Here is a 513,125-nt window from a genome sequence, read left to right on the forward strand (position 1 = left end):
CGGAACATCCCTTGTTGGGAGTTCCCATTCCCCAAAGGTTTAGCTTTAGGTTGAAATTCAAGGAATCCAGCACAATCTTATCTTTCAACTTTTAAAATTAACTTAAATCCTGGAAGTAGAACAGACTAATAGGTTGAATGAACTTTTTCCAGTTCCATTTATTTAAGATTTTTAGAAAGGCCCCATAAACCTCAAGTTGAGGTTTTAGTACTATCAAAAATTCTTTGTTTATTTTTTTAGATTTCATAATTGTTGCTTTTCAAAAGATACTTTTTTTTATGTATCTTCTTTAAATTTTTATTTATTTATTTAAATTGGAGGCTAATTACTTTACAATATTGTAGTGGCTTTTGCCATACATTGACATGAATCAGCCATGGGTGTACATGTGACCCCCATCCTGAACCCCCCTTCCACCTCCCTCCCCATCCCATCCCTCAGGGTCATCCCAGGGCACCAGCCCTGAGCACCCTGTCTCATACATTGAACCAGGACTGGTGATCCATTTCACATATGGTAATATACATGTTTCAGTGCTATTCTCTCAAATCATCCCACCCTCACCTTCTCCCAGAGTCCAAAAGTCTTTTCTTTACATTTGTGTCTATTTTGCTGTCTCTCATATAGGGTCATCGTTACCATCTTTCTAAATTCCATATATATGTGTTAATATACTGTATTGGTGTTTTTATTTCTGACTCACTTCACTCTGTATAATAGGCTTCAGTTTTATCCACCTCATTAGAACTGATTCAAATGCATTCTTTTTAATAGCTGAGTAATATTCCATTGTGTATATGTACCACAGCTTTCTTATCCTTTCATCTGCCAACAGACATCTAGGTTCCTTCCATGTCCTGGATATTGTAAACAGTGCTGTGATGAACATTGGGGTACACGTGTCTCTTTCAATTCTGATTTCCTCAGTGTGTATGCCCAGCAGTGGGATTGCTGGGTCATATGGGAGTTCTATTTCCAGTTTTTTTAAGAAATCTCCACACTGTTCTCCATAGTGGCTGTACTAGCTTGCATTCCCACCAACAGTGTAAGAGGGTTCCCTTTTCCTCCACACCCTCTCCAGCATTTATTGTTTGTAGACTTTTTGATAGCAGCCATTCTGACTGGCGTGAGATGGTACCTCATTGTGGTTTTGATTTGCATTTTCTGATAATGAGTGATGTTGAGCATCTTATGTGTTTGTTAGCCATATGTATGTCTTCTTTGGAGAAATGTCTGTTTAGTTCTTTGGCCCATTTTTTTTTAATTGGGTCGTTTATTTTTCTGGAATTGAGCTGCAGGAGCTGCTTGTATATTTTTGAGATTAATTCTTTGTCAGTTGCTTCGTTTGCTATTATTTTTCTCCTATTCTGAAGGCTGCCTTTTCACCTTACTTATAGTTTCCTTCGTTGTGCAAAAGCTTTTAAGTTTAATTAGGTCCCATTTGTTTATTTTTGCTTTTATTTCCATTACTCTGGGAGGTGAGTCATAGAGGATCCTGCTGTGATTTATGTCAGGGAGTGTTTTGCCTACGTTTTCCTCTAGGAGTTTTATAGTTTCTGGTCTTACGTTTAAATCTTTAACCCATTTTGATTTTATTTTTGTGTATGGTGTTAAAAAATGTTCTCATGAAGTTGTGAAGTCACTCAGTCATGTCCGACTCTTTGTGACCCCATGGACTGTAGCCCACCAGGCTCCTCCATCCATGGAATTTTCTAGGCAAGAGTACTGGAGTGGGTTGCCATTTCCTTCTAGTTTCATTCTTTTACAAGTGGTTGACCAGCCCCACTTATTAAAGAGATTGTCTCTTCTCCATTGTATATTCTTGCCTCCTTTGTCAAAGATAAAGTGTCCATAAGTGCATGGATTTATCTCTGGGCTTCCTATTTTGTTCCATTGCCTCTATATTTCTGTCTTTGTGCCAGTACCATACTGTCTCAATGACTGTAGTTTTGTAGTATAGTCTGAAGTCAGGAGGGTTGATTCCCCCAGTTCCATTCTTCTTTCTCAAGATTGCTTTGGCTATTCGAGGTTTTTCGTATTTCCATGCAAATTGTGAAATTATTTGTTCTAGTTCTCTGAAAAATACCGTTGGTAGCTTGATAAGGATTGCGTTGAATCTATAGATAGCTTTGGGTAGTATACTCATTTTCACTATATTGATTCTTCTGATCCATGAGTATGATATATTTCTCCATCTATTTGTGTCATCTTTCATCAGTGTTTTATAGTTTTCTATATACAGGTCGTTTCTTTAGGTAGATTTATTCCTAAGTATTTTGTTCTTTTTGTCACAATGGTGAATGGAATTGTTTCCTTAATTTCTCTTTCTGTTTTCTCATTGCTAGTGTAGGAATGTAAGGGAATTCTGTATGTTAATTTTATATTCTGTAACTTTACTATATTCATTGATTAGCTCTAATAATTTTCTGGTGGTGTTTTAGGGTTTTCTATGTAGAAGATCATGTCATCTGCAAAACAATGAATTTCACCTTTTTCTCAAGTGCACACAGAACAGTCTCCAGGATAAATCACATTCTGGGCCATAAATCTAGCCTTGGAAAATTCAAAAAAATTGAAATCATTTCAAGCATCTTTTCTGATCACAATACAGTAAGATTAGATGTCAACTACAGGAAAAAAAAAACTATTAAAAATACAAACATATTGAGGCTAAACAACACACTTCTGAATAACCAACAAATCATAAAAGGATGGTATGGGGAGGGAGGAGGGTTCAGGATGGGGAACACATGTATACCTGTGGCGGATTCATTTTGATATTTGGCAAAACTAATACAATTTTGTAAAGTATAAAAATAAAATAAAAAAAAGAAATCAAGAAAGAAATCAAAATATGCATAGAAACAAATAAAGATGAAAACATTACAACTCAAAACCTATGGGATTCAGGAAAAGCAGTGCTAAGGGGAAGGTTCATAGCAATACAAGCTTACCTCAAGAAACAAGAGAAAAAATCAAATAAATAACCTAACTTTACATCTAAAGCAACTAGAAAAAGAAGAAATGAAGAACCCCAGGGTTGGCAGAAGGAAAGAAATCATAAAAATTAGGGCAGAAATAAATGAAAAAGAAACAAAGGAGACTACAGCAAAAATCAGCAAAACTAAAAGCTGGTTCTTTGAGAAGATAAATAAAATAGACAAGCCATTAGCCAGACTCATCAAGAAAAAAAGGAGAAGAATCAAATCAACAAAATTAGAAATGAAAATGGAGAAATCACAACAGACAACAGAGAAATACAAAGGATCATAAGAGATTACTATCAGCAACTATATGCCAATAAAATGGACAACTTGGAAGAAATCAACGAATTCTTAGAAAAGTATAAACTTCTGAAACTGAAGCAGGAAGAAATAGAAAATCTTAACAGACCCATCACAAGCACAGAAATCGAAACTGTAATCAAAAATCTTCCAACAAACAAAAGCCCAGGACCAGATGGCTTCACAGGTGAATTCTACCAAAAATTTAGAGAAGAGCTAACACCTATCCTACTCAAACTCTTCCAGAAAATTGCAGAGGAAGGTAAACTGCCAAACTCATTCTATGAGGCCACCATCACCCTAATACCAAAACCAGACAAAGATGCCACAAAAGAAGAAAACTACAGGCCAATATCACTGATGAACATAGATGCTAAAGTCCTTAACAAAATTCTAGCAAGCGGAATCCAACAACATATTAAAAAGATCATACATCATGACCAAGTGGGCTTTATCCGAGGTATGCAAGGATTCAATATTCATAAATCAATCAATGTGATGCACCACACTAACACATTGAAAGATAAAAAGCATATGATTATCTCAATGATGCAGAGAAAGCCTTTGACAAAATTCAACATCCATTTATGATAAAAACCCTCCAGAAAGCAGGCATAGAAGGAACATACCTCAACATAATAAAAGCCATATATGATACACCCACAGCAAACATTATCCTCAGTGGTGAAAAGAAAGCATTTCCCATAAAGTCAGGAACAAGACAAGGGTGCCCATTCTCACCACTACTATTCAACATAGTTTTGGAAGTTTTAGTCACAGCAATCAGGGAAGAAAAAGAAATAAAAGAAATCCAGATTGGAAAAGAAGAAGTAAAACTCTGTTTGCAGATGACATGAACCTCTACATAGAAAATCCTAAAGACACCATGGAAAATTCTTGTTTGCTCAGTCATGTCTGACTCTTCATAACCCCATGGACTGTAGCCCATCAGGCTTCTCTGCCAGTGAAATTCTCCAGGAAAGAATACTGGTGTGGGTTACCATTTCATTCTCCAGGGGATCTTCCCAGCCCAGGGATCCAACCCAGGTCTCCTGCATTGCAGGCAGATTCTTTACTGTCTGAGCTACCAGGGAAGCCCCAGTACTACCAGAGATCTGCAAAAATCATCAACTTTCTAAGTCGACCTCTCTCCAGAGCTCCCCTTGTTCACCCGACCTCCTCTGTGCTCATTTGGTTCAATTTCTCATCCCATATGAGCGCATTTTATAATCTTGTGGGCATCAGGGCAGGAGGAAGCACAGTGAAGAATGGCTCTCAACCCTGGCTGCACATTGGAATCACCTGGACAGCCCCAGGCAGCTCCAATACTGGTTAATTTGTTGGGGGCATGGCCTGGAACTCCGGCTTTTAAGCCCCGCCCCCACATGATTTTCTCGAACAACCAGACCCAGCACCCACGAGAGAGGAGCCTCCCTCTGCGCAGAAGTAACAGTGGCTCAGGTATGTTTTTCATGACTAACTTGGACAAATTAGTGGCAAATTGTGCTCCTGACTGCTTTTCCGTAACAATTAACATGGTCTCATTTTCATGGGAGATGATTTCATGATGAACCCATTCACTGTGTCCCTGCTTTGCTTTGCTTTCTTAGTTTGTTGTGCCTTCAAGGAGCTTAGTGGTTGGAGTTTTGGTGCCGACAGAGCTTGCTAATTATTTCTTTTCTTTCCTACATTTTTGAGAATTGGGTCCTTTCTCAGTCTCTGGGTGTGTGTGAATAGTTCTCATAAGTTGTGTTAAGTGAAACTAAGTATAGAAGCTCACTGAAACTGGGCCACATAAAAACGTTGTTCAGTGGAATGGATTTTAATGTTTACTTGGAGAGAAAAAAAAATGGTCACATGTAGATAAACAGCCCATTCTTTCACAGGCAGGAAAAAACCACCAGCAAACTTAACTCTGTTCATATTCCTAGTCAGGCCAAAGAGCCAGGAATTTGGATATATTACTATACACCATATATATTTCTGTACAATATTTGTCTACTCTTGGTATTGTCATTTCCCAAAGGGATATGCATTTTTCTCAAGCTTTATTGCTTTTTGTGGGACTCAAAACTGCAACCAAACTCAAAACCAAAACCAGTCTTTAGCTATGCTCACTCACAGAGCAGAACTTTCCAGTGTATGAGCTACATGTGGTGATAACAAGGTGATTTTAGAAACAGCCCCTGAGGTGGTGTTAAATAACTTCAGCTCACTAGGAGAGGTAGACAAACTTTCTCTTTAAAAAGCCAGATAGTAAATATCATAGGCTTTGGAAGCACTACAGTTTCTATAGCAACAGGTCAGCCCAGCCATTTTAGAAAAAGAAAAAAAAAAAAAAACACCTGTAGACAATTCAGAAGAGGTGGCAAGAATACACAAAAAAACTATACAAAAAAAGATCTTCATGACCCAGATAATCACGATGGTGTAATCACTCACCTAGAACCAGACATCCTGGAATGTGAAGTCAAGTAGGCCTTAGGAAGCATCACTACAAACAAAGCTAGTGGAGGTGATGAAATTCCAGTTGAGCTATTTCAAATCCTAAAAGATGATGCTGTGAAAGTGCTGCAATCAATATACCAGCAAATTTGGAAAACTTTGCAGTGGCCACAGGACAGGAAAAGGTCAGTTTTCATTCCAATCCCAAAGAAAGGTAATGCCAAAGAATGCTCAAACTACCACATAATTGCACTCATCTCACATGCTAGTAAAGTAATGCTCAAAATTCTCCAAGCCAGGCTTCAACAGCACGTGAACTGTGAAATTCCAGATGGCCAAGCTGGATTTAGAAAAGGCAGAGGAACCAGAGATCAAATTGCCAACATCTGTTGGATCATCAAAAAAACAAGAGAATTCCAGAAAAACATCTACTTCTGCTTTATTGACTGTGCCAAAGCCTTTGATTGTTTGGAACACAACAAACTGTGGAAAATTCAAGAAATGGGAATATCAGACCACCTGACCTGCCTTTTGAGAAACCTATATGCAAGTCAAGAAGCAACAGTTAGAACTGGACATGGAACAACAGACTGGTTCCAAATAGGGAAACAAGTATGTCAAGGCTGTATATTGTCACCCTGTGTATTTAACTTCTATGCAGAGTACATCATCAGAAACGCTGTACTGGATGAAGCACAAGCTGGAATCAAGATTGCCAGGAGAAATATCAATAACCTCAGATACTCAGATGACACCAGCCTTATGGCAGAAAGTGAAGAAGAACTAAAGAACCTCTTGATGAAAGTGAAAGAGGAGAGTGAAGAAGTTGGCTTAAAACTCAACATTCAGAAAACTAAGATCATGGCATCTGGTCCCATCACTTCATGGCAAGTAGATGGGAAAACAGTGGAAAGAGTGACAGGCTGTTTTTTGGGCTCCAAAATCACTGCAGATGGTGACTGCAGCCATGAAATTAAAAGATACTTTGCTCCTTGGAAGGAAAGTTATGACCAACCTAGATAGCATATTCAAAAGCAGAGACATTACTTTGCCAACAAAGGTCCATCTTGTCAAAGCTATGGTTTTTCCAGTAGTCATATATGGATGTGAGAGTTGGACTATAAAGAAAGATGAGCACCAAAGAATTGATGGTTTTGAGCTGTGGTGTTGGAGAAGACTCTTGAGAGTCCTTTGGACTTCAAGGAGATCCAAGCAGTCCATCCTAAAAGAAATCAGTCCTAAATATTCATTGGAAGGACTGATGCTGAAGGTGAAACTCCAGTACTTTGGCCACCTGATGCAAAGAACTGATTCATTGGAAAAGACCCTGATTCTGGGAAAGATTGAAGGCGGGAGGAGAAGGGGACGACATAGGATGAAATGGTTGGATGGCATCACTGACTCAGTGGACATGAGTTTGAGTAAACTCCAGGAGTTGGTGGTGATGGACAGGGAGGCCTGGCACGCTGCAGTCCATGGGGTCACAAAGAGTTGGACACGACTGAGCAACTGAACTGTACTGAAACATTCAGATGTGATAGGTGTGGCTCTAAATAAGCCTTTTTTTATGGATGCTGAGAGTTCAGTCTCAGATAATCTTTACATGTCATAAAATAGTATTCTTTGTATTTTCTTCTGCCATTTAAAACTGTAAAAATCACTCTTACCTTGCTGTTAGTTCAAAACTAATCACCAGGCAAATTTATTGATTTCTGCCATTAAGGGAAGCCTCTGTGTAACTGATGTTAATGTTTCTCTAAAGCCTGTGAATTTAACTGTTTAACAGACTTCAAAGTTGTGTGTTTTATCTCTTTATTAGACAAGACTATTTAGCTCGAATTGAAGCAGACTGTCTTGAATCCCTTAAATTTTATTTCTAAAACTACCTTATATTCGTGTCTAGTTACGTGATTTTTCCATTTAGAGCAGGATTGTTAAAATGACTTCTGGAAGCCTGCTCAGTAGAGAAGACTCTGGGCGATCCATGGATTCGCAGTGCTCATGGGACATATGTGGAAGGGTTAGTATTTGGTAAAATGCTACCTAGGTTTAATTGTCTGTCACTGTTTTCTTAACACAAACTTTACCATGTTTCCCCATAGCTGACAACAGTTTTTAAAAAACCCTGACTAAACACAAATCCCCCATCCACCTACTCGTACCAGAGCCAGCTGAGGTATGAAAACCAAAGTAGAACAAGGTTAAAACTTTAGGTGACCCTTGAAATACACAGAGCAAGAGTAATGGAATTACCTCCCGGGAATCGTCTATGGGAGAGTACGATCTAATCTCACATGGTTCCCTACCGCATCTTTTATCCTAACACTTACCATGTTTTTACTGCCATGTCAGGAGCCACCTGATTCATCTTTATTCAGAATGGCGGCTCTCCCTTTCCTTTGTATGACAGTACTCGGTAAACTTTCCCATTAATGCAAAGACCCTGCTTTTTGCCATACCACATTCTTTTAGTACTTTCGATGCAGAAGGCTGTAAACTATCTCCAGTCTTCTCCTGCCACTTCCTTGAGCTCTTTGCTCATGTTCCACCTCCTCGCCTTCCCTTCCTTTACACTCAACAGCCAGTGAAGACCTCCAGGAAACCAGCCTGTGGCTGTCCTGCTTAAAGTACTCTGGAGCCTCCTCACTGCCCTGGGGACTTGCATGCATGCTTCGTCACTAAGTCATATCCGACTCTGTGACACCACGTGCAGTAGCCCGCCAGGCCCCTCTCTCCATACGTTTTCCAGAATACTGGAATGGGTTGCCATTTCCTACTCGAGGGGATCTTCCAGACCCAGCAGTGGAATCCAGATCTCTTGAGTCTCCTGCATATCAGGCGGGTTCTTTACCATTGCACTGCCTGAGAAGCACTGGGAACACGCACACCCAAACTCTGTAAAGCTGCCAGCCCAGCAGACCCTGCACAGTCTCATCCCTGCCATCTTGTGCCTCAGCTCATGCTCCCCACTCAACCCACCCATGACTTTTCTTCAGTGCTCACCCTTGCCCAGTTCTTAACTGTCTCTGGGTCTGAAGCCCAGATACCATTCCCTGCATCTCAGAGTTTCTCATCCTTGGCACCATGGACCTTCAGGACAGGTAGTTCTTGGTAGTGGCAGGCTGACCTCTGCACAGCAGGGTATTTAGCAGTGTTCTGGGCTGTCCCACATAGAGCCAGGAGCACCACCTCTCCATAGTTAAAGCCAACAAAAATGTCTCCAGCTGGTGCCAGATGCCTTGCCACTTGAGAAGCACTGCTTTGCTGGAGACACTGTCTGCTTATTCCTCCTGTTCACTTATTAGAGCTCAGCTGCAGTTTACTTCTATAGCCTCTTTGAGCCCCACTTTTGAAAATGATTCCTCTGATGCAAGCTTTTTATTCTGTGCTTCAGTTTTCCTTACTAATGCTTGTCATGATTTGTAGTCACGAATCTGTGATGTGTCTACTTTTTAATGTCTTTTCATTCACTAGAACATAAGTTTCTTTGTTGGGGTGGGGGACGGTATACATTTTTTTTATTAGTTTTTTTAGTAGTATTATTGGAGTATAGTTGCTTTGAAGTTTTCCTTTCTGCTGTACAGCAAAGTGAATCAGCTATGCATATATCCCCTCTTTTTTGGATTTTCTTCCCTGTTTGGTCACCACAGGGCACTGAGGAGAGTTCCCTGTGTTATACAGTAAGTTCTCATTAACTATCTGTTTTATACATAGTATCTGTCAATAGTGTATATGTGTCCATCCTAATCTCCCAGTTCATCTCACCCCCATTTCCCCCTTAGTATCCATATGTTTGTTCTCTGCCTCTGTGTCTCTCTTTCTGCTTTATAAATAAGATTGTCCCCACTCGTTTTTTTCAAATTCCACATGCATGTGTTGAATACGATATTCTTTCTCAGACTGTAAACTTGTTGAAGGCATGCTCATTTGTTCACTGCCTTCTTCGCAGCACTTATCATAGTGCCTGGCATGTTTCCATGTATCAAGAAACAAATATGACTGAACAAAGTCAGATTCCTTCCATAACCCCAGGTGCCTAGGACTGTGCTCACTTATGCACCATCCCTAACTGCTCCAATTTACGTTATTTAAGACAGAAAAATAAAGAATCAGAAACTCTAAATATAATTGGAGAAGGAAATGGCAGCCCACTCCTGTATTCTTGCCTGGAAAATCCCAAGGACAAGAGTGTGGCAGGCTACAGTCCATGGGGTCCCAAAGAGTCGGACACAACTGAGCAACTTTACGCACTCACTCTAAACATAATAACCCAACAAATTATCCCTTGAAATGATTCAGCTGCTCTCATATTAGGGTACAAATAAGTGCCTTTATTGTTGACTAGAAAGTACACTTAAGTCCATAGAAGGAAATTTCTCCTCCTCCCGTTTTCTCATTGTATCAGCTGATCTGTGTCCAGATCTGATTAACCTTAATAGGCAGCCCCTGCATGCAATCATTTGAGCTGCGTTAAAAGCCTCTGTCTGTAATATTCCTTTTCCCAGATCCACTGGGTTTTTGTTATTGTTGTTTTGGGTTTTGTTTTGTTTTGACCTCTGGTGTTACCTCTCAAGTGAAAGTATTGCATTTCTTTCTACAAGATGATGGCTTCTGCTCACCTCCTTGTTTTTTTTGTCTCCCAGGAACCCAACTCATTATACACATGCTTTATTGCCCTGAGTGACTTGACAGTTCCCAACCAGACCATCATATCTGTCTCTTCATCAGGCTTTGCCACACTGTTCCATGTGTTAGAACATTATTGCCCAGAACCTTCAAGAAGCAATGCCTTAATTTCTAGGCTGTATCTAGCATCTTTCCTACCCACTTACCTGGCCCCTGATCTTAATGCCATTGTGCTTGATACACTGCATTTCCTATTCACTGTCTGCCTGACCCCTAACATTGCTTGGAAATGTGTAGTGGGAAAAACAGAGAAGGGCTCCCTTAAGTATTTTCTATAGGAATTAATGAAGTACTTTTAAAATGTAAACTCCCTGAAATTAAAAGCTGATTCTATTGTTAGCTAGTTATAAAAGTCAGACTGTGTTTGGGTTGGGGGTAGCAAAAAGAAATATACATGATTATTATCAGAAACAGTCCTAAGTACTTAAGAAGATGTTTCAAAACAGATAGCAAATACGTCAGATCCTTCCAACTAAGACTTAGAAGGTTTGAGAGGCTCAGTGCTCTGACATACTGTGCTGAGCAGGATTCTGAGGCCTCATTCAAACTTAATAAAAATAATTGGATCCATCAGCAAATCTTTATGAGCATCAGGCAGGGATGTGTAGCATCCAAACTCTGGAGAGGTAACGAAAAAAGTAAAAGAAGGATCCTAACAAAAATTCTACCTCTTTTACCTAATGTTGAAATCAGAGGATCTGGTACTTGAAGAGACCTCTTGAGACATCCCTGAATCTAATCACCTTTCTTTATGGATGAAGCAGCTAAGGTTTGCAGAATCAGTGTGATAAGCAAGCCCCACAATAGCAAAAATAGAACTAGAACAATGCCCTGCTGATTGTCTTTCTAAGAATTTTGAACCATGCTGAGTTCATGGGACAACATTCCCATGACACGGCTTGCAGTTGAAGAGGTTTCTGGATCTAATACTCCTCTGCAAGTGACTACGAGACACAGACTAGCAGCTATAATGTAGCAGTGGTTTGTTTAGTATCAGCTCTGAGCCAGGCTTTTGTTAAACACTTTGCACTGCAGTATCTTCCTCATCCTTCCTAACAATGCTATAGGATAGAAATTATCATCATCTCCAGTATGCAAATGAGAAAGCTGAGGCTTGAATGATAAACTTGGGGAAAATGGAGAGATCTGGACTTTCACTCAGTGTGACTCCAAAGTCACTCTGCCCTTTGAGGACATCTTGAGTTCTTCAGACTTCTTCACAGACATGATACAGCATGGAAATAGAATGAAATTTGCCAAGGCAATTGCTCTGAAAACATATAGAGAATACTTAGAAAATTTATAAAATCCCATTGCTCCCTTGATAGGAAAATCACATGGAACGTGGATTACAGTATTTTCTCAAACCTTTTCAAAACTGGGATGTGAAACTAGAAGTCGTAGATGATCTATGTTAAAACTAATAAAAAGATCGAGCATTCCCTGGGGCTTTCCTACATGGTAGGGGCTGTGCTAAATATTTTATAAACAGAATGACCTGAATCGCCACAACCCTTGAGCAGGCTGGCATGTTCAGGTTGTGCACTGCACCATTCATATGAACGACGACAAGCACAGTGGCTTTCGGTGTAGGGCAGTGTAATGGCTCTGACCCTGGGGTGGTTGATGTTATCCCACTTGTTGAGAAGGCAGAGTTTCAGTGATTGGTTCCGGCCTCATGGAACTAGGAAGGGGCTGAGCTGGGATTTGAACCAGGAGCATCCTTCAGAGTTATTCCCCACTGCTCTTGATACACCAGTAGGCCTGTGATCATCCTCTCACAAGGCCGAGAAGCAGGCTGATTAAATCGGCATGGCCAGGCTTGCCTGGGTTCTGTGAAATCGGTCTTGGTAGGAAGCACAAAGCCAGCCATTAATGGTTTGATACTATTAACAGTAGATTGTGGATATCACAGTTCAGCCCATGTTTTCAAAGCAAAATAAACAGATTCCATTTGAATATGTATTGATTCTATATTCAGTACCATTATCCTGCTTTTTAGCATAGCATGCACTGGAAAAATAAAATCGCTGTTCAGAAATAATACTTGGTTCAGCATCAGTACACACAGTCTCTACCTTAAAGGAAAAAAAAAAAGTAGGTTTTTGGGCTACTCCAGGGAAAACAATATGTGAATTAATTTCAGTTTCAAAGGAACAGCAGGGATTATTCAGGTAAAAATATTTATGTCACTATGATGGAATTGCCACATTTTATCAGTGTGACCAGTAGCACTTTCTAAACAACTGCTAGAGAATTGTACACAAGAAATGTGGCAGTTTTGTGGAAAATGGAATTTTTGTATTCTAGCTACTAGATTTTTTTTTCCCAATTATTACATCTCCCTCCCTCTTGCAGGATGTGAGATTTTTGCATAAGTTGCAAATTCATAGTTAAGTGAGTTGCTTTTTTGACTTGGTGAAAGCTGTGTAAACATGCAGTTACAAATACTCTGAACTGGTATGAAAGGTGGAACCATAACTACCTGCATTATTATTATGATGGATTTTTTTTTTAATATTGGTTTCAAATGCCTGCATGAAATTAGCATAAGGTAGCAATTACTCATTCTCACTCTGTGTAGCTTCTGAGATTTCAGTAAGAAGGAAAAATAACATGAATTCCTGGCATGTAATGTCTGAGACAATGGCTTTAGAACCAGGCTTACCCTGCTTTGCTCCTCACTAGCTGCATGCAAGATCCTGAGTGAGTCATTTAAACTCCGGTTCTGTGCCCTCCTTCAGAAAGAGAAAAGCTAAGAGTCCGTGTTACTGACTGACTGTCATATGGGTTTGCTGCATCAATACATGTATAAAGTGGCAAAATGCCTGATTCCTAGTTAGTGGGCCTCTACATTGTTGCTTTTATATTGATAATTACTGTATTGTGGTATTCCCTGCTCTGCACTGGGAAAGGATCTACCTGCATCACTATATCAATATTTTCTTATTTTAATGATAGTTACCAACTTTTTATTTGACCTTTCCTTAATTTTATATTGTGTTGTAATAACTTGAACTACACTAAAAGTAAATATATTTCTTTCAATGTCATTATCTACCAGTCTCTTTTAGAGAATATTTGCTTTGGCAAGTAGAGGTATTTCCTGCTCTAATCAAACCACCAGGCTCATTCGATTTAAGGCATTTTCACAACATTTTGAATATTGCAACAGTTACAGAAAACTCTAAAGTACGTTCTCTCCCTTTGAAGCAGTCCGGGGGAGGACTATTCATATCTTTTATGCAGAAGAAGAATCATCTGAAATACCAAAGAAAGGTTTAATATGCATGTAAAAACCGAGATGACATGCTGATTTAACTATTTAATGAGCAAACCCTGTGAACTCTGCCCACCCGCTCATTCAGCTACACAATGAAATCACTGACATCTGAACCTCCATGCATAGACGACAAATTTCATAAACAAGGTAACCAAGGATAGAACCACTTAGGTATCAGTATCATACCTTTCCTTGAGAAAGTTCTGTCTCACAGGTCCTTCGAGGACATCTCTTGAGTGTCCGAGTCCATGTCCACCTCACCATCATACATGTTTATACGCTGATGTTCTGGTTTGGATCTTGTTTCTTTCCATGGTGCCATATCCCTCACTGAATCTCAGTTTGCTTTAATGAAAGGGCTGGGTTTTGCCACAGTGTGAATCCTTTTAATAGTAAAGGTTTTTCTGAGAACTGTTCTTTTTATTTTCTTCAAGAGTCCTAATCTGTGCCCTCTCTCCCCATCTTGTTCTTGCTTTCTCTCTTACATACTCCACAAGCACAGCCAGACACACCAGCATTCACAGACCTCTAGCCTTCCTTCTCATAGTGTCATCTCATGCCCCATAATTGCCTTGGCTAAAACTGGTCCAGAGACTCCCAGTCCAAAGCCATATATAATACATGCTAGGGGATCCCTGCGGTGAATGGAATACAGCATTAAAAAGGACACAGTAAGTCTTGATTTAAACAGTAAGAAAATTGGGTGTGATTCTTACTTGTTCAATAACAGGAGTCGTCATAGGATTACTTTATTTCATTTAGGCAAAAAGTTGTTGTTTTTTTTCTGAGAAAAATACAGTAGAAGCCAACAAGTGGTACATTGACATTGAATTGGCACTAATCCTCAAGCTCATAGTCTAATTGATGTGTTTGTTTTAGGAAAGTTGTATCAACAAATTAGGGCTTTGGGTGTGATGTAGCAAGCGGTTTTCTCCTAGGCTAATAGGGGAGAGAAGCAGGTGGTAAGGATTTGTCTCTCTCCAGTGAGAGTCTGTGTTTTATTGTGTCTGTTGCTGTCCACACCTGCTCTCTGGCCCTTTCTAAGCCAGAGGAGCAGATGAAAGGGATGGGAGAAAGAAGGAATCAACTGTTAGCAGAGTAAGAAGGAATTCCTTAAAGGTACAAAAGTGACTTCCAGGAAAATCTGAACTTGGTCCCATTGGAGAACTTTGTGATGGGAATTGGCTGTGGAGCTCTCCTATCTGGGATTACTACGATTGAGGCTTTTATTCCTCAATTCAGTATGGTCATGATATGGGATTTGGGGAACTAGCTGGAAGCAGGCTGTGTCTTTTCCACTTACCTTCATGGAGGCACCCTCTCATCCTTGTTTGCACTCTGAGTTCCTTTCTTGACAAGTGATACCAATGTGTCACTACCCATCATTTCTCTGGGTACAACCTTAGCCCCAGCTTCTATTGTCTCTTTAATAATTTTATTTTTCCAAGAGCTATAAGCTAAGCACACCTCATCCAATAGGAGCCATCCTTACTTACTCATTCATTTAATACAAAGCCCATAATGCAAAGACTAATACTGTAGGTGGAGACTTTCTTTGTATGGAAGAGTAAGTGCCTCTGATAAAAAGAATGCTCTACCCTCACCACGACTAAGAATGTAAAATGTATTCAAACAGAAAAGTTAAATGCCAATATTTTATGCTACATGATTGAGTCTAGAAACAACAATAATAGGAAGAGAGAGGCAGGGAAGACCCGGAAACTCAAGGAAAAAGAAGACCTTGAATAAAAAGTGTAAAACTTTGTGTGAGTTAACTGGTTTTGCTTCTTGCTGCTGTGTTGTTAGAGTTGCAAGAATCACTCCTTTTCACTGGAATCGAGTTTCTGTGTGTTAATCTATCACCAGGCTCTGATTCTTGGCGTTGAAATTAGCATGCTGTCTCTTTTCTAGGATGCCAGGGAATAGTGCCTCGGGTAAAAGCACAGGGCATGTGTCAGGTCAGGTGGAGAGGAATGAAGGTAGATGGAGCTGGCATGTATTGATTCTTTATCTCCAGTCAGTTCTGTGGAGTACCTTATTGACAGTGGAGTTTGAATAGTTTGAATGCTCTGTGGAGAAACCATGTGTTGCTTTGAGTCTGCAGAAACACTTGAGGAAGACAGTCCCTTGCTGTCCTGACAGTCCTGTGCTTTTTGTGCATCCAGAGGTAAAAGTGATTGAAGACTTTAACTAACTTTTTTTTTTTAATTGAGGTATAGTTGATTACAATGTTGTGTTTTCAGGCTAACAGAAAAGTGATTCTGTTGTACATACATATGTAGCTGTTTTTTCAGATTCTTTACCCTTATAGGCTTTTAAACAATGTCAAGTATAGTTCCCTGTGCTATGCAGTAGGACCTTATTTATCTATTTTATATGCAGTAGTTTGTATTTGCTAATCACAAACCCCCAGTTTATCTCTCCCATACCTTTCCCCTTTGGTAACCATAAGTTGGTTTTCTGTGTCTATGGGTCTCCTGTTTTGTATATAAATTCATTTGTATATTTTTTTTAAATTCCACATATAAGTGATATCATATGATATTTGTCTTTCTCTGGCTTACTTCACTTAGCATGTTAATCTTGAGGTCCTTCCATTTTGCTACAAATGGCATTGTTTCATTTTTTATGGGTTGAGTAATATTTCATTGTTTAAATATGCCACATCTGCTTTATCCATTTCCTAAACAGTAAATATTTAAAGGGAAAACTTTGTTCTGCCGCTTTTAGCAAGTATGGTTATTATGTTCCTGTTCTATGTGAGTGGAACTCTGCTGAGTTCATACTAAGTGATCATTTAATGCCAATACAAAACCAGCTAATGGACAAACAGATACTACAGTTCTTAGAACTGTGGAATAACTGGTAGATATCTGGGTACTCTTGTTTTTGTTTTTTTTCCATTATTCCCCCATTGGTAGCTCTGGATAGAACTTTAGAATATTTATGACTGCCTTTGGCTCTCTCATTGGCATCCTCCCTACAGTTTGTCTATTTCTGTAGTAATTTGCTTTGAATGTGAAGCTTGAAAGGATGAATGGCAAGGCTTAGTATTTACTGGCTGTGGTGGAGAGGGAAAGGGTGGATTTTTCTTAACATTCCGTTGGAACTAATTCATCCAGTTCAAGATAGTTCACCAAGTGCATTCTCTGCTCTAACACTTAGCAATGATTTAGATTCATAATGCATAGAGGTGTTATTAAAAATACATCAAAATTGACAGCATGAATTGTCCATGATGAACTTCTCGAAATCCTGGAACACAGTCCCTGTATCCTGCATAAAGCCTTGGACAGTCACACTCTGTATTCCATTAGGCTTTGGTGTGGAGTCCAAGCCAGACTGAATGTGTGTATGAGCATCCGAAAACTGTTTCTTTTCAGAAGCCTCCAAGCTTTCTTTTTTTTTATTTTTTAATATAAATTTATTTATTTTAATGCCTCCAAGCTTTAATACAGGTGTTTAAGTAGCTCTCATGAGTAGAGACTCCCCATCAATTCAAGAAATAGTATTCAGGGACACATTGAAAGTCAAAATATTAGCTACGATTTACAAAAGTGAACAGGAGTGGATGATGCTCAGTTTTCTGGTCCAGCCATTTCTCTGCTCAATAAATATGATTAAGACTTTCTCGCTATCTTCATGTATTTTAACTCACTGATGTTGAGATACAGTCTAGGGTTGGAAAGGCAAATAGATTTTATCTAAAATTCTGATTCCCGTTGATTGATAGTAGCTACCTAAGGTGTTAATTTGAGAAGATTGTGATATCTGGGTTCCGTTAAAAAAAGGAAGAGCTGCCACAATTGAAGAGTACTTTCTGTCACAAGATGAGGAAGGAGAGGAGGAAGAAAGTTGCATTATATAGACATTTATGTACATACCAAGTTATCTAAAATAATAGTATGTGCACCTCTAAGGGTGAAAATGCACAATAGAGGTGACAGATACTGGCTGTTGTTTATCAACCTATTGCTCCTTCCCCTTTTGGACAAACAATGAAAATGCACTTTCAGCTTTGCTTGAAGTTAGGTATGTCCCTGTTCATGAGTTCAGAGAGTGGAATATGTGTAAGGAAATGGCATCATTTCCCAAAAAGAAAATAAATCCACATCGAACTCTCCATCCTATTTCTCTGTGCATCAGCAGAAGGAACATAGAGGACCTGGGTGAGAAAACGTAGAAGGGAGCCCAAACTCGGGAAGGAGTCTGAGTCCCTGAATGACTGCATGGAGCAGAGGCCTCCCCCGGCCCTCCCACCTTTGCCTGCCAACCTGCTTTGTGCTGCCATGAGCAAGAAGTACACTTTTTCTGTGTGGCACCACACAATCAGTGCTGGCCACCTTCATTGACTCATACTGTATATGTCAAGCTTTTTAGAAAGTGTAAGTGTGTTCGTCGCTCAGTCCTGTCCGACTCTCATGGACTGTAGCCCACCAGTCCCCTCTGTCCATGGGATTTCCCAGGTGAGAATACTGGAGTGGGTTGCCATTGCCTTCCCCAGGGGATCTTCCCAACCCAAAGACTGAACTAGGGTGTCCTACATTGCAGGCAGATTAAGTGTAAAACATACCAGAAGTCTGAATTAAAAATTCAAGAAAGCAAAGTATACGGTTTCCCTTTCCATACAAATTCTCTATTTTCACGTCGGCTAAGAAGCCTCCCCCACAGCATTCTTTCTCTTTCATTAAATGGGAATATTGAGCACACTTCTCGTCTTCCTAAATCGGGCTTATGCTTCGAACTGTCTGTCAGCACAGCGCTTTCTGAAGGTGACAGTGTCAACGTTAGAGACCAGACGCAGGCATCAAAACCACGCGAGAGCTCAGGGGGAACCTCAGGGGCAAACGGAAGGGGATACATCACCTTTCCCTCCCTCCCTGGCACGTACATCCCTGACTGAGTCACTTTCCTGCTTTGTAGCTACTGTTTCTGCCCACTTGGGTTCACTGTGTGGCCTCCTCTAATCCCCAAGTTATTTGGACTTCTTCTCTCATTTTCTCCCCAGCACTTTTCTATTTAGGTTTCATAGAATTTATTTTTCCTTTCCTAAGTGTAATTTTTTTGTATCTGTCTTATTTGAATTTCATTTCATGTAATCCCTCCAGTGCATCCAGGCCATTTTGGATTCTAAGCGTGTTGTCTCATTCCTGACAGCTGGGTATTCATTGTAGAGTACAAATATATACTTAACTGTGATGGCCACACACTTATAAATAGAGCAGTGAAACTAGAGTGAAAGTTAGAAGAGATGGGAGCCGTCCACGAGGCCGGTCCAATGGGCACTTACTTGTCCTTGCAATAAGGCAGCTAAAACAAATGGAAAACTGATTGTGTGTGTGTGTGTGTGTCTGTGTGTGTGTGTCTGTGTCTGTGTCTGTGCTTTCTCTCATTCTCTTTAACTCTTTAAGAATATCTTTGTCTCTGCATATCTTTCTCACACTCCTTTCTCTGCAGACCCACTTTCCTTGCTCCAAAGTTCACATGGCAGGACGTGGCTGCCAACACCCCAAAGGTTTATACCTACCCTGTTGGAGAAATTGGCTTTGACTTTACTAGTTCAAAATATTAGAAAGAATAAAAGAGAGAGACTAGGGAGACAGGAGGGTAGAGAGGGAGAGAGGCTGCTCTTGGTCCAACTCATTCAAGCATCCACATCTGACCCAATAAACTCTAACAAAGAGAGCAAAGTTATAGAATAAAAATAAGGCCCTGGGGTCCCAAATCTGTGGATAAATTAAGAAGAATCATTCTGTATCAGACACAATCTGGAAAAGATCTAACTACAGTGAGAAAATGAATGGTAGATGAATATAAAGATATGTGAGATGAGAGACTAAGCCTGAAATCCAAAAGAGCCTGTGTATATATAATATGCATGCACACACACATATTTAATATATGTATGAGTACATATTTATGCACATCCATGTACAACACATTTGGTGAATACATACTGTACCAGGTACTGGAAGGGTCCTTGTTCTCAGGTAGCTTTTCAGTCTCGTGGAAACACAGACACACAAACCAAGAAAAATTAAACTCTTTTGCACAGTGGTCATGGAGCCCAAGCAACACTTACTAACCCAGAAAAGGGGATGACCAGAAGTCTTCCCAAAGGCGTAGATGCCTGAGATGGCTCTGAAAGGCAGAATAGGAGGTGGCCTGAGGAAGAGTAGGTGAGCATCCATTCACAGTAGGAGGGATAACATGGATGGAGGCAAGATGATGAGAAATGCTATGGTATGTTCTGCCAAGGGCAGCTAGATGTGCTCAAGTATAAGGAGGTAAAGAGGGGGAAGCAGTGGGGAGGGAGCACAGGACTGACTTTAAAGAGTGTTGTTGGCCAGGTTAATCCATTTAGATATTACTCTAAGCACATTGGGAAACCATGGAAAGATTTTAAGCTAAGGAGTGACACCCTCAAACTTGTGTTTTAGAACCTCTGGTTGTCTGTACACACTGCTATGTTTAAAATGGATCACCAACAAGGACCTACTGTACAGCACATGGATCTCTGCTCAGTGTTCTGTGGCAGCCTGGATGGGAGGGGGGTTTGGGAGACAATGGATACAGGTATATGTATGGCTGAGTCCCTTTGCTGTCCACCTGAAACTATCACCATATTGTTAATCAGCTATATCCCAATACAAAATAAAAAGTTTAAAAAAAAGCCGATGTTTTATGTTGATCACCCAGCAGATAAATGGAAAACAGACATGAGAGGAAGAAAATTGGGATACAGGGAGAATTGCTAACTATTGCAATAATCTAGGGGAAAGATGGAGATCTAAACTGAAGCAGAATAACAAGAATATTCATGAATTCAACAAATAGCTATGAACATTTCTTACGTGCCCTGTACTCTCCTAGATACCTCCCAGGGGCCGTCTTACTCAAATCTTAGTCAATCTCCAGAAAAGACTTAGGGTGTCAAGTCCTGTCGTTGCAGGTGATAAAACTGAGTTTCAGAGATTACCTGGCCACAAGTCTCTAAGCCATTAAGTGGCAAAGGCAATATTTAAATCCAGGTCACTCTGACAACAAACTTCAGTAATTAACCACTATCCCAATGGTCATAGCAATGAAAAGGAGGGAGACAGGTCAGATATATTTTGGAGGTATAATTATCCAGACTAGGTGATTGACCAGGTTCAGGGAATAAGGGAGAAGACCACACCCAGCATAACTGCCATGTTCTGAGCTTGAATGTCTAGGAGAGCGAGTGCAGAAGGACTCAACTTGGTTCATTTGGGTTTTGTGTGTGTGTGTGTGTGTGTGTGTGTGTTTGCTTTGTTTTTTGTTTTGTTTTAAATTTAAAAAAAAATTTTGTTGAAGTATAGTTGATTTTCAGTATTGTGTTAGTTTCAGGTATACAGCAAAGTGAATCAGTTATTTGACTATATATACATACATCTACGCTTTTTTAGATTCTTTCCCCATATAGGCCATTATCGAGTACTGAGTAAATTTCCCTATGCTACAACAGTAGGTCCTTATTAGTTATCTGTTACATATATAGCAATGTGTATATGTCAATCCTAGTCTCCCAATGTATCCAGTCCTAACCACTGGACTGCCAGGGAATTCCCTGTTCATTTCTGAAAAGGGCTTTGACATTCATTCCAATTGAAACGTGTCATCTAGAAACCAGTCGTTAGCCAACATCAGCCTCTCCAGACCCTTGGCCCTGCCATATTCTGTAACTAGTCAGTCTCTCCAGCCCTGCTGGGCCCCTTGGCCAGTATTTCCAGCTATCTGTTTTACACTTCCTGCAGTCCTTTGTCCGCTGAGCTTGCCACCATACTCAACTCACCAGTTGCTTTCCTTGGATCTAAGCAACTGTCTCTTTACCCTGTGCCAGCTCCTGAAAACCCGTGCAGTGACCCCTGCAAAACCAGCAGACTTAGGTCATTCCTCCCCCTTATCCTCTTCTTCTATCAACTTCTTCATCCTGTTCTACACCGAGCCCCTCTCCTTAGACCCTAGCCAGACATCTGCTCTTTGCAGGGTGAAATGATATTGCCACTGATTTAGGAATCAAGGTCATGCGTGTTGTGGTCACTCAGCTAAGCTGCCCTCCACCTCCACATTCTGTTCAGGCCTCCTGTCCTCTCTCCACTCTTATTTCAGGGAAAGAGGTTGTTTCTCTTCTCGCTGTCCACTGAAACTTGATCAATTGTGCACAAACAGTTTGTAATACATTGTTTAAAATGTATGTACCTTGCAAACTCAGGTAAAGATATTTATCCTCTCCCTTAAAAAGTAGTATTGTCCTTATTAGCAGAACTTTCATTATCCCACAGTGAGCTATGAAAAGGGCTCAACTTTCTTCATCCTTACCTCAGGTCAGGATGAAGTAGGTTAAGCTCCAATCAACTAGATTTTAATTAGCCCCCAAATGATGTTTCACTTCCGTTTCTAAGCCCCAGCCACTGAATAACCAGATAAAAAATAAGTTTAACAAGTGAAGAAAGGCAAAAGTCATTAATGTCTCAAAAATTAGGTCTTTTACTATATATTATATTAACAAGTTTTAAGATGCCACCAACTGAGAGTCTTTTAAGGGATTTGGGGGAAATTGAATGCATAAATGCAAATTTAATCTGCTGCTAGTGGTAAAGAACCCGCTTGCCAATGCAGGAAACATAAAGAGACTTGGGCTTGATACCTTGATCGGGAAGATCCCCTGGAGGAGGGTGTGGCAACCCACTCCAGTATTCTTGCCTGGGAAATCCCATGGATGGAGGAGCCTGGTGGGCTGCAGTCCATAGGGTTGCAAGGAGTCAGACACGACTGAAGTGACTTAGCATGCACACATGCAACCCTAATATCAGAAATGTGAATGGGAAAATGTGAAGAAAAATTGGATCTTACAATTAAGATGATACAATAAGTTTTATTCCTAGAATTATGCTTCTTTTTATCTAGTATTTGTAGCTGAGTCTAACAGTCAGTTAGAAAATTTTGAGGCCATATTGCCCTCTCTCAAAAATTTTGCTTTATTTTTTGTTTTACATAGAAGTAGTATCTGAGACTCATGACAGCCATTTCTCTCAGGTTAGGAATTGGTTTTTGATGCCTTTGCTCAATGATCTTTTTTAAAAACATAAACATACCTTCAGTAAAGATTGAAGCACCACAAGGAAAGAAAAGCCTGTAACTTCAGAGGCTTTTCTGAATATGGGATAAAATATGAATCTGGACATAAGCAAATGAGAACACATATTTCAGTGTTCTACCCCAGTAGGAGTTTCATGGAGAAAACAATTTGTTTGCTCTAAAATGACAGAATATTTCTCAGCAAACACCCATATGTGTTTGTGTGTGCATGTTTCCCTTATTAAATGATAATTTCACTCTAGATTTTAGTGTCTTCCTGCTGGAAGCATTTGATTGCACAAATTAAGCCCATGACTCAGGCTGGGTAAAAGTATTTTGGGGTCTCATAGGCTCACAGTTAGAGATGCTACATGGATGGTACATACTTTTGTATACACCTATGTGTATGTTTATATATTTTAATAGCACTTTGATAAGGACATACTGTTTGTAATGTTCAGTGAATGTAATGTTCGGTGAGTGTTTATTAGAATGCTTTGAATTCCCTGAGCCTCTGCCATGATTTCTATCTTCCTATGGAGATTTTGGGGGTTTTTTCTGTCTTTTAAAATACAACGCTGATGAGAGATGCCAAATCGACAGCCCAGAGAGAAGTCAGGAAGCTGCTTGTTACCGCCATCCTGTAGTACTCCCTTTGGGTTTCTGTGCCAAAGCTGGCTGCGAGAGCTCGAGTTTCAGCTTCCTATTTAATTTGGCTGGTCCTTTCTTCCTGGTGAATCATTTTACTAGGTTGCGTATAAGGTACTGATCTCATGGACCGAGCACATGTACACACAGATATAGGTGTATGCACACAGACATGAGCACACACGTGTGCACTCCCATGCAGACATACATGTATACACACACACACACACACGAATATCACGTATCCCCTGCACGTGCAGGCATGCATGCACGTGTCACAGACAACACATGCCTGTGTATGCATGCACACATACACACATGTATGTGTAGTACACATGCATGCAGATGCATTCATCTGCATGTGCGTGAACACACATGCATACACAGATCTGAGCCCTTTTCCTTTACCTCTCCAGCCCAAACTCTCTTTGTTCCCTGTTTAAATTGTGTTTATATTGAAGTATACTTAACTTATTGCAATCTTGTGTTAGTTTCAGGTGTACATATATTCATTATTTTTCAGATATTTTTTCCCATTTAGGTTACTACAGAATATTGAGTCGAGTTTCCCATGCTATACAGAAGGTCCTTGTTTATTTTTTATATATAGTAATAGGTATATGTTAATCCCAAACTCCACATTTATCCAGGGCCTCCGCCTTTCCCCTTTGTAACCGTAAGTTTGTTTTCAAAGTCTGTGAGTTTGTTTGTTTTATAAATAAGTTCATTTCTGTTATTTTTTAGACTCCACAGGTAAGTGATACCATATGAGATTTGCCTCACTCTATCTGACTTACATCACTTAGTATAATAACGTCTGGGTTCATCCATGTTGTTACAAATGGCATTATTGTTTTTAATGGCCAAGTAATATTCCCCTGTATATACCACATCTTCTTTATCCGTTTCTATGTTGGTGGACATTTAGATTGCTGGCTGTTGTAAAGAGTGCTGCAGTGAGCTTGAGGTGCCAGTATCTTTTTGAATTAGGGCTTTTCCCACCAACAGTGTGGGAGGGTTCCCTTTTCTACAAACCCCCTGTAGCATGTATTGTTTGTGGACTCTTTGATGGCCATTCTGACCTGTATGATATGATACATTACCCTTCAACATGCCCAATACTGAGACTTTTGAGGTTATTGATAACCCATAGCTGTTAAGAATATGATATTTCTACAGATGAAGTCTGGATATCTCATTTTATAAGATCACTGGAACAGTCCTATGCAGCAGGTATGGAAGTTTTCATAACCCACCTGAGCAGAAGAAACAGATCACTGAAGCCTAGCCCTGATGAAGCGAGGGCCACCTTGGCCTTGCCTTCTGACTTGGGCTGTCTGTGTTGTATTGAGTGAGGGACATGACACTGAGGATATCCCACAGCCTCCTTCCCTAGAACCAAGGTGTTAACACACACAAGGATTTGTATGTGTTTTCTACCGTTTCCCACATTACTTCTTTTGGGGGATGGGTTTTCACGTCCCAGTTCTTCCCTGGTACTCCAGGGTTCTTTGTGTTGGGTTGAGGAGAGAGGCCTTTAAAGCTGATGAGGCAAGAAGTGGCAGGAGTTGGGGATGGCTTCATCACACTCTGTAGATCTATCTCTGCTCTTTTCTTCTTCTTTTGTTTCATGCACTGAGAAAGGGCACCTCTGGTTCTGACCTCTGCTGAGTCACTGTGAAAAAGATTAGAAACAAGAGGAGGAGGAGGGTTGCATCTTTCAGTTGAATGACCTAAGTTCATTGACTCCTACTTTTCTTGTTGTGGGTAGACTTGGGCCTCCTAGGCCTCTCAGCTCAGGATTCTGTGATCTGTCAGCTCTCAGGCCCACAAGCCCAGCCAGGGAGGCTCCTAAACAACAGACAAGTGAGAGGAACTGGCTTTTGTAACTAAATTGGATAAACAAAGCAAACTGATTAGGGGGATTGACAAGCCAAATCGAGGAAGCATCTCCCAGCTGAAATCCCATGAGATTCTTGCAGTATTTTTCCCAGTCTTTCTTTTAAATTTCTGTGTATTCATTTTTGACTATACTGGGTCTTTGTTGCTGTGCATGGGCTTTCTCTAGTTGCAGTGAGTGGGGGATGTTCTTGGTTGCAGAGCATGAGCTTCTCATTTTGGTGGCTTCTCTTGTGTGGAGCCCAGGCTCTAGGTGGGTGGGCTTCAGTGGTTGTGGCTCAGGGGCTCAGTAGTTGTGGTACACAGGCTTAGTTATCGCGAAGCATGTGAGATCTTTCCAGACCAGGGATCAAACCCATGTCCCCTGCACTGGCAGGGAGACTCTCAACCCCTGGACCACCAGGGAAGACTCAGTATTTTCCCAGTGTTTAGCCTACCACTCTTAACCCAGACACTGCCCCCAAATTCATGTCACTGAGGCTCTCTCCACAGCCTCTACACTGTCATTTGTCCCCGAGGTTGGTGAATGCAGTGTAGGTGGAAATCCAGTGTTGGCTCAAATAGTCCTGACCTATATAATTACATAAACACTTTCTACCCTTGTTCATGATTTCTAAGCAGCATACTCTTTACTGTTAATAGAACAATGAGTACCTCCTTCGCATTATTCTTAAGTGTTAGGCTCTAAGGATGCCGGGAGAACAGAACGTAGCCCCTGACCTCAACCCTCTCATGGTCTTGGAAGGAAGAGACAGGACAGTTCATATTATAAAGAATTCATAGTACAAAATAGATGGACACATGATGGTGAGGCTGAAAAAAGGATACCAGAAAGAAAGGAGGCTGGCTTGACAGAGTGGACACAAGAAGGTACATTTTAAACTAAATCTTAGGGGAAAGCAAAGGGTTAGTCAAATCTATTTAGCTGGGATAACAGGTCCCCGCAGAGGGATATATATTAGTGACCACCTGTTTCTTTGGGGATTTTTCAAGAAATCTGTATCTGGGGGTGGGTAGTGTGTGCTACTTACAGAGGCCCAGATGGAGAGGGGGCTAGAGAAGCCATTTGATCCAAAATGAGCCATTAAAAGATTTAAAACAGTAGAATGCTGGTGGGAAGCTGCAGTGTAGCGCAGGGAGCTCAGCTTGGTGCTCTGTGAGGATCCAGAGGGGTGAGATGTAGGGGAGGGGAGGGGAGGAGGCTCCCGAGGGAGAGGATATATTTATACATACAGCTGATTCACATTGTTGTATAGCAGAAACTAACACAGCATTGTAAAGCAATTATACTCCAATTAAAAGAATAAAGCAGTAGAATTAAAATATCATTTTCATGGTTTTGACTTTGGGGTGTTTTTGACTTTATGGGATACACACACAGATATTTTCAACAGAATTTCCCCAAGATTGATGTTTTTATTGAGAAAATATTTCCTAGAAATGATAAACTTTAGACAGTTTAATTTCTCAATTTCATATGCATTTCCATAGAGTAGAACCCATTCATCCAGAGTGAATTGACGGGGTCAGATCTTTGGAATCAGAGTGACAAAGAAAAAAATTCAAAGTAGCGAAGGAAAAAACACCAGTAGTGAGTTCAAGGCTTCCTTGCGTGGGTTCTCGTTTTATAGAGGTCGTGTGAGCCACTGAATGGAAAATACATTTCCTGCCACATTCTTGTATTTGTCTGGGATGCATGAGGGGTCCACCTCAGTTCAGTGAATCTGTTATTTTATAATGCATCTCTCCTTGGGGAACTTTTAAATTTTCTAATTCCCTCTGTACATGTTTCACCTGAAGCTTTTTACAGAGAGGGACAGTGGAGGTCAAACCCTTAGGCACACTTTGTTTGCTGCCATCGCAAACAAAAGAGGCGGAGCTTGGAGGGGAGGTGGCACTGTCCCCACCGTTGCTCACCCCAGCGACAGCTGCTGGTGTGTGCTTGCAGAATGAGGTTCTTCAAGGTCACTGAGGAACATGGTCCCCCATCCATCCCTCATCAGCCCAGGAGCAGAGGGACCTGGTGAGGTCCTTTGTTGTAGAAACAGTGGCTGCTGTCAAGAAGGCTTGAAAACAAGTCACCTGAGGGTTGACGATGACTGGTAAACTGCATTGTGAAGGATCCCAAGGTGTCTCTTTAACATTCATGCCTCCTCCAGCAATCTGCTAGTCTGTCGACTTCAGCTTTCATCTCCTTGAACGCCACCCAGCTCCTGTTATTGTGTCATGTCTGTGAAATGTGCAGCATCCCCGTGCTTTCATCTGAGAGTTGATGACCAAAATTCACGTGTTCATCAGCAATGGGGTAACGTCAGCTGGAATTAACAGCAGTTTCACTCGTGGACTTTTATTGTTAATATTTACATAACTTCCAGATTGTGGCCTTTGGGTAGGGAGACCAATGGAATGTGTAATGAGCTAAGGTCTAGGAGCTCAGAAAGTCACTTCTTTCTTTAAAAAAAAAAAAAAAAACTGTTTTATTTATGCTTTTAATAAATGAAATGAGTTGAATGGCTTCCAGTAAAACTGACAAATGTAAAATATAAGGTTCAGCTTTATGCAAGTCTGAGCAATCCAGATGGATACTAAGCAGTAGTATTTGAAAGCTGGGTAAACTTGACTTTCTGAGGCAAGTCATTGCTGTGCTTAGAATTCAGAAATATAAAGGGAAGAAATCAATTTTAAGTCTTTTGTTACCTGTATTTTCAAGTGGTAAAATTTGCATATAGCCATCTTTACTCAGCCTTTGTACATTTTCCAACATGACTAAGTCTACACTAACTTGCTTTCTTCAACTTGACTTTCAACTCAGTATTTTGAGTGTTTCATGCTTGCTGTAAAGTGACCCCTTCTACATCCTCAGTTTTAGAGTCTCAAAGCAATATGGCTTAGAACTAGGTGAACATATTCTCAAATAACCCAAGAGTTGTGTTTAAATTATTTCATCAGCACACACCTCATGCTCTGAATTCTTTGCCTCCTTGAATGCTTTTTAATTTTTGCTAGAATGTTATAGTTTTTATACCATCTCTCTCTTTTGAGATTTTATTGGTGCTTAAAATATAAAGATATTTTTCTGCTTCTTGAGGAAGCAGTATTTTCCCCTTCTGGTTGAAAGGACTTATAACAAAAAAGCACGATCACTGGAATTGGCTATAAGTAGTAATCAAAGCTGCGTCACTGACAGATGTGCCCTTCGGTTCACTTTGCTGAACCTCCATTTGTAAATCTGCAAAATGGGGATTAAAGTAAACAAAACCTGAAATCACTATGGAACAGAAACTGCATCAGTTTGCTCACAGAGTGAAAGTGTTAGTCACTCAGTCGGGTCTGTCTCTTTGCAGTCCCATGGACTGTAGCCCGCCAGGCTCCTCTGTCCGTGGAATTCTCCAAGCAAGAATACTGGAGTGGGTAGCCATTCCCTTCTGCAGGGGATCTTCCTGACTCAGGGATCAAGCTTGTGTCTCCTGCATTACAGGCAGATTCTTCACTGTCTGAGCTACTAGGGAAGCTTTCAGGGACTGCCCCAAAGTGGACTTCTGGGGAAAGCAGACCAAACTTTTGCTCTGAAAGACCAGTGGCCTTTGAGTTGGAATTACAATGAGCTGTTCTACATTTGTCAAACACCTTGACTGTTGAGATTTTTAGTTCTGCTCGTTTGCACGGGAGTTTTAATTTTAAATAGGTGGTCTTGAAAGATTTTGCTGTTGTGAAATTCTGAATCTATCATTCAAATATGAATTGGATTTTAGATGTACTTTATTTCCTGAATCCAAGAGACACAGCTTCCCTCTACGTAATGTGGGGAATTTTAACTCTCTTAGCAGAGTTAAGCACAGGAAACTCTCATCCACTTTGTGCTAGTGTGTGCGTGTATGTGCGTGTAAGTGTGTGTGTGTGTATATATATATATATTTTTTTTATATGGCCTCATAATTGCCTCCATCATTCTCTCTGCTGCTGTGGAACTGATACAGCTCTGAGGGCCTCACTTGAAGTTGTGTTGTGTGAAGGCGGTAGTGCCGGGCTAACTGTCTGACAAATTGAGCCCTATTCCTGGAGCACTCACAGAAGAGCCGGTGACCTGGGTAAGTCACAGCTTCTTTGTGGCTCAGTGTCTGCGTGTCTGAAACAGGGTAATCACCCTTGTCCTTTGTGCCTTGCAGAGACAATGTATGTTAAAGAGCTTTGAAAAACCTCCTGGGATGAACAAATTTCAGAGGAACATTGGTAGTGTGGGAGAGTGCGGAGCCTGTGTAACCCTCTGGGACTCAAAGGAGCCTAAGTCAAATTGTAATTCAAGAATAGGTTGAGTGGGATTTGATACTGGAGTTATTTTATCCATTGTGTGGTTGAAAGAATCAAGGTTTTGGGGTCATACCATAGATCAGGATTCACACAAATTGAGAGGAACCAATTTTCAAGCACCACAAGGTGGGTTCCGGTTAAGACAGTCTAGTTTGAATCAGTGGTTTAGCTTTATATTTTGTTCTGCTTCAAAAGGTACCAATTAAAAGCCTTTGGCTTTTCATTTCACCTGAGCTTCAGTTTCCTCATCTGCCTGAAGGTAATACTAACAGCAGTTTTTCAGCTTTTCTGTGTGTGTATGAACTAGAGAGACGTAAAGTATGTGAAGCACCAGGCACAACCCCAGAGATACGCACATGCCCCAGAGAAACACTGATGGCTGTTTCTAGTTTTCACACCTTTCAAGTGTACAACTAAATCAGTTGTTGAACTCAGCCCATGTGTTATAGATGCTTTTTTAGGTATTCAAGTCTATATAAATAAAAGAAGGATGAATAGAATTCTACCCAGAAAAGCAAGTATGGGTTGGAAATGTAATTAAAACTGAACAGATGAAAGAAATTGTTTGTCAAGAGAGGAGATCCCATTCCTAATAAAATATGCGTCACCTATCAAGGTAGATTTTTAAACTAGAAACAACTTTTTTGAAATGGATTGGCCTACACGCTTGTGAAGGTCCCTGTGAACCAAGTTTCGTCTTGGGTCAATACCCTTGGTCTCAGTGACTGATCACAAAGGGTTCGATAGAGAAGACAGCACTTTGGTGATTTTGCGTGTGTGTGTGTGTGTGTGTGTGTGTGTGTGTGTGCTCAGTCGTGTCTGACTCTTCGCAACCCCATGGACTGTAGCCCAGCAGGCTTTTAGAGCAACACTAAGGGGTAAGGAAAATTCCTGAGGGTTTGAGCTGAGAGGGTCCTGGAGAGCCGGAGGAGTACTTAAACAGATTGAATTGGGCTTCCATAGAGAAAAGATGTGTTTCTGAGGAGGCGAAAGGTAAAATGAATGTTTGATGAACTGAAGATGAGAGCAGACTGATAGGTAATAAGCATCCTAAGCCCTGGATGATGGCTGGGCAGAGGGCTAGTGGCGAGACGGAAGGAAAATCGAAATAAACAGCATGTGTGCAATGACATACACAAAAGGTCGTCTTCCCAGGGACTGAGCAGATCCTCTCGAACAGTGATTCTCAACCAGACGCCCCCCCAACCCCCTCCCGCAAAGGGTTTTGGTATTGTCTACAGACATTCGTGTTTCACGCAACAGGGGTAGGCGTGCTGCCTGCGTCTAGTGAGGAGGATCCAGAGATGCCGCCACACCCCACACAATGCACAGGACAGCCCTCGCCTCCTCATCAAAGAGTTACATGGCCCAAGACATCAGGAGGGCCCAGGGTGAGAAACGCTGCTCTAGAAAGGCATTTTCCAAACTCCATTCCACCTGCATGCCACAAGATAATCACACTTCGTGGGGCAGTGGTGGGGAGATGTGGCTTGGGAAGAGGAGGTTCCATGTCCCCCTAAATTTGGGAGGTTCTGTGACCCTAAAATGTAAATAGGTTTCTTTACTACAGAGTGTTTCTGAGTATTTAATTAAAATGGGAAGCACTGCCAAAGCCAATTTTCCTAAAAATAACTTCGTAAGTTCTAAATGTTCTACAAAATGTAGTATGGGAAATACTATTAACCTAGTATTTCATGTTAATTACTCCACAGTATCTACTTGGGGAAAAAAAAAAGTAGACAAAGTTGATCTTAAACTGTTTAAACACACACAACCAAACACAAAACCTAGCCGTGCATTTGAACAAAAGATTGCTTCCTGACAGAATACATCATCTTGATGGCTCGGGCCGAGAAGAAACTAAGAATATTCTAGTCCATAGTTCCCTCATACTATCTCTAGCAGTTAAGAATGACAAAAGCCTAATGTCTCGTCAGTGTGCCAAGATGCTAATACAGCCGTTTCCCTGATAGGCACTCAGTGTGTTTGTTGAACTGAATTTATTGTTGATACTTAAGTGATTCTCCCCACCCCCGTTATAAGTGAGTAGTTACAGCAGATGCTCACATCTGATTGCTTTGTCTGTAAAACAGATTCCATCCCCTTGCATTTTTTCCCTCTGAAATATTGCATTTATTTATTTCAGTGCATCTTCTTAGAAGATATATTCAGGAGAGAGCCCGAATAATGTAAACTCCCTGGTTGAGTGCGAGGACATAATTTAAATGGAGGTGTTGGGCTGACATCAGAGCTTTTGAGTGAAATAGAAGCCCAGAGGAAGAAGGGAGGAATTGATTATTGTTTACGTGTTATACGGAATCTTTAAGTTCCCTTAGTTACATGAATGTAATATGCATCCCTGCAAGGAGCTTTGCAGGAGAGGAAGTTGGGTGTGTGTTGTGCTGTAGTGAAATCTACAGTAATCTGTTACAAATGGCAGTTTATTAGGAAATAGGCATGTGTATTTAGCATAATAAATCCCTGCCTTCTAGTAGCCCAATTACTTAATTTTCTAGGAGAAAACTTATATCTCATCTCTCCTTTGATCCTACTTACTATAGTATTAAAGGATTAAAAGCCTTAGGACCTTTTGTCCTTCAATCATTCATTAGCTTGATGTTATACCTAATCCCCATTTCCATTTGCAGAAAAGTCAGTTAATATAATCAGCTATCATCATTTCTCAGGTTTAAAAAAGAGAAGGTAACACATCACTTGAATGTTGGAAATTTTTTCAGTGGTTTGAATGGTTTAATTTTTTATCTAATGCCACTAAAAAACTTATGAATTCATTTTCCTATCACTACTGTAGCAGAGTACTACAAAAATAATTTAAAACACTACATATTTATTATCTGATGGTTCTGTAGGTCAGAAGTCTGACATGGGTTTCACTGGGATAAAACAAGGGTTGTATTTCTTTCTGGAATTTCCAAGGGAGAGTCTGTCTCTTGCTTTTTCTAGCCTCTTGAGGCTGCCCACATTCCTTCGTTCATGCCCCTTCTTCCATCATCAGAGATTACCAGCACTATGTCTCTCTGACCCTGCTCTTAGGTGCATTTCGCTCTCAACACAGCCAAGAAAGTTCCTCCATTTATAGGGATTCATGGATTGGGCTTCACAGGTAGCTCAGTGAGGGCTGGGGGGGGGTGGGGGGCGGCGGAATTCACCTACAGTGTAGGAGACACAAGAGATGTGAGTTCAATCCCTGGTTTGGGAAGTACCCCCTGGAGAAGGAAATGGCAACCTGAGAAATTCCATGGACAGAGGAGCCTGGTGGGCTGCAGTCAGTGGGCTCGCAAAAGAGTTGGACACGACTGAGCAACTGAGTACACACACACACACATGGGTTAGATGGAGCCCACCTAGCTAACCCAGGATCATGTCTCCCCACCTCAAGGTCCTTAATTTCATCTGCAAAATCCTTTTTGCCATGTAGGGTAACATATTCACAAATTATGGGGATTCAGATCTGAACATCTATGGGAATTCGTTTTCTACCTAGCATGCTTTGTTTCCAGTATGATTTGAGAGAAGTTCTGAAAAGTGCTCAAAAATCAGAAAAGCATATTTCAAAGTGTTTTTAAAAAACAAACAAACAAACATGGAGCCATTACTTCTTCAGCTTTGAAATGAAATGAAATGAAATTAACATGGACATGGACTCATTGGCTCCATTTCTTCCCCATTCATGCTGTAGAAATACAACTCCTGAACACGCTGAGTAGGGCTTGTCCCAGGACACGCGGTAAGTGGTAGATGTTGGTGGAGCATCTCGCCTGTCAGTGTCTGGCTGTGAATACCCGCGTCACCTCCTGGCCTGAGTGTCTGGCTCCGCAAAGCTCAGCTGGGTCACTGCTGCCTTGCCTCAGGCACGATTCCTACACGCAGACGATTTCTGGTGTCAGCAAGCATGTGGCTCAGGCTGGCTGCATGATTCGCTGTTAATATTTGGTAAAAGGAATCATTTGAACTCTACCCATGTACCCATCCCAGATAAACTGCTCTTTGAGCAAATAAAACCAGGCTTTCTAATGGGAAGCAGGCTGTGGCCAGAATAAAGTATTACTCGTTTTCCATGAAAGCTGTGGGAAGAAAGTATCTTTATTTACTCATGAGTCCTGGTTATAAATTAAAAAGGAGGAGAAGGGGTTTATTAGGAAGAGTTGAAAAACTCCTCAACTCTTTTATTCAAGTTCTTAGAAATGTTTCTGCATTTACCTTAGCTCTTTCTCCTAAATTTCAGAAAAGAGATGTTTCCAATATGACAAGTCATGGAGAAATGAGGCATTTTGTTGGGAGGGAGAGTATGATGAGGCAGCCAACTACAAAACCCTCTTTGGAACCAGAATGATGGTATTAGATTTCTTTATCCCTGAAGGACTTTAACACTGTAATCACTACATCTGTCATTTAAATACACATGAGGTTGTGTGTTCAGTAATTATAACTCTATTGGCACGCTTTTTAAAAAATTAAGGCATTTTTTTTAGTCAGTGCTTAGAAACCACACTCTTCTGTTCCACTGTTGGCTGATGCCAACTAAGCAAAGAAAAGCATTAAAAGGTGAGCTTTTCCCAAAGGTACATGGCTGCTATTGTAAAAAGATTCTTGTACCTGCAGCTTTCTTTATGTTTAGCATGAGATCCACATGCCCTGGCTGATTTGGCCCCTGTTTCAATTGATCACTATTCTGTGGTCATGTTGGGCTTCTGTTTCTGGAAAGGGTCAGGTCCTCCCATCTCGAGATCTTTGCACCTGCCGTTCCTTCTGCCCCCAGTGCACCTCCTTCCAGGCCTTTTCTCTGTACCTGTGTTCTCAGCACAGCCACCAGAGGGCGCTTGATACAGTTTGATCTGTCACTGCTCTGCGCCCAGCCTTCCAAGGGCCTCTGATTTCACAGGGGTCTTTACAGTGACCTCAAAAGCCCTCCACAATTCGGCCTCAGTTACTTCTTTGACACCTTCTGTAGCTCACCCCTCCTCATTGTCACATCCAAATTTTTCCACGTCCCCCATATGTGCTATGTGTTCTCCCACCTCTAGACCTCTACCTTTGCTGTCTGGCTCGATGGTCATCCCCTAGATGTATGCAGGACGTCTCCCCACTTCACGCATTACCACTATACTTTCTAGAACAAGCGCTTAGTAGGTGCTCAGTAAATGTCTCTGAGTACATGAATGAACAAAAGCAAGTGTTACTTGTTCACGGAGCCTCCTGACACTGCGTTTTATGGTCCTCCCTGTATGCTGCCACGCATCACCCTCTTTATTTCTTTTCTAGAACTTGCCTGCGTATTTTCTGTTTTCTATTGGCTCTGCTAAGAAGTTAGCTCCTAGAGCAGGGACCATGACTAACTGCTTCATGACTGTGTCCCTCGCACTTAACTGCAAAACTGCTACATAGTTGGGGCTCCATAAATATTTGATGAATGTGTAAATCGGAAAGAAAACAAGCCCTCATTGATGAAAATTAGATCTACACCCCACTAGGCAGGAACTTGAATATAATGTAAAAGGTGGTGTCCAAACAGGTTGTAAATGTCAGTGTTCACACTCGCTGAGGTATAAATACACAGATTCTACTGCCTTTTCGGCTCTGTGCCATTGATCAGAAGTGAGTTTCCTGAGTACTTCATAATTTAGCCAGGATAACTGTTGCAGTGAAACCAGAGATTGGTTCCTTTGTTTTTGTCCATATTTGTTTTACACATCTTACTGCATCTCATATCAGGGAATATTGTACAAATAACACTTTTTATATAGTACGCCTGTTAGGCTCCAGTGTTACTTGCCTTCCTCTCCAGCAGCTCCCTTGTCAGTAGCTTTGGAAAAGACCTTATTAGGGCAAAATACTATTATACTTTTTCCTTTTACTTGCTGTGTGACTTTGGGCAAATTTCTTAACCTCTCTGAATCTCTTCATGTATAAAATGATATTTTTAAAAGATCTGCTTTGTAAGGGTCACATTTATTTAGCATTTTACTGAGTACCTGCTATGATCCAGGCATCACTTAGGGGCTACGGAAAGAGTGATATGCTAGATAAATAAGATGCCTGTCTTCTGTAGCTTTCAGTCTTTTGGCATTGGGGGTGGGGACGGTGATAGTCAAGTAGGAAGAAGATAAATAATTTAGTAAGGTATTTTCAATGAGTGATGTGTAAAACAAATAAACTCAGGGTGATGGAATAGAGAGAGGAGGTAGATGTGGGGGTGGGGGAGAGACTACTTAAGGTGGAGCTTTCAGGGAAGACTTTTCTCTGGCCTGAGATTCAAATGCTGAGAAGAATCAAACAAAAATGTTTAATGAAATAATGTTCCATGTGGGAATAACAGTAGGTTCAAAGTGCCTGCGATGGCTGGGAGCTAGATGATTCAGGGACCAGAAAGATGGTTCTTGTGGCTGAAGCAGAAGTGAGCGTGGCACCAAATCTCTGGGCTCCAAGATGTTAGCAAAGTGGCTCGTATTGGGAGCACCATGACAAAGTGTTCCTGGGAGAATAATCTTACCCCTGCTTCTGGCACCTAGTAATTGTCCAATAAATTGAAATTTTCTCTTTCTTTCAGATTTAACTTCTCCAAGTAGAAAGAGTATATTTGTTCTCCAGTAAAATAAAGGGCATAAACAAGGGCATATTCTAGTAATTTGGTGTGTTTGTGCTACACTGCATTTATTATCAATCACGGTTTTAATTAAAGGCACAGAAAATTGATCCTTATTAAAATATGTTAACTTTTAAAAAATTGTTTCATTTATTTACTTTTGTCTGCACTGGGTCTTCCTTGCTGCATACAGGCTTTCTCTAGTTCTGGGGAGCAGAGGCTACCCTCTAGTTGAGGTGCTCAGACTTCTCATTGCGGTGGCTTCTCTTGTCGTAGAGTGTGGGCTCAGCAATGAGGGTGCATGAGCTCAGTTGCCCAGCAGCATGTGAAATCATCCTGGACCAGCGATCAGGCCCATCTCCCCTGCGTTAGCAGGTAGATACTTAACCACTGAACCACCAGGGGAGTCCCAAAATTTGTTAACTTTCTAATCCAAAATGTGTTCAAGCATTTCCCCCTCACTTAAGACAATCGTGTCACCCATGATATGGTGCAAAATGAATCATGCTATTAAAAAAAATTTTTTTGATTTGGATATCTTCAAGAAAAATATGCAATGAGAAAATTCCTGGTATATGTATTTCTTGATAGCCTATGTGAACCAAAAACATATCTGAAGGTCTTTGGAAATCTTTAAATAAAAAGTGTTTTCATTAATTGGCATATTTGTTTGTTCTTCCAACAAATACTTAATGCTAGTGACTATATTATGCTGCATTCTAAATGCTTATTAATTAGGCCCAAGTTGTGTGGATTTTACAGGCTAAATACCTCTAATGTACATTTAATTGTTTTATCCCAACAAATACACTATCAGACTCTACCCTCCCTGCCTGTATTTCTGCAGCAGCTCCCTAATGAGGTCTTCTCAAATGCAAATATGCCCCTTTGCTCTCTGCTTTCACATCTTTGCTTGGCTTCTCAGTACCCTGAGTGGTTCAGGGGTGTCTTTAGTTTTTTGCCCCTTATTTCTTTTTCTAAGTGTATCTCCTGCCGCCTCCTACCATCACCCTGAAATTCTTTCCTTTCCTTCAGAGAATCCTTGCTCTCTTTTATTCATGCTGTCACATTTTAAAACGCCCTTCCTCCACCTAAATTCTTCTCCTCTGCTTTTTTGTTGTTGTTCAGTTGCCAAGATGTGTCCAACTCTTTGCAAGCCCACGGACTGCAGCATGCCTGGCTTCTGTGTCCCTCACCATCTCCGAGAGTTTGCCCAAGTTCATGTCCACTGAATCAGTGATGCCTCTGCTTTTACTGACCTAATTTGTACTCATCCTTTAAGTCCCCGCTTAAGTCATCTCCCAAGGACTACATTTCATGTCCTTCCTAGTTCTGTGTCTAGTTAGCTGTCCTCTTAGGACATGTGGGCTCAGTGTGTGTGCTCAGTTATGTCCGCCTCCTTGTAGCCCACCAGGCTCTTTCATCCATGGAATTTCCCAGGCAAGAACACCGGAACCAGTTGCCGTTTCCTCCTGCAGGGCATCTTCCCGACCCAGGGATTGAACGTGCATGCTCTGCATTGGCAAGAGGATTCTTTTACCACTGAGCCACCTGGGAAGCCAGTCTCAGAAACACTGTGGTTGGTTGTCATTGCTGCCTGTCTAGCCCCAATACTGGACCATTAGCTGATGGCTGCAGGCATTAGGACTAAGAGGTTCTTCTTTAAATCCCCAATGCTGGGCATACCACATGGGGTAGAGAAAGTACCCAGGAAGCATTTCTTGAATTTATTTATTTATTTTTTAAGATCCAACAATTCCATTTCTGGATATTTATTCAAAGGCAATGAAAACACTAACTTGAAAAGATACATGTTTCCTCATGTTCACTGTAGCATTATTTACAGTATCCCAGGTGTGGAAACAACATGAGTGTTCATCAATGGATAAAGAATATATGATGTACATTTTACATCATATGTATGTTTTACATGTAAAACTGTAAATTTAATACTACTTTGTATTTTTTTCCTTTTTTTTAAATTTATTTTATTTTTTATCTTTACAATATTGTATTGGTTTTGCCATATAAAAGTGAAGTAAAGTGAAAGTCGTTCAGTCGTGTCCGACTCTTTGTGACCCCATGGAGGTGGTGGTAGTAGTCTGCCAGGCTGCTCTGTCCATGGAATTCTCCAGGCAAGAATACTGGAGTGGGTTGCCGTTTCCTTCTCCAGGGAATCTTCCCCACCCAGGGATTGAACCCAGATCTCCCACATTGCAAGCAAATTCTTTACCATCTGAGCTACCAGGAAAGCCTGGAATTTAAAAGGCGCCTTTAAATCAAACGCCTCTGAAAAAAGCAATGTTAATAGATAAACTCTTTACTATTTGAAGTCTAGGAACTTCCCTATAGCTCATAGAGTAAAGAATCTGCTTGCAATGCAGGAGACCTGGGTTCAATCTCTGGGTCGGGAAGATCCTCTGGAGAGGAAATGGCAACTCATTCCAGTATTCTTGCCTGGAGAATCCCATGGACAGAGGAGCCTGGTAGGCTATAGTCCATGGGCTTGCAAAGAGCTGGACATAGCTGAGCTAATACGCATACAGCACACAGTAGATAAACTCTTTACTACTTGAAGTCTAGTTTCATGATCTACAGTCTAAAAATCCGATTTGATCATAACAGTATTCATAAATAATAGCAGAACTTCTTCTTCTTTTTTTTTTTTTTCTTCCTTTTTAAAATAGAACCATTGCAAACTCTGGCAATATATGTCAGGAGCCTGCCTTTCATTCTGAGGGCTTGCTAATAACCGTGGATGCCTCTAATGGTCCTAAACTCCCCTAGCTTTCAATTTTGTCCTGTAGAATTGATTGCTTTGAATTTCTATTGTTAGTAATTAATTGAAAGAATAAGTCTTCATGAGAGGTTAATAAATATGTTTTATTGAAGAAAATCCCAGCAGTGCAAATGCAAAACTTGTGTGTTTTAAATGGTTACCGAAATGAAGCCTCCAAGTCTATCCAGAGTAAAGCTTGCTGAATCAGTAATGAGTCCATTAATTTCTGACATGGTTTTTTGCAGATCTTGTTACGGCTCCCACCAGCATCTGTTGAGTCCCAACTAAATCAAAAATTACTTCATAGATCTGCAGTTTATCTATGGCTGGACAGGGCAGAGACTCTCAACTCATTTTAAGTTCCAGGTGCACAGCATGATGATTTGATGCCTGTATACACTACAAGTGAACACCACCACAAGTCTAGCGATCCTCTATCACCAAAAATTGACCATTTCACATATACCCCAACTCCCTTCCTCTCTGGTACCACTAGTTTGCTCTCTGTATCAGTCTGTTTGTTTTTATTTTGTTTGCTCATTTGTTTAGTTTTGTTCAGATTCCACATATAAGTGAGGCCATACAATAATTATATTTTTATATTTCTGACTTATTTAGCCTAATAACCTCAAGGTCTATCCTTGTTGTCACAGAATTTCATTTTTCATGGCTGAGTAGTATTCCGTTGAGTCTACATTCCACATCTTCTTTATACATTCATCCATTGATGGACACTTAAGTTGTTTCCGTATCTTGTCTATTGTAAATATTGGTGCAATGAACGTAAGCGTTCATGTATCTTTTCTAATTAGTGTTTTCATGTTCCTTGGATATATACCAGGAGGCGGAATAGTGTGTCATATGGTGGCGCTAGTGGTAAAGAACCCACCTGCCTATGGAGGAAGCATGAGACGTGGATTCGATCCCTGGACTGGGAAGATTGGCTGGAGAATGGCATGGCAACCCTTTCTAGTACTCTTTCCTAGAGAACCCCTTGGATGGAGGGATCTGGTGGGCTGCAGTCCATAGCGTCACACAGAGTTGGACATGACTGGAGTGGCTTATCACGCACGCGTGGCAATTCTGTTGTCATTTTTTGAAGAAGCTCCATATTGTTGTTCATAGTGACTACACCAATTTATATTCCCACCACAGGGCACAAGGGCTCCCTGTCTCCACATCCTCTCCAGCGTTTGTTATTCCTTGTCTTTTGTACACTGGCCATTCTAACACGTGTAAAATGATGCCACATTATGGTTTCGGTTTGCATTTCCTTGATATTTAGTGACACTGTTCATTTCTTCATGTGCCTGTTGGCCATGTTTATATTGTCCTGGGAAAAATGATACTCTGCCTATCAAGTTGTTTCTTTTTTGTTGTTCATTGTGTGAGTTCTTTATATATTTTGGATATCAACCCCTTTTTGGAGATAAGATTTGAAAATATCTTCTCTCCTTAAGTAGGCTGCCTTTTTGTTTTGATGATGGTTTCCTTCACTGTGCAAAAACTTTTTAGTTTGATGTAATCCCATTTGTTTATTTTTGCTTTTGTTTCCCTTGCTTTTAGAGTCAGATCCACAAAGCCACTGCTAAAATGGAAATCAGTGAGGTTTCTACCTATGTTTTGTTTTAGGAATTGTATGATTTAAGGTCTTATAGTCAAATCTTATCCATTTTTGAGTTACTTTTTATATGACACAGGGTAGTGGTCTAGTTTCATTCTTTTGCATGTTGCTGATCACTCTTTCCAGCAGCATTTATTGAAGAGATTATCCTTTCTCTGTGGTAGATTCTTTGTGCCCTAGTCATTCATTGTTTATAAACAAGTGGATTTATTTCTGGGCTCTCAGTTCTGTTCCATTGACCACTGTGTCTTTTTCTGTGCCAATACTCTACTGTTTCAATTAGTATACATTTATACTATACTTTGCAATCAGGAAGCGTGATACCTCCAGTTTTGTTCTTTCTCAAGATTGTTTCGGCTATTCAGGGTGTTCCGTGGTTCCATGCCAATTTTAGAATTATTTGTTCTAATTCTGTGAATATGTCATTGAAATGTTGACAGGTATTGCTTTGAGTCTATAGATTGCTTTAAGTACTCTGGATATTTTAACAATATTAATTATTCCTATCTGTGAACATGGAACATTTTTCCTATTTGTGTCTTCTCTAATTTCTTTCATAAGTATCTTTATAATTTTCAGTGTATAGTTTTCACTTCTTTCGTTAAATTTATTCCTAGATATTTTATTCTTTTTGATGCAATTGTAAATGGAATTGTTTTCTTAATTTATATTTCTGATAGTTTGCTGTTAGTGTATAGAAGCACCAGGTATCTTTATTTTTGTATTCTGTGGCCTTACAAAATTTATTAGTTCTAGCAGTTTTTGGATGAAGTCTTTTGGATTTTCTATGTATAGTATCATGTCCTCTGCAAATAGTGACAATTTCACGTCTCCCTTTCCAATCTGGATGCCTTTTCTTTCTTTTTCTTGCCTAATTTCTGTGGCTAGGATTTCCAATACTATTCTGAATAAAAGTAACAGAGGAGGCATATTTGACTTGTTACTGATCTTAAAGGAAAAACTTTCAGCTTTCACAATTGAGTATGATATTAACTGTGGGTTTTTCGTGTATGTCCTTTATTGTGTTGATGTATGTACCCTCTATACCCACTTTATTGAGAGTTTTATCATGTGGATTTGAATTTTGTCAAATGCTTTTTATATTTTTTATCCTTAATTTTGTTAATGTGATATATTACACTGATTTGCATTCATTGAATCATCCTTGCATCCTGGTATAGTCAGGATGTATGATCACATTAATATGTTGTTAGATTCAGTTTGTTAATAGTATGTTGAAGAATTTTGCATCTATATTCATCAAGGATACTGGCCTCTCTTTCTCTTATTTTGTGATGTCCTTTTCTGGTTTTGTTATCAGGGAGGGTAATGCTAGTTACACAAGGTTTGTATCAAAGATTTCCCTCCTCTTCTAATTTCTGGAAATGCTTGAAAATGATGAGCATTAAATCTTTGAATATTTGGTAGAAATCTCTACTGAAGCTGTCTGGTCTTGGACTTTGCTTGTTGGGAAATTTTTTATTACTGACCCAATCTCCTTTGTAATAATCCTTCCATTTAGGTTTTTAATTTCTTTAGGTTTCTTAGAAGATGAATTAGCCATAGGAATTTATATGTTTCTTCTAGCTTGTCCAGTTTTTTGGTTTGTACTAGTAGCTTCTCAGAATCCTTTGTATTTCTGTTTTATCAGTTGTAACTTCTCTTTTATTTCAGATTTAATTTGTATCCTCTCTTTATTCTTGGTTAGTCTAGCTAATACATATATATATATAGATATGTGATACATTACACACATATATATAAAGTTTATCTAATAAAGGAACCAGTTCTTAGTTTCATTGAACTTTCTATTGTCTTTTAGACTATTTTAGACTTTTTCTGCAGTGGTTTTAAAATTTCTTTTCTCTACTAATTTTGGGCTTCATTTATTCTTTTTCTAGTAAGTGTAAAGTAGATTTGGGGTGTAGGAAATGGCAACCCATTCCAGTATTTTTGCCTGGAAAATTCCAAGGACAGAGAAGCCTGGCAGGCAGGATGACAAAGAGTCAGACAGCTGACCTGAGCAACTGAGCATGCATGCACAGACTTGGAGTGGGGAAATGTTTTTGTTTGAGGTGGACCTGTACTGCTGTGAGCTTCCCTCTTAGAATTACCTTTGCTGAATCTCATAAGTTGGGTGTTCATTTATCTCTAGGTATTTTTTTAATTTCTCCTTTTATTTTTTCCATGACCCATTTGTTGTTCAGCAGCATGTGATATTTATGTTTTTTGTGGGTTTTCACATTTTTTCTTGCAAGTTTTAGTTTCATATCATTGGGGTCAAATAAGATATTTGATATGATTTCAGTCTTCTTAAATTTGAGACTTTTTTGTGACCTAACATTTGATGTATCCTGGAAAATGTTCCGTGTTTACTTGAGGAAAGAATGTGTATCCTGCTGCCTGAGATGGAATATTCTGCACGTAGCTACTAATCTAGTCTAATATGTCTTTTAAGTCTGATGTTTCCTTATTGATTTTCTGTCTGGATGGTCTATCCATTGATGTAAGTGTGGTGTTAATGTCTCCTATTATTGTATCTCTTTCAATTTTTCCCTTTAAGTATATTAATATTTGCTTTATATACCCATTTACATTTAAATTAATTATTGATAGGTAGGTGCATATTGCCATTTTATTCATTGTTTTCTGCCTGTTTTTGTAATTCCTCTGTTCTTCTTTCTCTCTTCCCTTCTGTTTTGGTGGTTGTCTTTATTATTGTTCAGATTGCTTTCGATTTCTCTTTTGTTTTTATTGTCTTTATTTGTGGTGACCCTGAGGTTCACATATGTAATTAGTAGCTTGTTTTAAGTTGGTAGCAACTTAAAACACCCTGATGTTTTATCTTTTTACCACCCCCCCCCATGTTTTATGCTTTTACATATTTTACATCTTATTTTATGCATCTGTTAACTGATTATTGTAATGTTAATTATTTTTACTGCTGTTGTTTCAACCTCATGATTGCCTTGTAAGTGACTGATGCACTACTTTTATATATTTATCTTTTCCAGTGAGATTTTTGCTTTTGTATGTTTTATTACTACTTAGTGCCATTTCTTTCAGCTTAAAGAAATCCCTTTAATATTTCTTGTAGGGCTGATCTAATGGTGATGAACTCTTTTAGCTTTTGCTTATCTGGAAACTCTTTCTCCTTCAATTCTGAATGATAAACTTGCTGGGTAGAGAATTTTTGGTTGAATGTTTTTCTTCCTTTTAGCACTTTTAATATGCCATGTCACTCCTTTCTGGCCTGTAGAGTTTCTGCTGAAAAAAATCTATTGATTGTCTTCCAGGGTTACCCTTGTATGTAACAAGTTGTTCTCTTTATTCTTAACTTTCACTTTAATTATATGTGTCTTAATGTGCATCTCTTTGGGTTCATCATATTTGGAACTCTCTGGACTTATGAGACCTAGATGTTTGTTTTCTTCCCCAGCTTAGGCAAGTGTTTAGCCCCTATTTCTTGAAAATAGTTTTTCTGGCTCATCCTCTCTCTCTTTTCATTCTGGGAACCCTATCGTGTGATTGCTGTCCTGCTTGATGTCCCCACTGTGCCTTAAGAGTATCTTTAATCTTTTTTAAAGAATTTTTCCCTTGATGATCTGAGTCCCCCTTTTTTTTTAATCTTTCAGCTCATCCAGTCTGCTGCTGAACCCTTCTAGCGTATTTTTCAATTTAGTTATAACTTCTGTTCTATATAGTCTCTTTCTTGGTTGAAGTTTCACTGGCTTCATCCATTACTCTCCCAAGTTCAGAGAGCAACTTTATGACCATTATTTTGAATACTATCAGGTAGATTGCTTATCTCATTTCTTTTGGTTCTCTTTTGGAGGTCTTGTCTTATTCTTTTGATTGAAACATACTCCGTTTTCTTTATTTTTGCCTAATTCTGTGTTTGTTTCTATGTATTAGGCAAATCAGCTCTTTCTCCTAGACTTGAAGGAGTGGCCATATTTAGGAAATGTTTTGTGGGGCTCAGAAGAGCAATCCCACCTGGCTACCAGAGCCAAGTGCTCAAGGGGTGCCCTCTTTCTGGGCAGGGTCATGGCTGATGTGCAACAGTAGATTTGATTGGGCTTGGTCTTTTGGACTGGCTGTGGGGCCCAACTGTAACTTCTATAGCATACTCACGGTGGGACTATCATTTCACCAGCTGTGAAGCCCAGTTGAGGTGCAAAGATGGGCAGAGCTTTCTGCAGGGCACTAATGCCTTAGAGGGAGAACGCCAAAACGATAGCTGCCAGCAGCAGCAGTAGACTACCAGTGTCCACGGAGTCGCTCCAGCCCGTGTCTCAGTCCTTGGGGCACATCCCAACTGGTTCCTGCCTTCCCGGTAGATGCTTCAAGATTAGTAAACAGGTCCCTTCACCTATGGTCTTTGTGCTTCTCAGTCAGGTGTTTCTGCACATTTTCAGGTCAGGTAAGTATGCACACAAGCCCTTTAACAGCAGCTTTTCTGTTCCCTGTAGTTCTGTTTTCCTGGAAATATTCCTCATTAGTTTTCAAGGCGAGCTGTTTGGGGGGCCTATTTCTCCTGTGCAGGCTTTAAGGCTTCAGGTGCCTGGTGTGGAACTCGAATACTCCAGAGGGAAAAATCCATTCCTTTGTGACACCTACTGGATGTGAATCACCATGACGGGTCTGGTTTTTTTTTCCTTGGCAGGACTGTATCTCTGCCTCTTCTACCTGTCTCAATGCTGTCCTTTTTCCATTTGTTGTAGAAGCTCTGTTTATCCAGTTTTCAGGCCCCGTTCCATAGGAGTTATTCCTTGTGTAGATGTAGATTCATTGTGCTTATGGGAGAAAGTTCAGGATCTTCCTGTGTCACCATCCTGAACCCTTGAGACTCTCAACGCTTGTAGTGTAGATATGTGCTTGTTCATATCCACCCTGATTTCTAGAGTTTTCAGCATCACCAGACAAGGTTCAAATCAGGATTCATTGAACACTGCATGAACACATTTTGTGCTAAAAATGCTGCTGTATATTCACTTCTCATCGGGAACCTTCTTTGAGGCCTCGGGCCTGTCACTGAGCTTACCTGGGCTTTAGTTTTCGTCTGTTAACATCATGTCTCTAGGTAACACACAAGATAACAATTTCAAACCTACTTTACTTCCCTGGTGGCTCAGATAGTAAAGAATCTGCCTGCAGTGCGGGAGACCTAGGTTTGATCCCTGGGTGGGGAAGATCTCCTGGAGAAGGGAATAGCAACCCACTCCAGTATTCTTGCCTGGAGAAGCCCATGGACAGAGGAGCCTGGCAAATTACAGTCTGTGGAGTCGCAAAGAGTCAGACATGACTGAGCGTCTGACACTATCACTTTCTTTACTTAAAAAGGAGGCTGAGTTGACTAGAGGAAACCAGAGCCATTTCTATGATGGAGGCTCCTTGCACATGCTGTGTATATTTCTAAAACTCTTTTTCTCCACCCCAGTTTATTTTGTACTCCTTGTTTTTGGCAAGAGTTATCTCAGAGAAGCTGAGAAAGATTAGCTACCTCCCCTCCTTTCCTCCCTTGCTTTAGTCAAGGATTCTCAGCCTTGCCTGCACACAAGCATTAGGTGAGTTTTCCTAATATTAAATGGAGTGTCTGAGAGAGAATGTGGTTCATTGTGAGTTTAATCTACAGCCTTATTTGTCTTCCAACCACCCACCACTTCCTCCAACAACAGTGAGCTCCTGGACCAATGTGGGTGGGAACCACAAGGACTCCTGGAAATGCCCAGGCCTTGACACTGAGAAAGAGGTCCAAACAAAATCTGTGCAGTCCAGGCTAATCTGACCTTGTGATACTGCAGGTCATTGTCAGAAAGAGACACTTCTCATGTTCAAATGTGGGCATGCTTATCAAGAAGGCAGACACTTGCCATTTCAACAGATACCCAAAGTTGGTAGCATCTTTACCGTGACACTCCTGCTTTGTTTTCTTTACTTTTTGTTGCCTTGCCCTAGTACTCTAATGGAGAAGGCAGTGGCACCCACTCCAGCACTCTTGCCTGGAGAGTCCCATGGATGGAGGAGCCTGGAGGGCTGCAGTCCATGGGGTCCCTGAGGGTCAGACACGACTGACCGACTTCACTTTCACTTTTCACTTTCATACATTGGAGAAGGAAATGGCAACCCACTCCATTGTTCTTGCCTGGAGAATCCAGGGGACGGGGGAGCCTGGTGGGCTGCCGTCTATGGGATCGCAGAGTCAGACACAACTTAGCAGCAGTACTCTAACTGAACATCCTTCTCGGTACTTGACATTCACCAAAATGCTCCCTCACAAAAGCATCACTGAAAACTCAGGCATGATTCCACCTCTTAAGTAGCCATTTACATTCCTAAAAGAGATTTATTTCTCTCCCTTTCCTCTCTCCTGTTAGCTCCTTGTCTAGATGTTAGGCTTCCAAGCCCTTAACTCTCTAATTTCACTTACTTCTAAAATATAAGGAGCTATTCTTATTAACTTTTAATCAGGGAGCTAAAGTTTAGTTTTTGCATGTGAATAGGCCACTGTTCTTCCTGTATTAGAAACTGCTTTTTAAAGCTCTTGTGTTCCATTAAAATAACAATATCAAATTATGTAAATGTGTTAATTGCTTTATTGAAATTAATACCCTTATTTAGCAAGTTAAACCTTGCAAAATGGCCATTTTTATTAAAAATTATGGAAGTGTGCTGGCTGTTTAAAGGCTAATGTAATTGGGTGAACCCAACAACTGGGAAATGTCAATTAACAGGAGATTGTTAAATAATATTGTTTAAACAATCAATTTTCTCTTGTAGCTTAGAAAATGGTCCTGGTAAAGTCATAATGACTGTCTAAGGCCTAAGGGAAGGTTTATGACTATTTTGTTCTGCCCTGTTTTTGAATGTGTTGGATTTTCTTTTCCATTTGTCAGAAGTAGGTTCCGTTTAGTAACAGAATTTTAAATTTAGCAGGTTGTAGGAAATTACACTCAGAGCATTTTTCCTATGTGAAGGTCATTTTCTGGCTGGCCATAAAAGGGCCACATGGTATGTCCGCCACCATGCTGTGGGTACATAGAGAAATATTTGGAGATTTCATTTTATTCTTTTTTGAGATAGTTTTCCTTTTAGAAAAGGATTTTGAGATTATAAAGACATCTTTCTGCTTTTGACAGCACGCATTGCATTCCCTTAATTCCTTAAAATGTATACTGTTTACAATAACCCTTGCCATACAGCAGTCCTAAAACCTGTCGTCTTCACAACAGCCCTCAACTGGAACTGCTAGTAACTCTAGTCATGCAGTGTGAATGTTCTCATTGGAGCATACTACAGAAACCTATTTATGAAAATATCTTGTGGTTTCCAAATAGTTGTAGGGAAGGGAATTTTTGGTCACTTATGCAATTTACAGAATCGAGGTCAGCCGAGGATGTTGGGATCTTTTCGACTGAGGCTGTGAAGACAAAGGTATGAATAATACTCTAGAGCTCCAAGCTCATTTCTTACTGCATATTGTTTGTGAGTCATTAGCTTTGCAAACCAGAAAAGAGCCCCACATTCGAGTTTCTCTGTCAACACCTGTTCTGGGCGTCATCCGGCCTTTGAAGGTAATCATTGTAGGTGGTGGGTCCTGTAGAATTTCTTGTGATGACTAAGTGATAGTGTTTCTTCATTTTATGAAAGGACACAGTTCTCTTCTCCCCTTCCCACCCCACTCCCCCATGGTTCTGGAACCAAACCATCAGAGAGTTTCATCTCTTCAAGTTTTCTTTGTTCACCTTGGGGGCTTCCGAGGTGACTCAGTGATAAAGAATCTGCCTGTCAATATAGGAGACACAAGAGTCATGGGAAGAGATGGCTACCCGCTGCAGTATTCTTGCCTGGAAGATTCAGTGGACAGAGGACCCTGGCGAGCTACAGTCCCTGGGGTCGCAACGAGTCGGGCACAGCTTACGGAGCACACACACATTGTTCACGCAGAGACAGAGACGTGTGGGGTTTGTTCGGTGGACTCTTGTAATTAATACTCACAGTATTGATTTTGTCAATCCAGTCACTTGTGAAGCTGATCACTTTATTGCTAGAACCAAAAATTATTGAAATAAACTCTCTTAATAGTCTAAACTTTTATGTTTCCCCAGAGGGATTTACCCAACTGGCTGTTATGTTTATCCTCCCCTCCACTAAATTTCTGCAACATGGACAGCAGAGTAAGACGTATACATATATATCTAGATTCCTAACAGTTTCAACATAATATTTCTCACAGAAAATTACTCAGTTAAAAGACAGTCCCTACAGTGTTTGAACATAGGCAGTCTGATTTCTTTGTGGAGGCAGGGATTCTTTTGAGAGAAATACCCTTATGTTCCAATACAGAAGGGGAGTAGGCAGCTGCTGCTTTACCTTTGGAAGATGCAAATAACCTTTTAATATCAAAGCATTGGTGAAAACCCCATACTGGTTGACTAAAATGGGTTTTTACTTTCTAGTTTTTGGGGGTTTTTTGGCCAGTTCTAAGGGGGAAAGTTCAGTTTTTAACTGTATCAGTACTTTTGTACAACATGGAAGATGTTTGCCTCTGTTAGAGTTTCTTGCATTCCATGGAATTAAAATTAGCTGGCATCTGCTGAGGGAGATTTTTCTGGTCTGTGTGCTGAAGATGCCTTTTCTTACAGGTGCGTGATCGTTTCCAGCTTTCTGAGGTCTCGACTAGGTTATTCTTTGATCTTTATCTTACTCTGAACTTACCAATGGTCAGATCAGAATAGGGTATATCTCAACCCTCCAGACATTCAGGAAAAAATGTCATTTTGTTGGTAGTTTAATTTTCTTTATAACAAAATATTTTTATTGACCTATTTCATCATTTGAAAATATGTATATTATGTTGTTTCTGACTTCTGCCTTCCTAGAATATGTTTGGTATAATTAAATCTCTTTTCATGGACTCTAGGTGGTTGCTAAAACATCTAATTTCTCAGAAATTTTTTTGAGATATTTGAGACTCTTTGCTGGTCTCCTAAACGTGCCTGGACTATTGCATTTTGATGAGGTTTTTTGTCTTTTTGTTTTCTTTTTATAATGTTGCTCTCTCGTGTGTTGCCTTAATGCTGTTAGCTTGTCACAGTGCCTGGTGAATAGTAGGTGCTCGTTAAGTTATTTGTTAAATGAATAAATGTCATTTTTCACTTTTGCTCCTGCATTTCTGGCTTCAGTGTCTCCCCTTCCCTTTTCAAAGTGCCTGTGTCTAGTTTGTTCAGGTTTGGAAATTTGATAGCATACATAATAGTAATATGTGCAAATCAAGATTAAGCAGAATATGAATGAGGACTTGACTTGCCTGAGGAATGACAACCCAGCAAAGACATGGATTTTGTGACACCTATTTTGACTGCAAAGAGGTCACTTTTAAAATTTGCTTCTTCTTTTGAAACTGAGCTCTGGATCCACAATATTGTATGACAGCCAAATTCCAGACAGATGAGCTATTTTTGTATTTAGTTTTCCTCCGATGGTCACTATCAGCACCTAGGAGAACTGCCAGAAGCAGGATGTGTAAAAAAATTGCTAAGCCATTACTGTGTTTGTGCTTATTTTCATTAGATTTCTCTTAATTTTTTTAAAAACTGTCCAGAGAGTAATGTGTCCCGTGTGAATGTAATGTCCATTATATAAAACTTAAGTGCATCAGAGGCTTTGGAAAGTGTAAAATGTACACTCAGGGTCTTGTTTCGTCAATTTGATGTGATTTAAGATCAATTATGGAGGGAGAAAAGAACTGAATACATTATTGTTTTCAAGAAAACTTCAAAGATAAGAAATTTTTTTTTTTCTTGCTGCCAAATGGCTGACAGTTTGCTCTTTTGAATTTCAGTTGAGCTTTTGGAGTTTGTTGGTCAGACCCTCTTCTGCCACTTTCTTATTATGTCCTGGCTGGAAGGGTGAGGAGGACAAGAGAATTTCTCATTAGTGACATGTAGTGACACTTCACTTTATTGTGTGTGGACGATTTTCTGACAGAGATAGATGACATGGTTTGCGTTTCCAAGAAAATGTTATTCCATCATTGAGTGGAGAAGCTCTGAACCAATCTTTCTGATTCACAAACAGGCTGTAGAAGTGCCAAATGTGACAAAGTGAAACTGAAATCTGCAGCCTTGAAATGGAAGATGCTTCCTTGTTCATTTCGGGCTGTATAAGGTTGCAGGTAACTGAACACATTAACAATGTCAACTTTTCACTTTTCATTAAGGAGTGACGTGTATGGTACTCAGCCTGTAGTGAAGACTCTGCATTGGTTTGAATTTTTTGACACTGGAGTCTTATTTTCCCATCAGGAAATATTTCTCGGGAGTAGAAAGGGAAAATGACAAATTCTTCTGTTTTCTTTAACCCCCGCATCTCCTCAATTTGATTCTCCAAACTGGCTTGGTAGTGTCAAAGAGAAAGGCATGTTCCCACACAGAGGTGGACATCTGTGTATTACTCCCCTAACCCTCAGCAACAAACAGATTTTGTCACCCCCTTGCCAGCTTTACCCAGTGTCTCCTTTGGGGTACCGGGGAGGAAGCCAAGATATAGACTGAGCCTGCCAGTTGAGTCTATCCTTCTAGCCACGTGGTCATTGACCTAAGCTGGCCTGACCAGAGAGCCTCTCAGGACTCTTAATGATAACCAGGACATGAAACAGCTCAGAGTGAATCAGTAGGGTGTAAAGATGTGAGGACAGAAATGGCTGCCACCAGTTTTAGCTGCTAAGGGAGAAGCCAGCCTGAAGATAAAGTGGGTCCTCCAAAAAAGGGAAGAGCTAAAAGAATCTCAAAGAAATGTGAGCCAAGTTCCGAACCTTTGAATTAAGCCCTCTCTGAAGCCTGTCCTATTTCTAGACTCTTTTCTAAATTCTTTTCCTTTATTATTCAAGATCATTGAGTTTTCCATGGCTCTCAGTCAAAAGATACTCACTGGTGAAGCTACTCAATCTGCCATTTTTGGTTTTGATCACCTGCTATGAAAGTGGAAGCCATACAAATGTAGTATAAGATCAAGGAGCTAAATGTGGATCTTTCTGATAGAATGTCTCATCAATGCTGTGCTGGTAAATGGTTAACAACAGGCTCTGGGTGCATGAGTTGAGGTTGGTCTGTAGCATTTGCCAATTTGATTTCCATGGTGTGAACATTCTCACCATGGCCAAATTTCAAGTTGCCAGTGTGATACTGAATGTGGGATTAGAAAGAGATACTAGTAATTGGATCCCGTGAGTCCATAATAGTCAGCACCAGCATACCACCACCTGTATTCCAAGTTTCTGTTTTACATATGAGAAAACCATGATACAGAGGAGTTAAGAGGCTCTCCTGAAATCGCACAAAGAGAAGAAAGGCTTGAACCGGAATGTCTGTCTCCTAACTTCTGAAGTCTAGTTTTTAACAACCAGATAATCTGACTTACATATGTTTACACACACAGCTGCTAACATTAGCACATTTTTTAAAAAACAGAACATCCTATGGTTCTCTGCTGAAGACCAGAATACTATCCAAATTTTCAAAGTCACTACCTCACTTTTCACTGCCCAGGTGATCAACAAGAACCCCAGCAAATCCTCACAAAAGAGGCCACCACATTCTGACAGTATCTGTGCCTGTTACTCCATATACATGAGGTCCTCAGAATGTAGCAAAGGAATCATCCTTCCATTTTATATGTGAGGAAGTTAAGGTTCAGAGAGGCAGAAGTCCAGGGTCACATCTCACACCTAGCAAGGCGGGGAGTGATGACTCGATAGCTCTAGGTTTGTTTCACTTCAAACAGCAGTTAGACTGCCCCACCCTTGATATCCTGTCTGGAGAGATGTTTCTGCTGTGTCCTAGCGGGCTTTGCAGGTTTTCCATAACTTAGGAAACACTTGTGGGGAACAAATTACAACTGTTTTCCAGTCACTAAGTTGCATCTGTGGAGAAGGCAATGGCACCCCACTCCAGTACTCTTGCCTGGAAAATCCCATGGATGGAGGAGCCTGGTAGGCTGCAGTCCATGGGGTCGCTAAGAGTCGGACACGACTGAGCGACTTCACTTTCACTTTTCATTTTCATGCATTGGAGAAGGAAATGGCACCCAACTCCAGTGTTCTTGCTTGGAGAATCCCAGGGACGGGGGAGCCTGGTGGGCTTCCGTTTATGGGGTCGCACAGAGTCGGATACGACTGAAGCGACTTAGCAGCAGCAGCAAGTTGCATCTGACTCTTTGTGACCCCATGGACTATAACATGCCAGACTCTCTGGTCCTTCACTGTCTCCCGGAGTTTGCTGTTGCCATCCAACTATCTTGCCCTCTGCCACCGCTTCTCCCCCTGCCATAAACCTTTTCCCGCATCAGGGTCTTTCTCAGTGAGTCAGCTCTTTGTATCAGGTGGCAAAAGTATTGGAGCTTCAGCTTCAGCATCAGTACTTCTAGTGAATATTCAGGCTTGATTTCTTTTAGGATTGACAAATTACAATACCAAACAAAAATGCAGCTGGCCCCTTTGCTGGAAAGGGCATGAACAGTATTCATGGCCCTTTGGCGTTCTGCTCAGGGTTCTTATTTATCATATCTAATTTGACATGTCATCTTTGAGACTTGGTAGGACTAACTTGTGAGGACTCACACAAGAAGATCTGTGTTCTGTCTTGAACACCCTGTATAAAATGGCATGAGAAACAGTCCTTCCAGTAATAAATGTGAGCAAGCAGTAAAATCTAAAATGAAAGCCAAAGGATCACATGCTATAAATATCAATAATAGTGGTTCATAAATGTCAGTCAATAATATCAATAATTATGGTTCCTCAAAACTTGACTGGTTAAAGAAAAGAATGCCCTGTTCCTTCATTTCATCCTTCTGCCAAACAGGTACCACTCATAGGATTTCCAGTTTCTCAGTGTGTTCTGTCTGCATTATTCAGAGTGACTCTGCAGCTTTCAATGATGTGGTCTGAATTATTTAAGTGGAATGATTAGCATAATCTGTACTGCACCCTTAAGAATACAGGGGCAATTAAACACCGAGCTTGACCTACTGCCCTCTTTTGTAGGGCAGAGAAGATCCACACAGCAGAGGTGATTACAAAAATCAATTCTGTTCGTTCTCCCTCCCTCCCTCTTTCCTACCCTCCTTCTGTTTTAACTGCCGTTCTCCACAGTGCACACACCCAACCTTTATCCTTCAAAACTGGTAGGAAACGCACTTGCTTTGTTTTAGTCTAAATGGCATTAGCCTATCTCAGTGAAAATTGAATATTCTGGTCAAACAGGGTCTCCAAATGATCCAAGCCTCTGGATGTTTAGTGTCGTATAGACAAACTAACCAGCTATATCCATGGTGCATCTGGCTCTCTTTGGAGTCTTATGGAGACAACAAACATTAATGTATAAAGAGAAGGAATAATAACAAGATACTGTTGCTTTGAAGGTCCCCTGCACTCATACTGTGGCAGGTCAGGCAGCCACGTCCAATGTGTCTGAAAATTATGGTTAACTTGTAATAATAATCTCACCCACCAATTCCCATTTTGGAGTCTCACAATTTACATGTGAACAAAACTACCTCGGGGTACCCAAGGTCACGCTGTTATCTCACAAAGCCAAACAGAAAGAGCACCCTTCTTGATTCAGGCTGCTAAAATGTCAAGTTGCTTTTGGTTAAAAAATCAGTGAGTTTTCTTTCAGTTAGAAAATCAATACTAAATAAGTGCAACTTGGTAAACAAAACCTTTTTATTGAAATACTTAGCAGATTGTTTAGAAAGGAGAGTTAGGCACGATATGAGAACTGTTGACCAAGAAAGTTCAGAGAGCCGTCCTTATCAATTCATCAGTTATTCACTGGACACCTAAATAAGTGCCATGCAGGGATTAAGATTGAGACCCTATGCATGATACTTACCATCTAGTGGGGAAAGAGAAAAAAAAGGAAGTTTTATAAATTTGATGTTACTGAAGGAACTTAGAAATGTCTATTCCTGCTTCTAACCAAAATGAATCTGAACACAGAAGAGCCATCTGCCTCTAGTCCATGATTTTAAAGGAGACAGAAATGCAATATAGACTGGTAGTTAGGTAGGTGAGCAGGTAGGAGGGTGGGTTGGTGGGTAGGTAGATAGATGAGTGGGTGGGTAGATAGTTGGGTGGATAGATGGGTGGTTAGGTAAATAGATATCCAGATGCCTATTTTGTCCAGCCAGTATCTATATCTCTCATTTCTTCGGGTTAAGGTGTTTAATGTCTCAGTAAAAGATTGTCTTCTCTAAGAAAATGTAAAGCTGTTAGAAAACCTTAAAAATTCTACTCCAGTAAATGTGTTGGATTAGCAGCCAGTCACCTAGGACCTCTGCAGCATCAGGCCAGGACAGAAACGCTGGGGGTGCTGCAGGGAGGCATTAGAGGAAAGGAAGTGCTTCTTGACTTGCATACTTCCAGGAGAAGTTGCCCCAGAGAGAACTTGAGGAAGCAGGGAGCCCTAAGGAGGGGCTGGAGCAGCCCCACTGTGGAATGGCAGCAAGGAAGCCTGCCTTCCCCAGCCACCGGGACCAGGCTGGTTAAGCCTTGCGTCGACCTGGCTGCAGAGAAGCACTGGCCTCCCTGCTGAATGGTATGGAAAATGAAACTGAGTTGATGAGAGTTGCCCAAGGCCATAGAAACCGTCCCTGTCACACCTGGGATTCTAATTCAGCTCTTTCTGCCTTCCAGAAAGACAACTCCTGTCGCTCCCCATCATGTCCTATTTTTAAGTTCATTAGTTCACCTCTGGGTACTTAGCCAGTTGCAAGAGCCCGTATGTCAAAGCATTTTAAATGGACACGTCTAAAATGATGGTCCTCTGGACGCCAGGCTCATCCGATAAGCCCCTGCAAAGGTTCCATGGTTCCTACAGGGGCGGACTGCTCATCAACAAGTTTCGCTGGGAGGTGGGAACGTCTCTCCTCTGATCAGAACATGCCTGTCACCGAGTGCCACCGGCTACGGAGCCAGTGCCCCAGCCCAGGAGTCCAAAATCCTTCTTCTGGCAGAGGCTTAACTGTTTGGCTGCCACATCGGAAGGTCCATGCTGATACCTCCCAGGAAGAGAGAACTCAGCTGGGAAGCTGCCAGTTGCAGGCAATCTCCTTCATTTCAACTCTACAAGTATTTAATGTGTTTCTGCTGAGGGTCTGGTCCTGTGGGGTGTGCAGCCCTCGGGTGGTCTACAGTCCTGGCAGGGAGTCCAGACGCGTGGGCAAGAGGCAGCCAGATGATCCACGGAGCCTCCATGTAATTAAGAGCTTGGCAGTCATGGCTGCAGGAATTCAGGAATTGTTCTGGGCTCCTGATGTAGTGCTGCCCCAGCAAAAGGACCACTGGCAGCATTTAGTAGACACCCGATGCGATTGCCCCTGCCCTATCCTGGTTCTGCCTATCACTTTAGGGCACACGATGTAAGACAAAGTGGGGCCTCTGCTGAGGTGAGACCTCACAAGAATGAATAGGGCTGCCTCTGATCCGTGGGGTGCTTTGCCAGACAGTCTCTTGGGGGCACTCAACTGATCCATATCCCTCTGAGGTCAAAGGGAAGCCAGGCCAGGCCCTAGCAGTCATGGCTGATGTGGTTGATCCACCCTTGCATTCTGAACGCCTAGCTCCTGTTTGCTTTTCTTTCCTGTTGTGTTACTTGCTTGATTTTATTCTTGATTTTGTTTGTAACTCAGAACTCAGGTTGCTGTGCGTGAGCACTTAGTGTCTGGCAATGCAATAACATTTGTGTTGGTGGACATTTCAGGCCAGGGGACGTTCTAATTGTTTTATCAAATAAGAAAGTAGCATTAGAGGCTGTTAGAACACAAACTGATACATAGGACTTGAGCTTACGTTAGTTAGGTGGTGCCTGCTTTTTCCTACTTTTGACACCCTCTTACTTCCTAGGAGAGTGACTTCTTATGCTAGGCAATTTTCTTTTAGACTTACTGCCACTCTAGCTAAGTAATTATTAGTAACCTAATTTATTTGATGTCTTTCACTCTTGCAAGACTGTAATTCCCACGAAGGCATAACAAAACATGGATTCCTCACTATTATAACCCTGATGCCTTGAACAGATTTGGCAGGAAGTACTCAGTATCTAGTGAAGGGATTGTGTTAGTTCAGTAGGGCTGACATAATAAAATATCACAGTCAGAGTGGCTTAGACGATGGAGATTTATTTCTCACAGTTCTGGAGGCTGGAGGTAGAAGGTCAAGGTGTTGGCAGGTTCGGTTTCTCCGGACACCTCTCTCCTTGGCTTGCAGGTGCTGCTCCCTCCCTGTGTCTTTACTTCTGTGTGTGCACCTGTGTGTGTGTGCAAATTTCCTCTTCCTATAAAGACACCTGTAAGATTGGATTAGGGCCCATCCTGGTGGCTTCATTTTAACTTAATCACCTCGGAAATGGCCCATTTCCAATTATAGTCACATTCTGTAGTACTGGGGGATTAGAACTTCAACATGGGAACTTGTGCAGGGCGGGGGTGGGGGGCAGCACACTTCAGATTACAAGGATGAATGAGATAAACAGAATTATGTATTACACAGGAAACTGGTTCATAGTAAATTGGAGAAATCTGAGAATAATGGACATAAATATTACATTAAAATGAGTTAAGGTTATTCCTCGTGATGGTCACAGGCTCCCTCCTAGGTTCCCTTGGGCAGAAAAAGAAGGGTGGTATTACAGCCAGCAGACCAGATGTGGTGTCCTAGCTGGGGCTGGGGAGCACAGGTGAGCTCTGTCATTTGGGGCTCGTCTATTTCTAGGCCTCAGTTCTTTAACCTACAAAATGAAGGGCTTGGAATCACTGAGTCACTGTGATTCTGTGAAAAGCAGACCAGAATGGAAATTTTCCTTCTGACTAGTCTGTTTGACTAACAGCAGTGACCTTCAGTAATTCTTTCTCAAACGCTTGGGAAGAGAAAGCAGGAATCCAAAGTCTCCCCTGTCGTTTCCTTAGTGGGATTCCAGTTCTGTGCTGCAAGTCGGAGACCTGGGGAGGCAAAGTCTCTACCCCAGGATGCTTCCCAAATAACCTGTTTTAAGCAATTTTAAATAACTTCCTGAATAGGAAAAAGCTGGCCAATGCTCCGGATTCCCATCTCGTTGACTGGGAGCCACTCTTGGCTTCCATCCATCTCTACCTACTTGGTCATGATGAGTTTGGGGGTTATGGTGGTTGAGACAGTAAGAAAGACCATATTTCCGCAAATGTAACAGTCAAAACTTAGCCCTTTTCCCCACTCTGCCCCAAAGCTCAGAATAGATAACTGAAGAAACCCCATAAAGGACTACTTTCCACTCTGTCTCACTGATGTTTTCTATTCTTTCCTCTGAGGGCTTAATTGAGACATTTTCTTGAGCAGTAAAATGACAGAGTTGAAACATGGAAATTTTTTTTTTTGCTCCCTCCAGTGTAATATTAAAGGGCAATAGATAACTTTTGGTAACCCTCTTCTACCTTTCTGTCTCTTAAAAATGGTCATTGTTTCGCTATGTGAAAACTTGCTATGATGCTGCTAGAATAAAATCTTGCTCTTGCTGCTGCTGCTAAGTCGCTTCAGTCGTGTCCGACTCTGTGTGACCCCATAGACGGTAGCCCTCTAGGCTTCCCCGTCCCTGGGATTCTCCAGGCAAGAACACTGGAGTGGGTTGCCATTTCCTTCTGCAATGCATGAAAGTGAAAAGTGAAAATGAAGTCGCTCAGTCATGTCCGACTCTAGCGACCCCATGGACTGCAGCCCACCCAGGCTCCTCCGTCCATGGGATTTTCTAGGCAAAAGTACTGGAGTGGGGTTCCATTGCCTTCTCCGAGAATAAGATCTTAGGATTGTTAACAGATGCAGGGGTTTCTGCCTTATTTCACTAGTGAGGTGTTCTGGTCTAGACATCTGTCCTCTTGCTCATTGCATTTCAAACACAGGATGGTAGCTGCATTTGCTTGGACATGCATATGTTTCTCCCATTTTCATTCACTGCCCCATTGCCCAAAAAATCCCCTTTCTGAGTCGACAGTGACTCAAATATGTATCTTTGCTCTCTGGGTTTAGTTCTGTCTCTTCGTTTATTCCATCACATAGGGTTACAGGGACCAAAAAGGAGAAACTTGCACAAATCATTGTGATCTCAGAAGTTCAAGGTCATTTGCATTTCAGCTTCTGAAATACACTGAATGGAACTTGGAAAACTGTAATCACACCCACAGAATCCTTCTCTTGTCTGCTTTGAATTGTGCAGTCAATTGACATTTTGTTGACTCTACTTCCCTTCAATCTCCCTTTCTATATAACTTCAATTCTCCTTCTGCTTGGATTTCCCGTTTCTATTGCCAGTGGCTTTATACCTCAGCTCAGCCAATCTTTGAGAAACAATGCCATGCATTGCTCTTACTTCTTTTCTATTCCATGTCCTACTTGATCCCCTGTCTTACCTCTGCAAACACAATTGGGATAATGCCAAGATAAAAACTACCCTTTAGCCTCAGTAACTGGGGCTAGGGACTCATGAATGGCACCGGATAGAGGTCAACCAGACGTTTGTACCCTGGGCTTTATTCTGAAAGATTAAGGATTAAGACAATCTTGATTTTCTCTTACTGAGAAAAAACATCCCTGACCTGATTCTTAATTCCTTCTTGGTGGTCCCACCACCTTTGACCTCATCAGCCCCCACTACCCCTTTCACTGCAGGGTTCCAGCCACACCAGTCTCCTTTGGACCCTGCATATATGCCAAGCTCATGCTCACCCTGCTTATCTGAAAACCCTGGACTTTGTTTCCTCTTTCTGGTATATCCCTACACTATAGCTGCACTGTGTCTTTCTCGTGAATCTGAGAAGTTCAGTCAGAGCTCATATGTTATCTCCTTCAAGAAATCTCCCCTGATGACGCTGGTTGAAGTGCTCTCTCCATCTCCACTGGTCACTCTCCTTTCCACTTACTTATTTACTCCTTAACCTTCTTACTATCACAAGTAATCACTATGAGGGTTAGAACTTTGTGCTGTGGCCCCTATTTTCTCCAGAATCTTTAACTGTGCTCATTACAGATGAGATACTCAGTAGATCTTTGTTGAATGAATAAATTTTGAAGAATAGGGTTAAGGGAGGAAGAATCAGAATAAAATACAGCGAATGATCTTCAAAAGGGAATCAGTGGGAAAACTGTCTTGTTGGTTCAGGTTCTAGCACTCAAGTTTGTAGTTCTTCAGGAGTTTCCAGCCATGGACCATCTCCGAGACTTGGCTGTGGTGCAGCCATCTTGCTTCAGACATCTGCTGCTGCTCCTGCTGTTCAGTCACTGTTTTGACTGACACTTTTCGACTCCAAGGACTGTAGCCCCCAGCCTCCTCTGTCCATAGGATTCTCCAGGCAAGAATACTGGAGTGGGTTGTCATTTCCTTCTCCAGCGGATCCTTCCCCACTCACGGTTCAAACCCACATATTCTGCTTGGCAGGCAGATTCTTTACCACTGAGCCACCTGGGAAGCCACATTAGACATCACTTCTACACAAAATGTTCTCAGGGATGTATGCCATCTTCCCTCATTCCTAGATTCTACCATCACCTCTGAGTCAACATATTGAAAATATTATCATGACTTCTGGCTCAGCAACTACATCTACCTTCTGAACTCTCCTGTCAGTTTCACTGCCTGTCTTCTCTTTTCTCAAGAAGGAAAAAAACAGCCCTCCCTGGCTCTTCACCATCTGTAGTCCCTTGTTCTCAATATCTTAAAAAAGAGTTATGTTACTTTCTATAAACTTAAGCAATCATGCATTCATTCAGCACCTGTTGTTACTTCTAGAAACTGTGCTAAGCCTATAAACAAACCAGACTCTGGCCCCCTGGGGAACTAAGAGTCACCCTGTTTCTGTTTTAATTGGATGAAAGAACAATGAATGAGCATCCCTCCCAGGACCCAGGCCCTCACCACCTTTCTTTTTTTGTTTTGGCCACACTGTGCAGCATGTGGGATCTTAGTTCCCAGACCAGGGATCAAACCTACACCCTCTGCTTTGAAAGTGTGGAATCTTAACCACTGCACCACCAGGGAAGTCCCTCAAGCCCCCCTTTCTTGAATAACAATCTTCTAACCATATCTTGCACACTGTTGCCAAACTAATCATCCTCATCAGCAGTGAATTATTCTACCTCTTCTTTAAGAATCTAAGATAACTCCAGTTTGGGTCTAGAGTTTTCTTATACTGAACTTTGGAAAAGTTTTTATCATTTGACCATCACTCTAAATTCCTCCCACATTTCTCCAATAATTTCCTCTTTCCCAGCCATACCAGTTGCTTCCCTGTCCTTTAACCCCTATTTTTATTTCTATATTTCCTATCATAGATTTCAGATGTGGATGGAACGTTAAACATTATTCAGCCCAACCCTTGCATGGTATCAAAAAGAAAACTACAGTTCATAGGCTTCAAGTCAGAAAGCTAGCCCTAAAAATATTTGCTGAGTTTTAAGGCTCTTTAGCTAATATATTTTCACTTAGGCTTTGTAGGTGTGTGTCCACATGGCTAGTATTTAGCAGCTACTATCAGAGCCCATTTAGAGTTCTCAAATCAAGTGGAGAATTAACAGAGAAGTTTTCTCCAGTAAACTTGGGAAGAACAGTTGAATAAGGAAAAGAAGAAAGACATAGGCTAAAAGGAAGCACGTTTGCAGATTTGACTACAGTCGGCCTTCAGTATCCATGGGTTTTGCATCTGTGGATTCACCAAACCACGGGTTGTCTATTTTGTTTGCCATCAGAAGTTGATTGCATCTGCAGATTCAGAACCCACAGAAGGCCAGCTATGGAACTTGAGCATCCGTGGAGTTTGGGATCCACAGTGGGTCATGGAGCCAGTACCTGATGGGTACAGAGGGGTGACTGTGTTCTCCATTCATTCTCTTTTGTCATCTGGGTCAATAGAATAGAATACCAATCCTTAGTTGCCCAAATCTTTAGCAGTCCAGATCCTTGAATTCACCTCAATGCTGAAGAAACACACACACACACACACACACACACACACACACAGGCACACAGGCACACATAGTTGCTTTTTGTCTTTTAGTATAAAACTTGGGAGTCCGCTAACTAGGGGATAGCTGAAGCAAGAGTTTAAAAGACCAATAATTGTTGACTAATGGTGCCACAGTGGTAGCTCCAATATGCCAGTTAATGCACATTGTCTCCCTGCATGAAACCTGATCAAAAAGCTTTAAAGCTGCCAGGCCCCTACCGTTTGTGAAAGAAAACACGGGGAACCCAAGACCTCAGAAGGAGGGGTGATTTGGACATATTGAGTCTCTGGGCAAGACCTCATTTATAAAAAGATTAAAAAAGAAAAAAAAAAAGAGGCACCATCTTCGAAATGCACTGCATTGCAAACAGCCCATGATTTGTAAATGATCTGTAAGGTAACTATTTGAAGTGACAAAAAGGCTAGCAAAAAATGAGGAAAACAAAGCCAGCTTTTCTTTCTCCTCTCTGTATTTGAAAACCTCCCCATTAAAAGAACACAATACGCAACTGCAAACATGGATCAGGCTCATTAGGAAGAAAGAAAATTGTTTGAAATAAACCTCAAAGAAAAAGAAAAAAGCTGTCATTTTCTTTAAGGACACCATTATGTTCTTATTGACAAGACAAAAGAGCAATAAAGTTAAATTAGAGCAACTAGGAGCTTGATAGTTTGGTTGGAGGGAAATAGAACAACCTTTGCTATTGAAAAAGAAGAAAGAAAGAAAAGATCTTTTAATCAGCCTCTACGGAAGCGATGACTACTGACCTTATCTTCATTGAGAGCTTTCTTGAGTCTGTTCCAGAGGCAAAATTATTAGCTCATTGATACAGTCCAGGAATTTTAAAATTCATAGGAAACTTGAATCCTCACTATGTAAGAGTATCTTATTTTGTAATTGGAGGAATTGGTGTCTAAAGCAGTTAAGTGACTTGCCCATGCCCACCCAGCTTTTGAATTTCAAGGTTAAATTCTAGAAATCGGCAGGAATGGAAACTTATTTTCCCCAGATATAGACTCTGTTTGTTCTGTCTTACTGGGAAGGCATCCCACTAAAAACAAATTCATGGTGATTATTCTGAAATCAATCCAGAGGCATGGTCAGGGATTTTGAGCATATCTATTAAAGACCTGGAGTTCTCTTCCCGATCTGGACTAGGCATCGAACAATAGAAGACAGGACCCCAGTCTTCCTCCCCACGGCACGTGGTGACAAGTGCCTTGAACCCATGTGCTCTCCTTGTTGGAACAGAAACAGTGCCTTTTCTGGCCCCTGTTGTGAGTAGAATGTAGCACAAAGACCCCGCCAGCCATGAGTGACTTATGGAACTCTCCAGAACAGCAGTGAGAGGGTCTGGACACCTTGGAAGTGACAAGCTTTCCCTGGTAATATATAGTAGGAGTTCAGAAAAAGGAAAATGCAATCATTTCTTAAATACTTTGGGCCATTTTCCCCTCTCCCGCCCCTCCCCAAGAAGTCTGGACACGTTTTTATTTGGAAAGGTGCATTGTGACATTTTATATCTTTCCCTCCACCTATTAATAGCTCTGGCTGCCCCAGGTGTTCATTTTCAAGACGCCTTCAGAGAAGCAGGACTTCTGGCAGCCACTCTGCAGCTGACAGCTTCGGGGAAATGGCAGGTTTTAATTGATGTGTTGTGGGCACTGTACTTTCTCTATCTCTCTCTTTGGAAAAAAAAAAAATGTGTGATAGGTTTCATATCCTCCTAGGACCTATAGATTTTAATGTCAGTTATTCCTCTTTTATTGGAACTTGTATGTTTGTGGGTAACTGATGGTATTCCAGGCACCTTTTTGTCTCTGTGTGACACCAGACACCCATATCTCTTTGAACACCTTTCTGGACAGGTAACAGCCAACAGCCCCCATATAGATTCTCATCAGATCAGCAAGTCATACAGAGGACTTCTTAAATTAGCTGCCTGCCGTTAGTAATTACAATGAGATGAAATTGGAAGGGGTGGCTGGAAGGCAGGGATAGGAAGTACCAGAATTCCTCATTTCAAAACCCAGTCCTGGCGGCAGCTCTCTGAATACCCCTGAGGGAGCCCACGTTCCCCAGGCCGACAGGTGCGTGGACATTGGCTCCAGGAGCCAGGCTGGCTGCCTACTTTGTGATGGAATGAGGGTATTTCCCAAGAGTTGCAAAGAATGCCAGCACCACCATCCCTTTGCCCAGCAAAGCCACTGCCTTTATATCAGCTTCTGCCTAGAGCTCCATCTGAGACCCTTCCCCACATAGTGAGTACAAGGGGATTTCTTACTTCCTCAATTTCCCTCAGCATTCTTATGGATCTTTAAAAAAGTAAAAGAAAAAAAAACTTCATTCCTATATAAATTATATACCATAAAATTTACCCATGAGTATGCAATTTATGATTTTTTGTCAAATTCATAGAGTTGTACAGCCATCAACATGCTCTAGTTTTAGAACATTTCTACCATTCAGAAATTCCCTACTGCTGATTTCCTGGCAATCTACACTTCCACTCTCAGCCCTCAGTCAGCTAACCTACTTTTTGTCTCAATGAGTGTCCCTTTCCTGGGCATTTCTTACCAATGGAATTGTATAACATGTAGCATGATGTTTTTGAGGTCCGTCCATGTGGTAGCATGTACCAGTAGTTCAGTCCTTTCTGTGACTGAATAGTATTCCATGGACACAAATGTATCACCTTACCTGCATCCACCCACCGGTTGATGGATATTTGGATTATTTCTAGTTGTGCGCTAGTATGCTTGTATGAACATCTGTATACATTTCTTTGCATGGACCTCTTAACTGCCACTTACTAAATTCTCATGTGCTCCAAGCTATGCTCATCAGTTTCAGTCCATCATTTTGAGACTTCACAACTGATAATACAAGAATTTTAATCAGGAAACCGAGGCTTATAAAAGCATGCTCACTTGGAAAAAATGTTTCTGGGGCCAAAATTCAAGTTATGCTCCTTCCACCACACCTGGCAGCCTCTCTACCTCTCTAACAGAAAAGCAGGCATTCGCACTGCACTTTCCACCACAAACCCCATTGCCCGCCCTCTAGCCACATCAAAAGTCCCCAGTGTAGCCACTTTAAATGGATTTGAGGTTTGCAAATCTGCCCTAGGATTCTCTCACCTAAAAGTATAATCATCTAAATTTTAGCAGGTCACTTCCAACTCAGTTTTAACATTGATACATAGACCAGTGCAAATGTATCAATTTTCTGTCTTATGCTTAGCACAGGATAGGCAGTGTGAGAATTCAAAAGATGAACGACAAACACATAGCCCCTGGAGAGCTGCATGATGGAAGCACAGACTCATAACCGCTCATCTAGATAATGTAGAATCAACTACATGTGTACTGAGAGCTTTGATTAGTTAAAAACCTTTGCTAATATTCAGACCACTTACAACTCACATGGCACCTGCCTATTTCCTTCTTGAGTTATGTGGCCACTGTGGAGGTGAATTACTAATATATAATATAAAGAGGGCTGGACTCTATGCAATTAGTGAGCTGCTCAAAAGATATTCTGTGGAAACATAGAGACATTAACATCATCTATGTTATTGATGAGGCAGTTTATTTTTTCATGTTTCCCAGTTGGATAATTAGGTAATCTACAGCTTCCCCTAGAGATTGTAGTCATATATACACATTTGCACACGTGTGCATGTGTGCACACATACACGGAGTGGAGGTGGAAGAGGATTATATTTTTTTCTCTTTCATACATCCCATAAATCTTTATGAAACACCCATAATGTTCCAGGTCAAGTGTAAGGCATGCGGGTTTTAGCAGGGAGCAAAACTAGAGTTCCCTGACCTCTGAGAGCTTACAGTATTACAAGGAAGATGAAGGTTATAGATTAAATATTTGTGCCTTCCCCCCAGCCAAAAAAAATCCATGTGTTGAATCCCTAATCCTCAATGTGATGGCAATTGGAGGTAAGGCCTTTGGGAGGTAATTAGGTTTAGATGAGCTCATGAGGGTGGAGCTTCCATAATGGGGTTAGTGCCCTTATAAGGGGATGAAGAGACTAGAACGCAGCTGTTTCTCTCTTCACGATGTGAGGCCAAAGTGGGAAGGCACTTTACAAAGCAGGTGCTGAGTTTACCGGAGTTGAACGGAGTTCACCTGAGTTCACTGTGGCACCCTGTCCCACACTTCCAGTCTCCAGAACTGTGAGAAGTGAGAGTCAGGGGTTTGAGCTACCCAGTTCTGGGTATCTGTTATAGCAGCCTGAGCTGCCAAAAACCATGGGTATTCAATAAATAGATAAATCAGTGAAATAATGGGAAAAGCCATGAAGACACAGAGTGTCTCAAGAGGACATGTCTGTCAGGGGCAGAAGACAGTGGGCTTAGGCTCAAATTTGCATTAAAATAAAATGAATAACCAAGCAAAACAAAAAATCAGAACATCACCTCTCTAGGCAATGTATGAAGAATTAGCAGGGCGCAAGTGATACATCCCAGTGGCTTTGAATATGGGCCTGGCAGGATAAATGGAGAGAAATAGTCACATTTAAAAATGTAAAACCTTTCCTTCTGTGTCTTTTTTAATAAATATTCTGCAAACCTTCCATAAAGATTGGCAATTTCTCTATCAAGCCTGGGTAACCTAATATATCAATTCTCCATTTTCCCTGCCCACGTTAGTGATAACATATCTTCCATTAACCTATGCTGAAAGAGCCATTTCTATTTTAAAAATCTATTTATGTTCCCCTATAACTTTCTCAAAGATATGCCTCTGGGCTGTAAAACCTCAAGCTTATAATTCAGCTGAAATGTGAATACTTTTGCTAAATTTCAGTAACATCAGTTGGGCCTTTTCTGACTCATTTCATCATGAGGATGTCTTCCCTTTGGGGAGAAAATATCGTCTTTTATTTGAAGGGTTTAAAAACTGAATTTGCTTCTTGGTTCCTTGCTCTAGATTTGGTCTTCAATGTCAACCGTATCCTGTGACTTTTATTTTCAACTATTTCATGAATTAGAAAAACAACAGGTGGTTCTAGCTCTGAAGTTTCTTTTAATGAGTGTAGGTTCCTGCTCTTTGTTTTTACAATCTTAAGTGGCACACTGCATTTCATTTCAGATGTTCTTCTCTTTACATTCTCAGTCTTTTCTCACAGTTCTTACAAAGCTTCTCTGGCTAATTCTTGTTATTTTCTAGTTGTCAGAAACCTTTAGTTACGTGATCATTTTTTCCTTAAAGATTTCTAGGATAAAAGTATAGTTTCACCTTTTATCATCTCCCCATTCCAGAGAATTCCTTTTTGAAAATTTACTACCCTATATTACTTCCTACCGTAGAATTACTTTTCTGTATTTCTTCCAGTTGCCTGTGGTCATTAACAGAATTTTTATCTATTAGGAAAAATCTGTAGCATTCTTCCCACTGCACACTTATTTTATGGTATATATTGAGAAGCTTTTGTAATTCCATTATGTTTCATTGATCCCTGTTTAAGGTGTTGATGTGTAAAGACATTTCAGTCTATGAAAAGCTGCTGGTTTTTCATTAAGAACAATTCATGTTTTTATGTGTGTGTATATATATATATTTCCATTTTTTAAGAGGAATCAAACATAATGATTTCATTACATGTCTATTGAAATTGAGTGTTACCTTGACTGTAACAATAGAGAAACTGAGGCAAAAGTGAAAAAAATTGTAATTTAGAACAAGAAGTATGCAAGGTGTTTAGTAAGAATTGACAGGAATAGGGTGATAAATAAGACCATGATTCCTGTCTTTAAAAACTTATACTTGAGTAGGTTAGGGCAAAAAAAAATTTTTTTTCAGATATTCATAATTAGAAGAATTGAAGGAAATAAAATATGAAGGGAAAGGGAGAGATCTGTTTATTTGGCTTAGCTGTGGTACATGGAATCTTCTATCTTTGTTATGGCATGCAGGATCTTTAATCGTGGCATGTGGGTTCTTTTTGCAGGATCTTTAGTTTTTGCATGCAAACACCTAATCATGGCAGGGGGATCTTGTTCCTTGATCAGGAGTTGAGCTGGACCTCCTACATTGGGAGTGCAGAGTCTTCGCCACTGGACCACCAGGGACGTCCCCTAAGTGAGATTTATGAAGGCTGAGTGGCTCTACAAATGCAACACTGAGTCTTTATGACCCATATCTTCCAGTCAGCATGAGAGGAGGGGACAGCTTAGTAAGAGGAGCTGGTGACTTGCGTTAGCATTTGATATCTTTCTTTTCTGAGCAGGTATTTTTGTTTTTTACCCTGAATCTCTTAGACCATCCAATAAGGATATCAGTCCCCACCCCTTTTATGAAGAAGGAAATTCGGGGACAAAATTGGGATCCAGAACTGGCTTGATCACTTGCTATGTTGCCCATTCTGGTAAAATCATTGTCATCTGAATAATCTCCCTTTTCCTTTGATCAGGTATAGCAGACTTTAGTCAAAAGGAATGAGATGATTTTTTTAAGTAAAAAGACATAAGGGGGTTCTTTGCAGGATTGGCTCATTATTCAAGGGGAAAGTTATCAGTCTTCCTGGGGAACTCTAAAGAAGGAAGGATCCAGCCAGGGGACAAGTTTATTTACATGCTAAACTGACCTTAAAACCCCTGACAGAGGACTGGCACAGAACAGGTGCTCAGTCAGTTCAGTCGCTCAGTCGTGTCCGACTCCTTGTGACCCCATGAATCGCAGCACGCCAGGCTTCCCTATCTATCACCAACTCCCGGAGTTCACTCAGACTCATGTCCATCGAGTCGGTGATGCCATCCAGCCATCTCATCCTCTGTCGTCCCCTTCTCCTCCTGCCCCCAATCCCTCCCAGCATCAGAGTCTTTTCCAGTGAGTCAGCTTATCACATCAGGTGGCCAAAGTATTAGAGTTTCAGCTTCAGCATCAGTCCTTCCAATGAACACCCAGGACTGATCTCCTTTAGGATGGACTGGTTGGATCTCCTTGCAGTCCAAGGGACTCTCAAGAGTCTTCTCCAACACCACAGTTCAAAAGCATCAATTCTTCAGCACTTCAGCTTTCTTTATAATCCAACTCTCACATCCATACATGACCACTGGAAAAACCATAGCTTTGACTAGATGGACCTTTGTTGGCAAAGTAATGTCTCTGCTTTTTAATATACTGTCTAGGTTTGTCATAGCTTTTCTTCCAAGGAGTGAGCATCTTTTAATTTCATGGCTGCAGTCACCATCTGTGGTGATTTTGGATAGGTGCTCAGTGAATGTAATTTCTCCATCCCTCTCCCCCTGCTCCGGCCCCAGGATGGCTTTGCCCCGTGTATTCCAGTTGGTGTTCCCATAAACATGCTTAGAGCCTCAAGGGCTTTAGTAACATCTTGGGGTTGGGGGTTTGATTATCAGAACAACATCTTTCTCTGTGACTCCTGATGCACTGAGTAATTCTTGATGGTCGCTTTGCCCTTGGCATCCAGCAGTGGTCCTCTTCTTTTCATCTCCGGCATTCTCTGAAGTTGTGAGTCTGATTATAAAAGAGATAAGTGTATGTGGTGACCTAACATCTTCTGCTGGGGTGGTTGACATACCATAGAGGCAGCTAATCACAGATGGGCAACTGGGACCTTGAAACCACGTGATATTAAAGTAATATACCTACATTTCAATCTTTTCTCTAGACCTTGGGGAGTCTTTTTTTAATATTAAGCTCATTACCCAGCCTAGGTTTGTTTGTTTGTTTTTTAGTAAAAATTATGTGGGTGGCTGATTCAACGTTATAGTAGATTCTAACTTCCACTCCCCTCCAGAAATATGTCTGGACTGATATTTTATTTCCAGGAGAGAGATAGAAGTCCTCCTTCTGTGGTATGTCTCTTCAGAAGGTTTCTGAGAACTTAGGACTTAACATTTTCTGATGCAATTATATCATATTCCACCAGTGTTTCAAAAATTATGCTTTAGGATGGTCTTAGAGAAGATTTATAGGATAGGACAGCAGTATGTAACATGGAGGGAGCCTGACTCGAATATGATATCAAAGAAAGGCTTCCCTAAAGAAGTAAACTGATTAATAGCAAGTAACCAGAGGAGGGGATGGGGGTGGGAGGGAGAGGAGGAATATATGTGGAGCGGGAGTAACAGAGTGAGTTCCAGGAGTGAAAGGATAAGGTTACTGGGGCAGAGAGAGGGAGCAGGAGAGAGGCGTGAAACAGATGGGAAGAAGTGGGAAAGGTCCAGATCCAGCAAGGATTCCTGGGTCATCTTAAAGGGGTATGGACTCCATATGGAACAGTATGGAACACTGGAAGCCAGTGAAGGATTTTGAAGGAGGGGTTATAATGATGAGATTTGTCTTTAAAAGATCATTTTGCCTACCATGTGGATAGAGGATTAGAGGGAGGAGCAAGAGTGACATGGAGAGAACCAACAGGAGGTGGTCATACTGTGAAAGATGCAGTCGTGGCAGAGAACAGCATGATAACTTGTCCCTTTGCGGCAAAAGTTCACAGAAGAGTAAGGAAGTGAACATGCGTGCCCATGTCATCATGCAGTATGTAATGTGCCATAGGAATTAAGGAAAATAAAATGAGAAAAGGGAAAAGCCCCTTTTAGCAGAGAAAAATAAGGGAAATATCTTATGTGTTGAACAGCACATCCTATGACCTGAGGTTTGTTTGTTTTGTTTTTTGCTTTTTTGCTCTTGTTTTGATTTTAGTTACAACAGCCTCCAGGATAAGAAATTACTTTAAAAGTAGCATTCCCACTGTTTCCATTGTTTTTAAAGCTGCAACACACACACATTTTATATTCAGTTTCACATTATCTTTGGCAGGCAGTGGAAAGCAGGTTTTGGTTAATTTCCTTTTAGAAAGGAGTAAGTGAGTTTCCCATTCCTTGTCCAGGTCGTCTGTCTGTCAGTACAGTTGGGTAGGTTTAGAGACAGATCTTCTCTTTGTAGAACAGGGGTCTCAGTACCAGTCCATGGCCTGTTAGGAACCGGGCTGTAAGTGGGAGGTAAGTAGTGAGCGAGCCAGCTAGGCTTTCTCTGTGTTTACAGCCATTCCTATTATTACCTGAGCTCTGCCTCCTGTCAGATCAGCGGTGGCATTAGATTCCCATAGGAAAATAGCACATTTCAGGTGTCACTGTCTCCCATCACCCCCAGATGGGGCCATCTAGTTGCAGGAAAACAAGCTCAGGGCTCCCACTGATTCCACATTATGGTGAGTTGTAGAATTGTTTCGTTATGTATCACAGTGTGATAATAATAGAAATAAAGTGGACAGTAAATATAATGCACTTGACTCATCCTGAAACCATCCCCTCTCCTCAGTCTGTGAAAAAATTGTCTCACGAAACCGGTCCCTGGTGGCAGAAAGGTTGGGGACCACTGCTGTAGAGGGCATACTGCTGCCAAGTCAACAATGTGGGCACACGGGCAAATGGAAGGAACATTATGCTTTTGCCCTGAGAAATCTGAAAGATAGTGCAGGTAAAAAGACCTGTACAATGTTCTGCTATAGCTCTTGGGGTCCCTTCTTGAAACAACCCTCTGAAACCCCATTCTGCTTTTCATTCCTCAATTCCCAACATCTTCATCTAGATCTCTTGCACTGGGGATGGCCAATCAAGTGCGCTGATTTGCTGTAATGGAAAAGCTACCAAACTCCACCGGTGAATCTCTTTGGAAAAGAAATAGGCTAGGTTTTCCTGAGCTCATGAGAAAGAAAACTTCCATTTGGCCATATAGAAAGGCATTGAGAAAGTTCTCGCTCATGATTTCGTATTGGCTGAACTTTCAGCTCCATCTGAATGTGAGCTTGGGTAAGTCATTTAAGCTCCCTGAGTTTCTTTGGAAAAATAAGATGGTTAGGCTGATTGATCATCCAGGTGTTTTTCACTCTTTAGTTCCAGATATATTTCCATCCAGGAGAGCTGTGAACTGATTTTTCAGAAGGCTCTTTAGCCTCCGGATAATTGCAAATGTTTAGTTATATGGGTCTATACACCAGAGAGCACTTGTCTCTATGTATGCTTCATACTTATGTCAGAGGAAAAAAGGAGAGAATTCTTTTAGTCCTCTAAGTATCTGAAAAATGCATTTGGGCCAAGAAGGTGGGTGGCTCTTTGAATATGAATTTTGACTGTGCCTGGTGGTTTGTAAGATTGAAGACATGGCATATCTGGGCTAAGGAAGATTAAAAAGTCTCCCATGGTTTGCACTCTGAGACCACACCCAGAAAATTCTGTTCTCTATGATATGATGCAATTTAAAGATGCTGACAAATCTGAATCAAACACGATAAAGATGAAGAAAAATCTGGGAAAATTGCCATATAAGGAGAAGTTGTTAAAAATGGGAAAGGCTTGTTCTTGAAGACTTAGGGATACATTACAGCTGTCTCAAATATTGTGTAGAACTGTCAGGGGAAGAGAAATGAGACTTACTCTGCTCTGTCTTTCCTATTAGGCTTGGGGTAAATCAATGGAAATTTCAGGGAGCTTAATCTGGGCTTGGTGTGGAGAAGAAATTTCTGACAACAGCATCTAACCAAGAATGGAAGGGGAACTAGTTTGTCTTGCATGGGGGAGTAGTAAGCAAGAGACTGGATATTAACAATACCGATCATAAGAGACAGTGATTCAAGTATTTTTGCATGTATTAACTCACTCTTTATAACACTGCTTTGACGTAAGTTGTTGTTTGTTTGTTTGTTTGTTTTATCATTCCCATAGTACGGATGGAAAAACTGAGGCACAGCATGGCCAAGCCACTTGTCTAAGGTCACACAATTAGTAGGTGACAAAACTGGGATTTGACCTGTCAGTCTGATGGTAGAATCCACAGGCTTAACTGTGCTGCTATATCGCTTATAGGTGGGCATCACTTAGAGAATCTGTGGCTATATTTCTGCCCTGAGTTTCCAAGGTGTTTAAAGCGTCCACAAGCGGCAGTGCATTCTGTGGTGGTACGTCACACAGTCAGAGGGGCCTTTCTGCGTGTGCACCCAGAGCCCTTGGGCTTGAACCTCCATGCCCGGTTGATCATTCTTCCGTAGGTACACGTAGCCATTCACCTGCCTTCCCAATGCCATCTGGAATGGGGCTTCATTGTTTCTTGGTAGAATTTTCTTTGTCTGCCATATCAATGTCATCCACTTCAGCAGCCATGCCATGCCATTCCTTTACAAAAGCAAAAAAATATCCCAAAATATCACAAAGAAAAACAGCCCTGCTCTCTGGGTACACAAGCTACAACTCAACCTTTCTTCCAGACGTGATGGAGAGCTGTGTGTCGTCTTCTCTCCCAGAGACTGTGCCTGATAGGAATGTTTGCAAGAGGTCTTGCCTTAATCAGCCTATTGACAGGAACCACAAGACATGGGAGGTACTTTCTAGTACAGAAAGGAGAGCAAGAGAATCCCTTTTGGACCTGGTAAGATCTAGCTAAAGGTAACTGACCAAGAAGGAGAACCAACCCCACTTCACATACAGGTGCTTTAAAATAAGTTGACAACAGGTAGTTACCGTCGAAGTATGCCATGCTGTCAATCACATTTCCTCCTTCTGGATTTGAACGCTTGTTTTACTTGAGGGAAGATGATACGTGAACATTTTATGGCATCCATCAACAGGAATGTGCACATGGTCTCAAATAAGGGTTTCCAGCCTTCTGAAACCAATTACTTCTGCCTAAGTAGAAATGCCAAAGCAGAGAGATGTCAGCAAGTAAGAGAATAATTGTTTGAAATAATAATAAATACACCCAACGATGCCTTGCAACAACCGCAGTTATACATGCACGCGCACACACACACACACACGGACCGTTTTAAGAGATATTTTTAAAAGTCTGTGTCAAACAATGTTAACCCAGAGAGATGCAGAAATGTCAGACACATTACATGGGCAGGACTTGCAGTTGGCATTTGGCTGCCAGCGGGGGAGGCATCTCCCGCTACTAATTCCTCAGGAACCTCATGCTGTGTCTGTCTACAGGGAAGGGAGAGAAAAGGGAAGGGGGGAGAGCAGACAGTGGGATGATGTTTTTCCCTCGCAGCTGGAGAAGACCTCAGCTGTGGCAGGCTGGGACTGCTGGCAATTTTCTGTAGTTAGAGGGGACCGCCGAAGGACTGGCAGCCCGTTCCCAGCTTATGCCAATGGTGAGCCAGTCTCTGCTGATCATCAGCGTGGCTGGCACAACTGAGTGCAGGCCGGACCACCTCTCATGGAGACACGACCATGCCTCACCCCTGCCCGCGAGCCCTCTCCGTGGGAAGGTGGTGATGGAGTCTTTGGGTAAGGATATCGGATGTGATGTGCATGCAGATGGGGCTTCACAAGGACCTTTCCGAATGGACAGAGGAGCGGGACCATTTCCTTGAACCCTTCAGTGGGTGTGGCGGGAAGGACGGATGACGGTGAAACTGCTTCTGCCCACAGCTCTCTCAGAGTAGCCATGGCCTCTTGCCACCAAGTGTAATGTCTAATTCCTATCGGCCTGTGGGTCTGCGGGGGTTTTTTCTGTGACCTCCATGATGGCTGCCAGGTACGGCATCAGAAAAATATGCTGTGAACGTAGATAGGGATCGACTAACTGCAAACATCTGTTGAGTCAAGCATCTGAGGTCTGTTGCCGAAATAGACTTTCGAGGGACTCTGTCTACATCTGTCGCGTTCTTTCACCCTTCGGAGACCTCTCTGTGGGAGTTCTCTTTGCACTGATTGTCTTCACCCTTGATTGTGGCTCTGCATCCAGGGGTTTTTAAAAAACAGGCAAAAAGGGAGAGAGGGGAACTGATTGATTCTAGTAACCAAACTTTTCTTCGAAACATGGATGATTCTTGCGACCTGGATCTGGTATTTAGTATGCCAAACAGATTTTTAAGAAACTCCGGGTGTCTTCCGCAGCGGGTGCTGAGTCTGTTGATGCGTCTCGGGTGTACCATTTGCCTTCAAAGAGCACACTGTTGTCACAGCAGTTTAAATAAAGTCAGAATAATCCCTTGCTTTTCAGGGCAATCTATGTTTTACAGAGTTCTCTCACTTCTTTTATCGAAGTGATCTGATTTTATCAGTACATCAACCCTGTGTGGTAGGCATTACGATTTTTATCAGCTCCATTTTGCAAAGGAGGAAATTAAGCACAAAGGACTCTTCCAAGGTTATACAGCTACTAAGCTGATGTGTTGGTATTCCAGCCCACTCCATGCCTCAGGCTTTGAGTTGTAGGTGGTAGAGACACAAACACAAGCGTGGATTCCTGCTCCCTTGGTGTCTAACATATTTGCCGTTTTCCTTGTTTGACCTGCTTCCTGCTCTTCAGGTCACAGTAAGGACAGGGGTGGAGAAAACAAGTTCAGTTTGAGCGTGTGCTGCCTCCCTGGCCTCAGGCTTGCACACACGTATTCACGTGTGTACACACACATGCCCACATATGCACACACTTTGCTCCCTGGATCTAGGGGCCCTGAGATACTGTGAATTTCCTCTCATTAAAGAAGCAAATCATTAGTAAATCTGATAGGAGGTTAATATCCCCTATCATGAGTCTAGAGAAAACAAAAGGCTGATTCTGTAATAGTGTGATCTCACTGAGATTTGTTTGAGTAGAAGGAATTAGGGAAAGCTGAGGGGGATGCCAGAGAAGGTGATGGCACCCCACTCCAGTACTCTTGCCTGGAAAATCCCATGGACGGAGGAGCCTGGTAGGCTGCAGTCCATGGGGTTGCGAAGAGTCGGACACGACTGAAGGGACTTCAGCAGCAGCAGCAGAGGGGAATCCAGTATCCTTCAGATCATCGCACATAGGGTCCCGCAGCCTTTGAGAACAAGCAGGTGTGTTCCCAGCAGCTGGGGAGGGCAGATGCCCTCATGGAGTCTAGTGCTCTGTCAAGAACTGGCCAGCCGGAGTCCTTGAGAGCTAAGACCCACTCATGAAGTACATTCTAGGAGCCCTTTCTTTGTGTGTGTGGTTTTTCTCTTTTTCGGACTGCATTTTGTGGCATGTGGAATCTTAGTTCCCCCACCAGAGATCTAACCTGTGCCCCTGCAGTGGAAGCATGGTATCCTAACCACTGACCACCAGGTAATTCCCTAGAAGCACTTCTTTCCCCCTAATTTATTTATTTTTTATTGGAGGATGATTACTTTATAATATTGTGTTGGTTTCTGCCATACAACAACATGAATCAACCATAGGTATACATAATGTCCCCTCCCTCTTGAACTCCCTCCCACCCCATCCCACCCCTCTAGGTTGTCACAGAGCACCAGGTTTGAGCTCCCTGAATCATTACAGCAAATTCCCACTGGCTACCTATTTTACATATATGGTCATGTATGCGTTTCCATGCTTCTCTGTCAATTCATCCCACCCTCTCCTTCCCCCACTGTGTCTACAAGTCTCTTCTCTATGTTTGTGTCTCCGTTGCTGCCTTGCAAATAGGTTTATCAGTACCATCTTCCTAGGTTCCATATATTTGCATTAATATACTATATGTTAATGGTATTTGGATGAGCTGCATAGGATTCAAGCAGATATGATCCCCTCCTCCCAACCGCTCCCTTCATCTGCTGCCTCCCAGCATCCTCATTCAGGCCCAACAGTGTGTGTCTACTGGTTCTTTGTGAGAACCCAGGGATGGAGCTTGACACAGGCTCCCACAAAAGGGGGCAGGATCTCTCTCCAGGTTACCAAGTATGTAGTACCCTTAGGTACCTTTGCTTCCGCTGCGGGAGGAGAATGAGGGATTTCGCATTACGCTTCCGCCTTTGTCATGACAATTCGTATTCTCAAACCACCTTCTTAGATCACTGAACAATGCCCCGGTTACTTTCTGGAGCAGACAGATGCCCTCCCAGCTCAGCCACTGTCTGCCTTCATGCTTCCATCCACTTGCACATGTAGAAATGATGCGAAATATCACCCGAGTTGGTGGGGGCTGTCTTTTCAACTTTCTTTTTTGAAGTTATTCTTTAAAAAAATCTCTTGAGACATAGGTGGAGGGTGGATTCATCAAATCTTAAAATGTCAGAGCTGGAAGGCAGCATAAATTGCATGTGGTCCAATTGTCTCATTATAATGATGAAGAAATCAAGTCCCAGGGAGGTTGAGGTTTGTCCCAGTTTATCACGATAATGACTGTGTTCCATATTTTCCATTTGTCCTTCACATGCCCCTCCATCTCTCAGGACCTTGCTCTCCATCCTGAGAGCTGACCCCATGGGCTGCATCAGTGGGTGCCCTCGTCCTCTGGCTGCCAACTGTTTACTCAGTGGGAACAGATCAGAGGATGGAGGAAAGGGAAGCACGTACTTATTACCAGCTTCCTCTGTGTCATGGGGCCACAGGGGCTGGCCATTTCTCTCCCCAAGATGCCAGTCCTCTCAAGTGGCCCAATCCATATAGTGTTGTCTTTCCGATTCTCCTCTTCATTCCCTCCCCTTGCTCCTTGACGATGCTGGCAACTCCCCTCTTTGGCCAGCCTGGGAACACTGCACCAACCCTCCTGTTTTCCCTGAGCCCCAACCACGACTTCTAAAATAGTCTACTTGATAAACTCCCCTCCCGTGACTCGGTGTGTATGTCATCTGCTTTCAGGTGGTGACCTTGACTGGCACAGCAGCACCTAGAACTAACATCACAGCGCAGCTGGTTCTCCTTCTCCTGACCCCTGCTTTCTAAGTCCTTGAACCATACTGCTTTTGTGATGGATAGCTTCATACTTGGCACACATACATCACCTCTTATAAATACATATTGCTAGTTGCTGTGAAAAGTATTAGCATTCAGGGGTTAAAATCATGGGTTCAGAGTCTGGAGTTCAGATCCCAGTTCTGCCACTTGCTAGTTGCTTCTTAACTAGTGCGTTACTTGACCTCTCTGTGTCTCAGTATCCTCGTGCATAACTAAAAGGCTATGGTGACAGTTAAATGATATCAGTGTGTTCAGAGGGCTTAGTGTACTTATGTGTTTCGAATTAAATGTTCGTAAGTGCCCAGCACATGGTAAATGTTCCGTAAATGTTAGCTTTTACTAGTGTTGGCTCTTCATTAGGACTCGCATTCCGCACATGGAGACATTGATTAGGACTCCATTTCTGAAAATGGAACATGTGCAGATTTTCCTGAGCCTTGCACAGTGTCATAAAATTTCATGAGGATATAAGTCCTCAGTTCCCAGGAATGCTGAAGAGTAGTGGGGAGGTTCTGGGGAGGGCGGGGGATGTGAGTCTTGGGGTTGCGAGGACAGATGGAACAGGAATGCAGACAGCACCCTGACGGACACGTCTGGATGTGCCTGGAAGCTATGCTCTGCCTGGGAGGAGCAAGAATCACTCCCTTCCAGCAGGGTGGGCGTCACTTCCCAGCTGGCGGACCTGAGAGGAGACCGTGGGCTCTGTTGCTTGAGGGAGACAGTCATGAACCTGGGGGTTCCTGCAACACTAACAACACAATAGCTAGTTTCCAGAGATGCTGACACGCCCCCATTTGGAGACAGGATTTCTTTAGTTCTAGAGGTGAAACAAAGCATCGGTTTCTTTTCTTTTTAAAAAAAGAGATTTTGTTTTTCAGATATTTATTCTTCCTTTGGAATTTTTGATGAATATCCAGAGATGTGAAATTGGCTATCTGTTAGTGTGACCATCCTGGAGAATAGTTGTGGGGTGTTTGGAGAGAGAGACTGGACCGTCCTAAACAACTTAAGTAGAATGTGAAGCTGGCTCCTACCCGATTAAAACTCCGAGTGGTACGTTTCATCCTCCCAGCTTTACTCCCGGTCTCCCCGGAGGTGTGCTCAGTCCTGGCTTCCCTGACTTACATCCAGTGGCTTCTCTCCTGTCGTTAAATAGGAGACTGGGACAGCCTCTGGAAGGAAAGGAAATAAAGTCATCTCATCTCCTGTTGCCCAGTGACAGCTCTCTGTTATTACTTTATGTCAGACAAGGAGAGAATTTAATACCCTGTCAGAGGCCGTGAGATCCTAGGAGGAAGCTCACGCTGTCCCATCTCTGCAGCTCAGGCTCTGGTCCTAACATATCCCCTTCTCCCCTTTGACCAGGGTTTTGATTTCTGATCCAGAAGGTTGTAAACCCTGGAGCCGACAATCAGGTGTGTTGAGGTTGCCCAAAACACCCTTGATGGAGTGACTTGTAAATAAACCTCAGTCCCTGGTCAGTGTGTGCCCCACCGCCAGAGCTGGCCTCTTGCCACTCTGTCCACAGTGGGCGTCCCCACTCCTGCCCAGCCAGGGACCCGCTGAGCACCTCTGTGGTGCAGTGTCCAGGACTGCCTGTGGCTAAGATCCTGAGTGAACATACCCTCCTTCCTCAACTTGCTGCTGCACCTCTTTTCAGTCTCTCTCTGTCTGTCTCTTTTTTTTAATTTGGCCACAGGGCTTGTGGGATCTTAGTTCCCTGACTGGGGATCAATCCTGTGCCCCCTGAATTGGAAGCTTGGAGTCTTAACCACTGGGCCGCCAGGGAAATCCCTCTTTTCAGTCATTTTTTAAAGGAACCTTCTCAGTGAGTCCTCTCCTGAACATGCTGTTTAAAAGTAAATTATTCTTTTCTCCCACGCAGCCCCCTCACTTTCAATCCCCTTTACCTTGTTTTGTGTGTATTTTTTTCTTTCCTTTCCCTTTTTTTTTTTTTCCTGTTCATGACACTGAATTTTGGACATGCTATAAAATTACTTATTATGTTATGGTTTCTTCGCCTCTACCCAGTGATACATAAGCCCCAGTAGGGCAGGAAACTCTGGCTAGATTGTTCAGAAATATGTCCTTTGGTACATGGTAGGCTCTCTGTGAATATTTTGCAGAATGAATGACTAAACAAGCATCCTGAGGAGGCCATGCCAAGAAATTCCTTAACTCTAGGCCCAGTGCTGTGTTTCTCTGCGTTGGGGATGATGAAATGCTATTAAGAAAAATCGTTCAAAAATCAGATTCTATGAACATTTCAGTATCAGTGCAAAAGAAAAACTTTGTCTTTATAATGGATACATGTTTTAGCTTTTGATTATTAAATTGAAAACATGTGATTAAAATCCCCAAGTATCACATGACTCCTACAAAATGCCCTGGAGGCTTCTGATCGATGGCAGCAGTGGCCTGATGTGAAGAGTCAGGACCCACCCCGGGGGCCCTCGGAGGATACTGGCGTCTCCACTTGGCTTCCTGAGTTTCCCAGCAGCTGTTCCAAGCTCAGGCCCTTGACAACCCCCACTTCCACCACAGAGGCATTCAGCGATGACCATGAATCCTCTGGGCCAGAGTCTGCAAGTGCCAGCCGGGCCACATCTAGCAACTTCACCGATTGGAAGTTTCCACTTTGAATCTTCAGCATGCTTGCACCAATGAGCTGAGGGCTGCAGGAACCAGCTCTGCAGCTGGAAAGAATTAAACAGATGTGCAAGTATGCCTGACTTGGGGCTAGCCTGAGGAACATGAAGTTCTTGATTCTCAGATGGTTTTTTGGAAGGAAATCAAAGTGACTTATTTTCCATCTTTCTCACACACAGAGTATGTGCATGCATACATAGATCTAAGGTTGTCTACAAATGAACTAAGAATCTGAGCAGCTTTTTAGGAAGAAAAAAAGCCTCCTCCTGCCACATCCACAAACATCCTTATTCTGCTCGTAGGTGTGGGGGAAGCTAGTCACATCTATGATCTGGTTTTTGTCTGCACAACGCCATTAGCACTTCTTTATCAAGTAGAAGAAATTTCATTAAAGAGCAACAAGAATGTACGATGCTTGCGATGGCCAATCATTTTCTCTGGGTTACCTCCCTTCCCTTATCTTTGTGCGTTCCTTTCTTCAGGCGATGCAAGACCCTCTTGGATTTAAGTGGGTGCCCCAGTCTGCAGAGTTCTGGTTGTCAGCAGGCAGCGGTAAGGTTAGGGATGAAAAGTCAATTTTAGATGCTCTACTAGTATTGATCTCCGTTTATCAGAAAAGGTGTTGCTGTGCTGGTTTGCTTCTTTGCTTAGGCAAAGGCTTTGGCAGATATACGACCCCAGCGTATTCAATCTGTTATAAAGTAGCATCGACATTCAGGGTGCCATTCCCCTTACTTTAACCCAGTTTTAGAAACATCCAACTCAAGAGGCTTCCTCAAGTTTACATAGAGGTTGCAGAGCAATCAGAATTCCTCCTACAGTTGTTACCAGAAGAATCGCCATAAGACCTCTCTATCTTAGCCTCCAAAAGCTGCTGTCTTTGGGGATAAAGAATGACTGCCACACAGGAAATACTCTGCCAAAATCCAATTGAACTGTCAGAGTTTTGTTTTGTTTTTCCCCTTCCTGCCTTGATTCCTTTTCCATTATTACTGATTATCTAGCTTGTAAAATCCACGTTCACACTTTCTCTTTGGCCTGCCTTCTCCCTCCAGAGCAATTCTAGTAATCAGTTCTCTGGCCCTAATGCACATGTTATTAAATATCGCCACTCCAAGTCCCAAAGAGTTTACTCCAACTCTCTCATTGAAGGCCGCCCATGCAAGACTTGCTGCTTAGAGAAAAATGGGGTTTAAGCAAGTGCATGCTTTAGAAGATGTTTTTAAAAAGTGCTTCTTGAGGTAGATTGGTTTGTGTTCCATCCTGCCTGCTGTGATCGTTTTATCTCTCACCTACACAGGCCACAGAAAGCACAGCTTTTACCAAGGGCTTTTCCCAGCTCCCAAGTCAATGTCATTCTGTTCTTTGCATTAGATTCTTTATGCTGAGAGTTTGAAATGGCAGCCTAGAGCTCCCAAGCGATCAGCAAATGTCAAGTGTCCCCAAGCACAGAAACCAGCTGAGATATGGAGGCACTGCAGGCTGAAGGGGGATTGTATTATTGTTAGGTTTCTGGTGGGATGAGGAATAGAAGAAAAGGGAAAAAAGGAAAAAAGATGCCTCGCATAGACACAAAGACCGCATCTTCAGTTACTCAGCATCTTTTAATAACCAAAGTCGTGCTAACATCACATTTGGAGGCAGTTTGCTAATTTCATTACCAGCCTTGCCTTGAATAAATGTTAACTGGCAGTAGGTACTTCTAACTTTTCATGAATTTGTTTTAATGCCTGGAATATTTCTCCCATGTAGGGTGAACTTCCCCTCACTTTAAATTGTCTGTTTAATTAAGCCTTCCCCAGCTCTCCAACTTGTTGAGCTTGACAAGCATTAATTTACAAAGAGCATTATTTTTCCTTTTTTTTTTTTTTTTTTAACCTTTTCTTACTTTCCTTTTTCTCTTTTTTTCTTTAGCCCTCTCATACTTGGCTGGCGTAGAAGCCAATGAACAACAGAAAAGCAATACACTGTTAATCTGGGCTTTCTAGGGGGAAAGTCTGAATCCAATTAAAGTCTGAATTTCCAAGCTATTCCCGCTGATGGTCTGTGTTGTCTCTTTATTTTGGCTTCTTAACATAGGCATCTTTAGATAGGGTCTGGCCAAGAGAGAAAGAGATGCTTGGAAATTCTCAATTTCACATTCCAGCTGTGGCAAAAAGAAAAAAAATCATCATTGGGGGTAAATTTGAGAGACTGCTGAGTTTTCCTTCCACTTCTTGTACTCTGATTTGACGCTCCAAGCTGCTATCCACTTTTTTTAATGTCTCCGTCCAGATTTTACTTCTCCCGGGAAATTTTCAGTGACCCCCCCCCAACGCCCCACACCACCCACAGTTAAGTAAGGTTCCTCTTCCCTGCTCTCATGGCACCATCTGTTTTTCCATCATAGTGCTTCTTATATCCTATTTAAATTAATTTAGCAATTTAATTTAAATTGTCTCGATTGTCAGCTCTCCAAGGAGTGAGAGGCTGTCTAACTCATTGTCGGATCCCACCTGGCAAAGAGGAGCTTCCCGAGAAACAGACCTCTGTTGGATGTGATCTGGAAGCCAGAAAGAGTGTTCGTTCACTCTTGCCTCTGTGTTTCAGACAGTCCGTGGAGTCACTTGTGGCTAAATTCACCTGCCTTTTTAGATCTAAATAGAGCACACTCTTAAGCAGAACAGGGGCGCTGGGACATGGTGGGCCATGAGGATTGCCTCTTCTCCAGTCTATCACCCTCATGCAGAGACCAGGGCCAGGATGCATATTTATGATCTCTGGATGAATGTGTCTTTCCTACCTGCCCACGGGGAGCTCTCCCACGAGCCTCCCCTCCGCCAGCCACACTTCCTTGCTTTGACGGATGGAGCTGACCGGGCAAATTGCTATGCTGATGAACTGCTCAGCTACCTGAGCACATGTTCCAGGGAGATCTCCGGGGATAAACCACATTTTAGAGAAGGCTTCATCTGCAGCCTGGGGTGAGCCTTTTAGCCCTGAGCTAGTGGAGTACGGTGGGGTAAGGAAGATGAAAGGACTCCAGTTATCAGGCTCACTTTTTAGCAACCCCATGCCTGTCCTTGGGCTAGAAGGAAGCCTTATTGCATTTCTCTCTCCTCCCAGAAAGTTATTCAAATTGAGACCTCGAGGTCTGGGTGTCACCAAGCTCATAGAAAGAAGGAAACCAAGAAGCTGAAGTAAAAGCACTTAAAGGCAGGATGCATTACCTTAAAATATGCAGATGGAAAACTGACATTATTGTCAATGTCAGAAGTCACCTTTCTCAGTAAACATTCACCTCTGGGCAAAAGCAGGGCTGTGTTTCTTTCCGTTTACAAATGACAGAGTATGCAAATGCAGGGGGGTTGTGCCCTGGAATGCAGTCGTCTTCTTTCATCTATCTGTAATGAGGGACATGCAGGAATCTGCCAGAAAAGGCATCCTGGGCTTGATTTGTGTCTTCTGAATCCAGGGGATTTTAGTGTTAAATCTGCCAGTTGGTTTTGTGCCTGAGTATTACATCAGTCTCTTGTATGATCTTGCATCCTGTGTAAAATGCAATATTGGGGCCTAATGGGCAGGATTAGCAAGAGCTGGGAAGCCATAAATGAAAGTTTCTTGTTTCTAGAGAGCAAGTTAGAGCTTTTATATTATCTCCCGCAGAGCTCGGTGAATTTAAATGTATCTCTTGGGCTTTGGTAATATTCGTGTTAATGTCAAAATTGATCCCATTGTTATTGAGATGTGTGTTTTTTTTCAGGCCTAAGACTCTCAGTGCCTGTTGCCAGGGCTGATGAATATCTGATTGGGATAGGTTCCTTCCAACCTTTTCCCAGAACTAAGTGAGTTTATCATTGTGCCTGCTACCAAGTTGTGTTTGGAGGTCTGCCGTTTCCTGTAATTCACTCATAAACTTAATTGATATTCATCGAGTACCTACTATGTGCCAGAGACTCTGTTTGACTCTGGAGATGTAACAGGGAACAACAAGATATGGGCTCTTCTCTCGCCGGATTCCTTCCTAGATACAGAGAGAAGCAATAAAACAAACACACGAGGAAAATATTATAATTGTGCACTGACATCAGTGCCCCGTGAGAAGAGCAGCAAGAGAATGCAGGGGATCGTGGGGAGGGAAACCACTAGGTCTTTTGGAGGCAAGACAATATTTAAGCTGTGATAGGAAGGATGAGGCTAAGTAAGTCTTGAAACTGGAAAGGGAAAGAGCTTTCCACACACACACAAAAATAGTATGTGCAAAGATCCTAAACTGGGGAAGAGCCTGACATGTTTGAAGAATTAAATGGCAATGAGCATGTCTAGTGCAAAACAAGAAGGCAGTGTGGGATGAGATGGAATTAAAGAGGCTTCTGCAGAAAGTAGATCAAGGCCTTGTAGCCATGGAAGGAGTTTATCATTTTATCCTAAGTACAGTTAGAAGCCATGGAAGAGTGTTTCTTAGTTCAGTTTGTATCTATTAAAACTATATTTTCACATCTATTAGGATGGTGATTATTTTTTTTTTAATGGCAAGAATGAGAATTTGGAGCCCTTATGCATAGCTGATGGGAATATAAAATTGCACTGCTGCTGCTGCTGCTAAGTCGCTTCAGTCATGTCCGACTCTGTGCGACCCCATAGATGGCAGCCCACCAGGCTCCCCCGTCCCTGGGATTCTCCAGGCAAAAACAGTGGAGTGGGTTGCCATTTCCTTCTCCAATGCATGAAAGTGAAAAGTGAAAGTGAAGTCGCGCAGTCGTCGAAGTTCCTCAAAATATTAAACACAGAATAACCATATTATCCAGGGATTCCTCTTCTGAAAATATTCCAAAAAGAATAAAATGCAAGAACTCAGATATTTGTACATTCATGTTACTAGCAGCATTATTCACACTTACCAAAAGGCGGAAATAAACCAATTGCCCATCAACAGATAAAAGGATAAGCAAAATATGATATATATTGAGTTGGCCAAAAGTACTTTTGAGTTATTCTAGAACATCTTACAGAACAACCTGAACCAACATTTTGGCCCACCCAGTACATACAGTGGAGTAGTATTCAGCCTTATAAAAGGAAATGCTGACACATGCCTCAGTATGTTGAACCCTGAAGACATTGTCCTAAGGACGATAAGCCAAATACACAAAATATCATATGGTCAGACTTATATGCAGGACCTAAAGTAGTCAAATTGATAGAGACAGAAAGTATAGTGGGTGGTTGCCAGGAGTGGGAGGGAAGGGAATGAAGAGTTATTGCTGGTATGGAGTTTGCTTTTGGAAAGGGGTAAAAGTTCTGGAGCTGCATCATGGTGATGACTGTGTAGTGATGTGAATGTGCTCAACGCCACTCCTGCATTATAAAGGTAAGTGATGTGCATGTGCTTAACGCCACTCCTGCATTATAAGGGTAAGTAAGATGATACATTTTGTCTTGTATATTTCACCATAACATAAAACAGCTTCAACAAAACCCCAGTCTATTTTATACTAGATAGAAAGGAAGCCAAAAAATAGTGGGGAAGATAGGTTACTACTCTAGTCCAGTGTTAAGACAATGGTGATTCAGTGGCAATAGAGATGCAGAGGATCTGTGAATCTGAGATATATATTAAAGGGGAAAAGCTACAGGACTTACTGCTGGATAACATCGCAGTTCTTTATAGTATGAACTCGGATACACTTGAAGCCTTTAGACCACACTTATGGAGGGTAAAGACTGGCAAAATCCCTTTGACTGGCAGATGTGTTTAAGCTTGACGTCTTGGTGCATGACAAGGAAAGCTTTATTTTTAAACCCTTCGGTAGTCTTGGATGGAGATTGGGAGCTATTGCTGTTGACATGTGAATATTTGTGTGAACTGTCACACAGCAATCATAGGCTGCGGGTGAACACGGCTCGTCTTGTGATTTGCAGGGTAACTAGCATGTGGCTGGAGTTGTTCATTCCCTTCCTTATTAGTAATGCATGTCTTCCATTAGCATATGCAACTAACTACTCCCTTTCCCCTGTGTAGTGTTGACATTCATTGTAATGATTTATTATCCAAGCTAAATAACCCTCAATATGAAACAACAAACATGCCTGTGTTTGTGTTTTCCATTTGTTTTGTTTTCTCTTTCTTGCTTCTGCATAAGTAGATAGTTCTTTATGTGATAATTACATGGCACAGAAACAAACATTTGGGAAGCCCACTAGAAAGGTTATGAATGTGGGTTAGGTTAATTTTTTAAAAAATTTGAAAATCTACCCCATTTTAGTAGCATCCCACATAAGCGATTTGGAATCTTAAAATAATGATATTATTAAGAAAACATTTGATATGATCAAGCACTCCATGTAAGATTTAATGATCTATGGAAGGGTCACTTTCAGCTTCCCATGAAGCCTCTGAAGTCCCTAGGAGTTTTGTTTTCTTTGTCTGGGATGTTTCCAGAATGGTCAGAACCATGAGGTTATAAAATTATAGAAGCATTGATTGGGTCCAGAGCTCAGCAGTTCTACTGCTTGAGTCATATCCTAGCCATTGACTGGGTGTGTGGCGTTAGATGTACTTAAACTCCCCAAACCTCAGTGTTATCCTCTATAAAATGGGGCAATAGCCATATCTATCTCCAGAGGTCCTTGTGATGATTGAGTTACTAAATGTAAAAGTGTTGGAACAGTGCCTTAGAATAAATGTTCAGTAAGCATTAGCTGTTATCACCACCAGTGAACTGCAAATCATATGCTCATGAGAAAGGCATTATATATGAAAATAAATGTATGGAGAGACATGATATAAAGAGACAGAGAAATAGATACATTGAGGTCATTATGTATGTGACTAGGTATATATGACAGTGTTAATGTGAAGAGTGCCTTATACTTTATGGAGTGCTTGGTGCCCATGATAGATTTAGCAGCATTTTACCCTGTACAACAGCGATTAGAAACCTTGGTCCATAACTAGTTTGATCTGATCTCAAAGGCACCTCCTCACCCACTCTCGATATTCTGTTTCTTATTAAATTTATGTTGCCCATTTGAATCACAGTGACCCCTCTTCACATCATTCTGGACATTGGAGACCATTCACTGGCTAATGATAATTTCAATAATTTAACATTACAGAAAACTAATTGTACTATATTTCATCCAGTTAAAGCTGCCTTACCTGGCTTACTGTGGGCAGTTCTGTTTTCAAAAGAAAAAGAAACACTAATTTTTAGTTCAGCTGCAGCTTAAAAACCTAAGCCGGTTATTCCTGCTGCAGGCTTTTCCCCAGTAGAAAATTGTTATTGATGTTTTGTAAGTATCACATTCCATTCAAAGGTAAAAGGCTGCTTCCACTTGCCATTTTTCTCGTGATTTTTTTTCCTACACTGGGTCTGCAAGTCAACACTCCTGGGCTCAATTAAAATATGTATTTAGCCACTGGATTTGCAGAGAGATGATCAAACTTGAATACTAATACCTGGGCTGCTGCCTATGAATACTAGGATGGTGCACATTGAAGGGTGGCTTTCAAGACAATGGCCAGTGAAACCAGGATGCGTATCACTGCTTATAGCACAGTTTGCATGTATAGTTGGATTTTCCTGAGCTTTGCAGCAAACATAGAACATTGCTCATTACAATCACAAGTCAATTGAACTTATGCCCAGTCTCAATCATATGAATTATGGGAAATTCAAAACCACCAAAGTGCTGCCTCTTTCTGACTTCCCAATGCTTAGAAATCCTACAGGACAGGCATTAGTTTTCCCCCAGCCTCTGCTCTGAAGACCTAACACATAGCATCATGATAACAACTAATATTTGTGGAGTTCTTACTGTGTGTTAAGCCCTCAGCTTCTAGCTGGGGATGGAATGATGACCCGAGGCAGGCACAGCCCCTGTTTCTTGGAGCTTCTATTCTGGGGATCAAGGAGGAGGTGATATAGTCCTGGGAATTATGGAAGGTTCCCCAGAAAAGGAGCCAGTTGGGCAGAAGAGTGAAGGCTTAATGACTAGGAATGAGCATCTCAGGCAAGAGAAGCAAGGCCCATGTGGCTGAGTGGCAAGTGTGGGTATTGCCAAGTGGGGTCTAGGAGAAGTTCTGGGTGGCTGGAGCCAGGAAAAGCAAGGTCCAGAATAACTCTGGAGAAGTAAAAAGGACCAGTCCCCCAGACCATCTTAGGAGTTGTGTCTTGACTTCTTAAACCAACTTAGCATGATAGGAGATACTATTAATACTATCTTCCCAATGCTTTGGCAAATCAAAGTTTAAATAATGAAATCACCTCCTTCCTCAATTAGGAAGTGGCATATGGAGGATGCCTGAGTTTATAACTATATTATAGCTATATAACCATAGCCTGAGCTTATACCCATCCTATTATAGTTTCTCTGTGAGGTGTTTCTGAAACATTTTCATGGGGTTTTTACGCACAGAGGTGTCATCCAATGCCAATGTAGTCTTTCCATAAAATCTATTACTTTTAGTCTGCCATTGGTTTGCCTTCTCAGTTGCTTAGTCAAGTCCTACTCTTTGTGACCCTATGGACTGTAGCCTGTCAAGCTTCTCTGTTCATGGGATTTTCTAGGCAAGAATACTGAAGTGGGTTGCCATTTCCTTCTCCAGGAGATCTTCCTGACCTAGGGATCGAACTCACGTCTCCTGTGTCCGCTGCATTCGGCAGGCAGATTCTTTACTGTTGAGTCACCACCAATGCTGGCATAGAAAAGAAACCAAGCTAACTTCTGGTAGACCAAGCAGTGCACTATATAACCGCTATTATCTTTATGCCAAATCTTAGGTCTCCAAGCCTAGAAAGAGGCTTAGAATTTAGGGTTTGAGTGAGTGCTCTCAGTCCCTTTGGGCAGCATGATGGCTGGGAGAGGATTGTATAGCTTTCTTAGCTGAGACCAAGTTGAGAAGTCCAGAAAAAAAGTTTAAAGAGAGCAAACTAGTGTTATATTAAACGATGGTTACAGTGTATTTAAGCAATGAAAAGAATCCCCTAAGGTTCCATACAAAGAGGGGAAAAGGGGAGGGGAGGGGAAGAGAGAAGAGAAACATTGCTACTTTTAAAGTCCACTTCAGTCATATTTTCTCTCTGTCCCTCCCTCTCTTCCCACCTGCTCCTTCCCCACCCTCCTCCTCCCCTACTCTCAACTTTTGCTTTGAAGCTCAACACTTGCTAGCTTAGCCCACCGCTAAAGAAAAGGCCTTCTTTTATGTGCGGAAGCTTGGTAATTGCTGGAGAAAGATACTTAGTGGCTCATAATATTCATATAATCAGATTAGTTTTGAATCCTACCTCAGTGGAGGATGTCGGAGTAATCCAATTCACGCCTGTTTACCTTGTCTGTGTGGGCACTTCTTTTTTCTCAATCATTTCATCCTTTCTCTTGGCCTCAGTGGGTGCTCCCAACACAGGGATCCCAGTATCTCTGAGAACATGTCAATTATCAGACCAGAAAGAAAAATAAAAGGAGTGGATGTAAATGTTTGAAGAGGAGTGGGTTCTCGCTTTTGTTTTTCTTTGCTTTCTTGGTAACAGTTGATACAACCCCGAGGCTCTCCACCCCAGGCTATGAAAATTTTGCTGGGCAGTTAACATCTCAATTCAGAGACAGCTGTCTCCTGACCCATCCGCTCAGAGCTTTGAACATATGGCTGTGTCTGATGGCTCTGCTGATTGCACCAGGGAGAGTTTTGTAAGATCTCTATTTGAGGGAGCAGCCACTACACAGATGAGTGATACACTCCTGGAATTAATTATTACTTGCCGAGTTTGAGGATTGATTCATTCTAAGCCCAGAACCAAAAACTCATCTCAAAGCTGCAATACTTTTTGATGATCTGGGTCCAGCTCCCCTTCACAGACCCTCTAACCCGGATGCCGTGTGTACTTTGTTATTAATGGTAGGCTTTGAACTCCCTAGTTTGAATTTCACTTTCTAATCATAAATAAATGAAGACAGTGAGGGCCATGCATTCCCTGGGCCTAATAATTAAGAAGGATCCTACCTTGCAACTCAGCCTTCCTCTTTCTGCGAGGGCTGCCTTTCTTCCCTGAAATGAAAGTGGCGTTTCAGCCATCTGGCATAGACTGCTGTCAATAAAGGAATCCAATCACATCTTACCCATTTTATTCCACGTAAATAATGAGCTTAGTCTTTATAGATAGATATGTGCTCCCTGGCATATAGAAGTGGCCTCCAAAATTGCTGATCTTTCCTAAATGAATACTACTTAAATAACATATCCAAAAAAGAAATCCTAATAATTGATGTAATCTAATGGGGAAAGTAGCATGGATTCGGAGAAGGCAATGGCACCCCACTCCTGTACTCTTGCCTGGAAAATCCCATGGATGGAGGAGCTAGGTAGGCTGCAGTCCACGGGGTCGCGAAGAGTCGGACACAACTGAGTGACTTTACTTTCCCTTTTCCTTTTCATGCATTGGAGAAGGAAATGGCAACCCACTCCAGTGTTCTTGCCTGGAGAATCCCAGGAACGGGGGAGCCTGGTGGGCTGCCGTCTATGGGGTCGCACAGAGTTGGACACGACTGAAGCGACTTAGCAGCAGCAGCAGCATGGATTAACAGTGATAGTGCCTGTCAGTCTTAGTGATCTACCTAAAGGCACGTCGGCTGGGTAAGGTTTTCTCCAGACCAGCATCTCACTGCCAGGCCATCTCACTCAGGGCTGGGTGAGCTTTTTTAGGCAGCATGACTCTCTACTCTTTTGGATGTTATCCCAGCGGGTGTTCTCCTTGGTATCCCTAGGGAAAGGGCACAGGCCACCTTCTCTCATTTTGTGTTAGGACTTTGCAGTATGACGTTTTCAATTACCTACCAGACCTGGTGTTCTCTCTGAATAAAACGCCAAGTATCCGACCCACTTTTCTGCAGTCGTAATATTGAAAGCCCCCTATTAATAATATGTTGCATAGACACAACCACTGTGCCAAGTTTAAGCACGTTCAATAGGCAGGCTTGCGTGTTAAATAGTATCTGGTTAATAGTGTCCTATTAACCAGAAGAATGAATAAAACTCTTCTCTGTTTTCTGTATGTTTCACCTCTTTCGAACTACTGACAGGTCTTTTATTTTGGAAGTATATTTTACAGGGGAGAAGACTTCCTAAATATGATTTAATTCTTTTCTTCCCTCCAGAGAAATAGGATTTAAAACTTTGTGCTTGTACCCTCCAGAAAAGGCTCAACCAAAGAGAATCAGAATATCACAGCAGTGAGAAAAAGATGCTCTATTGTTTCAGAGTCCAGATCCGTCTCTTGTGATAAAGAGGTTTAAATCCTCTCTATTCACAGGGTACGAGCCAATCTGAGCCATGGAATATATTGAAATGATAGAAAGCTTTCAAGTTGAGCATTTCTGTGTGTGTTCCATGGTTGGAAATTCTGTTGGAGAAATATGGTTAGACTATTTTGACAATTTTTAACCTGCTTAAATTGGATTTTTTAAAGTGCACAAATTGATGTTCTGCCTACTTGGAGAATGTTTTAAAGATACCAAGACTTCAAAGAAAAACAGTGAGAGTAAATCAGATGCAAACATCCCTGTATCCTTCCTAGCAAAATTAGTTTAGGATTTCCTAGGGCAATGCTAAATTAGAATGATGCTCAGGCATGAGGGCGAGTACCACTGGTAATCATCTTTTTTTTATTGGGGGAGTGTTGAGAAAGGAAAGCGATTTTTCCATCTTGTGGGAATCTCTAAATGACATCAACTTCATAGATATTTTTCAAGGGTACAATTGAGAATTCTTAGTGTCCCTGCCATAGTCAAGGAGAATTGTGTCACTTCTGACCTATTGGAATTTGGGGTGTCGGGGAGGGAGGGCTTTCTTACCCACTCTGTTCTTCCTTGTTGGTCATCAAATATCTTTTTTTTTTTAACTGCAGAGTAAATTAAGTCTCAAAAACAGCGACGTTGTATTAGACACGATATCAACTCTAGAAGTGGAAAGCATTTTTTTTTAAATGAAGCCAGAGAGATGGAGTGATCTGCTTGATAATAAAGCTTAGCTTTAATGCCAGCTCCATGCTGTTACAGCATATTACTAAACAGCAAGAAATGTGGCACAGATGTTGTGGCGGCCATATTTTACACCATCCAAAAGGTCATGTCGCTTGTTATTACATTCAGAATCAATATTAAGTGAGCGTTCCAAATTTCAGCTGTCAGTTGAATTTATTGCTGCAAACCAAAGCTGAAGGGTTCTCGACTGTGATTCAAGCAAGCTAACAAATTAACTAATATAAGGGCATGCCTAGAAGAAGCAGGTGACCCATATGCCAGCAGCAAAAGCCGAGTCCTTACGTAGCTGTGAGAAAGGGCTGCCCCGGCTGCCATTCACAAACAATTGCCACCTCAGTATTTTGTAAAGAAAAAAGAAGGTAGATGGATTCTCAGGTGGATGAGATATGCTGAGGGCAGCTTCTTTAGATAAAGTGTTATATATGCTTATCTGTCAGATAATATTCAGTATGGCTAGCATACCATGGAGATGGCTGGACTTGCCTTGCTGAATTTGCCCAGAAGTCTGGTCCCCTACCCTCACTTCATAGGCATCTTTAAACCTAGACATGAAAATACTAAACCAGGTGGAAATTATGTTATATTCTTCATCTTGCCATTTATCATCTCAGCAGGTACATCAGGAGCAATCTTTCTTAGCAGTAGTCAGCTCTAGAAAAGGTACAGAAATATCTAATAGATGTACATCCATTTAGCTAGTACATAGACACCCCCGGTTGCCTCACATGGTTTACTAAAGGGAATGGCGAATTTCAAGTTACTGGAAAGGAACTGTGGGTATTATCCTGTCATCAGATCAAGAGTCTCAGAAATGTATTCCGTGCAGAATGGTTGGTGAGAAAGTAGAGGACTGTTGGCAGTAGTCTGCAAGCCTGAGAGTCCATATAGCCATGATTTTCTCTGAAAGTATTTTTAAAACCTATCCTCAACACTGTGTGTGTCCGTGAGACAGCCTTTCCAATGCATCTGTCGAGAGAATGAATGGTGCCCAATTAGCAAGTGGTCCAGAGGATGTGCTGGGCTTTCTCCAATATGTGAGATCTCACAAGGCCACCTCACCAGGAGAAGTGAGCAGGAAGAAACCAGGTTGTGTGGTCCCTTGGCAGATGGAATTTCTCTCCTGAGAATTTCCAGCTCTTGCTGGAAAATCTCCTGAGACTATGGATGCATTGGTAAGCCTCCAAGCTGCTGGTAACTAAGAACGAGGCTTAACTAAGGCCCTCAGATACTTCTGACAAAAATGGCACTCAGTTTTGGATATTTCTTCTTATCCTGCTCCCTGTTACAAATGCAAGTAATGATTTTTAATTGACTTTACCAGGAGTGTTTAGGAAAAAAAAATCTGTAATTCTAGTAAATAAGTACTTGAGTCAAGGACTATTCATTATTCAAGATTCAATAAACATTTTTTTTTTTTGAGTGCCTACTCTGGGCACAGTCTGTGTTCAGTGCTCTGGGATAAAAAGATGAACAAGACATGGTTCCTATTCTCAGGGACTGGGAAAGACAGGTGTAGTCAGGTAAGTATAAAGCAGTGTAGCAGTATGTTGTTTAAATTGTGTTACCTTTTGACCCAGCAGGTTTATTTCCAGGAATTTATCCAGAGAAACAGTGTGTAAAATTATATTTAAATGGATATTGACTGTACCATGTTGACTGGTAGCTAAGTAGATGCTCAATGACTATTTGTTGCATAAATAAATATTATTATGAAGTATTCATAAGAGCAGAAATGGGACCTTCTAAATGTAACAAAAAGGATTAGCTAAAGATGACATCTACCAACTAAAAGATTTTGGAGGAATTTTAAATTTTGTGAAGAATATAGCATGGGAAAGATTTTTCAATTTATTATTTAATGAAAGTGCTTACAAAGAAATATGTGTAGTATGATTTTGATTTTTGTGAAAAGAAAAAGAATACGGAAGAAAAAACTTCATGCTATATGATCAAACCAAATGATTGATGGGTTAGCTAAAACAGTAGAGCAGTGGGTCATAAAGATCAATCCATACATATCTTAAGTAGTTTGTTTCAACTTACAATACGAAAAAGTATTGTTCCACTAATCCTAAACCACACTGATCTTAAGGCGCAAGGCTAAGCTTTTTCTTTGAGTGTGAAATTGTTTCTTTCTTGCATAAACTACTCCCATTATGCAGTCTGTATGATTTCCTATTGCAGTTCTTTAAAATAAAGCCAGAAATCAAATGGCTTGCAAAGAAGTCTGAATCCTGAATCCTTCTAGATGTTTACATGTTCTCCAACAATTTTTTCCGGTTGTATCCATACCTAATTTGACAGTATTGTTTGTAGCAATTTGCATGCATTGAGTTTTTTCAAAGCGCTGAACTTAAGAAAATGCTTTATGTTTATACCATTTTGTTGGTTCATGCTATATTTAACTGAATTGTGAAATTAGATTAAAATACAACTGACATAAATAGGTTTGGGAACAAGCACAGTTACCAGGAGCAGAAGGGAGAAGGTTATTAGAGAGTCGCCTACAAGCTGTGTGCTGTGGATGTGCTTGTATGTTTTACACAGGGATACAGCGTATGGGCCAATTCAACCAACCACTCAAGTGAATGTCAATCAAGGAAGCTTGATGCATACATTAGCCAGGAGACAAAAGCAAATGATTGAAAGAGTGTGTGTGTGTGTGTGTGTGTGTGTGAGTCGCTCAGTGTGTGTGTGAGTCGCTCAGTCGTGTCGGACTCTGCAACCTCATGGAATGTAGCCTGCCAGGCTCCTCTGTCCATGGGGATTCTCCAGGCAAGAATACTGGAGCGGACTGTCATCCCCTCTTCCAGGGGATCTTCCCAGCCTAGGGATCGAACTTAGGTGTCCTGCGTTGCAGGCGGATTCTTTTACCATCTGAGCCACCAGGGAAGCCTGGAAGAATAGAAGCACAATGTTAGTAGTGCTTATCACTGGAAGTGGACAATTAAGACACATTTGTATTATTTTCTTCATCTTCTCTATTATTTAAACTCTTTACAATGAGCAAGCATTCTTTTATTAGCAGACAAGTTACTCAGTTAATTAATGTTTTTAATAAATATAAAAGACAAAAAATGCAGCATATCTGGCCCTGGGCTGTATGATGCAGTCTGTGTTTGAGATGTGGTGATTCAGATTTGCTAGCAGGACTGTCTTTACACTTGGATTTCCTGGCTTTGAATCTCAGATCTCCCACTTTTTACATGTATACTTTTGGGAAATTTTATTTTAAACCCAGTTTCTGTAACTGCAAAATAGAGACAGTAGTCATAGCATCCAGTGGCCGGGCTTTTGTGAAATCAGATAAAGTATACCAAGATCTAAAAAACTTCATGATGCAAAGTACTTCTGTTTGCATAGCTAGTCTTGTGTTACTATTATTTTTCTCATGTCAAGGGGCCAAATTTCTAAATTGTGAGTCAAACTGAGGCTTACCTGATATTCAAAGAAAAATGCAAGTAAACAAAAATTAAGTGAGATCTCAAGTATTTGTTTTGATGCTGTGGGAGAAGGGTTTGGCAGACTACAACCCGTGGCCCAAATCTGACCTACAGCCTATTTTTGTAAATAAGGTTTTTCTGGGAACACAGCCATGCCACTCATTTATTTATTGTCTGTGGCTGCTTCCACACTGCAGCAGACAGAGTTTGAGTAACTGTGGCAGACACTGTGTGGACTGCAAAAGCTGCAATATTTACTTACTTGGTTTTTATGGGAGATGTTTGCCCACCCGTGCTGCAGGGAATTCACTGAGTATCCTTATACGATGACGTAAAAAGGGAAGGTTTTGTGAGATAGAAGGAGGTGGACAAAAAGAGATTGTCAGAAGTGTGTCCAAATGGTGTGTTCAAGGACGCTGCTGAAACCAGTAAGATATATGGAAGGATAGGTTCCAAAAATAGTTCGGCTGAGTAGAGTAGGACCAATGTGACGATCTTTGTCCACTGCAGCAAAGATGCTTAAGTCTTGTGTGTTGGGCCGCGCACAGGCTGTTCAACAGGACAAACAAAACTTGGTTTATAGGAGATTGTCTGATGGTGGAGTTTGTGCAGGGATTATAGAAGGTAAACCTGCAACCAGAACAGGAACAGGTACTTATTAGAGCAATGTGGTGATGAGAAAATGGGACCTCAGCAAGATTATTACTGGGAGGGAAGAGAAAATTAAGTTTCACGTAGTCCTGTAATCCTTTCAAGAACTATTTCCCACCATCTTTCACAAAGAAAACATCGTGGGTTTCTTCCCTGGAAACAAGCTTAGTCGCATACAGTCAGCAGCAGAATTCATCAACATTAGCAGAATAGTGGTCTTTTCAACAAAAGGTATTAAAATAGTAATTAAAAAATGGGACGCTTCTTTTGGATTAAAAGGCTCACAGTGTCTTCCTTTAAAAGTCATGCATTCGTGTATGTGTAGGCTGCACAAGCTTTAGTTTGGGGAAACAACATTAAAATGATCTTATTCTATTAGAATTCCTTCTGCCGTGGCAGGATCTGTCTGCTTACCTTGCCAGTTATCAACGTCTGATCTGACTCGCACTCGACTTAGCCCTTGGCTAATGGTGTCAACGGCATTAGCACACATCAGGCTGTCACCCAGAGCTTAGGGTATCTTTATAGGCCTTTACTGTGGCACAGAACATCATAGTGGTAATGAGGTGGAAGGAAAAAAGTTTCCATCCTAAATGTAAAGTGAAAAGGAAAGTATCCAATATGCAACCTTTGAAACACCAAGTAGACAGGCAGTGGTAAGCAGCAACATTGCCTTCTGGGTGGAAGGGTTTTTATACTGCATCTTTGAGTTCCTCTGTTAATTATTAAAGCCTCCATTGACAAACATCTTTAGCAACTCAGAACTGAGAAACAACCCAACCCAACATCAGCACAGATGATATCAGAGGAAATATTCATTGCCCTACCAACCAAGAACCTCTCTAGAATTCAGTCGGATGGGAGTAGGGGTTAATAGTGAGGTGGACTTGGTCCTCAGTAGCCTAGATTATACATCATGAGATCCCAAATGCACTTTCATCATGTCCAAAAATTCATAAAATCAGGTGAGCACATCGCAGACTCTTGGGGAAAAAATGAAAATATGTTACTTCCTGTCATCCTATATTACAAGGACTTGACTAGAACCCACTTTCCCTTTAGTCTCGGTACCAGTAAGCTTAAAACAGCATATACTATGGCAGAATTCTTTTAAATAACTGAGTTTTAAGCAATGTGTTAGTCAGTGGTCCTCCACTTGATGTTGGAGTCAGGTAACACATCAGAATAAATGTGACTTAGAGAGACAGGCTTTCTGAAATGCTTTATAATCACTGGCTTTGCATAGATCTCCTATACTTGCTGCACAAAAAGTCTACCCTGTTCCCAGCACAGTTCTACAGAAGGCGACATCCAGCTGCAACTGGGGCACTGGAAGGAAACATAGGCAGCTTTGTACTTTGCCATGAAATGTTGTGAGCCACCATCCTTCAATGTTCCTAAGGTACCAGGACCAGGCACCAGGAAGCCACATGACACACCTCAATCTCCAAAATGTATACAGATAAGGGAGAATTTCCCAACGCGTGGGACAAGTATCGATGGTGATACTCCAGGGAATAGCTGGTTCACATGCTTGACATTTAAGTGTATTGAATCACAGAGCAAGCACAGTGTTGGCTTTTTATTATGTCTAGGTGAAAGCCTCCACTGGATACTAGCATGTCTGTCTTCCTAATACAAGCAATCCTTATTATTTGTGGATTTCATATTTGTGAATTTGCATACTCACTAAAATTTACTATTAACCCCCAAAAAGCCAGACCTGTGGCGCTTCCACAGACATTCATGAATGTGTGCAGGGCAGGGAAAGAGTTCAGTTGTCCTGTGCACATTCCCAGCTGAGGCTGAACAAGGACACGCTCTGCCTTCTTGTTTCCGTCCCCCCAGTGTTAGTCTCTTTGGTGTCACGTTTTCACACGTTTGTGGGTTTTGTTGATGATTCCGTTCTTTAAAATGACCACTGAGCACACTGCTGAAGTACTGTCTAGAGATCCTGAGCACAAGAAAGTTGCATTATGACTTATGGAGAAAGTGCATGTGTTCAATAAGCTTTGTTCAGGCATGAATTACAATGCTGTTGGCTAGGAGTTCAGTGTCAGTGACTCAACAGTATCTATTAAATAAGATTAATATTATTTAATATTAATATTAAATACGATTTAATTCTGTCTTTAAACAGAAACATGAAATAGAACTATGTATTGGCCAGTCAGTGAAAATACTGTGAACAGAGGCTCATAGGAACCTAACCCTTTTTCCTCCCTAAGAGCAAAGGTTTAGTATTCCCTAATTCAGTGTCCATGGTGACTTTAAAACTATCATCAATAATGAGGATCGTCCTTACAATTAGGTGACAGCAGCATTTGTAAGAATTTGTAAACACTTTTGTTTCCCCTTATTTGTTTGTTTTTCATATATTATCTTTGCTGTTACTTTCCATTTATGGCATAAATACAATAGTATTATAAAATTTCATTGGGTTATAAAGTGATAAAGATTTTCTCTGGATGCATTTATTTAAGTGAAATAACTGAGTTAATTGAAACTTATGTAATGTTAAGCCAATGATAATATGGACTAGGAAAGATGGTAGTAAATGCAAACACAAAATAATATGTGAAGGAGGTAGGAAAAGTAAAAGTTTATGGGAACTTGGTATTGGAGAAGGCATTTATTCATCTTTCTTACTTACTGCCCCCTTAGAGTCTAGTTCTGTAGCCACGAGCACATTTAATAGAGATTCTGTGACTTAAGTCAAAGGAGTGAAAAGGGTAAATGTCAGGAATGGGGTGAGTGTATGGCCATTCTAAATCCAAACTATAACCCTTGACCTTCTAGACAGAATTTGTGAGGGCCGTGGGTTAGGAGTTTTCCGTATTGGTTCTTTGCTGTTGCTGTTGTTCAGCTACTCTGTAGCGTCTGACTCTTTGTGACCCCATAGACTGAGGCATGCCAGGCTTCCTGGTCCCTCACCATCTCCTGGAGCTTGCTTAAATCTCATGTCCATTGAGTTGGTGTTTCTTTATAATTAATTAACAGTCTTCTGAATTACTGTTAATAATCTAGCTCACCAGATGTGGCCTTCAAAACACAAGTGGGCCAGTGACCCATCAAGCTGGTTCTCCGCCATGTGATAAAGATGACTCGCTTGCACCCCTGGGAAGGGAAGATGTTCCCACCCCACCTCAGCAAGGCACTGAGATCATTTCCAAGTTCAGCTCTTTATGGCAAACCATTCTTCAACGTGCTTCTTTGGGGGAATGGGGGGGGGGGGGGCGCGGGCACACCACACATCATGTGGGATCAAAATTCCCCAACCAGAGATTGATCCTGCACCCTTGCATTGGAAGCCTGGAGTCTTAACCACTGGACTGCCAGGGAAGTCCCCCAACCTGTTTTTATAGTAAATGCTCAAGAGAAAGGAGATTTTTTGCACTTGGAGCAAAAGATGTAAAAACAAAAAAAAGTACAAGGGAGCAGTCAAACTGAAATGAGAACAATTAAAGAGACAAAAAGTCCCCTTAGCTGCCTTTTGGGTACTTTTTTGATCTTTTCACCAAGGAATTAGCAGCTTTTAATTTTCCCCATCTTAGCTTAAAGTACTGCTGTGGAAAAGAAAGGAGCATTATGGGGGAAGGCTGCTTTGGATTAAAAAACAAATATAGGTGAAGTCAATCAAGCAGCTGTCAGATGCCATGAACACAGGGTCTGCTTGCCTAGCTCAGTCGCAGGGCTTATGCTGGACAACAAAAGTCTCCCGTATAAAAGCAGAAGCTTTTTTTCACCTCTTTTCTAATCATCAGATGTGTGTCTCCACTTGGCTTGACATTTTTTATGATCATCTGACCGACTGGCTGCTTCTGCCACTTAAAAGGGAGGAGGAAGGGTTGCTTAATTTTCAAAGCACACTGAAAGGACAATGCTTTTGAAGTCGGATGTAAGCTCCGGTTCTGCGTTCTGTTCTTAGCAAGGACAGTGAAACAGTAATCAGCTCCAACTAAAAACAGGTTTTTTGGTTTTGGTTTGTGTGTTTTTCTTTTTTTTTTTTTTTTCCTTTTGTTTGTTTTTTCTTATTCCCATCGGATGGTTTTGATCATCAGCACAACCCCGGTTCAGTTCACTCAAGAAGTCCAAGGAGAAGGGTCATGTTCGTCTGGGAGATGGTGCGGGCCAGGCTGGGGCGGTGCAGGGCAGGAGTGGGGCATGTTTATGGATGACCACTGGACGGCGCGGGGCAGACCCACACGGCCCTGGCAGCAGCTTTCACTGCTGGGACCCAGAGTACATCGTTTCACAAGGAAGGGTTTCTGAACCCCAGTTTAACAAGCCCTTCACGGCTCTGGCTGCAATCCCCAGGAAACTCATTAATGCAGTTAGATGCCACGGCTGTGTGTGCTTCAGACGGAGAGGCAGAGTAGCTGCATTTGCGCTCCACCAGGGCTGCAACAGCTCCTCCGTTCACCAGCCCCGCCCCTACCTCCACACTGACCTTCTGGAGATGCTTCCGCCTTCTGAGGACCAGCGCAGGCACGGTTGCGAAGCACCAGTGATGTTTCTAATGTTACAAAAACGTCAGCTGGCACGTGAAGGGTTCTTTGCCTACCGGCAAATCACTTGGTTCTGCTGAGGAATCACACTACTTTAGCAAGGCCTTGATCAAGCTTATGGGTACAGTAAGTCCCCTACATACAAACGAGATCCATTCCTAGAGAGCATTCGGAAGTCCCATTTGTTCGTTAGTCTAGCAAAGTTAACCTAGGGACCCAACTACCAGAATCAGCTATACAGTACTGTACTATAACAGGTTTATAATACTTGCATAAATAATACATAAAGAAACACAAAACACAAAACATTTTAATCTTAGAGTACAGTACGTTTAAAAGTACCCTAGTACAGTACAGCAGCTGGCGTACAGGGGCTGGGGGCTAGTGAACAGGCAAAGGAGTTACTGACTGGAGGAGGTGGGAGACGGTAGAACTGAAGGATTGTCTGCAGTAGGAGATTGAGGGCAACACCTGGCGTTGAAGGTGTCTTTGAAAGTTTGCTACTTGAAGTTTCCTGTGTCGGGGACTTAGTGTACAGTCCTATGTGGGCATATGATGAGTATCAACGTTTGGAACTGAAGGAGGGAGAAAGAGAGAGAGGGGGACCTCCTAGTAACTGAGTAAACCATGCGGTGAAATTGATAACCTTGTGGAGTTTTTCGTAACCAATTTTGGGGTTAATTCAATAGAAAACAAGGGCAGGATTCCTGACAGGATCATAGCTGAAGCAAGAATAGGCACTAAGTTCATTGTCTAATTAAAATTCTGACTCAGTCACTTATTAAATTTTAGATTTTGGACAAAAGTGCGGAATCTCTAAAGCCTCAGTTGCCTCGTCTATAAAATGCGGGGAAAATAATAATGATCCAAAGGGTTTCCATTTCAGTTTAGGGGTTTCATTTTGATAAAGAGATAAATGAAGCAGTGTGTGTGATTGTCACCTGAACGTGTCCTAGACCACTTTACCTGTCTTCTATGGTTAGATCATGTAAAGTGGGAACAGTGGTTTTACAGAAATCATCCATCCTTCTATTTTAGGCTAAGTGATACATTGTCACAAACCTTAAGTGCAACCACATGTGTGTAGTTATTAACCAAAGAATGGCATAGTTCCTGTCTTCTTTAACCTTCTCCAGCATGAGGAGTTATGTGACTTTTGGGTGCCAGAGAAGCATAACACTCTGTTTTCCTCTCAGCCAGCCAGTGAATATGAGATTTGACACATTTGCATTTGTCATTGTAATTCTTTTGTTCCCAAAAAGGGGTGAAAAGAAGGTTAACGGGGATGTCATGCTTTGGAAGGAAATATCAAAATGTGTACCAGTCTCTCTTCGGAACATTGCCCAAAATTGAGAGTTTGTGTTATTTGGGTTTTAATTCAAGGTGGAAAACCTAAAATACCAAAGACAAATGATTTGTGACTCCTACTCAATTTATTCAACTCCAAACTATTTCAACAAATCTAGGAATTCATCTATATCCTGTTACATTAAGAGTTTTTTTCATGTTGAAAGAAATAGTGCCAAATTGATGAAGTCTTCTGAATTATTCTCTCTAAATATACTTAATCTTCATTAATGCAGCCCTGTGTGGTATTTTGAGCCAATCTGAACAGGAAAAATTTTCACATATCTAATCCTAAAATAGAATTTCTTTATTTTTCCCCTTACTATACAGTCTGTCAAGGCATGTGTGTATAGAGAGTCTATGTACATACAGAGTTTCTCCCTTCTGATCTCCTACCCCAGTCCGTCCTCATTTCTGAGTATCATACTGTATGATTTAATATGGACACTGGATTTGTTTTAATTTTTCCTGTTTTTTCCTCAGTGTCATTGGAAGATAATTCAAGTGTCTATTAATGTGCATTTTATTTGGTGAAGTCATTTAGGGGAGTTTCTTCCCTTTTTTTTTTTGTCCTTGCTGATGTTGCTAATGAAACCATATGCAATTCAATTCCCAGGCTCCCTGGATTCAGACCTAGAGAGTAGCTAACACACAATTGATTTCCAGCCCTGCAGGAAAAGGGGAAACAGCAGAAAAGTCAGATGGATTGATCGCTAAGATACAGGCCCTGTGGGATGCTTCGATATCACCCGCGTCCTGAATGCATGAACAATCCTCTCATCGATACGAAAATCCCCAGGATAGTAACTTCATAGGGTCCGGAGAGAAACTGAAGCAGGCAGGTGTGCTCGCCCACATTCATCCCTGTTTGGGTCTGCCCTGTCATAGTAAACTGACAAATTCACGAGTTCAGACTTTAGAAATTGGCAACTCCAAGGTAGAAACATTACATGATGGTGCTCAAGTGCCCCAAGAGAACATTAGTCAAAGGATTGCAGATTCAGATGTCTACAAGTACCAGGTGGGTGGGTGTAAGACAGTAAATGCTCAACTAATGCTTTATAAGACAGCGTAAGTAGGCAGGTGTTATGCTAGGAGATAAGGAAATAAAATGGCCACACAAAACATATTCATGGGACAACAAGGACCTATTATATAACACCAGGAATTGTGTTCAATATCTCATCATAATGTCTATTTGGAAAAAAATCTAAAAAAAAAAGAGTGTGTGTGTGTGTGTGTGTGTGTGTGTGTGTGTGTGTCACTGATTCACTTTACTGTACACCTGAAGCTAACATAACATTGTAAATCAACTATACTTCAATTTTCAAAAAAAGTCTGAAGTGAAGTGAAAGTCACTTAGTCATGTCTGACTCTTTGCAACCCCATAACGATACAGTCCATGAAATTCTCCAGGCCAGAATACTGGAGTGGGTAGCCTTTCCCTTCTCCAGGGGATCTTCCCAACCCAGGGATCAAACCCAGATCTCCCACATTGCAGGTGGATTCTTTACCAGCTGAGCCACCAGGGAGGCCTCCCTACCCCCCCCAAAAAAAGTCTATCTGCATAGAAAAAAACATATTCATGGGTTATCTTTGCCAAAAGCCTACTGTTTGTGGCCCTTGAATTAGTCTCACCCCTTTTTCCAGAATAGAAAACTTAGAAGGTGAGAAGTAAAACCCAATGTGTTACACTCAAATTTTCTGCTCTTCTTCTTTTTTTTTTGTACCTGATGCCGTTACCAGATGCCATGCATAAAGTTCAACTTCTGGTTTAGGAAGGTACCAAGCCCTGTGGAATGCTATTGCTTACCTCAGGCACCAAGCCGTATGGAATGCTGTTGCTTACAGTATTAGACAGGATTCTCTCCTTTAAAATTGACAGCAAGTGAATTTCAGCCAGCTTCAGCAAAAATTAAAGGGGGATTCAATGCCTGGGACATGAGCAGCAAAGTTCTAGCTAAAGGTGTGGCTGGATCTAGATGCTTGAATCAGCTCATCAAGACACACTGTCTCCACCTCTTGGCTGTGGTTTTTTTTTTTTTTTTCCCTATTGCCTCATTTTTAGGAAGACTTCCATTTGTCATGACAAAATGAATTCTGTTAGATCCAGACTTTCATATCTATGTGATAACCCAACCAAATTGTGGTAGAGCTTCTCTTTCTTGTTATTGTTGTTGAGTCTCTCAGTCGTGTCCAACTCTGCGACCCCATGGACTGCAACAGGCCAGGCTTCCCTGTCCTTCACCATCTTCTGGAGCTTGCTCAAACTCATGTCCATTGAGTCGATGACGCCATCCAACCGTCTCATCCTCTGTCGTCTCCTTCTCCTTTTGCCTTCTGTCTTTCTCAGCATCAGGGTCTTTTCTGATGAGTCAGCTCTTCACATCTGGTGGCCAAAGTGTTTGGAGTTTCAGCTTCACTGTCAGTCCTTCTAATGAACACCCAGGACTGATCTCCTTTAGGATGGACTAGTTGGATCTCCTTACAGTCCAGCTCATTCTTTGGTTTGTAAAAGAGGAGCCAAGGTAGCCCGGAGCAGGCTATAGGAGCAGAGTGCAGTTTTACCCTTTGGCCAGCCTGGCCAGCTGCCCATGGGCCATGGGTTTGTCATCTTCCAGGTCACTTGGGCATTTTGAAAGCCCTGTTAACAATGATTATTTTAGTATTCATATTAACTTATTTGACTTTTCTTTGTTCCTTTTCAATTGTGTTATTTAGATTCTGGCCAGCTACCTTTTATAAACTAACTTAGTGGGTGCCCCTGTTGTCATGAACAGCAGCATTCTTCAGGTCATCTTCTAAGGCAGCTTAGTGAAGCAGTGACGAATATGCTATCAGCTATCAGACTGCCTTAATTCAAATCTTGGCTCAGCTACACCAGTGGGGTAAAATGGGGCTTTAATAATATTTCCTTTTCTAGAAGGTTATTATCCTTTTTAAAAGTACTTAGCACAGTGCCTGAGACATAATATGTACTTAATAAATGTTAACCAGCATTATTTTCATTGTAATTATCCAGGGATTCATACCTGAAAATTTTTAAAAGGGAGCTAGATCCTATTATAGCTTATAGATAAAAGAAATAACATCACGGAAGTTGAGTTTCTCATTGCCTGGTTTCTTGATTTAACCTCTATCTCAGTGCTTTGAGTATATTTTTTGTTAATAACAGACAAAATAAAAAGCAGACTTTTTTTTTTTGAAGATATGATGAAGCCATGCCCTGGCTTTGATTCCTGCACAGAGCCTCCATTCATTGTCAGAGCGATTTCTCTGCATGGATTGATGGCAGAATACCGTCTGTTTCTAAGACTGTTTAAAGCAGGACACAAAAGAAATCACACTGGCGGGGTCCACAGCTGGCAAAACGGGAGAGACTAAGCGGGTGAAAGAAGCTGTAATACAGACCAGAAAATTTTTAAGCTAAAAAAAGGAACATGCCCACCAAAAGTCTGAAAGCAAAAAAGTTTTATTTGGGTAAAGCGATGTTGAACTCTGTGTGATTCCTACTTAGAAAATGCACATGCTTGCCTTCTCCAACTGCCAGAACATCATTTTTTAACACAGAGGAACCAAAATAGGGAGAGGAATAATGGGCTTTCAGATCGTGGATGTCCAAAAGCAAACCTGGAAATGTCAACACTAGGTCCCTAGACCCGGCAGAATATAAAAGAGGGGGTCCCTATAGCCCCTCTATTGCAGAGATACCCTTCTGCTGTCCTTCACCATCACTGTGGGAATCAGTATTAGGAAGACATATACCAGGAGAGGGCTTCCCAGGTGGTGTTAGAGGTAAAGAACCAGCTTGTCAATGTAGGAGACGTAAGAGAGACGCAGGTTTGATCCCTGGGTCGGGAAGATCGCCTGCAGAAGGAAATGGTAACTGGCTCCAGTGTTCTTGCCTGGGAAATCCCATGGATAGAGGAACCTGGCCGGCCGCAGTCCATAGGGTCGCAAGGAGTCAGACACAACTGAAGTGTCTTAGCTGCCAAATAGGCTTTCCAGGTGGCAGGAGTGGCAGAGAACCTGCCTGCCAATGCAGGAGACTTAAGAGATGCAGGTTCAGTCCCTGGGTCAGGAAAACCCCCTGGATGAGGGCATCACAACCCACTCCAGTATTCTTGCCTGGAGAATCCCATGGTCAGGGGAGCCTGGCGGGTTCTAGTCCATAGCATTGCAAAGAATCAGATATGTCTGAAGAGACATAGCTCGCACACACATAGCAGCAGACGGGAGGCAGGTGTTCAGGGGTGGTACTCAGTTCCCAAGTTACTTTTCAACACTCCTTTCTCTAACGTTCTCCTCAGTATATCCCCTCAAAAACATTTGCCTGAAACCTCCAAGTGATGATCCATCCCTCAGAAAACAATGTCTGAAAACATGACTTTTCCCTCAAATACTTTCCATATTGCAAACGTTTCTCCATTGCTGGCAGGACAGCCATTCAGTGACTGATTCTTCCTCTTTTCCAGTGAAAAATGGTTCTTGCCTTCATTTTTCACTCTAACCCTTAGACTATGTCTCAAAAATTTCATGGCCAGTCACATCTCTGCTAAAGCTTTCTGTTTCTCTATGTCTATACCTTATCAATAACTGCCCACGAGGATGCATTTGGCTTAAGAAATAAACCCCAGGTGTGTCAGCAGAGCATATATGTAATCCTTAGATTTCATCTCACAAAGCCTGTGTCATTAATAAAAGCTCTCTAGTGATGGTTTAGCCATCATATTTCAATTTTTGAGTTATTTTTCTTTCTCTTTGGCATGTTGTATATTCTAAGAAATATGAACTATATCATATAATGTATGTATATATGTAATTTTTTATATCTGTATTTTATTAAAAATATAATACACATACACCCTCCCTATGGAAACATGGACATATTCCACAGAACATAATAAAGTGCTTTGTTGTTGTTCAGTCACCAAGTCGTGTCTGACTATTTGGGACCCCATGGAATGCAACCCTCCAGGCTTCTCTGTCCTTCACCATGTCCCTGAGTTTGCTCAAATTCCTATCCACTGAGTCAGTGATACTATCTAACCATCTCATTTTCTGCTGCCCTCTTCTCCTTTTGCCTTCAATCTTTCCCAGTATCAGAGTCTTTTCCAATGAATCAGCTCTTTGCATCAGGTCACCAAAGTATTGGCATTTCAGCATCAGTCTTTCCAGTGCATATTCAAGCTTGATTTCCTTTAGGATGGACCGATTGGATCTCCTTGCAGTCCAAGGGACTCTCAAGAGTCTTCTCCAACACCACAGTTCAAAAGCATCAATTCTTTAGCGCTCAGCTTTCTTCACAGTCCAACTCTCACATCCATGCATGACTACTGGAAAAACCATACCTTTCACTATAGGGACCTTTGTTGGTAAAGTGATGTCTTTGCTTTTTAATATGCTGTCTATGTTTGTTATAGCTTTTCTTCCAAGGAGCAAGCGTCTTAATTTCATGGCTGCAGTTACCGTCCATAGTGATTTTGGAGCCCAAGAAAATAAAATCTGTCACTACTTCTACCTTTCCCCCTTCTATTTGCCATGAAGTGATGGAACCAGATGGCATGATCTTAGTTTTTTGGCTGTTGAGTTCTAAACCAGCTTTTTCACTCTTTTCTTTCACCCTGATCAGGAAGCGCTTTAGTTTCTCTTTACTTTCTGCCATTAGAGTCATATCATCTGCGTATCTGAGGTTGTTGATATTTCTCCTGATAATAGTGATTCAATCTTGTGATTCATCCAGCCCAACATTTTGCTTGATATACTCTGCAAATAAGTTAAATAAACAGGGTGACAATATACAGCCTTGTCATACTACTTTCCCTATTTTGAACTAGTTGTTCCATGTAAGATTCTAACTGTTGCTCCTTGACCTGCATACAGGTTTCTCAGGAGACAGATAAGGTGGTCTGGTACTCCCATCTCTTTAAGAATTTTTCACAGTTTTATGTGATCCACAGTCAAAAGCTTTTGCATAGTCAATGAAGCAGAAATAGATGTTTACATATAGTAAATTCTTGGTAAATATGTATTGAATAAATTAACAAGGATCATGATTGCATGGCATATAAGGAAAGCAATTGGAACCCTAAGTATGATCAGTGTTTCTCAAATTCTGCAATTAGGAATCAGGAGGCAAGTTCTCCTCTTGATTTGAGCCTTCTCTTGCTGTTTAAAGGCACAAACCTGTATTGTGTGACCCACACAGTAATTAAGAAAATTTGGAATTAGTGGGCTAGGGTTCAAAACAAAGGCAGCACCTAGAGCTCCAATTGTTTTTGAAACATCACAGTCTGATTTCAGAGCCACACCCCCATGTGACATCATTCACGCACAAGGGCACTGATCTTTCAGTTAAAACATATGCTTTCCAGGGGGCCAGAGTTCCCAGCTCTTCATTTTGTCTTCCCAACAATGAGGATTGGTGTCACATGCATTTATCATCAAGATTGAAATAACTTTTTCTGAAGGTAACAAAGAGAGAAGGAGAGTGAACTGTTTTTTTTTTTTTAAATAAGAGAGGATTTTATTATCAACATAAGTTGTACCTTACCAGATGCATTTTAACCCATGGACATTTTCTAATTGTACAAATGCAACAATTCAATTGCATTTTCTTTTTAAAAAATTTTTATTGAGGTATAGTTGATTTACAATGTTGTTAGTTTCGGGTGTACAGCAAAGTAAACCGGTTATATGTATACATACAGCCACTCTCTATTCTTTTGCCATATAGGCCATTACAGAGTAGAGCATTGAGTAGCATTCCTTGTGCTATACAGTAGGTCCTTATTAATCTTTTTTATATATATTTTACACATAGCAATGTGCATATGTCAGTATTTAATATATATATGTCAGTCCCAATCTCCCAGTGTATGAGAGTGAACTATTTCTTACCCCCATGTCTCTATCAAGAAAAACAAATCAAAAGGGCTTCAGTTTCTCATAGCCAGGCTTTCTAGTTAATGAGCTCTAAGTAGGTGCTCCAGGCCTGTGAGTTTGCAAACCCCATCTTAAAGCAAATCACAAGAGACCAGAGCCTTCCTTACATGTTCCTCTCATCGTAGTTTTTCTTTGAGAATACAATAGAGTAATAGCCATGATGATATCATTAGAACTGGCTCAGACCATCTCTGTAAATCAAGGGTCAGCCATTGACCTCTGTCTTAAAGATTATTGTGTGGGTCCTGGGGACAACTTGGACTGAAGGGAGAGCATGCTGGCACTTTCTGGAGGAACAGGGTCTCTACTCCACCAATCTCGCTGGTGGTGGTTATGACACAGGTACAGAGAGGGCATCGGGAGGCATTCCAGCCAGAAGCGTGCTTTAGGAGAACAGGCGGTCCACATGGGGCTCCAGAGGGCCGCTAGACACTTGGAGACAACCTGTTCTACCTCACTGACTGTAAGAGTTCCTCAGCCACACACAGCAGTTGTCTACATCCTTAAATTTAGGAGTTTCCTAACCAGTCCATCCTAAAGGAATCAGTCCTGAATATTCGTTGGAAGGACTGATACTGAAGCTGAAACTCCAATACTTTGACCACCTGATGCGAAGAACTGATTCATTAGAAAAGACCCTGATGCTGGGAAAGATTGAAAGCGGGAGGAGAAGGGGGTGGCAGAGGACGAAATGGTTAGATAGTACCTCTGACTCAATGGACATGAACTTGAGCAAACTCTGGAGATAGTGGAGGACAGGGAAGCCTGGCATGCTGCGATCCATGGGGTCGCAGAGTTGGACACGACACAGTGACTGAACAGCAACAAACACCAGAGCTTGTGTTTCACTCAGTAGAACAGAGTGACTTGGCAAATTGTTACTAGAAATTGTTACCACCATAAATCTGCGTGGTGGAACTTCCCTGGTGGTCTGGTGGTCAGGACTCTGCACTTCTACTGCAGGGGGCAATGGTTAAATACCTGGTGAGGAGCTAAGATCTGACATGCTCCCTTAGTATGGCCAAAAAAAAAAAAACCCTGCATAGTGATCTGTGATGTCTGTCTTTTTTTTTTTTTTAAGGTGACTCATTTTTACCTCCAGGAGGTATTGTTCTTTTAACAAGCATTTACATGATAATATTGATGTCAACATTTGTAATGTGAAGAAAAGACTTTTGCTATAAGCCCAGTAAGGTTTTCACAGCTTCTGCAGGAGCCTTCTCCTCTGAGGTTTCTGTCCCTGACTGCATTTTCCAGTTTGCCCTCTTTCTTCTGCGAGTCCTGCCTCACAGAAAGCACTCGGGGGAAGAAAATCTTTCATTTGTACACCACACTTCCTGGATTCTCCAGAACGTGCAGCCAATACTTGTTCCTCCAAGCTGTTGGAGATGGGCAGGAGTGAAAGGGTCTCTCCTTGCTGTGAAAGCCTCAAGAGAGAGCTCTTCCCTCCTAGAATGAAATCATGGCCTGAAATGAAATTTTTCACCTTCTCTTGTGAGGTGGTGTTGTGAAACCTGGGCTTAGAAATCAAGAGTGCACTCAGTTCCACCAATTGCTGAAGTATGATCTTGGCCCAAGGACTTAGTCTCTGAGGCTCTGTTTTCTCATCTGTAAAATGGGGGTTATAATAGATTGATGGGAGTGATTTTGAGGATTAGAGGAGAGAATGACTATAATCACTACATAACCATGTGTAATAGATGATGGTAAATGCTTCATAAATATCTACTATTATTTTTCAACTTCTATCTCCTTAGCTTTTTTCATTTTCTGTTTTCTTCTCTTTGGTAAAAGCATGTATAAATAGTAATTTCTCCCTCAAGTTGCAATTTATTCTTAAGAACCATCCAGATTTGTGTAAACACGACCAGCTAGGGTACAAATTATGATAAGACTACCTTGTAATGTAACTTTCTGTTACTTTTCAGTTTTACTTCAGTATTCACCTTTCTGCTCGCTTGAGGGAAAAATATTAGAAAAATGTTAATAAGCCCTAAATTTGAGAAGTAAGAATAGAAAAATGATAGACAGTGAGGAATATCGCTTAGGGCTCCTCTCCCCAACAATTATTATTCCTGAATATTTAAATTCTATTTCTATCCACATTTTTAATTGAGGAATATATTACAGTAGGTATGTCACCCACCAGTCCACTCAGAACCCAGATAAAATCTAAAGCTGCTTCTACAAACATGCATTCTACCAGTGCTACAAAGTGGCACATGTTTGCCAAATAAAGCAGTTGTTCCAGAAAAACATTTTCTTTGCGCCTGATAAATTACATATGTTTCTTCCAAAACTGTTGCCTCTACTGATGAACCTCAAAAGGAAAGTAAGTTATTTTGGTCCTGGGGGAAAGGTTGGGTATTAGGAGAGTCAAGTCCTTAGTAATTCCTTTAGTATGAAAATGGAGGGGGGCAGAGGTGGGAAATTATACTTGAAATGAGTCCTTTACAACATGATTTTGCTTAGTCTCAGTTAGAAATGAATCAGTGAGTGTTGATTCCTTCTGTATTTTGGGTACCGATGTTGATATGGGTGTATACAGTAAGAGTCAAATTAGGGGAGAAAAGACTTCTGGAAGCATTAGAAGGAAAGAGAAAGAAGCAGGCAACTTTCCTGCAGGAGGTTTCACAATGAAGGCAAGTAGAAAGAGCGTTCCATGGCAGAAGTCTGGAAGTAACAGGAAAGAGAAGAAAGCCAGAAGGTACTTATGGAACAAATTGACAGGGAGAGGAGATACTTAGGCTAATAAAAAGCAAGCGTGCTAAATGCAGTGTGGTGTCCCGGTTTGGATCCTGGGACAGGAAAACCTGGCAAGATCTGGGGTTGAGTTACCCGCAGTGTGCCAGTGATAGTTTCTTACTTTTGAAAAATGTTCTTTGAGGACATAAGATGCTGGGACTGGGGTACTGGGTACAGGGCATATAAGCACTCTCTAGCTTATCTTTGACACTTTTCTATAAATTTAAAACTATTCCCAAATAAGTGTCTTTTACTAAAGAAAATCAAGAGTGGAGAATACAGAGTAGAACGGTGTATTTGTTTGACCTGGAGTTTGGGTAGGTGAGTGAAGCTACAACTTAGATGGAGAGGGAGGTTGGACCTTATTGAAAAGGCACTTGAGGGACTTAGCTGGTAGTCCAGTGGTTAAGTCTCTGTACTCCCATGGGTTCTATCCCTAGTCAGGGAACTAAGATCGCATGTGCCATGGTCAAAAAAAGGAAAAGGGACTTGAATGCCAGGCTGGAGAATCTTCACTTGGGTAGAAAAGTGTTTTTGTTATTTTGTTTGTTTTAAGCAGTCTGAGATACAGTTTTCATATGATTTGATCTGGTAGAAGTGTGCAGGAAAAACTAATAAGCAAGAGAGATGGACAAGTTAGATTTTTTGGAGGGAACCATTTATGAGGAGGTACTAGTTTATGCTTTAATTTCCCCTGGCAGCCTACAGAGTAAAGGTTGCCTGTTAGGAGCATCAAGTCATCAGCAATTCCCTTACTGGGAAAATGAGGGGGTACTTTCTGAGCACTTGAGAACGTAGTGATGGTACATAAAGGCAGGTATGTCTTCCAAAATTATAAGGCTTATGCGTGGATTTTAGAAGTTGGAGGAGAAACCCACATTGAGCTGTGTTCAGTTCTACAAGGGAGTGACCCACACAAGAGTCATCTGAGTCCTCCCTTTGGCAGAAATTCACAGTGAGGAAGTACAAGGAGGGTAAAAGCCTTGAAGGTAACTCAAGAGTGAGGAGATGGAGGAGCTAAGAGAAGAGCCATAAGGATTAAGGCCCCCAAAAACAAAGGAAGGGAAGGATCCAAGGTAATGAGCATGGACCATACTGTTAAATGTAGCAAACTCCAGCACGGTAGACAGGAGGCGTACCGATATCACCAGGGAGGTAACTGCGACCACCAGGGGAAGTGTTTCACGGAAGTGATGAGGACAAACGCCAGATTTTCACCAGATGGAGAGGAGAAGAAACAGAGGCACAGTGCACCTCCCACTCTGAGAAGAAATGATTTCTTTAGCAATAGAGGGAGGAATTTCCCTGGTGGTCCAGTGGTTAGGTGTCTGCCTTGCAGTGCAAGGGATGTGAGTTTGATCCCTGGTCCGGGAACTGGGATCCCACCTGCCCACAGGGAAACGAAGAGCCTGTGCGCCACAGCCAGAGAATCCTTGCACTGCAAGAGTGAACGATCCCACATGACACCACAAAGATCCCATGTGCCATAGCTGGGACCCAACACAGCCAATTAACTATAAGAAAAAATAGAGGGGGAAAGAAGATGTCAAGTAGTGGAGACATCTGTATGAGTCAATGCATTTTGCTGGGGTTTTATTATTTTTTTTCAAGATAGAGACAATGGGTTTTGTGAAACAAGAGGAGAGATGGGTAGGAAAGACTGCAGATGCTGAAGAAAGGAATGGAAAGGAAACAGTGTCCTTTAGGAGCTTTAGAAAGATAGAAAAGGGACATCTGTAAAGGAACTGGCTTTGTCTCTAGACACCACCATCATGGTTTCTCATCTGGAACCATGATAGCTTCCTGGCTTATCTAGTTCATCTACTCTTACTCTCCCCGCGCCATGTATTTGTCGTAGTTTAACTAGAATCTTAGCATGTGGTACTGCTCCTCCTCTGAAAACCCTTTACACCGTTGCACTTTGGATAAAGATCAAAATCCTACAAGCCTTCCAGCTTTATATGACACCATCCTTTCTCCTTGTCCTCTGCTTCCACGCTCAATGGCTTGCTTTCCATTTCTTGAAAGCACTGTGGTTTCCTCTTTCTCAGTATTGGTACAAGCAGGCATGTGCCCAAGATACTGTGGGTTTGGTTCCAGACCACCACAATAAAGTGATTATCACAATAAAGCAAGTCACATGAATTTTTTTTTATAAAGTTAGATTTATGCTGGAGCCTATTGTGTTCAACAGCAGTATGTCTTTAAAAAAAAAGGTACATATCTTAATTTAAAAATACTTTATTGCTAAAAAACTGCTGACCATCATCTGAACCTTCAGTGAGTCATAGTAGTAACATCAAAGGTCACAGGTCACCATGTAGGCTCAGTCACTCAGTCGTGTCTGACTCTCTTGCAACCCCATGGATTATAGCCCACCAGGCTCCACTGTCCATGGGATTTTCCAGGCAAGAATGCTGGAATGGGTTATCATTTCCTCCTCCAGGGGATCTTCCTGACCCAGAGATTGAACCTGCATCTCTTGCATCTCCAGCCTTGGCAGGCAGATTCTTTACAGTGATCCAGGTGGACCCACTGCACCATCTGGATCACCATAACAAATATAATAATAATGAAAAAGTTCAAAATGCTGTGAGAATTACCAGACTATGACATAAAGACAGAGAGTGAACAAATGCTGTTGGAAAAATGGTGCCCATAGACCTGCTCCCCCAAGGGTTGCCTTGAATCTTCATTTATGTAAAACACTCTATCTGCAGAGCAACATAAAGTGCAGTCAAATGAGGCATGCCTGCATTGCTTGCTTGTTCCTGCCTTTCCCCTCTGTCTTCATCCTTCAGCTCTTAGCTCAGTGACTGTGACCTCAGTGAGGCCTTCCACAGTGTCCCTCAGTTCTCCCATTTTTATATTCTTACAGCATTTTCTTTTCTTTTGAGGCTTTTCTCATAGTTCATTTGGCCTGTGTGTGTGTGTGTGTGTGCGTGCGTGCGCGCATTATGTGTACACACACAAATGCATACACACACAAATGCATACACAGAATTAGGTACACACACAGAATTAGGGAATATGTGTGTGTGTCCTGAATGTAGTTGGGAGCAGCTCAAGGATTTAGGGATGCCAAACAGTCGCCATGCATCCTCCACTGCCTGGAAACATCAACCAGAATATACAAAGCAGAACAGCAAAAATGAGTTGTTCGTGTTCAAGTGGTTCTTTGGAAATTCTTCTAGAAATCCCTTCTCTTGTTGTCTGTCAAGGTCCTAATATAGCTTGGTTCAATGCTATTTCTCCCCAGGAGTAAATTTTTATCTTATTCCTTTCTGATGTATAGTATCAATATGGTATTTGACAACAATATACATAAACTTTACTGCCTACAGAAGCCAAACAGGAGCCCACTCTCCAGTTTGTCACAATTCCCTAGTAAATACCAGTCAGAGAAGTGGTGAGTGGTTAAAAGGTGGTGGGATCTCCAGACTTGACATTTAGTCTTAGCCCGACATTCACCGTTTTGCTGCGGTGGGGACATCACGATGGTTGACATGCAGAATCACGTTCTCACTGTTGTCATATCTGCTAATTTTTGACCCAATCAGCTCAAAGCCCTCTAGCCATTTGCTGTGGCACATGGGAGGTGTCACTTGAGCCCTGGGACCCAAAGTTCCTTTACCTTGTGACCTGCCACTTAAAGCATCCTTGCATTAAGTGGGACCCATTCTCAATGGCATCTCCTTTAATGAGTGGAAGTATTTGTCACCTTTAACTGACCAGCCCTTAGAAACAATTAGCATTGAGGGAAATTCTTATTTAGGAAGAATGTCTGCCTCAAATGACCGTTTGTGGACACATTTGAAGCTGGAAGGTAGATGCTCATTTTTCTCTGTGATAGAACCTGCACAAATGCGGTTGTAAGGCTAAGAGCAGCGTTATTGTGAGTTGTCATATTTACATTGTAAGCAAGAGGACATAAACGTTGTCTAAGGAGAGAGACTCTATTCCTTTCGAATTGTGTTATTTACCTGTCATTTCAGATCTGAAGGTTGAGTATGTTTCACATGTTATCATTAATTCTCCCACTACCTTTGAGATCACTGGCTTCCGGTCACTGTCAGAGAAACAAAAAGTGAAGCTATCAATCAAAAACAAGTACTTGGAGTTGGAAGGTGCAGTTGTTACATTTCAGTTCAGTCCAGTCCAGTCACTCAGTTGTGTCTGACTCTTTGCGACCCCATGGACTGCAGCACGCCAGGCCTCCCTGTCCATCGCCAACACCCGGATTCTACTCAAACTCATGTCCATTGAGTCGGTGATGCCATCCAACCATTTCATCCTTTGTCGTCCCCTTCTCTTCCTGCCTTCAATCTTTCTTAGCATAAGGGTCTTTTCCAGTGAGTCAGTTCTACGCATCAGGTGGCCAAAGTATTGGAGTTTCAGCTTCAGCATCAGTCCTTCCAATGAATATTCAGGACCAATCTCCTTTAGGATGTACTGGTTGGATCTCCTTGCAGTCCAACAGACTCTCAAGAGTCTTCTCCAACACCACAGTTCAAAAGCATCAATTCTTCGGCACTCAGCTTTCTTTATAGTCCAACTCTCATATCCATACACGACTACTGGAAAAACCATAGCTTTGACTAGATGGACCTTTGTTGGCAAAGTAATGTCTCTGCTTTTTAATATGCTGTCTATGTTGGTCATAACTTTTCTTCCAAGGAGCAAGCGTCTTTTAATTTCATGGCTGCAGTCACCATCTGCAGTGATTTGGGAGCCCAAAAAGTAAAGTCTGTCACGCAAAGTCTGTTTCCACTGTTTGCCCATCTATTTCCCATGAAGTGATGGGACCAGATGCCATGATCTTCGTTTTCTGAATGTTGAGTTTTAAGCCAACTTTTTCACTCTCCTCTTTCACTTTCAGCAAGAGGCTTTTTAGTTCTTCACTTTCTGCCATAAGGGTGATGTCATCTCCATATCTGAGGTTATTGATATTTCTCCCGGTAATCTTGATTCCAGTTTGTGCTTCTTCCAGCCCAGCGTTTCTCATGATGTACTCTGCATAGAAGTTAAATAAGCAGGGTCACAGTATACAGCCTTGACGTACTCCTTTCCCTATTTGGAACCAGTCTGTTTTTCCATGTCCAGTTCTAACTGTTGCTTCCTGACCTGCATACAGGGTTCTCAAGAGGTATTCCCATCTCTTTGAGAATTTTCCAGTTTATTGTGATCCACACAGTCAAAGGCTTTGGCACAGTCAATAAAGCAGAAATAGATGTTTTTCTGGAACTCTCTTGCATTTTCGATGATCCAGTGGATGTTGGTGATTTGATCTCTGGTTCCTCTGCCTCTTCTAAAACCAGGTTGAACATCTAGGGAGTGCTTATTAAATTCCAGGGACTATACAGAGAGCTTTCCATGATTTATTCCATTTACTCATCCTGACAGTCCTATTTACTGATGAGAGGATGGGTGTTTAGAAAGCTTCAGTTAAATGCCTGAGATTGTTCAGCTAATAATGGCAGAACTGGGGCTTGGATGTAGGCAGGCTACCTCCAGGGCCAGAGCTGCACCACCACCAACCACGTAGATGTTAAACCTCTTGGGTCAGTTGTACCTCCATCAGTAGTCCCACCTCTATCAGCCTTCAGTAAGCTCAAGATTCTAAGTGGGTCACTCCTATGAAAAGTCCCAACCAGGAAGTCACCGGCAGCCTCCTCTTCACCACGCAGATGGGTCCACAGTGCAGGGCAGATGTTGCGGTGGTGTAGGACACAGTCCTCAGTGTTTGATGAGGGGAAGTAGGAGGAGAGCTTCAGACTGTGTAGCACAGTTCCAGGGACTGAATGCCTCCGTGTAGCACAGAAGCCAGCAGGGGCCAGAGTGGGTGGCGGCCAGCAGGGCACATGTGCGGGAAGCTCTTCCAGGCTGGGTGGCCCTGACTGAGGGCTTGGACCTCAGAAGGAACAAGATGGGGGAGGCCAGGGTCGATGCCAGGAGATCGCAGATTCTGCACTTTTGCCTAAGGCCAGCCTGGCTTCAAAGTGAAACTTCCACGGGAAAACTAAATAAAGGAAAGAAAAGCCAAACAGAACAAATTCCCATTTAGTCAGCTTTTACGGTCCTCAGAGGCACTGTGTTTATGCGAGATCTTAATTATGCCGCTTGTCAGAGGCATCCTCAACTCCACTGTGGTTGAGGGAGCTATTTTATCTTTTTATCCTTACAGTCAGGAAAGGACTTGGTATGCTGAACCCTACCCTGCATGAGATTCAAACCTGGAATAAAAGAACCTTTCTCTCTTTGCTGCCCCACTGTCCCCACCTCTGCCCTGCCTTCCGTGAACACCTCATGAGAAGGCTTCTGCAGTGTATGAAGGCGGCAGAGCCTGGGTGGCCTTGAACAAAGCTGTGATGTCCAGGGGGCTACGTGGACATCCCACGTCCGGCGCCTGGGACTCCCAGACCCCACGCCCCGTGCCTGTGACTCAGACATTCTGGGAGAGCACTGCCCTGTACCCTACCAGGAGGCTAAGAGCGGGGAGCATGCCCTTAGGGTCATGCCTCTGGGTAATATTGGGGAGTTATATAAGAGTGTAGGTGCACAGCAGTGTGTTGAATGACTGAATCATACTATAGGGTGAGTCCCACTTCAACTGGTTCAGAGGTTAAAGCATCTGCCTAGAATGCGGGATACCAGGGTTCGATCCCTGGGTCCGGAAGATCCCCTGGAGAAGGAAATGACAACCCACTCCAGTACTCTTTCTTGCCTGGAGAATCCCATGGAGGGAGGAGCCTGGCAGGCTACACTCCATGGAGTGGCAAAGAGTCGGACACGACTGAGCGACTTCACTCTTCTCTCACTTCAGCTCTCTTAATCCTTCAGATTATATCAAGGAGAACATGTTTGGTGCTTTTATCTTCTCACTTTCATTTCATTCTATCTGTTCTTACCTTTACTTTGTATGTAGGGCAGGCGATGCTTGTTTTACACTTCAGGCAGTGGTGTAAAATTTTCTTTCCAATGAATGCATTTTGTCAGGAGAAAAAAACAGATGTATAGATGTACTTAAAGAAAACTTAGGTCAGTAGCGGTAAAGGTTAAAGTAAAGACAGGGAGGGAAACAGGAAGGACGAAGTTTTGACAGAAGCTTTATTCTGGAGGCCCTGTGTTCTGCTGCACTCTAACTCAGCCTGTGAGACATTGTTTCTGCTCATCTCTTCTCAGATGCACGCGTTTTCAGGGAGTCTTGAGAAGTGTGGCAGGTTCTTAACACTGAGTGGTGATTGGATCTGAGTGGTGACTGGATCTAATGACATTTGTAGGCTCCTAAAAGCAGGATAAAAAGAATGTATTTGGGGGTAGGTATTGCCATAGGTCATAGGTTGCCACAGTCTATGATAAGTGGTTTGTTGGGTATCAGACTTATGAGAGATCTTTGCTTTGTTTTTCTCTGTTTAAATTAGGATACCTGAGTCTGACCCCTAGAGATTCTGTTCCGGTGGGTCTGGGGTAGGGCCAAGGAATGTGCATTTTAATAACTAACCCAGATCACCACTGAGCATTCCCAGTGGAGAAGCTCAATGGATGGAAGTTGGCCCATGTTAGTACCCAGGGTCGTGTGCAAGAGGAGAATATATGTGGACTGTGTCATATAAGTATCAAGCCTTCCGGTGTAAAGAGCCCAGACCAACATAAGACAAGTAACAGCATTAGAGTTTGTAATTAGAAATGGCAGAAATAAATTTCCGATTCACGCAGCCCTGTGTTCACCCAACAGCTAAGTGGCCTGTCAATCCCACCGGCCTTCTTGACCTCAGGAGTCTTTGGAAAGTTAGGATGATGATACTCACCTATATGAGAGTAACACATCTGGCTGGATAAATTGTTTAGGTCTCTCTCTTTTGCACAGTGTGCACTTGTTCCCTTAAAAACTCGCTCTCACCGAAGGCTACTGATGCAATGCAAGCGCTTTCTCAGTTCCTGTTTGAGGCTCATCTTGAGTCAGGTTTTCTTGCACAGATCAGAGAAGAACCATGCGTCCCTCCAATAGGAGCTTGACAGCCCTTCTCTTCACTGAGCCTGACGAAGCTGTTTACTTTCTGGTTTCTGCAAAACCGATGGGCTTTGTCAAGGAACAGCCCAGTCCAGAACGTGCTCAGATTTCATTTCTAGTCACAGACAAGATCCAGGTGACTTGGTTGAGCCTGGCTTACACGAGTTCCCTTTCAGCACAGAGGCGTAACTGGCCCTATCCTGCCTCACCCAAAGTCGTGTGAAAATATTTTCAACCGTTAACAAGCAGAGCCTGCAGTTAGAATATGCTCATTAGGCTGCATGTTAGTTTTCAAGTCTTGCAGCTCACATTGTCTGTTACTTGATTTCCATTGAATTTCAGTTCTGTTGGGCATCAGCATAGGAACCCTGGTAGCCCCGGGGTCTTTGCCTTGGGCTGCTGCTTTCTGTGTGTTTTCCAGGAGGCTGGGCCGACTGTAAAATAGCACACCTACCCTGTTTGTGTCTCCTGTCACTTTTTGTCTGGGGGTGTCCCTTCAATCACCAAAGAGGCTTTCTTGATCCTCTAGTGAACGGATTCCTTCAGGAACCAAATTAATTTTACATGACACTGTGAAAGTTAGACCCAGTAGTCCCTGTAGATGAATGAATGGGCTGATTTCTGGAGTTCATTAGATCTCCCTTTGTTCTAGACATTATTTCTGTGTGTTTCCAAACCACTGCCTTGAAAAATAATGCTCTAATTCCAAATAATCAGATTTCAAATAAAAGCCTTTAGCCAACTAAGTATAGCACTTCCCTCGCCCCCTGTATTTTGAAAGCCCTCCATTTGGGGGAAAATATTCTGTGTCTCTAGGGTCAGAGTGTCCCAGTGCTATGGGGACTGTATTTGGGCAGTTTCACATTTTGTAAAGAAATGATGCTGGCTGGTAAAGGAATCATTTATTTCTCACTTTTTTTTCTTGGTGGCTGGCTGTGAAGGAGTGTTTTCATTCATTCGTCAGTCAGTGAGTTAACAGTGCCTTGAATGTGCCTGGCAGGGTGTTAGGCCTTGAAAAGTACAGTGATAAATCACACCCATTTCACTCCCTAATGGAACTGATAGTTAGTGGGGAATGCCAGTCTTCTGAACAGATAAATACAATGGAGCAAGATGAATGGCATGATTAGAGCTGTGAACAGAAGGCGACAGGATGGAGAGAAGACAAAGACTGGACAGATAATGAGATCCTGTGCTGGGGGCGACCCAGGAAGAATCAGGATTGAAACAGAGAGACAGAGAACCAGAGATCCAGGGAAGCAAGAGGGAAGTAAGGCAGGTTGGAAAATATTGACATGGAATGAGGGGTTGTCTCTTCAGAGGATGATGAATCTGGCCCATATTTAAGATCTGTGAGTACCGACTGGTACGGGAATGACGCAGGGGTACATTGACCTAACCTAAAGAGCTGGGTGATGCTGAAAGACAGGTAAAGGGTCAGGGCGATGAAGTTGGAGAGGAAAAAAAACATGATAAGTGTGGAATCCTTTTTGATTCAAGACCCCTGAGGCTTTGATGAGGCATGCAGGTTAAGACTAATCACATCTTCACACTTAGCATTTCTTCCAATGCATTTGTACCCCTTCAGTGCCGCCTCCTTGAAGGGATATGTCCCTCTGTGTTACTAAGAGCATTAAACAACATGGTGACCTAAAATAACCTCTTTAGACCTTATTTTGACTGTGCTTTGAGCACATTCATTGAATCTGTCCAGTTCCATGAAATGTGTGGTCTTCTCAGGTAGTAACACACTGAGTTTCAGATTTGAAAGGTCTGTCTTCCTCCTTTAGGCATCTCAGAATATTTGTTAAAGGATGACCACGATGTTCCTTATGGCTTGAGATATTCATACACTTACACACTGGGCAAGGTTAACATTGTTTGAAGCATCTGGTGAGAGACCTCTCTGGTCATTTAAATGGGTTCTTCTTGATTCCCATTAAAGTGATCAAGCACTCATGTTGGTCTGAATGATCGTAAATGCTTGGTAGTACAACCTTAATGTCATCCGCATGAGGTTCATACCTATCAACCTTCATTCTTTTACTATGAGACTGTTATTTCCTGGGATGCCACGTATTAACTTACATGAGTCCTAGAATTGATGGCGTGTTAACCCTGCATATTCAAAGAAAATCAAATGAGTGCTTGCAGGAACAGTTGCCAACTGCAGGCAATGGAGACTTCAGTGCAGATGAAGCTAAATACCTGATGTGGGAGGCATTAGGGAGAGCCTGAGGCATAGATGGGAAAGTGGCAAATCAGTAGTTGCTGAAAATCACTACTAGTTTTATCAAATTCTCCACCTCTTACATGGTGAACATCAAACCCGCCTGCCTGGGTCAGATATCTCTTCTATGGTCTTGTACCTGGGAAGATAGAAAGAACAGGAGAATGCACCTCTGTTCCCAGGATCTGGCACCAAAAATTCCACCAGCGAAGTCTCCTCCAGGAGCAGTAGCGTCCTGTGCATATTCAGCTCTGTCTACCTTTGCCTTACTTACTTTCTCCATTCCTTTGAACAGAGAAAGATTTGAAAGTAGATTTTGATTAATGGAAGATTTAAAGAGTATTAGGACATCTTGCAGGAGCAAACTGGGAAGAAGAGTCTTCAAGGAACTTGGAAATGAGCCAGTAGCAGGCTTGCCATTCTCCACTTTTCTTCATTTTCAGGAGAGCTCTGCTTCCTGTATCGAGATCAGATCATGGTTTAGGAAGCACTGGTTCCTATGGAACTCCAAATTTTCCCTTAGCAGGAGGTAGATCTGATAGGTTAGGGTTTATCAAAGTAATGTTACTGTTTAAAACAGTAACTGTTTTAATGTTACTGTTTAAAACAAAAATGTTACTGTTTAAATCTGCATACTTATGATGCAAAGTTTAACCTTACTCTTTCTCCTTTCCTCCCTTCCTCTCTTCTCATTTCTTGATTCTTAAGTTGCTGTGTCTCTTTATGGAGGTATAATTTATATACCAAAAAATTCACCCACTGTAAGTCCTAGATTTAATGATTTTCAGTAAATTTATACAGTTGCACAATCATCCCCAAAACCCATTTTTAAAGTTCTTCTATCATATCAGAAAGTTCCTCTCTTTCATATCAGAAGTGCCTGCCCAACGTGTTTTTATATAGTCTACAAACCCCTCCACAGTTAGATGCTGCTGCTGCTAAGTCACTTCAGTTGTGTCTGACTCTGTGCAACCCCGTAGACGGCAGCCCACCAGGCTCCCCCGTCCCTGGGATTCTCCAGGCAAGGACAGTGGAGTGGGTTGCCATGTCCTTCTCCAATGCATGAAAGTGAAAAGTGAAAGTGAAGTCACTCAGTTGTGTCTGACTCTTAGCGACCTGATGGACTGCAGCCTTCCAGGCTCCTCCATCCATGGGATTTTCCAGGCAAGAGTACGGTAGATGATATGTTCTTTATTTGAAAACCATAGAAGCATGTTTTGAATATCTTATCATAAAAATGTATTTAAACTGATTTTCCTAGCTTCTATTATACTATTATAATTTCTGTGGCATGAGAAAAAATAAGGGGAAAGATGGTCTTTTACAATGACGAAGCCAAGTTTGCAGAGCATCTCCAATTCTTTGTACTTTGATAGCCCACACTGAGATTTGAAGTGCAACTTTGTGTGGATGGCAGAAGGGAGAGCCCACTTCTTGAATTATGTGCCTTATACTGAAGGTAGCAAGCCTTTGGGTATGTGTGCTCAGTTGTGTCCACCTCTTTTGGGACCCCATGGACTGGAGCCCACCATGCTCCTCTGTCCATGGGATTTTCCAGGCAAGCTGGAGTGGGTTGCCGTGCCCTCCTCCAGGGGATTTTCCTGACCCAGAGATCAAACCCTCATTTCTTGTGTCTCCTGCATTGGCAGGCAGATTCTTTGCACAGGCACCACCTGGGGTAAGCCTGTGTGTGGGGTGTGTGTGTGCATGCACATGTGCTCCGCTGTATCTGACTCTTTGGCGACCGACCCACCAGTCTCCTTTATTTAGGCAAGAATACTAGAGTTGGTTGCCGTGCCCTCCCCTTCAGGGGATCTTCTGGACCCAGGGATTGAACCAGAACCCATGTCTCCTGCACTGGCAGGCAGATTCTTTACCACTAACACCACCTGGGTAAGGCTTTAGTTGCTAGTGAATTGGAAAATAATAATAACCATCTCTGCTTCTCATTGACCATATCTTCTATTTTATTCTCTTCACATACATTGTCTTATTTAAGCCTCACTGTGAAGCCTCACCCTGGGCTCTCTCCCTTCATAAAGATTAGAAAACTGAGGTTCTGAGAGATGGAATGCATTTTGTCAGTCATTCCACAGCAGATGTCAAAGCTAGGAATGAAACCCAGGTCTGTCTCACCACCCCGCCCCCTCCTTTCAAGATCATACTTCATTCCAACTCTAGACAAATGAATCAAGGCACGGCAATCCAGGGGCAACCCGGGTGTCAGCAGTCTGCTTCTAGTGCTAGGGAGAAAAAGACACGTGGCCCTACGGAAAAAGGTATGCCGACATCACACTTAACAGCCATTCAAAAATAGATGTGAATAGAAGAATGATTTAAGGCAAGAATCTTTATGGCTGGGGAAGTCCTGAGACATTGTCCTTTGAGCTGCGTGGCGTTTGAGGCTCTGAGTGAGGGGGTGAGACTGTACGGAGAAGCCTGCCTGACTTATTTTTGACTCTCTACCTGGGAATGAACTGCACAGATCTGTGGTAATGCTTCAGGAGGCATCACCATCTACCAGCTTGAATAAACTCAGAGTAAGTTATGATTATATAGCAACTTGGGGGATGAAAGAGGGGCATTGTCTGAAGTCATCTCTCCCTTAGCTAACCGCTCAGTGCACCCCCTCATCGCCGCTTAGCACGGAAACACGGCCATGTATTAGACTGTTTTTATGTATGTGTTTTAACATCTATCCCTGTGGTTCTCAAACTCAGTTAAGCACAAGAGTCAAGGGAACCACTTGCTGGAAGAATAGGTTTCTGGACCCCTGAGAAACTTTTCATATAGTAGTTTTGAATTAAGGCTCAGATAACTGTATTTTTTTTATAAGGCTTTCTTGTGAATCTTAAATGGACCATATTTGCGATTTGCTGTTCTTTACAGTCGTTAAGTCCATAAGGATATTTTGCTTCAGGCAAACTAAAAAAGCAGAGAGCTTGGCATAAAGTTCAGTAGAGATTTGTTGATGGAAAGAGGGAATGAATGAATATTTTAATTTCCTTGAGGTCGGTGATGATGTAACTTACCTCTTACAACGTTAGTAAGTGGTGATCGATAACTATGTATTGATTGATTAGCTCTAAGTCTGTTTTATTTTTCCTCTACCTTTGCTCGGCACTGGGGAAGTGGCCATGAATTTGCTTCAAGTCTTGAGTTCTAGAAAGCCTGATGCTTCTTCAGTGAGGAGAAGTTCAGGCTAGAACAGCCAGGAGATGATTTTGAGTCATTTCAGGAGTTCACTTACCCTAGAAACCCAAGGAGAAAACCAATTCCCACATTTTGCAAGTTTATTTTGCTGTAGTACAGTGAATAATTGTCCTGAGGGGACTAGATAGCATCGGAGAGTATTAATCTTAGATTTTCATTTCCTGTAAAATAACTTTCCACTTATTACATTCAGAGAGAATCCTTTGAGTTTCAGGAAATATGCATATTTTATCACAGACAGTCCTAAGTGTGTTCTGAAATATATCTGAAGCTCAGGAGTTCAGAGGGGCAGCTATGGGCGATTGAGGAAGCCAAGGGGTGCCAGCTTTGGCTGTGGGAAAACTGAGAGTAGACACAGGACCAGGTTACCTTGGTCAGCACAGCCAGCGTATCATTGCTTAATCTTGGGATCATTGGGCTCTAATTGTTTTTTTTTTTCAGTAGAACAATATTGAAAATCAAAATGACTATAATAATAATAATTAATGGGCTCATATTCATCAAGCCCCTAAGTTCTAGATATTATACTAAGCTCTTTCACACATCATGCTGTTTAATTGATTCTTTACAAGAACCTAATGAAATAATACAGTGAATTACAAATGAGAGTGTCTCAGTGAAGATTAGGCTTAAGAAAGAATTTTTTTTTTTTTTTTGCTCACAAAACTGAAAAGGAGTCCAGGGGTACCTTTAGACAAGTTAGATTTTAGGGGCTTAATTGATATCATAGGGCCCTTGTCTTCTATGTTGGCATTTTTCCATGATAATAAAGATGAGCACCAACAAATCCAGCATCTGTCATAGGAAGACCAATCCCCATGGAAAAGAAGACTCTCTACCTGCAGAGACAGGAAGTCCACAAGATCACTTTCACCTTTTACATCAACTGCAAAGTTTAGAAGTCCCCACTGTCACCTTCAGTTTTGGTCATTTGCTAAAAGGACTCACAGAATTCACTGTCAGCTGTGATACTCATAGTTAGGGTTTATTTCCATAAAAGGATGCAGATGAAATTAAGTCACGGGAAGAAACTCATGGAATGTCATGGAACACAGTCTAGGGAATTTCCAAGAGCAAAGCTTCCAGTTGGATACCCCCAGTACAGTCATGGATAACACCGACTTTTCTAAGTGACCATGTGTGACAGCAGACCTGGAGTACTGCCAACCAGGGAAGCTCTCCCAAGTCTTGGCGTCCAGAGTTTTATTGGGCATCAGTCACAGAGTCGTGATGGACCACCACATGCTGACCTTCGGTGTCTAGTCTCCCCAGAGGTCAAGCTGATAACCTTGTGGTTCAAAGCTCCCACCATAAATCACATTGTTAGACTACTCAGTGTGACCCAAGGCCCTCCAGGTAAACACAGGATTTTACCAGGCAGAACATTCCAAGGGCTTTAAGGTCACCTCTCAGGAGCCGAGGACAAAGGCCACACTTCTTTTTGAGTATGGTTAACTCTTTACTACACAACTGCCCTACTGTTCCATTAACAGCCCTGGTCTCCATTGGTGTTACGAGCCCATACCTGAATCAATTGCCCTGGCATGGAGATGAAATACACCAACTATCTGTCCAGTACATAAAAATAAGAACAAGGAATGGTGATTCTCCAAGAAAATTGGATGTTGATCAAGGTCTTTTCAGTAGTAAATAAGAGGATGAAAGTCTAAATAGTAAATAAGAGGATGAAAAAAGTCCACAGAATAAGAAAAATACAAAATTCCTTTTATTTTGACTTCATGAGATGGCATTAGCAAGTCTATGGGAAAAGGAGCTAAAGGTGACGTAAGATAAATGTAGTTTTTTGAAAAGAGAAATAACTTCTTAAAATATGGCGTGTGTTGTTTAAGAAAGAGCAGAATAATAACAAGGCTCTATATGTGATTGTTCATGCAGATTTCCCACCAGCAAAGAGATGTCTGTCTCGTTTCCCTAGAGCATCATGGGAACCACCTAGAGCAGTGGTTCCCAGGCTTGCTGTACACTAACATCATCTGGGGAACTTTTAAAGTCTCAGTGCCCAGGTCACACCCCATAGCAGTGAAACCAGAATGGCTCGGGATGGGATCCAGGCATCGGTATTTTTAAAAGATCCCTAGGAGATTCCAGTGTGAAGGAATTTGGAAGCATCATGATAGGATGTTAAAGCAACACAAACACCACGGCTCTGACACTATTTTCCACTATGGACAAATTTATTTAATTAAAAGAAAACTACCCAACCACTAGTCAGAAGAATTATTTTCCAAGACTAGTGGGATGTAGATGGAGGAGCCTGGTAGGCTGCAGTCCATGGGGTCGCTGAGCGACTTCATTTTCACTTTTCACTTTCATGCATTGGAGAAGGAAATGGCAACCCACTCCGGTGTTCTTGCCTGGAGAATCCCAGGGACGGGGAGCCTGGTGGGCTGCCGGCTATGGGTCACACAGAGTCGGACACGACTGAAACAACTTAGCAGCAGCAACAGCAGCAGTAGCAGTACAAAACTGATGTCAGAGATAGCCAAGTTCAAACCTGGCTTTTATATATACTAGGTGTTGGATCTTGGGCAAATATCTTAGTTTTTGAGGTTCAATTGCATCATCTGTGAAACAACTGGTAACTTCTACCACATGGAACTTCAGAAAGAAAATATGGAGAAAGTGCCTGACATAGCAAATATCAATTCTCTTTTTGTATCCTTACATTTATTTTCAGAGTGATAGAATAGAACCTCTTTCTCTTGTTTATCTACCTTTCAGACATTGTTGCTTTGTGTGTGTTGTTCTTTATTTTTAACATATCTATATAGGATCGAAAAATTATGTCTCAGTCAGTGATGCAAAGGTTGGAAGGTTTTGTCGTTAAATGTGATTATTCCCTTAAGTATTGGGAATCCCTTGAGAAGGTAGCCCATTTATTCAGTCATTTTTTTCCAGACAAGATTTATTAAGTCTCTATGACAATAATTCAGCAATCCTAAAATATACTCACTTGCAAATAACTCATTATTATCTTATATATGAATATAAGAGAAACCTTTGCCAGTTAAACTTATAACATGCTATAATTTGCAAAAGGGATTCCTATTTCATACATGTTCCAGTGAGCAAGGAAATGTATATCACAGATGTGGTGTAGTCCGGGATGCTAGGCTTCAGAGCTATACATGATGCTGATTCAGTCACTGGAGGCCAGAAAGCACCAAGTTCCACATATGGCTTCACCCTCTCTCCTTAGAAAAGTGACTCTATTTCCATCAGAAGAACATTTTTTCTCATGCCTCCCTTAGATCATTAAATATCCTACGCTGATCATCATTTCACCTTTGCAAAATAGAATGACCTGTTTAAATGGTCCCCATTTTTAAAATCATTTTTCTCCAAATGGGGCCAATTTTAAATGGCTGAATGCCCTCCCACCTAGGGAAGGGAGAGTGAAAACGGCTCATTATTTCAGCAGATCACACAAGCCTTGATAGAGGAACGTAGGAGGTAGGAAGCCAGAATTCAGTTTGATGATCACATGATCTTTCTTCCTCAAACCTTCCCATTCAACTGAAGATTTTGGGTTATGATCCCAAATGAGTCAAAATAGAAGCTTGGAAAAAAATTTCTGAATAGCGCCTTTGCTCTATTCTGTGTATACTTAATACAGATTTGCCCCATTTCTCACTCCTTACATTAAAGCTGACTTACCCAGAAATGCGCCTACATTTACTAGGTTTTTTTTTTTTTTTTTTTTTTTTTGGCAGCTGGTTAAATATGTCCCCAAGTAGAGGCAAGATGTTTGGAGAGATTTTGAGAATAAGTGAAATATAAGTGATTCTGACTCAAATCACTGAAATGCAATCATTGTATTTAGTTTGGGAAATTAATTTTTTGATGACAGGGGAAAAAAAAAAAACCTCCAGAAAAAAAATAAAAATAATACCCACTTCAAATCCAAATGAGGATCCCACTAATAGCATCTTGGTGTGCCATGCTGGGGCCCTGGTCCAATCAACAGAGCTTTTCTTTTGAAGGTAAGCAATTTGGAGAATGAATCGGCTCTGCTGTCTAATAAGGCGGATGGGTGCCAGAGTTAGATCTTTAAGGAAATAATCTTATTAGTCCCTCTTATTAAGGAGGCCTCTGCAGTGTGTAGACTTTGAACCTGCCTGATAAAAAGTAGGTCTTGTCAAACAGCTCACAGCTCCTAGTGAAAAGGTTGAACTTTGTTGGTTTAGATCATCCAATCCAAATGCAAACATGTTTCTAAGCTCTGTTTGCATACTCGGGGAGAAAAAAAGACTTCCTCATTTTCCCTGACTCTGACACTAATAGTATTCCAAGGGAATGGCAGCTCCCACGGAAATTACTAAATCACCGTGTTAATGGCACAGGCAGAAAGGCAAAAGTTCCCTGCGCATCCTGAAAGTCAAAGCTTCCTGTTGTCATTGTTTGGGTCCTTTTACTTATTTAACTCTTCATTTTTTTCTCTTTAATGGATCCTGGGCCTTCCGTTTCTCTGCCTTTCTATCTCCAAGCTGATCCCATCTGGAACTTGTAAGGCTGAAATTTTTTAACACCTTTTTTTTTTTTTTTTTTAAACATACCAGTATGTTTCCTCCAATTTTTTAATTGGAGGAAAATTACTTTACAATGTTGGATTGGTTTCTGCCATACAACTCGAATCAGTCATACTTATATAAATATATCCCCTCCTTCTTCAACCTCCCTCCCCTCCCCCATCCCACCCCTCTAGATCATCACAGAGTGCCTGACTGGGCACTGACTTGTGTTATATAGCAACTGCCCACTGTCTATCTATTTTATACATGGTAGTGTATATATAACACCTTTTTAAAAATAGGTACATTTGGAGAAGGTGAGTGTGGGGCGATATGAGAGAATAGCACTGAAACATGTATATTACCATGTGTAAAATAGATGGCCAGTGCAAATTTGATGCATGATGCAGGGCACTCAAAGCTGGTGCTCTGGGGCAACCCACAGGGATGGGGGGGACACATGTACTACCCATGGCTGATTTATATCAATGTATGGGAAAGCCACCACAATATGGTAAAGTAATTAGCTTTCAATTAAAATAAACTAATTTTTAAAATAGGTGTATTTGTTTTATTCGTTTGTTTTTCTGACTGCCCGGCATGTAGGATCTTAGTTCCCAACCAGGGACTGAACCCACACCCCCTGCATTGGAAGCACAGTTCCTGCTGGACCACCAGGGACGTCCTCGTGAGGCTGAAACTTTGACAGCTTTGTAATTTTCATCACTGAGAAGGTTGATGTTGAGTTTATACGATTACTGCTCTCCAAGAATACTTTACTACATAATCAAGTGGAAGGTCAAGAGAGATGGAGGAAAAAAAACTCTTAATTAAATCAGGAAGGACTGACTTGTGCCATCAAGCATGGTGTACCCTCAGGCAGGGCCCGATGCGCCTATCCAAGAGCAACCATTGGCCCCAGTCAGGAGCCACACTTTGATTGCTGGGCCACAAAAATAAGTGCCATTAAAGTGAGCCACTCTTTGAAGAACTGGCTTCGTTCTTTGCTTCTATCCTGCTCTTAAGGCCCTTCTCGAATCAGATTAAGGGAACATGCTATAACTCAGAGCTTGATTAGAGTAATGGAAAAGAAGGGAGTCAACTCTTGTCTTGCCTCTGCTGCTTCCGCTCCTAGGATGTGTTGCTTCTGTGCAGTAGCCTGGTAGGTAATACACCAGACAGTGGTGCCCAAATAGAATTAAAAGAGAGTGTGAGACCTAGTCTACTGGGAACAGAATCAAAACAAGCCTCACCCCAGGCTTTTGCATGATGGGTCCCTGAAGTACTTAACCAGGCTCCGTGTCGAATTCTCAGACACCCAAACTACTTTTGTCTGTTTTAGCTCAGCACATCCTATATGAGACCTGCCACTTGCCAAACAGTGGCAAGATATTAGTGGTTTATACTGAAGTGACTTAGCAGCAGCAGCAAAGTCATAGACAGGAGCTTCATGTCTAATAAGAGCGTGGGAGTGAATACTATAAATGCGAGGTGGTTTAACTCAATGATGAGGCAATACTTATAGCTTTGAAAAATCACTGAGCAGCTGCTTTGTGCTAGTCAGTGTTTGGAGTGCTTTAGAAGGAGCTTCCCAGGTGGTGCTAGTGGTAAAGAACTTGGCCTACTGATGCAGGAGACGCAAGAGATGCTGGTTTGGTCCCTGGGTTGGGAAGATCCCTGGAGAAGGGCATGGCAAGCCACTCCAGTACTCTTGCCTGGAAAATTCCATGGACAGAGGGGCCTGGCAGGCTACAGTCCATGGGGTTGCAGAGAGCCAAACATGATAGCACACACGCACACACACATGCGAGCGCTAACAAGTCATTTAATGTAAAGTTTAGGTTATCATGCCTGGAGCACAAAGGCATGTGTGGAAAATCTCCCCAAAGGAGGAGTTTTCAATGGATTTTGAAAAAAAGTATGGAACTATTGCCTACATTTAAGAAACAGAATTAAAAAAAAAAAAAAAAAAAAACCTTGTTAAATAGAGAAAATCTCAGATATAGAGGCTTAAAGTGTGACATAAGATGAAATCATCCAAGAAATATAGTATTCCTACAGCAGAAAGCAAAAGGCAGATGGTGCAGAAGGAGCTGAAGGTCATGGGATGGAATGAAGGTTTTGTCCTGTGAGTGATGGAGCTACTGAAGGATTTTAAGGTAGGGATGATGATCTGATTTCCATTTAGAATTGTTTCTATTTCTGTTGATGTAGTGACCATGCCAGTTTGCCCTGTAGACATCCCTTGGGGGAAAAAAAAAAAAAAACCTCCCCTGAGGGTGGGCAACCCATCATGCAAAAGGTCCTGGCAAAGGTCCCTGTGTAGAACTCTCCCAACGTTCTTATTTGTTGACCAGAAATGGAAGGAATGAAGATTTGTATTTTTTATTAATCAGTGAATGCTGTTCATGGAATCATAATGCTCCTGTATCAAATCTAATGTTCTAGGATTTCTTAGAAAACATTACCTTTATTAAGTGGCAACCTGAGTGTATCCCAGGCTTCCTTTGTGGCTCAGCTGGTAAAGAATCTGCCTGCAATGCCAGGGAAGATCCCCTGGAGAACAGAAAGGCTACCCACTCCAGTATTCTGGCCTGAAGAATTCCATGGACTGTATAGGCCATGGCGTCACAAAGAGTCAGACACGACTGAGCGACTTTCACTTTCACTTTGAGTGTATCCCACTAAGTGTCTGATTATGTCCATGGAAATGATTATGTCCATGGGCAGTTGACTGGAGAAGACATGAAGCCCATCTGTCTTTTCTACTAGGCTTGTGTCTGAGGACGTCTGGTCTCATAATTAAAGGTTGAGGAAAGCCATCTTGCTGAGCTATACCTGCCTTTGATGGCCCAGTAGCATGACTAAGTGTTAGTCGCTCAGTCATGTCTGGCTCTTTGCGACCCCATAGATGATAACCCGCCAGGCTCCACTCTCCATGGAATTCTCCAGGCCAAGAATACTGGAGTCGGTAGCCGTTCCCTTCTCCAAGGGATCTTCGCAACCCAGGGTCCCCTGCATTGCAGGCAGATTCTTTACCGTTTGAGCCACCAGGGAAGTATGACTAAGAGCCAAGGCAAATGAGAAAGGCAGGGGAGGGGGACGAAGCAGAAGCAGTAACATGTGTGAGCCACAGCAAGGTATCCGGGATGGCACTCAGACTGGTGATGACATCCCCAAGCAAAGGGAGGGTGCAGGGTATGCGATTAGGTGATAATGTATCAGACCAGCAAGTTACACTTATATCTTCCCTAACCATTTTGCTTCAGGTTAGTCTCCTGCATGCTTCTGTGAAGTAGCTGCTGAAAATGCAAAGGTTTATCTCCCACCGTGGAAAGTGTCAGTTTCCTGGGAACTCTTGCTGTGGCCAGTTGCTCTTGTTCCTTCACGAGCAGGGCCTGGACCCTGCATTCTGAGGAGGACAGCGTGCGTCCCAGTTAGTGGAGGTGGGGATGATGTTGTGAGATTGTCTAAGTCTCTGAAATGTGTCCAAAAGTGAAAGTAAAGCTGTTAAACCAACCCAGATGAATGCCTTGGAAGGTCTTCAGTGGATGGAGAGCTACTATATCACTGCCCAGGGTTCTGGAAGGGAGCTGCTTTACTAGAGAGCTTGACAGTCATAAACCCTCCATCCCACACACACAGAGAACTGAGCTAAGCCCTGGGAACCTCTCTGCTATGATGGAAAGAGCAATGGAATGTTGAAAAAGCAGGGAGAATACATGCTGTCGAAACGTTGGATTTTGCCCCTGAACTTCCAACCAGGGTAGCGTTCTCCCTCTGCCCCTCATGTGGTGCCAGTGCATGAGTGCTAAGTCGTTTCAGTTGTGTCTTACTCTGCAATCCCATGGACTGTAGCGCACCAGGCTCTGTCCATGGGATTCTCCAGGCAAGAATACTGGAGTGGGTTGCTATGCCCCGCTCCAGCAGATCTTCCCGACCCAGGGATCGAACCCACATCTCTTAAATCTCCTGCCTTGACAGGCAGGTTCTTTAGCACCTCCTGGGAAGCCCCATACAGTTTCAGGGAACACAGCAAACCTTCTGTGGACAAGCAGCGGAGAACTGAGGCCTCCGCTTTCCTGGCTCCGCATTCTGGGCCGTGCTGGAGGAAGTGTCCCCTCCCTCCCTGCCTCCCACGCTGCTCGGATCTCTTAGGAACAGGACTCTGTCCTCCTTGGTCACGTCAGGCCTGCAGAGCCTTCCTAAGTCCCAGCCACAGCCAGCTTTCTAAATTGAGAAGGTGATGAATTTTTAAATTCTTGAACTTACGCCGTAATAATCTTCCTGCCATCCCACACATTACGATGCAGGAAGGCAACAGATGTGTTTTCTTATGGTTCTGGGAACATGAAATATTGATGGGGGAAGAGAACATGGACATGGAATCGAGATTTGCCCACGACGAAGGCAGCGGATCTCATCCCAGCTTCTCCTTTTCCACCTTTATCCTCTGACACTTAGGGCTTGAAGCAAGCCCCAAACCCGTGAGAGCCCAGGCTAGCGCAGCACAAGCTCTTAAAAAGCTGTGCAGGGAAATCTGTCTAAAAAGGTCTTTATCAGTCTCCAGGGACCAATTGCTAATGCGGCTAATACACGTTTGATCTATACAGATGATTTTTCCTTTGTCCCCAAGGGAACCTCTACAAACACTTTGGATTTACATGGTGCCAGGCCCAAGCGGGCTGTCGGAAAATAAATAGCATTTTAACACCCTCGAGCGTCAGTCCCCGGGATGAAAAGTAGCGTGTGGGCTCTTCTCTGAGTTTTCTATCCAGGCTGTAGGACATAATCAAAACTTCATTTTTAGAGCATTTCTTTTCCTGGTGACATTTCACTCTGAGGCACCGCATTCTGAAGAGGAAAAGGAACATTCTGACTCCAAAAAGAAAAAAGGAGAATGTTTCATCCAGGACACTATTTCCAAACACATGTTTGAGCGCTATTGGGTGCCAACATGTGTGGTACAAAAATACAAGATGGCTTTAAGAGGCACAGAGCTAATTTTTTTAATACTTAATGTAATGTGTATTAGAAATTATATGTATGACATGTACACACATGTTTAAGAATGTATATGTAGTTATACATAGCTACTACTTATAAACTGTGATTTCATCAATATTATTAGGATGAGGCTAAAATTAGAAACAGCAAGTCAGTTTGAAGAAAAATATTAAGTAACTGGAAGAAGCAAAAATTGGATGAAATGAGAGCTCTAGCTCCTGCAGGGAGAAACTGGGTAGAGCCAAAGTGCAGAAGGCAGTTAGGGGAATGACTAAGCTTGAGGAAACGCTGATCTAGGAAAATTCCCCACCAGTTGAATTAATGAGAGAGTTGAGGCCAGCCCCACCCTTTCCCAGCCAGTGGTGATGAGGAGGAATCTGTGACCTTACATCCCTGGGCAGAAACACAGAACACACTGATGCCCTGGGGCTCAGTGGGATTTGAATCACAACTCCTTGTTGAATAAAGTCCTGTCTGTCTTGTGGTTTTAAGCAGAAAACTGCACGTTCATAGTACCTCGATCCAACACGTCCTATCTACCCTCTTCCCAGTGGAAGGATATGAGACAGGAGATTGCTGACCACTCAGAAGACATGCCTTTCAGAGAGGGAGTCCTTCAAATAAATGGGCTCTGCCTAGGATTCTCAAGCGCTAGAGAAGAACTTACAATTCTCCTAGAACTTATAACTCATTTAGGATGTATCTAGGGCTTCCCTGGTAGCTCAATGGTACAGAATTTGCCTGCCCATACAGGAGACGTGGGTTCAATCCTTGGTTCGGGAAGATTCTCTGGTGGAGGAGATGGCAACCCATTCCAGTATTCTTACCTGGAAAATCCCATGGACAAAGGAACCTGACAGGCTACAGTCCATGGGGTTGAAAAAGAGTGGGACTGACTTAGCACGTAAGTAGCAAGGATGTATCTAAGTCCGTGGTGGAGACACTGTGGCGACAGTACCCAGCTGCAGTCTTCAGGATATGCTAGGCGTGTCTCATTAAGTCTAAACTTCAGAAGAACTAGGTGACCCAGACACCATGATCTCCCGGTGTGTTTATACAGAAGCTAAAGTCAGGACATACACTACTCAGAGACTCAAATCCAGTTCTTTCTTAATGAGTGGTTGGACATGAGAGGCTGTGCTCCAGGGCTGAACGCTTTGGGGAACAGCTGCTCAGAAAAACCTGTAGTCGCATCACCAGTGGAATTTGAATATCCTACAAAACGCTCCCTGTGGTGCCCAGAGTTAAACTTTCCCTCTGGCAACAGGAAGTCACAGACGAAGAAAACTTTGACCATGATCTTTTTTCAGATCTGGCGAAGGTGGGGAAGGGGAAGGATGGTTGATGGGGAAGGGGAAGGATGGTTGATGGGGAAGGCGCAGTGCACGCATGCTCAGTTGTGTCTGACTCCTTGTGACACTTTGGACTGTAACCCACCAGGGTCCTCTGACCAGGGGATCCTCCAGGCAAATACTGGAGTGGTTTACCATCTCCTCCTCCAGGGAATCTTCCTGACCCAGGGATCAAAGCCATGCCTCTTGCTTCTCCTGCCTTGGCAGGCAGATTCTTTACCACTGCGCCACCTGGGAAGCCGACATGTGGGATGAAAAGTAGGGAAATAAAAAAACAAATCCATATAAATGAGAGGAGTTTCTGTGCCAGGGTTCTCTTCCCAGCTCATTGTGAGCCTTGACTACATTAGGAAAATATCTTATCCTCTTTGATCTTCTTTTTCCTCAAATATATTGTGAGGGATTTGGACTAAATGGCCACTTAGTCCCATTAAAATCTTCTCAATCCTAGGATAAGTAGTTTATCTTGAGTTTGTCTTTGATGTAGAACAGCTCAGAAAGAGAGAGTTGGGTTAGAGGATGGCTCAGATGGTAAAGAATCTACCTGCAATGCAGGAGACGTGGGTTCGATCCCTGGGTCCAGAAGATCTCCTGGAGAAGGGAATGGTGACCCACTCCAGTATTCTTGCCTGGGAGATCCCATGGACAGAGGAGCCTGGCAGGCTACAGTCCATGGGGTCACAGAAGAGTTGGACACGACTGAAGCAATTGACACTCACTTACAGTTGTTAAAACACCAGGAAAATCTTACCTTCACTGAATAACTCAGCCTCAAAAGGGAAAACAGAGCCACATCATCATAAAAGATCCCAGAAAGGGTTACACAGGGTATCTCATTCTAGAGCAGAAACAGAGGGCATGACATAGGAGGGACGGGGGTGGGTGGGTTGGGGGGCTCCATTCTACCCCATCCATAAACTCTCTCTGTGGTCTCTGTAAGGGATGCCCTGCTGCCTTCTGGCCCACCCATAGCTTGGAATGTTGCAGAACAAGAAAAATGCCAAGAGTCCTCTTCCTAAAGAGCTTAACTTTAACTTGAGCGGGATAGGATGACTGTTGTTCTTTTGCTTCATTGAAGAAAGTTATTTAGATGAGGATTATACAATTTCTGAAGCCTCCAGTGGAAAGGATAACCTCAAACAATTGTTCTGCCTGATGAAGACAGGATGTAGATGCCCCAGGCTGTCCATTGTGTTGTTCTGGAAGTAAGGGCAGTTTCTGAATTCTGCTGCCAACAAGACACACCCATGCCTCTTAGGTAGTCTCAGGAGTACATATTTAGTGCTGTTCATCCTTAGGGATGGAGTTTGAGCTTCCACATAGGGGAAAAAATCCCTAGAATTTAAAGACCATCCAGAGTGCCTCCATATTATTTACAAAGGACGCCTATGTTGGGAGACTAGAAGTTGAACCCCACATGTCAAAATACATATGGCCCAGCAAGGTCAGTTACCCTCAGGTGAAGTAGAGCTGGTAAGGGAAAAAGTACTCAGCTTCATGCCGCACAATTTAGTATGTACCATGGAGGAAAAATATAAGAGAAATGTTAACAAAGCAAAATCATGACTTGTATTAGAAGGTGATTAGCTGTGATCTGGCCCATGAATAAAGCAGGGCCATGTTGCAACTTGATTTAGCTGCTGTGTTTCAGAAGAACTCATAATTCATGTTTCAACTGGAGAAATAGCTTCAGTGAATGATGCAACATACCGCATTTTTGTTCAGGTGGTTTGACAAGAAGTGAAAGGGAGTTGTGTGAAACTTGAATTGAGATGAGGATCTCAGAGATGTCTGTGCAGTCCTGATGGTCATAGAGGTCTAGTCACAGTATGTTTGGGTATTTCTTAGTAGTGAAATGTTGGAGAATCTGCTGCTTTTGAAGATTTATAATTCTGATAGTCCTCATTTATGTTAGAAAAGAAGTGTGGTTGATACTTCAAATACTGCCTATTAAGGACTTCCTTTGTTTGTGTATACTGAAGAGGATACAGTGATCTATTAGCTAGGTCATTAGAGACGAGATATATGGGCAAACATCTCTATTTTTCAAAGATACTGATACTAACCCGCGTATGTTATCATCCATTGAAGATGCAGCCTTCATATGAAATAGGAGTTTGAAGTAGTGCTTTTCTCATTTGAAAGACTGAAAAATCTTGATCAGAACAAAAATGGCTTAAGGAAAATATTGAAACTTAAAATCAAAATTTAATCACTTTCTGAAAAAAAAAATGAAATTCATCGTGTGGTTAAGTATTGGTCTTCTACACACAGTATTAAAACAAAAAGACTGGATTGAATCAAAACCAATTTATTGGGCAGTGAAATAAAAACTTGGAGTTCCACTGGTTTTACCTTTGGCCTTGTGAGAGGATGGAAGGAGCATTTGGCAGGATGTCAGACCTGTGGGTTACAATTGAGCTGTGCTGGGTGACATGAAATTGACTGAGTCCCTTAATCTCTCTGGTCTTCCTTGTCTTTTTTTTCATAAAATTCTGCCTTTGTACTAGATTAGAGGTTTTCAGCCTCTGGTCCTTATAAATGGATGGAGGGCTCTAGATAATGGGATTTCAGGCCACTTTTCCTTCCATCTCAAGTAGAGAAGCCCTGTTTTGGATACCAACATTCTGAAATAGTTTTAGTTTACAGTTAATCAACAGAAAGGAATTCAATTGATCCGTAATGTGCTAGAATTTCCTTTAAAAAAAAAAAATGTTTCACTATCTGCCTGTTAATACTCTCAGTTCTTCTCTTGTCTTTAGTTTTTATTGACATCTCTGTCATGGGGCAACTCATCTGAGCAAGTTTATTGAGGGAAACGAGTGCCATAACTAAAGTGCTTGGCACACAGATTGTCAATAACGATCTGATTGTTGAGGGAGTGCTTAGAGAACAGGCTCGGGCATCTGCAAGCTAGTCAGGGTCAGCTTTGTGCCACTGAACTGATACACTTTTGGAAACTCATAGTAGCCAAGCAAGGTGCCAGGCACTGGGTTAAGCCCTGGACTTTTCTGATGGAATCCTCAAAATCCTGGAAGTGGGTCTCACTATCCATAGTTTCCAGATGAGAATACAGGCTCAGGACGGTTGAACAGCTCATCTGAGACCACAGATTCGCAAAGTACTGGTGGAGCCCCGGGTCTCACCCACACCACAGCTCTGGGGGGCAGCATGAAGGGTATCCTTATCAAGGTTTTTAGCTTGAGGCTAGCCTCTGTGTTGCTGCTGCTGCTAAGTCACTTCAGTTGTGTCCAACTCTGTGCGACCCCATAGATGGCAGCCCACCAGGCTCCCCCGTCCCTGGGGTTTTCCAGGCAAGAACACTGGAGTGGGTTGCCATTTCCTTCTCCAATGCATGAAAGTGAAAAGTGAAAGTGAAGTCGCTCAGTTGTGTCTGATCCTCAGCGACCTCATGGACTGCAGTCTTCCAGGCTCCTCTTCCTCTGTCCATGGGATTTTCCAGGCAAGAGTACTGCAGTGGGGTGCCATTGCCTTCTCCAGCCTCTGTGTTAATGACTGCTTAGTTCCTGGAGGAATAGTGATATTCTTGAGTCACCTTTCTCCCAAGGGATCATCTCTGTTCTCATCACTCTTGTTAGTTGCTTCTAAGTCCTTTCCAAGAGAAAGTACAATGTGGGTGGGATTCCTTTGTGGAGAGGATAAGAGAAGTCACTTCTAGCTGGGAGCACAGTGGTGACCCTCTGTGGCCAAGGCCTGCTTAAGGGTCAGTTGATTGGATGACCCAGTGTTCTGGGTCTCAGCAGCTGATACCGCAACTTGAAGTCATCCCATCGGGCAACTTGTATACACTTTCCATTCATCAGATCTTTGGGTGCCTGGGTTTTATCATTTTGTGATATGTGAGTGTGAGAGTGTGTGTGCGTGTGAGAGTGTGTGTGCGTGTGTTCTATCATGCTTCCTTTCATCTGTTTACGGTTGAGGAAAGCACTGCTTCTTCATGCGCTGGAGCAGATTCCCCATTGCTTTGCTACTGCGTGCATCAGAGAGTGGGCTTGACCGCTCCGGCTCTGCTCCACTGACCTACACTGTGTTCTCTACATTGTTGCCGTCTCACACACCAATTTTCCACCCAAGATATCTGAGTGGGGATGGACTAAGTCATTGGAAGTGACAGTCACTTAAAAAAAAAAAAAACTGGCACAACACAGGAATTCACGTTCAAAGGAAGCCTTTGGAGAGAGGCAGGTTGCTCCTTTCTCCTTGTGTTCCTAGATGAGACAATTGCCTTTCCCTCAGCCAACTTCTTGCCCACATCCACTGACTTCACTGTGAGGTCCTGCCAAAGGTGGTTTCACTAAGCGGTGCCTGGGGCTTTCACAAAGTGAAGTCACCTCTGCCTGCCAAGCAGGGACTTTCTAGCTAGACAGGGAGGGGGGAAATGCATAGCCTTCTTGCTACTCCTACAGAGGAGGAAGTGGCTGTCATCGGCCTTCCTCAGCTGTGCCTGCGTGCAGCGCCTTCTTGCCCATGGCTAAGAGACCCGTTTCAGAAAGTGTGGCCGAGCTATTGACAAGAAGGGAGATGGTGGACGGCAACTTGGAGAGTTGTTCGTTTTGCTGAAGAGGACACTTGAGGCCAGGATGGTTGCTCTACTTGGCTAAATCCATGGTCTTCCCGTCTAGGGCTGTGACTTGGATGGGGCACCAAGGAGCAGTTGGTGGGGGAGCATGATTGCTCTTCATCCAGCTTGAAAGGTTAGTCATGTTGCCAAATGCTTCCTTCCTTCCCTTAACAGCCCATTCTAAATCAATCTTCCATGAATCCATCAAAATGGCTTTCGGGTAGTGCCTTCACTTTGCTGCTTCCACATCAGTGTCCTCAACCCAGGGAGGCCACTTGCTGGGTTATTCCCCAGACTCTTACTTGAACTTCCTCCCTGAAGTTTGCCTTCTGCCCACTCCAGGGAAATTGTCATTTTTCTCTCAGCTCGTTTGCCGTTGTGACCATATTTCAGAGCTCTCTTGGCTCGTAGTAGGTGAGCTGGACCACGCCTCAAAGTGCTTTTGTTTCCTCTGAAAGAGGTTGAATCTGGGAGGGGGGGAGGGTGAAAAAAATTTATGTGGGAACTGTTTAATTGTGTCCATGAGGATTCTCAGTAATCAGGATGCCAGTGTGTGTTTTCCAGAGCCTAGAGCTGACATAAATAATGTAGCATACCTCGCTCTGTGCAGGCTTGCCGAGGAATGCTGATGGAGAAAGAGCCAAACTGGGATCTAAAGCTCCCGGCTCCCGGCACAGCCTTTAAAATCCTTTTATTGAGTAGTAGTTTGGAATCGGCAGCCAGGGCCTTGGCAGGCTGTCTCCACCAGGAGAAGCCGACGGAGGAGTAACCTTGGAGGGAGCCGCCTCGCTGGATTTCAGGAAGATGAGAGTCTGGCGCAGCCTGGCCAGCTCCCATGAACGACTGGTTCATTTCACTCTGTGTTCCTAATCCCAGAAGGAATAGGACAGCTCTGTGAAGTCCCTGAAAGCCTGGTAAGTGTGCAGCTGTTGCTAACAAGATATGACTGGCCCCTCCAACGTAGTTAAAAGCATCTTGCTTTGCCTTTTAGAGCCTCTCGCCTTAATGGTGTAAGAGCCAAATGAGCTTTGCGGGACAGCTAACCCCAAATGAAGTCCTGAGACTTAAGCTCATTGAAAGCCGAAGTCTGTGCTGGCGAGAGCCAGAGGGACCACAAACGCCACAGTTCATTTGCAGGAAGGAAACAAATGTGGCTTTACGTGGGATTTTTACAGGAGGTCTGCCAAGCCAAATATCCAATTGAAGCATTTCCAGATTGTGATTTAAAGTACAACTTAAGCCTTGTCTCGGGTACAAATTATAGAAGTGAGGGAAGAGATGGGGGATGAGGAGGATGGTGTAGTGAAATGTTAGAAAGAATTCTCTGTTGTTGATATTAAGGGACAAATTCTGGCCATTCAGTAAAGAAGGATGACTCCTCCTCGCTTATACTCTGGGGGTTGAGAGAAGGAACCTCAGGGAACATTTGTGGTTTTTTTTGGTTTTTGTTTTTTTTTTTTTTGTCTTTCCTTTTGATTAAGGCATTTGTGGTCTAGAAAGAAGATTAAAGCAGGATCCATTTCATTTGTTCAGTTTGCCTCACAGACATGAAGCTGCAGAATGGTAAGTGTCAAATATATTCCTACCTGTTGGGGAACTAGCCGGGAGCAGGAGACCTGAGCAAAGATGTGGTACCGCTTCCAGACTATTTTGCAGTTTCTGGCCAGTGATAGGAGCTGGTGTGTCAACAGAGAGAAAGTATAGATATCAAGTTTGGTTGGACTGGAAGGGTCTGTGCAACTTGCCCTTTAAGAGATGGTTCTTTAAAAAAAGAGAGAGAGATGGTTCTTTCTGCTGTTGCTGGTTTGACAATGATGGGACCTTGTTTAAGTGGGTTAAGGTATAACCCACTTAAATTGACTAGAAAAAATGTAAAAATATTCAGACAGTTTCATTCTGGGACATGAGTATTTTTTTTCCTTTTGAAGTTGCTACATAGTTGGTGGGATTTTTCCCCTCTGTTTAAAAAGTATCATCCAAATGTGTTTTATAAAATAGCATTTGGAAATTTCACTTGTGGTATGATCCTATGCTTTTAACCATCTTATTGAACTAGTCGGAAAGGAGCGACGTTTTTTGGTCTGAACTTCATTTCACTCTCCTAAAAGTGCCCTTGGTGTGTTTACCTGCTGCTTTAAGGGGTTCCAGCAAAACTTTTATTCAGTAATCACAAGACCTCTGCGTGGGCCTCTCTGCTTGTGGAAATACATTCCTAAAACAGAGTTGTTGTTTTGTCTTGCTCCTTTTACCTTGTTGGTTTTTGTCACGGTAGAAAAGGACATGAGGCCGGGACAGTTTAATTGAGATTTCTTTGGCCTGAAATCTGTGGTCTTACAGATCTGTTTCAACTGTTTTCTAGCAAGCCTTACATTCTTTAGCCATTCGTGAGCCCATCTGTGAAATGGGCTTGAGACCTGAGAAAATGTAACACCTCTGCACTCTGGAACTCTCAGTCATGGTGGTAAATATTTGAAAGGGAAAAATTGTAATAGAGAGTTGGCTAAGGGTCTGTCTGCAAGCTGTTCTCTGTGGGCCTGACTTTAGAAATGCTGTAAGCACCTAAAAACTGTGTCACTTGTTGGTTTTTATTTATAAGCGCATTAGGATAAAGTACAGTTTACGTGTTAACTGCAGAGAGAAATATAATACTCCCGATAAACAAAACTTGGCTTTTATAACCAAAAAGTGACCTGGAGGAATGCGAGGGCTTGATAGAAGGCCCCGGTTCTCGGGTGCAGAGTCACAGCTTCATGTTTAATTTAACAAAACATTAAACATTTCATGTTTAATTTAATGAAACATTAGAGCAGTAGGATTTGTCACCTTCATGACAGAATGTCAGAACTCTGGGATAGTTGAAGAATATATGTTCTTTCTGCAGAAGTCACATGTGACGCTTGGAAATGTTTCACATCCAAAGACCTTTGCTTTATTTAGGGGCCTTTTCCCCCCTCTGAGCGGCACCAAAAAAGCAAAAATGCAAGTAAAACAACAAAAACAGCACCACATTAGGCATGCACTACTAGTCTAGCTAATTTTAGGGGGGCTATTAGCAGGCGTTTAGGCAAATCTATTAACATTTAGCATCAGCACAAATGCAATCGCATTTCTTCTTCTTGTGCTTCTGACAAAATGAGCACAAGGATCTCCAGGACAACAAAAGAATGGATATTGCAGTCTCATTTGTTACGTAGTAAACTTTTTATTTAACCCACTTGGATTTTTTTTTTTTTTTAATGAGCTATTTAAGAAAGCGGGGTGTGATGTTTGGGGAAAATTGAAGGTAATGTATCTGTTTGATAAAGATTGTTACCAGTGAGAAAGAAGAAATCCTTGGTATGGCATTGCTTGCCAGTACATTTTTTTTTTTTCCTTTTCTTAGTGGGAAAAATGTGGTTGGTGGTTGATAATGCTACTTTGCCTTTGGCTTGTGGTGGAAGATTTTCCTTTTTGTATTTCCAAGTGCAAAAATATAGATATGCCCTACCTCCCTGTCCAGATTCGTGAGGCTCTGTTTTCCTCTCATGCTTTCAATGTTTAGTTTCTTTAAGTAGAAAAGAAGACTTTATATTTGAGCCATGAAGATGATTAGCAATTCATAAAACATATGTGAGAGCGTACAGATGTGTGTTTACACACACATGCATACATACACATATGCACACAATATACAGACATACAAAAGCCTCCCCCCAGATTCTGCCTCCATTCCTTTGAATTATCCCTTGCCCCGTTTCTGGAGTGTTTTTATCCAACACGACCAGCACAGAATTTTGCGAGTATGGTATCTGGCTTTGTGATGGCAAGAGTACGAATACCTCTCCGTGTTATTATAGACTCAGTCTGAATGTGTGTGCTTCCTTGTGCGCCTTGAAGTGGCTGAGACCAGATGCTTCAGCGAGAGATGTCATATTAATGCAATTCAGAGGAGCATATGGCAAAAGAAAAATTGTTACAACAGTGACTGACCTAAAGAGCAAGTAGCATTTTTAACCTTAAAAAAAAAATTGTTTTAACCCTCTCCTAAGTAGCAGCAGATACTTTCTTGAGTTGATTTTTCTTTTAACTCTCTTGGAGGTTGCATTCTGGATTGGGGGTACAAAGGAATAGCCTGGACTGCTAGGAAGCCCTATTTACTTTGACGTGGGGGCAGAGGGGAAGGCAGGATGGTTGGCCTGTGCTCACTCACCACCCACTCCCCAGGAGGGCCTTTGGGTCCAAGGGCTGAGATCCAGTGGGGTCAGGGGGCAGCTTATCTTTGACTGCCTTGATGACACCCCAACCCCACCCTGAAGAGCGAGGAGGCCTGCTGCCTATGTAATCCCTTTCTGACCACCGTCCCATCCCGTTGGTGGCTCTCTTCCCTTCAAAGCACCTCTTTTGAGGCCCGTCTCTGTGCTGGCACTCTGACAGGCACTGGAGGGAAAAGCAAATGAGACGTGGTCCCCAGCCTGAAGGAGCTCCCGTCTCATGGGGAAGGGCGGCCAACAGAAATGCAGAATGCATAGTCCTCGGTGCTGAGGAAGGAAAGTCTTGAATGGCCACAGGCACCAGATGGGTGCAGAGGAAGAAGGTCAGGAGACAGGAAAGGCTTGGTAGAGGCCGCTAATCAAGAGAAGTAGCCCAGAAGCTTCCCTTGGAGGACGTGGAGTGGGGTCTTGTGGGCCCTGAAAATGGCCAGTCATGGGCTTCCCTGGTGACTCAGATGGTAAAGAATCTGCCTGCAGTTCAGGAGGCCCAGGTTCGATCCCTGAGTCAGGAAGATCCCCTGGAGGAGGGAATGGCAACCCACCTCAGTATTCTTGCCTGGTGGACGACAGCCCATGGGGTTGCAGAGAGTCAGACATGACTGAATGGCTTTCGCTTTCCCTTTGGCAGATCACTTCAGGTGCTCAGTCCAGGAAGGCAGGTACACAGGGCACGATGAAGGCAAAGGATTGGACTAGATGGGTGGGTGGAGCCCTCGTGGTTATTGGCTTTCCATACCCTCCAGTCTGGGCCACTCTCTTAAAAGTGTAAAGCAGCCAGGCTGTTCGTGGCAGTAAGCATAGTGAAGGCCAGACACTGGGCATTAGGAGAGAACTCTTGAGCTTTGCAATTTCCATTCCTAATTCAACTTAAAAAAAAATTGCACCGGCTGCCACCGTGTGAACCAAACAATTAAATGCAAAGGTCCCAGATGGAGCCTGGGGGCTGCTAGCTGGCATCCTCCACATGTGAACAAGAGGATGCCTACAAAGAGATTTCACCCTCCGGCTCAAATCCAACTAGCTTTCAATCTGAAAGGAGTTTAGAGAGACGTGTTTCCATATACATAAACAGTGTGTTTCAAGACACAGTGTCTCCAAAATTCTCTAACTTTCAAGTGCTCTCACTTGAAATTCTGGTTATGGGGCAGAGGGTCAAAATACATATATCTATGTTTACCTGTGCTTTGCAGGTATTTATATAGTCATGGGTGTGTGCAGTTTCCTTCACGGAGTCAAAGCTCCTGGAGGTGGAATCAGAAATCTGGGTTGAAATGCTGACCTCATGAATAAAGACATACACAGTCAGCCTGTCTCAGCTAATGAGGGCCTTTGTGTTTAGCCCATGGAGAAGGAAATGGCAACCCACTCCAGTATTCTTGCCTGAAGAATCCCATGGACAGAGGAGCCTGGCAGGCTACAGTCCAGGGGATTACAGAGTCAGACCCAACTGAGCACGCACACAGGTGCTTAGCCCATGCTATAGGAGGTTTGGGGGCATTTTTCCTTTGTATTCAGTTTTTTGTATCTTCTCATCAGCAGCAGAACTCTCTACCCTCCAGTCATGGCAGAAAAGCTCCCACTGCTGTTAGAGAGCCCTCGCGGGTTCTGCGCTATCTTTTGAGAATGCAGCCCCCACTGAGTGAGGTGGTGGGAAGGAGGCTGCCGGTGATTGCCTTGACCTTGACTCCCTGCTACCACTTGACCTGCATCTGGCCCCAGGTTGGGATGCGTGCCAGTCTGTCAGCTGTGTATCGCAGGAGAGACCAGCCAGAGGAGCCCGTCCATCATCCCGCAGGCTCTGCCTCCCGAATTGTCAGGGCTCCCTGGGTGTTAAGAGCTGGGCCAGCGATGAGCAACCCAGGCCTGGGCCCTGGCTCTCTGGCTGCTTTTAAGGATGGGTGCTGACATGTGAATTTTTTCGAGTGACTGACCCCTCCCTGCCCTAATTTATCTGTCTGAAGAGTGGAGAGCAATACTTCTCAACTCTGTGAAAATAATAATGATTTTTTTTTAATTTGACCAAGATATCAGCTCAGACCCTAGTCCCGCAAACCAGCCACAACTGCTGTGCATTCCCGGGTTCCCTGGGCTCCTGCTCTCATTTCCTTACCCAGGCCTGCCACCCACGGCCCAGAGTCTCAGGGTCCAGCGGCCTGGCCTATCACAGTGCCGGCACGAGTTCCTTTCTTTCCGCTTCATATCAATCCACTTGTAGAATTTGGCCCCTTTCTCCTGGCACGTACAGAAAAGGCATCACAACCTGGCGAACACACACACGGGCAAACACAGTCAGCCGCCCAAGACCTCTGAGCAGAGTACACTGAAGGATTGCATCTGCTGGCCATAAAATAGACTTTGGAATATTTTATGCCCTCCACGCATTCCAGTATTCTTGCCTGGAGAAGCCCCTTGGACAGAGGAGCCTGGCTGGTTACAATGTATAGGGTCGCAAAGAGTCAGACATGACTGAGAGATTAAGCATGTGCGCACATGCGTGCACACACACACACACACACACACACACACTCGTGCCCACTCTCCCCTTCTTAGGGCTTCCTAGGTGGAGCTAGTGGTAAAGAACCTGCCTGCCAATGCAGGAGACACAGGAGACATGAGTTCAATCCCTGGGTCAGGAAGACGCCCTAGAGAAGGGCAGGACAACCCACTCCAGTATTCTTGCCTGAAGAATCCCATGGACAGAGGAGCCTGGAGGACTAGAGTCCATGGAGTCATGAAAAAGTTGCACATGACTGAAGCATTAGCACACACCCCCTTCTTAAACAGTCGCTGAAGCTCTAGGAAGCGAAGTCAATAATGATCTGTCTACCTACTCCACCTGCCCACCAAGCTCCATGCTGTGTCTCTCTCTTTCCTAACTGACCAGAAATTCAGTGTTTCTCCCATTATGCTTATGCAGAGCAGGTCAGCAGTCTTTACCTCTGCCTCCAGAGCCAGTGCCCTTGGCATGATGTTTGCAGACAGAAGCCAGTCTGTTCCTCGCTTGGCCTCTCTCCCTATCTCAGCAGATTCTGCTGGAGGAAGACAATCAGAGAGAGAGATAGCTCCTTGAAGAGCTGAATAATACCACTTCCCATCACCAACCTCTAAGCCACCAGAAAGGGAAAGCTGTTAGGTTCTTGTTTTAAATAAGAGTTTTTCAGACATACAACAGTGTGTTATGTATTTCATTGTGCTTTTCAATGCCCTTCCCCCATGGCCAGTTGATTGACATATTGATTATAGAGGCAGTGTGGCTGAGTAAGAGTCCAGACTCTGATGCTTGGCCCCTTGTGTGACCCTGAGCGAGTTAAAGTTCTCTGCTGCGCTGTGCTCAGTCATGTCTGACTCTTTGCGACCCCATGGACTATAGACCACCAGACTCCTCTGTCCACGGGATTCTCCAGGCAAGAATACTGGAGTGGGTTGCCATTTCCTCCTCCAAAGTTCTCTGAGCTCCAGGTAAGTGAGGGGTCATCTTGGTGTCTCTCTGATCCCTCTTATGTGATTCAGTGGGATGTTATCTCAGAACTGGGCATGTGCAATGGTTGTTTCTTTGGGTGTCCGCATTGATTTTCCTCCAAATTTTATGATGGGATTGTTGCTTTTATTTCCAAAGAAAGAGGAAGAATTTCACTTGAACTTGGCAGGGCGCTGAGATTCTGGCAGAACACACCCCAGCCCACCACACAGAAATTGACACAAGTTAGGGACGTCCCTCCTGTTCAAGACAGAAGGAGTTGTGGGGGGCAGGGAGGTGGTCCTGCTAGCTTCCTCCATGCAGGCTTTTGGGTTGGTGTCTGTTTCTCTGCAGTCACCATCTTTCTTACTGCTCACAGACCCGAAATGGTTCAAAATAACTGGCCATAGCAGAACTTTTTTTTTTTTTTCCCAAGCAGAGTATTACCAGAAATGCAAACACTCAAAACTATCTCATTCATCTCTGGTGGCAGAGAATCCAATTGTTCGCTCTTGCTTTGAGTCCTCAGAGGGCGGGGCTGGCAGGGGGGCAAGGCCAATTATGGCGACTAAATTTTAATCAAGAGTTTCAGTGACAATATTGAATTAAAAAGTTACTAGCTACTAGTTAGAGCACGGCTCAGCTCCTACACGGGCAAATCAGTCATTCTGTGGTGATTAACATCTATTCAGAACAGAGAATGTATTATGGGTACCAAATTATCATAGGAATTAATGCAGTCTTTTTAAAGGGCTTAAAATATGTTAATAAATACAGTATTCCAGCACCTGCAGCTCAAGAAACTAAAGTCATTAAAGATGGATATAATTATATTTATTATTGCAGGGATCTAGGTGGGGGGGAGGAAACAGTTTAATGAGCATGAATGAAACAGGGGTTCTTTATTTAAAACTTCTTACCTAAAGAAACTGTTCCCTTTGAGGAAGGAGGTATTTCATAGAATTGTTGAATTAGAGAACTATACAAAAGGTGAGTTAGAGACAGTAATATTCTAAGTTTGGGGCAATGAACTTCAGAGGTCCACTGGGGACATGGCAAAACTCTTCACTTCCTTGGCATTGAGCTTGGCATGGGATTCAGCATCCCCCAGCTTCAGTTTCCTCCACCTTCCCATTTATGTTTCACCCAAGAGGCCCAGCCTTTTTGCAGTTTCTAAAACATACCCAGCTCTTGCCCACCCCAGGGCCTTAGCATGTGCTTTTACCTTGGTCTGAGGTTTATTTTATACTACTTTATTAGTACAATGCTAGGCTCCATCCCCAAACAAATTTTCCTTACCAGCTCATTTAATCCTCACAACAGTCTGATGGACTAAATCAATCTCCTTATCAGCTCCATTCTATAGACAAGGAAATGAGTCAAAAGGAGGTCTAGGGCCTTGCCCTGGGTCTTGCTAACTTGAGGTCTCCTCTTTGCCACCAAGGTTTGTCGCTTCTTTGTGCGGTCGGCCACTACCAGCTCTCAGCTCATATGCTGTCCCTGGCGGCTTAATCTCATTCATTCTCCCCCATGGAACTTTTCAGGATCTAGCTTATCCTCTGCAGCACATATTGTGTTAGTTGCTCAGTTGTGTCTGACTCTTTGTGACCTCATGGACTGGAGCCTGCCAGGCTCCTCTGTTCATGGGATTCTCCAGGCATGAATGCTGGAGTGGGTTGCCCTGCCTTCCCCCAGGGGATCTTCCCAACCCAGGGATCGCACCCAGATCTCCTGCACTGCAGGCAGATTCTTCCCTGTCTGAGCCACCGTTAGACACATGTGTGTGTTCAGTCGTTTTCATTTTCTGGCACTATCATCATGTCCGTGAAGACAGCAACTGTTCTTGTTTGATGCTCTATCCCCAATCGTATTCAAGTAACTGACATTTAATAAGTACTGAATAAATATTTGTTTAATGGGTCTTTGAATTCATATGTACAGCATTTGCTGTCTGTAGCCAGAATAAATGGTATTTTTCATCTATCTGTCTATCCACATAGATTGACAAATAGGTGAAACAAAATTTTTTTTCAAATTTTCAAAAGGAGAAGGTAACTTTCTTTTTGTGATTAAATCCTTCTTAGTCAGCTGATATAAAAATGGCAGCCTAATATAGCCATGTCAGTATTAAATCTGGGTCTTTAGTAGAGACAAAAAGTTGTAGAACATTTATAGAGATTGATCAGTAAGTAATCAGAGAAGGTGAGAGGAGAAGCCACTTGCTCAAGTTAGGGAGGGGGTCAGGACTGGGTTCAAGAACAAACCCTAGTGCTCTTGGCTCATGATCCAGTGTTGTTTCTGCACATCTGCCTTGCTTACACAGTCACCCAAGCTGATAGCATCAAGAGAAACTCATCAGAAACGGAAGAGCACTTAAGACTAACTGTGGCTGCTGCTGAGAACATTGTATTTGGCAGGTCAGGAGCGGTGGATTGAAGCGCTCTTATTTTCTTAAATCTTGGGGGTGTTGGAGGTGAAAATTAACTGTCTGTCCTCGTGGTGGAATGCATTTGAAATGCTATTTCCTGTTATGAAGTGAAAGAAGAAAAATAAACACACATCATGTGGAATTAGAAATGGAGATCACAGTTCTAAACATCACGCCCTAGAGGAAGATACCACCTTTGAGAAACTATCTCAGTTCTCTGGTTTGCCAGCTTATAGGGAATATGGTCTGGCTCCTAAAATCCCCAACACCGTGAATTTTTTGTTTTTAAAATTTAGAAGCCATGGATCCCATTGAGAATGTGATTAAACTTTTGGGCCATATGCTCAGAGAAAAGGAATATGGACAAACGTGAGATGTTTTGCAGATTATTTCAGGGAGCTCATGGACACATTTTTGTCCATTTCATAGATCTCTAGAGACCCATGGATTTCGATTTAAGAAGTCCTGGGTAGCACAGAATGCATAATAATATTAGTTAATTATAATAGCTAATATTTATTAAGTGCTTATGTGTCAGATATTTGGCTCATTAGATAAATAGGTATGCTTTCTATGTGAATTATGTATATATGTAAATTTTTTATTTAATTCTCAGGGATCACAGTTGTTCCCATTTTGCAGATGAGGAAGCTGAGAATCAGAAGAAGCTAAAGAAGCCGGAAAATATTGGAACCTGGATTAGAACCCAGGTGATCTGATACCATAGCCACATAAAGGCAGGCATAGGACATTTTCATAAAGTAGGCCTTGATCATATTGTATGCAATGCTGTGGTAAATCCCATGGCAGCAGATACATGGTAGAAGATACAGGCTAAATAGAACACCTTTAGAGTGTCAGCATCCCTGATAGCTCAGTTGGTAAAGAATGAGCAATGCAAGAGACCTGGGTTCAATCCCTAGGTTGGGAAGATCCCCTGGTGAAGAGAAAGGCTACCCACTCCAGTATTCTGGCCTAGACAATTCCATGGACTGTATATCCATGGGATTGCAAAGAGTCAGACATGACTGAGCGACTTTCACTTTCACTTTAGAGTGTCAGTGAAAGCTACGAAGGGCTGGAGACTCCATGCTCCAGGTCTTTCATTTCCTCAGAGAAGCAATCAGAATGGTATCAAGGTATCTCCTCTTTCCAAGAACTTCCCTCCACCTTCCCACATACTGGGAGATTGGAGTACCAAGGGACTAAATGGTAGTTCTTGTGGTTTTATTATTGCCCGTGTTTAGATAGGGGCTTCCCTGGTGGCTCAGACAGTAAAGCATCCATCTGCAATGCAGGAGACCCAGGTTCAATCCCTGGGTTGGAAAGATCCCCTGGAGAAGGGAATGGCTACCCCCCCTCCAGTATTCTTGCCTGGAGAATTCCATGGAGCCTGGCGAGCTACAGTCCATGGGGTCACAAAGAGTCGGACATGACTGAGTGGCTAACACATACATATTTAGTTAACTTTCAATCTGACAGTGTCTGTCATCAGATGGGCAGATGGGCCCTGTCCGAATGTGAAGCCATCTTAAGAATATTCAGAACCACTTTACAAGAGGCTATTAGTTTGAGAAGTATTCAATTATTTCTTGCTTTCCTCAGGAGGATAAACAGTGAACCCATTAGAAGTTGCTTGAGAATGTTCCTGTGACCACTTTTTCTTCCCTCTTTCTTTTTTGAAGGAAACAAAATGTTATTTTTACTTAGATGTGGATGTCATGTATCAAGTTAGAACTAATAACTTGAATGAATTTGCATACTTCCATTGTTTTATTTTTCATTCATTGGGATTTATCTAGCCATTTCGTTTGTGATTGATGTCCTAAGCACTTGCTTTGGTCTAGGCCCTTGGCTGGACACTGTGAATAAAGAAGTGAGTCAGATACAGCATGTGGCCTCAAGGAGTCTAGTAGGAGAGCAGGCTGTGTGAACAAATCTGTGTAAGGGTTGCAGTGTGTGGTACAGCGTGGAAGCGGCTGCAGGAGTGCTTGGTCGACTTGCTTTTGGAAGATTATCACTGGCTACGCGGGCGGGAAAACTGTGTTCCCTAGAATACGGATTCTTAAACTTGAGTAGGCATCAGAAACCCCCAGAGGGCTTGTTCAAATAAGATTAATGGGCCCCAACCTGAGATTCTAATTCTGTATGTATGGAGTTGGTCCTCAAATCTGCATTTCTAAGGAAGTTCTCAGATGATGGTAATGCTGCTGGTCCAGGCAACGCACTTTAAGAACCCCTCTTCTAGCCTTTCCAGAGGACGGATGATATAGAAAATACTCTTTACTGTTTCTATGGTTTTATCCCCTAAGTTAAAAATATTTCATGCTCTTGTTACTGAGTCCAGGTTCACACCACTCACCACACAACGGCCAATAAATTGAGAGACGAGTTGTTGGGGCAAGGAGTAAGAACTGTGTTCAGAAAGAGCAGACCAAGAAAGATAGTGGACTAGTGCCCACTAGAATCATCTTAACGGAGTTAGAATTCAAGCTTCTTTTATACTGAAAGAGGAGGGGTGTGGTTGGTTGGTACAAACTTCTTGGTATCTGAGTCCTTTGTTTTTGCAGCTGTTTACAAAGGTCAGGTCCTGATGTTCCTATAAACCTCCAACAAGTCAAATATTCTCTATTCTGCAACTTTTTATCTCTGTAAGAATGGAAAAGTATTATACCTTTAAAGCCAGAACCTTGAGAATAGGCTCTCCTGTATATGTTAGGCTATTGGTGGCATTCTTAACTTGTAGCAAAAAAACAGTAGAATACAAAGGTTAAAGTAAAAGAAGCAGGTCCAGTATGGAGTCATATTTGTTCTTCCCTGTTATACTCTCTCTGTCTTGTTTAAGGTTTCCTTATGAATGTGTATGCTTCTGTTCTCGCCTTTGAAAGTATAGTTCTGTAGTGTTCTCCAAGTTTTCCTTTTTAAGTTCTTGACTTTGACCTCTCATAGGAGGGAACAGCGAGATGCTAAGAGAAATGATAGACCACTTAACACGAATCAGGTATAAATTCTAGTGGATGTGAGGGTGTGAGGATGAGTTTCTTCTGAAACAGTGGTTAGCACTGAGTCTTACAAAATACTGTGGATGGACAATTAAATAAACAAGGCGGTCATATTTCAGATCCCCTCCAGTACATCCTCAGGTCATCCCACATCCTATGGGCCCCACATCATGCTCACAGAGAAATGAAAGAGAGAGACAAGTGACCGAGGAACACCCAAAAAAAGTCTTACACAGTGAGAGTACTGCAGGCTTTTCATAAATAGAGTCACGTTTTCGGCCAAATGCAATGGAAAATATGAACTCGTGTCAGAAAACAATACCCAGTTTCTAGATTAATGATTCTTCCTTTTTCTTTATTCTTTTGGTCCATTTTGCACAGCAAATAAGAACCTTGTGGACAGAAAGATCATCATTTGTCAATCCTTTTGCAGCAATTTTCCTAACAGTTCTTTCAGCTCTAAATGCTTTTAAGCATCTGTCAGTAGCATATAATAGCCTTAATGGGAGGGGAAAACAACAACAACAACAGGAACAACTCTTCGTTGCATAAGAATGAACTTAGTGTCTCTCCCCTTCCTGGACACAGTGAAAATGATCATCCGTCCATATGTGGGTTTCCACACACAGCTGTGCTGTTATTGTTTGTGCGTAGACCTTAAGTTGTCTGTAATTTTTATGTGTGGAGGAATGATGCCAATTGAGACAGAGAATGGACCCCCTCCCCCCAAAAAAAATTTAGTGTCTCAGTGATGAGACAAGTCAATAAACAGCTTGATTACTAATTCATTCAGGAACAAAAATAATGGCTTTCTAAAGTAGAATGACCAAATCCAATAACTAACTGTTTGTCAGGGCAGTAATAATGGTATTTGTATCTCTTTTAATTGGCTTTAACCTTTCCCTTCATGTGTGCAGTATTAAAAAAATAAAGAGGAAAGTATTTAGAGGCATGGATTTACGGCACTGCGTGGATTACATGCTTTTAATGAGGTCAGGACAATAAACCATCTGAGCAGAACCTGCTGCCCGGTGATGAATTACTCCCTTTTACAACAGATAGAAGACAGCCAGTGTGTGGGCACACGCATGCTCACAGGCTCATCTGTAGACCAGGTGATGCTCTGCTTCGCTGTTGAGCTAACAGGGTGTTTCCAGTTACAAGGAGGGTCCAGAACTTTTCAAAATACAGAGCTGTAATATACCAGGTGAAAAAGAGAAACTCACAGACTAGAATGCACAGTGTGTATGTTAGATATTGACTCATGCATGTCTGTTCATGTTGCAGGTACACGTGGATAGACAAAGGAATGATGGAGAGAAGGAAAAGAGAGAGAATGGGAGGAATGGAGGGAGGGAAGGAGAGGGGAAGGGAAAGAAGCGCAGATAATGTGGAAGGAGCATGCTGTAGTGTTCTGGAGCTGGCTTGGATTGTCATGTAGAGTTGATTATGTAACAGCCTTTCCCGATTCCATCAAAACTGCAGCTGAAAATTGCACATGGTGGATGTATTGACCCCACAGAAATAAGCAAATGCTATTATAAACCAGAACTTTTTTTCTGGAAAGCCAATTGTTAAGCTTTTGGACATGCAACGAATACTGCTGGACGTACAACAAACCAGAGTGTTTATATCTAGAAAGCAGGTTGACTAGAAGGAGTGGCCCATGAAGCAGAAGTGTTGGGGCTGAGAAACAAGTTTCTTTCCTCTTTATTGCTACAGTTTCCAATAGCATGTATTACTTTATAGTAATAATAATTCCTTTTAAACAGTTCATTGTAAAATTGTTCCACAAATATCACTGAAACATTTTAAAAAATATAGAAATAGAATTAATCACCCTTACTTTGTAAGTCAGGTACAGAACACTTTTGTACAAGGAAAAGCAATTCAGACAAGTGATAGAATCAAATACTCAAGGGACTTAAGACTCAGAGCACTCGGAAGTGTGTGCTTTGGTGGTGAAAACTTCCTCAGTCTTCCAAATCCAAAGGAAAACAGAATCACACACAAAGTGTGAATGGACCCTGGCCCCGGAGTGTGTAGTGTTTGCAGTCAGATCCCACCCCACAGTAAATTCTAGTGATGAAAGTCTCATGGTGTCCATCCAGAGCTCGTCTCCTCATGTTGACCAGTTAAGCCAAATCACCTCATAGTCTTTACCTGATCAGTAGCCTTGAGCTGACAGCGTGAAACGTTGCTAATGAAGAAAAAAGCACTCCAGACCAGAAACGGAGCTGCAACCCCACTGTAAAGGTGCCATCCATGGGGTCCAGCCAGTCTGTCGCCACCTGAAGTGATGGTGATGCTTTCTTTTGCCACTCTGAGATGCTGAGATCTCTAGTCCACCTCAGTATGGTGCAGAGTAAAAGAGGCTCACTGTTTCCCCTTCCTTTCCACACCGCTGTCTGTCTGCTCAGCTCTATCTCCATGAACTCCAGGTGATATCCTACTAATGACCAAATTGCTCCTGTTTCCTAGGACTCTTACAGATGAAAGTCCCACATCTAAAAGCCCATACCTCAACCATTCATGAAGATAGATGCTTGAGTTTATAAACATGTATTCATTCATTTGACATATTTCTGTTAGTGACCAGGGTTCTCAGTCTTTATAATCAATAAAAATTGATAGGAGGCCAGATAAGAAACAGGCAAGGCTTTTCTGGGGCCCCTGCTACAGCAGGGGGAGAGCAAAAACAAGTAATAGTTTTCCTTGCTCACTGGCTCACGTGCTGAGGAGGGTTGAGCTGGTTCCTTATGTGGGATGAGGGTAAAGGTACGTCCAGGGATCAGACCAGAGGGGCGGGTTAGGTGGTTTGCCCACCCCTTGGTGGTGTGTGCAGCAGGCATGCGCAGTACCCTGTTTTTCCTCCTGACATTCTGCTTTTAGGGCTTCCCTGATGGCTCAGAAGGTAAAGAATCCACCTGCAAAGCAGGAGATCCAGGTTCAATCCCTGGATGGGAAAGATCCTGGATTAGGGAATGGCGAGCCACTCCAGTATTCTTGCCTGGGAAACGCCATGGACAGAGAAGCCTGGCAGGCTACAGTCCATGGGTCACAGGGTGGGACACAACTGAGCGACTGACACTTTCCCTTTCACACTTTAACCCTGCTTTTGCTCCCAGCTTTTCAGGAGTATCACTTGGGTTTTCTGGTCTCTTTGTATCTTGTCCATAATTTCCCCAACTGCACATGCACTCAGTTATTTTCAGTCCCTTAGAGTTTCTTTGTGTTTTGTCGCTCAAGGAGGTGTTTGTCCAGGTGTAAGTACTGCTGCAAATGGCCCCAGGTCCTAGGTTCCAGCGGGTCTCATTTTTGTGTGCCTGGCACTGTGTTTACTGTAAAGATACAGTCATAAAGACATCAAACAAATACCCCACTTTCCTGAAGCTGACATTCCAGTAAACGGAGACAGAGAGAAGCAGGTAAACCAATAAAAAAACAAGCAAAAACAGAGCGTGAGTGATGTTTGAAACACAGTGAAATAAGAGGGTGCGATAGAGAGTAACAGTTACTTTATATCCTCTGCTTTAGACGGAAGGAAGGGAAAGCATTTCTGGAAGATAAACTTTGAACTGAAATGGGAATGACAGGGGGCAGCCAGCCATGGGCAGAGCATAATATGTAATGTATGGAGGTTCCTTAACCTAAAAGCGGGTTTACCTGCTGTGAAGACTGGGTGCAATGAAGGGCACTGGAGGTGCTTGCCTGCTTTCCTAGTATCTCAAAGCAAGTTGCCCGCTCCAAGTACTTCTGAGAAATGTTCAAGAAGGGGATCATTTGTGTATGTGTAGCTGATGTCATGGTCTTCACTGTGTCTGAGATGGTTTACTGGTCAATGGAGTAGAGAGCATGAAGGACAGACAGGGCCGTCATAAGTTGAGATGTCATCAACTGTGACATCTCACAGTTGTGAGTTGTGTCCGTAGAATGTTAACAGAAAGATGGGGTGTTGAGGGGAATACGCAGACTTCGGATGAAGAAACAGCTGCGTTCGAATGTCAGCACTGCCCCTTGGTGTCACTTTCCTGGTGTGGACCGTCTCTGATGTCTCAGGGCTGTCACCTGTGACGTGGGGATATAAAAATGCCCTCTTCATAGGGGGATGGTGAAAATGGAGTAAGGTCATGTCTATAAAGTGCCTGGCTCAGAGCATCCGGGAGCTTCCTTTTAGAGAAGTTTTTGGAAATATTGTTGAACTGTGACTCACCAGATTGAAACTTTCATTGCATGGGGACAGGGAGAGCTCATTCGTATCTTTGCTTCCATCTTTCTGTTGGCTGCAGCGCTGCAGTTTGAGACTTGAAGCTGTAGCAAAGTATCCCAGGTTGGGCAAGAAAATTGAAAATGCAGCTGTTATTCTTTAAGCAGGATCCATGGCAGAAGACAAAAGAGGCATGATAGGATGGCTACTCAGCGAGAGAAACACCCATTCCTTTCAGCCTTTATTCAAGAGTTACCCTCTGCCCTTCCCCTACCCCCTCCTCCTTCTCTCTTGCTTCTTTTAGTTTTTTGTTTTTTGTTTGTTTTTTTTTTTTTTTTTTTTTTTTTTTTTGGTTCTCCCTGAAGCACCAGGGATAAAGCTCAGCTCAGAACCAACTGGTCAGAGTCCTTGAATCACATCCCACGTGCAGTGAGATTCATACAGCAAATGGCATTGCCTGAGAATAGAATTGTAAGGACATGCATGGATGCTGCCTCCAGTCCTAGGGGTAAAGAAAGCTGCACGTGAATATGAAAATAAAAACTCAAAAACCTTGGGAGAAAAATAAACATGACAGAAGCAGCCAGATAATGTTTTTATGTTTTCACCTTTAATTGACTAAAAATATCAATACAACACACTCCCCAAGCCCCCCTCCCCTCTTTTTAATGGGAGTGAGAAAAAGTGGTTTGGAGGAAGAACGCTCGCTGAATTGATAAAACAGTAGTTACCCCTGGGAAGTCCAAGTGGGGACCTAGAAAGGCCTTTATTTTTTATTTTAAACACATTCATCAGTGTTTGATTTTGTTTTGAGCCATCCTGTACTACATTTTTTAATTAAAGAACTGTACCTTTTAAAAAACCGATGTGGAAGAGAGGCAAGTTACTTTCTGCACAAGACAGCTATGTTGTTTTTTAAGTAAGTTTTATTAACAAGTGACAATTACTTTTTTATGATACATTTAAGATAGTGAATTATGAATGACTGAAAATCCCCTCCAGCCTAATTGGGAACCATTATGTCTGGTAATTGCCACTGATTTCTGCAAACAGTCATTTTTCTCGGGCCTATTAACATAATTTGAATTTTTAATTGCCCTTCATAATTGTCTGTTGGAGCTAACAAACAGTCCCATTCACCGAAGGGTTTCAGACCAGGCTTCACCCCCAGAGAACTCAGGCTGGAAACTCAGAAGACACTATTGGGACTTGGTGGATTGTCAGCTTGGGGTGGCAGCCATGGTGATGAATGTGACACATTTTTTTAAGGACCCGCTGGGGTGATACTTTTTCAGATTTCTGCATCACTGAGTTTGTCCACTTTGTTTGGAAACTACCTCAAAAAAAAAAAATGTCATACTGTTAACCATTTTAACAAGGACTTTTATACTGGTACTTTATTGCAATAAGTGTGAACATTCTGGAAGAAGGGAAGATGTCCTGCCCCATTTCCTGTAGGATTTGTGGTGTAATTAACTTTGTGAATTCAGAAAAGGACAGAATTCCCAGTAGAGGTACGTACATATCTTAATATACGTAGAATAACATTAACTACAAAGACAATTTATGTTTATTTTTTAAGTTAAATTCAGAAAAGTACAAAGGGAAATATAGAGGAAATTAACTATAATTTTACTAATAGCAAATAGTATAGTTTTGCATAAATGAATACGTATAAGTATACTACTGTTTATATTTTCCACATAATTTAATATTCTTCTAAGATATTATTTTTAAGGATTACATATGGTGCAACATATGGATTCACCATTGGTTACTAAAGCATTCTACTCCTGTTGGATATTTAGTTTCTCTGTTTTTACCATTACAAAAAAGTGATGTGCGTTTCATATCCATCTCTGATAATTCCCTCGAGAAGATGTCCTGGCTGTTGCATATACCCTTGAATCATCCTCCAAGAAGTTGAATTTCACTATAAATGCTCCTAGCAGTATATAAGAGTACTAAATTTCCCATACTTTCCTCAACATTAGACACTCACCTTTATTAAAATATTGGTCTAGCTGCTAACTTAAAAAAATCCCATCATTTTGTAAAGTTGAATTTATTTGATCAACAGTGAAGTCAAACATCTTTTTCATCTGATTATTAATTTATAGCTTGGGTATGTGTTTTTGAACTCCAGTTCTTCCCCACACTGGCCATTTTCCCCTTGGAGTGTACTACTTTTTCTTACAGTCATAATCAAGATTTTAAAATGTTTGTGCTTCATTAAACCTCTAGAGATAGTGCTGCTTCCAAGCCAGTAGGTTGTCAGTGCAAGAAAAACAACAGAGTCTAGCCCCAAACACACAACTACTTCAGGATCTACAGAAAGGAGGGTTGGGTCTGACCACCACTGTTTGGCCCTAACACATTTGCCATAGGTGGGAAGGAATCACTTGTGTCTCAGAACAGCATAGGGAGCCATTAGCAAAACTGCCCCAGACACCTCGTCTTCCTCCTTCTAGTCCTTGATTCGGCCCCCTTGACGAGTCCCTGGGAAGCCCTTTAAGAACTTGCACTGGATGAGAAGTGAGGGAATTAGGAAATGCCCATCAGAAACATACACTGGAGGTCTAGTGCAAAATACCAACTCACAAGCACTTCTCCCCACCCAAGTTCATAGGGTCCAGCATTAAGCAATGTCTAATCAATATATTGATGAGGAACCTGATACTTAATGATACATAAGGAGCCACAGAAATAGCAGTTTCAGTGAGAATATCTGATGACTCAAATCTCTTTCCAAAGTTGGGAGCTTGAGGGTCCATTGAAGTACCTTTAACAAAGGTTCCAGCTGAAATCTTTATGAGAGTCACTGCGGGGCAGCCCATCTGCGGGACTGAGCAAGTCTGAGCCTAGTTATGTGTCCTCAACTGGGAAACTGTCCGTACTATAGCTGTGAATCCATTCCAGGTGGCCACGATTCTTCATAACTTTTGAGATACATTCGGCAGGGACATCAGGGGAGGGTAGGTGCTAAATGAATTCCTACATAGAAGCTTCCAGGGCTCAGCATCTGCTGGTGACTCGGATGGAGACATTTTTATAAAAATAGCAACAGTTAGTTGTCAGTCCTGACACAGCCCACACTTTCAAGTTGAAACTAACTCTTACTACTCTTATTTCTGTCATGTCCCCAAGAAACTCCAGCTGTAGCCCATTTTTCTGTGGTTCTCATCTCAGCTGGTACTTTGCGGACTTTGTATCAAACTTGCTTTCCTTGAAGAGGCCTTGGAAAATCTCCTTCCTTCATCAACTAAACAGAAAGAATGTTGTAGAGGTTTAAGATAACATTACAAACCAGGGTTTCCAGCGCTAATTTGGGCTTTCTTTTTAAAGTTTAAATAATAAACAAAGACTTTTTTGAGAGAGTATGGTTTCCTTGGAATAAATTTTTAGACACTTGATAGCTGAGAGCTCAAAATTTGGAGTCATAAACTGGCTTGAATTCTAGATTTGATTTGCCACTTTCTAGGTTAAAGGTGGTGCTGTTGATGAGGGAAATAGGGTTGTTGTTAGAATTAAATGAAATGACTTAGGCATACAGTACACTGTCAATAAGGATTTCTGAGTACATGCATGCTGTGGAGATGTGAATTCAGTTCCAAAGCATTACAATAAAGTGAGTATTGCAGTAAAGTGAGTTTTATGATTTTTTGGTTTCCCAGTGCATATAGAAGATATATTTACACTGTAGTCTAGTAAGTGTGAAATAGCATTATGTCTTTAAAAAAACAATGTACATACCTTAAGTTTAAAATAATTTATTACTAAAAACTGTAAGCTATCATCTGAGCTTGCAACAAGTTGCAATCATTTTTTGCTGGTGAAGGGTTTAAAATATTGCACAAATCACCAGAACTTGACACAAAGACAAAAGTGAACAAATGCTGCCGGAAAAATGTCTCTGTAGACTTGCTTAATGCAGGGTTACCACGAACCTTCAATTTGTACAAAATGCAATGTCTGTGAAGTACAGTAAAATGAAGTATACCTCTATTGTCTTCATTATTATTAAAATTGAAGTCACTCAGTCGTGTCTGACTCTTTGTGACCCCATGGTCTGTAGCCCACCAGGCTCCTCAGTCCATGGGATTTTCCAGGCATGAATACTGGAGTGGGTTGCCATTTCCTTCTCCAGGAGATCTTCCCAACCCAAGGATCGAACCCCGGTCTCCCGCATTGTAGGCAGACGCTTTACCATCTGAGCTCCCAGGGAAACACCTATTATTGTTAAAAGCTGACCAAAAGTATTTGTATTCGGCACTCACATCTCTGAGGTCATTATTTGTTCCCTCCTCTTTTCAGAGCCATCAATATCCCCAGCTGATTCCAGCAAGGCCCAGTCCTGCTTTTAATGTGGAAATAGAGAGGAAAAAATGGGATAACTTAAAAGATGCCAGACGAATCTCTGCCCTGAAGCCAACTGTTTATACAGCTCATTCAACTAACAAATAATTTCACTGGTGATTTATTGTTTTCCTCAGTGAAATTTTCCTTCATCCATCCATAATTAAAAAGGGTGCAGAGCAGTAAATCGGTGGCCCTGTCATATAGCATTTGTTAGCATCGAAAACTTAGGCATCATAGCTTTAAGAAAGAAATACGAAGAGGTTAGATCGAACCTGAGAAACAGATTTTTAACCAATTTTTTATTTTAGAAAATTAAAGATGTGTGTGTGTGTGTGTGTGCATGCATGTGAGCACTTGTGTGTTTAAAGACTTGAGACCAAAATATAAAGTATATGTGACACCATGTTCTTAGAATGGCTTAATTTCCATTGATAGTGAAAGCATTCTCCTTATTAGCAGTGAGCACATGCAATGTTTATAGTTTCTTTTAGAAGACCGTTCCTGTTTTTTTAGTGACAAGAACATTTTCCAAGCTCAAGGAATAGATTGAATTATCTACCTAGTTCATAAGTTGTAATTATTCAAGGTCAGTCCAACTACCCACTTGCCTATAGTTCAGTTCAGCCACTCAGTCATGTCTGACTCTTTACGACCCCATGAACCGCAGCATGCCAGGCCTCCCTGTCCATCATCAACTCCCGGAGTCCACCCAAACTCCTGTCCATTGAATTGGTGATGCCATGCAACCATCTCATCCTCTGTCATCCCCTTCTCCTCCTGCCCTCAATCGTTCCCAGCATCAGGGTCTTTTCAAATGAGTTAGCTCTTCACATCAGTTGGCCAAAGTATTGGAGTTTCAGCTTCAACCTCAGTCTTTCCAATGAACACCCAGGACTGATCTCCTTTAGGATGGACTGGTTGGATCTCCTTGCAGTCTGAGGGACTTGCAAGAGTCTTCTCCAACACCACAGTTCAAAGCATCAATTCTTCAGTGCTCAGCTTTCTTCACAATCCAACTCTCACATCCATACATGACTACTGGAAAAACCATAGCCTTGACTAGATGGACCTTTGTTGACAAAGTAATGTCTCTGCTTTTTAATATGCTGTCTAGGTTGGTCATAACTTTCCTTCCAAGGAATAAGCGTCTTTTAATTTCATGGCTGCAATCACCATCTGCAGTGATTTTGGAGCCCAGAAAATAAAGTCAGCCACTGTTTCCCCATCTATTTGCCATGAAGTGATGGGACCGGATGGCATGATCTTAGTTTTCTGAATGTTGAGCTTTAAGCCAACTTTTTCAACCTCCTCTTTCACTTTCATCAAGAGGCTCTTGAGTTCTTCACTTTCTGCCAGGAGGGTGATGTCATCTGCATATCTGAGGTTATTGATATTTCTCCCAGTAATCTTGATTCCAGCTTGTACTTCATCCAGCCCAGCATTTCTCATGATGTGTTCTGCATATAAGTTAAATAAGCAGGGTGACAGTATACAGCCTTGACGTACTCCTTTTCCTATTTGGAACCAGTCTGTTGTTCCATGTCCAGTTCTAACTGTTGCTTCCTGACCTGCATACAGGTTTCTCAAAAGACAGATCAGGTGGTCTGGTATTCCCATTTCTTTAAGAATTGTCCACAGTTTATTGTGATCCACACAGTGAAAGGCTTTGGCATAGTCAATAAAGCAGAAATAGATATTTTTCTGGAACTCTCTTGCTTGTTTGATGATCCAGTGGATGTTGGCAATTTGATCTCTGGTTCCACTGCCTTTTCTAAAACCAGCTTGAACATCTGGAAGTTCATGGTTCACATATTGCTGAAGCCTGGCTTGGAGAATTTTGAGCATTACTTTACTAGCGTGTGAGATGAGTGCAATTGTAATAATGATGCTTTAAAAATTCTGGTGTTACCAGACACAAGTTCATGTGTCCAATGCACAGTGAAGTCAAACACACTGAAACGTCGAACTTCAGAGACGAGAAAGGTTTGTTGCAGGGCCATGCAAGGAGATGGGTGGTTCCCCTCAAAACCCCAAACTCCTCGAAGGTTTTCAGCAAAGCATTTTTAAAGGCAAGATGAAGGAGGGGTGTGGTTGGTTGTTGCAGACTTTCTGGTGTGGGAATCCTTTGTTCTTACAGCTGTCCACATAGGTCAGGTCATGGTATTCCTGTAAACTCCCAACATGACAAATGTTATTCTCTGTTCTGCAACTTTTTTATCTCTGTATGAATGGGAAAAGGCTACACTCTTAAAGGTCAGAGTCTTGAAAATGGGCTCTCCTGTACATTTCAGGCTACAGGCCACATTCTTTTTTTCTTTTTTTAATTGGAGGCTAATTACTTTGCAATATTGTGGTGGCTTTTGCCAAACATTGACACGAATCACCCATGGGTGTATATGTGTCCCACATCCCTCCCCACCCCATCCCATCCCTCAGGGTCATCCCAGTGCACTGGGATGGCATCCTACAGGCCACGTTCTTAACTGTAAGCAAAAGCTGTGGAGTCAGATTTGGTCTTCCCTATTACAATGGGAGAGAAAGGACAGGAGGAATTAAAACCAACCAGTGTGTTTCTCCCGTAAGGGTTCTGCTGTAACTGAATGTCACTCTTTAACAAATTCTACACACATAAGAATGAACTTGATACGAACTGTGTAAGCTTAGCGCCTCCTGGACCAACTTATCTCTTCTACACTCGCTCCTCTCCCACCCCCACATTAACTGAGGACACAATAAATCAGCTAACAATATAGAAGCCTCATTAAGCCTCTAAAATGTGCTTAGTCTCAAAAGAGAATAGCATCTTGAAAGAGACAGACAGTAACAACAGATATAATCGTGAGAAAGAAAACACAGCATCCGGGAGACGGCAGTAACTATACCGAGCGCCATTAAGGACCACCTCAAGATAAGGTACTCACGGTTGCTACGGATCACAAGCGAATTAATGTCAGAAAAAGAAAAGCACCTTTGGTCTATCAGACTATGTCAGTCTGGTTTGAACATGTCCACCCAAGGAACTGTCAAGTTTTCCCAGCCTCCATTTGAGGGGTAATTTTGCCAGTGACTCTGAATGCTCAGAGCAACCTTGCCACCTCACTTTTCTTTGTACATAACACTCAATTTATTGGAGCAACCAAGCGCCACCTAGTATGCTGGTCATTCGTTTAAAGAAGAGTTAACTTTCTTTAAAGTTGTCATCCTCATTTTTTTAACTTTTGATGCAATTTTAAAACTGTAGGAAAAAATAGAACCGCTCGAGCACAATTACCAGATTCACCACTTGTATATGTCTGCCCATTTGTCAATTGCTTTATCATTCTTTGCCCCTTTTCTCCTCTTTCCCCCCATCCCTCTCTGCCCCCAAACCCCCCTTTCTTATGAGCATTTTTTTCCTGAGTCAGTTGAATAAAATGCTCCCACATCCAGCTCCTTGACCCCTGAATACTTTAGTGTGTATTTCCCAAGAACAAAGATGCTCTTACATAGGAAGTGTTAGTTGCTCACTCATGTCTGATTTTCTGTGACCTCATGGACTGTAGCCCGCAAGGCTCCTCTGTCCGTGGAAATCTCGAGGCAAGAATACTAGCCATTGCCTTCTCCAGGGGGTCTTTCTGACCCAGGGATCAAACCCAGGTCTCCTGCACTGCAGGCAGATTCTTTACTGTGTGAGCCAGCAGGGAAGCCTCCACTCCTACATAACTACAATACAAATAACCAAAATCAAACAACAACAATAACAACAAAATTAGCATTGATAGAAGACAATCTAATCTTCAGTCCATATTCAAATATTATCAGTTGTTCCTATAGCTCCTGTTTCTCAGTGTAGTATTAATTTCAGGGTCACACCCTGCAGCTTTGTTTTCATGTCTTTTCAGTCTCCTTTAATCTCAAATATTTCCTTTGCTCTTCTTTGTGTTTTTTGATTATGACATTTTAAACATTTTATTGAAGTTTTACTATAAATAAAAACTTCCAATATATATTGTTGTTGTTGTTAAGTTGCTCAGTTGTGTCCGACTCTTTGCAACCCCGCGCACTGTAGCCTGCCAGGCTCCTCCGTCCATGGGATTTTCCAGGCAAGAATACTGGAGTGGGGTGCCATTTCCTTCTCCAGAGGATCTTCCTGACCCAGGGATCGAACCTGGGTCTCCCGCTTTGTAGGCAGACGCTTTTACCGTCTGAGCCACCAGGGAAGTCTGGTGGAAGTCTGATATATATATATATCTATATATATCATACAGAGAAGGCAATGGCACCCCACTCCAGTACTCTTGCTTGGAAAATCCCATGGATGGAGGAGCCTGTTAGGCTGCAGTCCATGGGGTTGCTAAGAGTCAGACACAACTGAGCAACTTCACTTTCACTTTTCACTTTCATGCATTGGAGAAGGAAATGGCAACCCACTCCAGTGTTCTTGCCTGGAGAATCCCAGGGACAGGGGAGCCTGGTGGGCTGCTGTCTATGGGATCGCACAGAGTCAGACACGACTGAAGTGACTTAGCATAGCATACATATCATAAATGTGGAGAAGGAAATGGCAACCCACTCCAGTATTCTTGCCTGGAGAATCCCAGGGACAGAGGAGACTGGTGGGCTGGTGTCTGTGGGGTCGCACAGAGTCGTCTGACGCGACTTAGCAGCAGCACCATATATCATAAATGTACAGTACAGTGAATTTTCCACATATGGAACACACCCATGTTACTGGCACCAGAGCAAGAAATAGACCCTAAATACAGCACCCAGGAGCCCTCCTTGGCAGTTAATTTTTATTGTGCACATTGATTAGCCAAAAGAAGCATGAATTCTTTTTGACCAGATTCAGCTCTTTCATCCCAACATATCTCCTGCTTATGGCTCTAAGCTGTCTCGCTCACATGGTGGAACAGACCTCTTGCTGCCACCTGATACCAGGAAGGGGCAGGGCGTTGCTGTCCACTGTGGTCTAAAGGAAGTCAAGAGTTTGGCTTAATGAAGTTAGACGGGAATGATACTGTTCACATCTAAGGAGCAGAACTCCTGCCTATGGTGATGGACCTTTTTGTGTTCCAGTTCTTTAGGGATCTTTTAAATATGGTCCTTCTGAGCTTGACTATGTGCAGTCTGTACCCCTGGGACTTCCATGCAAGGCACTGGAGCTGAACAGTAAGTTCCTGTCAGGCAGAATTCGCTGGTTTACATGCTCCAGGAGCATTCCTGATTGCCCAGCCTGCTTTAGGCCACGTCCAATGCCTCCTGCACAGCAGTAACCTCTGTTTCTACCAATACTTTTACTGGGGGGATGATTTCATTAGTATCCAGGGCCCTGACCTGACTCTAGGCTCCATGGAACAGAGACCCTGTCAGTTTTGACCCCCTTGTGTCCTCAGTGGTGCCCAGTGCTTAATAGACAATAAATAGCTGTCACGTGGAAGAATGAATACATCAGCAGTGCCTTCTAACAAACAGTAAGATCGTGGCAGCCTGAGATATGCTTCAACCCAGCGTAACTCCTTTTGGCATAAAAGAATAGAGATGGATCGTTCTGGCTCTGAGAATTTGAGAATGTTTTGCTTGTTTTAGTTTTAAATGGGAGAAATCACACTTTTGAAAAATGCCTAAATTGGGCCTTACATATACATAGTAGACACTTAAAAGCATCCATTTCTAATTCATTGTTTTTAGAGTGTAGTACTACTTTATCAGGGAAGCTGCATGTTGCTATTTTCAAGAAATTCCATATCTGTCCCATTCTATTACTTTGTTTAAGAATCACATTTAGCCAGGCCTCATTTCAGTGTATATTCTTAACATTTGCTGGGGAGGGACCCCAAAGTTCTGTTTTACTAAACAACCAGAGCCCTGTTTATTCAGGAAAATACAGATTATAAAAGGTTTGCAAGCAAAAGAAGGTTTTGAAAGCCAAACCTTTGAACAGGTTGTTTTTAAGAAGTTAAATAGGTTCAGTTGTCTCTTCTTCCACTTTTCCCCTTCCATATGAATGGTAATGATAATAGTAATACAAGTTGATGCTTTACTCGATAACAATAGAAACTCTCACCAAAACCCTCTAAACTGTAGGATTTGATCTTTGGGGCACACACTTAAAGCTGCACCTTTGGATTCTCAAGTGCTGATGATCTGGGATACGTCGTTTGTGCTGTGTGACCCTGTCTCAAATTAGGGCTGACCTGTAGTAGCTGGAGAAGGCAATGGCACCCCACTCCAGTACTCTTGCCTGGAAAATCCCGTGGAGGAAGGAGCCTGGTAGGCTGCAGTCCATGGGGTCGCTAGGAGTTGGACACGACTGAGCGACTTCACTTTGACTTTTCACTTTCATGCATTGGAGAAGGAAATGGCAACCCACTCCATTGTTCTTGCCTGGAGAATCCCAGGGACAGGGGAGCCTGGCAGGCTGCCATCTATGGGGTCACACAGAGTCAGACATGACTGAAGCAACTTAGCAGCAGCAGCAGTAGTAGCCAGGGGCTTCCCTGGTGGCTCGGTGGTTAAGAATCCACCTGTCAATGCAGGAGACTTGAGTTGGATCCCTAGGTTGGGAAGACCTCCTGGAAAAGGAAACAGCAACCCATTCCAGTATTTTGGCCTGGGAAATCCCATGAAGGAGCCAGAGGGCTACAGTCCATGGGATGGGGTCGCAAAGAGGCAGACATGACTGAGGGACTAAACAGCAACAAGTGACAGCTAGACAGTCAGGAGTGCTGTTGGCTTGGTGAATCATTAGCAGCAAAGGAATGTATCTGAAATATACATTTCCTCACCACTTTTCAACCTAGTTTTCTCAGCCACTGTGGTGGATAGTGATGACTTACAACCCCAGTGTGACATTTTAAGAGCACTGGTGAGGCAGGGGGAAGGTAGTATAAGTGTAAATGTAAAAGATACGGCTCATTCTGTCTTTGAAATTGTTGGTGTGAAAAGAGCTCAACAGTGTTTTATTTAAACAAGGTCGGCTCCGACCTTGATTGACTTGTAGTAAATTGCCTGGTATAAGAGGCGAAAGGAAGTGGAGAGAAAAATGGCAATCAGCACCAAATGTTTCATGCATTGATTGACAAGCACCAGAGATATGCTAGAGTAAGATAAATTGGCCAACACGGCCCATCTTGACAGTTCCTGAGATGGGAAAATTGTTCTTGTTAATTTGCTGCGGGAACCTTGTCATTTATGGAATGTACACGTGAGTGTCTCCTAATTGTATAAACAAAGTTCAGATTCCTACGTAGCTTTGTGCTTTTCTCAGATTTGGTAATTTTTTGGTCTGAATCACCAGGATGCATTGTAAACGGCTTTTGAATTGGGGGAGAAAAGGGGAAGCAGTGTACCAGCTTCAAGCTGGCATCTTCCACTGCAATATAGGAAATTGCTTGGCAGACATTTTCCTCTTGACAATAGCTTTCAAACAAACTCATGTGCAGGAGTTTCCTTTCCACCCACTTCCCATGATCTTCTTCTGGTGTGATGGATCTAATTGGCTTTATCTCATCACAGGCAAGAATCGGCAATTCTTAGATATGTGAGTTTGTTTTTAGAGATTTGAGAGTGGCCAAAAAATCCTGCATAGGTTTTTCTTACCTTCACCCCTTCAGTTTTTCATTCTCTTTTAGTTGTCCCCTGCTGCTGCTGCTCAGTCTCTTCAGTCGTGTCCAACTCTATGCGACCCCACAGACGGCAGCCCGCCAGACTTCCCCATCCCTGGGATTCTCCAGGCAAGAACACTGGAGTGGGTTGCCATTTCCTTCTCCAATGCATGAAAGTGAAAAGTGAAAGTGATGTCGCTCAATCGTATCCGACTCCTAGTGACCCCATGGACTGCAGCCTACCAGGCTTCGCAATCCATGGGATTTTCCAGGCAAGAGTACTAGCATTTGTTAATTTCCACTGGAGTATAGTCGCTTTATAATGTTAGTTTCTACTGTACAGCAAAATGAATCAGTCATACATATACATACATCCCCTCCCGTTTGGACTTCCTTTCCATTCACAGAGTTCCCTGTTCTATACAATATGGTCTCATCAGTTATCTGTTTTATACCTTGTATCAATAGTGTGTATGTGTCAATTCCAGTCTCCCAATTTCTTCCACTCCCCTTCTCCCCTCTAGCATTATTTTTCTAGAACTTTCCCTCCCCTGCCTCTCCTTCCACAATGCCGAATTAGTGAATGTCTGTCATTTCTCAGTCCCCTCTTTACATCTCTTTCTATAAATTTAACTATAATTTGTATCAAGTAGTGGGCAGCCTGCCAGAGAGATCCATCTAGCGGTCATCTTTCAGTCTTGTTTGCCATTTTTTGCAGATTAGGTAAAACTTTATTTTCCCTTTAGCAGTGTAATTTAAATTAAAAGGTCGTTGCAGAAATTTCTTTTTATATTTTTCAAGTAGAAATCCTCCCCATCATTACCTTCTCTCTCTCTCTCTGAATTTTTCAGACCTTTGTTCATTCTTGATTGGGTAGGAATGATATTTTTATTTAAGAGGGCTGTGTGAAAAATAACTTCAAAATATAAGAAATTAAATATAAGTGAATCTTTGAAATAATTAGGTATTATTTTATTAACCACCTTCATTGATGTTACAACTCTGAACAATATATCACTTTACCACTCTCTGTGAGAAAGATCCAGACTCAAAAATGTCCACGATTCCCATATTATCTTGCGCAGACCCCTTTACTATTAAAGTATTCTTTCTGGCTTTAGGCAGGTCAGAGAGATGTTTGAAGCAGTCTGGCATATGAAATGGGCTTCCCTTGTGGCTCAGCTGGTAAACAATCTGCCTGCAATGCAGGAGACCTGAGTTCAGGCTTTGGGTTGGGAAGATCCCCTGGAGGGGGAAAGGCTATCCACTCCAGTATTCTGGCCGGGAGAATTCCATGTATGTGAAATAAGATAAGAGAGTGGCAGGGCCTGAAGTGAACTGGACAATATAAACCCTGCTAAAACCATTTGAGGTTATGCCACAGACAGGCAGACAGACATTGCATGCTTTAAACTGTAGAGATGCAGAGTTTTGTGATTTTTCAGCTTAAACTTACCGCCCTTAACCTTTTCCAAAATACTCCCTTGCTATTTCATTTTTGTTTTCAGAGCAGTCCTGGAAAGCAGGCTCTTGAAATTCCATTTTCCCCACTTCACAGTAGAAACAGACACACCAACAAGTGTTCAGTGGAGACAAGGAACAGGCTGCAGAGCTCATCCTGGCAGTTCCTCCTGTGGCCGTTCTTCTTGCCACTTTCCACACACCTAGGTTTCATACATGGCTTCCTTCCAGCCTTGTTCTTTCACCCGCCTCCCTCCACCATCTACTTAGCAAGGTCTCATTCCTAAACCATCTCTAGTGGTCTCTAGTTGTCATCAGCCCCTCCTTTCCCAGGGAGAGTTCACTGCACTGTCTCTGGGTTCTCCCGCCATGCTGAGCAGATGCCTTGAAGAGCAGATACCACCTTGAAAACAGCCACATAGTTACCAGTCTGTGTTCCTCGCAAACGTGTGAATTCCTCGAGGACACAGGCCATGCCTGGTTTCATGCTTTGGTGGTCCTATCTAAGCCGGCTCCTACCACGTGGCCAGCCCTCAGTGAAGACTGGCTGAACAAATGTAAAATGTTAGCATTCCCTCAGGACAGCTCAGCGACTTAGAAAAGTGTTGAATCTGGCATCCCTGCAGTCAGCTTTTTTCTCCATCTGCATGCATCCATCCACAGGGCCTGACTGGCAAATCCTTGGATTTAGAAATTATCCTGAGTCAGAAACAAGAGGGAAAGGGACTCTGACCTGTCAGCAGCACTCGGATCGCTAGAGAAAGTTCACCCCCAAGTAGCCTGAAAGTGCAGGGAGTCTTTTTTAGAATGCTCAGGTGGTGTTTACATGATGCCAAGAATGTTTTGAAAGGTTGAGAACAGATGATGCCACGGCGTAAAATGCTGCAGGTAACACTGAAAACAATGCTAGGGTATTTTGGATCTCTTCTATTGAAAAATTAATAGCCCGGGACATGCTTATGAACCACATTCCCAGGGCTAGGTTTCAGAGAAAGCCTCTTTGGACTGTTCCTAAGTGGCATCTTTTGCTCCACATAAATGAACTTAATTTTTCCCTTTCTACTTCGATAAGATCCGCATTCCAAATTGTCTGTTATCTTGAAGACAATAAGGACGTGGTTTCAGAGACTCTGGCTTTTTGGACTGAACCACAGAACTCATCTTACTCCATTTTTACCCACACTTGGATTTCCTCTCTAGCATCACCACCAAGGGCTGTTTAATATCTGCTTGAATGCCTCCACTTATGCTGAACTCATTCCCACACAAGAAATACCGTTTCATGTGGATACTAGTCAGTTCATCAGAATTTGGCTTGACTGTTTCCCCCTTACTTTCTTTATTTCTTGGTCCCTTTTCTACCCTCTGTAAACAAATAAATGCCAACCTCCCTCTACAGGGTGGGATGGTATGGACTGGATTAAATTTTGCTCTTGTGCACAGCAGACCCTACCTGCCCAGTCTCTAGTTCTCCTGGCTGAGTATCTTAGTTTCTTTTAAAAAAAAAAATTTATTTTTTTTGTTTGGCCGCACTGCACAGCATGTTCCCTGACCAGGGACTGAACCTGTACCACCTGCGTTAGAAGCATGGAGTCTTAATCAGTGGACTACCAGGGAAGTCCCTCAGTTTCTTTTAGACTTTGACCTGACTTGAATTTACTCCCCAGTGCCATCTTGCCATTTTCTTATGAACATCTTGCAGTTTACAGCGTCATGTTGGAATGTTACTGTATCTTGGAGCATGTGCTGTCTTAGTGCAGAACTTGAAGTATGGTGTCTTCAGAACCTTGACTTCTCTTAGTGGTTTGTTTAGGCCAAACACGTCTATCAGTGCTAATAACAGAGCTGCTGTTTCATATGTGCTCCTGTTGAATCCTGTTTTCCCATCTAGGACTTGATAGGTTTTTTCCTTCTGTTCTTTTATCCTCTATGAAGAACTTTATATTTACCCTCTTAGATTTCAGCTAAGTGATTCAGCCTTCATTGTGTCTTCATTCTCATGTCCAAAATACACACTTTTGACTCTAGTACTGTGTTTCCTACAAATGTGCCAAGACCACTCTTTGTATCCTTATTCAGTTTTTCTGTGAACCTACAGGACTTCTCAACAAAGCAGCCCTGTGGTTTATCACTAGGAATGTACAGAGTGATAGACTTTGGTGGGTCAGAATAGACAGCTAAATAGGCCATGAGTGCTGGATGGGCCATGAGACTCGCTTCAGAGTGTTAAATTGTAAATGCATAATAAAGTGACCATAGATCTTAACCTGGATTGAAGACTCAGGTTCCACTAAGGACCATCTAGACAATATGAATGGATGAAATAGCCAGAGGTAAGTAAAAGAGAATGGTGAGGTCTCTGGTAAAGTAAGGGTTTCCCAGCTGGTGCTAGTGGTAAAGAATCCACCTGCCAGTGCCGGAGGTGCAGGAGACACAGGTTCAATCCCTGGGTCAGGGAGATCCCCTGGAGGAGGAAATGGCAACCCACTCCAGTATTCTTGCCTGGAGAATCCCATGGACAGAGGAGCCTGGCAGGCTACAGTCCATGGGGTCACAAAGAGTCAGACAAAACTGAGCGACTGAGCATACACGCATGCTGGTAAACAGTGTATATTTTAATCGAAGGCATTAAAGTTCAATTTTTAAAAAAACACAGTTTTGGTTAAAAACTACATATGTATACATGTACATGAGTATGTGTGTGTGTGTATGCATGCCAGATAAGACCAATGACCCACCGCAGGGCAGACCATACTCCAGAGAAAAGCATGAGAACCAAGGAACAGACCTGGACCTGTGTATTTCTCCCATGTAGACAGCAATTCCCAGCTCTTAAAAGATTTTCTGGAGAGTCATTACTAAAAAACTACCCATGCACTTTTCCTTCTTGGGTAGTTTTTAAGGTATTAGTTGATTCACTAACTGGTGACTTTTTGCCAGAACTCTCTGCGTCAGCCTTATTTCTGTTGTTGATCTGACTGCTCTCACAGAGCTCGGTTCCCTGGTGGCGGAATTTGGGAGCAGGCTGGACGTCTGTCCCCCTTCTACCCCGTTAAAACTACCCCATTCCCAGCACCCTGGAGGGGGTGGTCCTGACACTGGACCAGGCAGACCACATAGAACAGGCCTCTTTTAAAGCCACATTGCACGTTGTTTAGTTTCCTTTTAGGACTCTAACCAATTACCACAAACCCAGTGGCTTAAGATAAAACAAATTTGTTAGCTTACCTTTCTGGAGGTGAGAGCCCAAAAGCAGTCTCAGGGGACTAAAATCAAGGTGTCCACAGAAGGCATTCCTTCTGCAGGCTCTAGGGAAGAATCTCTTTCCTTGCCTTTTGTACTTCTAGAGGCTGCCTGCATCCCTTGACTCCTGGCCCCTTCCTGACGTCACTCTGACCTTTGCTTCTGTGGTTACCTTTCTGTGAACTTTGACCCTTCTGCTGCCTTGTTATTTCCCTCTTATCGCCCCAACCCAAGATCCTGAACATGTGCACATTCCCTTTTGCTGTGCAAGGTAACAAGTCACAGGTTGCAGGGACCAACTAAGTTATAGATGATGTTGGGGACCATCACGGTGTTCACTACATATGTTATATAACTCGTCCGTATTGCGTGTAGGCATGAGGCCAGCTGGTGGGAAAACCACTCAGCTCTGCCGCTTTCATTCTTATCAACTGAGCGACGCTGTGCATGGAGGGGTTCACTGAGGAGGGGAACTCTGCTAGGACTTAGGGGACAGCCGCGGTCTCGGTGCTGTGCTAGGTCATGTGATGGAGAGAGATGATGGAGCTCCTTCCTTGACCTCAACATTTAAAACTAGAAACTTCTTTCCTCCTCAACACGTAACCCAAAGAAGATGTCACCTCACTTCTGAAAGTAAGCAAAGCCATAAATAGAATCCAGGAAAAGCCTGAGAAATAACTTTCTGGGGGACGGGGCTATTCCAGAAGATAAGGGTCTACAAAGGTAAGGTTTGCGTGATTATTTAAGAAAAACAAACTCTTTGCCAAAGCACCTGGGCTATGAAGAGAAAGCAGGAAAACTGGACCTTCAGCTGGTCGCCAAGGGCTGACTTCGTGTGGCTACCCCCAGCCCACCCCTACCCATTAGCGTGAAAGGAGTTAATAGCAGCTCTCCGTAGTGTGACGTAGAATGAGGTTTGGCATTAAAAATGCTAAATAATTGCAACTCTGAATTTTCTCATCTTCATTCACAAAGGTGTGATCTTTCCCACCTAGTACTATCACTCTTAGAATGAATCACTAATTGTTGTCTGAATCTCGGGAGGTGAGTTTCTCCGTGGAACCCAGCAACGAAGAGCAAAGCCTTAAAGCTGACATACGAGGCCATGTGTCTGCCTACAAGGAGATTTCCATTTCCCACCTTGGACATTATGTTGTTTGGAGTCAGTAGAAGATGAACTGGGGGAGGGGCTTATCGACCAGTGTGATCATTTGCTAGGTGTTGGTGGATGGGTAAACTATGAGAGCCAGAGCCATTTTTATCTCAGTTTGTCCTGTGGCTCACGAATTCTGAGTCCTGCTATGAAGTTGTCTTTGATGAGAAGACAATGCTTGTGTGTATAGTCATAGATTTAAAATATATATATATATAATAAAGAAATATGTATATATCTGTATCCACATTACCCTGGTTACCCAAGATATTAAGCAAGGATTTTTATCATGTCAGACACTACAGAAATGCTTGGTAAGGTCAAAGAGCCTGTTATCTATTTCCCTTCTAGGCATTATTCATCTTCTTGTTTTAAGGTATAAAAAGTCTCCCTGCAAGGCTTCGGATTTGGGCTTGAATGTAACAATACCAGTGTTCAAGGGTAGACTTCTGACTATAAGGAATAAAAAAAAAAAAAGCTTCTTGGGCTTAAGCTCTGATTGAGGCCATGTCTGTCTTTGTGGGAAGCGGCAGCAGCAGCAAAAAGGAGTCAAGACTTGCTTAGGTCTTTCTGCAGGGGACAGCTGGAGACTCCTACAGCTGACTTGTTTGGGAGGGAGGTGGGGAACGAGTGAAGGAAATGCAAGTGCTGCCTTCCTTCCTCCTCTCTTCATTTCTCTGGTGAAAGAAATCGAAGCCAAGGAGTTACTGTCTCTTTTAGAAAAGTTTCATTAGAGTAACATAAGTTAATACTGTCTTAATTGACCCTCTGATATTTTTAAAAATAAGGAGAATAGTAATGTTGGCTGTTTGTTACCTAATATACTAATTGTCTATACTACACACAGGATTTTCCCCACTCCATAATTCTCATCACCCCATTACCGTATCCTTGATACTCTTAATGGAGAATCAGAAGCCAGGGATGCTTGATATGATATTTAAATTATTTGAAAAAGACTTCTAATTAAGCTATTGGGAAATATATGGATCTGTGCTAAAATTGCAGGTAGCTGATTTGCTTTTCAACTTCTGTAAGGTTTTGCAAGTTTAAAGCACTCAAGTCAAAGGCAGAACTAATAAAAGCACAGTTGAACTTAATATATTATATCAAGATTTACAGTAACAAATTATTGTTTTTCAGCTATGAAGATATCATTAAGCATATGCCAGGCAATCAGTGCATGACTGTAATAGGTTCATGAAGGAAAGCCTTTTTCTAATCGTATTCGGTGGTGTTTTTCCCAAGACAGCAACAGCTTTTATAAAATGATGGTTATATCTCCTCATTATAGAACCTAATCTCCCCCAAAGACATTCAGCAGCTGCAAAACACTAGCATCTTTTAGTTGTAAATTGTTTTTTATTATTTATTCCTATTTAACTAAAGAAGAAACGGCCATCAGATGATTTAACAAGACGAGAACTTAGTGGTTTTAACATTTGACAGCCCCCAATTGTTAGCCCGTGCCTTGATCTCTTTCCATCTGGGCTTAATGCTAATTGGTGTTGTTTTGCTTTCATGCCTCTACTGTATAAGCTGAGTGTGAGTCTTCTAGAAAGAAAATGTGAGTGATCGGCTCTTTTATATCTCCCTTTAGCATGGATTTTGAAGTTTTGTGTCCTGCTCATAGAATTTAAGAAATGGCAGAATTAGACAAAAAGGAGCACATGTGCCCTGCTGTAGTAAGTCAATTTTTGATAGGAGGTGTCATTTGGAGCTAGATTTGTTACCCACAAAGCGATACAGGCAAGTCAGCAGACAGAAGCCTCTGTCTGAGTGATGGGCGTTATGATTTAGTGCTGCACATCCCGTGGCAAATGACGCTCCTCAGTGGGAACACTTGAGAAAGTGATCGTGCTCTGTTTGAGACTGTTCCGTGGAATTTAAAAATAAAATGGGACTAATGAGTTTTTGCATCACTCCACTGGTAGGACTCTCAGGGGACGACCAGCCAATTTAAATAAATAAGATTCCATAACCCTATGGGAGATTACAGCGGTGAGATGTTCATTTGAATCAAGGCTCCCTTTGAGGAGAAGAGATTTCCCTCATAACATCCTCTGAAATAGATGGTTCTGACGTGGGTTTTGTGGCGATGTTTCCTTTGTTGCTGTTTTAAGGAGGTACTTTGCCTTTCTTTCCAGGACTTGGTTTGTTTTCCTGGAAAGGTTTAAGCAGTTTCTCCACCATTAATACTGCATGCTGGCTGCAGCGGTGGGTCACTCAGAACCAATTAAGCAACTGTTTCACTCCACAGACTATCACATTTTGCTTCTTACTTACTCTGTGCAGACTGAAGTTGTATGTTTGTGGCCAATTACTATCCAAGCTTTAGATTTTCAACTTCAGAGATAGAAATTCATCTTCCAGTTTTGTGATAGAATAATTCAAATAAGACTTTAAAAACTTATGGCGCTTTACATAAATAACTTCTTCTCTATCATAACAACTGAGAACTTTGTACAGTTGTGAATCTGCATTTCTCTTTACTCAATAATTGTACCCTTAATGCTGTTTACTATTTCATTTGTATTATTTATACATCAACCAAAGGGTATGAGCAGTAAAAAAATAATTTCACATCACCTATCTTCCATTTCTTTTTATTTTAAAAGCCCTGAAGATATAGTTCTCCTATAAATAATAATAAAAAGGTGCTATATTAATATTTCAACCAAGGTCCGCATCTACTCAGGCACACACACACAAATACATATTCTCTGATATATGTACACACCCCTCACTACAAATTAACTGTGCCTGAGGCTTGCAAGAAAATCAGGTCAAGTTAAAGGAGAAATCAAAGAATGGGACCAAATTAATGTACTGCTCTGTACCACATGTGAATATGAGTTTGCAGGGAGAAAATAGCTTATTTTCTGGACCACTCCTATCTCTGTAATAGGTTGAGAAATTTTTACTCTAAGGCATGAGTAGCATCACCTTGGCTAGACAAAGGTGAAAGTTCAACCCTCTCAGCTTAGGTTTTATTAGATTTTCTTAAGTTGGATAAAAGATGTCTACCTTGTAAGTACTGTTTCGGAACATCTGAAAGACCTCTTTGTACCTCTTTCTTCCTGGGAAATATATTTTTTAAAATTGTGAATAAAATAGCAATTTTGCCTATCCATTTGAGAAGTGTATTTTAGGCAGCAATTAGCAACATTTTCAAACACTGAGAATGGTTTTCCATCCAGGTATATCTCTCATCTTACGCTACGTGTGGAAACAAAACATAGCCTTCATAAGTGAGTGTGGTAGGACTCACGCCTCTAACCATGCTTATTCAGGCCACAAGCTGAATTATCGTCGACTTCCTCCTTTCTCTTTAAACCACATTAGTCCACCAGTGAAACATGTCAGCTTTACCTTCAGAATGTCTCCAGGTTCTGATCTTTGTCACAGTCCAAGCCCCAATCATCTCTGACCTGGATTATTATGTCTTCTTCTAATGGGTCTCCCACCTTCTGCCCTACCCCTCCTTAGGTGTGCTCTCAACACAGCAGCAAAAGTGATCTTGCTCAAGCATGCACCAGACAAGTCACTCCTCTCTTAGAAGTCTAGAGCAGCTTAGCGTGAAAGCCAAAGACCTCACGGTGGCTTGTCGGGCCTCCCTCGTCCCCATCTGTCATCACTTTCCAGGCTCCCTACCCTGCTGCTCTTCCTGGATGCACCAAGCATACTGCTAACTCAGAGCCTCCGTCAGCGCTGGTCCTCGTGTACAGGATGTGCTTCCTCCTAGGTATCAGCAGAGCCCCCTCTTCACTTCCTTCAGATCCCTGTTCAAACGCTATCTTAACTGGGAGCTCTTCCCTGATGGCCTTGACTTAAGTAGCACCACCCTAAGCCCGCCCCTGCCTCTCGCTGGTCCTCCTCCTCTTCTTTTATTTTCCCCTGTAGCCCTCTTATACATATACACATTTATGCTTGTGTTTGTATATGAGTGCCTGTAAATATGTATTTTGTTGGGTTTTTTAAAATTTATTACTATTTTTGCTATTACTTCTTTGTTGGTTTTCCTCTCTCCCAACCAGAGTATAAACTCTAAGAAGGCAAAGATTTTGGCTTTTCATTTCTGTGAAAGATTGCATTTCATTTCATTCACACACAAGAATATGTGTTGAATAAATGGAAGAAAGGGGGAAGGGAGGGAGGGAAGATAGGAAGGAAAGAAGAAAGGAAGGAAAAAAGGAAAGAGAGAAGGCACTTGAGGGAGAAAAGAAAGGTAGGGTAGGGAATTCCCTACTTGTGCTTTTATCTTCCACATAGCCTCTTATACTGCATAGAAACTGGTTTAGTTTAGGTACACGTATGCTGACTTTTGGCTTCAATAAACCACGTGACTTGTTCACTATGATCATAGAAAAAACAAAAAAACAGGTGGGAAGAGAGAGCCCAGCATGCCAGTTTCTGCGGAGCATTGACTGGTCAGCCCCTCCCACACCTCCCTTGCCAAACGAGTGAAGCAAATGCATCCTTACCTCCCAAAGGAACGTTAACCACTGTTTACCCTGTGCTTTGAGATCCACAGATGAAAGCTCTCGTAAAAGGAAAAAGTGGTATTACTTTGTGAATGGCTATAGGCGCTCATCTAGCTCTGGAAACTGATCAAGTGCAAACATTGGATCATGGAACTAAGGTTGGCCAAATATCACACGTTATAATTAACGCAAGCTTGAGCTTCAGCACAGTGACACGTTTCCTTTGAATAAAGCAAGGTCCTCTCCGGTTGTGTTGAATCTACACAGGTCTCAGTTTTCAGCTAGTAACTAAACATTTTCATGTATGTAGAAGGCAGGAAGACAGATGTGTCTCTGACTTCTGATGGGGTGGGGAGACGCTTGGGGCAGACCGCTTCCTTTCGAGATACCTTCTAAATGATCCTCTGTCTCCTTTACCCCAAGGGACAGTGACAAGAACACTCCTAAAATCATGGAGATTTCGAGCGGGAGCTGAATGTAGAAGGCCTGTAAAGCCCACTTCTCACTAAACATGAACATTCTCTGTGGTCTGCTGACCAGGGCTGATCTGGACTGCTTAAACAATAATTTCTGTGATGGGGAGCTTATTACCTGCATGGTTGCAGATTATGATATTATCTAGCAACTGTTGTTAGAAAGCTCTTTGCCTAATGTCTCTGTTTGATCCAATAGTAGTATTAAACACTTTGCATGAGCAAGTGCTTTGGGAGATGGAAAGATTAAAAACAACAGCACTAGCATTGTGGATTGAACAACCACCTAGAGCAATGTTCTGGCCTAGAGGACAGTTTGAAACATAGTAGTTATTCAATAAATATGTGTTGAATGAATGGAAGAGTAGATTGCACTCTAAGAAGAATGAGAAAGTACGCGCCTAAGGAATCATAATACTAGGTAGAATTTAGATAAAGGGAGCGAAAAATAACTACAGCAGATAACAAGATTAATCTCCTCCCTTTAACTTTAATCATTCCGAGCACTGACATCTGAATTCATTCATAAAAGTTCACTTCTTCTTCCATGAATCATAGCTGTATTATTTCAGGATTGCTACATCTTCCCTTACCTCTTTTCCAGACTCAAGAGTTGCAGGGCCTATAACCTTTTAAATGATTTCTAAAACACCCATCAGTCTGAATATCCTCCCCCAGCCAAGTCCAGTTTCTCAGCTGGGCTCTTAGATGATGTCAGCCTAAAATGGAATAGATCAGCCAGTCCAGATATGATCACACCAGCCTAGCATACACTGAGGCTCTTTTCTTCTATGTATCTCCTATTGTGCAAACCATTTGGTCCTGAAACCCTTTTTTACCTGGGTCACATGTTTATATTCTAAGAAAACCCAGTGTTCCAAAGAACACAGTTTGGAAAATAAGAGTGTAATGTTATGTGCTGGGCTTCACTTCAGGAAGAGGGGTCAGTACCTATTTTACACCTTTTGCAGTAGAATTGTAAAATTGCAGTCCATTAATATGATTTGCTATGAAATTTGATTTCTTTGTCAGAACTTGAACTTTGGTTTTTCTACTTATCCTTCAACTTGAATATTATTAATAGTAGTGTGATTTAGTGGACAGACCTTGGACTTGGACCTTGGACTCGGGTCACTGATTCACTGCATGTTCTGGGAAAAGCCATTTTCTTTCTCTGAACCACAATTTTGTTATCAGCAAAGTGAAATGGTTGGTCCAGATACTCTCTGATATTCCTTGTAGAGCTAGCCTTTGATGGTCTTAAGCCAAAGCTTTCTCTGACTTTCTCCAGGTCATTCTATAAATTTTACTAGTCTCCAGGGAAGACTGAGAGATAACTAGATAGCTCTTCTAAAGAGATGCAAAGGAAAGAAGATAAGCAGCAAGTCAACCTTCAGTTCAGTTCAGTCACTCAGTTAAGTCCGACTCTTTATGACACTGTGGACTGCAGCAGGTCAGCCTTCCCTGTCCATCACCAAGTCCCGGAGCTTGCTAAAACTCATGTCCATTGAGTTGGAGATGCCATCCAACCATCTCAACCTCTGTCGTCCCCTTCTCCTGCCTTCAATCTTTCCCAGCATCAGGATCTTTTACAATGAGTCAGTTCTTTGCATCAGATGGCCAAAGTACTGGAGTTTCAGCTTCGACATCAGTCCGTGTAATGAATATTCAGGACTGATTTCCTTTAGGATGGACTGGTTGGATCTCCTTGCAGTCCGAGGGACTCTCAAGAGTCTTCTCCAACACCACAGTTCAAAAGCATCAATTTTTCGGCATCCAGCTTTCTTTATAGTCCAACACTCACATCCATACATGACCACTGGAAAAACCATAGCTTTAATTAGATGGACCTTTTTTGACAAAGTAATGTCTCTGCTTTTTAATATGCTGTCTAGGTTGGTCTTAGCTTTTCTTCCAAGGAGCAAGCATCTTTTAATTTCATGGCTGCAATCACCATCTGCAAGTGATTTTGGAGCCCCCAAAAATAAAGTCTCTCACTGTTTCCATTATTTCCCCATCTATTTGCCATGATGTGATTGGACCAGATGCCATGATCTTAGTTTTCTGAATGCTGAGTTTTAAACCTACTTTTTCACTCTCCTCTTTCACTTTCATCAAGAGGCTCTTTAGTTCTTCTTTGTTTTCTGCCATAAGGGTGGTATCATCTTTGTATCTGAGGTTATTGATATTTCTCCGAGCAATCTTGATTCCAGCTTGTGCTTCATATACCCCAGCATTACGCATGATGTACTCTGCATATAAGTTAAATACGCAGGGTGACAATATACAGCCTTGATGTACTCCTTTCCCAATTTGGAGCCAGTCTGTTGTTCCATGTCCAGTTCTAACTGTTGCTTCTTGACCTGCATACAGATTTCTCAGAAGACAGGTCAGGTGGTCTAGTATTCCCATCTCTTGAAGTGTGTTGTGATCCACACAGTCAAAGGCTTTGGCATAGTCAATAAAGCAGAAGTAGATGTTTTTCTGGAACTCTCTTGGTTTTTTGATGATCCAATGGATGTTGGCAATGTGATCTCTGGTTCTTCTGCCTTTTCAAAATTCAGCTTGAACATCTAGGATTTCATAGTTCATGTACTGTTGAAGCCTGGCTTGGAGAATTTTGAGCATTACTTTACTAGCATGTGAGATGAGTGCAATTGTGCAGTAGTTTGATCATTCTTTGGTATTGCCTTTCTTCGGGATTGGAATGAAAACTGACCTTTTCCAGTCCTGTGGCCACTGCTGAGTTTTCCCAGTTTGCTGGCATATTGAATGCAGCACTTTCACAGCATCATCTTTCAGGATTTGGAATAGCTCCACTGGAATTCCATCACCTCCACTAGCTTTGTTCATAGTGATGCTTCCTAAGGCCCACTTAACTTTGCATTCCAGGATATCTGGCTCTAGGTGAGTGATCACACTATCATGATTATCTGGGTCATGAAGATCTTTTTTGTACAGTTCTTCTGTGTATTCTTGCCAGCTCTTCTCAATATCTTCTGCTTCTGTTAGGTCCATACCATTTCTGTCCTTTATTGTGCCCATTTTTGCATGATATGTTCCCTTGGTGTTTCTAATTCTCTTGAAGCAATCTCTAGTCTTTCCCATTCTATTGTTTTCCTCTATTTGTTTGCATTGATCACTGAGGAAGGCTTTCTTATCTCTCCTTGCTGTTCTTTGGAACTCTGCATTCAAATGGGTATGCCTTTCCTTTTCTCCTTTGCCTTTCTCTTCTCTTCTTTTCACAGCTATTTGTAAGGTTTCCTCAGACAACCACTTTGCATTTTTGCATTTCTTTTTCTTGGGGAAAAAGCCAACCTTACCCCCTACTGATGAGACTCACCTGACATGGCAGAACTGTGTACATGGCAAAACAAACGTGAACTACTCCCTGTGACTATCTTTGTTCTTTGCCTGTATAGTGTGGCATGTTTTCATAAGAAAAGAAAAATCCTGAGAATTTTTGCTTAGTGATACTGACACTTCAGTCACATCACTTCCACCATAATGGGGTTGCCCTGCCATGTTCATACCCTGCCTTGCACATCATTGCATCACCTGACATGCAAACTCCTCACTCATCTTAAGTCTCTCTGCATTTCAGCCCAGGTTGGCACTAGTTTCTTTCTTAGCAGCTGTGATTATTTGAAAATAATGTCAAAACAAATAATTTCCTTTTTTCACCGCCTGACAATCATTTAGTAGCTATGCCTATTCCCGAGTCTCTGCCCTCATCTCTCTTTAATTATTCTCTTCCTCCTCTCCTCCATCAATTCCCTTGGCTAATTCAGAACTCCCCCAAGAAGTTGGACAGAGGCATCTGAGGGCTGGGAAGAAAGAAGCAACCATTTCCTAGAGCTCAGTGAGGTTTCAGGACCATGGACAGCGATATTGGATGGCGATAGGAAAAATCCATTTCAGTCTGTTTTTGCCTGTGGTTACCAGGCCCCTGTCGGAACCTCACAGGTGGTGGAGGTGACAAAACTCTACAAAGACACTTTGCAGTGAGAACCATTCTCCCCGGAGCTTAGAAGCCAAACCTTATACCATCACATACAAAGAAGAGATTGCATCTGGGCCCTGCCGTTGTCCTAATGTCAGCTCGCTTGGCATTTACCTTCCTTCCCCAGGCTGACCTCTGATGATGGGGGCAGGCCCTGGAGGCATTGTTCTAGCTGGGCAAATGCTGCAGCCATTGTGTCGGCATGGGAGAGCTGCCGGTTCCTTTCCAGCCCAACACTGTAATTTTATCAACTCTGGCTCAGAGAAACCTATATTTATAATGCTAATTAGGAGAGCACACATTTAATTTGAGTGGAAGACTGTTTGTATCTCGCTGAGCCTAAGAGCACAGGGCTCAAGCGACAACAGTCAGAGGCATAGCAGGCCTTTCTCCCTTCTCCAAGTATTTGAAACAGGGCTGAGCCTTGCCAAACAATTTCTCTGTTGGATTAAAAAGAGACGTGGGGGGAGGGGGTGAGAGTGCTGAATATGCCGGAGCTCAGAAAACTTTACGTTTATCTCCCGTCTGCATAATATATTTCTCTGTGCACTGAGAAAACATGCCTCTTATGTTATCTAATTGTTTCCTGACACATTTAGCAACATTTCACACTCTTTAAAGTGACATTAACATTGCTGACAGTGGAGGTGCTTTCATTAGGTGGGCTTTGAATTGTAGCCAGGATGCACTGCAGGTCTTCAAACAGGCTTGTAGAAGCCAAGAAGAGCATTATTTATGAAAATAGAGACTTGGCCAACAGTGCCCCATGGGTGCATGTTAATTTTGCTGACTCCAGTTAATTTAAGAATGTGTTCTTGTGCGCATAGGCACATGCACGCACACAAGATAAGTTCTCATGAGCTGAACGGGGACATCTTCGTTGTCCGGCAGGCTACAAGGATGCCTGTGTATTGTTGAAAGTCTGAAACATCTCCCTTTCCATGTGTTTTCAACCACAGCATAGCGATTTCAGACACGCATCAGTCATTTGGCATGCAATCCTCAGACTGAGAAACATGTGGCTAGGGTATATGGTCAGTGTGATTATTATGCCAACTTGTGGAGTCAGTGCTCCTCTTTTCTCCCCCTTAATGCTTCCTTCTGCCCTTCGAAGGTCATTTTTTCACGTCTTCAGCTGTCTGCATGGAAGCATAGTTTCCCCTGGAGAGTATTCTAAATGAGCCTTCAGAGAACAGGACCCAGCAGTGCCTGAAAAGAGAAATGTGAAGATTCAATCTGACTTTCATGAAAAAAGGAAGCCAGGCTGGGAGATGATGGGGAAGGTGGAAGTCAGGTTGTGAATTTCTGCTAGGATGCAACCTCACCTGTGATCTTGACCTGATTATTGATCTCTGTACTTGTTATCTGGGGGCAATAGATGATATTTAGAAATTGTGGAGTTTTAGAGCTGAAGGAGAGCTTCCTACAGATTATTTTGTCACCTCCACAGTGCTACACTTTCTAATCTGCCTTCCCTGCTGATTCTAGTTACTCTTCTCTCTCTGTCTCACTCATGTTGCAATAACGCTTTGTGGCCATTTGATCATTAATCATAGAGATCTGAATTAGCATCTTGGCTTTGCTCATTACTTACTGTGTGACCTTGGCCCAGCCACTGGAACTCTACCTACCTCAGTTTCCTCATCTGTAAAATGGGAATACTTATCATAACTTCCAGATAATATTGTTGGAAAGGATTAGTAAGTTGCAAACAATGATGTGTGCTAAGCATATTGCCTAGAACATTGTGAATGCTCAAAAAGTGAGTATTAGTCTCCTCCACTGGAATATGGGTTCGATTGTGGCTAAGACTACATCTTCACATTGCCAAGTACTAGGAAGTGTTATGTAATAGTACAGTAGCATTGTCAGAAAAAACAAGACTGGGAGCTGACGGTGGCTCAGATCATAAGCTCCTTATTGCCACATTCAGATTTAAATTGAAGAAAGTATGGAAAACCACTAGACCATTCAGATATGACCTCAATCAAATCCCTTATGATTATACAGTGGAAGTGAGAAATATATTTAAGGGACTAGATCTGATGAACTATGGACATTGTACAGGAGACAGGGATCAAGACCATCCCCATGGAAAAGAAATGCAAAAAAGCAAAATGGCTGTCTGAGAAGGCCTTACAAATAGCTGTGAAAAGAAGAGAAGTGAAAAGCAAAGGAGAAAAGGAAAGATATACCCATTTGAATGTAGAGTTCCAAAGAATAGCAAGGAGAGATAAGAAAGCCTGCCTCAGTGATCAATGCAAAGAAATAGAGGAAAACAATAGAATGGGAAAGACTAGAGATCTCTTCCAGAGAAGGCAATGGCACCCAACTCCAGTACTCTTGCCTGGAAAATCCCATGGACGGAGGAGCCTGGTAGGCTGCAGTCCATGGGGTCGCTAAGAGTCGGACACGACTGAGTGACTTCACTTTCACTTTTCACTTTCATGCATTGGAGGAGGAAATGGCAACCCACTCCAGTGTTCTTGCCTGGAAAATCCCAGGGATGGCGGGGCCTGGTGGGCTGCCGTCTATGGGGTCGCACAGAGTCAGACATGGCTGAAGCGACTTAGCAGATCTCTTCAAGAAAATTAGAGATACCAAGGTAACATGTCATGCAAAGATGGGCACAATAAAGGATAGAAATCATATGGACCTAACAGAAGCAGAATATAGTAAGAAGAGGTGGCAAGAATACACAGAAGAACTGTACAAAAAAGATCTTCATGACCCAGATAATCATGATGGTGTGATCACTCACCTAGAGCCAGATATCCTGGAATGCAAAGTCAAGTTACTTAACCGCTCTTTGCTTCATTTTCCTTGCCTGTAAGAGGGAATGATAATCATCTATAAAATAGGACAATTAATGATTCATTGAGCTAATTATGCAGTTGTTTAGTGCAGTGGCTGCACACAATAAGAACTCAATACATGTCAGTGATGATGACAATGATTTGACTTTAGTGCTAGAACTTGACCAAGAGGGATTGGGTAGTGGGTACAGCCAGACATCCTAGAATGTGAGGTCAAGTGGGCCTTAGAAAGCATCACTACGAACAAACCTAGTGGAGGTGATGGAATTCCAGTTGAGCTATTCCAAATCCTAAAAGATGATGCTGTGAAAGTGCTGCACTCAATATGCCAGCAAATTGGGAAAACTCAGCAGTGGACACAGGACTGGAAAAAGTCAATTTTCATTCCAATCCCAAAGAAAGGCAATGCCAAAGAATGCTCAAACTACCACACAACTGCATTCATCTCACATACTAGTAAAGCAATGCTCAAAATTCTTCAAGTCAGGCTTTAACAATACATGAACCATGAAATTCCAGATGTTCAAGCTGGATTTAGAAAAGGCAGAGGAACCAGGGATCAAATTGCCAACATCCATTGGATCATCAAAAAAGCAAGAAAGTTCCAGAAAAACATCTACTTCTGCTTTATTGACTATGTCAAAGCCTTTGACTGTGTGGATCACAACACACTGTGGAAAATTCTGAAGGAGATGGGAATACCAGACCACCTGACCTGCCTCTTGAGACACCTGTATGCAGGTCAGGAAGCAACAATTAGAACTGAACATGGAACAACAGACTGGTTCCAAATAGGAAAAGGAGTACGTCAAGGCTGTATATTGTCACCCTGCTTATTTAACTTATATGCAGAAAACATCATGAGAAACACTGGAATGGATGAAGCACAAGCTGGAATCAAGATTGCCAGGAGAAATATCAATAACCTCAGATATGCAGATGACATCACCCTTATGGCAGAAAGCAAAGAAGAACTAAAGAGCCTCTTGATGAAAGTGAAAGAGAAGAGTGAAAAAGTTGCCTTAAAGCTCAACATTCAGAAAACTAAGATCATGGCATCCAATCCCATCACTTCATGGGAAATAGATGGGGAAACAGTGGAAACAGTGTCAGACTTTATTTTGGGGGGCTCCAAAATCACTTGCAGGTGGTGACTGCAGCCATGAAATTAAAAGACGCTTACTCCTTGGAAGAAAAGTTATGACCAACCTAGACAGCATATTAAAAAGCAGAGACATTACTTTGCCACCAAAGATTTGTCTAGTCAAAGCTATGGTTTTTCCAGTAGTCATGTATGGATGTGAGAGTTGGACTATAAAGAACGCTGAGTGCCAAAGAATTGATGCTTTTGAACTGTAGTGTTGGAGAAGACTCTTGAGAGTCCCTTGGACTCTCCAACCAGTACATCCTGCAGGAAATCAGCCCTGAATATTCACTGGAAGGACTGATGTTGAAGCGGAAACTCCAATACTTTGGCCACTTGTTGTGAAGAACTGACTGATTGGAAAAGACCCTGACGCTGGGAAAGATTGAAGGTGGGAGGACAAGGTGACAACAGTGGATGGGATGCTTGGATGGTATCACTGACTCAATGGACATGAGTTTGAGTAAAGTCTGGGAGTTTGTAATGGACAGGGAGGCCTGGTGTGCTGCAGTCCATGGGGTCGCAAAGAGTCAGACGTGACTGAGCAACTGAACTCTACTGAACTGATTGCATGCATTGACTGAAGCCTACTGAGGGTAAGTCATTTGCTGTAAATCCCTTAGCTAGCAAGCCCTCAGGTAGCCACAATAGGAGCCGTGGCCTCCTCACTCTAACTGTACTACTACTGGGGATTCTTTATGTCCAAGGCAGTGACTTAGAAATGACTATATGAGGAAAGAATGAACTAATGAACTAATCTGTGGTCTCCTAACAAGCTAGACTTAGTACTGGTCTAGTTTACCTTCTCCATTCTAGTTTTCAAACATTTCTAAATTCTTTGAGGGGGAGATTGTCAGCCTTTCTGTTGGCTATCCGTGGTTATTCCTTCGATATCTAATCTTTAGCACCTTATCAAGGAGTGGTCCATGAGGAATGGGTGGGTGGTAGTCTGAGTAGGCAACAGGGAGATGACAGAGTTCAAGCATCTGTCACCTAGATCCCTTGTTTTATCTTTGCTGTCTCAAAGGCACAGAGCAGAATACAGACTTGAGCTGAGAACTGTTTGCTGTCTGCAAACAAAGCCTTTGAAAAAGAAAGCTTCAATAATGAGAGCAAAAACAGTTACCATGTGTAGAACACTGTACCATTTGCATTGGACTTTCATATATGTTTATATTTAATCCTCAAAATGTCCTGGAAAAGGGGAATAGGACATCTCTCTCATCGCCTTTTGATGGATGATAATATTTACTCTTTACTTCAGAACATTTATATAAATACTCATTCATTGCCTAGAATGATCTGTATTTTTATATACATTTGCTTATCAAGCATTTGAGAACAGTGAAGTTAAGTGACTTGCCAAAATTCACCCAGCAATTCAGTGGCAGAGCTAAGTTAAACTTCAGTCTGGTTCCACTGCCAATCATATTGTCACATCAGTGATGGGTACTTTGTCATTATAATGGTTAATTGAATTTCATTGTCATTCCCTATGCAGTGTTAAAAGCTCTAGAGCCTTAGCTCAAGTTCTTCCAAGGAGACAACCCATCCTGTCTTAGTTCAGTCTTCTGTCCTTTGCAATGAGGATAATATTTCCTACCCTAAAGGATTGTTATAAGATTAAATATAATATATTTTAAGGGCTTGGAAATTATGCCTGGTGCATTATAAGAGCTCAGCGAATCTTAGCAATTGGTAGTCTTATATTTCCATGAACCCAAGGAGTGAATGTAAAAGTAAGACGGATTCCTACATGTCATGGAAGATGTTTCCCAAGGAAACTTTTTGAAAGTTAAGTTTTGTCATGGGCATACAGTTTCTTTCAGTCTTTCTCTTAAAAAGTTTTCCCCCCAGATAAGCTCTTATGCGAATATAATGTAGGTTACAGGAGGACTGGAAAACAGCCCAGGGTATGTTCTGTGTATTACTTGTGACACTGTAGGAACTGCATTTAGTACTTGCCCCTTCTGTTCTTGGGATCCCTGGTGGCTCAGACAGTAAAGAGTCCGCCTGTAATGTGAGAGACCCAGGTGGGTTGGGATAACCCCCTGGAGAAAGAAATGGAAACCTACTCCAATATTCTTGCCTGAAAAATCCCACGGATGGAGAAGCCTGGCAGGCTACAGTCCATGGGGTTGCAAAGAGTCGGACATGACTGAATGACTTCACTTTCTTTCTTGTGTTCTTGGACAGTATTGGGTCACTTCTCTGACCTGGGATAGGAAGCCTTCATAATTATAGAGTGGGAGTGCATCGTAAACAGGGTTTAGGTCTGGGGTCAACCCAGCCAAGCCAAAAAATAGTCACACCACCACTGTGGAGAATTCCTTAGAAAGCACCATCTTAGCAACTGACATATTTCCTGTTAATAAATCAAGCAGTAAATTTTCCCTCCAAGGTTGTTGCATATTGCTGTGTCTTCATTTGAGCACCAGATGAAGCAGTAGCTGAATATTTTGTTGTTGTTCAGTCACTAAAGTCATGCCCGACTCTTTGCTACCGCGTGGATTATAGCACTCCAGGCTTCCCATAGCACTCCAGGCTTCCCTGTCCTTCACTGTCTCTCAGATCTTGCTCAAACTCATGTCCATTGAATCAGTGATGCCATCCAACCGTCTCATCCTCTGTCACCCCCCTCTCCTGCCCTCAATCCCTCCCAGCATCGGGGTCTTTTCCAGTGAGTCAGATTTTCACAACAGTTGGCCAAATATTGGAGCTACAGCTTCAGCATCAGTCCTTCTGATGAATATTCAGGGTTGATTTCCTTTAGGATTGATTGGTTTGATCTCCTTGTTGTCCAAGAGAATCCCAAGAGTCTTCTCCAGCATCACAGTTCGAAAGCATCAATTCTTTGGCACTCAGCTTTCTTTATGGTCCAACTCTTAATGTTCCAGCTACTTGATTAAAAGAAAAACATACATTTAAAATCAGAATAAATTCTTCTTAGCAAAATACTGACACACTGAGAGGCACCAAAAACCCAAGACCAATAGAAACGGCATCCAGCAATAAAGTCAACACTGTTGTGCATTTGACACATGTGCAATAAATATTTGTGGCATAAATTGTTATAATCAGCCAATAGCACCACTCCTTACAGTGTACAGGCTCTGAACTGGGTACCAAGATACTGAGGTCCAGGATCCCTCATTTCTACCCAATCATTCATAGTCTCATAAATGAGCCGGACATGTAGAAAAATAAATATGTTAACATATTACAAACACAATGATAGAAGGATGTCCTGGGTAACCAGTGGGTGAGGTGATCAGGGAAGATGTATAAAGAAGATGATGCTTAAGCTGAGTGTTCCAGGAGGTTTGCAGGAGAAGGTTGAAACTGTCAAAGAGAAAGGAATGACTTCCATACATACGGAAGGAGGGAAGCGGAAGATGGATATTCAGTCACCCACTGCTCTGATGTGTATAGGGCATGAGAGCATCTGGGAAGAGATAATTCCACTGGAGAGTTAGAACTATATTTCATAGGCACTGAGGAGCCTTGGGAAAGTAAAGGAGGATATCAGGAACAAATCTGTATATTCAGAAATATATTGGCTCTTGAATGGAGGAGAGAGACACAGGAGTGAGGGATACCATTTAGTGGTAAGCTAGAACCATAAACTAGACTTATACACCATATTGGTGGCCATCCAATATGGTAGCCAACAGCCACATGTGGCTATACAAACTTAGATTAAGAATTCACTTCCTCATTTGCAGAAGTCACCTTTCAGTTGTTCGGTATTCACATGCATTAATCATTATTGACGTAGACCATACCCATCATCCTGGAGAGTTCCATCAGTCAGCACTGATCCACACAAGTGCACATCACCAAAATAATAATACCATCTCATCTTAAAGAAGCTGAGAAATGTAATTAAGATGCATGTATCGAGGAACTCGGAATTTGTGGTCGGAATGTGTTTGAGACTCCCTTACATTGGGTAAAGAGTTGTATTGCTTCTGGTGGAATAGAATTTATGTCCTCCAAAGGGGAAACTGTACAGATTCACTGCATTTCATCTCATGAATATGGAAGGGCTGGCATTAAGAAAAATTATAGAAATCATATTACTTCAAAAATAAACTCTCCCCGCTATCTAGAGCCCGATCTATATTTGACACCTTCCAAAGTGCGGTGCTGCCAGGAAGATGTGCTATATAAACAGGCAAGTTGTTCATGAGATCTAGGAATGACACTCAAAGGCATGGAGCCCCAAACTGTGAAGACAGTTCATGCTCAAGCTCCTGAAAGAGGCTCTTTAACTGGGGCAAGTCCAACAGCCTGCCACTCTTCCGATAAATTATGTATAATGGCCTGTGTGAAATCAGGATCATTTTGCCAGGGCCATCTGAAAACGATTTGTTTTCGAGAAAATGCTTAACTGGGCTTTAGTGAGTTCAGTGAAGTGTGAGTGAAGAGGGCAATTAGGTCTTCTGCTGTAAAAATAAAAACTTGAAATGGCCTGATATGGAATAGCTCAAGCCCAGTTAAGCTGATACTGCCTCATTGAGAAGACATAAGAGGTCATCATGAAAATTCCTCAGGTGAGATGCACTTACCTACACCCGAGCTGGAATGTTCTCCCCTGAATCTCTTATATCTGTAAAGGCAACCCAACTCTCTACTGACAGGCAGGTCTCCCCATCTTCTGGATAAAGGCCAACTGTAATGTTTCTTAGCAACAAATTAGATTTGCTCTGAGGAACTTTTCCCTCTCTTTAACTTAAATCCCCCCATTTTCATCTTAAACTTATTTGCTTGAAGTTTTCTTGGGTGAAGAGCTAACTGGATGCAATTTTTACTTCTAGTATCTACCTGCGTGCCTGCATGCTTATTCGCCTCAGTCGTGTCCAACTCTCTGCAACCCTGTGGACCATGGCCTACCAGGCTCCTCTGTCCATGGGATGCTCCAGGCAAGAATACTGGAGTAGGTTTCCATTTCCTTCTCCAATATCTACCTAATTCTATCAGTTGCAAAAAAAAAGGAGCTACTTAGAAATTGACCATGTCACATAAGGATTTTAATCACAAGCTGTCACACATGCTGACCCAGGGGTTCTCAGCTTCCACACTGTTGACATTTGGGGCTGGAAGTTATTTGTTGTGGAGGACAGTCCTGTGCATTGTAGGATGTTTGGCAGCATCTCTGGTCTCTGCTCACTAGGCATCAGTAGCATCCTCTCCTTCCCCCACTGAATTATGACAACCAAAATGTCTCCAGACATTGCCAGTTGTCCCCTGGAGGGACAAAATTTACCCCCATTAAGAATGACTGATCTAGACCAACATCTACACTAAATATAAGCAGCTAGCAGGGGAGTATCGGAGAAGGCAATGGCAACCCACTCCAGTACTCTTGCCTGGAAAGTCCCATGGACAGAGGAGCCTGGTAGGCTGCAGTTCATGAGGTCACTAAGAGTCGGACACAACTGAGCGACTTCACTTTCACTTTTCACTTTCGTGCATTGGAGAAGGAAATGGCAACCCACTCCATTGTTCTTGCTTGGAGAATCCCAGGGATGGCAGAGCCTGGTGGGCTGCCGTCTATGGGGTTGCACAGAGTCGGACACGACTGAAGCAACTTAGCAGCAGCAGCAGCAGCAGGGGAATATAAATACATAATGTGATGTAAAAATTACACACACACACATATATACACGCCTATTTGAATTTTCAGATGCTATATTCATTGAGGTCACTTTGCACTCTACAGTTTTGATTGAACCTACCGTCTGTTCTTTTTTAAAATCTAGACACAGGCAAGAAATTGAGCCTTGGGTGATTCTCTCACCCTACTCCAAGATCAGTACATTTATTATAAGGCCCAGTCCAGCTAGAAGGTGATCTGAGTTTTTCTCCATTGCCAAGGACAGAAGGCTACTGCAGTGTAAGCTTGATTGATACCAACATTTGCCGGCATCTCTCCCCTACACTCTGATGCCCATAGTATTCATATCAATAGACTAGGTACCCCCTGCCATAAATGGTTTCTCTGGGACCCAACATGTTCAATTTCTCGTGATTTAACAAGAAGGGAATCAGCTTATAGAACATGAACATCTCATAATTCTGGAAGTCTTCTGCCCTGAAATCTATTCTAGGTGTTCTACTAAATAACTTTATGGTAGTGACCAAGTCATATTCTCACTTTGGCTTGCTAGCCAGGTTTAGACAGGATGCTTTTCATTCTGAGTGACAGAAACCAACTCAAAGTGGCTCAAAAAACCAGACAAAACAAAACAAAGAGGGTTGGGTGGAGAATGAATTGGTTCATATATTGAGAAGTTCGGTGACAGAGTTGCTTCAGTCCTAGCTGAATCCAATACCCTAACAGTGCCATCCGAGTATCTCTCTCTGCCCCTCCCACCTCTGCTGTCCTCTCTGCATACCCCTTTCTCAGGCAGCCTCTCCCCTTGACTGGCAGGATAGCTACATTGTTCCAGACTCACTATCTACCAGACTCAACCCAAAAGGGAAGAATGATAGACCCCATGACTATCACATGGCCATGCACACAGAGTAGGTGCTTGCAGACTAACTGGAACCAATAAGCTGCAAGTTTCACTGTCTCCATCTGAGTCCCTGGCACTTACCATGGTGTCAGACACCACCTTACATATATTATCTCTGGCCTTCACTACAGCATGTAAAGTCAGTGTTCGTGTCATCAGAGAGGCCCAAAGAGGTGAACTTAATTGCTTAAACTCACACAGAAAGTGGCAGAACTCAGTCAGCCTGGCTTCAAAGTCTGTGCCCTCTCCATTCCCCACTTGGGCTTTGGAGGACAGAGGAAAGCAGGTGGACCAAGGAACTGAGGATGGTTACACAGTATCGAGACAGGAATACTGTAAGCAGGAAGGCAGAGATCCTCATTTGCCAAAGACTCTTGGATAATCACATCCATTAGAATCTAGGATTTCATTTAGGGCAGAGTAGAAAATGAGAATGGGGTGGGTTGGATGATGAAGGCAATTAACAGGTGAATTTCAACATGAGCCAAGTCCAGGTTTAGGAATAATCCATTACAGTTTCAGTAAAACACAAGGTGAAGTTCAGATCTTAGTTCTGCTCTGTTCTTGTTATTAACATCCCTGAGTCTCTAGACAGTCCTGCTGTGATCATTGTGTTAGGTAGTTAGAATAGGAGCGAGTCTGGAATGGCGGTGGCTAAAAGACAAGGAAGGGAAAAGCCCATGAAAATAGAACAAAGGAAAGTCCAAGAACCAGAGTGAGGACCTCAGGTAAAACAAACAGCACTCCGGGCTAGCCCAGTTTACATAGGGCAGGCCCAGGGGGAGGAGAAAAAACATATAAAAAAGAGGAGCCAAAATTGGGCTGGGGGGCCTCTCTTCTTTTTGCATCTTTTGGGCCGACATGCCCTCATGCCTCGAGGATGTATTTTCCTTTCCTTTCTAAATAAAACTGAGTGTAACATGGAGCTGTAACACTGGTCCAGCCATCGCTTCAAATTTCTGTTGTGACAAGACAGAACCAAGGAAATTACAAACTCCCCTGACATTTATGGTAGTCCTCGGACCTTCCTTTGTTCTATTTTCGAGGGCTTTTCCCTTCCCTTGTCTTTTAGCCACCACCATTCTGGACTCCTTTTTCCTATTCTAACTACCTGACAATTGGGGAAGAGTATGTGAAAAGTCCAGAGTCTTTTTCTTAGCACATAAAATAGCTGAAGAGATGTGCAGCGGCTTCATCCACATTCCTTCAGCTGGAGGCAGGGAGTCCGGCTCGAGCAGTTGTCAGGGTACTTTGGACCAGATGTGGTGGCAGCTGGGGTTCCTGTGCCCCAGTGCCTCCCTGAGCTCACCATACCTCGAGTGAGCAGTCCCACCAACAGCCTTCTGCAAGTTCCATGTGTGGAACTAGGTAGAGCTGAAAATATCTGATCCATCTTCCAGAATGATGTTCACATGGAACTCCAAAGAAAGTGGGGCCACATTCCTCAACTGTTCATCAGTTACAAACCAAATGCTCAGTTGCCCAGTCTCTTTGCAACCGCAAGGACTGTGGCCCACCAGGTTTCTCTGTCCAAGGGATTTCCCAGGCAAGAATTCTTGAGTAGGTTGCCATTTCCTCCTCAACAAAAGGAGGGCACAGTCTCAGACATGGAAATTATTTCTGTTTACATACATACCCACATACCTCACTTTTCACTCTGTCAAAAATAGAGATTTCATAAATCCCAAACATCTGAGGGGAAATGGATAATTTAGTCAGACATCTGAGTAAACAGCAAGTACTGGGAAATGTCATTAGGACAATTGTTTAAATTCTCGAACCAACTGCTTTGCTTTTGTTAACGCCATCCTTTTGCAACCTCAACTTTAACACAAAAGTGATATTTTTATTAAGTGCTTCAACTTACAAAACCACAGAGGAGTTCTTGTTTCTGACTTAAGAATTGCTTTCTTTCTTTGCAAATCATGTATTGTGTGTGCGTGATCTCTATTTCCAGGAAGAGCCTTGTTTCTGCCCCCAGTTAATTACCTCCCCTAGGATGACCTCTCGGAGAAGGCAATGGCACCCCACTCCAGTACTTTTGCCTGGAAAATCCCATGGACAGAGGAGCCTTGTAGGCTGCAGTCCATGGGGTTGCTAAGAGTCAGACATGACTGAGTGACTTCACTTTCACTTTTCACTTTCATGCCTTGGAGAAGGAAATGGCAACCCACTCCAGTATTCTTGCCTGGAGAATCCCAGGGATGGGGAAGCCTGGTGGGCTGCCGTCTCTGGAGTTGCACAGAGTCGGACACGGCTGGAGTGGCTTAGCAGCAGCAGCAGCAGCAAAAGGCTGACCTCTATGGTGCCTTCCAGAAGAGGATCAATGAGTCTGGGGTTCATACCCTGTTCATTTTTTTTTTAAAGCAATGTCTCTTCTTTAATGTGGGAAGTGGGAAAGCACAGAAGGAACCATTTGAGGCTTGGGTTTTGCCATCAGAATACCTGAATTCAAATCCCAGCCAGTTCTGCCATTGGTACAACATTAGGAAAGTTAGTCCAGCTCAGCCTCAGTTTCTTCACCTGTAAATGGGGATTATAATAGGATTTTGTTCACAGAGAAGTTGTGAATGTTATAAGAGAAAAGTGCATGTAACATACTTGGCTAAGTTTTTAGCACAAAGCGAAATCACATGTATATTTAATAATGAGGTCATTTCACTTATTTTTTTATATGCAATCGTTCTCCATGATGTTTGTGTTGTTTTGTTTTGACTTTCTCCCACCCGTGTGTCTCTGCTCCACCGAGTATCCTGACACCCCGTCCCTGCATAGATCAATTATGCATTGTCTACACAAAAGATTTTAATATCAGCTAGCCATTAATCTTTTGAATGAAAGAGGAACTTGTTGGAAGTGAATTTGGGGAATTGATCTGGAACATGCCCTCAATCATGAATTAGTGAATGTGTTAGCAACAGTTGGGCAGAGCAGCAATTTCACGGATGATATTTACTGCTTTGGGGATGGAGAGTAGGTTGTAGCCATTTAATCTTGGGTGGGAGAACTAGAGTTGGATCCAAGTCAGTGTAAGAAGAAAGACAGAGCTGTGATCAAGAGATTGAGAGTGAAAGCAAGGTGACTTCAGCCACAGATGGTGTGGGGTGAGGTTTTCAGATGTGGCTGAAGCAGATGATGCATGAGGGGCGGGAGCGTAGATGGCAAATGCACTCTAAAATATGCTGCCTTTCCCCTCATTCCTTATCCATGATTTTTCTATTTGATGATTCAACTATTTCCTTCAGAACCCAGGGTGTCCTCAGAATCCTTCTCAACACAGCCTTCTGAACAGCCACTACCAGTCAGAGCTAGCATGAAACTGATTTGTCTGGCTACATGTCTTTTCTTAAATATATGTATTATTGACACATAGTTGACTTACAGTGTTTCAGGTACACAGCAAGGTGATTCAGTTATACACATATATTATTTTTCAGATTATTTTCCATTATAGGTTATTATAATGACTACAGTTCCCTGTGCTATACAGTAAACCTTTGTTGCTTGTTGCATATCTGTTTTTTTTTTATTAGAAATCTAGCATTCTATTCATACTAAGTTAAACAAGTAGAATCAAAATGTCATAAATTTTTTAGTTAGGTAAAAATTCATAGGGTCCTTTTTTTTTTTTTTTTTTTTCAGGCTAAGCTTTACTGGGGCTCATGCCACAGCAGAGGATAGTGAGAACAAATAACAGTTCCCTTGCTTGCCCACTCCTCAAGGAGGGGCAGGCTTGTTCTTTATATGGAGTGAGGACAGGGATGGATCCAGAGGCTGCGCAGAGAGGTGCCTTAAGTGGTTTGCCCACGCCATGTGTCTTTCAATCTAAAAACATGTTACAAATTGAAACCGTCACAAAATCTTACTCATTTGAAAGCAGAAAAATCAGCAAATTTTACTTATTTCCTACTTTTAAGGTCATGGGGAATCCAATCACACATAATTAGACTTTGATTTACATGGGGACCTTAGAAAACACACACACATATGCACCCACACATATCAAGACCATGTGAGTTTAATGAATGACACATGGCTGCCTTTGCATGTTTCCTCTTGCTTTTTAACAGATCGATGAAACCTGGTTTTCTGTATATTTGCCGTGGACTCAATACACATTCAAAATAAAATTTCAAAAATAGTCTGGGAGTCAGGGAGCCCCCATAGTGCATCAAGTAGGAACTGGGTAAGGACGTAGCCCCTGGTTTCATGCCCATCCCATACTAAGTATTTTAGTAAGAAATCATGGTCTATAAAGTGAGCCTGTATAAGTTCCAGCTTTCTCCCCTGTACTTTGGAACCTGTTTGTGTCTGTACAGATGGTCTCTGTCAGTTGGAATAGTCATGGGGAAAAATGTAACATAAGTGAACAAAATTAGCAAATGACATAGCAAATAGAGAACAGCACACAATTTGATTGGGGGCAGATCTTGGGACTGAAATTTCCCAAGTAGTAGTGGATACCAGCTAGAGAATTTAAGGAGCTACCAAAGCATGGATTTTAAGGGTGCATGGATTTTACAGGAATCAGTTAATTCTACAGTATGTGTTCTAATAGACCAGAATAACTCCCATGCTTGCACTGTGTTAGGGCTGCTCTTCCATTGTCTGTATGTGTATAAATTAAAAAGCAGTCCTCTCTGTACTCTAGGAAATGAATTCGCGCTGAACAAAATTTCCAAAAGTTCGTGTAAAGAATGATTTCACAGCAACTATCATATAAGGCTCCTGGAAAATTGCCCCTGAACTTCAGTTCCACCTCAGTCACTCAAAGGAATTTAAAAATTGGCTCCCAGCCACCCTTGTTCTTCAACATGCAGCTTCAGATATGCCTCAGTAATACAAACTTTAAAGCCTATTGATTGGGAGTTAAAATCCATTCCTGCCACTGCCTCGCTGCTAAGTAGATGTCAATGCCAACTTCACCGTGCCCTGGTCAGGCTGTCTCTGCATCAAGGAGCCTTGAAGAAGGTGAAGGGTAGCATGGCTGTGAAGAAGCCACTTTGAACTTCATAACAGAATTTTGAGAAAAGCTTTGAACTCTGCCAGCTAATAGCTGCTATCAATGGTTATTCAAAGCAGTGTTTCTCATTTGAAATCTCCAGAGTGCCTTGGGATGGGGGACTGGGAAACCTGAAATATGATTTCCTGTCCATCACCTCCCCTCCTTGTATGTCAACTTCCTCCATTTTTGTCACCATGCAGGTTAGGCAAACAGCATGCAGACAGGTAAGAGAGGAGACTTGGGAACAGGCAGACCTGGCACTTGTCACTTGCTGCCTGTGCAGTCTCACTGTGCTGTGCCTCAGTTTTCTCATCTGCAAAATGGGGATGACAATCCTTTAACCTCATAGAACTGATCATGATTGTGCTGTGAAAGGCAGATAGTCATGCAAAAAGATTAGCAGTTAAAATGATGATGATGGTAGTATTTTTATCAGCTTTGGGGGGAAGTCACGTTGATTAAATGTGAGTACTGATTCTGATCACAAGCTGCTTATTCAGCCTACCCTTGCCAGAGCATCTGGCAAGAATATCGTGCCTTGTATGGCTTCTGAACAGTTATGAATGAATTGGATTTTTTTAAATCAAACTTCATTCATCCATTGACCTGCTGCAGGAATGAGTCTTCGACTGTGTTACTGAGCCCCTAACATTTAAGCATTAAGGGTACCTTGTTTCCTATCTCTTTCTGCCACTCCCATCCTCAAAAAGGGTAATTGGCTAGTGGTTTGATGTGTCTGTGCTGTTGTTCATTGTGTTTCATGTCACCCGGAGCCCCTTTCCTCTTCTGTTGAAGATTGCCTGGATACCAGCTTTCCCAAGAATCCTTGTTTGACCCTCCACCCCTACTTCAACCTGGTCTCTCTTCCTGGGCCCCCATGAAGCATGTTCTTACATGGGACCATTGTGCTCTTTACCATGTGCTGCTGAAATGATGCATTTTACTGCTTGCCTCTCCCACTAGACTGTGAGCTCTCTGAGGGCAAGGATGATGTCTTGCTTACTTTTGTATCCTCAGTGTTTAGCAGAAATACAATTACAAAAGCAATGACAAAAATATACATCCAGATGTAATATCTGAGGGCTTCCCAGGTGGCTCGGTGGTAAAGAATTCACCTGCCGTGCAGGGGACCCAGATTCAATCTCTGGGTCGGGAAGATCCCCTGGAGGAGGAAATGGCAACCCACTGTACTATTCTTGCCTGGGAAATCCCATGGACAGAGGAGCCTGGAGGGCCACAGTCCATAGGGTCTCAAAGAGTTGGACACAGGCCTGGCGTGCTGCGATTCATGGGGTTGCAAAGAGTCGGACACGACTGAGCGACTGAACTGAACTAAACTGAACTGAGTGACTTAACAATAATGAGATGTCTGAAAATGCCTTCACAGGTGCAGCGCATCTAAAAGCAGGAACATGGGTTTCTTCTGCCTCGGGCATGTCTTGCCTGAGTTGAAACTCTAACCTGGTTCTTGAGTTTGCCTTCTTAATACCTTCCCTCTTTTCGACAACCCCCGATTTAGGGCATATCCCCGGGGCTGCTGTTCTTGGCTCATTTTTCTGAGCTTTTCAAATGAACAAACCAGCAGGCAAGCAGTCACAAGGACCCTAAGATATAAGGGTGAATCAAGTTCAAGTCCACACAGCAGTTACCTTCACTCAGCAGTTCTGCTGTGAAGAGCTCCCTGCCACAGAAAAAGAGGCATTGTAGCAGCCTTCTGTGCGGGAGTTCTTGACCAAAGGCCAGCTCCAAGACACTGCCCACCTCCTTCCAGGCTGGCTGCTCCTCCCTATGGCTTGGTGCAGATGGTCCTTGTAGGAATTTCCCAGTGATGTCCAGAAGAACCACATGGTGAAGACAGTGGTGAAAGAAACAGTTAGTCGCTCAGTTCTGTCTGACTCTTTGGGACCCCATGAACTGTAGCGCACCAGGCTCCTCTGTCCATGGAATTCTCCAGGCCAGAATACTGGAGTGGGTTGCCATGCCCTTCTCCAGGGGATCTTCCTGACCCAGGGATCAAACCCAGGTTTCCCTCGTTGCAGGCAGATTCTTTACCATCTGAGCCACCAGACAATGGTGGCACTGGCCACTTCTTTGAAATGCAAATGTGTCGCCCTTTCTGCCTCTCCTCCCCTTCTTCCCCAAACTGATGAGTTTGATTTTAGTCTCCCTTATTTATCTGTTCATTCATTCAACAGATGCTGTTTATTAGGAAGATACTGAGGATATAGGGGTGAATAAAATAAGTTGACGTATCTCGCTTCCAAGAGTCATAAGGGCTGTCAAGAAATTTAAACAGCATGACAGGATAGAGCAGATAAATGGGCAGTTCTCAAGAAGGCAAACAGGGAAGGCTTGAATGAAAAGAAGCAGGCTTGTGAGTATCAGTGAGGTTGCAGGTAAGGAAACTAGAGGGGATTGGAAGTGTGAAGACTCTAAAGATGGAATGGTGTGATGTGTGCAAGCAACAGAAATAAAGATGGTACATTGGCTGGAGAATAAAAGTGGAGCATGGTAAGTGGAGATGGAAGAGGCAGCTGGTGCCAGTGTAGATGAGACATGCAGGGCAGTGTAAAGAGTTTGGGTCTCTTTCTACAGAAAGTGGGAAGCCACCAGAAGGTGCCAAGCAGCAGGGTGATATGATCTAATGTCTATCAGTAAAATAGCATTCTGGCTGCTGTAGAGAAGGGAGAGAGACAAAGGGTCCGAGACAGGTGTGTGGCAAGAGTGGAAGCAGGGAGAACAGAAGGGAGCTAGTCTATTGAGAGATGGTGGAAATGTCGATTAGGACCATAGCAGGAAAGACAGAAGGAAGTGGATGTCTTCCTGACTGATCCCATTTCAGCTGTGTCGATGGATACTTCTGTTGTCATGTCCATTTTCTGAAATACACAACTACGATCGTATGAATTTGGACATTTGGAAAAACCATCAAATCACTCAAAAAAAAATACATCTGGAGCTTTTTTTTTTTGGATATTTGTACTGTGAGGTGATTGAAATGTAACTTTCTCTGGATGCGCTCATGACACTCATTGCTGACCTTTGACCCCTCTGTCCTCTTTCCCAGGTCGTCCCATTCCACCTACATCCTCGTCTAGCCTCCTCCCATCTGCTCAGCTGCCTAGCTCCCATAATCCTCCACCCGTTAGCTGCCAGATGCCATTGCTAGACAGCAACACCTCCCATCAAATCATGGACACCAACCCCGATGAGGAGTTCTCCCCCAATTCATACCTGCTCAGAGCATGCTCAGGGCCCCAGCAAGCCTCCAGCAGTGGTAAGGACACCGTGGCGTCTGAACATGTGTTGTGCGCTTGATGATTTGGCGTCTCCTGCGAAACCACACCTCTGAAACCAGGGCTGGGGAGAAGGTGGTGTGGGGAGCGAGGAGGTGAAGTGCCTTTGTCATCTGGTGACATTGAGGTTTCAGGGTCTATTTGTTGAAGGTCGTGGTTACTGAAGAGGTGTGGCTTATCTGAACAGAGCTTGGCCCTCCTTCAGTGGGAAGCACTTCCCCCTAGCTGCACGTGAGAGTCTGCAGGTCTCAAAGGTGAAATGCAGAGAGATGACGGAATATTGAATGCTGTGTTACTATAATTCTGGTCATAGCTGACGGACACCCTCAACATGACCAATGCATATGCATCTCAGATCTTTTTTTTTTTTTTTTTTTTTTTTTGATGGTTGGCTTCTGACTCTTTCTTCCTTGCTTATTTAGATGATTTTGCAATTAAAATGTGTTCTCCTGATGTGAATGCTGAATGTCTTGCCAAGTCTGAAACGTTTGAGGGTGATCTCTCCTCTGACCCTCTACTTGTCCCACTTCACTTGAGATTAATGAGCTGATTCTGTGGTACCATGATAAATACCACCTCTAAATCCTTGGTTCTCACCGTGGTTTTCACATTCACACATCAAAAGGACTGGTCACAGCATTCCATCCCCCTCTTGAGGATTTTGTGGTACTTGCCTCAGCTCCAGATCTCTAAATCTTAGGTGGAATTGCCCTAAACCCAGAAGTAGCCATGCCTTATTTTGATTTCTGCTGTTGGTGGCTCACAAAACACGTAACTGTAGGATTGGGCAGGATCTAGGGTTAAGTACCCACAGCCCAAGGAGAGACATTTGCGGAAATTAATTGCTCCCAACCCCTAAGGCTTTGGAGTTATCTTTAGAGTTGGTCGCTCATGGTGTTCATTAGCATATCCCATCAAAATCCAGAAAGCTCTGGATTTCTATGCCAAGGGTGTTCCTCGATGAGATTGTGTTTGGGCTCCATCCATGAGTATATGCCACCAATGGCCTCAACCTCTACAATTAGAAAGGACCTCCTAAATACATTAAAGATGATTCATTCAGGAGATGGAATGATGGACTGCTACTTATGATGGCCCATGCCCTTCTTCAAAGCCAGCCCTGATATATTTAGTAAACTCATATTCTTTTTCAAAAAAAAATTACCTAATCAAATCTCTCATCAAATGAGCAATCCATTGTTGATATTATGAAGGCCTTTAATCTACCATAAATCTTTATTAGAACTCATCAGAGCTTCTAGTTTGAGAGAAATGTGATTATGGCACTCTTAAAATGACATTACATCATTGGGGTGATTGGTTTATCATTTGGAGAAGAGACATCAATCATAACTAGCATAACCACACAGTAAATGAATTCAACCTTTCTACCGCGGAACAATGACACTGTAATTGCTCAAAATCAGGCTTAAAATGAAATCGGAAAATGCTCTTTCTTCAAATATGATGTTAACTTAATGGAATATATTATGAAAAATCATGTTTGAGGAAATTCTATATAATTAAAAATATGTGGAAATATATTCCCTTTTTTCTTTCATCGGAACCTGATTTTAGCTACAGGATCATTTTTTTTTCCTTTGCTTCTGAGATTATGTTGCATTTAATTGAACTATCCTCGCTTATGTTTTGCTGCTTTTTATTTCATACTATGTAATCGTGATGAATATTGTATTATAAAGGACAAGAGGCTTTTGAAATGAGGTGCACCTGCTGATAGCTTTTTAAAAACAGATGATTATTAGCAAGAAAATGAGCTTTTAAAAACTATCTCCTTTTATGCATATATGTATACCCAAGCCAAGATGATTTCCATAAGAGGGGTCAATTCATACTCAGGGCTGTCTAGAATGTTTTCTTGGTGATAACGCTGTGAGTGATTTCTTTTCTGTTGTATCAGATTGTAAGTGGTTGATAGGGAATTTTTGTTGATTTGCTGCCTAATCAAGACCTCCTTCTGGTGGACACAACAGATGTGTGTGTTCGGACTCAAACTTATCCATTTTTCTTCACTCGCACCAATTTGTTTTGCTCACTTCAGACTGATAGCTATTTAAGCTTCGGTAATAGGGAAAAATACCACAGAAAATTTGAGGGTCCGTTTTCATCCCACTTAAGACTACAGTGACGGATGTCTTCACCTGCGGGGTAGAGATCCAAATGTGCGCTGTCCTTGTTCTCGGAAGGTTACTTAATCTGAGAACTGGTTAAAGCTCTGGTCACCTGGCAGCCATTCAAAATTCTTGATTCTGGCTTAGTGCTAAAGTGAGTGCAAATCCATTTTGAATATGTGTGTGCTCACATGTGTGTGCGTGTGTTGTGGAATGGATGTGGGGTCCAAAGCAAATTGGGGATTCTATCAAGATCTGAATGTAGTTGCCATGAACTTAAATTTGACATCAAGGATTGAAAATAGAGTTTGACACGGAAGATGCAAAGTGCAGAGCCGTGCCTGGGTGTTGTGAATTGAGTTTGATGAAAGGGGCTGGCTTTTTCAGTAGCTGTGGAGGCATAAAGTGACCACGTGATTGGTTGTGTTATGTTCAGCTGCTTAAGAACACAGACCTTTTGAAGCCAGTCTCTTGGCAGTGACCCTGTGCTTTGAAGATCTGGGACCAGTTTGGTCCTTGTCTCTTTCTTAGGTGAAATAAAACCCCTTCTAACACCTTCAGCACATACATGACAGTAAAAAAAAATCTTTCCTGCTGCCCTCTGACTGTTGCTGTTATGACTTGACATTAGTGAAGCCCATCATTAGGAGAGTCAGTGTGCTCACTTCCTGCTCAAAGAGCTTCTGTTCTAAAGAGACAAACTGGACATACACTGTACGCTAAAATGATTTTGACAACACGAACATCTCAAGGCAATAACAAAACTTCACCGTTATGGCTCCACCGTCATTATTTTCTATGACTATAGAGCATTCTTTAGTGGACGGTCCTAAAACCTTGGCACCTGTGCAGCCCAATTGCTCTAACCGTCAATCTGTGCCAATCGTGCTGGTAGCCAGGTTCAGCTAGTGAGATGCTTAGAAGAGGCGTGCTTCCCATCCCCTCAAGCATGTACTTCCAGATAACTGAGCTCCGGCAAGTGGTTCATCCTGTGTTCTGATCTTCTGCCAGGGCAGGTCAGCTCCAGAGATGTTTCTTGTCTACAACAGCATAATTTCAGATTCTGTGAAGTAACTCATCTAGAAGAAAAAAGTCTGGATCCCAGTGGCAGCATAATGGAGGCTCCTGCAGATGGATGCCTAAGAGTACCTTCCAAATAGGAATGGGGTTTGCATTTTGCTATCAGCATATGAGGCAGAAAATACCTGGGCAGCTGCATTATAGTCTAAAAGCATTGACTTACCTCCTCCACTCTAAAAGATTGAGTTTGCATTTTCTTAAAAGTCTAAATAAAGGGATTTTGAATACTCATTAGTAACATCAAAGTATGCAGAAGAAATGTAATCAGTATGCATCTGCCAGGACCCTTTCCATTGGTTCTGTGTGACAAAGACGCTATCTCCGCTGGAGAGTGTCACTTTGTTAAAGCACCTTGAAGGTACCCAACTCTTTTTTAAAAAGCATCACCTTGGCTAATTCTAAAGAACATAGTACTTCAAAACAGCAAGCCCTGAATTCCCTAGAGTGGTTCAGGAATTCAGTTGCCTAGCTCATTAAACGATACACTTGTTTATCTGGCATCATAAAACAAAAAATTTCACTCATCCATTCATTCATTCAGCCATCCATCCATTCATTCATTCCTTCTCTTACATCTTCCCCTGTAATTTGGACAGCTTCTAACAAATTTTTCTCAGAAAGTGGAAAATTATAAGAGAATAAAGGGAAAAGTCTAGGGAGAAAAGCATACATACAGGCTTATATACATAAAGTCCAGTTCCATTATTTAAGATAGAAAAACTTGATTCTAAGCTTCCCAGAAACCAAAGCAAAAAGAGAAAAACCCCAACACACATAACATCCGTGAGATAAAAACAAATCAACTGACTGCTTTAGGGAAATTCTGCAAATCTTTATATTAGTGAGGCCAGAAAGATGACCGATTCCCAGAAACATGCTATAATGCATGCGAAAGGGTGTCCTGTCAAAATGTCTTAAGACCTCCCTCCTCATGAGCCATAGAGAATATTTTCAGTTAAAAAACCTTTCTACTAATTTGCCAAAATTGCACAACCCAGGGGCAAAACTTGATTTGATGCATAGATAAACCTTAGTTCTATAAAGGACCATGTCAGCTGTTTGTCCCGTGGGCAACTGACCTTAAATATCATTGCTCATAACTAAATGTTTCACGGAAATTAATCAACTTTGGGGTGGTCGTCCTCGCCCAGAACCTGAGAAGCAGATGTTCTGTATGACAGCTTTGTCTTGACAGCCTTTGAGATGTTAGAAATGACATCCTCTCCTGCAGACTAAAGCACTGCCCGTGACAGTCTCATTCATCTGGCCTGGCCCACCATCCACGGGGCTGGATTTGGGATCAGGCATAAGGGGAGTGCCCAGAATGTTTTTAAGTTAATGAAATGACGTCCCCTTGGATTGGATTGGCCAAAAAGTTCATTTGGGTTTTCCTATACATGCATATATAAAAATCTAAACAAATTTTTTGGCCAACCCAGTGTATTTTAGGCTTAGGGAAGAATTTTTCCTCTAATATGTTACAAATTTTCTTGCCTCCTTAAATAGATTATGCCCACTCTAATTTAATTTTATTTAGGATTTCCTAAATAGCTCACAGCAATTCTTACACACATGGATGATCTGACTGTGCTGATAATATGAACTTGTTTTCTTTTAAAAATCCTTCTACATTGTGAGACTGTTTGTGGTGGTTTTTCAGTTGCTAAGTCATATCTGACTCTTTGTGATCCCATTGACTGCAATATGCCAGGCTTCCGTGTCCTCCACTATCTCCCAGAGTTTGCTCAAATTCATGTCCATTGAGTTGGTAATGCTATCTAAACATCTCATCCTCTGCCTCCCTCTTCTTCTGCCTTCAGTCTTTCCCATCATCAGGGTCTTTTCCAGTGAGTCACCTCTTCACAGTTTATTGCCCCTCTTTTAAGGTACCCCATGTTAACCTGTTCTTTCTAGGCTTCTCTTTCTTCTCTTAGGTTCAATTCATTATGCATAAAGCTCCTCTGTAGGATTCTGGTGTTAGGTGTAAAATAGATGCTCAGTAAGTATTTATTAAATAAATGAATTCATCAGTGTCTTCAGGAACTACGTGTAATGCTTTACATCATGTGTGAATGGAAAAACTGGATAATGAGGGGGAGTGAAGGCAGTTTAGAATATCCCAACTCGGAGGAACATACAAACCATATTCAGTATACCTATTTTTTGCTTGGTTGCCCCTGTTTTTGATCCTCTAGAACTTTGTCGATCGTCTTTAAATGAGAAAGTGTTCAATAACACTTGTACATATCACGACAAGCAGTGGCAGAACCAGTGTAAAGGACTCAGTGGGAACCTCAGCAGAAAGAGGCACGCCTGTTCGGGAGAGATTTCATTCTTCACTCTTGACTTGGGGGTCAGAAAATCGAGTCCAAATATCATTCACATCCCCAAACTGGATTTCTTCTGTGCATGAGTTGCTTGATTCCCAGTTCTTCTCCTTCAGCTTGGACGTGGGGGCCAGATGTTTAGAGCTGCCTGTAATCCCTTTCTGGTTCTAGGCAGTGGTCTGACTGCCTTTTCTGCAGAGGGCTTCCAGTGCTCTGGTGGCATGGACCAAGTCCTGGATGCTGACTCGAGGCTGGGGAGGCCACACTTTCACCTTGCTCTTGCCCTAAACGCAAAACACATGGGTTTGCTTCTCCCCCGAAGCTGCCTTCTCCCTCTACACTAGGTATTATGTCAGACACTTTATATACCTCCTTTTGAGGAGGGCATGGCAACCTACTCCAGTATTCTTGCCTGGAGAATCCCCATGGTCAGAGGAGCCTGGCAGGCTACAGTCCATGCGGTCACAAAGAGTCAGACACGACTGAGGGACTAAGCACAGCACAACACATACCTCCTTTCATTTATTTAATCCCCACCACATCCCAGAGTAAAAGGATTACCATCATACGCATTCCATGGATGAAACACCATGGAGTAACACCACAAATGAAGTAAGTGATGTCACAAAGCTGAGAAATGAACGGCCTGGGTATCAAACCTAACCTTCCTAATTCCAGAGACTTTTATCCCCACTCCTCTGTTAAATGTTAACCTTGAAAATATCTGAGTGACTTACTGAGAGAAACAAAAGACAATGAGAGCATTGCCTTAAGGGACACGAGTTACGCTGTTTAAAAGATTGGGAAAAAACTGATACCACATCACAAAAATAGTCTTGACCTCCTCTGCTTGGCAAACACACACATCTCCTGACTCTTTGCAGAAGATTCTGGACGAATAAGTTTAGGAGGAGCTCAGGAACTATGCTTTCACTTCTCTGTTCAGATGATTCTTAGGGTCTGGCAAGTTTGGGAAGCCTGGGTGTAATGGGAAAGCCCTAAAATAGAAGCTGAAGATTCAGTTCACAGCATGAACTTTAATAGTCAATCCTGTGCCTCAGTTTCCCTACTTGTCAAGGTTGAGCACTGGCCCAAAATCTTCCCTTCTTGCTCTAATATTCTGTATGTGTAAGTTCCTTGTATCCAGCTGGACCAAACTACGCCCCCTCCCCCCATTTAGAGCCTACCCTCCACCCCTCTTTCTGCATAGTGTGAATTTCACCCATCCTCTAGGGCTTTGTCAAAACTGAGACCTATGCAGTCAGGCCAAGTAGCTCCTTGCAGTTTCCCTGCAGAGGTTGAGAAGCATGGTTTGGCATCTGATGACACGTGCTTGAAAATGTTGATTGCCATCCCAGCAAGCAGAAAAATCAGAGCACCCGGGCTCCCAGAGCACCTCCTAAACAAAGTCTTCCACCCTGAGATTGGGAGTTGATCGTTCTCAGGGACTCTCTTGACATTGATAAACAGAGGTCAGACCTTTTCTTCTTTTCATTTGTTCCTTCTTGTAATGCATGCGTGCTCATGTGCACATGCGCCTGCACACAGGAATTTTGTAGGTTCAGCTATTTCCAGCCCAGCTATGGTCGGGATCGCTTGTCTGCACCACAGTGCAAATGAGCACGCAGGCAAGATGGACAGGTAATTCCTTTGGAGATGCGCAGCATGGAAGTGACATACGGCACCGAAATGTTCCTTCTCAGCAAATAATCTTGCTATTGACAAAATTCCCAAGGTCGATAAGCATTGTGTACTTTCTGCCTCTCCATCTCTGCCCCTGGTTTCATGATATTAATACAGGCGAGATGCCCTAGGTGCTATATGCAACATCTTAACAGTTTCCTGCCCTAACAATTTTTATCCAGAACTTCAGCTTTTCCCAAATTTTCTTAAAGGTTATATTTAATTCTAGTTAGCTTCTCGGCTAATATTAAATAGCCATTTTAAAATGTGGCCCCAGTCTCTTGCTATAGATGTCTCAATGCTCTACTAAATGAAACGATAGATTTCTTTTACAAATGGGCAGTTCTAACAGAAGTAATAACCCCAGCCCCTGGTAAATCTCTTAGACCCCTCTCAAATATAATAATTAAAAAGAACTGTGTTCTTAAGAGCGGGCTCTCAAATCTATACTAGTTGGATTTGAATCCTAGCTCAGCCACTTTGTAACACTGTGATCATGAATGACTGACTTCATCTATGCCTCAGTCTTCTTTATCCATAAAACAGTAGTAAGAGTCTACAACTCCTAAAGTTGTCATGAATATTAAAGGACATTCTGATGCATCTAAGTATCTTGAAAGAAGATTTAGATGGAGCAGGGATCAAGTTTGATATTATTGACTTTTTGCTTTAGCAAATACATTGTGAAAAAGTATCAGTCAGTTCAGTTCAGTCGCTCAGTCATGTCTGACTCTGTGTGACCCCATGGACTGCAGCACGCCAGGCTTCCCTGTCCATCAGCAAGTCCCGGAGCTTGCTCAAACTCATGTCCATGGAGTGGGCGATGCCATCCAGCCGTGTCATCCTCTGTCGTCCCCTTCTGCATAATGCGAGGTCACCATTGGGAGCATTTTAAGTGCACCATTCTCAGCAAGGGGTGCGTACACATGGCTGTAAGAGTACAAGAGGTGCATACAAGAGGTGTGTACAAGAGGTGCGTACACATGGCTGTGCGACTGTCAGCGCCATCCGTCTCCACAACGTTTCATCTTCCCAACAGAACTCGCTACCCATGACGCGCGGACTCCCTCCTCACTCCAGCCCCATGCGAGCCCCATTTGATTTTCTACCTCTGGGAATTTGACTGTTCTAGGTACCTCATATAAGTGGAGTCACAGAACATGTGTCTGTTCTGTGACCAGTTCATTTCACCTAGTTTCATGACTTTAAGATTCACTCATATTGTGTCATGTGTCAGAGCGTTCTCCCTTTTTAAGGCTGAATAATAATCTTTTGATTCTGTATTTCAATTATTCATTAATCAGTCACTGGACACTTGGGTTGTTTCCTGCTTTCAGCTATTGTGACTCATGCTGCTGTGAACACTGGTGTACAAACATGTGTTCAGGGGCCTGCTCTGACGTCTTTTGGGTGTATACCCGGAAGTGGAACACTGAACCATGTAGAAATTCTATGTTGCTTCTTTTGAGGACTTGCCATACCACTTTCCACAGTGCCTACCCCATTTCAGGTCCGCACCAGCAGTGCACAAGAGTTACAGTTTCTCTCCATCCTTCTAACACTTGTTATTTTCTTTGTTTTTTATAATTGCCATCATAATGCATGTGAAGTGGTTTTGATTTGCATTCACCTGATGATTAGTGATGTTGAGCATCTTTTCATGTACTTATTGGCCTTTGGAGAATTGCTTTCCAGATTCTTTGCCCACTTTTTAATCAGGTTGTTTGTTGTTGTTGAATTTTAAGAGTTCTTTATATACAAGTGTATCCCATTTTATTGAGCTTTGTTTTACTGCACTTCCTTTTTTTTTTTTTTTTAACAAATTGAAGTTCTGTGGCACCCCTGAATCAATCTGTCTGGACCATTTTTTTCCAACAGTATTTCCTTACTTTGTATCTCTGTGTCGCATTTTGTAATTCTTGCAATATTTCACTTTTTCATTATTATTATATTTGACACAGTGATCCCTGATCAGTGATCTTTGCTGTTATTACTCAAACTCACTGAAGGTTCAGATGATAGTTAGCATTTTTTAGCAATCAGGTGTTTTTTAATTAAGGTATATGCATTGCATTTTTTAAAATAATACTATTGCATATTTAATAGACTATAGTATAGTGTAAACATAACTTTAAATGCACTGGTAAACCAAAAAAAATAAAATAAAACTTCATGTGACTCTATTGCAGTATTACTTTATTGTGGTTATCTGGAACCAAACCCACAATATCTCTGAGTTCTGACTGCACTCTGGATATGCTTAGTTGCTCAGCCGTGTCTGCCTCTTTTTGACCCCATGGACTGTAGGCTCCTCTGTCCTTGGGATTCTCTAGGCAAGAATACTGGAGTGGGTTGCCATGCCCTTCTCCAGGGAATCTTCCCAACCCAGGGGTTGAACCCAGCTTTCCCATATTGCAGGAGGATTCTTTACTGTCTGAGCCACCACGGAAGCCCTGTACTCTGGATATCAATCTCTTATTAGAAATAATTTGCAAATATTTTTTGAATTCTGGAGGTTGCCTTTTCAGTCTGTTGAATGTGCTTTGATATGCAAGATGTTTTAGTTTTAGTGTTGTCTGTCCACTTTCCTATTTTTCTCTTTGGTTGCCTGTGCTTTTAGTGTCATATAACACACCCTTTTAAGGGCTTATTATATGGCAGCCATCGTGCTAATGGTTTTTACAGATGGCAGCTCATTTAATCCTCCTTACCTATGAGAACAAGCAAATCAGCCCTTAACACTGGGAACTAGCCTGACACTAGCATCTCGGCAAAAGTTCTGTTGTTGGGAACTGGCCCGGCGTTCCCAGCGAGGCCATGGTAGCCTCCCCTTGAACCTAAACAGTCTTAAAGAATACTAGCATTCATCAGGACCATTCTGTGGTTGAGATAAAGTACGATAAAATGAAAGCAAGCCCATTTTATAATCTTGCCTGAATAAACACAGAAACCAAGTCACTATCCCAAAAGAAAAGTACAAAACACCCCCCTCTTCAGGCTAAAATGAGTAACAGTACTTTCTTTACCAGTGGTAATGTTAGCCTCTTCTACTCAACCCTTCCTGTACATGAAATATATTGAGATATCCAGTCATAGGGTTATCCCCACTATCTGACAGCACCAAATGCAGGGAGCCTGTTTCTTTGACCCCTGCCTAAAATTATTCAACATAGCCCTCTCTAATACCCTTCTACTGAAGCACCCCATGGCACCTTCTTTGCAATGAGTTAATTAACCCCACTTTGTTTGACCGCAGTGTGTTCCTAGTGGTGTTTTGGCTGGAGGACATTAACACCATTACACTGTGGGTTGGTATGATCTCCTTTTCAACAGATGGAAAAACTGTGGCGCAGAGAGTTTAACTTGCCCAAGGACACAGAGTGAATAAGGAGTGCAATGAGAACAAAGAAATCAGTCTGCAGTGTTGAGAAGTATATATAAATTTAAGGAAATTCTTAAAAGACAACAAAAAAATTGTTCAAGAAATGAAAGATGGTTATCATTTATGACACGGCTCAGCTCTTAAACACTGAATATTGATCTAAGCATTATATCAGAAAGATGGGGAGATGGAAAAATACATTACATATATGGATGGGGCAGGTAGAAGAAAAAGGCTAGCTGTGCATTTTTCTAGTGAGAAGTTACTAGATAATGCCTAAAATTGGAAATGCAAGAAATAGCAGCAAAGCATGTTATTTATAAACCTGGAGCTAAATACCAAAATAATCAGCTTAAAAAAAAAAATAGGTAAATGTAGTTGCCTCTGGGAAAGAAGAAATTGGTAGTGATGCAAAAGGATTGCTATTTTTGAAGCAAATACTGTAGAACTATTCAATTCTTTAAACTATGTGCATTTTTCTCTTTACAAACAGAAAAAAAATTTAAAACAAAGTACAAGGGATTGGTTGTGCACAACACTTCATACAATGTTAGAACACTCAAACGGTAGCTGTTTAATATTACCAGATATATTTTCATTCAACATACATACGTTGATTAGAGGCTATGTCTTTGAGATGATAGCAGGCGATGGGAATTTGAATGGTTGTCACTGAAACATTTCATCAAAACTGTAGATTTGTCTTATATCTGCTACTGTTGATGAGGGAGTCCTGTGGAGTTATTTAGGGCTTTAGAACTTTATCCAAACCCAGCCCCCAGCCTCATTGAAAAATCCCAGGCTTAGAATGGCATGAAATGGAGGAGATATCCAAAGCACTGTTCCTCCTCATTATTAACCCAGTATCCATGTAAGCACAGGTCCCATCTTTTCCCACATCTTTCCCAACCAATATAGCCCAACTCCAGCCAGAGTTAGAATTGCACCAGTCTTATAGGCTGCCTTATTCAATTTAGCACCTCATTACATTCTGATCTGTAATATTCTCTTGGTATTTCATGCATATAAGTCACTCGTGTCAACATTAAATTGTCACCACTTCAAGACAAGGGTCATTTCTTCAGTCTTTTTATATCATTTAGCCCTCAGTATAGATTGAGTTGAGCTAAGACATCCTTACTGATCTAGGCTTTAAAAAGACTGTAGTAGACTGGGGCAGGGCCTTTCCATGTGGCTCAGTGGTAAAGAATCTACCTGCAATGCAGGAGACACAGGAGACGCAAATTTGATCCTTGGGTCAGGAAGATCCCCTGGAGAAGGAAATGGCAGCCAATTCAGTATTCTTGCCTGGGAAATCCCACAGACAGAGGAGCTTGACAGGCTACAGTCCATGATGTCACAAAGAGTCAGACACAACTGAGCACGCATGCAGACTGGGGCAACAAAAAGATGGGCACACTCCCAGTTAAGGTCTTCTAACTTGGGCCAGTTGACTGAAGGTCATTGTCATGATTTTAGGTCTGTGGTCATCTGTGATTGGGGGCATGAGTTTCTCACTGTTAGAAAGAGCAGAAGAGGCAGCCTAGGGCGTGATGAGAAAAGTGTTTGTCCAATCTGTTGTCTTCCTTGGACTTAAAGAATATTTCTCTCCATTCTTTCTAGCATCTGCTCTCCTGAGTTGATGGTGCTCTTGAGATAGTTGCTTCCACCGATGAGTATTTGGTGGAACAGTCATAACCTGGGAAACTAACCTGGGGAATGCATGTTCTCAGCATCTATAAGTTTTCTAGGGTTACTGTTATAAGGCACCACAAATTAGGTGGTTTTACACAACAGAAATGTATTCTCTCACAGTTCCAGAGGCTAGAAGTTCAAGCTCAAGGTGTTGGCTGGTCCATGCTCCTTCCAAAGGTTCTAGGGAACAGTCTTTCCTTGTGTCTCCCCACTTCTAGTGGTTGCTGGAAATCCTTGGTATTCTTTATTTGTAGCAGCATAACTCAATCCCTGCCTGTATTTTCACATGACCATCTTCTCCCTGTATGTATTTCTAGGTCCCCTAAACTCTCTCTCTCTCTCTCTTTTTAATTTATTTACTTTTAATTGAAGAATAAATGCTTTCTCTCCTTTTTCTAAAAAAAAAAAAAAAGTATTTATTTTTGACTGTGGTGCATCTTAGTTGCAGCACACGACATCTGGCATCTTTGTTGCTGCATACAGGCTCTTCATTGCAGCATGTGGACTTCTCTCTAGTTGCGGCACATGTGCTCCAGAGCATGGGAGCTATGTAGCTTGCAGCACGTAGGCTCTCTAGTTGAGGCACATGGACTTAGTTGCCCCATGGCACATGGGATCTTAGTTCCCTTACCAGGGATTGAACTCATGTCCCCTGCATTGGAAGGTGGAGTCTTAACCACTGTTCCACCAGGGGAGTCCCTTCTCTCTCTTTATAAGGATACCAGTGATTGGATTTAGAGCTCACCCCAATCCAGTATAACCTCATTTTAATTACATCTGCAAAGACCTTATTTCCAAATAAGGTCATTTTCACAGGGACCAGGGGTTAAGACTTCAACATATCTTCTGGAGGAACACAATTCACCCACAGCAGATCCCACTGAGTACAAAACAGAGCTACTAGATGCTGAGCCTCAGAGTAGAGCTCAAGCCTCTTGTCTTATTTTTGTGACAATGGAAGAAGCAACATCACTCTTGCCTCCCTCCTCTCGTGCTCTCGATTCCATCTGGTCCCACCTTCTCCCTGTATTAAGGATCTCCCCTAGAGGACCTTTGCCAACAGGATTTAATTCAGTGGAGAATTACTCCTCTCCTTGAAAAATTTCCTGAAAGACTTATCTGGCCTCTCTTTCTACTTTCACACTCCCCACATGCTCTGCAACTTACTATTTTAACTTACTTAAGTAACTGCCTTACTACATTCACAAATAGCCCCCTATTTGCTAAATTTAATAAACATGTCTCATCACGTCTTACATTTCCCTTTTTCACTGCTCATTTCACCTTGAAATGCCCTTGCCTTTGACATCTTTATACCACATTCTTTTCATTTTCTTTCCTGTGTTTCTGGCCACTCCTGTCTTTGTATGCATGCCCCCTTCTCTGTTGATCGCTTAAATGTCAGGGTATCTATAAACTCAGGCCCCCTTTATTTTACTTTTTATGTACTATGGACGATCAGCTACACTCATAACTAAAATTACTATCTGTAAGTTTATGACCCTGATATCCATTTCTCTAGGTCAAATCTTTTACTCAGTGTATCTAATCGTCCTCTAGATATTACCACTAGAATCTCCAATAGGCCTTTCAAATACAACAGCTCTGAGATGAAACTGCTAAAGCTCAATTCATTTAATCCCAAACATGCTCTTTGCATCTGATTCATCTCTGGTATTCCTCATCTCAATGCATGCCCCGCCATCCAGTTGCTCAAGCCAGCATCCTAGAAAACAGCCTTCCTATTCCTTAGTTCTATGGAGAATAAATTGCCAAATGCTATCAAATCTGTTTGTTTTACTTTTTTCAACTTTTTATTTTGTCTTGGGCTAAAGCCAGTTAACTATGTTGTTATAGTTTCAGATGAACAATGAAATGATTCAGCCATATATATACATGTATCCATTTTCCTCCAAACCTCCCCCCACCCCGATCCAAGCTGCCACATAACACTGAGCAGAGTTCCATGTGCCATAACGTAGGACCTTGTTGGTTATCCATTGTATATACAGCAGTGTGAAAATGTCCATCTTAAACTCCCTAACTATCCCTCCCCTGCCACTCCTTCCTCCCTGCAACCATAAGTTTGTTCTCTAAGGTGCAAGTCTCTTTCTGTTTTGTAAGTTCAATTGTATCATTTCTTTTTAGATTCCACATATAAGGAATGTCATATGGCATTTCTTCTTCTCTGTCTGACTGGTTTCACTCAGAATGACACTTTCAAGGTCCATCCATGTTGCTGTAAATGGCATTATTTCATTCTTTTTAATGGCTGAGTGATATTCCATTGTATGTATGTACCACATCTTTATCATTCCTCTGTTGATGGACATCTAATTGCTTCCATGTCTTGACTATTAGAAACAGTGCTGCAATGAACATCGTAAAGCCTATCAAATTGGACTCTTAAATATTTGTTTATCCCTGCTACCACTACCCTAGCTCAAATGACTATTATCTTTGGCCTAAAGAGCTAATTGGTTCTAATTGAGTCTTCTTTCTTTTTTGTCTGTTTAGTCTAACTGTTTCTTACATTGCAGTTAGCAGAGTTTCCATATAAATGCATATCTGAACAACTCTGCTGCTTCAGACTCTTGGGTGGGACCTGCTTGTTCCTTGGATATAATATATACATTTAATCATGTCACAAAAAACTCCTGTGCATGTCCCTATCCACATCTCTCACCCTTTGCCCCACTCCATAAATAGCTCCTGAATGTGGCACACTTGTGCTATAGCGTCTTTGTACATGATGCTCATTCCTCTGGTAAGCCTTCTGGTCTACCTGATCAGGGTTCATGTCCCTTCTGTAGCTCTCAGGCCACCTCTGTTACTGAACTCATCTGACTGCACTCAACATTGTAGTTAAGCTCTTTGAAGACAAGCACTGTATCTCTTGTGTCCCATTTGACTCTATGCATTTAACAAGCACAGTGCCAGGCACAGGGCAGATGCTCAATCAATATTTGGTGGAATGAACAGATAAATAGGAATGAAGTCAAAGGGTAGAGCAAAGGTGCTCAGAGAGTGTTTTCAATTTCCAAAGAATGGTCCAAAAAAGTAGTGGGGGCAGACCCTGGCTCCCAGGCTGTTTTCCTCATCCTATTGTAGAAGAGGTAAAAAATGAAGAAGGCATTTCTGGTTGGTGGAGTAGTGCGGTGTGGTGTGCATGGCAGAGAAAGCCCAGGAGCAAGTGAAGAAAAGCAGTATAGTTAATTTTTCAACTCTAGAATCTGAATAAAGTAGTAAAGCATAGAAAAACTATTTCTTGTAGTGCTTTAAAGTTCCTGCACCAGCCTTCTGCCTGATTCTGCCTGGGCCTCCAGCCCTTTCTCTCTTGTCATTTTCTATCTCATCTTTTGTTTTATGATTTCTGTTGCTTATTATGCTTATTCCTTTCTCGTGCTCGTAAAGCCCAGAGATGTGAAAGCACATGCATTTTTGATACTGAAGCATTTAGGCAGTTATCCCTTCAATTAATGTTTTCTGCTAGAGTTGTATTTTAGTGGAAAACAATAATTGTTTCAAAGACAGCATCTTGGAGTTGAACCAATTCTATCAGTGAACACTCAACCATGGGAAGCTAACAGTGAAGGCAATGATCAATCGTCTTTTTCGTTCCCTCTTCTACTCTAAAGGCAGATTTTGCCTCCCTTTACTTTAAAAAAAGCTAAGCTGACAGTGTAGCATCTTTTTAAATACTTCGCGGAACAGTCCTGTCCCTTCACAGAAAGACCCTTGATTTATCTTTATCACATTTTCTCATCCCTCACCTTCACCCAGGATTTACAAAATGCATGCGTGCAAATTAGGACCTTGCAAATCCCTGCTTTTCAACTGTGTCCATGTCCACCCCTGGACTGAGGGGTGGGGCCAGGGCTCACATTCCCTCTGCCAGCCCCACCCCACCCCCAGTAGTTCCGCAGTGCATTTGGTGGCATTCACACTTGACTGGAATCGCATTTCAGTCTGTTCCATCTGATTGGACACTGGGTTTTCCTCCCATCTGTGGTAATGGAGCACTTTTTCCAAGTTCCCAAGGTTATTTTCATCTCAATGACCTTTTCCGTCTCCCTGGGGCGCCTCGCCATTGCCCACCCTGCTTCCTCCCTGCCTGCTTTAGATATTGCTTTATGTGTTACTCTTTCTGCAGGAACCATTGTCTCTAATACATTTCTATCAGCAATTTTATTGGAGCAGTGATCTTTATCAGCCTATGCTCTCACCCCTGTTTCTAGGTGGGTTCTCTCTCAGGTCGAGCAATTTGCTATAAAAAGTGGGAAGAAATAGGATGGGATGCCACCTATTTAAATCCTAGGATGCTGGCTTTCTGTTTCTTTTGCTAACCTGTGCACCTCTGCTTGAAGACTGGTTAGCATATAAGAGACTGAAAATGGGTGGTGAAAATAATTCACAGGGATGGAAAAAAGTCTTCTTATACTGGGCACACTTGGCCTTTTCTGCCTCTTTTTATTGATCTCAAATTGCTGAAAGGGTTTGGAAGAGAAAAAGAATGTGAAACAAAGACAGAAAATCATGGCAAAGAAGAAAAGAGCCCCGAGACAGTGGGGGAACCAGGGAATCAGAAGCTGAGTCCTGATTCTAGGGGAACTCACTGTGTCAATTGAGTGGTCACTTCTCTTCTTGGACCCTCTGTTTTTGATTCTCTAGCATTGGGAAAGTTGGGGCCAGATGTTCCGAAAAGTCACACTTCTAGGAAAAGAATAACTGGGCACAGAGCATATAGTCCACTTGTAGGGATGTCTTGAGTTGCCAATTCTGTTACGTCTCTTTAAAAGCTCTTTCCTTCCCAAAGGTAGGGAACTAAAACCGCAGTCCCTTTCTAGATTGCTGGTGGCGATGATAGTGACCGTGATAGTAATAATGACAGTGATATGATGATGATATTAAATAATCATTATCACTTAATGTTTCTTTACATATCATTGATAGTTTCAAGGAAGAAGTTAGTGTACATTATCTCAGAGGTTGCAAATATCTGGCCCCTGGACACATAAGCTTGCAAACCTATGTGATTTGTTTAGGTGATGACACTGAAAATGCAGGATATTTTATATATAAACATTCGTAAGACTATCTTTCTTGAAATAACATATCTAGCATTACCTGCCTGCACTACATCATGGCCACAAATATGTGGAGTCAGGTAGGAGCTGCCCATTTTAGATGGGGTAGGCATTTTCCGTTGACTTCTTCCTGTGACTGACTTGGCCTCTCTAGATATTTGAACTTGTGGTCCCAATTATCTAGTTTATGGATGATGATGATGATGATGATGGTATTGATAATAATCTCCCTGTTGGTATACCATTTTTGCCTTTGGAAAACTCTGTCATCTGCATTATCTATTTAAAACCCCATTACTACCAGACAGTAAGGAGGATGTAAAGAGTTTCATTATCCTCACGTAAGAGATAAAATATTTGATGGTCAGAAAACTAGATTAGTCTCTAATTTCCCAACTTTCCCACCACCAAAATCTATTTTGTAGGACTTTGTCTACCTATTCGCATGCATTAAGTCATAGTTTGTTTTCTCATTTTTGTTACATGAAAATACACATATGTGTTTTTTCAGAACGTTGCTTTGTTTTAACACACTAAACTAATAGAATTCTTGCACATTGGGCTTAGACCACCCCCCCCCCTCAAAATAGGCTTTTACCTTCATGATTGCTCTTAACTTCCCCCAAGCTATCAGCGGAGAAGGCAACGGCAACCCACTCCAGTACTCTTGCCTGGAAAATCCCATGGACGGAGGAGCCTGGTAGGCTGCAGTCCATGGGTCGCTAAGTCGGGTACGACTGAACGATTTCACTTTCACTTTTCACTTCCATGCATTGGAGAAGGAAATGGCAACCCACTCCAGTATTCTTGCCTGGAGAATCCCAAGGACAGAGGAGCCTGGTGGGCTGCCGTCTATGGGGTCGTACAGAGTCGCACACGACTGAAGGGACTTAGCAGCAGCAGCAAGCTATCAGCAACTTTTTCAAACTACATTTCAACTGCTGTCTTCCTGTACTCTCAATGATGAGTTTATTTACCAAGTAAAATTATAACTGCTAATGAATAAATTATTTGGTCCCTTTGCGCAAGTACTCTGAATTTTTAGGTGGACTTATCAATAAGCGTATACAGTTAAGAGGAAGGAGAGCTTACGTGGGTCACAGAAAGCGGACCAGATATCTTTATAACATAGCTGAGTTTTATGCTGATCTGCTAAGGTCACTGCCAAGGCAGCCAGATGGGGAAGACTTCAGATTCACATATTTTGTTGTTGCTATTTTTGATACGGGAGTATCCAGTGTGGAAAATGGTCTCACCTCTGGTTCCGGGGCTAGTACTTGGCAGCCACAGAGTGTCAGCACATTTTAATTCAATATTCACTGTGTGTCCATCATGTCACAGGGTTGGGCATTGCCTGGATTTGAAGTCCCATCGTCACCCCAGAGCTAGCTCCCCTGTCTTCCTTTTGGCATTCTGTCTGATCCTCATGAGTTCTAAAGCTCTGAAACACTCCTGGCCTGAACTTGCTCATGTCCTCCCAGCAGCACAAGATCGGATCCCTTTTTCAAAATAACGCAGAGGCTTCTAGGGTTTAATTTTACTCTAGCCTGTTTTGGAAAAGATTCAGCTTTTACAAAGAGGAGACTTCCTATGTGGAGCAAAGTCTATTTCATTGTATTTTCTTATAAAGTCTTTAAGTTCTTTGTGAAAGGGGCTTGTGTTAAAAATACATAAGTTTAGGCTCTATTCTAGATTGTGAGATGACATTGACAGTAAGTACAACTTGGACTTAATTACAGCATTTCATGGGCAGAAATAAGAAATGCTACTTTAACCATGCATGTTAATCATGAAGTCCTAATTTCAGCAACATTAAATGTGAAAAAAAAATTTCCCAGAATGGAGAAAACAGCAACTACATGAATATAAGCCAAACACATTTCTTTGTAAATGAGTGGAAGATGCATGCCTGGCCCACAGTCATGCCCAGAGTTGCATGTTTTGAATAACCTGGATCAACTTAGGTTGATGTAAGAAACATACCTGTGTTGCAGTGCACCCAAGCCTTGAAGGGATCTCTACATAGGAGTAGTTTTACTTCGTGGGGTGAAGGAATGAGAAGGTAGCACATCTTGCTCGTTATCAGGGTTCTGAACCAAAGCAGAGATCATCTGGAAAGAGCTTTACAAGGGAGGGCATGTGTGAAGCAATTTGGGGAAGGAGGTGATTTTCTCTTCCACACCTATTATGTTTCAGAGGTCAAGGCTAGGCAAAGCACTTAAGAAATATTTCCTCAGCAGGGGTCAAGGTGGGAGCCCATGCCTTCATTTTGTGTCCATCACACAGTTCTGAAAAACCCTCTGGCAAGACATCCGAAGTCTGTGCCTTCTTCGCTTTTCCACCTGGACTCTTGTTACCTTGGGCAAAATCTTTAATTAATTTTTCTGTGTTTTAGTTTCACCATTTCTAACACAGGGATCATTCTACTTCAGGATCATGTGTGAGGGGGAAGATGGCTCTCCTTTGCCCAGTGAGCAGCAGACATGGAAGTTATCGCTATTGTTGATTGAGAGTAACAATGCCCCATGTGGACAGTAGAATCCAGCACTCTGCCCCATACCAGGGGCCTTCCTCCTGACTCCCTTATCAAACCTGACATTCACTCAGGTTTCGCGGGAAGGTAGACAGAGATAGAGCATCACTTCTCTGCTTGGTTTCTTCTTTTCTTGCTGCCATGTTCCTCTTCATCAAGACCTCTGTAAACAGCTGGGCTCAGGCTACCCAAAACTCACTGACTAGAATGATCATAAGAGAAATTCATAATGGGAAAGTGACTCAGGCTACTCAGACTGAAGATTTGGCAGACTGTAAAAGCTCTCCAGGTTCAGAGGCGATTCTGACATTTCCAGGGCCCTACTCCCTCCAATAGGTGTCCAGCCAGTTCAAGGTTGAACGATAGATGTGAGAAAGCAATTACAGAGACATTAAGCACACTCTTTAACTTTCTACATTGTAGTAGAAAATTCCGCTCATAAAACAACGAGGCACACTGATCAAGACCCCCTGCCGTGTCCAATTAGAATTCCTTAAAAAGGAACAAACTCTTTAACTCTGTGGGTTTCTGGGGGCTGTTTATCTTTTCCTTTTGGCTTATCACAACTCTTAAATTACCTTAGCATATGCTTCAATGCTAGTATTTTTCTTCCTTTCCTTTGCCACGAGAAAGAGAAAAAGGGTTTTATAAGAGGCATTTCAAGAAAGTGTTAGAGGGGGGAAAAGCATTGGTTAATGAAATAAAGAAGAAAATTTCCGAAGGCTTTTAAAACTATGTCGTAGGATAGTCATTCAAGTACAGGATCAGCCCCTAAGCAAGATGAGGTCTGATGGGTGACAGATGAACTGAGTTTGATGTGTCAGCTTTAAATCCTTATTACCCTAGTCTCTGTGTGCCACCAAAATTCAGGGTCCAAACAGTTCTGCTTAGCATGCTTTTGAATACGATAAAATAATACAAAGTTCTGTAGTATTTCTACCCAAAGATTTAGTCCTCATAGGGATATTCTATGTGTACTTTGTCCAACTCTTTGCAACCCCATGACTGTAACCTGCCTGGCTCCTCTGTCCATGATATTTTCCAGACAACAATTCTGGAGTGGGTTGTCATTTCCCACTCCATGTGGTCTTCCCGACCCAGGGATTGAACCCACGTCTCCTGTGTCTCCTGCATTGCCAGGTGGATTCTTTAACACTGAGCTACCTGGGAAGCCCAGTAGATACATTGAGTCCCTGAGAAAAAACGGCAAGATAATTTAGTGGAGCAAACATCATCATTTATACTTCTACTAGGCCTCTTTCACACTTAAAGTACTTTATTAGATAATAAATTTCTTGAGGGGAGAAGCTTTGTCTTCTTTATCTTTACATCTTTGTTACATGGTAAGTACAGTGCCCAGCATGTCAGAAGCCAGAGATGACTATTGTATGGATAGGTGGATGGATGAGTGGATGGATGGAGGAATGAATGAATGGAGAGAAAAGACTTGATTTCTGTGATCTTTGAAGTTTCTGGTTTCATCAGTGAAGATATAGAGGGTAAGATTCTCATGCCTAAAAATCAGGCTGGAGTGATACGTTTAGTAAAATGTTTTCAGTGCACTCAGAACAAAATATGGACCACTTATTAGGGCTAACCCCCTATCTCCCCGTAGCTGACCTTTCATCCCCTTAGCCCAAATATCATCTCCTCAGACTGGCCTCCCCTCTTTCCATATCCTCAGCACCCAGGAGAACGCCTAGCATTTAGCATATACTCAGTATCTATTGGGTGATTGGCAGATAATAATCCACATTCACCAACTATTTCAATATGATACTGTCAGGAAACTCGTGAGGTTGTGCTTCTTCCCCATCCCAATGAAAAAATGAACAATCTAAAAGGCAGATCCAAGGTGGAAATGTTCCTTTTGTTTTGTCCTCCTAAAGTGGAAGCTAAGGAGTTGCCTCCACTCCACCACTCCCCAACAAAAAAAAAGAAAAGAAAAAGAGAGAAAGGAAGGGAAGGAGGGAAGGAGAAAAAGAGAGAAATCTCAGAGAAGACTGGATCATACTAAGTTTGGGGGAGAAAAAGTTATGACTTCTCCAAGTTGTTAATATGCTTATGTCAACTGAAAGTCTTCAAGAGGAGAAAAGATGCCTTGTTTCTAAGAATGATTTGACCAGGCAGCAGTGTTCCTTCCCCACTTCCTCCTTGTCCCGAAGATCCATGGACTTATCTTGGCATGCATTTTGCAAAACAGAAGTTAAGAACAGACATGTGCAAGACAGTTACCATCATCCCAGGCCCTGACTAGGCATTTCAGGTTTGTCACTTGCTTTGGCCCCTCTCCCTTTTATTGATGAAGAAATGAGCCTCACAGAGGTTAGCTCACTCGACCAAATTCACCGAACCATCAAACCAAGCATAGCGGCCAGGATTTGAACCATTTTTGCTTGATTCCAATGGCCTTGATCTTCTCACTTTTACACAATTCTTCTCAAAATGTTGCTTCTAATTCACAAAAGCAGATGTTCTTGCTAGCATGCAGTATAATCACCTCAAGAGCTTATAAGATACAGATTCCTGGGCCTTCTACCAGCCTATTTAATTCAGTAGGTCCAACGTTGGACCTGTACATTTGTATTTCTTTTTTAAAAAATAATTTATTATCCCTATTTTAGCCAATGTGGTCTTTTTATTCTTTTATTTTATTTTTCTGGCTGCACTGTGTCTTCATTGAGGCCCACAGGCTTCTCTAGCTGTGGCACATGGGTTTAGGTGCCCCACAGCATGTGGGAACTTATTTTCCTGACCAGGTATCGAACCCATATCCCCTGCATTGGAAGGTATATTCTTAACCACTGGACCGCCAGGGCAGTCCCGTATATTTGCATTTCTAACAAGTCCCCAGGTAGTGTCTGATGTTGCTGGTTTGGGCCCCACATTTTGAGTACCACTGGCTTAAACAGCGAGTATCACTGTTTCTTTTTCCGGTTTTTTTTTTTTTTTTTGGTAATAGTGTTCTTAGAGGCTTGAGAAGCTGAAGACTCTTTCAAGTAGTTGTTCCTGCCTTCAAATGATACAACTAATTCATTTTAATTGCACAGATATTTCTTGAGTATCTACTGTTATAGACCCATGATGCAATAAACAGAAATGAGAGTCAGAAATGACTAACTCCAGGTACAGGGCCTTAGGGAGACCCTTATCTGGCTGGTGGCAGCATGGGCTGAGGAAGGGCACTAAGGAGAGTAAAAACAAACAGGTGACTGTGGTAACAGCATGTCAGGTGTTCTGATGGATGCAGGGGCCCAGTGCTAGGACGGCATAACTGGGCCCTCCCCGTCTGCACTACAGCTGGGCTGGGGAACAGTCTCCCTACAGAGTTGGCACCTGACTGGTCTCCTACATCATGATTAGTAGTCAGCTGGCAGGAACAGGTGGGGTTCCAGGAAATCCAAGAGCAAGTGCAAAGGCATGGAGATAGGAAAGAACGTGGTGTATCTGAGGACGGCTCAGGGAAATGTTGATGCCAAGACTAGCATGCAGATGTGTCTAGATTCAGGCCAGTATGGGGAACCACCGGAAATGAGGATGGAATTTGGCTGTGAAGGGCCTTGTCTACATACCGTGGGTTATGAATGGCAGTCAGACAATGAAGAAAGCTCATAATTGAGGTAGGTGTCTCCTGAACAAGATAGGCAATGAAAGTGAAAGCCGCTCAGTAGTGTCTGACTCTTGGCAACCCCATGGACTGTACAGTCGATGGAATTCTCCAGGCCAGAATACTGGAGTCGGTAGCCTTTCCCTTCTCCAGGGGATCTTTGCAACCCAGGGATGGAACCCAGGTCTCCCGCATTGCAGGCAGATTCTTTATCAGCTGAGCCACAAGGGAAGCCCAAACCTGCTGTTTATTCAGACATACGTTCGTTTGGTAAATTTTTTTGAATCTGTGCTGAATGATGAGGGCAGTACAAAGAAGACTCAAACCCTGAATCTCTCGTTTAGGAAGAGAGAAAACAATTATGACCTAAACTCCAATATGAAGGTGAAAATCTGCCCTTATTAAAAGGTGTCAAGGGACTTCCCTGGGGTTCCAGTGGCTAAGACGCCATGCTCCCAGTGCAGTGGAGTGTGTTTGATCCTTGGGCAAGGAGCTAGATCCCACGTGCCCAGCTAAGAGTCGTGCCACAACTGAAGATCCCACGTGCCACAAAGACCTGACCAAAAAAAGCACAAAAGGCATCAAGACACAGAATGAGAAGTTGTGGAGCAGCCTGGAGGAAAAGTGGTGACCCGTCGGGAGAAGCCCAGAGGCCACATTTGTGATAACTCTCACAGGAGAGTCAGAGGTAAAGCAGGTCCCCATTATCACCCTCACAGACCTTCATGAGTATTTGTATACCCGGTTCTCTGATTCACCTTCAGAAGTGTAGGGAAGAAGGTAGGAAGCGTACAATCCAAAGGCTTTTAGAGAGGGGTTGCCTGTAGACTTACGCCTGCCTTTTCCACCTTGCTCAACATCCAGAGAAGAGCTGGCCTGCGTGTCTCTGCAGCCTGATGAAAGGATGGATGTACCAGCCTCTAAATAATTGCTGCATGAATCTTTATAAGCACACAAATGAGCGGCACTCGGCTGGTCTGCAGTGGCGGTTATCACCCTCAAATGCTTCAAAGAATGGGAAGCAGAGGCTGTATTCCCTTCTTCCCACGCTCTCTGATGAATCCATACTCTTAGAATATGAGCGAGGATTGACTGATGAGCTGGTTTAGTTTAGCTTTGTAGGATTTTTCCCCCAATTTACCAAGCAATGAGGACCCGCGCTATTTCTACTCTTCATTTGGCTCTTAAGTCTCATTTGTGCCATGAGCTGAACTAGTACAGCTCATAGTCAGGTTTTTTTTTTTCCCCTACTCAGAATTCAGAGACTCTTTCTTCTCTTATAATTATAAAGTGTTCACAGTCAAGACGGCTCTGGTAAACTTTGCTTTTCAGCCCAAGAACAATATTAACTGAAGCGCTGGTTGTAATACAGATGCTTAGAAAAGTAGGGGGAGAAATCAAGTCTTAAAAGGATTTATAAACCTCATTCCAGATTATATTCATCATCTTCCTTTCTTACTCTAAACTCTCAAGAATTCAGGTAGGAAAGTTATTTACAGTGATCGCTGTCAGGAGATGTTGAATATAGATTTGAGTATAGAATCTGCCTTCCAGGTCAAAATTACCTTTAAAACCTACATGAAATGAAAAAAACAAGGAAAGAGAAACCACATTTTTCTCAGTAATGGGATATTCCTGTGATAGTCTTGTAGGCACCCACATTCTTTGCTGCGTCTGTGAGAGGTGCCTTGGGCTAGTCTAAAGGTCCTTATTTTAGAACCAGTATAGAAAGAAATAAGTTGATAGGTAGACAGACACATAGATACATAGATATAGGTTGATAGGTAGGCAGGTGGGTAGACATAGGTAGAATGATAAGTAGAGCGAGCAACAGAAATAGATAACTAAACTCATGAGCTTGAAAAATTCCAGGAGTTTGAGTTAGAAAAGAATACACCAGTAATCCATGCTGTAGTCTTTTTTTTTTTTTTTTATATCTGTCCGGTGGCTGACACAATCCTATTGGACGTAGGGTCAGAATATTAACTCTGGCCCTTTCATAGTGGGCAACATGGTTGCCGAGACAAGGGATTTGTGGACAGAAAGCGTGACCTCTTCAAGCCTCCTGCTCATCTGGATCATCTTCCAAGAGCCCTTTGCTGTAGCTGCTGAGGACTGCTTAGTCTACCCAGTAGCGTGTTTTTCCTCTCAATGACCTTACCTTCATATACCTCCAATGAAGGAAACAATTTAGTGCCATGTTTCCCTAGACCAGCAGCAATAGCAGCTTCTGAAAACTTGCTATAAATTAAAATCCTAGGGTTGGGTTCCCACAGTCCTGGGTTTGCCAGGCTCTCCAGGGGGGTCTTGACTCATGCTAACGATTGGGGAGCCCTGATCTAGAAGCTTGGTCTTGCTGAGTTGTCCATTTATGCTATAACTGGCAGCCTTGGTCATATGTTGGAATCACCTTGGAATTTTAAAATAAATGCCTGAGTGACAGCTCAGAGATTCTAATGGGATAGGACCTGGGGCAGGGTGGGGACAGCCTGGTCAGCAGGGTGTTTAAAGCTCCCCAGATGTTCTTGAGGAAGGGTTCCCATGGAAGCAGGTGTAAGACAAGCTGTGGGGGAGAGACTGGAGCTATACAAAGAGCTAGTTATGGCAAAACACTGCCTGGGCCCTCAGAAGTAAGGAGAGACTTACATTTCAGTTCAGTTCAGTTCAGTTGCTCAGTCGTGTCCAACTCTTTGCAACCCCATGAATCGCAGCACGTCAGGCCTCCCTGTCCATCACCAACTCCTGGAGTCCATCCAAACCCACCTCCATCGAGTTGGTGATGCCATCCAGCCATCTCATCCTCTGTCGTCCCCTTCTCCTCCTGCCCACAATCCCTCCCAGCATCAGGGTCTTTTCCAATGAGTCAGCTCTTCGCATGAGGTGGCCAAAGTATTGGAGTTTCAGCGTTAGCATCATTCCTTCCAATGAACACCCAGGACTGATCTCCTTCAGAATGGGCTGGTTGGATATCCTTGTAGTCTCTCAAGAGTCTTCTCCAGCACCACAGTTCAAAAGCATCAATTCTTTGGTGCTCAGCTTTCTTCACAGTCTAACTCTCACATCCATACATGACCACTGGAAAAACCATAGCCTTGACTAGACGGACCCTTTGTTGGCAAACTAATATCTCTGCTTTTTTAATATGCTGTCTAGGTCGGTCATAACCTTCCTTCCAAGGAGTAAATGTCTTTTAATTTTATGGCTGCAGTCACCATCTGCAGTGATTTTGGAGCCCAAAAAAATAAAGTCTGACACTGTTTGCACTGTTTCCCCATCTACATTTAGGCTGTGCCATTGGTTGTTGGGGCTTCCTCAGTGGCTCAGAGGTGGTTCAATCCCTGGGTTGGGAAGATCCCCTGGAGGAGGGCATGGCAACCCACCCCAGTATTCTTGCCTGGATAATCCGATGGACAGAGGAGCCTGGCAGGCTACAGTCCATGGGATCACAAAGAGTTGGACAGGACTGAAGCAACTGAGCATGTACCCTCTCACTGGATGGTGAAAGATGCTAAGACTGGCTGGGAAGAAGCCACAAAACCTGCATGTTGGATGAATGCAGGGGAATGGAAGAGAAGTAAAAATGGAAGGTAGATCTGAGTACTTGAGCATGGCCAGGAAAATAGAAGATTCCTCCTAGCAACAGAAAGATTGAGGTTTGGAGGGAAGGAGATTTTTGAAGGCAGGTAGAAACCAGCTTTGACTCTGGTAATTTGTGGTCTGACCAGATGGTGATGCCCAGTGAGCAGCTAAAAGTTTGGATCTGGAATTGAGGGAGGAGAGACAGGAGGGAAGAGAAGAATGAAGGGGGAAACCGTTAGGAACACTGAGAGATGCTGGAAACAGAGAGGGGAGTTTGCAGGCATCTGCTTAGAGGTGGCATTTGAAGCACATGGAGAAGGTCAAAACTGAGCTCAAGGGTGTGCTGATAGAAAACAGTCTCCAGAATGTTCAGGGCAGAAACAAACAGAAAGAAAAGAGGGTAACAAAGGGGCCAAGTGTTTGGAGATGAGCCATATTAATGTAGCATCCTGGGATGACCACAAGAATCATAATTGCCAATAGTATCAAATGCCAGAGAGAGGCCAGGAGGGTGAGATATTTCAAATAAGAAGAAAGCTCACAAAATCATCACAATAGTAATAATAATGATAACTCGTATTTATAATCCATTCATGAGCCAGGCTTTTGACCAAGCGCTGTATGTGAACTCAACAAGCCTTCAAGTATTGGGTTTCCCCATTTTGCAGCTGAAGAAGCTGAGGCACAAGGTAACACAGAAAAAAGTGGTGGAGCCCCGATGAGAACTCAGGGCCATTGGACTACCCATATCTGCCCTCTCGGTGGAAACCGGCAGGAGCCATTTAGAAGGTGATGCTTTGTAGGGTTGGAAATCCCAACAGGGACCGGAAGTCTCTGTCCAGGTAGATGAAAATATCTCCCGCGTGGCTCCAGACAGGAATTCTCCACAGAGAGTGGATTCTCTGTGCTGAGAAAATGTCAGTGGGCAAAATGTGCAAACACCTATCAGGACCGAGGGAAAGCGCTACACTCGACTCTGACAAAAAGTTGACATTTGAACAAAGAGAATTAAATAAAAGAGAGTGCGTTAAATTAATTTGAAAGGTCTTGTTTAAATCCACTCACGCAAAGGCGTTCTCAATTAAGGCTTTTATTCTACCCTTGGCTCACCTTCCCGAGTTTCCATAGCACATTCGGGATGATGCCAGAGAAAGTTCATTTCACACCTGAAATGGTTAGACCTCATACCGTTCCTTACAGTATCTTTCTGTCTGTGCTCTCAACCCTTTAAAAAAAAGAAAGAAAAGAAAGGAGAAGGGGGGAAAAGGAATGATATCTTCCTCTGGAAACGTCACATAGAAGCAACGGTTTCACGGTGGTGCATTAGGAAACTCTTAGATGTCAGGCGCCGAGGAGATGTGAAACAGCATCTGGTACTTCCCGTGCAATTTTTTAAAAAATCATCAAAGCACTTTACATACATGAAACCACCGACACTTCTGTGGGGGAGGCATTATTATCTGGTTATCATGAAGTTGGGAATTGCGGCACCAAGAGGTTAAATGATTTTCCCAGCAGGTGAGAGGAGAAACTTTCCCAGGCCGGCCAGGAGAACTTCCCTATTTGTATTTGTCTTCTAATGAGGGCTGCTCTGATGATCCACGGGAAAATTTTGGGAATTAGGGTAATGATTTATCAGCACAAGGTTTTTAAAAGCCATTTCCCATGTTTCAAAGTGAAATCTGACCATGAGAATTCATCGCAAATGAGCCCAGATAACTGAGGCTGACACAGATTAGTTTTTGAAGTGAAAGGATGGGAGGATTGGCCCTGTTTTCAAACTGTTAATTTTCTTGTTAATCATGGGGTTGGTTAATAACTACCTGGTTATGACTGTGGCAGAGAGAGATTGTCTGAAATAGGTCACGCCTTCATTCAGCCCGGCGTGTCCTGTCTTGATGGAAGGCTCGGAAAGCACAAAGGCTCAGCTGTGGGAGGGGCGAGGGAGGTGGAATTGATGGCACTGTGACCAGCTCTTCCAGGGACGGGGAGGACGGAAGGGCTGGCCCAGGGCACGCTTCTATTAGAGACCGGAGATGCAGGACAGACTCACAGGGAGCCCTCAGGGGACAGGAGGGTAACAGTGGCCTGAGATGTCATTCTTGAAATGTAGGCGCTTTTGAATTCCTTAAAATTGTTTTTTGTTAATAATGTGAATTAAGTATTCTCTCATTCTCTGTGTTCTATGAAAATAAAACAATTGGAATATTTAGACAAGATTAAAATGACTGTTAAAAATACCCCAAATTTGGCTCAGACGGTAAAGAACCTGCCTGCAATGCAGGAGACCCAGGTTCAATCCCCGGGTCAGGAAGGTCCCCTGGAGAAGGGAATGACTACCCACTCCAGTATTCTTGCCTGGAGAATTCCATGGATAGAGGAGCCTGGCAGGCTATAGTCCATGGGGTAGCAAAGAGTTGATCACGACTGAGTGACTTAGCACACGGAGATGATCACTGTTAACCTTTTGTTATTAGAGTCCCTCTCTCTCCTCTCTATGCATAAGATTCGTGAGAGCAAGGACTTTATCTTTTTTTCGATATATTTTTAAAATAGGATAATTGCTTCACAATATTGTTAGTGTCTGTCATACATCAACATGAATCACCCATAGGTATACATATGTCCCCTCCCTCTCACCCCATCTCAGTCCTCCGTTGTCACAGAGTACCAGTTTTGTGTCATACAGAGAATTTCCACTGGCCATCTATTTTACACATCTGTGTTTCAGAGTTAACTCTTTCAATTCATCCCTCCTCTTCCCTTACTGTGTCCACAAGTCAGTTCTTTATGCCTGCATCTCCATTGCCACTCTGCAAACAGATTCATTAGGACTTTATCTTAATTGTTCACCACTAAATTACTAACACTCAGAACTGTTCCTGAGCACATAGTAGACCCTCAATAAATATGTGCTGATGTAGGACGGAAAGAAAAACCCATTACATTTATTATATGCAATTATATATTACACACATAATTATATGTGATGGAATATTCATGTAATTTTCAAATCCCAATCAGAAAGTCCACCTTATACAAACCCTCTTTCAAATGGCAACATACGGTACCATGAACCAGCACATGCAGACACTAGGCTTCAGAATTTGGGGCTCTGGAGTCCCACTGCCTGAGCTGGAATCTACACTTCAGCACTTACTAGCAGAATGACCTTGCTAATGCTAAGTCACTTCAGTCGTGTCCGACTCTGCGCGACCCCATAGACGGCAGCCCACCAGGCTCCCCCGTCCCTGGGATTCTCCAGGCAAGAACACTGAAGTGGGTTGCCATTTCCTTCTCCAATGCATGGAAGTGAAAAGTGAAAGTGAAGTCATTCAGTTGTGTCCAACTCTTCGAGACCCCATGGACTGCAGCCTACCAGGCTCCTCCATCTATGGGATTTTCCAGGCAAGAGTACTGGAGTGGGGTGCCATTAATGACCTTAGGTAATGTCTTAAACTCTTTAAGTCTCAGTTTCTTAATCTGTAAAATGGGAACCATAATAATACCCATCTCAATGCATCTTTGTAAGGGGAAATAAATAGGTACATAAATGAGCTTAGAACCTTGACTCACAAGCTCATACCTGCTGGTAAATGCTAGCTATTCATCTTACTGTATGTTATTAAACACTATTCTAGATATTAATGTTATCCCATCATGCTGACATAGCACAACGTATTTAAACTTACTCCCTTTTGTCAATCACTTTTACTCTTTTCAATTTTTTTGGTGTTAAAACATATCATGGCAGAGATCATCCTTATATAAAAATTGCCTTACCCACCTATAATTTTTCCCATCAGATGAAATTGTAGAAGTAGAAACAGAAGATCATAGGCAATAGATCTTTTTATAACTCTGTATAACATATTGCCGATGAAATGTAGTAGCAGTGTAGGAACCGCCAACAGCACATGAGCCAGGCTCTTTTTACCGGTTATGCAGTTTCTCTTTGAAAAACAGATCCCCTTCTATTTCTTCAGGCCATCTTGAGTTAGGTCAAGGAGTTGCTCTGCCAACAGACAACAGAGTTTTAGGAACAAGTTCTGGGTGGCTGCGCAGGTGAGGGGCAGTGTAGAGGGTGAAGGAGAAGCATGGATGTGGATCTTCTGTCCCAAGAAGCTACGTGCGTGTTACAGATGAACCTAACTGTTGCCCTCAATAAATTTAAGTGCTCAAAACACAGCATAGGAAGTGCTGTACCCAGGGTGTGGGCCAGGGCTGGCATCTCCACAGCTGCTTCTGTTTGTATACTTGATCGCCTTGTCATTTCATTTTGTTTCATTTTTAACATTTATCGATTTGGCTGCTCCGGGTCTTTAGTTGTGGCCTGCGGGATTTTTAGCTGTGTCATGTGGGATCCAGTTCCCTGACCAGGGATCCAGCTCAGGCAGGCCTCCCGCTTTGGGAGTGTGGAGTCTTAGCCACCGGACCACCAGGGAAGTCCCTCACCTTGTCATTTTCATTTCCTTGCCCGTCTCAAGATATCAGACTCAAGGCCACTGCAGCCTCCTTGGCCCCCTGCATTCTCCCTTTCTGCTGCCATGACGCAGATCATAGCGTCTGCTTTCCGGGGCTGCCCCAGCCTAAGAGAACATCCCACCTATGGAGTTGCCGCCTCAAAAGGAAAACTGATAAGGTGTTTGTAAAACTCCTTGGAGAAATGGAATGAGTTGTATAAATACAGTGTTCTGGCAGCCGATGCGTGGAGGATGAGACCCGGCGTCACTTAAATGTTTTGGAGCAGAGTCTCTGTATCTTATGAACGGGAACCTGGCTTCATATTGCAGTGCTTCAGCTCCGCCTGGAAAGTGATCACGGATGACAGTTCGCTTTTGTACTCCCCCAGTTTATATGAAAGGAGCGAGGCACTTAGATTGGCTGTATTTGTTTCAAAGAGGAAAACAAATCTGGCATTTTTACATATTATTCTGTACTCCAGGGAAAAATAGCTTTGGCAGCCTAAGGGAAACGCAGTTCAAACGGAAACAATTCCCATGAATGTTTCGATATAAAGTAAACCCACCGTTTGACGAGCACTTCCATTCATTACAATCTTTGCATGGCTGTCCCAAGCTAGCACTTTTCTAAGCCCTATGGGCCTAATGGTACCAAAGGAAGATGTGGCCCCTAACTTCATGAAGCTTCTATTCTAAAGGGGAAACTTAAAACTCTGGAGTCATGAAAACATAATGATGACCAATTTTGAGTGCTGTGACTGCCGTGTTCAGATGCTGAAATTAAACAAACAAGCATGAAGATGCCCACTGAGATAGGCTGGGGGAGGAATGCTTTTGAAGAGGTGACTTTTTAACCACATCCTGAAAAGTAAAATTGAGGTCCCCATGGGACAAGGTTTTGAGTGGCTGGGGCAGGAGTGGGCAGTGGAAAGGTTTTATACAGACCAAGAGAACAGTAAGAAAAAAGCTCAGAGACAGGAAAGCCCTTAATAGTGTTGAGCTAGAAGAAAAGGCCTGTGGCTAGAATGTCACCAGCCCAGGGAGAGAAGCCCAAGAGATGATCGAAGAGTCAGTTGAGATGAGCCCAGCACCATCCACAGCCTCTGGGAGATCATTAAAATTACAACATCCAGACCCCGTCCTAGACCTTCCGAGTCAGGGCAGGCTTTTCACTGCACTGGATCCTCAGGTCGTTCGTGGACCTGCCTAGCAAAGTTTGAGAAGAGCTGATGCAGGCAATTAAGGTAAGAGATTCAGGCTTTAATGGCAAGGGGAAGTTTTGGTTGAAGAGGGTGTGGCATGCTTTAACAAGATCTTGAAAGATCACTCTGAACGGAGAAGAATGGGAGGGTGAGAAGAAACTGGAACACAAGTTAGGAGGCAGTTGCTGTAGCTCCTCTGAGCAGTGAATTCAACCCAAACTAGATGACAAAGAAATTCCAAGCATGATTATGTGCCTGGGAAGCTTGTCTACTGTTCTGTGAACCTGGGCAAACAGAGGAAAATATGCCCGTCTATGGACGGAGGAGCCTGGTAGGCTGCAGTCCATGGGGTCGCGAAGAGTCGGACACGACTGAACGACTTCACTTTCACTTTTCACTTTCATGCATTGGAGAAGGAAATGGCAACCCACTCCAGTGTTCTTGCCTGGAGAATCCCAGGGACGGGGGAGCCTGGTAGGCTGCCATCTATGGGGTGGCACAGACTTGGACACGACTGAAGCAACTTAGCAGCAGCAGCAGCATGTCCCCCAGGCGGGAAAATAGGACTTTTGTTTCCCCTCAAGTGGGTGCTTTGTCTTAGACTCCCAAAGAGTCAAATACCCTCAAGGGCCTGGATGAGGCACAGAGGTCCTTCTTTCCCAAGCATCAGCATATAGTTAAGAGTATGGACTGTAAAATCATCAGAATTGTCCCCATCTGCCTCCCCCACACCCTTCCCGCACACCAGTGATCACATCACCTGGATTCTGTCTGTCTTGGCTTCCTGTTCAGTGCAGAAGGGAGAAAAGTAGCACAACGCTTGCCTTAGTAAATTGGTATGTGTATTAATTGAGAAAATGCATTTAAGTTACTTAGCAAAGTAATTTAATAAGGGCTCTATAAACACAAGTTATTAGCATGAGCAATATTATTTCACAAATATGTACGGCATACCCACCACAGGCTGCATAGAGCTGGGTGGTAGAGCCCAAGTTGGGGGCAATGGCCAGCTTTTCCTGCAGAGATTGCAGACTACATGGGAAAACAGGTGAGGAAGGGGATTAAGTCTAGGTATGGGGTCATTTTGATTTATTTTTCCCCATCCCTCACTTATGTCCCTCTTCTACTCTGAAAACTCAGAACTTAAAGGAAGCCCAAGTTGGATAGCATCTTACCTGTATGTTTTCTTAGTTCATAGACTAGTTAGCTTTAACTGTAGGTCAGGTGATCAAAGGTCCTAGTTTGCCAGAAACTGTCCTGGTGTGAACACTGTAAGTGCTATAGCCCAGATACCCACAGCCCCTGACTGATGGCCCTGACTGCAGGGATGGTGGCTAAGAGTCAGGAGTTGTTGTGTAGTCGCTAAGTCATATCTGGCTCTCTTGTGACCCCATGGGCTGTAGCCCACCAGGCTCCTCTATCCACAGGATTCTCCAGGCACAAATACTGGACCAGGGTTGCCACTTCCTTCTCCAGGGGATCTTCCCGACCCAGGGATCAAACCCATGCCTCCTGCATTGGCAGGTGGATTCTAGATCACCAAGCCACCAAGGGTCAGGAGAGCTGCTCTCAATGACCACAGACTAGTCATAAGGTCTTGGGCATTTCTTTACACTTCAGTTTCTTTATCTGTAAGACTGAATATTATTTCCCAGCCTGTATTTCTCAGGACATGATTGTAAGATGAAACTGAACAGTATTTCATACTCCATATGATCAGGAATGGGACTCTGTAGATGATCTTGTGGTCACAATCTGTATTATTAGGATGACCACAAATGAGGATGTTAGAGGTAAAAGGAAAAAAATAAAACCCCAAATTCAAACTTAACTATTTCCTAGAAACCCTCTGTTGGTCTCTACTCCATGCTCTGATAGTAATATGTAGGTAGCTGCTGCTGCTGAGTCTCTTCAGTCGTGTCCGACTCTGCGTGACCCCATAAGCAGCAGCCCACCAGGCTCTCCCATCCCTGGGATTCTCCAGGCAAGAACACTGGACTGGCTGCCATTTCCTTCTCCATATGTAGGTAGAAACACAGATAAAAAATTCCGCTTCCAACCTCATCATTTTGTGATGGAGAGCAGGGAGTAGGGGCTACTTACAAGGTATTTGGGATGCAGCAAGTTCCCACAGATGAATCTTCATTGGGACCGGAGGTTAGACCTGTTGCATGAATAAAAATGAGCCACCGTCAACGATGATTATGAGATGCTAAATTCACACCGGCTCCTAGCAAGCGGCTGCTGTCTATAGCCTGGCCAAGGCTGAGATTTTTCAATGAGAGCATCTGGCTTACAAACTCCACGGGAGGGAGTTGGGGGTGGAAGAGGAAAATTCAAGAAATCCCTATGAGACCTTTTTAAATTTAGCACTCAAGGCACTAATGTAAGAAAATTCCAGTGTGGATGAGAGAACGAGGGAGTCTTTACAAATAGGAGAATTTGGGATATCTGTGTTTGAGAAATTCTTTTGGACAAAAGCAGAGAAAATGACATTATCTGTAATTAGAAATAATAATGTGTAATTGGTTCATTTGCCATATTTCTACAGCTCTGATTTAGTTGAACAATGTGATCATTATGCCACCAGTTTTCAATAGAGGTGTCACAATGAAAAATAATTGCAATATTCCACAATATTAACTGCACCCTAATTGCAAAAGTTTTGAAATATAATTACCATGAAAGCTAATGCGACAGGGAACATTAAGCATAATTAGTGTTTTTTTTTTTTTTCCAAAAAGGAAAAACTGTTAGGAGCTTGTTATTGTCTAGTAAGGTAGCTTCAAATTAGCTGGCTGTAGAGCACTTTCATCTAGCTTTTCTATAATTTTCATTATTAGCACAGACTGTAATAAATTTATTTGACATAGCTCACACCTGCCAGCCCTGCAGGAGAGAACTTCTAATGTGCGCCAGCCCCGAGGTTTCCCACTGAACCTGTCAGAGCTTCCTACAAGGAGGTAGCCGGGAGTGAGGTGTTTTTTTTTTTTTTTAATAATAAAATAAAAGAAAACCCCTCAATTGCACATTACACAGTCCAGAATTTAACACTTAAGCTGTGTTTTAAGTAATTTCCGTCGAAAGCCAGTGCTCTAGGAATGCAATTAAGAGCCTCTTGTGGGCGGTGCTAAACAATCAAATCAGGGACCATTTGAAAGAACTCCCAAGGCGAAGGCACGCTCTCCAGGGACTGGCAGACTCGGCTGGGAGCTGACAATTAGCCCGTGCACCTGTTTGCCCAAGTGCGGCCCCTGATTTTCTGAGAAAGGCATCGCTACCCACCCACCCCGAACTCAGTGGCCACGATCAAACCCATCAATTTCTCCTTTGACAAAACTACTCAAGATCAGCACCTACCCACCCCGGCTTCGTTCTGTCTGTAATGAGGCTGAGGATCAAGATTTTGACTCCACCTGGACCACCAGATTTGGGGAGGAGAATACTCAGTGCCCCAGGGGAGCGACAGCCCCTCACATTGTTTTCTCTGTGAAGTTGTGCCTTGGGGGTGTCCAAAGTGAATGGTGCCTCCTGTGGCTCCTCCTTTCTCTTTGCAGGCTTTCTGCTAATTGGCGGCATCACGTTCCTTTGATTAAGAGAGAGAGCACAGTAATCGAGGCAAAGCACGAGGAGTGACTGGGAGCCGATATTTTTGCCAGCTGCCATAGAATCTAATTAGGTAGACCCTCTGTTCTAGGTGGCCCAGTAGATGAAGTCAAAGATGAAGAAGACATAGCCACTTAAGAGCATAAATCTGAATTACTATAACTCTACATCCATACATCTCCATTTTAAGAACTCATAGACCCTTGTTTGCAAAATACTGCACCAAAAGTTGAACATGGTCCCTTTTGACTTTGTCACTCACAACACCAACTCAGTAATAAAAAGGGGTATAAATAAAAGTGGGTAATTTTTTTCTGATCATGATAGTTCTACACCCTTTAGTTTGTTGGAAATCATCTTGAAAATGAAAATAAATACTTTTTGTAAATTTTTGTAGCCTTAACATAGACCTAAAGAATTAAGGAAGAAGTATTATTCCTTTTCTCCTGCAAGCCTCAACATAGAGATGAAAAGCCTCACTGATTTTGTATGAATAGCCGTACAACCAATTTTTAACTCTGAAGCTGCCCTCATTTAAATCAATCTGATAGAGCTGATGACATTGACATTCATAGGAAAACATGAAATTCTCTGTGGCCTAAAGACACCATGTCCTGTAGAAAGATAACCGAAGGAAAGCAGGTCACTTGTCCACATGTCTCTGTTTTGTTGCTGTTTAGTCGTGTCCGACTCTTTTGCGACCCCATGGACTGTAGCCCACCAGGCTCCTCTGTCCACAGAATTCTCCAGGCAAGAATACTGGAGTGGGTTTCTGTTTCCTTCTCCAGGGGATCTTCTCAACCCAGGAATGGAACTCATGTCTCCTGCATTGGCAAGTGGATTCTTTGCCACTGAGCCACCTGGGAAACCCTTGCCTCTGTTTGTGAAGCGTGAAGTGAAGTGAAGCGAAGTCGCTTAGTTGTGTCCAACTCTTTGCGACCTGTGGACTCTAGCCCACCAGGCTCCTCGGTCCACGGAATTCTCCAGGCAAGAATACTGGAGTGGGTTGCCATTTCCTTCTCCAGGGGATCTTCCCCACCCAGGGATCGAACCCGGCAGGCAGACACTTTACTGTCTGAGCCACCAGGAAATTTACAAAATGAAGACATTCAACTTGATCCTCTAGATCCTTCTAGAGCCAAAAGTCTCTGTCTCTACGTTAAAGTTTTTGACGCGTTTCCTCTGATTGCCTGATTCACATTTCCGGCCAGTACTTGGTTCTCAGAATCACTCTGTTCTAGGCTTTCTATTGTTAAAATCACACATGCTATTAGCAACAAGTGAGCCTAACAGTTATCTGGAGACTATTGGCAGGCCTCAGCTAGCCGGAAATCCTTGAATAAGAGAGCTTGTACTCACACTTTTCTCTATTTTTCTCTTTCCTGTTGCCTCTTTTCTCCCTTCTTCCTTCCCTCCCTCCCTCCTCCTCTCCCCAACACAGTCCTCAGCATATAGGTTCTCACAAATATCCCCTGACAAAAGAGAGAGAAAAAAGACCAGCTTTTGCGTTCTTCAGGCAAAGTGTGTTGCTTGCTTGGAGAGAAAGGTACCATGGATCAGAGTTAATCTTCAGGTCTCCAAGGCATGGGGATCTTGGGAGCTTTCCTTAGTTCAGCACCTGAGACCCATAATCTGCTGAATACAGTGCCTTTCAATTTATGGAAAGGGGTCATATATTTTAGTGGTTATGCACAACTTAAATAATGTTTAATGCTTATTATGATTCCTCAGTGTGACATTTCTGCTGAGTTTTATATTTTCATTTTTTTTTAAAGCAAAAATTGAACCGGTTTTATTCTCTTCCAAGGGAGAGAATTTCCTTTTCTAAAGAGAAAAGAGAAAATGAACTAAAGACTCATAGTATAATTTTTTACATTTTGGATGCCTCATGGAAGTTTTGTTTACTCTATCCTGTGTCAGGGTTTACAGCTAGACTTTTTAAAGAGTTGGTGGACTGAATATCTGATTATCTGATTGCCTTACTTCAAAAATATTATCTACATTCCCTTTGTCCTGTGACATAATGTAATCACTTGTGTTTGATCTGCCTTCTTTAGGGAATGAAGGATTTTGTCAAAAATGTTGTGCATTGTCACCAGAACATTCTTAAAAAAATTATTCTTAAAGAGATCTACTTGGTCAGTACTCAGCTGTAGTCCTTCACTTATAATTGTATGATCGTTAACTCTTATTTGTCCGTACTTTTTAGGTGAAAAGTTCTCTTAGAGCCTTAAAGGTGAACCTGCATTCTACAATCAGTTATCAAACCTGCATTTGCAAAGTTTAGAAAATTAATTTTTCAGCTAAAAAATATAAATAGTAGGGGTTTGAATACAAAGCTTAGTGTATTGTATTATCACCCAAATGGCTAGACTTTATCATGCAAACTAGACATAAAATTTTATAACTAGTTTTATTTTATTAAAAAAAATAAATTTATGATAGCACTCATGAGCAGGCAAAGGACAGACTATGGAAATCATTTGGTTAAGGAAAATTAAGCCTTCTGAAGTTCACACCTGACTCTACAATTGTAAGGCTTTTTTCTAGCACAGACGACATTTGTACAAAATGTTAACACTTTGTGTCAATAGCTAGGATTTTTTAATATTGAAGGACAGATTGGGCTCAGTATTATATAATTATTGACCAGGGATCTATCTTCTGGAAATCTCACAGGATTCATTTTTTGACTTTTATAACCATATGGCCCACTGGGGTGTATAGCTTAATTTATCTGTCTACAATACTAACACAATGAAAATTTTGTTTTCTGGTTTCGGAATTATATCTGTTTTGGCAGAAACTAAGTGTACATGCTATTACTCCTCATTCTTGCACCCAGGGCAGACATTACTAATCGATCACTGTATTCTTTCCTGCTGGGAACAAATGCAGCCTGCCAATACTTCTCAACAGTCCTCTACGCAGCCAGTACTAATCAATCAGACTGGCATGCATGATGAAATGCACTTGCCATTCAGGGCAATAATCACATAAAGTAGCAGTCTCATACATGTGATTCTCTGGGGGTATCCATGATGCCAAAACGTATTATAAATTCTCTCTTCAAAACGTGTATTTAATAGTCTCCTTTTCTCCAATACAAATACAAGAATAAAAGCATACAAAGTAGGTTCTGTTCTGTTTGGGAGAGAAACATCTAACATTTTTGCTTTTCTCCAAGATTTAAACTGTTCTTGCACAAAAAGAGCTATCTTTGAAATCCACTAACTCATAGCTCAGTTTACATTCATTTCCTCCAAAAACAAGGAAGAGCCAACCCTTATGGTACAATTTCACTATTATTAAATCTCTCTTCTATGAGCAGATAGTTCTGAATGCTTAGCATCCTTGGTCTTGAATACTGATACTAAATTGTGTCCTTCCACAGAATGAAATACTCTGAATTTTGAAGGAGTTATATTTATAGAGGAATAATTTATCCTGGGTTACATTAAAATAAGTAAATCCATGGCAGCACAGTTAAATTCCTAAGAGCAAGAACCTATCATTACTCTCAGATTCTCTTTGGATCTCTGCTAAATTGAGGACTATGCAATTTATGAATACATATTTTTTGGTTAAACAAACCCTAGGAAAAAAAGCATGTTTAGGCATCCAAAACCTGTTATTAAGAGCTCAAAATATAAACTTCTTATTAGAAGATTTGAATTTTTTCCAACTGCAGCAATCTCTAGAATTCAGTGATTTTGTATTTCCTTTTGTGATAAGAGACAGTCATATCTTGTTTTACTTAAGATGGAAGGAATTGCCTGCAGTTTTATTGTTCCTCTAGAATGGAGGTATTGCACAGGAATGGCCATGCATACTGTACTGTGGGCAGTGAGGTGAGGAACCCAACTGTGATCAACAAATTTCAATCCAGCACCTATTCTGTGTTCGGCATCGAAACTGCAGCTCAGGTAGCCATGATAGCTCCCAGGAGTACTCATGAAGGGCTCCAGAAGGCAGTGGGCATCAACTCCAACAGTCATTCATGCAGTGAATATTTATGGATGTTTTCTTTGTACCAGGCAGTGTCCTTGTGCTCCAAGGCTGTATCAGACTACAGAAAGATAAACAACCAGGGGTGGTAGGTTATAACTTATGAATGTTTCATATGAAGTTTCTCTTAAATGAACTTCTCAGGGGCCAGTGACCCTGCCTCTCTAGTTCGTTGTTGGATTCTTAGCAACTAGCACAGTTCTGGCACAAAGTAGGTGCTCAGTACGCGCTCACAGACTGAATAACATGAAGGGAGCAGGAAGAGGGAATGAGTGGATTCATGTGATTTCACACATTCCTTTTGCAGACAGCGAGCTCCCAAAGGGTGGGCACAAGTCTGCTATCTCTGTGTGTGGAGGCCTTGGTATCTCCTGGGCATATGAAACATGTTGCACAATGATTTCAGAGGTATATAGGGAATGATTAGAGGTCACTTAGGTGTCAAGATGTGAAGCAAAGGAAAGAAGGGGCCTAAAGTGATTTGAGACCACTGTGATTTTGAAAAAAGAAATCCAGAGTGCCTTTTCCTCTTCTCAAGAGCAAATGGACAATGGAGGTGATTTATGCAGTGTACACTTTGTGTTCATCATTGTTCCTTGTGCCAGCTGCTGGAATACCTTGGGCAAAGACAGGAAAGGAGAGGGCATTCCCAGGTGGAATGGGACCAGTCACACAGCAGGGAAGATTCAGGCAGGCATGAAGAGATGGATGAAGGACTATCCCTTAGAAAACCTGGAGGCGATCATTCCTTAGCATCCTTTCATTCCAGCAAAGTTCTGTGGTAACCTTAGCACAACAGAGTAGCCCAAGGTGATACTGAGAATCTTGGGGGGTGCCCAGTGGCTAACTGGCTGGCTAGTGGAGTGCTGCATCTTCCTGCCTCTTTTCCTTGTACAACCTGGACCCTCAGCTAAGTTCTGATGGCTGAATACAGCTTCTTTGCCGGGGATTTCAGCATCTTAACTCCATGCCAGAGATCAGTGGGTTTATAAACTTTGATAAAGCAGTGGAAGCAGCAAGTTTCACTTACTATCACCCATCATATTTTCATATCAAGCAGAAAGAATAAGTTTCAGTAGTGTTACAAAGCATATTTATTTATGCAGACGCTCTTTTTATCCTTTTCTCGACAGAATATTGGCACAGCAGTTGAAATGGGGTGGGGGCGGGGGGAGAAAGCAGCATGTTCCCATTTTTCGATACCCTTCCTGCCAACTTGGAATTAAGACCAACTTCAAGATTTGAATATCTTCAGCATGAATCTGTTGCTAGATTGTGGTAGAAAACTTAAAACAATAGAAGTCTCAAAGTGAGATAGATAGTAGTTTGCAGTATGCATACCCTCTGTGGGCACAGTGACAGGCAGAAGAGGAAGAGAGGTTATAGCTTCTTCTGCTGCTCCGTCTCTGGGAGGCCCCATCAGTCTGGCAACTTCTGAATCCCACCCCACTACCACTTCTGTCCACTGCTGTCACGGCTCCACCACCTACCAGCCATGTAACTTTGCTCAAGTCATTTCTTGATTGCCTGTTTCCTCATCAGTAAAAAGGAAGTGAGAGCAGAGCCTAGCTCTGCAAGGGTTGTTGCAAGAGTTAAAAGAGATCATGTGCATTAAGTGCCGAGAATGGTGCCCGCATCTGTTGGGATACCGACGATGTTAGCGGCTATTGTTATTATTGTGCTTTGCATGCTAAGTCACTTTAGTCATGGCTGAATTTTTGCAGCCCCGTGGACTGTAACCCGCCAGGTTCCTCCGTCCATAGGATTCTTCAGGCAAGAATACTGGAGTGAGTAGCCATTTCCTTCTTGAGGGGATCTTCCCGATCCGGGAACAAACCCATGTCTCTTACATCTCCTGCATTGACAGGCAGGTTGTTTACCATTAGTGCCTCCTGGGAGGCCCCCTATTCTTATTGTTACATGTACATAACAGAGACTGTGTGTCTAAAATTGAAGGGCCAGAAAGGCAGGAAGGGGAGAAAACAGAAGCTCAACCAAGATTGAGTATTCCCATTTCCTCTTATATTGTACTTTGCGTGAGTGGGGCATGCCTGACTCTGAGTTTTACTCTCATGGGTTCAGGGTTACCCCTGTATAAGTTCCTCATGGCTGATGTAATAAGTCACCATAGTTTTTAAAAATTTTATTGGAGTCTAGTTGATTTACAATGTTGTGTTCGTTTCTACTGTACAGCAAAGTGAATCAGTTATATACATACATATATCCACTCTTTTTTAGATTTTTCCCCGATATATACTCATTGTAGAGTACTGAGTAGAGTTTCTTTGCTATGCAGTAGGTTCTTATTGGTTACCTATTTTATATATAGTAGTGTGTATATGTCAATCCCAATCTCTCAATTTATCCTTCCCCCACCCAATTCCCTCTGGTAACCGTAGTTGGTTTTCTACATCTGTGACTCTACTTCTGTTTTGTGAATAAGTTCATTTGTACCATGTTTTTTCAATTCCACTTATAAGTGATATCATGTAAATTTGTAGAGCCACTATGGAGAACAGTATGGACGTACTGTAAAAAAACTAGAAATAGAGCTACCATATGATCCTGCAAGCCTACTCCTGGGTATATATCTGAGAAAACCATCATTTGAAAGTATGCATGGGCCCCAGTGTTCATGGCAGCACTATTTACAATAGCCAGGACATGGAGGCAACCTAAATGTCTATCAGCAGAGGAAAGTCACCACAGTTCAGTGGCTAAATACAACAGAAATGTATCATCTTACAGTTCTACGGGTCAGACACTGGAAATGCCCTGGCTTAGGCTAAAATCAAAATGTCACGGGGACTGTGTTCCTTCTGGGGGCTCCAGGGAGCCTGTGTTTCTTTGCCTTTTCCAGCTTCCAGAGGCTCTGCCAGATTCCTTGATTCATGGACCCCCTTCCTCCGTCTTCAAAACCAGCAGAGTCAGACCTATTCTTTCTGATTTTGCGATCTCACTGATTCTCTCTCTTCGCCACCCTCTTCTAATTAAAAGGACCCTGTTGATCGCACTAAGTCCACTTAGATACTCTAGGATAATCTCTCCATCTCAGGGACACCTGATTAACTTCATTTCATCTGCAGCCTTCATTCCCCATTAGTTCATTTGCTGTGTTAGTTTCTTTGGGCTGCTAATACAATGGACCACAAACTGGGTGGCTAAAAACAACAACATTGTCTCATAGTTCTGGAGCCTAGAATTCCAAAATCAAAATGTTGTTGGGACCGTGCTCTCTCAGAAACCTCTAGAGAAATCCTTCCTTCCCTCTTGCTAGATGCTCATGGTCTGCTGACAGTCTTGTAGCCATGTCACTCCAATCTCTGACATCATTGCCATATGGAGTATTGCCTGTGTGTCTGTTTTCTTACAAGGACACGAGTCATATTGGATTAGGAGCCCACCCTGCTCCAACATGACCTCACCTTAACTAGTTTTCAAGTCACATCTGAGGTTGGAGGTTTAGGACTTCAACCTGTTTGGCAGGGGACACACAATTCAATCCCTACCACCATGTATCCTCACATTTTATAGGGGTGAGGATGTGGATACTTTTAGGGGTCAGCATTCCACCTACCACCCCTCTTCAAGTCGCCCTCATTCCAAATTGGGATGAGGAGGCCACAGCTCAGAGTGAGAAAGAAGGAGAAACTTAGGTTTAGCCCCATCCTCATGGTGCTACCTTCTGAATGGCCATTAATGTGAGAGAGAGAGCCCTTACGTGACCCATGAAGGACAGCTAGCCTGTGCTGTCGAAAGGGATTTCAGTCCCTGGCAGTAGAGTAGGGAGTCGGAGAGAGGAGAAAAAGGAAGAAATTAAATCCCTGACAACATATGGTCAAATCTCATCCCAAGTGAGCTTTCATTTAAGGTGTCTGAATCTGTTCTTGGAAGTGTCTTTTCCCCTCCTGTTCGGGGAAGTTTGCTCCATATTGAAGTTCTTTTCTCCTCCACACCCCCTCTAACCACCAGCTCCCTTCTGCTGGCATCAGCCTCTGTTACTCCTCTGACATTACAAGTGTGTGACTAGGTCTCACTTTTCCAGCAACATCTTTTGTTCCCCTGTATCAATTCCACAATTAGCCACCTAGTCCCCACTGTCCATTCCCTCCCCTTTTAACACCAACACTACCTAAACCAGAAATTAAATGCCTAAACCAGACCAGAATATGGTCAGCTCTCAAGGCATCTCAGAGAAGAAAAACAAACCCATGTACCAATAACAAAGACGGGCTGTCCTCTATTTCTTTTCCTGTAGGAACACATAATCAGGATCTTATTTTATGAAAAGATGATATCTCCTTAGTTTGGAGGGCATTAATTTTATCAAAACATTAATTATATCAAAACAAATGTCACTGTTAACTATTCTGGCCCAAGAAACAAGTCCCACTCTAGATATGTAAGGAATGCAGGTTCAGATTCTGATAGATGTATTTGATCTATGCCGCCACTTTGTCTACCTGACCTTGGAGAAGTAACCTGGACTCATTCCTTATCTGTATTTGGTTTAAATTAATTTTTCTTGGAGTACAATTGCTTTACAATATTGTGTTATTTTCTACTGTACAGCACAGTGAATCAGTGATATGTATACACATATCCCTTCTTTTTTTATCCTCTCTTTTTTTCAAGTACCTAATTCATAGGTTTGTGACAAGGATTAAAGAAGCTAATAACATATAGGGACACTAGCTGTGTGCCCTTTTCATGGATTCTCAGGTGATGGAGGTCACTTAGAAAGTCTGATGCATAAGAAACAGTTGCTATTTTTTGTGACTCCGTGGTTCCCCGCCCCCGCCCCGATCCGTCACAGAAAGCAAAGTACTCTTCCTTTCCTTTATGTCCAGTCTTGGAAGTTGCTCAAAAATCCGTTGCAAGAGCCCCAGCTTCTCCCAGGGTTTGTTTCCGACCTGATCGTACTGTATTTTTGTGCAGCGAGGCAGAGCCAGAGGACCCCGTTGGTGAAAAATTTAAATCAGATCAGCGAGAGTCAGCAATCTTCCTCTCCCCCGCTGTTCGGCTCCGCACCTTTGCCACCAGGTCAGGGAAATCATCAGTCCCGGGGAGCAACTACAAAGCTGTTTCCAGAGCCAATTTCCTGCTGAACTGTGTGTTACACTCTTAGCAACATTCCAAAAATTAGACTCATTTCAAAGCCAGCTTTGATCTGGACCCCCCCCCAACCTTGCCTCAGCCCTTGCCGGGAACCACATCTCCAGGACTGGAGGTTCACCTTGAAAGGCTGAGATGCCGGTGAGCAGAGCCGGGCTCTTCCTGAGAGGGAGAGAGGCCCCGTAACAAAAAAAAAAAAAAAAAAAAAGGAAAAAAGAAAGTCTGCAGGAGGCCTCACTCATTCTCAGTGGTCCATTGCCCTTGACTGGGCAGCTCAGCTCCTTCTCGTGGTGAAAGAAGCCGCCAGCCTGGGCTCCGCCATCCACAGAGAAGCGAGGCAACAGCTCTGCTTTCAGCATTGCCGGCCTCTCCTTTTTTTGTTGCCATTGTTACTTAAACAAGGAGCTGCCCTGGGTTTTTCACTTGGGGTCCCAATGCACAGGTGTGCCTGGAGAGGATGGGAAGCGGTGGGGAGGAAATGCTCTTCCCAAGGGGAGACGTCAGGACCATTCAAACCGAGGAAGGCCCGTCTTTGCTGCCCGGTGCATCAGACGCCCCTGACAGTTCTGTGAAAGGAGGAACTCTCAAAGGGGCTTCGTTTTCCTCCGCCTCCTCTCCTCTCACTTCTAAATTATGATGTGGAAACTGAGGAAGAGGAAAAAACCTGCTCACGGGACCAGTTGCCTATGGAATCCAGGGTGATTCATAAACCCCATTTCTAGCCCAGATGCCAAGCAAAGCTAGAAAGACAGCTTGATGAATATACTTCATCCTCTGATGATGCCATCTCCAGGACTTACGGGGAGACAGTGCTATAAATCCAGGAGAAATGGAACCTATGTTCCTTTGTGAATTGGGAATCTCAGGGTGTCCCTAGGCAGGGAATCTTTTTTGTAATAGTTACCAAGTTGAAGGACTCCATTTCCACCTTAGATCAGGGAGTAGGATGAACAATGTATACTAACAGGCAGAGTGGAGAGAGGAGATGGCCAAGCCTGCCACCTGCCTCCTGGTGACCTTGAGAGATTAACGTCACTGTTTGAATCTCAGGTTTCTCACTCTTAAAATGGGAAATTGGGGATGATCAACCCTGAATACTCATTGGAAGGACTGATGCTGAAGCTCCAATACTTTGGCCATGCAGCGCAAAGAGCCAACCCATTGGAAAAGACCCTGATGCTAGGAAAGATTGTAAGCAGGAGGAGAAGGGGGTGACAGAGGATGAGACGGTTGGATGGCATCACCGACTCAATGAACATGAATTTGAACAAAATCTGGGAGATAGTGAAGGACAGGGAAGCCTGGTGTGCTGCAGTCCAAGTGGTCACAAAGAGTCGGACGTGACTTAGTGACTAAACAGCAACAACATAAATGATAAAACTCCATGTAAAGTGCTTTAACCAGTGCCTGACACAGTCTGTGCCCCACAGAGTTCATAGCCCCTTAGGGTGTCAGACACCAAGAGAAGCCTTCTCTGACAACGAGAGGGTCTCAATCTTATATGTCTCCCTATGCCTAGCACACTGCTTTGCACTTTATGGAAACTCCATGTGCATTGATTAGATTGAGTTGACTTTAACAATGAGCAATATTTTCAATATGTTCAGGAAAGAGTGTATAAGGGAACCTTCAACCTTTTTGTAACCACCCCAATATTATTCTTGTAACTACTTTGATTAACATTATTATTTCCTACAGAGGGCAACAATAACAACAGCTACTGTTTACTAATACCTGACATTTAGTATAGCATTTAGCACAAAGTTAGCCTTCAGTGAAGGTTAAATAATAGTGAAACAATACATAGCCTGCCTTTCAAAATGTTGGTTTCCATATGCATTCATGGCACTGCATCTGTGACATGAAAGATTTGTTTGTATTTCTCTTTTTTTATTAAAGCATAAAAGTTATGTTGAGTGAACAAAAATAGTTACCACTCATCCTCAAAGAGAGGCCGTGAGATGGGTGTTGAATAAACACAGAACGTTTCCAGAACGGGGTCTTGTCCCTGAACCCCACTACATCGCACTGACCACAGGGGTAATTAATAACCATCCTGACACTTGAAGGTCCATAAGGCATGAGATACTGCCCTAGTCTGGGAGGCTCGGGGACACGTCACCACCTGCATACCTCCCCATCAGCTCTGCCTGCATTAGCAGGCGACAGCGATTGTATTAGATGGAGCCACAGCTGAGCCCGAGGTTTGATTTCTGTCACCATAAAGGCAAGACTCAAAATGACACTAGAGTAATTAGGAATGAATTTTCAGATCTCGACTTCTCCAGCATGCTGCTAGAGAGGGAGGCGGGAGCGGGTGGCAGTGTTTTGGAAGCTGAGATGGTGACCTTGCACATTGCCCTCAGTCTTAATCTTTTTTTCAGAGAGCCTGGTGAGCACTTGGCCAGAACCTCTTGTTAGGCTGACAACCAGAATGGGTGTGTGTGTGTTTGTGTGTGTGTGTGTAGCCGGCAGGCACCTAGGAGAAAAAGGAGCCGAAGAATGAAGCCAATATGGGAAGCAAAGTTACTACAGGGACAAAATGTTCTTCAGAGCAGCTTGAAATGAGCATAATTTGGGAGAATTTCTGCAAGAGCGGGTTAATTCATAATTGGGTTTGCTGAGCAATCAACAATGTGTTGCTTGTGTTTTCATATGCTGAGAGCATCTGACTCGGCGTGTGCGCATGTGTGTTCAAACGCTCCAGTACTCTGATACTTCACTAATGTGCAATCTCTATTTCTTGCTTTTGTCTGGGGGCCTCTCATATTACATTTAGATTGTATCCTTTATCATCCCAAATTGACATTTATGCTTTTACTTCTATTGTTTCCCTAGCTTCTCCCTGGTATGGATCAACAATTTGTTTTAATCTGTGTCACTTCTCTTATCTCCCTCGACACAGAGGAGCAGTCATTTGGCACCGCCATCCGCCTACAGAGGTGGTGTTATCAAGAGGGTGGTGGGGTCCTGCCCCTTCTCCCCACTATCTAAAGGGCTGGAGAATGTTAATTGCTTTTCCAGTTAGTTTATAAGAATGCAGAAACCGCTGAATGCAGCTTGACTGGTTTTGATGAAAGTAATGGAATGCTAGTGCCTATGAATAAATAAATCTGATTTACATAGAGGACCATTGTGGGGGTGGATAGGAAGCTGGTGAATGCAAGCAAATTATAGTTTAAGGACACATTATTCCTTGGCTTTTATTCTAAGTGCGGGAGGAGAGCTTAGATTTCCTTGGATTCCCAGAGCGGTGGGGCGGGGGGCTGGGGGAGGGGGCGGTGTGGAGGGGAGGTGGGCGGCGATCCCTTGGCTTCAGAGAAAGATGCTTTCCGAGAGCGGCCTTGGTCTGAAACTTAAGGGGGATGCGTTCTGTTTGGAAAGAAGCTCTGTTTCTCTGTCTCACTCTTGCAATCCCCTTACAAAAAGAATAGCAAGCCGTGAAGAATTTATGAGCAGTAAACTGAACATGTTGGCGTGAACATCAGAGTGCCCTGGCGATAGATGCAGCAAAAACTCTCAGAGGCAGACGGGATCACAACCATTTCTAGTTCGAGTTTATTTGCGTTTCCTAAATTCCCGCAAGATCACGGCGACTCGAGATGGAATAAATCAAGGCACTCTTATTTTCAGAAGAGACAAGGCAAATATGAAGGAAAGCTGTGCTGTGTGAGTAGCCTGATCCCAGCTGACTGCCTATTTGTAAAGGTGGGAGCATGTTCTCCATTTGCAACAGAGAGGAAATAAGAGTCCTAACATCAGGGTGTCTGGGTTCTGGAGCACCCAGGACTGTCCTCAGATAGGCCCATCTGTTAGGAAAGGAGCTGGCCAGAGGATATGGACAACTGAGCTTGACACCTGGACTAAAGGAGAAGCAGGAATGCTGTGTTTTACAAGTGACTCTGTTGGTGGCTTCCAACAAATGAAGGAAGATTAAACATCAAAATTCAATCACCCAAAGAAGATATGGGTCAAGTATTATTCTTGGTGCTGGGAGTAGAGTCATGAATAAAGCAAGTCACAGCCTCCAGGCCACATATATTCTCCCACCCAGCCCTTAGCAGGTTCAAGGAGGTAAATAATTGAAGGAGATGTTGAAATTTACATACAGATCTTTACTAAATAAAATTCTCAGAAAAGAGACAGTTTTCTTTGCATTTAGCATCATTCATGACACGATAGCATCCAGAAGGCCTAAGAAAACACCCCCAAAAGAACCCAGCATGCAAGTTAGGAGTTAGGTAAAAATCATCAACAATATAAGGGGGAAGAAAACCCATCTGACTTATTTTGCCCGTTCCAGGGTCCTCTGTCTATAACTATATTTGAAATTGTGTTATTATACACTATCACCCATGCTTATCTTCCAAGTTCCTCATAATCATTTCTCAGGTCCCGATGATGTATTGATAGGCTATAGATTAAATATGAAATTACCACAGATCTCAAGCACCCAAAGATTTATGGACCAAGGGCTAGGCCTCGTATCAAATCAACCATCTAGGAAAATATATGATTTTACCATAATATTAAAAATTACTGGCAGCATCTTCATCTTATCCGATTGGTGGTGTCCTGATGATAAGCCACAGTATGCAAAGAGAGAAATCATGTGATAAATTAAGGAAGAGACATTGAAAAATATATTTATTATGTTTGTGTGTGCAAGGATTTCACTTGCTATGTATGGAATAAAAGGAATTTATTTTTTAATGCCCACTTCTTCAGTTGGTGCCATTCACAGGAGTTACTTAAGTACATAGGTAGGGAAAACAAAGGGTATAGTTACAGTGATGCTGTTGATTCTAAACGGAAATGTTTCCTGGTCACCATGAATGATATGCACTAGACGACCTAGAGGGGTTACAATCTGCATTTCATTCTCCTCTCCAGAATTGTCTTGAGAGTCTAGATCCTTATGGCCTAAAGGGTGGTCCACAGATCAGTACGTTTGCAATCTCTGAGAGATTGTAAGATACAGCCTCTGAGGCCCCCCACCCCAGACTCACTGAATTAGATTCTGGATCTTGAGTTAGATCCCCAGGTGATTCATAGATGTATTGCTGTTTGAGAAGTGTAGGTTCGAGGCAAATCATGCTCTGACAGACATAAAGCGTGAAAGGAGGTGGGGAGCTCTTAATGTATCTCGAAAAGTGTCCTGAATGACTGTGAGACATGACCCAAATGATGATGATGATGATAAACCAGAGCAGCAAAACAGTAAAAATGGTAGCTAATGTTTATTGAACCCTTACTATGAACAAGACACTCTGCAGAGGGTGTTTCATTCTTGACCCAACATAATCTTCCTGAAGACAGCCCTATGAGTAGACAGTAAATAAATATTTGCTATGAGTAAATATTTCCTATTTACAAAGGAAATAAAGCCTAAGAGAATTAAAGAACTTTCCCCCAGTCTGCAAGCTTGTGAGTAGCATTGCCAAGGTGGACACCCATATCTGTGTGACTTCAAAACAACTGCAAGATGGTCCCGTTAGGTAGAATTGCTAGTTGACAAGGGAAGCTGTGTGGAGGGAGAACCTGGAATATTGAGCAGGAAATTAAGTCCTCTAATGAGAACCATCATTATAGGGAGGAGAAAAGGAAGACCAGCAAATGGTCTTTTAGGTTCTATGAAAATATGTCCCTCTCTGAGTTCCCCAGTTAAAAGCCTGCAGTCCTTGATTTTTCCTTTTCCCTGATGACCCATATCCAGTTGACCATTTCTGTCATTTTCTTTCTTTAGTATCTCTTTCCTGTTTCCTTGGCTCTTGAAGTTCACACTGCTGTCTCAGTTCACTGCCTCTAGCTGGGTAGGGAGAAATTCTCTCCACAACATCCCTGACTCCAGCTCATCTGCCATATTGCTAGTCAATCACCACTGTCTTCGTAAAACCCAATCCAAGCATGTTTTCTCTGCCTGGCTCTATGTCAGGTACTGAAACACCAAGGCAGCTGAAATACATGTTTTGCCCTCAAGGAAGTGACAAGTTCACGGAAACCCCTCACATTCTACCTGGGCTGCCTATCTGATCTCATTTCCCTCTCTCCTTACCTGCATTCGCCATCCCAGCCGCTCTCACCAATCACGTATTTTCCACCACCAGGAACACTCTTTGCATCTCAACTATCCAATGAACTCAACCCAGCTTTCAGTGAAAGCCAGTTCAGCTGTGCAGTCTCGTCCATCACCTTACCCAAGGAGAAGGACGTGCTCCCTTGGCTTAGACCACTTTTTAGATCAGTTAACACTTTGCTTATTGCCTCTTTTAAATCATAATTTGTATTCTTGATATGGCCCTGGAAGAAAGAAAGAATATGGAGACAAGACAATGGCTCACAGGTCAAAAAAACTAGGCATTAAAATGTGCTGTTGGGTTTAAGACATTGTAGATGAATTTTCCCCAACACCATCTCTTATTCTCTAACCAGAGTTACGTGAAGAGGGTGTGGAATGTTTTTAGGCTTAATTAATTTTTAGGCTTAATAAAAAATGATGTGAGGACACCACCTGGTCTCCTAGCCACTTTTATTCCAACAGCCTTGCATGCATCTGAATAGAAACAGGATTAATTGAAGCATAAATAGTTTGAATTATCTATAGAATCTCAGAACCTCTGCCAGCGAGTTAGAAGGAGAGCTTGAGTGACTTCAAACCAGAATTATGTCCCCATGGAGGATGTCATCAGATCCAGTCCATGTTTGAGCCCTAGTACTGTTTCAGGTTGTATATTAGATGACTTTCACAGGTTTTAGCTTGTCTGTTTCTCCGTGTGTGTGTGTGTGTGTGTGTGTGTGTGTGTGCTCAGTCATATCTGACTGCGATCCCATGGACTGTAGCTTGCCAGGCTCCTCTGCCTATGGGATTCTCCAGGCAAGAATACTGGAGTGGGTTGCCATTTCCTTCTCCTGGGGAACTTCCTGACCCAGGGATGGAACCCACATCTCCTGCACTGACAGGTGGATTCTGTACCAACTGAGCCACCAGGGAAGCCCCATTTCTCCTAGTAGCCGTATGGAATAACTGCTATAACTTCCGCTTTACTCATGAGGAGATTAAGGTCCTGGATATGTTCAATAATTTCCTACATGGATCCCACCTGTGGCTTGTAAGTGTGGAAGTTGAGAGTTTCTTCTCAGATGGTAGACCAGTATATCCCACTATTACCAGGCAGCCTCACCCACAGTTCGCTCGCTCGCTCGCTCTCTCATGGCCATCAGTTTTCTAACAAAGTTTCCTAGGGAGTATGTGTAACGATATAGAGACATCATGTGTGACTCTAAAACAGAAAGACATCAGAGTAAAATATACATACAGGTCTCTCTTATGCCTTATTATCATGCCTGCCATGGGAAAATACCCCTGTGTTTGTACTTATGACCAACTGTGTGTATCGACAGTGTCCAAGTCCTGGGTCTCCCGCATCCTGGACAGGAAAAGGATGCTTCATATCAGCCCACAGATACGATCACAGCATCTCTCTACATCCAGACTTTAGTCACACATTTCTCTTGATACATATATATATATATATATATATATTTTTTTTTTTTTTTTACGGATGAGCATAATCAAGTGCATGTCTCAGCTCTGGGGCCCAGTTAGCCAAACACAGATGACAGGCAAGGTGCTCTTGCCGACTCCTGTGTTGGTATCATGGGGACCAGCTCTGATCCGTTTCTGTCTGTGGGCACTTGCCAGGAACCATGCAGGCAAGTCAATGGGATGTCATTGATGGGCCAAATGTTTTTCTTGACAGGAGCTTACAGAGTAGGCAAAAACAGCAAACTGGCTGGTCTGACCTGTCAGCCAATTTTTCGCTCCCTTGGCAATAGCATAAAAGTGGCAAAATATTTAGAGTTTGGGACACAAGTTAACACTTCCTTCAACACAAGGTAACCAAAGTGTGGATAAACCAGAACCTGAAAGGAACTCTACTAAATGCAAAGTCAGGATCATATGAAACTTATTCCTAGGACTATTTGTCATGGTGAAGTTGGAGGACCACCTATGTTAGAAGCAGAAGCATCAGGAGAGCTTTAGATGACGTGTCTTGTCTGATGTTGCCAGCTAGATGCTAAACCTGGGACTTTAGCGTCTAATCCACACATTGGATTGCAAAGTGTATCTCAAGACTCTCCTTCTGCAGTGCCTTTGGGTTGAAAGAAATAAAAGGTATCATTTCACACCTACCAGAGTGGCTAAAGTTTAAAAGATTGACAATACTAGCAGGAATCTAGAGTACTTCATATATAGTGGTGGGAGTGACAGGTTGTAAACTCGTATAATCACTTTGGAAAATGGTTTGGCATCTCCTTATACAATTAAGCATTTACCCAGTAATCTCAATCCTAAATTGTTAACTCCAAAGAAATAAAAATATATGTCCCAAAGTAGATTTTTGCCTGAATGGTAGTAATAGCTTTGGTTCTCAATAACTGTAAACTGAAAACAAAACAAACATCCAGTCACAAATTAATAGATAAGCAAACTCTGATATCATCACACAACAGAGTTGTATTTAGCACCTACTGAGATACACAACAGCATGGATGAATCTCAGAAACATTATGCTGAACAAAAAAAGTCAGATACAAAATAGCAGTGACTTATCCTTTGGGAGCTGGTGTTGGACAGATCAGCCTGGCGTGCTGCGATTCACGGGGTCACAAAAAGTCGGACATGACTGAGCGACTAAACTGAACTGAACTGATCCTTCCCTTTATACATGTTCAAAACATGTAAAGCTAATTCATGGTGATTGACATCATAAGCATGACCTGAAGGCTTGGGGACTGTCTGAAAAGGGCCACAAAGGATCTTTCTAGGATGATGAAAATAGTCTGTATCTTGAAAAAGCTGATAATTACTTGGGTGCATTATTTATCAAAACTTTGCCAATTGTATGCTTAAGTTTGATATGTGTAGAAGTCCATCTTGCTTTTTAAAAAGGAGAGTGGAAGAAGTGAAAGAAAGTGAAAGTTACTCATGTCCAACTCTTTGGACAGACCCTACAGACCGTGCCTCACCAGGCTTCTCTGTCCGTGGAATTCTTCAGGCAAGAATACTGGAGTGGGTAGCCAGAAATTGCCTTCTCCAGGGGAATCTTCTCAACCCAGTGATCAAACTCCGGTCTCCTTCATTGTAGGCAGATTCTTTACCGTCTGAGCCAACAGGGAAGAAGTGGGCATAAAAGAGCAGTGTGAGGGACCCTGTTGGTGATGGAAATGTTCTGTATGTTGACTGGGTCAGTGTCAGAATCTCACTGGTAATACTGTTGCTCTTGTTTCATAGGCTGTTATTTACGATAAGGGGAAACTGGATAAAGGGTAGTTGGTATGTCTCTGCATTACTCTTACTACCGCGTGTGCATCTATAATTATCTCAAATTTTAAAGTTTTCATTAAAACAAAACAACAACATTTGGTATTAACAGCTTGGGATTTGAAATTTTGTCTTCTTGTAAGTAACCTGCTGTGTTTCTGTGTGTGTGTGTGCATGTGCACTTTTTATGGGAAAGACAGAAAGAAAACAGGGCTTTTGAATAATTTGAAATTTATTTTGAGTTTTGTTTTGATTTCTCCATTTTTATTTTGATTTTTGTTTTGTATGCTCATGATTGAACATTCACTCCTTCGATGGTATTGACTTTATCACTCTAAGGTCAAAAATTCTTACATCACTCCCTGCTTCTTCCCAATGTCTTATCACTCCAAACTTGCCATGGAATACAAGGAACTCTTTTCTTGAACATAACCATTAATCCATTAACTTCATGGAGCAAACAGTGCATTTGATGCATCTATGTGCCAGATGGGGGGAGATGCCAGTCAAGTGTGATTTTATAGCCACACCCACTTTTGCAGGTTTTCTAGGTAATGCTGCTGCTGCTACTGCTGCTAAGTCGCTTCAGTTGTGTCCCACTCTGTGCAACCCCATAGACGGCAGCCCACCAGGCTCCCCCATCCCTGGGATTCTCCAGGCAAGAACACTGGAGTGGGTTGCCATTTCCTTCTCCAATGCATGAAAGTGAAAAGTGAAAGTGAAGTCACACAGTTGTGTCCGACTCTTTGTGACCCCATGGACTGCAGCCTACCAGGCTCCTCTGTCCATGGGATTTTCCAGGCAAGAGTACTGGAGTGGGGTGCCATTGCCTTCTCCTTCTAGGTAGTGCAGTTAGTACTAATATAGTCTCCTGGATGCAAGGACACCAGCTGGGTTTATGTCACTCCCTTGAGGGCCTTCAGTGCATAAGTCAATTCTTTTTCTTTTCCTGTCCGTGCAGAGGGCTTCCTCATGTGTGCTGCACACAGGGAGAGAAGGCAAGGTGTCTCCTTGTGTGAATGATTTGCATCTGAAGAAAGCAAGCAGTGCATACACTATCAGAACCTAGGTTTGGGAGGTATTTCGTTTCTTTGTTGAAATCCCCCGGGAAGGCTGCTCTGGCTTAGACAACTGTGAAGGAAGGAATTCATCAGCTGCAATGATGCTGCCAGCCTTGGCTTGTCTAAACCCATCTTTGAGTCACCATTGCAGCCTGTCTCCTGACACCTGCCCACGCCACTCTAACATACCCCAGCTCGTGGATTCTGCTTCAGTCAAATGTCTGCTCTAGTAGGGCTGATACTCTGAGTTACAGACGCCAGTGATTATCAAGGGGCACGTTAGGAAGGCTAAGTCCCTCCCACCTTTCTTTGGGCAAGGACATCACCAGCATTGTCTTAATATGTGCAACAATGTCCAAGAGGTGGGTTGATACAGTTTATCCTGTTTGGCAGAAAGGAAAATTAATCTCACTTAAACCACATCCTCCTTCTGCACGCTCTTCATCGTACTCTTCTTCCTCTTTTTCTTCTTCTTCCTCTCCTCCTTGTCTCCTGTTCCTCCTCCTGCCCCTCATCCTCCTCCTTGGGGAGCAGGCATAGTAAGAATTTCAGACAAATATGAAAAGTCCTCATTGCCTTTTCTCATTTCTTCTACTAGCATTTTCTTACCTTCTCGACACTCCCCCCAATCCTCCCACCTAACGCCTGAGGTTCCCATCTCATTCTCACTCCTACATCAGAACTTACCAGTTCTGTTTCCCAGTCTCTCTGGACCCTGAGGCTTGATAAGACACCAAGTGATAATTAGATTAATTGGGTAAGATGAAGCTCTAACATGTCATGAAGCCATTCATTTCCTCTAGGCCCATAAAGGATATTCCTATGTAATCCTAGGCCCCAGAGTAGAGCCATGGGACAGAGAGTTTTAAGCCAATAGCTAGAGCTTTCATGTTCTCAAAATTACATCCGATGGGAAGAGCAGCACATTTAGTTATTCAGTGATAACCGAAGATGGAGTAATATGTCTAGGTCTTCCTAGCATATCTAAGAGAAACCCAGATGTGTGTTGGAAGAACATGTGAAGAAGTGTAGGGTCATCCCTAGACTTTCCTAAGAACATTTGAGAAAAGCTTGGGAGGGGGTATTACAGCCTGCCTCGCTTACCCATGAACTTGCTCTCATCTAGAAAATTCTGAGTCCAAGTAAAAGCTTATGAGATTGCATTCTGTTATCATAATAAGAAGCCAGCTGCCAAACACCCTGCACCCTCTCCTTTCTTACCACTTTTCAAGTTCTCTTGAAGTTGCCCATTCCTCCTACTATAAATTCCTCCAGGGTGAGGGCTAAATCTTAGGTATCGCTTGGCTCTAAGCACCAAGCTCAGATCCAGGGACAAAGTAGATGTTCATTTAATGGCTGATGAGCTTCTTACGCACAAGCGCTAGTTGGTTTCCAGGAAAGAGTCCCGATAGGATGGATTATCAAAGAAGCTGGGGTCTGGACCTGGAGGAGTCTAAGCGGTTCTCCTTGGTGATCTCCTTCCAGATGGCTTGGTGCCCTTATGCAAGAGAATGGATTCTAATCCAGGTCAGCCACAGGCCATAAGCTAGAATAGGGACTGGCAAAATTGGTGGAGGAAGATTTATGGAACTTTCCTTGATGGTTCAGGGCTCAGTTTCCTGCACGATAAGAGTGTCATCCCTTAGATAGGAGCACAAGTGAGCAGTTGAGCTCTGGCTGTCTGCCTTCTGTCCTCTTCATGCACCAGTTCTCAAGACAACACTGTTATCACGCCAGAAAATACAGCCCAGAGCATTACAGATGTCTGGTACAAGCGGAACCCATATTAATGGTTATTGCTTAAAGAAGAGGCATGCTCAGATCTCTTCACTGTGCTCTAGGGAAATAGCAATTCTTACTTTCTTCCAGAGAAGACCAGAGACATAAAAAGATCAATTGGGTCTGGCCTATCTCAGATAGGGGAGGCGTTTTTAGAGGTAATTTAAAGGGTCAGCTTGACATGACCTGAGACACATCCCCACAAATACAGATTTTTTAACAATTAATTTTTGTCTGGATGGATAGACATAAAATGTTCAATTTGTTGTAGGAACAAATATATTAGTGACACTGTATGAAGAATGAATGAAGAGTCAAAAAAAAAAAAAAAGGGATTTTTTGTCATTTTGGTTTTTTGGCATGAACTTAAGGCTTGTTCCAAAAATCCTGGATTTCTGTAGTCTGTTTGACACTTGATTTAGGATTAACTGAACTTTTTTCCTTTTTTAAAAAAAATTTATTAAAGATACTTAGCCAGTTTTTGACAGTGAGTATATTGTTCATAAAACAGAAAGATTTGGGGAAGAGAAAGCATGATTTCTTTTCAAGGAGCCTCTAATTGAGCCAAACTGGAAATTCATTAAATGACATTTAAAATGGCCAGGCAAAGTTACTGTTTTTGCTCTGATAAAAAATGATTCATTTAAAACACTTACTGAGTGAGACATGCATCATATACAATGAAGTTCCATAACACTTACAATGTTATTCGTGCCAGCCTTAGTTAGGAGGAGTTTATTTTCCCTTTCTGCAAAAAACAAAAGATCCCAAAGTATTGCCTCTCCATCCTGACCCTGCTTCCACCTTAAATGCTCTGGAAATAAAATAGCACCTTTTGCCCCTTTTGAAACATTGCCATTTGTAATCAGCCCAGATTCCCTGCTAGAGAGAGAGTGTCAACAGCAACAGAAACTTTTAAATTGCTTGCCTTTGATGAAAATGAAAATGTTATCCATGAAACATCTAAGAAGATAAGTTCAGGCCTGATTCTTGCTATGCAAACAGATATATACAGTATCTTCCTGAATCAGCTTTTTCTCATCTGAAATGGAGCTATTGTACTTTACTATGATGTCAGAGATTGAACTTGGGCATGAATACACTTCTGATAATTAAGATCATATCAGATTTGGAAAATTTAACTCATAATGAGATGAAAGTTTTCCAATGGCATAGGCTCAGAATGCTTGTGAATGGGGCCATGTAATGGTCATAAAAGTAAAGGGTGAATTTGAAATTCCTCATTGCATAAATGTGCAGATAACGCCAGAAGGATGAGCACCCCAATCCCATAAGCCCTTTTTTTTAAAAAAAAAAAAAAAAAAAAGGAAGCATCTCTTGGAACAGGCAGGTGGTGTATCATATGTTCCCAGGGCGGAGAATGAGCTTCTTGCTTTTAAAAGTAATTGATTTTATAGTGAAACGTGTCAAGAGCACTGGTTTTCAAAATGATTCTGTTCATGAGTGCTGGGAAATAATACATACTGCTAATTGCTTCAGAAATAGCTGAATTCTTTAACTTTGGCTTTGACTGTGGTTGGAAGAAAGATCCTTTGCCTTTCTGCCTTTCCCCCCATCACAGATTAATAGCTGTTTTGAAACTGTGTCTCCTTTGGCTGTTCCAGAGATGAAATCTGCATGCCTTCACTTTTTGTCTAGGGCATCAGCTACAGTATTTTTTAGTTCAAACTCTGAGCATTCTAAAGATAGCAGTGTGACATTTCTGTTTCATTGAAGCCCAAATAGTAGGCAAGATAGAAAACGCCAGAGAAGAAAAAGATGCGTTTGCTGATTTTCCTTCGTCCCTACTGAGCTGCCTAGGTGAACTGTTGTAAGTAGGGAGGTAGATTGCAGGTGGGGGAAGGAATGAGGGGAAGCTTAGCGCATGTGCCTTGCTGTAATTCCATATTTGAATGTTTCAGTCCTGTACAGATAGATTGAATGTACTATGGAACCCTAGAAAGGAAACCCAATTGTTTCTTTATGTTTTATTTTTTCCCCTTTAATTGTCTCTCCAGTACGCTAACATGAATATGTCTGCTTTAGAGTCTGTGTTTGTTCAAGGTATCAGCCCAGAAGAATAAGCCAGAACCATAGCCTATGGTCAAAAGTATTCATAATTGAGCCTACTAATGATGTCTGTGTGTTTTATCATCACTTCATTCACACAAACGTAGTATACCTATAATAAACATCCATACATGTGTGTGCAAGACTGAAGTAGACCTTGATGAATTTTAGAGATTGCTCGTGTACCTCCTCCTCCAGGAAGACTTCTTGCATCCACTAGGCCAGAAGTCAGCACATTTTTTCTGTAAAGGTCCAGATAGTAAATATTTTAGGCCTCGCTTTGTGAGCTACATATGGTTTCTATCACATATTCTTTTTTTTTTTTAATTACCCTTCAAGGATGTACAAAATATTCTTAGCTCAGGGACTGAAAATGGTCCATCGGCCATAATTTGCCAACCCCAAGACAAAGCCAAGTGTCCCTTGTTTTTTCATCCAGAGCAGCCTCCACATCGTATTGAAAAGAGCTCAACTCAAAATTCTCAGAGGGGAGTGTCTTATCTCTGCAGCCCTGGCCTCAGTGCTGGCAAGTGTTCATTTTCCAAATATACAGTGATCGCCGCCTTCCAGTTTTATATTCCAGCTGGGAAAAAAAAAAGATCCTGTACAGAAACGAGTTAAGTAACGATTCAGAACACAGCGCGTGTTCTCGACAGATCCTTGGCAACTTTGGCTTTCTGGAATAGAACCCCAAGTTGAGAAATAAGTTTTTTCAATGCGCTCTTAAGTTCCCACAATAGCTTTATGAAAGCCTTTGCTCTGTGTTTCATTAGACCTTCATCTGGGGTCCTGTTTGTTCTTCCTTAGCATGCAGGGGTTTTTTAATTTTAATAATTAAAAAAAAATAACTTAAAAGATGGACAGCAGGAAGGGAGAGGGGTATGCGGTGGTGCCCGGGCATAGCAGTCGGCCTAGAGGCAACCCCAAGATTGACACCAGACAGCCTGACCTCCAAGAAGGAGACAGAGTAAATCAGAAGGAGATACAGAGCTAGCTGACTGCCTGGTACAATTATGTGTGCTCTTAACAGGTTCTCACTCATCAATTAAATGTTGAATTATGCTCATTAGTCTCCCTTTAAAAATACAGCCAAATTTAGCTTCCAATTTCAAATTATTACATCTACACAACACGGTTAAAATAAAAATATATCCAAGCACTTGCAGACAGTTCTGGTGATCTGGAAAATTCCCTCATTGGACCCTCTCATTTTTTAATAATGTGTGATGAAAGACACATTTGTGACCCAGGACCACCTAACATGAAGAGCAAGTGGTGGAGACGCAGATGACCTGGGCTGGTTCTTCCTTTCCAGCTATGCAGCCTGACACAGTTACTTTCTCTAAGCCTCAGTCTCCTGGTCTCTATAATGGGTGCTCTCTTAAGGTCACTTACTTAGAGAATCTCATTATTCTGTGTTAAGTAAGTAAATATCTTATCATTACTTCACATTCTGTGTTAAGTAAATAAAATTCTTGACAGAGAAGCTGACATAAAGTGGGGGCTCAAAATAGTTAGCTCTTAGGACTATAATCGGAGAAGGCAATGGCACCCCACTCCAGTACTCTTGCCTGGAGAATCCCATGGACGGAGGAGCCTGGTAGGCTGTGGTCCATGGGATCGCTAAGAGTTGAACACGACTGAGCGACTTCACTTTCACTTTTCACTTTCATGCATTGGAGAAGGAAATGGCAACCCACTCCAGTGTTCTTGCCTGGAGAATCCCATGGACAGAGGAGCCTGGTGGGTTGCCGTCTATGGGGTCACACAGAGTTGGACATGACTGACGCGACTTAGCAGCAGCAGCAGGACTATAATTGTTATCAGCATTATGATAAAGTATGAAAAATGAATGTGACAGAGTCCTCAAGGAAACGACATAAAAGTATAAATATGGAAGTTGAAAGCAACTTGAGAAGGTACCTTATGGAAGGTGCTACTTGATCTAGAATGATCATGTGAAGTCTAGAAATCACGCTTAACTGGGACTAATTACCTCAGAACTCTATTTACCCCTGGGATACTTTCTTAGGTTGAGAAAGTCTGTTTTCTTGAACAGTAAAATCCACACACACATTTTCACATCAGATTGTACTCTAAACTCCCAAATGTTTTGAATTTCCAGTACCCTATCACCTTAGTTTTTTGTTCCTTGCTGAAGGCAGAAAGGGAGTGTGGAAGTGGAGTGGAACAATAGAATTTCACTTCACTGAGGTGGCTCAGTGCTAAAGAATTCTCCTGCCAATACAAAGACTTGGGTTCAACCCCTAGGTCGGGAAGATCCCCTGGAGAAGGAAATGGCAACCCACTCCAGTATCCTTGCCTAGAGACTCCCATGGACAGAGGAGCCTGGCGGGCTACAGTCCATGGGGTCGCAAAGAGTCAGACACCACTTGAACACACACACGTATGCCACTCAGGCCACCAGAGCCCCTTCTAGAAGGGGACACGATTCACAATTTTTTCCCCTGCAGTTTTCTTTCAAAGTGTTCTGGCTTCAGACTATGCTTCACTGTATTCCCCAAATGTAACCCAGGGGAGTTACTGACACACCACACTGGTCGTGACCTTTAAAAGCAAGGACCTGAAAAGGACTGCTTCCTTCTGGAATAATAAGCGCTGATGACAAGTCTAGTCACTGATGTAACACAAAGAAAGGGCTGCTTCAGAGGGAGAAACTGGGACAAGGGAGTTTGGCTGGAGCAATGAGAAACGTCGAGAGCCTTTGGGTATTAACCAGACTGGCAGCGTGATCCCCGGGAGGAAAGACAAAGATAGCTCCCGCCTTCCTGACTCAGGACTGCCCAGACCGCTGCACCGCCCTGCCCTCCCGCAAGGCTCTGCTCGTGCAGACAATCTCCATGAGTGGGCGTCTCGGGTCCAGCCCCTGCAGCACCGACTTTCCACGGCCTGGCATCTGTGTCCTCAACTCCGCGGTCAGCGGACGGTTGTACAGGCAGCCCTGCCCTTGTTTCATCCAGGTAGGCAGAATGATGGTTTCCTATTGACTTTTCCTGGAGGCTCAAAGCAGAGAAGAGGGGCGGGAAATATCAGAACAGTAGACGGCATTTTTGCTGTGTCCTCATAAGTGTGCGTGGGAAACATCAGAACACCTAAGGGACGGGGGCAGAGACAGGGAAAAAAGTATGCCCGGGAAGGGAAGGGGAAGTAAGACGTGAACTGTTCTCGCAACTGAGCTGGGGACGGAGGAGCAGAGAAGAGCGTTTAGCACTATGGGGCATCCTGTTATTTGTCAGTGCCTACGGTACCCTGCTTAGAATCCTCGTCCCCTTCTTGGGACCAGCCCGCGTAAGCCGCAGCCCCTGCTGTGAGTGCAGGAAGTGTCATTTTCCTGTACCCCCCGCTCCCTTCTGCTCAGAGCCCAGCCCCATCAGTTGGGGACCTCCTGGGCTCTGAAGGACAGGACCCATGCGGGTCACAGGTGCTAGAGCTGCACAGACACTATGCTAATTACACCACGCCTGTTCCACCAGGTTAAGCCGTTGCTGTTGGCAACCTTGATATCCCTTTTCATGTATCCATTTCCCAGCAAGGTGTCATTGCTCTCCCCCCACGCCCACCCCCCACCCCCCAGCAAGTAACAAACCTTGGACCTGGGACTTGGCCCCTCCCGTTAGGGGACAAGGACAGTAAGGAACAGCCCACAGGAAAGTAGCATCTGTATGTGTTACCTGGAGCTGATGAAAGAAGAGTCTGTTCCACCTGCCGGGGAAGAATGAGGTCAGGAAGGGCTATTGGGGATGTGAAATGTACAAGATGAGAAGGCATTAACCAATAGCTGGCACGGGGCCCAGGGACCAGCACAAGCCAAGTCAGTGTAGGTGGCCCCCTGACCTGCCAGACCTGTATCCCTGCTAACATCCCCTCTATTTCTGAAGGTGTTTTCCCAATATATCCATGGTATCATGCAGACCTGTGCCATCACTTTAGACAAGGCAGGGATGGTTTTCTCCACTTCTCCCAGCTTACATTCTGTTGAGCCCCAACTGTGTAGCTGAGCTGTGAGTCCCCTTAGGGCTTCCTTCTAAATACTTTTACAAGTTTTTCTATCTTTTATTATGCTGTAATTTTCTTATACTCCCAGAATCAACCCCTTCTACTTATGGGAAATTTCTCAAGACAAACAAGTTTCTCTTCCTGGGTAGCAGTTCCCATTCATGAAAAATTTCCTTGTGTGCAGTCAGAAAGTATAGCAGGTTGTGAAGCTCTGTAATTTGTTTCCCATCAACTAATAATCTTATTGTGATGAATAATACAGTACTGTTAATGTTGCTACAAGGTTATGGATTGTGCTGAGTGTCAGGAGAGGAGCTGACAGTGCCGTGCAGCAAAGCCACCCTTTCTTCATTTTGCGCAGCAGAGTTTCTTAAACAGCTTGTGAGAGACACACAAGCTTCAGCAAGCAATATTCTAATGAATTCAAATATAAAAACTATTAACATCACACCAGTAGGACTTTTGCACAGATGTTGACTCTGTTTTGACTTGTTTCTGGTGCTTTTTGTTTTTTAAGGATGTGCTAGTGTATATATTGAAAGCAGATGTTCCAGGTTTGGGGGTTAATTTGCTTCCTTGTCTTTCGGAGAAGAGCCTGAGCTTCTCTACCTGGAATGGCTCCTGATCTGATGCAAGTGTTTCCCCGTCAACACTGACTAACTCGGTCCTGCTCTCCACATCCATCCACATGTTTAATTTTGTTTTATCAATATTATATTTTTAAAAATTGGCATACAGTACCTACCTTTATGGTATAGGGTTCTGTGAATTTTAACTACATGAATAGTAGATTTGGGTAACACCATCACTCTCATGACACAGAACAGCTCCATCACCTCAAAAACCTCCCTTGTGCCCTCCTTTTGAATTAGATTGGCCAAAAATTCGTTTGTTTGGGGTTTCCTTAACATTGAAAACCCAGACGAGCTTTTTGGCCAACCCAATAATTACATCTCCTGTCCTTCCCAACCCCTGGCAGTCACTGGTCTGTTCTCAGTCACTAAAGTCTTCAGGGTTTTTTTTGAGGATGTCCTGTGAGCGACATCATACAGTATGTAACCTTCTGAAACAGACTTCCTTCTTTCAGCGTGTGCCTTGGAGGGAGATCCCGCTTGCTGTATCCCTAGGTGATCCCTTCCATTGCCACGTACCGTTCTGTTGTGTCCCACCTTATTCATCTTTGCACGGGTGGTAGGACCTCTGAGTTGTTGCCTGGTTTTGGTGATTGTGGATAGAGCTGCTATATGGCCCTTTTGTGTGTGGATTTTGTTTTGAGTATTTTTTCTATTTTATTTTTTAACTGGTGGAAAATTGCTTGGTTTCTGCCATACAATAATGTGAATCAGTCCCCTGCCTCCCTTCCCCTCAGCCTGCCCCTCTGGGTCACCACAGAGCGCCAGGTGGGGCTCCCTGCTCTTTAGCAGCCCCCCATAGCTGTCTGTTTCGCCCGCGATTGTGTGTGCGCATCAGTACCGCTTTCTCAGTTCCTGCCGAGGTCCAGCCCCGGCTGATCCAGGGATTTCGAAGGGGAGACGGCGTTGGCGAATACACTGGCTTTAATTAGATATTAATTAGAGATATAAAGAGTAATAGAATGAGGATAGCTCAGCAGGAAAATTCAGTGGAGAAAAGAGGCTGAGTAGCTTGGTTTACGCGGGAAACCAATAAAACTTCAAGACAAGAAGTTTGCACCACTTACGTAGGCCGCAGGCGTCCTTCCGTTCTCCTGAAGGAGAGGAGACACTGAGGCCTCCCCAGTCGGATCTTAGAAGCCCAGGCAAAATTAGTAAGCATGGTGGGCTCCATGCTCCTGATGGAAACTCAGCCAGAGTTCGAGAGAGAGAACAACATGGGGAGACCAGTCTCTCGAGGAACTGATCCCATTCTTTATTTTCCAGGGTCTGTTTTTATACACTGAGATGTTATACAAAAGTCACACGGGGACAGCAGTCCTGACTTTTATTAAAGTCAGGTGCTTCATACAAATGTATACAGAGGTCTTAGGGGTGTTACATCATCTTCTGGCCAGGGGGCCTGCTGACAATTTATGACCCTCTCCTTGTGACAGTGGTCAGTCAACCAGGACACTTATTTCTCCAGGGGTGATTATTCTTAAAACAGACGCCACCCAAATAAAGTTACATTCCTATAGGGTGAGGGTGTAGTGGGTTTTAATTAAGGAAAGAATTTGCTTAGCCTAAGGTCTAATGTGATTAATATCAAAGGTTAATACTTATTTCTTCTATATATATTCATCAATGTGTATAAGGGCAGGGGATGTGGAGACTTAGCAACAAACATTGGCTCAACAAATGAAAAACCCTTCACCAATACAATTTCTAATCAGCCCACTATACTTATGCTAATAGTTTTCTAACTTCTCTAAAGAACCTGTTTTTAGAAGGTTTAAAGCATCTCGTGCCTCTCATGGTTGGGAGGCTGTGAGCAATCACATGTGGCCGGACAAGCCTGTCAGGCAGGCTAGAGAACCTTCAGAGGAGTTTGTAGGTTGAAACACTCCTATCACGCCCAGGAATTATTATTAACTGGAGCTCTAAGTTAACTCCTTCTCCAAAAGAGGTGGTGGGGACAGCCCCCCGTCAAGTCAGAGGTGTAAGTGAGAGCACAAAGTAGTAAAGCAGGCAGGCTCTGGTTATGGGGGTAGATGCTCGAGGATTTCCAGGGGGACTCCTGAGGCTCGATCCCGCCTTTGCGTATGTCGAGCCTCCTTCCTCATGACCTTTGCCACGGGCAGAGGTCCTCACGCCGGCTCCCGGCACATGGCCCCTCACCTTCCCCAGCTGTGTCTGCAAGTCTGTTCTCCGCTAGGTTCGTCAGTTCACATGTGGATTGGGGGTGGACATGCATTTTCATTTCTTTAGGGCGAACACCTTGGATGGGGATTATTAGTTGGTGTGGTAAATGTAGCATCGTGGGACACTGGTAAGCTGTTTGCCAGGATGACGATACCATTTTGCACCCCCACCAGCAATGTATGGGAGCTCCCATCATGGTATTTTGAATAGCTTTCACGTCTGTCAAAAGTGTGTTCTCACATAATGCTCTCTTTTGTCATGAGCTGCTTCTAACTTCATAATTTCATATTTTTTAGTTCCCTAATGAAAGAGTCCTTAAATTCTCTGTCCTTTTTTTATTTAAATCTTTATTTGGCAGTGCCAGGTCGTAGTTGCAGTACTCAGGATCTTCAGTCTTCATTGCGGCATGCGAGATCTTTAGTTGTGGCATGTGGGATCTAGTTCCTGACCAGGGATTGAACCTGAGCCCTCTGCATTGGAAGCGTGAAGTCTTAGCCACTGGACCACCAGGGAGGTCCCTAACTTTCTGTCTTTTTAATGTTAAAGTTAACTTTTTTGAAGAAGAAGAAGAAGAAGCATAAAACATGTTTGCCTACATTTCTAAGTTCTACTTATGGTTTCTTCTTTTGTACAGATTACATGTGTTTTAATTAGGAAAATATATCAATGATATATGTCTCCGTGTTTTTCACAGAATGAGGGCCCTGAGCTTAGGGTACTTGTAGAGGTGCAGACAGATGCAGCTTGGCTCATCGGAGTAAACCTGAGTGGTAAAACCTCTTCGTGGTCCACTTCCATTTTCACTTTATGACACCGGGTGTCTCACTGCACCTTACGTGTGCATAAAGCACCCCAAAGGCCATGTGTGTCCTGCCCATGTGGCTGAGAATCCAGGGCAGGAATGCCAAGTCTGAGTCCTGCTAAGAAAGCAGTATAGCACGTATATTCCATGTGCATAATTGAGGACTCCAATTCACCACGCTCTGTTATCTAGAATTAAACATAAAAGACAGTCGATAAATACCACATTCAGTTGAAAACACAAATGAATCAAAATGTTATAGTTTCTCTCCACAGGTAATAATTAACATTCTTGTGAATTTCTCAGTGTGTCACAGATCACCCTGTAAATGGTATGCTGGCAAAAAAAGAAAAAATCCTTGTACACTGAGACATGTGGGTATATAGACCCAACAGAATAGTGAGGTAGCTTCTGGAGATAAGATTAGGGTGGGAGGAGTAGGTGGGGATTCATGTTTACTTTAATGACATACATATAGGAAAATTGTTCAAAGCAACATGTCATAATGGTCCTTAGAAAATGTTTTTGTGTGAACTGCAACTTGAATAAAAACCTATATGAAAAATGAAGCATTTTGATTGTTAACAATCACGAGGGGAAAAAAAGTTAAGGTGAGATCTTTGTGGCTCTGTGAAAAGGCAAGCGTAGGTTATGACTGTCTTTCCTGACCTTCCTAGAGATCAGAGATTCTATAGCCTCAAAAATCCATGGGATCCAGGGTAGAAGCTCAATAATTAATTGCTAAATGAATGTGCACAGGAATAAGTAAAAACCTGAGTGAAGGAACAAACAAGTGGTTGAAAATGATTTGTCATAAGTGAGCTTAGCTCGTGGGTCACTGGGCAAGGAATTAATGGGAGAAAAGGCAAATGGAAGAGAATATGAAAGGCTTTGGTAAATATCCAACTAGCATATGACTTCGCTAGGCTCTGTACAAAGAGAAACCCATAGAATGAAAGCTTTTTCCTATTATGTGCTGTGTATAACAGCGGTCCCCAAACCCCTGTTAGGAATGGGACCAACAGCAGGAGGTGAGCGGTGGGCAAGCAAGCGAGCTTCATCTACCGCTCCCCATCACCCACATTACTGCGTGAACCATTTTTCCACTCCTAGTCTCCACTCCTAGTCCGTGAAAAAAATTGTCTTCCACAAGACCAGTCCTTGGTGCTAAGTTAGAGATTTTTGTAAAGATTTAATGGGCTAAACATGGCCATGGGGGAATTGTTTAATGTATGACATGCCAGTGGCATGTGATATATTACTACTCCGATTGTAGTCCTAGAACACGCAACCATCAAATGTCTTACACTTGTAACCATACAGTAAGGAAGCCTTTGGATTTCTTCTGATCCAATCCAAAAAGCCTTCCTGCCGGAGGAAGAAATCCATCTACCCTTGCTTTTGATGTGCAAGTCCCCTGCAGCACCCTCCTTTCCTTTGCCACATTCATTTGCTTTTTGTGTCATGAGCCACAGATAAATCAGGATTTACCCTACTCATGAGTCATTGGCCTGCAGCAGAGGTTCTTTAACACAATAGGTTCATGATGGAGAAGTGAACATTTTCCAGTGGCCTAGACAGCCACCAGAGATCCTGTTAGCCGAGTTTGGAAGTGAAGTGCGTCTATTCCCACTTGGGGTGTGTCAGAGGCCTCTGCCATCATGAGTTCCGTGGGGATTTCAGCTTGTAAGGCATTTGTTGTCATGTTTGGGTTGCTGCAGAAGAGAAAAAATTGCTGCAGTTTGCGTGAGATCGAGCTGTGTTTTGGTAACGAAGCCTGCCATCGTTTTTTTCCCTGAACTTCGGTCAAGTTGAAGCTTTTACAATTTGTCTCGAAGGATATCAAGCAACAGCCCCTTTGAAAGACTTCCAAATCTCTTAGGATTTGGACTCTACTTTTGACTCCTTTGTTCTTACCTTACTTCTCAAAGTGTCATTCCTTCTCTCAGCAACCCTTTGTTGTATCTACTAAGTGTTCCAGGAGGCAGGAATTCAGCAGGGAATAAAACAGCCTCCTTGCCTTCTAGGAGCTTACTTTCTAAAAGACAATTTTTCAAAATGTGATAAGCGCTTTAGACAAAAAGAAAGCAGTGTGAGGAGGATAAGCGTGCTGAGGTTGTCTTGGGAAGGCATGTCCTGAAAGATGACACATAGCCAAGACCTGCACACAGGAAAGGAGTGGGCCATTCAACTGTCTGTATCCCTGATCAAGGGTGTGGTGAGTGCAAGGGACCTAGAGTTGAAGCCCGTGGGCTAAGTCCCAGATCAGGCGGAGGCCAGAGAGGATCAGAGCCTTTCTCATTTACTTAAATGTTTTCTCTGAGAACCAGGCTTGAAGCTGAATGCAAGAGACCGATCTACGCTGATAATCTGGCCAATCCCTACACACGCCACAGATTTTAAAATGTCTTTGTTCTTGCTTTTTTCTCTGCCTGGAATGTTTGTTCTCCCAGATATTGGAATGGCTCTCTCCCTCTTTCCTTCAGGTCTCTGATCAAATATCATCCTACTGAGAAGCCTTCCCAGGCCACACTATTAAAGTGTCAGATAAGCAGTGTTAGAAATGGAAATTATTTGCTCCACCAAATCTGATTATTTCATGAGAGAGATGACTCATTCTCTATGTTATGGGATTAAGAATGATCCCATTTGAGATGACAAATACTAGAAAGTTTCAGTAACCCGAGAAGCCCTGAGAAACAAATGGCTAATTCATTGACTTACACCATGTAAACGCGATGAATAACTCAGGGCCTCAGTGGGTTCACTGGCGAATTAGCAGTGATAGAGCAACCTGCTTGGCTATCAGTGAACCTGAGTGAAAGAAACTTAAAAGTGTGGATTTTTCCACTGGTTTTTCATGCAAAATGAGGGCTGATACTCAAACAGGAATACCAAGGTTCCGGAAAAGCTTGGCTTTTCTAGTGCTGATTTTCATAGAAAATAAGAGAATTTATAAAAAGTGGAAAGCTACTGATAAGGCCCTTCAGATTACCCACCATCAGATGGTTTTATTTCAATGTATTTATTACACAAGGTGAAAATTAAGGGCATTGATTGTTTCAATGTGTTTTAAAACCTAAAAGAGCTACTATGACTCATCAGAAGGAAAAAAAAACCCTTGTTCTTTTTTTTAATCTAAGTACAGTTGATTTGTTATGTGTTAGTTTCAGGTGTACAACAAAGATCCAGTTATACATATATACATACAGATATAGATACGGTCTTCCCAGGTGGCACAAGTGGTAAAGAACCTGGCTGCCAATGCAGGACATGTAAGAGATGTGGGTTCAGTCCCTGAGTCAGGAAGATCCCCTGGAGGCAGGGAGTGGTTACTCAGTTCAGTTTTCTTGCCTGGAGAATCCCGGACAGAGGAGCCTGGCAGGCTACAGTCCATGGGGTCACACAGAGGTGGACATAACTGCGGTGACTTAGCATGCACTCATAGATATTGTGATACATGTATACATATGTGTGTATATCAGTTCTTTTTCTGATTTTTTTCCATTACAGTTTATTACAAGGTATTGAATATAATTCCCTATGCTCTACAAAGGGTCCTTGTTCTTTTATGTATAGTAGTATGTATCTGTTAATCCAAAACTCCTAATTTATCCCTCCCCCTCTTTCCCCTTTGGTAACAAAAATTTGTTTCTATATCCGTGAATCTATTTCTGTTTTTTAAACAGGTTCATTTGTATCATTTTTAGATAAGAGTCCCTTATTCTTAAAGGTGCCATTTACTTCAGCTATATCTGGCAACAGGAAATTTTCCAAGTCATTGAAATAATCTCAGGATCACAGGATCTATTTCACGCCTTTCTCCGTCATCTCTAGAAAGAATTAACCTGATAAGATAGAAATAAATACTGACATTTCCTAAGTACTTCCTATTCATGATGCATTTTCTTTGCACTTTGAGCATACTATCTCACTTAACTCTCTTCACCAAATGGAAATGGTTATTAACTATCTTTTAAGGATGGGAAACAGAGGCGTGGACAGGTTACCTACTTCATAACTCTGATTGTTGAACTCAGAAGTCACCCAGGGAAAACCGGAGAAATCAGTGTTGAGAAGGCTGTGGAAAAGTCCTGGAAATAGCATACTGAAGTGTGGCTAAGAGGAAATTCCGTTTGCCAAGGGGGCACGGTGGGAGACGGTGATTCTCATGTCACTGACACCTCCTCCCCAACAAAACGGAGATGTGCAGAGCACACTGGCCTCCTGTTGGTCCCCGTGTTTTCTCAAAGTTGTTTGTATCCTGCGACTCTTGCATCAGGCCAAGGGGTACATGTTCATGCTCATGAACCACTATATCCTGGGAGGGGTATGCTTCTTCAGAAAGCTCTCGGATATTTGTTTCTCCGGCATAATTATGTGCTTGTCTGTGTGTCCGTGTTTGTTTATCTGGAAGGCAGACCTGAAAACATCCCCAGCAATAATACTCTATATATCCCATTATGTCCACTGTCACTTGACAGGAAACCAGACACACAAAGTTCAAGGTCTGACATTCAGCGGACTTCTGTTTACATAGTTTGGAGAAACTTTTGTTCTCTTGCCTTATAAGGCTCATACCATGAGAGATTTGGGGAAAAGGTCACCCAGAGAGTAAATAATTCTGCTGAGCTTTGAAGTGAGAATGTGCTAGGAACCTTTATCCTGTCGTTGCCATTTAACTGGTGTGCTTCAGTCATTCTTGGTATTAATGAATGGTGTAGACCAGAGCATGTTGCCGTCATTCTGTTAATCAGAGGCTCAATCTGACATCAAAATCAGATTTTATCTTTGTTTTGATTCCCTTCCTATGTTCTGGGAAAAGAATTGTGACCATCTCAAAGAAAAAAAAAAAAAAGAGTGAAATACACCCCAAGGAAAACCTAGTTTAAAAGCTAAAGTATGACATCTTGATGGAAGAAAATTCCACTGTGATTTTTATTTTTCAAAAAAAAAAAAAAGAAAAAAGTCCAGTCTTTGAAAAACATATTATCTTTCATGGGTAGGGAAATATCCAAATTATGCCCAACCTATTTTACAATAAGAGCTTGAAAAGCTATGCGATGAGCTGGAATGAGAGGAGTTTAAATTTCTGATGCAATTCTCTGCTTGGGAAAGTGATAATGCAGCTCAAATAAGAGAGAGTATTTTCTGTTACAGCGCAACAATCAACATAACGTCTGGGCGTATTAATAATTTCACTCCTAAACTTCTCGACTGGGAGAGCATGGGTCTTAATAGCATTGTCAAGATCCTTAGGGCAATTGAAAAACCCAAAATCATTACTTTTCACTGATAGGCTTTCCTCTCCCAGAGGATGCCAAAATACCTAGGGTAATGTAGATTTATTGAAATGCTCAGATAGGCACTGCTCAGATGTAACTTTGCAATAAAATCTTCTCTTTAGAAGGATTTCTCTCAGATATTTCAAGTGGTCTTTTTTTTTTTTTTTTTTTTTTGTCTTTGTCACTTGGAAAGAGCTAATGGAGTTGACACTGATCTCAAGTGATACTTTCCTGATGATTTAAGAAAGCAAGGAGTGAGAAAAATAAGAAAATAAGGAGTGAATATAGGGAAGGGTATGGTAAAAATAATGTGGCACTTCGGATTAAAATCCCTTTCCGACCCACCAGAGGTGAGAACTTGCCCACCTGGGTCAGGACAGTCCCAAACCAACAAGCGACTTGAAGCTCGTAATTCAAGGGTAGCTGCTGGCTTGGCACCTGATGCAAGAGTTCTCTCTCTCTTCCTTCTCCCCCATCAAGAGTTCCTGCCTGTGCGCGGCTGGGTTTTAGCTGAGCAGAAATGGCCCTCTGCTGTGATTACAGCCATGCCTGAAGCACTGCAACAAATTCCAGGATCCCCCTCAGACCCTCAAGTACACAATTGGCTCTCAAATGGCCATCACCTAACAATCTCCACCGGAAAAATATCAACAGCAGCCCAAAAGCACCTGTGAAGGACTGGCTTCAGGTTGCCTGAGAAAGATGTTTTCTAAGTGGTATGAAGTGCTCGCCTCCCCATCTGAGATCTAACTTTGTTCAAGCGGGGCTCCGCAGCAGACAGACAACGTGATTATAAAATCCCGGAGGGGATCAGCCTTTATATGCAATGTCCAGAATAGGCAGATTCATGAAAACAGAAAGAAACAGGAGCAATTGGACAGCACCTGCGAGTGGGTATGGGGTTTCCTTGTGGGGAGTAGGGGTGACAGAAACGTCCTCAAATTAAACAGTAGTGATGGTTGTCCATCTCAGTGAATCTACTTTTAAAATACTAAAATGTGCACTTTAAGGACTGAATTTTATCATAGCTCAGTAAAGTTGTTATTAATAAAAATTAAACGAGTAGGAGGTCAGGCAGAGCCAGGACCAAACATAAAAATAGAGGGGATGGAAGTCACCTCTCCCCTGTGTCTGCCCCTCTCCCTGTTAAAGGACCTTCTGAGGCAATGAGAATTAGGGGAGTTAACTGGAATGCTCAAGGAACAGGGGCATAAGTCTACTGTGATTCCTCTGAGCTGAGGCTCACCAAACAGAACCCTCCAGGGACATCAGTTCATTTGTTCATTCATTCATTCTGTGCCACTTCCATGCCAGGTGCTATAGCCTTGTGACGGGGATATAAAAACAAGAGAGGCAGGCTCCTTGTGTTGGAGGAGCTCACAGTCTCGTGCGGAACACAGGAGGGTCCAAAAATCATACAAAACTTTTTGCCAAGGGTGATGAAAGCGATGGTGCACTGGAAAGGGGCCCGGATATAATGTGGTTAAATGTGAAATGTACAAAAGGAAGCCTGTATCACGTAACCTCCCTGCCCCTCCATTTCCTCCTCTTTGAAATGGACAACAATATCTATTCTGAATGTTGTTATAAATTTTTCAATTTTTTTTATTTTGATTTCACTGGAGTAGAGTTTATTTGCAATGCTGGGTTAGTTTCAGGTGTACAACAAAGTGATTCAGTTATGCATACTTATTTTCTCTCTTTTACAGATTCTCTTCTCATCTGGGTTATCACAGAATATTGAGTAGAGTATTATAAGTTTTAAATAAGGCGAAATGTATAGAGTGCTTATCACACACGTGGGGCTTATTAAATGCAAACGCTTGTCCTTAGATGAGCTAAGATGTCCCTCTGAACCCTAGCTGTTTATGAACATAGGTAAATCTGACAACACGTCTGCCTGGCGAGTATCATCATAAAGGTGCCTGGAATGCTTTTTCTCTGAGGTCGTACATTTTGTGTAAGCAAGTAAAGTACAAATCACTCCTTATGAGTGAGTACTGTCCTTTCCTCCTCTGGTGCTCCGGTCAGGCTGAATGGGGTCTTTCCAGGAAGGCCAGCCTCCTGGCTCCAGGGCCGTGCAATGCAGACAGAGAGGGAGGCCCTCTGGGAGATGAGAAAGAGGCCATAACTTGGCTTCTCCTTCACCTTGTATTCTTTCTTTTCTCCTCTATTCTGACATGCAGAGAAATAGCCTGACAATAGCACAGTTAGATATAAGAAATAATACAGACAAGTCACCCATCCCACATGCCAGCAATACCATCAGTGGGTCAATAATAAAAAATAAAGAGTCTGTTCTTTAGGAGACAGGTCATTCGGTAGATGTTAAGGGAAGGAGGGAGCTCTCTGAATGTCCACTGGGTCCAGTACTTAGAGGCAGGTAAGTAAGCCTCTCTCCAAACGGAGGAGGAAGCTGAATCTGGATCAACCTCCGCCCGCCTCATCCCTGGGCTGTTGGCAGAGGCCCTCCAATCAGAGCCAGCAGGACAGGCCGGGACCAGTGTGCCCTTGTTTCCGCCTCCAGCAGACCTAATTGCTGCTCATCCCTCCCGCCACTGGTTATGGGAGCCAGGGATGCAGCGCGGGGAGGGCCCTTTGGAGAGGCGCAGAAAAGAGACCGCTCTGCAGTTTGGCTGTTCTGGCCTATTTCTCTTGATTCAAGCCATACTGTGAGGGGGAGATTCCCTCCACGTTCTCACGAGATCTGGTTCTGCGATTTAAGCAATGTGTAAAAGAGTACAGCAAGCCAGTTTTCCTCTGTATTTGCAGTGTGTGTGTGCGTGTTAGTCAGTCATGTCCAACTCTTGTGACCCCATGGACCATAGCCCACCAGGCTCCTCTGTCCATGAAATTCTTCAGGCAGGAACACTGGAGTGAGTTGCCACTTTCTTCTGCAGGGGATCTTCCCAACCCAGGGATGGAACCCAGGTATCCCGCATTGCAGGCAGATTCTTTACCATCTGAGCCCCCAGGGAAGCCCAAAGTAGTTTGACAGTTTCCCTGTCAGGGAATTGAACCCACGTGACAGGCAGGGATTTGCAGGGTCCTGAGCAAACTGGGGAGAGTCCTCATTCCCTCCCTGTGAGCATGCTTTCTAGAACCTTGTGCTCCTCTGCATGGGGCAAAGTGAGGAGGAGACCCTGGGATCAAACACCAGCTTTATTGCTTACTGAGCTATGTGACCAGTAGCACACTACTTAACCTCTCTGAGCCTAACTTTCTGGGTCTGTAAAATGGAGATGATAAGAGAACCTATCCCATAGAAGGGAGTGGAAATACTCTGAAATAACTGAAGTGCAGCCCTTAGTGTGGGATCAGACACACAGAGCTTAATTCATAGCATCTGTTGTCAATATTATTGGTTTGTCGTCATGACCATTGTTTTGTTTATGGAAATGGGAGAGCTCTGAATCCCAGGTTCCACTGCTGCAGGCTTTTAGAGAGATACTCCTGAGACCGCCTGTATTAATGTCCCCGCTTTGTCACTTAGTCCCTATGCCCTTCTGCAGACAGAATCTGAAGGTAGAGGGGATCTGAGGATGGTAATTTTGCCTCCACATGTTGATGTGATACCTCACTGTGAAAGCTGCTGCCTAAAAGAGCTAGGAAAACGGGTGCCTCAAGAGGTGCTCATCACTTTCACCAGAACCAGGGTTGCTATCACTGTTATTATTATTATTGGTATTATTAATTGCAAAGAAAATGATAGGTATTGATAGCTTACTAAAGTGCCAAGAATTGTGCTAGGCTCCCTACAAATATTCTTATTTGATTCTCCTAGCAATCATATGAAAGAAATAAAATGACTATACCCATCTTACGGATGAAGAAACAAACTCAGAAAAAAATACGTAACTTTCCAGGGATCACATAGCTAATAAGTGGCCAAATAGGGGTTCACAACTTATCACCAGCCTGGCCGTCTGCAATAGCCTCCGCTCTCCTTAGTTCTAACCTGAGGCTTGGAAATGCTCACCTCTGATTCCCTCTGGCGCCCATTCAAGGTTAAAATTGAACAGGGTTTCCTGGTGCCAGTTTTCATCACCCAGAAACTCCAGCGTTTTTGTCAACATTATCCCCACTTCCAGCATCTTCAAATTGCTGTCAAGGTGGAACTTGCTCCAAAGATGAGGTTCAGAAGGCAGAGAGTTTGTGGTTAATTCATTATCTTGGGGGCTGAAGGGTTAAAATTTTTCAAGGCCAACAACTGGCTTGTCAGCTCCAAGAATGAGTAAATCGTTGGCAGCTAGGCAGGCCTCTACTTTTATTTTTTCTTTCACACATTTCTTCATCATTTTTAATCACCAGGAATAATTGGTGTGGGCAAGTCAAGGCTATCTGAGTTCATCCCTGCCCTCCCACTGCCATCAACACCCTGCCTGGCAAAGGTAGACCCAGCCTGAATACCTCCCCCAGGTGTTTATTTAGGAAAAGTGCAACAATAGCCAGTTATTGTGAATTTACTTCCTTAGCTCCATAGAAAATTCTTTCTTTACACATTCTTTAAAATGTGGGCGTTGCTGGTTTCCACATGCTATTTGAGCACCACTCATCTAGTCAACACATAAGTTGACTCCAGTGTATTTGTGTATGTGTGTGTGTGTGCGTGTGTGTGTGTATGTGTGTGTATATATATATATATATAATTTTTAAAGATCAACAATTAGCATGCCATCTTCAAGAATGAGTGATACTCATTATCTATTTTATATATAGTGAAGGTGTATATGTTAATCTCAGCTTCCTAATTTATCCCTCCTAATTTATTTATTTGTGGATAATGAATTAACCACAAACTGTCTGCCTCCTGAACCTCATCTTTGAAGCAAGTTCCTTCTTGACAGCAATTATGCTAGAATAGCTAGAATATGCTAGAAGTGGGGATAATGTTGACAGACTGGAGTTTCTAGGTGATGAAACTCCAGTATGTATTAATATGTATGTATGTGTGTATATACAATGGACTATTACTCAGTCATAAAAAGTAATGAAATAATGCCATTTGCGGCAACATGGATGGACCTAGAGGTTATCGTACTAGGTAGAGTAAACCAGAGAAAGACAATTATTATACTATATTGCTTATAGGTTGAAGGAAAAAAAAAGATACAAACATTTCCAAAACAGAAAGAGACTCACATACACAGAAAACAAACTTATGGTTACCGAAGGGGAAAAGCGGTAGGGGAGGGATAAATTAGGAGACTTGAATTAATATATACACATTATCATAAATCCACCAAAGACCTACTGTATAACACAGGGAATCATACTTGGTATTCCAAAATAACTTTTAAGGGAAAAGTTATGTATATAACTGAATTGCTGTGCTGTACACCTGAAACTTAGGTGATATTATAATTCAACTATACTTCCATAAAAAATTTTTCTATAAAAAGAGTTGATACTCTAAAATTTTGTAATCCCAGACAACTATGTTGGAATTGATACTGTGACCTGATCAAGAAGTCCTGCTTTATTTTTAAGACTCCACCATTAACCAGTTGGCATTTAGGAAGGACAGAATATGTGAACAGCATCTCTTTCAGGAACTGAATTGCTGGCAGCTGTCCCACAGCACATCTAAAACCTCAGACGCATAGACCGTTCAAGCAAACAATCCAAATAAGCAAACAGTACAAGTTAAGTGTTCATTCAAGCACTTCATTTTAAAATCTACAGGAAGCACCTTCTCCATGAATTAACTTATCTTTGCTCGGATTCCTATCTGTCCCACCCTAGCTTTTAACAAAGGACCAATATATAGCTCCTTCTTCCTAGGACTAAAAGCTGCACAGCACCTAAAATCAAATTCCAGAATTCTGACTTCAGGATAAAGCAGGTGCAGTATAATAGGTTAGCACAGTAATTTTAATGACAACTGCCTTTTGTTGCTAATAGCATACTTATTAGGTTGATACCATGTAAGTGTTTATGCTACATAGTTATTCATGCCTCAATTACATTACTGTGTGATTTCAGATTTATGTAATAGAAGAGCCATTAATACGATGCACATGAATTAAACCCAATAAATGTGTGGCACTCAGAGTGGACATGAAGGAAGCTTCCTTCATCAAGCTGAGATATTCATCTTTGTTTCACCATAGACTGAAGACAACACTTGCCTTAGAGAATGACTTTTTCATGTCATTTCGCTTCCTAGAAAGCAGTAAGGCATGTTGCTTGCCATTGTGTGCATTTTTTGAAATAGAAAACCGTCACATCTAGCAAACATATTGGATGACTGCGACAAAAACAAACACAAAAAGTGCTTGAGATCATTAACTGTAGCAGAAGTGTTGTTATATGAGAGACACATGACCCACACAGAATGCTAAGGAACCCTGAGTTCAGGCAGCGGTCCAAAAGCGTAAACGTCTACCAGCCCGTAATACAAAGGCTACATCTGACCAGGTGAAGGTAACAGGGGTTGTTCAGGTTGATGACAGAAGCAAACAAACAAAACCACCCAATGGTGCCGGGCTCCATCCAGTTGTTGCCATGAGGGTACAGACTCGATATCTTCAATTTGTTTCCAAGAGAAGTCAGAAGTCTGGAACCCTATGTACAGTCTTCACCTTGAATTTTTGGTAATAGTCAGCGTGGGGTCTGCCAGTTTGTGACTCCTGCCCTCGGGAGATGAACTCTGAGTGTACTCTTTCTGCTTAAATCTGGGCTTCTTGAGAGCTGCCGTTACTCCTTTATCCATCCTTCTATCCCCCAGAACCAAGCAGTGGTCCATGCACGCAGTTTGGGGGGAACTTGCTAAACAGGTAGCGTGTTTAGCCCTTTGCAATCACCTTCCTCCCTACCTTTCACAGTAACCTTATGGGTAGTTACTGCTGTTTTCATCATTTGACAGATAAGGATGTGGATAATTAGAGAAAGGAAGCCTGAGGCCTAAGTTCCCATAACTCAAAAGTGGGCAGACTTGATCCTTGAACCCAATTCTTTAGATATTGTCTCCTAACCACTGGCTCAGTGCCCCCTGCAGATGCTCCTGCACCAGTTCCGGTTATCCCCAGTGATAGCATTTGCCTCTCTTGTCTGTGTCTTTTCCTTCTAGCTCCTGCACCTAGTTCAAAAGTTTGAGTTTTGAATAGATAGATAAATGAGCAAATATGACCAGTGTCACAGTGGAAATGAGCAACAGCATAAGGAGAGCATCCTTCAATACTGAGGATGGGGGACGGCTGTGCTGTTGTTGCCATCGGGCATTTGATTTATATGCAAAGAGCTTGCGGCTTTTTAGGAGGGCCGGGTGAGTGGAGAGTTGAGTATTTGTTTATCTTCTCCTGTTTGTCCTTCTCCATCCCTCAACCCCTCCACCCGCACCCCACCATGATGCCCTAGGCCTTCTCTTAAGGAGAAATGGAGAATTTGACATGTCTTGCAATTAACTGGAAAACTCACCCTCTGTCTTTTGGAAACAAACCACTCAACACCCAGGTGGGTGCTTCTGTTCCCCCCTGGGCACCACCGCCGGCTGTGTCCACAGGAAGACAACCACAGGAATTCCACCCACACGGAACACTGATGGACAGGAAAAGACCACCCAGGCTGGAGCAGGCAGAGAAAGCTCAGCTCAGGGTGAACAGACCAGAAGCAGGAGGGTCCTGGTGTCCCATTTAGTGAATGAAATCCCTCACACAGCCTCTTTGTACTTTGGGAGGGTGTAGCTGGAGAGCTGGAGGGTGGGGGCTGAGGGCCGAGGGAGATGCAAAGTTAGGGCTTGGGGCTGGGGAGGGTGGGTTCTCGCTTGTGCTCTGATTCATCTCGCCTTCCCGAGGCAAGGCTCATAATTACCTAACTAATGGAGAATAATGACACCACTTGGATGGGAGTTGAGAGGGGGAGAAAGAAAGGCATGAGAATTCATTAACCTTGTGTGAGGGGCTTAGATAGCATCTCTGAAGGATCATTATTACATCATTTCACCCCCTTTTCTCCCCTCTTTCCACTAATACGAGACAGACAAATGCTAAATAACTATATAATAATACATTGCAAGACAGACAACAATGCCAGAAAATATAATAGCCTGCTACAGCAATGAAACTCCTTCAAAGTTATATTTAAAATGTCAGTGGTGCAGAATGGAAAATACGAATTAACAGGTTCATTTGGAGGACGCGATTTAAAAATCTATACAACTGCATGGTGGCATTTCCCACTGGGTTTTAGTTTTAGTTGTCCCACAACCTCCCCCCCCACCAAAAAAAAAATCACCCAAGCAATTTCAGCCCAGAGACACAAACTTCGAGGAACCACTTTCCTCTGCATTTTTCTTTCCTCTTTGCAATGGTCACGATGCTCCCCAAACCTAGTATCTTCTTGACATGTTGCCTTTCTCTCAGAACGTTTCTGCAAGCTTCCCAGGAGCCATGGAATGTAGATTACACCTTTTGGAGATGTAGCCTGGCCACATAAGGAGACAAGTAGTTGAAATTTGTGTCAAATTGCTTGTTTAAATGACTTGAGCCAACTTCTTAGAGCCAGGACAGCAGGGGCTGAGGATTTTCAATGTTGGCAGGGGCCAAAATGACAAGGCTCGGCAGTCACCTGGTGGGCTGCCAAGCCCGACTGGAGGCTTCAAAAAATAAACTTTCTCAAAGGACACAAATTAAAAGTCATGTTTCAGCAGCCATTAAAACCAAATTATAGGCTTGCATTGCATAGTGAACTGCTTTCATTTTCATTACGCTTAAAATATTTCACTTTGTAGATGGAGAATGGACTGCCAGGAAAACCGTGGATGGGACTGTCATCCTTGGTCATATTTACAGGCGAATATGTAGAGGGGTGTGGTTGTCCTATGTGTGTTTTTCCTGCAAGGATGGAGGATTTCAAGATTAGAAACTAGGATGCAATTTTGAGTAAGGGTCACGGTTTGAAAACATCAACCCTGACCTTCTCCAGAGACCGAGTCCTCAGGGTTCATCTCTCAGAGGACAGATGTTACCAAGCCCCTGATCTGAGTGAGCTCATAGGTGTGTTTCGTTGACTCTCATTTTTAAAAAGGTATACATATACACGTGATTGTGTATAAACATGAAAATGAAAGTGTTGGTCGCTCAATTGTGTCTGACTCTTTGAGACCCCATGGACTGTAGTCCGCCAGGCTCCTCTGCCCATGAAATTCTCCAGGCAAGAATACTGGAGTGGGTTGCCATTCCCTTCTCCGGGGGATCTTCCTGACCCAGGGATCGAACCAGGGTTTCCCACATTGCAGAAGGATTCTTTACCATCTGAGCCACCAGGGAAGTCATATGTAGTTATATGTATGTATATATGTGTGTGTGTATATATAAAAATATATATGTGTGTGTATACATATATATGTGGGTGTATATATATAAATACACATACCCAAAACACACACATATATATTTTCATTCTCAACATTTTTTAAAAAGCTCTAAAAGTCCAGATCTTCAGCTTTCCTAGAAAAACTGGAAGATCAGTTGCCTTGATCTCTAACCCCTAAATAGCCACGTGAGCCTTGATCTGAGTGAAGGCTCTTCCCTACCTGCTCCCGTTCACCTCAATCCACTTCACTTTCCTGCCTGGCCCCTGATAGGTGTTTAAACTTGTTACTCCCTGACTTCCAGTATGCCATATTCTTATACCTTCAGAAAGATACCATACTGTTATTTCTTTTTATCTTTATTTTGGCCACGCTTCACAACATGTAGGAGTTCCCCAACCAGGGATCGAACCCATGCACCCTGCAGTGGGAGTGTGGAGCCCTAATGCTGGACCACCAGGGAAGCCCACCCCTCCCCCCATTGTGCACATTGTTCAAAGAATGTATGGAGTATCCTGGCTTACCAGGAAATGGGCTGGGAACTTGTTACAACAGTGGTCAACCTTGAATGTCACATGACTTTCCTTGTAGAATTAAGAAGTTTCAAATAATTCCCACTGGTCAGCCCTCACCAGCCTGGTTTTGCTAACCTAGCTTCTTATGCATCATTTAATGCCTCAGTTCAGTTCAGTTGCTCAGTCGTGTCCGACTCTTCGCGACTGCATGAATCGCAGCACGCCAGGCCTCCCTGTCCATCACCAACTCCCAGAGTTCACTCAGACTCACGTCCATCGAGTCAGTGATGCCATCCAGCCACCTCATCCTCTGTCGCCCCCTTCTCCTCCTGCCCCCAATCCCTCCCAGCATCAGAGTCTTTTCCAATGAGTCAACTCTTCACATGAGGTGGCCAAAGTACTGGAGTTTCAGCTTTAGCATCATTCCTTCCAAAGAAATCCCAGGGCTGATCTCCTTCAGAATGGACTGGTTGGATCTCCTTGCAGTCCAAGGGACTCTCAAGAGTCTTCTCCAACACCACAGTTCAAAAGCATCAATTCTTTGGCACTCATCTTTCCTCACAGTCCAACTCTCACATCCATACATGACCACTGGAAAAACCATAGCCTTGATTAGATGGACCTTTGTTGGCAAAGTAATGTCTCTGCTCTTCAATATGCTATCTAGGTTGGTCATAACTTTCCTTCCAAGGAGTAAGCATCTTTTAATTTCATGGCTGCAATCACCATCTGCAGTGATTTTGGAGCCCAAAAAAATAAAGTCTGACACTGTTTCCACTGTTTCCCCATCTATTTCCCATGAAGTGATGGGACCAGATGCCATGATCTTCGTTTTCTGAATGTTGAGCTTTAAGCCAACTTTTTCACTCTCTTCTTTCACTTTCATCAAGAGGCTTTTGAGTTCCTCTTCACTTTCTGCCATAAGGGTGGTGTCATCTGTATATCTGAGGTTATTGATATTTCTCCCAGCAATCTTGATTCCAGCTTGTGCTTCTTCCAGCCCAGAATTTCTCATGATGTACTCTGCACATAAGTTAAATAAGCAGGGTAACAATATACAGCCTTGACGTACTCCTTTTCCTATTTGGAACCAGTCTATTGTTCCATGTCCAGTTCTAACTGTTGCTTCCTGACCTGCATACGGATTTCTCAAGAGGCAGGTCAAGTGGTCTGGTATTCCCATCTATTTCAGAATTTTCCACAGTTGATTGTGATCCACACAGTCAAAGGCTTTGGCATAGTCAATAAAGCAGATATAGATGTTTTTCTGGAACTCTCTTGCTTTTTCGATGATCCAGCGGATGTTGGCAATTTGATCTCTGGTTCCTCTGCCTTTTCTAAAACCAGCTTGAACATCTGGAAGTTCACGGTTCACGTATTGCTGAAGCCTGGCTTGGAGAATTTTGAGCATTACTTTACTAGTGTGTGAGATGAGTGCAATTACCTAAAGGCAAATCGAGGCATACTGTTTATTAGTAACTGACCCTGGGATGCTTGATGTAGTCTTACCTGCGTTTCCGGTTGGTGATGTTCAGCGCTTGTCAGTATCAAGGCTTTGGTTCCAGATAGTGTGTTCGCGGTGGTGGCCGGCAGCCCCTGACCGCCATTTCTCCTTCCTCTTTTCCCAGGCCCTCCAAACCACCACAGCCAGTCGACTCTGAGGCCCCCTCTGCCACCCCCACACAACCACACGCTGTCCCATCACCACTCGTCCGCCAACTCCCTCAACAGGAACTCGCTGACCAACCGGCGGAGTCAGATCCACGCCCCGGCTCCCGCGCCCAATGACCTGGCCACCACTCCCGAGTCCGTTCAGCTTCAGGACAGCTGGGTGCTGAACAGCAACGTGCCGCTGGAGACCCGGTAAGTCCCCATCGTGATCACACATGCCTCCTTCCTGCCTCACCCTCGCAGAGCCTCGGGGTGGCGCAGAGCTCTAGTGGGGTGAAAACCCCCGCCTACGTTGTGGGATAAGTTGACCAGCTCTGGCTGTTCCCTTGGTAATTCCACCCTGGACAGCAGGTTGATAGGTATTTCTTTTGTTCACATGTGTCTCCTTTTAATGCATGTTTACTTTCTTCGACAGCTCCTGTGTACCCAACTAATAGAATTAGCATAACATATTTTTACACAAAGGCTCATGGGAAACATGCTTATAAGGGTATATTGACTGAAAGCTGCTGATAAATTATGCATTTAGCCTTTCCTGAAGTAATAAATGAAGACTCATTTGAAATTAAGTGTTTGGGGAGACCTTGAGAAACAATCCCCAATTCCAGACTGACAGAAGTATAATTTTAATTTATATTTCATCCAACATGCAGTCTCTCTTTAATCCCTCCTGTACACACTTTTTAACAGCTTGATGCCTGAGGGGCAAACAACCATGTAGAGAAAAACAAACAAGAAAAAAGGGGCAGCATTTATGTTGAAAGGGAAGAGCTGGAAAGTGATCTCCCACTCTGGCTTTGTTTTGTGTTTGCTTCTGTCCTTTTCTTACCTTTGCTTCTGGTTTTCCAAAATCACCCTTGCCTTAGCAACCTGAAGGAAGGGGCATTGGTCACAGCGTGGCAGGCTACAGTGTAATTGGCAGTGGGTTGACCAGATACTGGAATGCTCTTGTTTTTCCATCCCCAGGCACTTTCAGGGTGTGTGTACTTCAGTGGCCACCGTTTCCTAGCCCAGAAGAACCATGGAGACTAAATAGAGAACGGGGCTAATTCATATTGAACCTTTAGAAAGTTCTCACATAGTTTTTAAACTTTAATAGCTTAGGTTTAAAGACAAAAATAATCTGTAATCTTCCTGGTAGTGGCCAGTGAATTTTTTGCATGCAGCTGGAAATAATTATGCAAGCCATAGCATTTCATGTTGTTTATCTCTAATGATTAATAAGATCTTGAATACATTGAACCCCATTGTCACTATAGGCACTTCAAACTTTGATGCATTTTATTTTCTAACCAGTGTCGGTGATTTGTAACCATGCCTTTGTAATCTCTAAGGTTTATAATAAGTAAACTCAATAGAAACTATATGCATATATTATATAAAATAGATAGGTTTAAACATTTGCATTGATATAATAACCCACTAATAAGTAGCTTTATAGAAGGGTTCCAGGCTGAAAGCTAACTAGTCCACCAGGCTTAACTCAGTCTATTTTCATAGTTGGTGGTGGTCTTTAAGACTGGATAAGATTTTCTTTTTTCTTCCTTATATTTATGTAGTCAGTCTATTTTCACGTTAACAGCCATTATTTGAAAAATATTAATAGTCACTAGACATGAGGCTATGCACAGTGGATAAGATGGAGGAGGAGGAGAAAGGGTAGAAGAAATGTAGTAGATGTGGGGAAAAAGAAGGAGAACAAGGGAAAAAGAGGACTAGCATCGCCAATACCAACCAGTTTCTATTGTGCACTTTGTAAATGCCAATATCAGTGGTTTAAATGCACTGTCTCAATCAAGCCTGGAAGCACGTCAGTGAAGTAGGAAGAAATCATGGTTGTCACCATTTTAAAAATTCAGAATGTAGATTTGGGGGTCAGCGTAACTTGCATGCATTCTAGAGCATCAGTGAGATGGTAAATTATAAGACTTTGGATGGAACTCTGGTGGTTTCTACACATAAGATGGTGAGATATCTGATCACAAACCTACAATTATTGCCTTGATTGTCACATCATCAGGGAAAGATCCATCAGAATGTCCACTCCTCACAAAGAGTCTCTTATTGGTGATGAGAACACATGCTGCATGCAGGTATCTGCTGTCACCCATCACATTCTGATGTGATTGGCAATAAATATTTCCCTTGAAAAGATCTGGGGGAGAGGACCAGCAAACCAAGCATATCCCCTTCCTGCTCTCCTGAAGTTCTCCCAGAACATGCCTTCCAACCTGTCGAGTCCTTCTTCAGGTTATTAGAATACTTAGCATTTCTCCTAGGATTGGAGTTTCTCAGTGCTTTTAGAGGAAGCAAGCCAAATCCTATCAGAAGGCAAGAACAGTATCAGATGTTCTCTGATCAGTACATTCAAGGGCCAAGAATTAGAGAATATAAGTCCCTTGAGAAGGGCCATTACTAAAATCAAACCCAGGTATTTGAAATTCCATCCATAGAACTGAATACATATAATTTGGGTGTGCAACTGGTCTTGTATTGAATTGTTGAACTTTATGTTTCTCTTTTAGATATTATTTATTCAGTCTTTTATTAGCAAATATTTACTGAGTCTCTTGAAAATACTAAGTGCTATGTTAGGTACTGGGGAGATTATGATTAAAACATGTATTCTTCCCTTAGAGCTCATACAGCCTAAAAAAGGATATAGGCACATAAACAGAAAGATCATGCAGTGTTTACAATAAAGAAAGTCTGTAAGTTACAGTGGTTGAACAGCTGACATCATAATTAACTATTCCAGGATGTTCAGGAAAAGTTTTCCAGCTGAGGGGCTGTTTGAGCTGGGTTTAGAAGGATAAATAAGAGTTTTACCTAGTAGATAAGTGGAGAAAAAAAAATCAAAGATTATGGCATCATTTGTTCCCATTCTTCAGTGATTTTTCCGTGTAGTCTTGGAAACTATAGAAGTGAACAATTTCACTCCAATGCTGAAATATTGTTAGTTGAATGGTGTCATTTTCTTACCCACTGGGCAAATGTAGGGAATGGAAGCTCTTAAGTTAAGGTAATAATATCATACTAGGATTCCCATTCGTGTCGTTCATATCAAATAAGGATTGATTAACCACATTGGAGAGAGAGAACCATTGAAGGCAAGATATTCTGGAAGCTGACTATGATGTAGTCATCAACTGTGAAAGTGCAATGGAAATTTACAAACAAAACTTCACCACCCCCGATCTCATTAATCTAGACTTCTGGGCATGATGGAAGAATTTCATAACTCTGGAAGGTGATGGGTAGGCATTCTGCCACCCCAGAAACTCCAAGCCAAATCCAAGGTGTTTCTTTAGACCAGCAAGGAACAAGCCCTGGCCCCCTGCATTGCTTGTTGATGTTCCCATCAGTCTTAATGAGGCATGTTAGATCTTCCTTGGACTGTGCTTTTTCCATTTTTTGTTCTATGACAAGTAGAATCAAGGTGCTGGTTAAGGAGGCATAGCCAGAAAACAGCACTATACAAATTTGGAATATAACACAAGACAAAAAAAGCTTATAAGGGAAAGTTTTGTATCAATGTTAACCATATAAATAAAAAATGCATATAAATGCGTACTACCCAAAACAATCAGTTCATGTGTAAACCATAATATAAGCCAAGAGAAACAAAACACAGGGCAGAGGAACTATATGCAAACAGCCTGGATGGTCTACAGAATCACTCTCCTCGACCATCTTTCTCTCAGCCTACTTGCAGAAGGTCTTAGAACAAGGTCCATGGGTAATTCTGAGTTGATACCACCTATCTCCTCCTTCCTCTTCTGAGAGCAACAAGGTCAGGAATCTTTCTGGCCAGCTGCTGCTTTGGGAGTTTCTGAAGTCAGCATCTCTTTGTCTAAAGTAGTAAAAAGTAGCTCAGTGACAGAACCTAACTTTCCTTCCATCGTGCACTTTGCCGAAGCAAGCTTCTTTCTCAGAATCTCTCTCTGGTAGCAGGTCACTAAAGAAAATCCTTAAGCAGAACAAAACTTCCCTCTGAGTTTGCTTTTGCCCCCAGAATATCAGAGTAGCCATCAAGATCCTCAAGCAAGTTTTCAAGTTACTTTTTGAAATGGTCATCCATTACTCATTAGAGAAACATCTATGAGACCCAACCAGATGCCAGGCATTGAAGAAGAAGAAAAGCAAGTCCTTGTCTTTTTGTAGATTCTAGGCTGTAGACAGAATGTGAGCAAAAGATTAGGCCTGTGACCCTCCAATGACAAATGTATTAAGTGCCATGAAAGGTGTAGAGAAGCCAGACTCAGGAGAAATTGGCATAAAGGCTGAGCCCTAAGGATGAGTAAGTGTTAATTAGGCTGCCGTCTATGGGGTTGCAGAGTCGGACACGACTGAAGTGACTTAGCAGCAGCAGCAGTAGCAGCAGCAGACTTAAAGAATGTTCTTGGTGAAAACCATGATCCAGTGGGAGAAGAAGTGCTACGATTCCAGGAAGAGAAAGCAAACTAGAAAGGCAGGCAAGGGCAGGACAGTGCATGGTTTGGGGCTGCTTTAAAGATTCTGGACTCCCCCCAAAACAGTGAAAGATCACTGAAGCGTTTTAAACAGAAGGCTGAAATAATACATAGATGGTTTTGTTTTGCTTTTAATTATGGTAGCTGCCTTATGGTGAATAGGTAGGGGGTTGGGGAGAGGTACAGTAAGACTGAGGATGCAATTTGGAGAATACTGTCATGGTTAAGATGAAAAATGGTGGCGTTTCCATTAGGGTCCCCATAGCTGCGGTATCAGAGCTGTCTGCCTTTCTCCTACCAATCTGACCAGAAGCTGAACGTTCAGAGTTATGGGGAATGTACTAAAGGTAGAATCAGTAAAATTAATGATGGCTGGAATGTCAGGATGTAGGTTAGACAGACGTGAGCACAATACCCGATTTTTTTACTTAAGAGGCTGAGTGACTAGTGATGTCACTTAGAAAACAAGTTCAGTTTTCCACCTCTTAAATCTCTGAGGCAACAAGAAAGAGTATTGAGTTTCTGTTATTGTCCAGACTTATTTTGATTCTAAAATAATAGATGTAACATAAAGCACATCCATTTACAAATAATAGCATAGTTAGTGTATCCAACTCCAGTTTTCTTGGGTTTCCCTTGTGGCTCAGCTGGTAAAGAATCCACCTGCAATGCTAGAGACCTGGGTTTGATCCCTGGGTTGGGAAGATCCCCTGGAGAAGGGAAAGGCTACCCACTCCAGTATTCTGGCCTAGAGAATTCCATGGACTGTGTAATCCACGAGGTCACAAAGAGTCAGACACGACAGCGACTTTCACCTTTCACTTTCACTGTATCCAAAGTTCTCAGCAGTTGATGTTTCTCTTTAAAAAAAAAAAAAAAACTCCAGAAATTTTGTTCAACTTAGTTATTCTACATGATTGTATAGTTCTGTGAATAACAACTTTATCAAATAGTTTTTGCTCAATACTTAGTTTTGCAGGCATGATCCCATTGAACCCTTTAACTCTTCTGTTGAGTATATGTTACTTATCCCTATTTTAAATAAATGGAAACTGAGACTTGAGAAGATGAAATTACCTGCACATCTCCAAATAAGTAGGTGGCAGGACTGGGATTGAAACTTGGGTCTACCTGACTCCACGTGCCGTATTCCCAAAACATGATAATGTCTTTGAAACTAGAAGAACAAAACAAAACAAAATGATACTTATTATCCAATTAAAATTTACCCAGGCCATGGAAATGATGAAGTTAATGCATTGTAAGTGATGTGAGGCAAGAAATGATCTGAGGGATGAATCCCAGTCTGTTACTGGACATAGAGTTGGAAACTGACAAATGCATAAACTAGGCAAGATATAAGGGACCCTTGTCTTCAGCTCTGCAAGACTGACAGCCACCCGGAATGGTAAATCTGAAGCCTCAAAGGACCATGGTGGCAGCAGCATGGGATACATGTGAGCTGAGCTCAGAGGTTTAATGCTCTGCCTATCATAAACTGCGAGAGTAAATTGAAGCTGCAGAAATAAAAAGCACTGCTACTTTTTTTTAGCTCTTTGATTTGCAAGAGGTTTATCTTCCAAACAGGACTTTGCCAGATTGGCAGGAGAAAGCCACACTGCCTTGAGTATGCTGGATGGCCATTTGTTCATCGTTCGTGTAGGGACACTCAGAAAGTTGTGATGAACACCCAGGAAGTGCTCTGATCAAGAATGGAGCATGTTGGGCTTGACAAGTGGCACAGGGAATCCCAGGACTCTAATTTGGGTATCAGCATTTCAGAAAACCTACTTTTTATCTTCAAGACCAAGTAATTTTAGCCTCATCTGGAAGCTTTATGGGGAGTGCATATTTGGGAATCAAGCCTAGTGATCTTTAGTAAATAAGGTTTTCATGGAGAAGAAATGAGATTGTGGAAACATCCCCACCATGATGAACCTGAAGACTCTTCTCCACTTGTTCTCAGATTGATTTTTCTACCTAAGGATTAATTTTCTGACAGAATCCCTGACAAGCTTGATCTTGAGAATATTAAACCAAGGTAACCTGTTTGCTTCCCCCCCCCCCCATTTTTTTTTAACGTTTTCGAGTGAGGTGTAAAACTAGAATTCATTCTGGGTGAACCAAATGCATTCTGCTGCCACTGCTCAGTCGCTTCAGTTGTCCGACTCTGTACGACCCCATAGATAGCAGCCCACCAGGCTCCCCCGTCCCTGGGATTCTCCAGGCAAGAACACTGGAGTGGGTTGCCATTTCCTTCTCCAATGCATGAAATGCATTCTAGCACTTTTCAAATCAGTAGGCAGCATGATTTCTCCATATTGCAAAACATTATGCCCCCTCTAAATTCTCATCAGAGGCAACATGGAAATTAATGAGACCTTTAGGTTAGCTTTTCAAACTCAGCCTTAGTTTATAGCTTTACCTTGCCTTTTTGACACCGTGATCCCGCCTGGCCACCAGCAGCATTTCACGTTGCAGTGCACTTTAATTTTGTAGTTTTCTTAGTCTTCCTTGGAAACTGGCAGCTTATTAATCTCAATAACTGAACTGCTCAATAGGCATGCTCTCCAATGAGAAACCAGACTGTGTCTTTTTTTTTTCTTGGCAGATGGAGACAGGGGTTGGTTGTTGGTTAGAGGCGGGAGGTGGAGTTGGGGGTGTGTTGGTGAGTGGTAGAGAAAAACCCAGTAAGGAGGGGTACCCCATACTCCACATCACTTGCTGACAATTGGCAGGAAAATAAAGAGAACCTGGTCTAATCCATTGCTTTGCTATTTATGGCTTGCGGTGTTAAACACACCCAAACCCATTAATAAGAAAATAAAGTGTTGTGGCTCGTGTGCAAATTACAAGGTGCGTTAAGAAAGAAACAAGCATTGTGTCTTATTTAAGACCACTCTAGTCTGCTCTTGGCATGGTTTGCAAACTTGGAAACATACTTGAAGGTAAAGGTCTACAAGGAGGGCTCAGCTTTTAAAATGTGTCTCCCGCTATAAAATTAAAGCCTTGTTATTAAAGCTCTGGGGACTTGAACTTCTTACTTATGAGTTACCACAGGAAAGCCTCTGGGTAGAAAGATGTTTTGTGTTTTTTTAACAGCCATCCCTCCGCAGCCTGGACCACGGGGACCCTATTACAGACTGAGGCCACCTTGCGGTCATGCCTTGGAAGTGCAAGCCTCTGCCCTGAGTCTGTAAATGTCAAAGACTCTTGGGTTAAGTTCACAGTTGAAAAAAACCCAGTATTTCCATCTCTGTCTGTGCTCTTTCACCCATTCAGCTAATATCAACTGTCATTCCCTCGGGGCATTTCCTGAAGCCTCCCCAGAGGATATTTTATCTGGCTCAGATGGGAGAGACTTGATGGAGCACGCGAGGCTTTTCTAATTCTGGCTCCGCAATGATCTTTTTCTTTTCACAGAAGCCAGATAAGGCACTCGTGGTTCTCCCAGGCAGGGGCAGTAGGCTCTGCACCTTTTCTGAAGCTTCCTTTGATTTATTAGTCTTGGTTTGGCCTGCCTTCGTGATTGGGGATCTTATGTCCCCAGAATCGCAGTCGAGGCACTCAGCCAGTGTGCTCAGCTAGGACTGCATCCTTTGGATGATAAGGGAGCTGAAACAACTTGAAGCACTTTTTCTCAGATAGCTGTTTTTCCTCCGCTGTTCCCTAAGTCTTGTATGCAAATAATCCATTTTTATTAACCACGGAGAATCAGCTTCAAAATCATGTGTTTTTAATTCCTTACAGAATCCTTTCTTGCTCAAAGTAATTGTTTGAGAAATCAGCAAGTGCTTCCAATTTCTGTCCTCAGTGTTTTAGCTGTGCATGCCTGCCTTATATTTCAAAAGAGAATGAGTAGCACTTCCTTTTTTTATTTGTGAGATGGTTCTAAAATTCTATTTCAATTTGTTAAAAAGCTTTGGCTGAGTTGGAGCATCCCTAAGTCCACTGCTCAACATTAGTCCTCCTGTCAAGATGTTGCACACCAACGATATGACAATTAAAAGCTTATTATTATTATTTTGCAATTACTTGAAGGACTGGATATAAAATCCCGTTCTAGGAAGAAGGTAGGAAATGTTCTTCCTCTTGCAAGGATATGTGCTTAGATATGAATTTTAAATGGGGAACTTAGTCTTTGTGCCTTTTTAAATCTCTTATCAACCCAGATCCTCTCCACTACACTTTGGAATAGGGAATAAGAAAGCATAAGGTGATATTAGGCACTTTGAAGCATTTGGTGGGACCCTGGGGAAAGCCAGCTCAGTAAAGTGAGATAATAAATGTAAAAACCCTCTGAAAGTGGGGCCCTGCTGTGTGGGTATCTTGTGTTCAGCTTCGTGCTTTCTTAGTTACCTTAGTGCCACGGTCCCCAACCTTTTTGGCACCAGGGACCAATTTTGTGGAAGACAGTTTTTCCACAGACCGGGGGTAGGGGGTGGGGGGATGGTTCCGGGATGATTCAACTGCATTACATTTATTATGCGCTTTAATGCTGCCAACGATCTGAGAGCAGGTACTCAGTCCATGGCTCAGAGGCTGGTGCAGCTCAGCTTTTGCATTTTTGCTGACCCTGAGTGACCTCTTCTCTCTTTCTCCAAAACCCAATAAGTTAATCTCTCTAGTCTGGTGTTAAGACCCTCAGCAGATCTGAGGACTTACTGCATGTGATGTCTTGGGAAGGGACACCCTTGGGATGGCTTTGAATTTATCTAAATAATTAGAAAAAGGAGGATATTAGTTACTGGAAGGTGGAACAAAAGTATGAAGGCAGTTTGAAGAGCACAGAAATGGGGTTTTGTCAGAGACAAGGTGTCTTGAAGACCTGACAGTTTGACCATGATGTTCTGTGAATGAGTTTGACGAGAGCACTCCACACAATATCCTGCAGATATTAGCAAGTGACTTGATTTATATTTGGAAATAGTGTAATATTTAATCATTTTTTAAAAATTAAACACGTGTTTATTTTCTGTAAAATATTGAACACTTTTGTTTGTCCAAAGGCAGAGAAGGGCAGAGATCGTCTTGTCCAGCTTCTAAACTTCTGAGTCCATGCGAGGAGAGATGGTGGCTATATTGAAAATCTTTGCACTGTGTGGATGGACTGAACGCTGTTCCTGGTTTTGTCTTTAGTCATTGTCATCTCTTAAACGCCTGCCTGGTGCCAAGCACTGTTTCAGACACTTTATGTTATCCATTTGGGAGCCCTGTCAGGAAGATACAACTTGGGGTAATGTAGGGTGTGGGACAGAATCAAAACTCAGGCAGAACTTGATTCAGGGACTTGAACTCAGACACTAGGCATCTCTCTCTCTCTCTCAGCTGTTTTTCGGTTTCCTAACATCATTCTTAAGCAGGTGTCCTTTTGTGAGATCTCTGTGGGAACTGCAGGCTCTATTCTCATAGCTTAGAAACTAAGAGAAAAAGGATTTCCTCTTCATATTTCAAGAAAACTCCCAGGAACTCAGCTAGAACCCTGTGCCCACAGCAGACCCAGTCTGGAGGTCTGGAGTGTGGACCGTGTTGACTGATTACGCCTGGATCATATGCCTATGAGGACCAGATACCAGAAAGAAGGGTGTGGCCATAACCAAACACCATGGTGTTAGACGGTAAGATAGAGAGCTGGCAGGCTGAAAAACAGACAAGAAAACCCAGGCCAAGTTCAGTGCTAGCTGTGCCCCAGCCTAGCTGCTTTTGCTTACCCCCTAATTACATGATTTTCTCCTCTGGGCACACAGTCCTGGCCAGGGTTGGGAGTATGGGAGGTTCAAGGGTATCAGTTACCTCACTTGCCTGGACACAGCAGGGGGTTTACAACTGATTCCATTATGAAGTAGAAAGAATAAGTTCCACTGAGTAATTCCCATCCCCTTCTGATTCATCACCCTCTCTGGTTCACTTCTCAAACGTCCCACAACTTTACCTTGGAGTTCACTGTGGCCACTGAATGCATCTTAACTTTTATTAGTCCCCTGATGTCTCTTTCCAGCTATCATCTTCTTTCCTGCAAAAGTGCTTGGATTCCACATTTTCTAATTAAAACATGCTCATTTATTGTCTTACTAACCAGTGCTCTTTACGAGGGCTCGTGATGAGAAAGTTAACTCAGAACAACTCAGTGCATTTCTCCTCTCCTGAAAATGGCTGGAGAAGCAGTTTTACCCTTATCAATTTGAAGTCCTTGGTTTTGCTTTTTAATAAGACAGTGAATGGGAAACCTCTAATTCCATGCTCCAAGGTTCTCTTCTCAGCAATATAAAAATGCATCTTCTCCTTTTTGTGCTGAAAATTTTAGATAGGAGTCAGTCTGCTCCCTAATAGACCTTCTTATAGGTACCATCAGAATAGTTCCACATTTAATGAGACAAGTTTTGTCCTAAAAATCAGCTTCTCCTAATGTCAATAATTATGCCCATTCCTATTTACACTCTTGTAATTTAATCTGATGTTGCATGTTGTGGAGAAGCTCAGTAGTAGCGGAAAAGCGCACACCTACGTTTAAACTCCCTAGAAATTCAGTAGAATGGTGTGTGTGACACTGTGGCGGGTGTGAAAACCAGGCAGGAAAGGACACGTTCAGTGTGTGTCTGGAGGTACTTTTCTGAGTTTTCACCATCGTGGGCCCTGTCTGGAAATACAAAAGCTGTGTTAAGATGGAGACCTCCTCCTGTCCTGCCTATAACATGCGTCTTCAAATTCACAATACCTTCAGGTTTTAGAAAAGGGAGAAGTGTAGAATTTTCTGCAGGGCTAGAGTTGAAGGGGCTATTTCAAGGAGAGAGGAAGAGAGAGAGGTAGGAGGTGAGGTGGGAAGGAAGGGGTCTGATGATGAGAGTATAGAAACACCTGCCATCTTCCGAGAAGTTGGTCCCTAGATTCCTTTTTTTCTTTTTTTGGCTGCACTGCAAGGCTTAAGGGATCTTAGTTCCCAGACTAGGGATTGAACCTGGGCCCCCAGCAGGGGAAGTGCAGGGTCCTAACCACTGCACCACCATGGAATTACCAGGCCCTTGATTCTGACTATTGCATCAGAAGGCAGACCAGGAGGAGGAATCAAGGCCAACAGGATTTAAGTTGACCTGATCATTTAAGAGGAGAGGAATCATTTAGTAGAACCAAGGCAGAATTTTGAGGCAGGAAGCCATGTTCAGATCACTTGTGTAGGCTGGTATCTGTTTTACAGATGAGGAGCTGTGAGGCCAGATGACTCATCAGTTTCTCAAGCTGATTATCCAGGTGGGGCTGTAGGCAGGTCTCTGACTGGAACTTCCTGCATGATGATCAGGCAACTTTGTTGCCTATTCATCCCATTTAAGAATCTTTATCTCCATTTCCTTCTGCAAAGGAACAGCCAAGAATTAGGCAAAGAATTAGAGCACGTATTTCAATAGATTGAAGGGATTTTATCTGACAGAGTGCCTGAAGAACTATGGATGGAGGTTCCTGACATTGGACAGGAGGCAATGATCAAGATCATCTCGAAGAAACAGAAATGCAAAAAAGGTAAAATGGTTGTCTGAGAAGGCCTTACAAATAGCTGAGAAAAGAAGAGAAGTGAAAGGCAAAGGAGAAAAGGAAAGCTATACCCATCTGAATGCAAAGTTCCAAAGAATAGCAAAGAGAGATAAGAAAGCCTTCCTCAGTGATCAGTGCAAAGAAATAGAGGAAAACAATAGAATGGGAAAGACTAAAGATCTCTTCAAGAAAATTAGAGATACCATTAGAGATACCAAAGGAATATATCATGCAAAAATGGACACAGTAAAGGATAGAAATGGTATGGACCTAACAGAAGCAGAAGATATTAAGAAGAGGTGGCAAGAATACACAGAAGAACTGTACAAAAAAGATCTTCATGATCCAGATAACCATGATAGTGTAATCACTCACTTAGAGCCAGACATCCTGGAGTTCGAAGTCAAGTGGGCCTTAGGAATCATCATTACAAACAAACCTAGTGGAAGTGATAGAATTCCAGCTGAGCTATTTCAAATCCTAAAATATGATGCTATGAAAGTGCCGCACTCAATATGCCAGCAAATTGGGAAAACTCAGCAGTGGCCACAGGACTGGAAAAGGTCAGTTTTCATTCCAATCCCAAAGAAAGTCAATGCCAAAGACTGTTTAAACTACCACACAATTGTGCTCATCTCACAGACCAGCAAAGTAATGCTCAAAATTCTCCAAACCAGGCTTCAACAGTACATGAACCAAGATCTTCCAGATGTTCAAGCTGGATTTAGAAAAGGCAGAGGAACCAGAGATCAAATTGCTAATATCTATTGGATCATAGAGAAAGCAAGAGAGTTCCAGAAAAACATCTACTTCTGCTTTATTGACTACGCCAAAGCCTTTGACTGTGTGGATCACAACAAACTGTGGAAAATTCTTCAAGAGATGGGAATACCAGACCACCTTCCCTGCCTCCTGAGAAATCTGTATGCAGGTCAAGAAGCAGCAGTTAGAACTGGACATGGAACAACAGACTGGTTCCTAATTGGGAAAGGAATACGTCAAGGCTGTGTATTGTTACCCTGCTTATTTAACTTCTATGCAGAGTACATCATGCGAAATGTCAGGCTGAATGAAGCACAAGCTGGAATCAAGATTGATGGGAGAAATATCAATAACCTCAGACATGTAGCTGACACCACCCTTATGGCAGCAATCGAAGAGGAACTAAAGAGCCTCTTGATGAAAGTGAAAGAGGAGAATGAGAAAGCTGGCTTAAAACTCAGCATTTGGAAAACTAATACCATGGCATCCGGTCCTATCACTTCATGGCAAATAGATGGGGAAACAATGGAAATAAAGTGACAGGCTTTATTTTCTTGGGCTCCAAAATCACTGCAGATGGTGACTGTAGTCATGAAATTAAAAGACACTTGCTCCTTGGAAGAAAAGCTATGACCAACCTAGACAGCATATTAAAAAAGCAGAGACATTAATTTGCCTACAAATGTCCATCTAGTCAAAGCTATGGTTTTTCCAGTAGTCATGTATGGATGTGAGAGTTGGACCATAAAGAAAGCTGAGCCCAAAGAATTGATGCTTTTGAACTGTGGTGTTGGAGAAGGCTCTTGAGAGTCCCTTGGACTGCAAGGAGATTCAACCAGTCCATCCTAAAGGAGATCAGTCCTAAATATTCATTGGAAGGACTGGTGTTTTGCCACCTGCTGTGAAGAACTGACTTTAGAAAAGACGCTGATGCTGGGAAAAATTGAAAGCAGGAGGAGAAGGGGATGACAAAGGATGAGATCGTTGGATGGCATCACCGACTCAATGGACATGAGTTTAAGCAAGCTCCGGGAGTTGGGAAGCCAGGTGTGCTGCAGTCCATGGGGACGCAGAGAGTCAGACACAACTGAGTGACTGAACTGATTACAATAGATTTAGTATTTCCAGGTGTTTTATTACAAAATGTATTCACTCTCTCGATAAAAATATTCAGTGATTATAAAGGTGAAAAATGCAAAGTATACTCCCTGCCCCCTCCATTCCTATGTTCAAGGAAATCTCATTTGAAGGTTTATTATTTTAGGCTTCTAAAAATATTTATGGTGTCTGAGCATATTTCTTTTTAAGTTTAGTATAAATGGGATTGTGTTATACCTACCATTTGGCGATGTCTTTTTTTTAACTTCATAAGAAATTGTAGAAACCATTTCAGGTAATTTCATGTAGACTGCCTCATTCTTTTTTAAAGTCTGTGTAATATTCCGTAACGCCATAATTTATTTAACCGATCTCTCCCTGATGGACATTTAGATTGCTTTCAGGTTTTTGCTGTTACAAACAAAACTGTAATGACAAGTCTTGTGTATATATCTTTCTTTGCATACTTCCATGATTATATTCCAAAGTTAAATCCCTGGAAGTAAAATTGCTAGATCAAAGGGTATGTATAATGTACATTTTGAATTTTGATAGATTGTGCCAAATTATGTCTGTCTCAACTTGAATGTTAGAGTCTCTTTTTATTCCTCCATTCTTGGCCTGAATGTCTTTTATGGGTTTAAAATAAGAGTCCTGAAGTTTACAGTCTTGGATTTTAGACATAGAATTGAATTTTCTTTTTTCAAGGAATACTGTACTATATATACTCAAATGTTCCAGAAACTCAACTCCCCTTCTTACATGTCAGGTAAAGCAAGAAAGAGGAATGGCTGTGGGGGAAATTGGATTTGCTCACTGCCCTTGGTTCTAGCTGTAGGGCCCTTTCTCTTTATTCACAGACATTCTGCAATCTGGCCAATGTAATTCTAGTCTAACCTTTGCTGCCTTTTGTTTTCTTGTTTCTAATTTCAGTTCAGTTCAGTTCAGTTCAGTCGCTCAGTCGTGTCCGACTCCTTGCGACCCCATGAATCACAGCACGCCAGGCCTCCCTGTCCATCACCAACTCCCAGAGTTCACTCAGACTCACGTCCATCGAGTCGGTGATGCCATCCAGCCATCTTATCCTCTGTCGTCCCCTTCTCCTCCTGCCCTCAATCCCTCCCAGCATCAGTCTTTTCCAACGTTTCTAATTTGGCAAGTTTAAATTTGCCTCTTTTCCCTGTCTACCTTGCCTCTCTCTGCCTAATGGGGATATTATCAGAACATCTAAGATGACTGAGTCAAGTTTCTGAGTCCCCAAGAGAAATGCTGAGAACAGCAGTATCATTGTTCTGTTACAGGAGAGTGTGATCATCAAGAGCTTGAAAATCCCTCACAAAAGACATTCTCTTTTGTGAAATAAGTATGTGAAGGCTCAGTCAATATGAGAGCCTCTGGCCAAACTTATCTAGTTTCTTTATCTGAAACTCCAGTTTTATGCTAAATAAGGACTTTTGTATTTCGCACCTCCCGTTGGTAATCCCATTACTAGCTGTGTTCATCAGTTCGGTTCAGTTCAGTCGTTCAGTCTCTCAGTAGTGTCCAGCTCTTTTCCACCCCATGGACTGCAGCACGCCAGGCTTCCCTGTCCATCACCAACTCTCGGATTTTGCTCAAACTCATGTCCATGGAGTCGGTGGTGCCATCCAACCATCTCACCATCTGTCTTCCCCTTCTCCTCCTGCCTTCAATCTTTCCCAGCATCAGGGTCTTTTCTAATGAGTCAGTTCTTCCCATCAGGTGGCCAAAGGATTAGAGTTTCAGCCTCAGCATCAGTCCTTCCAATAAATATTCAGGACTGATTTCCTTTAGGATGGACTGGTTGGATCTCCTTCCTGTCCAAGGGGATCTCAAGAGCCTTCTCCAACACCACAGTTCAAAAGCATCAATTCTTCGGGGCTCAGCTTTCTTTATGGTCCAACTCTCACAGCCATACATGACATGTTCATCAGACTACAACTTAACGTGTTGAAGTGTTCATCATATTTCAACTTAATTCAGCCAACATTTATGCAGGTCCTTTTAGGGGCTGAGCACCAAGCAAGATTCTGAGAGTAAAGGAGGAAGAGGGTGTGGCCCTCATCCCCTGGGAATTACAGTCTGGTAGGAGAACGCTTTCCATAGTATAGTGTTGATCACCTTTGCCCTCACACGTGAAAGGTTCCTGATTAAAAACTGGGCAGAAACAGATTGTTCTTTGGCTTTCCTAGTGGCTCAGATGGTAAAGAATGTGGCTCAGATAAAAAGAATCTGTCTGCAATGCAGGAGACTGGGGTTTGATCCCTGGGTCAGAAAGATCCCCACGAGGAGGGCATAGCAAGCCACTCCAGTATTCTTGCCTGGAGAATCCCATGGACAGTGGAGCCTGGCAGTCTACAGTCCATGGGGTCTCAAAGAGTAGGGCACAACTGAGCGAGTAACACTTTCACTTTCACAGGAGAAAACTAGGGCCTCCCTGGCGGCTCAGCAGTATGCAGGAGACTCAGGTTCGATTTAGCGAAGAAACAGTAAACAACAGAAAAAGCGAAGTAAGTAATTTACATGAATATAAACAGTTGTAAGAGGGAAGAAAGTTCAGGGCACCATCTGGGGACATGGAGTGATGGGTCAAGGAGTCTGGGCTGTAGGAATGGTGTCCGAGTCCCATTCTGTTAGAAATAGGAGAGTTACCCCAGCAAAAGGGCCTTCTAAGCTGAGACAAGGAATAAAACTAGACCAGAAATGGAAGAATGCACGAGTATTCTGGATCCACTGCACTGGGACTCAGTGCAGGAGAGGCCCCAGGGCCCATGGCAGGGGCACCTTCCAGGCCCAATCAAGCCCCCTGTGGTTTATTCTGAGTGTGATATGGACCCTGCAGAGGGATTTATCCAAAGGTGTGTTATGACCCCATTTGTGGTGAGAAAGAGGAAAGACTTTGATGAACACACCAGAAGTGCAAGAACTAAAAGTTAACGGCACGTTGGTAGTCCAGTGGTTAAGAATCCGCCTTGCAATGCAGGGGACTCAGGTTCAATCCCTGGTCAGGGAAGTAAGACCCCACGTGCCACAAAGCCTCTAAAGCCACACAGCAACTAAAGCTGCGCACCGAGATCCCACATGATGCAACTAAGACTCAGTGCGGCCAGATAAATGAAATAAATAAAACAGGCTCTTGGCTGTTAACCAAAGGATCTCATAAGGAAGAAAGGAATGGGGACTAAGAGGCAAGAAACAGTTACTTCAAGGAGGCCATCTACAGGGGTCATTGCTCATTAGCTGCAGCAGTGATTGAGGGTCTACTCAGCATTAGGTATGTGCTGAGCCCCCACGTTTAATCCAGACCATATCCCTGTGATATATTTTCAGTCATTTTCACCATTTTCCATCTCAAGAAGCTGAGATTCAACAACATCGGGTCGTTTGCCCCAGGCTGCACCAGGTTCCAGGAGGGGCAGCCAGGTGATGGAGCCCACATGCTGCCCGCAGTTCACCCTGTAACCTCAGCCCTGCCCAGCGCCCAAGGATGCGCAGGTGTTGTCCGAGCCTTCACCCTGCCCCGACCTTCCTCCTCCTTCCGGGTCCCTGACCTCTCTATCCACCCCATGTCCTCTCCCAGAAAGGCAGACACGGCTTTTTTGTGTCCTGTAACCACTTCACCTCTTATCAAGCCAAACCTCAGAGCCAGACGGGACCCCAGTTCAAGTCCAAGCCTCTGCAGAGTCTGCAAGGCACCCTCCGCTTACCACACTCTCCTTGAGGTTTTGTTTTAATTCTGCCACTCACAAAGAAAATGCCTGAAGGCGGGCCCCTGCCTTTTCATCTCGCATGCCACCCTCCCATCGGGCAGCTCTCCGTCTCCTGTGCCTCATCCTGTCCGTCTGCATCTTCATCAAGGCTTCCAAGATGGCAGTGACAAGCTTTTCAGGTACTTAAGGCAAACACGCATGACAGTTTGCCTTGACACTTGCATTTTTAAAAAGCCTTGCCTGGGGCCCTGGGAAACCCAGCATTTAAGAAACCAGGAGCCTTTCAAGGAAGCCAGACTTTCAGAGTCTGCTTCCCCGGGACCTGTTTTGTGACAGGGATGCGGCAGGATCTGCCCGAGAGGATAAAAAGTTGCCATGGTGGTATTTACGTGTTGATGCTAAAAGATGGTTGCCTTTTTAAATGGCGCTTTTTTCTTCTTTGATGACTGACACATATGGATCTGTTCATGCATTGTCAGTGGGTATGTGGCTGGCCTACAAACACACTTAAATGGCACACTTCGGCAAAGCATTAATTTCTGAGTGTCCAACAGACATATGTAGGCAGGCAGACATGTCACAGGGGTTGCTACAAAGCTTAATTAATATCCCTTAGGGGCTCGTGTATCATTTCCTGAGGAGTGCTAAGAAAAAATACCTATGGATATTATACATGTAAAAAAAATGTGGGTACATACACTGATAGGTCTTCTTTAGGGCTTATGCCCTAAAGGGTCTGATGTAAATTCAAATGAGAAAGCAAATTGTATTCAAGATAACTACTTTTATTTGAGGGCTAAAAAAGTGAACAGAGCCCCAAACATAAATGCCAGAAATCTCCACATACAGTAGATACATGGAAAAAGCAAATGTATAAGACACAAGAATGGATAGCAGTTTTCTTTCTCCTCTGGCTGTCCATACAGCTTGAGTTACCAAAAGCTAAGTCATCAACGCAATCTCAGCTGTACACACCGCAAAAACTTAGATAATTCAGTGCTTCTTTTCTAGGCCTTGAAGGAAGCCTGTAACATACTTAATCTGTCCCTTTTAATTTTTATGACATAAAGATAGTCCTGCCTTCTTCTCTTCTTTCTCTCTTTCCTTCCTCCTCTTATCCCTCCCTCTCTCCCTCCACCCCAAGACTGGGTCTTAAGAATCTACAGACATCTAGGAAATAACCATTTTTGTTTGTTTGTTTATTTCTCCTTTCTTTCTGGGTGTTAGTGTACTCGTTCAGAGATAGAAATGAATTAAAACTTTATTTCTCAAAGATGTACCCAGTGGGATACCAGTTTTAAGACCGGGAAGGTGTGTGGGTTAAAATTTATATGATCAAATCAGTAAGTAAAATGATAAACATTTTGCAGAAGGCACCGAGATCTTTAAGATGTGAAAGGCTTGTGAAAATAGGTAGTAATCTCCTTAATTTTATTTACTCCAATATTTCCCAAATATCATGGAATTCTTTCTTTAGCTGAAGTTAGTAATACACATATCCAGTTGGTGGTCCCAAAAACACAGTTTGAGTCTTAATATTTTAGTCTGTCTCTGATGTCATGACTGAAGTAGGAAGCCTGGCATGTCTTCACATCCTTGCTAGAGAAGGACTTTGTGATTTTGCTCTCTAAAATAAAACATAATATCTCTTTTGGCCAAAAGTTTTGAAATTCACTCATTTATAAGGTTCCACAGTACTTGGTGGAGAAGGCAATGGCACCCCACTCCAGTACTCTTGCCTGGAAAGTCCCATGGACGGAGGAGCCTGGTAGGCTGCAGTCCATGGGGTCGCTAAGAGTCGGGCACAAATGAGCGACTTCACTTTCACTTTTCACTTTCATGCATTGGAGAAGGAAATGGCAACCCACTCCAGTGTTCTTGCATGGAGAATCCCAGGGACGGGGGAGCCTGGTGGGCTGCCGTCTATGGGGTCGCACAGAGTCGGACACGACTGAAGTGACTTAGCAACAGCAGCAGCACAGTACTTGGACCTTGTAAGTACTGTTAATAATATGGTGCTCAGAATATGTGCTAACAATGAAACTTTTTTAAAAAATAAACTATCAGGAGATAAGATAGCTTTGCTAGAATATAAACTTTACCAGGCTTTCACACCTCTTTCTTGAAATGAAAGCCGTTGACTTGGGCACGTGAAAGCATTTTGTAAGATATGAAGTTATATTACGGTTTCTGCACATATAGCTCCCTGGCCCTTTGATGATGCTTCTTGTTTTTGTAATTTAGTCCAAGGTTTCAAAAACAAGTTCACAACATGGATTAGATGCAAGAAGCCTGACACAAGGTTTAGAGCCAAGCAGAATGTAAGCTTGCAGAGAAGTTCAATGTAGACCCATCATTCTCTGCATTTAGAAGCTAGCTAAAGGTTTATCAAAAAGTTAAACATAATGACCACTGTGCTTAATTGCTCAGTCATGTCTGACTCTGTGTGACCCCATGGACTATAGCCCACCAGGCTCCTCTGTCCATGGGAATTCTCCAGGCAAGAATACTAGAGTGGATTGTCATGTACTCCTCTAGGGGTTTTTCCCTACCCAGGGATCAAACCCAGGTCTCCCACGCTGCAGGTGGATTCATAGTTATAGGTCATGGGTCATAGTAACCAAATGACCCAACAATTGCACTTCTGGGTATAGCCTCCAAAAAAGAAAAAAAAAAAAAAAAACTGAAAACAAGTATTTGTATGCAAATAGCCGGATCAGCCCTGTGCCCAGAGGCCAGGAGGTGGAGACAACCCAAATGTCCATCAGTGGATGACAGTGAACAACATGTGGCACATATAGTCAGCCCTCCACAGCCACAGGTTTTTCATCTGTGGAGTCAATGAACCAGGAATCAGAAATATTTGGGGGGTAAATTCCAAAAAGCAAAATTTGAATTTACCATGCACTGGCAACTATTTATATAGCATTTATATTATATTTATGATGATTACATAGTGTTTACTTTGTACTAGAGACAATTTAAAGGGGCATGTCTGTAGTTATATGCAAATACTCTGCCATTTCATTTAAGGGACTTAAACATCCATGGATTTTGGTATCCAAGTGGAGTTCTGAAACCAGTCCCCGGTGGATACCCAGGAATGACCATAATATATTAATACAATGGAATAGTTTTCAGCCACAGAAAAGGAAAGATGTACTGATAAATGTTATGACAGAGATGACTTTGAGAACATTATGCCAGGTGAGAAAAGCCAGGCACAAAAGGCCACATATTGTATGATATTATGTAGTGTGTGAAATATCTGGAATAGGGAAATCCATAGAGATGGGAATCAGATCAGTGGTTACCCAGAGCTGAGGGTGGGAAAAGGGAGAATGAGAGTTACTGTTTAGTGGGGACCGTTTTCTTAGGGGGTGATGAAAATTTTTGGAACAAAATAGAGGTGGTGGTTTATGCCATTGTGAATGTACCAAGTGCCACAGAATTGTACAGCTTAAAATGATTAATTTTATGTTATGTGAATTTCACCTCAATAGAAAAAAATTTAATTAATGAGCAGCTAGAGGATCAATGCGTCTCCCTCAGTCTGAAAGATCTACTCAAGGGAGAGACACGGTAGTCTGGAGAACCTGATTCTTGCTCCAGAATTTTCCAAGAAGGATGCTAGGGAATAAATGTCTTCTTCCAAAACATACTTTGAAATGGTGAACTTTGAAGGCACTGCACAAAATACCAGCACATGTGATTTGATTAATACTGGTAAATGGATGCACGTGTGTAATATGTTAATATCTGGAAGATGGTCCACATGATCCCTGGGCTGCATCCTGGTAAATGCAACTCTTCAGGTTTTCCTGAGATCACTGAAGCATCAAAGATAAGGAAAGAAAAAAAAGTGTATGAGGCAGGACTCCTTCATTACAGAGGTGGGGGGAAAGAAGAGAAAGATAAATGGATTCTTCTCTGGGTGGTAGAGGGTAAACATTGGATTTTTCAGAGATGAAATCTGTTCTCATCGTATTCTTTTCAAAGTGATTTGGAAGAGAAAATGCACCATGAAATCTCCATGTTTGCAGGGATACGAAACCTGTGAAGATAAACTGCTCTGTATATAGGTGGGCAGAGAAGTGACAGATAAGTAGCAAGTACATTTACCAAAAATTCTTCCAGACTTAAAGGAGTGTTATCTCTGAGCTCTTGGTGACAAACCATTAACTGGCCCTGAGATTCCTGTAAACTAATGCCTGAATATATACATCCTTTGGGTTTGCTGTGGAAAGGGAGGCAGGGACAGCTGCAGAATGCACAGAATCACTAAGTAGGATCCTAGAAATTAGCCTTAAAAATGCATTACCCCATTATTTTTCAAAACCATCATGTTTCCTCAATGGAAATAATTGATGTAATGGTGGCTAGCATACCTCAAGGATGACAGAAAAGTTGAGGAGGATTCCAACTTGAGAGATGAGGAAAACAAGAAGACTCTCACAAGACCTGCTTGATGCCCCCTCAGAATAAAAACGAGAAAGTCTCCTCTGCTTGGGACACTCTCTTCACCATTTGATTACCCACTTCTTTTCCTCAGATCACCTCTTTTTCATCGTCTCTTCAGAGAAAAGTGACCACATTAACGGAGTCCCACGTTTTCTATCTTAGAGGTTTTCACAGTTTGTAATTACATCATGTATTTATTGGTTTACAAAGGTCCGTCTAGTCAAAGCTATGGTTTTTCCAGTAGTCATGTACAGATGAGAGAATTGGGCCATAAAGAAGGCTGAGCGCTGCAGAATTGATGCCTTTGAACTGTGGTGTTGGAGAAGACTCTGGAGAGTCCCTTGGACTGCAAGGAGATCCAACCAGTCCATCCTAAAGGAGATCAGTCCTGAATATTCATTGGAAGAAATGATGCTGAAGCTCCAGTCCTTTGGTCACCTGATGCGAAGAGCCGACTCATTGGAAAAGACCCTGATGCTGGGAAAGTTTAAGGACAGGAGGAGAAGGGAAGGACAGAGGATGAGATGGTTGAATGGCAGCATCAACTCAGTGGACATGAGTTTGAGCAAATTCTGGAAGATGGTGACAGACAGGGAAGCCTGGTAGGCTGCAATCCATGGGTCTATGACTTAAGTGACTGAAAAGCAACAACAAATTGACTTACCTGTATTTGAGTTTTATTTGGTCTGCCTCTCCAATTAGAAATTCCACATGAGGGTTAGGACTTAATTTACCATTGTATCCCTGTAAATACAAAGATTTATCAGACTGAGTGACTGAACTGAACTGATCCCTTTAAATATTGGTTGACTCAGGACAACCAACATTTAATGAAGACTCAGGACATGTTTAACACATGGATGTACTGTATTTCCCACATATACAGTACATCCATGTGTTAAACACCTCCTATAGGCCAGCTTCTGTGCTCACAAATGAGCTCTTTCAGCCCTTCCAACAGTTCTGTAATGTAGATGTTATTATTTACCCATCTTTTAGAGGAGGCATCCAAGGCTCAGAGAAATTCATTGGCTTTCCCAATATCATACAGTTCCCAAAGGATTTGAGATTTGAATGCAGTCGTGCCTCATTCCAAAGCCTGTACATTTTCCATTAAACCATACTTTGTATGTTCCTTCAGCAGACACTTGTGAACACCAACTGTGAACAGAGTAAAATACTAGGAAGCAAAAGATAGAGAGCCTGCCTTGGAGAAGCTTGTCATTCGGCAGAAGAGACAAGGCAGACACACAGGACCCAGGTAGTGAAGCAGAGTATGATAAAGGGACATATCCTAAGGCTCCTTCCAGCTTGAAAATTCTTTGACTCTCTGAATGGCGCAGGCAGTAAGCACAATGGGAGGAGTCCCTGTGTTCCTTGATTGTATCTGATGGCGTGCATTCTCTCTTTCTCCACCTCTGGCTGCCGGTGAACACAGATGCAAGTCTATTTCAAATGGCTGTCTCTGCACTCCCATATTATGGTGTAAGGTGATTTCAAGGTCAAGTATAAGCCAAAGTCAGAAGTCTTTGGGTTTTTTTTGCCTCTACTATATCATGACTCTTACCAATTAACTTGAAAAAAGTCAAGTTAACAACTTGGGGGCGAGGGAGTGGGGCGCGAAGAAAGACTCGTCGTCATCGCATGCCAAAGATTCTGAAATGGATTTGCTCACAAAACACCAGGTCTCTTTAGTGGCCTCCTAAGACGCTGCCTGTCACACTAAACACTGTATCATTTCATGGGGGAAAGAAAAACAAAGTTTTTCTATGAAAAAATGCTATGTTATATCACAGTGTGATGCTATTTAAATATCAAGCTTCTATTTAGAAAACGGAAGGCAATAAATTGAGTTGCTAATTATTCCAGCTGTGAGTATTTTTGGTATGACTGCAAATTTTGAAGAGGGCAAAATAGAGGATTTTCCTGTTGTTCGTGGCATATGCAAATGTAATGACGGTCCCCTCTGATCTGAAAGGTTCAGAGATCAGAAACCTTGAAAGCCTGTTTCTCATTGAATCAAAATTGGTTTGAGTTTAAAGCTTAAGGAATCATGATATGAAATGGGCTTTTCATTATACTAATTGGGTTATTGGCTGCTTCTTCAAACTTGGGAAGTAGCAGTTTTTTAAAACATTTTCCAAGTTTTATTTTTAAAGCAACAGTTCAGTTCTCAACCCAAGCATAAATTCCCAACTGGAAGAAGAGATGTGTATTAGTAACATCCTCCATCCTTCCCTTCCTAATAAAATTATTTTTGAGGGGTAGGGTTGCCAACAATCCTCTAGTCGCTGTGCTAATTAGGACAATGCATTAGTTCTAGAGATATTTTAAATGAGCTGGGCACTGTGTGGGTCAAGCAGATCTAGTAAAAAGTAAGATATACTTGATTCCTCCCTTCAAGCGATTAATAGCTACATTTACTGATCACTCCTTGGAAGGAAAGTCATGACCAACCTAGACAGCATATTAAAAAGCAGAGACATTACTTTGTGAACAAAGGTCCATCTAGTCAAGGCTTATGGTTTTTCCAGTGGTCATGTATGGATGTGAGAGTTGGACTATAAAGAAAGCTGAGCGCAGAAGGATTGATGCTTTTCAACTGTAGTTTTGGAGAAGACTCTTGAGAGTCCCTTGGACTGCAAGGAGATCCAGTCCGTCCTAAAGGAGATCAGTCCTGGGTGTTCATTGGAAGGACTGATGCCGAAGCTGAAACTTCAATTCTTTTGACACCTGATGCAAAGAGCTGACTTATTTGAAAAGACACTGATGCTGGGAAAGATTGAGGGCAGGAGGAGAAGGAGACAACAGAGGATGAGATGGTTGAATGGCATCACCGACTCAATGGACATGGGTTTGGGTGGACTCCGGGAGTTGGTGATGGACAGGGAGGGCTGGCATGCTGCAGTTCATGGGGTTGCAAAGAGTTGGACGCGACTGAGCGACTGAACTGAACTGATTGATCACTCACTGAACATCAGGCTCAGTGTTAAGGCTTTCACATGAGTGTTGTTGTGTTGTGCTGAGTTGGCCAGTCCTGTCTAACTCTTTGTAATCCCATGGACTGGCCTGCCAGGCTTCTCTGTCCATGGGGATTTTCCCAGCAAGAGTACTGGAGTAGGTTGCCATTCCTCCTCCAGGGGATCTACCCTCCCCAGGGATCGAACCCATGGCTCCTGCATTGACAGGAGGGTTCTTTACCACTGAGCCACCTGGGAAGCCTTTGCACATAAATAAATTTACCCAATCCCTCTAACAAGCCTATACATATATACCAGCTGTGTCTCACTTTACAGGTGAGACCACAGGAACTTAGAGAGGGTAACTTGCCTAGTGCCAGGATCCAAACCCTGGTTGTCCAAGTTCAGAATCTGTAGATTCAATACCACCTCCTTGGCATGATCCTATTGATTTCAAAAAGAATTAATAATAATAATAAAAGAATTTTTATCTGTAGGGGAAAAGTCTGACTCTAAACATCAAATGTTTACCAGTCTCTCCCTGATGACTCAGAGGTAAAGAATCCACCTGCAATGCAGGAGACACAGGGGATGTGGTTTCCATCCCTGGGTTGAGAAGATCCCCTGGAGGAGGGCAGGGCAACCCACTCCAGTATTCTTGCCTGGAAAATCCCATGGACAGAGGAGCCTGGCGGGCTACAGTCAAGGATCACAAGGAGTTGGACACGACTGAGCACACACACACACTCTCAGTGTAAGGGAGACTTGCTTTCTGTTTATTTAACTTACGTACTTGGTTTTTCTTTTATAATGTGTGCCTCTTGTTTGCAAACAGGAAAATAAATGCATGACACTTAAAAGATGGTTTAGTTTTGCTATTTAAAAAGTGACTGAATGGGGATTCTATGGCCATTCAATGGTTAAGACATGGGCTTTCACTGCTGTGCCCAGGTTTGATCTCTGGTTGGGGAACTAAGATCCTGTAAGACACGTGGTGCAGCCCCCCAAAAGTGGGGGAGCTGAATAGTACAGCATCCAACATCATTTTTCTCTGTCTCATCCTGGATGCTTCTCTTTTTTTTTGTTTTCTTTCTCTGCATGCCCTACATCTCTCTCTCTTCTCCTCCCCACTCGCTCTCCTTTTTCTCCTCCTCCTTTTTCTTATTTATCTCTACCCTTTTCTCTCTCCTTTTTACCTCTTTGTCCCCCCCCCCACTCCTCCTCCTCCTCCTCCTCCTTCTTGTTCTCTCTCTCTCTCTCATCTACTCTTTGAGTTGTCCCTCTCCATCACCATTCCTTCTCAGGTTGGAGAGCAGACTAGCAATAGCAGAAAGTATGCTGGTTGTTTAACCTCTCTCCAGCTAACTGTTTTATGATATCTCCTGAAAACCTAATTACGGTAACTTTACATGCTACAGTACCCTTTATGGGCTGCCTCTTTATTAAACGTACTCCTTTTGAGACAGTAAATCTGGTGCTTCAAAGGGCACGGCCAGCGCCGGTGAGATGGGAGGGGATCTCGAGTTTTCCAGGCACACCTGGTCTCCCTTACTGATCACCACGCCCCCACGCCTGCTGGACTTCTGCCTCTCTCCTTTCTCTGGCATTTTATCGCATTTCAGCAACTGCCTGTATGATATTCAAAATCTTTTAGGGATTAATGGACTGTGTATCAATATTCCCATCCGCTACTCTGAATACCTGTGAGTTTATTTTCTGGAGAGGTCAATTTTCTCAGTAGAACAACAATCAACACCTGGCTGCCCTGATAAACAGAGCTGCTTTTTTTTTTTTTTTTTTTTGCACACCATGCAACCTGGAGAGCATTCAAGACATTCACTCAGTTTCAAGGAGAATGGTGGCTATGGCTGACTTCATGAGCAAAGACCACAGCTGCACTGTTAGTCGTGAGTCTTCCTGGTTAGTTCCATGGTGCTCTGTGATGGAAGAACTGGATCCAGACTGAAAGCGAGCAAGCAAGAAGAAAGACACAAAAACTTGACCTCTACACAATTGTTTCTCTAGTACATTTCTTTTTCGAAACCCTACTGGGATTTCCCCCGGGAATAAAGTTAAAGCCACAGAAAAGATGGAGACTGCCTCTAAGGATCCCACTGGTTGCGAGCTTGGGGAGGGGGGGGAGGGCGCGGGGAATGATACTTGGCATGAAGAGCCTTTCAATATTTGTTTGTTTCTTTTCTTTGGTAGGTTTTGAGGTTAATGAGTGAGTTTATTCGCCATTGACTCCGAAAAAAAGGAAGAGAAATCTTTTGTTGAGGCCTCAAGTAGTTTAGCCAGCCACTGCTTTTCAAAGCTTCCACTCTAATCCGTCAAGCTCCTTCTGTATCACAAGAATAAAATAAAAATGCACCATGTTTTGAATTGATGGGGTCCTTCTTGCATGGATGCGAAGCATGAGTGTCTTGTTTGTTCAACTGCTTTTTAAAATCTTCCATGGTTGTTTCATCAGAGAAAATGTATGTCCTTAATTTTCTAAGCAATTTGAAGTGAAAGCCTGGCTTGCCAAGATTCTGCCTCAAAGGCATGCCTTTGCAGTCCTGTAAAGCCCATGGGGGAACGGCTGTTGGTTTTGCTCTCCTCTCTCTCTCATGCGTGCGCGTGTGCTGGGTCGCTTCAGTTGTGCCCGACTCTTTGTGAGCCCATGACTTGTAGCCCACCAGGCTCCTCTGTCCATGGAATTCTTCAGGCAAGAATACTGGAGTGGGTTGCCCTGCCCTCCTCCAGGGGATATTCTCCACTCAGGAATCGAACCCACACCTCCTGCGACTCCTGCATTAAAGACAGATTCTTTAACGCTGAGCCACCAGGGAAGCCCTCTCTCTCTCACACAATTTTTATTAAATGATTTTGTTTTCACAAGAGGGGAAGTGGTGACTTGTACTAAAAAGATTGAGAGTTTAGAGTGAAGTGATGATCACTTTATTCTGAGAATTCATGGGGACGGAGGCTATAGAGCAGAGAGAAGAGAGAGGGACCACCATTCCTTAGTCTCACTACTCAATTTGACAGCCAGCCTTTGAGCCCCTAACCTGTGCCAGGCATGATGCTGGGTGCTGGGGCTGAACTTTGATAACCCACATGGCTACCAAGGAAAGAAGTGTACACAACAAAAGAAGTATTGGTTTTTGTACAACATCAAGGACTGATTTTCTCTCTCCCCTCGAGTGTTAGCAAACTCCAAAGACAGCACTTTGGGGGCCCCTCATTTGCCTTCCTTCCTGAGGCACAAGTGGCCAATTCTGAGAGCAGTTGAGTTGTGCTTGAAAAATGTCAAGTGCATTTGGAAACTACACATTTTTGCTGACGCCCGGAGTCCCGAGCTGCGCTATTTCCATGGCCAACCACTGGGAAGACCTTTGGTTGGGGCATCACAAATGACTTCTTGGAGCACACTAAGCAGGCCCCCGAGAGGGATAAGCTGTCTTAAGAGCTAGTTTAGGAAAAATCCAAAGTGCCCTAACCCTTCTTGGCCCTCCCATTGACCATCTGGCCAGACCATCACCTTGTGGGTCTTTTTGCTTCCTTTTATTTACCTTTATCCTTGCTTCATTTGACTGTGATCTTTGAGTGAATCAGAGTCTGCATTTTCTTCAACCTGTTATTTTGAAAACTTTCAAGCATTCAGAAAAGTTGAAAGAATAATACAGTTGAGAAAAACCACCTGTATTACAGTAGTAGTTAATTGTAGTTTAAACAATTGCTATCGTTTTGTTGCATATCGCTTTTAGATCCATAGAGAGAGAGAGATCTTTGTACTGAGTCATTTGAAAATAAGTTGTAGACTTCATGACATTTCACACTAAAGACATCAAGCATTCAAAACTTGCATTTTAAGGCATATATCCAGTAACCATTTAGTGTGTTCTGGGTGAGGCAGATGTAGTTGAAAATTGCATCAAGGGTTAGGGTAGAATTTCTTAAGTTTTAAAGCACCTAGGAATCCTCTTCACCAATGCATTGCCAGACCCCAGGCCTAGGTCTGAATGCAGCCCAGGAATTTGCACTTTTCTGACAGAGCCTTCAAGTAATTCTAAAGCAGGTATTTATGGGATATAATCAAAAGATTGCTTCTTTCGATTAATAAAAAAAAAAGGTGTTTTTTTTTATTTGCCGAAATTTAATCTTCTAAAGATACAAAACACCAGGGTGTAATTGTATTGTGTGAGGACTCTACCTATCTCTGACACCCTGGTTTAATAATTTTAAAGAGCAGCAACCAGAAAGAAAGGATGTGATAATTAAATGAGTTTCATCTAGCAGTGATCACTACAGACACTGCAATACCCGTGAGAGGCCTGAGAGTTGTATCCTGAAAAAGTTAATACAGTGCCAAAAAGTATAGAGGTTGTTTCTTGTCCGTAGCAGGATCTGGCCTTGTCTGTATAAATACAGACTCTCTTGCCTGTATGAACTTTGCATACTTATCAATCTGTTTGGAAAATAAGAGTTGACATGGCAGAAGAAATGTTCATTTCAAAATTCAGCATGTTCACAGTATTGTCCCTTGAGCATTCATGGTTTTGGCCTTGAGAAGCTTGCAGGACTTTCAGCCAACAGAGATTTGCTGGCTTCCCTCTCTGTGCCAGGCTCTGCTCTAGATGTTAGGATACAGTGATGAACACATCAGACAAAGTACCTGATGGTTTTGAACTTCATAGAAATTCAGTTCTCATGATAGGTACAGACAATAAATAATGCACACATGCATGTGCCCTGTTGGAGGGGGGGAAGCAGTTTTAATAGGAGGGAGTGACAAAGAAAGAAGTGAGGGGAAATAGAATGTTGACCAACATGAAGAAACAAATTGTGCAGGTATTTCCAGGCAGTGAAAGTGAAAGTGTTGTTTGCTTCAATCATTATCCACTCTTTGCAACTCAATGGACTATAGCCCACCAGGCTCATTTGTCCATGGAATTCTCCAGGCATGAATACTGGAATGGGGAGCCATTCCCTTCTCCAGGGGATCCTCCTGACCCAGGGGTCAAACCTGGGTTTCCCACCTTGCAGGCAGATTCTTCATCATCTGAGCCATTTCCAGGCAGAGGGAATAGCAAGTTCAAAGGTCTGAGGCAGGAATATGTTGGACATGATATGATGAGTGTAACTCATGGAGGGGAGGGGACCAAGTGGTGGAAGATAGAGTCGGAGGACAGATCGTCTAGGGAGTTGTAGGCCGTGGGAAAGATTTCCAATTTTTCTTGAAGTATTATTGGAAGCCTTGTCTTTTTATTTAATTACTTTTCGTTTTTTAATTTTTATAATGTTTTCCTTTTTCTTTCTTTCCTTCCCTCTCTCTTTCTTTCTTTCTGGGAAAAGAGGACAGTGATGATGTAACATAATCTGACTTCCTTTTTAGAAGGAAGTGTGAAAAAATAGCCTGGATTGTCAAGGGGACAATTGGAGGATCTCATGAAGCAATCCCATATATAAGAAATAATCATATTCTTCTAGTATTTCTTATAAATGAGTGCATTAAGGACAACTAAAATCAATTCAAATGTTTTAATCTTCATCTTGTGATTTCTCTCATATTGCTAAAAACATCCTTGTTTCCAATTTATGGATTCTGTCCACAAATATGACTGGTGTTGAGGCACTGATGTTTAGATTCTACAAATGCCAAGAGTAATGTTTAACAGTATCAAGTGGAAAGGATTTTACGATTGGATTTGTGACAGTCACATTAAACATATTTACATAATATAACAATATATAATATGTATTTTATAAGCACACACATATATACATATAAAAAAGTGTATAAATAGCTTCTTGAGTGCACAAAGTGATGGGGTGGTGGAGGTGGGGGGAGTGTTGGAATAGGTTTCCCAGGCAGGTGGTTGGAAGGTGAGTCAGAGTTGCCTGGGATGGGGAGGAGGGAAGGAACAGGAAGACATTTTGGAGAGCATTACATATCATCCACAAAGGCACAGTGTCATAAACGGGTTGGTTAAGGAGCACTGTGTCTTTCTTTTGGCTGAAGTGTAGAGTTCATGGGAGCTGAAAGCCCAAGGTTGGAGATGAAGAGAAAAAGGTTGGGTAGTGGTTTTAAGAGTCTGGTCCCATATTGATATCTGGGTTTCCTCTTCTAGGGAATGGCGAACCCACAGGGCTTTTTAAGTGGGGTATGATGAAATTTGTGATCTGGAAAGAAAAGTGGGAGAGGGATGAAGGAGAAGTTTGGTGGGAGACCTTTTCAGAAATAAAATGGATGGGATCTTTAAGCCTTTGTTTAGGAGAAGATGAGAGAAGGAAGGAGGTGGGGATGACAATGATGTCCTAGACAACTGGAGGTAACAGAAGTCAGGAGGAGTGTGAATGGGGAGGGGAAGGAAAAGAGTCCGTGTTTGGTTGTAACTTGCTCAAGAGAGTTAAGGAATGTGGAGGACGAGATATCCAATACACAGTTGGAATGTGGGTCTCAGGGAAGAACTTGAGCTAGAAATGGAAATCTGGGGACTCCAGGCCCATCAAGGATGGCTAAAGTCATGGGAGTGGGTGAGGTCCCTGGTGGAGTGAAAACTGGTTGTCCGTATGTTTGTAAATACTCATTAATGATGGCTTACAATGTCTGTATATTCCCCTAAGTTTGATTCCCTATTTTTTTTACCAGAACTGAAGAATTGTTCAAGAAGTAAACTTGAAGTCATTCTAAATCAAATCCTGGAGTTTTCCCACCATGCTGGCTTTCTGGTGTGCATATGTGCTAGCTTAATTATAGGCCAGTGGACTATTATTTAGTGATTTGGAGAACTCTTCAGGTGTTTGCTCAACATTTGTCAAGCTTTAAATTAAAACTCATGTTTCAGGCTCCTTATGTTCTCTGAGGAATTAAGAATAAGTGCTATCTGTCGGGCACTGAGCACTTGCCATGGGACACACCCTTGGTTAAATGCTCATGCTACATGACTGTGTAATTCTCACAACAACCTGTGTTGTTATTCCTCCCCTTTTACTGATTAGGAGCTGGAGGCTGTCAAGAACAGCATAAGGTAACCTACATGAGCTTCTGTGTCCAGGAATGGCATAACCAGGACTCCACTCCAGATGAATTTTGCTCCAAAAGGCTGCCTTTAAACACAATGCCCACTGCCTCCTCTTCCAAAAGGCTCTTTTTATCTGGAGCTTTCAAAGAGAGCTCTTGGACAAGGAATGCAAACCTCATTTATAGAATCAAACCTCTTGGCTGTATTCAGATCATCAAATGTTCTTACAGTACAAATAAAGTTTAAGTATCGGTTGTTTATTTTGATGTTAGCCGTGCTAAATAATTCACTAATCAGATAGTCATTTTCTGACATGATTGTCTGTCATCTCAGCCTCCTTTGGTCTTTGCCAAGGATTAAAATACTTGCAGAGTTTTATCTGGACGAGGCCATGATATAAATAATTGTAAGGACCACGATCTTGCCTCAGAAGCCCACTGGAAAAGCCAGCTAACCACCATATGCAGGGAACATGTGGTGTCATAGGTTCAGTTGGAGCTTTCAGAGTCTGGCAGACTGGAGTTTAAGCCCCAGTGATCCCACATACCAACTCTTGGCTTCAGTTTTCTCATTCGTAAAAGTAAGGTAATAAGAGTATTCACTTTATGGGATTGTTGTGAGATTTGGTTACAAGTAAAATATTTAGCATTATAACTGACACCTAGTATGTATTCCATAAATACAGCTGCACCTACTGAAAACTTGAAGAGGCAGAAATACCTGTGTAACATTTTAAAATTAAAAAAAAAAAAGAATTGAAGCTGAGTAAATTCACAAAACAATGAGGAAACTCCATTATTCAAGTCACCCCTACCTGCTGAACTTGAATTGGGTCCTGGGAACATAAAGATGAACAAATAACATAAAAATGAACAAAATAAGCCACAGTCCCCAACCTCCAGCTGCTCAGACTCTAGGCTACTAAACCCGTGTTTTGATATCCACTAGATGTTTTCCAGAAGATAAGTCGTCGTTTTGAACAAGAAAGATACAGCCTGGCACCTTTGAAATCTCATAAACGGCACACAAAAGAGGGAGAAAATCTGTAGTGGGAGAATTGATGGTCCCTGAAGTCTCTTTAGAGCGACAGGCTTCTGACCCCTGAGGAAGGGTTCTGTTAGGGATCAACAGTACATTACCCTGTTGTCAGGCCATAATTCTAGACTAAGGGCACCTTATTCACTTAGCAGGCAAAAACATTTCCAATGAAAGAACCATGATCTAGAAAAAAAAAAAGCTTATGGTTACCAAAGGGGAAGTCGTCAAAGAGGGGTTGAGGTGTGGGGGTGGGTAAGTAAGGAGTTTGGGATTAACAGGTACACACTACTGTATATAAGACAGATAAGCAACAGGGACCTACTGTATTGCCCAGGGAACTATATTCAATATCTTATAATAACCTAAAATGGAAAAGAATCTGAAAAAGAATGTATGTTTAAGTATATGTGTGTGTTTGTGTATAGTCACTTTGCTGTATACTTGAAACTAATGCAGCATTGTATATCAACTATACATCCATTTTTTTTTAATGAAAAAAAAAAAAAAAAGAACTAACCAGGATCACATGATCTAAAGAGGCCGTCTCAGAAGACAAAGTAAAATGAAGGGAGGAAAACAGCCCATAAGGAAGACTCAAGAGAGACAGTTTAGGGTAAAACTTCAGAGCACAGACTGTAGTATAAGACAGAGCTCACAGTTTAAATCCTTGAACAGTTGCTTGACTTTGCTAAGCCCGATTTCTCAAATCTTAAATGGAAATATTGTGATATTTAGGTTGTAAATAGTTGTGACAATATAGTTCAAGTCCTTTTATTTTTTTAATTGACATACAATTGATTAACAATGTTGTGTTAGCTGCTGCTATACAGCAAAGGGTATCAGTTATATATATATACCTCATTTTTCATATTCTCCATCCTGGTTTATCACAGGATACTGAATATGGTTCCCTGTGCTGCACAGTAGAACCTTGTTGTTTATCCATCCTGTATATAATAGTCTGTACCTGCTAAGCCTGAACTCCAACTCCATTCTTCCCCCACGCCCCTGGCAACCACAAGATTTTAAGATTGTATTTCCAATTTTATATTTGTGATATGGGAAAAGGTCTTGCTTTCCACTCATCATGAATATCTTCTCAGCATTTATCTATTAAGTTTCAAACTTTATTTCCTCAAATTTTATGGCCCTTTTTCTAGTGTTAGCACTTCATTTTGAAGGCAATTAGTTACTCTTTCTCAAACCAAGGGCTTCAGTTTTTAAAATTATTAGTAACTATAATTGTAGTCATTTGATAATCATTTCTTTCTGCCTTCTCAGAGTTTCCTGATCTGAAGCTGATAACCTCTCTTGAGCTTTGGATTGCTGGAAGGAAATCTGTAGAACGTGTGAATAACTTTATCCTTGATGTTAGTCTGTGTAGTAACAATTCTGTTTTCCACTTGGTTATAAATTTTGATTTTTCAAAACATTTCTGTTCATGTTGATGTGTGGCAGAAACCATCACAATATTGTAAACTTATTATCCTCTAATTAAAATTTTTTTTAAAAAATTCTTTGTATCTTATACTCAGAACTACATGTTTTAGCCTTTGAATGGGAAAAAAACCTATTTGTCACCCTTGAATCACTGTTGATCGATCAGTAGTAGGTCTTTTACCATTCTGGACATGAGCACATAGGTACAGAGAGCCTTTCCTTTATCAGAGGATATGGTTTGTGATACTAATTGCTGTTTTAATTGTGGTTGCCTTTATGTAATACTCATGAAAAGATTGCAGAATATTTTTTTTAAAAGTCATGACCATCAAATGTCATGTTCTTCCCTCTGCCCATGACAGGGTAGGGTAGAAAATTAGGACTGTGTGTTGTGCTCAGTCACTCAGTCGTGTCCAAGTCTTTGTGACCCCATGCACTGCAGCCCGCCAGGCTCCTCTGTCCATGGAGATTCTCTGGGCAAGAATACTGGAGTGGGTTGCCATGCCCTCCTCCAGAGGATCTTCCCGACCCCAGGGATCAAAGCCAGGTATCCTGCACTATGGATAGATTCCTGATAGGGTGCCACTTAGGAAGCCCCAATTAGGACTATATTCGTGCTATGTAAAGCAGAGTTGAGGGAGTGGGGGGGAGCAGCTGACTGGTCCTCAACAGCTAGGATGTGGGTCCTGACTCTTTCCTCTTCCCTGGCAGGCACTTCCTCTTTAAGACGTCCTCGGGAAGCACACCCCTGTTTAGCAGCTCCTCCCCGGGATACCCTTTGACCTCAGGAACGGTTTACACACCACCACCCCGCCTGCTGCCCCGCAATACGTTCTCCAGGAAGGCCTTCAAGCTGAAGAAGCCCTCCAAGTACTGCAGCTGGAAATGCGCGGCCCTGTCGGCCATCGCGGCCGCCCTCCTCCTCGCCATCCTGCTGGCGTATTTCATAGGTGAGTCCGGACAGCTGTGACCAGGCGGGGGCACGGTCACCCACTTGTGAACGGAGGGGGCCTCTGTGGTCTGTTCCGTCGGCTTGGCTCCTGCAGGATGTAAAAATGAGTGATGGATGGGAGTGCTTTTTCCCCTCCTGAAATCCATTTCACTTTGATGAGTTTCTCCTTCATGATGCTAAATGACATTTATCAGAAGTGAAATTAAATATCCTCACTGTATACTTTTTTGGAGATAAGCTGAAAATTGTCATTGCTGTCAACCCCTCCCTCATTCCTCAAGTAGCCTTCTGGTCTCCTCCATCTTGGATTTTTAACCCAGGTCTGGGCTCAGCAATTCATGCAACGTTGGTTAAACTTCAGCCAGCCAAAAACTGGATAGAAGAGTAGCCATCAGCAGGCCTGGAACATTGTGATTGCAAGGAAAGTCAGAGTGGCTAGCTGATCTTTAGAGCTGGGGAACAGAAAGAGGATTGAGGGACTGAAGCATCCAGCCAGGTCTTCATAGGGAATCAAGTCTCCCAGACCCAGTGGATCTTGTCCACCTCTTCTCCTTCACCTCTGTTGCTTCAACTCGCATCTCACGTGCTGCTGAATCTGAATCAGATTCACCTCCCACACCAGCTGTGATTCTGGGTTGAGGTCAGGTTATGAGCTAGGATAGCAGATTGATGAAGTTGCTGGAGTGTGTTTCTTCACCCACTGGGGATGTTGGTGTGCATCCGTGGGGTATGGCCTTCTAACTGTGGGAAGCAGCAGATGCCAGGGGTTCAGGGACAGGGTGCCCCCTGCATTAGAGCATCCTGAGCTGGGCACAAAGCCTGCTCGTAGCTCCTGGCCCCAACTAAGAGCCCCTCGCACTGCTGCTTTGTCAACTGAGCTTGCCAGCGGCAGATCTCCTGGCCCAGGCAGAGGCCACGGTGACATTTGTTTAAATTTATTTGAAACACTGGATGGTTCTGGCATGGTTTCAGGGCTCCTCTGTCAGGCCTCCCCAGTTTGGCTGTGTTGTGTTGCAAAGCAAACCTATAAAACACCAGCAAAAAAGAGACTGGTTCTAAATGAGTTCTCAGCACGTTTGCTGAACTCCTTCGCATTTACAAGAGGGAAAATAAAAAACAACCCTGATCATTCTCGTTTTGCCCTTTCTCCCAATATAAACCCTCCTCTCTCTCACACACACACTTTCTTCATCCTCAGGCAGCCAGCAAGGTACCTGCCAGAGGATAAGCTGGTCCAGAGCTTCCCAGACCATTGTGCCCGAGCTTGCCTGGAGGCAGAGGAGAGCACCTGTGCACCCCCAGAGATCTGGGGCCTTGCACAGAGCAAAGCACAACAGACCGAAAACTGATGGAAGGGTTTCACTCTCTCTCACAAAATATTGTCACTGTGCTCATCTTAATATGGAAAATTAAGTTTTGTAGCCCTTGTTATTTGCATCTCTCAGGAGTCAGTGTCCTCTAGAAGTAAGCACATTGACACTCTGGGGAAAGGCACCCTGTTTATTTGGGACTTTGCAAAATCCTTTGTACTTCAAACCCCAGCTCTACATTTGGGCTGAGGTCAGACACCCGGGCACCCCTAATTTAAATTCATGTCTGCTTCTCACTTACCTCTTGATGAAGGATGGAGTCAGGGATGGACTGGAGGAGTGGGAAGGGCATCTGTTGTCCCTGCAGTCACTTGGGTGGAATCTTCTCTGTCCTTAAAGGTAGTTTTGTGGGTTTCTGCTGGTAGCTGTTCAGGGGTGGGGCTTGGTGGAAGCAAATTCAAAATGCCTTCAGGGTCCTTGCCTGATTTGTCTATGTGTCAGAAATTTCAGAAAGGGTCCATGAGCTCACTTCTTGGGCTTCAATGTTCTGCTGGGCTGGTGGGCACCATGGGGAGCTCAGATATAGAAACTGTCTGCTTCTGCCAATAAGGTCCCTGGTGTACCTCCTTCTCTACTCACAGGAGAGAAATAGATGGCTGCTGGCTGACTTATTGAGCTTGATAGTTAAAATATAATGCTTTCTGTAGGGCGATCATATAAATGGGAAATAGTGTAGCGAGAGTTTAATGTTTTAATCGGGTGTGTAACTTGTAAGTGATGGATTAGGAAACATTTATCCTCAGTCTGGAGGCTACTGGAAGCTGGACCCAAGCATCTTAGGATGGTTTATTAGTTTATAATCCATCATTTTGTATTATGTATGCTTTAGGTAAGATTATGCTTCGACCCTGGAGTATTGAAGAATAGTTTATGACTCAAAATGAGTGATGGAAGGGGCTGATTCACCCAGCAGTCTTGGTAGTGCCAAGGCTACTCTCGGCCACTCTTCAAAGGTGAGGGCAGATCCGCAAGCATGGTGAGGCGTCTGCATCTGGAGGGTGCCTGATTTACGAACTCAGGGATCCAGAGGGATTTCTGACCTTGACCCCAGTGACCCCTTTCCCTGTGGCCTTGACTAAGTTGTTTTCCTTCTGGGTCTTGGTTTCCTAAGTAAAACCTGGGAGTGATGGTTATTGACATTCAGAAACTCTAAAGTATGATGAGGATTAATTAATGTGTATAAATCACTTTGAAGATGAAAAGCAGTATATTATTAATTACAGAACCACAGGGGCATAAACAGTGCATTGAAAACACAGAGCAGAGTGCTGTCAGGAGCAACACATGATTGTGCCTACCTAGAAAACAAGCCATCAGACAGGACAGAAGGACAACTTAAAAAGCAAAGCCCTTCTGTTAAGGAGGGCAACGATTTTAAGACCTGAGCCTGCTCTGGCTCATACATGACTCTGTGTTCCGCTGGAACATGACAGGTCCTGAAATTGACACATCCGCTCCAGGACAGTTGTGGACAGGCACTGATTCAGGCCTGCCAGGAACTCTGACAAATAGGCCAAATTATCTTCCTTGCGCGTTGAAACTTGCATGAAGTCTTTCCAGAAATGAGCAATTTGGAAACATTCAGCCCCATGACAGTTCTTCCATAGCCTCAGCCTGTGGGCAAGTGTAGATCAGAGTAACACCAGCCCTCCGGCAAAGTGGAAGACGTGAGTCTCTATCAACTGTGGTGAGGTCCCCTGGTTCCTGCTCACACAGCTGGGTCTTTTCTGTGATACTCTTCCACCAGATTCTTCCAGTGCCAAAGTCTACCAGGGTACAAAACATTCTCAAATAAATTATTCTGAAAAGCTACATGAACCACTAGGGGACCATCTTATGCATCACTCAGCCCTTCGCCCAAATGGTTCCTCGGGAAGACTGGTTTTGGAGAATTTGGCTGGGAAACGCACGAGAGCTTCCTGCTCAGGAAGTCATCTGTCATCCTTGCTCAAATACTTTCATTGCCGGCAACACCAGAAATCCCTCTGGATCCCTGAGTTCCTAAAGCATGTAACCAGCATACTGTTTCTCTCCTGTTTTATGCCAAGTCTACTGAGTTTCTCTCCTTATAGGGTGCATACAATAACTGGTTAGTGCCTTCTGTTTGATTAGAATTGTTTTTCTATTTAAAGCACTTGTATATAATTATTGGGCTTCCCTGGTGGCTCAGTCAGTAACGAGTCTGCCTGCAATGCGGGAGACCTGGGTTCAATCCCTGGGTCAGTAGGGTCCACTGGAGAAGGAAATGGCAACCCACTTCAATATTCTTGCCTGGAGAATCCCATGGACAGAGGAGCCTGGCAGGCTACAGTCCATAGGGTCACAAGAGTCAGACATGACTTAGTGACTAAACCATCACCATATAATTATTAAATTTGAACCATACCCCAGCCCCCTAATATACACTCTGGCAGAAAATGAAATCGGCATATTGCAATCCTTTGACAATTGTTGCGGCTGAAGCCCAGAGGGTCTCAAGTCACATGGCTAGTTAGCTGCAGGCCCAGGAGTACACACTCGTTCTCCTGATGCCTTGTCTAACATCTTTCCCTTGACTGCTCTCTCCTAAACATCACGGTTAGCCACATTTCCCAAATACTGCATGAAGCCTCAGTCATCCTTTTCGTAGCATCAATTCACCTTACCTAATTCTGTCCTTATTAGCAAGGGAAAATAATTGGTTCCCATCCTCCCCGAATCATCTTCTGAAAAAATGGAAAAAAGCCACATCTCCTGCTTGGCCTCCTAACCTGGCCTCATATTTCTGCTTTCCCAAATACCTTCTGTCACAGAGACCACCAGACTTTTTTGGTCAAAAGCTAGATAGTAAATATTTTTCATTTTGCAGGTCATGCAGTCTGTTGTTACAACTCCACAACTTTGCCGTTGTAATTCAAAAACAGCCATAGATAGTGTGTCAACAAATGGCCATAGCTTTTTTCTGGGCATCTTTAATTGTAGACACTGACATTTTAATTTTATGTACTTTTCATGTGTCATGGAACACTATTCTTTTGATTTTTTTCAACCATTTAAAATGCAAAACTGCCCCCTGGGTCCATGTATTGTTGCCACAGTCTGCCAACCCCTGTCTGATTGCATTACTATTCTTTTCCTAAAAATATCTTTTCAGAGTATCTCCACCTTTACAAAAACAAAAAAACAGGCAAACAAGAAACACTACAGTGCTCTCAAACTGGCAAGAGTCCACTGTAAATGGTGAGTGCCTATAATTCCACTTCATAATGAATGCTTCCATCTTATTTTCTGACCCAAACTAAAAGTGGAAAAAGTAGTTCACTTTTATCCTTAAGATAAAAACTTTCTATAAGATAAAAATTTCCTTCCCAGGAGACTGTTTGAAACACTGCCCCAACTCATGGATGGAGTATAATTGCCTAGGAACTTTGCCACGTACTCACTTGCCCTCAATCTTTAGATTTTTCTGCAAAACTATTGTCTGTTTTTGAAGATGACTCAGTGCCTGACGCCTTCTTTGGTGAGATTTTCCAACAGGTCGTAACAATGCTGGATCGCTGAATGACATCATTGCTTTCTTGTCCCGGGTTAACACTGGCGAGATCTCATTTCCTTAAAAGGCAACAATATTCTTGCAGGGCTACCCCCCATCAAGGAAGAAAGGTGCTCCTAATGTTATGACTTTGCTGTTTAAATCCAGATAATCCTCGAAATTCTGAGAGTCAAACGCAACGGTTCAGCATGACACAGGACTCAGACCGTCGCCCCTGAGTTAAAAACAAGAGTCTTCTGTCAAAAACTCTTCCCGTGGCTGGGAGAGGAAGGGGAGTAGAGAGAGAGATAAGAGCATTTATGTCATCCTAAATTAGTTTTCAGCTCTTCAGATCCCTGCCAAACTAAAATGCATATATATGTATTAGAAAGTCACCTTGTCTCTGTTCGCTACAGTAACTCCTGCCAAATATGAAATACTGTGTTTTAAGTAAGCTGTTCGCTGCTCTGTCTTCTGCCACTCTCACTTTGATCTGGGAAGAACGCGGGCCATCAACATGTCAGGATGTTAAGAGTCTGGTAATTTGGGGTGCTTTCAGTTTCTTTTGAAAACAATGAGAGATTATTTTCTATGGAAACTAAAAGCCTACAATGTGTTTAAAGTTGCTACACTTGGAAATTGATGTGTTGAGACTCACGCTGATGAATCCTGCGTTCTCGGCTGCTATTTTGTGTATTCCCATCTCGCAGGATAGAGCGGGTTTGGGGGAAAACATAAAGAAAATGACAGAAGATGATGAGAACAGTTAGTTTAACCTGGCAGTCTTCCTGAGGACGCAGCCTAGGAGAAGCGTCAGCCCTCCCTTTCAAGCTCACCACTCTCTGACTATCCAGAGAAATACTACACCTTCCCCTCCTATATGAATTCCAAATTATGTATTTATCTCCCATTATCTGAAGGGCAAAATGCTAATGATGATGTTTGAACAATCCAGCAAATAACATTTCCGCCCAACTCCCTGGCCCTAGATCGTCAAACCTCACAGTCAACCACACAGAGATAAAGAGAAACGCCCACAAATAAGTCAGGGGACCCAGTTATGTTACGCATTCGATGTTAGTAGCAGACTTTTTATCTAATAGATATGCTAATGTGCTCTTAACTGGATAATAAAGTCCTGTCAGTGCTTCCACACTGGTGTGTCTCTGGCAGTGGGGCTGCCATTTCCTAATTGTATGCCTGATTTCAAGAGGGTCTGTCGACTTACTGGAAAGTAAATTAAGTCATTAGCTAGGTCCCCATCACCTAGCCGCCATGTGGCAACATTTGTATCTCATGTTTGACATTCAGAAAAGATGAGTTCCTCTGCTTAGGGGAAGGAGGTGTTTTTGCTCTCCTCTCCAAGGTGCCTGTCAGAAATCAAGGTAGTTGGGGGTGGAGGGCAGGGATAAACTAGGAGTTGGGGATTAATAGATACACACTATGATAAAATAGGTGAATGACAAAGACCTACTGAAGAGTGCAAGGAACTATAGTCAATATCTTGTAGTAACCTAAATGGAGAAGAATCTGAAAAATAGTATATGTTTCCGTGTATATGTATATGTAGGGGCTTCCCTGATGGCTCAGCAGATAAGAATCCTCCTGCACTACAAGGAGAGGCAGGAGATCCGGGTTCAGTTCCTGTATCAGGAAGATCCCCTGAAGGAGGGCATGGCAACCAATTCCAGTATTCTTGCCTGGAAAATCCCATGGACAGAGGAGCCACTTATCCATGGATAAGGAGCCACAGTGGGCTACTTATCCATGGGGTCACAAAGAGTTAGACGTGACTGAAGTGACTGAGTACATGCACATGCACGCACACACACGCACATATATATAGTATACACATATATAAATTGAATTACTTTGCACCTGAAGCAAACACAACATTGTAAATATACTACACTTCAATAGAAAAAAAAATAATAAATGCAAAAATCAAGATAATCAGGCAATACAGGGCTTTCCACCGTCATGCGTAAACTTGATTGGTGAGAATGAGGAAGAAATTTGGGGTCCTAACTCAATACAGCATCTAAACGCAAAACAAGGAAGTAGGTGACACAGCCCCGTGGACCGCTTGGGTCCATGTTCTTAAGGAGCACAGTAAGGAAACAGGGTGCTGTTATCGTCTGCCATCCAGGGCTCTGTGCCTCCACAAGAGGTGGAGTGTTAGGTGGACAAGGAAGGAGTCCACCACTTGTCTGTTCCTTGAGTCACCATTGAGCTCTGTCCTGGACTCTCTGTGTGACAGTTGTCTCTCTAGCCATCATCAGTCCAGAAGCAGTTCTGTTCAGTCACTCAGTCGTGTCCAACTCTTTGCGACCCAGGACTGCAGCACGCCAGGCCTCCCTGTTCATCACCAACTCCTGGAGTCTACTCAAACTCGTATCCATCCAGTCGGTGATGCCATCCAATTATCTCATCCTCTGTCATCCCCTTCTCCTCTCACCTTTAATCTTTCCCAGCCTCAGAGTCTTTTCCAATGAGTCAGTTCTTCGCTCAGGTGGCCAAAGGATTGGAGTTTCAGCTTCAGCATCAGTCCTTCCAATAAATATTCAGGACTGATTTCCTTTAGGATGGACTGGTTGGATCTCCTTGCAGTCCAAGGGACTCTCAAGAGTCTTCTCCAACACCACAGTTCAAAAGCATCAATTCTTCGATGCTCGGCTTTCTTTATAGTTCAACTTTCATATCCATACATGACCACTGGAAAAACCATAGCTTTGACTAGACGGACCTTTGTTGGCAAAGTAATGTCTCTGCTTTTTAATATGCTGTCTAGGTTGGTCATAGCTTTTCTTCCAAGGAGCAAGTCTTTTAATTTCATGGCTGCAGTCACCATCTGCAGTGATTTTGGAGCCCAAAAAGATAAATTCTGTCACTGTTTTCCCATCTATTTGCCATGAAGTGATGGGACCGGATGCCATGATCTTAGTTTTCTGAATGTTGAGTTTTAAGCCAACTTTTTTACTCTCCTCTTTTCACTTTCATCAAGAGGCTCTGTATTCCTCTTCACTTTCTGCCATAAGGGTGGTATCATCTGTGTATCTGAGGTTATTGATATTTCTCCCAGCAATCTTGATTCCAGCTTGTGCTTCATCCAGGCCAGCGTCATCCAGGCCAGTACATCTCATGATGTACTCTACATATAAGTTAAATAAGCAGAGTGACAATATACAGCCTTGACGTACTCCTTTTCCTATTTGGAACCAGTCTGTTGTTCCATGTCCAGTTCTAACTGTTGCTTCCTGACCTGCATACAGAATTCTCAAGAGGTAGGTCAGGTGGTCTGGTATTCCCATCTCTTGAAGAATTTTCCATAGTTTATTGTGATCCACACAGTCAAAGGCTTTGGCATAGTCGATAAAGCAGAAGTAGATGTTTTTCTGGAACTCTCTTGCTTTTTGGATGATCCAGTGGATGTTGGCAATTTGATCTCTAGTTCCTCTGCCTTTTCTAAATCCAGCTTGAACATCTGGAAGTTCATAGGTCACGTACTATTGAAGCCTGGCTTGGAGAATTTTGAGCATTACTTTACTAGCATGTGAAATGATTGCAATCGTGCAGTAGTTTGAGCAGTCCTTGGCATTGCCTTTCTTTGGAATTAGAATGAAAACTGACCTTTTCCAGTTCTGTGGCCACTGCTGAGTTTTCCAAATTTGCTGGCATATTGAGTGCAGCACTTTCACAGCATCATCTTTCAGGATTTGAAATAGCTCAGCTGGAATTCCATCATCTCCACTAGCTTTGTTCGTAGTGATGCTTTCTAAGGCCCACTTGACTTCGCATTCCAGGATATCTGGCTCTTCGTGAATGATCACACCATCATGGTTATCTGGGTCATGAAGATCTTTTTTTTTATAGTTCTTCTGTGTATTCTTGCCACCTCTTCTAATATCTTCTGCTTCTGTTAGATCCATACCATTTTTGTCCTTTATTGTGCCCATCTTTGCATGAAAAATTCCCTTGGTATCTCTGATTTTCCTGAAGAGATCTCTAGTCTTTCCCGTTCTATTGTTTTCCTCTATTTCTTTGCATTGATCACTGAGGAAGGCTTTCTTATCTCACCTTGCTATTCTTTGGAACTCTGCATTCAAATGGGTATATCTTTCCTTTTCTCCTTTGCGTTTAGCTTCTCTTCTTTTCTCAGCTATTTTTAAGGCCTCCTCAGACAACCATTTTGCCTTTTTTCATATCTTTTTCTTGGGGATGGTCTTGATCCCTGCCTCCTGTACAGTATCACAAACCTCCATCCATAGTTCTTCAGGCACTCTATCTATCAGATCTAATCCCTTGAATCTAGTTCTCATTTCCACTGTATAATCGTTAAGGGATTTGATTTAGGTCATATCTGAATGGTCTAGTGGTTTTCCCTACTTTCTTCAATTTTAGTCTGAATTTGGCAATAAGGAGTTAATGATCTGAGCCATAGTCAGCTCCCAGTCTTGTTTTTGCTGACTGTGTAGAGCTTCTCCATCTTTGGCTGCAAAGAATATAATCAATCTGATTTCGATGTTGACCATCTGGTGACATCCATGTGTAGAGTCATCTCTTGTGTTGTTGGAAGAGGTTTGCTATGACCAGTGTGTTCTCTTGGCAAAACTCTATTGGCTTTTGCCCTGCTTCATTCTGTACTCCATGGCCAAATTTGCCTGTTACTCCAGGTATTTCTTCCTACTTTTGCATTCCAGTCCTCTATAATGAAAAGGGCATCTTTGGGGGGTGTTATTTCTAGAAGGTCTTATAGGTCTTCATAGAACCATTCAACTTCAGCTTCTTCAGCATTACTGTTTGGGGCATAGACTTGGATTACTGTGATATTGAATGGTTTGCCTTGGAAACGAACAGAGATCATTCTGACTCTCTCTGTGACAGTTGTCTCCCTAGCCATCATCAGTACAGAAGCAGTAGTCAAGCATTATTATCTCTGTCTCTCTACACACTTTGTTTATTTGTCTGGATCACTTAGGATGGGCACCAATCCCACAGATCCCCATTTCTGAGTCTTTCATTTGTTCATTTATTTGTTTCATGATTTAAAATTCTGTGCAACTGAGCGACTTCACTTTCACTTTTCACTTTCATGCATTGGAGAAGGAAATGGCAACCCACTCCAGTGTTCTTGCCTGGAGAATCCCAGGGACGGGAGCTTGGTGGGCTGCTGTCTATGGGGTCTCGAAGAGTCGGACACGACTGAAGCGAGTTAGCAGCAGCAGCACCACCACTTTGAATTATTTCATTCTACTCTGTACCTATAACATGGTTGCCGAGGTTCTCACCCTGCCTTAGTAATTACAAAAGAAACAGCTTGATGTGATGGAAAGCACATATGTGGGCATTGATGTCAGAGACTAGGGTTCGATTTCTAATGTATATATTTAAAAACCATATGACTATGAACTTGATGTTTTATCTCACTGCACCCAAGTTTCCCACCCAAAACAATAGGAATAGCTCCTGCCTTGTAAAGATGCTTCGAGTATTCATTGAATTGATACGTGCATACAACTTTCATTTAAATCCAGTGCATGTATGCATGAATACATGCTCAGATCAGATTAGTCGCTCAGTCATGTCCGACTGTTTGTGACCCCATGAATCGCAGCATGCCAGGCCTCCCTGTCCATCACCAACTCCCGGAGTTCACTCAGACTCACATCCATCGAGTCAGTGATGCCATCCAGCCATCTCATCCTCTGTCGTCCCCTTCTCCTCCCACCCGCAATCCCTCCCAGCATCAGAGTCTTTTCCAATGAGTCAACTCTTCGCATGAGGTGACCAAAGTACTGGAGTTTCAGCTTTAGCATCATTCCTTCCAAAGAAATCCCAGGGCTAATCTCCTTCAGAATGGACTGGTTGGATCTCCTTGCAGTCCAAGGGACTCTCAAGAGTCTTCTCCAACACCACAGTTCAAAAGCATCAATTCTTCGGTGCTCAGCCTTCTTCACAGTCCAACTCTCACATCCATACATGACCACAGGAAAAACCATAGCCTTAACTAGACGAACCTTTGTTCAGTCATGCCCAATTCTTTGCGACCCCTTGGACTGCTGCCCATCAGGCTCCTCTGTCCATGAGATTTCCCAGGCAAGAATACTGGAGTGGGTTGCCATTTCCTCCTCCAGATGATCTTCCTGACCCAGGGATCAAACCCACATTTCTAGCATCTCCTGCATTACAGGTGGATTCGTTACCACTGAGCCCACCAGGGAAGCCCCTCAAATCCAATATGTGGTTGTATGTGAGGTGATGTTACTGTTTGTATCCTCAAGGGAAGAGAAGGTTATCAGTTAAAATATGGCATGATTACTTAGCATTTGTAATTTGTGAAATGGTAGACACAGACCACCTGGATTGATACGCGACCATGTGTTTAAAGAGATCCAAAGTCAGACCAGCAGACCAGTGTGCTGCCTGGTCGGCCTCAGTTGTAAGAAAACACCAGTTTTGAAGGAGCATCCTCACTCCAGAAATGTGAAAATGTTAAAAAAAAAATTAATCAAATCTTAGAACAGGTGAAATATGGTGGTGGTACCTGGTGCACAAATAGAAGTGCAACTAAATGGAGTTATTGTGATTATTGTATTCGCTGCCACACTCCTCGATAGGTACAGTAAGAGGCCTAAAGCAAGTCCCAGGGTCGTTGTATCTTCAAAACAGTGCCGAGTGCCTCATAAGCGATCTGTACACATTTGTTGAATTGATGAATGCTAATCAGGGTTAGGGCTGAGTTGAACCAATTGTGGAGGGCATTTCTAAGGCACCCAGAATCGCTGATTTCTAGCTTTACTTGTTCCCCATGTCAAAAGAAGTTGCGGGTTCCCTGATGTAATTGTAATTGCCTCTGTTCCCAAATTGCGTTCCCAAGTTAGAAAGCATTTAGGCAAAGGAACAGTGAGGTGAGCTGTGTGTGTAAGCACCAGACTGAAACCCTCTAGCAGGAACCCGTGATTCCCTGAAATCAAGAGAGCCAGCTGAGCGAAACTGGGAAGTGTTTGTGTCTGGCACTCGGCCAGCATTTGGCACTCACATTACAAAAGTGTAGCAGGATTCAGTTGGAGTTCAAGGTGAAGAAGCAAATAATGGCATAAATCTGAAAGTCTTCTGGCTGCGTCCCTGTAAATGAGGATGTGCTAAGAAATGAAAACAATTGCTACAAGGCACCAAGTAGTGAAAGGAACTATTATATGGTGAATTAGGTCTGTGTACACAAGCCATACAGAATCTTTCATGCCCTGCAACACCCAGCATAGCTGTATAGCTTCGTACAACAGAAACTTGACCCCCAAAGTGAACTTTTAAAACATTTGTATTTCCCTTGAGGAAATCCCCAGATTTCTTCTGTCCTTCATGGAAAATGCCTTTAGAGAAAATTCTACCTTGATTGTAAAGAACAGACCCTCAGAATTTTTGCCTGAGCCCTTTTGTCATCAAATAAATCTTTTATTAAATTGATGTCTCATAATAAGATCCTCTGCATTAGGAGAGCAAATGGTCCATCAACTATATTAACATATTTAATATTACCATAAAAAAAGAGGATAATGCATTGCACGTTCCACTAATTTCATTTTTTATCTTACCGACTTCTCGCCTTAAATAAATATATAAATATTAGAGTGTTTCAGAAAATAGTCCTCAGCTGCATGTTGATAAGAAAAGAGCTTTGCAAAAGAAAAGCTCTCCATTCTTGGAGAGAGAGAGGAATTTATAAGATATATAGTATGTATCGTCTTTCAAAGGCTTTTTCTTTTTTCTCCTAAAAGTCAGACCTATGGGTGGAAAGGGAGGATGTGCTTTGCTTCCAGTCTTTACATTTCTTTCATCATGACTGTCTGCACAGCGGCTAGGGAAGGCCCTTCCCTGGGGATGGGTTTTCAGTGGAGTTAGGTCATTTATGGGAAGATTTGTGCGAACATGTTTCGTACTCCCCTTAGGGACTCTGATCTTTGGAAGAAAAAGGCATATTGCCTTGCTTTGGACTCTGCAGTCATGATGCAGTTCTATTAGTCTGCTTACTTACGTTAACACCACAAGCATTTTAGGCATGACGTTAATGAAAGTTAGATTAGGCTCCATCGTATTCCACAGGGAAAGGTTAAGTGGCACTGTGTCAGATGCTTTCTCTTCTCCATGCCATGATAAACAAGGGGACATCTTTCAAGGAAGTTCAGTGTGCCTTTGAATTAGACGCATTTTGGAAATGGACTGTAAGGCTCCCTTGTGACCTCAGTTGTACAAACACAGATTTCTGGGGTATTAGTTAGAGTACATGTGTTTCATAAGATGATTTGTAGACTTCCTGAATCTCAAGAGAATTGTGGGTAGACATTTTTACCATGAAAAAAGTTATTGTAACTTTATATATTAATTTTATATATTATTAGTTTTATATTAATTTAAAATGTATTAAATATATTACATTAATTTTATGTGTTTCTGTTGGGGAAGAAATGTTATTTAGGTGAGCTATTGTCCAGTCACATTGTATGCTAGAATCTGCTGACCAGCCTCAGAATCTAGGACATTTTTACTTGAAATGTTTTCCTAGACCTAAAGTCTAATGAGCAACCCTGTAAAACAGTACATTTAGTAGAAAGCTTAGTACCTGGGTAATTTATATTTTGCATAAATGACTGATTCGTGATGTTAATCAGACACATACAATAGTGATAGAAGCATCTGACTTTCATTTTTCCCAGTTCCAACAGAGAACCAAAGCTTTCATCCTGAAAAACTTTGTTTAATGCATTGGCATGAATCTGTGATCAGCCATTCATTTTTTCCGCTAGAAATGTGAAGTGGCCTAACCATTTTACAACAAGAAATTGAGGAGATTTGTGTCTGTCTTTACCCAATTTGGTTTTGTCCAATGTAGGCATTATCTCCTCCTGAATTTACTTGAACAATTATCGGTTCAGTCAGTTCAGTTAAGTCGCTAAGTCGTGTCCGACTCTTTGCAACCCCATGAATCGCAGCACGCCAGGCCTCCCTGTCCATCACCAACTCCCAGAGTTCACTGAGACTCACGTCCATCAAGTCAGTGATGCCATGCAGCCATCTGATCCTCTGTCGTCCCCTTCTCCTCCTGCCCCCAATCCCTCCCAGCATCAGAGTCTTTTCCAATGAGTCAACTCTTTGCAAAGTACTGGAGTTTCAGCTTTACTATCAGGCTTCCAAATAACAAAGCTTACACTTCATAAGACCATACCAGTGACGAGTGAAGAGCCAAAGAAGGAAGAATAAATACTAAAAAGAACGAGATGGAATTAAGATGAGAAATAAGAACAAGGCATAAGCAGCTGTGAGTAGAATAATTAAAAATGTTACCTAGCAATGCAAACTACAAAATGCCATGTATCAAGCTGGATAAAACACGGCACAATTAGAAGACACAAGGGTGGTGGGGGAAAAAAAAAATTACACCCAGCATACCAAATTACATGTAATCTTCTGCACAATTTCTCGAACCGATACATCCAGCAAGGTAATGAGATGAAAGCTATCCTGGAGAATTGCTTGGAGGTGCTGTTTCACCACCTCATCTTACATCATTAAACTTTTGGTTCCCTCATGAGCTACTTAGATAAATAACAGTAGACAGCTCAACATTTATCCAAATAAACCAGAAAGCTACCATGATAAAGGAAATTGAGTTTATAGACATGGCAGGCTCTTGCCTAATAGATGAGAGTAATGTGTTCAATGATGAATATCAATCTATATTTCAGATACAGTGTACAAAGTTGTCGGGGAGAGGGGCAGTGCTCTCAAAATACCTCCTCCTCCAAAATCATTTTTCACTAAGATTAGTTTATTTTCCGTTGTGTCTAATTGATATCCATGTAATTCCACTACCATCTTTGCTACTGCAAGTGATGTGAGAGATGGAAAGAATGACCATGGGTGTTGGTTCCCAGGAGAGTGCTGGAAGCTGGGGATCAGGAATCACTTTTGTCTTCTGTGTTGTCTTTGGAATGACCCTTGCAGCCAGAGGGTGAAGATATTTGTTTTTAATTATGAGGGCATTCTCCAAGTCTTCAATTTTGATCAAAAATTGACAGGAGCAGAATTATTTTATATCATATCTTTTCTCTGCCTTATTTTGTATCATGATGTAAAAAAAAAAAATGTCAAGTAAAGACTATTTGAGTTAACCCTACAATTTTAGCAACCAATCCAATTCAGTGGATTTATAAACTTCGAGCATTTAGATGACTTAGTTGGTAGAGAATCCGCCTGCAATGCAGGAGACCCAGGTCTGATCCCTGGGTTGGGAAGATCCCCTGGAGGAGGGACTGGTTACCCACTCCAGTGTTCTTGCCTGGGAAATCCCTGGACAGAGGAGCCTGGTGGGCTACAATCCATAGGGTCACAAAAGTTGAACATGACTGAGCAACTAAACCACCAGCATTTTGTAAAGTTCCCTAATTCCTCATCAGACAGGTCTTGGTCTAGGATAGGACATAGCTATGCCCAGGCCAGTAGCCACTTACTACTTACCCAAGTCCTGTCTCTTGGTGTGGAGGCAGGGCGTGGGGCAGTGAAGGAGAAGGGAGAGGAGGTGAGCTCTTGAGTTGGCATGTGTGTAAATGGTGTCACACACCACTACTCCTTCAGACCCCATCCCGAATATTGTGGTCAGAAACACTTTTTATCATATGCTTATTTAATGAAATATCTTGGCATGTAAATTCAGTCTGACTTTAAGGAAACCAGCTTCCAATCCTGCTTCTAAAGATTTGTTCTTTCATAAAGTCTGCTTTTATTTGCACAGATATGGATGTCTCTGTTTCTGTCTCTTCCTCTCCTCTATACATTTCAACTTTAAGTATCCTTGGGGCACATCCAGATTTAGCTTGCTCTGTCAAGTTTAATTTTTTTTTTAAAGGAATATGCATGCATTACTGTTAATTTTTTTTAAAGGTACTAGCCTGCCGATCTGTGGCTTATCCCCAGCTCTTGTCTCCCCCACCCCTGCCCCAACCCCCACCTTGGTTCTTTAGAGTAGGTCATGGGGGTGAAAGTGCTCCCTAGAGGCTCGTGGCTCTGACTCCTTCTGGGAGCACATATCTCTATTTCTTTTGTAGAGATGTGGATGCTAATTGCATGGTATTTTATTCTTCTCGTCAAAACTGACAGGAGTGAAGCCTTCTGGAAAGGTCAGCTGACCTAGCAGTGCTATCCTATCCTTATCACAGAAAAATACCGATGGATTATTTTAATGTCAGAGGCAGACTGGAGAGCAGACCTGAAATACCCATGACTAAATTTATCTCAAAGGAAGAAAAAGAATTGTCTGTCATGTTTGTATGACTAAGGAATTTATTAAACAGGCTATGTACCCCACCCAAGGAGAATGCTGTCAAAACATGAAGAAGAAGAAAGCAGAGATCACAGAAAAGCCAAGCCTGAACTCTTCTCCTAATTGCATGTCTGAACACCCTTGCTAATTTTGCCCACTCCCTTTGTGATTCTTCACCACACACTACTGCTGCGTCACCCCAACTAAAAGCTTTACTGTGCTTATGTTTCCCACCACGTCAAATTTGGAATTGACATGTACACACAGCTTTATTTAAAATGGATAACCAACAAGGTCTTGCTGTATAGCACAGGGAACTCAGCTCAATGTTATGTGGCAGCTTGGATAGGAGGGGAGTTTGGGGGAGAAGGGATACATGTATATGTATGACTGAGTCTCATCATTGTTCACCTGAAATTATCACAGCCTTGTTAATCAGCTATGAAAAGTGAAAGTGTTAGTCGCTTAGTCGTGTCTGACTCTTTGCAACCCCATGGACTGTAGCTCTCCAGGCTCCTCTGTCCATGGGATTATCCATTCAAGAATACCGGAGTGGGTTGCCATTCCTTCTCCAGGAGATCTTCCTAACCCAGAGATTGAACTGGGGTCTCCTGCATTGCAGGTGGATTCTTTACTGTCTGCGCCACCAGGGAATACTCCAATATAAAGTTTGAAACAAACAGAAAAACCAAAACAGCAAAACAAAAACCTAGCTAATTGAGAAGATACCCAGAGTGGACTCTTGGCTTGTTGTCACATCCTTCAAAACTCATTTACCAGATTAGATATAGCACAGGGACTTTCCTCCAAGGGCCAGCTGATCTGGACTCTCTCTCAGTGGAAATGTAAAGAAAGACTCCAGATCGGGAAAGTAACTAGGTGTAAATTGCAGAGAAATGTGTTGTGCAAACACTGTCCAATTGTGGCTGATTTTCTTTCACATGAAAAAGTGGGATACAGACTCTAATGGCAAAGCATGTAAAAAAAAAAAAAAAATGACCAAGGAAGAAAAATGCATAAATGCCACAAGAAAAAGCAAGCATGCACCAGAGAGAAAATATACAGGGAGGCATCCCTATGAGTGACTATAGTGTATATGGTGTATATATTTTTCTTGGGAAGATAAAGACGGCAGGAGGCCACATGAATAGCTAGAGAGAATTATCATTTCCTCTGGCTTCTGTTGAACAAGAAAACCACATATTCACCACTAGCCTAATGAATAAGCTCGAGCCTCATGGTCAGTTCAGAAAATCCTCTGCCTTAGATTAAGGTGGTCTTTATTTTTCCACTGGATGATGAGACTGCAATTTTAGCCCATCTGTTCCCACCTCCATCCCCAGCATCCTCAGAGACTGCATCCATTTATCTTTGAAAGCCAAAGAAAAGAGCATGATGTGAGAGGGAGAAGTAAAGCCAGTGGCCTGGGGAAGATTACTCTAATGCTGAGTGAGGAGACTGGAAATCTCTCCCCTAGAACCCTGTGATCTGGTGGAGTCCTGAGGTCCCAGAGCACGGGGTGACCCCTGTGTCTTGGCTGAAGATGTTCCACATATGCGTAAAGATTCTCTGCGTAGAAAAGAATTTCAGGGGGAGGGGGTGGGCTTTAAGGTGTTTGAAAGCACATGAAGAATAACTCTGACATGCTTTCACCATAGCCTTGGAATCCCAAAATAAATAAGAGAAAAATTGTGATTTAAAATATAATTCCAAATACTAACTGGGCCCCGCTGTCTCGATGAGTAATAAGCTTCAATAAATGTGTGACAGGCACAAGGCTCTTCGGTATGAAGAGTAGTGAGGCCTCAGAAATAGAAATAGGTTTTCCATTACCTGAGGGATTAGGTTCAGCCTGGCTCTGGAGGCTTTTCCCGGGGCCACAGCTGCATCTTCGGCCCACGGTCGTATTAACTGGTAATAGTAAAACAGGCACGCCTGGCCCAAAACAGCGATTTGTTTTAGGGAGGGGAGAAAGGTCGCTTTCTCCCGCTTAAGCCAGGATTACCACTGTTTATGACACGTTTTTCCTTAAACTTCTCTCCCTTGGTGCTAATGAGCTACAATTTGAGTCAGGTCCCACCTGGGGCGGGGAGAGGGTGGTGCTGCTGAAATCGACAAGGAAGCCAGAGATGGAGACAGCAGCATGGTTGGGTGTGGTAGATTGCTCAACACACACACAAGTGTATTTCTTTTTTTTTTTAATTAATTTTTATTGGATTATAGTTGCTTTACAGTGTTGTGTTAGTTTCTACTGTACAGCAAAATGAATCAGCCATACATGTACATATATGTATCCCTTTTGGACTTCCTTCCCATTCAGGTCACCACAGACCATTAAAAGAGTTCCGGGTTTTATATTGTAGGCTCTCACTAGTTATCTATGTTATACATAGTATCAATACTGTGTATGTGTCCATCCCAATCTCCCAATTCCTCCCCCTACTCCCCTTTCCCCTTGGTAGCTGTACATCCTTTTGAAGGTCATTATTCAGTCGCTCAGTTGTGTCCGACTCTTTGCAACCTCATAGACTGCAGCACTCCAGGCTTCCCTGTCCTTCACCATCTCCCAGAGCTTGTTCAGACTCACGTCTCTTGAGTTGGTGATGCCATCCAACCATTTGAAGGTCGTATAAAGTTTTACTGTTTCATGGCAAACTCAGTTCTTCATTTAAGTTTTCCTGGTACGGGAACTCAAGAAATTCAGCTCACTCCAGGCCTCTCTTCTTCTCAGGACTGAGATGTGTGCTCAAGAAACTGACTTGAGCACATCCTGTCTCATGGAGTGGCAGAGGGGGAGAATCTTCAATGATGAGTTTCAAGAAAGGTTTGGGGACTAGCTTGTAGAAGGGTGCCCATGATGAGAAGAGTAGATTATCATTTGGGGATAGGTTTTCTTTTTCCTGCATTATCAACACAGAGTTCCCTGCCTCTGTTCCTTCTTGACCCAAATAGTAACTCATGGACACTCTATACATCCAAGTCATTGTTCACATGGATTAGGAAACCTGATTGGTAGTTATAATAATGCCTTGTTTCAGGGTCAGCTGACATTAGAGCGCTCCAGTGCAAGAAACTTTGAATTTGCTTTAGGCAACTGGGTTCCAGTCTGAACCCTTGCTAACAGTGCTTTGGGGAAGGTGAATTCCCCAAAGAATTCAAGAAGGTGAGCCTCCTTGATTTCAGCTATGAGGAGTGTTTGATAATAGTTATAGTGATGGTTTCACCTTTTTTAAATAGTCTATGGGAAATTTAAAGTAGATTTTATTATTACTATTATTGCTCTCTGTGAATTCTTTCAAGAGAAAACACACAGAGATGCTGAATTGCATTTTAGGGATTAGGCTATTGTGATTTAGAGAAGAGGGGGAAACACCCCAAGGACTGGAGAAGTTGAAGGTGACTGAGTGGAGAAAGTTCCAGGCTGACCCAGTCCTAGGAGGATGGAGAGAAAATGACCCGGAAGCGATTGAGAAGTGTACAAGGCAGAGAAACTCACAGCAGGGAAGGCAAGGGGCAGGAATGCAGAGGGTGAATGAGGGTAGTGAGCAGCTCGGCCAGTGAATGGAAGGATGTGATGGAAGAGCCGTGGGAAATAGTAGGAGAGGTGCAGCAGGAACAATTGATGGATGGCCTAGAAATCTGGCAGGAGGTTTAATTTGATTAATTTGGCAACAGGGAGGTGCTTTAAGTTCATAAGTGAGAGTATAATACAATAAAATTACGACATGATAGCATGTCAGTTACCTAGTAGATGCCCCATAAATATTTATTCGCTAATTGATTGAAGATTCAGATAGATTGGGAAGTAGGACAGGAGACAGGGAGGCTGATCCAGAGGCTCAGGCAATAACGAGTGAGGGCATGAGTTTGTTAGAGCCCAGATCAGAAAGGGAACCGTGGAAATAGAGAAAACAGGAGGGATCTGTGAGCGGTGCCTTCCAGAGAAGAGAAGACAGATTGGTGATAGAAGTTGTGGTGTGTCGACTATGAAGGTGAAGACAGAAATATCTAGTATGCTCCTCAGGTTTCTGACTTGGAGTCCTGGAGGGATGTTGTCAAGAATGGGGGAGCTGAAAAACTTGAAAAGGAATCCACCATTTTGGAAATCACCACTCACTTTTCTGAAAGAGTGGCTGGCCAAAATATTTTTTTTTTTTATGGGTGTGTAATTTTACCAGGGCTGACGCAAAGCCATTCTTTTTTAATGCACTCAGTAAATCTCTGTGTGGTTTCTTTATTATCAGAGGGCCCTTTGATCCAATAAAACCCATCAAGACCCCTTCAGAGGCATTCACTTTGGATTTGTGAAAGTCTGGGTGGGGGGCGGGGAAGAGCAGAGTCGTGTTAAAACTAAACTCAGAAGGGCTAAAAAACTTCCTCCAAAACATAGCCCTCCTAGGTCATGCAAATCTTGCGGACCAAAAAAAGAGGCATCAGGAATTAGTTTGACACACAGCACACCCACTTATAAATAGAAAACGTGCTCCAGGACTTGAAGGCACTTGCCTTAGAAAATGCAGAGCATAGTCCTGGGAGTCTGTACCACTGCCCTTTTTGATTTGGGGCAGTGAAGCTTACAAAAGAAAATCTTCAAAGAAGAAACTTGCCTTTTGATCAGCCAGTTCAAGGCAGGTTTGAAATGATGATAAATCTGCTACATACATATTCACTGTATGAGCAGGTTTAAACTCTAACGTGTCTGTGCAGTGAGGCTAACCGACTGGACCCAGGCTGAAGGGTGAGATGGATGAAGTGGGTTATGGGTCTGCGGATCCAGGCAGAGAGGGCCAGACATCAGGGAATGAGCTTTTGCCCTCCTCCTGCCACCCCTCGCTCTGCACCATGCTCAAGTCTCCATTTATTTTCTGTGCTTTTAACATTCGACGGAAGTGCACAAAATACCCTCACGGTTGCTAGGGGCCCAGAGTAAAGCATAAAACTTAAAACTGCTTCATCACCTGGGGAATTTTAGAATGAGCTTCCAAACTAACCAAGATAATTTAGACCCTAAAGGCAGTTTAGTTTCTCTTATCTGGATTGGGTGCGTGGATGATCTTAAATTTAGTTGATAATTATATCTCTGTACTTTTTTTTTTTTTCCTTCTTTTCCCTGCTTCTAGTCTCTTTTCTGCCAGAGGGGAGCAGGAGATAAGGCTTGGCTAGGAAGCCAGACATCCCATTTCTGTCCAGGTTTTGACCCTGAACTGGTCTTCAGGGACGTTCACATCAGTAACCATTTCCAAGCTCAGTTAGGTAAAGATGAACATCAGTGCTGGGGCTTCTCCACTTCATCCCACAGGAAAGCCAGTGCCATGATGCCAGATTAGCCTTCACCTGAATTCTCTGCAGTCTTCCTACATCCTCCCCAAGCTGCTGTGAGAGAAGTTCCTGGGATTGAATGTCATGTCTTGTGGGGTAATTAACTGTGTGCATCCCCAACAAGCCCATGGCTCCGTCATAAATGTGGAGAGTTATTATAAACGGCACTTAAATTTAGTCAACTTCTCAACCAGGTTAGAATCATCACAGGACAATATGTTATTGTCTAGGAGCAGTACTATCAACGACAACACTCTGAAAGCCTCTTCAAGATACAAAGGAACGTGCTCTGGGGACTCCAAGATAGGATGAAGTTTTAAAGTGGAGTTTGAAAGAGAGCGAATAGGCCCTTAACTGTGGATGAAATTGTGAGAGAATTTCTTAACACTCTTCTTGCAGACCAGCTTGTCATTCTCGAGTGTATAATGAAATAATGTGGATGAATATTTTCATGCAGAGCAGCCTTTCCCTCAAGTTTTACCCTCTTCAGCACTCCATGGTGTATACAACAGAGTCTTTTAGAACAGTGTTGTACCATCTCAAGACCACACGCTCCCTCAAAGATCCTGAGAGAAGTGTAAAAGAGGAGCAGCTCGAAGACTGCATTTTTGTTAAGTAAAAGATGATGAATGATGACGAGAAGGGATCTTCGTGGGGAAGAGCCCCTTAAAATTATTAGGATTAGCAGAGAATGAAAGTAAAATGCAAACACTCATATTCCGCACCTACACTGATGAGCAGATCTCTTATCATTTTCATGTGTTTGATGAGCCAAGGGCTTGGCTAACTGCACTCTTCCACTTCAAGCTGAGGGTGTAACTAGAGAACAGAGCTAAGACTCCTTTCAGGCTCCACTACCTTTCTGTAACTGCTCTTCTGTGATTCTTTTGGCTAGAATAGCGCCTTGTGAGTAAAGGATAAAGTGGAACCCAGCAGGTCCCTGGTGGTTCAGACGGTAAAGAATCTGTCTGCAGTGCAGGAGACCTGGGTTCAATCCCTGGATTGGGAAGATCCTCTAGAGAAGGGAATGGCAACCCACTCCAGTATTCTTGCCTGGAGAATTCCATGGGCTGAGGAGCCTGGCGGGCTACAGTGCATAGGGTTGCAAAGAGTCAGACACCACAGAGCCAGTAACACTGTCCCTCTTTCTTTATAGAGCACCAAATACTTTAGCCATTAAGCTGACTTGATTTGAAGAAGCCCTTGCATGGATTGATGAAATAATCCACATATGATCACTCCTTGTTCTGCAGTATGGAAGTCATAGAGTCATAACCAGTCACCTTAAGCTTTGCTTATCAAACAGGTGGTCGGGACTCAAAGATGTGAAGTATTTCCTTGCCGCTCTTGCTGTTTCATGCAGGATTATAGTGCCTGGGGGACCACTTGTGGATGTGGCCCAGTAAGAGTCACCCAGTGAGACTCTCTTGTGTATCCAGACTCCACTGCTTTTCGCTCTTAACTCAGCACACCCCGCCCCGCCCCTGGAAACATCTGGCACCGTCTGCAGATGCCTTTGGTTGTCACAATTAGGTGATGCGGGCTGTGAAGAAAGCTGAGCGCTGAAGAATTGATGCTTTTGAACTGTGGTGTTGGAGAAGACTCTTGAGAGTCCCTTGGACTGCAAGGAGATCCAACCAGTCCATTCTAAAGGAGATCAGTCCTGGGTGTTCTCTGGAAGGACTGATGCTAAAGATGAAACTCCAATACTTTGGCTACCTCATGCAAAGAGATGACTCATTGGAAAGGATCTGATACTGGGAGGGATTGGGGGCAGGAGGAGAAGGGGACGATGGAGGATGAGATGGCTGGATGGCATCACTGACTCGATGGACATGAGTTTGGGTGGACTCTGGGAGTTGGTGATGGACAGGGAGGCCTGGTGTGCTGCGATTCATGGGGTCGCAAAGAGTCGGACACGACTGAGCAACTGAACTGAACTGAACTGGCATCTAGTGGGTAGAGGCCAGAGATGCTCCTCAATATCCCACAACGCATGGAATAACCCCATATAGTGAAGAATTGTCTCACCCAAATGTCCATAGTGCTGTGATCAAGAAATTCTGTTTTCTCACTGATGTGTCGTCATGCTTTTAGGTGTCTATTTTTCTCCTTTACCATCAGAACCAAAATAAGAGCTCAGACCCAGTGTCAGCCTTGTGTGGGTCATCTTTAGCTCTGTGCTGCTATTCTGCTTGATGCTGTTTTTCACACTCAGTCCTCAGTTCCCTTCATGAAAGCAAGCTATGGTGCTAAGTTCTGAGAAGTTCTTCGACTGAACTGGTCAACTTTGTGTTATGAAAAGAGGGCTCAACTGCAGACGTGTAAGAACAAATACCCCTCAGTGTACATCTTTCCCAAAGTATCATTGCCGATGCTTTTTTCTCTGTAACAAGGACAGTGATGTCAGTCCTGTGTGCAGTAACTTCACATGTGGTATCTTACATAATGTTCCCATTGACTCTGTTTTCCTGTTTCTGATTAAGGAAAGAGATTCAGAAAGGTTGAGTGACTTGCCCACAGCCACACACTAGTCAGTGGTTGGGATCTGGAATTAAAACAAAGGTCTCTTTAATTCCAAGTCCGTGTTCTCACCAATATGTAAACTGCCATTAACTTGGTGCCTTTGACGTTATGTGTCTCCATCCCCCAAGAAATTCTTGCACCCACCCTTAATCACGCCGCTTTCAAGAAAGGAGAAATTACAGTCCCTCTGGTCATGTGCATACCAGTCAGCTGCACCCTAACCTTGTCCTGCAAGTTGAAGGATGACACATTGCTTAGCCAGTTCTCCACGGCAGGACAGGTGGGAAGACTGGAGACAGGCAAGAGGAATTGGTAAATAAATATGTCTCAAAACTGAAAGTGAGGAAGGGACCTGAACGTCCTGGTCAGGGAGATCAGACAAGGCAGTGTTTCAGTTAGGGGGGCATTCAGCCTCCAGTTATCAAAAACAACTCTCATGCTGGCCTAAACAAATGTAAGGCTCTGTTTATCTCACAGAGCCAGCTAGATAGCCATGGTTGGCAGGAAACTGGCATTGTCTGTCCTGCTCAATGATACCATCTGCAATGCCACCCCTTCCTATCTCTCCACATTGCCATTCCCAGAACTTTCGTGTGTTCCCCTTGGATTTGCTGCCTCATTGTCACAAAATGGCCGATGTAGCTCCAAATATCATATCCACCTTCACAAGGCGGAACAAAGAGGAAGGGAAGAATCCAAGTCTCTGAGTCATTTATCAGAAAAAGCATAAACCCACTCCCCCAACACACAAACACTTAGCAAGATTTTACTTATATCTTATTAGTGAGAATTGTCACATGGTTGTTCCATGCTTCAAGAGAGGCTAGGAAAGCTTTTCTAGACTCTTATTCAAGACAGCAAGGGAAAAGAAGGTTGGAATTGTCTGATAAACCCACAACACAGCAGTGTCTTTTAAGAGTGATTTTTATACTCTAAAGCTAAGTTAGTTCTGCTTTTCTGAAAGGATTAATAGATGCAATAGCTACTTTTAAGAAATCTCTTTTGCATAGGTGCTCTGTGTGGCACTTTGAAAGAGCATGTGTTAGTTTGCCAGGGCAAATACCAAATACTGTGAAATGAGAGTTTACAACAAAAATTTATTGTCTCACAGTTCTAGAGGCTAGAGGTCAAGGATCAAAGGGTCAGCTGAGCCCTGCTCCCTCTGACGGTTCTAGGAAAGGATCAGTTCCAGGCCTCTTCTTAGCTTCTGATGGTTCCCTGGCTTGCGGCAGCACAGCTCCAGTCTTCACATGGCTTTCTTCCTGTGTGCTTATCTGTCTCTGTACCCAAAGTCTCCCTTTTTTTTTTAAGGACATTAGTCATATTGGATTAGGGCTCACTCATAATGAGCCCATCTTAACTTGATCATCTGCAAAGAAACTTAATTCCAAATAAGATCACATTCACAGACACTGGAGCTTGGGACTGCAACATTTTTGGGTGGGGGCTGGGGAGAGGAATACAACTTAACCTATACACAGGATTTTTCTGAATCATTCATACTATCTTGAGATGACTGTTAATACTTTTGAACATTTACTATATGCCAGAAAGCTCATAGGAATTTTCTCATTTAATGTATATTACCACCACACTAAATGATCAGTGTATCATCATTTCTGTCTTACAGAAAAGGAAACGGAGGCAAAAAAAAAAAAAACAAAAAACCAATATTGGGTAATTCCCCCCAAATCACATAATTAGTATGTAATACTAATCTAGTGTGACCACTAGGCCCTTGCGCTTACGGTCACTTAGACTGTCGTCACCACATCGTCATCTCTGCTGCTACAAGTGTCCTATCCATAACTGCCAGATAAGGGTAGACAAGTTGATTGCCATGTAAAGGTAGACTAATCAGTTTCCCAAGCTTAATTTTTTTTTTTTCTCAAACATTTCTTTGCTGCCTGAGAAACACAAATAAAACACTTTATTCTGTACTGGGTATAATGGTTTCCTCTTACTCAAATGCAGAGCCATCTGCAAAGTATTTTATTTTCATCATTTGGTGAAGTTCAATTCAAAGATGAAATCACCCTTAATGGAATGATGAAATGGAAGGATTCCTAAGTCAAAGGCAAATACTTCGTGTAGAAGCCCAAATGTGCCACCTTTGAGGCAAAATCCAAGGTGATGGGTCCTGCCCACCACTTCCGCCCAGTCTCAGGGTAACTGTGGTCTGCTCTGACAACCCCCTGGAGAAAGAGAGGCTCTGGGAAGCTGGATGAAGTGGTGCTCTGGGTGGCCAGGCAATCCACGAGGCGGAAGTGATGCTTCCATGCTGGTCCTCTGGCTCTCCTCAGTCACGGGGAGCCTGGCATTGATCTGCGGGCTGGAATAGGGAAAGGACTTTATCATCATTGCTTTGGCCATGCAGCCCTGTAACGGATCCCTCTTGCCATAAACTGCCTTATGGCCACTTACAGTCATCCAGTGCTTTGCTATCATCCTTCTGCACCAGAACCATGAATGGAAAAGAAGGCTGCCCCACCTTATAATAAAGGACTGAAGACAGAGAGGGAAATGAGGCTTTTTAAAGGCAATCACATAGGTTGCTCATTTCTTCCTGGTTGGAGTCAGGGAAGGATGTGAGAGCCAAGAGCAATAATACTTTATGTCTGTATGGTCAACACCAGGCATGATGATCCTCATTTAACAGCTGCAGACACGGACTCAGGTGGGGAAAGAACTTGTCCAAGGCACACGGCTAGTCCTTAGCAGGTTGTTGGACTCCAAATACTGTGCTTCTTCCACAAGAAAATTCAGCACTGCTGCAGAGAACAGTAATGAAGGGCTTCTGATTTGGGCTCACAGAAGCTTCTAGATTCAGAAAGGGCAAGATTTCCTCCTAGAGGACCAAGGTGCTGCTTCCAGGTGCCATGCCTCAAGGAGAAGTCTATTGAGTTGGGGAGATGAAAGCAATTAAAGGGACATCTCTTGGCTACCTTTCTTCAATTTGGGATTTGTCCACATCACTCGTTCTTTGAGTTAGTCAACAGCCATGAGGAACAGTTTCTTCCCACTTTTATGATCCTCATTCCTGAGAATAAAAGCTATGTTCTTCCAAATCAGAAGGGAAGGAATTATTATAGCAGTTGATATTTAGTGAGCCCTTGAGATGCTTCAGGTTGAAGGCTTTGCTTAAATCACTCATTGACTTCCACTCCACAGCCTTATTAGTAGAGGTAAGAAAACTTGTCCCCATTCAGCAGATGGGGAGACTAAGTTTAAGTAACTTGTCCAGGTTTGCACAGCAGGAGGGAGAAACAGAGGTCTTTATTCCATTACTTCCTCTATTGTTAATTCTTAGTGTAACCACAGATAAGTGTTTATCCTCTGAGGACCTCAGCTTTCCCATCATAACAGTCTTAGCATTTATGCAGCACTTTCTCTGTGCAGGTCATTGGGCTTTGCCTGCATCCTCTCATTTCCTCCTCCCAACAAGCCTATCAGGTTTTACTATTAATGTTTTTACCTCCATTTCTGAGACCGAGGGATGTTAAATAACTTGTCCGGGATTACATAGCCAGGAGCTGCATAAGTGAAGCATCCCGGCCCTTAACCATAGTGCTCTGTGGCCACAGGTCATCCCCAAGATCCTTCAACTCTAAATTTCTATTAATCCATTATTTTATCAAATTTATTAAACTTAGTATAAATTTTTCTTCCCAAGTGTTGTGTTTCTGTAGTGAGTTCTGCACCATTGTCTTCATTTTATTCCCATTTGTCAGCTGCAGAAACTGACATACAAACCAAATAACTCACTTAAAGTAATACAATTAGGGAAAGGGGGAGTGTCTTCAAGGTCAGGCCTCCTGTACTCCAGTGCCCACGATCATGTAGGCTCTGGGGAGCTGACACTCAGAAACTAGACTTGCTGCCCTTTGACCTTGACCTCATATGAACAATGACATCATTATCCCTGAGCATCCTATTCATGGGAATTGAAGAAAGTGGTTTATGGCCAACCCCCTAGAATCAGAGCAGGGCTGGAATCCCACTCTTCTACCTAACAGCTGTGTGATTTTGAGCAAGTTACTTAACCTCTCTGAGATAGTTTTGTTTCATCCATAAAATGGTGATAATAAATGCACCACCTCCAAAAGCTGCTGCACAGATTAAATTAGATGTTATGTGCACAGCTTTTTGCACCATGCTTGGTATAATTAAGTGCCCAATAATTGCTCAGTGACTTTGGAGTGGACCTCATAGGCTTACCAGCCTGAGCCAGCCCAGGGCAGGACCCAACTTTGCACAGGGCTTCTCCCAGCAGGCAACCCTGCTTAGGCTCCTTACTGCATGCATTAATCATTTAGCATCCTCTTCTTCTGCCCCTCCATATTTCTTCATCCCTTTGTTCTGACCCATCTAGGGGGCCCTCTCATCATTTAATTAAAGGAATGGGAAGCAGAGACGATTTATGGTCAGTTTTAGAAATGGGACTGAGGTGGAAAGAATGTGTGTTTGGATCTGCTCAGAACCGGGTTCAAATTGGGATGTTATTTAAATCTCCCTGAGCTTCAGACTATGAGCTTAAAATGAGGATAATAGTGCCCACCTTTGCAGCATTGTCATTAAACAAGAGGATCGTTGTGGAGTGCCCTGGCATGTGATAGAAAAATGGTTGTCATTTTTAAACTGGCCAACAGGTTTACTCTTGGCAATTTGTGGTGGTCCATAGAGAAGAAATGATCTGAATTCTAGAAGTGGTCTTTGCTCATTTTGTTTGACGTTGTTTGTATTCTGAATTTTCCCCCACTCCAGCTGTTGCTGGTGGGAAGGAGTTTAAGAGAATAGCGTGTGACAAGCAAATTACTTTTGAATAGTATGTGTAACTGTTTAATTTTCATTGAGTGGAGCAAGGCATATTACAAGGAAAGCAATCTGCACGTTAGGATATTCAGAAGCATTCAGCCAGGCATTGAAGTCTGTGAACCATCAGTGGGTTCAACCTCCTGAAACTCAAGGGGACTTGGGGGCTGGATAGTCATAATTATCTGATTCTTTTTCCAGTTGTGGCTATTTGAGAAAGGGGATTCATGTGTCAGGACCTCATAGCAGAGGATGGCTTCAAAGTTCCTCACACCATTTTTGCCATACATTGCTGATGTTGGATGAATCTTTGGGGACCCTCCTGTCACTCTGTTCTTGACATATTACCCTTAATCTGTTCTTCCTCCATCTTCCCAGCTTGTTCTTTCTCATCTCTTTTTCTTCTCCCATACCTCTTACTCACTAGCTCCAACTCGCCCACTGTTGGGTGATGGAAGACCTGTCTTTCTTTAGCCTAAACTTTCTCTTCTCCCAGATGGTGAAATTAACTGCCCAGCAGCATCTTGGAATTGGTTGAAGCATTCATGAAGGGGGTAGTACATGTTTAATGTTTTTAAAATTCTACTTACTCTAGAAATGCAAGAATTGCTAGTCTTTCTCTCTGTTCCTTTCTCCCTATTCTTCTGCTCCCAGCTACATCTGATTTCTTCTCTCTCTCAATTTATCCAGCTTACATAATTTGCCTTTTCATTTTGTGAATAGAGATAATTTGTGAATAGAAATTACTTCCAAATGTTTCAAAAATATTTTCCAAGCCTTTGCTTTAATGTAGTTTTGTGAGCTCTTTTTTTCCTTTCTTTGTGTGTGTGTGTGTGTGCGTGTGTGTGTGTGGAAATAAGTGTTTCTAGGGAAATAGAGCCTGAAGTTAAACAAGGATTGGATTGCCCTCTGTTCTTGGGTCTCTTTTGTTGATGACAACTTTGGATCCCTGATCTCTGGAGAAACTGCAGATATGGACTTGCTGACCCCAAGGTTGCAGGGAGGAAGGAAGACAGTTCAATTCAGACCCCTGCCCTAGGAGTCCCAGAAAGGAATAGAATAAGAGGGAGGAGAGAAAAGGAAGCAACTGAGTTCAGAAAACAGAGCTAGTCTGGCAGCTGAGGACTTTTGAGGTGAGAGAATCCCCACATTGGTATTTTAATTTTACAGCTCATTCTCAATTTTGAATCTATCCTAGGGTACCTCCCTAGGACTGGCTTTGTCCTTTATCCATTCATTCAGCAAACATTTATGGAATCCTTTCTAAGTTCTGAGACCTTGGTGATGCAAAAATGCACCCAAGGTCCCTGCCCCCTACCTCTAGCAGATAACTGTCACACATAGAAGGCAAACAGATGTGCAGACAGTCCCTTACAACACAAGGCTAAGGAGACCATAACTGTGCTTCATAGCAAGTGAATGGGGAGAGGACAAGGAGGATTTTAGCTGAAGGTATCTGGGAGTACTTCAGAGAGGAGGTGACATTTGATTTCTAGCTGGAAAGGTGCATAGGAGTTTGGCAGACGACAGGGTGAGAAAAGTATATTTCAGGAAATAAGAACACCAAGGGTGGTGATTCAAGCCTGGGAAAGCATGGTGTTGTAGGGAGCCACGTGGTTCACACTGAAGCAAACCATATGACAAAGACCCTTTCACGCCATCCAAAGGTGTGTGTGTATTTGATTCTTAAGTGATGTAAACCCTGCTGAGACTTATGAATAGAGGAGAGCATGGAACAGTCTGGCAGCCCTGTGCCAGAGGGTTTCAGTGAGTTTAAATGAGTGGTTCAACACTGGAGGCAATAAGATCTAAGGGGACTGTTTCCAAAACCCAGCAAGCAGAGAAGATGGATAGACCAATGACAGAAGTAGGGCAGGTCAGGATCTGGGAGACATTTTGGAGGTTGAATGTCCAGGTTTGGTCATTGTGAATCTGATAGGAAGAGGAGAGGAGTACCAGGTCACCAACTGACCAGGATTTTGCTCTCTCCTGGGCAGAGAAAACTGCAGCCAGTCTCTTAACATGGGGAAGTGAAGAGAAGTGTTCTTGTTCTTATAATTACAATGGAAGCCCGATCAGTTACTTGTGTTACGTCAGTACATGCCCACTGGGCTGGACAGTGCTGGGGCTTTTGGGACAAAGAATGTGCTTCCTCCCTTATTTTCACACGTGTAGCAAAGAAGTTAGGCCACTAGAACTGGATTTAGTACACTTTCTGATTTTGTTGGTGAATGATGTTTTTATTAACTTTTATTGGAGTATAGATGCTTTACGATGTTGTGTTAGTTTCTGCTGTACAACAAGGCGATTCGGACATATGTATACATATATCCCATCTTTGTCACCTCAGAACATCGAGTAGAGATCTTTGTGCTATACAGTGGGTTCTCATTAGTTATCTATTACATACATTGTTTGTGCATACTAATGTTTATATGAATGATGTTTTAAGGACAGTAGGTATTAGAGAGAGCTAAAGGCTTAAGAAGAACTTGCTTCTTCTTTTTACTTAAAATGACTTGTCTCACCTGCCTCGTGATTTAATTGCCTGAAAGTGAGGAATGATTGAGCTGCAGATAACCTGAGGTGGGCTTCAGAGAGACACATGGATTTGTCCTCCTGCGACAGTTATTCACTAGGTTCTCAGAGGGTTAGGATCAGTTTGGGGCTTCGGGGCTGGATTTAGGAAGGATTCAGGGATTAGATTGTTAGGATTAACTATCAGCTTCAGATTTGGAGGATAATGTTGAGGATATAAGTAGGCTTACCGTCAAGTTCAGTTAGACCTTGCCCCACCCAAATACACGCTATCACTTAGCTATGACAGACAGACTAGGGGTTCCACGGTGATCCCCATTGACATCTTTAGTGGGTGCTCGGGGTCTCCACTCTCCAGAGATAAATGAGAAGGATTCTCAAGCCCTCTCTTTACAGGGAAAAGGCACAAAGACACACCCAGTGTTTTGGTTTTTAAGATTTTTTTTGACATGGACCATCTTATAAGTCTTCATTGAATTTGTTACATTATTGCTTCTGTTTTATGTTTTGACTTTTTGGTCATGAGGCATGTGGGATCCTAGCTCCCTGACCAGGGATCAAACCTGCACGCCCTGCACTAGAAGGCGAGATCTCAACCACTGGACCACCAGGGACGTCCCGGCACACCCAGATTCTTAACAAGAAGGTCTTGGAATACCTTTTGCCTGATTCCTGTTCCGCTTTTCTTCCAATGAATGCGGTGTGTATGTGTATGTGTGTGTGTCTGTGTGTGTCTGTGTTGGTCCAATATGCTCCAAAAGACATTTTCAATCATTCAGTCATGATATATTTGCCCCTACCTGGTTATCACTGTTCTACGTGTCTGTGGTGTTTGGGGCATCATCGTTTTATTCTGTTTTCTTGGGAAGAGAGCCGCCTGCCCTCTGCCAGCCACTTGATTTTTGCCAGCTTGGGTAGCAGATCCTGAAAATGATTGCCACTTCCACCTTGGGCTGTGGCTTTCAGCAGTTCATGGTTGGGTAGGATGGAGCTTCCACCAGCCGGCTTCCCAAACTGAAATGTTGGCTTTTGTGAACTTCAAAAGTTGCTAAGATACTGTGTGTGTTTGGACACCATCCAGCCTGTTTCCCTCCAGGCTCACAGCTTTGACGGAATATTTCCTCTCCCTGATATCGTTAGATAGGTGACATGCCAAACCAAAGTTAGCACTGTTAGAAGACATTTCTTTGAGTGCAGTTTCCTTGGTTCTCCCATTCATCTGCCATGCTGGAAGAAAAAAAGTCAAAAAAAAAAAAAAGCTCTATTAAATAGAAGTGCCAAGTAACAAGGGAAAAAAAGAAAAGTTTCTTCCAACTTTCATATGCTCAGAATTGTCTCACAAGCATATTTTCGTTCCTTCCCTCTATTTAAAAATTGATAACCTAGAAATAAAGTCAGAAAAGGGTTAGAAATGGTTTGTGGCACAAAAGTGGCACCTACTGGTAAGCCTTGGCTGAAATTCGAAGTTTAGATTTGTGCATGACCTTGACCAAAGTTACATCCTCTTGAGAAGGCTTCCTAATGATTTTCTATGTCTGCAAGGGCAAACCCTCTTTAGATGTATAAATATTAAAAAGCACTTCTTAGGCATGAGGGCACTGGTTTCAGGGCTCCAGAATGACTTTTTCAGCTTGTAATTAAAAAACATCTACTGGATAACTAACCAGCAGCACTGTTTGCTCAGAGGAGCAAATGATTTAAAACTGACTGCATCACACACAAAAGGAGAGTGACCTGTGGGTGGCTGTTCTTACCTCTGGTTTCCAGAAGCATTTACGCAGATCCCGCACCCTCTTCCTGCCACTGGGTTCTTGTCTTTCCTTTACTTCTGTCTTTGGGGTTTCTGCTTTATCCTGCTGCTATTTATTTCACTTTTGGCTTTCTGTGTCTTTATATCTGAATCTAAAGTGCTTGTCTTTAAAGGAAAATCATGGCTCCCTCATTTCTGGTGAGGTGCGCAAGAGGTACCCAAACAGTAATTGCCTTGAGCTGGCAAAACTTTCCTTGTTGAAGGTCTATAAATTTTTTTCAAAAACACAAGGCTGTCCTACATATTTGATTTTCCCTTTTAAAGGCAGACTATAGAATGATACAAAGGGAACACAAGTGATCAGGTACAAGAGTTGTGATTTATCCAGTTGAACAAGTGGGAAAGCGTCCCCTTCTAAATGGTCCCAGGCCCTTTATGTTCATTTTCTTATCTAGTCTATAGTACAGTTTCATGCAGTCAGTATTTCTATCAAACCCATTTTATAGATGGGAAAACTGAGGGCTAGAAATTACTTATCCAGTGCTACCTAACAATTAAGTGGCCATATTAGGAGTCTTTCTGACTCTAAAAGCCATTTTACACCCCTGGATGACAAGACAACCTCTGCTCATTTGTTCATTCACTCATTCCACAAATATTCCTTATGTCCTGCTAATATCTCGGCCAGCCCTGTGCTGGGCTGGGGGTGTGGTACTCAGGGAGAAGAAGCAGGTCCCTGCTCTTCTGAAGCTGACTGTCTCCTGTTACAACCAGAGTCACCAAATCACGGTTTGCTCTGTGTTTTGAAGTTATTTTTTAACCCCTGCAGGGCAGAGTTGACAGATTTGGAACATTGATAAGTGATTGAGTTGGTTTTTTCCCCAGGCTTCTTAAAAACAGTTTTCAATGAGTGCCATGGCACTACTTGGGATGTCTCCCAAGTCCTACTGGAAGAAATCAGAGCAGGTCATATTGTGATTATCTAACCATCCTCAGCCTTAGGTTGTTCTGCGGGCTTTTCCTCAGGAGGCCCATTTTTCTCAATTCTTCAGCCTTCTACCTCTTGGGTTCCGTTTTGCTTTGTGCATTTAAAACAAATGCCTTCCAGGCATGAGTGTAGCAGGATTAGAATAAAATGACAGGGTTGAGGAAAGACAGATATTTGGAGGTTTTTTTTTTTGGTTTTTTTTTTTTTGGAGCTGATGGAAAGACTCCATGAGATGGAAGATTCCAATCATCAAGTCAGTCTTAGCAAAACAGGTATAGTGTTTCTTTGTACTCTTTATCTTAATGGGATGGGGGGAACGATTGTTACAGAACAAGTTTGGAGTTGATCCTGACTTCTAGAAAGGTTGTTTTCTCCCCCTGGGGTCAAGGCTATGGGGTCACCCCCGTGCCCGCAGTGCCTCACTTCTGTGCATCTTTGTCTATCCAGTCTGCACTTTGTAAGCAACATTCTATGTGCTGACCTCCACGACCTGCATCCTTTGAAACCTCCCCCTGACTCCACTCCCCTGTCTCTCTCTCATCAGTGGAAGAAGTTTGCTTGACCAGTGTGGCCTGAATAGCGAGGGGGCCGGATTAGCACAACAGCTTCCGCCGCTGTCAGCATGTGACCTAATAGAGTCGGTGGAGAGGGTTCTTTAGAGGCGCTGGTCCTGACAAGGAAAGCTTCTGTAATCTTGCCCTTGTTTAGAAATATGAACTTCGAAACCCTGCTGCAGAGAGTGTCGGCAGCCACGCTGATCTGAAGCCTTGGGCAAATTCATTTGAATTGCTTTGAAATTGGATATTCAAAATTCAATAAAAATAAGCCAGCCTGATGGTACAGCTGCGGCATTTCCACCCATCCAGCTGGGTAAGCCGCACTGATTTCCAGGCCTCGGACTAGCAAAGCCTGAGTGTGATGGGAAGATGCGCGCCAGGGCTGCCAGAGAACTCTTTCTGGCAACTCAGCCCACTGCCGGTGCCCTGCCAGCTGACTCACGGAGCAGGGCCGGCTTTGGCAAGACGCAGCGCCTCTCGCTGGCCTGCCCAGGCAGGGATGCGGTGCCTGCCTCCATCGTGGCCAGGATCCAGGAGGAGGGAATGCCTCAAGGGCACATGGACAGGGTATCAGAAAAACAATAAAAATCCCAGCACTCCACTGGTTTGCAGAGTGGCTGGACTTCCCAAACACTCCAACGCAGATCCTGAGCCATCAGACACGTAGGCGGGTTTAATTAAATTGTATGCAGATGTAGACAAACACCATAATTTGCCCTTGAGCAAACGCTACTGTTTTTGCCTGTGACGGAGGATGTGGCATTGTGGATGGTGTCTCCTGCCATCTACACTGGAGGATCCCGCTTCATCCTAGTCCATTTGGAAAGGCTCTTTCTTCTACGAGGGATTTTTAAGAGAAGGCCATTCTCTCTCCCCCAGTAAGACTCAAGCTGTTTGATCTCCCTGCTTCATGATGGGAGATCACAATGATAAGTATCACAATGATGAATAAAAACTGAGAAATGCCTGTAAAACATATACATACATGCAGGGAGAGATGTAGATGTGTACACACAGATAAACACACACATATACACATATGTTCATATGCATTTCTGTATAGACATGTGCAGAGATACGCAGACAGTCTGATCTGTAAAGAGAATACATGTGAAAAGGGTGTCTTGTAACCCCTGAGCAGTCTCCTCAGTTTTCGTAATAGGAGCCGATACCCCATGCATGAGTCCAGGCTCTTTGTCCAAACCGGTGTATATGTGAAGTGCCTCGAGACAGGTTCCAGGAGAAATACATCCATTAACCTTCTGATCGTCGCCCCTCTGCCCCCCACAGGACCATACCTAAAGAGGGGATAATTGCAGCGCCTGCTTGCAGGAACATTGTGAACAGCCCACTCCACTGGCCTGCCTTATATATCGCCAGCCACTCAAGGGCCAGCCGTGAAATTTAATTTGGAGTTTTACAGACCCATTCTGAATCCAGAATCTCAATAATAACTTTCCCTTTGCTCAGCCTTTTAACTGTGAAATTCAGTTGGGGAGTTTCGGAGCAGCAGGTAATGTCACAGCGCTCCAGAGGGATTTTGCCAGAATTCTACTAAAGTGCTTGCAAGTGTCATTTCCATATTTAACTAATTTCAGTTTTTAATTAGCTCCATGTGAAAAATGAGAGTTCACGCTGAGCTCCTCTGTCAGCACAGACGCTTGTTTCCTTTCTAGGATCTCAGGACAATTAAGAAAAAAATAGTTGATGCTACAGTAAATGTGATCATGCATCGCTCTCTCAAGCCCTAACATTGTTCCCTGACAAGGAGGAAGTGGCACTGCCAGCCCTGCTCGCCAGACTGGGAAAGAGCAGTCAGAAAAGGGGTTAGGATGCAGATCTGTGGAGCCAAGAATCTAAGTGGTTTCTTCAGCCGCACGAAGTGTATTCTTGTTCCTGAGGTCTCCAAGATGACTTGAAATCAGTTTTTGAAAAACCACTGTATGAAGTCGGTAACTACAAAAATGATGTTTCCCTGGGAAAACAGATTTCCTCGGTGCCGTCTCCATGCTAAACTCTTGCATCCAGGTACCTCCAAGTTCATTCAATTTCAGATTCTTAAGGCCCTTGGTGTATGAAAGTAACTTCTTTATGATTAAGTTTCAAAATGCAGTACAGACATGGAAATTTGTTAATCCTACATTCAGAGTGTAAATTTACCACTTGGGACTAACATGCAAATGAAAAACTACATACTCTTCAAAAAAATGTATTGAGAGGTCTTGCTTTGCATAAACTGAAAAATATTTGATGTGATCAGGTTTCTGAAACAATTTTGAGGAAGCCAAACAAATGCAGGTCCTGCATCTCATTTGCATAGCATCCATGTTAATGGCATTATTTGTTTAAAAGAGAAGATTCATTAAAAGTTTTGAAAATGATTGAAGTGGAAAAGGGTTCAACACTTCTCTTTAGCAGCAATTCTTGGAAACTGGTTTTGTTGGAAAGTAGAATCTTTTTTTGTTTGTTTGTTTTTCCATTTTTTACTGTTAAGCGATGGTTCCCCATGGACCATGGGCATTAACAGATGATGCCGCAGTGAGAATATGAGACTCTTCCAGTGGGAATTGAAAATTGGAATCCAGGTGGCAAAAGTATCCAGACTCAAGTATTGGGACTGTGTGTCTTGATTGGTAAACACAGTGGAATGTGCTACTAATGCTAAGTCACTTCAGTCGTGTCCGACGCTGTGCGACCCCATAGACGGCAGCCCACCAGGCTCCCCTGTCCCTGGGATTCTCCAGGCAAGAACACTGGAGTGGGTTGCCATTTCCTTCTCCAATGCATGAAAGTGAAAAGTGAAAGTGAAGTCCCTCAGTCGTGTCCGACTCTTCGTGACCCCATGGACTGCAGCCTACCAGGCTCCTCCATCCATGGGATTCTCCAGGCAAGAGTACTGGAGTGGGGTGCCATTGCCTTCTCCAAGTGGAATGTGGGTAGTGTTTTATTCTGTGTAGTTTTGCCTACTGACTATGTAAGAGTTTTAAAGAGCAAACACAAGTTTGGGGATCAAGTAGGGCTGCCTTTTTGGTATGGAATTAGAGAAGCCTCTTGTGGGGTTGACAGAAAATCCACCATTCGAGATTTATTTGTGTAAATCATACATGAGAGAATAGAGAGGTTTTTGAACATGAAGAGACTGTCTGCTGCTGCTGAGTTGCTTCAGTCGTGTCCAACTCTGTGCGACCCCATAGACGGCAGCCCACCAGGCTCCCCCATCCCTGGGATTCTCCAGGCAAGAACACTGGAGTGGGTTGCCATTTCCTTCTCCAATGCATGAAAGTGAAAAGTGAAAGTGAAGTCGCTCAGTCGTGTCCGACTCTACGAGATCCCATGAACTGCAGCCTACCAGGCTCCTCCATCCATGGGATTTTCCAGGCAAGAGTACTGGAGTGAGGTGCCATCGCCTTCTCCAGAAGAGACTGTCTAGAGTTGTTTAAAATAACTGCCGCAGTGAATAGCATTGACCAGCCGTGGAGTCTTAATTAGCCCATGAGACTCGAGGGTAGGATTTGATCACCCATCTGAGCTCAGAGAGTATGGTACTCCTCTCCCAGGGCCATGATGGGGGCCCAGCTGTGATGGGGAGTGAATGGTGAATGGAGAGAAGTACAGCTTCCTAATTCAGAGTGGTCTGCTCAGTTGTCCAGAGATGAACATGGTTTGGATCTTGTATATTTCTTTGCTTTTCTCAAGGTGTTAGATCAGGCGGTCTCATCTGGATTTTCAGGGCCCCTAACTGCCTGTAGCTCATCACAAAAAGCCTGTCCTTGATGAGGAGATATGGCTCACAGTTTCTTTGAATATTGAAGACCCCTCTAAAATGTTGAAGACCTTTCTAAAAAGAGGAGGCAGTAGCGGTGTCCACCTAAATGTTTATCCACCAATGTGGAGATTAGCAATTAGGAATCCCATAACAGGGAGTTTGTGTAATAGAACTGTGAGAATAATGCAGACTCTGAAAGTCAGAATGAGTTGTAGAGGGTGTGGAAAACCACATACTTGAGTCAGAGGGAGAAAGGCTGGAATGGATGATACTTTTAGAGAATTTTATGTGATTTCTGCGCCTAATAACTAAGGGTGAAAACATGGTTTTGTCATATAGTGCTTTAATCTTACTAGCCATCCATTTATTTATTAATTTATAAAACAAGTATTTTCCAGTATAAGGCAAGAAAACAGGCTCCAGAATCCAGACTGCTTGGGATCAAATCCCTGGGTGTGTGTGTTTTTTTTTTAATTATTTACTAGTTACATGAGCACAGGCAGGATGCTAAGCCTCCCTGTGACTCAGTTTCTTCTGTATATAATGGGCATAATAATAATACTTGTCTCATAGGAGTTGGGGGGAAATTAAATGAGAGAGTTTATGACTCACCCTTAGCACAGTGCTTGGCAAAGGAAAGAGCTGTATAGAGACCATTTTTACTCTGCTGGGTTCCAGGGGTACAGTACTGAGCCAGATATACCTAATCACTGGCCTTCTAGAATACACAGCAACAAAGCCAGATAGAATCAATGAAGACAAATCACTCATAAGACATATACATACATGCGGGGAGATATATATGTGTGTGTGTGTACACATACATATGTATATACAGACATATATGCATTTATGTTTATGTACATTTGTGTACACACATGGGCTTCCCAGGGGGCACTAGTGGTAAAGAATCCCCCTGCCAATGCAGGGGACACAAGAGATGAGGGTTCAATCCATGGGTCAGGAAGATCCCCTGGAGTGGGAAATGGCAACCCACTCCAGCATTCTTGCCGGCAGAATCCTGTGGACAGAGGAGCCTGGTGGGCTACAGTCCATGGCCGCAAAGAGTCAGACACGACTGAGCAACTGAGCACATGTATGTACTTATACATAGATGCACAGAGGCAGTCGACCTGTAAAGAGAGTCCATGTGAGAAATGTGTCTCATCACCCTAAACAGTCTACTCAGTTTCCATAATAGGGCCCACCATAACCTCTGCATGAATCCTTAGGAGGGTCAGTCAGCCTTCCACATTTTATGTAAAATAAGGATATCAAATTAGGAGTGTGGAATGGGAAAAAAACAAACTCAGCAAAAAATAAACTAATTGGCTAAAGCCACTTATTTAAATGATAATCCCCTCTTTGGACAAAGTGGTCCCACATGCACTGAAACATATTTCTCAGAAAGACTGTTTGGAGCCAAGTACCCTCACCCGATGAGAGCTGGCTCCTGACCACTGTATGAAGCGCAAGACCTTGTGAGAAGAACACTAAAGGTCGAGTCTGAGATCATTGGCACTTGATTAAGGAATCTGTTCTAAATGTATAGAGCCTTCCCAGAAAAGGAAATACTGTCTTGCCCTTAAACTAGACATGCTTCCCATGGGCCCCTAGACTAGCTTTTTGCTTCACTAACTATCAGTTCATTCACCTAGAGCTTCTCAGGCACCATTGCTCCTGAGAACAGATGGGAGAACACATGGAAAAAAGTGATTCAGCTCAAAATCTCGCCTATGCTGACATTGCCCTGGACTAGCTTTGTGTATCCTAAATCCGAGCCCAGGACTTCACCCCAAAGCTCAGGGTCCTTTGGGGGATACTTGGTGCTGAAAAGTCACCCCTTATCAGCAAAATAAGACAGTGTTGTCTGAAGAAAAAAATCAAGTTGAACTGTTTGACATTCCTGCTTTAGAAAATATAATTGAACTTTAGCTTTGGGCTGCTCTGTGTTGTGTTCAGTAGTCTAACAGAGAATAAATCTCTGTAAAAGTTTTGTTTGTTATTTCGCTTTTGTTTCTGGTTTTACTGTTTTCCTCTGTGTGGAAGGTTTCAGTAACAACTGTTTGTTCTTGCTGTCGAGGAAGTTCAGCACACAGGTACTATAGCAGATTGATGTGGTAGTAAGAAGACATCACTTATTACTTTGTGTAATAAACCTCCTTCCAGAAGGAAAAGAAAAAATGGCTGTGCCTTGACTGCAGAACACATTTGGTAAATATTTACAGGAATCAACACTGTTGGCAGAAATGGAACTTGCAGAAGATCTTTGCTTGCACGCGTGCTAAATTGCTTCAGTCGTGTCTGGCTCTTTGCAACCCCATGAACTGTAGCCCGCCAGGCTCCTCTGTCCATGGGATTCTCCAGGCAAGAATACTGGAGTGGGTTGCCATGCCCTGTTCCAGGGGATCTTCCCAACCCAGAGATTGAACCCAGGTCTCCTGCATTGCAGGCAGATTCTTTACCACTGAACAACTGGGCAGAGATCTTTAGGTTTCAAATTTTCAGCTGAGATGAGAGACGATAAGATGGGTTGTAATGAGCCTTCTGGGAAGAGGGCACTGACATCCAGCCTAAGAGAGGGACTTGGGACCAGTTAGGTAGTATCATGCTGGCTATCAGATGTCTCTAGGGGGGCTTTGGCAAGAGTGAAATATCAATTTGATGCTAGCTGAATTCTGTTTTTCTTTTCCATTAAATTTTATTATATGATATTGAATGTGGTTCCCTGTGCTTTACAGTAGGACCTTGTTGTTTATCCATCCTATATATAATAGCTTGTATCTGCTAATCCAAAACCCCCAATCCATCCCTCCCTGGCTCTCCCCCTCGCTTGGCAACCACAAATCCTGTTCTCTGTGTCTGTAAGTCTGGTTCTGTTTCACAGATAAGTTCTTTTGTGCTATATTTTGGGTTCCACATATAAGTGATATCACATGACATTTGTCTTTCTCTTTCTGACTTACTTCATTTAGTATAATAATCTCTAGGTCCATCCATGTTGTCACAGATGGCGTTATTTTGTTCTTCTTTATGGCCGAGTAGTAGTTGATGATACATATGTATCACATCTTCTTTGTCCATTCCTGTGTCGATGGGGATTTAGGTTGTTTTCAAGTCTTGGCTAATGGTGAATAGTGCTGCTATGAACACAGAGTTCCCTGTATCTTTTCAAATTAAAGATTTCCCCAGATAAATGGCAATGAGTGGGATTGCTGGATCACATGGTGACTCCTTTTAGCTTTCTGAGGAACCTCCATACTGCTTTCCATAGTGGCTACACCAATTTACATTCCCTCCAACAGTGTAGAAGGGTTCCCTTTTCTGCTCACTGCCTCCAGGCTTTATTTGTAGACTTTTTAATGATGGCCATTCTGACCTGTGTGATCTAAATAGCTAATTGTAGGTATAATTTGCATCCCTCTAACTACTTTGGCCACCTCATGCGAAGAGTTGACTCTGATGCTGGGAGGGATTGGGGGCAAGAGGAAAAGGGGACGACAGAGGATGAGATGGCTGGATGGCATCACTGACTCGATGGACGTGAGTCTGAGTGAACTCCGAGAGTTGGTGATGGACAGGGAGGCCTGGCATGCTGCAATTCATGGGGTCACAAAGAGTCGGACATGACTGAGTGACTGAACTGAACTGAATAATCCTAGATGAATTTTCTGATAAAATCCTCAGGTCCCATCTGGGAATCCATACAGTTGATAAAAAGTATTGTGCACAAGATTTACACAGCAGACAGCCACAGTTTTTACACTTGGTGAAGAATGTGGATGCTTGCCACAGGCTCTCATCTGCATCGACAGCCGTCCCAACACAAAAGGGAACAGAGTGTCGGGGCACCTCTGGGTATGGACAGTACTTTGCTTCACAAAGAACTCTGTACCTCTTCAAGGGTTTAACCATACTGTTGTATATACAAAATAGGAACCCTGATTGACTCCCACCAGTTCCTTTGGTGACAAGGCTGCCAGATTCACTGTAGAACCCCAATGAAATCTGAGTTGCAGATAAGTAACACGTAATGCTTTTAGAATTAGTGTGTCCTAAATTAGTACGTTCAAATGTAACTAGCATCCTGTATTTTTATTGGCTCAGATGTGGCATCTTCACCTGATGACCAGGTCCCTATACACAGCACCTTCTGCATATTGTCTTCAGTTCAGGCCCATGGTGTTATCTTCCTTCAAGGCCACGGTGACAGGCCCAAGGCAGGACCTGTGACCCCAGCTGAGACAGTCAGAGTCCTTGTCGAAGGCGTCTGAAAGTGTAGCTGGAAAAATGAAGTTCTTTCCTCTGGTGGCCCAAGAGGGTAGGAAGATGAGTCTGGTATTCTTTGTGGCCTGGTTCACCATGTGTGGAGAAAGCCCACTGATAGAGAATAAAGACAGGGCTTGGTGGGCCAGGTCCTCCCGCACTTCCATGAACTGTCTTAACAGCCTTCCAAAAATTGCGCTATTCTGCTGAAGCTGCGTCAGGCTAAGCCTTAATAGTCCTGAGCTAGTACATAGCTTTTAAGCTCAAACTCGTGGGTTCAGCCTCCCGGGCTAAAGAAGAAAAGAATTTGCCCCAAGAATGCTCACCAACAGATATTTCCTGTCAGAAGTCCCTGCCACAACTACCTCAGTGCATCTCTTTGGACAGCTCTGTGCCTGATGGGAGGAAGGGGCTGCAATCCTTCTGCCAAACAGAGCTCAGATCCGCCAAGACCTTCCTGCCCTCAGTCTGCACGTCAGCAGTCAGGGCTGAGCAGAGAGCGGAGGGGGGAGCCCTCCCTTTGTGCCATCTTGGAGCCATTGTCTAAAATGTCTCTGAAAATATCTCCCCAATTTTAGGCCTAAAATTTCCACCCTGAGAGTTTATATGTTTGGCTTAAGCTCCCTTATAATTACACATCTATTAACAGTAGAAAATGTGAAGTTGCTGTAAGTGGGGGAGGACATTCATTGAATTCATATGCATTGAACTGGCCGATAGTTGGGAAAGCAAAGTTCTAAGTGAGTTGGATGGGAGTCCAGGAAGCTTCCAGTGTGATGGGAAGGCATTCATACGAGTGGCACTGCTGAATCTGGAGGTGGTGGTAGGTCTCTGATAGCTGGTCTTCCCAGGTAGGCAGAGCAGACAGACAGCAGACCCTGGGAGGAGAGGAGGCAGGCTGAGGAGGAACTTCCCCCGCTTCTCTGTTTCACTTTGGCTCAGGTCTGGTTCTGGCATTGTTCCCATCTTTTCACTCTGGCTTGAGCATCTCTTTTCCGTCGTGCGTCTTCCTAGCTGGTTGTGACATTCGTCCCGTGTGGGCGGAGACCTCACGCACCTGGAGGGAGGTTCTGGGTCTCTCACCTCCTCCACCCTTGTGGAAACGGACAAGGGGAGCTTGTTCCCACCCTTCGGGTTCTGCTTTACTCATTGCTGTCAGCACCAGTGGTTCTCCAACGTGAGCATCGGTCAGAATCTCTTAAAGGGCTTGTTAATCCAGAGATAACTGAGCCCCACCCGTGCCTGAGTTTCTGATTTATGGGTCTGGAGTGCGGCCCAGTAATTTGCATTTCCTAACAAGCTCTCAGAGGATGCTGATTCTGCTAGTCTGGGCACCATGGCCTGAACCCACTGGCCTGGACAGGCAGCTTTTGGAGGGCAGCAGCGTCTCGGTAACCACTCCCCTCCTGAGCCTGGCTCAGCACCAGGCTCATAGTCAAGGATTAGAGGAGGTTCGTTAACTGAGCTCTCCCACACTGCACAAACCTAACCATGTGAGCAGGCTGAATTTGTGACTATCAGAGTAAATGTAGGAAATATTGCTATTGAATGTTTTTTACACAGAAGCATCTCCTGAATATTAACACAGGAAGGGATTCAAGGTGGCAATCTGGGTAGAAAGAGGGAGGTTGGAGGGCTTGTGTTGAAGTTACATTTGCATAGAAAAGATGCTGATTTTACTTGGACTGTGTTTTGGTGGTAGCTTTGGAGAAGGTTGATAGAAATCATTTAGAATCCCCCCCTCACCTCCCTTTCCCACCCCAACTGCACCTCCCATCACTGCTTCATGTTGCCAGTGACATCACACACGCGTGGAATCTGTGAGTCGGGTCAGCAGGTCTGACATCCCACTTGAAAGTGTCTCCCCAAAAGGATGACTTTAAGAATCCAGGCAGCAAGGTGGAAGCGAGTGAGGTCAGGGGTCTGTGCTCCTCGAGAACAGCGCCTGGCCTCCCTGCCAAGGTGTTTAACCCCTGTTCGGTTGGGCTCCGTCACCTCTTCTGTAAAATGAGTCTGGAGAAGATGACCCCTAAGTATTTTTCCACTTTGGATTCTGAGGTTTTCATTCAGAATGCAGGGCATCTCCAATTTAGGGATGACTATTTGCTTATAATCGAGCGATTTGGAATTTGGAAAATACTTTTCTCCAAATAGTGTTATTTCTGGCCAATCCACACAATGACTTGTTTATTGAGCTTGTAACTCTGTCAAGCTGGGCTCAGTGTTATACATGCTGTATTTCATTAAATGTGACGATCTCTCCTGGGAGGTGGGGAGTGTGAAGACTCCCACTTTACAGATGAGGAAACTGAGGGTCAGAGAAGTCAAAAGACTAAACAAAACTCCCAGAATCTCAGATACCTAAGGGCCAGGGAGACCTGGGCTTGAAGCCAAGTCTTTTTGGCTGCTAAGCTGCTCTAACTACATTGTTCCATTGTCTCCATAAAAGTATATTTTACCCACAATGCACCTGAAGTGTAGCTTCTAGTCTTTAGGCAGAAAGAAAGTAGCATTCTGTTTTGACACTTTTACTCTGAGAGGCAGAATGCATTATGGTTAAGTGTTCTGAGCCAGAGTTTCCAAGTTCAAAGCCCAGCTCTGTTATTGGTGGTTGGATGACCAGGTTACTTAATCTCTCACTCCTATAGTTTCTTCAGATATAAATGAGTAATAATAAAAATACCTGTCTCTGGAGCTATTGTAGTAAATGATTAATATATTTAAGTTGGACCATTGAAAATTACTGATATTCTACCACATTTGATCTATCAAATATTTCATGGCTAAATATTTAACCTTCTTAGAAGTGTCTAGCACCCAGCAACCACCAACTAGTGTTGACTATTATTGAAAATCACATTGAAAACTAGTATATACAAGAGGCTTAAGCAGCAAGGTCCTTCAGGAGATGGTAAAGGACAGGTGTGCTACAATCCATGGGGTCTCAGAGTTGAACACAACTGAGCGACTGAACAACAACAACTTACAGCATAGGAAACTGTATTCAGTATCCTGTGAGAAACCGTAATGGAGAAGAATATGAAAAAGAATATACAGACATACAACTGAAGCATTTTGCTATATAGCAGAAATTAACACAGCATTCTATATCAGCTATACATCAATAACACTTAAAAAAAGGAAAGAGATTTGCATGGTGGGTTTGTAGTATCTGGGATATAGTAGGTGCACAATGATTGCCAGTGAATTTGTGAGTTAAATAAAAACAGGAATGTCCAGGAAGACATCCATGGTGGTCTGGGCTATGGATATGTTTGTGGGCAGCAGGTGGTGTGGATCAGGACTCTTGAATTCCAGCAGGTTCCAGACTATCCTGGCATGATCCTGGTATATGGTGGGGAGGCTCTCAGCAGGAAGGACTGACCCCATGGATCCAGCCTGCCTTCAGCCGTCTTAGTCCTCTGGCACTGAAGATATAAAGAGCAAGCCTCAAGGTGGAGGGACTGTGTGGGAAGTCAGGTCTTGTGGTTCACTTGTGTTTTGCTTTTATCCAGCTAAGAAATAATGAGAGAAGACAGGCAGGAGCAGCCTTCTTTCCAGCCCATTCTTCTACTGCTGGTGTTGTTAATTTTTTTCCTCTCTTAGACTACTGTAGAGGGCAGGAAAACACAGAAATAATGGTGGGTCTTTCTGTCCACAGGAGTCTCCAGGCAAGAATACTGGAGTGAGCAGCCATCCCCTTCTCCAGGGGATCTTCCCGGCCCAGGGATCAAACCCAGGTCTCCTCCATTGCAGGCATATTGAAATGAGCTGGCTAAAGACTCACTCTCACCCTTCAAGGTGCTCATGGCTCAGAGTTTGAGGGGAGGTAGGGTGACCAGCAAATAAGTTATTACCACATAAAGCTGTAGATGCCATGAGAGATGTAGGCACAAAATATCCTGGGAGCAAAGAGGAGGAAATCGGCCTAGACGAACCCCAGTAAGCCCCAGTGGTCTGGAATTGTACTGTCCAGTAGCCACATATGAACTGAATTTTTCACTTTATTTCACTGTAGTTCATTTAAATGTAAAAGCTGAAGGAATATAACATGGTTTTCTGTTTAACAAACTTTTATTGTTTTGGCAGAACCACATTTCACTGTAGCCAAGGTGGGGAGGGGTCACCAGCTGAAGAGAAGAGGGAGGGTGCATAGAATGGCGTTCTGCTGACATTGCAATGCTTTATATGAGCCAGAAATGCCATGGTGGTTACAATGCTGCTGCCTGTTGAAACCAACGTGTACCTTCAGCAGGAAAGAAATCTGTGGAACTTGAGTGTCCTATAAAACCCCTGAAATTAGCTCTACTAAATAAATTGTCAAAAACTCAAAATAAGCCTAGCTGTATCATTTATCTTATTGCACATGAAAATGTACTTCTCTTTTGATGGATACTGGTGGCTTGCATTGCAATAAGAAGGTATCCCTTTTTTTCTAGACCAGTTTTTTTCCCAGTTAAAAAGTTGACCATGTTAATATTAAGCATATCAGAGAACCAGGACTACCATATTTCTGAAACTTTTCACTTCCCACTCTATGATCAGGCTCTGGGGGAAAGAACTAACTCCTTTTAAAATTCAATGTTTCTTTCCATCAGAATCAAGTTTTAAATGTTACAGGTTAGGCATGTGAAATCCACTTAACTTAAAACCATTTAAGAGAAAGATCAAGTCCAATTTGCTAACACGAGATTTTTTTATTCTGGAGTTGAAAAAAAATTCTTGAGTGAACCATGTCAGAAATTAAAAATTGAAAAGAACACTGGCAGCCTCCCCATGTGCCTAATTTGGCTTTGCTGAACAAATGACCAAATGAAATGAGAATTACATACAGGATTTGCTCAACATCCTTATTTCTTCAACTCATTTCTCACTCCTGAAAAATTACCAAGTTGACATGCAGGAGGGATCACATCTCTATCAACCACAGCATCCTTGGACCAGGTAGAAATAAATAGAAAAATAGTGATTTTAGATTCCAGGTGTGAATGAACTTCTGCAGCAGAAGTACTTTGTCATAGAAACCCTAACTAATGAATTTAGGATCAGGAAGAATAATAATGCCCAGTTTGTTGACTAATTTATTAACAGGCTATTTTCACTCATGCCCTGCATTGCAGATAATAGTAATAAAAATCTTAGGTGAGAGAAGATGGCTTCTCTGCAGTGCCTTCATTGTTTTTTAAGGCCTTTCATTGCCCATCAGCTTCTCTGTCTTTAAGGAAATGGAAGAGACAGCAGAGAGGGCACCAGACAAAGAATTAAGAGACCAAGTTTCAAATCCAGGCTCAGCCAGTCATTGGCTGTCATGGGTACCATCTGTGCAGCAAAGGTCTGGACCAGATGACCTTTGAGCCCATCTCAACTGTGGTTCTTCCATCCTAATGTGATGCAGAAAAGGAAGCCACAAAGTTGTGTCCGATAAGGGGTTCATGCCAATGGGGGAGGACTATCTAGATGAATATACATCCCCCATCTCCACTGGTATTGGACTTGAGCTGACAGTTGTCCTGCTGTGAGCTGGGTGATACAGTTAGTACTCAGGCTGTAGGTGTCACGGGACTCAGGTTCAAATCACCCCTCAACCACTTACCAGCTGCATGTTATATCAATTCCTTGAGCTTCAATTTCGTTATCTGTGAAATGGGAGAATAATGTACACACCCCATAAAATCTATGCCTGGCACACATTAAGGGCTTAATAAAAGGTAGCCGCGATCACCATTGTTGTCGTGACAAAATGATCTGAGACCCAACAGGAAGTGAGACACATTTCTTGAGTGCCTCCTGTGTGTTTGATATCCCCAGGTTCCTGCCTCTTTTATACCGACTACACCCTGCAAAGTTGGTTTGATCACCCCTCTCCCCATAGAGATATAAATGGCCGAGAGCATGTGCTTGATTCCATAATCAGCTCCCCAATTCTGAGCCCTGTCAGTGTGGGCAAAATTCCCAACACCTTTTGGCCTCAATTTTTTCATCTATTAAATGGGAATGATAACAGAACCCACTTCTGGATTTATTGTAAAGGGTAAGTAAGGTAATGCATACTCAGTGGCTCAGTACTGGCCACTGAGTCAGTACTTTATAAAAATGTTAGCTTTTATTCTAGCTGAGGAATGTAAAGCTCAGAGAGGTGAATTCATTGGTTCAAGATCATCTGCTTATGAGTAGCCATGCAGGGCTTTGAACCCTGATGGGGCTGAATCTCTCAGGGACTCAGGAGAGGGAGATAGCTCCTTCTTTACCCTGTTGCTAAGCTGCTCTGGCTTGGCTGCCATTCTCAGACTGCCTGGCTGTGGGCTCTGAGTTCACTCAGAAGGCTCACTGGGAGCAGTTTGCTGGGGGCTGCCTGGGGCTCAGGGAAGGAAGTAAGTCTGGACCCTCCTTCTCATTTGCAGCAGTTGAGAGAACAGAGTAGGGCCACCACGCTAATTGTCACCTTCCAGACCCCTCTCCTCACTCCCGCTTACAGAAGGCTATTTTCAAAAGAGAGTTCCCCCTCTTTGTTCCAGCACAAACAGCACATCTCCTGATCGATATGACATCTCATCCTCTAAAACATTCATAATGTCTGCTTCCTAGGATTCCAGTGGCCACGTGCCACGTGCAGCCCACATCGCCTTCCCTTGTAGTTGGTGGTCTTAGGGACCAACACCCTCTTGAACAGGACTGCTGGTTGCTGTTTCTTAAAGAGAGCTGAGTATTGTTCGGATTGTCAACCCTGAATGATAATCTTTGGGGGGGCAGGGGAGAGAAAGATGCATTGAGGTGTATGTGTAAGGATTGTGGGGATGTGTTTTGCTATCACAAAAGCTCTTAAAATCCGAGACCATGATATATTTGCAGAATAAAACCTACCGATATTATCATTCTCTAAAGGTATTTTGATCACATGGGTCCTTTCTTGGAGAAAGAAAGGCTTTTATTTTAGTTCTTTTCCGGGAAAAATAACAGCAGGAACGGAGTAGTCTGGGGTGGGAAATGATGCTCTGTGTGTTGAATGGCTCCGGGTGTGTGTTTTATCAGCCCGAGGATGAGCTGGCTCGTTGGACAATGGGAGGCTCCAGCAGCATCACCTCTCCTCCAGTGTATTCTTGGGGTCCCCACATGAGAAACAGAAAGTGGCCATGAGTGTGTGTGTCTGTCTTACATATCGATCCGCCCAGTGATGCTGGGAGCCGGGGGGCCTTGTTAGAGGTCACCAGAGCACAGCAGACACCACACACCCACACTGTTCACACCTGCCACCTGCAGTGCCGTGGGCGCATGGGGACGACAGGAGTGGGACTGACACCAGCGTGGGAGACCTGTGCACCCTCAAGTGGCAAGGAGCCCCATTTGTTTCCTCTAAACACAGGAACTGATTAATCTCATACCACTTCCCACTCGCTGTACCATTCCAAGCCTGTCACAAGAATAGATTAATGTGCTGGCCCCTCCGTGTGGATTCTTCTTGCATCAGGAACATACTGCTCTCTGGTCTCTGGGCTGCCTCATGCAACTGGCTCCTTGTCCTCATGGCAGACATGCAGGAGGGGCCAGAAATCCTCACTACTTTTGCAAGGGACAAGAATGAGAAAGGCACAGACAAAGTGTGTGCAGGGAACCATTGTGGCACCATGGCTGGCGGATGAGAGAGTGCAGGTAGAGGGATCGAGGCCAGTCCATTTCTCCCAAGCCCCTCTCACTCCCCGTGGTCCTACCAGGATTCTGATATGGTCATCTACAGCTCATCTTTTCTCTTCTGTGTAATTCCTGGGCTGTAAACTTTGCGACCATTTTGGAACCTGCGGGCTGGAAGTTGGACACAGGCAAGTAGGTTTTCAGAGCGTTCTTGGGAGATAGGTGCACAAATCCCATTAGTAGTAAAGGGATTTGTGGGCGTAACTTCCCTGCAGTGCTTTGAAAGTTTATTCCGTTCAGTGTATCGAAGTACAGTAGGGCGAAAATAAAAGAAATCACTCCACCATGGCCGTTTGAAAGGGATTAAAAAAAAAAAAAAAAAAAAAAAACTCCTTTAAGATTTAATTGTTTAAAACTCCTTTAAGACTTTAGGCATTTCCAAGAATGTTCTCTCTCACGGTTTTGTTTGCAGCTCTTCTTTTAGGCAGAAGGTCATTTTGGCACTAACAGCCTTCCTCAAAAGGATAATTAATACGTTGCAGCAACCCCTCCCTTCAAGTAGGAAGACATGCTGTCGTCTACCGCGTCCCCAAAGGATGATAAGCAAACGGACCCTGGAAAAAGTCACCAAACATATTGATGGTTGGGCAGTCAGACTGTAAATTGAAGTTGCCACACAGATTTATTTTCTCCAGACAATGGCCATTCCTTTAAGTTAAATAGCACACTGGTTTTTTTTATATTTATAGAAGACTAATCACTGCTTACAAAAGGAGGTGTCTGTTCCCGAGTGAGCCTTGACAATATTTAGGAAGAGATTCTGTAGCCCACCTGACTTGTTCTGTCTTGGCAAAGCCATGGTTCATTTAAAGAACTCAGAGGGCCCAGTGGCCTCCAGTCAGGACTTGGTGGAGGGAGTCACTGGCTGGAGGGCATGGTGGTCGACTCTGCAGGTACACGTGTCTCAGTCAGAATCTCAGGCTTCCCATTTACTGGCTTTGGATCTTAGGCTAGTCACTTACCACATTATTGACCAGAGATGTAATTACCCAAGTGTCATTGACCAGAGACATTTCAGTATTCACTTACAAAACAAATCGCAGGCCATAGACCTTAGTTTCTTCAAAAATTCCCTGGTCAATAATGAGTTAATCTTCCAAAGCCTCAATTTCCTTAGCAAAAATTGTAGATTATATGAGCACCTCACAGGGTCAGAATGAGGTAAATGAGCCTTCATGCACTTTAGAACCCTCCATTGTCATCCCATCTCACCTAAATACATGGCAGACAGCCTCCAAGGGCACCCACTCCCTATCACCAACCCCTCCAGCATCCCTCACTCTCCTTTCCCCCTAACTTCACTTCAACCTTCAAGAATGTTCTTCCCCTACTGCTGCTAAGTCACTTCAGTCGTGTCCGACTCTGTGCGACTCCATAGATGGCAGCCCACCAGGCTCCCCCGTCCCTGGGATTCTCCAGGCAAGAACACTGGAGTGGGTTGCCATTTCCTTCTCCAATGCATGAAAGTGAAAAGTCAAAGGGAAGCCGCTCAGTCGTGTCCGACTCTTAGCGACCCCATGGACTGCAGCCTTCCAGTCTCCTCCATCCATGGAATTTTCCAGGCAAGAGTACTGGAGTGGGGTGCCATTGCCTTCTCTGTGTTCTTCCCCAGATGTCATCATAAATTGCTTGCTTGCTTCCTTCCTTCCTTCAAGGCTTGGCTCAAATGTAACCTATCACAGACGTCATTTTTATTCATTTATTTTCTTTTACTGGAGGACACTCCCTTTTCTTTTACTTTACAGTATTATAATGGTTTCTGCCATACATCAACATGAATTGGCCATAGGTATACATATGTCCCCTCCCTCTTAAACTCCCTTCCCACCTCCCTCCCCATCCCACTACAGACATTGTTTTTGATTGGTCTATATTTAAACAGGATCTTCCCTGTAGCTCAGACAGTAAAGAATCTGCCTGCAATGCAGAAGACCTGGGTTTGATCCCTGGGTTGGAAAGATCTCCTGGAGAAGGGAATAGCAATCCACTCCAGTATTCTTGCCTGGAGAATCCCATGGACAGAGGAGCCTGGCAAGCCATAGTCCATGGGGTCACAACGAGTCGGACACAATTGAGCGACTAAAACTACTACTAAACTACTATATTTAAGTGAAAGTGAAAGCTGCTCAGTCGTGTCTGACTCTTTACGACCCCATGGACTGTATAGTCCATGGAATTCTCCAGTCCAGAATACTGGAGTGGGTAGCCTTTCCCTGCTCCAGGGAATCTTCCCAACCCAGGGATCGAACGCAGGTCTCCCGCTGTATTTAAACAAGCAAAAACAAAAAAGTTCCATTCCCCATCCCCCATGTCCTGGCATTTCCTAGCCTTGGACCCTACTTTTCATTTATGTGTTTAGTTTCTGTTTCCCACTAAAATGTAAGTTCCATGAGAGCAAGGGATTTGTCTGGTTAAATGGCTTTATTCCTGGCACCTAGGAATACATACCTAACATACTCTAGGTACTCAATAAATATATGCTGAATGATAAATGATGAATAAATAATGCAAACACTGTAATTAGCCCAACACCTGGCTCCATGCCAAAATAAATGTTAATTGTCGCCATCATCATTGAGCGGGCTCATTTGCATGTGTTAATTTTCACTACTGCTTGCAAAAGTGCCTTTGCAGAGTGCCTGTGCAAGTTCCAGGTTAGCATTGGTGCACTAGAGCTCAGAGTATTCCCCTGGGATTCTTTCTCTCCTCTGGACAGGGGCCCTTTCCAAATTGGGTACATTTCCCACAGAAGCCCGGGCATTGTTGGCTTGATCTGCTGATGTCAGGGTGGGGAGACCCAGCCCTGACCCTCCCCATAAGCCTGCCTGGTCTCCAAAGGAGCTTTGCTGTCATCTCTAAGGCCCTTGCGAATCTGCTCGCAGGCTGAGCCACAAGACCCAGTGAGCTCGACTCCCCGGCCCCCTTCCTAAGCTCTGCTTGGCCTGAAGGCTTCCATTTTCAAAGGGAAAGCCCAGTCTCTTCCTCCATTTATGTATCGACAAAGCTGATCTTTAAAGATAGCCCCGGGTCCTGGGGACCTGCTCGGCAAACACAGAACCCCCGTGGCCCCCGTGTTTGCCCTCTTTGACAAGCAGGGGCTGAGCAGCTCTCTGGGAAGCGTTGCTGACATATTGATTGGCCCTCTTGTCAACTTGATCTTCTGCCAGCCAGTGAGCATGGAAGGTTCTAAGTGGCACCCAGCAGGGCCCACACATAGCCTAATTACTATTTCAGACAACCCCCGTTCCAAGCTGCCACTTTTCCAGGCCTCCAGTCTCCTGCCCTTGCGGTTGCTAGAGAATTCTTTTACCTGCCACCAGCCCCTCTACCTTCCCTTTGCTTTTGTTCCCCCTGAGTATTTCAATCAGAGCGTATCTGGCACAAACACAGGCAGGTTCAATGAGAAAACAGTACCCTCACTCCAGGTAGGTCTGTTTATTATTCCTGCTGAAATCTGGGGTCTGTGTGTGGTCTGTCGGTCCTGCCTTGGTGCATTTTTAGTACTTGATGAAAGTTTTCTCCAATTAGCCAGAGACACTTTCAGAATCTGTTTGCCTACTGTGTTTTTAGTGGCTGGTTTCCCAGCTGCCACTTGCATTACATGAACTTCCACTTCGAGGCTTTTCCTCTTTTGTCCCTCCTGCCTATGGAGCCCCCTGGTTCCATCCCAGGGTCTCTCTGGAGTGGAGCCTGTCAAATCATGATAAATTGTGCATTTTGGCTGTTGGTGGGGGGTGAATAACATTAGGGAAAGGGTCTCCCAAACTCATTTCACTCTTGACCCTCAGATGGCCTGAACAGGACCTTTTGGGATGAGCTGCTGGAGCATTTGTGGCTAGCAGAGGAGGGGACCACCCCCACTGCATCCAGATGTCTTTGGGAAGAAAACAATGAAGCCAGTGTTCACCTAAAATCTTTAGATGAAAAAGCAATGGGCTTCTTCCCTGAGTCTTCTTGGCTTTCTAAGTCTGATTCTGAGAGCAGATCAGAATTGGAGATATCATCACTTAATGTTTAAAGAGCTACTTGTTCATAGAGAAAAAAATGCGGTGGCCCTAAATATGTGCTAACTCTTCCCAGCTGGTTTTTAGAAAGGATCCTGACCCTGTAAGTAAATAACTCTAGGACTGCACAGACACCTAAGGTATAAATGTACAATTTCTCACATCCCCTATACTTAAATGTATCGGTCAAGATCCCTTATACTTAAATGTATCAGTCAAGATCTGCTCAAGCATGCTGCTGTAACAAAGAGCCCTAAACTCGCCATTGCTTGCAACAGTAACAGTTCCCTTCTGCACTCATTCTGTATTCTATCACTGATCAGTCATGGCTCCAGGCCATGCTGTCTTCACTCCAGACCCAAGCTGATCACGTACCAGAGGGAAAAGGTGTACAGCATGTGTGGTAAAAATCAACAAGGTGAGGAGCTGTAAACCAGCCCCTGCCCCAGGAAGAGGATGCTAACTATATATTGAGCCAGCCAAAATGGTCGTTTGAGTTTTTCCATAAAATGTTATGAACTTTTTGGCCAGCCTAATAAAATGGCACTTCATAGACCATAGGGAGACTAATCATGAGTTATGAGACCAGGTTGGCTGAGATCCTGTTGCGAACCAGAATTTGTAACCAAATCACTGTGAAGTATGAAGCAGCCAACCACCTCATGTTGTAATCCTCCTGGGATTCCAAAAGCCCCCTGTGATCATACTTAATAGTCAACAGCTTCCTTGTCTGTGAAATGGGCATGATGATAGCACTCGCCTCGAATGTAAGCAGTGAGCCTTGACATAATATCTGTAGAATGTCTGCCATGGGGCTGCCTATAGCAGGGATCCAAGGACTGGCAGCAGGTATTAATATCCTAATCATCAAAACACTTCTCTTCACAGACTCGTCCGTATCACTGCCAGCACGGTTTCATTCCATCCTTTACACATCCATATTATGTATTTTTTATTTATCAGAGTACCATATCCTACAATCCAGCTCTTCACATCTGCCCCCATGTGTCATTACCAATTGTAATGAACGCTTATGGAGCGTCTTCTATATTCAAGACATTCTGCTAAGTCTTCAGGGGGTGGCAGATGCTGAACCTCCCTCTGGCCCTAAGCAGCCATTATCCTACCTGTAAAGGGAAACCTTTACAAAAGGTAAAGAGAGAGACTGACTGAGAGACTGATTTCTCAGCCCCCACCATCAAGCCAATCAGTAGCAGAATAAGAAACAGAATTCTCATTAGTCAGGAAACTCATTTACTTCACAGCTCCCCTGAGTCTTTATCCTAAGGACACTTTGGTCCTTCCCCACAGTCCAGAAAGAGAGTCTCATTTTCCTACTCAAGTAAGAGAGAAGGAATAGCTGACCAAGGGGAAAAAAAAAAAGCACAAGCAAAAGTCTGTTTCAAACTTTCCCACCACCCCCCCCAAAGAAAAAACCAAGAGGTGGTTCTACATCTGATATAGTTCTCATTTCTTTAGTTAAAGTTCAATTCAACAACAGAACATACGCCCAAACTTGAGTTTCATTTTCAGCTTGAGTTACATGGCTTCTACTGGGAGGACAGAGCCTGTGCACCATCGATTTGGCTCTTGTCCTTTTCCAATCTTCTTCTCACTCTATTTTTCCTTTCACTTCTGGGAGTTCTTTGAGAAGTTACTTTGTATACTCTAACCCAAACCCTTCTCATCCCACCTGGGGTTTTCTTGCTTTCAGAATTCTTTTTTTGTTTTAATAAAGAGATGCTATGGAACCCAAGATAAAAAGCAAGGGGGGGGGGGGAGGACAGGCATCTTTGCAAACAGAGGCCACTGTTTCCTAGATGTTTTCTCTTTATCCAGTAAGATTGGGGTATTGCTTGCTTACTGATCTTCCAAAGCTGATGGCTGAAACATGTTCTGCACCTTGAAATGGCAAGTTTGAATACCAGGAGAGGGGAACAGGGACTTCCCTGGTGGCTCACTGGTAAAGAATCTGCCTGCCAATGCCAGGGACCCAGGTTCGGTCACTGGGTTGGGAAGATCCCCTGGAGAAGGAAATGGCAACCCACTCCAGTATTCTTGCCTGGGAAATCCCATGGACAGAGAAGAGCCTGAAGGGCTACAGTCCATGGGATCTCAAAGAGTCAGACATGACCGAGCGACTAAACAGCAACAACCTCAAGAGGGGAGCTGTTTTGACCAGAGTTTCCATATTGAGAAGGCACCTGGGGAGGTTGTTTATCCTCTTTGACTGATGAACCCTCCACTTCCTTCTCTAAATGTGAAAAGGCAAAATCGTGTAAGGCCTGGGCCCCAGCTAGACCTGCAATATCTGTTTGCATATCTCTTAAAACACAGAGGCCCTCCTTGCATCTCCCATGTAGCAGCAAGCCGGCTTGAGGCGAGCCCGATAACCAATTGTAACTTTTTAAAAAATCATTTAAAAATAGCTAATTCCTTGGCTCCCTTCACCTGGTAATTACAAATCAGATGCTATCCTTATCTTGAAGCTGCCACAATTAGTTCTCATGTCCTGACCTCTGTACGCTGAAAATATGTCATTATTTGAGGCAATCGGATCTGGTCTCTTCAAGTAAGTGACCTACATAGAATAGATAAACTGCAGGAGAAAATTAGGTGTTACCCAGACAGAAAGTGTACAGTGAATGTCACTTATTAGCATGAATCATCTCGAAGAGTTGCAACAGTGGGCTGTGCACTTCAGAGGAATGTAGAGAAAGAAAACTTGGTTATGAGGTAGGGGTGTGTGTAAGAAAAAGCAGACGTGCCCCCAAGGACACCTTGCCACCTCCATCCACAGCCATCAATCTGAGCTGTAAAGTTTGAAGATAGGTTTTCTAACCTTAAAACAATGCAGCCTGACTTTTAGGTGGTGGTAAGCAAGCAGAATTAATTGCTGTGTGAACAATTTCCTAAGCATTGTTAATTGCGTTTCCTGTGGTTAATTGTTTCTCCCATCCCCGCATCATACTAGGAACCTTTGGCTGTCAACAGCCCTTTCTCTCCCACAGTGCTGGAAACATAGCAACGGCATCAACCTGTGTCCGGTGGAAATGCCAGACAGACACGGGGTGGTTATTGTCTGGGTGAGAACTATGCAGGGAAGGGAGCTTCTTATGTTTTTGCAAAGGAAGCATTTCTTAGATCCGGACTTCAAAAGGATGCAGGTGTGTGGACTTGCCTTTCGTGCTCCTCAGTAAAAACAGCTTACTGAGAACCAGCAGATGTAGGTGGGCATTGAGTTTGCTCAATGACCTGGGATGTGGGGAGTTGGCACCGACAGAACGACAAGAAAGAAGTGTGTATCTGGAGGCTTGAGGCGTGCCTAGGAGTGAAGCAAGAGTTTTGCAGACGTTCTTGTTTGCTTAGCAAAGAAGAGGCAGGGTTCCGAATTCTGTCTCATTCTGTACTCTGGGGAGGTGTGGGCGTGAGGCAAGTGGGAAGGATTTTAGAGGGAAAGACAGGGAATTGTCATTGTAATTTTTCTAGAGAAGGACCCCATTCCACTGCTGCCCCCTGGCTTTTTCCACCATAGGCAGAAAGGTGCTCACTGATCAGGAGGAGGGCTGGGAGGGAAAACTATCTTTAAAGTTTGAAATAGTCGGGGAGGTGGGCTCTTCCCGTGGGCCAGTACTACTGCCAACCAGGAGACGCGGGTTCAATGGCTGGGTCAGGAAGATGCCCTGGAGAAGGAAATGGCAATCCGCTCCAGTACTCTTGCCTGGAGCATCCCATGGACAGAGGAGCCTGCTGGGCTATAGTCCGTAGGGTAGAAAAAGAGCTGGACATGACTTAGTGACTAAACAACAGCAACAAGGAATACTGCAGCTACTGGGGGCTACATGGGTATTTCAGCACAGGTGTAGTCTCACCTGAACCAGACCAAAAGTCTGGTCCCACTTGGGGAGCCTCGATTTGAAACAGGCTTAGATTTTGAGCAGTTTGGAGGAAAACTATCCTTGTCAATGCCCCTGGACCACCAGTCTATAAACAACTCTGTCCAGAGAGCAGGAAAGGCCCAGAGGGATAGAGAATACCCTTCACAGTGAGTCCAAAGAGGCATGTTCCCCTTTACGGGGGCACTTCTGGAAGGTCTGGGCTGTGTTTCCTCCCTTCTCCTCTGCCCAACCATAAGGGATGCTGTCCCACCATCAGCAAGGCTGTTTCCTTTCCACTGGAGGAGGAAACCCAGCCCACCCAGAGCTACTTGCTTTCTGTATTTAGCTAATCCCTGTGGCCTGGGGCAAGCCATTTTTGAACTACAGCTTCCTTCAAAGGCAGCCGCTAGGAAAAAGCACCTGGCCCTCCCCCTTGACATTTGCATTGCTGAATTATCTATTCATATTTTCATTACTTTGTCTCTCCTGCAGCAATGCATCTGCTCGGACTCAATTGGCAACTCCAGCCGGCAGATGGACACACCTTTAACAATGGGATAAGGACCGGCTTACCAGGAAGCGATGATGTGGCAACAATGCCATCTGGAGGCAAAGGTGAGGTTACAGTTGCAGCTTGCCCTCTTGAGGTCACAGGAAAAGTCAGAGCTCCCCCACCACCTGGTTCAGGTTTTCTGATCCAAATCTTGGAAGGTATGCAAAAAAGGAGAAAAGGGGAGGAAAAAGAACTGCCCTTTTCAGGTGCCCCTGTTCCAGGCTGTCTGCTGTCCCTGTCTGGGAGCTGGGTGTGGCTGGAGCCGCTGGGAGATGGCAAGGTGCCGGCTCGGAGCTATGTGCATACCTAAGCTATCTGCAGCGACTGGCACGCTCTGCAGCTACTTGAAAGCATCTCAAGGCCGGGGCAGGAGCAGCAACAACAGCAGCAGCTGGGGCAGCAGCAGCAGAAGCAGCAGGAGGAAGTCTTGCCTGATGGGGAAAGCTGAGAGCAGCAGGCGGCACACTAGACGGGAGCCTCTCCCAAGGGGAGAGATACAGCTTCCCCTGGGAGGAAGCACCGCCTGGCAAGGCATGAAAGGGAAAGACCCCAAGCGGTTCCACTTCGGGAGAGAAGAGAAAGGAGTTTTGACAACTCGGGAACAAAGCTTCTCTTGGCAGAACATCGAAGGGGGACAATAGGAATGTTTATGAAAGCAATCAGGCAACTGTATTTTTGCAGGAAAAAAAAAATAGGTGCTAAAAAGGTGCTAAGAAGGAGAGAAAACAGAACGGTGCAGGAGTGGGACTGTGGGGCAATTAAAGGACAACAATGGCTCAGCGGTGAAGAATCTACCTGCAGTGCAGGAGCCCTAAGAGGCAGGAAGTGTGGGTTCGATCCCTGGGTCTGGAAGATTCCCTGGAAGATGGTATGACAGCCTACTCCAGTACTCTTGCCTGGAGAATCCCATGGACAAAGGAGCCTGGCAGACTACGCCCATAGGGTTCCAAAAGGTCGGCCACGACTAAAGTGACTTAGCATGCACGCAGGGCAGCCAATGGCACTATGGGGTGGGTTGGCACGTGGGTGAGGGGAGAAGGATGCTTGATTCAGGACAGAAATCAGGAAAGGAAGAGGTTGCCTGGAAGGGTTATCCAAACACAGAATTTTTCACTCTGCCTCTTAGCTCACAAGGCAGTTCACTCCACATTTTAAAAATACCCTGGAGAGATATTTCAATAATGGGAAGGGAAACATTTATTGGGCACCTATTTTGTGCTAGGTTTAATGCAGAATGACTTCAATAACTCTAAAGGGATAAAATTTATCTCCAAGAAACAGACCCAGGATGTTTTAGAAATTTACCCCAGGACTTCCCTGGCAGTCCAGTGGTTGGAAGTCCACGCTTCCACTGCAGGGGGCACGGGTCTGATCCCTGGTTGGGGAAATTGAGATCCCGCATGCTGCATGGTACAGCAAAAAAAGAGAGAGAGAGAGAAAAGAAAACAAGAAATTTACCCCAACTCAAACAAGTAGGCAGGTACAAATTTGAACTCAGGTCTCTGTCATGTGCATCTTTAGGGGAGTTGTTGGGGTTTCCCAAGGTGAGGCATTTTCCACAAAGAAGATTCCAGATTCTAGACTAATGTATACCTCTATGTGACATAGAGGTATACATTAGTCATCTCTGAGATGCTAATGTTGCTTAAATTACTCTCTCTTGAGCTGTCCTGGTGCTTCAAGTGTGACTTTTTCATCTTTTGAGCCAGGCTTGAAGAATCACTCTCCTCATCTATCCTGATCAAAACACTGAATTACCTCTAAGTAAGCATGAAAAAGTTTTATTTGAGGATGAAATTATGTGCTTTCCATTATCAGGTGACTAAAACCAGACCTGAAAATGAACAGTATATTTTGTCTTCACTGACCCAAAAGCCAGGAGCCAAATTTCTTGGCCCCAGATTTGCAGTCTGCTCTCCTCTAGGACTTGACCACCCATAAATGTAACTTGAGTTCCCTTTAGTGCAGTGGTTCTCACCTGCAGTGTCTTTGCCCCCTGGGGACATATCTGACAAAGTCCGGAGACTTTTTCGATTGTCACTTTTAAAAGAGATGCAACTGGCATCTAGTAGGTAGAGGCCAAGATACAATTAAGCAGCCTGCAGTGCAGAGGAATGCCTCCCACGATGAGGAATCTTTCCATCCAAAATGTCCATGACGCTGCTTTTTGAGAAACACTGCTTTGGGGAGATTCTGTTATGTCTGATCCACAAATGTCCTTTATTCTCCAAATCAGCACCCCTTCCTTTGAAAAGAGTGCAGAATATACATTGAAAAGTGAATATGCATGTATTTTGTACAGGGATATATTTTATGTGTGCATACATACTGAGGTTATCCACACTTTTAAAATAGCAGTCTTCACAAAAGGAAATCCCCAATAGGCATTAACTCCCATAAATGAAGGTCCGCCTCTTCTCCCAGTGTGGTTAAGCTTTGTTTCCAACCCCCACTGACTTGAGCCTCCCACACCAGCAGGACAGAAGGTTCCCTAAAGAGAACAACTCCTAACTAAGAGTGTGATGTCTCTAAATGAACAAAGGAACAGTTTTCACAGTGTCTTGGAAAAGACCAGAATTTTCCCCCTCAGATGCAACCTGCTTTTGAAAACATTGTGTAAGTCACAAAACGTCACACACAAAAGAATATTTTCCAAGTGAGTTCTGAGACAGCAAAGGGGTTGCCAAATCATTGTCCAGTGGTTTTTTAAATAATTACTTATTTTTGGCTACGCTGGGCCTTGGTTGCTGCCTGTGGGCTTTCTCTAGCTGCGGCGAGCAGGGGCAACTCTTCATTGAGGTGCTCGGGCTTCCCATTGCTGCAGCTTCTCTCGTTGCAGAGCACAGGCCCTAGGCACCCAGGCCTCAGCGGTTGTGGTGCATGGGCTCTGTGTTGTGGCTCGTGAGCCTTAGTTGCTCCACCGCATGTGGAATCTTCCCGAACCGGGAATGGAACCCCTATTCCCTGCATTGGCACACAGATTCTTATCTACTGGTACCAGGGAAGTCCCTGAAACCAGTGAATTTTGTCAAGAGCACTCTTATGATAAAGTCTGAGCATTTCAAATTGCTTAAAGCTGAGGTAAAACTCGGAACACCTTCTTCTGAACACCAAAACAGTACTTTCCCTGTGACCAAAGAGATCACATCTCTTCCTAAGTTGAAAAGTTTGGTTTTAAAATCGACTCAGAAGGTTTGCATTTTCACACACCCGCCTAACACTTTCGAAAGGCAGTGACCCTGGGTTTGAATTTCTTTACTCAGTGGCCCACCTCCTCCGCACTCGCCAATTCTATACATTTAGATAACCTGAATCAATTCCAATCGACTACTTCTCCAGTGTTTCAAAGAGACAATCAAGATATATTGGCAATAAGTTAATTAAATACCACCCCCTCTGTTTTTTTGTGCTATACGATAATCCTTCACTCCGATAATGTTTTCATCAAAATCCACCACACATTGCCAGGGAGGTTAATCTTATTAAGCAATTACTGGGTAAGTATCCAGCAGACACAAATTAAAATGTAAGCAAAACACAGGCATGTGAGTCCCATCTAAGATGGCACGTTGATAGAGATTTCATTACCTGGTCTTTAGGAGTGTTTACATTGCTCAGATTTGGCAAGGAGTCTAATAGACAGGGCAGCCTACACAGTCGGATATGTTAGTGGAAGTAAAGCCCTTGATTAATTAGTTGGGAGAGTATATGTTCTGTGGGCTTTGTCTCCCCTTTTCCATTTGTTGTTGTTCGTGGTTCTTCTTTTTTTTTTTTTCTCCATTCTCTCTTTCAATTAAACCTTAATGTGGTTGATTTGGGTGTTGGATTTCACATCAAGGAAAGGGAGCCCACAGACTGCCAGAATCACTCACCATCTCGAGTGTATTTCTATGTTAAAAGGAATGAACTCATACATCTTCATTACAAGAGCACGGAGCACTTTTTCTATAGATCTGGGATGAGATAAGCCTGGAGAACAAAGATTCAATACAGTGTTCTGACCTGGTCAGATAGCATAAGGGAATCCAGTTTGATTGGCCAGGCCCAGAGGCAAAATGTACAAGAAGTTTTAAAGGGCACATCATATGTCGCCAATTTGTGCACTGATCTTAAGAAAGAATAAACTCCCAAATAGAATTTCATGGACCATTCTCAAAACCTCTCACTCATTTTACATTCAGGGCATCCTCTAGATCTGGGGTCAGCAAACTGTATCTCATGGACCCCATCTGGCCAGCCGTCTGTTTTTTCAACTAAAGTTTTATTGGAATCCAGCCATGTTATTTATTGTCCCTGGCTGCTTTTGCTCTGGAGCAGGGGAGTTAAGTAGGTGCCGCTAAGCTTAGATGGCCCGAAAAACCTAAAATATTTACTATCTGGCCCCTTACGGAAAATGTTGGTGACTGCTCTTGATCGTGTACAAACCCATTTCTACTTTCCTTGGACTTGTCTGTAACTAAAAACTGTAAGAGACTAGGGAGAAAGACCAAACACCAATATACCAATTTTTCCTTCTTGACTGAGAGTTGGGTTTAATATAATCTTGGTGACTTTGCATTGACAAATGCTCTGTAATATAGGGCTCTGGGGTTGGTCTCATGGCATACAAACACCAGCTCCATCACTTAGCAGCTGTGTGAATATAAACAGGTCATTTGCCCTCCCTCGGCCTCTTGGGTCATCATCTGTAGAATGGTACCCCCTCATAAGCTTGCTGTCCAGCATAAATGAGATGTCACTTATACAACACAGTATATGATGTCAGACACTAATAAGAGATCCATGAATATTTGTTGTTGTTCCTGACATCATCATCATGTCCCCCAGTCAGTCCGTTTAACAAGCCTCCACGGACTGCCAACTTCTTATGAGGTGCTGTATTTCCCAAAGGCAAAGGCTGCCTTCAGAATGTCAAGGTAGACAATCCTTCCACTTTATCTTTCTTCTGTATCTTCTAAGAATTGGGGCAAACTGTAATGAGGACTTCTTCTTAACTAGATGCTTGATGAGGTCAGTAGGAAGCAGGACTTCCTGTTCCGAAGGGCCAACGTGCAAAAACAAGCTGGCCAGCTCCTCATCACGTTATTTGTCTCACTGCAGCTTGAGTTCCATCACTGCCAGCCTGTCTGTTTTAAGCCCCACCATTCTCGGTTTATAACTCAGCTGTAAACATTTATTTGTGCCTGGAGCACATTTCTTTCCTACCCTTTGAAAAAAAAAAAAAATCAGAATTTCCAGATGGTATGCAAGTTGGAAAAAAATGGCAAAGACTGTTATTCTGTTTAGAAACATGTTTTTCTACACTTGCCCTTTCAGCAAAAACTTCATAATGATTTTTACTAGTTGGCTTAATGTATGGTACTAGGAGCCAGATTAGCAGGGAGGTTGCTAATTCTTCCTCTGGCTTTCGTCAGCCTCTCAATGAACACAGCCCAGGGTTCCAAAATGATCACTTCCCTACATGGAGCTTTTTCAAAGTCGGTGAAGTTCCCAGAAGGGCAAGGGGTCATTATGTTTGAGCCAGTCATTACAGTGCTGCACATCTGCTGGCAGATACAACACCCATAGCCTACATAGCAATGCAACAACTCCCTTCGTTTTGGAGGCCAGGCCATTCTACCATTGTTACAGAAGGGTACCACTTAGTGCATCAAACTGCCGGATGTCAGCTTCTGACTGCCACCTGCACCGTGTTCTGAGTTGCATACTCCCTGTTGTACATAGCACCATCACGCATGCGTGTGTGCTAAGTCACTTCAGTCATGTCCGACTCTGTGTGACCCCATGGACTCTAACCTGCCTGGCTCCTCTGTTCAGCCCACCAGGCTCCTCTGTCCATAGGATTCTCCAGGCAAGAATACTGAAGTGGGTTGCCATGCCCTTCTCCAGGGGATTTTCCCAACCCAGGGATCAAACCATCATCTTTTATGTCTCCTGCATTGGCAGGTGGGTTCTTTACCACCAGCACCACCTGGGAAGCCCATCATGCCTTGACATAGGTATTAATAATGAGATCCAGTTTCCCTCCCTGCTGCATTTGCCCTGAAATTTCATTGGCATGTTTCTCTTTCAGAGAGACCTGCACACCCAGAGCTTGATCTCTGCTTGATACATGTCTTTTTGTATCTCTTATACTTAGCCCGGGGTCCCAAATGCAGTCAGCATAGTGATTACATATGTGGGTTGCAGAATCAGTCAGACATGGTTTCTGATCCAAGCTCCAGCCAGCACTTAAGACCTGTGTGACCCTAAGCAAGTCACTTTACTTCTGTGGTCCTCTGGTCTAAAAGAAAAAAAAAAAAAACAGCATAAAGCAACTGGGAGATTCCGTGGTGAGTTGTAACCAATCCATCAATTTTAGCTGCTATAAGTAGTACTAATGAACTGAACTACATATTAATACAGAAGCATATTCACCTGAACAATTAGATGTATAAATATCTGTTAACACCCTGAGTGGCAGAGAGTTGGCCATTTTTGCTTAAGATTGAGGTTTCGAAAGATGTAAAAGCCACATGTAATTCCTCATGCTGAAGGATTTTATAAAAATCACTGTTGCTATGTGATGTTCTTGAAAACTATCATGGGAGTAGTGGACGCTCAGGATGGAAGTCTATTCCCAAGGATTAGCCAGCCAAGAGCAGCAGGCAGGCTTCCAGGCTGCTGCTGACTCAGACAAGCTGGGGAATCTAATGTCCTTAGGTGGATCTTTTCACCTATCTCTTGGTTAAACAGAACCCCCAGATGGTTGTCCTGCTTCCAAATAAATGGAAACGAGGTGTAATGACTGAAGCAATATTCTGAATTCCACTTTATTTGCGATAGATAAAAATATGTGAGGCAGAATAATCTGCAAGGCAGATTTATGCGAAGGTGCCTCCAGAGTTCAGTTCAAGTTTAGGAAGTATTAATATGAGGCTTCATTTTCCTGGTATGACTATGAGTCCATTCCCTTTATCGCTTGTTTGGGGAATAGTCTCGCTGTATCCATAAATGAATTATGGCAACATTTTCTGAAATTATTAGCTTCTAATGGGGCTACGGACGGCTGTCATTTTGTTCAACATCAGTCTTATTTAACTGGCTAGAATTTTAGGTACATGTGTCTGAAATAGGCAGTCGCTTCACATTTCTATGAGCAATCTTCCGTGGAAGTTATAGAAGTAGACTATCCTGTGAAATTGATCATTAGAGTGTTGCCTCTAAAATCCCAGAAATCTCATCTTTAAGCTGGAGGTGAACCAGCCAGAACCAATGTGTCTTAAGCATCTGCTTCGTAGGGCAAAATAATCGTCATCTCCACTTTTCACTGAGCAGCTCGTAGATAGGAAGAAAAGCTGGCTATGGAAGCTGCAGCTCTGGCAGTCGCAGGCTGGACTCCATGGTGTTTGCCAGGACCCCACCCTCGGTCATTACCAAGAGCCCAAGGATGGTGGTGGACTCTCACAGAATGATTACAGAATGGTGTTAAATTCCCCTGTGCTTGATGCTCTCCATGGGACCCTGATTTCAGGCTGCCTAGATAACGGGAATGACAGACACCCCAACTTTAATGTTGACCAGAGATTACCTAGTGCTGCAGTTGATGCCTGATAGATAGTTGTTGCATGAATACATGAGTGAATGACCCACCTGACATTGCTTGGTACCTTCAAGAATCATTGTTAAATAAATATACAACTGCTTTTCAGTTGTCCACCTAAGCAGCTAGAGTCTCCACCAACACCTGTAGTTTGGGATGAATAGACTTTGCTTTCTCCGGCCATACCACTTTAATTTATGCCATAAGTTTCCCCCAGGTCTGCAGACGTATTGACCACTCATTGTATATTGATTTCAGCTGCTCTGAAAAGTGCCTATCTCATTATGACCCAGTCCCAGCCCTAGGCCCTCTGTCGATGTGGTGCATATATACAATGGTATATTATTCAACCATAAAAAGGAGTGAAATTGGGTCATTTGCAGAGGTGTGAATGGATCTAGAGTCTGTCATACAAAGTGAAGACAGTCACAAAGAGAAAAACCAATATCGTATATTAATGCATAAATGTAGAATCTAGAAAAATGATACAGATGAACCTATTTGCAGAGCAGAAATGGAGATGCGGATACTGAGAATAGGCTTGTGGACACAGCAGGGGAAAGAGAGGGTGGGATGAACTGAGAGAGGAGCATTGAAATATATATACAGCCGTGTATAAAATAGCTGGTAGGAAGCTGCTGAATAGCACAGGGAGCTCAGCTCTGTGCTCTGTGCTGAGAGAAGGGTGGAATGGAGCAGGTTGGCGGTGGGCCAAAGGGCCCGAGGAAGGGGATATATGTATACATATGACTGATTCACTTCATTGTACAACACTGTAAAGCAACTACTGTTGTTGTTCAGTCACTAAGTCATGTATGACTCTTTGTGACCCCATGGACTATAGCATGCCAGGCCTCCCTGTCTGCCATCTCCCAGAGTTTGTTCAAACTCAGGTCCATTGAGTCAGTGATAGCATCCAACCATCTCATCCTTGTTGCCCCATTCTCCTCTTGCCCTCAATTCTTCCCAGTACCAGGGTCTTTTCCAGTGAGTCAGCTTTTTGCATCAGGTGGCCAAAATATTGGAGCTTCAGCATCAGTCCTTCCAATGAACACTCAGGGTTGATCTCCTGACTCTCAAGTCAGGAGGACTTGACAAGGACTCTCAAGAATCTTCTCTAGCACTACAATTCAAAAACATCAATTCTTCGGTGCTCAGCCTTCCTTATGGTTCCAACTCTCACATCTGTATACAACTACTGGAAACTATACACCAGTTTAAAAAAAAATAGTGCCTACACTATGCAGCTGATATCATAAATTAGACCACTACACATTTATCCTCCAGATCTGTGATAAATATTTACAGATGTTCGAAGGTAGCTCAACAGACAGAAAGATATAGAAGTGCCTAAAAGTCAGGTCCTACCTATGTTACTCTGATAAATCCTCAGAAGCAACCCCATTATACAACCCCACATGAGTAGACAGACTTGGAGAAGGGGCAGGATCAGCCCAAAGGCATGCAGCTAGTAGCTGTCAAAGCTGGGATTCAAACCCAGGGCTGACCAGCTCCACACGTAACATTGCCCCCTGATATCTTAGAGCTTCTCAGTACGTGGACACCCATCTTGGAGGTAAAGAAAGTGTTCCTTGCTCAGTAGTGTCCGACTTTGCAATCCCATGGACTGTAGCCTGCTAGGCTCCTCTGTCCATGGGATTCTCTAGGCAAGAACATTGGAGTGGGTTGCCATTTCATTCTCCAGGGGATTTTTCTGACCCAGGGATCAAACCCAAGGGTCCAGCATTGCAGGCAGCGTGTTTACCATCTGAGCCACCATTTCTCTGGAGGTAAAGCTGGAAACGGTAATTATGTTGTTTCCTTGTTGAGTGTCTCTCAGTGGCATCCTCTTAGGGATTAGCCATACTTCTGATCCTGGAACAGCTGGCACGGCTCCAGGAGCCCAGGTTCAGATCCTTGTTTGTGGGACTAGGAGCCTGGTTCGGGCTGCTGACCCCTTTGACCTCAGAGGCTAGCACAGACTTTCCAGACAGCAGCCCAGAGATTTTACCCTCAGGGATGGAGTCACTGGAATGGTTCCTCACATCGGCAATAGTAGTTTACAAAAACCATCTTTCCTTTTTATCTCTTCAGTGGCAATACTGGAGTATTTTTCTTCCTTTTTATTATTTTTAAAATTACCCAAGTTATGTGCATTCATTTTAAAGATTCTTTTAAGTATGTAGAGTCTTTTTTTTTCCGTTGGTTATAAAGACTATTGGTGTAACAATTGGCAAATTTGAATAAGATCTATAAAATATGTGTTTAGTTGTATCAGTGTAATTTTTCTATTTTTGATAACTGCACTATGGTTCTGAAAAAGAATGCCCTTGTTTTTAGGAGAAACACATGGAGATATTTAGAGGAGTAACCTGTTTACAACTTAATTCTGAATGTTTCAGTAAAAAAAAAAAAAAAAATTTATATATAGAGAAAGCACGAGTGTTTATAATATTTTTGGAATCTGGGTGAAGGAGATGCAGGGATCTTTGTACCAACTTCTGAAATTTTTCTATAAATCTGAAATTATTTCAAAATGAAAAATTTGGACTTCCCCCAATGGCTCAGTGGTAAAAGAATATGCCTGCAATGCATAAGACACTTAGGAGACCCAGTGGTAAAAGAATATGCCTGCAATGCAGACGACAGTCAGAAGACCTGGGTGTGATCCGTGGGTTGGAAAGAGCCCCTGGAGAAGGAAATGGCACCCCACTCCAGTATTCTTGCCTGGAAAATCCCATGGACAGAGGGGACTGGCGGGCTACACTCCATGGGGTCGCAAAGAGTTGGACATGAGTGAGCAACTAAACAACAACAAAAAACATATATACACACACACACACACACACATATATAGGAGAAGGAAATGGCAACCCACTCCAGTATTCTTGCCTGGAGAATCCCAGGGACGGAGGGGACTGGCGGGCTACACTCCATGGGGTCGCAAAGAGTTGGACATGAGTGAGAAACTAAACAACAACAAAAAACATACACACACACACACACATATATATATATAGGAGAAGGAAATGGCAACCCACTCCAGTATTCTTGCCTGGAGAATCCCAGGGACGGAGGAGCCTGTTAGGTGCTGTCTACGGGGTCGCACAGAGTCAGACATGACTGACACAACTTAGCAGCATATATATATATATATATATATATATATATATATATATGGAAATATATGGAAATATATATGTATATTAAAACTAAGATTGTGGCATCTGGTCCCATCACTTCATGGCAAATAGATGAGGAAACAATGGAAATAGTGACAGACTTTATTTTGGGGGGCTCCAAAGTCACTGCAGATGGTGACTGCAGCCATGAAATTAAAAAACGCTTGCTCCTTGGAAGAAAAGTTATGACCAAACTAGAAAGTGAAAACGAAAGTTGCTCCATCGTGTCTGACTCTTTGCGACCCCATGGACTCATCATGGAATTCTCCAGGCCCAGAATACTAGAGTGGGTAGCCTTTCCCTTCTCCAGGGAATCTTCCCAACCCAGGTCTCCCCTGTTCCAGGCGGATTCTTTATCAGCTGAGCCCTAAGCAAAGCCGAAGAATACTGAAGTGGGTAGCCTATCCCTTTTCCAGGGGATCTTCCCGACCCAGGAATCGAACTGGGTCTCCCACATTGCAGGCAGATTCTTTACCAACTGAGCTATCCAACCTAGACAGCATATTAAAAAGCAGAGACACTACTTTGCCAAACAAAGGTCCATCTAGTCAAAGCTATGGTTTTTCCAGTAGTCATGTATGGATGTCAGAGTTGGACTATAAAGAAAGCTGAGCATCGAAGAAATGATGCTTTGGAACTGTGGTGTTGAAGACTCTTGAGAGTCCCTTGGACTGCAAGGAGATCCAACCAGTCCATCCTAAAGGAGATCAGTCTTGAATATTCATTGGAAGGACTGATGCTGAAGCTCAAACTCATATACTTTGGCCACCTGATGCGAAGAACTGATTCATTGGAAAAGACCCTGATGCTGGATAAGATTGAAGACAGGAGGAGAAGGGGACGACAGAGGATGAGATGGTTGGATGGCATCACCAACTCAATCGACATGAGTTTGAGTAAGCTCTGGGAGTTGGTGATGGACAGGGAAGCCTGGCATGCTACAGTCCATGGGGTCACAAAGAGTTGGACATGACTGAGCAACTGAACTGATCTGATGGGGAAAAAGTGAAAACCTCTGTTTGCAAAAGCATACTTCAGTTTTGCATCTGGGAAGCTTACTTTGATAGCAATCACTAGTTTGTTAAAAGGGATGTAACCCTCACTTTCTGATAACCCTTCCCCTGCAGACACCACACACACACCTTTGTAGCACAAAACAGGAGACAACCTTCCTGGCTTACTCTGTAGACCACAGCAGGCTAGGGTGGAATGCACCTTAAGATATTTTGGGATCATACCACTCTCATGTAAACAAGAACAATGAGACCTGAGAGCTAACCTGCCTAAAACTAGCCACCTTCTCAATAGCAAGGATGGGAGGTCAACAAAATAATTCCTTTACACCCCTGTTCCTTCCACAAATGGTTCAGAGTCATAAAGCATCAGGATGAGGACTATCAACTTTGGGTTGTTAATCTAAGAACTTACCCACTAGACTCAGGCTGCCCTGGCTCATTGTTTTGTTTATAAGATTTTATATAAAAGATAAATTAAAAGCTGACTCATGATTTTTCAAAAGGATTCATAAAGAAATTTTGTTTAGATACTTTTGTTTTGTTTAGATAAATCTCCCCATGGAGATTTTTATTTAAAAAAAAAAAAGAGAATTTTATTAAAAAAAAAAAATCAGTTTCCATGCAACCTTTCAAAGTAAATCTTCCTTAAAGCTCTCATTTCACTCAGTATTCATAGGGATTAAGTTAAAATACCCCATCAGATGGGCAGATAAAACTTGATTCAGTTCAACAGGCATTTATAGATTACCCGTGACTTGCCAAGTGCAAGCCGCCGAGAACCCAGAGATGAATTTGTGGCTCTGCCTGACCTCAGAGAGCACAGTGTCTAATAAGGGAGACTTAGGAAGGCCAACCTAGACAGTGCATTAAAAAGCAGAGACATCACTTTGCCGACAAAGGTCCATCTAGTCAAAGCTGTGGTTTTTCCAGTAGTCATGTACAGATGTGCGAGTTGGACCATAGAAAAGGTTTAGCAGTGAAGAATTGGTGCTTTTGAATTGTGGTGCTAAGAGGACTCTTGAGAGACCCTTGGACAGCAAGGAGATCAAACCAGTCCATCCTAAAGGAAATCAACCCTGAATATTCATTGGAAGGACTGATGCTAAAGCTGAAGCTACAATACTTTGGTCACCTGATGCGAAGAGCAACTCACTAGAAAAGATGCTGATGCTGGGAAAGATTGAAGGCAGAAGAAGGGGGTGACGGAGGATGAGATGGTTGGGTAGCATCACCAACTCAATGGACATGAGTTTGAGCAAGGTAGTGCTCAAGATAGCTCCAGGAGATAGTGAAGGACAGGGAAGCCTGGCAAGCTGCAGTCCCTGGGGTCGCAAAGAGTGAGACACAACTTAGAGACTGAATGACAACTAGGAAGGCGAACAAAATCAACATAGTACCTAATAACAGTGCTGCAGTAGAGCTAAGTGTAAATGCTACAGAGACAGAGAAAGAACCTGTTTATCTGGTGGGAGGCGGGGTGTTAAGGACAAAAGAGCTTCAGTGTGAAGGTAAAGCTGACAGGATCTTTATTTCAGTGTTAACTCAAGAAAGCAGGTTTTTCAATAAAGTAATCTAATCAGAAAGATAACCACACTGGCTCCTGGAAGGTCCCACCAAAAGTCAGTAATGGAAACAGAGCCTGACTCCCAATTTTAAACTTGTTCCCATCATTCTCTTAAGAGAGAGTTAGACTCTTCCTTCTCTCTTGATGGATAGATGAATAGGTAGGCAGATAGATACGTGCATAATGTATAAATATATGCATGCATGTCACATACATACACGTTGTTTCCTTTTGGAAATTCTTTACTCTGAAAAGAAAGACAGATGCTTTCCTTATAGTTCCATTATAGTTTTTCATTCTTTTATTTAATTAATGTAACTAGCATTTATTTTATTATTAGTCTGCTCAGCACCTTCTTTGTGTACTTTGATTTGTTACTCTCACCCTATGAGATAGTTACTATTATCATTCCCATCTTAACAAAAAGACAGTGAAGGCCCAGAGAGGTTAAGCAGATTGGTGGCAGTCACACAGCAAGCAAGAACCAGAGCCAGGATTTGAACCCAGTTCTGTCTGACTGCAAAACATTTAGCACCAGGTAACACTGCCTCCTTTAGTGGATAGGGCATGGGGAGCAAGCATCTAGAACCCGGGGGTGGGGGTGGGGTATGACTACTGAGAAAGCAGCCTGTCACCACTGGCGGGAGCAGCCTTTGCTGACATCAGTGTCCTGAAGTCACCGTCTCATGAAAGAAGGGGGACTCTGCTGCTTTCAGCCCTGAGCCAAACCCCTGAGGCTCTTTGCAGAAATTTCTCCCTCACAGCCACTCTTTGGAAACCAGCTCCCTTTGCCATCTCTGGCATCCTCACTTGGTTTGATATTTTCAAAATCTGTTTAAGTTTCAGCATCAGATTAGCAGGCTCATGGGTACCTATTTCCAGCTTCCTTTTCATATCCTGTCATTAACCCAGCAACCCCTGAAAGCCCAACAGACATGAGGGAAAGTTCATTTTATTAAGTGTAAAGATGAATAATTTCTCTAAAATGCTTTCATTTTTAATGTGTTTCTTTAACTTGTTGCAAACTATGAATGATTGCTGCACTTACATGTGGTCTTTATAAGAGATTTGTAAACTGTTCTTCCCCAGAGGTTTTGTGTTTTTTTTTTCCCATGTATTACTTCCTTACTGCATCCTTTTTATTATATCCCCTCTTCCTAAAGGTCTTAACTGGGGGGAAGGGAAGCCCATCAAAAGCAACATTTTTAAGTACAAATGTATTTCTAATTTATATTCATCAGAGCTTCTGATCAAGTGGTGATAAAAAGTGATTCCCCCTGGGTATGTCATTATGTCAGCAAAATAAACACCCCTCTGTTGAGTCTTGGTGGTGGTGGTAGTTTAGTTGCTAAATCATGTCCAACTCCTGCGACCCCGTGGACAGAGGACCTGACAGGCTACATACAGTCCAAGGGGTTTTCTAGCAAGAATACTGGAGTGAGTTGCCATTTCCTTCTCCACTATTGAGTCTTAGATAATTTTTATTTAGTGCTTGTTTTGTGCCAAAAAGTCCTCTAAGAGCATAGATTAAGTCATTAAATTCTTTTAACAACCCTATGAAATAAATAATAATAATGTCCCAATTGTGCAGGTGAGGGAACTGAGGCCCAGAGAAGGATGCCCCTAGCAAGTGTCAAAGCTGGGATTTGAGCCAAGGCAGTCTCAGTGCAGAGTCTCCGCTCTTACCTGTGATGTAGGGTCCCTCCAACTCCACAGTCTGTTAGGCCACATGAAAATGTTTGGGGAGCGCGTCATCAAGTCCCCATCTAAAGAGCTGAACCATAGGACTCACTAGTTTCTTTTCTTCCTAACAGTGTTTTGTGATGGAAGCTTCCCAACTTCCTGTGGAAGCCCATTCCATATTCTAGAGGTCAAGCGTGTCCTCTTAAGGTCCAAACCAAGGTGTCTCCTACTTGATTTGAAGCCCCTGTTTACTTTGTATTTGCTCCAGTATTGAACTGTTATAAAGGGGAAAAAAATAACTTTACACCCTCAAGTCACTCTGCAGTTTCTCTTTTATAATTTAGATATAGAAAACCTTCAGGATCCAAGAATGTCACCTCTCCATTTTCCAGATGGAGAAGCTGTCATTTATGAGTCATTTACGAGTCTTGTCTTGACTGCAGTGGCCAGATAGTAACACAGCGGGGTGGCTAAGTCACTAACCCTTCAGGCCAGTCTTCTGCAACTGCATGATCCCTCCTGACCATCCAAACCTTTTGCAATGGATTGCGGCCAAGTACAGATGAATATATTCAGAGGAGTCCATGCATTACAGAATGCAGGAGGGAGCCTGCTTCCCCTGCTTTGCCTTTCAGGCTGAAGTTTTCAGATCCACAAGGCCACCAAAGTGATCAATCAAAAAATGAAAAGACCCTCAAAACCCAAAATGTCTTCAATTCTTTCTGTATTTGATTTCAGCTGGTTTAGAAGATCTTAAGAAGATAGAGTGTGCTTTTATATTTCAAGTTTAGAATCCATTTGAAGGAATCACAAATGGCCTATCTGAAACCAGCTTCCAACAAGGTTTTATTCCCATTTTAGAGAGGAGATTAATGAGGCTCTGGGAAATCAATTAACTTGCTCTTCTTAGGCAACTACTAGTAACTCCCAGCTTTTTCTTAATTATATATTTGTAAAGCAAACCACCCTCTGAAGTGTGGGTGACCCTGGCTGGTTCATTGTTATTAAGAAATCCTCTTTTAAAGTAGGATTTTCTGAAACTCCTATTACTAAAGTTCTGAAGGATGCTGAGTATGTGCAACCAATGGTTTCTATGTAGGTGATTTCAAATAATGCAACAGAGATATACCAATGTCAACATGCGAGGGGTGTGGTTTCCACATGATTCTTAAGTCCCTCCCTCGAGCAAGGAAGAAGTGAAGAAGTGAACTCACTCAGTCGTGTCTGACTCTTTGTGACACCATGGACTGTAGCCTACCAGCCTCCTCCATCCATGGAATTTTCCAGGCAGGCATACTGAAGTGGGTTGCCGTTTCCTTCTCCAGGGGATCTTCCTGACCCAGGGATCGAACCCAGGTCTCCCACATTGCAGGCAGACACTTTACCTTCTGAGCCACCAGGGAAGCCGCTAGCGGCAGTATTGGGTCAGCCTGAGGGCAAGCCAGCATTTTCTGTTCAGTTATTTTATTTACTTTGGACTGATTTTTATTCACCGATGTCTCTCTTTTTTTTTTTTTCTTTTTTAATTTATGAGAATGTCAGAGTATATTGGACTTGTTTGTGGCTGGAAAGAATAATTAAAGGCTGCACGAATTACATTTCATGCCAAATTAACATCACTCTCTGCTCTCCTGCTGATGATTTAACATCCCAGTCACATTTGGGGTGCTGGAAGCTTTACATGTACTTGTCAGACTGTAACTCTTAAAATAGTTGATCAGTAAAGAGCAGTCACAGAAGTTCAGGAAGCATTGTGCCAATGTTTTGGATGCCCTGGGGTACACGTTTCTGCGTTTCTTATTTAAAACCAAGATGGTTTGTTCTGGTTTTCGTCTGCCCTGTTCTTTGTTGTCATGCGCAGGCTTTCTGTAGTCATCTTGAGCAGGGGCTACTCTCTGTTTGTGGTGCTCGGGCTTTACATTGCGGTGGCTTCTCATGCTGCAGAAAACAGGTTCGGGGTCCGCAGGCTTCAGTGGTTGCAGCACGTGGGCTCAGTAGCTGTGACGCACGGGCTTAGGGCTCCACAGTAAATGGGATCCTCCTGGACCAGGGATCAAATCCATGTCCCTTGCATTGGCAGGCAGATTCTTAACCACCAGGTGACCAGGGAAGTCCCCAAAATCTAAATGTTTTAAGCTGTGACCTGAAGAGAAACTTGCCGTGAATTTCATCTTTATATATATATTTTTAAATCCTAGCATGTAATAAGTTGGAAATGTAGAGCCAAATAATGGGTACACATGTCACCGACTTGATGTCAATTCCTATTTTCCAGTGCCCTGGTCCTTGAAGAACAGCAGCATAGACAGTGGTGAAGCAGAAGTTGGTCGGCGGGTGACCCAAGAAGTCCCACCAGGCGTGTTTTGGAGATCGCAGATTCACATCAGTCAACCGCAGTTCTTAAAGTTCAACATCTCCCTTGGGAAGGATGCTCTCTTTGGTGTTTACATAAGAAGAGGACTTCCACCGTCTCATGCCCAGGTAGGACCATGCTTGATACAGCCATGAGTTTAAAAAATACCACTGCGCATGCACTGAGGCAGCTATAACGAAAGGACGGACAATAACAAGTATTGGTGGAGATGTGGAAAAATTGGAACCCTCATACATGATTTGTGGGAATGTAAAATGTAGAGCCACTGTGGAAGGAATTCAGTAGTTCTTCAAAAAGTTAAAGAATTACAGTATGACCCAGCAATTTCCATCACTAGATATATCCCTACAGAGAACTGAAAAACTTTCTCATTTAAAAATATACCTAAATGTTCATAGCAGCATTTATTCATAATAGCTCATAAGTGGAAACAATCCAAGTGTCTATCAATCGGTGAATGGAGAAACAAAAGGTAATCTCTCCATACCATGGGGTATGATTAAAACATAAAAGGGGATGAAATTTTTTTAAATAAGAATGAAATATTCTTACATGGATGAATCTTGAAAATGTTTTGTTAAGTGAAAGAAGCCAGATACAAAAGGTTACACAGCATATTTGTTGTTCAGTTGTTCAGTCGTGTCTGACTCTTTGCTACCCCATGGACTATAGGACTTCAGGCTTCCCTGTCCGCTATCTCCCAGAGTCTGCCCAAACTCATGTCCATTGAGTCAGTGATACCATCCAACCATCTCCTCTTCTGTCATCCCCTTTTCCTCCTGCCCTCAATCGTAGCCAGCATCAGGGTCTTTTCCAATGATCTGGCTCTTTGCATCACGTGGGCAAAGTACTGGAGCTTCAGCATCAGTCCTTCTGATGAGTATTCAGAATTGATTTCCTTTAGAATTGACTGGCTCGATCTCCTTGCAGTCAAAGGGACTCTCAAGAGTATTCTTTAGCGCTACAGTTCGAAGGCATCAATTTTTCGGTGCTCAGCCTTCTTTATGGTCCAACTCTCACATCCATACATGAATACTGGAAAAACCATAGCTTTAACTAGATGGACTTTTGTAGGCAAAGTGATGGCTCTGTTTTTTAATATATTGTCTAGGTTTGTTATAGCTTTTCTTCCAAGGAGCAACCATATTTTAATTTCATGGCTGCAGTCACCATCAGCAGTGATTTTGGAGCCCAGGAAAATAAATCTGGCGTTCTTTTCATTGTTTCCCCATCTATTTGCCATGAAGTGATGGGACCGGATGCCATGATCTTCGTTTTTTGAATGTTGAGTTTTACGCTAGCGTTTTCACTCTTCTCTTCCACCTTCATCAAAAGGCTCTTTTAGTTCCTCTTTACTTTCTGCCATTAGGGTGGTGTCATCTCCATATCTGAGGTTATTGATATTTCTCCCAGCAATCTTGATTCCAGCTTCTGCTTCATCCAGCTCAGTACATATGAGGTACTCTGCATATAAATTAAATAAGCAGGGTGGCGATATACAGCCTTGACGTACTCCTTTCACAGTTTTGAACCAGCCCGTTGTTCCGTGTCTGGTTCTTCCTGTTACTTCTTGACTGGCATACAAGTTTCTCAGGAGGCAGGTAAGGTGGTCTGTTATTGCCACCTCTTTAAGAATTTTCTAGTTTGTCGTGATCCACACAGTCATTGACTATGAGTCAATGAAGCAGAAGTAGATGTTTTTCTGGAATTCTCCTACTTTTTCTGTGATCCAACAGGTGTTAGCAGTTTGCTCTCTGGTTCTTCTGCCTTTTCTAAATCCAGCTTGTACATCTGGAAGTTCTTGGTTTACATACTATTGAAGCCTAGCTTGAAGGATTTTGAGCCCTATCTTGCTAGCATGTGAAATGAGCACAATTGTGCAGTATTTAAATATTCTCTGGCACTGTCCTTTAAGATTGAAATGGAAACTAACCTTTTCTAGTCCTCTGGCCACTGCTGAGTTTTCCAAACTTGCTCAGTAGAGTACAGCACTTTCACAGCTTCATCTTTTAGGATTTGAAATAGCTCAGCTGAAATTCCATCACCTCTACTAGTTTTGTTCATAGTGATGCTTCCTAAAGCCCACTAGACTTCACACTCTAGGTGAGTGACCACACCATTGTGGTTATCTGAATCATTAAGAGCTTTTTTGTACAGTTCTGTGTATTCTTGCTACCTCTTAATATCTTCTGCTGTTAGGTCGATACCATTTCTGTCCTTTATTGTGCCCATCTTTGCATGAAATTTTCCCTTGGTTTCTCTAATTTTCTTAAAAAGATCTCTAGCCTTTCTCATTCTATTATTTTCCTTATTTCTTTGCACTGTTCACTTAACAAGTCTTTCTCATCACTTCTTGCTGTTCTTGGAACTCTGCATTTAAATGGGTATATCTTTCCTTTTCTCTTTCACTTCTCTTCTTTTCTCAGCTATTTATTAAGCCTCCCCAGACAATAATTTTGCATTGTTGCATTTCTCTTTCTTGGGGATGGTTTTGGTCACCACCATATGACTCTATTTATATTGTCTGGAAAATCTATAGAAACAAAAGGAGAAGGAAATGGCAACCCACTCCAGTACTCTTGCCTGGAAAACCCCATGGACGGAGGAGCCTGGTAGGCTACAGTCCATGGGGGTCACAACAAAAAGGAGATTAGTGATTGCTAAGGGTGAGGGAGGAGGGAATTGGGACTGACTGCTAATAGCACTGGGGACCCACTCCAGTACTCTTGCCTGGAAAATCCCGTGGACGGAGAAGCCTGGTAGGCTGCAGTCCATGGGGTCGCTAAGAGTCAGACATGACTGAGCGACTTCACTTTCACTTTTCACTTTCATGCATTGGAGAAGGAAATGGCAACCCACGCCAGTGTTCTTGCCTGGAGAATCCCAGGGACGGGAGCCTGGTGGGCTGCCGTCTATGGGGTCGCACAGAGTTGGACACGACTGAAGCGACTTAGCAGCAGCAGCAGCTAATAGCTATGGGCTGTCTTTTCTGGGTTATGTAAGTGCTCTGAAATTAGATAGCAGTGGTGGTTGTACAACACAGTGAATATACGAAAAACTGCCAAATTGTAAATGGTGAAATTTATGTTATGGGAACTATTTCTCAAAAAAACAAAAAATTTGGTTACTTCCCTACCTGATGTAATTAGCTTATCCCGACTAGACCTTGGCTAATCGTTGGGTACTTTTTGTTCAGGGATTTGGGTTATTTGTTAAAGCATCCCTAGGAGACAGCCCACTGTGTTTGACAGGAGTGATGTAACTTTAACCAAAATTCAGCAAACACTTTTCTGTGGCTTCCCTGTTCTTGTTGTACTGAGTTCCTTGGGAAGTGCTTGACACTGCAAAAGTGAGATTATTCCCTGCACTGGAAATGAAGAGATTGGATTATATTATGGATTTCATTATTTTTCTTCTCATCCCTCCTGGTAGAGATTTTCTTAAGCATCCCACTTGGGATACATTAACCCTCATCTAGTTTGGTTTGCTTTTCCAGTAAGATTTGTGTATCCTAAGGAAACCCAAGTAGTGTTTCCTGCCTCATTTGCTTTCAAATCCAGAAAGTATATAAAGAAGTCCATTAGGAAAATATACCAGTGGAGGGAAAAACACTCTTAACCACCTTTTATATCCAGTCAAAGCTAGCTTTTTAAAACATGTGTTGGAGAGGTATTCATCCAGAAAATTCAGTGGAAGAATGTAAAGCTTTAAACCCATTGGCAAATGCAAAGTGGGCCACCATCTTTTTGTCTTTAGCTTATAGCAGACATTGCTAATCGACGACTGCACTTTTTCCTCACTAAACTCCGTGCCCAGATGCCCCAAGACAGCCCTCGAGGCAGCCACCACCAATTGACCAGTGTTGGTTCGCAAGATGAAATTTGTTTGCAGTCCCATCTTTACAGCCTGAAACAATCGATATAAGGGACTAAAAGGACTTTCTTTTCTGAGCATGGAGGACTGTGTAGGTTTTTAACACCGTATACAGCCCATGCTATAGGGACCTATATGTAAAGTGGTAATCAATAAGTCCTCCACCATCCATTGATCCAGAAAAATATTTATTGGTCTAGGTGCTGATTATCCAGAGTTGAGTTAGCATAGCCCCTAAGAGAAAGAAATGGCAACCCACTCCAGTGTTCTTGCCTGGAGAATCCTGTGGATGGAGGAGCCTGTCGGGCTGCTGTCCATAGGGTCACACAGAGTCGAACATGACTGAAGCGACTTAGCATGCAGCATGCATGCAACCAAGCAAAACTCCTAATACAAAAATCACACCTGTCCTTCAGAGAGATTCCCTTAAGAGAAAGAGAGGAATTCAGCTAAGAGGAGTCCCCAAGGCATTTCTGTAACTTCCTGCCAGGAGCAGGGAGCTGGTCTGGGAAGTTATGCAAAGTGTTAGAGGGTCTCCCTGACCTTCGGACGCCACCGTTTCTACAGTAGCATAATGAAAGATTGACAGCAGTGAAATCTGCTTGTTGGCATTATTCAAGTAAGTAGGAACTTGCCTCTGGGCACAGCTGAGCATAACTTTCCTCTTAGCCCCTTGGACACCAGGAGATTTACTGGCGGGGGGAAATGTCCCCTTTCCCTTTCGACCTTGTTCTGAAGCACTGCTGTCTCCCTCTGCTTGTATGCTCTGAGCAGTCAGAATCATGGAAAAGCCAGCGATCATGGCAAGTCAAGTCGGTAACTCTCTGAAACTGACTGATAGTGGACAGCAGGCAGGAACATGCTCTACCCGGGTTCCCCGCTGTTCTGACATTCAGGACACAGACCCTCCATGACAGTGTCTCTCCTTTTGTGGCTGCACCACGCTGTCCATCTCCTGCCAAGCCAGTGATTGTTCTAGTGATCGTTCTCTCAAAATAGCTCCACTCAAGGGACAGCCCCATCCCATTTCTCGAAAAGAGAAATGAATAGGCCTGGGCTGATGTGCACCGAGGGTTGCAGTCCAGCTGCCAGTCTGGGAGTTGAGCTTGACTTGGAGGGTCAGGTAAGCGAGCCGTGGTGCAGATGCTTGGAAAAGCACGAGACAGCTACAATGCAGGGGTGCTTCTTTTAAAAAAAAAAAAGAAAGAAAGAAAGAAAGAGGGGGGAAACCGATTCCCCACGCATCTTCACATTCATTCGCTGTTATTATGAGCGCTCATGTCCATTTGACGAGTTACATTTCCTGGAGGAGACGGAGCTTAGCCCCGCGCAGGGATAGGCAACTAACTCACGTCTCAAACCATTATAGAATTTCTCATTTCTATTGGCATATTCTATCAAGGAACATAAGTTCTATGGGGATTGGCAGACTAGCCAAGGTGACTCATTTGAGCTGAAAAGAGAGAAAGAGAAGGAAGTGGGGAGGGGGAGGAATGTGAAAGTCTCTCGGCTGCATTGCACGAAACGGCTCTGCTTAAATTTTATTGAGGATCGCTCTCTGACCAAGTGCCTACAAGGTTTAGTATCCTTGTCCAAGGATATTAAATACAGAGGAGAATCCTTTCTTACCTGTTTAAATTTCCCAAAGAATCAGAGTCTGTCCCAGCTGACTTTTTGAAAGTGGCTTTCTACAGAAATGCAGAGGCAGCGTGGCATAGAGGAAAAAGTACTGGAATTAGCAAGAAAGCTGAGGATGAAGGCCCTGCTGTGTATTAAGCAGGTGTCCCCAGACATGCACGTTGGTCTCTCTGAGCCTCAGTTTTCTTGTCTACCTGGTGCTGTAGTTACATCTCCCAATGTTACTGTAGTTACACCTCCCCCCACAAAGGTAAGATGGGAAAACACTTTGTAAATAGAAATGCAATATAAAAATATGGTACACAAGTGTCTCATCGTACTTAGAAATCCTGTGTGTCCCTAGCCAATACTGTCTATCAATAAGCAATTGTGTAAATATAGGTTTTTAAAGTAAAATTAATTGGCTCATTTTTTTCTTCTTATCAAAGGACAAATTGTTTTCATTACAAAAAAATTTCTACAGCACAGAAGAACAAAAGGAAAGTAAAAACACCCATAATTGGAAGCAGTCCTCTTTTGCTAAATATTTATACAGAGTTTTTGCTATAATAAAACAAATCAGTTGCAGTTAAAAAAAAAAACAACAACAACTCAGAATTTGAATGGTTTAAAACCACAGAGGCTATTTGTTGTTTATATCAGTGGCTCTCGACCTGGGCCAATTCTGCCCACCGCCCCCGCCCCCACCCAGAGACATTTTGCAGTGTCTGGAGATATTTTTGGTTTTGCTCTAAGAAGAGGTTACTCCAGCAGGTAGTGGCAGCTAGAGGTGCTGCTAAACACACACAGGAGAACCCTCCACAACAACCAGCTCCAAAGGGCAAAAGTGCTGAGGTGGGAAACCCTACTTCACGTGTTCATTTCAGGTAACATTGGACTTTACTCAGTATCAGTCTCACTCAAGGACAGGGAACTGTGGAGCTTCCACTGTCAGGAACATGACTAGTACTCTATTGCAAAGGAAAGAGAAGATGGGTGAATTATGCACTAATCCCTAGTCTTCTGCTTGCAAGTGTCACATATCATTTAAGCCCTTCACCTGTGGACCAAAAGCAAGTCAGATCCTAACTTCTGTGGAGCAGGAATTACAGTCCTCTGGTGTTCCTGGGTGGCGGGGCACCAAGTATCCCAATGAAAGGCCCTTAAGACTTACAGTAAAACTTTGGGAGACCGGTCCTCATGGTTAGTCTTTGTGCGCACCCTTAATTCTTTTCCTGAAAGCAACTCTTAAGGATTTTATATGAATTGCCAAATTGTCCTTCTGAAAGCTTATACCAGTTACCCTCCATACCCCTAGAGAAGGAAATGGCAACCCACTCCAGTATTCTTGCCTGGAAAATCCCAAGGACAGAACCTGGTGGGCTACAGTATGTGGGGTTGCAAAGAGTTGGACACAACTGAACAACTAAATGCACACACACACACATGCACACACTATACTCTCCTACCACCAGCGGGAGTGTGTAAGTGTTCATTCTATTTACTTTAACTCCTGTGTAAACTGAATATTATCATTGTTTAATTTGTCCATTTGAAAGATAGGTATTATATTGTCTTTTAAATGCAGCATTTTCATACCCTGAATTTCATTTTTTTTTTAATACCTAGGCACAAAGAGAAAAAAAAAAAAAAAGAGTCAGTCGAAGCCACTCTCAACCTACCAGCTCAAATTCTTATGGAGCTAGTGTGTGTAAGGTAGCCTAGTCCATCTTGCCAAGTATTTGAAACCCTACCAACCGTGTCGGGTTTGCTTGACCCCAGTTTTAGAAAGGAAGTCGATGAGACTTAAAAGTTGTCATCATCATCTGACCTGGCAGCAGTACTGGGGATCAAAGGAGATCTCAGAAGCTATTGATGCAAGTGAGACTCTTGGGTGGTTAAGGCAGGGAGCAGGTTTGCTTGACAGTTCATCACTGATTGCTACCGATATGTCAAGCCAAGTAAAAATCCTGCATGAGGAACAAGTCAGTAATCGGCAAATTAGGTACATGATAACCAGAGTCAACAAGATGCAGTTATTGCTGGGGAGCCCTGCTGGGACTTCACCTTCTCCACAATCCTATTTAGCAAATCTCAAAAATGCCTATTTCATCACTCAGACTGATGGAACCATGAGTCCAGTCACTTCCAGTGGCAACTTGAAAGTGTGGGGTGGACTTCCAGCTCCAGGTATAAGGGTTTATTAGAAGGAAGTCGTGAGGATTAAATGATGCTAAGATAGAAGCAGACGCTGTCAGCCCCAGCGCTTTACCCTAAGATGTGTCTGTGGGGTGGGAAGCAAAACTATCCACACATTCATTGAATGATAGAAGGGAACTATTTAAGAGACCAGTATTGCCCCCATGATCATACCAAATAAGTGCAAATATGGCAGATTAAGCATGTACAGACCAAGAGCAAATGAGCTGAGCAAACATTCCTGTTTGTCCTCATCAGCAGAATTCTCCTAAATGACATTTTTTAAAGGCAAATTTATAGAAGGTGATGAGTGGTGTTAGCTTTTTCCCAGCTCAGTTTATCCCTCTCCAGTTCAGAGCCTTATTTGAAAATGAATTCTCTCTGTCCTGTCCTCTTCTCTCTTGTCCAAGCAAGTCAGCTGTACATATAGTTTCATTAGAGATGTAACTAACTGCATCCCTGGGTCCCTGGAACGCCCGCATGTTCTAAGCAGCCTGCTTCTGTCGCTGTGCTCCTGTCCAGTGCCCATTGCTCAGTCACATGAGCTCTCCTTGGACCTCACTCATCCTGCAGAACTGTGTTCGGTGATCTTATGGGGATCCCTCCCCGTACCAGGTTTGGCTGTCAGCTTGCATAATCACCACATTGCATTTTTTTTTAATTGAAGGATAATTGCTTTACAAATCATGTTGGTTTCTGCCAAACATCAACATGAATCAGCCATAGGTATATATATATATCCCCTCCCTCTTGAACCTCCCTCCCATTCCACCCCCCCCATCCCACCCCTCTGGGTTGTTACAGAGCCCCAGTTAGAATTCCTTGGGTCACACAGCAAATTCCCATTGGCTATCTATTTTACATATGGTAATGTAGGTTTCCATATTACTCTCTACATAAATCCCACCCTCTCCTTCCTCCCCCTACCCTGTGTCCATAAGTCTGTTCTCTATGTCTGTGTCTCATTGCTGCCCCACAAATAATTTCATCAGTACCATCTTTGTAGAGTCCATATATATGTGTTAGTATATGATATTTGTTTTTGTCTTTCTGACTTACTTCACTCTGTATAATAGGCTCTAGGTTCATTCACCTCATTAGAACTGATTCAAATGTGTTCCTTTTCATGGCTGAGTAGTATTCCATTGTTATGTACCATAGCTTCTTTATCATTCTTCTATTGAAGGACATCTAGGTTGCTTCCGTGTTCTAGCTATTGTAAATAGTGCTGCAATGAACATTGGAATACATTTGTCTTTTTCAATTTTGGTTTCCTCAGGGTATATGCCTAGTAGTGGGCATTTTAATTTCATTTTAGGAAGGGACATATTTTTACAGACATGTTTTACAGACCCTTCCTCTCCAAAAAAACTTGAGGTATAGAGAAAGAGTTTGTGAAACCAAGAGAACCTTGGTTTCTTCTGTATTGTACTAAAAGTGCTTTTGGAAAGGTTTTTCTCAGGAGACCCCTTCCGATTATCTAATAAAACTGTCCTACAGGAATGGAAACTGCCATTTAAATCAATGAGTATCCTCCTGGGCAGTCACCAGTCAGGAGAAATCTCAGGAGATTCTTGAGTTTTACAAAGGACCTGATTTTGAGGAAGGTGTGTGAGGAGGTCACATTGAATATTTTTCCAAAAAGGCATTGATTTGAGTACATGGAACTCAGGGAGAAAAACAGAAACAGAGAAAGCAGGAATGAGTAAGAGGGGGCGGTACCAAGCCACATATTTTGACTGAGCAGAATCTCAGAGGTACTGTAATTCAAGAGTTTCAAGTTTTCTAGGCAATGGCCTTTATCTTAACGTGGAATCTTATGTAGAACCCCGTATATAAAACAGGTTGTGACAGTTTTATTAGCATAAGTATGGCTTATAATTCAAATCCACATTTATTATTGTAATGTTTTAATCTGTGTGCATATGTTTCTTATATGTGTTTATTATATGTGTTTTAATCTCTGTATACCTGTTTGTATGTGTAACTATATATATATATTGTACATAGAGATAGAGACACCAACAGAGAAACTAAATTCATAAGGTTGGTCACCTGTAGGAATAGGTGAGGGAAAAGGACTGAGAATTAGATTTAAAGAGTATTTTTTTATCCATAATAAAATGTTAAAGGTAAGGCAAACCCTTCCCCATCTGCAAGGCACACACGCGTGCGTGTACCCATACAATGGCTGAAAGTAAATGTGACAGTGTTAACATTCATTCCAGGGGTTGAAATATGGGCAGTCTGTCACTGTGTTCTTTATACTTTTCTTAATTTTAGCAATCTCTCTCTCTTTAGGAAAAGTGGATCTGTGACAAACTTGAGTCTGTTTTGAGTAAAACAAGCATTAAGAGGTTATAGATGATGACTCTAATCTTATATCACTCTCAGGATTCAATTTATTTATGTACTTTGTTTTGTTTGCACAGTTTTGAGAAAAATCACAGTGAATGTATATAAGTAGTTGCAAAGAGCAGCTGTATTTTTTCCATCATTTCCCTTACAGGCTCCGGATAGTCTTCAATTAAATTGATCCATTGAAAGAAGAGCAATAGAAAATAATCATTTCAAGGTTAAATAACATAAAATATCTAACTATTCACATCTCTTGCCTCAGATACAGAAGTAGAAAGGTTGTACCCCAAACTTAGGTTGTGAAACTCTTTATTTAAAAAAAAAACTGACACTGTTTGGAACATGCGACATGTTCTTAAATTGAAATATAATTGGTATACAGTATTATGTAAGTTACAAGTGTACGATATAGTGATTCACAATTTTTAAAGATTGTACTCTATTGCTAGGTATTATAAAATATTGGCTGTATTCCTCATGTTTTACAGTATATCCTTGTCACTTATTTTCTATGTAGTAGATAGTACCTCTTAGTCTTCTGTTCCTGTATTTCCCATCCTCCCTCCGCTCTCCCCACTGGTGACTACTAGTTTGTTCTTTCATCTATGACTCTGCTTCTGTTTTGTTACATTCATGAGTTTGTTGTGGTTTTTAGATTCCACATACAAGTGATATCATACAGTATTTGTCTTTCTCTGTCTGATTTATTTCATTTCACATAATGCCCTCTATGTCCATCTGTGTTGCTGCAAATGGCAAAATTTCCTTCTTTTTTATGGCTGAGTAGTATTCCATTGTGTGTATATGTATGTATATATATATCAAAGTATGTGTATATATATATATATACACACACACACATATATATACATGCACACCATATATTGATTCATTCATCTCTTGATGGACACTTAGGTTGCTTCTATATCTTGGCTGTTAGAAATAGTGTGGCTATGAACATAGGGGTGCTGCTACATGTTTACTTGAAATTGCATTCCTGGTTTAACATCCTGACATTAACTTGCGTCTCTGCCTGGCATTTGGTTGAACAGGATCTCCAGTGGAGTTCCTTATACAACTTTTTCTGAGCAGACACACATCAGGTGGCTTCAAAGAAAGCCCAGTGCAGATCTTGAAGTTTCTTGATAAAGGACAGAGTAACAGAAGGTCAAATCTGTGTTCAGAGATATTCAGAAAAGCTTTATTCCAAACTCTTCACAAAAAATTAATTGACTTTAGAAATGTTCATTGAAGCCCCTCTCAGTACGGATGTCTGTAGGGAAGCCGAAGTTGTTAGAAGGCAAAAATAACTTAATTATCTGATCTCTTATAAAAATGTTCCCCACTCAGAGATTCCCCCCTGCCATTTAACATGCATTATAATGATAGCATTGTTTGAGGGCTACAATGTTTCATATAAATTATTTTATCTTCACAACAACCCTATGACTGAGGCACTATTAGGAGCAGCCCCATTTTACAGAGGAAAGAACTGAGGCAGAGTTTAGGGTCTCAAAGCTGCTGTACACTGGACACAGCAGACAGGTACCCCCTTTCCCTCCTGCCAGAGAAAATCAATGCTGCTGGCCGTCATTTCCAGGGGCATCCTGCAGTACAATGTCAATGAATTTGTTGACAGAGTAAAATTACAACTCAAGCCCAAGACAAGAATTTCATTAAATCAAAGGAAGTGATGCTGGAGATCTGCTTCTAAGTGCCAGGGGGACTTGGTCAACGTGAATCCGGCCAAGGTAGCACAGTTAACTACCATGGCAGAGAGAAGTGACAAGGAAAGTGACATGATCGGCGCTTCCAAGAGGGCGGTTGTAATAACGTGAAGAGGGGTCCTTTAAGATTTGATGAAGACAACTAATATGTTTGCATTTGTTTGTGTGGCGCCAGTCAGGCTACAGTGAAGCTGCATTGTTCTCAGATAGTTTATCAATTTTGAGATGCACACGATGCTCATCTTTTGACATCTCTGAAAACAGGGTGCATTTTGCAGTCATTATAGCAGAGAGACAATGAAATGTTGGTTGTCACATGTTTGTGTATACAGGAAAGCTCAGTGTTCATTCTAATAATTAGAGTGTAGTGGCAAACATAACCTGAACATTCCTAAATATGAGATAAAAATACTTTCATAGTTGCAGTTTTATTGTTCAAGGTAAATTCCAGATCGGTCATTTTCCCGTTTGTTCAGAGCATCCATTTTAAGTGACCTTTTATTATTTCCAAATACACTCAGATGAACTTGATCTTATTGTGTATGTCGAGTCAGGGCGGGTATTTAAATATAATTTTTTAAATATATAAATACACGAATAAAAATAAAGTTTAAGCAGGCATTCTATGGAATGCCTATGTAACTGATCCAGACACAGACGAGCATAGGACAAGGGTTCGAAGCAGGCCAGACGGCCAGATCCAGCATTTGCAAGCTCTGCAACCTTGGGCAAATCCCTCAGCCGCTCTGCGCCTTGGTTACTTCATCTGTAAGATGAAGATAATAATATTACACATTCATAGCTTTGTTGTGAGATGTAAATGGGGTAATCTTTATAAAGCATTTACCACTGTGTTGGCACAAAGAAATGATATCAGCTATTATGTTTTTCAGAGCATCCATAATGCAAACAAAACAAGCAAAGCAAAACAAATTCCAACAGTTTTATTAAAAGATAACTTTTATTTGTTATAAGAGCAATATATAATGATAGGAAAAACAGAAAACATTAAGATTTTTAGTATATTTTTAGTATATCTTCTGTTCACATATAGTAATCATTTTTACAAATTTGAGTCTTGTCATACATACTGTTTTTACCCTGATTTTTTGCAAAATGATAAGTAGGAAACATCTTTCTATATCTGAATATTGTTCCATAAACTCATTTTAAATGCCTCAAAAAATAGCTCATTCTATACTTTAAAAATTTTTAACCAAGATCCCTTCTTCAACATTGTATTCATTCTACAGTAAACATCCTCACAGGCATATGTTCGTTTGGTGTTTAATAATTTCCTTATATGAATTCTCAATAGTAGAATTGCTGCTTTTCCAACAATAGCAATAGCCATAAGAATAGCTGATACTGATCCAGTGCTTACTGTGAGCTGGACCAGACTCACAATGACCCCTAGAGGTAGGAAATTTTACTATTCTCATTTTAGGACTTAGAGGGCAGAGACTCAGTTAAGTAACTTGCCTAAGATCACAGTCAGTCAGTCAGTTCAGTTGCTTAGTCATGTACGATCCTTTGTGATCCCAGGGACTGCAGCACGCCAGACCTCCCTGTCCATCACCAACTCCCAGAGCTTGCTCAAACTCATGTCCATGGAGTCGGTGATGCCATACAACCATCTCATCCTCTGTCGTCCCCTTCTCCTCCTGCCTTCATTCTTTCCCAGCATCAGGGTCTTTTCCAATGAATCAGTTCTTCACATCAGGTGGCCAGAGTATTGGAGCTTCAGCTTCAGCATCAGTCCTTCCATTGAACACCCAGGGCTGATCTCCTTCAGAATGGACTGGTTGGATCTCCTTGCAGTCCAAGGGACTCTCAAGAGTCTTCTCCAACACCACAGTTCAAAAGCATCAATTCTTCAGCACTCAGCTTTCTTTATAGTCCAACTCTCACATCCATACATGACCACTGGAAAAACCATAGCCTTGACTAGATGGACCTTTGTCCATCTAGTCAAGACAGCAGAGTACTGTCTCTGCTTTTTAAGGTCACAGTGCTGCCTGGTGAAAGGGTCAAGCCAGTTTGGAGACAAGCCACCAGTGCCCGTGACTGTGCCTCTTTCCCACTTGAGAAGGCGTTTTGTGACTGGACACGTTCCCAGTTTGCTCCCTCTCCTCAGTGATACATTTGATTTATTTTCACACGCAGCCTGCGTGAGACCCTCCTCTTGATCTTAGGAGGGCAAGGAGCCAAATGTGACATTTCTGAGAAGCCACTGGCTAAAGACAATTAGATGGGAATGTGCAGTAAATAAGAAATCACATCAGCAAGGCACTAAGAGGTAAAACCTCCATTGTCCTGACCCCATGGTAGAGCTTCAGCGCATCTTGGCATGGCCTAGAGATGTTCGTCAGTTTCATTGAACTTAACCCATACACTGTGGCTGGCTTGGTCTTCAGGTTGGATCATAAGGCAGCACAATGAGGGCATTACCTTGTGGGAAGACAAAATATGAAATCAATCCAATCATGTGCTCAACAGATATTCACTGCAGGTCTGTGTTGGGGATGCAGAGATGAAAGGCATTTAAAAAGATAGGGACCTGACAAGTCAAGTAACAATGGCATCATCATGCAGGGAGAGCTGTGAGATGAAGTACCAGGCAGAAGATTAGAACTGATGTTCCAGAATAGGCTTGGTCTGGGTTGGAATCTTATCTCCCCTCTGTAGTAGCTGGAGGTTTGTGGATGAAACTCTCTAGATTCAGCTTCACCATCCATAAAATGAGGACTGTACGTCGTCGGGTTGTTGAGAAAATAAATGAGATAATGCCCAGGAAAGAGTGAGCACCCCATGGAGATCTATCGATCAGTCTGACTGGTCCAGAGCCCTTACCACTTTCTCGCAGGTAACCTAGCAACCAGAGGTCTCTCCAGGCAGGATGGCAAGGCCTCTGGCAGAAACCAGTGCTGGTTTGCAAACTTGAGTTTTCGTTGATCTCCCTCAAGACTCTAATCCAGATTGCAAAGATTAGGGTCTGCCAATTCGGTCAGGTGATTCCTGTCTCCTCTCAATCCTCTTATAAGTGTATGCGGTGGTAGGGGATTGGGGTGCCTTTCTTGGGGCACACTGCCCAGCACATCCAGCCATGTCCAACCCAAGCCCACCTTTCCACAGGTGGACAGCGTGCATCCTGCTAGCACTATTGTGCTGTACATTTCTTGAAGTCGGTGCCATGTATCATTTTTGGAGTTTGTTCCTATTGCTTGCATGATCATCAAATATTAGCTATTACCATTCCTGAAGAGTTGGGTGTAGGAGGTTTAAGAGCATAAAATTGGCTACTAGTTCTAACCTGTGCAGGATTTTAGGGAAGCTTCCTGAAGGAGATGCTACCCAAGCTGACTGTTAGAAGGTGAGTCAAGCAAAGAAAGAAAAAGGGGAGAGAGGGAAAGACCATTCCAAGCCAAGGGCAGTGAAGATCCCCCTTCTGTATGGGCTGTGCTGAAGCTTCACATAAGACTGTCTTCTTTTTAGAAACTGTACTTTTCTTTAGCTGTCACTCACCAACAAGGACATAGCTTTGCCTTTGAGACCTGGCTCTTATACGGCCAGGAGGGACCAAGGAGGGCAGCCTCTCTCGAGGTTTAGTGGCCATGACCCTGTGTTGAGTTACTGCAGGCTTATAGCCATGTACACAGCCCCCACTAGGCATCCATGTTATATAAAAGGAAAAAGTGGCCAAACACCACAAAGCTAGGAGTTACCCTTGAAACTGGGAACACACGCTTTTATGTACTGAGGGGAAGTCTTGAAAAAATAGGAGATCAAACTTATGGTTTTCAACTGTTTCTCTCTTATCTCAAAAATTTCATGGGAGAGGGTTAACGATCCCCCAAGCAGACACTCTCTTCAGCTACATACATCATTCAGGCCATAACCCTGGACTCCACCAGCATTTATGGAGCACCTGCTGTGTGTTATGTGTCAAGGGGCTGAAGCAGTGGGCAAGACGGTGCTGGCCCTTGTGTGGCTGCCAGGCAGCAGGCCTGGAAGGGCCACCTACCAAGGAATACATTGTCCCTGGCTTGCCCCGGCCTGGCCTTATCACTGCAGGTCTATTCGTGGAAGTGGGATCCCTCTCTGAAACACCCCTGAGATGGACGGGTGCTAGGATCTCACCATAGGAATAATGATGATGCTGATGTCTTCTTTAGCAGTAATAATTGATCCTTTTCTATTCGTTTTCTGTTCTCCCTACATGATTCCCATCCCATAGCAGACTTTCAAATCATACTCCTTAGAAACTTGAAAACCACAGTTTTAGGCTTGATGAGGGGTTGTTAAGGGGAGCTTGGCAGAACCCACCATCTGTTTATCCTCACCCAGCAGCCCACCAAAGCCCCTGCCAGCCCTGAGGGCCCTCGGGAGCCCACCACCATGAACACAGGTGAGGAGCTGTCTTCTTATTACAAAGAGCAGCTGGTCTCACCTTATTTAACTCTTCATCAGTGCGTTCATCTCCGCAGACCTGCCATCGGCCTCCCATCACACTAAAAAGAAAATCTGAGGTTGTTCTAGAGTGCCAGCTCCCTGAGGGCAGAGACGATGGGGTTGCCTGCTGCGTCTCCAGTGCTGACGGCCGTGCTGGTCTGTAGCGGCACCGACGTACCCAAGGCCCTTGGATCTTTGGTCTTATCCTCTCTCCCTAGACCCTCCTCCACACTGACCCGCTTTCTCTCCCCTAGTCACACCCAGGTCATCCTGACTCATGCTTTGCACTGGCTGTTCCCTCATTCTGGAATGTTCCTCCCTGATATGCAGATGGCTCCTTCCTTCCTCTTGTCAGGACTCTACCCAAACACCATGCCTTCTGTGAGCTCTTTTCTGACAAGGGAATCTAAGACGCCTTTATACTTTATCCCCATGCTCTGCTTTATCTGGCTTCAAGCAACTTGATTTAGCTATCGTTTACTGGCTGCTAGTACCCACATTTTACATGTATGGTTTGGTTCCTTCAATGTGAAAACTGTGTGAGCACCATCGCAGTCGTGATATAAAATGTGACCACCCCTCAGGAGGAGCTCCCTGGGCCCTGTGCCAACCTCATCCCTCTGCTTCCTGTCACTCGAGGTTGGATCTGTCTTCCCTCGAGTTAATGAACACGGTATCCTGAGCTCTTTTGTGTCTAGCCTCTTGTTCTGCATAATGTCAGTGAGGCTCATCCATGTTGTGTGTATCTGTGAGGTCAAGTCAGAGTCGCTCAGTCGTGTCTGACTCTTGCGACCCCATGGACTGTAGCCCTTCAGGCTCCTCAGTCCGTGGGATTCTCCAGGCAGGAATACTGGAGTGGGTTGCCGTTCCCTTCTCCAGGGGATCTTCCCAACCCAGGGATCAAACCCATGTCTCCTGCATTGCAGGCAGATTCTTAACCCTCTGAACCACCAGGGACGCCCTGTGTATATCTGTGGCTGATCCCTTTTATTACCGAGTCGGCTTCCACTTGTACAGATATGCTGTAATCAGTGTGTCTGTTCACTTGTTGAGAGCATTTGGGTTGTCCTTGCTTTGCTCTTCTTCTTTTATAGCCCTCGTCACTCCTTGGGATTTTACTCCCCCAAGATGGTGTCCTGTGCCTGGAGGGCTGGAACCTTGACCATATGATTCACTGTTGGATCCCCACTGCCCAGAGCAGGGCCAGGCACATAGTAGGTGGTCAGTGTTTGTTGATGGAACCAACAGTTTTACATTTAATTTCCCCTGTAGCCGGAGGCCTGAGCAAGACTCAGGCTTGTGAGCGGAGCTTCGGATTTTTCTTTCCTATGAACGCAATCTAGAGACCTTCAGGCCGTCCACTGGAAACCAGGCACTGGCTGGGAGTCCCTGCTCAGCACTCAGCGTGTCTGTGCCCTGTCGCCTCGTCCATGGTTTCTGAGTTCCTGTGGCTTATTCCTCTCGAATCTTTTAACCTCCACTTTCCTGCTGTGTGATGTCCAGGAATGGTGCTTGCTCTCTCTTTGCCGGTTCCTCTAACAAACTTGGTCATAACGAGCCTCTTAACAGTTTCCCGTAGTTTCTTCTCGTTTTTATTGCTTGGATTTGGTGAGGGGGTTGGGAATCACAGGAAGAAGCCACATTGTGGCCTGGCTGTCCCCAATACCTGGCTGCTGTCCCCTCCCCTCCCTTTATCTCTCTCTAGCTCCCTCCCCATTTCCAGTAACCGAAAGAGTCTTTGTCTCCTCCAGGAACTCCTGCCCCCGAATTCCTTGGTTTCTTGCTTTCTGCTCTAAGCAGTTTGTTAAAGAACAGTTTCTCCCCCAATAAAGTTTAGGAAAATTGCTCCATCTTATTACAGGTGGGCAGGATACCCCCCACACCATAGGCGCCCTCATCTTGGTCTTACCACCCCAGCCTCCCAAGAGGGAAGAGTTATTCTGGGCCAAAGAAATAGGATCCAAAACACGAAGCTGGTTGTGTCCTGAGTCTGCTTCTTTTGACAGTCCTGCGGGCTGCTTGAGGAGCCCCAGTCTGTCATCCGAGGCTCTCTGGCCCTGATGCGTAGATTCTCCTTCTGAAGACAGGAGGATAAACCTTGGTCTCCCCATGTGAACAAGGCTGACCAGCAGTGATCACCTGTTTGCTTGGTGTGCCCAGTGGCCTGGAGTGCAGTGGATTCAGGGCACACCCTATGAGGCTGACTGCTGGAGTGAGAACCCCAGTTCCACCCCTTGCCAACTCTAGAGCAAGTGATATAACCTCTCTGTGCCTCAGTTTCCTCATATGCAAATGGGGATAATGATTCATGTTCAGGGGCTGTTACAAGCATTGAATAAGATCATGCATGAGACTCACTTAGAACGGTGCCTAGCCTCATTAAATGTCACCTTGTATTATCATCTGAGCAGTTAGCAAACAAAACCCAGGAAAACTGTATAGTGTTTAGTAAAACTTCCTAGGAACCTTTCCTTAAGAGGTTATGTCCTTTTGGTATTTGTATCACAAGATTCCACTGGACTACTGTACACTTCACTCTGGGTACTATTTTCTTTTGAGCCTGAAAGTTTTCATTCACTCAGTCAAGGTCTTTTCTGAGTATACCCACTGCATGCCAGGCACTGATCTAGACCCCAGAGGCCCCATGTGAAGTAAAACAAACAAGTCTCCTACTCGCTTTTAGTTTATTTTTTCTGCATTCAAAGCTGGTTAACATTTATTTATTGGTTTATTTTATTGAGGTATAGTTGGTACTCAACATTATATATGTTTCAGGTATACTGCATAGTGAGTCACGATTTGTTTTTTAATTCATTTCTGGCTGTGCTGGGTCTTTGTTGCTCTGTGGTCCTTTCTCTCATTGTGGCAAGTGGGGGCTACTCTCTAGCTGAGGTGCTCAGGCTTATCACTGCAGTGCCTTCTCTTGTTGCAGAGCACAGGCTCTAGGGTGCTTGGGCTTCAATAGTTGCGGCACGTGGGCTCAGTAGTTGCCTTTCCCAGGCTCTAGAGCACAGTCTCAATAACTGTGGTGCCCAGGCTTAGTCACTCTGCAGCATGTGGGATCTTCCTGGACCAGGGCTCAAACCCATGTCTCCTGCACTGGCAGGCGGATTCTTTACCACTGAGCCACCAGGGAAGCCCCACAATTTTTAAAGATTACATTCCGTTTGTAGTTATCATAAAGTCTTCCAGTCTTAAGAAGTTTGTGTCTGAGAGTAGTGAGATGAAGTATAAATTAGCAGATAAGTGACAAGGGTTTTTTTTCCGGCCCCAAAGAGTTTTTGATCATTTTTTTGCTGAGAGCAGAAATGGAGAAGTGATCAGAGTACTTTAGAATGGATGGTTTAGGATGTGCTTTCTAAGGCCATGATGTTTAGGCAGCCTTGATTGACAAGAAGCAGACAGCTCTAAGATCAGGAGGGAGACCTCATGCAAAGGCCCTGAGGCTGGGATGAGCTTGGCATATTCCAGGAACAGAGAGGAGAGTGGTGTAGCTGAAACACAAGAGAGAGAAGTTAGGAGGTGGACGGAGGAGATTATGGGCCGGGTATGGTCATTGCCCAGCAAAGGCATCCAGACCTCTCTTGGCATCTTTTTTCATCATCTCCAGTGGGACATCTTCCTGTCCTCAGGTGCCCAACTCACTCTGCTCAAGTCTGACCCTAGCACTCCTCGGCTCTGCTTTGCTCCCTCTTCTCTGCTCACTGGCTTCTTTGGGAAACTTACCAACCAGGCCAGTCACCAAATATGCTGGCAGCCAGCTACACCTGGGTTCTTGGAAAACTTCTGGCAACCTCCCACCATTAAGACTCATGCAAATCCAAGTTCAAGTCCTTGCTTGGCCACCAACCAGAGTCTGTGGCCCTGGGTGTGTTATTTAACTTCTCTAATAGCCTTTGTTCCTCCTTGAGAAATGGGGATGAGAATAAGGTTTCTGGGAGGGTGAAATGAGATAACACATATCAGCTTTTGCCATTTGGCCTGGCACATAGCAAGTGCCTAGAAAAAAAAAAAAAACTACTTATTCTTGATGATTCTGTTTTCCTCTGCTACAAGAAGACATGTCATGAAAAAATCAGGAGTTGCACCTATGTAGATGTAGTCTCCTTGCTCCTTATGTCAGGAATCATGTTTGATTCTTCTCTATCTGCTCGATACTCACAATGGAGCCCAGCACAATGATTGTTACAGTCCGCAAATACAGGTGATGCTGTTTCCTGCCCGGAGGCTTGGGTCTTGTTCTCATAGCTGGGGGACAGACAACGCCGCAGTGCCCACACTGGGCCAGTCAGCACCTAGTGAAGCAACTTGGACACTGAAGACGTGGACCCTGCAAGTAGGAACTGAAAATGACAGGCAAGGCCACGTGGAGGGAAGGCAGCCGCTCCCCAACCCTCCCAAGCACGGCCCACCGCTCTCATCCTTCCATGTTTCCTGGAGCATTCAGCCCTTTGAAGGAGAGAAAAGAAGCCGTGCAGAGCTTTAATGAGGAATCAGCCAGACGCACTTTGCCACGGGCCTGGCTGGAGGCGGAAAGAGATGCACAGGCCCCCAGGAGCGACCCACCGCTGCCAGTCGTCACCAGATGCCACCGCAGCCTCCACGCTCGTGTGGCTTCAAGCAGCCCTCACTGACACATGCTGCTTCCCTGCAGTCTAACCACCTGCTGCACGTGCCTGGCTATCTAAGGTGGCATCAACATCAGACGTTGGAGGCTGGGGATATTGCCTGTGCAGAGCCAGGCACTGCAGGCTCTCCATGGGACAGTCAGCGTTTGCCGCTGCCGCCGTCTACATGGACCAGGGTCAAGCAGGCGGACCAGATAACAATAAACTTATTTGCCCACTCCCTGCCCTCTCCCAAGGTCCTGGCCCCAGTAGTAACATCTTCCAGAAGGGCCATAAGTCTGTCTCTAACCTTGTCCTCTGTGGCAGGTGTGCGTTGGCATGGCTTCCAGAAGCATCTCTGAGCTGCGCAGTCGCTGCCTGTGGACACACTCCCTCCAGGGAAAGTGAAAGGCCCCTCAGCTGTCTCCTCCAGCGCCCTGGGAAGCCACTAAGTTATCTTAATTACCATTCCTCCTGGGTCTCTGCCAAGAAGCAGGGGAGACTGACAGTCGGATCAGTCAAATATTTGCAGTGGATTCTTTGTTTGCCTCTAGAGCGCTCATGAAAGTTGCATTTTCATGCCACTTTGGGGTATGACACATGACTCGGAGGCACAGCCCTCACATTTCATGCCAGCATGGGTTGTTTTTCAAAGGCCAAGGAGGAAAAAAGAATTTTAGTGGCGGGGGGCGGAGGGCGGTTATTTCGGGTTATTGTACTGTCACCCTCTGGGTGACCTTATTGCCGGATCAAGAGAGACCAGCTGCCCTGGGAGACAGGCTTGCTCCTGCAGGCAGCTTGTGCACTCCCACAGCCCCCAGTGGGACTGGGCCGCGTGCTTTCTAATCCTCTTCCAGGGCTTCTGCAGATCTATCAGATAGGACGTGCTAGGAAGCAACCTTCTTAGTCCTTCGAGCACAGCACGGTTTTCCGAGCAGCCCTGGATCCAGGATTGATCATGATGAGTTCTGTAACTGAGGAGGCACATGCCTCTGGTACAAAGCCTGAGTTCTCAGTCCCCAGCACTGGGGCATGAGACAGCGACTCTGGCCAGCGCCTGAGTCCTTGGCCTCCTTCTGGTATCAGCCAGGCTGCCAAGCAAGCTGGCCAGACTGCCGTCTAGGAGTCCTAGAGAGCAGAGGCTCTCCAGAACCAGATGGCCTCCGCACAAACCAGCTTCTTACTGCGCCCCTGCCCTTCCTGCCATGGAAAGCAGTCTCTACCCTTGGCTGGCTTGATCCACCTTGTGTTTCTAGCCTCCAGCCCTCTCTAGGTTATAGCAGCCGTGAACGAGGCTGCGTGATGCTGCTTGGTGCATGTTAACTAAAGAGGAGGGTAACTGTAGATTACACACCAGAGCACCTTTGAGAGTGAGAGAAGCAATAGGAGATGGGAACTAGGACACCCCTGGGCAAACAGAGGTAAATAGATAGCCTACACATAATAGGTGGAACTTAGCCAACAAAAGATGCTGCATTCCTTCCCGGGTGATCCTCTCCTACCACTCCTAAGGACAGAAAATTTGCTAACACTTACAGGCTTGCAGAGTGAACCAAGAAGGAAGAGAAGCAAGAAATCTTGAAGGCTATGCTGAAATAACAAATAAGCCTCAACATTTCTGTAGCTTATTTTTTTTCATGTACGCGTTGTATTTCGGCTTCTGTATACACCTCAGCATGCTCACCACCAGAGTTTTGTTTCCGTCGTTCACCATGCAGATGACCCCCTTTTACCCATTTTGCCTTCCCCGATCCCACTTCCTCTCTGGTACCCACTAATCTGTTCTCTGCATGCATGGCCTAATTTAATAAGTGTTTCCTGCTTGCTCATGTCAGCATCTCCAGCGTCCCTCCAAGTGCAAATCTAGGATCCAGGCCACTCCTATTTTGTGACTCCATCACCTTGGGCTTTAAGAGAACTCTGGTTCCCTCAGGGGGCAGACAGGTAGGGGGAGCGAGCAAGTAGGAGATATAGCACAGAAGAGTCCAGAAGGAGAGTACATCACAACAGCTTATGTTCCTTGATGGGAACACCATCACATGCTTGCACGTAATGGAAAGGAATGAGACTCTGGTATAGACAATGACCAGCCATCTCTACTACAGCGGTCACTAAGCACAGTGTCAAAGGAGAAAGAGAAGGAAGACGAGAAAGTCTGTAGGAAGAAAGTGTGCACTGGACACCATCTCATCTCATTTAGAATTGAAAAGGTGAAGTCGTAATGGCCATCTGAAGTCACCTCTCAAATCTTGATGATCTCTGTGAATATACAGATTCCTTGGGCCGCAGTGTCCGTCATATGCATGACCTACACCGTGAGGGGCCTGACTGAGGCTCACTGCCTCTAACTCTGCCCATGTATCTCCTACTCAAGAAAGCACACTAGAAGACAAGGGAGGGCAAGTGATTTATTATTAGAGGCAAAATCTTCTAACATTGCAAGTTAGTTTCCTTTCAATGGAATTCATTTTCAGATTCAGCATTTTATGTATTTGATATTTAACAAATATTTATTGATCAGACTCAGCTCAAGATGAATTAGATTTAACAATGAATTATCATCAGGATAGCATAAACTTTCCAAGTATGCTTACCATATGCAGGGGTTTCCCTGGTGGCTCAGACAGTAAAGAATCTGCCTGCTATGCGGGAGATCCAGGTTCGATCCTTGGGTCAGGAAGATCTCCTGGAGAATGGAATGGCAACCCACTCCAGTGTTGTTGCCTGGAGAATCCCATGGACAGAGGAGCCTGGTGGCCTACAGCAGTCCATGGGGTCACAAAGAGTCAAACACAACAGAGCAACTTTCACTTTCACACTATACAGACCACTTAGCATTCTAAGCACTGTACATACTTGCACTCATTTAGTCCTTACAGCAGATTATGCTGTATTATTATTATGTCTTGACATTTTGCCCATTTTAAAGATTCGGAGACTGAGGCGTGGAGAATTGAGATGGCTTGTGCAAGTGCCGTAGCAGGTAAGTGGCAGAGCGTAGGTTCTAATCAAGCAGTCTAGTTCCAAAGTCCCCACTCCTAACCGTTCTACCATGCAGGTGAAATCCCCGCCCTCCTGGAGTTTATGTTCTTCTGAGTAGACAGACAATAAGCAGAAAAACATTATAGTCATTTTCAAGGGTGATAAGTGCTTTGAAGGAAATAAAGCACAACAAAGAGATACAAGACTGGGACACCTCAGACCCACACGTCCCAGTGCCGCAGGGTCACAGATTCTTCTTTAAATGAAAACTGCCCTCCTTGCTTCCGTGGAGAGAACTGAAGAACCAGCCAAGACCGATGTCCCCTCTCTCCTCTGAAAAATGCCTTTCCCAGGGTCATTTGATTGGTTGTTGAACAGCGAGCACCACCGATGGTCCTAAGCCATTCCTGTGCCCCTGGGCTGGGCAGCCAGTTCAGAAAAAGATGACTGATGCCCAAATTAATAATGAGCAATGGTCCCACGCAAGTAATCACCTTCCCCGAACTGTTCCTCATGGGGGTGATAACTCGAATCCCAGGTGAAGTATATCCTTCTCACTTAGCCACCAAGGAAGCTACGCTCATTCCTCTGGCTGACAGCAATTTGTAGACGTGGGTCTGGGTAGCCGGACATTTACGAGGTTGCTAAGGAACAAATGCCTTGGTTACAAGAGGCTTCAAAAGCAGTATCGGTTTGTCATATCCTTTCAGATCATTTATTTTATCCCATAAAGACAGCTGCGACCAATGAACTGTGGGATAGAGGGAAGCTAAATATGAACATTTGTTTCCTGAGAGATGGAGGAAATTTCTACTTCCTATACAACATCCCTCCCCAGGCCCCCAGACACAAAAACTAAAACCATGTGCTTCTCCTCCACAACCCTTACAACTTACAAGTAAGTTGTTCAGAGTCACAGGTATTTAATGAAATGGTTATTATGTTTCAGGCACGGCCCTAAGCATTATCTCATGTTATCCTTGTAACATCCCCAAAAGGTGTGGGTTATTATTCCCTAGCATGCAAACCAGGAAAGGGGTTCAAGAATCACCTAACTTCAAACGGGTAGCAAACGGCAGAGTCAGAATTCAAACCCAGGTTTATCTGACAGTAAAACCTCTGTCCCTAAGATTATAGACTCTTTTGTTTTCACTGATCATGTTTCAGGTGGGAAAAGTGGCAATTCTGCTGATGGGGAGGTCCCATTAGTGGATTTCCTAACATTTCATTCTATGAAGTTTGTGGAAGGGGTTACAGTGGATGTCAATAATCTATGAAACCCTTTTCATGGCTTGATAGTGGTGAGAGAGAGCTCCGTCCCACAGGGTGATTTTTATCTGCTAAAGACCTACACTTTGAATGTTCTCTGGAAGTCACCATGCACATGACTTTCCTGTGAAATGATTTTGCATGAGTTTAAGATGATTCCTTTTCTACTGGGGTTTTAGTTGATTTTTTACTTGTCAACAAGTAAAGAGACATGGCCACCTTCCTGGCCTTTTCCTTCATCCTCTCTGTCCAGCCCAGGTCAAGCCTTGTCCTTTCTTTCCTGAAAATGGTCCTCCAAAATCGTCCCCTTTTCTCTTTCACTATACCTAATCACGATGTTTGTCACTTCATGATTGGGTTTCTACAATGGCTTGGTAACTGGTCTTCCTGCTTTTATTCATTCCCTCCTCTAGGACATCTCATAGGCTGCCTGCAAATGAACCTTAGAACATTCCTCTCATCATATCAGTCACTGCTTATGGGTCTTCTGTGGCTCCCACCTGCCCACCCCAGGATTTCACCATTTCCTCGGACAGGCCCCCTTGGAGGACAATTGCTGTCCCATTCCCCCCACTCATTCCTGGTAGCCTTCACCCTCCACTCTGTCTCCCACTGACTACTTTCAGTTCTGAGCCCGTTTTCCATTGAAACAGAGTTTCATAGTTGATTGCTGGTTGATGGGAGGTCAGGCACGGTAAGGGCCCAGGCATTGCACCTAAACAGATCTCGGTCCAAAATTTTACTTGCCCACTTGGTCACTGGGTGACTTTGGGTATGTTTGCTGGACTTCTCTGAGTCTGTTTTCTTATTTGTGAAATAAGATACAAATAGGACCTGTCTTAGAGGGGTTTTGGAAGAACTGAATTAAATGATGGTGATAATAATGGTGGTCATGATAGCTCACAAGTACTTTGTGCTCTGATCATATATCCATATGATCTTATTGTTGACAACAACCTATAACATAAGCATGGTTATTTTCAGTTTTGAGATGGGAAAGCTGAGGCACAGATGGGTGACGCTAGTAAGTTCCAGTTTCCCTCTCAGGTAGTCTGGATCCCCAGCCCTCTTTCTTATCAACCAGGGAATTTTTGTGGAAACTAATGCCCATGGCATTAATATGCCTCTGGTCAATGATGTGTTAACACCTCTGATATAACTACTTTGATTGACTACTCTCCCACCTTCCCTTAGTAACTGATCAGTCAAGGGTATCTGGTATCTGCTAACATAGGTTAGTAATTCCTTACCTGAAACTCTTGGGGGTGCCAGATGCATTTTGGAATTCAGAATTGGGGGAATTATTTTAAAAAGTTACACTTGGCATATGCTACATATTATGCAACACCCTATTGAGGAACAGAGCAAAAACTCACCTCCCTTCCCCTCTCCCTCTCTGTCACACATACACACTCAAAAGAAAAAAATCATAAAAGCAGAAAAGATATTGTGGTCTATAGTCATAAAACTATTAGCAATAATTATAAGCACAATACGTGGTGACTTATTATTACAACTTTCATGACTCTTGTTTTACTTGTAACAAAATGAGTTTACAGTAAAATGTACTCAGAAGTGTCTCTCAGTTAACTAGTGGGGCGGGAAGGGAGGGTGCTGGTCATGGGAGCAGGTGTGCACCCCAGGTCACACATGGCACGCTCTCTTCTTTTCCCAGTATGACTTCATGGAGCGCCTGGACGGGAAGGAGAAGTGGAGCGTGGTCGAGTCGCCCAGGGAACGCCGGAGCATACAAACGCTGGTTCAGAACGAAGCCGTGTTTGTCCAGTACCTGGATGTGGGCCTGTGGCACCTGGCCTTCTACAATGATGGCAAAGACAAAGAGATGGTTTCCTTCAACACTGTGGTCTTAGGTAGGTATGGGATCTCTGAGGTGCTGTGTCATCAAAGAAAGCATGGAAGTGTCTGGCTTCTCTGTTGAAGGCACACCTTCCAAGGTGGTTCTACTACATAGGGGGCCAACCAGCATCCTTAATTTAGGGTTCATAGTTTCATCCACCTAAAACTAGCCCTGATTAAAATACTAATGCTACTAATTCATGAAAAAGCCACTGTGAGTCTCAAGGATTGAGTTGCAATGAGGAACTTGGGTCCAACCACCTGGCTCAAGCTCTGGCCACACAGAGTAGGCAAATCACTGGACTTTTTTGTCAGTCCTGGTTCCCCTGGGGTAAAATAGAACTAAAAAATCCCACCTCATACAATGAAATAAAATAAAGTATAAGTTATAAATCACTAAACATATAGTAGATCCAGTAAATACTGACCATTCATGCCAGCTCACAATTTCTCTCAAAAACCAAGGAAAGCCCAAACTTAAAAAAAAATATTTTTAAACCTGAAAAATAAGGATATAACCATAGAAGGACAGACTTCCCTGGTGGCACAGTGGTAACGAATCCACCTGCAATGCAGGAGACTCAGGAGACGTGGGTTCCATCCCTGGGTTGGGAAGATCCCCTGGAGGAGGGCGTGGCAACCTGCTCCAATATTCTTGCCTGGAGAATCCCATGGACAGAGGAACCTGGTGGGCTACAGTCCAAGGGGGTGCAGAGTCAGACATGATTGAAGCAACTGAGCAATAAGAAGGAAATCATATCTTTGTTCTCAGATTGGTAAATCTCCAAAAGCTTTACTTAAGCACTTGTCATGTGGGGCATATTTTAACACAACTTTTTAGTAGCTATTGAGGAAAAGCTAAGATTTTTTCCAAAAGTTCCCCTTATAAGTAAAATAACCCCTAAAAGGGCCATTTGAGAATATTTCATGAGTTGTCCAAAAGCAAATCCTAAGAATTTTAGCATTCATAGCACCTATAAATGTTTTCATTACATTTACTTTGTCATTAGATTTTAATTGTCTACTAATGATGATAACTGATCCTGGGCAGAACCTCTCTGAATCATGGCAGATTGTTAGACCCATTTCACAGATGAATAAACCGAGGTTCAGAAAACTGAGTCCCTCAAGGTCCCAGGATGTATAAATGATGGAGACAACATGGACTTCCAGGGATTATTCATTGCCTTTCTACAGCACCATGTTGTCCCAGCAGCATTCAGTCATGGACCTCATGGTTCTCTAGAAACCTGGAGAAGATGGTTGATCTAGGATTAAATCCTGCCTTTTCTTTCCCACATCTGACCTGAGAGGGTCACTTGCCTTCCCAAGCCTCAGTTTCATCATTTGTGGACAAGTAATGACCATGTCCCTGGAGGGAAGGATGATGTACCATCTCTTGTGGAACCTGTCTGGAATAGAGCTGGTAATCACTCGTGAGAGCTGATGACTTTTTAAGAGCACGTCTTGTGCAGCTGTTTTTCTCTTAACTTCATGTTAAGAACTTCCCTACTGGTTTCATGGATTGCTCTTAGGATTTCCCTGATCCTTGAAAAGATATATAAGCCAACCTAAAATCCAGGTGGCAGCCGTAGCTGCCAAAATCAGTATTTGGTATTTACCATAGCACTGAAGTTAATGCTTATTCCTCTGCTAAGAAAAGATGAGCCCTAACAGGGCAAGCCAAATGCTCTAAAGCAGTACTTGGCATGCCAGAGCCCATGGACCAAATCTGGCCCACTGCCTATTTTTATAAATAAAGTTTTATTGGACCACAGCCACATTCATCTGTTGTCACATTGTGGCAGCTATAACAGGAGAGTGGAATGGTTGCAGCGGAGACAGTTTGACCCACAAAGTCTAAATATTTACTGTCGCTTGACAGAAAAAGTTTGCCAAGCACTGCTCTACACTAATGGCATAAACTTTGTAACAGGAAAGTCACTGGAGAAATCTTCCAATAGTTAGGAAAAATTTCCAAGAGCAGATTATGTACCAGTGAGGAAAAAAATCTAAAAGGATAAAAACCAGATCACAAAAGAAAGACACTGGCAATACATTTGGACCTAGTTTGAGATGTTAAGATAAAAAAACAACAACAACAATCTTTTGCATAAGAATATGATGAGTAATGTGGAGAAGGCAATGGTACCCCACCCCAGTACTCTTGCCTGGAAAATCCCATGGATGGAGGAGCCTGGTAGGCTGCAGTCCATGGGGTCACTAAGAGTCAGACACGACTGAGCGACTTCACTTTCACTTTTCACTTTCATGCATTGGAGAAGGAAATGGCAACCCACTCCAGTGTTCTTGCCTGGAGAATCCCAGGAACAGGGGAGCCTGGTGGGCTGCTGTCTATGGGGTCACACAGAGTCAGACACAACTAAAGCAATTTAGCAGCAGCAGCAGCATGATGAGAAATGATGTCTTTTTAGTTCCCTGTGTGGGTTTATTAAAAATTTTTTTTGTAAATCATATTTTTTAAATATTTTTATTGGAATAGTGTTGATTTACAATGTTGTGTTAGTTTCAGGTATACAGCAAGGGGAATTAGTTATACATATACATACATTCACTCTTTTTAGATTCTTTTCCTATATTGACCATTACAGAATGTCGAGTAGCATTCCCTGTGCTCTACAGTAGGTCTTTATTTTATGTACAGTAATGTGTACATGTCAATCCAAATCTTCAAATTTATCCCTCCCCCACTTACCCTCTGACAGCCACAAATTTGTTTTCTACATCTATTAACTCTTTTTCTGTTTTGTAAATAAGTTCATTTGTGCCATTTTTTAGATTCCACATGTAAGCAATGTCATATATTTGTCTTTCTCTGTCTTACTTACTTCACTCAGTATGACAATCTCTAGATCCATCCATTTGCTTCGTGTTTAAAACTCAGAGGCTTCATACACACGCCTCACGCACAGTAGCTGGCTTAGCTGGAGTCTACAAAGACCCAGTGGAATGGATAATAGCAAAACCAGTAACAGCAGCACATCTATAGAGAGTTGTCCATGTTCCAGGTCCCCTGGACTTGGCCCTTTTGGGGACCAGATCAGTCAACCCATAGAGTAGTTATAAGAGGTCAGGATTACCAATATTTTGTTTTCCAGTTGAGGAAGCCCAGGCTCAGAGAAGTTAACTAAGGTCTCACATAGCTAGTAAGAAGTGGAGTCAGAATCAGCTCTCCAGAGCCTGTGTTCTTAACCACTGAATTGCTTTGGATTGTAGCCAGCTAAAACCCTCTTCCCTTCCACGCAGCAAGTTGTCTGGGGGCCATGTTATCTAATAATGGCTTCTGCCCTCCATCACCTTTATCCACATGGACACAGATGGCGGTGCTGAGATGCCTTCCCCCTGAGCCATTACCTCACTTCTCTGTCGGAGCTGGGAATAGCAATTCTACCCGGAGGATTTCTCTTGTCTGGACATAGCTCAAAGAGAAAGTCAGAGGTAATCGGCCTAATAGTTGGGCAGACATCGTGATAGAGCAATGATAGTAATTGGCCTGAAATGTAGGGAAAAGAACAGTGTTTTATTTGGTTCAGGGATTCTCCCACACATATCTATTATCGGACCATTCGCCGTCAAGAGCAGCCTGGAGCGCCAAAAGCCCCTGTGATATGAAACAGAAGGAGGGACGTTAGACGGGTGTCAACCAGCCATCACGTTAAATATACCTTTGACTCAGGGAAGTCTTCCGATGTGTTTTGGAGAGAAGCAGCCTGCTTTCAGAAATGAGTTTCATCTCAGGGGACTATGGAGTGGCATTCTTGAAGTGTGGTGCACATTTCAGGGAGGCTGGCCTCCGCTTGAGTAAAAATCCCATTTCCTGGTCTTTCATCGCCTGCCTTGTTTCCTCAAGAAAACTTCAACCAGGATGACAAAAAGGAAAACTGATAAGATATCAAGAGTAATATTTAAATTGAGTGTTGAAAAAAGGTGATTGAGGGAAGTAGGTTCCTTCAATATTTTGGCAGTATCACATAATTGTTGCTTTCCTCAAAAACTGTAGAAATGCTTCCAAGATAAGACCTGGGGGAAATTGAATGAAAAGTACTCCTCATTGCAATTTTTGCTTATTCTGGATTCTCCTCACCTCTGAGATGTGTGTGTATACACACACATGTATATACACAAACACTTTAGTACTCTTTACCAAGGATCTGCTGCTGCTGCTGCGTCACTTCAGTCATGTCCGACTCTGTGCGACCCCATAGACGGCAGCCCACCAGGCTCCGCTGTTCCTGGGATTCTCCAGGCAAGAACACTGGAGTGGGTTGCCATTTCCTTCTCCATTGCATGAAAGTGAAAAGTGAAAGTGAAGTCACTCAGTCGTGTCCGACTCTAGCGACCCCATGGACTGCAGCCTACCAGGCTCCTCCGTCCATGGGATTTTCTAGGCAAAATTACTGGAGTGGGGTGCCATTGCCTTCTCCATACCAAGGATCTACTATGTGCCAAACATTGAAAATACCTCAGTAAACAGTTCAAATCTGGTCTCTTCCTCATAGAGCTTGATGAAAGGAGACAGGTAAAAAGGCAATTACAGGAGCTAGGGGAGGATAATGGAAAGGGTACAAAACCCAGGTTGAGGGAAGTAGATTTTGTTGTTTAGTTGCTGAGTCATGTCCAACTCTTTGTGATCCCAAGGACTGTAACCCTCCAGGCTCCTCTGTCCATTGAATTCTTCAGGCAGGAATACTAGAATGGGTAGCCATTCCCTTCTCCAGGGGATCTTCCAGACCCGGGGATAGAACCTGCGTCTCCTGCATAGACAGGTGGATTCTTTACTGCTGAGCCACCAGGGAAGCCCAGAGAAGGAAGACACCTAGAAGCTAAATATTTTCTAAACTGAGACTTAAAGATAAATACATCAACTAAAGAGCAAGGAGTTTGTGCAAAATCCTTGGTCCTTTTCCTTGGGACTGTGATGGTTAAGAGCTTCCTATCTTCGCTGCTCTGAGGATGCTGAGTTGGAGAACAGGGAGCTTCGGCCTCAGCCATGTCAGTTTCCACCAAACCATTCCCAGACCCAGCTGCTCAGTGAGAATCAAGCTCCACTTTGCTGTCGGGGTGACTTCTGAGAATGCAAGCTGGATGATGTCATTTCTATTTTGAAAACTTTTCATTTGTTCCCGTTGGTCTCAGAATAGAATCTAACTCATCCACATGCCTCCGGGGCCTTGGAGGATCTAGGTTTCTCCAGCTCCACCTTATGTCACTCTCTTCCTTCTTTCTACCCTCCAGCCACATGGGATTCACCTATGCTCTTTTCCGCCACAGGGCCTTTGCATATCTTCCTCCTGTCTGGAGTACTTTTGTCTTGCTCTTCACTTGGCTTTTCCAGTTCACCCTTGTATGTCACCTGCATGGAATAGTGAGGCCCTCCCTGGCCATCCTCTCTAAGTAGCTTCCTCCTTTTACTCCCTTTCACAGTATCCCATTCTTTTCGAAGCACATATCATGATTTGTGCAGGGCGGGGCAGGGGAGGGGGTTTGCACCATGCTGCACGGCATGTGGCGTCTTAGTTCCCTGACCAGGAGTCAAATCCCTGTCCCTGCATTGCGAGCGCATAGTCTTAATCACCGCATGGCCAAGAGAGTCCACGTACCACAACTTTTACTGTATTTGATGATTTTTTTTAACCTATATTCTCTATGACAGTGGAAGTTCTGTGAGGATGAGACTATGTCTTTCCTAGTCATCACTGTATTCAACAGTGCCTTGTAGGGTGCCTTGTATCATTCTCCAGGCAAGAATACTGGAGTGGGTAGCCATTCCCTTCTCCAAGGGATCTTTCTGACCCAGGGCTCAAACTTGGGTCTCTCACATGGCACGAAAATTCTTTACCATCTGAGCCACCAGGGAAACCTCATTATGTACAACAGATGCTCAATTAAAAAAGTAAACCCCCCTTTCAAGGACTGTGGCAGGTCTGAGATCTCACCTTAATTGTAAGCTAACATATTATTAGCCAGGCACAGCCTCATCAATGTTATCAGAAGAGGGGGTGCTCCTGGGTAAGAGACAACAGGCTTTATTCCTCAGAGCAATGTAATTTCGAGAATACCAGCCTATGTGCAAGTTTCCCAAACACCAATTCCCACAGGGCAACACAGACAGGGCCAGGTCACATCTGCACAGGCAGTGGGTTACATTATGTACAGCTCTTCATTTATTATACTCCAGTCTCCACGTGGGCAGTGAGCCTGCTCTTGCTTTTCTCCAGAGGAAGACATTCCCTTTATTCTACTGGACAGTAACTAAACCTGGCCTTTGCTCTGAAGACAGATGCTATATCTCCTAAGGCTGTTCACTGTACAGACAGCATTTCAAAAGATAGTCCAGAGCTAAGGCAGTCAGTGCCTCTGCTCATAAAACATTCAGAAACACACGAGACCCATGGTAAGTTATCTCCTACCATCGTGTGAAATTGCTGGCTTTTGACCTGCCAAAGCAGCTACCTCGTATGATTCAACCTAATGCTTTTTGAATGAAAGAAGGAAAGGGACAATGAGTCGATGAAACATGAAACAAATTGATAGCCACTTGGATGCTTCTCAGCCCACCTTTATAGAGCCAACTTCAAGGATTTGATTCTGCAGTGATAATTGTTGGACACTAAAGAAATTGGCTTGGGAATTCCCTGGAGGTCCAGTGGTTAGGACTCTGCACTTTCACTGCTGAGGGCACGGGTTTACTCCCTGGTCTGGGGACTAAGATCCACAAGCCACGCAGCGCAGCCAAAAACAAAAAAAAAGAAGGAAAGAAATCGGCTTGATACTGATTTTGGAAAACACAGATAGACTTCTCTAAATCTCCTACTGCCAGAAACCAACCACAGCCTGATTCTAGAAGATGAGAGCTGAGAAGTGCAACTATAGAAAGAAAGCATGGTTTGGTTTTTCAGTCCAGAGTGGGAATAAATGGGAAATTCAATTTAAAGGAAGGCCTTACCGTTCCATTAGGGACAATTAGACTTCATAGTCTCACGCACATCACTAAGCCAATGTCCCTAGCTCTTCATGGACTGTGTCATGTCATCTTTGGGGCACGGTGGCTTTTCATCATCTTAGTAATTTAGAACCTGAAAGTCTAAATGTGTTTATTTGAATGTAAGGCGAAATGAGGATAATAATAATCATAATTTTAAAAGAATACATCTACTTTTGTGCAGACCCAAATCAACATGAAAAAGTTCCAAAATGATCCCTTTGAAGGCATTTCTTGAGAGTACACATAGCAAAGTAAATCATGAAATAAGATGGCTATACAGGTGAGAACAAGGGTGAACTAATTGATTTTCACACACAAAAAAAAGTTCTGCAAAAAGCTAGGCATAAAGGGACTTCTGTACCACCCCAAACCTACTATTTAATGAATCCCCAAATCATGCCAAAATGGATCAGTCTTAGGTATTTAGACTTTCTTTCTTTAATGCAGGGGAGTTTTTTACTGTGCGAACCTGAGATCAGGAGCCACCTCTGTCATTTGGAGAATCATTCTCTACACTTGAGGCTAAAAGCTGATATCTCAAGCCAAATCTCATATTGATAGGGTGATATTGGGGGCAGGCTGAGGCTTACAGTGTTTAAATCTTGCCAGCACAGAACATTGCGATTTTTAAATTCAGATAAGTAGTTTCTTTTGAAAAAGCAAAAATTGTCATAGTACTATACTCAATTTCCTGCCTGGGCTAATCCCATGGAGAGCAGTGGTTACAGCCATGCATTATCCAAGTTGCCCTAGTCCCCACCCACCCCTGTTCTCCTACCTCACCCACTTCTCCTTACCAGTCCCCAGTAGGCATCCGAGGTTACTGCCACTGCTCCTGAAAAACAGTAGGTGGCTGGCTACTAAACTGCTTCACCAGCAGGCAGAGAAAGAAGTAATTGTTCACACTCCCTCTTTTTCAGATTCAGTGCAGGACTGTCCACGTAACTGCCACGGGAATGGTGAATGTGTGTCCGGGCTGTGCCACTGCTTCCCAGGGTTTCTAGGAGCAGACTGCGCTAAAGGTATTTACCACCACTTCCCTGCGACGATTGGAAAATGGAAAAGAGACTTCTCAATGGGGCTGGGAGAGGGAGCACCAAGGTTGCCTCCGCAGCAAATTCCACTGGGATATCTTGTAAGCCTGTGCAAGCTGTGCATCCTAACACTTTGGCAAAGAGGAGACTTTGATATATGACAATTGGCCAATATACCTATAAGAGCAGGGCAGTTATCCTTGGCATTGAGGTGTGCTGAGAAGAAAGATTTGCTAAAAATGAGATGGTTGGATTTCCTGTAAAAGCAGAAGTGAATTACCATCACTCCTTTCTTATAATCATTAACTTCTGTGTAATGGAAGATTAAGCATCTCAGGGTTAGTAAATTTCATTCATTCTGGCCAGCTACGCTCTTAATCTAGGAAGTGCTATTTATCTTGGTGGAATCGGTTTTAAATTGTATTATTAATTTATCTACACTGCTTTGCACAGAATGACGGGGGCCCTGGGATTCTTGGGGGAAAGGTAATAGAAGAAAGAAAATGACTCTCACAAAAACAGGGGACTTATGGCTCATATCTAGCTAACGGGAGACCTTGAGTTTGACCTTCAAGTGATGCTATCACAGGCGAGTGTAGTGGAGACCTGAGCTTCTCACACTTTTTAGACATGGTTCATGCATGCACACACACACACACACACACACACACACACACACACACAAGTATTTGTTCATGATAAATACAGGTATAAAATTAAAATGAGACTTTCATAAAACAACACTTCATGTTTCTTTTCTATTCTGTCCTATTTCACTTTTAAAAAATGAAATACACTAACTGCACGGACTCCCCACCCACCAGTGCGTGGGTCTGAAAAACAGCAGTAGAGAGCTTCCAAGCCTTTGTTCAGGAGTCAGGCCTTCCTGGGTTCCAGCCCCATTCAGGATCTCTGTGGCCTTTAGCAAGTGACCTAACATTTCTGAATCTTGGTTTCTTCCTCTGGAAAACTAGGGAACTTCTTCCTGAATTCATTGTGAGGATGGAATGAGAGAATATACCCCCAAGCTCTTAGCAGAACACTTTGGGAGCCCGTGGAGGGTTTAGTTTTACCATCTTTTACTTACACATGCCATAGTATATTTATTTATGTATCTGTATACTATTTTCATCCCTTTGTGTGCTCTTCTTCAAAAGACCATGCTGCCTTGACATTCTAAGAGAGAGGCAATCACTAATAAAGCCGCTCTGTAAATGCTAAATAGTACCACCCTCACCACAATGGCTTGGGGAAATTGTATGGTATTTCAAATATTCACAGTATTTCAAAGATTTGCAATTCCCATATCCTTCCGAATGCTGATTGATAAATGAACAGGACTGTGGTTTGGTTGCACCTGTGTGAGATTCATTGCTAAATGACACCACCTACATTCATATCCTTAACCACAGGATCATGTCAAAGATTTAGTATACCTGTCAGATGCAAAAGGAAAAGAGAGCAGGGATCCACCGGACCAGACCATTCTCTCGGCCGCTTTTCTCCTTACCACACTATGCCCAAGGGCATGTGGACACATCCCCCAGGTAGACAGCAGAGCCTGGCGCTCCTTGGCTCCAGTTCTGATGGGCTTTGATGGAGGGAGGTAGATGACACCTGCCTCGAGGTGCCGAGCACTTTTCCTGAGCAAAGGCTTTAAAGTAGGGAAAACCTCAATAGCGTCTGAATGGCTTTTTTTGCATAATCTAATTTTCCTGGGAGTGAAGGCATTAATGAGAGAAAGGACAGAATAGTCCTTTTCTGTATGGCTGCAAACGGGCTGAACACTCTGCTGCATGGCCTGCGAGCTGTAAATGTATATTAACACTGACACACTTCGATGTATTATTAATCCTAAAACCGTGTGTGCTCCGGCTGCACATCCAGGGACCGGCCTTTCAGCCCTAAGTACCCCAGCCATTTAAGAACTCTTCGCTCTCCATCCATTTGCAGATGAGCGCCCATTCTGCATTATGGATCTGTAATGGGGTGTGCATTTAGCTGCTTAAAAGGCCTCTCGGTGTGTGTTTTGCATTCACCACATGTACTGCGGGCCGGGCAGCATGCTCTGACTGTGCATTAGTCGGGGTATATAATTGATCCTCGCGAAACAAATATCGAGTGGCTGTTAAGAGTAGTTCCTCTGGCATACTCAGAAGCCGTTCCTGAAATCGGCCTCTGAACTTGTATATTTTAATTCAGCTGTTGATGCCTACAGTGGGCAAAATTGAAGTGTTTAGAGACGAAAATTGCTTTCTCTTTGTTTCCTCACTTATTCTTGGGTAAGTTGGCTTAAGAATGTTAGGACTAAGCTTTTGCCTCTTGGCCCTGAAGATGTTACTTCCTTAGTATTTTTTGAAATGGGCACAATTTAGCTATTTCATTAACAAGGACAGTGTTTAGAAACACCCTAATCCCTCATTTCTCACACTTTGCTCTTTCATGTACCACCTTCATGATTTTTGTCAAATTCATGGAGCATCAGAATTTTTATTTCCTTAACATATTTCTTTAAGCCTACCCATTAGGTTTACATAGTTGAACTTCTATTAAAAGTAACTACGTCAAAATGAAAAGTTAGAAAAGAAACCTGGAATCTGTTGCAATAAATAGGAAAGATTAGTGCTGCCTTTGGGCTTCCCTGGTGGTTTAGACAGTAAAGAATCTGCCTGCAGTGCAGGAGACCCAGATTTGATCCCTGGATCAGGAAGATCCCCTGAAGAAGGGAATGGCTACCCACTCCAGTACTCTTACCTGGAGAATTCCATGGACAGGGGAGCCTGGCAAGCTACAGTCCATAGGGTCACAAAGAGTCAGACATGAGTGAGTGACTAACACTAACTAACAACTAGCGCTGCCTTTAAATCTATTGAGAAAGAAATATTTTCTTTTTTTAAATTTTGTTGACGTATAATTGATTTCCAATATTGTATTAGTTTCTGGTATACAGCAGAGTGATTCAGTTATGCACATATCTATTCTTGTTCATCGGAGAAGGCAATGGCACCCCACTCCAGTACTCTTGCCTGGAAAATCCCATGGACGGAGGAGCCTGGTAGGCTGCAGTCCATGGGGTCGCTAAGAGTCGGACACGACTGAGCGACTTCACTTTCACTTTTCACTTTCATGCATTGGAGAAGGAAATGGCAACCCACTCCAGTGTTCTTGCCTGGAGAATCCCAGGGACGGGGGAGCCTGGTGGGCTAGCGTCTATGGGGTCGCACAGAGTCTGACACGACTGAAGTGACTTAGCAGCAGCAGTAGCAGCATTCTTGTTCGTATTCTTTTCCATCACGGCTTATCACAGGATATCGACCGCAGTTGCTGTGCTGCACAGTAGGGCCTGTTGTCCATCCATCCCGTGTATGATAGTTGGCATCTGCTAATGCTCCATGCTTGCATCTGCTAAACTCCTGCTCCAGCCCTGCCCCTCCTCCCACTCGGCAACCACCAGCCTGTTCTTTATGTCTGTGAGTCTCTTTCTTTTTTGTAGATGTGTTCATTTGTGTCGTGTTTTAGGTTCCACATGTAAGTGATATCATATGGTATTTGTCTTTCTTATAATCTCTTCACATAGTTCATCAGTGTTGCTGCAGAATGCATTATTTCATTCTTATGGCTGAGTGATACTCCATTGTATGTAGGTACCACATCTTCTTTGTTCATTCTTCTGTTGATGGGCAGGTTGTCTCCATGTCTTGGCTGTTGTATATAGTGCTGCTGTGAGCACAGAGGTGCATGCATCTTTTCAAATTGTAGTTTTGTCCAGGTATATCCCCAGGAGTGGGATTGCTGGATCATATAGCAACCCTATTTCTAGTTTTTTGAGGAACCTCTGTACTGTTTTCCATAGTGGTTGTAAACCAATTTATATTCCATGAACAGTGTAGGAGAGTCCCCTTTAATCCACACCTTCTCCAGCACTTGTTATTTGTAGAGTCTACAGTGTAGACTTTTCAGAGACGGCCATTCTGACTGGCGTGAGGTGGCACCTCATTGTAGTTTTGTTTTGCATTCAAGTATGGAATCTTTTCCCTGCTCTGAGCAATCAAGCCAAGTCAGCTTCTCAGACATTCATTTCACACCTGCTGCTGCTGCTGCTAAGTCGCTTCAGTCGTGTCAGACTCTGTGCGACCCCATAGACGGCGGCCCACCAGGCTCCCCCGTCCCTGGGATTCTCCAGGCAAGAACACTGGAGTGGGTTGCCATTTCCTTCTCCAATGCATGAAAGGGGAAAGTGAAAGTGAAGTCCCTCAGTCGTGTCTGACTCTTCGTGACCCCAAGGTCTGCAGCCTACCAGGCTCCTCTGTCCATGGGATTTTCCAGGCAAGAGTACTGGAGTGGGGTGCCATTGCCTTCTCCATCATTTCACACCAGTGATCCCCAAATTGGATCCTACTGTATAGCATGTGTGAGCCAGCCTGGCTTCTAGAGAAATTCAAGCCTTGAACATCTCAAGTCCTAAGTTTAGGGTCCTGAAAATAACGCAGTCACTGCCTACACAATAGGTAGGTGATAAAGTGGGAAATTTGGTAAAAATAGGCGCACAGGTTCAACTCTACCAGCTTCAAGTGGGTAAGCTTAATGATTAGTGCCTGATTTACTTGGGGTCTGTTAAGCCTCCATTTCAGATAGTTTCTTTTTTTTCATAACCACCAATAGTTATTAAGTATTAAAGATGTACCAGGCTTTGTATAAAGTACTTAATGCATACAGTCTTATCCATGCTCATATCAGCAATGTGAGATAAATCGTATTCTAACCACCCTCCCCAATATCTTAAGCTTTTTTATTAATATTAAAATCATTTTTGTCTTGCAGACAGGTTGCATAAATAGTACACAGAGTTCCCAGGGTTCATTCAGCTTCCCCTGATGTCAACGTTTTAAATTACCAAAGTTCAGTTGGTGAAACCAGGAAATTAACATGGATCGATGCTATTGACTAAGTTACAGACATGTTTCTAATTTTGCCCCTTTTTTCTGGTCCAGATCTCACTTTGTGTTTAGTTGTCATGTCTCTTTAGTGCCCTCCAGTCTGCAAGGGCTCCTCAGTCTTTTTTTTTTTTTTCCCATGACCTTGAGTGTGTTTTGCAGAGTGCTAGTGAGACATTTCTTAGCTAGCCCCTAGATGTGGGTTTGTCTGATGTTTTCTCATGATTAGATTGAAGTTCTACAGGGACTTGCCTGGCAGTCCAGTGGTTAAGACCCGTGCTGCCACTGCAGGGGGCACAGGTTCGATCCCTGGTTGGGGAACTAAGATCCCATGTGCCGTGCAGTGCAGCAAAAAAAAAAAAAAATGAGGTTATGTGGTTTTCATAAGATGCTGTGCCTTTCTCAGTGAATTCTATCAAAGATGGACTTCTGGTCTTTGATAAGAAAAAGATTCAAATATGGTTCTGTGTGAGGGGGTGTGTGCTTGTGGGTGTGAGCATGTGTATACCTGCCCCTCGCCCCTTACACATAAGGCAGAGATGGTGGGGTGGCTCCATCCCATTGGTCCTGTGCAATCTGTTGGTGACGATGACAGATTGCCACTCATGGACAACTTTTGAGCCTAGGAAACTCCTAGGTGTTAGCAGGGAGAGCTCTGGGGCAGACAGGGTGAGGTAATCGTGCTAGCGAGTGCAGAGGAGAGAGACAGCCAGTCCCGGGGCTCCTGCCTCCCTGAACGGAGCATGCCATCTCCCGGCTGCAGCCCACGATCATGTCCTTTCTTTCTTGATAAATGTCTTCAAGAGAGCCCGAGCCCAGGTCCTCCTTCATCACAAACTCACAGTCCCCTTTGTTCCTGCACTGCCAGCTGTGCCCAGTGTGCCTCAGGTCTGCCAGTTTGTGTATTGCAGGCAGCCGGCAGACTCGGGCCCTCCTGCCAGGAGGAGAATTTGCCACATTAGCAGACGAGATTCCCATCACATCCAAGTGGCCAGGTGTGCGTCCAAGTGACAGAAACGCGGGTTTGCTCTCCTGACCTGGCGCAGCGCCTCTTGTGCCTCAGATACGCAGTGCGGACGGCAGCTCCTTGTCTCCTGATAAACCTGCCAGTCTGCATCAGGCACTCGAAGACATCCTCGCAGTGAGTGAAGGAAGCAGTCAGCATGAACTGCAGGGCAGCCATGCCACAGTCCGCCGCCGAACTGGGGGCTCCGAGGGGCTAGAAGTTCAAGTGGAACTGACCCTCACCCCCAGAAGAACGTATGAGGGTTCTAACACCTCGATCCAAATCAGTTCAGGGGACCGAACTTATTTGTGCATCCAGCAAGTGCCTATCATGTGCCCTCTGTGAGCCAGGCACTGCACTAAGTACCAGACATAAGGTAACAAGTGAGAATGCCAGGGCGTGCCTTCTGGGAGCTTCCCGTCTGATGGATGCACATGATAAGGAAGTAGGAAATGGAAGCCTAAGTCTGGCGTGCTGGGATGTGGACTCTGAATACGATAGATGTCATTAAGGAGAAGAGAAGGAAGTTCATGAAGCAATAAGTGTGGATCTATGAAGAGTCAACTAGTTTCAAGGAATGTGGAAAAAATTCCATGGTGGAAGAGTACAGTAAAGGAGCTACACTGAAGAGTGCCTTCTAGCAGAGAATGTCATTAATTTTTTAATGCAGTAAGCAACCTGTTCACATTCAGAGCTTGAGGAGATATGGTGTTTTTTTTCCCTGATGTCTTGCACTGTTTTCCATCAGGTGCCTCTCCTGTCCAGCTAGAATCAGGCTTATTATTCGATTATTGTTTAGTTTATGGTTTTTTTCTGTTATTACTAATTCCCTTGCATGACTTTCTCATCACTATACTTGTATGCTATTTGCTGTGGGCTAGATTTTTTTTTTAATATTTGTACCTATTTACTTATTTGACTGCTCTGGGTCTTAGTTGAAGCACAAAGGGACTTCCAAGTGGCATGCAGGATATTCTAGTTGCCACACAAGGAATCTTTCAGTTGCAGCATGCAAACTCATAGTTCCAGCATGTGGGGTGTGGGATCTACTTCCCCCACCAGGGATTGAACCCAGGTCCCCTGCATTGGGAGTGTGGGGTCTTAGCCACTGTACCACCAGGGTCATCCTGGGCTAGATGCTTTTTAACTCTGATTCCTTTTTCTTTCATTTACTTTTGTTTGAAGTCTGTCATTGACTTAAGATGCTTCCTTAGCTTGTGCATAAAGCAGTCTTGCCTTTCAGAAAAGATAAGGCTTCTGATGGTGTGGGTTTTGATGTAAGTTTTTTAGGTGGTGTATTTGGTGCTGAACTTAAGGCCCCAACCTGCAGTAGAAATTTAATACAGCAGAGCTTTCCTTGTTCAGTAATAGCAATTAGAAATTACAAGGTCCACTGCTGAATGGCTGTCAGGGGAGGCCCAGAAATGCTGCAACCACAGGAACATAGTCTTCTCTTTGGGAATTGGTCTCTGCTCCTACCAAGTTTCTGTGGGGCCTTGAGAAAAGAGGATGGGAATCTTGCCATTTTTCTTTTCAGTTCAATTCAGTTCAGTTGCTACCGACTCTTTGTGAATCAATGGACTGCAGCACGCCAGGCCTCCCTGTCCATCACCAACTCCTGGAGTTTACTCAGACTCATCTCCACTGAGTTGGTGATGCCATCCAACCATCTCATCCTCTGTTGTCACTTCTCCTCCCACCTTCAATCTTTCCCATCATCAGGGTCTTTTCCAATGAGTCAGCTCTTCGCACCAGGTGGCCAAAGTATTAGAGTTCCAGCTTCAGCATCAGTCCTTCCAATGAATATTCAGGAATGATTTCCTTTAGGATGGACTGGTTGGATTTCCTTGCAGTTCAAGGGACTCTCAGGAGTCTTCTCCAACACCACAGTTCAAAAGCATCAATTCTTCGGTGCTCAGCTTTCTTTAAAGTCCAACTCTCACATCCATACATGACTGACTACTGGAAAAACCATAGCTTTGACTAGATGGACCTTTGTTAGCAAAGTAATGTCTGCTTTTTAATATGCTGTCTAGGTTGGTCATAGCTTTTCTTCCAAAGAACAAGCATCTTTTAATTTTATGGCTGCAGTCACCATCTGAAAGTGATTTTGGAGCCCCAAAAAATAAAGTCTACCACTGTTTCCACTGTTTTCCCATCTATTTGCCATGAAGTGATGGGACTGGATGCCATTATCTTAGTTTTCTGAATGTTGAGTTTTAAGCCAACTTTTTCACTCTCCTGCTTCACTTTCATCAAGAGACTCTTTAGTTCTTCACTTTCTGCCATAAGGGTGGTGTCATCTGCATATCTGAGGTTATTGATATTTGTCCTGGCAATCTTGATTCCAGCTTGTGCTTCATCCAGCCCAGCGTTTCTCAAGATGTACTCTGCATAGAAGTTAAATAAGCAGGGTGATAATATATAGCCTTGATGTATTCCTTTTCCTATTTGGAACCAGTCTGTTGTTCCATGTCCAGTTCTAACTGTTGCTTCCTGACCTGCATACAGGTTTCTCAAGAGGCAGGTCAGATAGTCTGGTATTCCTGTCTCTTGAAGAATTTCCCACAGTTTGTTGTGATCCACACAAAGGCTTTGGCATAGTCAATAAAGCAGAAATAGATGATTTTCTGGAACTCTTGCTTTTTTGATGATCCAGTGGGTGTTGGCAATTTGATCTCTGGTTCCTCTGCCTTTTCTAAAACCAGCTTGAACATCTGGAAGTTCACGGTTCACATATTGTTGAAGCCTGGCTTGGAGAATTTTGAGCATTACTTTACTAGCATGTGAGATGAGTACAATTGTGCAGTAGTTTGAGCTTTCTTTGGCATTGCCTTTCTTTGGGATTGGAATGAAAACTGACTTTTTCCAGTCCTGTGCCACTGCTGAGTTTTCCAAATTTGCTGACATATTGAGTGCAGCACTTTCACAGCATCATCTTTTAGGATTTGAAATAGCTCATCTGGAATTCCATCACCTCCACTAGGTTTGTTCATAGTGATGCTTCCTAAGGCCCGCTTGACTTCACATTCTAGGATGTCTGGCTGTACCCACTACCCAATCCCTCTTGGCCAAGTTCTAGCACTAAAGTCAAATCATTGTTATCATCACTGACATGTATTGAGTTCTAATTGTGTGCATCCACTGCACTAAACAGCTGCATAATTAGCTCAATGAATCATTAATTGTCCTATTTTATAGATGATTATCATCCCCTCTTACAGACAAGGAAAATGAAACACAGAGCAGTTAAGTAACTCGCTCAAGATCACTCAGTTCATAAGTGGTATTGCCAGGATTCAAACCAAGCAATCCGGCCTGAACCCTTAACATCAGACCAGCCGTGAGATGGATTCACCTAAGATGTGAGTGTAGGAAGATGTGCTTGGCACGCAGTTTGTGTAGCAGATATACACTGGGATTTGGATTTGAGCCCCAGAAACCCTCAGGAGAGGAAACTAGGATTTCCTAGGTAGAGTGTGGCAAAGCAGGTATTTGAAACTATACCCACTGTAGAAAATAACTTAACCTCTCTAAGCCTTTGTTGTTGAATCCATAATATGGGGACAATAGCAATATTACCTGATGGATTGCTGTGAGGACTAAAAAGTAAATGCATGTAAAGCATGTAGACCATGCTTGACACGTATTGAATGCTCCATAAATACTACCCAGCATTAATCTTCACAAGCCTTGGAAATCACTGTTATCCATATTTTACAGGATAAACAGAGACTCAGAGAAAGAAAACTACTTGCCCAAGGTCACACTGCAGGCTAGATGTTGATGCTATGTCTGGTTGACTTTGAAACTTGTGACCCTAACTTGGTTTTCCTAACTTGGCAGAAAAATCTCCTAAATGAGGAGCAGTGACCCCTCACTTACTCTAAAACCGTCACAGAAACTCAGCTATCTGGCTCTCCTGGCTGGCTTCATCTGCTCACCTGTTTCCCATCTCCCCATCAGTTGCTCCCTCAAGTGGGCATCTGCACTCGGAAGGGGAATGATGAGCCCCTTCATCTCCACCCGTGATATAGGGGTCCTCCCCACCACCCCAGAAATGTTCCCCTCGGAGCATCTTTGCCAAGGAAGCCACTTTCCCCTTTCACAGCTGGCTCACCTGTCTCAGATTCCACCTGTCTTTCCTGGAACAAGCACGGATGTTCCTTTAGACCACCTGTCTTTCACACCTGTCTCCCTCTGCCACCCCACCTCCCTCCACAATCCCCTGTAATACAGACTGGCCAGGGGCCATGGCTGCTGCCCACAGGAGTCGTTCCACCGCCCAGTGCAGTTCAAGGCTGAATCCCACCTCTCCTTGTTCCTGTCCTTGACCTGAGAAAACGTGCAGAAATTTCTTGGCGGCAAGGACCCAGGAGATGAGGCTTGAAGCCGGGCCCTTCGTTCAGGCTTTGCAGAAACTGAGTGTCCACACTCAGCAAAGGCACCTTTGATAAAGTAGTGTAAGAATCTCTGCCCATATTGAACATGAAGTGAATGCCAGGCCCTGTGCAGAGGGTTTAAATGGAATGATCTTGGGTCATCCCCACATCAGGCATCATTGTCATCCCCATTTCAGAGCTAAGGAAACTGAGACTCAGAGAAGCTAAGGTACTCACCCAGGCGTGGCTTTAGAGCCCTATTCATCAGGATCACCTGTTAACTCACAGCTTGCTGGGTTCCCCCCAGAGTTTCTGATTCAGTAGGTCTGGGGTGCTAGCATCAGCCTGGGGAACCTGTTCAATATCCAAACCTCTAGCCCCACACCAGACCCTCTGAATCAGAGTCTCACTCTCACAGCATCCCCAGATGACTTGGGCGCACATCCAGGTCTGAGTCTGGATGCCGCTGCCCTTGGACTCTGCCCAGATGGCCCAGAGAGCAGGAGCGGCAATATCTCATTTACCTTCCACTCTCCCCAGCTTGCCAGGCAGGGGCGGAGGATGCCTGCCGCCTCCGTTTGGAAGCTGCAGTGCCCTTTCTTTGGTGCCCTCCTGCAGAGCCTTGCCTCCAGAACGTGGGCACTCCTGCTGGGTGGTACACCACCAAACAGAAATCTCTCCACAGCACCCACCTCCATCAGCCCTCCCCCAAGTCAAGTTACTTCTGAGGCTAAAAAACTTTTTGTTTCCTTTTAAAACTACTAGATAAGCAGAGCAGACCGAGAAAGCAGAGGGCCTAACCCTAGGGAAACCTGCTGTAGGAATGAGACATACAGAGGTGGGAACATACTCTAGTTTTAGGGAAAAAAAGTTCCATATTGGGAGATAAACCAGTCTTTAGAAAGGAGGTCAGCCAGGATGGGTGATGGGAAAGAGTGTTTCCCCCTCTCCTGTCTCTTGGTCTTTTTGTTTGTTTGTGTTTGGCCCCGGTGTGGCATGCAGAATCTTAGGCTCCCCAACCAGGGATCTAACCTCGGTCCCCTGCATTGGGAGCGTGGAGTCTTTACCATTGGACTGCCAAGGAAGTCCCTCTTGTCTCTTTATGATGTGATAATCTGGAACAATTTTCTCCTAAAAAAAAAAGATGCTAAATCATACCTATAGATTTCTTACTATGTGCCAGGCATTGTACATAGCACTTCACAAGCATTATCTCATTTCATCCTCTTAAAAACACCACGGGTTAGGTAATCCAGCAATTTAGTCCTATTTTGAAGATAAAGAAAATGAGGCTGAAAATAAGGTGTCCAGAGTCACATCACTGGTAAAACCGAAGGGAAATCTGAGCTGTCTAACTCATAAGCCTACACCGCCTTGTCCTCTTCTATGTACCAGTCAATAAACAGTGAACAAACAGGCCTTCGTGTCTTGGGGGAGCTCCCATGCTTGCAGATAACAGGACACCAGTAACTTTCAAGCCCATCTCAATGCCTGAATCACAATAAGAATGAAAAGTTACTTCAGTCTGGACTTGAGCTGCAAAAAAGCTTACTGTGTACTCTGAAAATTTTAAATATTCATTATGTAATTAATGCTGTTCGATCACACATACACACACACACACACACACACACACACACACACACAGAAAAACTTAGACATTTTTTAAGAAAAGCTTAAGCCCTTATCGATTGAGAACTTTTATAACTCTCAAAATGGAGGCATCCCCATATCTCTACAGGTATTTTAAATGAATTGAATTAATCATAGGCTTAAAAGTCTCTTGCGATCTTCGTTAACTTCCCTGGGTTTAATTAAAACATCTGTGCACTTTTAATTTATCGATTCATCCAACTCATATGTCATGTTTTTAACACACCCCAGCATGCTCTGCATCATTTTTAACCCGATTTCCACTTAACTAAAGCAATTAAATTCACCCCGGATTAATTAAAGCATCCATACTTTCGTGCTTAAGTCAGCGTGTGCTGCTTTCCCCACATGGCTCCTGAATGTCAGAGATCTGACACACCTGATGAGTTTTTCGTCCTTCTGGAAATTCTTCCCTGAATCGCTTCCTTGCTTATTAATGTGCCATTTGACAGAATGGGAATGAGGAAGTGGGTGCGCCTGAACTTTGGCCCTCTGAGCCGGAGGCTCTGTCAGAAGCATCCTTGACTTTCCTGTCTTCACAGGGGCTGCTGGATCTTGCCTGCCACACTGAGGCCAACTAAAGTGTCTGAGTAATCTGGGCAGGAAGGTGGGGGGGCGGCTCCGGTCAGAGACTATCATCATGAGGAGAGTGGCCGGTTGTGTTTGTATCTATACTTTTGTCATGGCTTCTTAGTTCTGCTTTCCATCCTCCTCACTCTTCCTGCAAAAATGGTCCTTTCTTGTCCCACCCATTTCATAGGAAGGGAAAACTGAGGCACCAAGGTCAACAGGCTTCTCAGCTGGGCATGGTGAGCCAGGGAGCTATTCAGATGGGAGCAAATGAGCCCCCTGGAAGCTAGTTTGAACTTCTGCCCCCCATCCACTGTGACAGAGCCCGTTTCCCCCTCAGCTGTGGCAGCATTGGAGGTTATGTATTTTCGATTTTTAAAAAAATTTTTTATTGAGAGTTGTATTAATTTCTGCTATACAGCAAAGTAATTCAGTTATATGTATATACATTCTTTTTTTATACTCTTTTCCATTACGGTTTATCATAGGATATTGAGTATAGTTTCTCTGTGCTATATAGTAGGACCTTGTCTTTTATCCATTCTACATATAAAAGTTATAGATTTCTTTAATCTGATAAGTCAAAGATTATTTCTCATTTTTATCTATATTTATTTAATTGCTAGTGAAGTTGAGAACTTTCCATACTTTTATTGGTGATTTTTTTTTTTTTCATTGCACTGAGTCTTCGTTGCTGAGCCTGGGCTTTGTCTAGCTGTGGAGAGTTGGGGCTACTCTTCATTGCGGCACATGGGCCTCTCGTCGTGGTGGCTTCTCTTATTGTGGAGCACAGGCTCTTGGCACAAGGGCTTCAGTAGTTGTAGCATGCAGGTTCAGTAGTGGCAGTTCCTGGGCTCTAGACCACACGCTCAGTAGTCATTGCCCACAGGCTTAGTTGCTCTGTGGCATGTGGGATCTTCCTGGAACAGGGATCAAACCTGTATCTGCTACTTTAGCAGATAGATTCTTAGCCACTGCACCATCAGGGAAATCCTTATTGGCAGTTTATGTTTATATTTATCTGTCCTTTGCCCAGGTTTTCATTTGTTTGTCTCTTTTTATTGATTTGTAAGAGTTCCTTTTGTATTTCATATGCCAAGCTTTATTCTGTAAAATGTTAGAAAATATATTTCCCCAGTGTTTCCTCAGTTGTCGTGTTATTCAGTTGCAACTCTTTGCAACCCCATGGACTGCAGCACACCAGGCTTCCAGGTCCTTCACCATCTCCCAGAGCCTGCTCAAACTCATGTCGATTGAATCAGTGATTCCATCCAACCATCTCATCCTCTGTTGCCTCCTTCTCTTCCTGCCCTCAGTCTTTCCCAGAATCAGGGTCTTTTCCAGTGAGTTGGCTCTTCACATCAGGTGGCCAAAGTATTGGAATTTCAGCATCAGCACCAGTCCTTCCAATGAACATTTGGGGTTGATTCACTTTAGGATGGACTGGTTTGATCTCCTTGCAGTCCAAGGGACTCTCAAGAGTCTTCTCCAACACTACAGTTCAAAAGCATCAATTCTTCAGCGCTCAGCTTTCTTTACAGTCCAACTCTCACATCCATACATGACAAATGAAAGAACCATAGCTTTGACTAGATGGACCTTTTCTGGCCAAGTGATGTCTCTGCTCTTTAATACACTGTCTAGATTTATCATAGCTTTTTTTCCAAGAAGCAACCGTCTTCTAATTTCATGACTACAGTCACCATCTGCAGTGATTTTGGAGCCCCAGAAAATAAAATCAGTCACTGTTTCCATTGTTTCCCCATCTATTTGCCATGAAGTGATTGAACCGAATGCCATGACCTTAGTTTTTTGAATGTTGAGTTTTAAGCCAGCTTTTTCACTCTCCTCTTTCACCTTCATCAAGAGGCTCTTTAATCCCTCTTCACTTTCTCCCATAGGGTGGTGTTATTTGCATATCTGAAGTTATTGATATTTCTCCCAGAAATCTTGATTCCAGCTTGTGCTTCATCCAGCCCAGAATTCCACATGATGTACTCTGCATATAAGTTAAATAAGCAGGGTGACAATATACAGCCTTGACGTACTCCTTTCCCAACTTGGAACTAGTCCATTGTTCCTTATCTGGTTCTATCGCTTCTTGACTTCCATACAGGTTTCTCAGGAGACGTCTTTTTAAGAATTTTCCACAGTTTGTTGTGATCCACACACTCAAAGGCTTTAGTGTAGTCAATGATGCAGAAGTAGATGTTTTTCTGGAATTTTCTTGCTTTTTCTATGATCCAACAGATATTGGCAATTTGATCTCTGGTTCCTCTGCCTTTTCTAAACCCAGCTTGTACATCTGGAAGTTCTCAGTTCATGTATTGTTGAAGCCTAGCTCAAAGGATTTTGAACATTACCTTGCTAGCATGTGAAATGAGCACAATTGTGTGTTAGTTTGAACATTTTTGGGCATTACCTTTCTTTGAGATTGGAATGAAACCTGACCTTTTCTAGTCCTGTGGCCACGCTGAGTTTTCCAAATTTGCTGGCATATTGAGTGCAGCACTTTCACAGCGTCATCTTTTAGGATTTGAAATAGCTCAACTGGAATTCCATCACCTCCACTAGGTTTGTTCATAGTGATGCTTCTAAGGCTCACTTGACTTCACATTCCAGGATGTCTGGCTCTAGATGAGTGACCACATCATCGTGGTTACCTGGGTCATTAAGACCTTTTTTGTGTAGTTCTTCTGTGTATTCTTGCCACGTCTTCTTAATCTCTTCTGCTCCTGTTAGGTCGATACTATTCCTGTCCTTTACTGTGCCCATCTTTGCATAAAATTTTCCCTTGGTATCTCCAGTTTTCTTAAAGAGACCTCTAGTTGTTCCCATTCTATTGTTTCCCTCTATTTCTTTGCATTGTTCACTTAAGAAGGCTTTCTTATCTCTTCTCGCTATTCTTTGGAACTCTGCATTCATATCAGTGTACTGTTCTCAAAGCTGATCTTCTTGGCCCCTTGAATTTATCTTTTTTATATATCCCATTCACAAGAAAATAAAATTAGTCTTCAGTATTTTTTCAAATACTGTGTAGGCTTTTTTTCTTATTTGGATCTTTAATCTGTATCAAATTTATGGTGTGTAATAGAGATCAGACTTTATTGACTATCAAATAGATTGTCACCTGCAAGAGCCCAGAAATAATGGAAACTTACCTTTCCTGACTTCAGCTCAGCACCAAACTGTGTCCACAATCTCTAAAGACAACGGGACACCTCTTTTGGTTTCAATGACACTGAACTTTGTCTCACCTCCATGACCCAAAATATTAATATTATATCCTTAATTGCTTCAGAAGACTCGAGGCATCTTTATTTCTCTGTCCTTTTTTCCTACCACCTAAGCCAGCTACTCGCATGTATTAGGTTGTTTATTAGTGTTTATTGACTAACTGGGATGTGAGGCAACCAATTGTTAGTACAGTTTTGACAATTTCTCAGAGTCCTAGGCCCAAGTATTCTCCAGTCAATCAGATTTCATATCAATTTTAAAACACACATTATTTGTTTTTTCAAATTTACGTCTAGTTGGTTTACCATGTTATGTTAATTTCTGCTGTACAACAAAGTGACTCATTTATACATTCTTTTTCATATTCTTTTTCACTATGGTTTATCATAGGATATTGAATATAGATACATGTGCTGTATACAATAGGACGTTGGTGCTTATCCATTCTGTATATAATAGTCTGCAACTGCTGATCCCAAACTCGCAGTCCTTCCCTTCCCCACCCACCCCCTTGGCACCCACAACAATCTGTTTCTGATTTGTAAATAAGTTTATCTGTGTTGTATTTTAGACTCCACATGTAAGTGACATCATGTGGTATTTGTCTTTCTCTTTCTGACTTCCTTCACTGAGTATGATAATCTCTAGGTCCATCCTGCTGTGAATGGCATTATTTCATTCTTTTTTATGGCTGAGTAGTGTTCTGTTGTATATATGTATATATTGTATATATGTATGCATGTCCATCTTGATCCATTCATCTGTTGATGGCATTTCGGTTGTCTCCATGCCTTGACTCTAGTAAATGGCGCTAGCGCTGCTATGGACACTGGGGCGCGTGAACCTTTTCAAATTGTAGTTTCGTCTGGATATATGCCCAGGGATGGAATTGCAGAATCATATGGAACCCTGTTTTTAAAAAGACACTTAATTTGAAAAATCCCTCCAACATCTAGCCCAGCCCACAGATGCCTCGTCAAGATGCAGGCGTGCTCCCTGTGTGTCTGGCTGACTGGCCCTCTTCAACCCCCTCTGTCTTCTCTCCAGCTGCTCCCTGTACTGCAAGCTCCAAAGAAATGGCACCCATTTCACTTAAAGCAGCAGACATGACTGACTTGTCCTGTTACTTCCCAATGAGTAAATAACATGGATAATTCATTTCATCCTTTATGGAGAACTTTAGGGTGGCGAGGGGAAAGCTCCAGCTTGATCACTAAAATGAGTTTTACACCATTTAGGTGAATCTAAATTGTGTCATAATTTTGTCATCAGCCTGTAACTTGTCAGTCATTAGTGGCAGCAGTAATTTATTTTTCTTCTACACAAGTCTTAGAGCTTCCATTTACTAGATTTACTAAAACAGAAATAGCCACTTTGTGGAAATGTTTTAATTAATTTTAAATAGAAGCTTGGATGTATAGTACCATGCTCCTTTAAAGCCTTAGGAAGAGGGAAGAGAGACAGGGACATAAAACTTTCCACTGTGGTTCCAGAACCACCTCCCACCCACAAGCAGGGGAAGAACAAGATGAGATCTTTCTGTTAGTATTATTTGGAGCTGTGGTGGTGGTGGTATGTGTGCCTTTGAGACCTGGGAGTCAGTTTGGTCACTCAGTTTGGAATGTCATAGGGAACATCAGTTGATTTCTATGCCAGGTGTCAGCTACTGTTTTGAGTCCTCAAAGATCTTCGCACATGTACTGCTCCCAGCGACTCAAAGAGACAGTTTTTTTGTGGGGAGTGTGGGTCTCAGAGAAGTTTGGTAATCTTGTCAAAATCCCACAGCTGGTAAGTGATGGGTGAGGATTTGAACCCACGTCTTTCTGGCAGCAAAACCCTTGTTCTTTCCACTTAACTGTTCCATATCACTTGCAGGCAGGTGGAGCAGAAATATTTGTCCTATAACTTGCTATAAAAAAAAATCTTGTAGAATTATTGAGAGTAAAACTAGTAAGAAAAGTTATTAATGCAGAAGGAGGTCCCCACTTCACGTGCAGCCTTCCAGGTGAGGATCAGGCTGAGCCTTCCATACTGGGATGCTCTGGGTTGAGTTATGTCTGAGGATGAGTCATTTACCCTGAGGGAAGGAGTTCTCTCTGATGCAGGTCAACAGTGGCTACCAGAGGGGGCTCATCTGGCATTTGCACTCTGTCTCATGGCAAATGGGTTATTAGAGAGCTTCATGCTTCTTTAGCCTGCCTTTTTTTTTTTTTTTTTTTTTTTTTTTAATGTAACATCAGTGGAGCCTGTCAAGTGTCCTGCTTTCTGGAGAACATCACAGTGTTTTGCATTTTTTACCACCCTCCTGGTGAGCATGCAGCAAACATGTTGAAGGAAGGCTGCTTTTAGAATGTAGAGAACTCGCTGACCTGACTCTCTCCCTTTTTTCCTCCCTGAGAAATGTAAGTAGGTCACATTTTAAACCAGGCACCTGGTTTTAAATAAATCCATGCTTACATTCTAGAGAATCCAATGTTTTTTCACCACCTTAGAGTTTTTGCAAAAGAAAAGCTGTTTCAATATGAAATAAGAAAATAATCCTAACTTTATTTTTCAATTGATAAAGACAATAATTTTTTCCTTTTTGCTTCTTACCCTCTTCCACCTTTGGGGTGGAAGGAATGTCCAGTGGAAGCCCATTGGTGGTGATTTAATGTAACTTTCTCTGCCATCCAGAATTAGTCTAATATATAACCCTCAGGTCAGAAACAGCCCTTGAAAGCTCATCCCACTAGATACGCACACTTCTCACTCTTTTCCCTCTTGAGTGTAAATGGGTGGCGGGGGGTAAGAAATGGTGCTTATTCAAGTTTTCCCACCAGGAGATATCTTCAGTGTTACCTAGATCAGAAAGGGCAACTGAGTTTTCTCTTGTCCGCCTGCTCCCAAGTCCCAGCCAGGACTTGGTAATTGACCTTACCAATTGGTCAATTACCAAGCGCTACCTTGAAGGTTTTCAGGCTTTTTCTAGACTCGGGGGAGCAAAATGCTTTGATCTGTCTCTGCAGAGGTGCAGGAAGGGAGAATAGTGGCCCATGGGCACTCAACGGCCATCCCTGACCTAGAGCTTAGCATGAGTGTATCCTGGGGCACTGACATGGAACCAGTGTACTTTGTCCTGGAAGCCCTCTGCAAACTTTGAGAAAGCCCATCATTTCTCATACTTGTTCATATTAACAGTCTCTAATTTTGAATCTTGGGTTCCCTGATTTAAAACTCTTCCCTCTACTCTCTCTCAGACAGTCAGCATGGGTAGCAACTCTATGGGTCTCTCCACTCAAGTCTCTTGGAATAGAAGGCAAGTTCTCTATATTTAGAGAGATTTTATCTAAATTTAACATGTAACTTTGATGTTCTCACTTTTGAACTCATTCTTCTTTTCTGGTATTAGTAGAGTCATAAGGATAAGAATTCTACTGGAAATGGCCATTTTTTTTCACTTATTCTCCTATAAAGCATTTGTTGGACAGGGGAGGAAATAACCCCTCCATCATATGTCAACTGTTGAGATGTTTTTGTTTCACATCGGTTTATAATTAAGGTCAATTACCATCAACACACCCTTCCCCAGAAGAAAGGCATTGTATGTACAACATGAGGTCCACTCTAGAAATTGTTCTTTCCACACCTTTCATAAATGGCCATGCAGTGCTTGCCCACGCCCCCACCACTTCGGAATCCCTGAATGAATCAAGAACATAATAGAAATATTTACTCAAGCAAGCCAACATTGATGAATGTAGCACTAGGAGGAAATCAACAATGATAACCGTAATCTTGTCCTTTTGTAGTTTACTATATCTTTGGGAAATTAAACACTCACAGAAGGAGAATGAATTACTATAAAAAATAAACAACATGACAACAAGGGGGATTGATAAGGTGGGTGGGGCCATTATTATGGAGTGATCTAATTAGATAATGGAATCACATCAGGGGATGGGGAGAATATTCCAGTTGTACACACATATGTGACTGCAGAATTCTTGGAGCCACGGCATCACAAATCGCAGGTAAACCAGGAATCACTAAAAATACCTCTGTAGGTCATTTCTGAAGGTCTCTGGATGCCAGTTCCATAACCTGGAACAGTGTCCTCATTTTAGGCTCACACTAAAAGCCAGGTTCTTCTAAGAAATTCTTGTCCACAGAAGTAGATATAATGATATGGTCATCTGATTAAATCCACCCATTTCTGTCCATTTTAGTTCACTGATTCCTAAGATGTTGATACATTCACTCTTGCCATCTCCTGCTTGACCACATCCAATTTACCTTGATTCATAGACCTAACGTTCCAAGTTCCTATGCAGTATTGTTCCTTATGGCATTGGACTTTACTTTTAGCACCAGGCACATCCACAACTGGGCGTCATTTCCACTTTGGCATCTTCATTTCCACTGAAGCATCTTCATTCTTTTTGGAGCCATTAGTAATTGCCCTCCACTCTTCCCCAGTAGCATATCGCACACCTTCTGACTTGGGGGGCTCATCTTCTGGTGTCATATCTTTTTGCCTTTTTATACTATTCATGGGGTTCTTGCAGCAAGAATAGTGGAGTAGTTTGCCATTCCCTCCTCCAGAAGGCAAAAGAAAAAGGGGGTGGCAAAGAATGAGATGGTTAGATAGTGTCACCAGTTCAATGGACATGAATTTGAGCAAACTCCTGGAGATAGTGAAGGACAAGGAAGCCTGGCGTGCTGCAGTCCACGGGGTCATGAAGAGTCAGACACGACTTAATGACTGAACAACAGAAGGCAGGTTGGAAATTCAGATTCTTTACAAACTGATCCTGAAGTGCAAAGCCCAAAGCCTGAAGTTGACCACTAAAATCCCACTCTTAATGACCTCCAAAGGAACAGTATCAGCATAATTGAAGCCAAACTGGTGAGAATTGTTGATAATTCATACCAGGACATCCCCTCTGATTGTCAGCCTTCTTCCTCTCAACAGATGAAAGAGGGTCCCTGCTAGAGAACTGCTAGAGATTTCCTGTCTTTAGCCTGCCCTCCCAGTTCTTTTTTTTTTTTTTTTTAAGGCCAGGCATCTTTCCTCTTTATTGTTTATCACACATCACCCTTTGGGGTCGGCAGTTATTTCTTTGTGGTCTAGATAAGGAAAGTGAAGCATAGAGAGGTTGTGTCTCAACACTGGCCCATCCCCTTCCTTTTTAATGAACATAAACTTACCAGGAATAGCAGTTGACTAATCTGAAGGTATAGAGAAGGCAATGGCAACCCACTCCGGTACTCTTGCCTGGAAAATCCCATGGGCGGAGGAGCCTGGTAGGCTACAGTCCATGGGGTCGTGAAGAGTCGGACACGACTGAGCGACTTCACTTTGACTTTTCACTTTCATGCATTGGAGAAGGAAATGGCAACCCACTCCAGTGTTCTTGCCTGGAGAATCCCAGGGACGGGGGAGCCTGGTGGGCTGCCATCTATGGGGCCACACAGGGTCAGACATGACTGAAGCGACTTAGCAGCAGCAGCAATCTGAAGGTAAAATATGCAGCAAAATGGGTCCCGGTCCCCCTTACCAACAACAGCAACAATACTTGCTTGTCGTTGGGTCTTAGTTAAGGGCACAGCTTAAGAGGTGAGGCAACCTGATTTCCCATGGGGCCCCCTACTGTTGAGTTTTGTGATTTCAGCAAAGTTCTTTCCCCAGTCCGAGGTTCACCTATAAAATGGGATTGTGATTCTAACTCCGCCTCACTGGGTGGTAATGACGATTCAGCAGTAAATTGTACCTAAAGCATCTTATGCCATGCCCAGCGTATAATAAACATTCAGTTGATGGTAACTGCTTTTATTAGTAGCATTTTAAAATTAATTTTTATTGGAGTATAGTTGACTTACAATGTTCTATTCGTTTCTGCTGTACAGCAAAGTGAATCAGTTATACATATGTCCACTCGTGTTTAGATTTTTTTTCCCCTGTAGATCATTACAGAGTATTGAGTAGAGTCCCCTGTGCTATACGGCAGGTTCTTATTAGTGATCATTAGTAGCATTTCTGTGGTGGTGGTGATTGTTTATTTGAAAATTGCTCTGCCAAGTCCGTGGCCCAAGTCCCCAGCCCAGAGCAGTACAGGCAGAGCTGAGATGCCCAGCGGGCTCTGCCTTCTTAGACTGACACAGTCCTTCAAGCTCCGGACCCGCTGACCTGGTGCTCTGTCTCCGCTCTTTGCAGCCGCCTGCCCCGTGCTGTGCAGCGGGAATGGACAGTACTCGAAAGGGACGTGCCAGTGCTACAGCGGCTGGAAAGGCGCGGAGTGCGACGTGCCCTTGAATCAGTGCATTGATCCTTCCTGCGGGGGCCACGGCTCCTGCATTGATGGCAACTGTGTCTGCTCCGCCGGCTACAAGGGCGAGCACTGCGAGGAAGGTAAGCCCGAGGGCTGGGCTGGTGTCTGCAGGTCTGGACCTATGCTGAGGAGCCTAGTCCTGGCTTCCTGTTTTGCAAAGGAAGGAAACATTTTACATTTCAAACCCCTCAGCTTCAATGGACTTTTTAAATTGTAGAACTTGAGAGAGTGAGCTTAAGGGTGGCTCTGAAAGGCATGGTCTGTTTTCCCCTCCTTTATGATAATTAGCTCCTTTTCTCTTTCTCCTTTGTTTTTCTGTCTTCTGTCTCCCTCTACTTCCTCCCCTTCCTGCTCTTTCATTTCCTTTTCCTTCCTTGCCCTTCCCCTCTTCTCTTTTCTTCTGCTTTATTTAAAGCCCCCTACATTGAGAATTATGCTACGCAGTAAGAATAAACAAGAATCCTTAATTCTCCTCCCTTCCCCAAAGCTTAAAAAAAAAAAAAAAAAAAAAAAAACCTGTTCCTGGTAATCTCAGATACATATATGTCTGTGTAAATATTTCTGCAAAATTCATATCCATAAAAGACAGTCAGGCTTGAGAGACAATAGGTACCCATGTCGTTTAGAGACACCATGTAGAGCAAACGGTCCTGGTTACCTACAGTCACAGAGACAGAGGAGAGAGGGTGTGCAGTGAGAAAGCTGGGATTTGCTGAGTCCTGAGGCGCTCACTCTGTGCTTTGAAGTGGCCTCTAGCACATGGCGGGGGAGAGGGGGAATCAGAGGATGTAATCAGCTAAATCCAGTTTGACGAAACATGATCAGAGATCAGGCTTAGCAATTGAAAGAGGGAGGTTTGGAGGAGAAAATGCAGGAATACAGGGAAAGAGCATCCCTCTGGAGGTGTTCAGAAACAAGCTCTAAGTCGTCCTAGTTACTCCAGTTGGTGCTTCTAAAAGTCATTTGGTAGCCAAGTGTTGGGACCTGTATGGCAATGGAACTCAGCCAAGCTGCCTGTCAGCCTTCCGCTCTGTGTTTGCCCTTCCAGACTATGGGCTCTAGTTGGCCACCTATTGCATCTTCCCATATAAAGAATCAACCCCCATTGGTAGGAATGTAAAAAAGCCTTCTTCTCAGAACCTCACCTGCTCCTCAGCCTTTGCATTGGAAGTCTTCAGCATCTTTCCACTCAGTCCATCTCCCAGTGAAATATCCCCAGGCAACCCAAATGGCTCTTCCTCTCCCATTCTCCCAGTGGAAAAAAAATCAGCATCCACTTGCCCAACAAACTAAGGGGAGGAGTGAAGCCCATTGCCTCCCCCATAGGAAACAGCTTGAGATGACCTCCCAGGATGTCTCCCCGGAAAAGATCCTTGAATGTCAGGCACCCATGTTCTCTCTCAGCTTCTCACTGCCAAGCTGATTAAGAATGGACCTCAGATGCCACGAGGTTCTTAGATGCAAGTGGATCTGTTCTCTCATCCTGTTATTTCACAGATCTCTGGGTTTTTGTACAAATTCACCAACCATTACAGCCCTCACTACAGAGGAATGACAATGGCTTACCTTTAGAAACGCATACAAAAGCTCCCCTTGTAACATCTCCCATTTCATGGTTTTTAGAGCTATTTCCACAAGGCTCTGCTTCCGTGACAGTATTCTTCTAAGATTTTCCAATACATCAGGGCTAGTGCCCTTAATGGGACCCAGAAGTGTGACCCCCCCCCCCCCAGGTCATCACTCACTCAACTCTCTCTCTCTTTTTTCTTCTATTATAAAAAATAGGCTTCCTCCCTCTGTCTGCATCATAAAACCAAATTGGGAGTTTGGATGGAGGAAGTGCGGATTTAATAAAAAGGTCAAAGTTCTTAAAGATAAATGGACTGCAGGAGGCAAAGCTTCATTTTGTGAAAACATAGGAGAGGCCAATAATACGACAAGAAAGGTTAAAACGACCTTTTGCATACATCATTTGGCAAGAGGGTAGTGATAGAACCATGGCGTTGCCCATCTTAGAATTTTTTCTGTCCAGGAAGGCTTATGTATATCTGTATGAGTGGAATTTCAAGTAATTTCTCAACGTTCTCACTGTCCCAATTGGTCTTATTTAAATGTTTGAAATGAATTAAACATCCAACAAAACAAGGAAGTCATGTGGATCATTATGAAAGGATGAAGTTTTCCTCTATTGATTTCTGCTACCCCAAAAGAATGAACTGAAATGATTCATATGCTGTTTTCAAAACAGGAAATGGAATCAGAAAGCCTAGATCAGCACTTTTTCTTCCATTTAGCTTTTTTTTTCTTTGATATTCATCATAGTCATAACGTTCAAACAATTTACCTGAAATGGCCGTGCCAATGAAATCAATAGTTGCCATCCTCTGCTTTTGCTGCCTAAAAGTTGTTGTACTATTAACAAATTTGCACAAGAAAACGAAAGGACAGATTCGTGAGGCTTCACTCAATGATATCTGGGGGAGTGGGAAGGTGACGAGAGAGGAATTGACATATTAGTTTAAGTCAGCCATGTTTTCATGTCAGTTTCATGGTTGAGTCATTTTTCAATGACATTTAACTTCATAAATGTAATTCATGGTTCTTCAGGGGTTTATAGTACATATTGTTTGTAAAACTCCTTGACCTCCTTTTTTATCCTTAGGGATAAAAATTGCATTCACAATCCTTTTTTGTCAAACCTACAGAGGGCCCAAGACTAAATGAGTTCTAATGATTTCAGCTGCCAAGGGGCTGGTGGTATGAGGCGCATGGTACTTAGCTGGTAAAGGCCACTGTCCCCCTTTTAAGTATAACACTGTTTCTATTTATAAAGCTTCGTAAAATGCCAGCCTCCCTCCTGCCTGCTGAAGACTCTCAGGACGTGACCACAAGACCACCTTATGAAATTGGAACCAAATTTAAAATTCACAGTGAAACTATGCCCCTTAAAGTCTGAATTTAGTTATTCTATCGGCTGCTGTAATTATGTAGCACAAAGGGCATATTTACTGGTCTCAATGACCAGAGAAAGGGTTATCTCCCATTTCTAGATACAACAAATGGTTCTTTTGATGACATTCCACTCCAAGGCTAATAAATCTCAGTGGATTTTCCTCCTTCCTCCACACTGTAATTCAGGATAGAGCAGAGAAAACTAATTTAAATCTGGAAGAAAAGTGCCATTTTCTTTCTTTTTTTTTTTGGTATATTACTTTTTATGTCATCCTTTTAAGAAAATGAATATATTACGGTTTTTTCAGTTTTTTGAAAGCTCCTAGCTCTTGGCACCTCACCAAACATTTTAAGTGGCTAATTATAGATGGGGAGTCATTATTGAGGTGCAAAGCACACGAGGTATTTTCATGTACTTGTTGCTTTCTCTATGTCCAAAATGAGGACAGAACTTTGGGGTTTTCTTTTATGAAAAGAATATGGACAAGATTGATGCTTAACGAGTGAGTTCATATTTTGCAGATTCCAAACTGCACTACATTCTTCCCCAAAGAAAGACATTGTTGGCACCCTTCTGTCCTTCTTGTCAGTTAGTCCTTCACACTGAAAATTTGTCTCATTAACAATAATGCTTACGGCGAAGTCTGCCATTCATCTTCAGCAGATGTGTATTGAGCACCTACTATAGTCCCTTGACTGAGCAAGGCATGCGATGTCAAGGGCATTGCACAGCCTCTTTGTGAATGTCTTCCATGTGTTGGAACCTTTCAGTTCATTTACAGCCAGATGTGCTCCACCCGACTGAATGGAGCAAATTAGAAAGTATCAGAAAGGGTTGATGTCGTCAGGAGTAATAGTCTCCAAGAGAATGAATTCAGCCTGAAAGTGGTTGTAACCAGAGCAAGTAACATCATAAACATCTCTAAGTAATAATAAATCACTGAATCATACCTTTCTGAGACAGTATTCCTGATTTAAAAAAAAAAAATCAGTGGCAGCTTTTGTTTCCTCATGGCTCAAATAATTTTGAGCTGATTTACATAAATAGTATCTTCCTGAGAAGGTCCAAATGCGATCCTGAGAAACATCTCTTAACAATGAAAATTCTTACCTTTTACCTGAAGGGAGAGGTACTCTTTGGAAGCTTCATGGAATATCATGAATTCAGTTAAATCCAAGTTCCTCAAGTCTGATGTCCCCCAGAATGAAGTAGTTTGGATAATCTAAATCATGCCATATTTGGAGCTGATGTACCATCAGTTTTAAAATAACACCTTTACTTTGTATATCATAAGAAAGAAAAAGAGCTACTATACTACAGCAAGCTAGAACCCCATCTGAATGTCACGGTGAGCTATTTAGAGGACAAAAACCTTATTTCAGTCTTGGCATTGGGAAAAGAGAGAAATCAAAATCTTCTCTGAGAATCTGAACTACAGGATGGCACACATTCATACAAGGGACTGAATTACACTATCAACGTGGCCCGAAAACCTCAAGAAAAGGGTTTAAGTGATCTCAAGCTGGCTGTGCCCCCAGATGATGGCAGAAGCAAATGATTTAATCTATGCCAACAGACCTGATTTCCAAGCTGTTAAAATGAGTGAAATGTATGTCTTAGTCAAATAAGATTATAAGACACCCTCCCTCCATTGCCATGATCCACAAGGCAACATCTAAGCCTCCTACAAGATCACTATTCACCACTCAAACCCCACAGTGTGCAGTGTTCTTTCCTCCAAATGCCACTGCATCATTTTCTAGGAATATCCAAGGAAGCTGGTCTTCCTTTGAAAAGCTGTGTTTACCTACCTGTAAGCTAAATGGAGAGGGGGCAGGAGGGCTTCCCTGAGGACTTCCCTGGTGGCTCAGACAGTAAAGAATCTGTCTACAATACGGGGTTCTTGGGTCAGGAAGATCCCCTGGAGATGGAAATGGCTACCCACGCCAGTATTCTTGCCTGGAGAATCCCATGGACAGAGGAGCATGAAGGGCTACAGTTCATGGGGTTGCAAAGAGTCAGACATGACTGAATGACTAACACTTGTACTTCACAAGCTAGATGGATGTCCTAGTTTGGAGTCACATTCTCATACAAAAAGTCCTGTCCTTGACAACTGGCCTTTGCATCTCATTCCTGTCCTCATTCTGAGTTGGTTCCAGAGTCATAATCTTCAAGTTACTACTGGGTGTATATCCACTCTGATTACTGAGATAGCCAAGCAATCAGACCATGAAACTGGCTAGAACAGCAGTGACCAGAATCTAACCATTAATTTGTCTGATTAACTGTCTGTGGAAAGGTCAGTGACACAGCCAGAGACTGCCCCATCCAGTCCACTCATGACTATGTGTAGGAAGATTACCCCTTTGGGGTCATTTCCATACCCAGCTTCACTTGCTCTGGGCTTCCCTGGTAGTTCAGACAGTAAAGACTCTGCCTTTACATGAAGGAGACCCAGGTTCGTTCCCTGGGTTGGAAACATCCCCTGGAGAAGGAAATGGCAACCCACTTCAGCATTCTTGCCTGGAGAATCCCATGGACAGAGAAGCCTGGCAAGTCCATAGGGTTGCAGAGTCAGACACAACTGAGTGACTACCACTCGCCTCTTCCATCCTGTACATTTACTAACTTCTTGAGTAGATATGTGCTCAGAGAGTGAACACTAATTTTAGACTTATCCTAAGTGAAACTTAATTAGGAAAGTGAGTCATGCATGAGTCTCACTGGTTTTCTTTTCCATCTTTTGGTACCTTCTGAAGTCAAGTATTAGTGAAGTTAGACTGAGCCTCTCTACTTTTCTTTCCAATAATGGGTGATGATTGGGTTTGGTGATACATTTAAAGATATCACCAGCATTCATGGTCCAGTCTCAGAAGCCCCGATGTGGTTCAGTTAAGATACTATTACTTATAACCTTACAAAGCTCTCAAAGTTGGATGACACAAGTCTGTATTCAGTTCCTCTAATTCTGCTTGAGAAATCTCCCTTTTTCCTTTACATTCTCTTCAAGTTTGAGATATAATGTTTTAACAAATCAAAAATCTTTCATTCTGTATGGGTCTTCTTCAAAGGGCCGCATAACTCGTACTGGGACTGCTCCATTTACTTGCAGGTGGATAGGAACTGGTGAACCACTGGTCCGTTCAGCTCTCAACTGGTATTTCATGTCTCCGCCCCCATGAGTGATCAGTACTTTTCCCCTCTGTTTTTTTCAGTTGATTGCTTGGATCCTACGTGCTCTAGCCATGGGGTCTGTGTAAATGGAGAATGCCTTTGCAGCCCTGGCTGGGGTGGTCTCAACTGTGAGCTGGCGAGGGTCCAGTGCCCAGACCAGTGTAGTGGGCATGGCACGTACCTCCCAGATACTGGCCTCTGCAGCTGCGATCCCAACTGGATGGGTCCCGACTGCTCCGTCGGTAAGTCCAGAGGTTTCCTCCTCACTTCCCCCAACACTCACACCCTGTGTTCCTTCCATGAGCCCACACAGATGGGAATCAACTCTTTGCACTTAGCTCGGGAGGGAGGGACTTTAGTCAGCTGCATAGTACCTCTCTTACTCTGTTCTCAGCCCTGAAGTCTTGGATCCTTGAGAAACATACAAACAAATCCACATAGGTTCTTGTGCCTTGTTGGTTTCATCACCGCAAATGGATGAGGGGCCCGGGAGGGACGCTTCCATTTGCATTAGAGCTTTCTTATGTACACTCCCTAAAGGTACTAGAAAACAAAACCGAACAATTCAGTCCCAGACAAACTGAATGAAATGTCCTATAAAACAGAAAAGAGGCTCCCTCGGGGTCCTGGGTGAACATGTTATAAAGCTCTGCAATACTCTAGTGACAGGAAAATAATGAAGTTGCACCATACACTTTATTTTCCTAAAATTAAGAGTACGTGTCTTCCCTCCCAAGTGACCTTAAAAAGGAACGGTTCAACAGTTCAGGCCAGTCCCCACCTCTCCAAGAACCGTTCCACTCACACTGACAGCACCTATCCAAGCAAGCCATCATCTTTCCACCCCCTTCCTGTGGGTAGTGAGACAGCTGTCAGATTGCCATGGCAATCAGAAAGGGAACCTATGTGAAACTTTGCTACAATGGGAAAGAAGTGAATATTTCATTCCAGAAGGAAAAAAAAAAAAAAAAAGGAAGATTCCATTAAAATGGGCTATTTTGGGTGTCTTCTCAGCCCACTCGTCTCTGGCTTCAATCCTGAGACTAGTGGCCCAGGCTAAGTGCTACAGAGGATGGGGAGGGCGGGGCAGCCCTAGATCCAAGGCCCAGCTGTGCAGCTGACTTGCTGTGTGACTTGGAGTGAGTCACTGACCCTCCTGGTGTGGCTTCCCCTCCCCGGGCCTGATGAGCCACGCCTCCCTCCGTAGTCTGTTGTAAGGATGAGTGTCTGGCTCGTGCTTGTCCTCGAGTGAGAGGTCTGGAACGCCAGAGAGTGCATATCTGTCTGTCTGTCTCCGCCCCAACCACAAAAGACTTTGAGCTCCTTTGAGAAAGAAGCTGTGTAAATGCAGCACAGTTAGAGCAGTCCCGATGGCCACCACAATGCCATTCCAGGTGACAGCTGGGTCTGCCGTCCTCCTGTGTGGATGGAGCTGTTGTGGGGCCCCAACTGGCTTTGGGGCAAGGCAGGCTCTCAACAGGGAAAGACATCCCAGCTGGCCAGGGAGTCAGGCTCCATGGGTATCTTTTCAGGTGGGCACCTCCCAGGGAGCTTTGCCAAACCAGATGGGCAGTGTCTGACCTCTTCCTGGGATGGTGTCCCGCCCCAGAACTGTGGTCCTCACATTTCAGCGTGCATCAGAAATAGTTGGAGGACATAGTGAAACAAATTTCTGAGTCTCACTCCCTGCATTTCTAAGCTAGGAGGACCAACCAAGGCATAAGAAGTTGCATCTCTACATAGTTCCCAAGTGATGGTTGATGCAGCCAGTCCAGGGGTCTCCCTCTGAGAGAGGGAGAAACTACCTAACCTAGAAACTACCTAACCATGAATGAATACCCGGCCAGTGGAGAGACAGGCCGCCCAAGATGACATGGGCCTTGGGCCAGTTCCAGGGACCTGAGCCATTTTTGTGGTCTGGCCTCCCATGGAGGGTTTCACCGGAGGTGGTGTTGAGCTGTAATCATTGTTTTTCTTCCAGAAGTGTGCTCAGTAGACTGTGGCACTCACGGCGTCTGCATCGGGGGAGCCTGCCGCTGTGAAGAGGGCTGGACAGGCGCAGCTTGCGACCAGCGCGTCTGCCACCCCCGCTGCATTGAGCACGGGACCTGTAAAGATGGCAAATGTGAATGCCGAGAGGGCTGGAATGGTGAACACTGCACCATTGGTAGGCAAACGGCAGGCACCGAAACAGGCACATATTGCTTTATTTTCATAAATCGTAGATCTATAGTGATGGTCGTGCGTTGCAACCGGCTGTTCCTTCAGGGACACAATGCTTCCTGCTGCCTCTCAAATCTCCCGGGGGCATAGGGAAGGAAAAAGCATGGTCCGGATTGGAAAAGATTTTCCCTGCTTCCCAGAATTCCAGATTGGGAGGAAAGGGACCAGATTAGATAAGAAAGCCCATCCAAATTACTGAGCAGGGGGAGAGAGAAATGCACATGCATGGGAAATTGTCAGGACCTGGAGGTTTTAAGTACCCCACGTAACTGTGGTCTGCAGGTCTCCCCTTTCTGAATATCCTCCCAGCTGGCTGGATCACTGGATCCTGGCTTGGAGGCAACAGTGTAACTCACTTCTTTGAGATCAGGTTGGATGCAGGCTGGACTCCCAGGTTTCCTGGGTAACCAGGTACCAACTGTAATAAGTTTGAGCATCCTCTTGCTGTCCCAAGACAAAAACTTTGCCTTTGGGCTCCTGCCTACCACCACCACCATTGATAAATGTCTCCTCCTTTGACCCCATTTCATTCTCACTCAGCCACATCTCTATATAAGTTTCATGACCGAGAACATGTCTCTACAGGTCATTTTCTTTGTTAAGAAGTAGTAGTTCTCAAGTTTCTTCCATTTTGGTTTCTTTTTTGTCATTATTGTGGTTTGGGGTAGGACAAAACTGGATTCATTATACCAGTTATCCCTTTAATTGAGGAGATGGGAGTGATTGCCCCCTGGCTTTCCACATCTCTTAGACAGTTGGGATTAGCATTTGTTTTTTTGCATTTGTTATTTAATTAAGTCAGATCTAGGGGTGATTTCATGCCAAGTCTGGCTGAAGCCACTGGCTGGCATGAACACTCTCCGAGAAGTTTCCATCCGAACTACTAACTTGGTCTCTTGAACTTACCTTAATTCTAGCCATTGAGGTGGGGGCCCTCCCATCTGCCCTAACCTCAAGACCCCAGGCACCTGGAGTAAAAGGCAGGATTAGGAGCTGGTCCAGGGCTGACTCATGAGAACAGACTCAGTTTCCCATGCTGTTCATTTGGGTGATCAAGCAGAGACAAAGTGCTCTTTGCATTTGGTTTTCCCTAATTCCATCTAATTGGGCATCAGAGGGCGCAGCGGGCCTATCCAGGCCATGACCGTAGCACTGGGACCCTGCCGGGACAGTCTGTTGGCAGTGAATTGTTTTTGCGATCTCTCAATGATGCTCCAGATCCCACACCCCCCTCCCCTCCTGCTTTCATTTACAGTTCCCTGCAGAGTCTGGGGGGAAATTCAGAAGGCTCTCAAGGGAAGGATGTGTACAGCCCAGTATCCAGACAGTTTAAAATCATTACCAATAGCTCCCGCTCTTTAAGGGTGCTCCTCTTGAAATACTTTTGCATGCTTGGTGTGATGTAAATACAGACTCTCCCCCCATACCTCCATTGCCCTCAGTCTTCCTCCCCAAAAGAGCTCTTGCCAACCGATAACCTTTAGGTGGAAAATCCCACTTTCTCTCAGTTCACACAATCCAACCTCAACCTCCTCTTTACCCCCCACCCCCATCTGCCAAGGGTTTAGCATCCTACAGGGATGCCTGCTGGCCCTCTCCATCCTACAACCCATCTCTACTCTGGGAAGAGCTCACAGTGCTGATGGATCAGAGCGAAGCTTGGAAAACTCTAGGCTGAAGGGGGCCAAATCCAGCCTGCTGCCTGTTTTTCTGTGACTTACGAGCTAAGAATAGTTGTCACCTTTTTTTAGGGGTTGAAAGAAAAATATTTCCTGACACATGACAATTATATGAAACTTCAATTTCAGTGTCCATTACACAAGGTGTTAGTTGAGGGCAGCCCCACCCATGTGATTGATGTACTGTCAGCTTCTGCACCGCTCCTCAGCCTTGAGTAATTGCGGCATGGTCCGCGAAGCCCTTTGTGGTCTGATGCAAAACATACTGAAAAAAAAAACTGGCCCACCCCTGAATTGGAGAGTTGCACCAGTCTGGGTAGAGAGAGGAGAAAAAGAAGAGGGTCAGCAACTCACTTTAGGGAAAGGACACCAAATGTGACTTGAAGGACATCAGGGGCCAAAAGAAAGGGAAAGGTCCAGATGTCACAGAGAGCAAGGAGAGAGAAGAAGACTATGGCATGGAAATGTCTCTGTGGTCTTTGAAAATGAGATGGGAAGATGGTAACGAGTCTAATGGAAGATGGTGAGGATGCGGCCGGCAGCAGAGCACAGGAGATGATTCTAGCTAGCCCTTTGGGTGAGATGAATTAGAGAAAGGTGTTTTTGCTACTTGAAGCATTTGGTTCAAGTTCACATCACCATGACCTCTTGAGAGATAGAGAAAGATGCAGATTTATATGCCAAGTAAAGCTCCCCCAATGAAGCTAGTGACATCCCAGGAAGGTTTCTCCTTGAGAATTATGATCTCGCATGACTTCATGAGCTTGCACTACTTAAGTTATAAAGGTCTTTATCACCAGTGTCTGTCCTTGTGAGGAATTAGGGCTCTATGGTTTTCTTAGTAGAATCCACGCCATCTCCTCATAGATTTATTAATATGTTTGCTGGGGCTTTGCTCAAAAAAACCCAGGCATACCTTGGTTTGGTGAGATTTGCTATTCAAAATCTAGAGGTGTTCGTACACACGTAATTGCGCCTTTTGCTTTGCAACCTCTGCCCCCAGAGCTGTATCATGGAGTTTTAGTCTTTTATTTTGAGCAGACACTCCTGTCAATTCACTTTAAGTAAATGCCACAATTTACAAGCCCAGAATCAGTCCTCCTCCTCGGGGATACTGACAGTCAGAAAGGAAAGCGAGGCTCTTTGGTTCCTTTCAAAAAGAGCCTCAAATGCTGTGTTTTGAAAATAGAAAATAAATAAGAATGAAATGGCACCTAGCCTACAAAAAAGGCATCAGCAGGTTTGGGGTAAGACAAAGCCGTGGGTGCTTAGAGTTGGGGTGCTTTGGGTTGCTGTGGTTTGTTTTCAAAAGGTCATGGTGCAACGGTTTTCTTAGGGTCATTGAAAATAGTAGCTAAGCAATTCACATCAGGCCTTGTGTATCACATGTATTTTACTGAAGGAAGCAAGACGATAGATGCTGGGCTTGGGGAGGGGCGGGGACGAGAATAAAAGCACAGCCTCTACAGCTCAGTCAAGTAGAATCACCAGAATCTATTCATAGCTGGTCAAATGCATTTCTAGAATTTTTCAACCCAATTGTATTTGGATATTTAATACATATCGCTGAAAATTTAAATACAAGGTATCCCATTTCAGCGTTAACTGGTAGAGCTAGCTTAACCAATTCTAGGCTGGATTCTACCAAGCAATGAATTTACTTTGTCTCTAACAGGTTAAAAACAGAGGATGGCTAAAATCTACAGAATTGCATTGATAAGAAATAGGTACTGAATCCAGATCAACTGCAATTCCTGTATATCTTTAGAATATATTAGCAGCATTTGAATAGACAGCAGTTTACACATATGAATAAGTCAGAAAGCACATTGTGTGGTGAGAATAGTTTGATTCTTTAAGCATAATCCTAAAATGGGTTGTTTTTCCAATCACCTGCCACCCCTCCCCTGCCTGCCTCTTATTAATACTGAAGATTTAACCTCAGAAGTCCATTCAAAATCTATAACACCAGGGCATAAAGGAACCATAGAATAGGTCAGAAGTCTCTGTGAGCTAGAGTAGAGTCAGATAAACATCTCTTATAAAGAAATAGAGTAAATGTTAACATGTTTTGCAAACAGAATAGTGGGGCAAAATACAGGGAAAGACCAGTGTTATTACTGGAGATTGCAAGAGGAGAGCAAAATGCTAATTGAAGATAGTCACTATTATCTCTTGAATGTCAGCTGTCCAGACACCCACTCTAAATAATACAAGCTAACATGTGCACAGAATAAACCCGTTGACACTAGGCTCCAACCCTGCGTGAACTCCTTGATATCTGGGTAGCAAGCAATGTCTATAATGGTTATTCTAGCCTGTTTATTTTGTCTATGTGGTCCTGACCTCCAACTGCATTTTGGAATCATGAGGACTGGATTCCCAGAACCTTGTGGGGCTGAATAACCTGCCCCTGGAACACGAGTCACATCAGTTTTCTTTTCCCTCGATCGCACTGGGGCCCTTCTATTTTTCCTCTTTAATTGGTTGGGGAAAGAACTAGGTTCTTGCGATGTTAATAAGGAAAATGAATCTTTACCCAAGGTAGAACCAGCCGTGCGAAAATCTGATGTGCTGATTAAGTGATTGTCACCAGGAATAGACAGGGTCACAGTCCAGGAGGCAGAGAACTTCGGCGCTACAGGGAACGGTCAGGAAGGAGACGACTGTCGAAATGAACCAGCTTCAGACCAGTACAGCTGCTTCTGCATCTCATTCCAGCTTCACTCTAGTTGTAGAAACTTTTTTTTTTCCTTGTAGCTATTATCCTTCAACATTTGAGCTTTCATGACTCTACAATGAGATATCAAGTTGAGATAAAATTTGCCGCTGTGGTACCGTCCTTCCTACAGGATCTGTGGAAGCAGCTAGTTCTCTGATTCGCTCATTAACCTATTCCTCCTGGAGCCCTTCTTGGAACCTATCCTAGGACCTCCCATCTTTTCTGAAGTGAAAACCTAAAAGTGATGATTATTTACCATTTAAGACTATGAATAGCAGAGAGGAGAGGATGTTCCTCTGCTATTTTTTCCCCCCTCCATATTGGCCAGAATGTGAACCTTTTCACTGAGGATCAGGAATCACCACATGCCCAGAAGTTATCTTGAGTCTGTTCAGGCAGTCTGCCCAGGTTTCCTACCCAAACTCAGAACAAGGGCCTGGTGCTAGTGGTTATGGGAACCCATTTTCAGCTCACTGTAAAAAGTGGAATAAAATGGAAAAAAAAGAAAACTGCCTTACAAGTAGTAAGATGTGTTGCTGAAAGTGTTTACTTTCTTGGCCTAGATGTTGAAGAGGAGCTTTTGGGGGAAGGTAGTCACAAAGCTCCCACTAGTTTTATAGCTCAACCATCCTTAGTTTAAATGTAAACTTTCTTTTGTATTATTTCCTATGTGATTTAGTAATATATGCACCAGAAGAAAAGGAGGTCCCATCAAAAAAGAAAAGAGGCAAGGAAGTCTTGGAATTTTAGATCTGTGAGGAGACAGTAAGTTGGAGCATTCCTTGTACCAGACCCTTCAGATTTCAGAGGGTCCCTTGATGTGCTGTTGTGTGGCCCACAGGGACAAGGCCCGACCCAACAAGGAGATAGCATGATACAAGGAGTTACTGCCTTCATAAGAGCAAAGAACTAAAAACAGTTCTGAACTGTCAGAACAGAGTAAGCGTTAGCATGACAGATGCCAGATTCTAAAGAAAGGAAAACATCAAAGAGTCAGAGCTATAGAAAACCTGAGCTGCGCTCCCTGAGTGTGAGCACTTGGTCACTTCAACTTTTACAGAGAATCAGCATTTCTTCCAAGTCTGTGCTTCTTGGGTTCACAGCGTGCACTCGAGACTTCATATTAAAGGGAAAGGGAACACAGAAAGGGCCCCAGAGTGATGAATTCCGTAAGATGTTCATGATGGACATTTACTCACCACTTGCTCCCTGATTCATCATGGTGTCATGAAGAATAAATTGACAGAGGAGATCTGTGTTCTAGGCTTGGCTGTGCCACGAACGTTCTGGGTGCCCTTGAGAAGTCACCCAACCTTCTGGCCTCAGTTTCTCCCTGAGACCACTGAGTGGATCGACTACATCACTGTCCAGAAACACGAGCTGCTTTCTGTTGGTGTGCGAGTATATTTTATTGACTGGTTATGCATGGCTGTTAAAAAAGAAGTATTAGGAAAACCATAACTAGCTCATCAAACTCACGATTATAGGGGCATTATTGCTTAGGGATGTGGCAGAAGCAGGTAGTGATATTAGGCCTGAGCAAATTTGTAAAAAAATATTAAGTAAATAACAGTGCAGATATTGCAAATATCACAAATTCAATATGTGATTGACTGGATTTAGAACACACTTGGACGAGGTGATCTCTAAGGACCTGTCCATCTCCAGAAATTTATTACTTTTGATGCAAATATATGTGCATGAAATGGAATGGTCCATTTCAGCACAATCAAATCTTCCTCTTCTCTAAGGTCAGGGAGGGTCTCCAGGTAGATTCCCATAATACATACTTTACATTAAAGGGATAGATACAGCAGAGTGTTGGTTTCAGCGATGACACATGGTTGAATTGTTGAAGTCAGTGCTGCTTTTTATTAGTCTGTCTGATTATCTGCTCATCTCAGTCCCAATTTATATCTGGTTTACCTAGAGAATCCTTCTGGGCATTCAAAAACTTCTTTACATGGTTTATATTTATGTTTCTTTAAAAATTTTTTTTTTACTGAAGTATAGTTGATTTACAGTGTTATGTTAATTTCTGCTGTGCAGCAAAGTGATTCAGTTATATACACACATATATATATATATTCCTTTTTAAAATATTCTTTTCCATTCTGGTTTATCATAGGGTATTCAATATAGTTCTCTGTGCTATGCAGTAGGACCTTGTAGTTTCTCCATTCTATATAAATTAATACCTTAAGTCAACTAACCTCAGCCTCCCACTCCATTCCCTTCCCCCAACCTCTGACCCCTTTGCAACCACCAGTCTGCTCTCTTGTTTCTGTTTCATAGATAGGTCCATTTGTGTGATATTTTAGATTCCTGCATATATGTGATAGCATACATTATTTGTCTTTCTCTTCCTTAGTCACTAAATATGTTCATCTCTAGTTGTGCCCATTTTGCCGCAGATGGCAGTAACTCATTCTTTTCATGGCTGAGTAATATTCTGTTGTATTTTGTACCACATCTTCTTTATCCATCCATCTGTCCATGGACATTTAGGTTGCTTCCATATCTTGGAACAACCGTGCTGCTGTGAACATAGGGATGCATGGATCTTTTTGAATTACAGTTTTGTCTGAATATATGTTCAGGAGTGGAATTGCTGGATGATACCGTAATTCTGTTTTTAGTTTTCAAGGAATCTCCATACTGTTTTCCATACTAGCTGCACCGTCTTATATTCCCACCAACAGTGTAGGAGAGTTCCCTTTCCTCCCCACCTCTCCAACATTTGTTACTTGGTTTCTTGTAGACTTTTTCATGATGGCCATTCTGAATGGTGTGAAGTGGTACATGACAGCAGTTTTGCTTTGCATTTCTCTAATATTTAGTGATGTTGAGCATCTTTTCATGTACCTATTGGTCATCTGTATTTCTTTCTTTGGATACATTTGTGTCTCTTAATAAAAACAAGGTAGTGGTAGTAGAGGTCCATCTGACTATAGCCACTTCACTTGGTTTGGGGGCAATGCAAGCGTGATGATGAAGTGCTTAAGACAGAGTCTTTTGGTTCAAGTCAACCTGAGATCAACAACCTCTGTATGCCTCAGTTTCTTTGTTTATAAAAAGGGGAATAATGAATGTGACCTTCCTCATTGGGTTATTTGTAAAGTAGTTGGCACAGCCCCTGTCATAATGTACAAGCCAAGTAAATATGAGCTAACATCATCATCATTCGCCATCATCACCATCCTTATCTAGTACCAGTGAGCACAAGGGAGGATTATCAGAATTAACTTCCCTTTAAGACATTTCTGCTACCTTCAATCTCCCTCTCACACATCTGCCTCCAATCCCTCAAGCAGTTAGCAGCATATTGAACATAGCAGCTACCCACTATCCATTTCCCAAACAAAGATCTGTTCTGTAACTTGCTGACATCTGGTTTTAACAGACAAGCTGCCTCTCTTACCTGGAGTTGAACCTGCTTATTTTACCAAACAGTGCAGTTATTCAAACATGAAATCAAATATCTGAATATGCTGTGTTAATATAGCCTGATTGTGAAATTGGAGTTTGCTATTTTCAACCAGTTTCTCCAACCTAGATATCTTGGACATATCCTGGGATAGCCAAGAGATCTGTGAGAATTTATTTTTAATGCTGGGTTTCCTTTATTCCCATAAGTATAGTTCAAAAGGGAAAAAAAAAAAAAAAAAACAACCAACTTTTCCCCGAAATATTAGTTTGGAGTTCTGTTATTATTTGAAGAGGATAAAACTTCAATTCTTTCAACTAGCATTTCTCCTACTAGGGACCGCAGACATATTCTTGAGGCCTTTGGTAGGGATTTGTTCTCCTTTACGAAGAAATCTGATATTCTTCACGTTTGAGGATGCTGCCAGGTCAGTGTGTCTTAGGACACTTTGTCTTGGTTCTCACCTTTTCTTACTCATTCTCATTCCTCGTGACTCTTGGGTTCCAAGATTCTGTTTGCTTGGCTCTGTTCACATAATAATCCAGGAGCCTCAACTCTGACTCAGTTGAGTAGCACGCATGCTTTTCTCAGAGACTCAAGATTCTCACTGGTTGTCTGTCTCTTTTCAGCCCAGTTAACTCCCAGGCTGCAATTGCTTGACTCCTTGAAGCATAACCCAGGGGTCGGATATGGAGATTCTTTGTAATTCCTTGGTTTATCTCCTGGGTTATCAGGAGTCAAACAGGGTATCCCAGATGTTTATGGAAGAAACAAATTCTCCATTTTCTCCCAAGTTGCCTGGCTTATGGGGTTCACTTTTACACTAACCCACTTCTTTTCTAGCACTCTATTTCACAAACTCTTATTAAAAGACTTACCTTTATTACTTTTGAAAAATATGGTACCATCATTTTGAAAACCCTCTGGTCAAAATCAGGGATTATTGCTCTCTTCCTCCATCCTTTCCACTGTGCATTTCTGTGTATCATTATAATCAGACCCACAGAGGCCATCATACCATTGACCATCTCTGAGCCTTTCCCTTCATGAGTAATAAAGAAAGAAACCTCACGAAACAGTGGTAAGGAGAAAGTTGAATATTTTATCATAAACATTCTTGTGCTAATTAGAATGGATTAAATTACAAGAGAAAATGCATTTAGTTAATCTTTCCTCTAATTAAAAAAATATCCCTGGTTTTAAGTAAAGTGTTTGTTTTTAAAAACATATTCTCATTGTAATCAGTAAGGGGAGAAGGCCTGCTTGGTCCTTAGTGATAGGCTTCAGCAGTCTGCAAAGTAATTAAAAGCTACCAGCCACTGTTTTTTCGATGATTAAGATTCTTCAGAAGCCTACTCAATGTTTTCCCATAGCTCTCACTGCAGGATTCTCCATAAAAGACCTTTTTCTGTGGTCTGTGGTGACAGTACCCTCCTTCTGTGCCCAGATGGTTGAATGTGGTTGACTCCCCTTGGTCAGCAAGTGTCAAGTGTAAAGAATAATTCAAGAGAGGTTTATATACTTTTCCGAGCGAGCTGGGATAAGAGTCAACATGAGACCAGTAGGTGACGTGAGACGTGCATGAAATAGAACAGGGTCACAGTCTAGCCCTTCGTGTGTTCCTTTCCAAGCCTGGCAGACCCCACACTGCCCCAGGCCCTACAAGTCTGTCTCACAAATAAGGAATCATTCACATCACTTCTCCATCATGGTTCATCCCAACTGCAAAACTCACTCCCCACTCTTACCCCAAACGTTTCTTGAGTGTGTCTCACATGCTCATCTTTAGCGCTTTCAGATTCCTCTAGCTCAAGTCTTCTCAATGAGGCTGCCTACAAAATTTAGTTAGGGGAAGCCCTACAGTACTTCCCCTGCTGCCAGGGGTGTGCCAGCCGGCAGCCACAGCAACCAGTCTACTGAAGGCCCGCTGTGTTTACACCCAGGAGAGGGTGCCATGGTCTCCCACCCTGGGGAAATTTATCAGCTGCTAACACGTTCCTTTGAGAGAACAGCACTTCTTTCTTTGCCCGTTGCCCCTCTCCTGTATCTCAAGGTTTTGACCCAGGACTGGGCTATAGAACAGACCATGGGATCCTTTCTGTTTCATCACCTGCATTCATCCTCGGACACCTTCTGCAGACCCAGGTGCACTGGGACATGCTCACACCTTCTTTATATATTTTTTTTATTTTCTATATTTTATTTGTTTTAATCAGAGGATAGTTACTTAACAATATTGTGATGATTTTTGCCATACATCAATGTGAATTGGCCATAGGTACACATGTGTCCTTCCATCCCGAACCGCCCTCCCACCTCCCTCCCCACCCTATCCCTCTGGGTTGTCACAGAGCACCAGCTTTGGGTGCCCTGCTTCATACATCAAACTTGCCCTGACTATCTATTTAACGTATGGTAATATTTATATTTCAATGCTATTCTCTCAAATCATCCCACCCTCTCCTCCCACTGAATCCAAAAGTCTATTCTTTACGTCTCTGTTTCCTTTGCTGCTCTGTACATAGGAGTGTTGTATAGATTCCAAATATGTGTGTTAATATACAATATTTGTCTTTCTCTTTCTGGACTTTCTTCACTCTGTGTAATGTAATAGGCTCTAGGTTCATTCACCTCATTAAAACTGACTCAAATGTGTTCCTTTTTTATAGCTGAGTAATATTCCATTGTGTATATGTACCACGACTTCCTTATCCATTCATCTGCCAATGGACATCTAGATTGCTTCCATGTCCTAGCTGTTGTAAACAGTGCTGCAGTGAACATCGGGGTACATGTGTTTTTTTCAATTCTGGTTTCCTCAGGGTATTTGCCCAGTAGTGGGATTGCTGGATTGTATGGTAGTTTTATTCCTAGTTTTTTAAGGAATCTCCATACTGTGCTCCATAGTGGTTTTATCAGTTGCCATCCCAACAACAGTCACATGTTCTTTAAACAGGCCAGATAGCTCTGAATCCCAATTTACCCTCAGGACCTCTGAGATCTACACAATTAGATCTTAAGGGTGGCTTCCATTTTCAGCCTGCTCAGCTGCCAATCAGAGATCCCCTGTGGCCTCCCACCTTCCTCATAATCATGCACCAGGAGAACTGCTTCCATATCCCCTGGACTGCAGATTTCCAGCAGTTTCTGGCACAGCTCTTTGAGATCACGTGTTCTAATCCTTCATGCCTCCCAGCATCACACGGCCCAAACTGTACATCACAAAAACTACGTCCTGCCAGACCTCAGAGAAAGGAAGGGTTAACGAATGTTCTAGAGACAGAAAGCCACATACAGTCACTGTCCAGGAGGAATTAAAATTGTGGAGGATCCTGGTCCACAAATTCCAAGTTCAGCCACAGCAGCACCTGGTCAAATTAGCAATGAAGTTGGTTAGAGCCTGGCCCAGCAGCGTCATCTGTCTAAAGTGGTAGGCAGAGTGATGGGCTCTGATAAGTGTGAATTGCATTTCTTTATTTTTTAAATTATGCTTTAACTTCAAGAGGGCTTGCCAGACAGCCTGTCTCATTTAGAAACAGCATCTACGGGTGGGACCCCCAAAGATCATAAAACAATCACCTCACAAACACAGAGGAAACAGTTGAATCTGATTTGATTCCAGTAGGTTAGCAAGCTGTCAATCACTGGTCACACTACTCCACCCAAGACACACTCTGTCTAATGACACAAAACTTACAAGTGGTGGCTTCGCTTTGCAAGAGAGCATCCTGGCAATAGGCTGTGGGATTGTTTCTCTACATGAGGTGTGTGTGAGCCCAGTAAGCCCAGATGTTGCTGGTGATAGCAACTCCTGTGAATAAGGAAGAGATTGAAGATGTTGGAGGCAGTGAGAGAGACTCGCTTTTTTCTATTAATCCAGGGAATGCAGGCAAGTCGAGTTGGGTCCCCGAAGCCTGCTGCTATCAACTTCTCCCCATACTTTGAATATGAACCGATTTAACTTTTTATTTTCATTTAATGGAGCCAAGAAAGATCTGTATCTGTTCACTTACAGACCTACTCTCTGGGGGTCTGATACAGGAAATGTTATCATATCATAGAAAAGCCTAGTGCTGAAAACAGTCTACCCAGAATTAAATAGCTCAAAATACAAAATACGCATCAACACCCACTCCAGACTCGCAATGGCGCCCATGTTCTGTCTATAGACTGTGCCGCCTTCCCTGTCTGCCACATATGAACACTTATCGCCAGTGCTTTCGTGCTCTAGCTGTCGTGCATCGCAGGGTGGGGCTGGCGTCAGGAAACGTATGTGCTGTGCTGTCGCTTCTGTGGTGTCAGACTCTCTGTGACCCCATGGACCACAGCCAGCCAGGCTTCTCTGTCCTTGGGATTCTCCAGGCAAGCATATTGGAGTGGGTTGCCATGCCCTCTTCCAGGGGATCTTCCGGACCCAGGGATCGAACCTGTGTCTCCTATGTCTCCTGCATTGGCAGGTGGGTTCTTTACCACTTGTGCCACCTGGGAAGTGTGTAGCAAAAGGATTAAATGTAAGAATCGAACAGGCCTAGCTTTAAATCCTTTGCACATTGGGTGACTTTGGCAATTTCTGTATCTTCGGTAAGCCTTGGTTTTTCCCTTCTGTAAATTGTGAATTAATAATAGCCATGTCCTACTGTTGTGGGGACTTCACTTATAGGTGAAGCCCTTTACACAGTGCTTGAAATTCCATCAATGCTGACTTTATAACCATGAACAGCACATCTCTGTGCCTAGGCTGTCGTTTCCCCACTGGGTCTTCGTGGAGGGAGCAGTAAGAAAACAGTAGGCACAGGACACGAGCAAGCATGGAAAAGAGAGGCCAGGGCACTAGGCCTTGTGTGTCAGGCTCGGAGTCTGGACCCCTCCTCTGACTTCACTTTTGCAGAAGGAGCTCTTTGGAATACCGGGATTCTGTTCCTTTAAGAAAGGAGAAGCCTGGGAGCTCATGTAAAGCAGGGAGGGAGGTAGAAATGGCCCAGGATGGACCTGACTGCCAGCTGCAGAAACGTGGGTGTTATAAACGAGAGACACCTGTATCATTGCATGCCATGTCTGGGCTCTGCTCTTCCTTTCTCTGGTTCTAGCTGAGCAATGGCGACTACATTCATTCATTCATCACAAAACATTTATGAAGCACCTACTGTGTGCTGGCTGCAGCACACACCCCCTCCCCTCCTCCGTGTGAGCCCTGGAACAGCAGGAAAGAGAGGTGACTTGCACAGGGGCTCTAGACCTCCCCTGCCTTTTCGACTGCATGAGACTTGGCTGTTTTCTAACTTGGGACACCTCTCCTGGTGTTTCTGTCAATAGTTTTTGGTTGACTTTTTCAACCCCATCCCTTGCTCACAACTTCCTGAGGAGATCAATGTAAGCATAGAAACCGGTCTACTTCAAATGGTAGCTTAAATTCATTTGTAACACAATGTAATTACATAAAAGGAAGCAGTTAGGTATCAAACTGTGTGGATACACACAAATGACTCCGTCATAAGTGTTAATATTTCCAACAACGGAAGACATTTAGTTAAATCAAATGAAGATGGCAACTCATTAAAATTTGATTTTCCCTCCTATCCTTTTTTATCTTTTAATCCTCTGTGTATGGCACGGCTTGTTCCGTTAAATAACACTCATTAATTAAATCTCATCATCTCCTCGATGTATCTGTATTTTTATTTATTAGGAAAACCTTCAGATGCTTATAATCTAATTTAGTTGGATTACTGCTTGGACATCTCTTAAGTAAAAGAACTGTGGAGTTTTCAGGTGGAATTACTGGCTAGAGGAGGGGGCAGGAGAAACCAAGTTCTCTCCCTGGTTCCCCCTGGCAGGATCTGCTAGACGAGCCTCTCCCCTGATGGGGGACTTAGCCTAGATTTGGAGAATGAACGCACCACGCATTCCGCATCTTTGTTGGCTATGGGAAGGGAAGGGAGGTCAGAATCTGCAAAAGAAGTTATGAACTCAAACACCCCTATGTGAATGAAGCAAGACCAGTGTAAGTAAGTGTATTAAATAGCGTGTAAGATGGTAGGGAATGGGAATGATCTGGGAAGCAAAGGCCCCGTCTATGGAGGACAGACACAACCCACCACTAGCCGACTGCTGCCATGTAGAAATGGAAGTGTAGTTTTGCCAAATTTTTCCAGTTCTGCAATAGAAGCCAGAGATCCAAAGGGGCAGGCATACCCTCCCAAAGTTTAAATATTGGCAAGCAATTCAAAATCTATAAAAATGCCATACAGGCCATTCAGACAAGACTGGGGGCCAAATGGGGCCCCAGGGGCCCCTGACACCTCCAGTGCAAGGTGAGTAGTGAAGAAGGAAAGCTCATTTGCCCATGAGACTGGGACAGCTTCGGCTACTTTTTTTGATACCCCAACTCTCCTGTTGACTGGTGTAAGCTAATAGGAATCTGGTTACCATAATACAACGGTGATACTTTGCACTTACATGGTGAATTTTCTCCAAGGAGCTCAAAAGACTTTGTGTTGCCTCAGTCAACCTCACAACAAACCCGTGAGGCTGGCAGGAGGCCCTCGCCCCCAAATGCACAGTGAGCAGCGTCAGAAAGAACTGGACACAGGCAGCTGGGTTGACTCATTGGTTTCAATCCAGAGTCTATACAGTTGGCAAACATAGCGTTTGAGAAGCATGGACAGGGTTTCCAATACTGCCTCCTCTGCTGCCTTCTTGGCTTATTTTCTTTGCATCTGCTCCAGTTGACAGCTCAGCCCCAAATGTCAACAATATAGGCCAACCAAGCCAGGAACTAATTTCTGTCGTGCATGTGAGTGTGTCCACGTCTGTGTGTGCAAGCGTGTGTGTGTGCCCATCTGACTTCTCAGCAGGCCCAGCATGGTACATCTGCCCCCATTACAACACGCCCCTGCATCAGTCATTGGTCTAATGCCATGCTCTGAAATGCTTCTTTTGCAAAAGCTCAAGACCTAGACATTCGCAGCAGGTGTCTTCAGGAATCTGGATACCTGTTTTAACTAGCAGTGCCTGAATAATTCATGTTGCTTGGGGCCCCTCAGTCCCTTTCTCTTCCTCAATCTGATAGAATTACTAATGGTAGAAAAGTCTTTCTCTTACAGAGCTGCCATGCATGCCCTCTCGTTGGCCCCAGTGGATTAGTGGGAATGGCCATGTAAAACACGGACAAGGGACAGGAACCAAGATCTTCTTGCCTTGGGGAGAACAGCCAAGAAAGTCACACTGACCAGCAGTGATTGGAGCTCTGTCACTTTTATCACTTCCCCTCTAACACTGCTTGGGTTCAAGGGCTTTCTATACAGTCTCCCTACTCAGCCCTTCCCCTTGGCTTCTTGGGCATATGTGCTGTCTGTCCTGCTCTACTCAGGGGAATTCCTTGGGCTTTACAGGCGTGACCCAGAGAGAAGACTCCAGTACAGCAGTGTAAACCTATTGATCTTTACCCCAGGACAGCAGAGCACAAGTATCCTACATTTTCTAGATTGCCTTGCTCTTCCCTCCAAATTGTCTCAGATCATGCTACTGATTCCTGGGAACAGTTCCCAGCATGATACTCTATGACAGTCATTCACACTCTGCATGTGAGCATGCCGTGAACATCCTTCAGAGGCAGATGCAAAACCCGAGAAACACCTGGCCATTTTCAAATGCATGTGTTGGGGGGGATAACTAGACTTATTGACATTGGAACTACAAAGGCTGTCATACCCACCAGCTTCCCATCTGATCCTGCAAATCAGGAGACTCTTCATTAGAGTCAAAGGAAACTTGCCTTTTCCAGGGATGAAAACTTCTAAAGATCTTACAGAAAAGTGGTGGAAACCCCTCCTCGATCTAGTCTGAACCACAATTGATTGTGCCTCCTGAATCAACCATAGTGTTTTAGCTCATTCTGTAGATCAAAATCAATGTTGAATATGTTTCAAGTATGTAAATTAAGAGAATGATTTCTTTATATACCCGACTCCAGCTGAGTATATGAAGAAATGGCTTTTTTGCTGCCTTGGGAGAAATGTACTTGTGCTTTCCATGTGGCTGTTCAGAATGGAAGCTTTTAAAGTCAGCCAGGGCTGCTCTTTATCGCCATTCATTATGCCTCAAAGTATCATACAGACAAATTGTCATTTGTATTTTTCAAACATATATGCACATATGCATTTGAGGGAGTTTAGGGGGCACCCTGTTGGGGACATCTCTGTCTTCATAGCCTCAGGGTGACATTCTAGAAAGTCAAAATAGGGTAGCCACTGGCATCCTCAGTGTTGCAATACCTGTTAAAGCCCAAATTGTCCTGATGCTGGGAAAGATTGAGGGCAGGAGGAGAAGTGGGTGACAGAGATGAGATGTCGGATGGCATCACTGACTCGATGGACGTGAGTTTGCGTAAGCTCCGGGAGTTGGTGATGGACAAGGAAGCCTGGCGTGCTGCAATCCGTGGGGTCGCAAAGACTTAGCGGCTGAACGACAACAACAGTGTGTAAAATATTAGCGCAGGTGACCCTCGAGATTTATCTGCTGGCAAATCCAGGCCTACGTGACTGAACTGGCCTTCATGTTAAATTTGCTCTTGAATGCAAACAGATTCAGGGAGGCTCAAGAGGCCAGATGCACTGGTCGACAGGGAGTTCAGCCACTGGAGTTTCAGCCTTCAGCCTCACTCAGGTTTTGGGAGAAGCTGGAGTGAAATTCCAGGTTGAATTAAATACCTGTGGGACCAAAAGGTCACTTCAGTGCCTCTCAGTGATCCCAGCTTCCTGGGACAGCTTTACCTTGACATGTAAATTTCCACATCCATCACCAGTGAGGTTTGGTTACTCTAAGTAATGCAACCTTAAAATATTTTCTGAGCAGTAAAGGCAAATGGTTGCAGTGTTATAAAGTCCTGTCTTGTAGGAGACATTAAAATGTTATGCAGCGAGGTAAAAAGCCACAAGCTAAGACCTTGAGGGGGAGGAGGCCGAGTCCCTGAAAACAGCAGGAGGTTGACACAGAAAGTAAGGAGTTAAAGCCAGCCAGGAGTGGCTTCAGAATCTAGAAATGCACGTTGCTGTGGGGGGCGGGAGCCGGGGAGGGTGTTGCATTTCATCTGTTTTTCCTCCCCAGCTAGGACCTCATCCTTTTCTATTAAAACTCTTGACAGTGGCTCCTAAGAAAGGTGATCTCTGGCAGGGCCAATTCCTTGGGTTTGGCCAACCCTGGCACCCAGCAGCAAAAGTGCTACCCAGATAGAGCCTAAATGATTCCCTGCTCTGAGTAAGAATACAGCAGGTGCTCTGTAAGTGCTAACTGGCTCGAGATGCCCTGGGAAGGACCCTCTGGGCAGCCTCAGCTCTGAGGAGAAAAGTTGGGGAGCAAAGAGTGAAAAACCACTGTGAGCACTGTGCATCTTAGCTGCCGACAACAGTCCATTGTTCCAAAGTCAAGTGCTGCATGGGAAGAGGGAACAGCAAAGGGAGTAACAGAAGCTGAGTGAACGCAGGGCTCCTCCTGAGTCGGGAGCCTGAGGGCGTGAACACAGGGAATGCTGGCCTGTCATCTAGTGCATACGTTCAAAATGGCGCAGGAACACCCCCAGTGGAGTGAAAAATGGTTCCTTGGGAGGATGTGAAGAAAATCTTACCCTTTATTGAATCAAACAGATTCACAGGGAAGGAGGCAGTAACCTAAAACGGTTGAGAATTACTCATCTGGTGGAAGAGATGACTGTTTTCTAGAACTTCAGTAGAAGCAGCCTCAAGTATCTTTACTGAAGACATCCTGTGGCTTGGGACACCTTCTTCCAATTCATGTTTCTGTGTTTATCACCCCCCGACAGCAGACTCAGGCTACGCCAAATCCATTTTGGCTGAAATAAGGAGAAGGGCCAAAATAATTGATGTTGTATACATTTTGAACTTACGGATTGCCTTTTTGGATGATGATAAGAGCTAACAGTTATTGAGTGTTGACCAATAACACTTGCCAAGGCCAGTGCCAGATTCTAAACATAACCTTCTCTCATCAAATCCTCACATCAGTTTTGTTAGGTGGAACCTGTTGTCATCAGCAGGGCTTCCCCGGTGGTGCTAATGGTAGAGAACCCACCTGCCAGTGCAGGAGACATAGGAGACATGGGTTCTATCCCTGAGTCGGGAAGATCCCCTGGAGGAGGCCATGGCAACCCACTCCAGTGCTCTTGCCTGGAGAACCCCATGGACAGAGGATCCTAGCGGACTACAGCCCATGAGGTTGCAGAGTGTCGCACATGACTGAGGCGATTTAGCATGCACGCACGTTGTCGTCAGCATTGTACAGGTGAGAAAATTGGCTCAGAGAGGTGCAATAGGCAGTGTGTTACCTGGCAGAGACAGGGGAAGTTGAGTTCTAAATCCAGGACTACTTGACAGAGACCAGGTGTACTAATTGTACTGTTTTGATCACCTGCTTTGACCCCAGGTACTTGCAACAAGAGGGTTACTTTGGAGACCAAAGCTGAAATCAGAAATATATGGGCACCAGAGAGCCACCCTCACCTCCTGGTAAAGTCACCACCGGCCATAGTGTCTCTTTGATGATGAGGGACTGCTCCCCTGTTAGTATGCTTTGGGGTTCTCTGGTTTACCAGCACCCCCCAGCCAAAGAGTTCCCTGACTTAGAATCCGAAAATGACTTACTGCTCTTCAGCATAGATATTGTAGGTCAACTCCCCTAAATTTAAGTTGACTTTCTATCAGCGTTCACATTTCCACTAACTTTTCATTAAATTAATTATTCAAAACAATTCAGAGTTAGCATTTTCACAGCAACTGTAACTCTGCCATGACTATATTAAGGTGTAAATTGAGCAGCATGTTTCACAATAAAGTTAATTTTATATTCACCAGAGAACTGAGTTGTAGTTGCTGTGGGAACCATCATTTTGAATCTTGACTTTGGGGGCATTTAAATTCTCAACCACAGCATTGTACTCCATAGCGTATGTTACTTGGAGCTTCATCTGCTCCGCCCCCTGGCCAGTCTACCCTGAACTTGAAAGTCCTATCAGAGACTAGCGTAACAGCCTTCTGGTTTTCTCAGCCTTCTTACTCATGCTGGTATCTATGACACTGAACAGAGAAATCGCCAAGAAACCAAAATGGTTCCCATTTTATCCCTGCAATGTTTTAGAGAGGTGACTTTCCTTGGAAGCATAATCAGGGAGAGGTACCAAGTCTCAGGCAATGTCAACTAAAGCAGGCGATGCCATTGCTTTTGTATGGAGCCAGGATTCTCATCCAAGGGTATTTTTGGCTCTGTGCTGTATTATTCAGTACACACAGGGTGACCTCTGAAAGCTCCAAGTCCTCGCATGTGCCATTAATCATGCAGGCATGCACAGCCATACATCAGAACTTATTGGAGCTCCGGAAAAGCTAAACAACATTTCCCAGAGCCCCATAAAACCCAAGCATCTCTAAATCAAGACGCATTGCAGAGCCTCTCTAAAAGGTACGTTCAGCAGAACTGGAACAGAACTCGGGCTGAGTCCTGGAGGTATAGAATTGGTGACATGCGCCAGGGTAAAGTCAGAGGCTTTTTTGCGAGAGGGAGGGAGACTCGGAGATGGTTAGAGACGTGAGCGTTCCGTCTACAAGAATTATCGATTTTTGTAGCTTTATTGGAAAAATCAGTCATGCTTTCTGCCTCCTGGGGATTGCTCGGCGGCAGTTTGGGAGTGTGAGTGTGGAAACCCGGCAGGTTAGCAGCTGAGTAGCAGCTTCTATTCAGCATTCAATTATCCATTTAGCGAAAATGTGACTTAGCAGAAACATACTGCTGTTTTGCATGTTTAAAATGTATCGGAAAAGGAGGGATTTTTTGTTTCTCTGTGAGTGAGAGGATTTCCAAGAGGTAGCTCTTGCCTTCATAAGGGCACACTTATTATGCAAAACTGAAGACTGGCACCTAACAATAGCGGGGCCAGATTGTTGGAATTCTGTACTTTCAGAAAGCAAGCTTCCTTATTCTTTATACTATAGCACACACACTTGCACCTCTTCATAGAGACATCCTACAAAATTGGTAGAAAAAGTCCCAGTCGTGAGCAGCATCCTTCCCCCCGAGTCTTTGATCAGCTGTGTATTTAGAAAAAGCTGTGTATCTAGAACACGACGTGCAAGTAAGCGTTTCAAAGTACAGGATATGGTCAGGACGATTAGGAGGACAGAGTCACCTGGGTCACAAGGATGGGGAGGCAAGGATGATGAATGTGCTGGGTGAGTGAAGGGGGCGATGCGAGATGCCACGCCAGCCAGAGGAGAGAAAGGAGGTGGAAAGTGGAGGGGAGGCTGGAGTGTCTTTATTATCTCTGTACCAGGCAGAAAGTAGCAGAAAACAAGATAAAATATGGCTATTGTGTGAGGTTAATTGATATGCAGTGTTCTGAGAGCAAGTCTTTAGAGGTTTTGGAGAGGTTGTTTGGTAGGGAAAGCTTGAAATAGATTAATAAATATAAATATAGATATAGATAAGTAGATAATGGACAAGTGATGGATGAAAAGGTAAATGATAAGTAAGTGTTAGTCACTCAGTCATGTGCAACTCTTTGCGACCCTCTGTAACCCACCAGGGTCCTCTGTCCATGGAATTCTCCAAGCAAGAATACTGGAGTGGGTAGCCATTTCCTTCTCCAGGGGATCTTCCTAACACAGGAATCGAACCCTGGTCACCTGCATTTCAGACAGACTCTTTACCATCTGAGCCACCAGGGAAGCCCTGGATAGATAGATAATTAGATAGATAGGTATTAGATAGGGGGATGTAGCTTTAGTGTGTTTGAATGCCACAATTCAGATGCGTCCAGCTGATCTATAAGGATAAACAGAATGCGAAGGGATTTAAAGTCCAGGAGCACTAATCTGGGAGGATGCTTGGGGGTGATCCAAGGAGACCTTAATGCCAAGAAGAACTAGACAAAGCTGGCAGAACACATGCAGCCTGTGGTCTGAAGTCATTATGTTAAGGAAGTCGGGAATCTTATTTGCTGGAGCTGTTCTGTGCTAGACTGTCGATTTTGACCCTAGGGACCAAGGCTGGGAAACCCCATGGTTCTCTGCTCTCCTCCACCCATGCTGCTCTTTCCCTTGGCCTCTCCTGATTGTCTTTAATAAGGAAAAGCAACTTGGAGACGAGGGCAGGATCATGGCAGAATGTTTGCTAACTCCCGGCTGAGGAATTGAATTTGTTTACGTTGACCAGAGCACTATATGAACAGTGTGTCTTATCATCCGCTTTCACGTCCCCAAAGCCTTTCCTTTTGGGAGGATGTGTAGGGAACCCTAAACTCATAGAGGATTAGCCATGCCATATAGAGCCACCCTGTACCCTGCCTGAGCCACCACCGTGGTGACCAACACTGGCCCTATGGCTTCCTCCTGGCCAGCCTCCCAGGTTCTGCCCTTGCCCCATCCCTGCGTGTTCTCCTTGCATAAAGGGATCCTCTAAAACGTCATCAAGTCAGGCCACTCGCTGCTCAGAATATCCCAGTAGTTCTTTTCGCCGAGAGTAGAGCCGCTACCCTGACAGCACACTGTCCTGCGTGGCCCGGCCTAGTCCCCACACTGCATCCTCGTTCACTCACTCCAGCCACATTAGCCACCTTGCTGTTCCTCCAACACCCCAAGCACTCTCTGCCTCAGGGCCTTTGCACCTGCAGTTTCCTCTGCCTGGATTCCCATCCCCTCAGATACTGGCATGACTCTCTCCCTCCCTTCCTGAAGGATTTTCACTCAGATATCACCTCATCAACGAGGACTTCTCTGACCACCCCATATATAACAGCAATCCCCATCACATACCATCCCCATCACCGTCCCCCCTTGCTGTTTTATTTTCCCCCTAGCAATTACCACCATCAGATATGCCATATTAATTTCTTATTTGTTTCCTATGAGTTTCCCCCTAATAGAATGTAAGATCTTTAAGAATGAGACTTTGTCTCTTTCATTTACCACCATATGTTCTGTGTCTAGAACATACCCCAGCATTTGGCAGATACTCAGCAAATATTGGGGCTTCGCTGGTGGCTTAGACAGTAAAGAATCTGCCTCCAGTGCAGGAGATGCTGGTTTGATCCCTGGATAAGGAAATGGCAACCCACTAGTATTCTTGCCTGGGTAATTCCACGGACAAAGAAACCTGGTGGCCTACAGTCCTTGGGATGACAAAGAGTCGGACATGGCTTCGAGACCACACCACCACCACCACAACATATACTGACCGAATGAATGAAAGAACAAACTCGTGAATGTATTCCAGAAGTTGGCACACTGCATCACTCTGTACCTGTTTAATGTTGGACTGGGATTGCTTCTGTAGAAGTCCTTTCACTCCGTGAGTCCCACACACTAAACTCATCAAGAGCGAGAGATAGAACAGGAAACCAAGGGCATCACTCTTGACTGGGAACCACCAAGTCACTCAGGCAGCACATCACAGTGTGGCTTCACCGGCAGGATCCTCATGACGCACCGTCAGCTTCTCATTACAACAGAGTGGGCCAGTCTCCAGACTGACACCCTCACACTGCCCTAAACCACCTACAAATGCAAGATTGTTGTTGTTCAGTCACTAAGTCATGTCTAACTCTTTGTGACTCCATAGACTGCAGCATGCCAGGCTTCCCTGTCCTTCACCATCTCCCAGAGTTTGCTCAGATTCATGTACATTGAGTTGGTGATACCATGCAACCATCTCATCCTCTGTCACCCTCTTCTCCTCCTGCCTTCAGTCTTTCCCAGCATTGGAGCATTGAGGTCTTTTCCAAAAATCCAAGATGGCCATTGATTAATCCACAGTAAGGAAAACCCACATCTCCATCTCAGAGTACTCGCCCCCTCAAAGGAAACCTATATGGGAAAGGAAGTTAAGATCACAAGATCGCCGGGGAAGCAAGGAGTCAAAGCAAGGAGTGTGCTATTCTGATGCCACCTTCTCCCCATGGAATCCAACTTGGTTAGAGGGAAGTGAAGTGTGTGGGCTCAGAGTTGGACACGCCTGGGTGCAAACCCTCAAGCCACAATTTTCAGTGATTCTGACCTGGGGCAAGTTTGTTAACCTCTCTGAGCTTCAGATTATCCAACCACAAATGATGATAATAATTCATACTTAATAGTGTCCTTGAAAGGGCTTGATGAAATAATGAGGTTGTGCAGTGCTAAGTTCCTAGTCTTCACTCATCGGTGGCAGGGGTGTCCCGTTATTCCTCAATCAACGAGGACGTACTCGTGGCTGAGTTGACCCTGACTGCCCCCTGCTCTGTAGGCTCCCCTTCCACACCCCAGGCAGACCACCCCTCTCTCTTAACATGCCTCCTTGAGCCTAAATGAGATTTCTCAACCTTAGGATCCTTTACAGTTTCACCACCCATGTCTCTTGTATTTTAAGCACAATTCTGCAGATTACATGTTACATCCATTATGTACCCACCTTACTCATGTAACTCCCAGGAAGCTTGCTCACTTTTCTCATTTCCATTTCAGTCTTTGGAGGGCATCTTCCTGGGGTCTTTGCTCTACTGACTGTACGGATCGCGATGCTCCCTCCCATCACCTGTTCAGAGGTTGTGAGAGCAAATCAGAGGCTCTTCTTAGCCACACAAGCCCCTTCTATTATTCGAGGTTACTTTTCTTTCTTTCTTTCTTTTCCTTTTTTTTGAGGTTACTTTTAGTAACAGCAATAACGATAGCTGTTATTTCTAGAACTTTTACTATGTGCATTTACACGTAGTTTACATGTTATGCGTATTTTTGTGCATTAACACCTACTAACACCCGTGCTAAGTATGATAAGTAATACGATATGTATTCTCTTTTAAACCCCAGCTGTCCTCTAGAACAGGTACTCTTATTGCCCTCATTTCATAGATGAGGAAACTAAGGACTAAAGATCTCATAATTTTTGCTAATACGATTATGCAACCAAGGGATAGAGCTGGGATATGAACTCCGGCAGCCTGGATTCAGAGCCCATTGTCTTAACCACACTACAGCCATGTGGTTACAGGACTGACCTGGTACTTTGTCCCAAGTGGGGCAGCAGATGCTGTTGGAGGCCCAACATCCTCAAACAAACAGGTAACCCACTATAAAAGTCTGTGCTCTGTCCCTTGCCCTTAAGGGCATTCGCCCCCATGACCACCAGTGAAACAAGCCTAGTCCTCATTCCCTGACCGTGATGGTAACAGTCATCTCAGCTGGCATGGAACTGAGGGATTTCCTGGGACTCACTACTTTTGGAGCTAAAACTAGACAGTCCCAGGCATGTGGGGATGGTTGGTCCCCCTAGGTGAGAGCAGAGCCTCTGGAGCCCGTCTGATGTCACATCCTGGCTCCACCACTAATGAGCTGTACAACTGTGGCCAAGTTGTAACTTGGCCTAACCTCTCTGTGCCTCCATTCCCTCTCATGTAACATGGGAATCATAATAGTGCCTATATCATAGGGTTATTGTAACCAATAAGTTAATGCATGAGAGACATATAAAAGAGTGCCAGGCACACAGAAATGTCTAGTTGAGGATTTGCTATTATTGATGTCTTCCTATTAAAAGCTTCCAAAAATCCAGAGTTACAGTCCTGGGGCAGGTTCTTTGCCTAGTGCTTTTGACATCAATAAGAAACAAACATGTAGTGATTTCCTTACATTTTCTCAAGTTGGGCTGCAAACAGCAACAACAAAGGAATATATATGGCAATTTATCACCAGCCTGATTTTACACTGTTTAAAAGAGAGCCGTCAGCCCTGCAGTAAGTAACAGGTCCATGCCCACAGGCCTCCTAGGTGTTATTTGTATTTTTATGACTCTCCTGTGGCTATACGGATGCTCAGTGGGTATAGAAATTGGCTGGTTAAAAATAACAAATAAGAAATCAAAGTCGTGCCTTTGTCCCTATTTCCATACCGGGTAGGTACCACATTCATTATTTGCTGGACAGCTGTGGGAATAAGCAGCACGAGCTACAACAACTTGATTATCCTCCAAGAACCAAATTAAACCATTGGGCTCTCTTATTATTGTCATCCTTGCCTTTGTGGAACTCTTGTTACCCTCTTAATCTACCAACATGCCTCTCTTCTCCCTCTCCCCCCTTCTCCCTGGGTGCTCTATCCTGTCTCTTTTGGTCAGAAGGGATCAGCTGGTTCCAAGTTAAAATGCACAGACTCCCCTAGCATGCATCCACGGCCACTGGATTCAGCCTGGTTTTAGACCCAGCACTGGAACCAGCTGTTTCTTTGACTTGGAGGAGGTGTCATCCACCCAGGGGGTGTGGCCTGCAGGAAGCTTTTCCCTTTACCTGGCTGCTGACTCAGGACACAGAGAAGCAGCAGAAACACCATGTGACTTATTTATGCATTCATTCAACAAACATCTTTAATGCCAGGTGTGGGGAAAACAGCCTGTACAACAGAGTCTCTGCTCTCAGGAGGCCTGGAGGCTCCCAGGAAGACGGGCACTGAGAGTTCTCAATCTCAGCTGCACAGAGGAACTACTTGGGGAGCTCAAGAAATCAAAATACTGATGTCTGAGCCTCATCCTTGGAGATTCTGATTTAATTGGGGTGCAGCCTACAATCAGGATTTTTCAAGGCTCCCAAGTGATTCTAATGTGCAGCCAAGTGGAGACCTACAGCTCCAAACAAAGGATGCATTAGAATGATGGCGCGTGCTTTAGAAGGAGTAGGTGGTGCTGTGAAGTCATATGATGGGGGCAGAACCCTGAGTTGAAAGTCAGAAAGCCTTCTCTGAACAAGCCAAGGATGCATGGCTTTGCCAAAGTGAGTGCAGGGAGCAGGGTTTAGGGGAGGAATCTGCCAAAGCATAAAAGGAGGATCCAGGCCATGCAGGCAGGCTGTGTTCTCGAGCAGAGCAGAGCAGTGTGGCTGAAGGTCAGAGAGCAGAAACCTCAAGTGACAGGAGATGAGATGGGCAGGTTCCGATCATGTGGGGCCTTGGAGGCTTTTTTAAGGAGTTAGGACTTGATCCTGAAGCAGTGGTTCTCACAGAGCAGCCTTCAGAACCTGCTGGAGGGCTTGTTAAAATGCTGACTGCAAGGCCCCACCCCCAGAGGTCCTGATGGAGGGTCTGGGATGGAACCCAAGAGTGTGCATTTCTAATGAGATGTTGCCGCTGGTGATGTTACCCCTGGTGGTACCAGGACCACACTTTGAGAAGCACTGCTGTGATCTGAAGCAATGGGAGAAACCCCTGGTGCATCATCAGTGGTGTTCAGTGTGGCTCCAGTTAATGTGTACCTTAGCAACCTCCTGATATTTGCCCATCACTATCCCATGGCATCCTCCTATGATTGGGTGAAGTGGGACAAAGAAAAGTGATACAGAAAGGAAAAAAGCAGGCTTCCCCCTAGGAAAGCACAGACTTGTGTCCAACTCCAGTGCTCCTGGGTGATAACATGTGCTCAGTCATGTCCAACATTTTGTGACCCCCATGGACTGTAGCCCCTCCAGGCTCCTCTGTCCATGGCAAGAATACTGGAGCAGGTTGCCATTTCCTTCTCCAGGGAAGCTTCCCAACCCAAACACCGAACCTGCATCTCTTGCATCTCCTGTATTGGCAGGTGGATTCACTGTCCCACCTCGAAAGCCCCCATACTTAGCCAAAAGGCCTAGAAGCAATAATGACTCAGTCTCAATTCACTAAGTAACTGACATGGGATTTCCCTCCCCAGAATGATCCCCAGTTACTGCTGCCTAAACTGTTTGCTCCCTTCATGATCTTCTACTCTTTTAAAAAGTGTACTAGTAAGAGCTGGAAGCATCAAAAGTGTACAAAATAAGATGCATTTTTTTTTCTTCTGAGCCCAAGGCTGAGCCTGCTGCTTTCCTTTTCCCAGGCAGACAGAAATGATGCTGATCAGTGAGAATCCTGGGTCATCCAGGAAACAGGCAGCATCGACACCTGGATCCAAATTTATATCACCTCATGGAAGCTTCTGTTGCTGCCAGGGTGGGGGACATGATTTCTGTCTTCCGAGCAAAAAAGCAGCAGGCCATGGAAAGGATCACTGGCCTTCCCAGCCCTCCCCTCCACCACCCCAGCATACCCCCTCCTCAGTCCTACACAAACCTTTAAATACACACACTTGCTATTGAGATGAAGGAACATCTGCCTCTGTATTTTCTGCATCTCTTCTGACAAAGCAGGGGCATCTATCTGTTCAAGCTCAGGTTAGTGGCTGAGGGTCCGTACCAATTTGTGCCTGGAAACAGAGTCTCTTCCCTGCTCCTTCTTACTCACCCAGATGAGCTAGAGGACAAGTCCTGCTGTTTTCTGGGGACCAAAATGCTTCTCTGGCAGAGCCAGGCTTCTAAAATTAGAGTTTGCCCCAGAGTCTCTCGAAACACCCAATTGAATTTTCTGAGCATTTGCCGCTGCTCTTTAATAGAAATGACCACCAAACCCCTGGTCCCCAGCCCCTCAGCTGTTTGCAGCCTTAAAGAGTTCTGGAACGCAGTGATGGACTCTATTACATATTTCCATCGTGCGTCTTTTCCTCAGTTCCAGCAATGCATGGCTCTCAGGAAATAGTGGTATTTAAAGCAGTTGGAGGAGAAAAGGTCCCTTATTTAAGTGAACAAGCAAAAGTACAATGCTTCCCAAAAGAAAAGATCATCACTCATTTTATTCTCAACTCTTCTGCTCCTCAGAGTGGCTCTTAGTGTCACTGGGTTATCTGAAAACACTTCCAGTGACCTTGCTAGAGTCTTGGGTGGTAGGCAAAGGGGAGTGAGGTTATCCTAGGATGTGAAGCAGTCACACACTCAGGACACCCCCCAGAAACCTCCATTTTTTCATTTGAAACAGAATAAGCTCTTGGTTTTTTCTTAATCTGGAGATGAGGCCAGAAGAAGTGGCCTGCACTTCACCTTATGCCCCAAAGAATAAGCCTGCCACTAATTATATATAATATTTGTAATATCAATAATTATATCAACACTAATAACCGTAAGTGCTTCTCTCTATGGAGCAGTTGCAGTGTGCTCTAACTTGATGCTAAAATCTTTGCCTTTAACATTTCATTTTACCCCTCTGTCATCTGTGTAAAGTATTAACCATCATCCTCCTTCATTCATTCATTCAACAAACGTTGATTGCATGTGTTATATGCCAGCTATTTTTCTGATACTGAGGATACTTCTGTGAATGGAAGATGCAAAAATCCTAGCCCTTGTGCAGGTTGCATTCTTTTGGGCAGGATGAGAAATAAGATCCATTAGCAAGATGGAGGTGGAGATTTAGTCGCTAAGTAGTGTCTGACTCTTTGTGACCCCGTGGACTGTAGCCCTCCTGGCTCCTCTGTCCATGGGATTATCCCAGGCAAGAATACTGGAGTGGGTTGCCATATTTCCTTTTCCAATTAGCAAGACAGAGTTTCACAAACAGGGATGAAAGGTAAAGCCACTAGCTCACGGTCACACAGACAACAAGAGGCAGATCGAGGTTTTGATCTCAGAAATCTATGACTACAAACCAGGTTCAGGTTTTCCCCTGGACTCAGAAAAACCTTTCCACGGGGGTGTAGTCCGGGCTTCAGAAGCTCTCCTAATGGTCTCTTGAACCAGCAGGCACACACGTCTCCCTTCTCCAGCGTGCTTTGTCATCTGTCTGCACTGACATGCATCTTGTTCTGCGTTTTCACTTGCACTGCCATCTGCGTGTTGCCCTCTCTGCTTTTCTAAGGGCTGCCCGATGTAGAATGTTAGAGTTCTACTTCTCTTTCCACATCCCTTGTCCCCTATCAGCCACTTATTTGTACCTCTCAATTGCCGCACATGGCAGAACATTTCTTGATGCTTTTTTAGAAAAGCCTTTTATGGTAATTATAGCTTTCTTCAAGTACATTTATGCTCCCCTTTTTACTGTGCTGTAGACATTATTTCACTCATGCCTAATTTTTGTTAAGGCAGAGAGCCTGCCTACCTGGTAACTGTGTCGATGAAATTTTTTTTTAGTGTTCAGAACTCTGTGTGCATAAAAGTCTTGGAAACTATCCCATTTCCACTCTGCCAAAGGTATCAGAGATGCTGATTTCAGTCAGAAGTCATTCATTCATTCATCCCCTGCCTATGTGTTGAGTACTAGCAATCCAAGAGTAAACAGGATAGACACGGCCCCTGCCTTAGCAGGTTTACATGATAACAGAAAGGCCCAGAGCAGTGTACACTGCACGGCTTTAGGGGCCCCATTCAAATGGCAGTTGTGGCCATGTGCACCTTTATTACAACGATTTTCCTTCAGGTGGTGATAAAACGTCCTAAAGAAGAGCTGCTAGAAGGGCTAGCAAGCATCAAGGAGATGCTGGAGAGCTGTGATTCTGTGTGGTGGGTAGAATAGGATCGGGTAGGATAAAGCACCATGATGGGTAGAACTCGATTTGGGAGCTTCAGAAAGGCTCTCTGGAGGTGAGCTGAGTGAAGGATGGGATGAAGTTAGATAACAAAAGGCCGAATGGCTTTGATGTGAATAAAGCCTAAAGTGACATTGAGTTAGACTGATATGGTGATAACCAGTGTAAGATCTGGAAGCCAAGGACTTCAGACTTTACCTAAGGTCATCGGAAAGCTATAGACGTGTTTGCAGCAGGATCCAGAACTGAGAGAAGGGATAATGGCACAAAACTGGTGGCAGGGAGACCAGTTAGATGGCTTTGACCAGAGTTTAAACCAAAAATGGGGATGGCTCAGGTTAAGATTCTAGAGATATTTAAGAAGAACAGGTAGGGCTTCTTATAGTAAAGAACAGGACTTGATTGTTGACTAAATACATGAGATGAGAGAGGAGGGGCATGGGGTGGGTAATTAATGACTCCAAGACTTCAGTCTTGGCCAGTGGGATACATGGAGGTGCCATCCATTGATCAAGGAATCAGAGTTTGGGAGGGGAAGGAAGATCAAGAAACCAAATTCTTTTGAGTTTGAGATACTTGTGAGTGAACAGATGGAGATGTTGAGATGCAAGTTGGAGTCCAGGTCCAGTGTTCAAGGGAATAGAGTTGAAAATTCAGGAGTCATCAGAATATACCAGTGTGTTTGGGTTTTGGAATTTTTTTAAATTTTTAATTTTTACATCAGCTCTAATTTTTGTTAAGGCAGAAACTCTGCCTCCCTGGTAACTGTGCCAATGAATATTTTTTCCTAGTGGTTAGAACTCTGCGTGTAGAAAAGTCTTGGAAATGATTCCATTTCCAATGCTTTCTGCCAAAAGCATTCAAAGTGTGATAGAACCAGCCCCAGATATCATTGTTGCCCTAGAAATTTCTCTCTAGGAAAAAGACTTAGGTGTCCTAAGAAGGAGGCCCCACTAGCTTCTCATAACTCTCAGAAGAGTCTATAAGTGAAGGCCAGGCTGAAATGATCTAGCACCACCTGATTTGTGTTTCCATTCATTAAAGCGCCTACTGTGTGCCTGACACTGGGGCAGTTTCTGAGATCCAACAGCAAACAGGGAAATCTCCGCTCTCGTGCAACTTTAGATCAAGAGCAAGTCTTCTCCACCTCGGCACTACTGACACGTGGGGCTGTTTGCTTCTTTGTCATGGGGACTGTCTTAGGCATTGTAAGATGCTAAACATCCAGCCTCTACCCCCCAGATGTCAGTAGCATCCTCCCTAAGATGTGATAATCCCAAGTGTCTCCAGACATTGCCCATGTCCCCTGGAGGGAGGGATGGGGGCCACAGTTGCTTCAGTTGAGAATCTCAGGTCTAGGGTCATGATAGAACCTGAAGTTTCCAATAGCCAGCTCACCAGCTGTACCCACGAACCAAGCAGCTGTGCCTCAGGCCTTCTGTATCAGTGGTCTCAGAGATAAGCACTCAAGGAAGGAGCAGTGCTAGCTAGCCTAAAATCCAGAAGACTCCACACAAGAGACCTGCTGGATCCCCAAGTCTAAGCCCATAAGCCCCATTCAACTGCAGTTTTAGATTCCTCTCCAGGGAAAAGCCACCACCCGATACCCATTTGCCCTCCAGACTAATTACTTCCTACGTTTTGTTTTCCCTTAAGCAGAGGCTGGCTTTGCACTTTACAAACACAACGAATCACCTCCTCGGAAGGCCACCAGCAGAATGAACTTGTGCTGGGGGTAGCTTGGGGTTGCCTAGCAACGCCACGCATTTACCAAGGCTGCTTTCTTCCTCTTCAAGTTAAAAAGCAACGTCCTGTCCATTAATTCCCAGCTGCCCCAAAACTTCTCAGAGATTTGCCAGCTTCCCACTGTTCATGTTTTCATCTTCCTCATACAATGTGGAGAAAACCAGCTACTGTGGTCTGTTTATCTCGCTTCAGTTGGTCTGGGGAGGAGGAGGGGAATGGAGAGAGAAAGAAAAGGGAAAAAAAAAAAAAAAACCTTGTTCAATCTAGGAGCATACATATTTTGAGTGCATATCTGACTGACATGCTGGTGTTCTTTGCAAATTTGAAATTTATGTAGTGGACGTGGGTTTCCTACACAATGAGGCTTCTGTTGAGACTTTGGGCATGATTTTAGTCAAACACAAGACCTCAAAGTAGCTAAATAACAAAGCGCACATAATAGATACCATACCAGGTGAATGCTGGTGGGCCTGTCATGCAGTGTCTCCTCTGTGACCCAGCCCCTAAAACTCTGCTCGTAGAAACTGTAAAGCTGGGGGTGGCTGGGGTTGCGGATCCTCTCTTTTCCTTGCAAATCTGTGAAGTGTCCCTTGGGCTTTCCCTACTGAGTTGCATTTTGCTCCTGCAGAAATATTTGTGGCATTTCCCTGACACCGGGGCTGGTTTCCTCTCCCAGCTCTCTCTCAAAGTATAAAGAGATGGGAAAATCACCTGTATTCCAGGCAGGGCTGTGGTCACCTCCTTGGTAGGTAAGGAATGGAAATGTGACTCTTGACTTTGAGAGGATAGGTGTGGAGACCAGTAAGTCTTTTTCTAGGTATGCAAACACCAGTGCTTTGCTCACATCCTGGACTGAGTGCCAGGCTCTACAACAAAAGAAAAAAATTCCCTGATCACCATCTCCTCATGCCTCCTCTCAAGAAAGCTGTTTCTTTACAGAGACTTCTGCATGTAGGACTTCTCCTATTGCTTACGCAGGTCCTAACCCATACCACGTTCTGGAAAGGATGGGAGGGAAGAAGTATTGAGGAGTGAAACTCCTTAAAGAAGTAAATTTCAACTCAATTTCAAACCCTCCAGCCCTTTCTTCTTAGGAGGAGTCCTTTAAATTCCCACCTCTGCCACATGCACAAATTAGGTTTATCGGCATTCTCGTAAGGGGGACTCAAGAGAAGAGAAGAAGGCGGCCAGGTGATGGCCTCCGGAACACTGGAGAGAGAAGGAGGGGGAGAGACACAGTTTTGATTCAGAAGATTTGGGCCAGAAAGGTTTCAAATCAATTACCTCCATCATTACGAAGCACTTCATCCCTCTGCCACGGCCCAATCCACCCTGCACTTTGTGTGGTTTAAAAATAGATATAGAAAGAGATGGAGATGGTAGCAAGAAGTCGAGATAGAAAGAGAGAGAGTCAGGAAAAGTTATTTTCTGAGGCCAATTAAATTAATGGTCATTTGGAATCTGTTCTAACGTAAGAATCTCTTTAAATGTAGATATGTAAGGGAACATACCTAGATTGCACGTCTTTAATTTCCTCGAAGTCATTGCCTTGTACACTTAAAGCAGATGAATTTTATGGTATGTAAATTACACCTCAATAAAGCTGTTAAAGGAAAGAAAGATGAAAACATATCTAGGAATTCTTGCCAGCAAGTAGGTTTTGTGAGCATGGCCACATCCTCCCAGAGACTTCCCTCTCTCTGTAGTGACCCCCAGTCTTTCTCTTCTTTCCTCATCTAGACTCTCTTTGCCCAGGCTCAGGTCAGGAGAGCAGTAGCTGCAACTGTTTTGTGGGTTGGGGCAGCTAGGGAGTGAGGCAAGCTACTGATTCTACACAAACACACATCCAAAAAGGAAAAGAAAATCACAAAATAGAATGACTCGAACGCTCCCGCCTCCCCCCAGGCACATAAGCTTTCCTCTGCTTTCTCCTGATCCATAGCACTGAGCACCTACCCCTTCCCCAGGCATCAGATCCTGCAGTATTTTTACATCATGCCATAAATAGGTTGAGTGATTAGCAGCCAACATTTTCAGTGTCCCTTTTAACTAAATACCACAAAAATATGAAAATAGCCCAGCAGAACCATCCAGTTCTTGGTCCTAAGAAGCTCATGCTAATCACATGTAAATTTAGTTTTAAAATTCTGAAAGATGGAGGGCACTCAGCCCCCACCCTGGGTTGGTAGGGAATTTTCTCCCTTCTGCATAAGGCACTGAAAAAAGAAAGAAAAGATTTGTGTTGAGGTAGCATCAACCCTGAGCCATGGGCTGGAAGCAACAGCCTACTAGACTTGTTGTCCGCTCAGGGCTAGTTTCATTTTTCCAGAATGTTCCCCACTTTGGGAAGGTTGCCTCAGACCCCTTCGCACAGGTCAGTGTCACTGGGGAGCGTCTGCATCTGGGTCCCTGCTAGCGTCTTGCAACCGCATGCATCGCCTGCTTCCCCGACTCCTCCCGAGCCAGGTATGGGCCCCCCTCTGCGGCTGGCCCAGCGGCCGCCCTGTGGCCTCGCTCCCCCTTTGCATGGCTCCCCCGCGGCCCCAGCACGGCCTCACGTTCCTCCTCCTCATCCTCTCCGTTTCTCCAACCAGATGGCTGCCCCGATTTGTGCAACGGCAACGGGAGATGCACACTGGGTCAGAACAGCTGGCAGTGTGTCTGCCAGACCGGCTGGAGAGGGCCCGGATGCAACGTTGCCATGGAAACCTCCTGTGCGGATAACAAGGATAATGAGGGAGGTGAGTGATCGTCTTCGAATTCCCAGCCCCTCAAGAGTGGAGCGTTGTGTATAAACAGTCCTCATGAGTCCCTTTTGAAAGACCTCCCCTCTGCTATTGTCAAATGTTGCTGTAACACTTCCTTTGAAGCAAACACAGCAGAGAGTGGGGTCCTTGGGCCAGTGGGGGCCCCTGGAGGCACCAGGGGTGGATACTAGCTTTGGTTTCTCAAGTACATGTCCCCACGGAAAGGTGGCCAGGCCCTGACTCTACCTTTGGGTGACCATTCCTTACAGGGTATGGAGTTACAAACACATCTGTGCTGGTGACATTATATGTTCAACATGGGCTAGGATGTTGTGAGCTGTGAAAATGCCGCATCCTTTCAGCCCTTTGAGATGTTGCTATACAGATGAGGAAACTGAGGCCTAGAGAGTGATGACGTAACTTTTTTCTTTAATTTTTATTGGCGTACAGCTGATTTACAATGTTGTGTTACTTTCAGGTGTACAGCAAAGTGAATCAGTTATACATATGTCCACTCTTTTTTAGATTCTTTTCCCATGTAAACCATTACAGAGCCTTCAGTAGCATTCCCTGTGCTATACAATAGGTTCTTATCAGTTATCTATTTTATATATAGTATATATATATATATGTGTATATATATATATATATTCCTGGAGAAGGAAATGGCAACCCACTCCAGTGTTCTTGCTTGGAGAATCCCAGGGACAGGGGAGCCTGGTGGGCTGCCGTCTATGGGGTCGCACAGAGTCCGACACGACTGAAGCGACTTAGCAGCATATATATATATATATATATCAATCCATCTCCCAGTTTATCCCTCCCCATCGTTTTTCCTGGGTAACCATAAGATTGTCCTCTACATCTGTGACTCTCTTTCTGTTTTAATCACAATCCAAATCCAGCTCTGACTCCAAAATCCATGTTCTAACCAAAGGTTGGCAAACCACAGCCCTTGGACCAAATCCGATCCACTGCCTGTCTTTGTACCAGCAAAGCCTACAAGCAAAAAAATGGTTTTTACATTTTTCATGGTTGGGGAAAAATATATAAAGAAGGAAAATACTTCATGACACATGAAAATTATGTAGAATTCAGATGTCGGTGTCCATATGTAGAGTTTTATTGGAACATAGCCACACCTATTTGTTTATGGTTTGTCCTGCTTCCAGCATTAAGGCAATGTTGGTTAGTTGGCCAAGACAAAGCCTAAAATTGTTATCCTCTGATCCCTTATCAGAAGTTTGCTGACCTCTGTTTTATACCTCTGAGCTGAATTTTCCTGTGTTGTTTATTCCCTGATGGAGTCCTGAGATTCGGGGGCTAAATGGGGTTGCCGTAGCGCGTGGACCACCTGATATCCTAGGAACGCAGAGTCAGGGTCCCCTGACATGCGTACAGGTTCGTCATCCACCCCTACCAGAATGACTCTAGTGGTCAGCATTTCCTCAGGGCAGAAACTGTTTCTGGGTATAAGAAGGTATGAGTCTGATTATTTAACAAAAACGTGTATTCTCTCATATCTGCCAATCCCTGCACCCTGGGACTGTCAGCCCCTGCCCTCATGGCCCCAGGGGGCCGGCTTCAGTGGTGTCTGGAGGTGTAGGCTGAAAGTAACAGACATCCTATTTCTGTTTTTCTTCATCCTCGCATTTTGCAATTCCCGTAACCTATTATTGCAGTTGTAACACCTCTATAGCTTCTAGGTAAACAAATCTGTGTACACTGATAGGAGTACACCAGTCACAAAAAGTTTATAGACTTGACACAATGCTCCCATTCATTCGTTTAGCCCAAATAGAAGCCACTTTTAATTCATTTTTGAATGAAGTGAGGCATAAGTCCGTAATACATTTTTTTTTTCCAAAATAGATAGTCAGACATTGCATTGCTTTTCCTGGTAATAGTCACTATTTTTGCATCTGGTCCCTGGTGGTCTCACTAAGCAAAGTGGTTGCTTACAGGCCTGCTCTTCACCTTCCAGAAAGGAACTGGCTTCCTTCCCTGGCACTGGTGTCAGCAGCTGAAAGCCTAGCAAATGGCTGAAACGCTGCACCCAAGGGAGGGGGACCCAATCTCCTCCAGATGTGCCCTGCGCCACTCCCTTCTCCCTCCACCAGCCCCACTCGGATCCCAGCTCCCACCAGGAGAAAATTCCTAAAGTGATGGGGCTGGGGGAGATACCCTGCAAGTCCCCAGCCTGAGGACTGCCCAAAGTGCACCATTCAGGGTCCCTCCTGGCAGACAGAGGCAAGAGGCATCCGAAAGGCAGGCCGCAGAAGCAAAGGAGGCAGTGATTATGCTGAAGACAATAATGGCCTTGTTATGGGAACCATTAAAGAAACCTCCCAAGGAAGTAATTAACCACCAAAAAAAAAAAAAGGCTCTGCACAGTATTTATAAAAAGAAACTCCCAGTTAATTCAGAGTTGCTTATGTCAGGTGAGAGGGGTAGGCAGGGATTCTCTCTCACCTGGCGTAAGCAATTCACAAATGAACTGAGTTCTTTTTTTGGAGGAGATTCCTTGGTGCAGAGTATCCTTTTTATGGTTAGTTACTTCCCGAGGAGGTGTGCTCAGCAGTATGGGGTTTATTGATAAATATTGAAGTTGTTCCTCATCAACTCCAGACCCAGCCCTGCAGCAGACTAATTTTATCCTGTTCTACTCGTTTTGGGGGTGGGGGTGGGAGTTCTGCCCCAGGCTCTGGCCTGCTTTGCCAGTTCTCAGGGAGAGCTTTGTGGGTCTCTAGACATGGCAGTGGGTGGGTCGGAGGGACGCCCAGGCCTGGGGAGCAGCTGCAGTGAGCGCATTTGTTATAAACCTCATGAATGGAGAAGATAATAGAGTGCCCTTCCAGAGCAAGCTGGAAGAGCCAAATCATTTTTCCATCTAGGAACGCTCTACATTTTTTTTTAAACTCTCAAGTTTAAAGTGATAGATCTTTTTTTATTTTAAACAGAGATAAATATAGATGCAAATATGGAAATAGATATTTGAAGTCCTCTGCAGCCTTTTTCAACCTGAGTTCCTCCATGAGAGGCTTCCCTGGTGGCTCAGACAGTAAAGAATCTGCCTCCAGTGCAGGAGACCCGGGTTCGATCCCTGGGTTGGGAAGATCCCCTGGAGAAGGGAATGGCTACCCACTCCAGTATTCTTGCCCGGCGAATCAAGACGTTTTAATGCCTGCAGACACCGCTGCTGCTGCTGCTGCTAAGTTGCTTCAGTCGTGTCCGACTCTAGTAGTTTCCAAAGTTGAAAGTGAAAGTGAAGTCGCTCAGTCGTGTCCGACTCTTTGCGACCCCATGGACTGTAGCCTACCAGGCTCCTCTGTCCATGGGATTTTCCAGGCAAGAGTACTGGAGTGGATTGCCATTTCCTTCTCCAGGGGATCTTCCCAACCCAAGGATCGAACCCAGGTGTCCCGCATTGTAGACAGACGCTTTACTGTCTGAGCCACCAGGGAAGTCCCAAAGTTGAGCTTATAGCAAAACCACCTGGAGGGCTTGATTACACACAGGTTGTTAGTCCTATCCCCTTTTCTGATTCCGTAGGTCTAGGGAAGGATGCAAGAATTTGAACATCTAGTAAATTTCCAGAGGGTGCTAATGCAGGTTCTCTCTGAGAGCCACTTAACTAACACGTCTGTTATATGGAATGAATGAACTTCTATCCTAGGCACCTCGAATGGTGGTGGTAGCTTAGTCGCTAAGTAGTGTCTGACTCTTGTGACCGCATGGTCTGTAACCCACCAGATTCTTGTGTCCATGGAATTTCCAGTGCAAGAAAACTGGAGTGGATAGCCATTTCCGTCTCCAGGGCATCTTCCTGACCTAGGGATGGAACCTGGGTCTCCTGCATTGCAGGCAGGTTCTTTACTGACTGAGCCACCCAGGGAAGCCCCATGCATCTAGAATGGTACTAAGTACCTTCCTCAGAAAACTTGGAAAATTGATCACACAAATATTTTCTGGCTTCTGTGGTTCTTAGATGAGAAACCCTGTTGGAAAAAGCTGCCTTAAAATATGCCCCGCCAAACAATTTATCGATTCCTACCTTCTTATTCTCATCACTTTCAAAGTCTCCCAACACCCCCAGCCATGTGACCACCAGCTTAACCTCAGGAAGTACTGGCTGATTTTAAAGGGACAAACATCACCTGCCATGGCCCCTGAGAAGTAGCAGACACGGTTCAGACAGACGTGCATGGGAACAGACTGTCTTTTTAATAGTGAGAGATCTTTGCTTGAACTGCTCACCCCAGTTTGAAAAAGAAGAGACTCAAAGAAATATTTTTGCTTACAGAAGACAAATATGAGCTCATTAAAGTCTGAGAATACACACAACATGTGTGTCAAGTGACAGGCGGATAATATTTAATTATCACCACCAAGACAGAGGTGTGAGATTTAGTTCATCACAGCCAGGGGTAGGAGAAAGGGTGTAGATTTCCTCTCAAAGTGGGAACCTCAAGGTGGGGAGGCGCTGGTGGACCGTCTGCCCTGGAAAGACAGACCTTATGCCTTCCCTCCATCCGTTTATCACCCGAACCTTGGAGTCAGGCGCCCCGGCCCTCTGTGTGTAGAAAGGCTGGCCTCCATTATGGTCTGAAGTGTTCATAGAAGCCTATCAGAAGCTGTCCCCTGTCTGTGGGCAGAGGCTCAGAGGTGGAGAGGCAGGAGACAGCCCTTCTGAAGGCTTCCCCTCCACACTGGGGGGATTGTCTGTGTTTCCCTCTATCTTGCTTCAACACAGATCTGGAAGTTACATGCTGGGAACTTCCCTGGTGGTCCAGTGGTTAAGATTCTGAGCTTTCGCCACAGGGGGCATAGGTTCTGGGAGCTAAGTTCCCTGGTGGGAGAACTAAGATCCTGCATGCCACATGGTGCAGCCGGAAAAAAAAAAAAAAGAAAGAAAGAAATCAACAAATGTCTTTAAAAAGGTAAAGAAAAGAAAGATGCTTTGTGTGCATCCCCCGTCACTTCCCTGATTTTTGAATAGGTGACACTGTAGCAGAATATGGTTAAGAGCCTGGACTCAGAAGTCAGTCACTGTAACCCACTTCTGCAAGCCAGTTTCCTCCCCAAAGTTTCAGTTTTGTTGTCTGTAAAATAGGCCCAGTTATGCCACCTCCATGAGCAGGTGTGACGTTTCAGGGAGAAAATGTGTGCGATACATTTTACAAGGTGCCCAGCTCATAGGATGCCCTCTTGTGTTGGCTGTTGTTGGCTTTCACGTTATTAGTCCTGATGGTGTTGTCACTGTCCAGAATGGATGCTGAATCCACAGAGATGGAGCCGAACCTGTAATTTCCCCACAGTATATAACCAGTGAGATTCTAACCAGCATTCATCAGACCTCAGGGTTGTATGACAACACTGGAGAGCTTGTTAAAATATATAGATTTGTTGGCCCCAGCCTTTGAGATTCTGATTTATTAAGTCAGATGTGGGCTTAGGAATCTGCATTTTTACCAAGGATACTGATGCAAGTGGTCTGCCAACCACATCTTGAGAAAAAAAAATTTCAAATAATAGTTTCCCCTGCATGGGCTGACACAGCCCAATGTCATGATACCTGTTTCCAAGACCTCTACCCCTAGTATTTCCAGAACCCAAGAGGAGTGAAGTAAAGAAAGGAGAATTTAATTCAGGAAGAAGGAAGGAATTGGGAAAATATGAACACAATTTCCTGTTGTGTTTCTGAGTAAATAACTTTAGTATGTTTTAGAAGTGCTCTCCATTCCTGGTTGGAGAGGTGGCCAATGTTGGTCTCAAAATTTAGGTAGCCTTTAACTCTCTGTCATTAGAGTGTGAATCCATCCTTCCATTTGTCATTCATTCATGGTTTAACAAACCTTCGTTGAGGGCTGACTAAATTTTAGACTTTGGAAATAAGCCTCTGGAAATATGAAGACAAATGACACACAGTGTCCACAAAGAGTTCACTGAATCCATCTGAAGCTCAGAACCCATCGGGAAAGATGTATTAGCATGGTAGTCTTAGTGTCCCAGTCCCGCGTGTGAAGGCAGACGGGGCGGGAAGCCGTTCACCGGGAGCTTCGGGGAGACACTGCCACAGAGTGTGGGCGTCGGCTCTGCGGAAAGAAAACCCATCACAGGATCAAGCCTGGGTCTCCAGCCTGCCTCCTAGCTCCCTCAGGTCCTCAGATCTGTGTGGTCAGGAACCCCTGGTAGGAGCTCTTCCCTCCACCAGCAGCGTCGACCTTTCTCTCTGTAAGTTAAGGTCTTCAGTCAGGCTGCTCTTCAGAACAGTATTTCCCAGCCCACCTCCATCTGTGAAGCTCAGTTGCTTGTTTTGCTCCAAAGGAGGCTGCCTAGGGTTAAGAGATGTGGATGCTGGCCTGAGCTCAGGGCACTCCAGCCAGGCCTAAATGAGGAGAAAAAACACTGGAGTCTGTCCAGAAGCACTTGGAACAGACAAAACCCACTCCTCACCCACTGTCTCCTCCCCATCCCATAACCATCCAAATTGGTTTGACATGATTCAAGGATGCTGTTGCGGCATTTATCTCAATTGTTAATTAATAACTCACCTTGTTTGTATGTTTAGCAGAGCCAAGCTTGGGACCTCAGGGACTCCAGAAGAATCCAAATAGTCTGGTCTCTCCATCCAATGAGGGAGCAAGCTTGGTGAACCCATTGTAAATGCCTTGATTAATGTGTGTAAATCACACTGATGGATGGGTTGGGTGGAGGACAGCATAAAAATGCAATGTTGCTCTATTAATTGGGTTGGATGAGGATTCCCTTTGCAGTCCAAAGACCTTGTGGCAAATGTAGCTGGAGCCATAACCAATTAGCTCCCAGAGAGCAAAGCAATATATCTAACGCTTAGAAGACTAAGACTTGGCCTAGAGGCCACTGCCAGCTGGCCAGGCACTGGGGCTCTCATCTTTGGGAGGGAAACAGAACTAGCCCCAACTGAACTCCTAGCGAACCACATGGGCCTTCCAGCTGTAATAAGGTCTTTGATTTCCTGGGCACATTTGACTAGAGAAGCTTCTTCTGTTGAGGGTACTGAGAGTTAGGGGATTTGGTTTCCTGTTATTCTATTGAGGTTCAAAAAAGAGATAGAATCCACTTTCCACTGCATATAAAAGCTATAATCAATAAGATTTTAAGAGCACTGTGCTGGGCTTTGGAGACACCTGGATCATGGGAACAGGCAACCCCCGAAGTTTCCCTGCTGCTGTTCTTGCCCCTGTTCTGTATCCCCACACAGAAGCAGAAAGAGAGTTTTACATTGTAGTCAGATGATGTCATGCCCTCCAAAGGCTTCTCCCATAGTTAGCATCAAAATCAAATGTTTCACCTTGGGGAACTTCCCTGGTGATCCAGTGGCTAAGACTCTGCACTCCCTATGCAGGAGACCCAGGTTCAATGCCTAGCCATGGAACTAGATCGTACGTTCGGCAACTAAGAGTTCTGCATGTTCCACCTTGGCCTGAGGGCCTGCTGTGATGGGTCCCTACCTTCCCTCTCACTGTTCCCAGTAACCTCCATAGCAGACCTGCTTCATCCTCTCTGGCCAGCCTTCTGAGCCTTGTGGGGGCTAAGTTTCATCCCCCAGCCCATGCTGGTCCAAGGCCAGCAATACTCTGACTTGGGCATTTTGCATGACAGACTTCTCCAGGCAAGAATAGTGGAGTGGGTTTACCATTTCCTCCTCCAGGGGATCTTCCCAACCCAGGATCAAACCTGCATCTCTTACGTCTCATGCATTGGCAGGTGGATTCTTTACCACTGAGCCACTTGGGAAGCATCTTATTCTTAGGTCTCAGCTCAAAGGCCACAGAAAGGCCTATCATAGAAGGTTCACCTTTTCTTTCTCCCGTCACTCTCTGGTGTTTCCTTCGCAGCAAATGTCACACCCCAATTTACCCCTTCTTTCTTCTACATTATCTGTGTCTTCACAACAAGGTCTATGAGTCTTTCTCTTCATAGTTTTTCCGTTTCCCAGATGAGAATACCTCAGGAAGGGCATATTCAAAACAGGCTTTTCAGCTGGCCACTGTGACATCGCTTTTCTTCCTTAAAGCCAGCATCTCATTTCTTCTAAAACAGCAACAAAATTTGGAAGTTGTTTCTGAAGAAGCTTCAAACAAGTACAGAATGTGTACTGTTGCCAAAAAAGGTCTTGGGGGGACATTGCCTCCTAGGTAAAACTTTCCATTGAAACTCTTTTCATAGTAAATGTATTTGACCATGGAATTTGTTGAAGAAAATAAAAAGGTGTTGAAAGTTCATGAGTTTACCTAACACAGCACCTTCAGTCTTTTCTAATCAAATCTTTAGAGGCTTAAATGGTTATTAAGTGTCTCTTAAGGAATTGTATATTTTTCCCTGATTAGATGACAAATCAAATATTCATCATAAAATTATGATTAAAATGCATAACTGCAAAAAATGTTGATAATTCAAATCACTGAGGACTTACTTGGGGCAATTAAAGGATCAAAACAAAGACCTAACTGGTGGCAGAGAGGTAACATTTGTATCATTCTGTTGGCTTCCTGCTTTTTGCCTTGACCAGAGAAGCTGCCTAGATGACTGAGATGCCCCCCTGGTTTCTGTGACCAGCATTTAAATTTCAAATTCAGGGTTCAAGGGCGTAGGCGCGATGATTAGCTCTGTTGCTCCCACAACCCTCCCCTCAGTCCAGACTAGTGGCTCCCTACCAGGGACGACTGAGTTCTCCAGGGCACCTAGGCCACGTCTGCCATTGTATGAGTTGCAGCAAGGAGAAACAGAGGAGGCGCTGCTGGCATTTTGTGGGTAGAGGCCAGGGACGCTACTATACATCCTGCACAGGATGACTCACAACGAAGGATGCTTCAGCCCCAAATGTCAGTAATGCCAGGGTTGACAGATCTGATGCAGACAGTAACATCTCCCAGAAGCGTATCTGAGGGGCTAGATGGTACTGGCAAAGGGAGTGTCCTTTGTTTCAAGGTCAAAGGCCTGGTGCATGGAGCCCTTATTAGCAGAGGCCAGGCCGGTGCTCAGATGTTACCAGACTGCCCAAATAAACCATGGTGTTGGCCCAGGAGAGCCCTAGGAGCCTCTTATTATCATCCTTTACATAGATGATAAAGAAGGGCGAGAGAAGGTTTACCCAGGTCCCCCAGCTAAAATGTAGCCAAATCAGGATTCAGGACACATGGTCAAGGGCCCCTTACAGCTCCTGAGTTTTGTGTCCCGGATCAGAGCAGAGCAGATCTGCTTAACGCCCTCAGCCCCTCAGCAGCACAAATTCTGCAGCATTCTGAAAAATCGCCTCAGCATTAGCTTTTTCCCCCCAGTTTTGGATCTGGAGTGCATTTTTTGCCACAAAGTGCTTCTGCGCTGAAGTGCCAGGGGCGAGCAGGGGAAAGTGGAGCAGTTGGACTTTAAATAGCGAGGCGTTCTCCGCAGCTAGGAGAGAACAGCTGCCCAAGGCCTGTGCTCTTTTCTTTGACTTTCCATCTTCTCAGCCAAGAGCTCTGGGGGATTGGAGAGGGGCCAGAATTATGCGGCCAAATGTGAATCGAAAGAAAACTGCAAGGTGTCCCCCAAGCTCAGAGCCCAGTGTTTCTGCCTTTCTCCACGCGCAGCAGAACTCAAGCCTCTTCCAGGGAATTCCCTCCCTTTTCAGTCCTCAAGGTATATCAGCATCGATCTGCCCCCAGCCGGGACTACCAGCACTACCCAGGGGTGGGGCCTCACACCGAGGGACACCATGTCTTTCATTTATGAGACTATGGAGCCCAGGATTGTCAGGCGCAGGAAAGCTGCAGTATACAGTTGCCAGCAGCTGCGAAGTCCAGAGAGGAAAGTAACTCCTTGAAGGCCACACAGCAGGGAAGGACAGATAGGAGCCAAACGCCTGGTTTCCTGGCTCTATTTTGTTGTTGTTGTTTCTTTATTTTTTTAATTGGAGGATAATTACTTTACAGTATTGCATTGGTTTCTGTCATACATCTGTATGAATCAACCATAGCTGTACACATGTCCCCTTCCTCTTGAACCTCCCTCCCACTTTCTACCCCATCCCACGCCTCTAGGTTGTCACACAGCGCCAGGTCTAAGCTCCCTGCAACATATGGCAAATTCCCATTGGCTATCTGTTTTACATATGGTAATATATATGTTTCAGTGCCCCTCTCTCCATTCGTCCCACCCGCTCCTTTCCCCTCTATGTCCACAAGTCTGTTCCCTATGTCTGCATCTCCACTGCTGCCTTGCAAATAGGTTCATTATTAACATCTTTCAAGATTCCATATATATGTATAAATATACAATATTTGTTTTTTTCTTTCTGACTTATTTCACTCTGTATAATAGGCTCTAGGTTCATCCACCTCATTAGAACTGACTCAGATGCATTCCTTTTTCTGACTGAGTAATATTCCATCATGTATATGTACCACAACTTCCTGATTCGTTAATCTGACAATGGACATCTAGCTTGCTTCCATGTCCTAGCTTTAGTAAATAGTGCTGTGATGAATGCTGGGAGACATGTGTCCTTTTCAGTTATTTCCTGGCTTTAAATCCAGTACATGCTTCCCCAAAGGGACCCACCCTCCAGAGAACGGGTGCCTGGCATTGCTCATTTGAGCCAAGGTCTGTCTGAGACCCAGGACCTAGATGCACTTGAGAGTGAGCACCGTCTTGTTTTCTGGCTTCACTGGGTCTTTGAGATGGAGTGCAAGCTCTTCGTTGCTACACTCCGGGGCTTCTCTCCAGTTGTGACCCACAGGCTTCTCTTGTTGTGGCCAAGAGGCTCTAGAGCACTTGGGTTTAGAAATCGAGGCAAATGGGCTTAGTTGCCCCAGGTCATGTAGGATCTTAGTTCCTGGACCAGGGACTAAACCTGCGTTCCCTGCATTGGAAGGTAGATTCTCAACCACTGGACCACCAGGGAAGTCCCGTGAGTGCCTTCTTTAAAGTTGCACCCCAAGTGGGACTCACCCCACCCCAGTCCCCGCCCTGTGCAGGCATCTTGTCATTGATGGTGATGATGACAAACACCTCCCCCCAAACCAGCCACTCTGGGATCCCCCAGATCATTCATTCATTTAACAGATGTACACCAAGCCTCTACTCTGGGGGGATGCATGAGACACAGAGTCCCGCAAAGAACCCACAGTCTAATGATGGGTGAAGAAGACATGAAACCAATCAAAGCTGTGTCCTAAGTGTCCACGATAGACCTGAGGCCACAGGACAGTGGCAGCCCGGAAGAGAGACATCGAAGCCAGTAAAGTTGGAATTTTGAAAGCTAGAGAGGAATCAGATAAGAAAAGAGGGAAGGGCATGGTGGGTGAGGAAAATGGCAAGGGGACACAGAGCACATTTGGGGGCATCTGAGATGACTGAGAGTGTGGCTCGTGGAGGAGGGGGAGACTCGGGAAGCTGGTAGGGATAGACCAGCTCTTGTGTGCCAGATGGAGCATTTTATCCTAAGTATTGGCTTTACCTTCCTCCGCTGAGCATCTTGGTCCCCAAAATCGCAGCCACCCCATTCCTTCAGACAGGAAGCTGACAGATCTGTTTGAACTATTCCAGAACACACATACTCACAGCAGAGAAGTGTCTTTCTTTATGATGCCTTATTGTCTGTGGCAGGAAGAGGCAACCTGGCAGGATGATAAAGAGGTTCTGGGGTCAGGAGGTTTTGTTCACCTTCTGGCTCCCCCAACTGGTTCATGGTATGAATGTAAGTAGGTCCCTACTATTTCTCTGAGCCTCAGTTTTGTCCTCCCTAAAGTGGGGCTAATGATGGATCCTACCTTACGGGATACTGTGATGCTTAAATGAGCTCATCCGTGCAAAACACTTAGCACAGTGATTTCCATCGGTCAGTGGGCATCAGAGTCTCTAGAAGGGAGTAAGGCATAGGTTAGGCTGGGCCTCATTCCCAGAGTTTCTCATTCAATAGGTCTGGTAGGGGGTCCCGATGCTCATTTCTAGTGAGTGCCCAGAAGATGCTGATACTTTGAAAACCACTGACTTGGCACAATATGTCCCCTTGTGCGGAGAGCTCAAGTGCCTACAGGGCATGATGTCTGCAGTCCTGGTGGCCCTGGGCTGCCCGATGGGGAAACCAGCTAAGGCACTCTGGCCTTGAGGCCACGGGAACATCCCCAAGCTCACATCCCTGGGGCAGGTCTACCGGAGCGGTCATTCCCTGGTTCTCTCACCTGCCACCTTTGTCTGCATGGTGTCACACAGATCCATAGATACACCTTTTTCTGGCCCCTCCAGTCTCTATTCCTAATTATTAAGGCCCTGGTTTCTTAATGTCTTCCCACCTCCACCCACATCCTGCCATCAACTCTGCTAGGCTGACTGCTGTTCCTGCAGCTGCCAGTCTATCCCACACAGGACCCTCAGAAGAATCCTCCTTAAAGGTCAGGTCATATCACAGCTCTTCTCAGACTTTCCCAGGGCATCTCCTCTCCCATAGAATGGCGTCCAGGTGCAACATTGGCCATTCATTTGCAAAAGCAAGTCCCTGCTTCCATCTGATCTTTCTTCCTTACCCTCTCCTTCCACTGGCCCACCTTCTTGTTCTCCCCATAGCTCACAAAATACACCCCATCCCTGGGCTTTTGTACCTGCTGTTCCCTCTGCCCCAAATGTTTTCCCCCAGACGTTTCTGCAGTTTGTTTCCTCATTTCACTTAGGCTTCCACCCAGTCGTCACTTCAGAGATGCCATCCCTGGCTCTCCTCCATCTGTCTTCAACCCTTGGCCCCCCTTTACTTTTCTTCAAAACACTATCACTCTTGCAAAGTCTATTATAATTTGTTTGTCCACTGTTTGCCCTGTCAAGTCTAGCCCCACAACCTCCAGGTTCCCGTCTGTCTTGGTCAATTCATTATTAAGTGACTTGAAGAATGAAAGCTTGTATATGAAGTATCTAAGATAAGAAGCAGTTGTCATTTATTCAAGAGATTATTAATAAGATGAATAAATTTCATTTGAGGATTAAAGAAACACACACAGACAATGACACCCAAGTCACTACATATCATTGACACCACTGTATTAATGCAAAGAAAATCCAAGCGTAAGCTACACTGTTTCTTTCACAAAGATGTGAACGTGTGGTTCTGCTGCTCTTTACTTCTGTAGCCAACTTTGCTCACCCTGTGCGTTGACTTCCTGTGGGTTGACCGCAGTAGGTAGGCAGGCTCCATAATCCTCCTCCAACGAAAGGCAGAGGCAGCCAGGAATCAGTCCTGAGTGGGTCCCGACCTCCCACAGTGTGGGTCACTTGACCAAATGTGGAGTAGCAAGGAAGCCAGAGTAAACAGATGGTTACTATCCACTGAGTGCTTTTGCACGGAGCTTATTTAGTCTTGCACAACAACAATCATTTTCAGTTTACGGATGAGGATGCTGGGGCTCAGGGAGGTAAAGTAACTAACCCAAAGCCACACAGCCAATGCATTGCAGACCTCCAGATCCTGGGATCATAATTGGCAGTACTGTACCAGTTCTCAGTGCCTACACTCTAGAGTGGGTGTCAGGATTAAATTGAGCACATCTCTAGGGAGTGTTCAGCATAGTGCCTGGGGCGGAGTAATGGCCAGGTTTAGGAATTCGCACTTCTGATTGCCCTCATCTAGCAGGAAGCTTCTGATAGCCAAGTCTGGTCCCTTCTCCCCATGGCCGGGCTGGGGGTATTTCTTTATTCTTTACCTGCTAATTCTCTCAGCTTTGGGGCCAGCCCTCCTACCTGCCCTCCATCCCCCAGGAGACAGGGCCTCTCCTCAGGCGGAAAGGGACTGTTCCGGCTTGTTGCTCAGAGGTGTCGGTGGTGACAGCCCTCTTCTTTTCTGAGGGCCCCAGCTAGTCAGTGTCTGGCACCCCACCAGGCTGCCACCCCCTGCCAGGCCCGGACTCCCTGGCCATCGGCTCTCTTCTGTCTGACCTGTCAGTGGGCTCTTTGAAATGGTAGTTGACGAGGGCAGCAGGCATGGTGGGGGGCAGTAGACGGAGCTGGGAGAGGCCACAAGCAGCAGGGCCAGGCCAGCATGTGGGGAAGTCAGTGCCTGAGATCAGAAGCCCCCGCTCTCTGTTGCCGCTGTTTTTTGTAGCAGGAAAGGGGCAGACAGCTGCAGGCAGGGGAGAAAGCCCCCGGGTATAGAAACGTGGCCCTGGGCTAACACAGGGGAAACTATGCCAGCGAGGCCTGTCAGGGATGTCCGAGGCGAAACTTTCTGATCAAGTGAGATCACTGTTCTTGGAGGCTCTGTGTGGGCTGAGGAGAGGCAGAAGGGGAGGGGAAGAAGGAAGAGAGAGAAAGACTGAAAGAAACAACAGCTAGAGAGTGAAGGTGTTCTCTGAAGGCTTGGCATTGCCTTCCCCAAGTCCTGCAGCATTCACAGGGCTCCTTGAAATGGCGGTGGCCACTTGCAGCCTCCTATGAAGAACGAAGGGTAGAAACCAAGAGCATAGACCGCCTAGCGGGCAACCGCTCCTCCATCATGTACTTCCTGTGTGACTGTGGGCAAGACCCTTAAGCTCTCTGAGCCTCCACTTCTTCACCAGCAAGGCGGAGCTCACAGAAGATAAAAAGAAAAGTGAAAGTATTAGCCACTCAGTCGTGTCTGACTCTGCAACCCCATGGACTGTAGCCCGTCAGGCTCCTCTATCC

The 513,125-nt window shown here is 43.2% G+C and overlaps 1 protein-coding gene and 1 non-coding gene across 24 annotated transcripts; one reads left to right on the top strand and one right to left on the bottom strand.

The window, feature by feature from the left end:
- Window positions 1–4,675: 4,675 nt before the first annotated feature.
- On the top strand, window positions 4,676–466,864 carry LOC129637974 (teneurin-2-like). 23 transcript variants are annotated; one of them, XM_055562440.1, is made up of 15 exons: window positions 4,702–4,745; window positions 7,654–7,749; window positions 29,325–29,435; window positions 30,919–31,046; window positions 179,234–179,489; window positions 203,261–203,470; window positions 287,600–287,834; window positions 322,844–323,082; window positions 381,862–381,984; window positions 399,225–399,430; window positions 426,083–426,278; window positions 434,191–434,292; window positions 456,283–456,477; window positions 462,569–462,769; window positions 464,509–466,861. In XM_055562440.1, exons 5-15 carry the CDS (start codon window positions 179,474–179,476, stop codon window positions 464,838–464,840), a joined length of 2,055 nt encoding a protein of 684 aa, XP_055418415.1. In that variant the 5' UTR covers window positions 4,702–4,745; window positions 7,654–7,749; window positions 29,325–29,435; window positions 30,919–31,046; window positions 179,234–179,473; the 3' UTR covers window positions 464,841–466,861. The 23 variants fall into 23 exon arrangements, 20 of the variants coding, with proteins under 20 accessions (XP_055418351.1, XP_055418463.1, XP_055418460.1 ...); XM_055562338.1 differs by lacking the exon at window positions 179,234–179,489 and having other exon boundaries at window positions 4,689–4,745; window positions 464,509–466,862; XM_055562421.1 differs by lacking the exons at window positions 29,325–29,435; window positions 30,919–31,046 and adding an exon at window positions 130,264–130,370 and having other exon boundaries at window positions 4,692–4,745.
- On the bottom strand, window positions 166,427–166,500 carry TRNAC-ACA (transfer RNA cysteine (anticodon ACA)). The gene has a single exon. It is a non-coding gene; the product is annotated as a tRNA-Cys (tRNA).
- Window positions 466,865–513,125: the final 46,261 nt, after the last annotated feature.

The sequence above is a fragment of the Bubalus kerabau genome, chromosome 1 (genome assembly GCF_029407905.1).
Source record: "Bubalus kerabau isolate K-KA32 ecotype Philippines breed swamp buffalo chromosome 1, PCC_UOA_SB_1v2, whole genome shotgun sequence".
NCBI lineage: Eukaryota > Metazoa > Chordata > Mammalia > Artiodactyla > Bovidae > Bubalus > Bubalus kerabau.

Coding starts and splice junctions, on each gene's coding strand:
- LOC129637974 (XM_055562367.1), top strand. CDS start 30,980: ATGCACAGGACAGCCCTCGCCTCCTCATCAAAGAGTTACATGGCCCAA. Junction 381,985..399,224: donor AATGCCATCTGGAGGCAAAG/GTGAGGTTACAG, acceptor CCTATTTTCCAG/TGCCCTGGTCCTTGAAGAAC. Junction 434,293..456,282: donor AGGAGCAGACTGCGCTAAAG/GTATTTACCACC, acceptor CGCTCTTTGCAG/CCGCCTGCCCCGTGCTGTGC.